The following is a 576716-nucleotide window of genomic DNA, read 5'->3' on the forward strand; positions in this document are numbered from 1 at the left end:
CTGTGGCAGTCTCAGGGCTGCAAGGCTTGCTGCTCCCAAAGAAAACTGGCAAGGAGGCTCTGGGAACTGTGGCAGAAGGGAATGGGTGGTGCGGGCAGAGGGGAGAAAGGAAAGTGCTGTCCCAACAGCCCTGCCAGGAAGGACAAGGGGTCAATGATCATGCTCACAGCTGACTGCTCAGCTCCAGATGCCTGGAAGCACAGCTTCACTAGCAACACTGTTGGCACTAAGGGCCATAGTCATAAAGGCATTGCATCAGTCCTCCTATGCCCCAACGGGCAACTGTCTGTGCCCTCCTGCAGCCCTGCTTCCAAGTCTCCTCCTCCAGGGAACTGCTGTGGCTTCCTGAAAAGTGACAACTACCAGTAGGAGCGCCCATCCTCCTCCTCCTGCATCAAACTTTCCCTGGTGCTCTTCAACTATGGGGAGCTCAGTGCTCCCATTAGGTTATTTAAAAGCTGCCCTTCTGCCGGGAATGGTGGGGCATGGTGGTGCCGGGCTTGGTGGTGCACCAGCAGAACCCCACCCCTTCCACAAAGTTGCTATAAGAAATAGCATTCGGGAAGCTGAGGCAGGAAATCAAAAGTTCACTTGAGGCCAACCTGGATACAAAGGGAGATCTTGTCTCAAAAACAAACAAAAAGTTGCCCTCCTTCACTAGTAATGAATCTTTCCAAAAGGGTACTAGAAAGAAATGGAAGACGTGCCCACAGAATAAAGCCATTTATTGCATTTGAATGATCCAATGTGGCCTACTGAAAATAAGTATTTTTTATTACAAAATATTCCATATAAAAATTCTAAGCTGCTTTCAAGCTCCCTTGGTTTTATACTTATTGCATTTATTCAAGTCCAATGCAGAGGTTCTGGGTTCAGGTGGGCTGGGGTGGTCCTTCAGGGTCTTCCTCCTCTGCCTGCAGCAGGTCCCATTCGGTGAGGAGCTCAGAGGACACCTCGGTGTAAAGATGGTCCCAGTCCCAGCCTACATCATCCTGCCAAGAGGAATATCTCTGGGTAAGATGAAGAAAAGCTTCCCCCTTGATTGCAGTCAACTTCCCACGCCATCTGGGCCCCAGGGAGGTGCAGACCAGCCTGGGGAGCCTGCTGGCTGTAGGAGTGATGAGGGTGAGTGGGGAGCTGCTATTTACCTCTCGCACTTCATGTTCTGGCGCAAGCACTTTAGTGAGGAGCTTCAGGTCAATCTCGCCATCCTGTGAATGCACAAAAAGTAAGCTGGGGCCCTCAAGGGCATCGGTAACTATCTCTCACAAAATAAGGGGAGGAGCTATGTGTGTTAGAACTCCCAACACTCAGATCCACAGGGATGTCTGACCAAAGAGTAAAACCATGAGTGGACCACGTGCCACTGAAAAAGGAGGGAAGGCTACAAGGTCCCTCATGCTGGGCACGCTTTGGGGGGAAAGGCAACACCAAATCCACAGGGTGGAAGGCAACAGAGTGGCCACTGGGTGTCAAGTTGCAGCCAGGGAGCAGGTGAGAGCCTGTTTCTGGGAATCCCTGGAATATGGTGGGTCCAGGGATGCTGTGTGATGCCCACGGATAATGCCTCCAGCAGAGATATGGTTGCCAGGCAGTCTCGGGGGCATAGACAAGGTATGCACAGCTTTGGAGGACTGAGAACTCTTTCCACAGAGGCTGCCTAGAGCTCACCGCTCTAAGCACAAGTCATTCTACTCACCAAGGTCTGAAAGGCAGAGTACTTCATGAGGTCATTGTCCAGGTCACGATAGGTCATCACCCGGTTTACCTGGATGCTGAAGGAAAAGACCATGTGAGAAGGAGACAGGCAGGACTGGTTTTGGCTGAGCTACTGGGCTACATCCCCAGAACCCTGAATACAGACAAAATGTCCTAACAGAGTGGGAATAGTACAATGGAGCCCATCACCAGAAAGATCTGGATCCACACTGCAGTCGGCAAGTTCTACCATAGAAGGTACGTAGAGTGTAGTAGTCATGTGTTCTCTGCTTCCTTGCCAATTTCACACTTAACTTAACCTACCTTGGAGGGGATGCCACCTGCAAAATAAAGTCTTCTTCCTGGACATCTTCCAGATCCGGAATGATGGGAATATCTGCAATGAGAGATGAGGCACATCTGTTCGCAGCACACTCAGGGACCCTGCCCGCTTTTCCACTTGTTATTCACCTTCAACACGCCAGCCATGGCTGGGGACTGTGTTTGAATTGACGCTCAGACCCACCTCTGGCCTCTAGGCGCACCGAACTAGGGGTGCACATTAGAATCAAAGGTGGAACTTCAGCAATTTCTGAACCCCAGAACCTACTGAAGGAGAACCTCCTGGTGGGGCTCAGGCACCTGTATCTTCCAGAAAGATTTCTCCAGTGGATTCTGAGGCATGCGCCTGGTTAGCCATGGAGTGGATCTCCACAAAGACATGTAAAGGATGAGAAGGAACTCCCAGCACTGGGAGGTGGGCTTATATTAGGGCAGAAGAAAGAGGGGGAGGAACTGATGAATGGGCCTGGCGTGGTGAGAGACAGAACTGAAGATGTAAAGTCATTAGAGTGCCACCTGCTCATGATCAAGACCTGCACACGGTTAGCCTTTGAAAGCAATTGTCCAGTCCTGGTCACGGTGTTTTACCTCTAGCTGAAGGACATTTTACACCGAATGATATAACTTAGCTCCTCAACATTACCTCACTTGCCGGGTCTGATAGAACACAGTGCTGATTCCAAGCACCACACTTCTCTCGCGGTCTCATGGAGGTTTTCCTTTTTTGAACTCTCCAGACATGATTCCAAACACGTGCAGAGACATAAGGCCATTTCTTCCATCAGTCTCATGTCAGGGAATAGGGAAACTGAGAGACAGCATGTCACTTCATTGTGGCTACTTAAGCAACTTGCCATCTTCTCATTGGGACAAACCAACACCCTAAAGAAACACTCCTCCAAATGAGTGTCCCTGCCTAGTTGAGGGGTTTTGTTTTAATCAATCAAAGAAAGAAAAATAAGAGGTGGGGTAGGAAAAAAGGCCACATGGGTGGGATTGAGTTGATTCGGGGTTTCCAAATAAACCACAAAAACAAAAGGTAGAAAAATCCCAGCGAGGAGACTGGACCCTTCGTTTCTGCTTCCATGGACTGAACTCAGTATTATTTCTAAATAAGGCACAAAAATCACTCCAAGAACAGCTGGGAAGGCTCTTGCCACTTATAGCCTATTCATTATTTAGACTTTCAGAGTGCTCTGGTCAAGCTAAGCCATAGTATATAAATGTCGGTCCAAGCCTGGTGTCTTTATTATTTGACTGCAGACTCACAGATGTGCCTGGAAAGACAGAGAGAGGGGGGAAGGGGCAGGAGGAGACACAGAAAATAAAATGTGAGAGAAAGACAGGCAGAGAAAGAAATAGTGAAAAGGGATAAAAATAAAGTGCTGATGGGGGAAATAAAGAAGTCACATACACCACCCCCAAAATAATGAGGCACACTGCAAGTCCTACATCTAGAAAGAAGCTGTTCAAAGCTTAAATTCGATCTTCCTGTCCTGCTAGAGAATTAGGGATGGAATTCACTGAGATTCCATTTCTTATGCTAATAGAAATTTAGCTTTCTTTTCTACTGTCCTTCTCAGTGATTAATACAGTCCATTGTATAGGCTGCTGACAATGCCGCTCACTCCCTAAGCCCAGGGCAAGTGTGGCTCCGACTGTGAGACAGGTACGGATCCTGCACAGGGACTGGGAGAAAGCTGGCTGTGCCACATGCTATCGGCAGTGTGACAGTTTTGGAGTGAGCCAGTTAGCTCACTGTTGGCTCTCCTTGGGGCATGGAGTCCAGCCTGAGATGAATATTCAGAAGTTGGTAAGAAAATACCCCATGCTGAGTTTGGGGCTCAGGAAGGGGTCTCCCCAAACTCCCCTTTCTCTCTACAACTTTAGCATTTGGGTCCTGTCAACTCTGCCCAGTGTCTTCAAGCTCAGAGGAATTGCACTTCTGCCCAATGTCCACTCTCACTTCCCATGGGTTTCCCTCTTGCTCCCTACCCCCTCCTCCAAATGTGCACAAAAGAGCGTGGGGCTGGCCCATCTGTGACAGATCAGAGGTCAGTGCAGGCCTTGGCAAGGGGGCTGCTCAGAGTGGCACTGGTGGGGCTGGCCACACAGTGGGATTTCTCTCTAATTGGAAGCCTGGTGGCCAGAAGAACCCAGTGAACCGCCTGAGTGGGACAGAGCCAGCGATGACAGCCAGGCCAAGGCAAGCTGGAACATTCCGGTGCAGTGACAGCTTGAGCCATCGCAGCAGAGGCAGGCCATCCAATTCCCAGCCCCCAGTGGAACAGGTGGCTGTGGAGCAGGTTTTGGGCAAACTTCAAAGAACTTCACAATTTTACAGTTTCTGATTTACAATCACAGTGCTTGCTTATGTGTACATAATATGTTTTGGAGAACTGTTTTTCTCTTTCTCTCCTTCCCTTCCCCCAACCTGTCCTGTCACATATACTATGAATAAACCTAGGAAAAAGAAAATGGACTTCAGAACCTGCTTCTGCACCTGCAGAGATGTACCCTGCACACACAGCCTGGTCACCCAGTCTCACTCAGGCTACCCTAGAGCAGAGTTCTAACACAGACAGAGAGGAAGAGAGGAGTTGGTTTGTTACTATTAAGAAGCTAAAACTATTTTTGTTTTTATTTATCTGCAGTGCTGGGAACCGAACCAAGGGCTTTGCATGTTAGGCAAGAGCTCAACCACTGCGCTACATTCCCAGTCCATCTACCACTATTTTAAGATCCAATCATGATGTCTATTTTGTCCTCCTTTTCTTCCCTGTAGCTATTACTTGAAGAACACTGGCAGCAGGAGTGAGGGATGCAGCATAGTGTGTAGAACTGCTGCTCAGTAGGCAAGAGCACAGGCCCAGCAAGCAGGTCCAAATGCTGGCTCGCTCCACCACGTCTTGTGTGGCTTCATCCCCTTTGTGCCTCAGTTTGTTCACCCCTAAAATGAACACCATTATTACCCCTGCTTTGTACTTTATCATTAAGTACAGACTGTAAAAACCTTCATAAAATACTAAGCACTGTGCTCACTACATAATACTCAGTAACAATTCTTATTCATTGAATAGATACTATAATATTGAGCATGCAGAAAACTATGTGGGCCTACCTTCATTTTCTCATTTAATTCTACCCAGTGATGATCATTTTTCAGAAGAGAACATGGAGGCAAAGCAAGATTAAGCAGCTTGAGCGAGGTGAAACCATTAATAATGGACACAGCCAGGCATCCCAGGCAGCTGTGGTGGCTCTCGCCCACCCCTTTCTTTTCAAATATAAAATGCTGTGAGGACATCTCCTCCAGTAGAGGGCTCAGACGCTGACTACAGTTGGACAGCATTCTTTTTTGCCTAAGACTGAATGTTCTGTTCCTGGTATTTCTCTACATAAGTAAGCTAAGTCCCTTTCTCCATCAAATGCCCTAACTTGCTACTGTCCTCAAGGCCACATGGAACAGAATGGTAAAAGTACACCCACACCAGAGAACCCAGAGACTCTACCCCATCACCAAGTCTCACTAAACTAGCTCCAAGGAGGATGAGGTGGCTGGGTAAACTCCAACAGCTCAGAGAAGGGGTAAGGGGAAGGACAGCTGTGGTGGCTGCAGTGCCCTCTCATCCCTCATCTTCTGTTCAGTGCTGTGGCACAGGCAGAGCCATTTCACACATGGCATCTGCTGTGTGGCCCCAGCTCAGACCAAAGGGTCCTTAAACTAAAGGGTCCTTCTGTGCTTTGGGTGTTCTCTCCCTGCCTGTTAGCCACCTCACAAGCTGTTCAAGATGCTCTTCTGCCTCACGTGGTGTCTAGCTAGCCACACTGTTGGAATCCCCATTTGTTCCTTCGTTTACTCACTCATTTATTCATTTGAGGAGTGCTGACTGAGCTCCCACCACATTTGCTTTGTGGTGCCTATAATAGCAGCAAATAAAGAGATTTGGTCCTGGGCTCCATGGAACACCAGTCACATGGAGGATAATAAACGAAAGTAAACGTCCTGCTTACAAATTCAAACATGAACTAGGAGAGAAACTAACTGGATTAAGTCTGTGACAGCTAAAACCAGGGAGACTTAATTGCTTTATTTTTCTAAAGTAAAAGCAGCTATAGGTATTACAAATTCAAACACTGCAGAAAAGTTTAACATGGAGATTTCCCTTCCTTCTATGAGTTCCAGTGATCTCCCTACAGGCAGTTAATTCCTTGTACATATTTACTTAGAAGAACTTATGTATATCTCTGCGCATCTGTCCTTTTAAAAATGTTTGCAAATAGGGCCATGTTATATGTGCTGTTCTGCAACTTCTGTCCTTACATCCACCCATATCTGTGACCACCTACTATTCTACTGCACGAATGCTCCATAATGCATTTAACCCAGTCCAGTGCAGATATAATTTAGAATCTGCAGCACGGGATGAGGAGTTAGGGAGCTCTCTCTGATTGAGGGACAGAGCAGCTGCAAACTGAAGGAGAAGCAGGACTAAGCCAGGCAGGAACAAGGTGCTCAGAGGTGAGAAGTAACTTGCAACCCTGGAGAATCTGAAGGTAGGCTGGGGCAGCTGGACTGTGGGGCCCAGGAGAGTGGCAGCAGAATAGAGAGCTTGGGGTGCTGGCAAGGAAGAACTTGCGTGGCTGGGGAACAGGTACAGCATGCCTCCAACACAAGATGCTTCCAAGGCACATTACAGGGAACTAAGATGGACCAAGAGTGGCAAAGCTGCAAAGGGAGGCTCCCTATATAAAAAATAATAAATCAAGAGAATAAGGAAAAGCCAGTCATGGTGGAATTGCAGTACTTGGGAGGTAGAGGTAGGAGGATGACAAGTTTGAGGCCAGCCAGGGCTAAGTAGTGAGATCCTGTCTCAAAAACACAAAACACAACAAAACAAAAACAAAACAAACATCACAATGAAACGCCTTCATAGAATTAATATATGCTAATAATAATATCAACAAAAGAGAATAGGGAAAATGCTTATCCCTTTGTTGGTGAATAATCTCTGAATACAATGGGCAGAATTAAGAGCTCCCTACTTTGTCCTTCCACCACCTTTCAGGAGGCAGAGACAGTGAAATTTGCCCCAAGTCTGCCCCCAGATGGTAAAGTAGCTGAGGGCAGAGACACATTTGTATTCCCAAGGACTGGCAGAAATGAATTAACATATGCCCTTCAAACCCAAAGTCGCAGCATGGAACAGCCACGTCAATTTCCTCTGCATTATTCCAGTTGTAGTGCAAGTGCTACTGAGTCCTGAGGCTGCCTCAGTAGGACTCACCCACAAGGTCAACCAAGAGTGATCCTTGGGTACCTCCTGGATTTTACATCATCATAGCAAAGCCTTCCCTGCTGGGAAAAGCCTATGCATATACAAGAAACAACGGATGAATGAGGACAAAGGGATAGAAAGAGTCATTCAGATTTGGCCCACTATGGACCACATGGCTCCATCCTAAGGCTGGGTCACACTTCTCTTCATCCATCTCAACATTCTGGAAGCACCCAATAAAGGCTCATTAATGGATAGCAACAGCCCTGAGACTTTGTTTCAGAAAGAAATTGCCAAATGGGAAACTCATTTTGATATTGGAATACTAGTCTGCTGCCACCTAACAGATCCACCCAACAAAACAACTATCAGATAAAACTACAGAAATAAGTAAGTATGGGTGGGGTGGGGAAATAGCTAAGTTGGTAGGTTCATTCTACCTACCTTGGGTTTGATGTCCAGAATGGCAAAAAAAAAAAAAGTGGTTCCTGAATAAACAATATAAATGTACAGAAACACCCAACAGATCAATTACAATTGGTTTCAAAGCTGGAAGAAGCGGATGGTTCTCATTCTCACTCTAAAGATGACTCACTTTCAGTGTACTGAAAGTATATTCCTTTGCTGTCACTTTCACTAAAAAAAAAAAAAAAAAAGCTGGGCACTGGTGGCTCATGCCTGTAATAATCCTGGCTACTCAGGAGGCAGAGATCAGGAGGATGGTGGTTTGAAGCCAGTCCACGCAATAGTTCACTAGACCCTATCTCTCAAAAAAAAAAAAACCTTCAAAAAAAGGGTGGAGTGGCTCAAGGTGTAGGCCCTGAGATACACTCATCATGGATAATATCACACACAGACTAAACTGGTAACTACCTAGCAAAGTCCCCAAGAAGTTCTGTTCCGCTCCTGTGGCCTGACAGTAAGAAGCCAAGCTGTCTCTTCTGGTAAGGCAGCCTCAAATGCCTGTGATGCATGGTTCACCAGCCTGCATTCCCACCCAGCTGTTTGCTTCCAGAAGAGAAAGTGATATCCTAGGTGGGCTCAGTCTGCCATAAATGCCTCCAACACTACGCGGGCTCCTCACCTGGAGCACACACTGCAAGAAGGAGTGAAAACAATAGCCAAGTTACGGAAACAGCCAAGATGCCCCACCACTGACGAATGGATTAAGAAAATGTGGTATCTATACACAGTGGAATTTTATGCAGCCATGAAGAAGAACGAAATGTTATCATTCGCTGGTAAATGGATGGAATTGGAGAACATCATTCTGAGTGAGGTTAGCCTGGCCCAAAAGACCAAAAATCGTATGTTCTCCCTCATATGTGGACATTAGATCAAGGGCAAACACAACAATGGGATAAGACTTTGAGCACATGAAAAAAGCGAGAGCACACAAGGGAGGGGTGAGGATAGGTAAGACACCTAAAAAATTAGCTAGCATTTGTTGCCCTTAACGCAGAGAAACTAAAGCAGATACCATAAAAGCAATTGAGGGCAATAGGAAAAGGGGACCAGGAACTAGAGAAAAGGTGAGATCAAAAGGAATTAACCTAGAAGGTAACACACACGCACAGGAAATTAATGTGAGTCAACTCCCTGTATAGCTATCTTTATCTCAACCAGCAAAAACCCTTGTTCCTTCCTATTATTGCTTATACTCTCTCTACAACAAAATTAGAAATAAGGGCAAAATAGTTTCTGCTGGGTATTGAGGGGGTGGGGAGGAGAGGAAGGGGGTGGAGTGGGTGGTAAGGGAGGGGGTGTGGGCAGGGGGGAGAAATGACCCAAGCCTTGTATGCACACATGAATAATAAAATTAAAAAAAAAAAAAAAGAAGGAGTGAAAAAAAGCAGGCTCCCCATCTGGCCTCTGGGTTTAACCCAGGCAAAGATATTTCAGGCAGGGAGCCCCTTTAGCTTATAATCTTTTTTTTCTTTTGTGGTGCTGGGAATCAAATCCAGGCCTTGTACATGTAGTTCTACCACTGAGCTGCATCCCCAGCCCTGTGCTGGTTTTCTTGGTCCGGGATTTCTACAGAGCTACATAAAGTCCCTTCTGCATCCCAGTACTTTCTCACCTTGACATCTAAAAGATACAAGTGGTTGGCTTACCTTTACCTTACCAGGCCCCTTGTGTTTACTTACAACATCTGCCCCTCTCACTTCATTTGCTAACTGAGCTCCAACCCCACACACCCTGCTTGGGGTCACATGATAAACTCCCAAGCTTCTTTCCTACTCTGCCCTGGCCACTGTGGGGCATTCATAGGCTGATATGGGCTCACACTCACCTTTCATAGCCAAGTTCAGAAACCAATCCACATGAAAGGAATCTGGACATGTTACTTCAGGATACCCCAATAAAGAATCATCTAGACAAATCCCTAATCCTGTACCCAAAGTCAATACACACTAGCAAAGCTTGCAAGCTAAAACAAAACAAAAACAACAACAACAAAAACCCAAGGTCCATATTTTCAGGAGATGGCAACTTTAAACCAGAGATCATTATGATTTTTCTCTGCAACTGCAAAACTTTGTTTTACTGAATGCTGTTACCTTCTGCATCACGTATGGGGAATTTTAAACAGGCAAATGGAAGAAGGTCTGATTGAAGATGAAGTTAAGTGAAAGAAATTGGTCTCATTTAGCACATGACAGGATTCATCTGTGTTCCCAAGTCCACTGAGGTGGCATCATGGGCGTTTCATATTCATGAGCTGCTGCGACACTATGTCCCCTCATTTACAAAGAGCCGTGTTCAGCAAATTCTGTCCCTGTGGACACCCCGTGCATTTCATGGTCTTGTCAGAGAGACATCAAACGCTCCAGTAACCAAATACCAGAAAATGGCTTTAATTAGTGGATCTCAATCGTATAAATAATTTTTTTCTAAGTGGAAAAATGGAGAATTTTTTAAAAGGGGAAAGCAGTAGGCAACAGGCTTCAAACACCCGAAGGAACAAGGGATAGAGGTCTCAGAGGAGCTCCCGAGTGGTCCCCTGCACTCCCTGAATCAGGGGACACAGCACATACACATCTCCAGGTCCCTGGCAGGCCTTTTTATGAAGATTTACACCTTGTGATTTTGACTGATTAGTGTGGGGTCTAGGCTGTTAGTGGCAGGTGAGGAGAAGAATGTGGAAACTGTGATGGTGGCCAGAAGGCCACACGGCAAAAGCACAGGGCAAAGACTGAGTGCAGGCCGGAAACAGTGGGGTGTATGTTTGGGAGCTGTGCAGAAGCAGATCCCTGCGGAAGCCTGTGAAGGAAGACAGAGCGAGTGCACTGTTCTGCAGTACCAAGTACCAGTTTGGGTTGGCTTTTCTCATCTGTGCCCCACATGTTGAAGTGCCTCATGCTCCTGCCAAACCGAATCCTTCCTAATGCTGCTGGGGACCCAGGCCAGACCTTGAGAGGAGGAAGGTGAAAAGAGTTCTTTCTCATGACCCCCAGCGCTGTGACAACTCTCTTGGCTGATCATGGGTGGAGAGAAAGGCTTGGACTGATTTTGGTTCCTGACATAGGCGGGACCTCTCCATGTCTGGGTTCTGGCTGAATCATCAGGGAAGGGGGTTTTCTCAGAGTGGTAACTTGGCTCCTGACATTCAGTGCTGCATGAATGCCTGACCTTGTTCTGTCACCCACAGAATGATGTTAACACACTTCTGAAGGAGCTGTGCAATACCCCAGATAGAAGTTTCCCCCATCAGTCACCCAAGCCATGATGGTGCTAAAGGAATCAGTATCAGCAAGGCAGATGGTCACCAACCAGGCTGAGCCTTGTGAACAATTCACAGGCAACGCTCATGAGAGACAAGCAAGGTGCAATGGGATTCTCCAGGGGGTAAGACCCCACTTGGCCCAGGAGCCTAAGTGACCCAATTCTGAGAAGATCGCAGTGTCACCTGTCAGGGTGGCCTTTAGGAAACACTGTCCCACTGGTGACTGGCATCTGAAGGAAAAGAAGAACAAGGTCTCCCCCAAGAGCTCTCTAACAGCTTCCTGGTAGTTCCTGGTAGTTTTCGCCAGCTTTTATCTGTAAAGCTGTATTAAGGACAACGAGCAGTAAAGAACTTTAAATGTGACAGAGGAATGAGTGGCTAGAAGGAACGGAGACTGAGGAAGTACCTGCTCTCTTCAATGAGGCCCAGATGAGTGAGACAGTATTAATGTGACAGAGACAGTGACTTTGCAGAGGCGCGGTCAAAGTGTGTTAGAAACCAGGCAAATCTGATTCTATTTCATCCTCTTCGTGTTATGCCGAAAAAAACAAGACAAACTACACTGCTTTTATTCTAAATCCTTAGGTTTTGTGTTTTTCCTTATATATATTTGTTAAAAAAATGCTCCTTTGATCGGTGCCACCCGTGACACTCCCACATACGGAATGCTTCTGAGCGGTTCCCTCTGAGTAAGGCCACTGCTGGTGACAGCCAGCTGGTTTTGATCACAGCCATTCCACATCGGATTTTCACAAGATAGATGAGGAGTCTCACTGCTGCTCTCTCTCTTATCAGATGAGAAATGGAGGGGGAGGGGGAGGGCGAGTCCTGAGGGAGCAGCGCAACAATCAAGGGCTGCGGAGTTCTTTCTCTGTCCCTCCACTGCTGCAATTTTCAAAAGAGTTTGCTTCGGGCACTTTTAAATGATGGTGTCTCAATTCTGTAATCATCTTTCAAGAGCTTTCTCTTAAATGGTCTTTTAGGTAAACCTAGTCCATCAACCACACTTATGGACCCAGGAATCACAGTCCTGATATGTGTCCTCCTGCACGTGTGTACACAGAATAGTCCACATGCACACGCACAGTGAACATCTGTCTGGGAAGTTCTAGAAAGCTTGTAGAACCTCATGCTAGGAAGAAAGATCCACATTTGGCCATCAAGTTTGCTTTTTCCAAGGCTAAGGGCAGATTCCTGCCATCCCTAGGTTTTCCTAGCTCAGGTCATTTAGAAACTCATCTCCATGTATGAGTGCCAGAAGGAAAAGGTTTCTCTAAGTGAGGGCTAGCTAATGTCCTATGTCCAAACTCAGACACATAGACATGTCTGTCCCTTCCCATCTGTCAGTCTTTGAACTGAGAAATGAACTACAAACTCGTGTTTAGGAGTGGATGAAGAGTTGCCATGTGCGTGAACACATCTTGCTATGTTTTTGGATAAGAAGACAAGTGCAAGTACGAGCAGCAACTCTGTAACCCCACTTGTCTTTTTACATTGCAGAGAGCACTGGGAATTTTTTTTTAATGCTGTCCTCATCATTTTAAAGAGATATCCTAGGACACTGAGCTTCTCTCTTCTCTGGTTCAAAAAGTGGAACTCTTAGGGGAGTCTAAAGGAAGGAGGAAAAGAAAAAAAGAATGATAGAGAGTGAATAATACTGAAATACATCACATCTGTGTAGGAACAAGACAGTGAAATGCACTGAAAATTGTTGAACAATACAATTCAACTCCTGTTGAAAAGGATAAGGAAGAGTAATAGAGGAGGGGGGGTTGACTGATTAAAGTACAATATATTTACAGGTAAAATACCAAGGCAAAACCCCACCGAACAATGAACAGACTAAAACAATGAAAGACAGGAATGTAAAGCAGGTCGCAGGTCGTGTTAAATGGAGCGTGGTAGCAGGAGGGGGAGGGTAAATGAGGAGGGTAAAAAAGGGTGGTTGAGGTATTTTCTATACATGTATGAATATAGAATACTGAAATCTGCTGAAGTCATTTCAAGAAGGGGAATGAGGGAAGAGGGAGAATAATTGAGGGGATGAACCAAATTAGTGTACAATGTGTGTACATATGGAAATTTTATGACACCCCCTGTATAACTATCATATACTAATAAAATGTTTAAAAAATAAAAAATCTACCAATAAAGTTGTACAACCTTATAATCAAATTATATTAAAAACAAAGGTAATAAATACTCAAAACTCACTAATTCCTACAGGTTACTACATTGTGCTTTATCTATGTCCTCGAAACAATTTACATCTAATATACCTACACAATGGAAACAGTGCTGCTATCCACGGTGTACTAAGTCTGTGGTCAAGGATGTCACACTGGCAGCTTGAAACCTGCCACAGTGGGAGAATTTGCACCACAGCAATTGGCGAACACTACCTATCATGACTGTTTTTCCCCTGGAGAGCTAGCTGCTAATTTACCTCATTGCTGCTTATTAGCCATGTGACCTCGGTGAGGTATTTAACTTCACAAAGCCCTAATTTCCTCCTCTGTAAAATGCTGATAATCACAGTGTCTCCTTAGAACTGCTGTGAGCATTAACTGAAGTACTGTAAGTAAAGCAGTTAGCATACTGCCTAGCTCACAGTAAACACTTATATACATTAATTATCAATACCATTTCCTATGAGAATGACTTCCTTTTCTAATTCCTTACCCAATATCCTATATATAGAACAAGATGCAGACAAAAGGAGGTACAGCTTGCTATTTAGACCAGTGGGTACCAATCTCCCTAACTCTCCTCCACAACTCTGAGCAATAGCCATGGAGTTGCTATGCACGTGTGTGTTAGGGTATAGACAAACTTCAGTGCCTAGATCCGACAACTTTGAATTTAGGCAAACAAACTGATTTTAAGGAGTCTTATTTAATAAAACACCAGTGGTGATTAATGGTTTAAGCAAAATTAGGGAGGCAAAGGAACTAGGTTTAGGAGCCATGCAGGAAGCCCCATCTGCTGCATGAGATCTGCTGGCGAATGGAGGTGAGAATGCAGGGTTCCATTTCATCTGGTCTTAAAGAATTCTTTCTACTTTTTCTTTCTCCTTATTAAAGCTGTTTGGTTCACAGTGACTCTTCTGTTTGCAGAAGGGATTGAAGATACATTGGAAGGGTTAAGCAAGGAATGAGAAAGAGCCCAAAACGGAGTAAGAAAGCTAAAAGACAGAGGTGTCCAGTGCAGCGGAAGAGACGGAGGGGTGACGGAGAGATAGTCCTCTAGAGATAGTGTATTTCTAATTCTACTGACAGCCCAGCATCTCACATCTCTTCCAGCCCCATTGCTGGGCTGTGTTCAGCCACTTTTACCTATTTTCCCTGTTGACATGGATAGAAAATTGAGCAATTACCCTTAAACTCAGAGCTCTCAGATCATCCAGATTGCTACACTTGCAGAATTAAGTCCCCGATCGCCTCTGGCTAGAAGTGGCTCCACTCAGCTTGTCCTTTAGGAATTAAGCACTTTTTGGTTGGCCAGAAGGATTTATTATTCCTAAGGTTGTGAGGTACTCAGGTCTGGACCTCAGGATGCAAAGGGACACAGCCCTATCCAGTTAGGCTGAGGCATACCCACGAGCTGTGAGCCAAAGGGGGAGCCACAATTCCACCAACAGCCCTGTTCTGTGCCAAAAGGCAATGGTTAAACATAAGAAAAAACAGCTAGTTCATTTTTTAAAGCTCCTGCTTCCAGAGACTTTTCACTTTTTTTTTTTGATGGTACTGGGGTTTGAACTTAGGGCTTTACACTTGTTAGACAGATGTTCTATCACTTGAGCCAGCCCAACTAGACTTTTCACTGCTTAAAGATATATTCTGGGGCTCACAAATTGTTTTTCTAACTTGTATTTAGCTCTAATATAAATGAACTGAAAGTTGAGTCCATGTATAAATATGTATTCAGAGATTATTTTAACCTGAATGTTCTCCATCTTTTTTAAGGGTAAAGAATTTCTTTTTCCCCAATCTGTCAGCTCTCAATGTTCATCTTTAGAGTTTTACATTCTATCCTGAGTTTGTCTTCCACCAGTTGGGTTTTAGAGCTAGAGAAGACCAAGCAGGCCTAAAAGAGGCTGGGGAGGTGACAGGCCCTTCCTGTCTTCCTCCACTACCCCTTGAATGCCACCTCTCCTTCCCAGACAATTTCTACTCTTCCTTCAAGTTGAAGTTTGAATGTCACTTCTTCAGACTGACCTCCCTCATCACACAATCCAAATCAGGTCTCCATGTTCTTTCCCATAGCACCCTGCCTCTTCCTTCAGGGGACTCAATCACAAATTGTCCCTATATATATATATTTTTTTGCAGTACTGGGATTTGAACTCAGGGCCCACACCTTGAGCCACTCCACCAGTCTTTTTTTGTGATGAGTTTTTTTTGAGCTAGGATCTTGAAAACTATTTGCCTGGGCTGGCTTTGAACCGCGATCCTCCTGATCTCTGCCTTCTGAGTAGCTAGGATTACAGGCATGAGCCACCGGTGCCCGGCAAATTGTCCCTATTTATTTAGTTGTGCACAATTTGCTTAATCCCTATTTCCCAGACCAAACTGTAAGTTGTATGAGGGTGGGGATAATGAATGTTTTATTCACTGTCAAATCACCAGTGTCCAGCATCACACATGGGAGTGTTCAACAAATGGTTGCTGGATAAATCAATGAATGACTTGCCCAAAGTCACTTGTAGAGACTGAGTTCAATCCTATTCCAGATGTGAGCTCCTTCTCTAACATCATGCAACCTTTCATGACAGAAGTCCAAAGGCCATAAGTCAAGCCAGAAACTTGATTCTAAGAGTGGATGACTATGACATGGAAGAATGTTCATCTAAATAGAGATTGGTTTTGCTATCCTACAATTTTGGAACCAAATGATCATCTGGGGTTTATCTGGCCAACCACCATTCTCCAGTTATTCTCCATATTCACAAATTCCAACTTCCCTGAAGCACAGTGCCAGTAATAGCTGGAAGTGGCCTACCTAGAATCAACAAGTTAGATGACTGGCATCTTGTAACTTCACTGAAGGCAGTTTATATGAGGAGGTTGAATATGCATAGATGAAAATGGAGGAGAATCAGGGCTTAGCTCTACAGAACCAACTTCTCTTCAGGTTATGGCTAATTCCTTACTCATTCTCCATGTGGAGTCTCTCCTTATGCTAGGCATCTTGTCTTGGAAAACTTTTCACTTTCTCCTCTAGCTAACTAAATCCTATTTATCCTTCAGGACCTAGTACAAGTTATTCCTTCTTCATGAAGTGCCCTTAACCCACAGGGATGTCTTTCTTTTCTGATCTCATGGGTATAATAACTTAACCCATGCCGGGTGCTGATGGCTCATACCTATAATCCTAGCTACTTGGGAGGTTGAGAAAGGGAGGAGCACAATTCAAGGCCAGCCCAGGCAAATAGTTCACGAGACCCCATCTCCAAAATAACCAGAGCAAAATGGACTGGAGGTATAGCTCAAGTGGTACAGCACTGCTTTGCAAACATGAAGCCCTGAGTTCAAACTCTAGTCCACCTCTCCCCACCCACCAAAAAGCATGACCCTAATAATGTCACTAACATGGCCATAGCCATGTGCTGCCTTTGCTATCCATTATCCTATTGTCTTAGCTACTAAGCTCATAGAACTTTTCATCTTCTATGTTTTGCTTCCCAGTAAACTTCTGTGTTCCTTTAGAGTAGGCCATGCAAGATCTGATAAAGGATTTGCAAATTGGTTCTCAAAAAAGGCTTAATCCAACTTCCAAATATGTTCTGCTTATAAAATGTTGTAAAAAAAATTCTTTCTTGGGGGCTGGAGGTATAGTTCAGTGGTAGAGTGCCTGTTTAGCACACACAAGGCCTTGTATCCCCCAAAACAAATTATTTCTGACATTTGAATTTATTTATTTATTTATGCTGGGGATCAAACCAGAGCCTTATGTATGCTAAACAGGCATTCTGCTACTGAGCTACACTTCTAGCCCCTCTGCATTTTTTAAAGTAAGAAAGAATTTTAAATAAAACTTTGAGACTGTGTCCTCTCCTATCTCTGTTTACCACAGATTCCATCATTCTTTACTGCCTCACAGTTTTGCTGTTTCACATGTTTATATCTGTCTGACCCCTACAACACCTGAGCTTGTAGACTGGTCAAGGTCTTGCAAATCGTCCCCATGCAGCACATTCCAGCTTACCAACAGACTCCAAAGCCACTTCTAATTGTCCCTCACTCTCTGTTTCTCATTCTGAAACAATACCTAATCATCAAAGTGCCTTTCTCCTTCTTCTTTTCTGTTCTTTTCCCTCAGAAGCAAGAGAAATGGTGGAGAGAGGAAGTGCTGCTCCTTCTCCCTAGGCATCAGGGGCCTGAAAGAGACCACAATCTCCCCTGGGAGAATGAGCAGCATGAAGCAAGCATGAAGCAAGGGAAGTTGAACGCTGAGAAGTGCGTCTACAGAGGCATAGCTCCTGAAAAACAGGGAGGGAAAGAAGCAAGGTGTCTTCTCTCTAGCTCAGAAGCTCCTAGAGGGCAGGGACTGCTTCATTCATTACTGTCTCTAGCATCTGGGGCAATACAGGCACTGTATGGGAACCTGCTGGCTTTCCTCAATAAAATCTCACCTCCAAGGCTGGTGGTAGAAGGAGATGATCTATAAGGAGGAGACCTGACCTTAGATCTTCACTTCTCCTTTGGGATTGATTGCTCACTAATCACATATCCCTACCAAATGAAGACGATGCTCAGCTTCTTCCCAGGTAATAAAGCTCCTTGCACTGACAATATCAGAGAACCTACATGTGACTCAGGGAAAAAGTAAGTTTCCTTACAGGTGTCCCAAGGGCTGTTTAATGTCACTGCTGAATGAGCATGCATGGGTGACTCAGGGGCTCATTCCTGGAGTTCCCCCCACTCACTGGACATTCTGAGTTCAAAGGAGCAGCCTTCACTAGCCAACCAAGTAATTCTCTGAGCAAAGATAATTCTAGGAACTAGTTATATGTAACATATGATTCTTTCTGCATAATGGATTCTAAACATTCACATACAGTGAAATGGACTAAGTTGAGTGTGAAGTGTGACATATGAACTGATTTTCCATTAAAGGACACAGCGTAACTGCATGGAAAACAGATTTATGTTAAGGAAGAGGCAGCCTTCCTAGAGGTAAGAGCAAGCACAGTGTCTGACAAGGAAGGGTTTCATGCTCCAAACCTCCAGGGCTAAAAAAACAAAGCCAAATCACAAGTCTCATGTTCCAATTTTATAAAGGGAGAAATACTAGAAGTATTCTCTGAAAATAGGCATCTTTCTTCTTTCCTTCCATAGTGAAGTTTCACTAGGCAACCCATCAATCACTCTAGGCACTCTATACTACAACTTCAGGAGCTGACATTCAGACAACCTGCCTGTGGAAGGAGACACTAGAATTTTGGAGGGTTCTATCACTCATTACAGAGGCTAAGACCAAGAGCTCTGGGTCAAGATCTGTCTCCAAATCCTGCTGCTGCCATTTACTAGCTGTGTGACCTTGGGCAAGGTCACCTTACTTTGCCTTAGTCTGCTCATCTTCAAAATGGGGATAATGGGGCTGGGAGTGTGGCTCATGTGGTAAGGCACCTGCCTAGCAAGTACAGGCCCTGAGTTCAAACCCTAGTACCACTAAAAAAATAAATAAATAAATAAATGCCAAAATGGGGATAATGAACAATTTAACTGTCTATCAACAGGTGAACACACTGTGATATGTCCCTACAATGGAATACTACTCAGCAACAAAAAATGAACAGGCAACAATCTGGATGAATCTGAAAATGATTACACTGAGGGAAAAAAGTCAGGCACAAATGCATACACACTTAGACTTCCATTTATATAAAATTCTAGAAATGAAACTATATAATGACAAAAAAACACAACAGTAGTTGTCTGAGGCTAGGGGCAGAGAAGGGATGGATTGTGGCATGAGGGAACTTTGGGGGTGATGAGGATATTCTGTAGATTAATTGTGGCAGTGGTTTCACAGGGTATATATATTAGTCAAACTCAAATTGTGTACTTTAAATGGTTAATGTTTATTGTACTTAAATAAGATCCCAGTAAAGTTGATTTTAACATCTTCCCTTCGCTGGGTACAGTGGTTCACACTTAGAATTACAGTTAATCAGGTGGAGATCAGGATGACAGAGGTTCAAGGCCAGCCCAGGCAAGAAGTTAGTGAGACCCCCATCTCCACCAAAAGGTGGGCATGGTGGTGTGCCTCTGATATCCCAGTGACACAGGATGGTCCAGACCAGCTATGGCATAAATGTGAGACCCTATCCTAAAAATAATTAAAGCAGAAAGGGCTGAGGAAGTGGCTCAAGTGGTACTGCTCAGCAAGAATGAGGCCCTGAGTTCAACCAAAACAGTGCCACCAAAATAAATAAATAAAATAAAAATCTTTTCCATAGGTTAATGTTTAGAATTAAATGACACAAAATGTAAAATATGAGCAAGGACTGATGGTGCATGCCTGTAATCCCAGAACTTGGTCTTCTGACAGAAGCAAAAGGATGGGGAGTTTGAGGCCAGCCAGGGCTACCAAGAGAGACCCTGTCTCAAAATAAAACAAACTTCTAATAACATGCATTTATAATGTATGAAAACTCTAGCACTCAGAAAGTTTTGCTGTATCAATTAATAGTTACTTCTTGAAGTGGAGCATTTTGCACAATGAAAAAAAGTGGTGAAAGTAGGATTTCAAAAGTTCTTTGAAGGGAGTTGGAAAGAGGTTCGAGATAGAGTGGGAGAAAGCCTGGAGAAAGATACAAGTGAGTAAACCTTCAGGGGATCATGAATTTTCTGTTACTTACAAAGCTGTTAAAAGAAGGCATTGGGATCCTAATTCTAGCTGCAAGGAGAGAGTAACTGGTACTAGAAGTGCCCTCCCACTATAAACAACGAGGTAAGTGGGAAAAATGTATAGCACTGTTCTCAGATATTAGTCAGTAGGCATTATAAGACCTTGATTCTTGACAGAAGGAAACCAATGAAGTAAGTAAGCCCTGTGGACCCACACAGCATGGAGGCCTAGCTGAGATGAGGACAGACAGACAAATTTCATTTAGGGGGCTGCAATTTGAGAAGCAAAGTCTGAAAGATTGGGGAGCTTTCTAGAGGAAAAGCTCTGAATTCAGACTGCGTAAATACTAAGTTGTGCTTCTGTAGGATGAATCTCCACAAGGCTGAGCAAAGAATTCGTACCAGAAAGGTGTGAGCTGAACAATCCCCAGAGTTTACACAGAACTGGAAGAGGCTGAGCTCCACCCAGCCAGGAAGGATGAACGACCAGACACACAGCAGAGACATCTTAGTGTCTTAGTGTTTAGGGCTAACTCTAGACCTGCCCTAATAAAGCTTAAAAAAGTTTTCAAAATGATCAAGTTGATCAACAAATACATTAACTGTCTATCAAAACAAATAGAAGAGTATTTAAAGGAAGACAAGATCCAGATACTCAAAATAGTAATATATAGTTGGATGTATATACTTGTAATTTGGAGTCCCAGAAGAAGTGGGAGGAGAGAAAAATACATTGAAAGAAATATTGCTAAAATTTTGAATTTTGAATGAAAACTATGAATCCACTGACTCCAGAAGTTCAAATAGAATAAATACAAAGAAACTATTTTAAGATATCAAATTGTTGAAAACTGACAAAGAAAAACAAAAGTTTAGAGCAGCTAAGGTGGAAAGATGCGTTACAGGTTTCCCAAGGAGGTTGTAGGAGCATGGAGAAAGAACGTCTGAGTCAGAGAGGAAGGAGGGTGGGAAGGGGAAATGTTCCAGAGGAGGTGATACTTCATGTTATGGTTTGGATATTAAGTGTCCCCCAAAAGGCTCAAGAGGTAAAGGTATGGTCTCCAAAGCAATGTTCAGAGAAGGGGCCTTCAGGAAGTGATTGATCAGAAGGGTGCCAGCCTAATCAATGGATTAATCCATTGACGGTTTGTAACTGAAGGGACCATTGAGAAGTGGTGGAAACTGTGGAAGGTGGAGACTGATCGGATTCTATCTTGTCCCCCAGCCCCATCCCTGGCTTCCTGGGATGTCATGAGGTAAGCAGCCTCATTCTACCACACGCTCCTGGCCATGATGTCTGTCTCACCACAGCCTAACTGCAATGGAGCCAGCCAACCAGGAACTGAAACCTCTTAAACTGTGGGCCAAAATAAATCTTTCCTCCCTGAAGTTGTTTAGCTCATGTCTTTTGTCACAGCAATATAAAACTGACTGATACTTCAGCTGAGTTCTTAAAGACAAGAAAGGCAAGTGGGTAAGAAGGGGTGAGGCACTCCAGGTAGAGACAAGAGCACTGATGAGACCAGTGCAAAAGTCTTCAGTCAGGCTGCAGCAAATGGTGCCACAGCTGCAGCCCAAGAAATCCTTGGGAGGCTCTGGGGCTTCTCTAGAAACACTTTTGATTTCCTCCAAGAGCATCTTACCTCCTCCATCATCTGATCCATACAGGCTCTGTTGTCTGAGGCGATGGCTGCCCCCAGAAAAAGAAGAAAAGGAGAGAAGAAAATGAGTTTCAAACGCAGAAAAGAACAACCGAAGTTTTTATTATATCCTTTCTTTTTCCTAGATAAAAAGGTCTCTGGACCTGCTTTCCCCATCATCTTGATCAAACCTAACTGGGCAAGTGCATCTGCCATGTATGATTGCATGACTGTAAATATACCATTCCAGAGGGTGGCATCACAGAGACTATGACATGAATGCTCCTCCTGCCCGTGGAGGTGTGAAATTGGGTGGCTCTGTCTTTACCACCATCTTTATTTAGAAACCTTTTCCTCCTGCTTTTATTTTTTTTGATGTAAGTCTTAGGAGAAGGAAAGGCTTATGAAGCTAAAATTGCTCTTACAGCAGAAGTCTGAGTCAGTACTCTGATAGATGGACACACAATTCTAAAATGGCATCAGTGCCAGAGTTCAGACCTTCACGTGAGGAAGCAGCATTTATATAAGCCCTTGATACGCTATGCATAGTTCCAACCCCAGGCCACAGCTTATTTCAACTGTCTAATTCTTTAATGCTGTGCTCAACATAGGTTGAAGAAATCTGACCACCAAGACTGCACAGCTGACAAAGGTCACCACAGGACACACACAACAGTAGAAACATACTCTTCTATCTCTTCAGAAGCCTTCCTTCCCAATCTGAAAAACAGAAAAGATGAGGTTTATATGAACCTGAGTCTTACATATTGGGTAGGGTCCTGGAGGAAAAGTTTCAAAAGTAGGGGCAAATTAGAACACCCAAGGGCTCTGATTGTCTGAATTCCTCTTTATAGACCAAGTTCCATAACTTGCATGAATGAGCTAAAGACACGGTGGGCCTTCTCAGAGCCTTATCTCAGTGTAACTCCAAATGAAATCACTGAGTTTAAGTGCAGGTTCAGCAAGAAGCTTAAAACTCAAATGAATACAGATGATACTGCATCCTCCCCTCTTTCAGCAATGAACTGACTGTTGTTGATAAGAGCATTTTCTCATGTCTGAGGCTCAGGGTCTTATTTGGTGCTGTGAGTTGTCACAGCTTGCCTGGAGCAAAGGGGTATGCACTGACCTCAGTTCAACCTGCAGGGCAGTTCAGGCAGGAGGCCTGGTAAGTGTTCTCCTGTCTCATCTGAATGAAAGGCCAGAGACCTCTTGACAGGTGTTGGGTAAGGAGTAAGCCTAAGACATTCCATGAGAACCAGGATGCCTGGGTGATACATCTTTACTTAAGGCAGCAGTTCTCACACATCAGTGGTGTAAAAACCATCTGAGAAGCCTGTTAGATATGCAGATTACTGGAATTAGCAGTAAGAGACTTTTGAATCAGCTGGGATGGGAGCCCAGGACTACCCATTATTATCATTGTTGTTGTTGTTGTTATTGTTTTGCAGTATTTGGGATCAAATTCCAGGTCTAACAGATACTAGCTGGGTGCTCTTTCACTGAGTCACACCCCCAGGGCAGGATGAAGCATTTTAGGCACATTTCCAGGTAATTCTACTCTATCTATGTCTGTTACTACTGACATTCCAAGAAATACTGATCAAAACTTTTCTGAGATTGACAATTGTTGTGTTTTGGGTACATGTTGATTACACTACTGTATGTCTGAAAAGTCCCACAGTAACAGAGGGGTTTTGTTGTTGCTGTTGTTGTTGTTGCTTTAAATACATTATTTTCAGCCAGAAATCTAGCACCATGATGAGCAGGTGTAAGAGATGGTGGCAATGTCATAAGGGCCCAGAGGCAGGATACATGAGAATGACCTTACAGTGCAGGTCTGCAAACCTTACCAGTAAGAGCTGCATTGGAGCCACCAATTCCTGTAAGATATAAGAAACCCCTCTCCTCAACAGTGTAATCATAAATTAATTTTTTGTCATATAAAATAATTCAAAAATTAAATTTAGACTATATCAACTGTACTTTTTTTTTTTAAAGCAGAAAGTGATGGCTGAAGTCAGGAGGGAGCAGAGAATGAGGAGATATTGGAAGAACAGGGGATCTATGTTATGGTTTAGATCTTAAATGTCCTCCAAAGCCCCATGTGTTAAAGGCGTGGTTACTAGACTGTGGTGCTGTTTGGAGGTGGTAGAACCTTAAGAAGGTAGGACCCTAGTGGAAAGAAATTAGGTCAAGGGGATATTGAGGGCTTGTCTCTTCTCTCATCTCTTCTCCCTCGCCCTCTCCTTCCTGGTCACCATGACATGAACAGTATCTCCTACCATGTGCCCCTGTCATAATACTACATTGTGCCACCATGGGCCCAAAGCAACAGGGCCAAGCGACCACGGACTAACTGAAACCTCTGAAACCACGAGCCAAAATAAACATTTCATCCTTTTAAGTTCGTTATCTGAAGTATTTTGTCCCAGCAAAGGAAAGCTGATGAGCACAATCTCCCAGACTCTGAAATGGCAAGCAAGGAGCCTGAGCAGTTAAAGGTAAGAGGGCGGTGGGAAGAAAGCAGCCAAGGGCAGCCAAGGTGAACTGCAGCTAGGTCCCCTGGGTGCCACCTCCATGGGGCTTCTCTGTGAGATTCCAATGTCTGAGCCACGTCAAAGGACTACAACTGAAGAACACCTGAGACCTGCCAAGGCCACCTTCTGAGTAGTAAGAAAAAAATGTGAGAAAGTCAAAGGAAGACTGAGTGGGAAGCTTGTTTTAGAACTGGTAGAGAGTGTATTTTTCTATAGAAATACAAACGTGCAAATAATCCATATATGTGTCTCAGCAATATAATCTGAAAAAAACCCTCACTTTGCAGATTTACTTTATCTGCCTGGTCCCCCAAAGGCATCTTAGGTAACACTCAGATATGGAGCTCAGAAGACACAAACATAGCCCAATGTTTTTTAAGCTATAGGTCATAACTATTACTGAGACATGAAATCAATTTAGCAGAATACCACCAGTGTCCCTTTCTTCCTCTTCTTTTTCATTTTCTTTTGCTTTTTTAATTCTTTTTTATAGCATAGAAAAGAAAGTGTATTGCAAAATTTTGCTTTCAATTTTATATGCATGTGTAACCTGTCATAATATAAGGTGTATTTTTAAATTATTGGTGTCAGGTTAAAAACAAACAGTCAAACAGAAACCTAAAACACAGTGGACTACCACAGCTCATCAGGCTGGCTAAGCAGAGGATTTGGGGCTGAGGTCCTCCCTCATGCAGACTGTGTAGAAGCAGAGGCTGAGGTAAGGAATTGTGGGTTCTCCACACAGACATGCCTCTTCCCCAAATTCTGAGGAGTCTGAGTCTGCTGCTGAGGCCGTGGCCAGGCAGTCTGTAGAGCTGTGGTCAGCACAACCTTGGGCTTCCCATCCATTACTTCCCAGGGGCCTCAAGGCTTATTCCCCAGAAGTGGCCAGTTAGAGGCTGGGAACCTGAAGATGGTCATAATCCTAGTAAGACCACCTCACACAGACAGCACTTTTCAACTGTCCGGAGACTTCCACATCTATCAGCACTATGTCAGTTGAGATCTGGAAAAGAGATGGTACATTACAGCAGTAGCATTTACACTGCCCAGTCACACTGCCCAGGAACACTGGGCACTGTGACTATAGCCATGGCCTCCCTCAAATCACAGAGTTAGTTAGCAATGAGGCAGAAACTAGACCCTGCTTCTCTCAATTTTCACCCTAGGTTCCAAACGTGTTGCCTCCAGTCTTGTCAAAAGAAGTCCCTGGAGCACCCAGGTATCTGTGTGCATTTCCTGTGCAGACAGTCCCTTCTTGACTCTCCCTACTTGTAGAAAGCAATAGATGGTATGGAGAACTGAAAGCTGGAAAGAATTCTTTAAACAGGTAATTCTTGACCAGTGGCATACAACAGAATCACACCTGTAAAGCTCTTTCAATGGACATGTGCTAGCCTCCCCACCTGTAGTAATTTCTAGAAATGGGCCCTAGTCACAGCTATGAGAATCACTGCCCTGACCTCACTCCAGACATGAGGCTGGACACTCCAGTTGCTAAGCAACAAAACTGAAACTTCCCTTCCCTCTCCTGAGTTGCCTACTTTCTTCCACCAGCAGCGTTAATGAATGTGGATTTGATCTAAAAGCTGGAGAGGAGGAAATGGCCAGGGGCCCAAATGGACCACAGAGTGAAGCCTCTGTGGCTGAGCTGAGTTCCTGAGACTCAGACACCAGAGTTCATTGTGTTCTTACAAACCAAGTAGGAACTTGACACCACAGCAGGCCAGAGCAGCTCAGACCCCATTAGATGAGCTCGTTCAATATGCAAAATGTAAAGCAGAGAGGCTGCTGAACCAGCACTTTGAAAAACTAATTAAATGCCAGGTTTCTCCTCCATCACTTGCTGATGGCTTTGGCCATTCTGCAGAATGCAGCTTTCTTTGCCTCTGGACATGAGAGTAAATATCTTCCCTGGCCTCCCACTTTGTGGACTCAGGTGACAGGAGTAAGGACACTCTTTCTTTTCCTGACCTGGTCAGTAGCCATCTCACTGTGACTCTTTGACAGTTGTCAAAAATGCTTAGTCATGAAGCTGCCAGACTCTTTAAACATCAGCTTCTGTGATGCAGCCCTCTCTCCCTTCCTGTAATGGGGATTAAACCCAGGGCTTCGTGCATGCTAGGCAAGCTCCACCACATGTGTCAGTCCTAGGCCTCTGGGTTTTTTGGGTTTTTTTTTTGTATTTTGTTTTTGAGACAAAGTCTCACTAACTTTGACAGGGGTTGGCCCCAAACTCAAGATCCTCCAAAGTACCTGGGATTAGAGGTGTGAGCCACCAGACCTGACTTCAGGAAGAGGTTTTTAAAATTGTTTTCCTATTGCCACCTTCACTTAAATCCCAGTTCCTCAGGCCAGCACTTAATCAGTCCCCTGCTGGTTTGCACCCAAGTTCTGTCTGACCCATTGGTTTCTCCCCTCGCTCCTCCTCAGCTTGAACACAGCCATTTATTTGTGGTTTTTCTGCCTTTCTGGAGTTGCACTCGGGTGCTCTACCACTCGAGCCACATCCCAGCGCTTCGGCTTTTAATTTGTTTTCCAGATGGTCTTGAGCTAACTTTACCCAGGCTGGCCTTTTGGACCACAGTCCTCTTATTTCTACCTCAGTAATAACTGGGATTACAGAGCACAATACCATGCCTGGCTTCTTGTTGAGATAGGGTCTTGCTAGCTTTGCCCAGGCTGGTCTGGAAATTTGATCCTTTTGTCTCTGCTTCCTCAGTAGCTGGGACAGGCATGTACCACTTCACTGCCTGGCCTTTGATGCACCCACTCTTGATCCTCAGGGGAAAGTCCGTTCCTGGCTCCAGCCAGCCCTTCCCAACAAACTGCCATAGAAAGGATGACAGCTGTTAGTGAGAGTGGTCAGCATTTTATTGGGCCTGTTGAGCACCAGGCACTAACACTGTATTATGTACATGTTACTATTATTATAATAAAACATATGTTACATTGTACCTGATGCTACTGAATGACCACAGTCTGTTATTTAATTTCTTCCATTCACGGGTGAGGAGACTGGTTCAGAGAAATACAGTAAGTTGCCTAAGGCCACTCAGCTGGAAAGCATTGGGGCTGGGACACAAGCCTCGTCTGTTTGACTCCAAAGCCCAATTTTGAACCCCTACCAACAGAGACATGTGGGCAGCCATAAGCGGACAGAAATGCTCCTTCCATGGACTCTGCTTTGAATCCAATTAATATTTCCATGATGGGGACATGCTTTTAACTTAACAGTAAGGCTACAGATTTACCTGACACTCTGGGGTAGTTAACACTTAACTGTTCTGTGTTTTATTTTGCATGTTTTATTTATAATACAACAGCTTGCATTATGGCAAAAAAAAAAGAGAGAGAGAGAGAGAGATCCTGTCTAGTTAAGTCACCTCCCCCTCCTCATTCCCTCCCTTTTGCATTTCTTACTTAAATGCAACCCCTTTCTTTGGCATTCAGAGACCACACTGACATTCATTTGGTCCACTGAGGACAAGCCTGATCCTGTGACTGCAGCCACATGGAGCCTGGCAGGCTCAATGGTAGAGATGCACTGTGAAATGGAAACCCTCCCTTTCTGCAGAGTCTGTCCTTGCTGTCCCCACTGCTGCCCTGGGGCCTGGTCTAACAATCATGATCAAGAGTCCACACAAAAAAGACCACATCTGTGGGACCAGTGAGTGGCTATCACCCCAGCTACAGGAAGCCTGCCAGCTTCTTGGGGAAGAAGTCCCAAAGCAACCAGACCCAGGACTCTAATGCTGCTTCCAGGTTACGTGAGTAGGCTGAAAGGCAGCCCTAACGCAGATATCACCCCAGCTGAAATGTCCCTCTCGTGCCTAATGGAACACTGCAGAGATCTAAATGGAGATAAAGTACCACAGCTCAGAAGAGAGTTGGGCTGCTATCTTTATGCAGCATGACAATGTTCAGTGGTTAATTAGACACTGTTAACCTATTTTAGCAGGGGACATAACTGGGATAAATGGGGGGAAGTGTCCTTGAAGCCACTTAATATCCATGGCACATGCTAGACCCTAGACTCACCTCCTGGATGCAAGACAGAATCAGCACACTGGCACCGGAGCTTGACAGTCCCTCAGATAGCCTGTCCCTCACAGGCCAGGAAAGAATGGGAAGGGTTTGGACAAACAGTGACGACTACAACTTGTTACAGGTGAGAGAAACCAATGCCACAGGAGGGCGCTCACCTGCTCTATAGTAAAACAACTAAATTCTGCATCCAAGGGCCAGATCATAAAGGGAAGTTGACAAGGGGCAGCAGAACCACAGTAACTACTAAACCAGCTCCAGAGCTACTTCACATTTTAAAACCATGCAACCCTCTGGAAGAAAGAGTTCAAGATGCTGTTTTCTTACAAAGTGTTCTCTCCCTATAATTAAAAACCTCCAGTAAAAATCTCACTACTGCCTCTGAACCTCACTGAGGAACCTTTGGCCTGGGCCTGAGAGAGAGAAGGAACTTTGCCCCAGATCATGTCCCTGGCACATCCAAATTCCCGACTCCACTTTATAAACTGTGGTCTGCCAAATGAGACCCCAGGAAAGGAGAGTCTGCCATTGTGATCATGGTCACTGTGTCCATTCAGTAGCAGGCAATAGCTGGACAGCACATCTATAATACCAGTGAAAAGCCAGATCTTACTCATGAGCCCATGTTCTCCTGAGCCAACACATTTCTTATTTAAATCTCTGCTGCAAGCCGAAGTACCCACTCTCTCTCTCCTTGACTCTTACTTCTTGCCATTCAAGTGGTGAGTGTTCACTATATATTAGTAACCATTATATTTTATTTTCTCTGTTTTAAAGACCAGCAAGAATCCCCAACATCCAAATTTTGGCACTCCTAGGTTCTCGGTCCACTAGATCATATTATCTTGTTCTGGCAGAATTAATAAGGTATCTGGTAGAAAGATGAAAACCCATGTGTGTGTCCCATCTGCAGACTTCCAGCCCTGTACTTTTCAAGGTGGTGAATTATATGGTGATTCCTGGGTGAAGTCTGCCCCCTGCTGGAAAGATTAAAAATAACATTTTTATTCTGAATGTAACTCCTAAAGTTCACCAGAGCTTTTGGTTCAACTATACAGAAACAGTTTTAGTAATTAACAACTACTATGAGGCCATATAAAATGTGTAATATGCCCAATATTAGGAAAAAGTAGCAGGAAGTTTATAGTTTGGAACTTAGATATCTCAAATGAACACTTTTATTCAGGAAACCTTTATTGGATTGCTAATTATCTACTAGGAATAAGGAGGTGTTGGAAATTAGAGATCTTTTGGTCAGTATTTTATAATCTGTGTAAGAAAAGAACATTATAGAAATAACACTAAAACCTCCATAGACTCATACTGCAGGGCCCAAAATACCCTACCACCATCCAAACAATGCAGCTGCTAGATACGGACTTGGGGACTATGGGGCTGGCCACAGAGATGGATGTAGAAGCCAAGGTCCCACACAATCCCTTGGTTTGTGCTGCTGGCTCAACTGTGCCCCAAACTTTTAGGACAAGTGAGATCAGTGTAAGCAAAATGTCACAGGAGCACCAAACAGCAAACTAGCCACTCTAGTTGGGGGAATCTGGGGAGGCTTCCTGGAAGACTTGCCAAGTGAGAGAGACAGAAAATCTACAGGGAGAAGGAAAGTGGCTGAATAAAGGTCAGAGGCATGAGGGAACCAGGTGGGGGCAGAAAATGGCAGGAGATGTGCTGTGGCTAACACGCAAGCAAGGTGGGCTGAAAATGAGAATGGTATCAGTGCAGGCTGGGTATTCAGGTAGACTTGCACAAGATGGTCTTGCTCACAGTATCAACTCTATAAATACACACCCTGGCACTGGTCAAGGGTCCAGAGGGACCTCCAGGGCTGCAAATCAATTTTCACTGGGTTTTTTCTCTTACTCTTCGAATCATTTAAGCCAGTATATAAAGAGAAATTTGTATGAATAATATGAAACTCCAGTCTGCAGTGTAAAGCAGCGCAGCAGAGCTAAGTGGAAGGAATTGTTATTCCTCCCACTGAAAAGACAGCAGGAAGGAAACGCAGCTAGCACTGCAGCAGAGTAGTACTTCCCTTATGTCTGCCATGTTCCAGTGCCACAGTCACGAATTCTGCTACCACTGTGTACTTTCTGCACCTACTCTATATTTTGTTTAAATAGATGACTTACTTTTGCTTTAAAACTTTTATTTAAAAGTTTGTGTATTGATGGAAAGCTAGCATCATCAGTCACAGGGAAGATAATGATAAAGATACAGTTTTCAAAATTCAAATTTCATTTTATCGTAGTTAAACAGATACTGGTGGCTGCCAAAGGTCTAAGCCCACAAGTTCTCTATGTGAAAAGGGAAGACGGCAGGGCTGGAGAAGCATTGAAGAAATACTTGCTGTGCACTGAGACTCTTCCATCTGAATGGTCAGAGGCTCTGAATGCTGATAGGAAAGAACACCAGTCTCAGTGGAAAACAGCTGCGAGGACGGAGAGTGCAATAAGACAGGATGTGGCAACTACAAGTCAGGGGAAAACTCAATGCTTCTTGAAACCCTGATTTCAATCCTTTCTAAATCACTGGATGGGATGTGTCTTTTACTTCTCCCAGAGAGAATTTTCAATGCTTGGTAACAGAGAAACCTATAAAGACTTCTTCCTAGTCACTAACCTATTTTCTCTGCTCCTCTTTTACATCCTGTGGTCCTCCACAAAGTGAATACACTGAGTCTTGCTAGAGGGATGAGGGGTGCAAAGAGACAGTCCTCGGCCCTTAGAGGAACACTCTTCCAGCTACCAATGGGAGGCCATGGGGTAACGTGGTGGCCTCCCGGCAGACTTAGGGCCCTCCCAGGTGAATCTCCAGTAAATACAAACCAAGGACACCCTGGCACTTCAAAACATAGCCTCTTGCATAATGACCACCAAGAAAACAGAAATACTGGCAAGGCCACCAGTAACCAACTCTGCTGGGGGTAGCATGGGTCAAGAAGTAAAATCACTGACAAACCCACCAGAGCAGAAGAAACTCAGGTGATGGGAGGGGACTCTATTTCCATATTTATGCCTACATATGCCCAACTTGCTGCTTATATTAAAACTGCTCTCAATTACTTCTCAGTAAAGGACTAAAAAGAAAAGGAAAGAGGAAGGTATGATGTTCACTGATACATTTTAGTTTTGAGAGCTCACGAATCCATCAAAGGGAGAACAAGGTGATCACTTCTGTCAGGAGAATTTTAACCAATAGCTGGCACCTCTCACCATTCCCTCCTGGCTCCCAGCTGTTCACACTGCAAGGCAGCCAGTCCCCCTTTAGCAGAGCCTGGCTGACTCAGGGGACGCAACTTTTTTCCTTAAAAGTTTTTTTAAGGAAAAAGTTCAATAAGATTGCTTCATATGATCAACACCTCATTTCTGTGAGGGTCCCAGAGGACAGCAATAAAGACGATTATTCTAACAGACGTGCCCCTGAACAAATAGTACAGTGCATGGCCTTTTCATGAACTTGAGATGAATGTGAGTAGCTCTCATGGTTTGAGAATGGGCATGGCTGTAGAATGCAAGGCACATTCCATTATACTAATTAGCTGCATGACCTTGGGCAGTAGGGCAAGGTGACATCTAAAGGCCGTTCTAACGCTAAGATTCTATAATTTGGAGCCACTTAACCTCCTAAGGCTCCATTTTCTCCCTTTCCAAACTGAGGGGCAGACACTGCTGCTCAGGTTTCTCCCTAGTTCTGTGAATGGTCACTAGTCCTGCCTCCCTGATCCTGACCCCTATCTCTATCTGCTCCCTTGTTACTACCCTCTATTCTAAAAACCCCCAAGCAGCCCCTTCTCCACAACTTGTCTATCTCCACTCTAAAATTTCAATAAAGACAGTATAATGTGCTTGTTTGAAGACCCCTAAGTCAATGTGGCAGGAGGGAAACAAACCAAAACACTGGGAGGGAAAGAGGGGAGGAAGGAAGTCAGTTGAGGCATACCCACTGAGCTCTGATCTTGGGCCCTGATTTAGACAGCTAGCTTAAAACTAGAGGTTCTAAGCATGGGCTCTAGAGCTCATTTGAATATAGAGTCCTCTCCAAAATTCACACTGAAACTTAACCACTGACATAACAGTTTTAAGAGGTGAGGCCTTCAGGAGGTGATTAGTGCCTTACAAAAGTACTAGAAGACACTCATTAGGCCCTTTTGCCCCTCTGCCTTCTACCATGTGAGGACACAGCAACAAGGCACCACCTTGGAAGCAGACAGCTGCTCTTACCAGACACGGAATCTACTGGTGTCCCATCTTGAATTCTCAGCCTGTAAAACTGTGAGAAATAAATTTCTATGATTTGTAAATTAATCAGCCAATTGTACTTTGGCATTTTGTTTGTTTGCTTCTTTGATTGGTTGGGTTTGAAGTCAGGGCCTCCCACTTGCTAGGCAGCTACTCTACCACTTGAGCCATGCTCTCAGCCCTTTTTTGCTTTTAGGTTATTTTTCAGTTAGGGTTTCACATTTTTGTCACAGCTGGCCTTGGACTGAGATCCTCCTACCTATGCCTCCTATGTAGTTGGGATGACAGGCATGCACCTGGCTCATCTCAAAACACACGGCTTATTTTGAGATGGGATCTTGCTAACTTTTTGCCCAGGCTGGCCTGAGCTACCATTCTCCCAATCTCTATCTCTTGACTAGCCCATTAGTGTACTTTGTTATAGCAGCAGAAGAAACTAAGACGGAGGCCTGAGTTCAAATCAGACTTTTATCATTCCCTAGCTGGGTGCTCTTCCAGGCCTTACTTTTGTTTTCCAAGTACAAAAAATGTAGAATGATGTGGAGGTAAAAGTGAAAGTCTCTTTATTAGCAAGAGTTTGCTTTGTGAAGCTGAGAGACAGGGATGTAGGAGTTGTTGTATCTTTTCCCATGGTCAGAAATGTGGCATGTCTACTCCCCAGCCTCCCAGCGAGAGAGGTTGGGGAATAGAATATTTTTTGGTTGGGCTCATTGTCACCACCCCCAACACCCCACCCCCAGCCCTAGACCTCTGAAGGAGGGGAGAAAGGCTTCAGGTGGAGTTGATCACCAGTGGCCAATGACTCAATCAGGCCTATGTAGTGAAGTCTCCTTCATAAACAATCAAAAGAACGAGGTTCTGAGAGCTTCCAGTTTAGTGAGCAAGAATGCATTGGTGTGATACAAGAGAAGTGCCTCAACAAAATGGGGACAGAAGTTCCTGAGCCCAGATTCCTTCCCACCCCTGCCCTGTGCATCTCTTCATCTAGCTGCTCACCCATATCCTTTAAAACTATGCTTTGTAAGAAGTCACAATAGGAAGTAAATCATTTCCCTGAGTTCTGTGAGCTGCTCTAGCAAATTAATTGGACCCAGAAAGTTAGATTGTGGGAACTCGTGATTTATAGCTTGTTGGTCAAGAAGCAACTCGTGGCTGGCAATTGGCTTCTGAAGAGGGGGCAGCCTTGTGGGACTGAGCCCTTACCCTGTGGGATCTGGCACCAACTCCAAGCAGATACTTCTGTACCTAAGCTAAGCTGTAGGAGCCCAGCTGGTGTCCTCTGAATTATCAGGCATGTGCAGAAAACCCCACGTACTTGGTGTCAGAAGTGAAGGACTGAGAGTGTTGAGAATACAGTAGGAGAAAGATTGGTTAGTTTTCACATCCTACAAAGAGGATTCTATCTTGGGAAAAAAGGATTTTTTTTCACATCTGCAAATAGCCTAATACTGTGCCATGTCAAAAAGCCACTCAAAGGTGGTATTGCGACGCATCCCTTGCACCATGCTCAAACACCTGTCAACACCTCAGTGGTTCCTACTCCTTGAAAAATGAAGAGTCACTTGCAACTCAAGCCCCGTTCTTGGACCCTTCCCCACCCTGTCCACCAGTCCTCTTCTACTCTTTGTGGCAAAGCTGGGCTGCAGTCACCATGGTGTGCTCATTCTGAATGCACTGTGGTACGTCTGGGCTTTCTCATACACAGCCCAAGCCTGGAGAGCCTATTTCCACCTCACTGTTAGTCAACCATTCCAGTGCAAAGCAGTGACTCATGGGCTAAAATGACCCATTCCTGGCAGCCATGAGGAAAGTGTGTCAGATGCTCACAGGTTTTCTGAGTTGGCATGGGCCTGTGAGACTGCTTAGTGGTTTTGTGTTCATTTGTTTTGCAGCACTGGGGATAAATACAGGGCTTCATGCATGCTCGGCATGCTCTACCTCCATGCACGCTCCCTCCAGACCAGACCACTTAGTTTAAAGAAAGCTGAAGAGACAGAGCTACCCTGTGCCTCTGTTCCTTGTATGCCCCACCCAGCGCTCTGCACTGTGTCTGCTGCCTTTCCTTACCCCCTTCCTTAAAATGTTCTCCTCTCCTGTAAAGAAGGCTCAAAGCCCAATCTTCTCAAACTTCCCAGCCCAACGCATGCATATTTGGGACTTATTTCCCAACATCAAAACATACTGCAGGTAAAAATTGAACCTGAGATCATCTAGTCTGAACCCCTCAGGAAAACTTGGGCCAAAGACCGCACCTGACATGACCAGTGCCAGGCAGAAGGGATGAAAACCCAGATGGATATCTAACCTCACTACAGGCCTGGCTAAGGGTGGCCCTAGCAAATGAGAGTGGATCAGTTATGAGCTCAGGAAATCACTTCAAAGGCAGATGCCTGGCCAAATTTAACACACACTTTGAGCAACTTACTCTGCACTAGTCTGTCCCTAGCTGAGCATCAGAGTCATGGTCTCTGAAGCAAGAGGTGGGGGCTGCTAGGGCACCAGGAACTAGTACTTGGCTCCTGAGCTGGCTGCCCGGGAATGGATCCAGTTCTTGGAGGGCACTGCAGGGTTGGAGGGGACAATTGCTTCCAATGCTTAATTGAACTTAATGACTATCCTAATTAAGCCTTTTCAAGGCAAGGCTCGTGTGGCCTTGGCTCGTGCCCTAAGAGTAGGATGCACCCTTTGCACTCACCTTCCTCTGAAGGTTGGCCAGCGCACAGCTCTGAGGACAGCTAGGCCAAGGGAGGTCAGAAAGAGTCAGGCCCCACACTGTCTCCCTGCTACTTTGCTCTCAGGGTACATATTTTGGAGCCATGTCAACACAGCCCCAGGGAATGTCTGCTGAGGCTCTACCATGGATAAGAACATGGTGCCATGTGCCTAAGGACAGAAGCCAGAAAGCAACAAAGCAGAGAAGATGGGTATGACTCCTACAATCAGACTTACCTGGGTTTAATTTCTGGTTGGCTACTGCCCAGCTGTGTTACCTTGGGCAAGTTAGTCAACCTTTTTTGAACATCAGCTTCTTCATTTGCAAGCAGGGAAAATAACAGTACCCAGCTCAAGAGGCAGTTCTGAGGATAAACTAAGGCGATTGTGTTTAGCACAGTGCCCAGAAAAAAAGTCACCATAAATGATGTGTGTCTGTACTTGTAACACTTGTGTGTGTGTGTGCACGTGTGTGTCCACATAGGCCTGGGGCAAGACATATGGGCTGTCCACAAACAGATCTTACAGTGTGGCCCCAGAGCCATAATCTACTTCTGAGGATGATGCTGCTAATTCCCGAAAGAATTGAGCTGAGTTTTTTGTTTTCCGTTTTTAAATCAGAGGGTTGTTAATGGGGGAATTAAAAAAAAGCAAGATCAGAAATAATGGTGCACACCTGTAATCCTTGCACTCAGGAAATAGAAGTGGTGGATCATGAGTTTCAAGCCAATCTGGACTACATATCACAACCCTGCCTCAAAAACAAAAACAAAAGCAATGGTGTTGAACACACCTAATATCATCCTACTTATGTAAAAAACAAAATGTATTTTTGGAAGATGCTCCTCAACTGACAATGAGGCTGGGTGTGGATAAACTAACTGTAAGCTATAAATGCATTTAATGCACCTAACCTACAAAACACCACAGCTGAGCAGCACAGCACACAGAAGAATATGACGGTTTCTCCTCAGGATCGCTATGGCTCACTGCTGCTGCCCAGCATCTCCAGAGACATTGAGTACCACATATCACTAGCCAGGGAAGAGATCCAAATTCAAAGTGTGGTTTCTATGAACTGCTTTCACACCATAGTAAAATCTAAAATTGTAAGTCAACCGACATAAGTCAGGGACCATCTGTACATCTGTTGAAGTATGTAAAAACACCAGCAAATGACTCTAGTAGTTGCTTCCAGAGAGGTGGCTGGGATGGGAGGAGATGATAGCTGCAGGTAAATTTAGTTTCTTCTTGTTTGGATTTTTTACATCAGGAAAGCGTTTTCAGTTTGCTTATACAACTAAAAATGACTTCATTTTAAAAACAGGTTGATTTCAGGAAGTTCCCCAGCAATGAAGGGTCATGCAGAACCAGCCAGCAACATTCCAGCAACATTAGAACTAGGCAGGAGATGGAAGGACACTGGCTCTACATTCTGGAGGATTTCTGCACTATGTGACAGTGCACAGAAACAAAGGAATATTCCATTAGAGGCTGTACTTTTTGCCAGTGGTTATTTCAGAGACACTGCTCCATAGCAGTTCCTTCCTTTCCTGCCTCACAGAGAACTTCCAGCTCTACTAGAGCCCTGGCTCCAAGAAATGTCCAGCTCTAATCACCAGAGAGTTTGTGCTTCTACAGAACTAGAGACAGGGGCTGGCGGAGTGGCTCAAGTGGAAGAGCACCTGGCTAGCAAGCATGAGGCCCTGAGTTCAAACCCCAATGCTGGAAAAAAAAAAGATCCAAATAACTAAAAAACCTAGAGACAGAAAAAGACAAAAAGTCAAAGCCTTCACAGGACATGCTAGGAACTATTCTAGAAGCACATCTAGTTCCAATAAAGATCAAGGATTTTAGTTCCAATAAAGGTCAAGGATAGCTTGGTTAAGAAAAGCTGAAGGGCAGAGACGAAGCTGGGAGCAGGCTCTGGGGAAGTGTGGGTGGGCAGTGTTTTGGCAGTGTCCCTGCAGGCCAGCACACAGGCACTGAATACAGTCCTGCAGCTTGAGGTCCCTGTGTAGCCCCAGCTTCCCTCTCTCTGGTACACATGTGCAGGCAACAAGTTCATCTTAGGAGCTCACTGTTCTCCTTTCTCTTCACCACCTCTCTGGGGCATCAGGTGCTCACCTCTGGTTCAGGCAAGATGTGATCAGGGCCACTTGGCAAGAAGACTGCTCTACTTTTCAGAGTGACAACTGAAACATCCACAATCTACTGCAAACTAGGAAATGCTCCACAGAAATGCAATTATTTCATGCTTAGTCATTTGCATAAGTAAACTGATTTTGTGACACTAGACAAGCCATCTTGGACCCTAAACTGCAAAGAACATTGGAGGAAGCTTTTTTCTCTCCCTCTTTTATTGGAGCAAGTTTTCTCTCACTCCTGGTTATTACTGAACCTAACTGGGCTTAAATGGAGATTCAGAAAAGACAGGATAGACAGACAGACAGAGTGGGGTCAGGTGTGTTGGGGACTCAGGTGGAGATGCACAACCCTCATTGCTTCTTTTCTCTATCTTTAGTCTTTATGGCCTTACTCCTTGCAGTTCTTTAAAACCCTGCTTCTAAAGTCTTCTTCACAACCTTGCTTAAAACCTCTTTCCTTGGACTTGCTCTGTCCCATGTTTTCTCTTAGCTGTTAATCTCTCTTAAAAACTTTTGCCCCCAGGCTTGCACTGTCCCTTTCTCTCCTTAGCTTTCTTAAAGCCTTGGTGCTCAGACTTGCAAACAACAGCCATGCCTAAAAACTGCATATGCATAACTCTTAAAGTCTTGGTTCTCTATCTTGCACTGTCCCATGTTCTCTTTGCCTTTTCTTTAGCTTAGCTTTTCTAAAGTCTATGTTAAAATTCTTCCTTTAGCTTTTCTAAGGCCTATGCTAAAGTTCTTTCTTTAGCTTTTCTAAGGCCTATGTTAAAGTTCTTTCTTTGGCTTAGCTTTTCTAAAGCCTATATTAAAGTTCTCGGTGCAGACTTTCTATCAACCCCTCTTTAGCAATTTTTTCCCTTCAGAAATCTTTTCCCTTCCAAAAGCTTCCCACACCAAAAAGCCCCAAAGCAAAAGGTAAAAGCCAAAGGCAAAAGCAAAAGCCCCCCTTCCATCTTCAGGGGGTCTTTTATACCCAGTAGTAAACAGCGTGGAGCAGCAGTTCACTGGGAGGGGCATGACGTTCTTTGAACGTAAACAATTTAGGAGACACAGCTGTTCTGCTTTTCCCTGTTTGTTGGCCGGAGCTGAACCTACCTTGGCCTACAGAAAAAAGCAAGTAAGCTGCATCTTGCCTTGCTTATGTCCAGTTCTCATAGGCTTTTCATAATCTGCTCTCCACAGAACATAACCTAGAACATGGCTGCTTACTCTGCACCAGACATCTGGGCACCCACTCAAGCAGGGGTGCATGAAAAGACCCTCCCCAAATTGCACTGAGAGAAATTGTAAGACACATTTCATACCTCTTCCCTAGCCTGCAAGATCCCTTTGTACTATACTTAGAGTCTTTATGAAACTTTCCAAGGGACCACTTTTGGTTATTCTGTGAGTAAACACTGGAAGACTTATTTCTTTGCCTAGAAAAAATATACCTACTGTCTGCTCATGATTATTTTCATGGAGGTAGGAAATTTTGGAGTATTTTACAGCCATTAAAATGAAGCAATTTGAGCCAAGAATGGTGGTTCATACCTATAATCCTAGCACTCAGAAGGCTGAGCTAGAAGGATTATGAGTTTGAGGACAGCCTGGATTACAAAGTGAGATCCTGTCTCAAAAACAAAACAACATGGCTAGGTGTTGTGGTACACACCTATAATCCCAGTATTTGGGAGGCCAAGGTAGAAGGATCATGGTTCAAGACCAGCCTGGGCAAAAGTACAAGACGCCATCTGAAAAGCAAACTAAAAGTAAAAGGACTAGGGCATGGCTCAAGTGGAAGGGTGCTTGCCTAGCAAGTACAAGGCCTTGGGTTCAATATCCAGTACCACCAAAAGGCAGTTCTACCCTGTTCTGAGATTCAGAAAGTTCAGCAAAACATGTTGTTGTGAGATAAAAGAAAAGCGAAAAATAGATTTGTTCCCTTTGTGTCATGGTGGGAGAGAAGAATCTATTAGCCTGAATTTTCTGTGAATGCAGAAATGCACCCAAAACTGGGTAATAGGGCTGCCTGCAGGAGGGGAAGCAGGGAAGAGAGACTTGTACTCCACACCCCACTCTTTTGTAGCTTTTGGATTCTAAAATATGTTTGCCTCTAACTTATCTAAAAATAAATACAATTAAAATCATCAAGAGCTCTAATATCTCAAAAGATGACATGAATTTATACATGACTAAAACGTAAGAATTCGCACTGTCTCCACACCCTACTCTTTTTAGACTCTCCTAGTTCTCTTGAAATGACAAACCCCTGTCACCCCTTGGTGACATTTCAGTTTTAAGGTCAAACAGGCTTTCCTCCACAAAAAGGCAGCCCTGGTGTCTGTGCTGGCCAAGACATGCATCCACAGGATGAACAAGTGCTTGCTGTTATGGATGCCTGTGACGGGGACTTTTGGTGAGTACCTCTCACAGCTCTACAGGCTTCAGGGGCTGAGTAGGATCAGACATAGCTACGTACTTCACCTATGTGCTATTCTGTCACTATTCCTCCATTGTCCTCAATCTTTCCCCACCAGCTACCAAAACAAATTAAATCTACCAAAGAATACAAGTGCTTGATGTAAGAACAGATGAGTCTGACTTACCCCTCTTCTCTCTACCTCAGAGAAGACACTTCTCACTAGTTAGATCAGCGTTCACGGTCTGGGTGCTATTTGTTTCCTCTTCAGATCCTACTGAATGTGTGGAATTTCCAGCAATAAACAGTGTAGTTCAATTTAAGATTTTAAAATTAACTGTGGCTCTTTTAAGTTCATTAGAAGTAAAAACTTATCTAACTCTCCTTCTACCATCTTTCTGTTCAGACTCTGAACATAAGTTGATAGCAAAGCAAAAATTACTATTTGAAGCACCTACATAGAACAGACAAATGCAAGGTGTAAACTAAAAAGATATGATGTTGTCTGGCTCTAAAACTACCTTTTCTGAGTTTAGAAAGTTCCGGAGCCACCGGAGGAAAAGCACACACAGGCCAAAGCACATGACTGTGTTGAGATAATGTCTAAGTGGAGAGTTTACATGAGCACCTCTCCAAAACCACAGAAACAGATACAGCTCCTGAGCCCCAGACACAGCTAATGGAAATGGGTGTGCAATTTAGTGAGCTGGGACCTCCCCTCTCAGCACCTCATGTGCAATTGTTCATGAGATCTCCTATCAATCTTGGACACTCATCTCTGATACATAACTAACCCTACTGAGAACCAATAACTGTTTACTTATGGTGCCTAAGACCCTTGGTCATGTCATACTAATTCTTTTTGGCTAAGACTAATATGTAGAAAATAAATTCTCATAATTTTGTTTTGTTTTCTTTGAAATAAATAAACAGACATTTATTGATAAAAAATCTGAAAGTCAAAGATTAAATTAATTTACTTTGCTGAGATTCAGAGATACATGATTCCTTCTTAATTATTGGCACTCTAAAAAAATGCCTGAAATTAATTTGCCAATCAAATACATACTTTGTATCTATATGCACCAAGCACTACAGACCCAGAAGCAAATGATATCAACAAAAATCTTTTGCATATTAACTATGTACTAGTTACTAGAGATGCAAAGAAAAGCAAAGGCAGCTATAGTTCCAAACAGCTCAGTAAAAAAACAAAACTAGAGAATGAGGAAAGAGCCTCAAGTAGGCAAACATTCATAACTGGTTGCTAATGTCAAGGGTAGGTATATGGGTGCTTGTACTATTCTTGCAACTTTTTTATAGGTTTAGAAATTTTTAAAATAAAAAGACTGGAGAAGGGGATGTAAGGAGATATAGAAGTATATCCCCCTCTGAAACAGTGATGAGAATTGCTTTTGGTGAGAAATATTTCCATTAATGACAAAAAATAGAAAATTACTATTTGACAACTTTTAATGAAATCAGTTTTCTAGGCAACTATCATCAATGGATGCTATGATCATCAGGACAGAGTTTGATGGGAACTGTAAATTGGAGGATCACACACCACTGACCACTGACCACAGACTCAGAGCAGAATAACTGCACACCTGGACCTTCCCACACCTGGGCCTTCAGATGTGAAGCAGCTGGATGCACCTGGCACCACCTACAAAGTTTCCTGCCCAACAATGACCCTAATTTGAATCAACTACCTAGATCTAACTGCTGGTTTAACATGGAACGTGGGGCTGGAGAAACAAGTTAAGCATCACAACTGAAAGAAATGGGCCAAGCCAGAATGTGGGAAACACTCTACAGGAAAAGTTTTTTACAACAAAGAAGAAGACAATGGCATGGGAGAAAAAAGGGAGCATTAGTCCTAGAGAATAAACGAGAGATTAAAAACATGTAACAACTAAATACAATGTGAGACCTTGATTTGTCCTTCTTATAATCCAATGCTACAAGGACATCTTTGCAACAATGGAGGTAACTGAATATGACCTGCATATCAGATGACATTAAGGAATTACTATTAATTCTGATAGGCATGATGGTTAATAAATAAAAACAGTCCTTATCAATTGGCAAAAGTTCTCTCTAGCAGGAAAAGAAGGAGGGAGGGAGTCAACAACATTCCTTATACATTGTCAAGCTCCTATACCTGTCATTGGTCTCACAGATGATAATGAATTTTTCATATCTACAGGTACATCCTCTTAAGGCTAAACAACTGTACCCCCTTGTCTATGTCTAACTTAGCAGTTTCCTGTCATTGGAGTCATGGAGCACTTTAAAATGACATCTGAATGGCAAACTGGGGTGGATGAATGAGACTCCTCATGGGCACAGATAACCAGCATATGAGTCCTGGCAGGTCTAGGCCTGACCCAGAAGGCCCAAGGGCAGACAGCACATGTTGGCACACCTGCACCAGCAGTTCAGCACACAGCAGATCAATTGGAAAGCTCCGTCTAAGCTACCTTCTGTCACACATTTCTAAGAAATAGGCTTTGGTGCAGATAGACAGCCTGTAACAGAGCTGGTCAAGAAGACAAAACATGTTTGCAGCTGTGCTTACAGATCAAGGCACCCACCAACCCTGTGAGTTTTTGCCTTTCACACTTTTGTAGCCTAATAAGAATTAACTATTCACTGCTAACAAAAAAGTAAAGAGACACTGATATGGCAATGACACAGGGGAAGAGGACAGAAGCCCTTTAGTATTCTTGGAACATCTATGCCATTAAAAGAGAGAGAGAGAGAGAGAGAGAGAGACAGAGAGAGAGCGCAAAGGAGGAGGGAAGGGGGGGTAACCTCGAGACCAGCACACAGCAGTTCTCCCGCCATCTTGATGTCCTTGACACGTGCAGATGGTGTGGAAGTGGCTGGCACCAGAACAGCCCGTGAGGAGGAATGAGCGGCCAATGGAGATTTATGTGAGGAGAGTGAGATGGACAAGGTAAAATTGTCAGGAGGAGTTGTTAGAAAGTAAAATATATTGTGACAATTCCACTCCTGCCGTTCATCAATAAACTGACAGATCATTTAGTGTCAATTAGGAGTGATAGATGGACAAGTCCCCATGATCCTGGGCCAAAATTAATGGCTGGGAGGGAGAGGGTGATTGAAAATGACGGCTGACATTGAGAGCAAAGTCCTGAAAGTCCCTGAGGGGCCATTACTTGCCTCATTCTCTTGCAGATCAATGCAGGGACAAACCCAAAAACAGACACTTTGAGACAAAACTTAATCAGACTACCTTTCCTTCCTCTCTTTACCAAGTCTGGTTCCCTCTTGCCCAGTTCCATTCCCCATGGCCAAATCAGTGGCCCATCAACTCCAAATATCCCAACTCAGGCAACTTCAGAGCCAGAGGCGGCTGGCTCCAAGATGGCATCTTTGGCACAGTTATTACTTTTGTGCCAGGAGAGACACAGGTAGTGATTCCAGGTCCCAAGCAACTCATGAACTCAGTCCTATCTTGTGCCTCAAGAAGTGAGCATGAGTTCTGGTACCCAGTGAGATGGCGGACAAATGCTCTGTACTCTGTTTTAGGCAGTATTACAAATATAGCAAAGCTATCCCAAGAACTCATATTTTTTGGCTATTCCCACAGGTGACAATACCTGTAGACCTCTTACATGTCACTATTATCCTACCTCCCTCATAAGAGACACCTACACCTCAATGAATAGATCCTACCTGATAGAGGAGGTATAACATACATAAGGTGTGGCTATGGACTATTTTTATTCCCCCCATCCTTACCACAGCTAAATTCTTATGTTGAAATCCTAATTCCCAATGTGTGATGTTTGGAGATGGGACATTGGATAGGTGATTAAATTTAGAGAAGGTTATGAGGGTAGAGCTCCCAGGACAGGGGAGAGGAAGACACACCTGATCTATCTGTGTGCAGAAACCAAAGATATAGCCATGTGAGGACACAGCCATGAAGAGGCCCTCACCAAGAATTCAGCCATGTTGCACCCTGATTGCAGACTTCTAGTCCCCAGGAATGTGAGACATAAATATTTGTTGTCTGAGCTCCTAGTATACAATAATTTGTTACCGAAGCCAAACTACAAGTGTCTAGAACAGTGCTATTATTATTCCCCAAAAAGAATGTGATTATACTATTTTCCAGTGTGAATTTGCACATATAACCAGACAGACAATAAGGTCACCAACCACTCAACACCAGATCTTTAACCAGAATGCTCTCATCATCCAACTTGAGCCCATCTCCTCTGCAAGGTGTTCCCTGACCTTAGTGATTACTCTCTCCTCTGATGTCACATGGCTAACATTACCCATTCCATTTTTCTCTCACTTACAATGTGCTCTCTCTTCTGTTCCTAATTTTTATGAATGGAAATGCCTGACATCTTCAATTAGAATCCAGCTTTCCCAGGACAGGAAGCATATCTTATTCTCAGGTACTCCCTAAAACACCCTGCAATAGTTGTTCACGTTTCCAACCTTAATGGGGGAGGTCCTCAATGTAGTTTAACAACTGCATCTCTAATCCCTTGTCAGGATGACTCCAGTATTAGTAATTAGGAACATGGAGTTGCCATTTACTCAGATTTGGGGGACTCTTAAGAGATAACAGTTAGAGAAGGGGTTTAAGGGATAGAAATTAAGAAGTTCCAATTTGGATGTGTTAGGTTTGTGTTGTGTATTCAAGTAGAAACACGAGGTAGACAATGAATGTTGAGGGGAAGTACTGGGCTTGAGATATAAATTTTACAGTCATCAGTATGTAGATGATACTTAAACCTGAGACTGGGCTAGGATCACTCAGAGTGAGTATAGACACAGCAGAGTTAAGTCTGTGTACCTGCCCTGTACACTGCAACATTAGAGAGGTCAGAACAAGCCACAGACCAAGCAAGGACCAACTAAAGTCTCATAACTTAGAGAAATGAGACTCCTATATAGATTCTCACTAGTATTCGAGACCTACATTTCAAAGTCACCTTATTTTTGTTTAACATTCAAAATTAGTGTTATGTTCAATTAACACTAATTTGCACATTAAAAGAACCAGTGACTTAATAGCATATGATTAGACAGAAAGACCACTAGAACAGAATAGCAAGCCCCAAAGCAGACTCAGTTACATAAAAGTATTTAGAATATGATAAAGGTGGCTTCATAAATCTCTAAGGAAAGATGGAGTTTTAAGTACATGGTGCTAGGACTCAGCCATTTAGGAAAAGATAAAATTGTGCTCATAAGCTCCACATGGATCAGACATCTAAATGGTGAAAATGAAAGCCTGTGACTGTGAAAAGGATTAGAGAGGCAGTTGTTGAACTACATTGAGAACCTCGTCCATTAAGGTTGGAAACATGAGCTCCTATTGCAGGTTTTTTAGGGAGAGCTGGAGTGTAAGATGTGCTTCCTGTCCTGTGAGAGCTGGATTCTAATTGAAGAGTAATTTCATTAATGAAAATAATCAGCTGGGCTGTGCACAATAGTTTGCTGACTCCTGTCATTTAGAAATAAAGATGGAGAAATTTGAAAATGTCATATACCTATCTAATGTTGACTTTTGCAAAAAGAAGTATAGAAAGGACAAACCAAAAATTAATAAAGAAATTAATTACCCATAGGGGATGGTTGGGAATGAGTTGGGGTAGGGGGTATAAGGATGGGAAGAAGACATGTCTGAGTATGTCTTTCTCTGCAATTTTAACTTTTGATCCATGTAAATATTTATATATTCAAAAGTAAATGAAAGAGGACAAAAAAACCCTCAAAATTGAACACAAACAAATAAATGAACCTAATTTTGTATTAAACTGATATCTTAACCCAAACTGAAAAGACTTCAAGTAACATCTGAAAACAGTAGTCGAAACCTTAGTGAGATATATTCTAAGGACAAGAACTGCAAAGAAACCTTGAGCTTTACTTCAGAGGTTTTGATTGGTAATTCATTAGTGTAGTAATTACAAAACTACTTCATGTGTGCTAAAGGATAGAGCATATTTAAAAATATGTTTCCCAGCCATGTTCACTGAAGGAGACTAGAAACAATGATATCCTAAGAACAATAAGCACGTATGCTCAGATCTTGAATTCTAAGATTGTTCTCCACCAAAAGAAGCCAGGGCTTCTTGGAGAAGTGGCTTACTGCAGGACTGGACACAAAGTGATTTGGATATATCTTGCTGTAGCAGAAAGCAAGCAAGTGCCCAAATGCTAATAGTGAAGATCAAAGGCCTAGGAAAGAGCCAACTTGAAGGAGTTCCTAGCCAAATATGGGACAATCTGACTATTAATTATTATTATGGAAAAAGCCAAAGATGATAACATATAAGTTATTATACAATGAATAACAATAAAGATCCATGAATTCATAATTAAAAAAAAAAGACCAGAGGGTAATAAAGAAAAGGGGGGAAACAGGAAAACTCTTTATAAAAGACTCCAGGTAATTGCTATAAAATAAATGATGGAATTATGAAACTGTCAGTGTGCAACCCTTAACATAATAATTGATTCAGGCAATGAACATTAATGGATGCTAAAAACACTGGGTGAAATGTTGAGAACAGAATTTAAGCAGCACCCCAAAATGATCACTTTATTTATAAAGGAAAAAAAGAAAGCTTCATGACAGACAGTTCTGGAGATCTTCACTTAAACCAAGTGGTCAAACTTGGTGACATCAAAAAGGGTTCAGTAGCAGGCCTGTGCTTCCTCATTTGGTAGAAGATGACACCCAGTATCACCTGTTCCTGCCCAAAACCTTCAACTTTAGTCTGATCATCAAGAATCAATTAGAGAAACCCAGAGTAAGACACTATAAGACAACTGGCCTGGATTCCTTAAAAAAGGTCAATGTCTTGGGGTGGGGGCAGGGGGCTCTTTTAGATTAAAAGAGACTAAAGAGACAGAACTGCCAAGTGCAATGTGTGGATCCTGATTGGGTCCTGGAGCTATATAAGACATTTTGGGGACTAATGGAGGAATTTAAATATAAAGTATATATTAAATGTTATTAAATCACTATGCAGTAGCCTAGATGTGCTCATGACACTATAATCTGATTGTCTGAAGAATGTCCTTAATCTTGCTAAGATATTTAGGGGTAAATGTCATGACATCTACAACTTGCATTTAAATGGTAGAGGTAGAGAGAGTAGAGCAAGTGAGGGTAGAAGAAGGGAGAAAGAAAAAGGAGGAAAGGGTAGACAGAATTGGAAAGAAAATTATTTTAACAGTGCTGTTTTGAAGGTAATAATTATTCAAGAAAATTCTAAACAAGAATGATATCTAGGGCTGAAAGTATGACTCAAATGGTAGAGCACCTGCTTAGTAAGCATGAAGCCCTGAGTTCAAACCCCAGTACTATAAAAAAGGCAAAGAAAAAAAGATATCTTTGAGAAAAAGACACTATCTTCCTATGTATATCTTAAATAAACTTTAGAGTTGGCTATCCCATTACTGTGATAAATCTAATTTTATCATTTACCTTTCATCTAAGACTCACTACAAAGGATTAAAGACCAACATAATTTGTAGTTTCGTCTGTCTTTAGAATTGGATTCTGAACTAAGAGACATTCAGCACTTGCCACCCTCAGCTTATAGGCATCCACTTATTTCACCTGTAAAATGGGACTAAAGGCAAAAACTACAAAAATGTCTAGAACCTTAGTACAGTATTCTTTGTGTCAGAATGCCCTAGATTAATGATTTCAGCAATGACTCAAACTTCAAGAATCCACAAAAACTAGCTGCAATCAAACCTGTGTAGTCTGGAAGTTGCCCACTCCAGATTGATGAAAGCCATAGACGCTAACAAAGGGGATGAAGACGGCAGCCAGCACTGTCATGTGCAACACTTCATGTTTTACAATCATGGAACTAAGACAGTCCTACATTATTAACTTATTTCTTATGCACCACTAAGTTGCTGGAGATTGAACCCAGGGCCTTGCACATGCCAGGCAAGTAATTGTTAATTTTTAACAAAAATAGCAGCAACTGGCTAGGTACTACCACTAAGCTAAGTGTTTTTCCTGTATTTTATGTTCAAGCTTCAAAACAACTCTTTGCAACATGTATTATTGCTCCATTATAGAATTAAGTAATGTCCCCAAGTTTACACTACCAGTTAAGTATTGAAACCATAATTCAAACCCGGGTGTGTCTGAATCAGTGCACATTGTTTTAAATTTATTGTGGTGTCGCTTCCTGTGGGCAAAACAAGAGATGAGTTGATTGACACCTGTCAATCAGTGTTTTTTTTTTTTTTTGAGACAGGGTCTCAGGTAAAGCCCAGGCTGGCCTTGAATTCCAAACCCGCCTGCTTCCACCACCCAGGTGCTGTGATTATAGGCAAATCTTGCCCTTTTGAGGGTGGCAGGAAAAAGTGTGAGGACTGCTTTCCTATTACTCAAGACAAAGTAATTGGGAAAGCATTCCAGGGATGTGGATGCTCATTTGGATGCCCAGAGTCCTGTCTCTGCTCTAGGCCAGGGCTATTCCCAGATGATAGCAGAGACAGAGATGTGACTCAACAGTCATATCCAATTCTTAACACCAGAAGGTTTCAAGCACCTCTGATAGTAAAGCCTCGGAAATCTGACATTCCTACACTTAGGGCCCCTAAAGTAATTCATGATTAAGGATGATTCCTGATATTCAAAACAACCCTTGCTTTTCTTGACCTCCCAAATAGACCCCTCCATGTAGAAGCATAAATATCCATCCTTCAACTCATGAACATCACCATCTGCCAGAATACCTGAGATAAGAATTTGGTCAAAAAATAGGAAAAGGGGACCAGGAACTAGAGAAAAGGTTAGATCAAAAAGAATTAACCTAGAAGGTAACACACACGCACAGGAAATTAATGTGAGTCAATGCCCTGTATAGCTATCCTTATCTCAACCAGCAAAAACCCTTGTTCCTTCCTATTATTGCTTATACTCTCTCTTCAACAAAATTAGAGATAAGGGCAAAATAGTTTCTGCTGGGTATTGAGGGGGTGGGGGGGAGAGGGAGGGGGCGGAGTGGGTGGTAAGGGAGGGGGTGGGGGCAGGGGGGAGAAATGACCCAAGCCTTGTATGCACATATGAATAATAAAACAATTAAAAAAAGTAAAAAAAAAAAATATGGTCAGGGCTGCACAATCACCATTATAATAACAATAGCCAACGTCTAGCATACTTCCTAAGTGCTTCTCTCTTCTGAGTATTTTTTACGCATCTGAATTAATAAACAGTCCTTTGGAGTTAGGGCTACCTTTAACCCTACTGTGTCAATGAGAAAGCTGAGGCCAGACAGGTTAAGACACTTAGTCACAGTCTCTGAGATAACAAGTAGCATAGTTAGGATTTAAAAGCAAGTCTGATTCCAGAACCTGCAGCTCTCCACCACCACTGTGCCATCTCTCAACATGGAACCACAAGGGACTGGCCTCTGGCATAAGCTGTGGAAAGGCCAGAAGGACTACAAACAACAGCCACATTTCTGTCGCTCCAATCCCTGCAGTACCTTGTGTGTCTGGGTGAAAGGCTTGGCCACATAAACACCTTCCCAATGTCACTCAGGTCAGTGAGAATGGAAGCTGACTCCACAGCCCCACATGGCTTAGGGAGAGCTTCATAACCACTGCGACATTAGCCTATTCCTCCCAGGAGCTCTGGTGAAGAGGACAGGATGATAATACTGAGTTACCAAGGTCCCAAGATTCCTGCCAGCTTTCAGTAAGCATGAGATGTCAATTAGGCAGGGTAATGGGACAGCTATCATGTTCTTCTTTATGGGTGAACATGCTACAGAGTCCATCCCCAGTTACTAACAGGCAAGTCCATCATGTTTACAAAATTACTTTAAGACTACAGAAAGTTACAATATGGGTAAACTTTGAGGAGATTATGCCAAAAGAGAGGCAAATCATAAAGGACCACATAACGTTTAACCCCATTTACATGAAATATCTAGAATAAGCAAATGACAGGGACAGAGTTGACTGTTGCCTAGGACTGGGGAGGTTAGAGAGATGTGGAAAATGATTGTTAACAGATACAATTTCTTTTATGGGCTTCTTTGATAGAAGGTGAAAAAAAATGTTCTCAGGGACTGGAGGTGTATGTAGCTCAAGTGGTAGAGCGGCTGCTTTGCAAGCACAAAGCCCTGAGTTTAAACACCAGTCCCACCAAAAAAACAAAAACAAAAACAAAGAAAGTGTTCTCAGATTGACTGTGGTGCTGGTTGCACAACTGTGTATCTATCCTAGGAATGATACATTGTACACTTTAAATGGTACTGAATTATATCTTAATGAAGCTGTTACAAAAAACAAAACAACATAGAGGCAATGTCCCTATCCCACTCTGCCCACCCCCACCTCATCTCTGTGAGCTGCTGGTACTCACTTTGACACCTTTACAGAAGCATCTGCCCAGCCTCCCTGCCTGCGAGGTGGTTTTGGAGGGGGAGCCTGCGATAAAAGAGAAACCAGAATGAGTTGCTCAGAGTGTGTATTCCTACACAATAGGTGGCTGAGTCAGGTCACCTAAACCAACAGTTAGCCTATCAAAGCACTTCCCCAGTAAAATATAAAAATTAAAAACATGAATAAAAATACAGTAGGCTTTCTAATTTACTATGAAAATCTGGGTGTTTTCATCCCTCCTAGCTAGTGTATGAATTAGCAGCATGTTTCTGAAGGACAATGTGGCTGATGTCTATTGAAAGATTTTAGAATGATCTTTTTTATTGCAGTGGCTGGGCATAGAACCCAGCCCCATGTATGTGCCAAGCACAAACTCTACCACTGAGCCACACCCCCAGCCTGCTCATGCTTCTTGAGCCAACAATTCTAATCCCAAGAATTTATCCTGAGGAAATAAATACAGAGGAACATAATGTTACTTCTGCATACTAAGTAGCTAAAAACAACCAAAATGGCCAGCAATAAGGAATTAATACACATGAAAATATTATGCTAATAATGCAAAACTATGTTACAAAAATACTTAACAATATAAGAAAGTTCAATGTATCAAAACAGTAGATAATACCTAGTGTTAACTGGTTTACATGACTTGGGGCTCCAATTACAGGCAATTTTAAATTCTCCTCCCTGTGCTATTATGTTTTTCTAACTTTTAATGAGTATAAACTTATATTACCTTTATAAAAATAAAAGTAATAAAAGATTCAAGAGTAAGGCTTGCTTAAAAGACAAAAAAAAAAATTGGTGGGTTAAAAATCTGCTCAAAATATTTTGGTAGGAATCATTCACCTGAAATGGACACATGCAGAAACCCAAGTGCACAAATGTCTTAACTAAAAATACCAAAGGAACAGCAACTAATTCACTGAATCATTTAAGTTAGATAAAACAGCATAGAACATTTCCTATTTTGAATTACCCAGCATTCTCTCAGGACTGTTTTTTTGTAATATCAATTTTCTTTTTCCAAGAACTTCCTGGAATTAGAATTGTTACTCTCAGTCTAAAGAGGTACTTTGATAAATGGACTGAAATGGGTTGGAAAACTTTTACTATAAAGGTGGCAAATATTTGTTTTGTGGGTCATAGTCTCAGATGGAACGACTCAACTTTAATACTGTAGACAAACAGACAAATGAGTATAGCTGAGTTTCAAAAAACAAAAATAGGCACCAGGCCAAATTTGGCAGGAAGGATATGGTTTGCTGACCCCTGGTCTAAAATGTGTCATTGTGACCTACTTTTTCTATGGCTTATTGCCTAACAGAAAACGTTTTAAGAAAACACCTCCTTCGATATGCTTGAATACCTCTGTACTTACGATATTTTCATTTCACACCATAATGCCTTTTCTTTCCTGCCTCTCTCATGGTGCCCAGCTTTCCCAGGATGTGCTCTATTTACCTATGGGGTCTTTCTGCAGCAACAGCCAGAGCCTACTGGAAGTGCCTGACAAGGATCCAAATCCTAGACCTGCATCCCATTTAGAGCTGGGAAATGTAGCAGTACTTTAGAAAAAACAAACTTAAGTTTCCTATGCCTGAGGGAGGCAACAGAACCAGGCTCTAAATATCTATCTCAATTAGAAGCATCCCAAATACAAAAGTAGAAAACTAGCTACTGTTTGTCTGTCTCTGCAGGGGGAAATCCAAAGATGAGAGACCACACACTGTATTCAGCCCACCCACACCCACATAGCTGGAAGGGGAAGCCTTGCATCCTGTGACCCCTCTTCCCTTAGACATTGAACTATGAGTATTCCAGACCTCATCAAAACCAACTGGATTCCCTGCCTCGGGAATCTGGACTTGAAGCACTGAGGCAGTTATTCAGGCAGCACTGAGTACTGGAATTATAAGAACCAGCTAGAATCAAAACAACACAAGATTCAAAAGCCAAAGTGGTGTAAGAGGCAGAATCTGAGGACCTAGTTGTTGGCTCTTACCATGCATGCATTAAAGCACTGTGCTGAGGAAACAAAATCAAAGTGAACTGAACCAGTGCGAGCCCCTTGAAGATGTTTTGGCCTACAGTTGCCTTTTCTGTGCATCTGTGAATAACACCTTATATTTCTTTACCCAAAGACAGGACTATTTTGTAATAATGTAATAAGGTCATAATCTGGTATGTTTTGTTTAGCAGCACAATCTCTTGTTTTTGTTTCAAATTTAAGCTATTATTTAAAAATGGGAAGATTTCCACACACACAAAAAGATATTTTCTAGCTTCTTTTGAAAAACCAGAAGTTCTAGTAATGCTGGGGCTGAGCAAGAGCTGTTCTGTCCACTATAGATGGGACATGTGCACTGCAGTTTGCCACAGTCCTAATGTCCTTTTCTGTCTCCTTACTGCTCAAGTGCCAGTTGCTCTCTAATATTACTGCCTTGTGCTGCTGTTTCTCCTCCAGTACAAAATTCTCTGTGGTTCTGTATCTACCTATTGTGGGAAAGTGAAGGCTGTCAAGTGTTTTTGAGAAAACAGGGAGAGAGCATACTTTGTGTGGCAAAAGGAACAGAGACTAAACTGGGAAAGGATTGTGAACGAGTAGGCAGTATGGAAGAGGAGCTTAGGTAACATAAACTTCTTTCAAAATCTGATCCTTTGAGTAATTCCTAAAACTTGGGAGGGATTAAATCAGCGACTCAATGGTAAGTCCTCAGAAAGTGCCAGCACTGTTGTCATCATGCCATCATTATTACTAATATCAACATGTATAATAAAATATATAGGCATTTGGGGAAAAAAGACTCCTCTCAGTCAGACCTGATCTTGTAAGTCACTCTGCCAATGGGCATTGTATGGTTAAGAATTCCTTAAAATTCTAAAAACCAAAATGATGTGCTTTATCTTTTTTAATCACAAACCACAGGAAGCCATGGCTATTGGAGGATGAGTGAAGATCCTTTCCACTTACAGGTAGCACAAAGCCACATTTTCTCTGCCATACAAAATAGTGACCACAGCTACAAAACAAAGCTCACCACATACGAGTCACTCCTCCAGTACCCAGTCCAGTGTAACAACCAGTTGTATGAGCAAAGGTTGTCTTCACTAATAATGGAAGCCTTCAAGATCTGACATGATATTCTAAAATGGTGTATGCTGCTTTTCATTTCCCCCAAACATTGGGAGAACCTGGAAGGGGAAGTGGTACAAAGAAATCCTCTGAGCAAATTAGGAAAGGAGCTAAGGAGTCCCCCTGCCTCCCACTGGGTTTCCACAAACCTTAGGAGAGGTGCATGGCAGTGGGAGGCAAGAATAGAACAGGAAGAACTTAGCTCACTGCAAAGTGGGGCTGGCATTGGGAGGAAGATGCCCGTCTCCTGATAGGGAATCTGATATTCTGAGTCCAAGAAATGGAAATGCTCTTGTGAACACACTCTACTGTGAGTCTCGTCCTGGCCACACACAAACATCCTGGCTGGATAAGACAGGCTTAATCAACCACTATTTCAAGTTATAAAGACTCTTTGATGAGTTCAATTTGTTCTCTGGTTAGGGAGCTGGACACTGTCCTAGATGCAATAAGAAGGAAAAAGACATCTTTCCTGTCCCCAAATGTTGCCCAAGCAATGATGTCAAAAAGAGGTAGAATTCGGGGTGCATCTGATGTGTATGAAGTCTATGTGACTGGACATTAGGTTTAATCTAAGCCCTGGAGTTGATAATGGAGATACAGGCAGGCATGAGGGACAGTGGCTCAGTATTCCAGGGAGACCCATCTAGGTTCCAGAGGTGACGCTGAGGAGGGCTCCTTCAGCTACTGGACAGGTCCAATTCTGCAGTTCTCTGGTGTTATGTAGGGCATCATGGAGACAGTGCTCTGACTAGCACACACGAAGATTTCAGTATGTGGCTGAAGGCTGAACAGAACTACACAGACCTGGACTTACTGAGGGGAAGGCAAGGTCAAGGAAGCATTATAGGAAAAATGGGGCTTGCCCTGCATTGGACATGTAAAAGAAGTGTATTTCAGAAGCAACCAGATGCAAAAGTACAGTAGTTCCAGAGAGAGTACCCACTACCCCTGGAGCAAATATTGTTACTCTATCTCAATGCGGTCAGGGTCTCTGGGAAAAACCCTTGGGGCTTGAGCCCCTCAACACATGTTAGTCTACATGTGGACCATAAATAGAATCTGGTGCACCCTGACCACAAAGCAGTGGTCTGTAATTAAGTACTAATTAAAGGTCTGCCAGAAATGGAAGCGGATGACTGTCTTTTGGCTAACATAATTTGAACGGTCCTTTACACAGACAGTCCAACCTCTGAGTACCTGACTGCTCTTTCTAGGAACTACAATGACACCTAGATACCTAGTCAACTCCATGCCCAAGACAGTCACACAATTCTCCCTCCCCTCTACCTCCCGGAGGGGTGGCAGTCTGAAACACAAGACACACACTCCTGAAACACAGGAGTACAAACCACAGCTGATGCTCCTTCTAGGCCCAGCTGCTAGCACTTCTGTGCTTTCCCTTCCCAGAGGTGACAGATCACAAGTTGGGGACCTGTAGGGGCCTGAATACCCTCACAACTGAACTGTCAGAGGTCCAGTCCCTGCCTGGATGGTGAAAAGCTGAAACCCTTTAGTCACAGATCTTTCCATTTGGGTCAGGGATTCTTCCCTTTCCTGCCCATAAGGTCTAGACAGGGCCAGGGGAGACAAAGATGTGATTTACTTTTTCTTCAACCTTTTATGTCTAAGTCCTCCATGTAATGACTCTCTCGTTTAAAGGAAAAAGAAGTTCATCTTGCCTTATCCTTAAAACTAGACACTTAATCTTTCAACAGGCTATAGCAGTTGAGGTGTTGTTTTCCTGGAGCCTACCAACTCCAGAACCTTCCTGACTGAGCACTTGGGAAGACACTGCCAATCTGTTTCAGTGCTTACTTTGGAAGAAATTGATTTGCTATTCCTGTGTTAGGGAGGAAGGGGCACAAAAACTGGGTGGGAGAGACAGATTAGAGCCTGCATGCCCTTATTTGCCAGAAGAGCAGGCCTGATCCTAGAATTCACAAGTTCTGGTCTATTCTTTAAATTACTCTGCTTTTGAAATCCAGAGGCTTGGCCCCAAGACATCAGCTAGAAAAATGATTTCTAATTTTGGCTGACTTACTGCCAGGTAACATTACCCAAACTTTAAGAAAGTGTCTTCAAATACACAATAGCAACAGGGACAGAAAAATAAGAACTGGTGATGGTGGCCCTCAGGCAATGCATCCCTTTATCCTCTCTTGAATGCAAGTTATATCTTAAGTGTGGGAAACGAATGCAGCCTGCTGGGGCTGCCGTTGACCAGCGGACGGGGCAGGACCCTGCATAGCTCCTAAAGAGAAGCAAAAATGTGCTCTTGCCAAAAATAAACAGGGGGCAGGAATGGCTGTGAATAAAGGGATGGGAGCACATGACTGGTGGCTGCAGTCCTGAAATACCAGCTTTCTACAAAAAGGAGCCTGAGAGGCAGAGCGCGGGAAATTCAGGAAACAGCCTCTTTATATGGTCTCATCCGAATGGGCCAGGATTCAACCAACTGGAATTACCATGTCAGAGGGAGCCTCTCAAGCCAGACTTATTTCTGATCTTTATATGGGTCCTCAGATTCTTAAGATGCCGACACAGAAAGATGCTGCAGTGCCAAAAAAGGAGCCTTTTGAGTTCAGAGACTTCTCACACACTCTCAGAAGTCCTGGAGGAACCCCACCCCACCCCCAAGAAATGAATCAGGCTGAGAGTTCTGAATCCAAACAGCAATCTGTTTCAAAGAGCACACACATAAATTCCCAGCAGAAAGACATTTAGTTAAGCAAGAGCCAGTGCAAACTTCACACCTACCTACCTTCTAGCTACTAGGGGCCATTCAACTCCCATGTCCAAACTCAGATCACTGACTAAAAGCAAACTTTTCTTCCTTTCTCCAGCAATCTGAAAGAAGATCCAAGGAAGCTATTCTTCATAGGCTTGACAAAAGGGAAGATGGACACTTAGGAATATGTGCACACCTAGGAGGGGCTAGCATCTATCCCTTCACTCTGTCTTCCACACACCATTCGATCTCAGTCAGTTTCTTCCTCCTGCCTAAACCCTGGATCTGACAACTAACTGATTATAAACCTGAGTTGTCCCATGGTAGATTTAAGATCAAGGAAGGTAATGGATCCCCTGAGCTTTTAACTGAACCTCTGTGCATAAAAACAGTTCTCTCTGTGAAAGAACAAGCTGAAGTGGACATATAGTTCAAATTCTATTTTAAATATAAGAGAGAAACCTGATCATCAATGGACACTAAAGCCATTAGGTCAAAGACTGATTAGAGGGGCAGGGCATTCTCACAGTTCTAAAGAACTGCCCCATATATTATGTACTAGTTGAAAAGAGAGAAGATTCCTTAACATTGGTGATAACTATCATCACCCTAGCTCAGTGATCACAACTTAGTAGCAGTGTCAATGGGATGGGATGTGCTGCCACTTGAATAACATAGCACTATCCAGGAATAATTCCTGCCAAAAATGTTCCGCCAGAATCTAATTCAGCTCTCCAATGTGATTTCCAGTTCTCTGGAAATCAGGTGAGAGAGTAGTAAGTTAAAATATCACTAGGAAGAAAAAAACCAGACAAATCTAAAATCTCTAAAAATTCAATGCTACTGGGGTGTGTGTGTGTGTGTGTGTGTGTGTGTGTGTGTGTGTGTGTGTGTAGATTATTCTAAATTAAAAGAAACTTCAGAGAGATAAATGTAATGGTTTGGTTCTTGCTTAGATACCGACCTGTAAACAACACCTTGTTATAAAAACCATTTGAGGGCTGGTGGAGTGGCTCAAGTGTTAAGAGTGCCTGCCTAACGAGTGTAAGGCCCTGAGTTCAAATCCTAGTACCACAAATAAATAAATAAATGCCATTTTGGAGACAAATAGGGAAAATGTGGACTGGGAATAGATAATGTAAAGGAATTACTAATACTGTCATGTGTGGCACTGTGGTTTTCTATGAAAATGTTAAACCTTTTGAGATATATGCATGTCTTTTAAGTAATTTTTATAGAAAATAATTCTAATTTTTATAGAAAAATTCAGCAAAAATTATACATAAAATATTAGAATATTTTTAAATAATTTGAGAAAATATGACAAAATGTTAGTAAATACTTGAATCTAGGTAATGGGTGTCTGCTGTTCATTGTACATTTTTTTCTACTTTTCTTGATGTTTCTAACTTGCATGAGGAGTTGAACTAAACAAGAAAGAAATTAGAGTATAAAGTTTAGGTTAACAAAAGAGAAAAAGAGCAGGGTTGGTGTGGAGGATGGTACCACTATGAGGTTACTTGTAGATTTATCTGCTGGATGAAGAACTATGTTGAAGAGAAATAAAGACATTTGACACCTAATAACCAAGAATTCCTAATGCTGTGAGGACCAAAAAATAACTCTACACTAAAAACATCAGATCTTAACATTTATTCCATGACTGGAAGTTATGGGGAAATGTGATTTATTTATTTTGCACTGTTGTGGATGGACCCTAGGCCCTCAAGCATACTAGGCAAGCTCTCTATGCTTGAGCTACTCACCCAGTTCTTGTGCTTTTAGATAAAAGTAACTCCCCCCACCTTTCTGGGGATGCTATTTTAACTATGTATACATACATATATGAAATTATGGTAAGGGGAAAAACATGGCAGAAAGGACATCAAGTAATCTGGCTTCTCATCCTGGCTCTACTACTAACCAGCATCATGATCCTGGATTTTTCTACATGGTAGAAGTGATTCCTCCCAGTTCTGCAATTCTGTGATTCTGTGGGCCTATGAATTGTAGTATTTTGAATTCCAGGAGAGGGTAGCTAGGCAAAAAAAAAAAAAAAGTGTATTGATGATGGCATGGGACATTCATGATCAACTTGAGTGGGTATGACGTAGATAGGAACAAAACCAGAGAGAAAACAAAGCTATGGAGAGAAACAAGAAAATATAAGCATAAAGATTTGATCAACGGTTTAGACACAGTAAAAGAATATATCAACTAAGTCACGGTTAATAATAACAGCAGCCAGCACCTACTGAGGGTTTACTATACACCAAAGCTTTAAGAGGATTGCTCTGCTGAATCTCATGACTCAATGAAGCAGGCTCCACTATATACCAAGCTTACAGATGAGGAAACTGAGGCTTAGAGGTTAACTCACCTAAAATTATATCATTTGTAAGTAGTGAAGTAAGGATTCAAACCCAGTCAGAGTGATGGAAGAGCTTTGCAATGAACCAGCTGATATGTGACTTCTCAGCTGCTAGATGCTTGCCAGCTAGGATGGACTTAGAAGGACAACAGTATCCACAGAAAAGGTTCAGTCTGGGCTGGAACCAAGTACCCAAGGACAAGAGACTAGATCCATGCCATCTAGTCTGATATTACAGAAAAGACCTGAGAAAACCAAACCAAAAGGACCATTGCTTCTTTATTTTGGGTACACAAAGTCAGATGTGCCTACTGATAATATAAATATGTTCAATAAGGTAAGAGGACCAGAAAGTACCTTGGGCTTATCGCCACCCCATTGGTGAGGCACACTGAAGTTTACACTGAAGGAAGGGTTAAGGGCAGAGGCAGGATTAGAAAGTGATGCCAAAAATAAACTTTGAACACTGTGCCAAACTGTGTCAGGCTGAATGCAATAGAAATCTTCACACTTGGAAAGTGGCTGGGTCTTTACTGCATACCACAAGATGGCCTTCTAATACCAAGTATAGTTTTGAAGAATGAGGGAACAAATGGAGAGGGAGAAGTGAGTTTACCAGAGGGAAGTAAGAGGAAGTGCTATAGTTTTGTTGTTGTTTGTTTTTTGGTGGTACTTGGGTTTGAACTCAGGGCCTCATGCTTGCTAGGCAGACACACTACCACTTGAGCCACTCTGCCAGCCCAAGAGCTATAGTTTTAAAAGATGCAAGAGAGGGGGAAGGAAGAATAGTTCTGGGTTCAAATTCTAGAACTGTCCTTTCTAGCTGTGTGGCCTTGGGCTAGTCACATCTTCGCTAAGCCTCCTTTCCCTTGTAAAAGGAGAATGATTGTGAACCGCTTTTAGGCCTACTGTAAGCCATGGTGACAATCCTTGGCACAGAGCAGGAACTTAATGGTACCGATATTAGATATTATTTTATTGGATACAATAACAGCAATAAAATGCAGACTTGGGAGGACAAATCCTTTGTGCCTGGGGTTGAGACAATGCGAAGGTTTTGGTCAAGCAATGAACAGCCTTTTATTTGGGGCTGCCTTGCATGTATTTCATTTCAGAGATCTAATTCTCATCTAGTCTATCTTCCCTATACAGAGAGAAATCCTTTAAAGTTGTGCAAATCAAGAGGAAGAAACCACAGCTCCACTGCTCACAGAGACATAAATGTGATGCTCAGGACAGCCAGTATCTGGCAAAATTCTCCAGATACTCATAAGTACTCTATAATATAAAAGACCCATACTCCTATCCCAACAGAATCATCATACTGTCTATGCTAAGTCCCTTTTTGGATGAGGTTGCCAGTACTTTCTGAGGAGGATGAACTAAAGAGAAGAGATTTCAGTCCTAAAAGTCATGCTTAAAATTCACCCTGGATTTTTCCCCCTCAGATGGCATCCTCTCAAGTTTAACTATATCCCTTGGGTCATCCTAAATCAGTTTTCCCGAATTCCTCTTCTTGGCTCTACATACCTTCCAGACACTTACAAAGATGTGTCCCATTCCCCCATACTTTTTGCCACTCAGCCAACATAAACATTCTTTTCAACTTTCATCATAAATCAAAACCTATACATTTCTTTCATTCTCTTCACTCTTTTCCATTTGTTAAAATTAATCCAGCATGTGTGTAGCCAAAAATGTGCATGATGCTGACGGTGTAAATTCCCCATACTCTAAGAAGCAACCCTCTGGGCACCTGTGACTTCATGGCTTTGTATAAGCACAGTCTAGACTTGCTACCTCAACCAAATCCAGAGTGGAATAACTTGGAGCAAGTTGAGAGCAGGAGAAGCAGGCTGCAACCTTGGTGCTTTAAGAAACCTGATCTCCTGCAAGACTCCTCAAGGGTGATGACTGAAAAGAAGTTGGGGGAGCTGGAAAAAGCTATTAATCCACAGGCAGGCAACTCTATCATGTGAGACCTAGAGAGGAAGCCCAGCTCTGTTCTCCAAGCTGTCTCACATTGTGGGGAGACCAGGGACCTCCCAGGTCCCACACTGCCATGCTTTATCTTGTCTTATCTTGCTTTAGTTGCGGGAGCCCAAGAAGAAAACACTGTGAGCTCAGAGAAAGGACATGACAGGCAAATTAGCACACAGCTTCCTATCCCCATTACACACTATTTCAAAAGTGGCCTTACTGACACTAGCAAAGACTTTTTATACTATTAGAACTGTTTCCCAAACTTCTGGTTTTCATGGATCATCAATATTTCAAAAAACAAAATTTTATTTGGAGGGTTGGGATGTGGTTAGCAGTACTGAGTTAAATAACTTAATTTGATTAAGAATCTTTTTTAAGGGGGGGAAGAGGATTGAAATACACTACATGTATATGCTCAAAGACAGCACAATGAAACCCACTCAACACTGAAAAAGGGAGAATGGGGGGGCAGGAATGGGAATATAATGGTGAGGGTGAACTTGTTCAAAGTATTGTGTATACACGTGTGGAATTAACAAAATAAAATCCCCTCAGATTATTAATGTGGACTACCAAAAGATAACAAAACTACTTTAAAAAAAAACTTTTTTAAAAACCATAACCCCCTCTCACCATCATTTCATTAAAGAACGGACCTGTTTAATCTCCCTAAATTATAAAGGACATAAACCAAGATAAGGAATGGTCCTTTAAATTGAAAAAGCTTAGTTTATGAAAAACTTACTACAATGGTCCTGGTTTTTGTCCTTTGGTAAAAATGTCCTCATACACCAATGTGAAAACATGCTACAGTCTCTTTTTCTGCTTATCAGTCCAAACCAAAGCTAATTTCTCAGGCTCTCTTCCCAGTCTTTCTCAAACAAGACAGGATAAAAGCCAGCTCCTCTATTACTCCCAGGTGACAATGGCCTGTCACAAATGGCATTGCCCAAATAGTCACTTAATCCATAAATTTTGCTCCTCAGCCTGAAGCTATACCCAAAGACCTCCTTCTCTTAATGAAGCACACTGCAGATCTCTCCGATCTGAGTCTGGAGGACTTTTTAAATTAACTTTTGAGCATGCTCAGCACTGCACATGCACAGATGGGCACTTTACATACTGTTGTCTTTTTCCTGCTCTCTAAGCCTCTTTCAGATCCCTGTTTCTGGTCATCACTGAACCTCTAATGTCAGAACACCTCCTGTCTCCACTGATTTACCTGAATGTCCTTGTTATTAATCCCAAGAGAACACTGACACAGTTTGTCTAGAACCACCATGTTCATTCTTTTCTCATCAGTAAAAGTGCTTGAAAAAAACAGTGTATTTTGAAACAATCCAAAAGCAATTGGTAGGTAGTGGACACAGATAATGATAAACTCCAGACAGATATATAAAATAACTATTTGAAGGCCCTGGAGGACAAACAAAGCAGGCAGACACTGGAGGGAACTCTTGAAAGAAAAGAACTACACAGGGTTAAAAACTCATGTTTAAGGGTACTGTTCCACTGTACTCTCCCATCTGGCATCAACTGGGCTGCTGGAATAAAGCAGAGGACTTCAGTTTTGCTAGCTCAACAACAAAAGGTAGGGATTGTCAGAGTAGCTAGAAACAGAGAGGCAGATATTTTGGGAAGAAAGAAGGTCCCAAACCTACATTAAAAAGTCCCCTAAAAACATTTACATTGCATATGCATGGAGGAAACCCAAGAAACCCAAAGAAAGGCAACTGGTATGTGGAGATGATACGTCAACTGATGCTCACTGCTGGGGAGACAGTTTGGAGTCTGAGTTCCACCAAGTTAGAGGTACATATGTTGGGTGGTCCACTAAAATACCAGAAGGACCACGCCTTACCAGAAAAGACCATGTCCCAGGAGATTTGCTCTAGTACTAAGAGCAAAACTAAAACAGACTTAAAGTCAAGACTGCGTGAGTTCAGGTGATTTGCAAATAATTTAATTACCTGCTAAACCGAAAGCCAACATTTTTCAGAGGAAGATAACATAATCCAGGTTTCCACAATGTATCAGCCAAAATCTCTTATATACAAATTAAAATTATTAGACATATGAAGCAAAGGAAAGTGTGACTCATAGCGAAAACAAAAGCAGACAATAAAAACTTCCAGATGACCCTAGCGTTGGAATTCACAGACAATGGCTTTAAGGAAGCTACTATAAATATGTTTAAAGACTTAAAGGAAAAAATATCACAATGAATGAACAAATGGGAACTCAAGGTGAAAAACAGAAGCTATATATTTAAAAAAAGGGAAAAATGGAAATTTAGAATTTAATCATATACTAACTGAAATGAAAATTTCAGTTAGTGGGCTTCATAGCAGCTTGAAGATAGAAGAAATAATCAGTGAACTTGAAAACAGATTAACAGCAAACATCCGATCTGAATCTAAAAAAAAAAAAAGATTTTAAAAAGAGGGATCAAAATTAATAATACTTCCAGAGAAAAGAAACAAAGGACAAGCTTATGAGACAATATCAAGAAGCCTAACATTCATGAAATTGGAATTCCAAGAACAAAGAGAGAATAAATGGGACAGAAAAGCTATTTGAAGAAACAATGGTTGAAATAATAGAGTTAACTGCACACCATTTATTGAAGCACTATTCACAGTAGCCAAGCTATGAAATCAGCCAAGGTGGCCATCAACCAATGAATGGATAAAGAAAACATCATATATATCATATATATGATATATATATATATATATACACATATCCCCAATGGAGTATTATTCAGCCATAAAGAAGAATGAAATTAGGTCTTTTGCAGGAAAATGAATCAAACTGGAGATCATCATGTGAGATGAAATGAGCCAGACTCAGATAGACAAATATCACATGCTTTCTCTCATATGCAGAATCTAGACCTTCAAAACAAAACCAAATGACATGACATGAATGTAAAAAGGTGCTGATTTTGAGGGAGGGGGATTCAGTGGGAGGTGGAAGGGCAAAAGGAGATGGTGATGGGGGGAATGAGTATGACTGAAGCACATTGTATGCATGTATGAAAAGAAAATAATGAATCCAATTAAAAATTGTAAAAAAAAAAAAAAAAAAGGCCAAACACTGTGGCTCACACCTGTAATCCCAGCTACTTCAGAAGACTGTGATTTGAGGCCAGCCCAGGCAAAAAGTTAGTGAAATCCCATCTCAACCAATAAGTCAGGCATGGTCACACATGCCTGTTATCCAAGCTACACAGTAGACATAGGTAAGAGAATCACAATCCAAGGCCCATCTGGGCAAAAACATGACACTCTATTCAAAAAATAACTAAAGCAAAAAGGGCTGGAGGGTGTGGCTCAAGCAACAGAGAACCTATCTAGCAAGTGCAAGGCTCTGAGTTCAAACCCCAGTACCAGCCCCCCCCAAAAAATTGCAAAAATAATAAAAAGATAAGAAAGTAATGGAGGAAGTAATTATGATCAAAATACATTATGTACATGATGTATGGTATCACAATAAAACCCCTTTATACAATTAATATTCACTGATAAAAATAAAAGAAATACAGTGGCTTAAAGCTTTCCAAATATGGTAAAAAAAAATATCAATCTACAGATCTAAGAACTTCAGCAGATAGCAAGAGAATAAATACAAAACAAGTCACTCTGAAGCATGTGGTATTGAGAGGCTGAAACCAAAGATGAAGAAGAAAGCCTTCAAGCAGCCAGGGGAACGAGGAAACGCTTCCATAAGGAGGATAATCTTCAGCTACAGTGAAGGCCAAAAGACAAAGGAATGGCAATCTTCAAGGTTCAGAAAGAAAAAATTCTCAGTTCAGAATTCTATGTCCAGAGAAAATAGCCTTGAAAAATGAGGGCAAAATTCAGACACTTTCAGATTAACCAAACAGACAAGCTGTTCTTGACAAAGCTGTACTATGAAATGCTAAGGGAAGTTCTTCATACTAAAGAGAAATGATACCTGATGAGACTTGGATCAGCAATGGAAACATTTCTCTATTTAAACTGAAACAACAGGAACCAACCATGTGGACAAATGAGAAAATACCTTTTGTCTCCAGAAAGCAGCAATCCTACATAAACATGGAGGTCTCTTTTTGACTTAGGATAGCTGCTAAGTCCATACACTTAAAAAATAAATAAATAAAATGAAACAACAAATTGTATTGTGGGGTTTATGATGTATATTGTTTTTAAATATGACAGCACAGAAGCTGGAAGGAACAAATGGATTCATAAAGCTGCATTTTACGTGAAGTGGTCCAATATCAACTCTAAAGGTAAGGTTCATACTCTAATCCCTAGAGCAAACGCTATAAAAATAATATAAAAAGTTATACCCAAAAAGCCACTGGAAGAATTAAAGTGAGGGATGAAGGCATCATGTAAATACAGTGACATAACTCTCTATTACATTGGGTAAAAGTGAATGACCAGAAATGCTCAGTCTATCACTGATGACATTCAACTCTAGTGAGTACCTTCTCCTATAAAGAATCATTACTAAAAGGATATCTACTATCATTCTGTTACTTCTCAGTAATTATTGACATGTGTATAAAGAGAAGCAATGTAGCCTAGCTGATGACTTCAATGAGGCTTTCTGTTCACAGTCTCATGGTTCTAAATCAGATAAGCTGTTCTCCATTCAGGGCAGTCTCTCTGTCTCCTTGCTTCTCCTCAATCCTGGCTTTCTCTCATGGACTTCATGTCTCCTGCAGCTCTTTCACATTCAACCTGATCATTCTTTAAAACCCCACAAGTCAGGGTCCCAAGAGAATGCTCCTGCCTCCATCCCTCCAGTTCCTCTAGACCATGATTCTTCCAAATTATCACAGAACATTTCTTTTGAAGCTCATACCATTCAGATACACCAGCAATCTTTTCTTCTTCATCCCTGTCACTAACAATTGGCTGATCAAAAATCTGGGCATTTGGTTCCCTCTCCATCACTAGTCTCATCACTCTAAGCAAAGTCAATGTTCAAATGAACAATTCATCTCGTGTTTAGCTTCATGGTTCCCTGACCCTTTAAAATGCCAATGACCTTGCTACCTTTACAAACCCCAATTATAACCTGGAACTGCTCCATCTCTGAAATACCTAACATCATAAGTTATAATATCATTGACAGTTTCTTTTTTTAAAAAAATGGATATATTTAAGCATAAAAGGTTTTTTCTTTTTCCCCCAGTGGTACTGGAGTTTGAACTCAGGGCCTCACACTTGCTAGGCAGGTGCTCTACCACTTGAGCCAGTCCTTTTTTGTGATGGGTATTTTTGAGATAGGGTCTCACAAATTATTTGCCCAGGCTGGCTTCAAATCTTAGCAATCCTCCTGATGATCTCTGCCTCCTGAGTAGCTACGATTACAGGCGTGAGCCACCACCCAGCTAAAAGAAGTGTTTTTAAAGTTAATAATAACGTGAGTGGTATGTGAATACCCCAAACTAAAAAACGGTCTGGGAATGCCTGAAGTTTGGGAACACTGCCTTGGCTCATGCCACTTCATCTCTTATGACTGCTCCAACCGCCTCCCACTGATCTCCCTGCCAACAAGCTCTCCCATTCTAGACTATTCTCCAGCATAGCTGACAGACTTATCTTCCTAGAAAACAAAGTCAATAATGTCATTCTCTGCTTTAAAATCTGTGGACTTCCTACAATACACAAAACAATCCCACATTTTTCGACCTAGAACACAAGGTCTATGTTCCAAATACACTAAGTTGTTCACTCTGCCTTCGGTTCTCATTAACAAATTCCTACTCATTCAGTTCCAGCCACCCCAAGAGTCACCTCTTTTCTGAAGCCTTCTCTAACTCCCAGGCAGGGTTGCTTCCTCCTCCATGTTCCCATTCTCTGATACAACTTCAGTATTCTAATCTTTTGCCTAAGTGTGTGGTTCTCTAACTAGAATATGAAGTTATCCATATACTGGAAAGTGTATATTAAATGTAGGATAACTAAGTGAATGCATAAAATTATACTTACAAATATGTTAATAAAATGTGAATGGATGGGCAAAAAGAAGTATGGGGCATTGAGTTCTCCATTATCATTGGTTGAGAGAAAAAACAGAAAGGCAGGAAAAAGAGAAATGGGAGGAAGATGGAAAGCAAAGGAAGGCTCAGTAAGAGAGGAAAACACAAGAGAGAGGGAGCTGGGAGGGAGACAGGAAGGCCTTTTACATTTGGTGGAGAGTGCACACATCATAACCTTTTTGCTAGATTCTTCCAATAGTACTCAGTATGTGGTTCTGAGCCAGGAACACATGGTGCCCACTCTGACTACTCCCTTAAAACTGCAAGGACCCCCATCGCTAAATCCAATCAACTGCATTCTGGACCCTAATGGAGGCATCTAATGCTGTCGACCCCTTCATCCTTCTTGGTACTCGTTTATCTTGGCTTCCACACACCACAGGTGTCTGGTTTTCTCCTCTCTGACTACTCCTCAGCTTCTTCTTAACTTCTCTTGGCTGTGTGCTCCTTCACGGTGGCTGTGTCTCAACCTCTGTTCCTCACCTTCTGTCAGAGGCCTCTTCTCTTCTTACTTTACAAACTCTCATAGAGAACTGAACTTTCATATACCACGTCAGTTTAATGACTTCCAGCCCAGAGCCCAGCACTCATGAGGTCCACACTTCAAGGCCTCTTTGACATCTGCTAATGATGGTCTCACAGGCACCTCAAACTGACATGTCCCTAAATTGAACACAAAACCCTCCTATGCAGTGCTGAGCACCTACTAAGGGCCAGGCTCTGGGGAAGCAGATCAAGCACCTCTGGCGCTTGTATTTAGTGAGGGAGACCAGCCTAAATAACTACACAAACATACGGTTTCACAGGGTGCTTGGTGGGGGGGGTTGGGATACAGAAAAAGTGGAAAAATACTTGAAGAGTATGATATGGGACGTACCTTACATGAGAGGGGAAGGTGGAGGTTTTTGAAGGGATTCAAGCTGAATCCAAAGATAAGTAGAAGTCAACCCAACAGAGAGTAGGGGTGTGTATTTTAGGGAAATATTCTATTCTTTCTATTCTGCTCTACTCTACTCTATGGAATTATGGTATTCTAAGGAACTAGAGCTAAGTACAGAACTCCATAAGCTTAGCTCAACTGTAAAAAGGTGACAGCTATGAAATGAGGCTAGAGATACAGGGAAAATCACACAGGATCAAGTTTAGGATTTGTGATCTTTTTTTATCCTAAGTACCATAGGATTTTTTTTTATCCTAAGTACAATAGGATTTTTTTGTGGGAGGGGGCAGGCTGGAAATGGAACTCAGGGCCTCGGATATGCTTGGCAAGTGCTCTAAGCTGCACCCCCAGTTCCATGAAAGAATTTCATGTAAAATGACTGATGCACACTTTTACAAGACTGCTATAGATGAACTGCAGGAGAGTAGGAACATAGGAGGAAAGACCAGTTATGAGGCAACTGCCAGAGTCAAGGTGAGATCACAGTGGCTCAGCCATTTCTCTAATTTCCTTTTTTCCCCTAATGAAATGCCATATATTCTGAGGTTTTTTCCTTTGGAATCCTTGCCTAAATAGAAGTCAATGCACATTACAACAAAAACATTACCATGAAAAACTTTACAAACTGAGAAAAAAAATTTCTTCCTCCAAACAGGAATTAAACCAAAATCTATTTTCACAACAGAATCCAAAATCCTTGTGCATACCTCAGAGCTTTTCTTGACAACAAACAAGAGAGAGAAGCTTAGTGGCAAAGGGGCCGTTTTCAAACATAAAGCCACTGAGGACCACCACTCCACCACCTGTGTGGTCAGCTGCTCCAGTAACAGATGCAATTTACCATGCTCTCTCCCTCCCCCAGAACCTGGCAATGCTCTTCTCTTTACATGCAATACCCTTCCTCTACTCTTAAGTCTCAGCTTAAATATAGTTTCTTCCTGGACAACCTTCCTGGATGCTCCTGAGAGTAAGAGGGGCTCACCATGAGTACTTCCATATCCTGTGTTTACCTCTACCTAGTACTTATTTCTCCACTGGACCCTAGATAAAAGTTCTAGAAGGCAGGGAATATATGTGGTTTCTCATTGAATTTCTACCTTTCCAAGCACAATTCCTGGTACAGAGAAGGTGCTCAATCAAGTTTCATAAGTGAATGAATGAATTTTATCTTTTAGCTAAGCTCACTGTGATTACCAAGGTCACTCCTATCTTCCTCATTTTCTATTCATATATCCCAGAACAACAAAAGGATGTGTGGTCAGCAGTTAAGGATTATTCTTTAGAAAGACTGCCAACCTTTAGAGAGAGGGTTGGGTTTTGAAGATGCAAGTGTATTGGTAAATAATTAGCTTATGGCACAAGCAGGCATGTCAGTAGAGGAATGAATAAAACAGGTCTTAAATGGTACAGAGCATTCTCACCAAGTTTCTTCATACAAGTGCTTCTGGTCCTAAGGGCCACTTTGTTCTATGAAATATGAATATCTCTGTATTTTAACAGAACAACAAACTTAGGATAAATTAATAACATGTTCTAATTCTTGTGTGACACAGGTGACAATGATAGCTAGCAGGTGTTGGGCCCCATCTTAAGAGCTTTACACATTTCCACGTTTAACCCTCCCAACAACCCTATGAGATGAATACTACTGTTATTTCCACTTTGAGTGCCGATGAGGAAACAGGCTTAGGGTGGTTAAGTATCTCACCAGGAGATACACCTAGAAATTGGCAGAGCTGGGATTAAAGGTGAAATGGTAATACTTTGTTCTTCTCAGATTACACACACAATGACAACAACAGCTGACATACTGGCACACTGGGCTATGCTCTTGACAGGTAATTCTCCTTTAAGCCCCCCACAGGTGAGAAAGGGAATCTTAAAGTGCTCTTGCAAGCACCAAACATTCATCCAGGGACTTGGGAGGAAGCCAGCGAGAAGGGCACTCAAAGAGCATGCGCCAAACTAGAGTCAGTGCTACAGAAGACTGTGGAACACTGACTAGAATTAGAAGCTCTACCCTGACACAATATGCCCTCCCACACAGTGGCAGATCCCAAGACAGGTAAGCAATGTTCATCTGCCCACCCCGAGGGACAGTTCAAAACCAAAGCACGCAAAGCACGACATAAATATGAAGTGTGGAAAACACATTCCTTATGAACAGCACCACAACAAATTCCCTGAATCCCTCTTCAGCAATGTTATCAGAAGCATCTTTCAATCTAGCCCATTGGAGAGGGGCTACGAAAAAGGCTGAAAAATGTGACCAATCAAGAGAGTTATTTTTGTGAGAAAGAAGAAAATGTCACCAAAAAGGGTCAGCAGATAACCCTATTGGGCTGAAAATAACTGCCTGGCTGGCAGACCAATGAGGGAATAGGCAGAGGGCGAAAGACGTAATGCAAAGCGCGCGGGAGCTCCGGCTCAGGGAAGCTGCTGGGGATGAGGAAACTGGCCTAATTTGGGAACATGAGTCCAGCAGCATTTCTCAGATTCCTGTGAAGGATTCTGGCTAACTTTCAATTCTGCGTCCTCGGAGGAACACCAAGGGCATGGGGGGAGAGAAGGAACAGCTGTGACTCAAACACTGCTCTCGACAACTGCATGAATAAGGGTGACCAAGTGAGAACTAACTCCCACTGCAGAAGATTCCAAGAGAATAATTTGAGTCATTCTGCTCTCTCTGAAAGCCTCTTCTCTGTGGGGATGTCTGGACACTCACCTGGCGCATGTAGGAGAGGTCAGATAGTGGGAAGCACCTAGTGAGAGCCAGAGTTTAGCTAAGTGACTCTAACCAAGTTACCTGGAGTCTCAAAGTCCCCATGGGTAAGTGAGATAATAGTTACCTATTTCAAGAGTTACCATGAGGCATAACTAGGATGCTACATGTAATTAGTACATAGGTAGTAACTGTTCCAGTGTAGGCTATTACACTATTATTACTGTTATTAACAAAAAGACACTCTACAAAATAAAAGCTAAGCCAAAAAGAGGTCTATAACCAAGTGAAAAATATTCATCCAAAAGATTGGTTGGCCCTGGATAGGTTTTACCAAAAATTACTTTTGCCCAAACTCAGTGTAAGGTAACTTTATGGTAGAAAGTGTTTGGATCTTTTCTTAAAGGAATTATGTAAGAGTCAAATCATTTGAATAAACAGAATCCCCTGCTCAGGCAGAGAAGCCCAGTGGCCCAGAGGTCATAGCACAGATGTGTAGATATGTTATAGCACTATCTTATAGGAAAATCCTTTACAACTTGAATTATTGACTACCTGAACTATGAACTTAACTATGCTTCTGCTGATTCAAGCAGGTGCCTCTCCCCACCTCACCCACACAAAAATCCTGGAGTCACATCCTTCTTAGTGGTTTCTTAGAGCATTTCTTAGGGGTTTTTGTGTGCTAGTATTCTGCTAAGTACTTTATATGCACCATCCAATTTGAACTTCATGACAGTCCTAAAGAATATGGTACAACTCTGAACCAGTAAAATGACACAAAGAGCTCATCTTCCTATAATTCAGTAAAAATTTGGTAGTCAGATTCTCTGAAATTTCAATAATGGCCAAGCAAATGAAGAGACCTTTCCTCTTCTAACTAGACAGAAGAGTTTAATTACTTATACTGAGCTACAGGTATCCTTTAGGCAGGGAGCCCTGAAAGCTTTACAGAAATAGCCCAAAGGAGGACAGGACCTAGGAAAGAGGTCACAGGGCAACTCACTCAGGTATCCTAGAACCCAAGATACAGTGTTTCCATAGATCTCCATACAACTTTAAATTTAAAAAACTGGACAGGTAGGCTGGGACATGGCTCATGTGATAGAACACCTACCCAGCAAGCATGAAGTGTTGAGTACAAATCTGGTAACACCCCCACACACACAAAAAAAGAAAAAAAGTAAAAGAAAAAAACTGGAGAGGAACGTGGGGTTTTTAACCACTAAAAATAATTTTTCCCTTTCTTACCCAAGTCTATGAAAAAAACCCTTTGTATAAATTCTCTTTAAAAAATATTGTCATGTCAATTTTTAACTGCTTAATCAAGTCATTCCTCCAGTGTTATGCTGTAGCAATGTACTAGATAAAAACTAAAAACTCCCCTGAAGCTTAAGAGTTGTGTTTCTAAGACCCAAGTCTGCAGTTAAAGGCTCGCTTGAAAGTTATGGTAGTTAGTCTGTAGCAATGTACTAGATAAAAACTAAAAACTCCCCTGAAGCTTAAGAGTTGTGTTTCTAAGACCCAAGTCTGCAGTTAAAGGCTCCCTTGAAAGTTATGGTAGTTAGTCAGACATGGTGGTACATATCTATAATTCCAGCAACTCAGGAGGTAAAAGTAGGAGGATCACAAGTTAAGGCCAGCCCAGTCAAAGTTCTTGAGACCTTACTTTCAAAAACAATATACAAAGTAAAAGGGTTGGGGACCTGGCTCAAGTGATAAGAGTACTTGCTTAGCAAGCATGAGGCCTTGGGTTCAAACCCCAGTAGTGCCAAAAAAACAAGGGTGGGTGGGGAGATAGTTGCAAAATCCAGTTTTAACCAATGAAATGTAACTAGCCATCTACTTAGGTCTTTGGCTACTGTTTTCACTAGGGTCACACTTAATTGGAACACACCTTTAACTGTTCAAATATTCCCTCTCTTTCTGCCTAAAATGCAGATCTGATGCCTAGACAATCACCAGCAATCCTACAACCATGAGAAAAAAAGTCACAAGCTCTAAATGACAGAGCAGGAAGCTAGAAGGGGCTAAGATGACACAGGACATCCTGCAGGGACTGACTCATTCTGCTCTGCCCTCCACTGAGCTCCTTACTATATGAGAAAAAAGTCACTCCCATTTCAGTCAAGTAGTGGACTTGAGTTTCTGTGGTATGAGCCAAATTCATCTCTAACAGATACAGAGAATCCATGAAAAGTCAATCCATCCTAAAAGAGTGGAAGTTTTAAACTTAAGTGGAAATGGGAGCTGGGCAGATCAAATTAATAAATCTGACCAGGTGCATTAAATAAGAAGTGGTGAACTGAGTGATAGACACCTATACTTCTAGTTACTTAGGAGGCTGAAGCAGGAGGATCACAAGTTTGAGGACAGCCTAGACAACTTAGTGAGATTCTATACCAAAAGAAAGTTAGGTTTGTGTTTCTTTCTTTCTTTTTTTTTTTGGTGGAACTGGAGTTTGAATTTAAGGCTTCACACTTGCAAAGCAGGCGTTCTACTGTTTGAGTCATACCTCCAGTCCATTTTGCTCTGGCTATTTTAGAGTTGAGGGTCTCACGAACTATTTGCCCAGTCTAGCCTAGAACCATCATTGCCTTGATCTCAGCTTCCTAAGTAGCTAGAATTACAGGTTGAGCTACCAGCTCCCAGCTTCAAAAGGAAGTTTTTAAAAAGGGCTGGTGGGTGTAGCTCAGTGATAGAGCACTTGCCTAGCACCTAAAAAAGCACCACCAGCAGCTCTGACCAACTGACACCATGTAGGAATTCCAGCCTGCCATACCACCTGGTCACAACTTCTGATTTTCAAGAGAAGCCACAAATTTGGATTTTTCTGTGAAGTTCTTCAATTTCTAAATGTTAACTAATTTTTTAAACTTTTAACTCTATCAAACATAATAAATTCATAATAATAAATTCAGCCTGAAGGCCACCAGCTCTCAACCTTAATAGAGAGGTTCAAAGAAGAATTAAAACAAAACACCCAACAACCCTCCCCACCCCCAGAAGTTCTAGAGAATAAAGATTAGCAACATACTGAGGACTCACACGTAACTATAAAGAGATTTACATGTGTCGTCTCATTCTTCTTGCTAGCCACCCTGTGAAATATGATACTATTATCCCTGTTGTACCAGTGAGGAAACAGGGGCTTGGAGAGTAACACGCTCAGAGTCAGGGCTAAAGGGTGGCACAACCAGGCCGTCAGCCCAGGCCTGCATGACCCAGAAACTCGTCTCATCCACTTGTCATAAGGATTGCCCAGCACAACTGTAAAGCATGGATCCGGATCACTGTTGGCTAACCTATGGGACAAGGGAGTAATAGCCCCCAGGAGACTTCCAAATCAGCACTTACAGAGATGGGGCTCATGTCCTCTTTCTTCCCTGCCCTTTCATAAAAACAGCAGAGCGCTGTCCAAAGATTCATTTACTGAATGAATGAATGTTTGTACAGTGCTTCTCAGTTTATGAAAGTGCTCTTAAATGCATCTCTCACTTAATCTCCACATCACCACTGTTACCACCATCTGACAGACAATGAAGTGGAGGATGAGGATTTGAGAGATTAGTGGACTTATGGTCCAGGCAATTAGAGCCCAGTCTCAAGTCCTAGTCTTCAGATGCCAAGCCCTGTGCTCTCTCTGCTTCCTTCACAACTCCCCATTCCCCATCTCACTTTCAAATAATGATTTGTTTGATCCTAATTCTGACTTCACTCTAAAGTAACTGCAGCCCAACTGACAGCTTCCAGGTACCACATTTATGTTTTCATGGATATCTTCACAGAGAATAAAGTCAGCAAGTGGACAAAAATAAATGTATCAAGTAATACACTCAGAATTGGAATGTAAATGGGCACACACACAAGTCTTGGGATCTAATTTTGGAAAGAAACAGCCAAAATGTCCAACTCAGCCCAGTGAGCATCTGGCCCCATGGGAGGCTGCTACACTACCTCAAACCTCAATTAACCCAGCAAGGGGAGGCAGGCACCCTGGAATTCTGACAGGCATTTTATTTCTAGGGGTACCAGTTAGATGAGGAACAGAATGACCTTGTATCATGTTCTCCCAGAGTTAAGAAAAGGTAAATGGAAAAACCCCAAAAAAGGTTCATTCCACTCTTTGACTACAAAGTTGTCAAAGTCCTCACAGCCCTGATTCCAGCACAGTGGAGACCAGGGAAAAAGATGGCAGGGGAACAGTGCCCACTGACCTTAGTCCTGGAGCTGCCTCAGAATGAGCACCACCTGGGGCTTCAAGGGCTGATCAAGTCACTGCTGGACATCCTGGCTTGTCCCAGGTTCACTCACCTAACCACTACAGGTACACATTATCTCCTTCATAATTAAGTGGAGCTTTAACTAGGTTTACCGGTTGCCAATGATCACAGGAATGTAAATTCCATCATGGCAAGGATCTTGTGTCTTTTGTTCATTGAACTACACCGACATCCTAAACTATGTCAACACCCTAAATCAATGTCTGGCACACAGCAAGCTTCAAAAACTATTTGTTGACTGAATGAATGATAGGATGAAGGGATGGATGTTAGAACAGACTCTCCTAGATACCTGTGGAATGGTGTAAAATGGCCAGAGACCAAGAGGAGGCTTCCAGCAATGCAGTCATTTGCTTTCTCGTTCAGTGTGTGTGCATGCATGCATGTGTGTATGTCTGTCTGTCTCTTTTTCTCTTTTGATTTTTGAGATACAGCCTCACTACATAGCCCAGGTTGGCCTCCAATTTATAATCCTCCTACCTCAGACTCCAGAATGCTGGGATTACAGGTGTGCCTTACCATACCTAGTTCTCTCATTTTCTCTTTAAAGTCATATACTATAGAGCTCAAGCTCCCCAAGATCCATGGTAGAATCTGGTGTAACTTCTTTTACCATCTTCCTACTTTATGCCACCATCCACCATAACCCTGTCTCCAAGGACTCAATGTCTGCCAACTCCCATCCTGTAATACTCTTGTGCAGCTCCTGAGCTGTGTAACACACTCACTAATACACTTCACCCATCTCACCCTCGGCAGTCACAAGTACACATCTGTTCTGCGCCAGGTGCTGTGATAGACAACTGGGCACAATGATAAAATACAACCTCTGTCTTCTAGAAGCTCACATCTTATAAGGGAAGCACAAATGTAAGCAATTAGAATACAATGTAATAAATATTATTACAAAGTCACAAACTGACCACACTCTGGCCCAATCTAGCCCATTTAGTGACTGAATTTTCATAATTAGTTGCTAACCTCTAAAAATTTGTTACTCTCAGTAACATGTTAGACTACCAGGGCTGGGGCAATAGCTCAGTGGCAGAGTGCTGGCCTACCATGTGCAAGAACTAGGGTTCGATTCCTAGTGCCCCCCAAAAAGCAGCAAACAACCAAAATTCCCTAAAGGAGCCAAGCTCCATGGTTTACATCAGTAATCTCAGCTACTCAGAAGGGAGAGATTGGGAGGATCACAGTTCAAGACCAGCCTGGGTAAAATATTAGTGAAACCTCCATCTCAACAAATAAGCTGGGCACAGTGGCACACACCTGTCGTCCCAGCTATGTGGAAGGCCAGCACAGGCAAAAAACGTGAGACCCTATCTGAAAAACAACTAAAGCAAAAAGGGCTAAGGGCATGACTCAAGTGGTAGAGGGCTTACGTAGCAAACTTGAAGACTTGAGTTCAAGTCTCAGTACTGCCAAAAAAACCTCCAAAAACCCACAGTCTAAAGGACTAGACTGCCAGCCTCTCTTGACAAATCAGAAGATCTGTCAATGCTGATCCTCCTGTATCCCCACAGCATCATCCAGCTTCACTAGGTAGTGGTCACTCCTTTAGAGGAGGCACGTGACCTGCAATTCCCAGTACCTACACCCCAGTACAGTCCCTATGTTCTTCCAGGCCATATGCAAGGGTCAGCTGCCAGTTTTTGTGTGCTGACATAGGTGTTATATTAATGATTCCTCATACACACACTTCTACAAGTGAAAAAATGGAAAAATGGCAGGGCCATATGAGGAGCTTAAGAAAATAGTGGACTTGTTTCCTACAGAAGTAAAGAATATTCTACATATTTGGCATGCAGGTTCACGGTGTGCCTGTGTTATGTGCCCAGCATTTTGTTCATGTACCTGCCTGGCTCATCAGGACTCTTGGTGTGGATCCTCTTGTCTGTTGTAAACCAGTGAGCTAGATAACCAAAAATCCAGGTTTCTGACTATCTGGGCAATGTCTAGTAGGGCAGACACATAAGAAGACAACAGTATACAATGTGACCTGTCCTATAGCAGGTACTGGAAGGAAGAAGCACTAAGTCAGGCTACAGAAGTGAAAGAGAGATAACAAGGGATGGTCCTCAGGCTGACCCTTGAAAGGCAAAGATTTTTCAAATAGCCTGAGGAAGGTAAAAGAGGGCTTTGAGAAAATTGCCAAAAATAGTGTCCTGCCATTAAAAAGTACTGCTCATCAGAATCACCCACCCTTGACAGAGAAGCTGGATCATTTCTCATAATTCTGGCTATGAGGACAAGTTTCCAGGAAAGTAAGGCCAGTAAAGGATTACCTTCCGGCCTGCAAACTACAGAAAGTGCAGGTCACTACTGAGAGCAAGTGTTCAGTTGTGTAATCCAACCTGATGTCACCAGCATGTCTCCCTGGCGTTTACTCGGTAGAAATAAAAGCCTGGATTTCTACTGCATTTTCAAATTTCTCAGGCCCTTGCTTCAGTTAATATGAAAATTTCTATATTAAGAATACGTGATAATGCACAGAAACCAGTCTGGCCTCTAAGAAAAGATGTTCTCCTTCATTTGCTGCTGATAGGACAAACGTCTAGGAAGGAAATTCCCAGATCAAGACAAGAAAAGGGCTGGCACTTGTTCTTAAAGAGGAGTTCTCAGAAAAACAAAAAAAGGAGGAGTTCTTTTTTTTGCTGCACCAGGGATTGAACTCAGGACCTCACACTTGTTAGGCAAATCCTCTGCTCTTCCACTTGAACCATGCCCCTAGCTCTTTCTTTATTTTGTTTTCTTTTTTGTTACTACTCACCTCTCCAGTCAGAGTCAATGAAGAATTCTTGCTACTGAAATGATTCTCAGCCTGAGCTGACTCCTGTTGAGCTCGGCGACCCATTTTGGCCCCCTGTAAAGAGAGATGGAGGGCAATGCTGACTGAATATCATTTGAATCACTGTGAGGATGATAATTTATTCTGGGAAGGTAAACACAGAATAGATTTGGGATGACATGGTAGAGAACATGATTTGAATAACTTAGAAACATTCATAGAAAATGCCTCAAACCTTAAAACAAAGCACCTGAGGTTAGTTCTATCTGACAGAATAGGAAATAAATGAGTCAACAGCCATGAAGTTAACTCATTTAAGAGCTATAGGGACTCCAAAAGCAAAATCACTCTTCTACCCAAAAAAAGCAGTTAAGATGCCTCCAGACTGGGCAGAGACCCCATGCCACAACTCAGAGAAGGGGTGGTGAAGCCCCCTATGTTCCTAAGCAGGATTTTAGAAAGGCCTAATTTCACAATTATAATAGTTATCAAACAGGCTTTTGGAAAATTCCTAAATTTCATATCAACGCCCCAGAGAAATACAGAAATACATTTGCTTTGATAGATACACTGACTGGATTTGCATTTACAGACATGAAACCTGTAACAAGTGTATTGAGACATCACCTCTGGAAATCAGGGCACTTCAAAACTCTGAGTCACCCTCCCCCACCACCATATGAACATTTATGAACGACTTCCTGGGGTGGATGCTCTGGGTCTCAAACACCAGCATATAAGCACAACTTTGAGGCACACCAGTAAGGTGCTGAAATATGTAGTTTTTGGTTGTTTACTTTAAAAAACACCAGCATTAGTGGAATCACTTTTAGATCCCACTTTAATGTGGCTTCGTTTGATTCTCACAATAACATGGAAAGGGACAGGGACTGAAGTCATTTTACAAATGAGGAAACTGAGGCCCAAGAAGGTGAGTAAGTGGCAGACATAAATCCAAGAGCAAAGTGTTCTTCTGACATCAAATCCCGGGTTCCTTCCACTAGGCCCTGCTTACATTTCACAGTTTTAAGATGTTCTAAAAATAAGGATAATGGGCATGGTGGTGCATGCCTGTAATCCCAGCACTCAGGAGGCTGAGGCAGGAGGATCATGAGTTCCAGGCCAGCTTTGTTATATTGAGACCCTGTCTCAAAAAAAAAGGGGGGGGGACAAAGAAAGGAGGTTCAGAGAAGCTGAAAACTCTGATGCAGGGTTAACCCTTCAAATTGTAATGCCAATTGTTCAGGTTTCAATCTTTCTAATAATAAACAGCTCATTTTCTTTTCAGAGCAGGCAATGCCATCCCTTCACCCAGGGCTGCCCTCTTCCATCTGTCATAGTGTCAGGTATCCGAATACCACATACTATATTTAGAGGTTGCATTAATACAAAAATTCAGTGATGTCTCTAAATGCTGCTTACAGAGGGAGGAGCTCTCTAGTAATTGTCAAGTGGTTTAAGGTTTTAAACTTTTTGAAGATCCAGTATAAACCCACAAGGTAGAAACCCACTTTGCAACCCTATTTTATGTATTTTAAAGGCAGTCTGTTTATTGCCCATCTTCCCTCACTAGGACATGAGCGGGAGATGTTTTGGTCACTGCTATCTAATCAGTACCTAGGTCAATGCCTGCTACACAGTAGTGCTCAGTAAACATTTTTGGAAAGAATGAATAACCACATTCACATCCCCAGGTACTAAAAAGATCGACGTATCAGAAAGGCCTGGTGACCTCATACTCTCCTTGGTCAAGCAACTTGCTTCATTTTAGACCAATTTGCTCCTGACCCTCACATCTCCCTCCCAGGGCTGTTCCTCCCTGGTCCCTTGGAGGACATCCAATGCATCAGGACACTTCAAAAACACTTGAGATTTCATAGCAGAAACTAAAGCCCTGCCCTATGAGCCAATCTTTTAGTGACTATGATCTTGACTAATTCTGAAGGTTATAAAGACCTGGGGAGCTGTGGTGGGTCTTGAATCAAGCTCTATTATATACTGGCCTTGGGTAAATCACAGCCTCAGAGGCAACAGCAGTCACCTCTTCTTAGCATCTGTCAGGCACCGTCAAGTGCTTTCCACACTTTTTCCCATTTTATTTTCACAGCAACAGCTTATTCCAGGCATAAGGAAACCAAGGCTAGGAGAAATTGCTTTATTTTTGTTTTCCCTATGACAGCTTTATGCTCCATCTGACCTCAGGGCCCGGGCACCCTATCTATCCCTTCGCTATGTTGTAAGTGATATATATCGTTCCACTTCAGAGTCGTGATTTCCAACGGTGAAAATGAGGCAACGCCCGCGGGGAGTGGGGGGGAGGATTAGAGGGAAGAGAAGACGTCCCTTTGTTTCCCCGTATCGCATGTAGTGGGGCAGCATTCACAAGAATTTCTGCAAGGAGAAGGCCCAAGGGAAAAGTCTAGGAACGACGGGAGCCAGTGCGACTCTAGCCGGCGACCCTCGCGTCGCCCTCAGATCCGTCCGTTATTGGGAGTTCGCACTTGGGGCTCCGAGAGTGCAGACGGGCTCAAAAATTTTCCATGGTCCCCAAAGCAGGCGGGGACAGGATCTGTTTTCTACTTTTGGAGGATTTTAAATAAAGCAAAGGGCGCGGACCGCGGCGGAGTCCCGGGCCTCGGGGGGCGGGGCGGAAGAGGCCGCCGCCCCCACGCCACCACCCGCCGCCCCCAGCCCGCGACACGCGGGCCCGAGGCGCCTCGGGACAGCCAGGCCAGCCCGGCCACTCCTTCCCACCCGCTGGAACCGGCCCGAACCCCCCGCATCCGTCCTCACGGAGAAGGCCGAGTTGCGGCGCCACTCCTCGTCCAGGTCCAGCAAGTCTTCCATCGCCACGGCCGCCTGACGTCACTTCCTGGAAACCCACCTTCCCAGCCGCGTCCCTGACAACGGTTCCACTACTGTGAACTAGTGGAATATTTAAAGGGTCCGCAGCACTATTCCTGGATTCTGTATGTCACCCTTCAGTTCTAAATCAAATCTTTCCTAAGTTTGCCTTGCTTGACTTCTCGAAAAAAAAATCTCTAGATATCAAAAACCACTAAGGATGCTCCTGTGAGACAGTGAAAAAATGTCTTAGGGACCGTCTGCAATTGTACCTGTGTACATTCGTAAGTGCAAAGCACTCAACTGATTCTTCCCATTTGCATAGCTCTTTGCAATGAACAGAGGGTGTTCGCATATATTAGCTCAAGTGAGGGGCATGACAACCTTTGTGGAAGCAAGATAAGTTGTATTGTTTCCATTTGACAGATGAGATCAGGTGTAGTAAGTGGTTACAGCATTACAGAAATCCAATATATTTAATTTCTGCCTTCAGAGGAAGTTTATTGAGAGGCTGACCCAAAATATCCAGTAACTGAGCAGTAAAATAGCTTTAAAAAATATGAAATGTAGCCAGGCACGGTGGTACAGGCCTATAGTATGAGGTACCTGAGATGCTGAGGCAGACAGATGGCTTGAGCCCAGGCATTCAAGGCCAGTCTGAGCAACACAATGAGACCCTAGCTACAAAAAAAAAAAGTATAAGTCATTGGTTTCTCATTTAATCTGAACAACCCCACAAAGTGAAGAGCAGCGATGTCTCTATTCAACAGCAGAGATCCCTGAGGTGCAGAGGTGGCTTGAGGAAAATAACCTAAGTGCTAAGTGGCAGAGCCAGGGACCCTTTTGACACCAGATATTACTGGAGTATTTTTCTCCAGTACATACTATTGGGTACCAGTCATTCTCCTAGGCTGGCAGAAGGAGGTGTATCACAAATTCCCAACCTAATGGGGGAGTCGAGTGGAGTCTTCATTGACTCATATGCCACTTAAGATTCTAAGTCAGTCACTTGCTAGGTCCCTGACTCTGACTGCTGTGGCCTACAGAAGATGGGCTCATAATCCTGGAAGTGAACATACCATGCTGGGTTAAGACCTAGATTTGTCACAGGTTAAAAGGAAGCACTTTGAAATAGGAGTGGTGCCCTTAAAACTGGGTTATAAGCATTTTTTAGGTACTGAGTAAGTTAATCATTTCAATCATTGATTCCATGTTTGTGGCTAGCCAAGTGACAGCAAAAACCCTGACTGAACATCAAAAGAGTTGAATTCTCAGCCCAGCTCTGTATAGTTAAGGCAGAGCCTTCTCTGGGCCTCAGTTTCCTCCTTTGTAATTACCCTTAGAAATTGCCTCTAAGGGAGGGGGTGGGGGAAAAGGAAGGGGCAGAGGGAAGGGGGGAGAAATGACCCAAACATTGTATGCACATAAGAATAAAAAGAAATAAAAAAATTTAAAAATCAAAAGACATTTCAAAACCAAAAAAAAGAACTTGCCTCTAAGATTCTTTACTAGCTTAGCTTCTCAGTGAGAATATTCTGCTAGATTTTAATCTGAAGAAACATTCATTGCCAAAGAATCCTTCGAGAAGGCCTCTTTTTCCATTGCTTGTAAGCTCACAGCTGTACCGCCACTACCTTATAGTCAGAACTTCACTTCCATGTCTTTCCCAACTCCCTGAAAACAAAGAGTAAATAGCACACACACTGAGCAGAGAGAAGTCCTACAGCAGGGGCCGAGCATCTGAATCATGAGAGGTTGTATAAAAACACAGGTGCCAGAGCTCCATATATACTGATTTGGTACAGGTGGAGTTTCTAGACTCCAGAAAGGTATAACTTCAATCATTTACACTCCCATTTTGTAAATGTTAGTACGAAGGTTTTTCCTGATGGTCTTATTTCAAATCGCAACATCCCCCAACTGGGCACTCCTTATCCTTCTCCCTGCTTTATTTTTGCTGTAGCACTTATCTTTTATTGCGCTACATAATTTACATTATTTAGTTTCTTGACTCTCCCACTGCCCTAACCCTGAGAATAAAATGTAAGCTCCATGAGAGCAAGGGTTTTGTTGTGTTCACTGACATATCCACAGGGCCTAGAACAGTCCCTACCACATAGCAAGCACCAAAAGCATTTCTCAAATTCCAAAGGCACTATAGCATAGTGGTTAAATTTATAAACTCTGCAATTGGACTTCCAGGATCCAAATCCCAGTGTTGACACCTAATTAGCTATGTGACCTTAGGCAAATCACTTTGGAAGCAAGCCTACACCTAGGATTTCTCATAGGCTATGCCTAAACTAGACAGCTTGTGTTAAAATATCACCTCCACCACTCATAAGCCGTGTGGCCTCAGTTTACTCAATCGGAAGATGAGGATACAGTAACAGCCCTTCCTTTAGTGGCCTATGAGCCAGGCCTTCCTGGAAGGGTCCAGGAAGGTTGGAGTGAGGCACGGAAGGGGGGTGGGAACCAGTACTAATTCCCAGGAAAGTGATCAAGTCAGACACAAGTCCCGCGTGGGGGACTTGTGTATCTTGGCTGTATCTTGCTCTCCCTCGGTTGCTGGTGGGAAAAGACCTAGAAACTCAAGCTGAGAAGGGCAAGGAAAGCAGAGCGCAAGCTTCCCCTCACCCCATCTGGGCAATGGGCTCGGGCCAATTGCTGACTTTGCGCTCGTTGGCGGGGTTGGAGGCCGCGAACATCTGGAGGCCATTGCCACGCGCAGCGGCTGGGGGCCGCGGCTCGGGCCGGGAGAGGGGTGCGCTGGACGCACGTGGGCCCGAGGAAGGCGAACTCCCCAGGACGCGGGGGCTGTTTTTTCTCGCAGCCCCTCTCCCGCCCTCGCCTCCCTTGCTCCGGGCCACCGAGCCTCCTTCACTGGCGGCCCGGCCTCGCCAGAGGGCACCCTTGGTCTTCCGGAAAGCACCTCCATTTTTCCATGTCCCTGGAGCGGCTCCCAACTTCAGCTAAGCCACCCGACTCCAGGCTTGTCAATGAGAAATCGCGGCCAGGATCGCCGCGGAGCCCAGTCCCACCCTTTGTCCCCGCTCGCCGGCGGGCATCACCCGAGTGAGGGTGACAGGCTGCCCTGTCCCGCACCCCCCTGCGAGTGTCCAGCCTGTCCCGGGGCGACCGGGGACGCGGGCGAGGAGACAGCGCGCGAGGCCGTAGAGAGCACGGACTGACAGCTGGCCAGAGCGCGGAGGGGCTGGGGGAGCAGGAGGGAGGGGGCTCGGCGGAGTAACTTTCCAGAAAAACAGCCAACGTGTAGCAGGAGTGACTCCAAGAGGAGGAAAAAAAAAAAAAAAGTTCAGTTACCACGTCGAACGAGAGGACTCGCAAAGTATTTTTCAAACGGGCTCGGCTTTTCCTGTGCCTGTTTAAAACATTAAAAATCGTGCAGCAAAAGAGGCTGCGTGTGCTGGCCCCTCCCTCCCTCCCCCCACCCCAGGCGCGAGACGTCATGGGAGGGAGGTATAAAATTTCAGCAGAGAGAAATAGAGAAAGCAGTGTGTGTGCATGTGTGTGCGAGAGAGAGGGAGAGGAGCGAGAGGGAGAGAGAGAGGGAGAGGACAGGGAGAGGGAGAAAGGGAGGGAAGCAGAGTCAAGTCCAAGGGAATGAGCGAGAGAGGCGAGATACAGGGGAAGAAGATGCGGACGAAGGAATAACGCTTTCCGGAGACTGCTGCAGTGTACTGGCTCCTATTTTCTTTTCCTTTTGATTTTTTTTTTTTTTAAAGAAGCAGGGGACAGAAGCCATGGCCGAGGCAGAAGACAAGCTGAGATGCTGGTGACCGTGGCGTTCAAGTGGATTATTGGGGCTCTTCTCCAGAGGCCTGTCCTCCCTGCCTTCCAGTTGTACATAACCCCACATCCCAGCCAATGAAGACGAGAGGCAGCGTGAACAAAGTCATTTAGAACCCCCCACAGGAAGTGTAAACAAAAGGGAAAGCATGAATGGACTGCCAGAGGGACAAGTGTGTCCTGCACTGCCCACACCTTTAGCTGGGCCAGCAGCTGCCCGGCCCTGCCTCTCCCCACCTACGACTCACTGGTGATCTGACTTTTTTTAAAAAAAAAAATTTTTTTTTTCCTTTTCCATTCTCTTTGCTTATATTCTCCTTCAGGACAAGGCAAAGATTTTGATTTTGGACCTAGCCATGGTCCTTCTGTGCCTTCTTTAAAATACCCACTTTCTCCCCAACGCCAAGTGGCCTTTGGCAATATCAGATATCCGCTCTATTTATTTTTACCTAAGGAAAAACTCCAGCTCCCTTCCCACTCCCAGCTGCCTTGCCACCCCTCCCAGCCCTCTGCTTGCCCTCCACCTGGCCTGCTGGGAATCAGAGCCCAGCAAAACCTGTTTAGACACATGGACAAGAACCCCAGCACTGTACAGCACACAGTCGGCTTCTTCGTCCTCAGGGTTGCCAGCGCTTCCTGGAAGTCCTGAAGCTCTCGAAGTGCAGTGAGTTCATGCACCCTCTTGCCAAGCCTCAGTCTTTGGGATCTGGGGAGGCCGCCTGGTTTTCCTCCCTCTTTCTGCACGTCTTCTGGGGTCTCCTCCTCACCAGGCCTCAGCACCCCCCTGGCCTCTCTCCCAGGCTCGCACATGAAGATGCACTTGCAAAGGACTCTGGTGGTCCTGGCCCTGCTGAACTTTGCCACGGTGAGCCTCTCTCTGTCCACTTGCACCACCTTGGACTTCGGCCACATTAAGAAGAAGAGGGTGGAAGCCATTAGGGGACAGATCTTGAGCAAGCTGAGGCTTACCAGCCCCCCTGAACCATCGGTGATGACCCACGTCCCCTATCAGGTCCTGGCGCTCTACAATAGCACCCGGGAGTTGCTGGAGGAGATGCACGGGGAGAGGGAGGAAGGCTGCGCTCAGGAAAACACTGAGTCGGAGTACTATGCTAAAGAAATCCATAAATTCGACATGATCCAAGGGCTGGCAGAGCACAGTAAGTCCAAACACTCACTGGGTGTCTGCTGGAGGGGACGAACTGGAGGAGGGAGTCCCACGGAGGGAGCCACACAACAGGGTGCCCCGGGGTTCACCAGCACGGAGGCTCAGGAGGTGAGATGCACAGTTGGGGCTGGGAGAGGTTCTGATAAGAGCCGGGCACTTCTGGGAGGCCAGCAGTCTTGGAGCCAAATAAGTGTGCTAAACTCGTTCACATCCTTGACCGATTTTAATCTGAAACTGCATTGTGCTGCCCAGGGAAATGTATGTGTTCCTGCACATGTGACCATATGGGCAACTATAAGAATGTGGGTGCCAACAAGGAGCAGCAGGCCAGCTCTGTTGAGAGCCCTTACAGTTCTAGACGTCTGAACACCTCAGGCTTCCCCTTGCTTTTCACTGTTCCTCCTGACTGTCTCCTGTTCAGTTTTTCCAGCTCTCAGGAAGCAGCAGCTACCTGCCTCAAATTAATGTCTGTCAGGCTTTTGGAAACCCAGGCAAGAGACAGCTTCTTGCTGCCTCGGCCCTTCCGTCTACCCCACACACGTGAGCTTGGTGGGGGGGGTATGCACATATGTTCACATGTATACAAACTTCGGGATGATGTGGACTCTTGTGTTGTACAGTAGGCAGAGTCAAGTGTGCAAAATTCGGCCTCCCAGGCCGGCAGGCATGGGAGAGCAGGGTCATGGCTTTGGGTGTGTAGAAGAGGGCTGGCAGCCCTTTGCGTCTGCGTGTCATGGGGGGGGGGGAGTGGGTAGGCGGGGTGGCCAAGGGGGTGATGGGTTGTGTGTCTGTGAGTGTGTCTTCCCAGGAGGCTTCGTCTGCGGAGGAGTTGGGAAGCTTCTGGGTGAGACGCCTGTGTGTGTTTGTACACGTGTGGAAGTCATGTGTGTTTACTGAACGGGGATTTAAAAAACCTCAATACAAGAGAGAGAAATCTGGCAGATGTTGAGAAACTGACAGCCCAGGAAAGAGGAATGTGAGCACTCATGGCCAGACTCTGGGAGCTGCTCTGTTTGCTTTTCCTACCAGCAGGTGTCCTCGATGCGTGGGTTACCTCAGCCCAGGCCCACCTGGGAGGTGGGCAGTGCCTGGGGAGGGTGAGATGGAGGGTGGTCATGGGGCGAACAGCAGGGGGCGAAAGGAACCCAGCTAGAGAGAAGAAACAGGACTGCGTGCTCGATGAGTGGACCAGGTCTGGATGAAGGTGCAGAACGCCCCATGAGAGCTGGCCCATGCCAGGCGGAGGAGCCTGCGGTTTCTGGCAAGGGGCTCTCACTGCAGCTTCCTGTGGCTGCCTGGAGTGCCCTGCCTTAGGATGTGGCTACTGCAGGGGGTTAGTGCTGGAGGCAAGGCAGAGCTAGAGCTCCCTGCCCAGGGTGCTCTGAGTGGTGCTGGTTCAGGGTCTGCCAGGTACTGCAGCTCCCAGAGGCACCTAGCAGCTGGAGGCCTAAACCCTGGACTCCATCAAGGTAGGTCATAGGGACCACAACGTCAGTGGAGAGTGACAATCTGAGGCCAACAGAAGTCTGAGGTGAGGCCACGGAAAAAGGGTAGGCAGGATTCAGACCTTCATGGCCTGGATCAGGAGGGATGCAAAGAAGGAGGGATTTCTGAGTCATGAGGGCTGAGCCAGCCTGGGTCCCGAGTTGAGAATGAATGAGCCAGATGGACACACTGATTGTGTGCAGAGACTCAGGACCCAAAGGGAGACAGCTTTGGGTGAAGCCGGGACCAGGCCCCACAGTTGCCGGACAGCTTCTAGACTACAGCACCAACACCTTATAACTGAGACAGATGGGGTGGCTGTGGGGCTGTGGAGGAGTTGTCTGGCCTGGGCCAATTCTGCACAGTGAGCAGGATGCTGCTCTGGATGCCAAAGAGGCACCAGGGTCTTGGGGGACACAGGCCATGCCACAGAGGCTGGCAGGTGCAAACAGAAAGTAGGCCCAGACCCTCTACAGCTGTTGGAGGTGACATGGAGGTTGAGCAGCCGCAGACCTGGACCCACCCATCAGCTGGCTAGGTGCTGAGCTTGTTCTGGATGCACAAGGCACACTAAGTATAAAGAAGGCAGCCAGCAGATGCAAATGCCCACCAGTGCTGAGTGGGAGAGAGAGAGAGAGAGAGCGAGAGAGCGCGCGCGCCATTCGCAGCGTCGTGGGGGGAGGGGAAGCCTGTGCTTAACTCCTGAAGGCAGACAGGGTGGGGGGAGGAGTGGGGTACTGGGTAGCACCAGCAGGCTCTCCATGCCACCCATTCCAGAGTTTCTGCTGGGAGCAGAGTCATGACATGACATTCTCTTCCACATTTTGTTACTCCTATCTACTCTCCTGATCCCACGGCTGGGCAAGTAACAGCAGGAGTTGGAGGGAGGGGATGGGGTCCCTGGGGAGGAGTCAAAGAAGGGGGAAAGGGTACCAAAGTGAGAGTGGAGAGAGGAGGGTGTCCAGTGGCTCTGCCCTGTCATGGGTCCCCTTACCACCCTACTTTATAGATAAGGAGACTGAGTAATTTGTCCAAACAAGAATAGGTGCTCTAACCAAGGTAGGATGTGTGCCAAATGCGCTCTGTTAAGCATCAGTGTACGTGTAAGATGCACGTCTTAAAGTCTACCTTGAACGTTTAGGCTCTAGTAGACACAGTTGAATCCCATGTGGGTACAAGTTGAATCCAAGCTGAAGGGGACAGGAACTGTTGCCTTGGTAACTCAGATGGCAAATTGCATAGGGATAACTGGGCTTGTTCTCTCTCTCTCTCTCTCTCTCTCTCTCCCTCTCTGCCTCTCTCTCTCTCTCTTTCTCATCCAAGAGATTGATAATGCCATAAATGTTATCCCAAATTCAGTAAAGGGGTCTTCTTTACTCCACGAAGCTTTGCAAATCAGAGCCATGTGAAAGTCATATTTCTTAATCTATAAGGTCAGAGGTGACCTCTAAACTCCCTTTCACCTGAAAGAATTTTATCATTCCATCTGGAGGGTTTGCTGAGTCTATGCTGGGGAAAATGGGCAAGACTCTATAATCTTTTTATACTTCTCCAGGATTTTGCCATGGAAGTGGTGGGGAAGGATACAGTTTTCTCAGTTCCTTTGTCATCCAAAGATATCGTCAGCATAGGTGTCATTTTATCTTCTGGCTTAAAATTATCTTGTCTGGTGGGAGACTTGTTTTTAGCCAAGGGCAGCCCAGAATTCCTGAACAAAAAGAAAACTTGGTGTTTTAGCTTTTCTTTTCTGGCTGCTAACTATAGATTTTGTTCATTCTGGAAATTAAAAGGCATGTCATGTTGAAAGAACTCCTGGGCCCTACATGTCAAGCCATGCACAGAGTAGGGCAGCGGTTCTTGGAGGGTGGCCCAGAGGCTCCACCTCTCTCTTACAGATTTGGGCGGGGCGGGGGGGGGTGGTCCTGGGGACCTTGTGTTTTCAACAAGCTTAAGTGAACCAGGGCTAAGCCTTCCCTTCACAGACTTGCAAATACAAGTGTCTACAGAGACCAGGCAGGGGATACAAACACTCCAGAAGAAAAGCCATGGTCCAGGTGCCGCGATAAAGCACACAGGACTCCTGTACACTTGGGGTTCTGGAGAAAGTAGGTGTGTGGCAGGGGGAAGGAGGAGACCTGGCGCCCCGTGATCTGTGGAAAGAGGAAGTCGCTGCCCAGCTCCTGCTGATTTTTGCCTTCAGGAATGTGGGGCCAGCTTGACTGCATCTTACAATTTCCCAGAAGAGCAGAAAATCTGACTCTTTCTGTGAAATCTCCCAACTTTTAACATGGGCTTAAAAAGTTTATGGGCTTCTAATTCAAAAGTTTTAAACATGATACATTGGCTGTACAACATAACTAATTCATCTCAAAGGTTAATCCGCATAAAGTTTAAAACCACTAAGGCAGTGGTTTCTGAAACTTCCAGAACAGCTGAAGCCATGGTACCCTTAGCAGAAAACTATAAACTGTGGTTCTCAACCGTGGCTGTGTATGAGAGTCATATGCAGAGGAGAGAGAGAGGTGTGTGGGGGGAGAGATGTGGGGGGTAGAGAGAAAGAACAGGAAGAAGAAGAAGAAGAAAAGACAGAGAAAGAAAGAAAAGAAAACCAGTGCTGTGGACCCACCCAGTCACTCAGTGTAGTCACAGTCTCTGGGAAGTGGGGCCAGACTTCACCTGTTTTAAAACTCTCCAAGTGGTTCTGCTGTGGAGCCAGGCTATGCTTCCTTCACTGGAAGCAGCAGAAATAATGTCTATTAGCAGCCTGGGTGTCTAAAAACATTTTACAAGGCAGTTACTACTAAACATGCTATTTCCTGGTTTTTTATATGAATATGGTACATGCATATTTTTTGTTTGCTTACTTCCTAAAGCAAAATAGAAAATGGGATCCATTGAGATGTATTTTTTCTGTGCATTGGAAAAAGTTGATCATAATCCACTTCGTAAAGGCAAACACCCTAGTCCAGCTCTCAGTAGTGCTCGCTCATACTCTGCAGAGGCATGGATTAAGAATCCCAAAACAGACTAGCCATTGGCTCTTGTCTAAGGCACAGGTTGAGATGCTAGGCCTGTTTCGAGGAATCCTGCCATATCTTGTTGATGAAACCATCTCTCCACCGGATGATCTTTCAAGTCAATGCTGACTTCCAAGGTCCTTGCTTCAGTAAATGGGGTGTGGTCAAAAGACCTTGTTCAAATCCTACCTCTGTCACCTACTAGCTGAGTCACCTTGGGAAAGTCATTTCTCTTTTCTTATTTTCAGTTTTCCCATTTGAGAATGATCAATTTGATATATTCTCTTGTTTTTTAAGGGTTGCTAGAGGGGCAGATGAGTTACTAAAAGCTCTGTAAAATGTAAGGTTGTGCTATTACATTCTGCTCATTTATTTGCCCTCTGATTCATTCCTCACATTATTTGAAATGTCATTATTATTTGATCAGGGATATTAGTTTTACATTTTTTCTCTCCCAGGCAATTCCTTCTTTATTGGCAATGATTGTGTCTGAGCTTTGCCTGCTAGGGCCCATTTGCTGTGTCACTTAACTAATATGTAACCCTGGCCAAGACCCTTCTGGACATTGGTATCTTCATCTGAAGAGGTTGGCATACAGGACGACTCCTGTTGTCCTTTCTAACTCTGTTGGAATCTATAGGTCCCAGTGATAGAAAGTGACTCTTCTTACCTCCTTCTTGAGACTTCCTTAAATTTTTCATTAAGAAGAGTCCATCTTGAGGCAAAGATGTATGAGTGATGGACTGGAAGAAACCAAGGAGGGATGGTCACTAGGGCATCCCAAGAACTCCTTCAGTACATGGCTTTCCCCATCTGCTGGCTTCCTACTGCCTCAACCCCACTCTGACTCTACTGGATGGCAGGTGTCATTTCTCACTCCCCTTCTCCTTTTTACAGTGAGGCGCATGTCATCCTGACCTACCCTTTATTCTCTCTTGCAGACTATTACTGGAGCCGCAGTTAGAATTGCAGCTTGACTGATGACAGCTTCAAGACCCACCAGTCCAAGTAGCTTATCCATGCCCAGAGTTACACACTTGTAGACTTACATTGCTATCCCTGGGACTGGAGGTATAGCTCAGGGGTAAAGGGTATGTTTAGCATACTCAAGACCCTGGCTTTGATCCCCAGCATCTTGCTCCAAAATTTCTGTCAGTGATTTCTCTCTGCTTCTACCTGAAATGCTTTAGGGAAGCATTTCATGGTTGGCAGTATTTGTTCTTTCAAGGCCAATTATTAATCAGGGCTTCATTAGCTGGCATTCACACATTTGTTTTCCTAACATCTGTTCCATTAATTTTCTAAGAACCAGGGTTAGGCCCACCAGATGGCAGTTTTCAGAAACACACACTCATCCTTTCCTAAAGATCAGTAGCACATTTGCTTGTTTCCAGCCTCTGATCCATCCCTCCTTGTCCATGACTTCCTAAACCACCCCTCGGGGTGATTATGAGCTCATTGCAGCCATGTCCATTATGTGTGGAATCTGGGTCCATGAGCTTGAATTTCAAATTCTGGCTGTTGCTACCATTTTCGTAGGAAGTTTTTCTCTGGGTGTTAATACTGCTCAGACCTTGAGGTTGTAAAGCACACAGGAGCAGAGGGGAGAGAGGGGCTTTCTCTGTCTTTTATCTGGCTCTGAGGGTGGAAAGAGCATCTGCTGCCTTCTGTCTGGTGGGCAGGGGTGGAGAAGCTGGTGGGGTCACATAGGCTGGTATAACATGTGCTGTGAAGGATACAGACTCTTAAAAGAGAAAGGAGCCAATGGTGACCAACTCACTTGATTGGAAGAAACATCTGTGTTTCTGCCAGGCTCAAAGATGTAAATCCTTGACCATATGAACCTTGTTCCTTTAGGTCCAAACCACAGCGTTGATTCAGTCACTGTGCTGCTCAAACACTTTCTGTGGCTCTCTACTGTTAACGAGATAAAATCCAGCCTCTGCATCAGACAGCCTCTCAGTCTGACATGTGGGTTTCTCTGCAGGTGGCTCCCAGTCTATTACCTCAACCTTCTCTCACCTGGCTAGAGTTTCACAGCCTTGAGTCTTTCTTCCTGCTTTGTGTTTCCTCCTCTCCCTGCCTTTGCCTAGAATGCTTCTTTCCTCTCTATTCTCCACCCCTCCTCCTGCAGGGCCCAGTCCATGAAGGAAAAAGGGACCCATGGTCATTTCTTCCATGAAGTACCCCTGCTCTTTCCCACCTCTGGTTTCCTGCAGCCATGCTCTGCATTTCCAAAGGCTTTGTCTCTGGTCCTGTAATTCAGGTCCATGTATTAATGGCCACCCTTGAATATCTGTCCCCCGGAAGGCATAGGTTATATTTGTTCACTTTTTGCTTAGTACTAGAGGCTATTAGCTTTACGGATGTTTAATAAATGAATGAGTTTAGCTATAAAACAGCCAAACTTCTAGCGGGAATTGCTGCTGCACCTTAAGAATCTGTATTTTGTAGAAGTGTAGGAAAACCAGGCTGGAGAGCTCAGCAGATTTGGGACATCAATGCGGTGGGGGGAGGGGCAATTAGGACTGACTGAACAGCCTTAGTGCCATGTTCTGTGGCTCTGAGGTCGCCCTGCTCCTTGCTCAGGACAGTGTGACTTTAGTGTCACTAAGAATCTTGTACCTCCACCTCAGGTCTGAGGCCTCACTCAAAGGTCACAGGCAGGACCATGGTTATTCAGCACGTCTATTGGCAGCTCACTATTCCCGTGAGTCTCACCTTGTGCCCACTGCCTTGTCTTCTAGATGAGTTGGCTGTCTGCCCCAAAGGAATTACCTCCAAGGTTTTCCGCTTCAACGTGTCCTCAGTGGAGAAAAATGGAACCAACCTGTTCCGGGCAGAGTTCCGGGTCTTGCGGGTGCCCAATCCCAGCTCCAAGCGCACCGAGCAAAGGATTGAGCTCTTCCAGGTACTCCTCCCAGGCTGGAAACCACGGACCTGAAGCCAGTTCCTCCACCATGTCTGGCCTTTACTGGGCATAGGCCTCAGCAGACCTGGGTTTGAATCTTGGCTCCTTTGAACCTCAGTTTAGTATCTGTCATTAAGAGGAGTGAGTTACCTGAGGTGTGCAAAAGACATGGTATTGGTTTCCATTGCTCTGCTCACCTGTCCTCCTGCCTTGTGATCTACCTTTGGCACCATGCCCTGGCCTCAGGTACTTACTCCTTTCTCTGCTCTGTAGATACTTCGACCAGATGAGCACATTGCCAAACAGCGCTACATTGGTGGCAAGAATCTGCCCACGAGGGGCACTGCTGAGTGGCTGTCTTTTGACGTCACTGACACTGTGCGTGAATGGCTGTTACGAAGAGGTAGGTAAACCCAGGATGAGCATTTCAGAAGGAACCTCAGGGCCTTTCACCCTTGATGAGAGGGAAGAGGGCAGATTAGGGTAGTCTCGATTCTGGGTTCAAAGCCTGCCTTTGCCACAGAATCTGTTTATCCTTCATTCACTCAGCTAGCATTTAGTAAATGCTTACCTAAGTCAGGCACTGGAGTTTTAGCAGCCTGCAAGATGGGTGAGGTCCCAGATCTCATGGGGTCCCTTAAGGTCAGACTGAAGGTAGGGTAAAGGACGCCATGAGCAAAGGAAACAGTGAGACCCAGGCTCTCAGCTGGAAACTAGCTTGATTTTCTAGCAGCAGCAAACAGGCCAGTGTCCTGGAGTATAGTAAGCTGGGGCCATAGTATCATAGCCCCTGCCAGGCAATGGTAGGCTCCGAGTGTCACAAGAAGCTGTTAGAGTGTTATATGCAAGCCGGGGATGGGGGTGAGATGATTTGGCTTACACCTTTAAAAGACCCCTGTAGTTGCCATGAGGTCAAGGGAAGAGGCAGGAAAACCGGTTGGGCACTGTTGCAGCAGCAGGGATGAGGGGAAGAGGGACCTAGTCCGGGAGACATCAGAGTGGCTATGGAGAGGACATGAATTTGTCTTGTATGGGGCAGGCTAGTTAGGTGTGGGGTGTGAGAACACAAGAGCAGTCTTGATTGACTTCTAAATTTTTTGGAGTATCCAAGTGGTAGCAGGGAAGGTTTTGGGGCAGGGTCTGTTTGGGCCAATTAAGTTTGGAAGGCCTGGTGGTCATCCAGGTATAGCTATCTGATAGGTTTATCACACTTCATGTATCTTGAATATCTTACCCACTCACTGTGTCTCCTCACCTAGAAAATCAGGTAATGGTTCCCTCTCCTCTTCCCCCACCCCACATGCCTCACGGGGCGGTTTTAAAGAGCACATGTATATATAAGAGAACTTTGCCACTCTTAGTGTGTTTCATAAGAATAAGCTTTCATTATGTCAGATAAGGATGCTGAGGCAAAGAGGAGTTAAGTGACTGGACCAAGTCATTCAGCCTGGCGCGTCTTATGCCACCATGCTTTGCTGTTTCTGTTCTTTACTTGGCTGGTACTGCCTGGTCTGATTGCTTGGTGGCGATAGAGGTTACATTCGGCAGTCCTGTCTGTCTGTTCTCCCCCAACAAGAGTTTTCCACTACCATTCAAGTGGTAAGAGTGCTTGCCTAGCAAGTGCAAGGCCTTGTGTTTGATTCCCAGTGCCACCAAAAGCAGAACAAAACCAAACCAAAACCCAGATTTAGATTACACACCTGTAATCCCAGCTACTTGGGAGATGGAAATAGGAAGATCAAGGTTCAAGGCCAGCCTAGGGGAAAAAAAAGTTAGTGAGACTGTCTTAGAATGTAATCTGAGCATGGTGGGTGGTACACACCTATAATCCAAACTACTCAAAGGCAGAGGTAGGAGGACAGAAGCTGGCCTTTTTTTTTTTCTTTTATTTATTTATTTATTTTTTATTCATATGTGCATACAATGTTTGGGTCATTTCTCTCCCCTCTCCCCACCCCCTTCCTTACCCCTCCACCCCCTCCCTCTGCCCCCCACCCCCTTGATACCTGGCAGAAACTATTTTGCCCTTATCTCTAATTTTGTTGTAGAGAGAGTATAAGCAATAATAGGAGGGACCAAGGGTTTTTGGGAAGCTGGTCTTGAAAGTAAAAACCTATAAAAGCAAAAAGGACTGGGGGTGTGGCTCAAGTGGTAGAGTGCCAGTCTAGCAAGTGCAAGGCCCTGAGTTAAAACCCCAATACTACAAAATTTAAAAAGGAAGGGGGCAGGGGGCTCCACTGTCATCAGCTGCTATAAAGCCGTAGTCCATGCACACATTGATAGTCAGAGTCCCTGAGGCAGAGGTCCTTCCACGTTCTTGGTGTTTCAGGAAACTCTAATGCAGAGATCACAAACTTTAAATTTAACCAGTGAACAACAGTTATTTATTTTTTTTTAAGTGAGGGGATTTCACATAAAGCATAGACTTCCAGCTTTATTTTTGACAAATCGGAAGACTTGCTCCTGACAACCCTGCAGAGATGAGCCACGGCCACTACTTGAGATGGGGTGTGCATTTTTCAGTCCGCACAGTCCTCCACCATCTTCTTGGTGTTCCCCTAGGCTGAGGCTAGCAGATTCCTGTTCCTAGTAGTCTGCTGGTGTGATTTGCTCACTCACATGACCTGCCCAGGCCCTGCCGACATCCAAGTTTGCAAGCCCCATCTCAGGGGCCTCATTGGTGGCCGAGTTGGCAGATGGTGGGCTGGAGATCCTGCCCTGTCCCTCCTATTGAGCCGAAGCAAAGTTGGGAGAACCCACGTGACTCTGCCAACAGCAGCACTGTGGGGAATTGTGACTCAGACGGCTCTCTGCTGGGCCACAGAAAGGAGGAGCTGGGGAAATTAATCTCTTAGCTCCCCTGTCTGATTTGATCAGCTCTACCTGGGTTCTCCTTGAAGCCCTGGGCACTTGGAGTTCTTATTTTCACAGCTGCAGAACTCAATGAGAAGTTTGCACAGAGAATGGTTTCCATCCTCCTTGAGACATCAGGAAAGATAATTTCATAATAAAACCTGTGGGTTCCCCCTGCCGCCCCGACCTACACCACTGTTGCCAATTCCAAGACTAGTTCTTTATTGGAACCTTCAGTTCCCACTTAGGAAAATTGTGCTTACCTCTTCCCTCCCACAGGGGGATCGTAGCACAGGCCTTTGCTTATAAGGAGCTCATGAGTCTTGTCAGAGTTTATGGTCCCAAACCAGGACTTCAAATTGGAGCAGTTGGTGGTATGGACTGATGAGGACCTGCATCACATGTGTGATCTTGGATTCATTCAGCAAGCATCTAGAGGTGCACAGGCTGCGTTCTGGGTCCTGATTGAAGCCCTATCTGGGATCGAGGACTCGGCCTCACACCTTTGTGCTGTTACTCATACAATCTGCAGCTTCTTGGCATACAGGGTCAGGCTGGGTAGGGAGCAGCCCCAGCATCATGGCTCAAGACAGGCAGCACACTAAAGAAGCAGAGCCCTTTTGGATCTCTGCAAATGTTTTATGTTTTGTTTTGTTTTATGGAAGCTGGAGTTTGAACTTAGGCCCTTGTGCTTGCTAGGCAGGTACTGTCTGTTGCTTCCTCCTCGTCTCTAACAACTAAAAATGTGGGGTCTGAGCATTCCTGTAATCCCAGCACTTGGGAGGCAGAGGCAGGAGGTTTGATAGTTCAAGGCTAGCCTGAGCAACAGATTGAGACTCTGTCTCAAAAAATGAAAAAAATAACAGCAGCAGCAACAATGTGTGGGATCTGGCCTCAGAGAACCCACAGGCTGTCTGTGTTTGAATCCTGGAACTGCCGACTAGTGGTTGGCTACTTTGGGCAAGCCATTTAATTTACCTAAGCCTCAGTGTCCTCATCTGTACAATGGGGGAAATGGTTTTAATGCTGTGGGATTGTTACAGAGAATGAATGAGTTAGTGCCTATAAAGTCATAGAGAAGTATTTGATATGCAGTAATGGTCAACAAATGTTGGTGGTCATTTCCATAATATCTGAGCATGTACCTACACAGAGTCATTGGCCAAGCTAGGCCACCAGCTTACGCTGACCACCTGTACCCCAACCCTTACTCTCCCCAACACATCTGAATGTACCTTGACTTTCTAACTCACAGAATCACAGAACTTGCTCACTGCAGATCTCTCCCAGTCTAGCTCGGTCCATTCTGAGCAGGAAGTGCACTTTATTGCTAGGTAGCTCATTTCAGCTACCCCAGCTCCTTCTTGTGGTTGCCTTCCACCAGGAAGAGGATGCTCCTGGTGTGTCCACATCTGTTCCCTTCTTCTCTAGTCGGGGCTCAGCTGCCTTGTGTATGGACTTGCTTCTGCCCACTGACCTAATCTTCTGGAACAGAGGGCAGATGATCGCCCACAATTAGGGTGACCGTGGCGGGGCAGGACCAATCCTACACCTGGCCCACAACTAGCTGTCACCTCAGGCTCAGCAGAGCTCCTCTAATTGAGTTTTACCTACCAGGATTGGCAGATCCCATCTAGTTTCTCTGCTCAAAACTTTTTATTTATTTAGTCAAATTTTTCATTTACTTTTTATCTTTCCTTTTTTTTCTTTCTCTTCCCCCAACACCATTTACCAATTTCTCTGGTTACTTGATTTTGGTTGCCCAAACATGTGCTCTTACAACTAATAGGAGAAAGGGCTAGAATTGGCCTTCTCACACCAGAACGTCAGTCAACAAACCTGGCACCTCTGTACTTCCTCTTATCTTCTCTGAAATCTGCCACTTTGTCTATATCCATAGTCATAGCTCTGGTTGAAATGTTGGTGGCCTTACCTCTAATGTTGGTTGCTGACTTTTAATCTTATTGCTTAGTGTTCCGGTGGCCTTTTGAGCTTGTGACCTTCAGATCACTGTCTCTCTGCTCTGAAGTTCTTCGGTTACTCCAGTTTCCTAGTCGTCCGTCCTATCCCTTGCCTCTTCCCTCTGTCCTTCTTTAGCAGGCTGCTTCAAATATCTCCTTTCCCAGCAGACACTTAGGTATATCTTTGTCCTTTTGCCCGGAGTAGGTAGGTAACAACTTTCTTCTCTTCATACTGCCCTGTGGAAATTAGGCCATTCCCATTTTCCTTCCTGGTGCCCACTAGTCGCATCCCCTGTGGTTGTTCCTAATGTAACAGACATACGCAGAATGTGGCAACATGTGCATGAAGGTCCGCCTGGAGCTCTGGAAATCTTCTGTCTCCTGTGACCCTCAACAGACCTTAGCTCCTGTGAAGGCCTAGGAATGCAGAGACCCTGGCCTACCTTTGCCACCTGGCGGGTACCCTTCACGATCATACAAAGTGCTTTTCTCACTGACTCTGCGTTTTATGTTGCAGAGTCCAACTTAGGTCTGGAAATCAGCATTCACTGTCCATGTCACACCTTTCAGCCCAACGGGGACATCCTGGAAAATGTTCACGAGGTGATGGAAATCAAATTCAAAGGTAACAAAATGGATGTGTGTGGTAGGATGATGGGGTGGTTAAGGGGACAATGCAGGACAGGGGACGCCTACCAGACCCCAAGAAAAGGAACCAATCTTCTTCATAGAAAAGATGGCCAACTACTTTGTACTTAGAGTAATTTTGTTTTGTCCCAAAAGCAACGAGCATGACTTTCAGCTTATAAAGAATATATTAGTATCTGGAAGATGATGCTATGCTGGTAAGAGTAGTGACATCATGGAGACCAGCTGTTCAGAGTCCAGGAAATGAGCACACAGGTACCTCTTTCACAGGGTTGTTACAGAATTAAATGGGATAACAAATGTAAAACAGAGTGCCAGGAATGCTCAACAAATAACAAATGTTACACAGTACCCTGACTACTGAGCTTTCCTGATGTCACCAGGCTCACCTGACCCTTGCCCAGGAGTCTTCTGGGTTTTGATGATGGCTGTGGGGCTCACACACTTGACCACAATATAGGGATAGTGAAGTAGACGAGAGTAATTTCTGGATTTCCAGTGTGTCCAAGGAACTCAGCCTAGACTGTCTCTGGAGTTCAGGGAAGATATCTTTCCCTTTCCTGTTTCCATTTTGAGCAACAGAGGGGCCAGAGGCTCATCTCAGAAAAGGTGCAGGGCCACTCTTGGTTCTCAGCAGTTCCCTGACCTGCATGGGCTTGATTTCAGAAGCTGTTTTTTTTTTCAAAGGATTGATGTCTTACAGAATTCAGACCTTCACAGTCCTTACCCACAGCAACCTAGGGTGAAACCTTCCCATGTGAATAAGTCCCTGTAGGTAAAGACTTCTGGAAAAGGGAATCTGGGATCCAGTTCTCTTATTTTTCTCACACACCAAGTGTCCCTTTCTGAGATCCAGATTCCTCATGTTAATATGTAAATCAGGCACCTCATGTCCTGTCCAGGTGAAGATGCTCAACAGCTGGTCACTATACAAACTAGATCGCCAGTTAGTTGGTACTCATGCGAAGTCAGTCTTTGTCTTTTCCTTTTCAATTCAAATAGGTTCAGATGAATTTGGGCTTTCTTTCCAGAGCTTTTTGCTAAGCCATTGTTTCTTACTGCATCTGAATTTTATAGTGAAACACTTCTGAGACTATAACACAATGTGAATGTTAGTCATCATTCCAAGTCTTGTTTGTGGTCCCCATTCAGGCTATCTTAAATTGGGACACCTTTAATTATCAGTAGGATATCTTGGCCAATTCAGATTGGAAATTCACACCCCAAGATTCTAGGTCTTAGAATCTAAATTGATGAGCTAAAGGTGTGTGTCAGGGGCCCACCTGGTGATAGGGCTGCTTCATGGCTCTGTGGAGCCTCCCAGGGGAAAAAATCTCAGGAAAGGTGTTCTGCCCTCTGGAACATTCTGTGCAGGAGACATGCAGGGCTCTGAATGTGTCTTAAGTGGCATCCTTATGGTGATCATTGAGTTATTTTCATACTGTTTGCTCTGCCTAGTCTTCCATGTCCTGCAGGTGGCATTAGGGTGAAACTCACTCATACCTATGCCCTCCTCCCAGAATGCATTGCCCCTCTGCATGGGCAGTGATGGACTGGGATGAGGAAGCAGCCTCCAAGAGCTCTGCTTTTCTTAGACAGGTGATTGTCATCTTCCCTCCCTTCTACAGGGGTAGAAAATGAGGATGACCATGGCCGTGGAGACCTGGGGCGCCTCAAGAAGCAGAAGGATCACCACAACCCTCACCTGATCCTCATGATGATTCCACCGCACCGGCTTGACAACCCAGGCCAGGGGGGGCAGAGGAAGAAGCGGGCCCTGGACACCAACTACTGCTTCCGGTGAGCCTGGGCCCCGTGGAGATCAAGATCCACCATGGGCCTTAAGGGTCCTTGATGTTGCACACACATGTGTTCAGAGAAGAAAATTGGAAATCTCTTCCAAACCTCTTCTTGTTTTTCTGGAAGCCCACTGGTTTTCTGCAGCTGAACTCCACAAGGGCCTGGATGAAGTAAATGAAGAAAACCATGAAAAAGAGGGTGTTTGAGAAGAGTTTTAACTGGGGATGTTTGGCTGAAGCCTCCATGTGGTTTTCGTGTTTCAGTTCTTGCAGGGTGTGTTTGTGTGGGGAAGAAAGCAATGAAGAAGTTTCCATTGAAGAAGTGCTCAGTTCCTTGTGAAGGGTCCAAGAATGCAACTGGATTGGGGGAAATAGGGCAGCTTCCTTTTGCAGGGAAAATCTGACCTACAGAAATTAACAAATGCATGCAGAAATGATTAAGTAGCCCCTGTACAGAGGTGGAGAAGACACAGCTTCTTCCTTTTTATAGGCGTAGTTGAACTTCTCACATAGGTGGGAGGGATGATAAAGCCTTCCTTCCAAGAGCTAAGGGTAGAAAACAATCCCATCCTGGAGACGGTGAGAAGGATCAAGGGCTTTATGCACTGGAATTAGGGGTTCATCCACTGATACAAGAAAAGCTTCTGAGGAGGGTAGAATTTGAGCAAGGCCTTTGAGGATGGGTGAGGTTTGGATATGTATGGATCTGGGGGCAGGAAGCACATGGGGTGAAGGAGGGAGCAGGAGAGGGTCTGGCTGGAGAATATATCTGAATGGAGCAAGGAGAGTGACTTGGGAAATCTTTAGATCTGGAAACCATATCTGTAAGGAACAACTGAATAAACTTGGGAACAGAAGGGGTGAGAGGCTACGTGGTTGTTGCCGACTGTCTGCAGGTTGGCATGTGGATCCGTTTTCTGTGTGTCTCTTTAGCAGTGAGAAATGAACTGCAAGCAACAATGGCTTCAGCCATAGGGATTTCTTGCTCACACAGGCCTGTGGCAGCAGATTCAGGGTTGGTCTGGCTGCTTCATTATGCCATTGACAACACAGGCTTTCCCATTTTCTAGTCTGGCATGCTTGATATGTTGGCTCTTCATCCTCTTGTGTATGGTCCCAAGTGATTGCTAGAACTTTAGTATCTTGTCCATGTTTAAGTCAAGAAGGGTGGAAAGGCTGGCAGTCTTCCTCTTCCATCTGTTACTTTTATAAATAATTATTCTTTTTTTGTTTTGTGGTGCTGGGATTGAAACCCAGGGTCTTTTGCATGCTAGGTTAATGCTCTACCACTGAGCTATATCCCCATCCTGGCTTTGGGAAATAATCAGATATCTTTGGCAGAAAGATATTTTCCCTATCTACTTCCCTATGTCTGATTGATCATTATTAGGCCAAGTGACCATCCCTGCTTGCAAGTGTAGCCAGGAAAATGAATATCTGGTGTTCCAGACTCTGTAATGGGAGAGGACAAGGGAGAAGGGGGTTAGGAATGTTTTTTTTTGTTTTTTTGCTTGTTTGTTGTTTTGTTTTTTGTAGTACCAGGGCTTGAACTCAGGGACTTCACCTTGAGTCATTCCAACAGCCCTTTTTGGTGATGGGTATTTTTGAGATAGGGTCTCGGGAACTATTTGTCCAGGCTGGCTTCAAACCGTGAATCTTCCTGATCTCTGCCTCTTAAGTAGCTAAGATTACCGGCATGAGCCACTGGCGCCTGGCAGGAATGGTTATTTTAAGATAATCAATATAGTCTGCCATGGTTTAGCCACAGAACCCACATGAAGCCAGATTTTGGCCAATAGCCTTTGGAAGTAGCAAGTTCCAGGTCTCAGCTGAGACCTATTGAAACAGTGGCTAGATGCCCACTTGGCAAGGGGGATTGCCAAATGGATCAATGCAAGCAACAGGATTGAGGCCTGACATTCACACTTGGGTGACCTGGGAGTCATGGTTCTAATAGAAGGGTAGACTTCATTTTGGCTAAGTAGCATTTAGATGTGGTCTATGCATCATATACAGTAGTGTACAAGCCACATAAACTTAGAGTTTATTTCTAGATTAGTACACATTAGTAAGGTATCAATAAGCCAATCTCAACAAAGCAGATATGGCCAATAATGCTTTAAAACATACATAACATGATGCAGCATGTTATGTATGTTTTGAGTTGTGATGTAAAAGGAGACAAGGCTAACTTTACCTCTCTACTGTCCCTTATCTCTGATAACATCCTTGGGATCCTGGTCTTTGACTCAAGAAAACACCTTCTGGTCTCTAGCCCCATGCACTTGAACTTGGGATTCTGTTGGTTAAAGTCACCTCTATGATGGCAGGGATGGACTCCAGGGGGGAAATAAGAGGGTATTTGTGAAGTTTCTTTTATTGGTAGTTTCCTTTCAGGTTGATATCCTATAAATGTTTTTTGTTGTAGCAACTTGGAGGAGAACTGCTGTGTGCGTCCCCTCTACATTGACTTCCGACAGGATCTGGGCTGGAAATGGGTCCACGAACCTAAGGGTTACTATGCGAACTTCTGCTCTGGCCCTTGCCCATACCTCCGCAGCGCAGACACAACCCACAGTACGGTATGGATCAGGGTGTGCCATCTGGGCACTGGGGCTCAGCAGACCAGGCCACTTATCCAAAAGAATAGGCAGAGTGGCTCAAGTTTCAGTTCAACCCCTCAGCACTGCCAAAACACAAACACAAAACAAAGAATAAATGAAAGGCTGAATGTTGAGTGAGTGAATGAGAATTTGGGGTGAGTAAAATTCCTCTAATAAAGGTTCTTATCTTGGTATCCTGCCCTTTAAAAATCCTACTGGAGGGACTGGGAGATGTAACTCAGTACTAGAGGCTGTGCTTAGCATGTCTGAGGCCCTGGGTTTAATCCCCAGCACCTTCCAGAATAGTTTTTACCATAGTTTCAATCAGATTTTTAAAATTTGCTTTGAATAAAGCTTTTGTACCATGAAAGTTAATTAACTGTCACATGCCACCCTGTATGTCAGAGATGTGTGCACCTGGTTGGCAAGGAATGTGAAGGCAGAAAAGTTTCCATCGCTAAAGAGCCCTGATAATTGCTTCATCTTGTGTGTACAAAGTTATTCTGAGAGATAGTGCAAAGCATGCAGAAGTCAACATAAAAGACTGGGAAAAGAGAGTGAGGGGGAGCTTGCAACTTCTGAAGCATGCCTTTCCTCAAGGGGAATGGAAAATAGGACAGGAATTCAGGCAGCATGCTTCCTTACAGTTCCTCATCACTGCATCCTGTCTGGGGCTCTACACTCTGACACTAACTGGCCCAAGGCAATGGTTAGTGAGACCATTTTTTACTCATGTGATCAGTTACAGCAAGGATGAACAAAAACAGGAGTGCTTCCTTTCCACCGAAGAGTTTTCTTGTCAATTGAAAGTTCCCTAATAATGGTTTTATGCTTGAACTGGTAACTGCAGTGCAGTACACACTGCCAAAGTGGACGAACACAAGTAGTATCTTCTCCAAACTGTATTTCCACAGTTCCTCTTAAATTAGCATTGATTTGTCTCAGAGTAGCTCCCAGAGTAGAGTTCCTGGGCTGTGGGCCTGTGACTTGGCTCTCCCACTTGTAACTTCTTTGCCTCCCATACCCAGGTGCTGGGACTGTACAACACCCTGAACCCAGAAGCGTCTGCCTCACCTTGCTGTGTGCCCCAGGACTTGGAGCCTCTGACCATTCTGTACTATGTTGGGAGGACCCCCAAAGTGGAACAGCTCTCCAACATGGTGGTGAAGTCTTGTAAGTGCAGCTGAAGCCTTGTCTGCAGCAGAGGAGGGAGAACTGCCACTGCCGACTGCCCGTTTCTCGGGAAACCAAAGCGACAGACCTCACCTAGAAGCCTGGAGCCTACAACCTCAGCTCCCGGCAAACGGCTGAGATGGAGGCTTCCTTCTGGAACATTTCTTTCTTGCTGGCTCTGAGAATCACTGTGGTAAAGAAAGTGTGGGTTGGTGAGGGGAAGGTGAACTCTTGAGGATACAGAATTTCTGTGGCACTGACAGGAGATGGGGTAGAGGAAGAGGGATAACAGATGGACATATTGTGTGACAATGGGACTTGGGCTACCCTAGGGAAGAGGAAGGACAGAGAATGGCTGGGTTGGGGAGAGACTGGAAGACATTTTGGATCTGAGGTCAGCTTTGCTCATTGAAGTGCCACAACATGCTCTAGGGAATCGGGGTGACGTTATAGGAGGCAAACCTTTTTCTTTAGACAGGTTCCCAAGACCAAGTCCCAGAACTGTATCTTGCATTACCTGGGATTAAGGAACAAATCTGTTATTTTTGTAAACTGTCCTCTCTACATCAGTCAGCATCACGGCTCATTATAGGTAGTGCAATGAGTTCCCAGTCCAGAAACTATATTGAGCCCATGAAGATGCTCAACTCAAGAAGCAAAGAGTGGGCATTAGCTCTCTCCTGTCTGCTCTCTGGGCCCCTCCTCTTGCGTTCTTCCTTGGTCTCACTTTCCCTTGGACATTGGCTAGGCACCTTCCAGGTCAGGGTGTACATATCTGGATTCTGAGTCCATGCAGCCTGGAACGTCAGGGGTTTCTCCCCTCCAGCCCCCTAAGACCCTGGGTTCTTTTGGTATTCCTGGAAGCTGGTGCTACAATCTGTCAGGCATTGGGGAGGCTGCAGGTGTACCACACAGTGACTTGCCCCCAGACACACAGACTGAGGTATAGACAAATACAAATATTACTCTCAAAATCTTTGTATAAATAAATACTTTTGGGGAATCATGGATTATTTCATCTTCTGGAAGATTGTTTCTAGAACAGTAAAAGCCTTATCCTAAGGTCTATGTCTGACTTCATAAAGAGTCTTATTACCCTCTTCTTATTTCCACATCAGCATCGACCAATCAGAGTAACTGGAATCCGGGCAGGGACTCACTCAAGCATCATTGTTCAGCATTGGGCAGTGGGCATCTGGTGCTGCATCTGCCATCTGAGAGTACTGCACTGTTGTCTGTGCACCTTCTTTCTTGCAGAGTATATTATTCTCAGACACATAGGCAGCAGCTCAGATTTGAAGGAAGCACACAAATTTGACCTCCAGGTAACTGGGAGGTGTGAACTCTTGTGTATTTCGGAAATGTGATTTGTACATTCAACCTAAATGATCCACATTTTTGGAAATCTCACCTCAGTCCCCAAATCACCTGAGAACTAGAGAAGCTGTCTAAGGCAAATGGCCTAAGAGGCAAATTCTATTATTGGTTTAAGTCTAAAAGAGCCAACCAGCGCCCCCATTTCAGACTATGGGCTTCATTAGGGGTCTGGGAATGGGAGAGGGCAAGAAAAACACAATCCCAACGTGCTTTTGAGGTCACAGACTCCAGGGCAACACAGGGAATCTAGGAATACACTGTCCACCTGCTATGGTTTCTAGCAGGGAACCCTCCTGCAGCTCCTGAAAGCCACCTGCCCCTAGCAAGCTTATGTCAGCAATGGTATGGAACCCTGTCTATAGCTGAGGTTTGCAGGTTAGAGGATGTGTATATGCTCATGCCTGTGTGTGTGCCTTGTTCCTTGTGGAGTTCAGCAAGACTGAGCTCCTGTGCTTGGTCACCAAGCCTTTTTTTCCTTCTTTGTCTATGCCTAGCCAGTTCTAAGGCTGCTCTCATCCCATAGGCATCCATTTTCTTCCACTGTCCTTCAGCGGCCTATATCCCTGCTTAAAAATCCTGGCTGTGGGCGTGCATTCTGTCTTCCTCCAGGAGCCAGTGGTAGAGGGGTGGGTACAAACAGCATGCTAGCATGCAGATATGGCTGTTGCTATCCCAGATGTCAAAATCATTCTCAAATTTCAGTGGACATGAGAATCACCTTTGTTTAGTAAAAATGTACAATCCAGGTTCTAGAAGTGTCTTTGTGACCGGGGCAAGGTCCAGGTTGGCTAAAAAAGACACCTTCAGAGAAGCAGTACATTAGTCCTTTCTTGGGGTATCAATAAAGAAATGGGAAGTAATCTTTTGGGATCTAGACTGAATCTCCCTTTTTTATCCACTCATAGGACATTACTAGAAGGTTGGTCTGTGGTTCATCCTAATGAACCAAGGCAACTAGATGTGCTTCCTGAAGTATTCCAAAGAAAACAGAACATGCTGAGATTCCAGATGTTCTTTTTGGTGCTAGAGCACTACTCTGACGTGAAGCAGAAGATACATATATGGGAGGAGTTGAAGCCCAGCCTCCCCTTTCTTCATACCACTTACAGGCACTACAGATGCTTGATCATTGTCTGTCTTCAAAAATATACACTTGTTTTGGGGGAGGGTAATGATACTGGAAATGACACCTCTGTTGCAAGAGGCTCAATTGATCCATCTTTTTTTTTTTTTTTTAAACCAAGACAAATCCAGTACCAATAAGAGTGACTTGAAAACACTTTGGTAGGGAAAGATTTGGGTTGTGGTCTTAGCACCTGGCCAGCATACAGTGAATGCAGCTTGAGGATTTAATTCTGATTGGATACCTAGGGCAATTCCAAGCACTGTAGTTGTTCTTATAGTTCTTGCACTAGGCTCATATTGACTGTCTTATCCCTTTTTCACAAGATTCATTTGATGAAATCCCCAACCCCTTATTTCTCAAATCTATACATCAGCAGCAGATTATAGAGGAATCTGAATTTGTCTCCTAGCCAACTCAAGCCAAGTGAGTTAAGATGGTTCTCAAACTACTACCCAGTAGATCCAGGCAACATGGGATACATTATTCTCTCCTGTAGCCAGGCCCTCATCCTTCACAAACAAACTTTGTTTTCATTCACTGAGAAGGTGGTAACACCCTTTTTCTGTCTTTTCTGGTGTCATTTTCCTGTTCTGGAGGCCTGACTATGGATTCTCCCCCAGAAATTCCCCAGGGAAGCTAAGTGAACACTTCAGTGGGTTTGCAGCCCTGCTTTCAGCCTTTTCTCCAGTAGAAGCCAGAGTGAGGACCTGGGAAAAGTGAGGAAGCAGGAGAGCAGGCCAGGTAGAGCGGAGCTAGGGCTATGCCACACTGTCCAGATTCATTTGCCAGGCAGGACTGTGGCGCACCTGCTGGGGCTGGTCATGGAGAAATCTGCCCGCACCAGCTCCCCCAATGTGGGAGTCACCCTTGGGAACCGGCCTGGACCTGCCATCTGCTGAAACAATTTCTTGATGTTCATATTTCTAAAATGAAGTTTAAAAATTGTCCAGCCATGAAATAAAATGAAAAGATTCCATTTCAGTCTTGTTTGTGGATATTGATTTTGGGAAATTAGTAAATGGAAAAAAGAAAATAAAAATAGAATTACTTTATTAAATCTTAGAAATCAGTAATTCCAAAGGGTGTCTGTACCCTGGCTCACGTCAGCAGCAGACCAACTTGTCTCCACTCTCTGGGAAACTTGTGATGTGTACTGCTCCTTCCCCCAGACCCTCTGAAAAGGGAGAACAGCTTTGGTAGACAATGATGCTGGGATTTTAAGCTTGTACAAAGAAAATACAGCTTAATAGTGCAATCTGGAAAAGAAGAGGAAGCAAAATGCAAATAGCCAAAGAGCCTCTTTTATATCATCTCTGCGGCAGCAGGAAAGGGACAGAGAAGACCTAAGCAGGTTGGGGACTGGGCGGGGGGAAGGTTGGGGGTGGGCGGGCAAAGGAAAGGTAAAATACACGTGCGAGCTGACAGGGTAGAGAATGCATCAGTCGAGTGTCCCCACTGTCAAGTTCCATCCAAACCCTCAGGATCTGATTTCCTGTTGTCCCAGAGTAAGTCTGGCTTGGCTGATGGCAACCATCTACTGCCACTTCTGCTTGAAGGCCTTGGGGACTTTGAGGCAGCAAAAAAATACTGTGGACCACTTGCAGTACTGCTGGATGCTTCGCCCGCAGTCATGCACCCAGGAGCAGCAAACAGGTTCTTCCTCTGTGTGTGTGTGGGTTCATCTGTTAGTGTGAGTGGGATCTGAAAAAAAGAACATCAACCACTAAGTGCCTGAGAGTGTAGGGTTTTACTTCTTTACTGCAATGTGGGGTTTCTTTATCACCATTGAAGGATGAAGTGGTGGCCCCAATAAATGGAGTTACCCTGAAACACATGACTGAATTTTAACCACTTTTGCTGGAAACCTTCCTAAAGTATTTATGTTCTGCTGCTGCTGCTTTTTGGGTAGTTCTGTTTTTTGGATAAAACATTTATTTTAGTTTATTTATTTATTTAGTGGTACTGGGGTTTGAACTCAGGACCTACACCTTGAGTCACTTCATCAGTCCTTTTTTGTGAGGAGTTTTTTCAAGACAGGGTCTTGCAAAACTATTTGCCCAGGCTGGCTTTGAACGGAGATCCTCCTGATCTCTGCCTCCTGAGTAGCTAGGATTACAGGCGTGAACCACCAGCACTGGGCTAGTTTATTTAATTTTTAAGACAGGTCTCATCCTGTTGCCCGAGCTGGTTTTGAACTCCTGGGCTCGATTCTTCTGCGTCAGCCTCTCAAGTAGTTGGAGCCACAGGTATGTGCACCATGCCCAGCAGGATAAAAACATTTTATCCCTCTTCACTGGGCCCAGCTTCTCAAGTAGCTGAGGCAGAAGGATGCTTTGAATCTAGGAATTCAAGGCCAGCCCATACAACATGGTGAGTCCCCATATCAACAAAACAAAAAAGATCCCTTGTTTCTGAAATAGAAGATGTTAAATGTATCTATCTTTTCTAGAAACTCAGGGTCAGCATTAGCATTTTTGAACTGCATGGAAAGGTTTCATGGATCCTTTTGAGATTTTCTAACTCTTCCCTTGGTGTTGGGTTATCAGAAAATACTTTGCCCTCCACACTCTACTCCCCATCGTCCCAAATACACCTATGGACCCCATTACTCAGTTTGAGGGAAGGGCCTTACTCCCAAATCCCTGGTAAGACTCTCCCTGTTCTTCCCCATTCCCGCCTCCGAATTTTGTGTTTATCCTTATTTGCTTTTTTAAAAACAGGCTTATTTACTACATACACTTCTGTCCTAAATGTATGTGGCTTTGGATTTACTGTGCTCTCATGACAATTCTTTATGTGTGGCTGGATACATGCCGGAAGCATTTCTTTGGGAACACTCAGGAGGGGAGCTGCTGGGTGAGGAGGTGCCCACACCCCTGGGCACTGATGAGCTTCCCTCCCTTCTCCACATCCTCTTCAGGTGTCGTGGTATAGCTGGAGTTGAAACTTTTTGTGACTCAAGTGAGTACATGACAATGTTCCACAGTAGCTTTAATGAGCATTTATCTCCTAGGGATGACACCGAGTATCTTTCCAAACATCTATTGTGTGTATGTTTCTTCTGTGAAATGCCCTGATGTGTTTTTCCTACTGAGTTGTTATTGATTAAAAAAAAAAAACAGCTTTATTATAATAGAATTCACATAGACAATGCACTCATTTATTGTATATAATTCAGAATTGTGTATTTATCACCACAATCAATTTAAGAACATTTTAATTATCCCTCAACAAAACCCTGTACCTCTTCGTCATCACCCCCTACACCTCTCATACCCTGCCCTGGGAAACTACAAATCTATTTTCTGTCTACATAGGAATTTACCTATCCTGGACATTACATATAACGGAATCATACAATGTGTGGTCCTGTGTGAATACATCCTTCACTCAGCACCATGTTTTTAAGGGCCAGCTGTACTGTAGCATACATTAGTACTCTATTACTTTTCATGGCTGAATAACAGTCTACTGGGCCTATACCACATTCTGTTTATCCATTTATCGGCTGCTGGGCACTGGAGCTGGTTCCACCTCTTGGCTGTTATTAATAATGCTGCTGTAGACACCCATGTACAAGTTCTTGTTGGAGCAGTTTTCATTCCCTTCTGTGTAGATCTAGGAATGAGAAAATTGTTGGGTCATTTGGCAACTCTGTTACTTCCTGAGAAACTGCCAAACTTTTCAGAAGCAATTGCACCATTTTACACCCTCAGCAGCAGGTGTGATGGCTCCAATTTCTCCATTTTTTTGCCACTTGTTGCTGTCACTTTGACTGCAGCCCTTCTGCTCTGTTGGGTGTGAGGTAGTACTCTGCAGGTTTTGGTTTGCATCTCTCCCGTGTATATGCTGTTGAAGATGTTTTTGTATGCTCATTGGCATTACAGATCTTCTTTGGCTAAATGTCTGCTCAGATTCTTTGCCCATTTTAAAGACTGAGTTGTTTTTGTTTTATTGAATTGTATGAGTTCTTTGTATATTCCAGATACGAGTCCCTTGCCACATATATGATTTGTGATATTTTTTCCCATTCTGTGGGCTGTTGTTTCACTTCCTTGATAAAGTACTTTGAAGCACAGACTTCTTGATGACGTCTAGTCTATTTTTTTCTATTGTTGCTTATGCTATATAGCCCAGGCTGGCCTCATACTCATGACCCTCCTGCCTCAGCCTATCTCGTGCTGTGATTACAATGTACATCCCCAGGACTGGCATTTATGATATTTTTAAAAAGATACTGGTTTATATGATTTATTATTTTATATGGAAATTCATACTCAGATCACATTTAAATATGTACTTAACAAGTAGCTTTTTCAGAAAATAATTTTTTTTAGATTGGTACTAGAGTTTGAACTCAGGACCTCACATTTGCTAGGCAGGCTTCTATCACTTGAGCCACTCTACCAGCTCCATCAGAAAATAATTTTTAAAAAAATGTTAAGTCTTTCAGAAATCCAGAACATTATAATAAATATGGATGCTTTCTTTAAAAACTATTTGTTTATTCCATTTTTATTAGGATATATTTGTTGTTCAGGAGGATTCATTGTGACAATTCCGAACAGCCTTACATTGTGCATTGGTTACATTTGTCCCTTCATCTTAAAAATTCAAAGAAAATACAAAGTACAATACACTTCTATGTTCATTCACATCATCTAGCTTTGATAATCATCAGTATTCAACCCCCCCTTTTTTTTGTAAGGTGGAGTTTTGCTAAGTCGCCCAGGCTGGCCTCAAACTTGCAATCCCTCTGCCTCAGCCTCCTGAGTAGTTAGGACAAGAGTAGGCCACTTCACCTAGCTAACTTTCTGCCATTTTTTGTCTCATCTCTGTCTTCACCTTTTTTTTTTTTCCTGGAAAACTTTCAAAGCAGACCCCAAATAATATATTGTTTTATCCATAAATATTTCAGAATGTATCTTTGGTGGAAGGACATAAGGGGAAGATTTACAATACTGTTCTTATATCTTAGAACTTCTTGATTTTAACAAAGTCAAATTTATCAGTTTTTACCTTTGTACCTTGCATTTTTTGGGTCTGATTTTAAGAACTCCTTTCCTTATATTGTGGAATAATGATTTTTTTAAAAAAACATTCACACTTTTGCCTTCTTATATTTAAGTCTTTAATCCAACCTAACATTATATACAGTGTAAGGCACAGATCTAATTTCATTTTTCCCATACAGTAACTCACTGTCCTAACATCACTCATTGAAAAAATGACTTTTACTGCAATTTAGCCTCTCCATCATAAGTTGTTTCCATCTGAAGACCAGTTTTAGGTTTCTCTGTCTTGTGCCAACACTACACTCTCAAGTACCTTAGCTTGATAATAACTCTTGCTATTTTGTTAAGATAAGTTGCACACAGCCTAATTCCACACCCATTCTTTAGGGGGTACAAAGGTGATTCTTTTTTCTTCCATATAAATCTTAGAAACATCTTGTCATATTTAAAAAAAAAAAAAACAACCAGCACCCTCCTTCAAATTTACAGACCAATTTTGGGGAGAGTTGTTATCTTCACCAACTTTTAATCCATGAACACATAGCTCTTCGTTTACTTCACTCTGTGTGTGCGCGTGTATGTGCACGTGCAGTGCTGGGAATTGAGCCCAGGACTTCTTTATGCTAGGCAAATGCCCTACTACGAGTTATGGTCTCAGCCTTCCATTAACTTTTTAAAGTGACCTCAATCAGGTCACTGTATATATATATATATACATATATGTATAAAATATTATATATATTATATAAACATAATGGATCTTGTTAGATTTGTTCCTAGGTATGTTATGTATTTTAATTCAGAAAAGCATTAATATCATATAATTGTCCATGTATGGCAACATTCTTTGGTCACAATTCCTCCTGCATCTTGGTATCACCTTCCTCAGTCTCAAATACATTCTTTAGACTTTCTTTTGGTGAAGATTGATTAATGACAAGCTCCTTTGAATTTTATGTGTTGGAAAAAGTATTTCATCCTCACTCTTGAAGGACATTTTTGCTTTAAATACATTTCTGTTTTGGTAATTATTTTCTTTTGTCAATGGCAACATTGCACCATATTTTGGCTTCCATCATGCTGTTGAGAATTTAGCTGTCAATCAATTGTCACTCCTATTTCTAGCTGCTTTGATTTTTTGTCTTCAGTATTCTTAAGTTTCAGGATGATGTGTACAACAAATGTGGATTTCTTGTTACTCAGTGAAATACATGTATCTTTTACTAGTTCTGAAAAGTTTCTAAGCTATTATCTTTCCAAATATTATCCCTTGTCTATTTTTTAATTTCTAGCACTCTAATTAGATATTAGGCTTTCTCAATGGTTTTCCACCTTTTTTTTTTCTGTGCTATATTCAAGACAATTTCTTTAAATACATCTTTGAGTTCATTAAATCTCTCAGCTGGGCCTAATCTACAGTTAGGCCAATGTACTGATTTTTTTTCCCCCAGTTTCTTTCTTTCTTTGTATTTTTTTATTTTTGTTGTGCTGGGGGTACACTGTGGCATTTACAAGAGCTCTTATAATATATCATAGTTGAATTCACCCCTCCATCATTCTCTTTTATCCCTCTACTCCCCCATCCCTGGAATTTTAGGTCTCATTTTTCCATTTACATACAAGTGCACACAGTAATTTGTACCATATTTACCCTCCTACACCCTCTACTCACATCCTCCCCACTCCTGCTGGTACCAAACCCCCAGACAGGACCTGTTTTGCTCTCCTTTTCTCTGCTTTTGTAAAAAAAAAAAAAAAAAAAAAAAAAACAAAAACCAAAAAACCCAAAATGACATTTTTGTTTGTTTAAGACAGCTATGCAGGGAGTTTCCTTGTGACATTTCCATGTATACATGTATTACATCCTGAATTGGTTCATCCCCTCCATTTTTCTCCTTTCTACCTTAGTCCCCTTCTTATGGTGATTTCAACAGGTTTAAAAATTCTATATTCATTCTTGTACAGAAGTACACCAACAATATTCACCTTCTTAACTTTGTTCTTTTACCATCCCTCTCTCATTAGTGACTTCCCCTTAGCATTTTTCATTTCATTTCATTTATTTTTTCATATTAATTGTATTTGTATTAGGCCTATATTCCACATATGAGAGAAAGCATGTGGCCTTTGGTTTTCTGAACCTGGCTAACTTCACTTAAGATGATGTTCTTCAGTTCCTACCTGAAAACAACAAAATTTCATTCTTCTTTAGGGCTGAACAAAATTCCATTGTATATAAATACCACATTTTCTTAATCCATTCGTCGGTAGTGGGGGCATCTCAGATGTTTCAATAACTTGGCTATTGTGAATAATGCTGCAATAAACTTGGGTGTCCAGGTGCCTTTATTGTAACCTGACTTCAACGTACTGATTTTTAAACTTCAATTATTATCATATTCTCAAAGTGCTATTAGTTCTTTATAAAAATATACTTGGTCATAATCTATTGGTTTCCTTCATATTTTTATTTCCTCTGATTTCTCTAGACATATGCAAAAATTCATTTTGCATCATTTGGTAATTTCTGTGTTTAGTCTTTGCAAGTCTAATATCTGTTGTTTTTGCTGGCTCTTGCTTGTGGTGTTTTGTAATTTTAAACTGTGATCCCACATTTCTAGAATTTTACCTTGTGAATTACTTGAGATTTGGCTGAAGAATTCCTCCAGATACAATATGCATTTGACTTTGTGAAGTTCTAGGGTCACTGTCCCCTTGCAGCTTGGGACCACTGTAAAGTGAGTTCTTAGTTTCAAGTCTTGCAGGCCACCTAGGGATGTGAATTCATGCCCAAGCTTATGTAAGGGTCAGCTTGTAGTGATAAATTATCAGGGGAGACTTCCCTAATCCACTTTATTGGGCACCAAGGTTTAAGAGCCTGAGGGGGTGAAACAGTTCAAGAGGGAGGGCTTATTTGTGCTTGATTTTCTATGGAGATGGAATCTCACCCTTTGCGGTCCCATCTTTATGTGACGAGTCTCTTGTTTGACTCTGCATGTTGGCCTTGCTTACTGTCCCTTACACCCTGCTGTAATTCCAATCCAGAGCCACTTCAATCTCCACTCCTGACTAGAGATCAAGTGATCTGATAATAACAACAGGAAAGGTGTACAGAACAACGATGTTACAGCCTTGTTCTTATTGCCTCTGTAGCCATGAATGCAGGTGGGCTCCTTTTCTCCTAGGTCACTGAAATTGCAGCCATTGAAGGTACCCATCCTTTTCATTTGGCTTCTTAGTCCTGGCATGGAAATTAATTGTTTTATTTCTATTCTTCTCTGTCTCAGTCTCTCTCTCTCTCACTCTCTCTCTCTCTCTCTCTCTGCTCAGAGCACCCAGCCTTTTGCCATGTAAATGTTTACAAGTGTGCTACTGACAAATGTGGGAATGATCAATGGCAGTGTTACCCTATGGGCAGCAAAGTCCCCCAACTAACAACAGAAACTATACTTGTGCAAACAGCAAAAGGCTGCTGTGGTAGGCAACCCACATTTCCAGGCCAGGGCTCCACTGTCCATCAGCTGTCTGAATGGATAAGATGCAAATTTTCAATGAGCTCATCTACCTCAGTTTTTCCTGTTCAGAAAAGAGAGAATCCATCATGATTTCTGTGTCAGTGAAGACCCAAACCTCAAACATTGTGAACACAGAACTGGATCATTAAGAGAAATAAAATTAAAACCTTAATTTTTTTTCAGATTACCTAAATGTAAATAATTTTAGCTGTTTCAACTGATCAGGCTGGCCCTGATCATCTCTTCTGGCAACATTCTTGTTTGATGGGAAAGGAATCAATCTATTTATATCCTAAGTGACATTAGTAGAAGGGGACAGCTGGAGGGTGAGGGCCAACCTGCTGCCCCCTCACCTTCCTGGGCACCGCTCCAGCACATAGGAATGAACAATACAGGCACTGGGGCATCTGCTCCATTTCATGAAACCCTGCCTGGGTGATACAGAGGAACTGGGCACAGCTGCGAGGGGTTTGTTAAGAGCAAAGACAGCCCCTGGGGAACTGAAATGCAGCCACGGGGCATGGGGCTGATGACCATCGCAGACAAGTTCCAGGGCACAGGTCTTCTCAGAAACTCTTGCAATTGCTAATCAACAAGGAACTTGGCTAAGTCACAGATGTCAAAGCTGGCATCAGCTCAAGTGTGTGTGGGTGTGATTTACTTTCTATTTGCAAAAGACTACTGGATAATTTTAATAAAAAACTATTTTAAGGGTTCCTGTTTTTATACAACAACCTAATTCTTTTTTTTTTTTTCCATTTTTTTGAGACAGGGTCTCATTATGTAGCCCAGGCTGGCCTCAAACATGAAATCCTCCTGCTTCTGTCTCCTGAGTGCTAAGATTACAGGAGTGGGCAAGCATGCCCAGCTAAGCCTAATTCTTTTTCTAAGACAATTGCATATGATTTGTTTTTCAGAAACAAGAGTTATTTAACTGTTACAAACCTGAAAAAATTATGTTCCCCTTATTGTGGCTAATTTCTATTACAACAAACATTTTCTTATTACAATGAGCAATGCATATGATAAAATTACATCATGGAACAGAGATAAATTGTTGAATGAGTAACTTTTTGTTACTCATTTAGATAGTGAAAACCCTAAGGGAAGACCATTTCACAGACTTGACAGCTTTTTTTTTTGCATGAAAATGCTTAATAACTACTCTTTTATGAAAACTTAAAAATTGAGAGGTTGATCTACATCAAAGTTCTTGGGATCTCATTCTGTGATCTAAGTACCTTGTTAGTTTTGAAGCACACTTCACTTAAGTATATCTGACATGTTTCTGTCTACATATAAAACCTAGATTTAACTATTCTAGTAACATTTACTATCCCGTCATATGCTATACTTCTTACTACTCTGCTCCAAGGCTTGCCTGGAACTCTCTCAATGAGTGACAGAGTCAAGATCACCATGCTGACCTTCTGGTAACAATTATAAGGAAAATGACTCATTTTATGAAAAGTTTCTTTACTTTCTTAAAAAAATTAATTTCTTCATAGAGTGCTCTGGTAATGGAGAATGGCTGAGCAGAACTATGGGCATTAATATGATTTTTGCTGCTTTTGGGTTTTAGTAATACTAATGGTTACTGTTTTCTGCTCTGTGTAGAAAATCTTTCGTGGAGTTTATGAATGGGTTTTCACATATAGCTCTGTGTTCAAAAGAACAGACTGGCATGGCAGGGATGCCCGGCATAGTGAAAATTCATCTCGTCCTCCTGTAGTGGAGCCACACTGAGGAGGTGGGTAGGTGAGGCACTTGCTCTGTGCCTGAAGCTCAGAAGACCAGTGACTTTTAAACTTTTGAGGGGCTGCAATATAGCATAAAAACTGCATCTTATGTGGTCACTGAACACACACATAAACATCTTTATGACTTAAATAGATTCTTACAAACTTAATTTATTAAACATGGACCCTGGTATGATTCTTTCTACTCCATTCTGTCCCACTGCGGTAGGGAGAGACCATTGATGGTTGTGTCCTGATGTGTTCTAGTAAATGTTTAATAGGCTCTCCAGTAAAACAAACAAAAGCTACAACTTCATCCTGGCTGATGTCCACCACAAAGGAGTTCAAATAACCTACATGAAGCTACTGAAGACACAGCTGGAAAAGGACAAGTCCCACTGGCTCTTGGGAGCCTGAATGTGACCCACCATGAGGTCATGACATAGGTAAAAACCCACTGCTGTAGCATATAGAGCATCAAGCTCCTTACTAGCTCAGGGCAAGCGGAGACGGCAGTATATTCTGTCTCTAGAAGCTGAAGAATGAGGTTGCCCGAGCTAAGAGTGACTACCTGCGCACCAGGGGGAGGATGAACTCATGCTGTGGGCATTTCTGAACTACTTGGCCTTCAGCCTCCTGAGAGACTGAACTGTGCCAGCAGTGACCTCAGGAAGACTGTGATCTCTGTGCTTCAGCTTTTCTCTCTGTGATATGGGAGAAAACCTCTGCACCACACTGGATTGGTCTAAGGGCCAAATGACATCATCCATCCAAAGGCACTGTGACAGTACAGAGGGCCATGTAGAGCCTTATTCACATGAAAATAACAACAGCATCAAAGTCATTCCTGCCCTGTGTGACTCAGGGGTCTCCCCGGGCCGCTCCCGAGCTCCCCCAGGCCTCCTTCTCAGTCCTCTGGAGCTATGCTGCACCTCATGCTCCTTCCCAGGGAGGATTTAGCCACTCACAGAGTTAACAGGTATCTATAAGGATGAATCTCTGTCTGATGGCATCATCTACAAGGCTAATTCTGTCAGTGGCACTAGTAGTATTTCAGTTTAATCTAAAAGCACTTAAAACCATCTCACCCTTATGAGGACAGCCACTATCAAAAACCTAGAAAGTAGCAAGTGTTGGGGAGGATCTGGAGACATAGGACCCTTGCACACTGTGGGTGGGAATGTCAAATAGTGTAGCTACTACAGAAAGCAGGATGACAGATCCTCAGCAAATTAAAAATAGAATTACTGTATGACCCAGCAGTTCTACTTCTGTGTATATATTCAAAAGAAATGAAAGCAGGGACTTGAACAAAGTTGTACAACATGTCTGTAGCAGCATTATTCACAAGAGTGAAAAGGTGGAAGCCACCCAAGTATCCATCAACAGATGAATGGAAAAACAAAATATGGTATATACATACAGTGGAATATTATTCAACCTTAAAAAGGAAGGGAATTCTGGCACATGCTATAACACAGACGAACTCTGAGAACATTAGACTAAGTGAAATAAGCTAGTCACAAAACAACAAATATGTATGATTCCACTTACTTGTGGTTACCTAGAATAGTCAAATTCATAGAGGCAGAGAGCAGAATGGTGGCTTCCAGAGGTTGGGGGCACAGGGGAGTGGGAGCTATTATTGAATGGGTACGGGGTTAGTTTTCTAAGATGGAAAAAGTCTGGAGATGGATGGTGGTGATGGTAATGGTGGTGATGGTAATGTTGATGTGCTTAATGCCACTGAACTATGTACTTAAAACTGGTTAAAATGGCATTTTGTACTATACATACTTCCTCACAATTAAAAAAATATGTACTCACTAACTGCAGTATCAACTTATCACTTATCCTGCTCTAGGCAGCTTCTGAAGGGCTTTCTGCATGTATTGTCTAATTTAACCTCGTATTTGTACAGACATTAAAAGCAAAGGGTGGAAAGTAGGGGAATGTACTGGTTTTTGTCTGCCTAATGACCTTACCTGCTGGTTTTAGCCCTTTCACTTCTGTGCTGGTTAACCAACTTGATTGGATTGAAAGATGCCAAGAGGATTAGTAAAGCACAATTGTAAAGTCCAATTGTTTAAGGAATCAATTAGATCATTTATGAATGGATTAATCCCTTGATGGATTCATAGTATGATGGCATTATTGGGAGCTGGCAAAAGCTAGTTGGAGGAAGTAAAGTCACTGGGGCTGTCTTTGGGGGACATATATTGCCCTGGCTTCTTCCTGTATTTCCCCCTTCTCTCCTTCCTAGGTGCATGATATGAATTGCTCGCCCCCTGCCATGATGGAGAGATACTTCTGAAACTGAGCCAAAATAAATACTTCTTCCCTTTAGTTGTTTATGTCAGATATTTGGTCACAGTGATGAAAGCTAACTAATACAGCTTCTTTTGGGAAATTGCTCCCTCTCCTTCCTGGATTCCAAATAGGTTATTATGTCCAGACTGCAAATATTAGCCATACCTCGAACACAGAAGTTGGCAAGCAATCTAGACCTGGCCAAAGTCTGAGTCCTCTTGACCACAGCAATGGTTTAAGAGGTGGCCTTATCAATCAAGCTGGGCCAATCACAGCACTTCTTTGGGAAACTTTTCCTACTGACATAGAAAGAGACAGGTTCTCTACTTTTTGGTCACTAAAGTGGGAAGAATAATTCTGGATCTGCTCAAACCACACAGCTCCGTCTGAGCTTCTAGATGGAAGAAATCATGTAAAGCAAGAAATCGGGGTCAATGAAGCTGTGCTGAGAAATGAAAAGGGATGAAGAAAAGATGGGGAGAGAGCATGAGACAGAGAGGAATGGAGAAGAGGAAAGATCTGACCACACTTAGTTCTCAGATCCTGAGAACTCTCTCTCCTCTCCAATAATGTAAGTCAAACCGTTTCCTAGATGTTTGAGTTGGGGCTCAATTACTTTGTATTCCGGATACCATCAATGAAGACTCAGATGTCAGGATCATTACAATGAAGGTAAAAGCTGAAGTTCTGAAAATGCATAAAATGATAAAATAAGCACAGAGAAAGAAAACACAAAGAGAGGAGAAAAACCCAAAGCTAGAACTGACCCAAAATGCCTCTCAGGAAAAGAGCCATTCTAATCTTTGCTGAAGCAAAGTGTTCATTGGCATTTGGTAGAAAATTAATTTTGGAACACTCTATTTTTAAAACAGAACTAAAGGAAGGGATATATGTTCTGACTAAAAAAAACAAGGCAGTAAGAAATATTCCTCATATGACTGCTATAATGTATAAGTGAAAATTATGTAAAATTACAGCACCTGGGATATAACAGGTGTTCAATAAATAGCTATTACTATCATGATAGTTTAATTTTTTTTCAAAGTACAGTGATAAAAAGCAGAGAGAACTGGAAAACTCAGATTACTGGGGAGATAATAGAGCCTGAATTTAAAGGCTACACAGAGTAACTTCAATTTTATTCCTTCCAGGGCTTTTTCTTTTAAAAACTCTTTCTGTTTGTGTTGTTTAAAAGTAATCCATGCATGGACTTAAAAAAAAAAATCAAACAATACTAAAGACTTTGGGGTCTCTATCTCACGGGTAGGCAGCTCCCTGCTATTGATTTGTGTATGTACATGTGTATCTTTTTCACAACAGTCTATGAACATACAAACATACATTCCTCCTCCCCTTTTTACAATAGTAGGAGCATATTTTATACTGGGTTTTGTTTTGGCATCTTTTACTTAACAACATAACTGGATAATTATTTCTTATCCAGAGAAACATCTACTCCAAGAGAACTCTTTAGGTAATCATTATAAACATGCAAATCCTGACACCTTTTTAGTGTGGGTCCAGTGAGGTCCCAGCCTTCTCTCACTCTCTGCATATTTACGTTTTGTAAGGAAAACTGAAATGGACCCTAAGAATCAGTCTGTCATCTTGTTATAGTGCAACCAGGAGATAACAGGAAACAGCTTCTTCCTCTCTTATAACAAAGGCCCACCCAGACAAGAGTTCTGATAAAGCAGGAGCTAAATTATTGTAGCTAAATACTGGGAGATGTTGTTTGTCAGAAAGCTCTGGAAGGAAAAGGGAGAATTTCCCTTATAGTAGTAGCATCACTTAAGAAACCCAAAAGAAGGCTGTTGATGAAAAGAAGTCTGACCTTAGTTGGGACAATGCAGCTCTGCCACATGGACTCGGATGGTTAGACAAACATGAGGCCTCAAGTTGACAACACTACTAATTTTAGAGGCTACAGCTATAGGGAACCCAGTGTCCTTACTGGGGAATCAGATGTCAGCTCACTATCACCACAAAGCAGATGTCCTCCGGATCCTTTGAACTAAAGCTTGGGTTCAACAATCACCAACCCTTCTCTTGGAAAGTTCTTCATATAAGTTCATGGAAGTCTCTTGAATATGTAGACTATTTTATATTTATCATCCAAACTAATCCATCCAGCCCCTTAATCATTTTTATTGCTCTTCACTGGGTTTTCTAAACAGTTTCATCTTTCTGGGGATTACAGTACAAAGCACGCCCATCTCTACACCACTCCAATTTATCCTCCCTTCAGTCCATGAAAGAGAAAGGGTACAGCAGTTTCTCAACTTTCTCCACCCTGTGCTCCATCAGCTGAGATCTGTGCAGCTTTACTGTCTGTTTTATGAAAGTTGTACATTTCTTTTCACTTCCCATACATAGCATTGTATTTGATTTGACTATGCTTTTTTAGCCTGTGACACTGCCCCTCATGTTCTCATGGTAGGCACCCTAGGCTGAGAATCACTGTATGACACTTAGAATTAGCATTTACTATATCATTTCTCCTCAGTCTAATCCATAAAAGGCTCTTCTTCACCCCCAGAAAGTCTTGCCCTAAAGGTCAAATTTTTCTCTTTCAGATCCTAACAATCTTATTTTTACAGAATGGTTCTATGGCCTACAGAGTAAGTCAGCCAAGATGTCAGCGTATTTAGTGAGGCTGATCTACTTTATCATGCAAAAATGTCCAGATTGTCCATCTCAATGCTTTAAAAATCCTAGTGTGGGAGGCCACCTTTAAGATGGCTCCTGGTGATCCCTGACTCCTGGAATCCATGTCCTTATGTCCTATCTCCTCCCCTTGAGTATGCACTTGACTTGATGACTCACTTCCAAGAATGAGAATACATAAAAAAAAAATGACAGGATATTGCTTCTAAGATTAAGTTATAAAAAGACAGTGGCTTCTGCGTTGGGTGCTTTCTCATTGTTTCAGATTGCTTATCCAGACAAAGCCAGCTACCATGTCACGAGGCAGCAGTGTTAAGTTTGCTAGGGCTGCCGTAATAAAATACCACATCCTGAATGGCCTAAATAACATCAATTTACTCTCTCACAGTTCTGGAAGCCAGAGAACAAGATGAAGGTGTTGGCAGGTCTGGCCACTCTCTTTGGCTTCTGGACAGGCACCTCCTCACTGTGTCCTCACATGGTCTTTTCTTTGGGTGCACACATCCCTGGTGTTTCTTGCATGTCCAAAGTTCCTCTACTTCAAAGAGGTGGACTGGATTAGGGCTAAGCTCAACAGTCTCATTTTAACTTAATCACCTCTTTAAAGATATGTCTCCAAATATAGTCACATTCTGAGGTACTGGGGTTTAGACTTTAATGTATGAATTTCAGGAGGACACAGTTCAGTCTACAAAAGCAGCCTTTAGGTTTAAACCCCAGCACAGGGGTCAAGGAAGGAAAGCCTTGGGAGAGGACTAAGTAGAAAACAAGGTTGCCAACAAACATGCAAGTGAGCTTGGAAGCAGATCCCCAGTTCAGCCTTCAGATGAGATCACAACTTCCAGCTTGACCGAGGCCTTGTGAGATACCTGAGCTAGGAAGCCTGATCCTCAGACACTTGTGAGATAATAAGTGTAGTAAAGCCATAAGTTTTGGCATAAAAAAAATGCTATGCAGCAATAGATAAGTAATACAACCAATAACCTTACCTATCAACAAAGAAAATCCTGTATTATCTGAAATGCAAAGAGTAGTGTGGCTACTTGAAATTTTCCGTTGATTGGGGTTAAAGCCAATTTTTTTTGTTTGTTTGTTTCTAACTTGCTACAAATGAATCAGTATACTTTTCTGTCAGGAGCAACTGAGTATTTAATGACTGAAAATTGAGACTGTTCTGGGGTGTCACTTGATAGTTTAAAAAAAAAAAGGCAACCACTATATTTTCACATGCAGAATGTCATCTGGCTTTCCCAGTAATCCCTTGAAGAAGACATAGCCATTATTTTAATTTGGGTGACACAGAGCAAGCATGAAAATATTTCTAAATGGAAAGTATTTCCATTGTACAATGACAACGCTGAGTTCAGAGAGGTTTCCTAACTTGCATAGGATTGCAGGGCTAGTGAGGGGCAGGTGCAGGAATAGAACTCAAGTCTGGGATTTTTTTCTACTGTATATCTCACTTTAGTTATTACTGTTTGCATCTTTCTTCCTTGACATTATAAGTAAAAACATTTAAAAAATAATCAGTGTTCTGCTAATTGACCTTTTATTTTACTTTTTTCCCCCAGTGGGGGCTGTACTAGGACAAATGGGAAGTGGAAACAAATAACTGCATTCTGAAAATAGTCAATCCACACAGAGACCAGTGAAACAGGACAGAAGACCCAGATAGGAATCCACACAGCTAGACCCACCTGATTTCTGACAAAGGTGCCTAAAACATATGATGGAGAAAAAACAGCCTCTTCAACAAACATTGCTGAGAAAACTGGATATCTGCATGCAGAAAACTGAAACTAGATCCATGTCTTTCACCCTGTAAAAGTATCAACTCAAAGTGGATTAAGGACCTTAATGTAAGACCTGAATCTTTGACACTAGAGTAGGAAAGAGCAGGGGATACAATGGAATTAATAGGCATAGGCAAGGACTTCCTAAATAGAACTCAAATGGCTCAGCAACTAAGAGAAAGGATTGACAAATGGGACTACATGAAATTAAAGAGCTTCTGCACAACAAAAGAAATGGTCACCAGATTGAAGAGGCTGCCCACAGAATGGGAGAAAAATCTTTGCCAGCTATCCTTTGGACAAGGGATTTATAACCAGAATATACAGGAAGCTCAAAAAACTAAACTCCCAAAAAATCAATGACCTAATGAAGAAATGGGCAAATGAACTGAACAGAGCTTTTTCAAAGGAAGAGGTCCAAATGGCCAAAAAAAACTAAAACAAAACAAAACAAAACAAGCCACATGAAGAAATGCTCAACATCCCTGGCCATAAAAGGAAAAGCAAATCAAAACCAAGTTAAGATTCCACCTCGCTCCTGTTAGAATGACTATTTATCAAGAGCATAAACAACAATAAATGTTAGCGAGGAATTAGAGAAAAAGGAACCCTCATACACTGTTGGTAGGAATGAAAATTAGTACAACCACCATGGAAAACAGTATGGAGGCTCCTCAAAAAACCAAACATAGAACTGCCATATGATCCAGCAATGCCATGCCTAGGGATATACTGGAAGGAATGTAAGTCAGGTTATAATAAAGGTACCTGAACACCCATGTTTATTGCAGTGCTATTCACAATAGCTAAGCTATGGAAACCGCCAAGATGCCTCACTACCAACGAATGGATTAAGAAAAATGTGGTATTTATATACAATGGAATTTTATTCAGCCCTAAAGAAGAATGAAATTTTGTCATTTGCAGGTAAACGGATGGAAATGAAGAACATCATCTTAAGTGAAGTTAGCCAGGTTCAGAAAGCCAAAGGCCACATGTTTTCTCTCATATGTGGAATATACAGACCTAATTCAAAAATAAGCAGTATTATGAAAAACAGGTCACACTTAGGGGAGGTCATATATGAGAAAGAAGTAAAAGAAGGAAGCTAAAAAGGTGAATATGGTTGATGCACTTCTTATACAAGAATGAATACAGAATTTCTAAACCTGTTGAAATCACAGGACTAAGGTAGAAAGGGGTTAAATAGAGAAAATGAATCAATATGGATTATAATATATATATATATATATATATATATATATATATACACACACACACACATACACACACATATATGGAAATGTTACAAGGGAACTCCCTGTATAGCTATCTTAAACAAAAATGTCTTTTTTTTCTTTTACAAAATCGGAGAACAGGTCTTGTCTGGGGAGGCTGGGAGGTTGGTACCTGTGGGAGAGGGGAGGATATGGGAAAAGGGTGTAGGAGGGTGACTTACAGTACAAATACTGTGTATATATGTATGTAAGTGCAAAAATGAGAACTACTTCAGGATTGGGGGAGGGAGGATAAAGGAGAATGATGGATGGGGTGAATTCAACTGTGATATACTTTATATATTGTTAAGAACTTTTGTAAATGCCACAATGTACCCTCAGCACAAACATAAAAAAAAGAAAATGGTCAATCCATAAATATGGGCATATATACCTAGCATGTGACTGAGTCAATTCTAGATTTGTACCTAAATCTAGCTCTCTCTCTGTCTCTCTCTGAATTTGAGATCCTCCTGCTTCAGCCTCCCAGAACTGGGATTATAAGCATGTACCCACCCCTGGCTCCGTACTTGTTTAAGTCAATGAGTAGTGGATTTAATACCTTTAGCATTTTTAAAGATAGGTACTCCACTATATACCTAGTATTTTTTCCCAGAAGGCAGAAGGTTCTGGGTGAGCCAGGTGTGGTAGGTGATGTCTATAATCCCAGCATTTGGGAGGCTGAGGCAAGAGGATTGCTAGGAATTCAGGGTTAGCTTGGCTTATAGAGTGAGTTCCAGGCCAGCCTGGACTACACAGCAAAAACAAAAAACAAAACAAAACAAAGCAAAAGCAAAAAATAAAGTTCTGGGCAAATGAACTAGGATAGCCTCTGAATATCAGGAAAAATGATTGCAAAAATGGAATGTCTCTGTTTTCTGTTAGAAAGAAGTATAGACACAGTTATTAAAATGCCCATCATTTACAGTGTATGGACACTGCACAGATGCTCTTCACACTGTACAGAGACTTATTTGGTAAATGTTAAAGCTTATAGTAGCATTAGAAATTTATCTTCAATCCTGCATTCACTTACAGAACAGCTACTGTATGCTCAGGACTGTGAAAAAAAAAAAGGATGACTGAGGTGAGCAACATTGATTGCTAGTACCTTTGGAAATTTATAATCTAGTAGTAGAGGTCAATAAGTAAAATAACGTAAGATCAAATACTTTAGCAAATTCTATGCTAGAGGAAGGTCAAGGCTGCTCTAGGAACCGATAGGAAGTGAGGATTTGCAGGAAGAGGAAATATCTTGTGCAGTGGTGTGGATGTTTGAGATAGCATAGCAAGTAATCTAGAACCACTGAGATTTAAGCCCATGTATTGGGGGACTGGTGGACAACGGGCAGGGAAGAAAGCAGACCTTGAAAACCTTTGGTAGCTCAGTGTAGGAATTTGTACTTTATTATGTTTTGTGGTGCTGGGAATCAAACCCAGGGCCATGCACATGCTAGGTAAGCACTCTACCACTGAGCTATATCCCCAGCCCTTGGCTTTTTGAGACAGGGTCTTACTATGTAGCCCAGGCTGGCCTGGAACTCTTGGTTCTCCTGCCCTCACTTCTTGAATGCTAGGATTACAGGTGTACACCACCATGCCCCGTGTCAGGAGTTAGTACTTTGAAGGTAGCTTTTGAAGGCTGTTAAGTAAGGAAGTATCATAGTCACTTTTTTTGGAGGTACTGGGGTCTGAACTCAGGACATCCTACTTGCTAGGCAAGCTCTTTATCACATAAGCCACACCCCAGTCCTTCATTAGTTTTAAAAGATTACTTTAAGAGCACTGAGGAGGAGAATGACAGCATAAGATTGAGGGTGATGTGATCAATATGGAAAACTAGTAATTTGAACAAAAGGTGTTATATGTCTTAATGAAGGCACTGGGTACAAGTGAGATGGATTTAACACCAGAGAGGTATTTAAAGGGTAAAGTAAATTAACTGATACCCAATTAGATATGTAGGTGAGGGAAAGAGCTAGAAAGACTCAGCTTTTTGCACCCCCCCCCCCCCCCCCCGTGAAGGTGACTGGGAGGGCTCCTAGGAAGAGTGTGTTGGCATGTGTTATGCTTCAGGCCCATGTGACTGGCTAGCAGGAGGTGGCTGGGACCCACGGATCCAGACACAAGAGTGGGCTGAGAAGGGATGCTGTGTGCATGCTTTATGAGTGTGGGCCCCTGTATATGTATATATATATATATATACACACACACACACACACACACACACACACTCTGAATTATAGGCTAGGAACCTTGTGATTTATTCATTTTGTTATTCCTTACATGTACCCAATTCTGGGTTGAGCATAATTAATTCAGAGACTAACTTTTAGAAGCATACACCCAAAGGCCGCAGGAGAAAGAAAACTCCTGAAAGGTGGGGCGGGGGCGGGGAACAGAAGTTCCAGAATGCTTTTCCCAATTCTAGTTCTAACTGTGGGCTGGTCTAATAACTGCTTTGGTGCTTAAGTTCAGCTTCTAGAACTGGAGGTCACCTTGCCATGTGTGAAATTATTTTTCTTATTTCCCAAGAAGGAGGTACGAAAGGGGAAAGTCAGTGTAAAGCAAGCATGGCAATCACGGTACGTGGCAGATTATGGACATGCAGCAGTTTGAAGTTGAACCTCATTTCGCAAAATTGTCAAGATGGTCAGCATTGTAGGAGAGATGGCTCTGGGTCAGATATATTTAAAAAACTCTGGGTTAAAATCAATTTCTTTGTTGAAAGCCCCTGTGTAGTCTTTTAATGTGGGAGCATATTACGACTCTTTTAGAACTGGTGTGAGGTAGACAGCAACCTTGAACTGGTTTGATGTGAAGGCTTATGTAACAAGTACACTCTGGAAAACACCACCCCGATTTTCTAGCCAAGGACCCTGAGCTCAAAGAGGTTTGATGACTTGGCCAAGATCACACAAATAGCAGCAAAGTTGAGATGAAGTCTTCATTACACCACAGTGCTGGTATGCTACTCACTTTTTGTTCTCAACCCTTCATGGAGAGCAGAGCCCAACAATGATCCCTGTGACCCATAGAAATTCTGACTTCAAGACTTAAGAGTCCCTTCTTCAGTAGCAATGACAAGATGATCTCTCTGCGAGTCTGTCAGCTGCTCTGTGGCCAGGAAATAAACTGGGAGGGCGAGAGGCAGGGCAGGAGGAGGAGCTCCTGGATGCTTTAGGATGCCTTAAAAGAAAGATGGATTTATGCCGAGGATAATTCCTGGAACAGATGTGAAACCAAATACTTCCTATCCCAACCCTGCCCTCAGTCTTTCTGAAAGGGAAATGAAATAGCAGGATTAACCTGCTCTTCATCAGATCATGCTTTCTTTCTTCCTAGCCTCATGGCGAGGGCAGATTCTATTTCCTGCTCCCCTTCCTACAGTAACTAAGAAGACAGTCCGGGATGAGCTCTGCCCTTCTCTTCCCTCCCGCTCCACAACTACCAGGCCTAGGACAGTCCTGGCAGGCGGATGTTTAAGGCTTCTCTCATCCCAGGACACAGCTGGGTTCCCTGCTCACATGCCACAAGGAAGCAGTCACCTGTAAGTGTAATTTAGAAAACTAATAACAGTTCATCAGTCTGGGGAGAGGGAGACATTAGAGCTGGTTGAATTCTAGTGCTCTCTGAAAAAAAAAAAATTCACACAGATTGAAAAGTGACTCAAAGTGGTTTGGGTTTTTTTGTTTTTGCTTTCATAAAACTCACTGTTTGAGAAAGAGAAAGACAATTTTTAATGTAAAACTGTAACTTCTTGATAAGGAATTGCCAGAGTAAGGCAGAAACACAGACATATTCCCATTTATCAAAGCTAGGTGTGCCATTTTTTTTTTATGGTGGTACTGGGGTTTGAACTCAGGGCCTCACGATTGCTAGGCAGGTGCCCGACTTGAGCCACTCTGTCAGCCCAAGTTGTGGCCTGTTTTAATAACTCGTGTCAGACAGACATAAACTCTTCTTGTAAGAGCCTAAAGGACTGGAAGTCTCTCACTGCCTTTGCTTAGCAGTGAAATGCTGTGCTCCTGAATGCAGCAGGGCCAGTGGCTCAGAGCAAGTTGGTAGCAGCCACTTCCTTTTTCAGACCAGGCATGGTTGGAGAGGTCAGCCCAGAGATAGGCTCCGGTGCTCCATGGAAGCAAACACCAAGGGCATCCCAGCCAGTCAGGGTTGGGTCACTTAAGGTCTCTCTGAGAGTCACCTTTCAAAGTCCAAACCACTTGTTCAATCATATCACAACTGGCAACAGGACGGTGTCAGGGGAGGGTGCCCAGGAGCAGCAGAATTAAAGGGATTAACAGCGGGAAGAAGCAATTGGCGGCACAGCCAGCCCCATTCTCAGCTGCTCTTTCGTGGATTTGGAGCACGAGGTGAAGCTTAAGGCCCTGAAACTATAATCAAGGTCCTCCTTGCCTTGTGCTGACTAAAGCAACAGAAATACCCTGGAGCCTGACACCTTCCAAATGGGACAAAGCAAGTGAGGCCAGGCCCAGGGACAGCTGCCAGCCCCCAAGCACACCAGCTGACTAGGAGCATAAAACACAAAGGGTCACGTCCCCTAGGTTTTTCTGCCCAACACCTTGCGGTACACCTACAGCAGAGGAGTAGTCAAATGCCGGCTGAAACAAGACACACAGAATTCCTACTTATTAGTTTGCTGATTTAAGAAGTAAAAACAAGCTGACTGTTTACACTGAAGGCTTTTTATTTTGTGTTTGACTTTTTCAGTAGATTGAGATGCATTTCAAGTGTTAATAAAACTCACTGGTTGAAAATGTATAGTTCACAAAGTTGTGCCGTCACTGCCACAATCTAATTGTAGAACATTTTATTGCTCTAGGAGAAAACCCCGTCCCCATTAGTAGTCACTCCCTAGGACTGCCTGGGAAATCACTAATCTACTTTCTGGCTTTGCCCATCCTGGACATTTGACAAGAATGGAATTGCACAGTACGTGGACTCTGGTATGGGCTTTAGTCACGTAGCATAATGTTTTCATGCATCACTACGTCATTGTTTTTGTTAGGGAAGGATTGAAATATGGTTTGCATATAGCCCAGGCTGGCCTCAAACTCACAATCCTCCTTCCTCAGCCTCCCAAGAGCTGCGATTACAGGCATGCTCCACCAAACCTGGATCACTTCATTCTTTTTTATGACTGCAAACCCTTTCACTGTATAAATGGAGTACATTTTATTTATCTGTTCACTATCTGGTAGACATTAGGCTGTTTCCACATTTTGGCTATTATGAGTAATGCTGCTATGCACATCCATACACAAACATTTATGTGGACATGTGTTTTCATTTCTTTTCAACATACACTTAGATGTGAATTGCTTATGTTTAATTATTTGAGGAACTGCCTAACTTCCAAAGCAGTCACACGGTATCACATCCCCACCTACTTCCCTGCATCCCTAAAGCTTGATGGTAGCCATTCTAGAGGGTGTAAAGTAGCATCTCATTTTGGTTTTGGTTTATAGTTCCCAAATGACTCATCTTTTCAGTGTATCTATTGGCCATTTCTATATCTTCTTAGGAGAAGAAGAACTTCTTTGGTCATTTAAAAAATTGGGTTGTCTTTTACTGTTGAGTTGTAGGATTTTGAATACATTCTGGATACAAATCTCTTGCCATATTTGGTTGGCAATATTTCTCCCCATCCTGTGGGCTGTCTTTCACCTTTCTTGCTGGTGTCTTTTACAACACCCCTCCCCCCACCACAAATCTTGTCAATGTCCAATCTAATTGTGTAGCTGCACGTGCTTTTTGGCATCATATATAAGAGATTGCTTCTTAGTCCAAAGACATAAACATTTATTACTATGTATTTTTCCATTTTTCTAGGAATTTTATAGCTTTAACCCTTCTACTTAGGGTTTTTATTAATTTTGGGTTAATTTTTGTGCATGTCAACAGCCACCTGTCCTAGTACCATTTGTTGAAGAGACCATTCTGTCTCCACTGCAGACTTGGTACCCTTGTTGAAAATCAATGGCTACAGACAAATGGATTTCTTTGTGGACACTTAATTCTATTCTACTGATCTATCCCATGGTACGCTTATCTTTATTTTGGTAGTGTTTGGCCAGGCATAGTGATTCATGCTTGCAATCCCAGCTGCTTAGGAGCTGGAGTTGGGAGGATTGCAGTTTGAGGCCAGCCCAGGCAAGAAGTTGAGATCCCATCTCAACAAACAAGATGGGTGTGGTAGGTGATACCTGTAATTCCAACTATTTGGGAGACATAGGTAGGAGGAATGTGGTCCAAGGCCTGCCCTAGGCAAAAACATGAGACACTATCTGAAAAATAATCAAAGCAAAAAGGAGCAGGGGCGTGGCTCAAGTGGTAGAGTGTTTAAGGCCCCAGGTACAAACCCCAGTACCAAAAGAAAGAAAGAAAGATTACTATTGCTTTTGTACTCACTACTAGTTTCTGAAACTTCTAGGCAACAGGGACCCCAACCTTGTGTGTGAGGGGTCAGGGCTGTGGCAAACCAGAATTAAGAAATGTGTCTTTGCAGCAGTCACTATGCTGAGGTAGAGGTCTGCAGAGAGGCAATGACCCCTGTCCATAGGGGAGGAGACTGGAAAGAAACAGGTCATGACAGAAACTGGCAGGTGTCTACCGACACCCATATCTCCTCTCTTCCTCAAGAAGCGGGCTGGGTTTGCCTGGACAGGCAGCGTGCCCAGCGGAAAGCTCAGCTTCCAGCCTCTGTTGCTAGGGAGCTGGGAAGGGTGCCAGTGCTGGCCATGGAGCTCACTGTTAGTTACAACTGCTGGGTTGTAACTAATATCTAAAGGAGGAATCATCTAAAGGAGGGCAGATTGATCTGGCATCTGTCTTTTCCCTCCCCTCTTCTCTGGAACATGACACAATGCCAGTAAATATAGGACAAGTGAAGCAGAAGGAGGGGCCACCTGCTTCAGGGTCTCTGAAGAGTTGCACAGTGAATGCTCTTCTAAGTAGCCCAGCGGTGATCCTCATACCCTCCTGCTTTTCCCTTCCTCCTTCTCCCCGTCTGCTGCAAAGGTGCCAGGCTCCTTGCTTCTACTGCATCCAGTGTCCCTCTGCCCCTCGGCAGGCAGTTTGGGTGTGGAAGAGATCACCAACCCTATCCAGGTTGCATGGAGGCAGAAGGCTCACCCTTGCTCCTTATCCTCCCTTTCCAGGTCTGTCTCTTTCCAAATGAGGGAAAGTTAAATGGCCAGATTACAAGAAAGCCAGCCTAAACCACAGGCGCCCGCACTGCCAGGAATCCCCGTTGAGCTGAGTGATTTGAGATAACAGCCAGACGCTGCAGGCAGGCTAAGGCTGCAGTGTCTAAGCAGCAGCTCTTAGCTGCATGAGGGAAGGAAGCTGATAAAACTAAATCACCTGAGGGGCCCGGGCGTTCTGACAAGAGGCTGGTCAGCAGGATCTGGACACGAGCTGCCTGTGTTTGAATCTCAGTGGCATTGCTGACTGTGTGGCTTGGACATGATATTCAGCTTCTCTGCCTTAGTTTCCTCAGATGAAAAATGCACATCAGAAAAACACCTACTTCTGTAGGGTTGTGAGCACTGCCTACACAATCTCTATCATCTCAGCAATTGTGATAAAACACACACAAATCTTACAGCTTGACAACTTAAGTGTACAGTTTAGCAGTATCAAGCACATCCGCACTGTTGTGCAGCCATCCCACCACCCACTCTCAGAACTCTCCATCTTGCAGAACTACAATTCTTTCCCTTTAAACCCCATCTCTCAATTTTCTCTCCTGCTAGCATCTGGTAAGCGCTGTTCTACTTTCCAGCTCTATGGTTTTGACTATTCGGGGCACAATCACATTAGTGGAATCACATAGGATTTGTCTTTTGGTGACTGGCTTATTTCACTTAGCATAAAGTCCTCAAGGTTCATTTGTGTTGTAGTATGTGTTAGAGTTGCCTTCCTTTTTCAGCTTGGGTAATATTCCACTGTATGGATATGCCACATTTTGTTCACATCTTCATGTGCTGAGGGACATTTCAGAGGCTTCTGACTTGGCTATTGTGAATAATGCCGCCATAGGTATATAATATCTGTTTGTGTCCCCACTTTCAGTTCTTTTGGGCATATACCCAGAAGGAGAATTGTTGGTTCCTATGAAAATTCTGTTCCTAATTTTTTGAGGAGCCACCGTACTGTTTTCTGTAACAATTGCACCATTTTACATTCATACCAGCAGCATAAAGGGTTCGAATTTCTCTACATCCCCTTCAATACTTGTTATTTTGTTTTATTTAGTAGTAATCATCCTACTAGGTGTCATTGTGGGGTTTGATTTGCATTTTCCTTATTAGTAAAGCATCTTTTCCTGGAAAATTCAGAAGAATAAAAAAGGATAGTCCAATGTTCAAAAGCAAATTCTGTTTGTGTGATAAGTGTTAATGGGGCTCCAACTGGTTGGCGTAGAGAAGAGAAAAGGATAATGTTTTTCGAATAAACTGAACCTCATTTTAACTGATGGAAGGTCTTCCTGCTGAAATCTGCTTTGCAACAAATAAGTTTATGGTGAGGTTGTAAATGCTGATTAGAGGTCATTAGTTAAAGAGTAGTGGCCATTTGATATTTTATAGGAAGCAGTTTTATAATACTACAAGAAACAGGACAAAACATTAGGTAATTTATAAAGAAGGTTATTTGATTTTAAACATTTTAATATTTTGTTACATTTTATAATATTATTTATGAATTTTTCACTAAATTTTATCTTGAGATTAAGCATTTTACTTGAAGCCAAAAAAATAGAAAATAGATTTTTCCAGAAAAAACTTATTTATCAATGTGCTCTTTTCTTTTGGATCCACATTACAAGGTGATAAAGCATTTTGATGTTGCTAGAGATTCAGGAAACATACAAAATGTGATTCTGTCCTCAATTTATGGTCTTACTGAAAAGACAATTCACCCAGGAAGTAGTGACAAAAAATACATGCAAGGTCAAACTGTGATATAAATTATAAATCTCTAGGGATTAAAAAATGGCAAGATAAATACAATAATACATGTAAGGATTACTGGAGGAAATATGATTTAATTGAACCCCCAGAGGACAAGAAGGATTTTTAGGTATTCCAAACATTAGCAAAGTAAACCAAGGAAGAAGTATGAAAATTCACTCATTCATCTGTTTGGCTGAATTTCTTAAGCTCCTACTAAGGGCTGGACCCTCTACCAGGCTCTCAGAATCAAACTGAACCAATCCTGCCTTCCAGGGACTTAGAGCCTAGTGGAAGGAACAGTCAAATAACTCACAAAGATCCCAGAGTGTCAGAAATGCCATCATAGAGGTAATCAGAGCAAAGTCAATAAGCTAAATCAGATGAGGGGGTGGGAACAGGATAGGGCTGGATGGGAGAAAAGTTGCTGAGGATGAATAGGAATTAGCCATGTTGCAGTGAGAGAGGAGAAAGGTGGGGAGATGGCACCCAACCAGGGGACACCTTACATATAAATAAAGGGCCAGAGAACAGACAGGATGATAGGGTGAGAATACTGCTTAGGTTCCAGTTTTTGGTAGATATTACCCCTGCCACCTGCTTCCCAAAGCATATAGATGCATCTTAACACAGCAAGATAAAAGACCAGGTACCAGGACACTTGCCTAAGAGCATAACTAGTCCTGATCAAGCAACCCCTTGAGAGAAGTTATATTTAGGATGGTCTAAGACACATGCAATTCATCTACTCTTCTAAGTAATCATTATCTTACCCTGGGATTGTGTGGACTGCACAGACTTACACTATATTAGTTGTGTCCCCTAACAGAGCTATCATTACTGGCATGCACCAGGATATTTTGTCTTCATGTGGGTCATGGCAAGTAGCTGCTGTATGAAACACACTGCTGCATTAGCTTGCTGGGGGCATTATCACTTCAGTTGGCACACTCTAAATAAAGTATATAAAAAATTCCTTTAGAATAAGAACTAGAAACAGCTTGATTTTGCCCTCTTTTTTTGATAATGGGACTATATATTCCAACTTATTATGTTTCCTCCTTTGCCCTGGCCATCAGGAAACTCAGAGCCAACCTATACCTCAATTATAAAAAACTTATTTGGCCTTATTTTTTTTAAAATTCATTATCTTGTTTTTTGATACTGATATTATCTTATATTTTATTATTTAATTTTACTGTATGTCTTTTATGTTTTAAGACATTATGCTAGAGATGAAAAGTCCATGTTGTACTTGCCTACTTATAATCTCATCTGAAGGAAATGGCCAGAAATGCATAAACTGGCAGCTTTGACTAACACACTCAGGTTACACTAGAGCCTACTTTGCAGGCTGGCATCTGTCTCCAAAGCAGCTGCTGCCCACCGTTCAGGAGAGAGAGCTCTGCCCACCAGTGGGCATCTGCTGGATGGATGAATGGAAGTATCCTGATTGTGTCTTCTGAAGACAGAACGCAAAAATAAGACACTGTCACAGAGGGGTGTGGCCATGAGTTTAGCAGTGTTGTTAACCTGGACAAGAACAGGAGCCGTCTGCTGAGGAGACAGCAGATGACCTGGTCAGAGGGACGGGCGGCCAAGAGAGCAGCAATTATCCCAAGTAAGGTAGCCTGTTTCCATGATGTCTGGCTCCGGAGGCCGTTTCTTCCCTGTGTTTACATACAACAACCTTCCTTAACAGAGGTAATTGAGAGTGTCTCTCTCCTTGATGATCAAAAGGCTATTGTGGTCAACTCGATCCCTCTGTATAAAGAAAAGGATGAGTATGTGCACACACAGCAGTGATTTGCTCTGGAAAAGAGTAAGAATGGTGAATAAATATAAAACAAAGGGCCTGAAAGGAGTCATATTTCTAAGAAAGAATTGCAGTTCTGAAAAGTTCACATTCTAATACCTAATTAAAAACTGAACAATTCATTATCCAAAAAAATTTGCAGCTCAGCCATAATGTCAAAAAATTCTTGTCAAATTCCAAAATATCTTTATTTGGGTTGTCATAGATTTCATGGGAATCAAATTAGAAGTGAATGGAAGAGAGGAAAACAAACCCCAAACTTTTCAGTATAATAGAAACGAAAAGATCAATTCTTCTACCCAATAACAAGAAACAAATAAATAATGATATTATAGCAACTTACAACCATCTGAGTTTTTAAGATTTACTTCACCACCCTAAAGCCAGATAGGTTTCCAACTTACATCCCCATTTTATACTGGGGACGCAGGCTATGCTTTATTGATGTGGTTAAAGGAATACTTCACACATTTGCACTGCTCCTCTGTTGCATGAGATGGCTGGATTATCTGGGGTTGGGTTTCAAGAGCAGAGAGCCCCCTTGATGCCTGTGGTGCTAATTGGAAATACCTGCACTCTTGCAAGATGAGAACACAGAATTATAAGAGACTATTGTTCTAGTTTCACTAGTGATGCTCTTCACCATGAAGACTGAAGGAGATAGTTTTAAATAATGTAATTTGAAGGAATAAAGGATAAACATCAATGCCAGTCATGTCAACAAGGCAATATACCTCATTATTCTCCAAACTCTGCAGTTAAACACCTACACGTCTTGGAGCCCAGTTCAAACTAAAGATCAAGTAAGCAGAGCTGCAAATATTTCCATGTGTGAAGGTTGCTTTTTCCAAAGACAGGCATGGCTCAGCATGCCATTTTCTTTCTTTAGAACTTTCAGGAACAATTATGTCCTGAGGGTACATGGATGTTAAAGCAAAAGTATGTGGCTATAACAAGCATCCCATTGAAACTAGCAACAAGGTGTGTGGGTTCACAGGATGCTTACCCACAGAGGATGAATTGTATATGTATATACAATGTATAAAGGTTTACCAAGTAAGGCTATGTTATATTGGTAACTTGCCCAGTTCAGGGCTACAAGAATGGACTGGATCTTCTTCCACTCAAAGTGAATGGATCATATACAGGACCACACAACTTTGTAAAAGATGCAATGGTAGGTACAAGTCTAACCATCCAGGGTGCCAGGCTTGTTTTCCAGGAGGAGTGTGTGCTTCTGTAATATAAGCGTAATTTGAGACACGGGCCACTGTACTTTGCTTGTCTCTTTATAACAAAGTAGTAATTGTTAACAATTGAAGAATCATCACTCTTCTCTTGGAATTTTGCCAGCTTAGCATGAGACAATATCAATTTTCAGATGTTATCTTTCTCAGTAGCCTATTTCTTAATCCATTTCAGAAATAAAGTTCCTTGGTTTTCTTTAAGGCAAATGAATCCTCCTTTGGGTGGGTTCTTACAAGTATCCTCCCAACTCCTCCTAAACGACAGATAGCCAGGTTGTCTTCTCCTGGACTTCGAGCCAGGTTGTTCAGCTACACTTGAGTTTTGTTTCTGAATGTAGAAACAGTTACTGAATGAAATGAAAGAGGCCTCAGGACAGGAAAGCATGAAATTTCTCTGGCTGACAGCCAGGCGATTTTGCTATGTAGAGGAATCTATATCCTTGTGTGGCTGCAGACAGATTGAGGCTAGCAAAACACACTGTTAACACATCACTTGTATAATAAAGACTATAACAAAGTGCTGTGACACAGACCTAAGTCATAGTTCTTGCTGTCTTTGATGCTGCAGTTTAAAGGTATTCTTTCTATTGTATTTGTTCTAAGAATGTACCCATTAGATATGCTATTATGAAGTCAGTGTGGCCACAGGAGGAAAAAAGAAAAAGGCTTGGAAGGAAGAAGATGATTAACTCACAGGTTCTAGAAAGAAGGTCATGGTCTCTGGCCACAGGGAAATCAGCAGTGTTGGTCGTGAGGCAGAAGATGGGAGTTAGGGGAAAGTGTAGGCCAGAGCCTTCACTGGAGTTCCCTGGGTAAAGGTGAGAGATGGCAAATAAGACAGATGAGGACTGGCTAGTCTGAATAATTCCAGTGGACTTTGGAACTCGAGGTACTCTCTAGTTGCCTGGCATCTGGCTGTGGGATGATCAGGACAGGGGAGACTTTGACTTGATGTGGGAGAGTTAGATAAAGAGGGAGTCTTGAGTATAAACTTGTCATTATCTTCAGGAGTGAACTAACCCCCAAGTGGGGCAGTCTCCCTCTGGTCCATAAGGACCCCAAATACTGGAGCATCAAGAATACAGAAAATAAGAAAATACAGTTAATATGATGTGTGTACATATATATATATATATATACACATATACATATATATGCATATATATATGTATATGTATAGTCTATGTAATTACATTATATAATGAAATTAACTATTAACAGAAGCCAAACACAGAAATACAGAATCTAAGCAAGCAATGTCTGTATTTGAATATAACACTTGCCTGTGGTAGCATATAAGGGCTTCAGGCAGGCTTTAGTTCCTAATATCCTTTATTACAGTCCCCTGTGTTCTCGGATAAGGACCATTTATGTGTTCTTAGTATTATGTAATGTATTATGAAAACACACTGCAAATCCTCTCAGTGAGCCTAATTGCCTCACTTAACCCATATATGAATAGGTTCTAGGACTGACATAGCTGGTGATGATGCTCATTTGGGATTATGATTTAAGGGATGTCTGTTGTCTACAGTGCATTTACAACAAAAAGAAAAAAATGCATCTGGTGATAGCTATGCCTCCTCACTTTGTAAACTACCTAAGCCCCCTGGTGCCAGGCAGGGGGGCTGACTCTGCACCTTCCCAGTAGTCACAGTGTGCCCTGGGAGGCTGACTTCTGAGACACACACACTTGGCAATTCTCACTGCCATGGCCATCCCTACCATATGGACAGCTTAGGCTCAGTGGAGCTTGTTTGCAACAGCTTTATAAGTTGAGGGACAGGCTCTTTCCCAAGGCTTCTTTGCTGGTGTTCCTATACTGCCATGTAATGTTAGGGTGGACTGTAAGGGATACTAATGAGAGAGAAAATATCAAGAAAAGCGCTATTACAACTATGGCAGGTCCAAGTCTCATAGTTCTGGAAATGGATGGACATAAGTATTTCTTGGCAGGCCATGAGTTTGGTTTGGAGCTTGATGTCACATTCATTCTTTTAGCTGCCAGTCTCCTGAAGGAAATACTGACCTTCTCACTTTAGTATTTTATATTTTATGAGTTGTTCATCACTGGACAGGCTGCTTAGTATCAGCATTAAAGGACCATTGGCTAAGTATCACATAGAACTCTGGTTGTTTTCAGTTCTTCTGGTACATTTTGGTAGATGACCGAGCCCTGGATTTGGTGTTCCTGTCCCTCTTCTCATTCCTCTTGGGAAGAGTTTAGATGGGCTGGGGAATGCTATATGAAGCTTTCTGATCTAATGTAAATGAACCATGTGGTGGGTAAATAATTTTCCTTTCTCCTTTGCTCTTTTGAGGTATTTTAATGAATAATGTTTTCCCAAGAGGTAAGAAGAATATTAAGTTCACAGCAGATATGCTTTGTGTGTAGAGCAGAGTAAAGAGGAAAGGAATCATTACAGTCTTGAAGTTCCACAGAATTTTCTGGAAAGTTTTGAAGGTGACAGCTGGGAACATAATACTGAGGACAGCATTACTGAAGTATAGAAGCAGCTTCACGTGATCAAGTATGATAATTCCTTCAATGTCTGAACTTTTTTCCCAATGGGTATAGGATGGGGTTTATAGCTTGTTTTGTGGCCAGTTATAACAAAAGTTTATTTTAAATAACTCAGAAAAAAGCAGAAGTAATTATCACCAAATTAAAAAAATACTGTTCTTTTCTATCTCCCAAGTCCAGTTTACAAACTACCTAACTCTAGTCTACAAGCCTTCTCTAATAATAAATACCCATTCTCTTTTGATATTTCTACAACTTGATCTTCAAAATATAACACATTCCCATATATTCTGTTACACTCTACCTGTGACAACTGAATTATGGCTTTAGTTTCTTTCTTTAACTTGTCTCAAAGACCCTATATTTTTAAACAAAAGCCTTTAATAATAGCAGAGAAATTTCTTACTGCCACAGTGCCACCTACTGGTAGGCAGCTATAGGAACAAGCTATTTGTAGCTCAACTTTGACCCAAGTTCCTTTTGAGCTTTGGTTTATAAAGACCCAATGTATGTGTGTGTGTGGGGGGGGGGGGGGGTGTCTGTGTGTGTGTGTGTGTGTGTGTGTGTGTGGTGGTGGGGGGGTGTCTGTGTGTGTGTGTGTGTGTGTGTGTGGTGTCTGTGTGTGTGTGTGTGGTGCCTGTGTGTGTGTGTGTGGTGCCTGTGTGTGTGTGTGTGTCTGTGTGTGTGTGTGGGGGGGCGTGTGTGTGTCTGTGTGTCTGTGTGTGTGTGTGTGTCTGTGTGTGTGTGTGGGTGTCTGTGTGTGTGTGTCTGTGTGTGTGTGTGTGTGTGTAATCTAACCCAGGACCTCATGCATGCTAAGCAAGCAGATACCACTGAGCTACATCTCCATCCCCTTCACCGTCACTTTGAGAAGCTATCACTTCTCCTGACAGTTACTGTCCCTTGCTGAGGCATACAGTCAGAACGTGGTAATGACATAAGAAAAAAAAATATATATGCTCTTATTCTTACTATTACCTTAAATTGGCCCTGCCTTCACCGACTTTGATTTTCTCTGTCCTATAACTGTAGCAAGGGCTCCAGATTGTGTGGGTAAGGGTTTGGATCTGGCGAAAATAACTTGGGGAGCTTCCAAAGATCCTGAAAAAATGGAAAAAAAAATCCCTACTTAACACTATATTTGATCTTGGCCCAATGGACAAGAATTAAAGTCCAAAACTAGGTTAAGGAGATCATCATTCTTCCAGATGCTGCCACCCCACTTCCTACCAAACACCAAGTCCATGGTCTCTTTTCTGCTTTCTAAAAGCATAAGAGTGGGTCATCTTACCCCTTGGCCCTGGGGAGAAAAAAATACTTTGGGAACAATAAAAAGCATAGAAATTGGATCCCCAACATGGAATTAAAAAAAAAAAAAAAAGGGAAAGAAAAAAGGGCATAGGATGCTAGGGCAATCATCTTGAGAGCTTCACTTACTTTTATTTTTAACCACTTATATTCAGATCCAGGAGCCCCATTAACTATAAAATCTGATAATGAAAACAGGTCATTCCACTGACAGCTGCCAGGGAAACAAATTCACTTGAAAGTTAAAGTGATCTTTAGGTCCTGAGGTTAAGTTTAAGCGCCACTGGATTTACTTTACATTAAAGTAGGCGCCTTTCTCTGTCTTCGTGACACACTGAAGTCGGCAGGCCTAGTCACATAGAGGTGCTGCCATACTACCCCTGTGCAAAGAGCACAAAGCTGTATAGCACATTGTACCAGGGCCTGACAAGATAAACATTAAACAGGGCACTCTTTCTTACTTCCTGAAAGTGAAACCCATCATTGATTTTCAAGATGTGGCAAGATCCTTTCCTAAACTTCAGGCCAATAAGACCTTAAAAATAAGGGAATGGGGCACAGGACAAGGACACATAGCATTTCCCGGGGAGCTAAGGGGCAGGCAGGACTAAAGGCAGCTGATGTAGCTTCAGATCCCTACAATAATGGTAGCTGACATGATCAAATGAGCATGAGAGAAATGTCAGTTATCTAATCTGCTGTTCTCGGCTATTTTAGTTCACCATTACCACACTGGAACTCAAGAAGTACACCATGGTTATAAAGAAGGAAAGCCAATGACTGGCTTTGGGCCAATGGTGCTCACTCCAGCCTCCTTCTCAAATTTACCCCTTTCCTTTCATAGAAAACTTAAGAGTATATATCCTCAGGTACAGAAGGAAAGCAAAGTAACATTCGCGGAACATTCCAGGCACTCTGCTAGGAGTATGCACATTCACTATCTCATTTAATGCTCATAATAAAAAGAACGTACTTAGCCCACCATCAGTGGGAAAGCACTCTGAGTTGTATTTTAACAGAGCATAGGAACGAACCATTGCTTTATTTACACTGCATGTGGAACAAAGTCACACATCTTAAAGCCTGATTTGCCAGATGCAGAATGGTTAAGGGGCCAGCAAACATACACATGCTATATTTATTGACTCATTAATACCACGTTTAACCAACTGAGTTTCCTGGAGAGAGGGGCTAAGTATCTTTCAAAGACAGTTTAAGGATTTCTGTATAAGTACAAACCTCCCAAGTCAGGGAGAAGTGTAAATTTCTACACTTAGTATGGGTACTATTTTCCCTTCCTCTGGGTTTGAAGAAAAGTTTTGCTACTGTTCACCTAACCTTCTCCTTTTTACAGGATAGCCTTCTGAACCTCTGAATAAAGCAAATCTGATCAGACTACAGAAATCTCAGGATATGTAGTTGAAACTGAAGTGCTAGACAATTACTTACTAGCTGCATAAATACCTGTAACAGAGTCAGCTACTAATGCTGTGAAGACGAAATGTTTATTGGGAAGTACAGGAAATGCATGACCCTCACTATATCATGCTTGTCAGTGTTTCTTTAACAAGGAGTCAGGAACACAAGAAAAGTCACAGAACAGAACAAATTCAAGGGAGTTTAGAGGCCCAGAGTCATTATGTGACAAAAGTAGTAATAGGCTACCTGAACAAGGTAAGAATAATCTACCTGTTACCTTAAGGTGGAAGTAGGGGGAAAGATCAGTACAAGAAGCCAGGGAAAGTATTACTTCTCTTTGTGGTATGGTTTCATGCGGATGCCAAATTTAGTATGACTATGACAAAATCTTCTAAATAACATCACCAACGGTAAGTGAACATTAACTGACGGTCAAGATGCCACACATAACCCAGCTGACCCTTCATATTTCCGGCTTCTTCTGCCAGAGTGCACGCAGAGTTCAATTCAGTACTGACCAGTGAGACATGGAATTGAGACATGGAATTGAAGTAGTCGTGGTTTCCTGAAGCTTCTAGGCTTTGTGAACTTCTCCAGCTTAAGCAACCTGGAGAGCTAAAGAGGCTCTAAAATGCTATTTTTCATGGAACTCCTTCAAACTCACCCATTATTCTCACAGTCAACATTTCTCTTCCAGGGGGAGAGTTTTACTTCCTTAAAAGTAACTGAATGTTCTAAGAGCTGGGGATGTTGCTCAGGAATACAGCACTTGCCTAGTATGTGTGAGGGTCTGGGTTTAATCCCCAGCACCATCCCAATAGCAGCAGCAGCAGCAACAAAACACTACCATACTCTAGTAATTCTTTTTTTGGATGGGAAGGGCACAAGTACATAAACATCAAACATTTCTTGAATTCAGGTTCTAAAATTGTAAAGGAGAACAAATCTTTACACCCTTAGGAGAATGATATCATGACTTGACTTGTATGTAGATGTTACTTCATTTAATCCTCACAATAAGCCTATGAGATACATGTAATTATCCTTATGATACAGCTGAGCTTCTCAGAGATCTTGTAATCATTTTAACGTGTGTTATGTTAGCTCCTCACCACACTCCACACACCCCTGCCTGAACTCCTTAATGGCTTATTACTGCTGTCAGGACAATGACCATGTTCCCTACATGGCCCAGAAACTGATCCTGGTACTTCACAGCCTTCCTCTTCACTCCTGCTCATGCCCTAGTCCCCAGCCATTCTGGTGGGTGGGGCTCACAGAACACAGCACATTTGAATGGCCCTGGGTCTTTGCTCATGTTGTGCCCTCTTCCTGGAACTCCTTCCACCCTGTGCTTTCCTGCTCCAGACTTGTCCACATTCAGATCTTGGTTTAGAGGGCTTTCTCTAGGAAGCCCTCTCTAATCCTGAAAGACCTGGGCTATATGTCTTGGGTCTAAATACTGCCCAAACATTCACTAGCCATGAGTAATGTGTCTTTTTCTCTTCACCCATCAAATAGGGAACAATGTTCCTATGTTATATGCCTGTGCAATGAACAATGATTGTTACCTGTAAAGCATTCAGCACTGAGCCAGAAAAATGGCACATGCCCAGTCAATGTTGTCTGTTGTCATTTCATGCGTTCCTAGTACCCGAATGCCCCTCAGTGTTATCTGGAGCACACTCCCCAATGCCCTGTCCATCAACTTGGGTCTATAAGCTCCTGAGCTGAGACCATCTTGTTCACCCTGTGCATAACTCAGGGTCCAACAAGTTACATTCTTCACGTGGATGCTCAATAACCAATATCTGTTAACTTGAAAGTGACCTTTTCTATTTACTGATTAGTATATTTTTTCTGAATTATTGTACATAGAAAACCATTCCTGGACTCCTGTTGCTTCATGTGTCAGTATGCACCTATAGTGAGAGGCTTTTGGCCAGTCAACAGACCATGGTATTAGCATGATAAGACTTAGATGAAGACTAGACCTCCAGCCCTGTTTCCACATGTAACCTCCCAGAAGTCTCGCAATTTTCTGAGCCTCAGTTTCCTCATGTGAGGGGGACAAGGAGATCCACCTTATGAAGCTTAATCCTTGTGAGGATTAAGCAAGAGGTATGACATGTGGAAATTCTGCATTAACAGTGGAATACCAGCCAAATACAAGAGAGTAGTACTAAATATTGCACTCTGACAGCACTCCACCAGACAGGGAAGCTTCATTTATCCCAAACTAGTTCTAGAAAATGCCTACCTCAGGCTGTCATATTATTTTAAAAGATGGATCTAACAGAAATGGCCATCCGAGTCTGGACACTTGTTCTTGGAACTGGAACTCCTGCCCCATGTCACCCTCCCTGCTGACCCACTAACCTGCGGAGCTGGTGATGGGCATAAAGGCTGCAGGGTTAAGGCTGCTCTGGAGTCCGTTCAGCTGCCCTTCTGTGGAGGTCCCTCTGAAACATAAGAAGCCTGGTCAGTTCTACAAACTGAAAGATGATGAGATGAAAGGTGAGGTCAAGGATGGAGCCTTCAATGGCTTTGCCTCTTGCTCTTGGTACCTCCACTCATGTAGTCCATTCCCTTGTTCCTTTCAAGATTTTTCTCAAATGTCATCTTATCAGAGATGACTTCTCTGACCAACTTATACACTTCTCCTGAAATACGACATATTTCAAACTTCACACTCCACCTCTCCTCAGTGGAATGTGCTTCAAGAAAGCACATACTTTGGTCACTGTTGTGGCCCTAGTGCCCAGCACATAACGGACACTCAGTACATTCCCTTCCAGGTACTGACTTGGGTAAATCACAAGAAGGCACATTTTAAAGCCAAGTTTTATGTAGAGCAGTGGTTCCCAATCAGGGAAGAGGGGCAGATTTTGCCACTTCCACCCTCCCACCTAGGAACATTTGGCAATGTCAAGACATTGTGGTCATTGCAATAGTGGGTGGCAGCAAGTAAGTAGAGGCCAGGAATGCTAAGATCCCACAGCACACAGCACAGTGCCCCAAACAAAGCATGACCTAATACAGAATGTTACTTATGCTATGGCTGAGACACTGCTAGTACAGCACCTGCCCTCAGGCCAACATTAACAGGAGGCAAGACAGAGTATGACTGGTCCTTTGGACGGTGGTTTCCAAGCCACAGCTCTCATAAATTCTATGACTGGTGTGATGCCTACAGACCATGTCACATCTCCCTGTTAGCAGTTCTTACAGCTTGCTGCAATTCTTTCATTGCACTTTTCAAAATCATAATTTCATAATTTCAAAAGTATAAATATGAAATTTTATGATTGCTTCATATTATCCTTGCTAGAATGTATGCTTCACAAAGAGATTGTATTAGCCTAATTCATCTGACGTACACATTTTGCATAAATCAGATAGACAATGAATATTTTTAAAGGGATCTGACCCACTATACCCTAAATACACTTATTGCTGGGTCCATCCATCTTGATGTAGTTGGTGTGTTCAAGTTTTACCTGGGAGAGTAAGACACAAATGTGTGAAAAATGCTAAGAAGAAAAGGCAAAGGGGTTAGGAGAGAACTGACCAAGGAGGCTGATTTCAATGGTGAGGAGAGGATGGTGAGGTCATGGATGGCTTTTCTGAGGAAATCATACTGCAGTCCAGTTATGGCATTATGAGAAGTAGGTGCTAGTCCAAAGTAGGGAGAAGAGCATTTTCATGAAGAAAGGGCATATTGAATGATTCTGAGCCAGAAAGAGGCTTAGAATGCCCTGGAACCTTTGAAAAGTAGCAGAATGGAGAGGGGATGGCAATATCCAGGCAGTGTTTGCCAAACTTCCTCGACAGGAATCATCTGGGGTCACTTGTCAGTCATACAGATTTCCGGGCCCTTTCTTGGGAGATACTGATTCAGTGGGACTGGGATAAAGCCTAAGAACTGGGGCTTTTTATGACACTCTAGGGTATTCCATAACCAGTGACAAAGGGGAAGCATTGGCTACTAGGCAGAGAGAAAGTTGGTAAGAGGTGCATACTTGGAGGTGCAGGTACTTTTAGGTGCCTAGTGGTCCCTACACCCAGGAGAGACATGCCCTTGAGATCCCTTACTGATACTTTCCTACCAGCAAACTTCCATTTGGGGCCTTTCTTCCCACCCATTCCACTCTCATTTTGAGGACAGGGAAACTGTAGAGGCAAAAAGAGAGAAAGGAGCAGGGGGCTTTTCCCCTGCCCCACAAGCCTTGCCTTGCCTTGGATAGCTACATCTAAAATGCTTGTGTATTTCATTTTAGCCACTTATAGGCCCACAAACCCTCCCAATGCACCTGTTGGCTGATATTTGCTCTTCCATGTCCAAGTGAAAAAGGAAAAGTCCTAGAGGGCCTAGGATGGGCTCTTTTCTTTGTAGAAAGAGGGCCACTGTGCTGGCTTTAGGAAGGCTGAGTGACACCCCTGTTAGAATAGCCATCATCAGCAACACCACCAACAACAGGTGTTGGCAAGGATGCGGGGAAAAAGGAACCCTCTTACACTGTTGGTGGGAATGTAGACTAGTACAACCACTCTGGAAAAAAATTTGGAGGCTACTTAAAAAGATGGACATCGATCTACCATTTGATCCAGCAATACCACTCTTGGGGATATACCCAAAAGACTGTTACTCCAGAGGCACCTGCACATCCATGTTTATTGTGGCACTATTCACAATAGCCAAGTTATGGAAACAGCCAAGATGCCCCAGCACTGATGAATGGATTAAGAAAATGTGGTATCTATACACAATGGAATTTTATGCAGCCATGAAGAAGAACGAAATGTTATCATTCGCTGGTAAATGGATGGAATTGGAGAACATCATTCTGAGTGAGGTTAGCCTGGCTCAAAAGACCAAAAATCGTATGTTCTCCCTCATATGTGGACATTAGATCAAGGGCAAACACAACAAGTGGATTGGACTATGAGCACATGATAAAAGCGAGAGCACACAAGGGAGGGGTGAGGATAGGTAAGACACCTAAAAAACTAGCTAGCATTTGTTGCCCTTAATGCAGAGAAACTAAAGCAGATACCTTAAAGCAACTGAGGCCAATAGGAAAAGGGGACCAGGAACTAGAGAAAAGGTTAGATCAAAAAGAATTAACCTAGAAGGTAACACCCACGCACAGGAAATCAATGTGAGTCAATGCCCTGTATAGCTATCCTTATCTCAACCAGCAAAACCCCTTGTTCCTTCCTATTATTGCTTATACTCTCTCTACAACAAAATTAGAGATAAGGGCAAAATAGTTTCTGCTGGGTATTGAGGGGTGGGAGCGGGAGGGGGTGGAGTGGGTGGTAAGGGAGGGGGTGGGGGCAGGGGGGAGAAATGAACCAAGCCTTGTATGCACATATGAATAATAAAAGAAAAATGAAAAAAAAAAAAAAGGAAGGCTGAGTGAGGAACAGCCATGAGGCGCAGCTCAGTTTCACAGAGGAAGCCTACATATGATGGTTAAAAATGGGAAGCAGGCAGACTAATTCTTTGGGTCAGTAGAAGAAACAAAGGTAGAGGGTAGGGAGCTGCCCAGTGGGGGTGGTGTAGAAACCCTGGCAGCTTGGATCCAATGAGTCAGGGGTTCTCAAACTCTCTAACCTCCTTCTCCCTGTCCTCTCTGGAGCTCCAACCTACCCATCAGTTTCATGGGCTTTGTTTTGTTCCTCATCCGAGATCTGCTGGCCCTATGGCCCCTGTGCCCAGTTCCACTCATTCTGCCTCCTCCTTCCTTCCATCAACAACCACCACAGGCCTTGGGAGCCAGCACAGAGTCAGAATTTGAATCTAATGATACTTCTGTTTCTTGCAGAGTGTTCTCACTCCTCTTTTGATGAAGAAATGTGTCCACAGCAATCCAAGAGGAAATTCTTGAGTGAATTTTTCCATTGAAACACTGGTGTACAAATAGTTCAGGTTTGTTATAACTGCTTTTGGCATATTATAGGTAAACATGCTTTTGTTGTGAGAGTTCATTTCTTTGGGAAAATGTATCACGATTTCTGGATAACCCACTCTTTTTTTGTTGTTGTTGTTTTGTTTTGGATCAAAGATCTTTTTTGGATAACCCACGCTTAATTGAGAACCTTTGAAACACAGGTTGTCAGGAGTAAGTATGCTAATTTGCACTTGGCCCTGCAATGGCTCTTTGCTGCTTTTCTGGGGATACCTGTTTCTCAGGACATATTTACATAGGAAGGTATTGGTACTTCCTTGGTTGTCTTTAAGGTCGTCACTGTGCTTTCACATAGGGTAACAGGATCTGTCTCATAGGGTTGTTGAGAACTAGATAAGGTGGTGAAGTAAAAGCACAGCCTAGCACAGTAACAAGTGCCATACTAAGGTCTAAACAAATGTTGACTACTATTACTATTGTCATTTTTATTTATGAACATTGATTGCATTCTTTGCATTCACTATAAACTTATCTATATACAGAAATATCAAACTGAATAATATTAGTATAGAATATTAATACTAAACTGGAGAGGAATGACCACATTCTGCCAGGCATGGTGATGTACTCTTGCAATCCCAGCAAATGGATGATAAAGCAGGAGAATCGCAAGTTCAAAGCCAACCTGTGTTAAATAGTGAGACACTGTCTCAAAAAGCCAAAAAGCAAACCAAGCCAAAACAACCCCAAAGAATGACTACATTCAGAACTTGGAAGTTGATAGCAATTTGCTATTAAAATAAAAAAGTAATTAGCTAGCAACCTACAAGGCAGAAAGTTCATCATCAAAGCTACTCTTAAGATCCCTTAGGATCTAATAATATAGATCTCTTAATCTAATATATACATATTTTTTTTCTGTTGGCATCAGAATGAATCTCTGTTCAACTGACACCACATGAAGGTGTCTTGTCTCCAGGGCCCATGTTGTATCAAATATGTATCTTTGAGCATGAGAACAGAAGTGCAAAGGGATGCTCTTCCTGTAAGAAAGGCTCTTGGGAACTAGGATTGACTGGAGGACCAGTGCATCTCCTGCCTTAACCTGAGTAGAAAATGAAACAAAATCACCCACGTTATTGAAATTATAACTGTCCTCCTCCTTGAGTAGGTGAGTATGCCAAGTTAAAATGAGTGTTTGGTACGGCTCTACTACTTGATGTTTTCTTATCATAGAACACATGACATAGGAAGAAAGGGTTAAAAATGAATTAGAAAAGTTGGAGTTATAAAAGTATCAAGAGTTTTATGGGGAGAAGTACTGCAAAGATGAGATAAGAAAGGTGCCATTATCTTTATTATTATATTGTTACAGACATATAAAAGTTAAGAGTTCCACCCAAGGAGAGTGGTAGATGTAAGAATAGTCCTTTGCTCTTCTGGGAAATAGTTCAGGGGTCCTGGGGATGGAAAAGTGTTCGCTATAGTCAAAGGTTGAATGTTACATGCTTACTACAAACCTTAACTGTGGTTTAACCTTTGCTCAAGATTTTTAAAAAACTATGGTCAGACTGCCTATTAACTTAACCATTTAAAAACTGTAATAAGAAATGTGGCCATGTGTCATAGCAACAAAGAATTAAAATTCATTTAATAGCAACATGCTCCTTTCCACTAAGGCAATACTTTCCTAAATACCTAGTTTCCTTAAATATGAAATGCGCACTTCCTAGCCCAGAATTCAATTCACTTGTTGCATGCCTGTCTAATTCCTCTTGCCTTTTCCATTTTTCTGAAGTCTAAGAAAGAGCCAGACACAGGTATTATTCTTGCTCTTTAGAGACAGCTCTTCTGGGTCTTCAAAATTGTTCAATGATGCATTACAAATAATACTCTTTTTACTGCCTGTGCCCATCACTTTGAAAGGTTTCTTCTAGTGAAGCCTCTACTTGGGGAGAAAATAAACCAATCAAACAGCTGCTTAGGACTTACATGGCATCATGGCCACACCATGCAGCCAGCCTACAGAACATGTCAGCCAGGTACAGGAGGGTACGATAAACAACAGCCCTTTTATGTCTTGCCAATGAGGTTCTGATGTGCTTTTCTGGTGGCTCCTTCTCTCCTCTATTTGTTGTTTCCTCTGTTCTTTCTTCTCACTATTATTTGAATCCATGGGAACTATCCTGAAGTGACAGGCTTTCCTTCAAGGTCTGTCTTGTTCACCAAATTGACTGTGGTTTGGTGCTATATTCTTTGGGTTCTTTTCAAGGCTCTCCACATCTCTAATCCAGGAGTACTAGTTTTCTAATTCAATGCTTTGGCAAAAGTTTACTTGGATTCATATAAGCACATCAGAGATGACTGTTCTGTGGAAGGATCCATGAAAGGAAAATGATCAAGATTTTACAGCAAGACAGAGTTGCAAATACTGACTTTGCCAGGGCTGTGACAAAATAGAAATGGTTGCATTTGTGAAGGCCCTGAAAACATGACCCCACACTTGGTCACTTTCACAAAATGCTGGTGATAACCAACTTCTTTCAAATCCCAAGGGAGAGAAAAAATTCCCAAAGTGCAAGGTAGATTAAAGAAATGAATCCCAGCCAGGCATGGTGGTGTATACCTGTAGTCCCAGCTAGGAGGGAGGCAGAGGCAGAAGGATTAAGGATTGAGGTCAGCCCCAGGCAAAATACCATGATAGTCTATCTGAAAAATAACCTAAACCAAAAGGGGTTGGGGTCTTGGCTCAAGTAGAGCACTTGTGGTGATGCCCTGAGTTGAAACCCCAGCAACACACACATACACATATGAGAGAGAGAGAGAGAGAGAGAGACAGACAGACAGAGACAGAGACAAAGGAAATGTGCTCTGATGTTTCTTAGAACATATTTACTCCTAGATTAAACATCTTCCAACTTTCCTTTCTTAGAACATATTTACTCCTACATTAAACATCTTCCAACTTTCCTCCAACTTTCCTACATGCACATAGTTGTAAGTGTGCCTCTTCCTTTTCTCCATCAGTCCAGGGGTTATATATATATTTAAAGATCAGAAGCTAACATGCTCATCCTAAGAAAATAGCAATTAGATCATCATTAGTATTAAGTAGGGTCTGATTCTAAAACCAATTCCAGAAACATTTACTGAAGTTGACTTCTGTGCAGGAGTGGTGGACAGGACTTCATTTTATAGTGTATTGCATATCACCCATTACATTGTCTTTGTCCTTTTTGTCCTGATGATATTGGCCTTTCTCTCTTTTTATTAATTATCATTCCAGAGATGATGGTCTCTATGCTTGTTGTCAATTTCATTCATCCCTTCAATAGGTATTTAATGTGCCAGACATGGTTTGAGGTATGGTTTTCTCAAGTGCCAAAAGTTGTGCAGGTGATTTCTAGTTTTTTTTTTTCTCTTCATTTTCATTAGCTTCCTTTAATTAGCTGTCTTTTGATAGCTTTTAAAATTAAGTAGTTAACTTATTTTCAATTCTTGCCTTTTTACTAAATATATTTATGATTAAAAGTTTACTTTTCAAGGTGTGCCTCAAGTGGAGAGATGTTCTGAGTTCAAACCCCAGTATTGGGAAAAAAAAAGCTTTATTTTTGTATGTAGTTTTGGCCAGTCCACAAATTTGATGTGTAGTACTTTTATAGTCCTTCAGTTCTAAGTATTTTATAGTTTTGACTATGATTACCTCTAAATCATGAGTGATAAGTATTCTATTTTAAAAAATTTCCCAACACATGGACTTCAAAATCAAAAGCTATCTTTAAAATATTTTTAATTGAAGTGCATGATGGGTTAGAGTGTGAGCTGTTTGATACTGGTATTTTGAAATCTATGGAGACTTTGCCTGTTATACAGTATGTGCTGAACAAATGTTTCATGTTTACATGGAAAGAAAGTATATTCTCCCCTGTTCGAGGCAGGAGTTCATGCACAACTATTAGTGCTTTTCAGATTTTAAGTTGTGACTCATATGTGGGTTGTAAAATCAATTTAGGGGCATTAAAAAGAAGAACAGAAAATGGTATTTGGGTCTTGAAGTTTTATTTCCCATATATATATACATACAGATATTTTTATTGGCTTCCATATTAAATGTATTTTTATTATGCACGATGGCCAATAAAGATTCAAAGCTACTTATTAGAGGAAACTGCTAATTCTGCATTTCAAACAGTATTTTCTGTGTGAGTTACCTATCAGTGACTGATAGACGTATATTGAAATAAATTGCTCACTATGATTGATATGGCAATTTCTCCTGATTTTGCCAGCTTTCGACTTATAGTGCTCCTTGCCCAATTTTATCTTACATGATATTAATATTGCTATGCTTATTTTCCATTTTTGGTGGTGGAGCTGGGGTTTGAACCTGTGCTTGTGAGGCAGGTCTCTGCCACTTGAGCCACGCCCCAGGCCTTCTGCTTTACTTTTTTTTTTTTTTTTTGAATAGGGTCTAGTGTTTATGCCTGGGCTGGCCTTGGAATGTGATCTTCCTATTATGCCTCCTGCACAGCTGGGATGACAAGCTCATGACACCATGCTCAGTTTTATTTGTTGAGATGGGGGGTGGGTCACACTAACTTTTTGCCCTGGCTGGCCTTGAACCATAATCCTCCTGAGTAGCTGGGATTACAGGTGTGAGCCACTCACACCTGTCTCCCAAGTTTTCCTTCTGATTAGTATTTCATGGTTCATGTTTTTCTAATTCTTTGTTTTCTACTTTTTTTGTGAGACTTGACTTTATCTCTTTTAAGCAGCCTATAACTGAACTTTAAAAAAATATACTATCTGGTAATTTCTCTTAAAAGACCATAATCTGTTAACATTTATTGTGATTATTCACACATTTGAACTATTTCTGTTGACTTAATTATTGTTTTCTATTTATCATGCTTTCCTTTTGCTCTTTTCTTTTTCTGCCTTCCACTGGACTCACACAGTTTCTGCATTTCCCTTTTCCCCTATGTTGGTTTGAAAGTGAAAGACTGTGTATCAATTATGTAGCATCTTGTTTCTTTTGTCTTAAGCATGTTATAGATCTATTTAAAGATCAATAATTATTTTCATAGTCATTGCCATTTACGGCACTTTCTTAATCTGTCCCACTCTGTTGTTTTTATTATCCAACACTTCTGAGTTCACTTTTCTCCCAATATCCACTAGCTGTTTTAGTAAAGATTCATGCATGGTGTACTTGTAGACTCTGAACATCTCAGATTATTTTTATTTTGCCCTCACTCTTGAATGACAATTTAGCTACATATAAAACTCCAGACTGAAAATCACCTTACTTCAACACTTCGAAGCTGTTAGCTATTGTCTTCTGGTACCTATTATTGCTGAAAAGAAGAATGTTGGTACTTTGTTTCTTTGTACTTAAAGGCAATTTTCTCTTAGGCAGGCTTTAAGACTTCTCTTTATGCTTAATCTTCTGCAGTTTCACTACAATACGTCTGGAGGCACATTTATTTTAGTATATGGAATGAATTTTTTTAGCTAAAGCGCATGCCTCCTTTAATTCTGGAAAATTCTTATTATTGTTTTTTGAAGTATGCTTATGCATATGTTTCTTAGGTCTCTCTTTCGACACTCCTATCAGAGCCACATGTCATGTTCCACAAGATACTCCTATGAGACAAATGATATATATGACTATTCAAAAAGAGTAATTTATCTATAAAGAATGTTCCAGCTATTGATTTTGTCGGAATCTTCTTTAGTATGACATTTATTCATGTGTTTTGGAATTGTGGGTTGCAGGCTTACTTTGAATCAGAATCATTGGCCCTTGTTTCTCTATTTGCTTCCTCTTCCCTGTCTAAGGTTTTACAGTAGCCTGTAACTGTCCCCTTGGCCTTGGTTCAGAGCCAGGCTTTGTAGTGGCATTTTGGGGCCCTGACTTCAGTGATGTTTAGAAATCCAAGCTGGTTCTGAGACATGAACAGTTGTCTTCATGACCCTGTGAGTCCATGGTCTCAAATAAAGGTGAGTCTCAGGCAGTGGCTCCATGCGAGCGTTATCAGGCTCCCATTAGGAGAGATGCTATTATTTTTATTTTAGGGTTTTCAACCTTGGGATGACTGACAGTTGGGGCTGGGTAATTCTTTGTGGTGAAGGAGTTTGTGGTATCCTGGGCTTTGCAGCATGTTCACAAGCATTCTTAGATTGGCATCCCCTAGAAGCCAATCATACCCCTTCCCTGGTTATAACAACCAAAAATGTCTCCAGATATTGTCAAATGTTCCCTGTAGGACAAACTATCCTCACATGAAAATCAGTTTTATGTTCAAGAAATGAACCTGGACTTAGCTTCTCCTTCTGGTGGGGCCCTTTTAGGCCCCAAATGCCACAGGAGTGACCCCTCCTGCCACTGCCTGCTTCTAGAGCAGAGTTCACATTTGGAGCCAAAGGGGTATTTCTCTTGTTTTAAAGTCCAGCTATGCCCTGTTGACTTTTTTCTTTAAAATTGCTATGTATCATTGCTGTGTGTCTGAAGCAGAGAGGGACATGAAAGTATGAACTTAGGGCGCCAACCTGACTGGAAGTCACTAGGTCCAAATCTAATGTTCTCTTTTGCTTGAAACTAAGCCTTCACCTCCCAAAGTCTTTACAGGAAATCAGGATGTGTTTAACTTTGTTGCTAGCTAGAACCAAATCACACTCATGAATACGAACTTACAAACAACAAAAATGTGCTTCCTTTTGCTTAACAGGGAACAACAGCACCAGCAGAAATTAAAACTCCAGCAACTAGCCTATATGGGACACAATATATATCAGGGAAACTTACTGCCTCATTTAATCCTAAGAATAACCCAAGATGCAGGCAATATTTTACATGCAATGAAACAGAAACTTAGAGGTATCTCTAGATAACAGTCAATTAAGTAAAAGTGCCAGGATTCAAATCTAATTTCAAATCCTTGGCTATCAACAATTGTGCTCTGCTGCCTCCCATATGCTACTCTACAGATCATGAATAATGATGAGATAGTTATTATTCAGTGATTCTTGATGCAAAATACCATCACCAGCACCACCCCCACATTCCCCATCAAGTACTCCTCTATCATTCTCTTCCCTACCACTACCACTGCTATGTCCTGAGAACTTACTATAAGCTGCATCAGCGGCTGGGGCTGGGGACTGAACTTATCCTTTTCCTCAGAAATGAATTTCATGAACCAAGGCATTTTATCTGTCTTGCATAGTGTTAGGGCCCCAGCACTGACCTACACAACCAGCACAACTTTTTCTTGGGAGTAGTTGCTAGTACCTATCTCTCTGATTTCACTGTCCATGTCAAACCAAATCCCAAGACCTCCTAATGCCACTACTAAAATCCAAACAATGAGGGTAGTAAAGGAAAGGAACAGAATCTAAGTGGCAGACCTCTTGACTGCTCACCTCTTCCCATATCCAAGCCCTCCCCATAGTTTCTCAGACTGTACTCTGACAGGAAGCCATTATATAAAAAAACTCTTCGATGTTGTTCTTCAAACCAGCCCGTCCTGTGCAGCATCAAACAGGAATCCCCCAATACTTCCAGCATGAGAGTGGCACTAATTCTCTTTTTGAATACTTCTTCGGTCACTTAAGTGGTAAAACTGGTGTGGAAAGGAAGGGAAGTAAATTCCTAAGTGCTTACTGCACTTTTTCCAAAAGCAGTATTTTAGGATGATTAATCTGCATTTGCTGTACAGATGCATTTGAATGGATTGGTAGGGACTTTCAAAATCAGTGTGGTCTGATGGGAAGAGTCTGTGGTTAGCACAGTAAGTGGTATGAGTGCCAGTTTTGGCTCAGCCACTAACTACCTGTGATCTTGCTATACTCCTAGCCTCAAACTATGCCTCTATTCCTTTACCTTCTTGCATGAAAACTTATTTATATTTTAGAAATGCACAATTTCTAGAGAGTCCTATATTTAAGGATGGATATGCTACAGACTCAATCATGTTTCTTCAAACTACACATAATAAGAGACTAAAAGATTAACAGATAATGGTTAATCTATAATATGACAACTTCTATGCTCATACCAAGACTCTTGGACCATTATAACCCCTGACTACTTCTTAGAATTTTCCTACTTTTTTAAAAAAGAATTTTCTCAAGTGTTATAATATGTGAATGTGTATTTTTTAACCTGATGTTTATTTTTAGATTCTTCTGGCATTAATTTTTGAGCAACCTTCATCATATTGCTGAACTCACCAAACGTTTGGGTCATATTCTTGGTGTTTGGTGTTATTGGGCTGCTTAGCTCTTGATGCTTTTCTCCCTCCTAATCCCTAGCAGCCCTTAACAAACACCACTGTCCTGGGTGCTGACACAGAACAGTAGTTACCTTCAATTTCTACTGAGGTCACCCTGATACAGAAGACCAGGGTAAGAAAAGGCAATCCCAGAAAAGCACTGTAGTTCAGTTTCTCCTCTCCTCTCCTCTCTTCTCCTTTCCGTGGTGTTGGTGATCAAACTCAGGACCTCACACATGTCTGTTTTCTTTCTTCAAAGAGAAGTCTCCCAAGTTATAACAGAACTTGCCCAGCAAACTTCAATCTCTTCATGTTTGTTTTTCCGTATTTCCTGCAGAGTATGATTCCAGCTCTGAGAATAAAGGTCACTTACAAGGACGAGACAATTTGGATGCATGTAGTTGTTCACAGGCTGTCATCTCAATGTAACTGACTGCTTGGAAGAGATAGCACAAATAGTTTTGAAAGGAGGATCTGAGGTAGATACTAAACTATGAAGTGTTGCAAATCTTGGAGAGGAAAACCAAGAAAGGCTATTGCACTATGGAAATAATTAAAAGAAAGCGAGCAAGAAAGAAAAGGAGAAAAGAAAAAATTCTAAATCATTCTCTTCACAGAACTTACAAAAGAAGATATATAGAAGAACTATGAGTATTTGAGTTTCAAAACTACAACAAGAACTGCTGGGCCAAGAGGGGATCAGGAAAATGGCTGCAAAGCATCAGGATTAAAAAACAAATGTGCTCATAAAAAGCTTTCAACGGAATTCACAGAAACTAAGCTATTTTGGCTAATTATGCAGCAGGGACAGTGGTTTCTGTTTTATAGATGGAAAAAGGAAACTTTTAGAGGAAAAGTGACTTGAAAATTATCATGAAGAAACAGGACCCCACTGTTCTGATTCTCAACTCCCTTTGCACCAAAATCCACACAACATTCCATCTTTTATATTCTATTGTTCTCCAAACTCTAGGATGTGGAAACTTTGAGGCTCTTGGTAATTGCTTCTCTATCTGTCCAATGCCAACTTCTGTGCTAGAAGAAGTTTGACGTTCAACCCGAAAATACAGGGCTTGGCGTGGTCAAATGCTCATTACAACTTCTCATTAGCTGTGTCTCTTGGGGCAACTATGGCATTCCTGAGTGTGACTCAGTACCGCCAGCTGTAACTGAAGGTTCCTGATTAATTTGAGAACTAAGCCAGAATAAGGCCACCACAGGACCCAAGCAATATAGCAATACATCTCAAAGGAACAAAAAAAAAAGCGAAAATTTCTTGAAATGTTATCTTTGTATTGACCGAATCACATCCAATACTTTAATGCTCTACTTGGACATGATATTTGTTAATTCATTTATTTCTCTTAATGACCCTATTATTATTCCTATTTTAAAATAAACTGAATCGTAGAGATGTTAAGTAAGTTGTTCTCTTGGCTAGGAACAACAACCTCTCTAGAAGAGTGAGAACATATCAACTGATACTCAAGATCTAAATTTCAGGAATTATGAAAAATGTCTCTGAATTAAAAATCACTTCATTGATCCAAATAAAGTATGTGGTTCAGTTCATAGTAACATACCAATGACAGTTTCCCATGGCAATGTAAGGTATTAACGGTGAGAAAACCTGGGTGAGGGGGTATCTGGAAATTCTCTGTACCATCCTTACAACTTGCCTGTGAAGATCTAAAATTAATATAAAATAAAGTTTACTTAAACTATACCTGGATATTTCAGAGGGAGCTTTTCACTGAGTCAGTTCAGATGGAAAACTATTCTATTCCATTTCCTGAAGGTCCGAAGAATATTTGAAAACATCTGTGGGGCCTTCACAACCCCGGATATTTTACGTGTATGTGAGAGAATGCTAAGGTCTCCATTAGGGCTAACTTAGCTTCACACACTTGTGCTAAATTTTAAAGGCAAATTGGAAACTATTTCCTGGAACAATGCCTCACAGAATGCCTTTTGATACTTGGATTATATTTCTTAAAGTCTGAAGAAATCTTTGCCTTTTCTCCCCTTCTGTGCATTTTTGATGCTGAGCTGTTTCCGGTTTTCCCACACTCCTGCCTGTCACAGAGAAGAAACCACAAAAATGCAGCCAAGCAAAGTTTGTCCAAAGAGCTACAATTCGACCTCAGTAGGCTGCCACATTTTCTGCCAGCAGGGAGTTCAGGGCGGCAAGCAATATCTTCAAACAAATGTTCATCCCTGCTGCCCAAGCCCACCTTCTCACCAGCCCACCAGCTGGGTCCCCACCAAGGGTCATCTCAGGGAACTGGCAATGATTGGAGAGCACAAGCAAAGAGCACACTGGCAGATTCAACATTCACTGCCGATTCTCTAATTCTTTGGCTAGCTGTGGGCTTTTCAAGTCTGCAGAGGACAGTGTGGTTTTGCATGCATCTGAGGGTGACTAAGGTGCATCAAGTTCTTGTGTGTGCCAAGCCTTGTTCCATATGCTTTATATATATTAGTTCTGTTCATATTTATCCTCCGACCTAGGAAGTAGGTATTTATTGACCAATTTTTATAAAGCAGAAAACAGAGGCCAAGAGATTACGTCATTTGCCAAGGTGTCAAATGAGCAAACTGTGGAGTCACTGAGGACGTGAGTCCAGGCAGTCTGGCTTTAGGGACGGTCTCTGGGTAGGGATTTGACCCTATTCTTCCAGGGGTGGGAAAACTTACAATTTCCTTGCTACTGGGAGTCAACCGCAAACTGCAGCTTCCTCATGCCCTCTGCTACTGCTCCAGTGAGCTCTGCAGCCACCACAATGCCAACCACTCCTATAACAGTGCTTGGTACTTAGCAGACGCTGAATAAACCTTTGTTGGATAAATGAATGATGGCAGCAATAGGATTAAAACAGCCACAAGGGATTGTTTTCAATTCAAATCCACAATTTGATTAACCCTCCAAGGGGGAAAAAAACAGTAATTTTTCTATGCCCCAGCACTCTTTCTTACAACTAAAACTGAACTCGTGAAGGACAAATGAATGAGAAACCCTAATGAGAGCAAGAGAAATACACAAATCTTTAGGTGTCTGCACAGCAGGAAATGCCTGCCTCCTCTAGACATCTCTGAAAGGTTCTTGGTTTTAAACTGGAAAAAGGCTGCTAGAAGAAACACCCTTTACCAATCTAGCTAAAACAAGCAAGGAAATATCGTTTTTGGTATAAAGTAGGTGGGCCACAAAAGGCACTAGAAATATTGTTTCTACAGTTTGTTGAATAATGTCAATGAAGCTAATTGCCCAAATGAAATCTATGTCTTCCCCATTCAAATGCTTAAAGTTGAACAAATGAATAAGGGACAGAGAGGGTGTTGGATTTTATATGAAATTGAAATGGTCTGATTCTGTACAGTGACCAAGAAAAGATAAATATAGGAAGACTTTTTCATTTCCTTTCTCCAAGTCCACAGTTCAGGACTGTTACTTGGTACACTGTCTGACTATAGCTCCTGCCAGAGCACAGGAGAGCTAGGTAGCAATGACCTTGGACTCTATAGGCAGCTCTCATGACAATCACCTGCAGAACCTAAAAGAGCAATGGCTGCCCTACCCACAGGGTAAAGCCCAGATAGCACAGTTTCATTGCTCTCCAGGTGATTCCAGTTTGTGGCCAGGGCTAAGTCCAAAGTTAGCCTTTGTTCTCCATCAGGTATTCTGGTTTTCAATACAAATGGTCTTGAAGGCTTCATAAAGCCCACTGTTAGTTTAGAATTAATACAACTTTGAGGAAACTGAACAGACAATTAAGAGAAAACTTACTTGGAAGCCCTCTGGGATGTTGCCTTTCTGAGCACTTGTTTGTGATTGGACGGGGGTTTGGGGACCAGGGAGGAGGAAGAACTGGGAGGAGGCACCACTTTTTGTGGCAGAGTGGATGGCTTCTGGCCACCACCGGTGGCACTTGAAATTCTGCAGCCTGCACCATTATTCATTGTCCACAAATTGGAGTTAGGTAATGTCTGGCTGCCAAAGATTGCCTACAAGAAAAAGACAAAAAAATGACTGATGGAGATCACTTTACAATCCATTTGCTGTATGTAACTGTTTGTAATCCTAGAGATAGGCAAAGAGAAAAGAGAAACTATTTAATGTTGTCAGTGCAGGTCTAGATTCACAGAAGAGGAGTCTCTTGAGGCAGAATTGCGATGGTCTTATTAAAAGTACATCAGCCTAGGAGTCAGGGCACCTATATACTATGTGTTGGTCCATATGCATGAGTTAGAAAAGCATTTGCTCTCTCAGTCATAGTTTCCTTCATCATTAAACTCAACAAATGAGTAATGAACATCTCCTTCTTGATGTCAAGTACTAGAAATAGAACCAAACTGACAGGATACTAACCCACTCCAGCACTCTGAATGCTGGAGAAAAGGGAAGCCAGAGTGGCCATGGCACAATGAACAAACAGACTGGAGAGATGAGGGTGAATAGAAACCAGGGGCTAGAAAATGCATGGCCTTGAGGGATATTTTTTAGAATTCTAGCATTAGTAACACTTTGTTGGCCTCAAGATTAATATAAAATTTTATATTTCACAACACTTCAAAGTAAAATTACTACATAGATACAAGTCAGTATATGAATACAAGATCAATAAAAGGGTAATTTTACAGAAGGTAGGTCTATGAATAAACAAAGACCTAAAAACACCACCTAAACATCACAAGTGTCACAGATATCTGCAGGATATGGAAATATACTTCTTTCAAGTAGATGCTTAAAAAATTATTCCAACTTACCTCATCGGAAATAGTTTTTTTTAGTATATGGCACAAACTTTGTTACTAGTTCTTCAATACTAACACTTCTTTCAATATGTGCGCATTATAAAACTTCAACAATGAAGTCATATTAAGATAAAAATAATGTAATTGACAAAATACATATCACTTTTTATTAAAAGCTTATCCTAAAATTGGCTTCTGTATATAAGAAAGACAAAGAGAAATGGGAGGAATGTCATTTCCACATGGCTTACTTGATGGAATGAGATGAGATGCTCTTAGGAAACATTAACCTTTCAGACAGACTTCACCAATATTATTTTGTCCTTTATGAATTTTCTTTTTTTCAGATTTAAAAGATGAATTAGGTAGCTTCAGAAAAATGTCTACCAACCCTTCTCTATTCATGCCTTGGGCTGTCCCATGTCTAGGAAATGAGTCCAAAGATCTGGTGAGGCAGATGTGAGGGGGTGGTGGGGTCTTGTGTGGGGTAAATGTGTATGGTTGACTGAAATGCTCAACAAAGAGCAAAGAGATTTCAGAGGCAGAGGATCTGAGCATTTTCTTTCTTTTCTTTTTTCTTCTTCTTTTTGGCAGTACTACGGTTTGAACTTAGGTCTCACACTTGCTAGGCAGGTGCTCTACCACTTTAGCCATCCCTAGCTGCTTCTGGGCTTTATTTTTCAAGTAGAGTCTCACGTTTTTGCTTGGAGCTGAATTTGGATTCCAATCCTCTTATCTATGCTTCTCATATAGCTGGGATTACAGGCATGTACCACCTGGCTTTTTTGTCAAGGTGGGGTATTTCTAACTTTTTTTTTTTTGCCTTAGCTGGCTTCAAACCACAACCCTCCAATCTCCACTTCTGCTGTAGATGGGATTACATGTGTATCCCATCAAGCCAGGCCTAAGGATCTAAGCATTTTCAAAATGTCCAACCCAACTGAGATGTTCCTCACCTCAGCAAACCTCCTGAGTGAGAAAATGAAGAACTATTAATCCTTCTCCATGTCTGACCCAAGCAAAGGCACAACAAAAACAAAAAGACCCAAGGCCCTGGGGAAAGACAGGTGAGCAGTACTGCCGTGTGTGTACACATGAGAATCCTTTTCGATGGTCAGAGGTCCATGGAGCCCTGCCTGCTCCAGCAAGCCTTCTGAGGAGGTCAATGAAACTCTCAGCAAGACGCCAGGCTTCTGGGATGAGCTTGAAAATGAACCTTCTTTTCAACTGGTGTTTCCCTATCTCAGAGCCTCAAAATCTGTGGGGCAGATTCCACTGGAAGGAAGGAGGGAGGCAGGAGTGGGTACCCCAGGCTGCTGTTTTCACCGCTACATGCTAGTAAGTGAACTGAGCTATGTTTGGGAGATGCCTCATGTAAAATGGGGAGAAGACCAGAAGTCAGAACGTGGTCTGAAGACATCAGAATGAGGACTATACTGAGCCATTCATAAACAACTTCACTGGGTAAGTAGTAGAGGAAGAAAATCATTATTAGTAAAGAGCTCCTGGAAATAACATCTACTGAGTAAATGGCACCATGATGGCAACTTAATCATAACCCTATTTCCAAATGCATCAACTTTCTCTTTTTTTCCAAAATCTTTCTGGTACATATAAAAGTAAAGAAAATAATTAATGAGAAGAGCAAATTCAGAGAATAGTGACTATACTAAGCCCCTATTCATATAAAAAAAGAAAAGAAAAAATGTAATATGTAAACACCAACCTTCACATATTAGTACTTGCACAGAACATTTCTAGTATGATATACAAAAACGTGTAATTTCCATAGAGAAGAAATGTTTAGTTAGGCTCAAGATAAGAGGAAGCCTAACTTTTTACTACACGCCATTTGTATCTTTTGAATTTTGTACTTTGTTAATTATTTATTATAAAAATAAATTATTTGAAAGATAAAGGAAGCAGAGTTGTAATAACATTAAGCAGGTAACAATCTGGCTTTGAGTACAAGTCAAATTATTCACAGGAAGCCCAACTTTCAGCCAGCTGGGTGTTGGACTCCCTATTCGCTCAGGTTGAAAAAAGAACGGACTACTCGGCACTGGCTGGGGAACCGGAGTAGGTCACAAATGAAAGGAGAAGAGACCCAGGGTAAGTGGAAGAGAACATGGCTCTTCTGTCAAATGTCCCCGGCTCAAATGCAGGTCTGGCACTCACAACCTGGGTGATCTATTCAAGTTACTTGGCCTCTCTGAGCGTCAGCTTTCTCATAAGCAGATACAACTGCTTTGCTGGATTGTGGGAGGCGCACACTCTAGTATATAGAGCATACTCTAGTATATAGTCCAGGTATTCAACAAGGTTTCTTGAAATAAATCAAAGCACCAGGCACATAACAGACATTCAACAATTGCTCCAGTCCTTTCCAAACCTCTCCCTCAGCCTATCCAGTAACCAAAGGCTGGAATGGCATTCGAGCCTACCTATCAGTAATCCTGGGTGAACAGTAGTTGGTTATGCATTTTTTTCATCATATTTTTCTAGTCTTACAAGGATGCTCACTAGCTGTGAAAGCAAACTCTTAAAATGAAAGCATATGTTTAGGTTTCCAGATCATATTTACTCAATTCTCTCTGGCAAAAATAATCTTTTCCTCTTCTAAATGCTTACAAAAATTTGTAAGTCTCTCATCACAGGACATTCTACCTTGTATTATAGCCACTTATGAATGTACTTCTCCTCTCTTCTGGACAACACATACTGGAAATGACTGGATTTATATATGACTAATTTTTCTTTCACTTACAGTGCCTTGTAGAATGCTCAATTGCTTAACGTTTATACCATGAATAAAAAAACTCACAATATACCAACTATTCATCTCTCTTGCTCTCACGCTCTCTCTTTTTTTTTTTTTTTTGTGGTACTGGGGATCGAACTCAGGGCCTTGTGCATACTAGGCGAACACTTAATCACTGAGCTACATCCCTAGGCCATCTCTCTCTCTTTTTGAAAAGCAACAACTATATTCTTATACAAGAAAATAGGCAAATGAGTGTTTCTATAAAGATGTTAATTTTTAGGTAGGACCATTCTCTGGACTTGAATAGTACTTAGTGTCCTACTCATACTCAGTCAAAATATAAGTAAGTCCTCTGTAGGTCAAAAAACAAAGTAAGTTCCCCTTCCTAGATGCAAATTTTTTGGTAAGACCTTAGATATTGCTGTTCTAAGTAAGATTAGTCCTTATATAACAAAATGAAGTTAGGAGAACTGAATGCTTAGCAGACTCCCACTTGTGTGTGGACACTATCACCTTTCCTTTTCTTGCTAAATGCTGACTTTGTTTTGATATTAGTATGTGCTTAACTTTAAAAAAGTACATATTCTACTCTCTTTTGTCCTAGGGATAACAATGTGACAAGTTCTGGCCAGTGAGACTGAAACAGAAGTTCCTGGGTGTGGATTTTAGGAAAGTTCTTTAAGGGAGCAAACTCAGTTAGTTCATACCTTTTGCCCTTACTGTTCTTTCCACTAAAACATGACTAGCTAGTTAGCGGCAGACAGGTAAAAGATGAAAGGTATTCACTAAGGATTGCAAAGGATAGAGACAGAAGGGAACATGGGTTTCTGATGGCACCATGACGTCTGGGAGAATCTAATGCTAAATTTCTAATCATATGGGGTGGGGGGAAAAACTCTCTAACTTATTTAACCCATTGATTAGGAGAAGGGTCATATTATATGCAACCAAATGGAAGCCTGATGTGAGAACTAGTTCTCAGTCTATTACAGATTCAAGCTTACATAAGCTTCAGTACACTGGACATGCAGTGTGTCTCAGGAAGCCCATCCTCTTTTCAAGTACAGTTAAAAGCTTCTCATTATGACTGTGGTTTGGTGACTTTAACACAACAAATAAACAATGATGTGATTACAGATGTACACCATCTGAAATTCTAAAGAGTCAGTGATGGAGATAAGTCCCCAGGTGTCTCACCAAAGCTAAGGTTAAGTGGGATGAGATTAATACAATCAAACCTATCCAAAGCTGTCCAAGACAACACTAGGGCTATGTTAAAAGACATGTAAATAAATGGATGTGTTTAGACCAGTGGCAGAAACCAGCCTCCCTGTGCTACCCACACTCTCTATTAGCCTTTATCCTGCAACTCCCTCAACTATAGAATATGTAAACTTTTTTGTCCTGATAAGTCATTCCAAAAAGGACAGAAGAATTATATGACCTTCTCTCTACCTAATTTCTATGTGAGGTGTAGATGTATAATGTTAGCAACACAGGGATGATGGTTGTTCTGCCATCAGTCAAGTGAGCTGGGTAACACCAACTCTACTGACTTGGCCAACACATACACAACTTTTGCTGCTCTACTGGGTGTGGGAAACAGTCACAGTACAGTAAGGAGACTCAAATCACAGTCTGAGGGTTGGCATGGCCCCAGGCAAAAGACTGGAAAGGCCCTCCTTCTCCCACAACAGAGGGTGCTCATGGGTGGGAAGAAGGAATTTCTGATAGACAGAACACAGACTGCAACTTGGAAGGTCACAAGGAAGCAAGATCTGGGCTCTCTTACTAGAAAGATAATACTGTTCAAAGATTAAATTCTGGGATTAAAAAAAGTTCCTACCAGAAAAACACTTCTTTTAGCCTTCACTTAGGCTTACTGGTGATGGAGCAGAGCTGGATGGCTCTTTGTAATAAAATAACTCTATAAATCCTTTTCTTGAGAACTAAGGGATAGAAAGCAACAGATCTCCATTTGAGTAGGTCAATGTCTTTTTGTGTTCCTTTTACTCTGACTGTAAAGGAGCAAACATTTCTAGGCATCATTCTCCCCACAATCGATTTTGATCTAACTTGGATAAAGTTCTACCACACAGACTACAAAGCCACTTCTAGTATGTTTCTCTCTGGCAGCTAAAGTACAAAGGTAGTCTGTTTTCTTGAGTATGTGACTCACTAATCACTCAACTGACTACAACCAGGCTGAGAGCTGTTCAGTGTAGAGAACATGTTCTGACTTTTGTGCAGCCTATGATGCTGTAAAACCCTAGAAACCAAGGTGAGGGTGAGGGTAGCTGTTTATATTTTTGGCAAAAGCAAGCTTCCAAAAGGCCTTTTCTCACACTGTATAGAATTCTTGGCTGTTTTCCATTCACAATGTTTGTCAGGAGGGACAAGATTAGAGGATGAGGAAAAGGAAAAAAAAAATAAAAAGAAAAAAGAAAAATACAAAGTGCAACTTTGGTAATGCTACAAAGCACGGGGCAGTGCTATGAATGGGACAGGCATGGAGCAGAAATCCAGAAACTGCTATTCTTCTTAGACAGAAAGAGACCAACCACACAAATGCCTGAGATGGACACCGAGCTGCCAAAGGATGCTGGTGTACCCTTCCATTTCTAAAACCAATTAAGAAGCTCCTCTTGCTGGTGGAGTGGCTCAAGTGATAGACTGCCTGCTTAGCAAGCATGAAACCCTGAGTTCAAACCCCAGTACCACCAAGAAACAAAAACAAAAACAACAAAACAGCTTTAAGAAGCTCCTCTCCTTTCCCTGAGTAGGAAAGTAGGCCTTCCAACTTCTAATGACTACTCTAAAGGATGAAAATATAAGTGCCTATCTAATGACCTACTCTAAAGGATGAAAATATAAGTGCCTATCTAATGACCTACTCTAAAGGATGAAAATATAAGTGCCTATCTAGACAGAACAATTTTGAAACTATTACTCACCAACCACCTAAAACCCATATGCTCCAAACAGTCCCTAAATTACTACATTTGAGGAGCAATGAGAGTAATTAAAGCCAGATATTTAAATATATTCATAAGCCCAAATTCTTCATCTAACCATCAGTAGTCTTAGAACTGAGATACTTGAACTGATCTTAGGCTGGGAAGGGACAGGACCAAAGAAACCCAACTCCAAGGCTACTGGTTCAGGCCATAAACTCAGGAAGCTAACTCACCGTAAGAATCATCACACGGGTGTTCTTTCCTCACTAACAGCCCTGCTCTCCACCTACCAACAGAACCAGTCAGTCACAGCTGGGTAAAAGCTGATATTGGTGACCAGTGCAGGGCTCCTATGGCTGTAGCTTTGCTTTCCGTTTCTTTTTTCTTCCCTCTCCTCTCCTCCCCTTCCTTCTTTCCATTTCTTTCCCGTCTCCCTCAATGCCCAGCACCATGTGAGCACTGATCATGTGCACAGAAAAATCTTGGCAGCCTGAGAACTTTTCATTTTTGAAACGCTTAAATTTCTTTTAGAGAAAGACAAATCAGAGCTACATGCCTATAATCCCAGTACTAGAGAGGCAAGAGGACTAAAAGTTCAAGGCCAATCGGACCTCATTTCTACCTCTGTTCTCAGAGCTAACCTGTTAACATTTAGACATTTGTTTAAATAGAGACATTTTCTACATGTACATATGAATTTGTGTGCTTACAAAGAAAGATAGGATCACATGACATCTGATATTTTGAGCCTGTTTTATCATTCAAATATCAGTCTTGAATATTTTTTCGTGTCTATGCAGGTAGATCTAAATCACTGTTTTTAAGGGCTATACTTTTTCTATCATGGTCTAATAAAATTTACTTGGCCAAACACCAGTAGGAGGATGTTATAAATTGTTACAATGAGGTGGATTTATATTTGTTAGTTATATAAATATGCTAATAGATTTTTGAATGGAACAAAAAAAAGACCCCAAAATCTTAAAAAGAAAAAAAAACAAGAAGTCTTCTTATTCTTATGTTTTAAAACTTTTCTATATATATTTTCCCAAATTGCCCTCAAAATTTTTACCAGTTTACATGTCCATCAGTATGTTTGAAAAGATTAATTTCCTTTGATTATTATGAGGAAACAGCTTGTGTCCCATGAAAAGGTGGATCATAGTTTGATGCTAATGCTGCTTCTTTCTTTTTTTGTCCTTTTCTTTTTGCAGTACTGGAGTTTGAACTCAGAGCTTTGCATTTGCTAGGCAAGCATTCTACTGCTTGAGCCATGCCCCAGTCCCGTATTTTGTTTTTGAGGTAGGGTCTCATTAACTGGACTCCAACTTGAGATCCTCATGCCTTTACTTCCCAAGCAGCTGGGGTTATAGTCATACACCACCACCACCATTTTCATAGGACATTTCTGTCTTTGGATAAACGTGAGCAATCTACAGCTACTATTCTAGAGAATAATCACTTTATCCAGTTGTTACTCATAATTTTTACTCTTCTCATACCTCTTTTTCTAGCAATTGTGACAAATTAATTTGCATACCATTTAAAAAATGTCCAAATAAGTAGCTAATTGATACTTTATGAGCCTGGACCTTCTCCTAAGATACTCTGGAGTTAGTAGTTATAGGCAAGAACTTTCTCAACGAAACCCCAGCAGCACAGCAACTAAGATATAGCACAGATAAATGGGACCTCATAAAACTAAAAAGCTTCTGTTCATCAAAAGAAGTGGTCTCTAAACTGAAAAGAACACCCACAGAGTGGGAGAAAATATTTGCCAGCTACACATCAGACAAAGGACTGATAACCAGAATATACAGGGAACTTAAAAAACTAAATTCTCCCAAAACTAGTGAACCAGTAAAGAAATGGGCAAGTGAACTAAACAGAACTTTCTCAAAAGAAGAAATTCAGATGGCCGAAAAACACATGAAAAAATGCTCACCATCTCTAGCAATAAAGGAAAATGCAAATTAAAACCACACTAAGATTCCACCTCACCCCTGTTAGAATAGCCATCATTGCCCCACCACTGACGAATGGATTAAGAAAATGTGGTATCTATACACAATGGAATTTTATGCAGCCATGAAGAAGAATGAAATGTTATCATTTGCTGGTAAATGGATGGAATTGGAGAACATCATTCTGAATGAGGTTAGCCTGGCCCAAGAGACCAAAAATCGTATGTTCTCCCTCATATGTGGACATTAGATCAAGTGCAAACACAACAAGGAGATTGGACTTTGAGCACATGATAAAAGCGAGAGCACACAAGGGAGGGGTAAGGATAGGTAAGACACCTAAAAAATTAGCTAGCATTTGTTGCCCTTAACGCAGAGAAACTAAAGCAGATACCTTAAAAGCAACTGAGGCCAATAGGAAAAGGGGACCAGGAACTAGAGAAAAGGTGAGATCAAAAAGAATTAACCTAGAAGGCAACACACACGTACAGGAAATTAATGTGAATCAACTCCCTGTATAGCTATCCTTATCTCAACCAGGAACACTTGTTCCTTCCTATTATTGCCTATACTCTCTCTTCAACAAAATTAGAGATAAGGGCAAAATAGTTTATGCTGGGTATTGAGGGGGTAGGGGGAGAGGGAGGGGGTGTAGTGGGTGGTAAGGGAGGGGGTGGGGGCAGGGGGGAGAAATGACCCAAGCCTTGTATGCACATATGAATAATAAAACAATAAAAAGTTTTAGACTATTGAGCATTCTGGATTTTCAGATTAGTGATGTCTATCCTGTAAGAGGATAATTTTAAAATATCAGCAATGACTCCAGATTGAGAGCTCACCTGGTTACCAAAGAGAATTCATAGTCTTGTTTTCAATTATCTATCACTTATTTATTTATGTATGCATGTATTTATTTATTTGGTGGTACTAGAGATTGAACTCAGAGCCTCATGAATGCTAGGCAAGTGCTCTACCACTTAAGCCACACCCCCAGCTCTGTTATTTGGTAGGTGTTGTAGGAAATTATTTATATATCAGGTTCCTTGATCTAATAATATGTCTGCATTTTATTTAATATGCTCCTGATTAGTGAAATTAAATAGTAAAAGGCACTCTTTAAGTTCTCATACGACTTTAAATTCTGAGTTGACTGATACCTAAACTGTCTCTGTCCTCAAATGGAGAATTTGTTTTATTTGGTCCAGAATCATACCCAGTTGGCCTACTGTGCATATCTTCAACAGACCTTGCTGCCATATATTCATTAAGCAATTTTCTTGTGGCTGTATCCACCCCAGATATTTAAAGTCTTTCATCATTTTACACAAAGCTACTGCTTCTATGTATACAATGAGGAACAAACCACAGGTCACAAAGTGAGGGAAGGGAATGAAGCCGGGTCCTGTGGCAAATCACATTTTAACAGTATCCGCCAAACAAGCCTGCTCCCAAGTGATTGGTATGTGAACCACTGCCTCTTAGCATCCAGAAGCAAACTGAAGTCTAGATTTTAATTGATGACACTAACCCTGTCTTTCACACTGTGTATGAAAGTGTGCAGCAACAATAAAACTGGAATTCTTACCCGATGGATGATAAGTATGTAAAACAAGGAGAAAATGAAGCCTCTTCTGTTAGAGGGAAAAGAGCTTTGGAAGCCCTCTAACCTGTTCTGAATATTATCCCTGCAATCAGGCAGTTGTGTGACTTTAGGGGAAGTACCAAGACTCTTTGAGCCTGTTCCTTATCAGTGGACACAGGAAGCAGTCCCTCTATGCCCATTTCTGTCTAAGATTACAGAGGGACATTATCCCAGCAACAGCTTACAAAACAACCTAATACTCAGGGGACTTCTTTTACTATTAGCAATGACTTAACATGACAAACTAATGTCTATGTTGTAATAATACAGTAAGATTAGATTTATATGGCACTGAAAAAATAAGCCTAATATGAATTACGCAAAGGTGCCATCTGTGATGTTCACATTTGTAGACACCTACTGGGTTTCCAGATAGTTTTCTCATCAATGCCTAACATAGAAAAAAATTAAAATAGTGTCATCATTATCAATAACAGGGTTGAGCAACCAAAGCCCTAACTGGAGAAATAACATACAATGCTCCCCATCTCCAAACCTCTAGATCGTATCTTATAGACTCCTGAATTACTTTACAAGGGAAGGTGAAATGTAGGCATTTCTAACATTTTAAAGCCAAAGAACCCATTATTAAGACATTTCTTTAAGTATTTGAATAACTGAGATAACGTGTAAGCCTTTATATGTTTACTAAACCTTCTGTTTTGAGACAGTATGTGTGAGTAGCAGGAGATTGGATAAGACACCTAAAAGTAACGTTTCATAATGTAGCTTCATATGTGTCAGTAAGTATTGTTGAATGTGGGAATTGCAACCACAAATTATATAAGTATTCAACAGCTGCTATTTATTCCCTTGCTACCAGGGAGGCAGAATACAGTGATAACCTAGAACTTAGGCCAGAGGTTGAGAGCCCTAGGTTCAAATCCCAGTTCTTCCATTTATTACTTATGTGACCCAGAGAAAATTACATAACTGATACTCTGCTTTATTTTTTTGTCTGGAAAAGGGAGTTAATAAGAGGGCAATCATAAAGATTCTGTGCAATAATACGAATAAAATGCTTGGTTTGGTGACACCTGGTAATATAACATCTAATATGGCATTACCATATTAGAGAGAAGAAAAATGTGGTTCAAAGAAGTTCAAATAAGCTGTCCCAGGTCATGGCTAGACAGGGCCAAGATTTAAACCAAGGATTATCTGACTCTGACACCTGTCCAAAGTGCCTATTTCCAAAACAACTGGTGGTAGTTTTAATGTATCATGCTTATATTTTCAATGTATTCTTACTAGGTAAGAAGAAAATAGTTTAGTCTGGCAAAAGGAAACTAGGAAAATCAATAATAAGGAAGAGCTAGAAACTGATGTATTGGTGCCTGATAAAAGTCAGGAGAAAAAAGTGAAACAGAAAAGAATCAACCAAACAAATAAAAACAAAGAAGCAATAGCCTATGCTCTGGGCTTCAGCACTTAAACACAAATTCCTCCCCTCACATGCCCCCAGTCCAGCCTTTCTCTCTAACACACCCTTATAAGGTGTATAGGAGGTGTACAGGGCACCTCCTGCAAGGCTATACTGCTTGGCTGCTCTAGGCTCTTTGAGCTATGTGGAACAGCTCTCCTGTTATTGCTGGCTGCTTGGAAAAAGCTGGTGCCTGCTCAATTTCCCTCTCTCCCCTCCCCCCAACCCAAACACACAGGAGCTGAAGGTTTGGAGAAACAGTATTCCTTTTTGCAGGGGGGCAGTTTTTCCAACTTTTAGAGCAAAATAACAAGACTTGGTGGGGCTGCATAGATACACATACCAACAGCAAAAGCTGCCTCCCCAGGGCCCTTAAGATGACCCTTGCTTAGGGAAAGATCCATTGCAGTGAACACTGAGCTGACACTGGCCATGCTGGTAATAGGAACTTCATACTCAGACATGGCAAGAAGGGGAAAATAAAGAGCAGATGGGTGGAAGGATGGGAGGAATTCAGGGTGCAGTTTTCTCCTACCTTGAGTTAACTTACTCATGTTGCAAACTAAGTCTACTGAAAATTGAAGGATTTTGGAAAGAAAACAGAACCAGTGAAGAATTAGTGTTTAAAATCTCTCTTCTGCCCCCCTGTTGTAAAAAGAAACTTCAGCAATTCTGTCTTTGCCATCAGAATGTCCTTAATTTTTCTGCCTTTGGGCTCTTTTTTGTTCTGGATGAGGCAGAGAAGAGGAGGGAGGAAGGAAAGGCAGGGGGGAGTGGGTAGGGAGCAGAAGTTTAACAAAGGATCACTTTAACAGAAACTACTGAGTAATCGCTCTGTCTTATGCCAAGAATAACATCAGCTCAATGTCGGCAATCACAATCAGGTCAGTGGGGCCTCACAGACGGTACAGCCCTCCTCACGGACCCCAGCATGCACAGCTACTCACGCTGATGTCACCAGTAGTCACGGTGGCTCAGGCAAGTCCCCCCACGCAGTAGAAAAGAAAGTGTTTTTGACTTCTCCAGGAGTAGGAAGCCAGTATGAGAGGGAAGTGGAGAGTGTGGGGATGCTGGAGAGGAGACACAGCAGGCTATCTCAGTCTGTAACAAATGCACTCTGCCTGCTACCTCTAATGATCAGGACTTTGGTGTTGCCCCCAAGCATCCAGAAACTTATTTGACATGAGTTAATGTCCACAAGAGCATCTGGAATAGTGCTTGAACACATAAGAGCTTATGTAGCGGCTGCTATTACTAATAAAACAGAAAGGGAGGAATCTGTGCCGGTCCTTATCTCTTGCTCATTCTGAGACTTGAATCCTGGAGCTGTGATTGCTGAGCAGAATGTACCCTGGTAAGAAGAATGAGCAAGGAGGCATTTTGATAACTTATTTATGAGGACACTGTGGGACATGGGGTGAAAAACATGGCAACAAAGTTCCTATAAAAAATTATTGCCTGGAATTTTATAAGGGTGATACTAACTTTTAACATATCCTGATCCCTTTCCAAAAGATAGAAAACTAATAACCAAGAGGAGAAAACTTTAATCTCCTTCACTCTGGATGGATGGTTCTCAAAGTATGGACCATACTAGAAGAGTGGCATTAGCATTGCCTAGGAATTTGTGAAAGATGGCAATGAGCCCAAACCTGCTGAATTAGAAATGGTGGAGAACAGGGCAACTGATATTTTTTATTGGCTCTTCAAGTGGATTTGTTGCTCTAGACTAGGAGATCTGGAAACTAAGGCCTGCAGGCCAAATCCTGCCACCTGTTTTTATAAATAAAGTTTTATTGGAAGACAGCCACACTCTTTCGTTTACATATTTGTGTATGGCTTTTCTTACTCTACCATGGCAATCAAGTACCTGCAACAGAGACCTATGGACTGCAAAGGCGAAATTATTTACCGTCTGGTTATTTATAGAAAAAGTCTGCCAATCTGTGCTTTGACTTAAAATGATATTTTAAAATATCCATTAGATTGAAACCCACTGGGGTATAGAAGCTTACAGTTTCAGTTTTTGGTTTTTTTTTTAAATCATACTGTCTAACAAAAAGACTGGATCACATCATTTTCTTGGATCTTTGTCCCTGGAAACATCTGCCAACAGCTCTCACTCTTATGTCACAGTTTTTCTCAGGATGGATTCAATGCATGACAATTCTAGACTTATGAATGCAATGCTAGATGGAGATCAAAGCTCACTTGCAGAAATGGTTAGAGATGCTACTTCCAAACACATCCTCAGTCAGAACTTGCCTTATTAATAATGAAAGACAGGACTGTAAAATAGGTACAGTGTGGGGGGATACTAAAGGGAGGATGAATGAAGGAGATTAAGGGTGAGGGTATATGGTGGATGGAGTTCATATACTTATATGAAACAGAACAAAGAAAGCTCTTGTAATTGCTTTAAGTGAGGCAGTGAAAGAAGGGTGTGGGGGGAAGACAGTGGGGGTGATCTAACCAATGTACAATATAAGCCTATTTGCAGTTGTCACAGTGAATCCCCCCGTACAATGACTATAACCTAATAATAAAAACTAAAAAAAAAAAAAAAAAAAAAAAAAAGAATTTACTTTATTGAAACCAATACCTTTAATACTTCTAAGTGCTTTGACTGGAGGCAAAGAAAGGAATGGAGAACTTCCTTTGTATGCTAATGAGAGAAAGGCTGTATGATTCCTCCCCCCAACATTTATTAGAAGATCACTACCTGGAGGCACTACCTGGAGGCACTGTTTAAGACAGTAATTACTATACTATACCATAATATAATATAGATATAAAGGCTTGTTAACATCCTATACCCCAAAACAGATATCGCTTATGGATGAATACTATGTAAATCCAATTTTAGGTCTACCTACTAGTTTCAAACAGGCAGTGAACCAAATTTTTAGTTACCTATAATTAGAATAATGAATCTAAAGCACAAGGAGTTCATTAGAGAAGTACCCATCTCTACCCAAAGGATTAACCCCAGGACAGAAATCAGTACACGTGTGAATACAAACCATGGTTAAGTCAGTAACTTGGTAGTAAAGATAATGCTCAGGTCTAGTAGAGCTAAGCTAGAACCAAAGGCTTAGAATCTACTAGGGCTTCATTCTGCTCTGGAGCGGTGCTTCACACCCTCTGGAATAAAGTACTCTCAGTTACCAAATATTCTTGATGTTAGAATATTTACTATCTTATTTTCTATTTTGTTAGTGATAAACTCTTTAAGCCATTTGGAGCTCCCCACAGTCCTAGGAATTCATCCTTCACTAACTTTCGCCTAAATCAGTTGTGGTTTAGGAGAACAGAGAGAAGAAATAAAATGATGCTATATACATATATAAAATCATGATGAATGACTTTCTGTTCCCTCCTTAGGAGACACAAGATAACTCCCTTCTTGGGAGTTCTGCCTCCTCCCTAAGACAGATACTCTGACAAGTCTAAAAAACATACTTTCCATATACTTCATAATTCAGTGCAACTAAACCAGTATAATCCTCTGCAAAAAAAAAAAAAATCCATAAGAACAGCAGTACTCTGAATTTTCAAAGGAATGTGAGTTGCTGGAAGCTAATCAAAAGCACCAGAAGGACTTAAAAATGAAACTACTTCTAAAAGTGAAAATCAGCACAACTGTCTCCCCTTCCTCAAAAATTCAGTGCCCTGTAAACATCTTTTATATTTTAAAAAATTGTCCACCCTTTCAAGGTACTGAGATGTGATCCAACAGGGATCAACAGCCTAGAATCACTAGAGTCACTGCTTATACTCGCACAAGGGAAATGAAGCTCTGTAGTGCTGCCTCCACTACCTAACATCTGATTAAACTGCTGCTGTCAAGTACTCAGATTGACAGGAAGTTTATAATCTTAAATAGATTTGAGAAATTTACATAAATTAAAACAAGTAAAGATATGCATTTGTATCTGCAATTGTGAAAATACAAACTGGCTTACATGCTTCTACTGCTCCAAAGATTTGCTAAATGAAGAAATTTCTACATGATAGAGAACAATGTGGTGATCAAAACTAGTTGTCATGTTCTAGCTTTCCCAACTAAAAAGTTGAATATTTTTCTCCAGCAAAAATGGTATAAAGAACTACTCACAACTGCCTGCATTTATAATTTCTCAGTTATGAGCCATTTATCTACTGAGTACATTATTGTAGATAAATATAATCAAGTGATGAACCATGTTACAAAAATAAAATGGTCATGTTTTATTCTGGATAGTGGTTTTGATGGTTAATCTTGATTGTCAACTTGATTGGATCTAGAGATCCATACTTCTAGGTGTGCCTGTGGGGACAATTAGATCATGAAGACTATGACCTAATGAATGGTTTAATCTATTGATGGATTCAAAATCTATTTTGATTATACACTATTGAAAAATGGTGGAACTGCAGAATGTGGGGCTTAATCAGAGGAAGCAAGTTGCTGGAGTGTGCCTCTGAAGGGTGTATCTGGCCCTGACCCTTTCCTCACTCCTCTTTGCTTCCCTGGCCGCCATAAGGCAAAAAATTTTCCTCCATAATGCTTTTCCTTCATGATGTTTTTTTCTTTCCATGGTCCTAAAAGCAATGGAGCCAGCTGACCACAGACTGAAATCTCTAAAATCATGAACCAAAACAAATCTTTAAGTTGATTTTCTCATATATTTGTCACAGTGATGGAATGAATTAATTCAGTAGTTAAAAAAATAAAGATCAGGGAGTAATGACAATTGTTTTACTTAGAGAATTAAAAAATTTTTGAAATTTTGCCTTCATCTTTGAATAAATATAATTCTGCAAAAACTGATGCACAATATGTACTACATTTTTTATTTAAAAAAGAAGCAAATGACAAGAGATTGAACTGATAAAAGGTATTTCTTCTATAAGCAAATATAAGCAAAGCTCATAGAATCAGTATTGACTCAGCCCAATAACCATACTGCAGAACAGGGTAGTTGATTCTAACAATAATCCTGACTCATAATGAAAAATTTAACTCTTTATGGCCTGGCTTTTTTGAGGCCACCCTTTTTCTGTAATTGGGCCCATACTGATACTAACATAGGTCCTCATGCATATACTCAAGAGTTACTGTGATATCATAGACAGTGAGTAAGGAATCAACATTTCCCTATGTGTAAGTTCCACAACAGCAAAGATGTTTGTATGGAGGCTCACTGTTTCAGCCCTACTGTTTAAAACAGTGCTTAGCATATGAAAGACACTGGATAAACCTTCATTGAATGAATAGTTGTTCTTTACAAAAGACTAGCAACCTAACTTGGGACTGTTTCCGATGGGAAAAACTTTCAAGTTATTTATGCCTTGAAAATCCTGATAGATCATTAAGGATTAATATGTACTCATGTATGCAAAAGTCTATGAAGGCAGAGAAGTACTACATGTAAAAATAAAGATGTTTAAAATGCTCTGTTTAGATATCTGGGAAGTATAAACATAAAGATAACAATGGAGATTTTTGTATATTCAAATAAAAAACCCATGTCAAATACTGGTTCAGCATCCTCTTCCAGCAAAGTCAATGTTCTGGGATGAGATGCTTGACAGCTCTGGGATGAGACGCCCATGAACCATCCAAGCCAGCCAGGCTGGTGCTGGGAAACTAACCTTTCATTGTCCATTCATTCACCTTAACTTTTTTTTCAGTAGCAGAAGGAGGATATTAACAAATGGAAACACTTTGCTTGAATTACCTGGTGCCGGGCTCGACTCTGGTCCAGAAGCTGCCGGGACTGAAGTTTTTGTTGTTCAAGTTGCTGGAGGGCGAAATGGAGTTGGTAACTGCCTGCTGTGGGATGATACTTGTGCTGGGGAACCACCCCTGTAGCCTTGCTATATGCGTTGTTCTCTACTTCAACCTCCCAAGCAAAGCCACCTGTTTGGAGGCTCCTGAAGAGAAAAGAAAGATTTCTTAGAGTGGTAACATGAACAATCCAAAAGAAGGAAGGGAAATTTCTCAGACATTTTCCCATTATAGTACCAGATGCAAGTTGGAATTACAAATCTACTTATGAGATAAATTATCTGACTTCTCTGCTAAATCATGGTTTGGTAAACTTCAGGTCTCTCCTTTAGTTTCCCAACTTTTCTCAGATAAAGAGATTTACAAATACCTAGTTAAGGATACATCTATGAAAGGTATTCTGAAGTCCATGGATGAAAGGTTTTTTATTCCTATCATCTCACCTCTGCTATGTCATATTCCTTGCTCAGGGATGGGGTGCTTTGACCCCATAGTTAAGTTGCTCAATTACATGCTACCAGCTAACCTTCTTGGAGAACAGTGCCCAAAAGCTCAGAGCTTATTTATTAATTGTTTTGATAATAATGAATGACACCCAATCTTCAGTGATCCCTCTGGAAATGCCTCAATGTATATATGTGTGTGTCTGTGCATGTGTGTGTATATGTATATATATAAATGCCTAAATATATTAATGAAATGTTAACATTGTTTACAAAGTGGAATGCTGAGTGTGAGTAAGACAGATTACATGGTTAGGAAAGGAAGAGCCAGAAGAAACTACTATCTCTTTTCTCATTAGTGAGGAAAGAGAAGTTGACTGAAGATAACAAGAAACAGACTGAATAGTTAAAGGCACCGAGTGAGCTGTAAGTGGAATGAGAGGCAATGGAGAAAGGTATTCAGGTTTAAACGAAGAGGAAGTCCAAGGCAGGAGTGGATCCCCAATGAACAAATGGAGGGGACAGGTGAAAAAGCAGGAACTTCTCTAGCTGAATAATCTTGAGACTTCCATGCTAATTAGGTCTTGCTGGAATCTAGAATGAAACTATTATTTATGATCACTGAACTAAAGGTCAGAAAAATCATCCATAGTGATTATGCTTCCATTCCTGCCTTGCTGGTTATAGAAGTTTCTAGCCACAGGGAGCAATCTAGACACAGTAATTAGATCTCAAAGGAGTGATGCAATATGTAACATATCAGAATTCATCTCACTGGGTAGCTGGATTGGTTTTTTTGTTTGTTTGTTTTTTGGTGGAACTGAGGTTTGAATTCAGGACTTTGCACTTGAAAAGTAGTGCTCTACACCTCCAATCTACTTTGTTCTGGTTATTTCTCACATGGGTCTTGAGAACTGTTTGCCTGGACTGGCCCCAAACCATGATTATCTCAACCTAAGACTCTCAAGTTGCTAACTAGGATTATAGGCATCAGTCACCAGTGCGTGGCTACTAGATTGGTTTCATTTACTAAAACCTGTTTTAATAACAAACATTCCCAGGAGGCATTCATTTTAATGCGTGGAGTCTGAAACTCAGTCCCCTTATTTGGGAAGCTCATGCACAGGTTCTCAGGTATGTAAGCTGAGGGAGGGTAGAACAGTGGGCAAGAGAAAATCACATAAGAGACTTTGGATAAAAACAAGTGTTCTTCCAACTGCACACATACTGAACAGACTGGTACATCATATACTTTTATAATGAAATCTGTCTTTAATCTCATCAGTAACATAAGCTCAGTGTGCAAATCACAAAAGGAAGTTTCTCAAGTAAGCAGAATTTTTTAGTAAAGAGGTGGGAATTTTTATAGTGCAACACTGGCCAGGGGTGGAGGTGCCCAGCTGTGTAATGTAATAAATGCCACAAGAAACTTGCTTGCTTTGAATAACAGTGGGGTGACTCAGACCACAGTATCTCACAAAGGCACAAGCCTACAGTCTGCAAGTGTGACAGTGAACAACACAGATAAGGTCAGGTACACAGAACCTATGTACAATAAACTCATGTCTGAGTTTATAAATCTAAATAGTCCTTTGTACAACACCTTTCATTTCCACCCCAAAATTCCAACTCATTTTCTTGATCTTGAATTCATTCTATTTCAGTAGTATTACATTTTCTACCCCACAAAAATTTTTGAGAATCAATCATTCTCTCTAAAATTTCATCAGATTCATTACCCAAATAGTTGAGACCAGAAGAGTTTTGGCTTTTGGCCTATATTTTTTTTTTTAAGTACTTGCCTATACTTAATAAGATATCTTGGAGAAGGTACTCAAGTTTAAACAGGAAATTTACATGTTTCATATATACGTTATACTCAAAAATGAGGCTCAAGCCTAAGAGTTCGAGGTCAGCCTGGGCAACATACCAAAACACCATGTCAAAAATAAAACAAACAAACAAAGAAAAACCACAAATGTAACTAATAGGAAGCAGTATGGCTTTTTTTTTTTTTAAATACTGCATTCTCTTATCAGCCCATCCATTAAGAATTTCCATCACGAACTTTGCCTGACTTTCTACATCACAATGCAGTATGGCAGGATAAAATGTTTCTCTCTAACTGCCCTTCCTGCTGCGTATCTCCCAACCTCCAGCCAACACAAGGAAGGGCCATTCTTCTCCCTCTGGCTTATTATCTGTTCCATCAAATGGATATGGGTTTTAGGAAACTTGGAAGAAATCTGCAAAACCTTGGCATGCAGTTGCATCTTCCAAAAATACATGCTTTCAGCATCAAGATTTTCTGAGAGTGTTGGGATGCCACCAGAGTGGTGGATGGGGTGAGGCAGAGAACTGTGACAGTTGTACATGGGGTGTGAGTCCACTGCCCATTTCCCCAGCCCACGCTCCCAATCCCCACCAAATAGGGATGCCCTTGCTCCTCCTGAGGGAGTTGGGAACTCTGTGGGTGTGCTTTCTCCATTGTCACAATGATGGGGGAAGGGGTGTTACTGACATTTAGTAAGTGGAGGTCAATCTGCCTAGCAAGCATTAGAACCCGAGTTCAAACCCTAGTAGCACAAAAAACCAAAACAACAACAACAAAAAACCCAAAATAAGTGGTGGTCAAGAGTACTAAATAACCAGAAATGCAAGGAACAGTTCTGTACTCAAAAAATGTGTGCTGCTCAAAATTTAGACACTGCTTCTGATGACATGACAAACACAGAGACACTTTCAGGAATGCATGGATGTCTGAGGACAGCAGAGGCTACTATTTTCTACTGTAAGTTCTATAAATTCTCAGTCACAAGCAAAGTAGTCCAGGCACACAGTAAGCACACCAAATCCTTAGATGACAGAAAGACTCTCAGGAGTAATACAAAGCACTGCTGGCCAGGAAAGACGCTATAGGATCAGAGAGGCACTGTGAATATGGCAGGGATCTCCCTTGGATTTGGGTGTATTTCCTGTTAGAAGTAAAGCCAGTGGTGGTCCGTTTTCAAGGATGTTGTGGAGGCAGGCCAACTGATAAGGGAACTTAAACTGAGAGAGATAAACCATGATAAAATGAGGAGATGGGTAAAAACCATGCACATGCCAGAAAGCACACATCACAGAGAGACCTTCCCATCACAAGGATAAAAATTTGACCAATCCCAAAAGAGGAATATCTTAAAATAACCCAACAGGAAATTTGACAACATACAGGAAGAATGTACACTCCACAGTACTCAGCCAATGAGGAGCCAGGGTAGGAACTTGCACACTAGGGATAAAATATCCATTCTAATTGCTCTGGGCATGCCTGCTTATCAGACACCCGATCTCACAAGACCATCATTAAAGTGTTGCTTTTGCTGTACTCAATGTGTCTGTGAGTCCATTCTTTGAGTTTGGACAGGTGAGTGTATTTCTCACATTTCCAAGGACACAATTAGTATGGTTCTGCATGGAATGAAAACTGTGTCCCCCATTAGGAATGCCTCTTAGGGCAGGTGGGCTCTGGTTATATTCACAGAGACCAAGTGGATGAGGAGTGTATAAGCAGGGCCTTTAGTTCACGTACCTTTATTATCCTTACATTTTCCTCATTGGCAAAATGCAAATTTAACAGTAGCTATCTCATAGGACTGTTACAGGAATTAATGAGTTTACACAAGTGGAAGTACTGACAAAAATGTATTTCTACAAATAGTATTATTGCTATTATTCCTTTCCCAGCCCAACAATTTCATTTTTAATGCTGTCAGAGTCTTACAGTTCTATGAGGTAGGATACAGAAAACATAAACTTAGCCTATTTACTACACACACAGTTGGATCACTAGCCCTTAAACCTAAAACCTAACTATCATAAAGTCTCTAGAAGAAGACACACCAGAATGTCTTTGTAACCTGTGGTAGGCAAACATTTCTTAGGCAGGACAAAAAAGCTCTGATCATAAAAGAAAAAAAATGAGAAACTGAACTGAAAATGAAATGTTGCCATTTATAAATCCGTGGCCATTTTATCCTCAGACCTCACTTGAGAAACTTCCAAGGACAGCCCTGCCCTTAACAGAAATTCCCACGCTCTAAGGCAGCCCCACCCCTACCAGAGACTACTGCACATGCGCTAACTTCCTTATCTTCCCCCTTCTATAAAAGCCACGCCTGGCCCAGAATCACTGCTGCACCATCTTTTCCCTGGCCAGCCTGGCAGTTTGGGCCTGCCATTAAACTTTGCTCTATGGACGTGAGTCTTTTCTCATGAGCTTTCTTGGTGAGTGGCGTTTTTTCCTAACATTTGGTGCCGTGACTCGGATCAGGGTGCACTGACCTTGCTCTCCTGGTCTCCCCCACCCCATCCCGCTCTCTCTCTTTCTCTCTCTACTCCCATTCCCTTCCTCCAGGATCAGAGCTGCTTTGCTGGAACCCCCAATCCTAGAAAGTGCTGCTCCCTCACTAGCTCACAGGGAAATTCCTCCACCCCAGCACGCCTCCAATTGCCATCCACAACCAGTCAATCTTCCCTCAAGTTCCTCTCTCTCTCTCTCTCTCTCTCTCTCTGACTATTTCTCGCACACAGAGCCATGATCTCTCTCTCATTTCCTTGAAATCCTAGCACTAGCTCTCAGCTCGCTCCCGTCCCTGGGAACCGGGTTCCCCAATAGGGACTGTGGACCCCCCGTGGTGAAGACATCCTCTGGGTTCTCTCTCTCTCTCTCTCTCTCTCTCTCTCTCTCTCTCTCTCTCTCTCCTGAGGACCTGATATTTTAGGGATGCCCACCATATCTCTCCTCAGGTCAGGCCTCACCATGAGAGTTGGACCATTCAAAATTCCTTCAGACTCCCCAATGGGATGTCTTCTGGCCAATCTTGGGCCCCTACACCTCACGCCTGATCTTAAGCCCCGAAAGCTCATTTTTCTCTGTAATCAGGCATAGCCCCAATACCCATTAGACAATGTCTCCAAATGGCCACTAAATGGCACTTTTGATCCCAATATTTTAAAGGATTTATACAATTTCTGTGAGCACGCTCGTAAATGGAAGGAAATACCCTACGCCCAGTCCTTTTCCTGTCTTCACACCAAACCATCCCTCTGTACTTCCTGTTCCCCTGCACAGGTTCTATTAGCCTCTAAACCAGCTTCTAAACGAACCAAATCCTCTCCCGAACCTCCTCCTTCCCCATGTAAGCAGACTTCTTGCGCTGCTCAGGCTGCTTGTCTCTTCCTATCTTCCTGGGGGACTTTCCCATCATGGTGTCAAGCCAGCCACTCCTTGCCAACTCTGGCCTCAAGGCGATTCCAGCTCTGGGAGAGCTCATGCTCCCTCCCTGTGGGCTGAGACCAAGCCGAGGGTTTATTTAGTTACGCCTCATGCTACGTTGTGGAAGTCCTGTTTGATTATGGCATCTGATGACTGCTTCTCTTTCCCCCACTCCTGTCTAATGCCCCTTTTTCCTGAGACAGCAACCAGAGAGTGGAGCTGAAAGTGTTCCAGTACCAGTCAATGGGAGAGACCTAGAAACACGGGTGATGGCTAATCCCTCAGGCATGTGTCATACCTCCAGTCTCTGTCTTCCCCTCCCTTACTTAAGATGTCAGGACACCTTTTCTGCTTCCTCCATGGTCTCACCGCATGTCCTCTGTCTCTGTCTGCCTTCCCCTCCCTGGGCTTACTGGGATCCTGCATCCCATGAAAAACTTGTAGCATGATACCTTATGACTTAAGTTATTCCAACTAGTTTGCCAGGCATCTCAGTCTAAAGTAACTTTAAATCAGCTGCTTTACAGAAAGCACTTATAAAAAAACTATAGCTGCCACGTTAACACCCTAACTCCACCCTCACAAGGGGAGGAGGGAAAACAAATAAGCATACTTGTACACAGTAGGAACGCCTGCCATAGCTAAGAGAATCCACAGGCCAACCCAACACACATAGTAGGCTGCCAGCCACATATGGTGGTAGCTGCGGCCCACCACCACTTCCCCTAGAATAAACACTCCCAGAGTACACAGGAAGCGGGGAGGGGTGACAGGCTCACTTGTCCCAGGTGTGTGTGGAGGGGGTCGGTGCCTTGCACAAGCCCTGCTCCTAGCCCCACCTCACACCTCGGGGCACCAGACCCAGCCCTTGTAAGCCAATTGTTAGCTTAAGGTTGTAGTCCCAAAAATAACAAAATGGACATTACTGTAATAAACTTCTCATTTAAAATTTTCTATACTTTCGGCCTCAACAAAAATTTTTCCCTCCAAATATTAACACTACTTGTCCCATATGGTACTGTTATTGGCCGGGGATGCCCTCTGAATGTCCTTCTCTAACTTTACAGACAATTTATTCCTTTGTTAAAAAGGTAGCTTTTATTAAAGAGGCTGCCTGCTGTTAGCTAAAAGACAGGATCCTAACGTTTTGTTCTTTCTAGATGGGACCTGCATCTTCCAGTCATCTGGCTGGTAGATGTTGGAAGCTTTGTACTGAGGCCTGGCCTCAATATGCCTTGGGTGACCAAGAGAAGTGGCCTTCACAGGGTTCCTTAAATTACAATACCATACTCCAGTTAGACCTTTTCTATAAAAGGGAAAAAGTGAACTGAGGTCCCCTATACAAATTTTCTTTCATCTCAGATTGGCTCCACAATTGCTATTTAGATACTCAAATGCTGGCCATTCTTTGTAAGCCACAGGCTAAACATGGAAAGGAGGACCAGAAAAGCCCCTTATCAATGACAAGGCCCACCCCTACTGCTCCACCCTCTGCCCTACCTTCTAAGCCACCCCAATATTCAGAACCTCCTAATGGGTGCTTCCCCCTTCAACAGGCAATGGTAGGAAGAGGGCAAATCTATGTCCCCTTCCAGCTATCAGATCTAAGGGAAATTTAAAAACATCTGGACAGCTATACTGATGCCCAGACAAATACATTCAAGCCTTTATCTCTGTAATCCAAACCTTTCAACTGACATGAAAGGATATTATGCTTCTACTAGACCAGACTCTTTTCTCATTAGAAAAGCAATGGGTTCTGGCCCAGGCCACTCAGGATGGAAATGATTACCATTTACAATAAGCCTCAATATTAATGGCACCTGGAAATGAGGGAATAAATGTGCATACCTACAAGGGCACAGGCAGTCCCCTTAACAGATCCACACCAAAAGGGGCTGGTGATATGGCTCAAGCAGTAGAGTGCCACTTTGTAGGCATAAAGCCCTGAATTCAAATCCAGTACAGCCAAAGACAAAAAAGATATCTGAGGCTGAGGAAGTAGCTCAGTGGGAGAATGCCCAGCATGTGCAAAGCCGTGGGTTCAATTCCCCAACATTGCTAAATTTTTTTTAAAAAGTGGTAAGAAAGATAAGTGGCATTAATGTCACTTCAGCTATCTCATAGTGGAAGAAAGTAGCTTAACCTAGACCAGATCCCTCATTCTTCAAGTGAGGAAACTGAGGCCCAGAACAGTTCAGAGACCTGCTCTCCAGAGTATCAGGTGTCAATGTAAAATAACTTTGCTTTATAGCAACGCTCTAAAGAAAATCCCCTTACCTTTCTACAGCATCTTAAGGACGCTATCAGAAAGCATACCACAATGGACCCAGAGTCACAGGTGAGAGAGGCTCTCCTCAAAGATAAATTTCTAACACTCAGCCCCAGATATTCGTAAAAAACTCAAAGTCTGTGGCTGAAGGAGAAAAGTCATTAAACCAAGTAATACAGCTAGCCATGTCTGTATTTATAGCTATGTCTGTATGTCCAGGACCTTACTAACAAGAGAGAAAAAGATAACAGACACCATGGCTTCACTGCTGCTCTCAGAGGTGGCCCCACCTGACTGGGGCCTGCATCCTGAACTTGTTACCATGGTGGACAGGAGGGGTACTTTGAGAGGATGTTCAAAAGGGGGAACGGCATGGGAGACAGCCCTGCCCCCAACCGGGACCCTGCCCTCTCTGCAAAGGTAACCACTGGAGATCTAAGTGCCCCCGCCTCCAGATGGAAGGTGAGGTGCCGCCTCCTATGGATTGATGGGTCCCACCCCCCTGTCCACTCTCCACTTCTTGGCATCGATGTTGAGGAGCCTCGGAATAGCCATGATGGCAGAAAAACAAAAGATCATTTTCCTGCTAGACAGTGGAGCTCATTTCTCTGTCTTACCTTTCTCTCCCAGTCCCCGGTCCAATGACAAGGTTATCATTCGGGGCATATCTGGCAAGCCCCTAGAGCGCTATTTTACCCGGACTCTGGCCTGCTCTTGGGGAGACCTTCTCTTCTGTCACTCTTTCCTCATAGTACCTAAAACTCCAATGTCCCTGCAGGGACAGGATTTACTATCTCAACTAAAAACTCAAATTCTCCTCCCCCCAGGCAGCTATTTCTGCTGCCCCCTCCTTCAGGAACAAATAGATTCCACAATGTGGACTGATGAGATGAGTGTAGGGTGAGCCTGGATGGCCCTCCCTATTCAAATAAAACTCAAAAAATCCCTCACAGTTTCCACACCCAAAACAATATCCTCTCAAGCCTGAGGAATGATGAGGCCATATACCTATCATAAATTCCTTAAAAAAACCAAAAAAGCAAAAAAACCAAGGGCTACTAATTAGTTGCTCCAGCCCATGTAATAAATTTAAAATTCTATAAAAGTTAATTTTAAAATACAAGGTTACAAAGTAAACAGCTAGAAAGGATATAGATAGGTAGTGAATGTATTTTTTGAGAAGTTAAAGGAAAAATGAATGTTTGTTGGATGAGAAAGGATTTTGTCAAGAAGGGTTTATCCTAAAGATTGTTCCAAATAGGATAGATAAGGACAAGCCATCAAAAGGTTTAGTATGTTATATTAAGGTCTGAGTAAATTTTAAAAGTGTATAATAAAAAGCTTTGGTATGTGATAAAGTTAAAGTTGACTATTAAGAGTTACCTAAAAGATTTTTAGGGTCATGTCAAACTAAAATCAAATTCTCTATGTCTATAAAATAACAAGGTTATCTTAATATTGTTCTGCTCTGAGTAACTTCTACAAAAAACCATTACAGAAAAAGATTTTATCAAAAAATTATTTGTGTTTTCTGCTGATCTTGTCAAGCTTTAAATACTACTAAATCAGAGTTCATTTACATATTTGCTTATGTGTCTTAAATGACCACCTTGTAACAGTGTAGTGTCTATACTTTATCTAAATATGGTACAAACATTTACAAAGTTACATAAAAATGAGCTAGAGCTCTCTTTTATCCAAGAGTGTTACACTTAACCTAAATCCTGACAGCCCCTGCCTCCCACAGATCACATACCTAGGTGTGGCCTTAAAGGGACAGACTCACTCCCTGAGTCATGAGTAAATCAACCCAATCTTCTGTTTCCCTCTCCCCCATACCATAAAGCAGCTTAGAGCTTTCTTGGGAGTTACAGGATTTTACAGAATTTAGATCCCTAGGTATGTAGTCCCTGAACAGACACCTTTTTATGCTCCTCCTAATATTTCTATTTGGGTCTGAAATAATGTATGGCCACCCATTTCTCTTAGAAAACTTGCCTCCAACAGACTGTTCCTCTGGCTGACTACTACCTTATCTTAACCTTCTCAAGGAACTTCTCAGAGAGCATGCAGACCAGATCCAGCTCCACCCTATAACAATTTCTGTTAAACCAGGGGATCTTGTTCTCATAAAGGATCTTCTATCCTCTCCATTGGGACTTTGGTGGACCAGCCCTCACCTGGTCATTCTCACGACACCCACTGCTGTCAAGCTCAATGGGATCCCCCAGTGGCAGCACCTCTCAAGGAACAGTTAAAAAAATGGAGAAAGGAATTGGAGAACCCTTCAAATTGTCTAGGGAACAACATTTCACAGTGGTTCTCCTGGCCAATGCCCATCCTAGTGCCTATGTTTCTTGCTCTCCTATTCTTAAGCTTCCTCCCTTGTATCATACTGCATGTCTGTTATTGATAATCAACAGTTCAACCAGGTGTACCTCCAGGGATACCAACCCACCAGGACGCCACAGGAGTCTGAGGATCGTGCCCCATACAGTGCCCCCTGTCAGCAGGAAGCAGCTAAGAGGCTGACGCTTCGCCCCAATTCCTGATCCCCAGCCCCTACCCTCATCATTATTAAAGAAAAATGGTGGAATGAAAGAACAATAATGTCACCATTTATAAATTGGTGGTCATTTTATCCTCAGACCTCACTTGAAAGACTTCCAAGGACAGCTCCACCCTTAACAGAAATTCCCATGCTCTAAGGCAGCCCCACCCCTACCAGAGACTACCGCACATGCCCTAACTTCCTTAACCTCCCCCTTCTATAAAAGCCACGCCTGGCCCAGAATCGCTGCTGCGCCATCTTTTCCCCCCGGCCAGCCTGGCAGTTTGGGCCTGCCATTAAACTTTGCTCTATGGACATGAGACTTTTCTCGTGAGCTTTCTTTGTGAGTGGCATCTTTACCTAACATGAATTTTATTTAAAAAATTATGCTTATCAAAAGACATCACTAAGAAAATAAACAAGTAAGCCCTGCCCTGGGGAAAATATTTGCAATATATATACGTGACAAAGGATTCCTACTGATAATATATAAAGAAGTACTTAGTGTTAATTACTGATTTCAACAACAGACTATCCAATTAAAAAAATGTGTAAAAGATTTGACTCCTTACAAAAGAAATATATTATATATAAATGCCCAATAAGCACATAAAAAGTTTTTAACATCAGCAGTCATCAAGGAATGAAAATAACATTTTATATCTATTAAAATGACTAAAACCAAACAATTTGTTGGTGATCATGTGGAACAACTAGAACCCCCACACATTGCTGACAAGAGGTATAAAAGAATACAATAGTCTCAGAAAAATACAGGTCAGTTTGTAAAGTTAAATATATATTTACATGAACCTACAATTCTACTCTGAGATACTTACCCGAAATAAATGAAAAGGCTTGCCGAGTGGCTCAAGTGGTAGTCCTTGCCTACCAAGCATGAGACCCTGAGTTCAAACCTCAGTGCAGCCAAAAAAAAAAAAAAGTTGTAAAAGATTTTTCATTGAATTTGTGTTCATAACTGTCAAAATACCCACCATTATAAAAATGGATAAATTGTGATATATTCATATGATGTATTATTATTCATTAAAAAGGATTGGACTACTAATATGAGCAACAAAATAGAGGAATGTAAAAAAATCACTGTGTTGAATGAAGGCAGACACAAAAGAGGACACATGGTATGCTCCATTTAAATAAAAAGTGCAAGAAATAGGCAAAACTAACAGGGTGAGAAAGGTCTGAAAAGGATTATCATGGGAAGGGATAATCCCATTGGCTGGATAAAGACATGAGAGAATTTTGAAATGTGACGGAAATATTCTATATGTTGTGTTAAGTGGTGGTTACACAGATATATAAATTATTGAAGTTCACCAAATTGTACATACAAATGTATGCATTTTGGTTCATGTAGATTATACTTCAACATGTAAACAAAAATTATAGCATTTTCATTAAAAAAATTAGTTACTATTTCCTGTTGTGTGTGTGTTGTATCATTTTCCTGATTTTAGTTAAAAATTACTTTTTATCTTCATATACTTTCCAATTCTGGGATCATATGGTAAGGTATGCCTAAGGAGTTGTTTCATTTCAGTGCAGTTCAACCCATATTTACTGAATACTGCTTGTAGGTGCTTAGAGAATACCAAGAAGAAAAATATATAGTTCTTCATGTGGATGAGAAAAGTCAGGAATGGCAGGATTTTGGAATATGTGGTATTTACACAGTGGTTTAAAGCCTAGGAGGTACAGTATTATCAGGAGAGAGTCCAGAGGAGCTAATCTACCTGATAGTAATGTGATGAAAATCCTATTAGTTTAAAGGATGAAATAATCTGGCATGAAGATCTGAAGAAGTGAGAGGAATACAAGCAGAGTGACAATGATATAACTGAACACTGTGGGTGAAAGGTAGAAAGAAAGCTTGGTTCTGAAAAACTGAGTGTGCAGATATATTATGCCATGAAAGGTCACGTGCAGTTAAGAGTCCAAGGGTCAGGATAGTTAAGTTTTAGCATTAAAATTGCACACTGGAGACTCTGTGAAGAAAAAACAAATATACTTACAAAATGTATTCAATGACTGAGAACTATTTTCACTAGTGAAAAAATAAAAGTCAAGTTGCATTTAGACACAAATTCAAATCTAGTAACACTGAAACCATCTACTAGCAAATCTTAATCTGCAAGTTAAATTATACATTAGCTATAACTGCTGGTAACTGTGGACTGGGAACATTGACAGCTAGCCAAGTGAAATTCATGCCTAACATTATTTAAGTGAGTTAGATGGATCTGTCAAGAGAGTTCAAGCTCTTCTTGACAGGTGCTTTGATTCTTAGAGAATTTATATACTGGAATCTCATTTTAAAACAATCTCTAAAAATGTTACAGGTATACTAAAGAAATGGATTTTTAAAAAAATCTTTGAGTTTGCTCCTTCACATAGGACTATATTTTATCTTTTTTGTTTTGAATCTCTGGAGTCATGCTGAGATGGTTCTTCTGCAGGAAGAGTTAAAGGATAACAAAAAGAGTACTGGAAATACTGAAAAGCCCAGAAATAATCTGGGAAAAAAAATCACGTATTTGATGACTTATATGCTAAGTTGAAAGCACACATCTATATGAAATTCTAACTGCAAGCTGGGCTTCATACTTGAGAACAGGGTGAAAGGGCTTAAAAAATATTTTGTGTATATGATATGACGAAAGGCTCTTGGGAAAGGACTAAAGGAATAATGCAAAAAAGGAGGCAAAAAGAAGTAACAAGTTTTGAGTGCTGGAAACAAATCAAAATCAAAGGAAGAGCTGGTTAGTGAGAGAATTCTGGACTAGTAGAGGCCTTGTATACCTGGATGCACATCACAGTCTCTGAACTGGACCACCCTAGAAAGGAAGGAAGTAGCTTAGGGACCTAGAGTTGGGACTGAGAACAAGACTGCTAAGTTCAAACCCTGCCTCTACTACTAGAAGCAACATGTTTATTGTCTCTGCACCTTGGTTTTCTCAGCCATAAGATGGGAATAATGATCAATTCCACTTCAGATAGGGCTGATCCAAGAATTAAATATGGTAATTCACATAAAGCAATTAGCATTATGTCTGGCATATATAATAAATGCTCAATAAATGTTAATTACAATTATTAACATTCTTTCCAAGGAAAGTGAACCTAAGCTTTTGGATGGGGTGAGGGGATACAATAGAGGCACTAAGGAACAGGTGTGAGCAATTCTATTACTTCTGAGAAAGAAGACAGATGAAGCTGCATGTACAATCCTCTTACCAAACACCATAGTCATGTGGGATAACTTGGGAATAAGGGAGGGGAGAGAAACCAGTGGATACAGAAAAGGTCTCGAGAGTCACTCGGCATGTATGCAAAGGAGGACTTTACCCCTCAGGGACAGCTGTGGCATGGCAGCCCCTGCTAGTGAGGACTTCCTCTGATAGAAGTCTGCTGCTCCTGGCCAAACCAGTTGGACAATGTGCCAACCATAGGCAGGGGGTTGGCTCCCACAGGGTGAGGGATGAATGAGGGAGATTACCAACACCTCCCTGCTTCTCCCCTCCTCCAAGCCTATATTACCATCAGTGGCTACACTCCCTTTCACTTTTGCAAAATGAAGGAATAGCAGTTTCTTTTTTTAAAGAACAAAAGCAATACATTTTTAATCCTTAAAACCTGAAAAATACAAAAAGATATAAAACAAGTCATATATGACCCAACAACCAAAAATGCCTACTGTAAACATTTTGTTAACTTTTTTTTTTTTTCCTTGAGACAGGGTCTTGCTTATGTAGCCAAGGCTGGACTGGAACTTGCAATCTTCTTGCCTGCCTTAGCCTTCCCAGTGCTGGGATTATAGGAGTACCCTACCACATCCAGATTGTTAACGTGTTATTTCTCCTCCACAGACAGTGATTCTGTACAATCTGCGTTACAGTCTGCTTTAGTCATCTAGTAATAAATTGTGAGCATTTCCCACATAATGGTTTGGGACAATTCTTATTCTGTTACACTTACAGTGAAGCTAAACTCTTAAGTTTTTTCATTCATATTTGAATTTTTAAGCCCAGAGAAGGACTATATGTTTTCTCCTACTAAAAATAGAGGTAGATTCATTATTCTGGTCTTCAAATTATTGTTGTCATTTTGGTGTCATCCAAGGTATAGCACTATTTCATGTCATGTGAAAATAGGATTTATGTGTTTTCTAAACAGATAAGTGCCTAGTGGAGTAGCCCCTTAAGTAAATATGAATGGATAAATGAATTTATTGATAAAAATAGTTACAATGACAGAGTCCCACGGTCTTAATTCCCAAACCCATACTGATTCATTGTTTGGTACAGTTATAAGCTTAGTTACCAAATATCCTTAATGATAATATTATCTCATTCACATTTCTCTTTTGTGTCCACAAGGTTTCACTGTTCCTTGCTGAAACCCAGCTACAGTCATTCTTTGTTAGAACCCTTTTCTTCTCTTACTAAAGTAATTCTGCCTTGAAGGAAAATGAAGTTAGTCTAGCATGACTTATTTTTTTTTCATGAATCAATGCCAGGCTTAAGCGATTCCCTTTTTGTTCTCTAAGGGCTGTCAAATCATTGGCTTGCTAATCTGTTAGATTTTGGCCTGAAACTGACATCTCAATTACTGGTTTATATATGCAGCATCTAATATATCTCTGTCTCTCCCCTTCCTTTCCCAGAGTATGAGCTCCTTCTTTGCACATTAATCATACACTGAATTACTATCACAAGCAGTAGAGACATAAATCAGGAATTAGTAATCACAAGAACTGTTCTTCTTTGGACATAGTAATTCAATAGAGAAAAATAAGATTAATTCAATAGCTTGACTCTTGGTGAGTTCCATTTCCCTTGATGAAATGAGGGTTCAGATAGGACAAAGATGTGCCCTGAAAACTAAAAACCTAACTAAGGAGAAGACTATATCAATTAGCACTTGAAAAATAAATCTGTCCCTCCCCTATTGTTTACTACACATAGAAAGCCTGAAAGCAAGACTGGACAACAGATTAAAATAAAGTGCCTCAAAATCAATGAAGACAAAAAATCAAGAGATTAAGACCATGAGCAAGGTCCAAATAAGATATTAAATTTGAAACAAGCAATTGAGAGGAGCGGCTTCTGATTATTCACTCAATACAGAGAGATATGGCGAAGGAAAAAAGAAGCAGTAGTGATGACAGGAAGATGTCTGGGGAGATATTTTGGTTAACTCTACTTTGATTTTTATTAAATAACTGTGTGACAATGACATAAATTTGAGAAGAACACCCTGAATTATCGTGTCAAAAATCGAGGAGCTGATATACCTGTCCTTTTAAAGTACAGTGAGATCACAGCTAGCTGGACCTCACAATGGATACAGAATATGTACCAGAACTTTGCTGTTTCTACACCTCTACCACTCCATGATGGATGGAATGGTCCCGAGGAGGAGGAAATAAGGACAAAGTTGGATTTCTTAGTACATCTGGCAGAGACTCTGGGAGCAGGCTTTACAGAACACAAAGCTGAATATAAAAACCAACCTTTTAAAAGGTTAAGTTCACAGCCCTGATCTAGAAGGCAATGTAGGATTCTGGGAGTCAACCAGTTATGTAGGCACAGACTCCTGAGTCCTTTATCTATTAGCTTTCTGGATCTGAAAAGACAGATGGATCCTTAGCCTTAGGAACAAGACATGTCTTTGATCCAGCTCTTTATTTTGGCATAGCCAGCATACCACATGAAGTCTGAAAAATGTAGCTGTGAACTAAAAAAGAAGTGAGCAAAGAGTGACCTTTAAGAGAGCCAAAGGAGAACTCCCTGACACCACTTTGTTCAACAATGAAGACAGAGTCTGGCTCAGCAGTATTTCTATAAAATAAAGGGGAAAGGTTGTGCCTTGCAACAATAATGGAGGCATACAGCACAGCTGGCCGTGGAAAAGCTGGACCTCCATCACCTGGCTTTCACACCCTGAAAAGACAAGCCAGCAAAGGCTTTTAGAGTGAATATTAACAGGCAGGTTGTCGAGGGCAGCTGACATGCCGGTTTCCAAGAACTTCCACACTGACTTGCAGCTGGGTTCAAATCTAGTGCATTCAAACAGCTTGCAAAGTGTCACCAATGTAAAATTCCTGCCCCATCACATCATTTCAGCTTCCTTCACTTCTTCTCATTTCCCCAGGAAGCAAAACAGCAGGCAACTTGGCACAGTCAAGTCCACAGCTTTTCTGGCTCCAATAACCTACCTCTGCCCCATCCTTCAATTAGCCAAAGGAAATAAGAAACAACTCCAAAAACTCCACCCTTCTTTTTTTAACCTTCTCCACCTGTCCTTTTTCTTTATAACTAAAGATCTTTTAAAACTGAAATAGGGAAATCATGAAAAGGAATTTTATCAAAAAGTAGTAAGGACAAAGGGGGGATTAAAATATATACTTTTGGCCAAGTATTTTTCCTACTGAAGCACAGATATGAGCTGCTTCTGGGAGCCCATTCCCAAGCTACCTTCAACATATAATCTATGGAAAAAAATCCATCATCATGGGCAGTGGCCTCTTATTGAAGTTCGTGGCACAGCTACAACAGCACGTTTCAGTTATACCAAGACAAATCTACTGAAATTTGCTTAAGATTAACTATAGGGGCTAGTCCCAGAGTCACAGGTGGAAAGGTGGGCACCTGTCTGACAGAATCAGACCATCGAAACAACTACTCCTCAGTTGTTTGCACTGAAAACCACTTCATTACCAGCCCTAGTGAAGGCAGCAGAGGAGAGCACTGTGGTTCTTGAAGCCTGGAAGCCTGGATCAGTAGCATCAGCATCACCTTGGAACTTACTAACAATGACAGCAATTGAGCTTCGTCTCAGGGCTATCCTGTGATTGAGACCCAGCAGAAGGTATGTTAACAAGTCCATTTGGTGATTCTGATACACAAGGAGAATCACCAGCAGAGTGTTAAGGCCATGGATTCTGGATAACTAGGTTTGCCACCCACAGACTATGTCATCTTGGGCAAATCATTTCCTCTCCTCTGAGCTTAGTTCCCCATCTGTAAAATAGGGATGATAATATTTACCTCATAGGGCTATGAGCCCTGAATCAAACTAACACATGTAAAGCTTTTAAAACAGTTGCTGGTACAAAGTAAAAGGTAAGCTATTAAATGAGCTAAGACACATAAAACATTTAGTTATTATTAGCTACAATTATTTATCTGTGATTTTACTTTTGAGGTACAATGGTACATAGCAAAAATTTCTCACAAACCAAAAGGAAGTTTCACATTCCTACAAACTAAAAGCTCCCTTGGTATAAAGAATTAAATCAGCTTTGGTATGAATGTGATAAAAACAGGCAAATACAATTTGTATTTTAGGGATTGAATTCAACATAATCCTTTACCTCTAAAGTTCCAAATTCAGACATTACACTTGGTGAGAAGAAATGCATGATTCATCTATGTCTGTCTTATAGCTTCATTCCCCACTGAGTCCAAAAATGATATAGAAGCTAACAGGGACATCTTTCATTACCTCTTCTTCTTTTTTATATGCTTTTCCTCACATTTAGTTTCCATCTAAAAAAACTATAGTTGTTAAACTATATACTTGTTAACCCATAGCTGGAAATACAGATGAGAGACTTGGTAACCAACACCCGTGTTATCAGGCTCTTGTGAGAAATGAAGAGGACCAACCCCCTAAAAAATTTCCATCCTCTAGATTCATGTTTCCTTACATAATTCCTCCTCATCAAAAATAGACATCCTAATTTGTCTGACCTGATGGTTCAAATCCATGAAGGTGACTTATATCCAGGAAAGTGAGTATACAAAGCAAGTAGAAATTTAATCCACGTTATAAATACAGGTCATACATTTACTGTTAGGTTCTTCAGGCTACTGATGTTTTCTGCCCACATTCAAAGCTTCTAAGTGACATTGGTATTAGTCAAAAGTAAAAAACTGTACAAATCTATAGACTATGATGAAGGTATTTATGTTTGTTCTACTAAATTTTCTCTTTTCACAGAGAGACTGTTTCTCATATGCCACCAGTGACAATTGATTTTCAGAATATTTCTATCTTTCCTTTGCACATTACCATCAATAAACAGGTCTAACTGGTCTGGAACATCATTGTGAAAAGACTAGCATTAATTTTCCTCCACTAAAAGTAGGGAAGTTAAGTTGCCATAGTGAAAAGCATGTGAGCTTTCACATGACAAAGAGCTGGACTCTTGTGCCATCAGTTACTTGACATGCATCCATGCACAAATAATAACATCTTTAATCACTCACACACAAGGATAACAGGCCCATGTCACAGCCATGTTTCAGGAATAAACAGGATAAATCACACAATGCACAGGATCTAACATAAACTGAGCACTCAAGAAATGTTAGTTTCCTTTTTCTTTTCTTTCTTTTGTTCCTCTTTTTAACAAATAACAGAATAGACTCTTATTTTAAAATTAGGAAGAAATACTTTTGAATTAATACTAAGTTGTAGGGCATTTTAAACAACATAAAATTAATTTTTAAATTTTAAAACATTATGACGATAAAAATGTATGAATACTAAAAAGCGTAAAGAAGGAAGAAATTGTTACCCATAATACCATGCACAACCAAGGTAAGCACTTCAACCTATTTCATTCCAGTCCTATTCCAGTATATCATGATTATATTATTCTGCTCTTATCATTTAACACCAATGCCAACATAAAATGAACACATTTCATTTATTTATTTGAATGTGTGCATATTTTTTAAATTGAGAAAAAACTCCTGCTACTCCTTAAACTCTGTATGCTGCTGTTCTGGAACAAGACACCAGCATTAGCTTTAGAGAGGAAAAGTAAGGGAACAACTTCTTATGAAGGAAAATCAAGAAAGGTTTCAAAGTAGAAGTGACATTTTACCTGGGTCTCAAAAGATGACCAGCAGCTTGTTCACTGGAAAAAAAATTCCAGGAGAAGGAGCAGTATATAAAAGAGCAGGGAACAATGGGCAGGTCAATGTGGTCAAACAGAGGGAGTTCTAGAGGGTGGACAGATGTTGTAATTAAAGTTGGTAAGACTGCCTCTCATATATTCAGAAATAGAGTTGAATCAAAACCTTTCACATTCAGTAATAGAAATGGGTCAAAACTGTCATTTAAGCAGGGCATGGTGGCTCATGTCTATAATCCTAGCTATTTAGGATTTCAGCAGGATTCAGCCTGGACAAAAAGTTAGCTACACCCCATCTCAACAAACAAACAAAGCATGCATGTCTATAATCCCAGCTAAATTGGAGGCATAGGTAGGAAGATCATAGTTCAAGGCTAGCTCTGGGCAAAAGCAAGACCCTATCTGAAAAATAAACTAAATAATAAACTAATAACTAATAAAGCAAAAAAGGGAGGTTGTGACTCAAGTGGTAGTACACTTGCCTAGCAAAGTGCAAGACCCTGATCTCAAATTTCAGAGCCACCGAAAGAAAAAATAAACAAAAAAATCCAAAACAACTGCTATTTAGGCAAAGCACAGCACAGCAACTTTAAATAGAATATTCATGTGCTTGTGGTGGAGCACCAATGAAAAAGATTAATAAGAATTAAGGTTTGGAGAATGCAAAGGGGACAAGTGTGTGTGTTTGCCTAAGGGTGATTAAGCATGGAGACAGCCAAGCCTCCCCACCACCACTGCAGGGTCAGGTCCTTCTACATGTCCCACTCCAAGCTGAGCTCTTTACATGCCTCATTGTCCTCTGCCTTCATAGCAACCTGCTGCAATAGGTATTTCTTCCTTTTCCCACATTAGAAAACTGAGGCTTAGGTTAAATAATTTCTGCAAGTTCATATGCAGAGCAAGTAAAAGAGCTGCTTTTGAACCTAAGTCTGTATATAATTTCAAAATTATAATGAGGTATAGAAAGTCAGAACTTAGAATAGCCCCTGCCAAAGAGTTCATAACAAACTACTATTGCCATAGGCCTTTGTTTTAGGAATACTATAACACCATCCAAAAATCCACATAAATATACTCAACTGATTTTTGACAAAGGTCCAAAATCAGTATGAATAATCTTTTAAGCCATTTGTTTGTTAACAAATGGTGTTGGAGTAATTGTACATCCATAGGCAAAAATGAATCTCAACCTAAGTCTCACACTTCATACAAAAATTAACTCAGAATGGATCACAGACTTAAATGTCAAACACAGAATCATAAATTCATCTCAAGGATGACTTTTAAAAACATTTCAGCTGGGCATGGTTTGCATGCTAGTAATTCCAGCATTCAGGAGGCTGGGGAAGGAAGATCCAGAGTTTGAGGCCAGACTGGACTGTACAGAGAGACTATCTCAAAAAAAAAAATTCAAACAGGAGCTGTTCCAGTTTTGGCTGTATGCAATATGAGGATAGTGATGAACCTAAACAGAAGATGACAGCCATGGTGCTAACTGCTTTTTTTGCCTTATCTCACCTAAATCCTTCACCCTTCTAAGTGGTAAAGGCCAATGAGACAACTGAGGCACAGACTGCTGAGGCAGCTTGCCCACCAAACTGAAGAGTCTGAGCACTGGCACCTCTGCAGTGATGCCCTATGCTTGGTGGTCATGCCTCTGAAGTGGGAAACATTTGACAAAAAGGCGAAAATAAGATTTCTTTTCTTTCTTGTGCAAGACAAACTTTTAATGGGGTGTGTGGACTCAGTTCGAATCTAGATGGGAGTAAAAAGTCAGCGGAAGCAGGAGTTTTACTTATTAACCTTTCCTTCTTCCTCCTTGGATGAATAGCAAGGCCATGAGGCAGATGCCTGTCCTTGACCTGAGCAGGGCAAGCCCTTCAGCTCTGCACAGTCTTTACATCTTGGTACGAGTGGACATCCAAATAAGTGCACCACTCCCCACTGGCACCTAACAGCACTTCAACATGGAGGGTGTTCAAGTAATGGGATTATTACTACCCGTGCTGTGGGGCTCTCCTCTTCATTAAGTTCCCCTCAAGACAGCAAGGTGAGGGCTACCATCACATGGACCAGGTAGGCTACTGATCAAGCAGGCTGTTCATTGTCCACTGGAGAGAGTGTAGGCAGACTATGAGGGGTTTTAGCAAACAGGGGTTTTACTCAACAATACTTGCTTCTGTCAGCCTTCTGTTTGTCCTAGTGACAAGAGGGGTACAGAAACTGTCCACATGCCAGGCCTCCTTCAAGGTGGACCCTGCTCTACAGCACCCTTAAAGAAGCTGTCCAGGTACGGAAGGGTTAAGGTAGCTCTCTGTTATTATCACTTTGAAAAGCTGTGTTCCTTGCCAACATTTGGTTCCCATTACTGTGAATAATCTCCTTCCTCCCTTCTTTCCCCAGCCCCTCACCCTTCTTCTTCTTTTTTCCACATTTTATACTAAAAGTACATCAAATAGTTTTCTTCTTTTTAAATATTTTCCTTAAGCTTCTTTTACTCAGTTTTCTAGGTTCTATGACTTTTCTGGTTATTCATTATTGAGGGAGGGGGAGGATCAGGTTCCTTGCATGAAATCAGTCAAAAACAGAACAGGAGAGAAAATCAACTAAGCTGTGTGGGGAAAGCTTTCTGGTCTTAATGACATCAAGAAACAAAGAGTCTGTAAGAGCCCTTTACCCTCATGGGGTTCTTGGCCCCTTTTGGTTGTCTCCTGATCCAAACAAAGCACCCCTAAAGCAATCTATCTAAAGACATCAGCAAAACTGGGAGGAAACTTGTATGGAAGGGATAACCCTAGTGATGCAGAATAGCTAGAAAAACAAAGGTAGGCAACATAGGCAAGGGTGCAGGGAAAGGGTGGCTTCTGGACTCCAGATTGGAGGTACACTGGAGCCTCTTTGGAGGCCAATTGACAGTATCCATAAAAATTCAAAGTGATGTATCACTTCATCCAACAATTCTCACTTCCAAGAATTTCTCCTATAGAAACACTTGCACAGGTGCACAAAGATACAAGTTCAAGTGGCTTACTGCCAATGCCTTAATTGGACACAAATTAGCACTTCTCAGTAGGGGAATGGCAAAATGAATTATGGTGCATTCATACTCTGGGAAACTACACAGCAGTTAAAAATTTAGTTTATATAAGCAGACAAAAAATTTGGATACCTCTTAAGATGGAAAAACATTACAAGAAAAGATATTTAAAAATACACAAGTCAACCTTTAATTCTAGCTACCTCTGAGGAAATGATACCTCTTGCATTTAAGGTATGTTTATTATACTACATATGATGTGGCTACATATGTGTGTTACTTGTGTAACTAATTTTTTAAAGGTATGGATGTAAATATTTCAGTCTATAGAAAATAAGAAAAAATAAACATATATATCTTCCCTAGTCCCTGGTTTGCAGTCTTGTGCAAACTGCCCAACTGGACAAATCATAACATGTACCATGTTCCCTAAGTCAGACTTAGGGAAGTAGATAATATAGAAAATGATTAGTTGGATCTGTAGAACGTCCGACAGAATAACAACAACAACAAAAAAATGGGTAACAGGATAGAAGAAGCAATGACTTAAGAGGTCCCAAAGTTTCCAAGGACACAACCATGATAATGACAATGGTAAACATTCTGCTCTAAGTCTACAGCAAGGAAGAGAAATGTGTGTTTGAGGGAGGAAGCAGGTAGCACAAGAGCACTAAATCTGGACTGGGGGAGTGGTTCAAGTGGTAGAGCACCTGCCTAGCAAGTGCGAGGTCCTGAGTTCAAACCCCAGTGCAACCACAAAAAAAGAGCACTAATCTGATAAAAAGTTAGTAAACAATGTCTAAAAATAAATTTTTTTAAATGGCAGAATAAATACATGACTTAGAAATATGAAGCTAAGTAACAGAAGAAATGATTTTTAAAAAGTTGAAAGCAGCTATCTCTGGGGCATGAGAATTAAAGTGGGGTAGCACAGAATGAGGAAGGGATCCAGATTTTCATTATAAACCTTATAGAATTACTTAACTTTAAAAACTATGCACCTGCATTAATTACTAAAGGAGCCAGCCTTCAAGGCGGCCTTGAAGATCCGTTCCTGGCATTTATATCCTTGTGTGGTCCCCTCCTTCACACCCAATAGGGCTGGTCTGGGCAAACAATAAGATGTTGCAGCAATGCAATGTCAGACAGACCCAAACATAAGACCTAAAACTATTATAAGACACAAGGGAAGAGCTTCATGACTTTGGAGCTGGCAATAATTTCCTTGGATAAGACACCAAGTCACAGGTAACAACAACAACAAAAAAATAGACAAATTGTACTTCATCAAATTAAATTTTTTTGTGTATCAAGGATTATACTGCTGACAGAGCAAAAAGGAGAAAATACCTGCAAATTATGTATCTGATAAGGGATTAATATACAAAACATAAAGAGAACTCCTAACACTCAAGATAACAACAAAAAAACAAACTGATTGAAGAACAGGCAAAGGACTTGAATAGCTATTTCTCCCAAGACAATATACAAATGACCAACAAATACATAAAAAGATGCTCAACATTACTAATTATCAGGGAAATGTAAATCAAAACTATTAGGAGATACCAACTCATCCCCATTAAGATGGTTACAATAAAAAAGACAGAAAACCACAAGGATATGGTGAAAGAGGAACTCTGTGCACTTTTGGTGGGAACGTAAACTGGTCCAGCAGCTATGGAAAATAATACAGTGGTTTCTTAAAATTGTTTAGATGGAATCACCCTGCTTAGAGAAAACAGCTAATGGCAGATGATGCCAGGGCTCTGGGAGAGCCCGGTGGTTCAGGAAGAGGCAAAAGCTGCATTTAGAGAGGTTTGGCACTGGCACTGGGGGACAGAGATGCAGGTGCTTGTGTCCAGGGCACATAGAAAGCAGAGGCAAGGCTGAGGACAGGGAGTGGCTCCCTGTCTCCTAGTGGGGCTACCTGGTCAAGGACATAAAAACATAGTGAATTAATTAGATCTGAGGGAAAAATCAGAATTATCACATGACCCAGCAATTGCATGTCTGGGTACACACCCAAAATTATTGAAAGCATGGACACAAACAGGTATTTACATGCTTATGTTTATACATACCTATTCAAAATAACCCAAAGGCAGAAACATCCCAAATGCCCATCAATGTATGAATAAGTAAACAAAATGTGGTATATACATACATCAGTCTTAAAAGGAAGGAAATTCTGACATGTTATCATAAGGATGGGCCTTGAGGACATGATGCTGAGTGAAGTCAGTCACAGAAAGACACACTGTGCAATTCCACTGGTATGAGGTGCCTAGTGTAGTTATCAAGATAGAGAGTAGAATGGTAGTGCCAGTGGTCTGAGGGGAAGGAAGAATGGAATGGGAAGTTACTGTTTAATGATTTTCAGTTTGACAAAAATGAAAGGAATTATGGAGATAATTGGTGGTAATTGTTGCCATGTGAATGTACTTACTACCATTGAGCTGTAAACTTAAAAATGGCTAAGATAGTAAATTTTACATTGTATTTTACCACAATTAAAATTTTTTAAGTAGTTAAAATAAATCTGAAAAGGATCAGAAACTTAGTTAGTGGCCTGCTATCCCAAAGGAGCACAATTTAGGGTACCTCATCCTGAGGGTCTGCTGCTGGATTGTAACACGGCTCTTCACTAAGGCCTTAGGAAAGAGGCATTTTAGTGGCTCTCAACTGAGAGAATTTCACATGTGTGTAATGTTTGATCAGCATTTTAAATATATTTCACTACTTTCTTTTGGTGCTGGGGATAGAACCCAGGGCCTCACACATGCTCAGCACATGCTCCACCACTAAGCCACACCCCACTCCCAACTATGTGTTCAATACAGCGTGGCAGTTGGGTCTGCCACACGAAATCCCTAGCTGGTTGGCTCTGTGGCACGGAGTAGAGTTGGGTATATACGCAATATTAAGGAACTGTGACAGCACGCTGGTGGTAAATGCAGAACTTTGTCTCATGATACAGTAGAGTCTAGTCAGAGCAGCAAACAAATAGCACTGTTTGTATAGCCACCTGGTCCTGAAGGATGAGCCAGTGAGCAGCGCCACTAGAGCTTTTATGGGTTTTGAGAGGCACTGCTCTGCTTTAACACTGATTCCACTCCTGGAATTCAATGGGTTGAATATTGAATATTGTTTTGAATCTTCAAGTCCCTTCAATCGTGTTGATCAAAGTTCACGTATGTGAAAGTGTGCTGCAAGCACAAAAAGGATGACAACTGCTGCCACAGCCAAGTTTGGCCAGCTGAGCATTAGATACCTTACCAGAGGAAGCCAAAGCTCAGATTCAGGAAGGTGAGCAGGCTAAGTTGTGTTCTGGTTAAAGGAGAAAGTCCTTTTTAAAAAAAGCAGCGGTGGGCTGGGGATGTAGCTCAGTGGTACAGCACCTGCCTAGCATGCGCAAGACCTTGGGTTTGATCCCAAGCAGTGGAAGAAAAAGATGATGGTGTGTGAAGCTTGGTGTGCTGGTGCATGCATGTAATCCCAGTGCTCAAGAGCTGAGGTGGAAGGATCTCAAGTTCAAGGCTAGTCTGGGATACAAAAAAAAAAAGCAAATGGTGTGTGACTGTGGTATTAAAGATAGGCATTAGCTAGACAGCTATCCAGGTAGAAGTCTGGTCTGTGATTATGGAGCTAAGTGTCTGAACATATTCAGTGTACATTTAATTAGTGGATACTGTGTGCAGTCATTGCATTCAGGGACAGGGGTACAAACATGTAGATAGGTCATGACCCCAGAAGAAGTAGCAGAGGAAAGCATGAATATCTAATTACAACACAGTGTAAATGCTAGAGCTACAGGTAAATAAGCCACCTCTGCTTGGAATGGTAGTAGAAGGTACACAGAGTGAGGATAAGCATTGGCATGGATCCAGAATGATAGTTTGCCAGCTATGAATGGCAAAAGAGAAAAATAGTAAAAACATGAATATGAATATGAATATGGGGCTGGAGGAGTGGCTCAAGTGGTAGAGTGCCTGTAGCAAGCGTGAAGCCCTGAGTTCAAACCCCAGTGCTGCAAGAAAAAAAAAAAGGATATGTTAAACAAACAAACAAACAAACACACCTCCTAATGTCTTCATTCAATTCTAGTTAAAGAGGAAATTAATGGGATAACCCCCCTGCCCTTAGCATGACCTACCCAGGCACTTTAAAACTTCCTCTCCTCATGCTCACCCACTCCCTGCCTTGCACATGAATTTCTCACAACGCCACACTTCAGGTATGCTCTCCCAGCCCTCTATTCAATTTTCTGTCACTTTCACTTGGGAAAAAATAATTCATCCTGCATGTGATCTGTCCTGAGCTTCCTCTGATATAGCTTGTTCTCCTAAGCCTTTTTACTGGCATGTGTTTTGTACTGCAGCTATTCCTTACAGTGGCTATTTCTTGCTCAATGGATAAACCACTCATTAAGGTAGAGTTCCTCATACTGATCTTTGCATACCTAGAGCCTGATCATGCAATGTTTGCAGAAGGCACAAATGGATGAATAAATAGCCCTATACCTGGAATTGACTATGCTCCGCCTGAAGAAAGGAGGCTAGAACAAATATCCCTTTGAGTGGTTAGAGGGATGCAATGAAAAAGTCATCAGACAGAGAAGTGAAAGTCCTGGGTTCCAGTCCTTACTTTACTACTAGGCATGTGTGAGACTTTGCACATTCTACTTAACTTTCTGTGTCTCAATTTTGTAACATCTGTAAAACAGGGTATAGACAGCTGACATGGAAATGTTAATAACAATCTCCATTTACTGAGCACTTATACTTTAGTAGGGACTATATAAAAGTGCCTTTTCTAGGTCATGTAATTTCCATTTGCTCTTTAGAACATCTGTAGGATGTAGGTGTTTTATTCTCAAAGAACTTGCCCTTGGTGAAACAGCTAGTATGTGGCTAAAAAAGGGAGGATTCTAAATTAGTCTGCCTCTAAAACACATATTCTCAAGCATGAGAAATGTAAGATCTGAGGTATTTCAAAAGAAAAGAACTTGGGGCTTCTGAAACCATATGATAGTACAGAAAATGGCAGTGCTTATCTTTTCTCTAAGAAGGAGTTGCTTTAGGTGGTGGGAGACTGGGTGACAGAAATGTTAAGATGCCCTGAACAGGGATGGGGATGTGGCTCAATTGGTAGAGCATCTGCCTAGCAAGCACAAGGATCTAAGTTCAAACTCCAGTACTGGAAAAAAAAAAAAAAGATGCACTGAACATCAGATTCTTGAAATGAGACCCAGCCTTTCTGGATGAAAGGTCAGAACACAGAGAAAGGAAGAAAATGCAAGTTGAGATGACACAGAAGTGAGTCATGATAGAGGACCAGCCTGGCAGAACAGCAATGACAGGGAGAAGAAAGCAGGAAGGGAAGCTGAGATATACTGATGAACATGTGGGGGTCAGCTGTGAAGAATGATGAGGGACCCAGCACCCAGATGGGCAGAGCTGTGGGAGGCAGGTAGCTATGCTAAGGAGAGATGGTCCACCAGGAAGGTAATTTCCAGCTGAAACTGGGAAGTAGGACAGATGGCTTGCTACTCTAAGAATTCAGGAGGTTAAAAGAGGTACTTCTGCCTGGGCCTGATGAGAGGAGGCTCTAGAAAACAATGTCTCTACAGGTCTGAAAGCAGGAGCTTGCTGACTGAAGAGCAATGCCAGGGTGTACCTGGATTGGACCACTGAACACTTTAGTTGTGTGCCAAATTACCTGAGCAATGTAAGACTCAACAGATGACTCAGCTCCAGGGAGATCAGTCTGTGTACATCGGCACATAGACAAACACGGCTATTTTACTACGGTGAGATTAATTCTCAAAACACCGAACTGTGTGAGGTTTCTAGCTAATAAAGCACGTTCACGAACATGATCTCATCAACCCCCCGTGACATCCAGGCATCACTGCTTTCCTGTGGCAAAATCAGGCTTAAGTTTATCAATGATTTGTTCCAAGTCAGGAAGTTCCAAATGGATCTGAGACTGGCCACCTAGGCCTTCCCATTCTTACTTAAGTTTCTCTGTGTAGAAATAAAATAGTCTTTGCCTTTAATAGACTTATATTTCAGAAGTGAAAAAACAAAGGCACACAAAAAAGATAGCTAACTTCACAAGGGAATACACACAAAACTGAAAAAGTGGGATACAGTGGGAGAAGCCAATTCGAGGGCAACTTGAAAGGACTGGAGGTGACTGTAGCCTGGACAGGGGAAGGAGATTTTTAAGTAGGAAAGCAGGGAGGGAAGAGGGTAGACTTTATACTGGTTCTCCACCTCCCAGTCCCTCCCTCCCACACAGTGGCTCCAAGTGCAATCGTTGAACAAATATTTATTGTTGGCATTGTGCTAAATGCCGAGAAGCCACAGCGAACAAGAAATTTACTCCAAGACCAGCAGGATCAGGGTTACTTGCTGGGGGGGGGGTGTTATCAGAGAGTTATCTGAGCTTCTGGGGAGAGGGTGTTCTAATCTCAAGAGTAATATCCATCTATCAGAGAAATGCAGGACCTCTGGTTTTCCAAAGCTTACTACATTCCCAAAATAGAAGAGGAAGGAATCTGGACAGAGCTAAAAGGGAAAAGGGGGCATTGAAGGGGCTATTTCCCAGCAAAGGCATAGTAAAAAGAAACAGCTCCTTACTCCATAATTTCATATTTATCTTGCCAAGATCCAAGCTCCATTGTGTATACTATGCACATATCACAGAGAAAAAAATGTGATATGGGAACAGGGAAAGAGTCTGCAAAGTGCTGAAACAGCATACCTGGCAGCTGCTAAAACAAAACTTCAAAGATTTGGCTCCTTTGAAAAGCCATCAGGCAGGACCCCACCCACTCCCCCTGCTAGCCACAGCTTCCCTGGGAGCCAGTACACGTAACCACTTCCGCATGTTTGGCTCTGTTCCCCAGGGTTGGAGCAGTTTTAGAAGCCATGTCAGGACTGCCTGCCAGGCAGGTGGGGGTAGGAATGGGGAAGCAAGACCTCCCCCAACATCTAGCCATGGATCTTTCAGAAAATAATTTCTAATGCTGGGATCAGCTTTAAACCCCTTCCTCTCAGGCGGCCCAGCTCTGATTTGCCAGGCACTAGTTATACAGAAGCTCTGGTCTTTTGAGATTTCTAAGATATTAGAATATGTCACTCCCAGTACCACAAATCAGTTCAAGACCAGCATCTGTGGTAAATCTTTAGCTCTAAACAAAAGAAGCTCAAGGTCTACCAAAGATTCTAAGAGGATTAATCGAGAAATGCTGTTCTTAGAAACTCATTTCTTTTTATTTTTAATCACTGATTAGGTTCGGTTCTTTATCATATCTTCTGGGTCAGCCATCTAGACCTATGCTACCCAATGTGGTTGCTACAAGCCACTTGTGGCTTTTAAGCATTTAGCCTGTAGCTAATATGACTGAGAAACTGAATTTTTCATTTAAATTTAAATATCCATATGTAGCTTGTAGCTGCCACATTGGACAATACTGGTCTACTCAGGCATTCACTGAACTTTCACTGAGCACTTTGTGTGAGGCATTGTTAAGGATACAAAGATAAAGAAGACTTGGTCTCTGCCCTCCAAAAGCTTGCAATCTAATATGAGCAGTAAGACGAGTATCTAAACAACCATAACATAAGGGGTGGTGAGTGTCATAGCAGAGATAAATAAAGGATATTAGAATCTGGAGTAGGGAGATGGTGGGCTGACATCATATATCGCCTCCACAGTAACCACGCAAGAAGGGAATCCCAGGAAGTCTATCCAATGAAGGACAATGAGGAGAGAGAAACTACTAAAACGAATACCAAAAAAATTGAACATCAAAGGAACATGTTCAGCAAATGCTACAACTTCCTGGTCAATGAACATAAAAAGGCTGGTGTAAAGAGACAGCTATCCTACACTGGGCTCTCAGAGATAACACATGCCTGTCCATTCTCCAGTATCTTATATAAGTGTTTTTTAAGACTCTGTAGGAGGGACAGAGTGGGGAGAATGGGAAAAGAAAGGATCCAGTTTTTCTTTCTTCTTCCACACCCTGCTTCTGCCCCTCCAGGTGGAACCTCTTGCCTATAGGGCACTTTTGATTTTGGATAATTAGAAAGAACTCTGTAACAACCAAAGGAGAAGTAACAGGACCCAGTGACATGGGAAGTCACACAGGCACACATGCTGGGGGTGAGGGGGTTTGAGGGTTCAAAGCTGATGAACAGGCTGTTTTCTCTAGTGTTACGTTCACTGTGATAGAAAGGGCTACAAGGCCCATTCTCCAGGAATTAGAATTGTGCACCTGGCCAGAGCTTGCTTTGAATTACATCTCTTAGAGGCATGAATTCAGTGGATGAGGAGTAGGAAGATGATATTTTCTTGGGATGTCTCTCCTTGGGAAGGCTGAGTTGAGTTAAGCCCTGTAGAATAGGGCTTATCCATCCATCCATTCACTTAATGTGTTCCTTACTGTTAAGTGTGTAGTGTTTACCAAGGCCCTAGGATACAGCAGTGAATAACTTACACTGTAGTGAAAGAGGCACAGAAAGCACAGTGTAAGAACTACAGAATGGTATATGGGAGGATGTGGTAAGGGGAAAATACTCTACATTTATTCATTTTTTGTTTTACAAAAACAAAAATAAAAAATGTTTTTTGTATTACACAATTCTTTTATTTTTAATTGACAAATAAAAGTTGTGCATATTTATGGTGTACAACATCATATTCTAGAACAAGTATATAATCAATGTAGAATGGCTACACTGAACTAATTGTTAACATTTCCTTTCCTTGCAATTTTCAAGTATATAATACATTGTTAGTAACTATTAAGCCACCAGTTGCACAACAACACTAGGCTTATTTTTGATCCACTGAGGTGGGTGGAACTGAACTGTGAAAAGGAATGAAACTGGAAAGGTAGACTTGGGGCCACAGGACTGTGTTCATCTTGGAAATTCAGTCAAAAGTTTTTGTTTTGTTTTTTCAGACTGGTGGGTTAGAAGGCCTTTTTTTCTACCTGAAATTTTTTTATTTTTTATTAATTTGTATCCAAATTAATACAATATAAATACAGAAAATATAAAACAAATTACAAACACAAAGACTTGAGAGGCAGAAACATAATTATTTCCAAGTTATGTTCTCCAATTTAACCTTATCACTAGAAAAGTCAATATTTTGCTCTTATTTTTTCTACTAATCTCTCATTTACTTGGGAATTTAGGGAGAAAGCAGAATTTATGATCAGTAATACTTTCTAAACTTCCAACTCTTACAGGTAGAGCCAGTTTGATTTTTAGTTTCTATCACCTCAGTCTCAAAGTATATAGTTTTTTGATTAACATATTATTTCCAGAAACACTGTGTATTAGCCAGACTGGTTCCTATTTACTGTCTCTTGAAATACCTAAAACATCTCGTATGCCATCTTTCTTTACCTCCTCTTCGATCTGTAGTCTGTATAGCCTGAACACTTTCTAGAATTGAATGTAAACTCTGCCCTGATCCCTTCCTCTGCAGAGCCTTCTCTTTCCACCCAGATCCAGTGCCTGTTCTGCACTGTGAACTGCTCTAAGCCCCAGTGCCCCTTTTTAATCATTTGTTTTTCATTTTACATGCAAAACAAACAAAACAACAATTTACAAGTAAATGACAGAGAAGCATTCTCTAGACTCCCCTGTGGGAGGGTGAATCAAATCTTGATTTTCCACAGATCCTGCAGTGTCAGGCACCAAGTAAATGTGCATTTACCTCTTAATTGAGGAATATTCCTTATGGGCTCTTAAGCCCAATCTACCTTCCAAATTCAGCTCACATTATATCAGACACTTAGACTATTTTCGCTAAAAAGCACTGATTCCTTACTTAGGTACATGAGTTACTAAAAACAGGAGAAAAGTCTGGCACCTCTGTCTCCATTTTGTATCTGTCTTTGCTCTGAGCCATATATTTGCAATCACTTTGGAACCCAGGAAGGACAGAACTGATAGACATCATCTTTACAAGAGCTAAAACTACCTATCCCCCAGGAAAAGAGCAGCACCTCCTCAGGACAGACCGCCTGCCAGACAACAATGAATGAACGACTTGCTTACAGTGACCGCTTGCTCCCCTCAGATGATGGCCACTATGACAAGTTCTCCAGAACCCTGTAATAATGATCACTGAGGCCACTCTTTGCTTGGGACTGTTTAGTAATAATGCACACCTTTGCCCCCTGCCCAAACCTTTTCCAATTTAAACCTAAAGCTCCTGTTTGCACCCCAAAGATGAGCTGACGGGCTTATTTTTCCTACCCCTGTGATGCGCCTGTGTTGTGTAATAAGCCTCCTTACTCTGCCTTCACCACTGCTACTCTTTATTTAGTGTACTGGGGGGAGGCCTGACATGTGGAATCCCTGGAGTTGGGACTAGAAACCTAAAATTCCAATTTCAACATCTTTTCCAGCTTCTCCAACCAGAGTGATCAGTTTCTCCTCTTAACTCTCCTCATTTGAGTGCAATCTTCCTAGTTAACAATAGCACTTGCATTAGTGATGAATGATTACTGGTTTTCCTTCTTTAGAATAGGAACCCTGTCTAATACCTCCTTTAAAGCACAGTCTGGCACCTGGCAGTTAGAAGATACTTGGTAATTACATATTAACTTTGGGGGGTGAGGATAATATTATTTTAACAACTATCAATGAAACCATTTACCAGCCAGAACATTACTTCTTACCAGTTTCATCTTCTCTGTTTTTCAGATATTTCAATCTACTAAATATTGGTGAAGAAATATTCACCAAAGATTCACCAAATATTCACGAGTAAGAAAACTCTTTTGGAGCTTACATTTCAAATGTCAGAGTTGGGCTGAAGCGGTTACAAGATATGGAGAGCATTGAATATACAGCAAGGGCTTTCATCTGTTCGACTTTCTCCGGTGCAGCCCAGTTGCAGAAGAGCACTGCATGATTTCCTCTAGACTTTAAATATATCTCATTTGCTAGTCTCCTGTACAGTTTCCAAACCTGCTGTGCCAGAAAGACTGTTTTCTCACCTAAATTCTAAATTATTAGTCACATCATTAAGAAGTACCCATATTTCACTCTCATCACAGGAAGATAGTAAAACTTACTTTTAAGATCCAGGCCAAGTGTGTGTGGTATTGATTACTGTTTTTGAAGCCAAATTAATAAAGCCTTAGCCTGAAAATTCATGAAAACCATGAACTGTCCATCCCTTTACCGCCCCTGAAGCCCAATTAGGACAACAGTTCTATTGTTACTTATCGTGAACATCTGAGCCTGCCAGATGCTGTGACATTTTGAATCCCAAGCTCTCCCATACTGCCTCTCTTCCACCAGGAGCCTTGCTCACATTTCTCAAAGAACATTGACTCCATATTTAAATAATCTTTTAAGTTTAGCTTTCTTTGGCTATCTGTTTTTAGGGGCACTTTAGTCAAAATTTTAATATATAGATACTTACTTCACAATAAATATGAATAATGTAACCTTACTATTGTGATTAGGTATTACTGCTTTCCCTGTTATAATATTGCATGATACGGTGTGTGAATGCTGGCCTGCTGATTCTACAGTAGGTGTAGCAAATGTCAAATTCCAAACAAGTCCAATTTTGTATTTCTCTCTTTTAAGGAAGAGAACTAAGAGTGAACAAGAACCCTAAACCAAGGGCTGGAGGCATGTCTCAAGTAGTACAGCACTTGCCTAGAAAGTGTGAAGTCCTGAGTTCAAACCCCAGTACTGCCAAAAAAAAAAAAAAATCAAACAAACAAACAAATAAAACCAACCAAAACCTACACCAAAACTACTCCTCAAAGTGGCTGCAGGAGAGGGAAGACCTTTTCTCCTTTTTTATTCCTTTTCAGGTGCTATATAGTATTATTGTTTCCTTTTTTAAAAACATGGACATAAGTTATTTTCCTTTTATCCTCTTAAACTCAAAGACTTTGTTTTTTGTTTTATTTTAAAAGTAACAATGTTTTAGCTACATTTGGTCAGTAATATGCTGACCATCATTTAGCAGAAAGAAGGGTAGGAGAGTAAGATGAGCACCTTGGTTAAAGGTTCAGGATAGCTGCCTGACCTTCCTTCCAAATGAGTTGTTAGTACTGTGTGAGCATCCAAAAATGGTTCATTAGTGTCTCTCAACAGAAGTGAGAGAAAAACAGAGTGTTTCCTTACCACTGTAATTCTTCCTGAGCTCTTTCAAGACTGGTAAAAGTTAATCCCAAGGGAGAGACACTAATAATGAAAAATAAAATTAAGAGAGAATTAAACTGAATTATAAGTGAAACAACTCTAATATACTGTTCTGACCTTTGTACCTGCAGTATTCAGTGAACTTTGGATCAAAAATATTCTTTAAAATGTGTCTACTCAACATGCACAGGTGTTTTTCCTTGTCATTCTTAAACACTTCAGTACAACACCTATTTATGTAGCACTACATCATGTTAGGTAATCTAAATAATCATGTCAGATACTATAATCTCTACTACAGAAGTTTTTGTGTGTAGATTCTATGCAAATACTACATCATTTTACATGAGGGACTTGAACATATGAAATTTTGGTATTTGTCCAAAAGATCTAGAAAAGGAGTCTAGAAAAGTAATCTCATTCAGCTTTGTACATTTATCATCTATTTCAGGTAGATAATAAAATTATAAAATGAAGAGTTAAGTAAGATAGAATCTCATCCCTTAATGAGTGTGTGTGTGGTGGGGGGAGGGTTGTGTACCCACATGTACATCCTGAGGAAATGTAATAAAAGGAGGACCCACTTAGGGGTGTGGTGTGGTGAAGGAAGCAAACTAAACTGGAAAAACTGGCAATGGCAATACAAAGTTTGTGAATAAGAAAGATACGCTTTTTTTCACTTCTAATACCAGGCCCTAAATTCACAAACATCGTTAGTCTAGACCCTGGGATGCTGTCCAACCAGCTGTTGGGACACATTTCCTGAGTTTGCTGACATCCCCCTTGACCTTGGTCTGGGGACAAACAGTGTTGGCACTCAGCTCTTTTAGTAACTGAGGAGCTGTAGACTCTTCAACACAGCCTGAATGCCACGGGGTATAACCCTTGAGAGGTTATATGACTGACTGCATGAAAAAGTAGAGAGGAATCTCAAATAGACATGCAGGCCTTTTCCACTCCTGTGCTGGGGGAAAATGTTTTACTCTGGGAAAGGAAGAGTGAGAGTTAAGAATCAAGGGGATGAATGTCAGGTAAATTTTCTTTTATGGGAAAGAAAGAGGGTGAATAAGGAGTGAAATATCACTTCTAAAGAACACAGAACATGAAAGAGTTGGGGATTTTTAGCAACCCCCCTCCCAAGTGGTTTCTTTTTGTGATTGTGCTCTTTGGCTAAAGAGTGTTGTTTATATAACAGGATAAAGTACAAAATTATAAGCTCCAAACTCCTCCAGAGAAAAACTCTCCCAAAGCTCGACCCCCAGGATGGATGGAAAATATGAGTGTTTACTGGCTGGAACATCTAGCTGCAATGGAAATTTCAACATTCAGAAGATAGCGGAGAGAAAGGGCCTGCTGTGTAGAAAGAAGTCATCCTTTAACAAAGGGGTCAGAAAGAAAGGAAGAGCCTCTTGTTGGCTCCACTCTGATGCCTTCCCATCCTCAGCTGGAGAGGCAGCTCTGCAGTCTAGCTCCATCACCACACTGTAGAGAAGCGATGGCTGGTTGTATCTCAACTAGGCACTAAACTGAGTGATGTAGCAACACCTAACCCAGGCAAGTTCAATTGTAAGTTTGTTTCTTTCGTCTTTTTTTTTTTTTTTCTGCTAAGGGAACTTAACAATTATTAGAATCTACACCCATATCAGGCACTATGTTGGCTGCTTTCACATATACAACTCAATTTTATCTTTAACAACTTAGTGAAGCAGGTATTATTATGTGCATTAAAAAAAAAGATGGGGGGAAATTATGGTTTGGAGAAATTAAGTAATTTACTCAAGGTCATATATTTTATAGGGCAAATCCAGGTCTGTCTAACCCTTAAGTCCTTTCCAATATACCATGCCTTCTTCCTCCCAGGGATCCCTAGTTCCATTTTCTATAACGTTGACATAATTTTAAAGAGAATTTAAAGGACCAAGTTTAGAACAATTCCCTTACATGGAGACAGAGAATGTACGCAAAAATCTTTCCATTTTGTCACAGAGCAATTTTTGTGAACTTAAATCCTTACATAGTCTACGTTTTTGTTGTAGTAAGAAAAGCACATAATTTTCTATTTACCATCTTAACCATTCAGGAGTGTTAAGTACAATGTTCTACAGTAGATCTCTAGAACATTTTCATCTTGCAAACCTGAAACCCTATACCTATTAAACACTAAGTTCCCTTTCCCCTTCCCTCGGCCCTTGCCAGCTACCTTTCTACTATCTGTTTCTATGATCTTGGCTACTTTAGATATTTCCTATGAGTAGACTTATATATTATTTATCCTTTTGTAACTGGCTCATTTCATTAGTGTACTATCCTCAAAGATCACCCATGTTGCAACACAGCATTCGAGAGGACTGACATCATATGTATTCTTCTTGATATTCCTTCTAAGTGCCTGTGTCCTAAAATCTAGACCTTTGTTAGATGCTGTGTGCATATGCCTCCTTCTCCATCACAGATGGAGTGATCAAACACCATGTCTTAAATTTCTCTTGGCCCCCACCTAGCACAAAACCCTCTGCGGAGAACATGAAAGATGCAGCCTCCATTCAGGCCTACTCTGTGCTAGTGATGGCTCCTCCTGCATCTGCCACAATGCCTATCATCAAGAAAATGCATACTGCAGATTTCTAAAAGAAATTAGCAACGAGGACTGACTGCAAATGAAAAGATGAGAAGTCAGAGACCCGAATCTCCAGCTGAAACTAGAATTGGAATCTGAAAAATAAATTCTTAACCATTATGTACAGCAGAATACCAGACTCTTTATGATCTATTACTAAAGAGTAAGAGTACAGAGGGATAAGGTGACAACAAAAATGTCCCAAATTTCCAAGATTTCCCATTTCTTGGTAGAATTCAGTATGTTCACTTGAGAGAAGGAGCTGGTCAGGCTGAGCGGCCCAGGCCCACAATGCCTGTCCTGTCACAAAAGGTAGTAGGAATGAATTCTGGCTGTGCTATTTTGTCAACTCACCCTACCTTCAATATCAAGGAACAGACAAATCACCAGGATGCATGTGTGAAAATGCCAGAAATGGATAAAAATAATTCAATGACAATTCTGGAAAAACATGCAAAGGGGAGAAAGCCAGACATTCGTGGGATTCCCTGACAGCTCGATCCACAAGGAAGGGCTGGAGTGGAAAAAAACAAGGGCCTTAGGTTCCTGCCAAGCTGTCTGAGGCCCTGTTCTTCCCAAATCATTCCAAGTAGCAGCCAAGACTTTACAGTAACCCTTCCAGGTCTCACAAAGAAAAATGCACTCTGCACACCCACTAAGTGCTCCTCACCTAGAAGGTCTCCTTCCTGATGTGCGTGGTCCAGTTCTACAGAAGGCTGGCAGTAATGAAGGGATGCCTTTGCACATCAACTCTTAAGTTACTAATGATTGCCCACATGCCCAGAAAATGGATAATTAAAAGGCAGCTTGAAAAAAGCCAACCTTTCTCATTGGCTAAAGAAAAGCTGAAATAGCCAGGTACCAGCATCTAGAGACCGGAAACATGGCTTGAGAAAAAAAAAAAAAAAAAAAAGAGGTCATAAACACGTGGTACCTACATCCTGGAATCCCTGCTGTGTAATTCTAAGCCAGTCTTGCCTGGGGGCACACCTCAGGCTTCTACCCATGTGACTGCATTTGGCCCTAACTACTCTCTTTTCTGGAGAATGGCCTGCAATTAATCTCACTTATTACCTCTGAAAAGTAACAACAGAGGAATGGCTGGCCAAGTCCAACTCCAGAGTGTCTAGGGAACTGCAAGCTGCAGGGCCAGGCCTCAGACTGTCTGGGCAAGTTGTGGGCTCTTTGCCTTCCTCTCCCACAACAAAGCCTGAGCAGGGACTCCAGACAGACCAAAGGAACCAGGGGATTTGAGGAGTTGGTCTGAGCTCACACTGACCCAATGGGAGACGACAGCCCTGAGGCTACATTTGGAATGGTTTCCAATAGCGGGGGAAGAACAAGGTTGTCTGGTGAAAACTTGAGTGATCCATAAAATTGAGAACAATAGCAACGCCATGGGGAAATGAAAAATAACACTATTTGCAGAGTTCTTGTGAGTCACCAGTTTTCATTCCTGTGGCTACCAAGTCACTGAATTCTCCAACACGCAGAGATGAAAAGTACAGCCAGCAATGGGAATCTCTTTATATCTTATGATAGTTTCCAGGGCAGCTTCTGGTTTAGTGAATTAGCAGAGTTTATCAGCACTGGAATCCATTGCTGCTATTATAGAAAAACTAGTAAGAGTACCTTTTATTTACTCAGCCCCCACTTTCAGGGAGATCAAAGTGCTTCAAAGGCAATGCAAAAGCTCTCAAAACAGGCCAGTTTATATGGAAGTATGCTAACCAATAAAAAGATTAAATGAATAAGCTTAAGGTCACTTGGTCTCAAAACCAATAATAAAACTCACATCTCTAAGTTATGAATCCCATATTCATTGAACTTAGTCACTCTTACTACAAAGGAGGAACAACAAGAAACTAAATAAATATTCACCAAACAGTGATTTAGCAGGTAGAAGTGAAAATCAGGACTCAGGACTGTGCAGAAGACTTCTGGCTGGGGCCACAACATAGCCAGGTCTAGAAGAACCTGAGAACTGCTCCAGGGTGGATACCACTGGGAATTCTACTTGGAAGTGGAATTCTTAAGCTTCCAGCTGTCCTGGCAAACAGAGGTTACCCAGGGGCCACTGGAGATTTCCCAGGGCTCCCCTGAACTAAAATGGAACCTGAGAACTGGACCTTAAAAAGGAGGAAAAGTAGAGGGCTTAGCACAACTAAGTCAAAAGAAAAAGACCAGAGGACTTCATGGGGGTTAGGTTTTGGCTACACTGGCTCTGGAGGGAGCTGTATAATATGCTATGCTAAGGCAGCCTGACTGGAGGTCACTCTCAATGCTGAACTCTAGGTCCAGGTTCTAACCTTGACAGACCTCAGTCATCTTTTATCTCAGCACTAACAGGTGCTACCAATAGAAAGCTCTATCTTCAGCCATAATTTTTACTAAAGGTTTTTCCCCTTCCTTCCATCTATAAGTATAAAAAGTGCTAAAACTCTACCTCTCCAAAATGTGTACTTTGGACATTTTGTTTACAGAATGGAAAATGCCTGGAGCCTTGTCAAACAGATAGAACATCCACGATGGTAGTGAGAATGTTCTTAGGAAAAAGGCTGATTTTAATATGAAAATGGAATATTTGGAAACATTTTATGTGGAAAATAAAGCTCTATGGTATAAACAGAATTTCCTTTTTACGACTTATGTTTCAGGAATGTGGCTAACTCTGTAGATTGTAAATCACCAAACAACAGATTTTTCCTGTGAGGAGAACTGTGTGGAGGATGTCCTGTCTCAAAAACCCCTGCCTCTTGGTCTCCAACTCTTCACAATTCTCAAATAAGAAGATTGTTTTAACCCCAACTACAATGATCACTGGTATGAAAGACACTGTACCAGAGCATGATGTAATGTGCTTATGTTTATGTTGCTTCCTGGGCAGTTTCTGGTTCCCAAATTAGCTCCTTAAGTAATAATTCTGCCAACAGATATTTCAACAACAATTAGGTATTTCTTCCATGCCTGGGTCTTGGGTCTTCCCTTCCAAGCCTAGAGCAAGGCAGCACAGAAAAGGCAGAGGCCAGAAGTACCTACAGGGTGGGGGACATCTGTGGCCCAGCTTCTTTATTTGGAGGAAACAGACTCTCAGTGATCAGAGTCTTCACTGTAATAGTCACATTTCTCAAAAGCTCACCTGACTCAGAGACAATACAATTTAGTTCATACTCAACAGCCACCAAAGTGAAGTATGTTAGGAACCCCTTCCCTTCTTAAATTAAATTCATTAAATGTAATACATTGTGTATCTGACACAATAGTTCAGATACAATACCTTAAACAATCTATAATCTATATTCCAACTTGTCAACTGTCCCAATATTGTTCTTTCTAGCACTTCTCCCCTCCAGATCGGGGATCAAGCAAAGATGACATTTTGCATTTAGGTATGTTGTCTCTTTAATTTTTACCTGGAAGAACTCTACACCTTTCTTTGTCTCTTATGCCACTGAAATATTTGAAGAATGTGAACCAGTTATTTTATATTTGGGAACCTCTGTCTTACATTTTTTTATATAGGGGTACTTAAAACTGGAGTGAAACCCAAATTCAACACAGCAGTTTCCTTTAGAGTTCAGAACCTGCTTACTACTTGGGCGGAGTCAATTTGGATTTTTTCCCCCATCACTTCTCTTAACTACATAAAGGCAACTTCCTTCTCCCCAAAAGAACATTATACCAGAAGGCTGTCTGAATTTAATTATATAACCCAGTGTGTGGAAACATAAAAACAAACATGTGCTTCAAAAGAAAGTTACCGAGGCACAAGGTAGTTCAGGTGCAGTGCAAGGTACAAAAAAGAACTAGGAGGCTAGAGTGAGAGTCAAAGCTCAGTGCACCAAAATGCTGCCTAGAGGCAAGGACTGAATATAGTATCAGTTTTTGCTCTTTCACCCAGATGTGATTTTCTTAACTACCTCAGAAATTTGCTTTTCATTTGGTTTTCCTGAACACCACCTTACAAATAAAGTAAGCCACTTTACTCAGGTGCCAGAGGATGTGAGCAGGTGAGGAAAGGGCAGCTTCCTTGCTAGTACCTTCGTGTGGAATGCAATGTGGGATGGCTTTCCTGGGACCCAGGCCAGCCCTGTGCAACCCAAGTGATGGAGCGAGGGCCCTTCACATACCTGCCTCCAGGGGGTGTTGAGGGGTTCTCAGGAGCGTGGGGGTCTGACTGTATCGACCATGTTGGACCACTAGGACTGATGACTGGTCGGAGGGTGGGGGGAGTTGAAGTACTGCTTCTGTTTATGATGCCACCTGCCAAATTCAAGTTTGTTACCTACAAATGAAATGAAGGAAATAACCTGATTTACAGAGTTTTAGAAAAGTGTCATGAACAGCATATGAGAACAATTGAATAAAGCCCAAGAGATGCTGACTCATCTAAGCTGAAGTAGTGGCTTCAACAAAGACATGCAGGAAAGGCTGACCTCACACAGAGCAGAGGTGAGAGCAGGTAGCATCAATAAAAGTTCATGTAAAGTACTGTTCTGCTCCTACTATGTGCAAGACCATGGGCTATGTTAGGTGCTGGGGAAAGTGAAGATGAATAACAAAAACAATAAGGATTTACTGAGGGTTACTCTGTGCCAGGCAACGTTTGAACAACTGAAGCCAATCTGATTGCCGTTCTGGCCCTTATTTCCTACTATGAAAATTATAAGTGCTCAGTAAACCTTAGTTGTAAATAATAATTATACAAAGAACTCAGAAAGAAAAAAGATGGCCAGTCAAGAAAAATGGGCATGACTTCACAAATAATTTACACAGAAGGAAATATGATTAAGCCAAGTAAGCATTTTAAACTAGTTATTCCCATTGGTAAATGTAAATTATAAGAAATAAATGCAAGTTACAAAGAATACAAGTTATAGGACAGAATTTTTGTGTGCCACATTGCAATACAATAATACAAGAGATAGCATCCAATAATGGCAAAGGGATGAGATTAGATAGGTACTTGTAGTACCACTTGTGTGACTATAAATTGATAAAGCCTTTCTAGAAACCAATTTGGTAGTATGTCATTAAAATATAATATTCACATGGTTTGGTGCTGTGATCTGGCTTCAAGGAACTATGTGAAAAAAATTGCAGATGATTAATGACAGTGACAATTATAATAGCGTTAATATGCATTAGAATTCTGTGCCAAGTTCTGTGTAAACAAGTGCATTACATACATCTCATGTAAATTAACACAGGTCTGATAATAAGCAAAATTATAACTTTCATTTTATGAAGAAGGAAACTGAGGTTCGGGACTACACAGAAGAATTGGCAGAACTAAGATTTGAGTCACTGTATCTGGAGTTCCAAAGTCCATATTCTTACCACAGTTCACTGTGAACAGATACCAAAAAGTAAGCATTATTTTTAATGTTGAAAAAGAAGGTCTAAATGGCTAGCAATGGTTTAAAATTTTGCTCTATCCAGGTAAGAGAATATTATTTACATATTAGTATTTTTTGAGAAAGAATGACATACGAACATATTGATAGCTCAAGAAAAAAAATCATGATAGTAAAAATCACTATGAAGGTAATAGAGTAGATCCAAATTTTCTTTAAAATAAACATATATACAGACACACACTCCTAAGTGACTGAAAGTAAAAATCCAGAAGAATACATAGCACCTATTTCTGAGTGGTGACTTGTTTTCCTTCTCATACTTAGTCTACATTCTCCATGTTTTCTCTATTGGGCATGTATTATTTTAATAATCCCAAACGTTTTTAAAAAGTTGTTATGACAAATGCAGCTGTGAGGTGATAAGCATAAAACCTGGGCCCTGGTACTGGATCAAAGAAGAAAGAATAGCTGGGAGAAGCATTTCAAAATAAGATGCAGAGAGACATTGAAAAGAGGAAGACACAAAGCTGAGTGCAAAGCTTAGAGCTCAAGCTGCCAGAGAAAAGCGATTTAAATAACCAAGCAGACGTAAATTGCAAGGAAAATGCTCTTGACATTTACAAGTGAAAGACTTTAATTTCAATCTGAAAATTCTGAAAAAGCCATTTTTACCAACAGTATACTGTTTCCTTCCTAGTTATAGAAGTCTGTAAGGTCTGTTTTCTAAAGGACTCAAAAGTACTTCTCTGGTACAGAGGGCTGTTTTCCAGAGGCTCAGGAGCAGTCTGTGGTGGCTGTTGAGGCTGGGGTGTGGGATACCCTCTACCCTGCCCTGCTCGATGGACTTAAACACTAGGCCTTTTAAATCAGACATGATCTTGCAGCTGTAAGATAGGTCTTTACCAAAAACTTAATAAAGGGGGCTCAATAATGATTTGTAGCGGAAAAACAACAAATAAAATGTGCGTGTTTTACCATGCTTAGAACAAAGGGTGTGGTTTGCACGGAAAATAGAGGAGAGAGCATACTGGGTAATCTTCTGTCTTTGGCAGGGCTGCCCCGAATCTAACATCAGCATTTATATCTTAACAGTTAACACTTACTGAACAAGTTTTAGATGTCCTTGATGTGCACTTTCTCACTTAACCCTGAATGATGCCTGTGAAATAAGTTCTATTGCTACCCATTTTACCAAAGAGGAAACTAAAGTCTAGAGAAACTAAATGACTAGATAAGGCACACACTTAGGAAATGGCAAGGCCAAGATCAAAATAGTGTTTGACATACTGGTAATACTGGAACTACTCTAAGGGACTTTTTTTTAATGGGAGAGAAGGGAAAGGAAAAGAGAATGATAGAGTCAACAATATCAAAATACTTAACATCTGTGCAGATAGAGGACAAAACAATATGTACTGAAAGCTGTTGAATAATGGTGAGTAGGAGTCGAAGGGGTAAGGAAGAGTAATGGAAGGCATGGAACTGACCAAAGTAAAGTATACTCACAGTGCAGATACTTTAAGAAACCCCTTTGAACACTGACTTTGGAATTAATAATGAAAGACAGGACTGTAAAATAGGTACAGTGTGTGGGGGTGCTTGTGGGAGGAGAGAGGGTGAATGGAGAAGATGAAGGTGAGGGAATAAGGTTGATGGGCTTCATACACATATACAAAATTGAACAATGAAACTTCTTGCAATTGCTTTAAGTGAGGTGGGGATGATCTAACCAATGTACAATGTAAGGCTATTCAGAATTGTCACAATGAATCCCCCTGTACAATAAATATATCCTAATTGAAAAAGAAAAGAAAGGAAAACCTAACAGTGTTTGGTTCCAAGTGCATGTGGTATACTTCTTTCAAATAATGTGGTTTAAACATCTGAGTCCTTACAGTAGTGGTGTCAGGCACTCTAGGTTCTATATCTCACTTACTCTTTACCCATTACTCATGGAGGTAGACATTTAACACCCCACTTAACAGATGAGGTTATTACTCAAAACCAAATAACAGTTGCAGACCTTGTACTCTTGTTTTAAAATCCATTTTCTAGTTAGGATGTAGGAGCAATCCTAGCTACCCTTGACTGTTAGAGATTTCTGAAAATGTCATCAGATACAGAGCTCAAATTCTGAAAATAGTGATTATACAAAAACTGATAAAACAATACCAGCTTTTCCATCCTTCCATTAAATTTTATTTTTCACTCTTTAACCCCTCATCAGAGGACATTAAAGTAAAACAGGGATTGGGGATTTAGTTCAGTGGCAGAGTGTTTGCCCCAATCAGTATTGTCCCATTGCAGGTAGAGTAAAACATGGGATGGACATGTAACTAATTTTGGGCTGTTGGTAGATTTTGTTTATTCACATAACATTCATTCCTTATTTTGTGAATAAACCAAGAATTGGCAGCCATTGTGAGTTTTTTCTACACAAAAGCAAAGAATCATTGATAATTTGCTCTGACTACTACTTAAATAAGAGGCTATATAAGGAATGAGAAAATTTTATAGGCTTCTTATCTTTCTCTCCAAAAGTTTTCCTGATAAAAACAAAACAAAAGCAAACAAAAACTCTTGTCTCTACCAAATGATAAAAACCTGCCCCTCTATTTTAAATATTCTACTCAATGGCAAGCCATTGACTAGAAACAGCCCTGTGGTTTTGTCTAGAAGACACTCAGCACATACACCACAACTACTGCTCCCATCCCTTATCCCAGCTGTCTTTGTAGAACATAAAATGCTAATCAAACCATCTGAGGCTAGCTTGAACATGATCTCAGGGTCTTCTTCATATAGTTTTCCAAGCAACTATCACCAATCAATCAGAGTGGCAAGGAAAATGAAATGATTTTCTATCTTTGCTCTAGAAGAGCATTATCTAATACAATGGTTTCTAATGGTGAAAATGTTCTATATTCTGTACTGTCCAATACAGCAGCTACTAGCCATGTGTGACTATTAAATACTTGAAATGTGGCTGATGTGGCTAAGTAATTGGATTTTAAAAACTTAAACTTGAACTTAGAAGTGTAAGATGTAGCTAGTGGCTAGTGGACAGCACAATCTCTAAAGCCTTAACCAGATCAGGCTAAGTCTGTGGGTACAGATATTCCTATGTGGCTAACATCTGCTCCACATAAGTTACCTCTAGATTAACTAAAAACCTTCTGGTCCTTCTTTTCAGCTTCCCAGTATTTTTCAGAATGGGCGGAAGAAAACACTGAATTATTATGGATCCAAGCATCAATTTTGGCCCTAGTACTGCCTGTTTTGCCCAGGCAAGGCCTAAGAGCAAGGCAAATTTCCTAATATTGGGTCAGATCTTAATAAACTATATAAGCCAATTAAGGCCATACCTATAGGTTCCTCTTAACCAGAGAGAACAGTGACAAATACAGTATCACTATGCTGCATCTGCTTCTTCGTCCATCTACATTTCTCCAGGTAATATAACAAAATAAGATTTGATCAGATGGAAAGAAACGGCCCTTATGCATACTAGACATGCAATATAATAAACACTGCTAAAATTTTTTTAAAGGACAGCCTTACAGTACATAAAAAGATAGCATTCATAAAAATCATCATCATCATCATCATTTTTATTACAGTTAAAGTCATAGCCATTGGGCCAAGCTGGTGTCCCTGGGCTAATAAGTAGAATATATGCTACTAAACTGTAGCCTGGACAACTCACTAATTCATGGCATTTGTCATAAAGGGGTTGAGGGGACAAAAAGAGGATAGTTTAAAACCCATTTCATTATGGGAACTATGACTCAAAGAACATGCTCAAGTGACAATGAATATCAACATTCTTATGTGCAAAAGGCTCCATAAACATATAAGAACATTATAAGTCTGTGTTTGGACCCTTAAGATGTTGTACCATAATCAATTTGAGGCAAATATGATATTTTTCAGATTCCACTAAATAGCTGTAATAACAAAATCATATTAACATTAACAATGGCTAAATTTAATAAACAGTTTGTCTCAGGCATACTCCTAGCACGTTATAGATGTATTAACTTGTTTAATCTTAAAGACAGATAGGGAAACTGAGATTGGGAGGTAAAATAACTTGCTTAAGAACAAATGTCACGTGTTAGTCTCTGGATTTAATTCCTGGTCTTCTGAAGGCAAGCACACTCAACCTTATAGCTTCACCACTGTATTACTCTCACTGCCTTGTACCATTGAGACTTCTACATATAGCTCAAGTCTGTGAACCAACAGCATCTGCACTCCTGAGAACTTGTTCAAAATGCAGACTCTCAACCCAACCCAGCCCAAGTGAACCAAAATCTGCATTTAACAACTCCATAGTCAACTCACTTGCCTTGTAAAGTTTGAGAAACACTTGTTTTATAGGAGACAGTAGAAAATGACAGCAGAAAACAGCAAAGAAAAACCTTCACTGCTTCCTTTCCTTCCCATAAAGCTTAGGGGATCTTGCAACAAACAGCAGAAATGCCTTTGATGGGGTGTGGTGCAATATATAAAAACAATAAAGAAAACCAAGAAGAGAAAATAATTCCATCAGGAAGTTTAAGGTTTTACTGTTTCTCAGTGTTGTTGCTCAAACTTTAAAATAAGTAATCATTAAATATGCCTAGAATGCAAAACTGGGTAAAACAATTTAGAACAAACTTCCCAGAAAATTCTAAGAGTACTTGTTATGCTGCCATGAGAAATGGTGGTTATTTAAAACAAAAAAAATAAGACACTTAAGTCTAAAAGTAATCAGCTTGTTACATATGCCTCCACCCCTGCCTTTCTTTCTTGGCTGGTTAGCTAAGTGAATGATTGCCTATGGGAAATCTGGTTACTGGATCCCACCTCCCCCTAAGCCTTGGGGCCTGCTTGGCAGATGTTTCACCCCTTGCTCTTCTCTTCCACCTCCTCCTCCACCACCTCTTTCTCTGCTCCCACTCTCCTGGAGCAGCTTATCCAGATGTTCCACTCCCATTCCCTGCCTCATGTCCACTGCCATGGTGATCTCAGTACATTTTTTCTTTTAGTACCAAAACAATATTTATTTTAGAGGAAGTCTTCTGAATAAGGCAGGTGAGCAAATATCTGAATGTGTGGGGTAGGGATACATTGCATGCATTCCATCTAGACAGGTGTTTAAATTACAGCAGGAATAAATACAGGTGATGGATTGAAAAGAGGGAAGGAGAAACAGAGGAGGAGGCCAATTTCCGGTGCCTGGCCTGCCCAAGCATTAATGCTTGTTATTGCTGTTGACTAAAAGTAGTACTGCTGCCAGTATTATAATTAAAATATCATAGAATTGCCCTGATGGATTTCCAGAATATATCCCCATTCACCCACATGAATGGGGATAACTTTCGGTATTCAGAGGGTCTAGGGACAGGTCTAACTAGATCACCCTTGCTGTGGTTGCATGCTCTAGAATTGCTTGCAGTCCTGAATGCTCAAAAGAAGTTCAAACTTCAAAGATAATTCAACAAAGAATCACTGTGCCCAATATCGGCACACCCTTCAGTAAAGTATGAAGGTACATACAGAGAAAAATGTGGCCTTTGCCCTCAAGCCCTATAAGAATTTATAATCTAGTAGAGGAGAAAAGACCCCTAGACAAAAAGCAGTATATAAGACCTTCACAGAGTGTGGTAGTCATAAGAAGGCATTTGAGTTGGATCCAAAAGGAAAGAAAAACTGCAGAGTAGACAGATAAGCAGGAATAATGTCTGAGAAATGTAAGGCTTAATTTGGTGAAACATAGGGTGATAGAAGATAGGAACAGACAGAAAAATAGCTTGGGAAGGGCCTCGAATGCCAGACTATATTCTGCCCTTGCTCTGGTACACAGGAGTAAGCTTATCAAGGATTCCGACAGAACAAAGTGGTGCTATATAAGAATAGTGGTTAAGGCAGGTAAAGCTGGTGCTATTTTCTGGCATGAGTTGAAAGGGGCAACAGTCAGTCAAGAGTCAGGACAGGTGAGAGGGAATAAGGCTGGGATGCAGGACAGTTCTTGTAAAGGAGGAGAGCTGGGCCTTAGAATTGGAGAATAGGGTTTGTTACCTAACTATAAAAGCTCTTGAGTTCATGTGTTCATTGCTTATGATCTCTTTTGGGATATGTCCTCTTTTGGATATCTTCCCACGAAGTTGGTAAAGCAAGATGGAGCTACCTGCCATTTTAAAAATGGAAGGTCAAAAAGTGGACATCTGAAGCCAGTTTTGTTCTAAGGACCTATGGGGAAATGTGTCTTTCCTTATATTTATTTTTCTATGTCTCTCTTTAACAGTAAACTGATTTAAGAAATCAAGATGTGAGGGTGAGTCTGGGGGCTAGCTATGCAGGACAGATGCCTAAATTCAGGCTTTAGGGCAAAGAAGACAACGGATCACACACTGTCTAGCCCAATTCACCAAAACTAGATTTAGGCTTGGGAGTTTAGAGGCAAAATATTACATAATTAAGAGAAGGATTTTCCTGTAAGATCCTCTCTGGGCATCTTCTCCTGAACCTTGAGGTGGTGAATTCTGGATTCTAGCCGCAGCTCTCTCTGGTTGGTGTTTAGGAACATGTGTACAGGAACCTGCAGCTTCACCACAGAAAAATGAGTTCAAACAAACTGACGGTGAGGTTTTAGAGACGGTGAGGTTTTCAGTAGATATTTGAAAAGGCTACACAGGTTAATGAAAATGTGTGTCCCAATGTGAGCCCTCAAGTTTTTCACCAGACCTGTCGTTAAGCAGCATCTGCCTCTGTGCATGCATGCTCTGTGTGGTGTGCTATGACAATCGCTTAAGCTTAAGACACTCTCCAGTACAGAAGACAGCAGCATTCCGCACTTTATCATGCATGGTCTGTCTACAGGTAGTGGCAAAACTCTCCTCTGACAAGAGCATGGAGGTTTGTATATAACTTTGATCTTTTTTAACATAGTTCCAAGGTTTATCATTGCTGCTGAGAAAAATATGACCAGCAAATACACAAAGCTGTGCTAGGAGAGGTAGGGATTAGCCCTGCCATAGAAACAGAAAAATCAGAAGCCTCTTGCATGTGCTATCACTACCATATTGTGCTTTAATTCTAAAGTCAAATTTATTTCTCATAAAGAATCTCTTTCAGCTATAAAAGGTCCATTCGATTGCTTCAAGATCAAAGTGGTATGGTTGTAGAAGCTTCATTCCATGTTTATATTATAAATGCAGATTTATTTTCCTATTTCACCTACTAAATTACAAACTGCTTTAGGTCTGGATCTGTATCCCACTCACTGCTCCATCACGGTTCCATCGTTAAGAGCTTGGCCTGGTAAGCACAAATGCTCCTCACATTCCCTTGGTATCCATAGAAGACTGGTTCCACAACCTTAAGATACAAACCTTCAGAGCATCCAAGGATGCTCAAGTCCTTTTATAAAACGGGGTAAGGGCATGTAGCTCAGTGGCAGAGTGCTCTCCTAGTATGCACGAGGCCTAGGTTCAATCCCCAACACCATACACACACACACACACACACACACACACACACACTCTCTCTCTAGTTATCAGTTAATTTTACCAGTAAATAGAAAAGTGGTTAATGTCACTGGAAGGCTATGCAAAAGGTGGTTCCAAAAGGAGGTAATTTGGAACCACCTTTTGCATAGACCACAAGAGTGAGATTGCACTAGAATTAAAGAAAATAAAATAACCAGCGAGTAGAGTGAGAGATAAGTGTTGCTCTTGCTGGTACCTTCATAATTTTAGAGACAAATTCTGCCTGGTCTTGAAGCCATGGGCAATGTTCTTAAAAGAATGAAATAATAGCTTTGGCATACAGATTTTGTTCCCTGTCAGCAACAATAAATACATTATATTATTTCTTCATTGCACTGAAACTAAAAAAGGCCTAGCAAACCATTTGTGATTCACTCAAACTAAACTCAGGTTCATAGGCTGTTTGCAATTTCATGAACCCTATTTATCAAAATAGAAATGGAAATTCAATATCGAACATTTAGTTAATAATAGCTTAACATGCACTAAGTCATGGCATAGCACTCCTAGGGTGGCTTTTCTTACATAGCTCAATTTCCTCCTCATAGCATGGTTCATAAAAATCTTGCATTTCTTATTTAAGGAGGTCTAGAGATGGTGTTTCACAAGATTATTTCAAGATTAATTCAAACTAATACTTATCAGGCACCTACTTTGTTTGGACTTGGCATTCTTTTGAGCAGTGAGGAAGAACAATGAAAACCAAATTCTTGCCTTTATAGAGATGACAGTCTAATGTCAAATATCACTGAAATACACAAAAAATGTGTGAAGCAAAGATGATCACAGATCTGAACTTGAAACAAGGTATTGATATTAATGGCTATATATACCCTTAAGGTTTTCAGGGGTTCTAAACCTGGAGATCAAGTGTCCATAGGGCATTAAGAGAGACACGTGGGGGCCAGCTGCTAGTGGCTCACACCTGTAATTCTAGCTACTTGGGAGGCTAAGATTGGGAAGATTGAGGTTTGAGGTCAGCTTGGGCAAATAGTTCATGAGACCCCCATCTCCAAAATAACCAGAGTAAAAGGGACCAGAGGTGTGGCTCAAGTGGTAGAGTGCCTGCTTTGTAAGAGTGAAGCCCCGAATTCAAACCCCAGTCTTACTGAGAGAGAGAGAAACCAAGACCTAGGGGATGTGTATGAACCCTTTGGAACAGAATGCAAATTTCTAAATTTGCACATTTTTTTCAGAAGGAAGAATATAGTTTTCATTACCGTTTCAAAGGGATCACTTGGATTGATATGCAGACAGATAAGTTTTTTCTGTCTGCATTCACATTGACCTCAGAACTACCTTGATATTATTTGAGAGTAACATTCTCTGTGGTATGGGTACACAAAAGCTCATCAGAGTATGACTGGGTCAATTGAACATGCCATGGTAGCTTTCATTCCCCCCAGCCATGGGGCTCTGAGTGATCCAGAATAGGGAAATGTGGTGGCTACTTCCTCTTGCTTGTTTCAGTATATGTCCCTAAAGCAAAAGTAATCCTTGAATAGGAAATACCAGCATTGGTTCCACTAAAGATCAAGGACAACAAAAAGCTAAAGTGCCAGTTATGCACTTATTACAAGATATTCACAACTGGAGAAATATTAGAGAACCTATTTAGTTAAGGACATGAAAAGAATCATCCTTAAACATTGTTCTCTCAATACTTTCAATGGTGCCCCATGAGTATCTATTAAATCATTAGCTACAGCCAATAAACACACCTTTCTCAATTTCTGGATGCTGATAAAAATGAACCTCAAATTTATACTCCAATCACCAGGAGGGGAGGGTTACCATATTAATCATATTTTGAAAGGAGTTAGGAAAAGCAGAGAAGCTCTACAGCACCAATACCTCAGTACTATATTCTCTTGGCACAGCCTCCCTCTCTGTTGAACTTCATCATTTACACAAAGTATACATATATATATATACAAAATATACATATATATGTATATACATATACACACATATATTTAGTATTTCAAAATCCAGTAAGAGTTCCAGATCAATATTTGCCAAAGACATTCCTGGGAAACTAAACCTGACAAGATGGCCAAATCTCTTTGCAGTGTTTGCAGTTTATGGATTCGATTTTTGTGAGCTGATGGGAGCTGCTGCCACCATGGTTAGTAGACTCATCACCAATTGCATCTCGATAATTAGCCAGGCTGAATTTTGCCTGCTCAAAAGAGTCAGATGACTGTACCATGGAATAATACGATGAAGAGTTCACTCAGTAAGTAACTGGTCATCAGGTCATCTAGACAGAGCCACATGTTTCTCAACCTGCTTCAGGAAGGGCAGAGGCATTTCAAATCATGAAAATAGAGAGGAAGTTCAATTTTCAATCTCTGTGCAGGCTCCAGCACAGGATTGGCTATAATTCTGCAGCAGTGTCACATGAAAAACCAAGAATAGTGTTATGCTCATTTTAGTCTGATGAGAGACCTGAGTCCCAACTCAAAGAAAAAGAGGCAGAAAACACCAAGGTAAAGAACATGAAGTCAGAAAGACCTGGTTTGAGTCCTGCCTGGTACAGTCACTTGCCATTTGTGTAACTTTAGCAGAATCATTTATCCTACCAGCTTCTATTTCTTCATCTCCATGGGGGGAAGAGAAAACGTACATAAGTTCTTAGCATAGTGTCTCGGATAAAGTAGGCATCTTACTAATATCAGCTGCTGTGCTTCAGTGTGAATGGCAGGTGTGGTATTATCAATGAAAACGCAGGAAGTGCATTACTCTTTAAAGAGAATATAAAAACATACCAAATACACAAGAGAAACTCTTTCATGTACCAAGCATAAGGTTCTGTGCTGAGTGGTGGTCTAGAAAGAACTGCCATCATGTGGTTTATAGTCACACAAGCAAGAAGAAATGCAAAATTACTATAATAGATGTGTTTAGAGGATAACTAATGAAGGGCTGAAGGAGCACACAAACAGAAAGAAGACTTCTGGTTGGGGAAGCAGGGAGTTCAATTTATCTATTAAAAGTATGTATTGAATTCATTCCATATACCACAGTGGAAAAAATGGTGAAAAAATGGGCATTGTTCTTTTCTCAATTAAGTACCTTCTGGCCCAGTAGAATGAGCATGTTTACTAAGTGTAGTCACCCTGTGGCATCCACAGAGGACTGAGCCCCTTACAGAGAGCAAAATCTGCAGATGATCAACTCTTTTATTAAACATGTCATAATATTTGCAGATAACCTATGTATTCTTTTCTTCCTTCCTTTTTTTTTTTTTTTTTTGTGGTTCTAGGATTTTATACCTTGAGCCACTCCATCAGCCCTTTTTCATGATGGTGTTTTTTTTTTTTTCAAGATAGGGTCTTGCAAACTATTTGCATGGGCTAGTTTTGAACTGTGTTCTTCCTGATCTCTGCCTCCTAAGTAGCTAGGATTACAGGCGTGAGCCACCAGCACCTGGTTCCTCCTGTATCCCTTAAGTCATCTTGAGATTACTTACAATGTAAATGCTGTGTAAATAGTTGCTACACTTCATGGTTGAGGGAATAGTGATTTTTTATAAGACTGTTCATGTTCAGTACAGATGGAGTTCTTTTTTTTTTTTCCTTTTTCTTTTATTATGCATATGTGCATACAAGGCTTGGTTCATTTCTCCCCCCTGCCCCCACCCCCTCCCTTACCACCCACTCCGCCCCCTCCCTCTCCCCCCCAAAACCCAGCAGAAACTATTTTGCCCTTATTTCTAATTTTGTTGTAGAGAGTGTATAAGCAATAATAGGAAGGAACAAGGGTTTTTGCTGGTTGAGATAAGGATAGCTATACAGGGCACTGACTCACATTAATTTCCTGTGCGTGTGTGTTACCTTCTAGGTTAAGTCTTTTTGATCTAACCTTTTCTCTAGTTCCTGTTCCCCTTTTCCTATTGGCCTCAGTTGCTTTTAAGGTATCTGCTTTAGTTTCTCTGCGTTAAGGGCAAGAAATGCTAGCTAGTTTTTTAGGTGTCTTACCTATCCTCACCCCTTCCTTGTGTGCTCTCGCTTTTATCATGTGATCAAAGTCCAATCCCCTTGTTGTGTTTGCCCTTGAACAGATGGAGTTCTTAAAAAAGTATTTTCATTATTAACCCGACAGAACCCAAGGATATAGAGGGCCAACTGTACTGTCCATGAGTCAGGTCTGAGTCAGCAAAAGACAATGCCCCCAAAGAGCTCACTGTCTCTTAAAAAAGGAGATAGCTGTGTTAACATACATGGTGCAAAGAGTGAGATGACACATCTCACATGATGCACGTGAGTGAAGTGGTACTTATGCTGAGCCTGGACAGATGCAGACAGTAGACATGGTGACTAGAGAACGTCTCTCCTGAGAAGATGGCATAAACTAAAGCATGAAGACTAACAGAAACTCTAGCTGAGCTGCACAAAAACCTGTGTGCAGGATGAAGACAAGCAGAAGTAGCCTGGAGCCAGATTCTAAATAAAGTCTTTGAATAACATCTAATAGCTTGAGCTTCATATCATACACAGCATGAAGTCCCCTCAAGATACCTGAACAGAGGATTATCAGGATCAGTACTTTGGTTCAGAGACAGTCCTTTAGAGCAAACACAGGGTGAGCAGGAGGAGGCTAGCTGGGACACCATTTAAGAGGTAATTGCAGCTGTCCATTTGAGAGATAATGAAGGCCTTCAGCAGGACAGTTGATATGTAAGTGAAATAGAGAAGACATATAGCAGAGACACTGTAATTAGAATGAATAAGACTTGGCAACTCCCTGGATGCAAAGAGAATGAGGAAACAGAGACATGGATAAATCACAACTCCACACCAAAATCCCCAGAATTGCCAAGTCAGAGAAGAAAGGAAGGAGGACAAACAGGTTTTAGATATGTTCAATTTTTTTGAGTATTTCTGAAATATGCTCAAAATACATCCAATAGTTTGGACACTGAGCAATACAGTTAGATGGAAATGTCTAGTAGGCAGTTTGGGGGAAATCTGAACCCAGCACTCAACAAAGAGGTTCAAACCAAAGATAAGTATTTGGGAAAAATCCACAAAGTGGTACCAGATAGAGCTATAGGAAAAGAAAATTCACCCCAGGAAAAACTACACACAGAGAAAAAGGTTCTGAGGATTGCAGCTTAGAACTCAGAGGTCTATTGGGGGATACCCATGAAGAGTGAAGGCACACAGAGCCCAGTGGTCACCTCACTTTCTTCAACCAGAGCCACTCTGCTATTTTATATACTTGAGGTCATATGCCAATGGCTTTTTAAACCATGTTGAAAAGGAATCTAGTTTTCAGAAGAGGAAGAAGAAGGAAGGAATTCTTACAGGAATTATGAAAGGGTCAGAGAAGCTAAGAAATTTTCTGGTAGGAGGTGTCAATAATAGAGCCACATGGTGAAGGAGGATGAGGATTAAAAACAGGTGACCAAAGCTAGCAATTCCAAGGTCATCAGTGACCTTGAGAGAAAGCTGGACAAATGTTAATAGATGAAGTCAGACTACAAATAAGTGTGGGGGAGGGACATTGTAGAACTGGGGACAGCAAGGGCATGTTACTTTGTGAGAAGTTTGGCAGGACAGGGAAGGCAAGGGGTGGAAGAGTATTTTAAGAGGCCAGGAAACTCAGGACAATGGGAGAATAAAGCCTGAGAGACACAGAAGAGCTAGGGAACCCCACAGGACCCACTGGAGCTAGGTCCCAGAGCAGACAGGCAAAGGATCCAGGAGGCAGAATTAGTCTTAATGCTAAAATTACCCTGTTTTACAATTGAGGAAATCAAGGCCCACGGCAGGTAACTAACTTGTCCAAGGTCTCATTGACCTAAGGGCTTATACTTATTTCTATTTACCCCTTTCTCTTTCAAGAAATAGGGACATTAGTGCATATGGTACAAAAGAGTGCAACTCTTTCTACCAAGAAAGAAGGCAGAGTCAAAGGAAGCAGAGTTAGTAAATGATCACAAAATCAAAGAGCACAAATGTACAGTAATTCACACGTGTCCAGATAAGCTAGGAGGCAGGAAGAAAGTTTCCAGAGTCAAATGCTGATGCCTGTGATAAACTGGGTGTCCTCTGCCTCAATCCTAGAGAACATTTGTAACCATCTCAAAGATTTTGCTCTGTCTCTCCCAGTTTCACCTTCAAATCAGAACTTCTGAAACTGGGATTCACTCGAGGTCTACCATGGATCTTTATGACGGTAGCTACTGAAACAGAAGGGGTGATAGCACAATTCCTTTGTGTAAAGATGAGGAGTGAACAACTAACTGCGGTGAACCAAAGTTCAGTACCCCAGATAGATCCTTCTGGTAGATTAAGCAGTAAATTATCAGAGTAAGGAGCAAAGAAATGAAAGAAATGAATGGTGCTCTGTCCCACTCTCCATCTAAATGAAAAATGTAAAGAGCACAGAGTGTCTCCTCCCTCCCTCATCCGTCTGTTAGCACATTTGCAGGAGGCCTGGCCCAGTTCTTGCTGCATGGCTGGCGAGGGAGCCAACTGAAAGCACACAGTTCAGTTCGTGGTGGGGCCCCTGCCTGGGTGGTCTGCTGGTATCCCTTTGATTAAACTCCCAGGCTGGGAGAACTGGAGCTGCTCCTAATGATAGCTGGGTCCTGAAATCTCACACTTGCCGGCCCAGAGAGGGCAGCGCTCCTCTGCTGCCCTGCCTCCCACTCCTCACCACAGGCTGGGCTCCTTCACCACATTCTTTTGTGCACTAACAGCAATAACCACAAAGGGCCACATCTATTTGGAGCTCCACTCCCTCCCAGCACTGAGTGAGGCAGAGATAGTAAGAGCTCACACCCACACCAAACCTCTACTCCATCCCAGGGTCCCCTCCCCCCACAGGTGCAGATGCCTCTAGAAAATGCTGCTTTCAGGAATGCACACGTCAACTGCCAAAAGAGTCCACCCAAAATGATAACCTGCCTCTCACATGCCGGGGGAAAAGGCTAAATTTGATCTGCTCTCTGTTCAGATTCTCAGGTAATGTTGAATAATCATACATTGGGAACTTATACCTCCTTCAGATTTCAGATGTACATGTGCTGCACTAACATTTTTAAGTGACCATAGCTTCTATGGCAAGGAAAGTTTCATATTATGTGTTCTAGGTTTCAATTGAAGCCACAGAAGTGGTAAAAGAAATTTCAAGGTAAATGAGGTTCTGTTTTTAGCTATATAAATTCCTAAAGGATCCAGCCTTACAATTCAGTTAAAGTATCTCTTCCAAGAAAGTTGCTTTGGCCTTCTTCCCACTCCTACCCCAAGCTGGGTTAGGAATCCCTTTGGGTGGATTTTTATTTCCTAGGAATCTCTCTGTCATGCATGTTCCAGGGTATCATCTGTTTACGTGGCTGTTACCTTTATAAGATTGTGAGTAATTTCATGCTTGGCACTGTCTTATATCATTCCCAAAGTCTAGCATGCACTTTACAGTTCAGTTAAAAAAATTTTTTTAGGGCTGGAGGAGTGGCTCAAGTGGTAGAGTACCTGCCTAGCAAGCATGAGGCTCTGAGTTCAAACTCCAGTACCACCAAAATAAATAAATAAACACAATGCAATAAAAAGTTTTCCAACAATTGCCACGAAAGCTTTTTAATAGGCTAAGTAGTTGAAATTATAGACAAAATAAAATGGGCTTTCAGAAATATCCAACAATTTCAATTTTCTACAGTAATATTCTGAAATAGTAGAAATAATTTAAAATTAGCTTTCCTTATGTAGTAGGAGGTGTCTTAACTCCTTGCCCAGAAAAACAATAAATATCAGAGTTTATGGGATAGAACTAAAGCAGTGCTCAGAGAAAAATTCATAGCTTTTAATACAGTAAAAAATCAGAATGATTGCAAATAAATTTAAAACCCAAGTCAAGAAAAAGGTGAGAAATAATAAAGCTAAGGAAAGCAGAAAGAAGGAACACACACAGGAAAGTGAATTAGAAAACAATAAACCAACAGAATGAATAGATATATCCGTAATTAATCTGATGAAAAGAAAAGGAGTGGGGATGTGTTATTAGCCTATCCAAAGAATAGAAAAAGAAAACGCAGACACAAAACAGTAATTGAAGTAAGGAAAGTAAGAGGTGAAAGGAAACCAAAAGGGCTGGGGATGTAGCACGGTGACAGAGTACTTGCCTAGCATATACAAGGCCCTGAGTTTGAACACTATGCTACAAAATAAGAAAACCAAAAGCTTTTAAAGTGATTAGTGTTTTTTGGATACAAAGTGTTTTCTAATGACAGCTAAACTTAAGCTCTCAGGCAGACAGTCCAACACTTTGGATGCCCACCTTTTTCTAAGAAGCCACAGACACTGCCTCAGTGAGTAAGAAACTAAAGCAATTTCTAAGGAAAAAGAAACAGCAAGTGAACAAATGTCCCAGAGCCTATATCAGGTATTATTATTTACCAGAAAAAGACAGCCAGAATTTTCTACATTTCAAATTAAAGAACTGCTTTCTCTAAAGGGAAGGGTTGAATAGAATACAATTAAGCTTTATGAAGTATATTTATCCAGCAACTTAACTTTTATCAAATCAGAAACTATATATTCCTGCAAGTTTTTATGGCTGAAATATTTTCCAAGTATATGGCATTTAGACTTACGAAGAGGCTTTACATACTTCCCTTAAGATCCTGTTGCATTTTCACCATAACAAATGAAGATGTTGAAACTGAAAGAATGAATTGTCCGAAATCACACAGCTAGTCAGTGGCAAGAAAACACAAGTCTTTGGATGGCTACTCCACCCTGCTTATTACATACCACAGCCACTCTTTCAGTAATGTACTAAGCACAAAGCACCTTATTACCAAGACTCCAAAAGTTAAGACTGACATCTAATGGCAGGTTCAGATTCTTCCAAATAGGAACCTGGTGGACTTTCAATGCACTGGCACTGAGGTTCGTTACAGATGAGAAAGATAGACTGAAGGGGGAATAACTTCTCAATAAGGATGCATAAACCTTGAACTCCTACAGGATCTTATAATTTTGCAGGCTCTGCAGTGCAATAAATAATTGGAATTTAAAATATGTGAGCACTAATATTGGCTATGTTTTTTTATTATAATCACAAGGAAAATCACTTAATGTCTTGTTGCTTCCAGCTGTTCATTTATAAATTGGAAACATATATTCTAGTAAGGGACCTAATGATAAAAGTGCAGCAGACCATTGGCCTTTATCTTTTCTCATAGACATATCAAAATTCCTTTCCCAAAAGACCTACCAAGGGGTCATGACATTCTACTCCCTCTTCCTATTATTCCATCACTAAAATCTTAACTATCTCATTCCCTTCAAGTCTTAGCACTGCCTTTGTAGGTTTCTTTGATTTCTACTTCACATTAGGCCTCTTCATCTACTCCCTTCAAACTAGCAGGGATTTGAAAAAGAAAATCATTACCACCTCACACACCAGGATGAGGCTGAAGTATAAAGCTAAGTCCACATGAGGCTTACCTTTAGTTCTGCCTCTGAATTTTTTTTTTTAAACAGAGAAAAAGGGTACCACCAGGGAGCAGTGTGTTGCCTGCTTTTAGCATGAACTTGAAGTAATTTTCACCTTCACTTTTTTCTAGACCTGGTTATCGTTGCAGAGTTATGACACAATACAGATATAGCAAAATATAACTGTGGAGTTAAAGTCATCTGGAGGACTTTGATGCCATTTAGCATTAAGGAAGAGGAACTACAGCTTCTATTTCTAATTAAACACTATGCAGAATATCAGAAAGAGGAACAAGGAGAACCCAAAGGACTTAAAAACATCACCTAACTTCATCATGTCATATCTTTTTTTTATATAAATATTATATATATCCTGGTATCAATTTCTATCCATCCAGCTTTTCAGCTTCAGTTTCCCCCATCTGTAAAATGGAAAGAATGATATGTCTTGGCTAAGGGTATAATTCTTCATTAATCAGTACCCATAAAACATTCTGGGGTCATGAAATAAAGGGCAGTATGGCAGGAAAAAAAAAAAGTAAAGGTGATGCTATAATGTTCTGGCAAAAAGATTTATAAAAGTAGGACTTACTGGAAAATTTTACCAAAGGAAGAAATTTATTTTAAATCTCTTTTAAAATTTTATTTTCAGCTGAACATCCAAGTCTGTTTATCCATGAAACAGGTAGGTACATGACAGCCAGGAGCAGACTTAAACTTTGCAAGTAAGACCTGCAACAACTGAGGAAGGCCTTACCATTAAGGAAGAACACTTTGGTTCCTTAGATCATTACCAACCAACACTCATTTGAAAATCATCAGCATATGATAAACAGTAAACTCAGGGAAGGACAGATACCCTGACAACCCTGCTCTCAGGTACAAAATGCCCTTTGGTGGCCAGTCTGCCCATACCTGTTGGGTAAGGAGATTGATGTGGCTGGCTGGAGAATACTGCCTTGCTGCCTGTTTCTCAGCAAGTCGCTGGAGTTCAGCAGTAACCAGACTTTGGTTGTACCGTTTGTTGTATGAAGAACCATCTTCTCCCTCTTTTTGTGTTTTGGCTACTCCTGAATGATGCCTGTGCGAATGGTATGAACCTGCTAAAAAAGAGAAAAGTTCTCACCCACTTAGGAAGAAACCCTGAAAAAAAAATGAGTGATGACAAATTAACAGGGTAACGGACACTTTACTGAGTGCTAGGGATCTTTAACAACACAAGGAGCAATAAACTATCCTCAAATGGTCACAAAAATAAAAATAAATCTTTATAATACCTTAACAAAGTCTTCCTGTAGCCAAATTGTTACATGCATTTATTAATGTGTTTTTGCTTACTATGAAAGCTTCACAAAGAATTTTCATCACAGGTAGTGGGAATGGCCAATACTAGAATTTAATAATCTTACATTAAAAATATGTTGAGCTGGGAATACAACTCAGCAGCACAACACTGCCTAGCATGCAGGAGGCCCTAGATTCAATTCTCAGCACTGGTTTTTTTTGGTTTTATTTATGTAACTATACTTCTCAGTAGCCTGTAGCATCTATGGTCACATCACCCACAATACTTCTTATAAATCTCCAGAGGGAAATAGGAGTAAAAGAAAACCTGAATGGGCTTAGGAAAACAGCAATGATCTTGCATTCTCAATGACTGTCCTTTTAGATTCACATTTTCTTCTTTCAGGTATTTTATCAGAGTTCTACTTTTATGAACCTTTAAAGTCTGTGGAAAATTATTTAACCTTAAATCAAGGTTCATATTTTTTTCTGATTCTAAAAGTCACATATCTCACTGAAAAAAAAATTTTTAAACCCAGAAAAGTAGAAACGCCATAATGCATTTCCCTCTGTTCTTTTATTTATTTTTGTGGTGCTAGGAATTGAACCCAGGGCCTCATGTGCTACCACCGAGCTATACCTTCAGGCCTCTTCTGTCCTTGTATAAATGCTAACTGTGATTACTCTGTACACACAATTTTGTGACACGCCTTTAAAAAATCTTTTTCATGTTTGCTCTTTTATTTGGTGCATACAAAATATTTACAATGAATGTGTAAGTTATAAGCGTATCATAACGAGCACCTGTGAACTTTCTACCACATCCAGGAGCTGCACTGCTAATGTGCCTAACCCACACTCTTATCCTTTATCTTTACTCCCTACCTTTTAGGAAGTATAACTTTATCATATACGTTTATATATGTTTGCATATGCATAAACAAAATACTAGATAATTTGCTTATTTCTGAGCTCTATAAAAATGGTATCCCACTATAACAGCTTCCTGGCATTTACTTTTGTTATTCAACACTATACTGCCAAGGTTTATCCTTGCTAAGTATGGCTGAAATTCATGCATTTTATTTGCTGTCTGGTGTTCCATTTTGCAAATCCACCACAATGTATTTTTCTATTCCTCATCAACGGATATACTGGTTATTTTGAGTTTTAATGCTATTATAAATAGTGCAGCCATAGACCTTCTTGCACACATCTGTTGGTTCACATGTAGAAGAGCTTCTTTTGTGTCTATGCTTAGGTGAGGGACTGCTGGGTCAAAGAGTAAATGAATTTTTAAGCTTAGGAGATAATACCAGAACAGTATTATCTTACACTCCCATAAACAAAACAAAAGTGTTCCTGCTGATTCATGTACTTTTTTAAAAATGGTACTGGGAATTGAACTCAGGATCTTATGGTTATTAGACAAGTGATCTACCACTTGAGCAACATCCCCAGTCCTGATTCTTTTTTCCAAATACTCTTTAACACTTAATATTGTCAAACACACTAATTCTTCCATTTTTGTTTTTTTTGGCAGTAACTGGGGTTTGAATTCAGGGTCTCATGCTTGCTAGGCAGGCACTCTATCACTTGAGCCACTCCACCAGCCTAATCCTTCCTTTTTAAACAAGAGACTACAAAATATCACTGTGGTCTTCACTTACATTCACCTGATTAATAATGATGTTTGAGTATATCCTGTTCTGATATCCTTTATCATTTTTCTATGGGTTTTTTCCATCCTGACTTAACTGGAGTTGTGTTTCTGTTTTTACTTTACTCCATACCATAAGATCTTAAAGATGGTCTCCTACATCTTATTCTAGAAGTTTTCAGGTTTGCAACAGAAATTTATTTTTATACATGGTATGGGGCAGGGATCTAATTTCACTTTACTCCAACATCATTTATTGAGAAATACCTATTTTTACACTCCTCTGCAAGGTCATCTCTTTCCTTATATCAAAGGCTCCATCTATGTGTGTGATTTTTTTTCTACCTTTCTATTCTGTTCCATTAGTCGACCTATTTGTGCTTTTGCCAATGCCATGCTGCCTTAATTATCATACCTTTATATTAAGTTTTAATAAGGTACTCCTCTACCTTATTTTCATCCCCATTTGGACCTTATTTTTCATCCCCCCCTTTCAGAATAGGGTCTCCTTCTTTTCTCAGTATGCTGAGAGTTATCATGAATAAGTGTAAAATATTATCAATTTTTTTTTGCATCCACAATGACAATATGAACATGTCAAACCCCTACTATATTCCTTGAATAAACTTGCTTATGGTACATTATTTCTTTCAGATGCTGCTAGATTTGGCTTTTATTTTGATTAGAAATTTTGTATTGGTTTCATAAATAAAGCTTGTCTACTATTTTCCTTTCTAGAATTGTCCTTAACTGATTTGGTAAACAAGATGAAATTAGTCACACAGAAAGAGTTGAGAATTATTATCTGTTTTAGCATTTTCTAGAAGTTTTTTTCAATATAGAAATTATCCACCATTTGGAAAAGCATTAGAACTAACCTATCAAACTATTTGGGTATTATGTTTTCTTTCAGAGAAGAATTTTAAGTACTGCATCAGTTATTTTATTACTTACAGGACTACTCAGGCTTTCTTCATCTTTTTGAGTAATTTTACACATTATACTTTTGTTGGAGTTTGTCCTTCTCAATTTTTTTTTTTTTTTTTTGGGCAGTACCCAGGAGTTGAACTCAGGGCCTCATGCTTGCTAGACAGGTGCTCTACTACTTGAGCTACTCTGCCAGTCTTTCCCCTCCCCCCACTTTTAAATGCCAAGATAAGAAATAATTTATTATAGAGAGAAGAAGAGAAGAAAGATTTCTCATCCAAACATAGAAATCTGTACAACTTTGCCACAATCAATATACATGGACTGTATAAATTTATACCAGCTTATAATTTACCAAATAAAAGGAGACTAACAAAATTCACAAAATAGATGGTGATTTGTGGAAAAGACTTTTACCCAATTAAGTATAGGAAAGTTACAAACCACACCTCCACTTTCTAAAAGTAAGTCTACTCAGTCTTAGAAAACTGAAGTTAGCAAATAAACAGAAGGCCTGCCAGTCCTTTTTGCATTGGTTATTATTATTATTATTTTGGTTGGACTGGGGTTTGAACTCAGGGCTTCATGCTTACAAAGCAGGCACTCTACCATTTGAGCCACACCTGCAGCCCATTTTTGCACTGGTTATTTTAGAGATGGAGTCTTGAGAATTATTTGCCTGGGCTGGCATTGAAAAGTGATCCTCCCCATATCAGTCTCTCAAGTAGATAGGATTACAAGCATAAGCCACTGGTGCCTTGCTGTACATTGGTTATTTTTGACAGAGGGTCTTGTATTGTCCCCAGGCTAGCCTGCTATCCTCCTATTTGTACTTCCCCATGTAGCTGGGATGACCAGGTGTGCGGGACTGCACCCAGTCATTGGTTAAGATGGGGTCCCACAAATATTTTGCCCAGGCTGGTCTCCAGCTGCAATCCTCCTGATCTCAACCTCCCAAGAAGCTAGTATTACGGGCTTGAGCCACCACGCCTGTCTTATTCATTTAAATTTTATTGGAATAATGTAAAAAGTCCTCTAGCATTTTTCTCTTTTATATTGTTTATAGTTTATGCCTGCTTTTCCATTCCTTTTATGATTTATCCATGTCTTCTTTCTCTTCTTGATCAGTCTCACAGAGGCTTGCCCACTTTTATTAATTTCTCCACTCTGGCTTTGGTATCTTCTACTTTATTTTTGAATTCTGAAAGTTTCACTCCTATCTTTATTATGTCTTTCTCTTTTACTTAGATTTATGTAGTGCTGTTTTTATATGGTTAAAGTCAGAGACTTAACACATTAATTTTTACCTTTATTCTTTTCAAATGTATAAATTTCTCTCCAAATATTGCTTTCCATTGTTCTTCACATTTTGGACTTGTAGCCCTTCATTATCATTCAGTTCTAATACATTTTATTTTCATTATGATTTCTTCTTTCACTCAATTTTGAAATACATGAGGACTTGTTATGTATCTCTTTATTGTTGACTTTCAACTCAATTGCAGCATGGACAAAGAGTGAAGTAAAACCAAGTCTTTGAATTTTTGTGTGTGTGTGTGTGTGTGTGGTACTGGGGATTGAACTCAGGGCCTCACGCATGCAAGGAGAACACTGAACCACTGAGCTATATCTCCAGCCATGAAATTTGCTGTCTTGTTTTGTGAGGTAGGCTACCAAACACATATGCTGTGTACCTAAGAAGGTGTTTTCTCTACTTTTGGGTTAGATAGTCCTATGTATGATCACACACAAATTTATTACATTGTTCATAATGTCTTATCATATTTCTTTAAAAAAAAAAAAAAGGCAGGGGTTTACTATGTAGTCGAGGCTGGCCTCTAACTCACGATCCTCCTGCCTCAACCTCCTGAGTGCTGGGATGACAGACAGGTGTATGTCACTATGCCCAGACAGTTCAAATCCTCTTTAATATTTCTATTTTTAAAAATCTGTTTACTGATGGATGTGATGGTATGTGCATGTGATTCCAGCACTCTGGAGACTGAGGCAGGAAGACCACAAGTTTAGGCTAACCTGGGCCACACAGCGAAACCGTGTCTTAAAATTTTATTTTATTAATAATTAATAGACTACAGGCAACTCTCCAAGATTTGTAGATTCTTCATGTAGTTATATTAGGTTTTGTGTCACTCGGTGATTATTCTTTATTCAAAATTCTTGGGGCCAGAAGTGTTTTGGATTTGGGACACTTTCAGATTATGAAATAGTTGCATATATAGTCACGTACCTCATCATGAAGTTCTGATCACCAATGGACTGCATACATGATTGTGGTCCCCTAAGATTATAGTAGAATTGGGACACTCCTATCTCTTAGTGACGCTGTAGCCATTAATAGCACAACCCATTACTCACATGTTTGTGCTGGTGTTGGTGTAAATAAACCCACTGCACTGCCAGTTGCATAAAATAATGCACATGAAATTACATGCAACACTTAATACCTGATAATAAATGACTATTACTGGCTTATGTATTTACTATAGTTTACTTTTATCGTTATTTTAAGAGTATACTACTTCTACATATAAAAAATGTTCAATGTAAAACAATATGCATGTTACACTGGTAACAGCCTCATATATCCCATGTTTACCATGTCTCCTACTGCATTAAGAGGCCATGTAGACTGGCTGGCCTATACATCTAGTTTTGTGTGAGCACATACTATGGTTTTCCAACAATGATAAAACCGCCTAACAATGCATTTCTCAAAATATTTTCCCATGATTAAGTGATACATGACTGTATATAATGAGATATCTTAGGAGTTGAAACCCAAGCCTAAACGTGATATTCAGTTGTTTCATATATACCTAACACATATTAAAGCTTGATTACATATATAAAGCTTGATTTTTATACATTTATTTTTTAATATATCTACATTTGACTGCGACCCATTATGTAAGATCAGATATGGAGTTGTTCACTTGTAGTATCAAGTCAGTAGACAAAAAGTTTCAGATTTTGGAGCATTTCAGATTTTGGATTTTCAGATTAGGGATGTTCAACTAGTACATACTTTGAGATTATTTTATTAAATGCACACACTCTTAGAACTGTTTTATCTTTCTGCTGAACTGAAGCTTTTGGCATTATGTAGTTATTCTTTGTCTGTGGGAAAGTTTTCTATCTTAAAGTTGACTTTAGCATGTGTTAATGTGGCCACCTTTCTATTTGCTGGCATTTATTTTCTTTATCCTTATACTTTTATCCACTTTGTATCCTTATCCTTAGGAGTATCTCTAATAAATAGTATGTAGTTTTATTTTTTAAAACTTCATACTGTCAGTCTTCTAACAAGCTAAATTTCACCCATTTATGTTTATTTGATTCTTGATATACTTGCACTCAGCTTGCTATGTCTTAAATTTCTTACTATTGTACACTTTTATGCTTGTGGGTGGTTTTTTTCCCTCATTTTCTATTTCCCCATAGGTTTAGAATTTACAGTTGTCCTTCTAGTGGTGACCACTGAATTTCAATACTGTATACTTAACTTTTAAAACTCCACTGTTAAGTAATATCTTAATCCCACTACAAAACTATTCAATCATCACAGAAATATGTAACTTCAATCATTTACAGGCTATTATTGTCTACTACAAACTTTTGCTATGTATTATTGTCTATTACTCTTTAACCCGTTCAGAATATGTTTTCTGACCCCACTGGAAATACGCTGAAAGCCAGTTACAAAAAGCAAAGAATCTCAACTACCTGAAAATTAAGCAATATCCATGGGTCAAAGGAGAAATTCCAAAAGACAGGAAATAATTGTGAACTGACTATCTTCTTCTATTCCCTATCCCTTTTTGAAAGGATGAAAAAAGAAGGGTTTAAAAGCTTGCATAACACAGGGTATTAGAGATACTGGTCTTTCAGAATTTGTCACGGGGGAAAGAAAAAATTCAAATCAGAGTATTACTGGTTATTATTATTATTGATTTTAGGAAATATAAGCACAAGAACAAGGATCACCTAGACACAAGCATACATTCATATTTATGACTTATTAAAGTGGACCACTTAATATCTCTAATTTAAGCTACATTTACAATACCCATTTCACTTGAAATCAGGTATTGATTAACAATATAGATTAGCTATTTACAAAACATAGTTTAGCTGTAACTCACCTTACTACATTTATTACTAACATGTTCAAAAAACTTGATCAATGTTGAGATAATCCTCAAATTGATGTAAAGATTCAATGTAACCCCTTATCAAAGTCCCATCTGCCTTTTTTTGTTTTGGTAGAAACTGACAAGCTGATCCTATAATTCTTAAAGAAATGCACAAAATCCAGAACAGTCTAAACAATCCTGACAGGAAGAATGAAGTTGGAAGAATCATCCTGGATGATTTCAAAACTTACTGTAATGCTACAGTAAGATAATGTGGTACTGGCCTAAGGACAGGCAGAAAATCAACGAGAATAAAATTGAGATTCCAGTAATAAACCTTTACATTTATAATTAATTTAGTTTTAACAAGAGTGACAAGACAATCCAAAGGGGAAACAACATTCTTTTCAGCAAATGGTGCTGGAACAAATGAAAATCCACATGTGAAAGAATGAAGTTGAACCCCTACATCATATCATATATAAAAATTAACTGAAAATGGATAAAAGATCTAAGAGTAAGAGCCTATCATATAAAACTTTTATAAAAAACATACACAGAAATCTTTATGAGTTGGGTTAGACAACAGAAGCACAAGTGACAAAAGAAAAAAACAGATAAATTGAACATCAAAACTTCTGTGCTTCAAGAAAGTATAAAGACAACCAGTGGACTGGGAGAAAGTATTTCTAAGTCAATTATCTGACAAAGGACTTATATACAAAATATATAAAGAACACAACAATAATTTAAAACATGGGCTAAGAATTTGAACAGACAGAAAAAGAAACACAAATAGCCAAAAACCATGTGAAAAGATGTTCAACATCCTTACCCATTAGGGAAATATCACATATCACAGACAAACCGGCACACACATACACACCTGTAGGGTAGGTGCAATTAAAAAAAAAAAAAAAGAAAAACATTGAATATTAACAAGCATATGGAGAAGTTGGAATCCTCACAAACTGCTGGTGGTAAGTAGTATAGTCATTTTGGAAAACAGTTTGTTATTTCCCCAAAAAAGGAACCATAAAGTTATCATGTGAGCCAGCAATGCCACTCTAGCTATATACCTAAGAAAATAAAAACAAACATAACTTGTACATGACTATTTATAGCAGCACTGCTCATAACGGTCAAAAAATGGAAACAATTCAAATGTCCATCAACCAATGCACAGATAAACAAAATTCAATATATCCATATAATAGAATATTACTCAGATATAAAAAGGAATGAAGTGTAATACATGCTACAACATATATGCAATGAAAACATTATTCCAAGTAAAAGAAGTCAGTCACAAAGACCATCTATTTTATGATTCCACTTATATGAAACATCCAGAATAGACAAATATATAGAAATAGAAAGCAGATCAGTGGTTGCCAGGAGCTGGTAGGAAGAGGAAATAGGGACTGCTGATAGGCATGGAGTTTCTTTGAGGGATGCTGAAATGTTCTAAAATTAGATAAAGGTGTTGGTTTGCACAACTCTGAATTGCATACTTGAAAAGGGCAAATTTTATGAATATAGGTTGTATCTCAATAAAGGTGTTATTAAAAAATAAGGATGCTGGGGCTATAGCTCAGTGTAGAACACTTGCCTAGCATGTGTGACATCTAGGGTTTGATGTCCACTAAATAAAAAAAGAAGGGGAAAATGACTGATAATATGGATCTACTTCATTCAAAATTAAATACCCTATTTTAAGAATTCTTTGATTATTTATTCAGGTCATTCTTGACATTAAATACAAAAATATACTTATTTTTCTGCTGTTAGGAATAAGGAATACATATGGCATATTCATAGTTATAAATTATCTCAGATGGGAAAGCTCTTGACTAGACTGTAGGCATCTAGTGAATAGATGACTTATCTTATTATTTCTTTTTCAGAAGTACCTAAAAGAAGTCCTGCTTCATTTTGTATCAGTGAATGAAATTTAATGGACAAAATGCAAGATCTCAGATGGGAAAGCTCTTGACTAGACTGTAGGCATCTAGTGAATAGATGACTTATCTTATTATTTCTTTTTCTGCAGTACCTAAAAGAAGTCCTGCTTCATTTTGTATCAGTGAATGAAATTTAATGGACAAAATGCAAGATCCTTCTTTAGTCACAGCAGAACAATGCAGTGTGTGTCAAAACAAAAGGCAAAGGGAAGAGAGGGCATTCTCTGGTCATTTGGCTGGGGGAGAATTGGCTTTGCAGACTGCCTTTCATTTTCCCACTCACCTGCCTTTGCTGAAGAGGGACGAGACAGTTTCTGGCTATAGATGTGTGCAGCACTTTGGAAAGAGGAAAAGGGGCCAATGGTGTAATTGCCTGATCGACAGCGTGGTAGACCAGCGGGGTTTGGTACGCTCTGTGTCCCAGGATGTATGGAGGGAGAAGCACAGTCAGGGACTGGGTTCAGTAAAATTGTTGGCTGGTGAGGCATGCTGGGGATAGCTGGAGTAATTTGAGATAAAGAGGAATGATGGCCAGACCCTGGTGAGAGGGCAGAAGTTGTAATAATAGATGATAAATGGGTGTTGGGAATTTTCTGCAGAAGAGTAGCAGCAGGACCAGAGAAAGAAGTAGAGGAACAAGTGGTATAGACTAATTTAGCCTCTTTTTCTGCTGAAGTGGTAAATCCTATTAAAACAAAAAAACAAAAAAAAAAAAACACAGATCATTTTAGGAAAAATGGACATATAATCTCTATAAAACATAAACATTTTAGAACATCAAAATAATGTTAGCGTGAAACAGAAATCACGAAAAATACAGATTTTAATGAGTTCTCATCATGATTTTATAAATTTTGCCTACAAGACTCCACAATCAGAGCAGCATGTTTTACAAATGTTGGGCAGCAGGACAAAATTTCTGCAAGCAGCAGCTAATTCCTCTGCCTCTTCTTGCCACACTTCTAGGAAAAAAGAAAGTGCTCAGAATTTCTAAAGAAAATGGAAAAATTCTTTGGGAGGAAAATAGGCTATCAATAGTTACAAGGAAAATCTAAGGGTAAAGGAAGAGCAAAGAAAGGAATTTCTTTGGGTAATGTTCCAGGCTTCAAAAATATTTAGTATCTGATGACTATTTTTTTTTCTCATAGAGATTTATGAGACAGCAGAAAAACTACACAGGTTTGAAACACTCACGAGATAATTTATCAGCATGAATTTCTGTTGCCTGTTGCTGTTTTGGCTGCTTTATTTTCACTTCTTGCATCGTCTCAGGGTGATCTGAAATAAGAAATACTGAACTTAGGCTCTCTTACTAAGCACAATGATAACATAATTTGGTTTACAAAACTGTAACACAAGTAGCAATCAGTGCTGGGAAACACTGCACATCTCACCATACTTTTCCAAGGATGCAAGGATGGCCATACCCATAACCCTGTTGAATGAGCAACCTAATAGAGGATTCCCAGCTATTCCTGACCCCAGCCCCATCTAACTGAACCAGGGAATAATTTTTAAACCCAGGGCTGCCATCCATGGGTTGCCAACAAGATAGGACATGCCTGAAAAAGAAAAGAAGCAAGGGCAGTCAGATGTTTCTCCCAGGAATTCAGATTGGGGGATAAAAGAGATTAAGTTGGCTGGTGGTACCCATTAGAGCCAAAAAGGCATAACGTGTATGTAACAGGGCAGCTACCATGAGACAGAAAGAGCAGCCCCACTATTAGTTGGTACAATACCTGGATACTTCAATGGCTCTGTATCTTAAAGTATGTATCTCAGTTTTATTTGAGATAGGTCAATCAGTATATTCAAAAACAAAATCACTCTAATAAGTTTCCAATGTAATAAATTAGTTTTCCTCTACTACAGAATATTGAAACAGAACAGCCAAAACTATTCAGATGTTTAGGGAAATACTACAAAATCCTTGTCAAAGGCAAGGCTCCTACAAAAGCTTACAGATCATCTTTCAGAATGAAAGGATAAGGACATACAAATTCTATCCTCTCCATCACCACCAGCAATAGTAATGCTATTATCCCAATTGTTCACATTTGAAATGAGTCCAAATACTTCACTATCAAATGCTGTTTCCTTAATTGAGACCTTTATACTGCCCCTCTAGGCTTCCTTAATAATTATAGCTAAGAATAGATCTTCTTATATGGAAGTACTCATTAAAAAGCAAACCCTAAAATTTCAAATGACTCATCTATATAAATAGGTGCTGCAAGTACACATTGTTGGGGCTTCTGCAATAACCCTTGACAGAGAGAGAAGTTATTGTGTAATGCCATGGACCCTACACCTCCCCAGGTGAGCACACTTTTCTCTACTCTGGCTTCACTCTAAGACTTCCTAAACCTCCCTTCCATAACACCTGCTACAGGATCCTTTCAGAACTTCCATAAACCTTCTTTTTGGATTCACTCACCTAACTCCATTTACCAGACAATAAACTTTATGAAGTCAGGGACCATGATAGTCCTGGTCATTGTGCCTAACTGCTTGGTCATTGTGCCAAAATGCCTAACACATAATAGGTGCTCAGTAAAAACCTGTAGAAGGAATAAATGAACAGATGAATGTGAAATACAAAAAGCTCCAAGAAGAGGGCTAGGTTCAGAAGGACTACTTGTAATACAACGACTCAATGAGACAGTAAGTGAAATAGGCTTCTATGAATTAGCCTATGAACCCAATCTGTTTGTGAAACACTGGGGGGTGACTAACTCAGTGGTGGAGAGCTTGCCTAGTATGCGTAAGGCCTAGTGTTCACCCCTACTACTGTAAAACAAAAAACCTAAACAAACAAAAACACCAAACAACAACAACACAACACACAAAAACAGGCAAAAAGCAAAAACTTAAAACTAAAAACAACATTGTTTCTTTGGGAAAATTCATTCCATATTTTAAATGATCAATTCTCTTGGATGTTTCTATACTAGATTATAATAGCCCTCCATTTTTAATTTATTAATTAAAACACTGGCTAAATTACTGTGCTGAATATCTACGCTTATGCCTCCACCTAGGTTTGACTGATTGATTTAGGACGTACTGGGGTTTGAACTTGGGGCTTTGTGCTTGCTAGGCTGCCATGTGACTGTTCAAGTCACACTCTCAGCTTTTTTGCTTTGGTTATTTCTCAGATAGGGGACTGCATTTTTGTCCAGGGCTGGCCCTCCCAGTAATCCACCTACCTTGGCCTCCCGAGTTGCTGAGATCACAGACATGGACCACCATGCCTGGCTTATTTGTTGAGATGGGGGTCTCACCAATTTGTTGCCAGGGCTGGCCTTGAACCACAACCCTCCCAATCGCTGCCTCTGGAATAGCTGGGATTATAGGCGTGAGCCATCACACCTGGCCTCCACTTAGGTTTTAAATCCAGCTTACATTTTAAAGCACAGGGCTTTGTTTGTTTATAACAGATTGTCATTCCTTTTTTTTTTTTTTTAATCACAATGACACAAGCTAGATAATCTGGTCCACATTCAATTCCAAAATCTCCAATCATGGAGTTTCCCAGCAGGGGTAACATTCTAAGTTATCACAACGCCTGAGGTAAACCAATGGCATTTGGGGTTTGCAACCAAGCATATCAGACATTTTAAACAACAGCCCCATGGAACAAAGAATTCTACCCAAATGCCCATGGTGTTCAGGGGTCTGACTGAAGAAGAGTGAGGGCAAAAGAGCAGAGATTATGAGAACAAACTCAAGTCAGGAAGTCTAGGGATCAAGTCCCGTCCTTGAACAAGTTACTTGGTTCTCTGAGCTCATTTTCTCATCTGCAAAGAAGTTGTGAAAGACTGCCTACTCCACATGGTTGTTAGAAGTAAAAATAAGATCATGTCCAACAGACAGTAAGATAAGTGTCCACTAAACATTAGCTATTCACTAGTACTCACTAAACAGCTTTTCCTGAAAAGCTCTCTCTTGTTAATTGTCATGGGGGAAAAACAAAAGCCAACCAGACCATGGCCTTCTTCTGCTTTTAGGACACAAAGTACTGCCCCCGGCCCCCCATTTCCCAGTCCTGGTGCCATGCTGCAAACATGAACCACTTTCAGAGACAATTACTGCTCAGCCAACATGTTATTCTTGACTGTTCTCTGCACTTCTGTTTTTTACTAGGTCTTTTTTTTTGTGGGGGAGGGGGATCGAGCCCAAGGCACCATTCCTATTTCTCATTGATAACTGGCGTACTTACCACCTTTTGCCCCACTATCAGAATAACTATTGCTGTTCTTAGAATTTTTAGAGTGCGTTCCCAGGAAGACACTTGCAGACTTGTTTTTTTGGGTATAAAAAGTTAACACCTCCTCCAGTTCAGCCTCACTGAAATGAAGAGACAAAGTATGGTCAGCATGGAAAGTTGTTCTGGAAAATCTTTCCAGCAGATTTTATTATGGAGACAGAGGAAATGGGAGAAGAGAAAAATGAAAAGTACAAGATGAAAATTTGTCATTAACAGATAGTTAAAAGTGAAATATGGAGGAAAACAATCTAAAAGATATACTGCCTAATATGGCAGGCACCGGTTAATATGGAACTATTTAAATTAATTACAATTATATAAAATTACAGATTCTTTTCCTGAGTTGACACATTTCAAGCACTCAGAAGTCACTCACAGTTCTACCAAGCAGTTGTGCTCTAGGTCAGGAGTCTAAACCACAAACTGTGGGCCAAACCTGACCAGCGACCTGTTTCTGCATGACCCTCACTTACGCATTTATACATATACATACTGCATACGTACATATATACATATGTGTGTATGTGTGTAAAAAGACCATATGTAGCCCACACACTCTAAAATGTTTATTATCTGGCCCTTTACAGTGTGTAATTCTAGGTAATTAAAGTATCTTAAAGAAGTCGCATGTCATTTTAATAGGCTATGGCAGAAATAAGTTGAACCAGTAGTGTGACTGCACAAGAATTAAAAAAATTTTTCCTGAATCATCACCATAAAACCCACAGTTTCCAAAGTAACTACATACCACATGATAAGAAGCTCAAGTAATTACCAAAGATTAAAGCTGAGTTTGTTAACAGACAGCTGCCTCTCCCTGGCAGTGGGTTTTAGGTGGTCCTTCTCAGAATATAGGTATAGAACAGCTTGTATTTTGACCAGCGATTAACATTGGATTCACAATCAGTAGTAAGTATGATTCAATATATTCTATATATCTCAGGCATTATATCTAAACCTATATTGTATATATGATTCAACTTTAGTATCCAATTAGGTCTGTTTGGAAAATACACATCACTTTTTAAAAGTCTGGGTTTTTTTTTCTTTTTTTATATTTTAGGGATTTTTGAAGATCCCAAGGAAGAAACAGCAATCAATCTTTTGGCTTTAAAAGTAAAGCTAGCTGGGCTAGCTGTGGCTCGTGGCTATGATCCTAGCTACTCCAGAGGCTGAGATCAGCAGAACTGAGGTTCAAGGCCAGCCTAGGCAAATAGTTCATAAGACCCATCTCCAAAATAACCAGAGCAAAGTGGACTGGAGGAGTGGCTCAAATGGCAGAGTGTCTGCTTTGCAAGTGTGAAAGCCCTGAGTTCAAACCCCAGTACCATTAAAAAAAAAAAAAAAAAAGTAAAGCTATTTTCTGGATATCAACTAGCTTTTTTTCTGTTTCTGTTTTTATATTGTTGATATGAGAAAGCGTTGCTTGCTTTAATTCTATACCAGCTTTATTAATCATATTATTCAAGTCCTGAGAATGTCAACAAAACAGCATTATATAATTATGGAACTCCTAAAAAATGATGAATTTGTTTCCTGTGTGTTTTAAGCACGATACTGAGGTTATAGTGAGGTCTGAATAAGGTGTTAGCCAGTGATCATACTATGTTATTGACTGATCAAACCTCTACCTACCTGACCTTCACAAATAATGGAGTCAATTTCCTACTTTCTCCCCATTATGACTTTGATGATTGAAAGCTAATTAATGGGGTTTACAGCAGCTTTATTCCTTATTTTATTTTAGTGGTTCTGCCAACATTTCTAATCAGAAAGAGGTCCTCCAGTATGAGTTTTTAAAAATTTAAAATTAAGTGTCTTTGTTACCTCTTTCTTTGGAAATAAAATATCAATTGACAAAATGATTTGGCTAACTCATATAAAGACAGAGTTGAATACTGAGATTTTCAATTCCTCAAGGTTAACTTTAAACATGAAGGACTTGTTCTATTTTATATAAATTAGGCGTAACCCTGACAGTGTTGAGAAACTGCCAATTCCTCAACCCACTCAATGTAGGCAAAATTTGGTCATCTCCACAGCATCAGTAGGTCAAGGATAAATTCAGACCCAGTAAACACTAGAAGCCTCTCACTTCAAATTTCCAACAGGCTCTTAGTATTTGAGTGTTGGGTACTTTGAAAACTGTCTAGAACTACAGCCCAGACACCCAGCAGCAGTGTTTTGATAACTGAAGCCATGACAACATCAACAAAACTGGCTGAGATATGAAAAGGTCCAGCCTGTGAAACTCTCCCTCCTTCTGAGAGTGATTTCATTCACATCCGTGTGTCAGGAGCAAGGGAATGTTGGATACTCAATAGTAGTGTGGAAGACAGAATAAGACAGTTTTTATTAATCAAGAATGTCCTCTACCTTGCTTGTCTGATGAACTCCTGAAAGCTTTCTGAATTCACCCCATCTTCCTCTTCTTCTTCAAGCTTCTTCTTTGATTTCTTTTCAGCCATTTGTTCTGTTTCCTATTCAGTACCCAACCCCACAGAAAAATATCAAGATAAAAATGACTCCTAATAAACACACACTTCATCATGTTTTCATTACCCTTGGGTTAACTGGTCCTTACAGTGAAGACATTTAATTCTTTCATGGACTTTTACTTTTGCCACCTGTAAATTTGGTGTATGACTTTTGGTCATTATTTTGTGAAATGTTTTGAAATTCCCAAGTAATAGTTGCAGAAAAAAATGTAAAGTTTTATCATGTTTTTACTTTTTACTTTCATAGCCCATTGAGAAGAAAGTCTTTTATAGTAGCTTAGAACATCTGTGATCACACTTTAACAGTATTGTGGAACAACAGAGCCTTAGTAATTTTGTTGCAATTAGTAGAGAGCAGATAGGTTTTAGAAGATTCGCTTCTACTAGCTTCCAAATTGAATGAATTCTGATGTGAGACATAACAGAAGTCTCAACATACGTAGAAAAAATTGTGAATATAGGTTTGGTGTGTTGAAATTCTACTAACCATTCCATGCAACTTTGAAAAAGCCATTTAAATATCTAAGTCTTAGCTTTTCCCTTTGCAACGTGACCATAATACCTCTCCAAAATAGTATTTTTAATGCATTCTGACACGGTTGGATATATAAAAAATTCTTATTGAATAGTTTATTTCCTGGGCTTTATTATAAAATGGCATCCCTGTATAAAACATTTCAGAGATCTCTAGGAAAAAAAGACGAATATGTCATCATGTTAAATTCACAGCTCAAGTTTGCTCCCAAATAGCCAACTCACCATGGTCTACAGGTATAACAACAACAATACAGGTGCACATACAACATTCAAGACAGGTGTAATACAGCTAAGAAGAAATATTCCTTTGATAAGTGTTAACTACAGTCACTGGCCCTCTCATAAGTAATTAGTACCTTTTCAGTCTAGCCAGGTTAAAAGAGTAGGGTCTCAGTCTCTCCAATAGCAACACACAGGGGATGGTGCTGCCAGAGAACAGAAACTGGACAGAGTGGTCTAGCTTGTTTCTGGCAGTGTGTAGCAACCCAATGCACGAGACTACCAGATAAATGATTTACCTTGTTGTACACAACGATAAAGTCACCTAGTTGGTGGGCAAGGATTCTTCTGCGTTCTAGAAGTGCCAATCGTCGACTGGGTAGTACCATCCTCAGTGAATGCTGCAGGTTACTTGATGCTCTCTTAAGGAAACGAACCACCAGCTCCTATAAGTTAAAGAACCGCAGAGTAAAAAAGCAGAGATTGTGCTAAACATCAAAAGATAAGCTATGGTGGTACTGGACAACAGAGATGTGAGAAGAGATATGGGATTACACATTTTGACAAGTAAGACCCAGAGCAAACATGTCAGGAATAAGAAGGGATACAGAAAAAGAAAACAAAGAGTCTTCTTCTCTTTTCTCAATAAATTGGCAATTAGAAATCAAAATCAAACATGTCTGTGAATAACTATTTAATAAGAGAATAGCTATAAAAGTTCCATAATCCATGTATAAGTAGTAATATTATAATTCAAAGAGCAAGTATCACTTCTAATAAGGTGATCAAATAGAATTATTTAGGGAAGGTAGCACTGAAAGACAGGTAGTGGAAACTAAAACCACGGGAACAGATTAGATCATCAAAAGTGAGAAAATAGAAAAATAATAGAAAACTGGGTGTGGTGGTTCACTTCTGTAATTATAGCACTTAGGAGGCTGAGGTAGAAGGATCATGAGTTCAAGGCCGCTCTGGGATACAAAGAGAGACCCTGTTTCAAAACATTTTCTTTAAAAAAAAAAAGGCATGGAAACAAATCCAGGAGAAAACAATGCCATGGAATCCAAGGGAGAAAAGGGTTTAATGTCAAAGGATTCCAAGAGACTGGAGCTACAAAGTTTCACAACCAAGACAAGACCCTGCATCTGGCCCTGGTGGGATAACTTCAAGAGGACACTGATTAAAGACAGTAGAAGGAAGACATGACAAAACGCACATAGAATGAAGAATAAAGGTCAATAGTAGAAACTAAAGAAAGGACTGCTATGGTAGCTTGAAAGACGATAGCTTTTTTCCTTCACCAAGGATGAGGGATCTTTTAGAGATAGGAGCTGGCAAAGGAGGGCACAGTGGAAAGTCATTAAGGGTAAGAAAGATACATTTCACTTAAGATGGAGGCAGGGGCTGAAGCTGTGGCTGATGTTGCAGAGCACTTGCCTACCAGGTGTGAAGCCCTGAATTCAATAAAAGATATGGAGGCGGAGGATTATGAAATCTGAGCAGATACCAGTCAGATTATTCATAACATCACAAATGCTTCATGGAGATTTTGTAGGGTCAAGAGCCTTAAGGAGACTGTTGCCACACACAAAAAATAAAATTGCTTTCAAATGTTGGATCTGGGGATCTTCTGTTTATGTGCCTCTTGTGAGTTAGGAGATAATCTCTAGCCCTCCCCAGACCAGAGAGGGCAGCTCTACACCTACCTTCCTCATGGCAAGGGTACTACAGTGGTCAGGATTTTCTCTCTAGATATATTTCAAGAAGGGCTTCACAAAACTGGCATCACATTTTGCAGTGATGATCCTACATATTCTTGTAGAAAGCCATAGAAATTATGTGAATTTGAAGCCAGTATTTGCAGTGGTTATTCTCTTTTTAAGCTATTTTTTTTTCCTTCTTGAATTTGATTTTGGCTCATTGTCCTTTAGTTCCAATTTTCTCCAGCATAAAGGGAACGGCCTCATAACCAGAGGGTTGGATTTCATAGTTCTCTGTTGTCTTTACTATAGGGTGGTTGAAACTGCTATATTAAAACATTATTTTTTCATAGTGTAGCAGACAAACTGACTCTCAAAAAGGCAGTCTCAATTTTCCACTTGGAAAGAGCAGAGCTAACATTTTCCACTGGTGGTTGGAGGGTTATTCACAACACACAGGATTTATCTCTGGGTTGTATTGGTTACTTTAAATTTGTAAGTTTTTTTTTTTTTTTTTGGCAATAAGCAACATGTTTTTACAATAAGCCTTCCATAAAGAATTGGTTTTTTGCATGTGAAGGACTAAAAATTAGAGTAGGGTCACCTACTAGGATAAAGGTTGCAGTTACCTCTGACCTTACCAGAGAGCTTGAAGCTCCCTGTCACTGTGATCTTAAAGAGAAAAGTCATCCTAGAATATTAAATCTCTGACATGTTCAAATGGCTGACATACAATAAAAGTTATCATACAAGATTGATTCCAGTAATCTAAGAATTTTATAAAGTTACAACTAGTAAGGAAAAAATTATCAATTGGAGGATGGTACATTCTGAAAGGGCATGATAAGGTGCTGACTTTCAAAGAGCTAAGGTGACCCCACAGGACAGAAAATAAACCCCTTCTGACTCATGGAAACAATGGAAGGGCAATGATGTTCAGCCATAACATCTGAGTGCAAGTTCCAGTTTTGTACATTCAAGCTGTGAAACAAAAAGCCTAGCTTCTCAGTCTTTGTTTCCTCATCTATAAAGTGAGGATGGCAATGCTCCCTTCAAAGAGTTCATAGAATGTGAGGCTACCTGAGAAAGGGCTGAAATTGTTCTTCTTATCAAGGGTCTTTTGCACTTGATTGGTTGGCTTAACAACCAATGAACATTCAATTTCCACTTCAGAATGGAATAAACTGATGTCCTCACTACACAGCATAATGAACATGGCTCCAGATCAAAGATCTGTTTCACATTACGTTAAAGTAAGAGAAATCTAGAAACTTCGCTAGGCAATAATTTCCTCACCAGGAAATATATTGCTATTCAATAGAAAAAAGACAGGGCGGGAAGAAGGAGGGAGGGAAAGAAAAAGGGCAAGTCAAAGGTTCCAACAAGCAGAGCCTCACCATCTGTTCATCCTCTTTGGCAGCCCAACTGGCACTGAGTGTCTGACCTCCACTGTCTCTCGTCAGGCGAACTTGCACATGCTGGAGATAGGCAGAGAATGCTAGTCGGGCCTGCACTTTGCTACAGAAATCCAAAACAACAAACCATTATGACACAGAATGGCAAACCTATCAAACGCTGCCTGCCTCTCTAGAGGTGGCATTCTTCTATTGAGGATCCTTCTATTAGAATAGCTAAGAAATATGAAGCCCATCATATAGTCTTAAACTCTTCTAAACAATATACAAGCTTTAAAACTATTTTTTCTCATTAAAAGAAACAGAGACGGAGAATCCCATTTATTTTCTCACTATCAGCACAGGAGAAAAATCAAGAATACAAAATCAGGTTTCCAGCTTATCATGTTATCTTTCTGAGCTTTTTAATAACCTTCTTAGGAGAAGGGACAGAAGTGCTGAATTTTCACAAGAATCTTTTAGTCACGATGGAAGAGCGTTTTGCATTGGAGGCCTTAAGGTCATACTTATTGATGGTATGGAAGTATGGGTTTTACTATGGCAACTAATATTCCTAGTATATAAAAGCCTACAAAGCAGAACAGATAAATCCTACAAAGGAACTTTTGAGACCAAATTTTAAGGTCATGTGTTTCTCAACTATAAGACGGGGGTGGCTAGAGCCCAGAACAAATGAGTAGGTCCAACAGAGTTTGGTGTAAATGAACCAATGGGCTGGGATGAACCCAAATGGTCAGTGGGAAAAAGAAATCTTTAAATATGGTGAAAAGAGATATCACTGAAGAATCCATCTTTTTTCTGCCTAGTGATATAGGCTGCAGACAAGGAAAGCTCATCAAGCTACAGTCTGAAAGACAGAGGTACCAGAGACACACTGACGACTTTCACTTCAGCTGCTAATTGTGGCAGATCTGTTTTCTTTCAGGCAAGATTTTAGTTACTTCAGCTGATCGGCCTTCTGACACTGTAGCCAAAATTACATCAGCAAAGATTAGGGCCCAACACAAACTTTGTTTATAATCCTCACACATGCAATCACTGAACACTTTCTACTCATGTTCCCCAAGGTTAGCATGAAGGATTTGTCCCAAGCAAATTGGAAATCCTCATTGGGTCCAGAACTATATTCTATGTGTGTGTTGGAGTACTGGCGGGCAAGGGAGTCAGGCTGAGAATCCATTTGCACTTCAGTGTGTCACACTTAAGAGCTATAGAACATGAACTAAGGCTAGGTAAGGGTAGATCTTTGTTACTAACAAGGAGAGCTTATGGGAGTGCAATATGAATTTGAAACAATAAATTTATATTTCCAAATGTTCTCAGCAAAGACAATTATATTCTTGTTTACAAAGAGTATGTATATTAATGTCCCCTCAACAATGGTTCCATTAGCTTTATCTCCATAACAAATTATTTTCAAGTCAAAATAAATTTAAAAGATCCTCCACTTTGACCAATTCATGTGCAATATATTGAGCATGAAATAGGATGTTTTAGAAACTTCCAAATGTAGCAGAATATCCAACTGCATTGATTGGGCCCTCTAAAACATGAAGGTCTTTTGGGTGAGGGAATTACTGCTTATAAAGTGAGATTTTAATCATGTAGTTTTGTTGCAAATCAAATGAAAAAGTACTGAGTTTCTCATTTCTATATGGCTTACTAAAGGGATTCTAAGATGTTAATTCTGAGACTGTCTTAAAAGTATTGATAGCTACTCATTTGACACTCCCCTCCCTCAGTTGAAAGAACAACTCACACCAAGGCAACTTATTTTAAAAACAAAAGGTTGTATAGACTTTCACCATAGAAAGTGTACAATAAGGAGGCTGTGCCTACAATGTCCAACTGTAGTCTTGGTCCTTTCCCAGACCCCTAGGAACCACTGACATGCTCAACAGGACAATGAGCAGCCTCGGGGAAGACAATTTGAAACCCACTGATGAACACCAGCACACTGCAATTTTAACAGTTTACTCCCTGAAAGTGAGATTCCCTAAGACTGATGACAAACCACTTCTTTCTATAACAGCTAAGGAGAAAATTATTGCTGGAAAGGAATTCAGAATATAGTCCAGTGGTTTTCAAATGTTCTTATTTTCAATTCAATGAAACTTTTTTCCTCCAGGAAGTAATCTGAAAATCCCTTGTTTAACTCCACGCCTTGGCTTGACAGAAAAGGAAACTGAGGTCTAGAAAGGTTTTTTTTTTTTTTTTTACTTGCAGGACCATGTGTGGTAGTGCCTGTAATCCCAGCTAATCAGGAGGCAGAGATAGGAAGATCACAGTTTGAGGCTAGCTCTGGCAAAAATTAGCAAGACTATCTCAAAAACAAGCTGGGTGTGGTGGTGCACACCTGTAATCCCAGCTATCTGTGAGGCAGAGGTAGAAGGATCATGGTCTAAGGTCACCCTATCTGAAAAACAAACTAAAAAGCAAGAGGCCTGGGGCATAGCTCAGGTGGAAGACAGCTTGCTTAGCCCCTGAATTCAATCCTCAGTACCATCAAAAAAACAACAACAAAAAAAACAACTTTGGCTTGTCTATGCTCACCAGTTGGACTAAAAGGACCATAGCCCAGGTATGTTGACTTCAGTTCATAGGACCTGGACTCACTAATGGATGTCTTCACTCTCCATAACACTATCCCAAACCTGATCTCCAATACTGCAATCACTCCATACTATAGTGTCTGGGCCCTCAGTTTAGGATCTGGCTTCTAATTCAGAAAATAAAGTTCATTGTACACAAATATCTAAACTTCCTTGCTCTTCAACTTCTCCCAACTGCACTCATCTCATCTCTTTCTAACTTACAGGAAGAGATATTCCTCCATTGGCATCTTTCCATCTCCCTTTAGGACCTTTCTCTGCCAATATATCCATTTCTGCACCTCTAATTCTTTGGCCATCAAATCCTTTCCTGTGGTCTATTAAATAAGTTACAGAATCCCTATCTTTTAAAAAGAAAATCACTTTGTCTTGACTGGTTCTCTCCTTGATGTATTCCCACCTTCTTTTGATTGCCCAATTCTTTGGAAAAGTTATTTCACACATGCTTTCCTATTTCCTCAGCTTACAATTGCCCTCCACTGCTCAACTGGTGCTAGGTCACAAATCTAGGAGTCTCTTTTTACTTCTTACCTGAACATGTCTTAGGCATTTCATAGACTTGAAACTCTCATCTTGTACCTATTACCATATTGCCTGTATCTCTAACTACTATGTCTAGGTCTTTTTTTTTTAACTGACTTACCCATTAAATAGTGGAGTGGTATTTCCCAGAACTCCATTCTTTTCCTTTTCTTCTCATCTACACTTCCTGAGTTAAATAGAACTGGCAATCTCAACCACTCTGAAGGCTTTAACTATCAAAGGTATAATACTATTCAACCGTGACCTATGAAGCTGTATTTTCTTTGGTCACTCAGAGTGAAGCCCATTATTTTCTATCATGAAATAATTCCTATGTTCTTTATATTGACTAATGGTGTCATCAAGTTGCCAAACATGGACTACTCAGCCTCTGTCAATTTTATCTTGCAAATTTCATTCCATCTTGTTCTCTCCATTTCTATAACCAGTGCTCTGATCAGTGCCTTCATCTTCCTGGCTTTAGACATTTCTAACTGTTTCTAACTTACTGCTTTCTCTTTAGTTTCTTCTCTCATCGACCACAATCCCATAATGCAACCAATACTTACTTTCTAAAGCAAGATCTGATTCTATCACACATCTGCTTAAAAATTATTCAGAAAATAAAGCCCATGTCCCTTTTAAAGCTGTTCACAATCTAACAGCAACCATTTTTTTTGAGTCTCATTTGTTACTACACTCTTCTATTCAATCTACTACTCTTGTCTGTATTTGGCAAACACACCAAACTCATTCCAATTTCAGGGCCTTTGTATTTTCAGTTCCACTTGGAGGAGTCTGCCCCCTAATATTCAGGGGACTGTCTCTCAATCATTCAGAACTTACCTCAAAGGTACCTTCGTATCTGACTGCCACAGAGTAAGTAACCCTTGGCCCCATTACACATGAGCATTACAACACTTGATTTTCTTCAAAGCATTTCTCATTACCTGAAATGACTTTATCTCCTTTTTTCCTGTCAGTCTTTACCACCAGAATGTGACCTCCACAAGCCTGTCTTGGTCCCCACAGTAATACTATATGGCTTAACACAATTTTTGGCAAAGAGCAGGTGCTCATTAATCATTAAGTATTTGTTGATGGACTGAATGAAGAACTATATTATGACATCTCTGTGCCTTTGTTTCCACTACCTACTTAGCACTCCCACACTCACCTATTACTTCCCAACTCTCCTGAAACCCTACTCATTAGTCAAGGCCTAGATTCAAGCATTGCCTCTCCATGATGTCTTTTTAGCCCTCTAAAGGCAGATCACTCATTCCTTTTCCTGTGTCCTAAGAACACTTTGTTCTTATGGGGTCAGAGCTCCAGTTCTTTAAGGGTTTCCCATATTCAGCCATGAACTGATGAGCTCCTTGTCTCAGTCACTTTGTGCTCTAAAATGATGAACACTAATGTCCCCAACATTTGTTGAGAAAATGAGACCCAAGTTTGTACTGTAGCTCTTCAGTGGACAAGTTACTGAACTTCTGTAAGCTTCAGTTTCCTTAATAATAGCAATGTCTAATCATAGTCACTAGTTCATAGGACTTCTTCTAATGTTAAATGAAAGGTATCTATAAAATCATGAAAAGAGTAGCTGGTACACAGTACAAGAGAGCTAGTATCACCTTTACTGTTATAATTCTGAAAGATACTTACCTTAGATTTCCATTATCTTGCAGAATCTGCATCAGGTTAAATTTAGGCTCTGGCTCCTGAGTCTCAGTTTTACAGCATTGTTCACCTTTATTATTCCATTCAGGAACTTTCATAGAATTTTCTTTGGGTGAATTTTCTGCCATAACAGTCAATGAGGATGTATGTTTGGCTTGATTTTCTCCAAAAGACCCTGCAGACTCCTCTTGGGAAGCTTCCTGTTCTTCATCTTCATTGTCCAATGCAACCTCTTCCTCTTCTTCACTCTCTGTCTCAGTTTTAACATTCATTTCAGCTGGTTGGGAAATCACTAAATGCGAAGAATCACTAATGTTGCTGAAAAAAGGATTGAATTTTCCTCTCTCCCAATACCTTCCTTTTATCTTTTTAGTAAAAACCCATTTCTAAGTCACCACAAACAAGACACAAAATTAATAGCACTTGCCACATTTTAATCTTATGTCTTCTAAAAAACCTTTCAGTGATCTTAATTTGACTGGTATTTCACATCATACCCAATGGCCCTCCCACAACTTAAGGCAACCCACCCAGCCCCACCCCACCCCCAAATACCCTTGACTGAGTACTATCTATTATACTGTTTTAGAGGAGGATTTTAGAAAAGCACCCTTCATGGAGGTACAAATTGTAGGGGAATATCTTTCTACCTTAAGTTTACTCATTGTCTTTCTCCTCCGTCATGTAAGTTCTGTGAGAACCATAGCTTTTTTTTTATTCACCAATGAAACCTCAGTAACTAACATGCTGCCTGACACAGTGTTCTACAAAAGAGGGAAACAGGGAAAAAAGAAAATCAATCTACCAGTCAGTTAAAAATAGACCTCGGCATGGGAGAATCCAGGAGAAGAAATTTCTCTTTGACTAAAATATTTACATCATTCAACAATTTCAAAGGATGAACTGCATTCACCTAGTCATCAAAACCCCAATAGTACTGCTCACAATGTTATTAAACTCGGGCTAATATTATTTCTAAAGTATCAGGTATTTGTATAAGGATAGAATAAGTGCAAGAGCCAAAATGTAAGCTCTTCAGATATACTTCGAAACAAATATCATGAAATGGAAGGTTTAAAAACTTATAATCTTGAAATCAAGTTTCAGAGAAAAAAACAACTACATAAAAAAGTATGTATTCCTGACTTGATAAGTCAGGAAAGTTCTGACTTATTAAGTACTGAGTAAAACACTGATTAACTTGGTCTGGCAGGACCTACATTATGCACTTTGGTGAAAGCTACAGGTACCTGGGTATTTTGGCCTCATTGCCCTCAATTTGCCACTCCGTCGTCTACGTTTTCGCACCTCCAGAGATAGGAGTTTCCTCTCATAAAGAGCAGCATGCAGCTTGGCCTTAGAATTCATGCTCTCTACCTTCAGTTCTGGTGCTCCATCAGTGCTCATTCTAGGGGAAAAACAAAATGGCAGCTACAGCCTTTAGAAAGTCTTCTTCTTTATTCTAATGCTAAGCTTGACAGAATCTTTAAGGATGACAAATGGGGCATGGTAACTCTAGTGAACCCTAAAAGGGTTGACAGATAAACGGGAATAATAGAATTTACATTAAAACCTGACTAATGCCCTCTCTGAATTTGTTAAATGTTCTAAAGACAATATTCAAGTATCTTTAAGCATTCACTAACATTGCCTATTACTTTATTGCAAGGATTGTAAAGTGCCATCCAATACCTTACACCTTAAGAACAAATGGGAGATATCAGGGATTTTTTTGCGAGGGTGGGAAGAGAGCAGTACTAGGATTGAACTCAGGGTCTAGTGCTCTACCATTTGAAACATGCCTCCAGATTTTTGGTTTGTTTGTTTTTAGTTTTTATTATTATTATATTTTGGTGGTACTAGAGTTTGAATTCAGATACTTATGGTTGCTATGCAAGTCAACTGGGAGAAATGAGTAACATTTCAGTTGTTAAGTGGTGGTAAAGGTATTTGTTTTATTGCTATTTTTAAGCTTTCTTTTATCACTCTTATGAAACACACATCAGAAAACATATCAAGAGTGCATTTTATGGTAAGTCAGTTTACACCAAAACTGAATGTGGTAATTGTATTTACAGAGTTTTCAGCAAAATGTATGCATTATTGTCCACTGAAATACAGTGCACATACTTTTCAGGTATATAAGAAAGTGGAAAATAAAAGCTCTTTGCTACTCAGCAAGAAGAAAGAAGTTTAAAAAAATTAAATGGAAATCAGAAATTTAGGGATTTGAGAAAAGAACTTCTTAGTATTTATTTTATTGTTACTAATTATAATTTTCTCAGAATTATATAAATATCCTTTTGAATATATATAATATTTAAGAAATACAGATTTGGCAGCGATGGAGATGAGAGGGAACAGCTGATGACATGTGAATACAGTAACTAGCACCCAGCTGACAGACACAAGGGAAGTGTCTCAGTGAAAAGCTAGTAAGAGTAAAGAGTTAGAGTCAGAGGTGCAGACAAAGGAAGGCAGCAGATAAGAGAACAAACCAAACTCAATAAGGCCCTAAATGAGAAGTGGGATAGGGAAAGCGGGGACTGGTAGCACCTGTATTGGGTTCGAGAAAGGCAAATCACAAATTAGGGAAGTGAGAGATATTAGGCCCAGCCTATACGAGAACTGGGGTAAGTACAGGGCAGACAGAGATAACCAGGTCACAAAAGAGAGGGCTCTGGGTCATTGGGTCAGAAAAGAAGGATCTTATCAGTGTCTGAAAGCATGCAGTTAACTCTGCATATTCAAACCTCAAGCTCCAACAGGCAGAGGAACTCTCTCTAGAACTTTCTAGAACTCCAAACTTATTACCTATGAAGTCAAGGACTCATCCTAGCTCCTCTGGTAGTTTCAGTCTCTTAGTATGACAGAAAGGCTGTATCTTTTAGTTTGTTTAGGACTTTCTGATAAGGATTTGTGGTTGGGTGGAATGGTCAGAACAGGAAGAGAGAGCTATTTAACCAGTTGGATTTGGAGTTCTGTATGCAGACCCAAGAGCAGGGAAGGTCTTCACCTTGGAAGCAGAAATGGGAAGAAAACTAATCTTTTTTTTTTTTAAAGAGGGGTTTCACTATGATATACAGGCTGGCTTCAAATTCCTAGGCATAAGAGATCATCATACCTTTGTCTCCCCAGTAGTGGTGACTATAGGTATACACTACTACCAGGTCTGGTTACAAAACTTTAAAAACTGTTCAAACCTTTTATCATAGTCCTATAAGACTGAAACACACACACACATGCACTCACACACAACCTCTACAAATAGTCATTTGACCAATTAAGTAACAAAGAAAATAAAACAAATCTGATTTAAAAAATCATTCAAACCATTTATTTGGCTACTTGATCAAATCTGAAAATTGTGTAGACAAACATGAGCATAAGAAAACGTAACACTTCTATACTACATACTCCTAGACATTCCTCTTTCTAAAGACCTGTCTTTTAAAAACCTACCATGATTTGTGATTGCTTAATGTTTTAGATCATCTTAATTGAATGGGTGGAAGTTAATTTGACAGCCCCATAAATTAAAGTCCAGTTTATGCTCATGGAACCAATATCTGCTAGTAAACAAGAGTATTTGCGGTTACAGTGCCAAGAACGTGATACTTCAGGGGGAAGAAAAGAGATTTCTTTCAAGATAATGATCAATTAAAAACTTAATAAAAAGATTCTAAAGCCAAGAAGCCTGAAAGCTCAGGGTTACAGAGAAACTGCTAAGAATTTCTATCTACATATTTGTAAATGACAAGTATGAGCTAAGGGAACCTGTGAGACAGACATGCCCTAACTAGTTCAAGGGACAGAGGTCCTGGAATGCTTGGGAAGTAGGTATCTGAGAGTTCCCTGAGGTTAAGAACTGTACTTTTCTTGTTGATCACTGTATCTGCGGTGGCTATGAGAAGGCATCACAGATCTCACAAGTCATAAATTTTGGCTAATTAGAAACCAAGTTTAAAGAAAAGAAGAGAAACAGTCAAACAAAAGCAAATTGGATGAAGAGAAATAAACAAAGAAACAAAACAGTAGGTTCTCTGTTCACTCAAGGAAGTAAAAGGAGACAGACCAAACAGACCAACAGATGCACAAATCACAGCATAGAAATTTAAATAAGATAAATAAAGGCAATGTCTCACCTCCAAACTCCCACTACAACTCAACATCTGAATCCAAGATAATGAACTGGCCAAACTGTCAGAGAGAGAATTCAGAAGTCTATGGTTAAAAATGATAAGAGACCTTAAAGAGGACTCAAACAGATAAATGAAATTAAGAAATCAATCCAATACCTAAACAAGAAAGTAAGCAACATGGAAGAGAAATTCAACAAAGAAATGGAAATTATGGAAAATAACTAGAGGAAATGTTAGACATGAAAACCTCAATAAATCAAATACAAACCTTGGTGGACAGTATTACCAGAAGACAAGATCAAGAAAGAATATCAGAGATGGACGTCAAGACTGAGGAGTTACTGCACATAAAAATCACAAAGAAAAAAAATTAATACACATGAATACAACATGTAAGAACTCTGGGACCAATCAAAAGACCAAACCTAAGAGATCACAGGGTGGAAGAAGGAGCTAAAATACAAACTGAAGGCACAGGAAACTAATTTAACAAAATCATAGCAGAAAATTTCCCAAATCTATGTAATGATATAGACACCCATGTACAGGAGGCATTTGCATTTCAAACTCCAAATAGACATGAACAGTAAACAATAACACCACAACACATCATAATTAAAATGCCAAAACTAGAGAACAAAGGATAATGAAAGGTTCAAGAGAAAAATGCCAATTTACAGACAAAGGTAAACACGTAACAATCACCTTAGACCTTTCTGCACAAAGCCTAAAACCCAAAAACCATGGAGCAATACAAATCAAGCTCTGAGAGAGAATAACTGCCAACCAAGAAAACTTTATCCAGCAAAGCTGTCCTTCAACCTCGAAGGAGAAATAAAGACTTTCCAAGACAAAGACAGACTAAAGCAGGTCATGACCACCAGGCCTGCATTACAAAGGATACTTGAAGGAATAATTCAGATGGCAGAGAATGAAAAACAGTCACAAATACAAGAATAAAACTCAAAAGGGGAAGTGATGAACTCATGAGAGGTACGAAAGTAGTAAATATGATCAATCAGTAAACCAACAAAACCTGAGGTTTAACAAAACCAAAAGTAAAGAACAATCAACAGGAGACTCAATTTAGAAAAAACAAAAAGCAATAGAATAAATATTGGCTAATTAATAATTCAATTCAATTTTCTATAAATAAGTTGTAATGCCTTTTAGCTGTATCTACTTCGTTTTTTTCCTTGTATTTTATTATGAAAATATTTAAACAGAAAAGTTTAACGAATTCCACAGTGAACATCCAAGTATCTACCCACTACATAGTTTTTATAATGAACACTTCACATATTTATTTCATCACATATATATGCTACATACATTCCTCTATTTATCTATTACCCATTCAATTTTTAAGGCATTTCCATGTTGCAAACAAATACCACTGCACTTTGCTCCTAAACACTTACACATACATATTGTATATACATATGCATACATACATATTTAGAATTCAATAGTTGTATTAAAGGATTTTTTTAGTAAACCGAAACTTACATATAGTGAAATAATCAAATGCCAACTATATAGCCCAAACTCTAACAGTACTATCATTCCAGAAAGTTCCCACACTGCTTCCCAGCCAACCCCTGCCTAACACCTGAAAGGCAATCACTATTCTGAATTTTTTACCATGTTAATTTTGCCTGCTTTTAAACTTCACCCAAATGGAACAGACACCACAAACTCTTTTGTGCAAGGCTTCTTCCATTCAGCATTTTCCTGAGATTCATCCACATTGTGTGCATCTGTACTTTTTTTTTATTGGTGAGTAGTAGGCCATTGTGTGAATAATTCATAGCTTATTGACTCGCTGGTTGTAGGACACATAGATTGTTTCCTGATTTGAAATATTATGGATAAAAGTATCGTGACATATTTTGTGATTTTTGAGTAAAGATCTCACAGTGGAATGTGCTAGGTTTTCTAACTGATAGCCTTTTTGTTTAAAGTGCTTATACCATTTTATTCAACTAATGACAGTTTATCAGAATTCAGTTGGTTCTACATCCTCATCAACACATGGTGTGGTCAGTCTAATTTTAGCCACTCTGCTACATGTTTAGTAGTATATCATGGCTTTAACTGGCAATTTTCTGATAACTGTTCTAAGAGTTTTTTGTGAGCATGTTTACTATCCATACGTCTTCCTTTTTGAAGTATCTGTTTTAGTATTTTATCCATTTGTAACTAGATTGTTTTTATTATTGAGTTGTAGAGCTCTTTATATTTTTTCTTAACAGTACCTTATAGTAAAGTTTTTAATCTTGAGAACATTAACTAATTTTTCCTTATTTATTTTTCTGTATCATGTCTAAATACTTTTCCAATACAAAGACAAAAATATTCTATAGTTTTAAAAAGTTTCATAGTAATAACCTTTATGTTTATCATCTCCAATTTCTGTGGGGGAAGGGGTGGAGGTTCATTTTTTAAAACATGATCTTCAATTATAAGCACTTTTGTTAAGTGTCACAATGTACCCAAGTAAAACAATAATATGCTAATAACAACAAAATAAAACGTGATCTTTAGGCTGGAGGTGTGGCTCAAGTGCTAGAGCACCTGCCTGACAAGTACAAGGTTCTAAATTCAAATTCCAGTACCACTACCAAAAAAAATTATATGTCATTTCCAATTATTGCAGCTCCATTTGTTAAAAAAGAGTGTCCTTTCCCCATTGGATTATTTTGAACCTTTTGTGGAAAATAAAATAACCATATAAATGTGAATTTATTTCTGGACTCTTTATTCTGCTCTATTGATCAGTTTGCCACCATTTTAACTACTGTAGCATTCTAGTATCTAAATCAGACACTCTAAGTCTTCCTCAAGATTACTTTGGATTTTCTAGGTCCTTTGTACTGCCACATAAATTTTAAAGTTGGTTAGTTTTTATAAAAATAATTTACTAGAATAATGACTAAAATTACACTTTAGACTCATTTGAGGGGAATAGATATTTTAACAACATTAAGTCCATCAATCCATGGGCATGACATATCTCTATTTATTTAGGAACTCCTTAGTCTCTTTCAATTATATTTAATAGCATTTAGTGTAAAAGTGTTGAATATGTTTTTATTAGGTGTATTTCTGAGTACTGTATACTTTCAAATGCTGTTATAAATGAAATTTCAAGTTTCATTTTGTAATTATTCCATGCCAGCATATTAAAACACAAGATGTGAGTGCACGGATCTTATGTCCCACAATCTGGCCACATGCGCTTATGTGTTCTTGCAGTTATTTTGTAGATACCTTAGAATTCTCTATTAACCTGACATGTTATCCAAGAATAAAGACGTTTGGCTTTTTCCTTTCTAATCTGAATGTCTTTTATTCCCTGACCCACTTGCTTTACTATACTGCCTAGGAACTCTAATACAATGTGAATAAAAGTTGTGAGAGCGAATACCTTGCCTTACTACCAATCACAGGATAAAAGCCTTGAGTATTTTACTAGGCATGATGTAAGTGATAAGAGTTTTCATATAAGGTCTTTATCAGACGAAGCTCCTTTCTATTTCTAATTTGCTAACGGTTTTCCTCATAAAAATACGTTTCTAATTTTGTCAGATGCGATTTTGGGGGATGGGGAGAAGTTTCTAATGAAATCATTTTTTTTTCTTCTTTTATGGTGAATTATATTGACTATTTTCCAAGTGTTGTTTAAACCAGGGCTGGAGATGTGGCTTAATAGTAGAGTGTTTGCCTAGCATGTACAGGGCACTGGGTTCAAAAAGAAAAAGTCAAACCAACCTTGTGCTACTGGGGAAAATCCCAGTCATATGTAGTACTCTTTTTACATGCTGGTGGATTAATTAATATACTTTTTTTTTTCCTTTGGAAATGGGGTCTCATGTTCCTTGGGTTGATCTTAATCTTTTGGGATCAAGTGATGCTCCTGCCTCAGCCACATGAGTACCTGGGACTACGTGTGCTTCATGCACCCAGCTAGATTTACTAACATTCTTCTAACAAATTCTCTGTCTGCTCTCATGAAGGATATTAGCTTGGAACTTTCTTCTTCTTTTTATTGTCTTTGACATGTTTGGTACCATGCTCTGGCTGATACCATAAAAGAATTGGGAAGTACTCCTGTACTTTTGAAGGAGTTTGTGTAAGACTGGTGTTATTATGCCTCATAGTGACAGAGTACACCAATGAAACCAATGAGCTTAGAGTTTGCTTTGTAGGAAGGATTTTGATTACAAATTCAACTTTCTGAATAGATATAGTATTCTTCAAAATTTTTATTTCCAGCTTTTGTCAGTTTTCTTAGGAGAAAACTAAGAAAAGGTTTAATCATTTCATCTAAGTTGTCAGAATAATAAAGTTGTTAATATTCCCTGCCTTAATATCCATTGTAAGTCTGTAGGATCTACAGTAATATGCTATTTTCTAACTGATATTGGTACTTAAAGAGCTCCTTCTCTTTTTTTTCTAGATCACTTTATCTAAGGGTTTATCAATTCTGATAGCTTAGCAATGAATAAATCTGGGACTTTGTTAATTTTACTGCTTATTTTTTATTTATCTGGTTTGTACCTTTTATCATCTCCTCTCTTCTACTTATTTTAGGTTACTATGCTTTGCTTTTGTTTTTGTAGTTTCTTAAAGCCATAAATTTCCCTCAAAGCAAAGCACTACTTTAACTATACCACACTTTTTTTTGGTGGTTCTGGGGTTTGAACTCAGGGTCTTGTGTTTGCTAGGCAGGTGCTTTACCACTTGAGCCACACCTCCAGCCCATCAATACATTTTGATGTTATGTAATTTTTATTATCATTGAATTCAAAATATTTTCTAATTTCCCTGTGATTTCCTACTTGAACCATGGACTTAGAAATGTGTTATCTCAACCCAAATATTTAGGATTTTCTACTGTTATTGATATCCAAAACTGTTATTGATATCCAATTCCATTACGGTCAAAGAATACTCTGTATCATTTCAATCTTTTTAAATATAAAGACTTATTTCATGCTCTGGCATATGGCATCATATGCCAGCTTTCATTTGCTTACTTCTCTGGGTACAGTGGTACATGCCTGTCATCCCAGCTACTAGGGAAGCACAAACAGGAGGATGAATATCTGGACTGGCCTGTGCATAAAGTGACACCCTTTCTCAAAAATAACTAAACAAAATAGGGATTGGTAGAGTGGCTCCTGTGGTAGAGCTCCTGTCTAGCAAGCATGAGGCCCTGAGTTCAATTCCTCAGTACTGCCAAAAAATAATAAGAAGAATTAAAAATTTAAAAATGAATATATTGATCTTTAAAAATGTTCTTTTTAAGATTTTTTCCTTTATTTCTTCAACTTCTAAATTAATAATGTATGCCCTAGGAAACACAATCCTTTACTAAAAATCAGAGAAAACTCTCAAATTAAATGAGAATTTCATTTGAAAACAAGCTACAAACTTGATTTCAGTTTTTCATTAATTAAAAGGCAATCACAATACTTTCCTTCTTTAAAGAAAACTTAGGTTTATTCTTCAAAAGGCTTAGATAAGAGACCAAGTTTATCTTAGTTAACTCTTAAATGTAAAACAAAAAGTTAGACAGAGAAGTTTTCTCTCTTTTTTTGTTTTTGATTTTGTGGTATTGAGGTTGGAACTCAGGATTTTGCACTTGCGAGGCAGGTGCTCTACCACTTGAGCCATGTCCCCAACCTGGTTTTTAAAGAGGTACAGCACAAAGGGATGTATGTAATATCTCAAATTCTCTGTAACCTAGAGATGTGTTCAGGTTGAAGTTTTTGTGGTAGCTGCAATATGCACTTAGGCAAAGTCACCTCAGCCTTTCCTCTAAGATCTTTCTCTTCTCTACCTAATCAAAAAGCCACAGGCATCTTGCACATTTTCAGTTCAGTGGCTAACTGGAAGCAGGTTTGGTCAGTTCCCTAAAGAAGAAGGCTGTTTGCCTTATTCTGTCAAGGCCAAAACACAAACTCTTATTTGACTCTATCATATTAAATAGTCTGAAATTTCATTAATACACTGGTCTCTCTTACACAGCCAAATAAGAATATTATTAACAGCTGAAATGAAATAAAGTAATCTCTAATAAAGTAAATCTCACATTTAGTTTGTAAAAGGTAGTCACAGAATACTTTTTCAATAGAAAACATTTTTATGTTACTGTTCGTGCTGACTGATAATGGTAATATAAAGTATTGTGCTTAGTCTGTGCTCAGTCATAGAATATGCACATGGAAAAAATTTCTCAACCTTTAAAAACTAGTTACCGTGTTCTTCCGGTCAATAAGCTTCTTCTTGGATTTCCCCTACAAGAATAGAAAGGAAATCAGGGTTAGAGATCACTTGTTCAGCTATTCACTCTAGAGATCAGACTCCAGAGTGTACTCCTGAAATCTTCATATAGAGATGCAGCATGAAATTAAGCCAGAGAGGGCATCTTTGGGGAAAAGCAGATCAGTTGAGAGCATTCTCAGAGAAGAATACTGTAAGCGGAGCAAGGTTCAACAAAAAAACAAAGGGAAAGACAAAGGAATTCTCGAGGAAAATGGTAATGATGACTTGCGTGTCTTGATCTACCTATGAAGAAGCCACGTTATTCCTCACAACGATCATGTGAGAAAGCTGCTAGGAGCCCCAGTTATATAAAGGAGAAAGATAAGACGCTTTTGCATCCTGCCTATGGTCACAGCTTAAAGCGTTTACATTTGACCCCAGCGCTTAGGTCTGACTTCCAAAGCACTTTCTACTCTCAGTGAACTATTTTAGGACAGGAAATCAAGCTTGATTCTTAAGGGGTTCCAAAAGGCTGTTCATCAGAAATAGACTTTCCACAGTCAAAAGAAAAAAATCTCTGAAAACAAGAGAGATGGGCTCCATTGTCTCTAAACTAGGTTGGGCTCTAACCACAGCACCTGAGAGGCTTTTTTTTTTTTTTTTTTAAAACAAATTCTTTCCCCATTCAATTTTCATTCACTTAACACTTTTGGATGGGGGTGCTCTCCAGTTTTACTTGTACTCATTTGTGAATATATATATTTAGTTCAGCACAATTTTATTGCCTTTGTACATTCATGTATCTACCACACAGACAAGATGCACTTGTCTTCATACATCATAAGTGTTCCTTGTGTTGACCTTTAGTAACCAAACACACCTTTCTACCTAACCTCCATCTCATTAATCTGCCATTCTAAAATTTTGTCATTTAAAAAATGTCATATAAATGGAATCATACACCAGGTACCTTTCTGGTATTTTTTTTAAGAGGCAAACACAAGTGTAAATTATATTTATAGGAAATCAAGTAAAAAGGATAAGTCTTCCCACGATGTTTTGTTCTGATTTTCTCACATTATCATCAGAAAGCTCAGGATAATTTTAATTTTTCACCCCAATAATGGTTGTCTCCAGTAATCTGCAATCACAGCTTCACATTATGATTATCTGGGCAGCTTTCAGTAAGTATCACTACTTCCCTCTTGGGGTAAGGCCAGGGCATAAGTGTGATTTATAAGATCCTGCTGAGTTACTAATCTGCAGCCAGGGTCAAAACTACCACCATACAGTAGGGCACTGTACAATCAATATACTATTTGTCAGGGCAAGATTAGTAGGCAGGGGAGAAGCCAGGAGAGGAGGGAAGGTGGACAGAATTAATATAAAAGAAACAGGTAGAGAATTAGTTTGAAAGTGGTTCTGACAACACCACAATTGGATTTGCAACACATCAATTCTGAGTGGAGAGATTTACTGGAAGAAGTCAGGAGCTGAAACAACAAAATTTCAATTTTTCATTTCCTCTTCATTTTTATTTTTTATTTCAGATATAGTCCCACTATGTAGCTCAAGCTGGCCTTGAATTCTGAATCCTCCTGCCTCAGCCTCCCCAATGCTGGAATCACAGTTGTATGGCACCATACCCAGCCACACAAATTATTATATCTTAAGTATTTTGTTATGCTACTCCTACAGGAATGCTTCCTAATTTTGGCTAGTATGGTGGTCCACAGCTTGCCTGCTACACCCTCCATCCCCCACTCAGGAAACCAAAGTATGGAAAGATACAGCCTCAAGCATGGAGTCCATGTCAATTTAGAAATAGTCACACGCAACCAGTGAGGACACCCATGCAAACATGTATTTTAAGAAAGCAGTCCATAGCGGGGAGAGGGTGGGAAAGGGGGCAGGGGGGAGAAATGACCCAAACAATATACGCACATGTGAATAAATGAATAATAATAATAAAAAAAGAATGCAGTCCATTACTTCTAAATAGGACTGGACAATTGAAGATCACCATTATTTGCAGAAAAAAATAGAAAGAACAAGATGAACAAACAGAGCTAATCAAGAGAAATTATACAATGTAAAAAGCTGAAAGGAACTTTAAACAAACTAAGACAAAGAGATTTAGAAAGACATATCCATAAAATATGAAAAACCAATCAAAAAGCAAAAACATTCTTAGATATTTAAATCCAGATATTTAAATACCTTAAATTCTTAGATATTTAAGAAAATTGAATAACCCTCTCCTGTGATGGTAATGAATAAAAAATAGACAAAGCTGAAGACTGGTTTAGAGTTTGAGAAGACAAAGTTTAAGAAATCTCCAAGGATGTAAACTGAGACAAGACAGCAAGAAAAAAATACAGAAATATGGAGGCCATAGCCAAAATACCTAACAAAAGTTTCACAGAGAGGAGGGAGAGAAGGGGAATATTTTCCAGAGTCGAAAAAATGAAATCTGTAGACTGACTTACTCACTTCAAAACCAAAATATTGAAAGATGGCAAGGCATCTTGGTAAAGCACCTGAACTCCACAGATAAAGAAACCTGTTAAAAGTTTTCAGCATGGGGGAAAAAAACCAAACATTCTGGTTTATACATAAAGATACATGATTCCACGTCTCCAAGTAAATCTACAAGTAAATCCTAGAAGTCAATGAAAATGAAAACACAACCTACCGGAACCTATGGGACACAGCTAAGGCAGTCTTGAGAGGAAAGTTTATAGCCATGAGTGCATATATTAAAAAGATTGAAAGATCCCAAATCAATGAGCTAATGATACATCTCAAACTCCTAGAAAAACAAGAACAAGCAAATCCCAAAACAAATAGAAGGAGAGAAATAATAAAAATAAGAGCTGAAATCAACGAAATAGAAACCAAAAAAACCATACAAAGAATTAATGAAACAAAAAGTTGGTTCTTTGAAAAAATAAACAAGATCGATAGACCCCTGGCAAACCTGACTAAAATGAGGAGAGAAAAAACCCAAATTAGTAGAATCAGGAATGCAAAAGGGGAGATAACAACAAACACCATGGAAGTCCAGGAAATCATCAGAGACTACTTTGAGAACCTATATTCAAATAAATTTGAAAATCTAAAAGAAATGGACAGATTTCTAGATACATATGATCATCCAAAACTGAACCAAGAGGAAATTAATCACCTGAATAGACCTATAACACAAAATGAAATTGAAGCAGCAATCAAGAGTCTCCCCAAAAAGAAAAGTCCAGGACCTGATGGATTCTCTGCTGAATTCTATCAGACCTTTAAAGAAGAACTGATACCAACCCTCCTTAAACTGTTCCATGAAATAGAAAGGGAAGGAAAACTGCCAAACACATTTTATGAAGCCAGTATTACACTTATCCCAAAACCAGGCAAAGACACCTCCAAAAAGGAGAACTATAGGCCAATCTCCTTAATGAACATTGATGCAAAAATCCTCAACAAAATAATGGCAAATCGAATTCAGCAACACATCAAAAAGATTATTCACCACGACCAAGTAGGCTTCATCCCAGGGATGCAGGGGTGGTTCAACATACGAAAATCAATAAACGTAATAAACCACATTAACAGAAGCAAAGACAAAAACCACTTGATCATCTCAATAGATGCAGAAAAAGCCTTTGATAAGATCCAACATCATTTCATGATAAAAGCTCTAAGAAAACTAGGAATAGAAGGAAAGTTCCTCAACATTATAAAAGCTATATATGACAAACCTACAGCCAGCATTATACTTAACGGAGAAAAATTAAAACCGTTCCCTCTAAAATCAGGAACCAGACAAGGATGCCCACTATCTCCACTCCTATTCAACATAGTACTGGAATTCCTAGCCAGAGCAATTAGGCAAGAAGAAGGAATAAAAGGAATACAAATAGGTAAAGAAACTGTCAAAATATCCCTATTTGCAGACGACATGATCCTATACCTTAAAGACCCAAAAAACTCTACTCAGAAGCTTCTAGACATCATCAATAGCTATAGCAAAGTAGCAGGATATAAAATCAACATAGAAAAATCATTAGCATTTCTATACACTAACAATGAGCAAACGGAAAAAGAATGTATGAAAACAATTCCATTTACAATAGCCTCAAAAAAAATCAAATACCTAGGTGTGAACCTAACAAAAGATGTGAAAGACCTCTACAAGGAAAACTATACACTTCTGAAGAAAGAGATTGAGGAAGACTATAGAAAGTGGAGAGATCTCCCATGCTCATGGATTGGTAGAATCAACATAGTAAAAATGTCGATACTCCCAAAAGTAATCTACATGTTTAATGCAATTCCCATCAAAATTCCAATGACATTCATTAAAGAGATTGAAAAATCTACTGTGAAATTTATATGGAAACACAAGAGGCCACGAATAGCCAAGGCAATACTCAGTCAAAAGAACAATGCAGGAGGTATCACAATACCTGACTTCAAACTATATTACAAAGCAATAACAATAAAAACAGCATGGTACTGGCACAAAAACAGACATGAAGACCAGTGGAACAGAATAGAGGATCCAGATATGAAGCCACACAACTATGAGCAACTTATCTTTGACAAAGGAGCTAAAAATATACGATGGAGAAATAGCAGCCTCTTCAACAAAAACTGCTGGGAAAACTGGCTAGCAGTCTGCAAAAAACTGAAACTAGATCCATGTATAACACCCTATACCAAGATTAACTCAAAATGGATCAAGGATCTTAATATCAGACCCCAAACTCTTAAGTTGATACAAGAAAGAGTAGGAAATACTCTGGAGTTAGTAGGTATAGGTAAGAACTTTCTCAATGAAACCCCAGCAGCACAGCAACTAAGAGATAGCATAGATAAATGGGACCTCATAAAACTAAAAAGCTTCTGTTCATCAAAAGAAATGGTCTCTAAACTGAAGAGAACACCCACAGAGTGGGAGAAAATATTTGCCAATTATACATCAGACAAAGGACTGATAACCAGAATATACAGGGAACTCAAAAAACTAAATTCTCCCAAAACTAATGAACCAATAAAGAAATGGGCATGTGAACTAAACAGAACTTTCTCAAAAGAAGAAATTCAAATGGCCAGAAAACACATGAAAAAATGCTCACCATCTCTAGCAATAAAGGAAATGCAAATTAAAACGACACTAAGATTCCACCTCACCCCTGTTAGAATAGCCATCATCAGCAACACCACCAACAACAGGTGTTGGCGAGGATGCGTGGAAAAAGGAACCCTTTTACACTGTTGGTGGGAATGTAGACAGTACAACCACTCTGGAAAAAAATTTGGAGGCTACTTAAAAAGATGGACATCGATCTACCATTTGATCCAGCAATACCACTCTTGGGGATATACCCAAAAGACTGTTACTCCAGAGGCACCTGCACATCCATGTTTATTGCGGCACTATTCACAATAGCCAAGTTATGGAAACAGCCAAGATGTCCCAGCACTGACGAATGGATTAAGAAAATGTGGTATCTATACACAATGGAATTTTATGCAGCCATGAAGAAGAACGAAATGTTATCATTTGCTGGTAAATGGATGGAATTGGAGAACATCATTCTGAGTGAGGTTAGCCTGGCTCAAAAGACCAAAAATCGTATGTTCTCCCTCATATGTGGACATTAGATCAAGGGCAAACACAACAAGGGGATTGGACTATGAGCACATGATAAAAGCGAGAGCACACAAGGGAGGGGTGAGGATAGGTAAGACACCTAAAAAACTAGCTAGCATTTGTTGCCCTTAATGCAGAGAAACTAAAGCAGATACCTTAAAGCAACTGAGGCCAATAGGAAAAGGGGACCAGGAACTAGAGAAAAGGTTAGATCAAAAAGAATTAACCTAGAAGGTAACACCCACGCACAGGAAATCAATGTGAGTCAATGCCCTGTATAGCTATCCTTATCTCAACCAGCAAAACCCCTTGTTCCTTCCTATTATTGCTTATACTCTCTCTACAACAAAATTAGAGATAAGGGCAAAATAGTTTCTGCTGGGTATTGAGGGGGGGAGCGGGAGGGGGTGGAGTGGGTGGTAAGGGAGGGGGTGGGGGCAGGGGGGAGAAATGAACCAAGCCTTGTATGCACATATGAATAATAAAAGAAAAATGAAAAAAAAAAATAAAAAAATAATAAATAAATAAATAAATAAATATCTCTTTCACCAAAAGCTACACATGTGATCACTCAATGGTTTTTACCACAGATATAGAGGGAAAGTATAAATCACCTAACTTGTCTGTAATACATCACAAAGCTGGAAGAAATGGCTGACATCTGGGTATCTATCTGAAGAATCCTTCAAAAAGAAAGCATATCCTCAAAATATTATAAACCTCTCTAAATAACTAGGGTGCCTTATTTTGGCACTTACTGAACTGTTCTTCAATAAAGTTACATCTTGGAGGCTACAGAATTATGTGGGACTAAGCAGCCCCTGATGGCTATGCTACTCAAATTCCAGGGTCTGTTTTCCATCATTTACCAGTTTCCCCTTGTACCAAGATGAGATTATCAGTTATAAGATTTGTATGCAAGTCTTAGTGTGTTTATTTTGTTAATTACCTCCCCTCCACTTTTTCTGATCTGATAATTCTACTCTCTTTTAGTCTAGAAAAACAGATAACCATGTCTGCTAAAATTGTGTCTAAGATAAAAGGGTCATGTAAGAATATTCTTGGAAGAAAGATAAAATTTAGGAATCTGTTAAGACTGCACAAATATCTTTATGGTTTAATTTTTGGATTTTAAAAATGTTACAAAGTATAAGGAGTTGTCAATGAATTCTGGAAAGTAAAATATTATATTGTGTTTGTTGAAAGGTCCTTTACATCACAGACTTTTCATTAAGATGTTTATAAAGCTTCTTTCCTTCTTTTACATATACTTTCTCCTAATCTAGCAAATCCTCACCTGTCCTGGAAGAGCCGTGTTGCCAGCATATAGTTCATGGAGGTCTTGTGCTCAAGGTAGGACCTGAAGGACAAAGAAAGAAACCAGCTATTTCTTAACCTTAGCTCAAGAGAAAAATGCAGAAGTAAAACCACAAACCAAGCACAGAAGTAACAGGTTACTTGTATATTGTTTCTAAATAAATACACTATGTATAAAAGGCAACTGGCAGGCAGCAGCTCAAAATAAAATTATAAAATGGTAGAATAGCAGCAAGTAGAATATGATGAGAAAAATAAAGAAAAAGAGAACTTAATTTAGAGAAGAAAAAGAAAAAAAGGCAGTATTTCTTGGATCAATAGAAGGTGAAATACAAAATTCAGAAAATAAAACTAAAAGATAAAAAGAAACCACCAAAGAAATTACATATACAGAAGAAGTCAAATGACCCTGGGCATGGGAGATTCATAAAGGGAGAAAAATGAGGTAGAAGTCTGAATTATGTCATTCCCCAACTTGAGAACTTTCATTTGACTCCCTAATGTTTACTGCTATACCATTAGTGGGCACATATCCCAAAGAATGTAAGTCTACATACAATAGAAATCCTTGTACACCCATGTTTATAGCAGCACTATTCACAATAGCAAAACTATGGTATCAGCATACATATCCATAAACTGATGAACAGATAAAGAAAACGTGATACACGCACAGATACATACACACACACACAAAGGAATATTAGTCAACCATAAAAAGAATGTCATTTGAGGAAAATGGATAGAACTGGAAGTCATCATGTTAAGTGAAATAAACCAGACTGAGAAAGACAAATACCTATGTTCTTATGCATATGTAGAATTTTATCCTTAAAAAAAAATAAGAAAGACATGAATATAAAACGGGGGAGGGGAGAGAACGATTGTCTGGGAGTGGGTGCCAGCAGGAGAATGGAGAGGTTGAAGGAGAGGTGAGTAACATCAAAGTACTTCACGTGCATGTATGAAAATAGGATAAAGAAACATGTTAAAAATTGTTTTCAAAATAGGGGGTAGGAAGAGGAGAAAGAGTAACAGATCAAGGTATAGTGTATGCATGTAAGGAAATAGCACAATGAAACCCCTTTGTACAATTACTATACACTAATTTAAAAAAGAGAAAGTATTCCTAAATAACCCTTGGGCCTAAAAGCAAATGAACAGGGAAATTAAAAAGTATGTTAAATAGAGTCAAAACAAACAAGAAATGCACAACAATCAACACATGGAATATCACAAAAGAGGAACTGAGTAAGAAATTTATACACTAGACACTCAGTTCAAAACATGCTATGTAGATTTGGTATAAAAGCTAAAATTATGAATTCCAGAAGAAAGCATAAAAGTCTCTGCAAAGTTGAGGATGGTAAAGATTTCTTAGAAAGGAAAAATGAAATGTCAAAACTTTAACAAAAGCCATTCATAAAAATGAAAAAGCTAGACACACACACAAGAACAGACTTATATCAAAATTATCAGGCTCGGCACAGTGGCACACACACAACTATAATCCCAGCGACTCAGGAGGCAGAGATCAGGAAGACTGCAAACCAAGGCCAGCCTGGGCAAAAAAATTAGCAAGACCCATTTTAAGCAAAACAACACAATAGTGTGTTGTCATCCCAGTTGCACAGCACCAGCCTACAAAGCACAAGGCCCTGAGTTCACACCCCAGTACTGTGCCACACACAAAAAAAGTATTCAAAGTCTTTTATAACACAATAATAAAAAGATAAAATTCCAACAGCATATGAATAGATGTTGAATATCATTATTGCTCAAAGAAAACCATTACAACCACTGAGATACTCTGACTGCCTAAAGTTTAAAAAGTCTGGCAAGCTGAGCACAGGTGGCTCACACCTATAATCTTAACTAATTGGGAGGCTGAGATCAGGAGGACTGTGGTTTGATGTCAGCATGGCCTACAAAATAACTAGAGTAAAATGAACCAGAGGTGTGGCTGTGTAACAGTAGAGCATCTGCTGTGTGAACACAAAACCCTGGTTTCAAATCCCAGTCCCACCAAAAATAAAGTAAAACGTCTAGCAACACTAAGTGTCATAAAGGATGAGGACAAACTAGAGCTTTACTGCATCACTGATAAAAACATAAAATGATACTACCACTTATCACATGACCCATCTATTCTACTCCTAGATATTTAGCCAGGAAAAAGGAAATTATAAGTGCACACAGGGAATTGTCCATGAATATTCATAGCAGATTTCTTCATAATAGCTGAACACTGGATATAATCCAAATGGTCCCAACAAGTGAATGGACAAACAGTGCTATATTCATACAATAAACAGTACATAGGGAAGGGTTAAGAGAGAGTAAAAGAAGGGTGAATTTGATCAAAGTACCTTAAATGAGTATATGTAGATACCAGAATGACATAATTCCCATGTATAGTTAATTTATACCAATAAAAAATAGTACACAGTAATAAGGAGTGAATTATTATTTCATGTAACAACACAAATAAATCTCAAAAACATATGCCAAACATAGAAAAGCATCATACATGACACCATTTATATAAAACTCTAGAAAAACTAGAGTGACAGAAAGCATCTCAGCTGATATCCAAGGCCTGGGGTCATGAGTGGAGTAGACAATAGAGTCACAAATGGACCTCTATAGGTGATGGAAATATTCTATATGTTGATTGTAATTGGGGAATAGTTAAAATGGTGCTTTATATTTGAAAAAAACACAAAATTATACTTAAAATACATACATTTTATCACATATAAATAGATCTCAGAGATAACTAAAAATAAACAATGTATTGTCTAGGCACACACATTGATGAAAAAATACTTTTTCAAATCAATGTAATGATAAACACAAAATTTAGGAAAATGTCTCTGAATTGAGGGATGGTTAGGACAGAGGCAGGAGATTTTTTAAAAAAAATATACAGGTGGATCAAATTACTGCTGATGGCCTAGCTCTTGAGTGGGCAATATGCATCTTATTTTAAATAAATAAGAAAGGCACCAAATGGGGAGCAATGATGATAGTATGTCACTTAATCTAATCCTATAGACCTGAGGTACAGTTAAAAAAATTAAAAAGGTAGTCACCTCACCCATATATTTCCCATGTCTCAGATGTAGGAAATATTCTAATAAATCCACCTCTCCGATCATTCTCTTCCTTTACCCTCCGTAAAACTTTGATCTAGATAGAGGACAGAAAATAAAATGAGTGGCTATTTTGAAAACTGAAATCCATATGGCTATAGGAAGAGGGAATAGAGGTATGACCCAAGAACATGCCAAAAGCATGTAGGGAAGAATTAATTCCATATAAGATGTTTTCTAAGAAGACATTTCTCCCATCTCCAGTGTCTTCCTCCTCAGTGTAAGTTTACATGAACACCATCAATCACTCAATAATTCTCTCTGAACCCTGGGTGAACCCTCAGAGACCTAAAATGGAACTCTCCTTACCTCTTCCATTGACAGACCAAGCACAGAACCACCTAACTTTCCCGGCACCTTCTCCCGGGCTGAGCCTACAAGGTTTTTCATTTCTGCATCACTGGCAGAGAGTGGACGGGAACGCTAAGGAGAAGAAAACAAAAACAAATTAAAAAAAAAAGTTTTCATTGTCTTTCCTCACTTCTCTCAGTTCAAGTCCCTCAAATCTTTCCTAACATTTATAAGCTCAAATCTATAGTCCAATTTCTAGAATTAATCTCTTAACTTAAAACCCAGGGAAACAGGTAAGTGCTAGTAAACTCAAAGTCAAGAAGAGAAAACAGAACAGTAGAAAAACACTATTGATAAGAGAGAAATAAGCAGGAAAAAAGAAAGATGTCCATGTGTTTTTCTAAGCTAGTACATACTCTTAGTCTCCAGTACTTCAAGGATAGGGAAAAAATATCTGAAAACAGCTTCATAGAAAAGTAAATGTGTATTTATTCCAGTAGGTAATCATATTCTTTTCAGCACAGGGGAAGGAGAGCTTGAGAATGAGAAATGAAACATAAAACCAAGGATCATGAGAAAAAGCCACAGATGAAAGGCTGGGCTGTTTTAGAACTTGAGGGAGAAATACTGAGATGAGAATCATCAGTGACTCAGAAGAGACCTGATGAAACACTGTGGGTGCTGGGCATCAACAGACCTGCAATAGGGCTGACTGCCCTGGGTACTCCAGGGAGGCAGCCACAGGACCATGGTCGTCATGGTTTCCAAAAGAAGATCCCGGCCTCTTCAGCTTCTGAATGATAATCAGGAAGTTCTTCTAAGTACAAAAGCTTTAAGTGACTTTGCTGTTATACCAGCAGAGAAACAGGAAGGTAATAAAGGAAGTCAGAAGGTAGGAAGCATGCTAATGCAATTGTTATTGAAACAGATGAAATAACTGACAAAATAAGATAAATAAATCTCTACCAAGGAGATAAGATGAGAAATAATTGGAAAACTACAGATGCAAATTATCTTTCTAGATTCCTGGAAGAAACTTCAACCAGAGAGCAGCAGTCCCATGGTCAGCAGCTATTACTGTCTTTATGTCTAGACTATCTATGGATGTTTATGTCTCTCCAAAATTCATATGCTGAAGCCATGTCCTTCGATGTGGCGGCGTGAGGACAAGGGGCCACTGGGGGGTAATTAGAGTTAGATGAGGTCATGAGGGAGGAACCTTGTTCTAATGGAATTAGTGTCAGAAAGCTTGCTTTTTGAAAGTAAAAAATAAATACAAATAAATCTTAAGAAAGAGACCATGTGAGCATACAATGAGATAGCAGCCACCTACAAGTCAAGATAAGGCTTCAGAATTAAATCTACCTGCTCACACGTTGATCTTGGACGTCCCAGCCTCCAGAACTGTGAGAAATAAATTTCTGTTGTTTAAGTCACCTAGTCTATGCTATATTGTTATGATGGTTGAAACAGATTAATTCACCCATGTACACAAAAAAACATGAATTTTTTTTTTAACCTTTGGACACAAGAAACACCAATTACACAATAATCTTCAAAGTTAGCATGGTTACAAAAACCAGATTTTCCATGATGAGAAAAACCAGAAAATCAACAGATACAAGCAACATGTGAAAGCAGGGGCTTCTGTTTAGCTTTTACTATGGTATCTTCAACATCTACAGCAGCACTGGCTTGTAGTGAATCCATAAATATTTATTAAATAAATAGAGGAATGAATGTATTGACATATGGATCAATCATGTTTAGAATTAAATTTGCAGGATTTCAGGAAATATTTTACTTCCCTTCAATCTCTGAGAATATGTTAAATAGCATGTGTTAGAATAAAAGGGTAATGTTCCTTCCTTTTATTGCTATACTCTCTCTTCAACAAAATTAGAGATAAGGGCAGAATAGTTTCTGCCGGGTAGCAAGGGGGTGGGGGGAGAGGGAGTGGGTGGTAAGGGAGGGGGTGGGGGGAGGGGGAAGAAATGACCCAAGCATTGTATGCACATATGAATAAGAAAAAAAAAAGAATAAAAGGGTAAAAATTAAAAAGTTTGAAGATTTAGAAAGGAAATCAATATAACATAAGTATTTTTCATGTGATACTTATTTAGTGTGTAATTTGGAAAACCAAATTATTAAATGGATGGCATGAGAACTTTCCTTGTGATTACACATTATGTGTTATTTGGTCATTACCTAGTTCACACGTGACAGCATGGCTGTGATCATAAAGCACACAAAGCCACTGTCAGTGTACCCTCCAAAGTCAAGTAGCCTTTTCACCTGAGGCTAGTTAAGGGTACTTTGAAGTCATCTCAAATTATACCATGAGACACGAAGAAGTAAGCATTCATTTGTGAATGACAGAATAAAGATTTTTAAACATTTTCTTAAAAAGAATGCTATTTAAAATTGTTGATGAACTAAAAAAAGTGTGTTCAAAGGTTAATGAGAATATTTTAAGAAACAGTTATTACCTCCTAGAATAGTTTTGAGGAATGCATGGTTGTATTTATAAGAACACAGGTAAAGTCACTATTGAATGACATCTTGTGAGCATTTCCAAGATGGTTTTTAAAAATGATTTTTAATATCACTGGCTTCTAACAGATGAGACAATGATACTGTGACCTTTCTTTATAAAACTTATTTAATGTCATTCCTATACACAATGAATTAGCACCACAAACTCTTAAACTTCTTTGCCAATCACTTTCAAAGAGTTGCCTCCATGCTCATGTTTTCATTCACAACCATCCCTTTGTTAACTCGTAGCCCACAATTCTAGCTCTAGCTACTGTGTGCATAGATATGGATTTGGGGTAAGGAATGACATGTAGGAATTCAGGCCTGTGCTTGTGGCTGGGGTATTTGGGAGGGTTGAGAAAGAAAGGGATATGAATAATAGACAAAGGTGAAAAAACAGGCAGAGGAGAGAAGAACAAGAAATGCTTTTCATGCCAAAGAGATGTATTTGGAGGCTAAAAGCAAAGTAAAGGAAGAAAAGGAATCAGACTGATTTGAAAGGCCATCAGGCATACCAAAAAACAAGGGCAAAAAAGTTCATTCTGTGGTTTTTACTTTGGGCACATCAGCTACATTTTCTGGGTACTAGGTATAATGAATCGCATATTCCAATGTGTTGACTGACTGAAGTAAGAACATAAGGCTCCTCTAAACTTAGAGAACCATTGCCTCTGGCTAAATGACACGTAATTTAAGCTATCAGATGCCCAGATAAATTTTAAACTGCCCAATTACAGTCTAGGTAAGAACTCTGCCTTGCAACAGGCATCAAAGATGTTAAATTATTGTAAGTACAACTTACGATTCAGAAATCTACCCAGAGAACAAATGTTTATGTATCTAACCATTATTACTAAGGAAGAACTGACTGAGAATGTGAAATTATCAAGACAAGGGATCATGCGTCCTATTCAAACTAGTAAGAAACAGATGTTGATTCAGAAAAATTATTCTTAGCCTAAAGAAAGTGGGTGAGTACTAACAAAGAGAATAACTTGACAAAATGTAGAATATGAACAAAGTTGAGCTATCCTAAAAGATATCTTAACTGAGGAGCAGAAAATAAAATCTGTTTTACAGAGAACAAATATAAAGAACAATAATATTCAATTCAGCTGTACCACCTGGTAAGTCTAACTTGAATCCCCCCCTAGTAAAATAATGTAAGAAATATTAAAAAGAAAAAAATCCTGAAACATTTAGAGCTTAATGGATTCATGAAGAACAGAAATATAAATGCTGCTTTATTTATTTTAAAACATAACTTAAAAATTTGCCTTTTCTATAAAATAACCAAAAAATTAAAAAATGGGACTACAACAGATATATTTAATATCTTTGGATTTTAGAGAAGCATTTCAGAAAATTTTATAAAGTATTTATTCTCAATTGTATTTCCAGTCAGGAGTTGATACTATGATATAATGAATCTAATATTTTTACAAAACTTAAAACAATTAAAAACATAACTGGAAAATAAAATAAATGGCAATGAGTCAAGGTAAGAGGCAATTTCCAGAATGAGTAATAGTTGCATATTATTTAAATCTTCCTTAATGTCTCAAAAAAGAAATAAAACAGCATTTGTGGATGACAGCAAATGTGAAAAACATGACTATGGGTTGACAAATATCAAAATAACACCAGATAGTGACACTGTAAAAAAGGAAAAATCAAAATAGGACCCCAAAGTGTAAAGTAGACTAAATCTTCTGAATGTAGACTATACGTGCTGCACTATGCCAAATATTGTGTATATGTTTGTCCTTTGTCACTACAACCCTGAGTAGGTACACATTCTCCCCATCTGGCAGATGCAGGATCTGAGTCTTAGAGAGATAAGTAACCTGCTGGAGGTCTATCAGTAAGATATTGGCAGAGGTCAAATTTGAATCCAGGTCCACATGATTTCGAAAGTCCATGTTCTTTCCGTAATACCATGCAGTACAATTTCTGGTGGGTAGAAAATCTGAGCCACAGACATTCAAGGGAAGAGAAAAGTAGACAGAGATAATGGATTCAAAAGAAAAAAGCAGACAAGGAGTAAAGTAGTAAGAGGCTTCATAACCTGACGACAACAGAAAAAGAGTATTTGACATAGTCTAAATGATCAGAGCAGAAATGTCTTTTTACGATTTTTTCTTTTCTTTGTTTTTCTTATGTAGTTCTGATGAAACTGCTATGGAGTTGAATGCTTCATTAACAGAAAGACAAGTGAGAAAGCAGACCACTGCAAAGAACAACAGTAAAGTCAAAGAACTTAACATGTATAAAACTGGCTGAATAAAGCCATGAAGGCTTTGTATCATGTAAGCAAGTGTTCAAATACATTAGAGAGAGGCTTCCTTCTCCAACAAGGGGACTGCAACCTATAGCACTGCAGCTAGATATAATGGAATTATGATAAATAAAGGAAATTAAGATTAGAATTACATGTCAAGGACACTTTGACATCAGGCTCAAAGGGCTATACAATAGTATTTTTAATATTCTCCTTAAATATATTAATTCAAGGGATATTTAGAACATAAGCTCTTTAAAGTCAACAGCCTTGTTTGCTTTTTTGTTTCTTTGCCATGGCTAGCAGCCAGCACATTTAGGTACTTACTAAATATAAAATGCTACATAAGCCAGGCTCCAGTGGCTCATACCTATAATCCTAGCTACTTGGGAAGGAGGTTGAAATTGGGAGGATCGAGATTCAAGGGTAGACCATCAAATAGTCTGTGAGATCCTATCTCCAAAGCAATCAGAGTAAAATGGACTGGAGGTGTGGCTCAAGCAGTGGAGCATCTGCTTTGCAAGCACAAAGCTCTGAGTTGAAACCCCAGTTCCACCAAAAAAAAAAATATATATATACATATATATATGTATATTCTTTGTATATATATATGTATATATGAAAGTTCTGAATTCTACCATCACAACACCGAAACACATATTACATAACCTCACGAACCAGTTACCAAATACAAGAAAGCATCTATAAGTATTTTTTCCACCATATAAATCACTTTATTAGAAACAGTAGTTAAGAAAGTTACAATTAAAGCCTCCAAACTTACCAGAAACTGCATTGAAAAGTAAAAATGCCAAAATAAATATACTAGAGCTTTTCGCTAAAAAGAAAAGCTAATAGTTGCAGTGACACACTGAAATATAAAGAGCATCTACAAAGTAGCAGGAAGAATACCTCCACTTCTAGCCTACTATAGCAAAAAAAAAAAAAAAAAAGAAAAAAAAACATGAAAGATCTGTATAGACGAAAGTGACAGTGACAGTTAACCTCAAATACTGCCTACAAGAAAAGTGAGAGAATAAATGTTGGTCACACCAAGAGAAATGTATGTGTCCTTATTTTAAAGAAAGCATCAGAAAAACTAATTATGGCAGGTTTCTAAAATTCAACTGGAAATCACTACATATACGAAGTGTTATGAAATTCAAATATAGCCCAACACCTGATGTGAAAATGTTTTTAATATTAAGATGCTGGCAATAGTATGTTTCATGAGATGTTCAGTCAAAGCAAAATTCATTTGTGAACTGTAATATTTCCATTCTGGAAGATAATGGAATGGTCAAAGTACCAGATAAGCCTCCAAGCCCTGTTCTTCATATAAATTCAGCTGCCTCCACCACAGCATGATCACTATTAGGAAAGAGGACTCAGAAGTTCTGCATCCTCTACTCTCATATTCTATATCCAAAAAGACTTGTGTGTATTTATTTTATTTTGTGTTACTGATCTGTGCAAAAAGAAGGTACATGAAATATGTACCACGAAAGGCTAAAGCTAAAAGGCTTTCCATTTGGGAGGCGGGAATAAAATTTCAATGAAGTCTCCAAATGATCCAGAACTTACCTGATTGGTGTTTGATGACTGAAACTGTGCAGATACTGGACGCTATAAAAGACAGAAAAATGGAATAAAGCCTTATCTTCTCCTAACATGCTTACATTTTCTACCTCTCACATCTATGACATAGAAAGGAAAAAGTAATCTCCAAGCACAGACCAAATGCAAGAGCCCTATATTTTGTGGTTGGAATGTTAGAGCATTTATTTTTCATACTGCTTTCTCCTACACTGTTTGTATTCCAGCTTCAACTTCTCACCACTGAGGGCACACTCCAACTACAAGTACTGTAGATCCTGATGTTAACTAGCCCACCTGACAAACTGTTACACACAGTACACATAGCTAATCTACAGGGCCCTTCTATAAGATTCCCATAGGATGCTTATGGATGACATCATGCCATTACATACCAGTTAGCAAAACAAACACTGAATAGATTCTCTACAATTTGCAAAGAATTGCCAATAAAAGCTGACAGGCAAGCTAAGAAAAGGGATCCATTCATCCAAGCTTGGTATAGAGCTACCCCTAGAAGAAAAACTTGGCAGAAATCATGTTAACAACTGCACAGAAACATTCACGGTACTTAGTGTATAATTCTGCAGCTCTTGCCACAGACACTGCAGGAAACAATTTGCAAAGGAATGCAATTGCCTGAATTAAGTTTTCCTAGTACACCTAGGTTAATTCTCTACATTTTCATATTAAAAATTTAAAAAAACCCTTTGATCTGTGATGATTTACTGACCAAGTAAAACTCTGATGTCTGGTTTTATTTGTCATCCAAGATAATACCTCTTATAATGCAGTACATCCTGTTCCACATCACAATACTCCTCAGGGAATCATTCCAGAACAGGGGGTCACAGATGGGCAGCCTATGTACTGAATCCAACTAAAAGACATACCATGTTGGGCCTGAAAAGCTTGTTTTTCCTTTTTAATGAACTAGGTACCAGTATTTGTGATATTTCTGATTTATCTTGACAACAGAAAGATCTCAGCACCCTTTGTCCACACACATAGCAATGACCAGCTAGAGCCTGCATTCTCCAGTTAACCTGTCCTGTCACATTGGTTGAGTCAGATTTCTCCCTATTTTCCTCATTTACAATACCTACCTGCAGGCTTGATAGGCATCTAAGCTTGAAAACCCTGTTCTAATGAAAAATTAGCTAAATAATGAGCTAAATACATGAGCTTGGCAAACAGAAATAACACTACTCTAAATGACAGCAACAGCCAAAAAGAGAAGGAGAAAAAAGTATGGGGAAAAAAGGAGGGAAAATAGAAGACTGAAGTGGAAGGGGAAAGGGAAGACTGAAGTAGGGATGGGAGAGGGATCAAAAGAAAAAGACAACAGGGCGGGAGAAGGAAGAAGTTATTTCTGCCTTCAAAGACCTTACAGTATAGTGGAAGAGTATTGGACAATTTAAAAACACAAATCAATACAAAGCTGCAATGCAAAACTGCAGTGCAGAGTAAGTAATGTTGAAATGGAAGTAAATGCCATTAAAGAGTGGGATGGATTTAGTAAGAAAAGATTTTTTTAATCAAAACAGATGGGCAGAGAGCAGGAAGGTGAATCTCTTAAATAAGAAGAAGTATTAAAGGCATGGAAACTGCAGTGTTGAAACAGGCAGAAACATATGAGACGACAGAATTGGTGGACAGAGCATTAACTGAGTTAATGAGAATGAAAATGCAGAGTACACAAAGACCACAGCAATGCTTGACCAAATGATGTTTCTGAGACCCACAAATTTCTTCAGGTACTTATTTCATTTAGCCACAATCCCTATTTCATGAGGTTCTTTTTCAGCAAGGTTCTTTTGAAGAGAATTGCAATAGAGAAGATGCTTTTTCAACAGAACATCTTGACAAAACCAGTATGAGGGTTAAGAATGAAGTAATGACTAAGAATTAGTAGGCTTCCTCTCTGTGCTTTGTTTATGATCATGTCGCTCTAAGGGGGGAGAGGAGAGAATGATGATTTTTTAAAAAGACAGAAAGGAAAGAAGGTAGTGAAAAAAAAGGAGCCCAAAGAAAAGACAAAACAAAAGCAGGGAGTAAGTTTGTTGGAAAGCACTGGAAGCACAGCTATTAGCCACAGCTGAATATAACTACATTCTGTCTAGACTGATCCCCAAATCTTCCTGCTCTGAGTGACCTCCTATCGATGTTTCAGTTCCCTCATTTATATCAGCTGCCACTTCCCAGTAAGCCTCCTCTCAGTTCCTACTGCTGAATTTGCTTACCTGAGGTTTCTGGAAAGGATTTCGCCTGGAAGGCTCAAAGGTGGGATAAATTGGCCGGGTTGATGCCCGCTGGGCAGGATCTTGGCACACAAATCCTGAACAGGGAATGGGCAACATTAAAACCTACCATTTTCTAAGAAATGAGCAGGGATAGCTGCACCTGTAGATGTACAAACTCAGTTTCACAGTCATAAATATTAGAGAGCAATTCTTAGGAGGATTGTCCTGGATGGGTAGCTGAAATGTGATTATGACTGGGAAAGTGATGGAGATTTTTAATGAATCCCAAATTAATGTGCAAATCACCACTTAAAAACACATAGTTGTTAAAAAAAGAAAGTTATTTTGAAGTGGTTTTCTGGATGATGATTAGAAGAAAATGTTGTTGACAGGACTGTAAAATAGGTCCTGAGTGGGGTGGGTACTTATGGGAGGGGGGAGGATAAATGGAGGGGCTGAAGAAGGGTGAGTATGGTCAATGTGCTTTGCATACATACCTGAAAGAGAACAACAAAAGCTTTCACAATTGCTCTAGGTGTGGGGTGGGGGTGTGAGGGGACCAGATGGTGTGGTGGGAACCCAACAATATACAATGCAAGCATTGTACAACTAATGTATAATAAAAATGTTTGGGGGGAAAAATAATATCGTTTTTATGGAGGGAATCCAAAAGCAAGTGAGTGGTCTTGCCTCGTTAGATGATCTACTTTTGGAATTGCTAAAGGTGGTCTACCGGCAACTTCCAAAGTGGGCTTTGTAGATCATTTATGGCTTAAGGAATTGGGCTTCAGCTAATTTTATTTCCTTCCTAAAAAGAAGCACATTCCAATCCAAGAAGACTAGAGTAGCTAAGTTTTATAGCATTTGCTGGTACATCAAGTACTAGTTCATGTCAAATACATTTTATTATGTCTTTTTTAGGGAATAAAAACCCAATAAATCCAAATCATGCCCACCTGACTGCCCGTCTCCATTTCAAAGTTTTGGCTTATCTACTTAAAATGGGATTTCTTCCTTTGGCCACTCTGGCTATAACTACTATAGAAGGGATCTTGTTGAGACCAGTAGAGACCATCTAGGAGAAAGACAGCCTTTGTAACAAGGCTTCCTCAGTAGGTTTCACTTTCTTCACTTGGAAAAAAATATACTCTCTGTAGATCTTAGCTTAATTCTCTGCCTCAGCTCATAATTCCCATGATCCAGGTCTCAGCCTTAGTTGTGGTTCAGCCTCAGGACAGGATGGAGCCAGGGGGAGTAGAAACATATAAACACTTTGCTGAAAATATGATTTTTTAGTACAAAACATTCGGCATGGCTTACGAACTGCCAGTTGGCAACACCTATGGAGCCTGGCAAAATGGATGCTCTGGTTAATTTTTATGTGCGTCCAGTTCAGAAAATGCTACTACTCACCTACAACAGTGAACATATCTGAAATCATACTGGCTTTAATCTTTAGGTCCAGAGGAGCATCACTAATAGAACAGAAAAAGAAAAGAGCAATTGATAATTAGATGGTTAACAAAATAATTGTCTCCTAATGGGCCCCAATCTTGCAGAGTTTCCAAATGTCATTGTCAAGCAATACATAAAGCACATCAAATCCACAGAAAAAGAAAACAAAGTCTGAACAAAAATACTAGAAATAAAAGGCCAGTGTAAGGCAGATCCAGCACCAATACACTGATTCCCTGACACGTAATCTTTTTATTCCAGAAGTCCTTATGCGACTCAAATTTTGTGTAAGTTAAGATATTGCTTTGTTACCATGTGAATTTTAGAGGTTGAGACCTTCAGTATGCTGTTTAATGAGGGTACCTCTAATTCAAATTATATTTTACTGCTGTAATAGTTGAAACACAATCACAGGCAAACAAAACAAGAGACCTTGACCACCTTTGTACTGATAAAGTTTTCATCTTCTGTTATAAATCGATCTTCTTTGGCTTGCTGCCTTGTAAACAGGGCAGGGAGATACCAGCATCTCACCATATGATGCATCAGGAACCCACACAGAGACAGAAATGACAAGCGATAGCAGGAGGCTTCCCTGTGGCACTGACTGCAATGCTGGCTTTGGTGTGGTGGTGTTTCTCCATAAGCCAGACTACTCTGGCTGTTGGACCCAATGCCTCACTCTGGAGATCTCTAACACTGTCTCATGTACTTTACTGGGCAATGTGCAAAAGGCTGACTTGACAGAAGTGTAGCATCTGGAATATCTAGCTGTACACCTTAGTATTGAGGTTAAGTCAAACTCCCACTCCACAAAGTAGTCAATCTGTCTTTATTGGATTACTTGGCAATTTGTGACTCTGTCTCATCCTTACAAACTCTGCAGCTGGGTGGTCTCTGACATAAATCTCTAGGGTTTTCTGTTTAGAGAAGTGTATAGCTAATAGAAATTCTGGCTATAGCTGCAGATGTAAGCAGAATCATCTCTTGTGTTGAAAAATATGTTTCTTTCCTTCTTCTAAACAACAGATTAGTTTTAAAAAATCTCTTAAAGACTGTTGAAAGTTTTTAGACTTACTCTTGGTGGAATTCCAGGACATGGAACAGGGCAAAAGGACTGTACTTACACTGCCCTAGGACCAGCTTTATACTTTCACAATATATGTGGACTTGATCTGCAAAACACCTTTGGTAATAAAAAGAACATAATACCTTACATATCTCTTTAACCTTACCAGAATACCTACAAAATCAAAAAAGGGAGGGCCTAGCAAGCACAAGGCCCTGAGTTCAATTCCAGTAGCAACCTCCACCCCAAACAAAGCAACCAAACAAAAAAAACTACAAAAATGAATGCAAGGAGCTGGATGCCGTAGCTCACACCTGTAATCCCAGCTATTCTGGAGGAGGCAATCAGAAGGATCTCAGTTTGAGACCAGCATAGGCAAAAAGTAAGCAAGACCTCATCTCAACAAAAAAGCTGAACATGGTGGCACACTCCTTCATCCCAGCTACATGAAAGGTATAAATAGGAGGATTTTAGTCCAGGATGGTCTGAGAAAAAGAAAAAAAACCTAAAAAATAACTCAAATAACTAACTGGAAACATGACCCAAGTGGTAGAGCACCTGACTGGCAAACACAAGGTCCTGAGTTCAAACCCCAGTACTGAGGGGAAAAAAGACTGCAAGAATCATCTCTTAGAAGCCCAATGAACAGGAAACATACGTTATGCATTGCAAATTGGTCAGCAAGACAGGGATTCCAGGTTGCCATATGTGCTCTGACAATATACCATAAACCACCTAAATTAAAAAATTTAAGTCATCTTTATCTAATAACTAGGGAAAAAGTTTTCTACTGCCAAGAAGAATGACATACCTCCCCTTGTGAAAACAAACAAACAACAACAACAAAAACATGTTTTAGTGCTACTTAAAGGTATGCCCTTTTCTTGTCAATGGAACTAACTTACCAGGCCAAAGAAGGAGAGAGATTCACTTCCAACAACCATGGCTTCAGAGTAGAATCTATGAGCACGTCAAAGCCATAAAGTTCTAGAAATACAACACAATAATCAAGATCATTTTCCATGTTATGACTATGCAAAATTCTCAAAGACTCAATCCAATCAGCTCCCATCATAAGTCTAGAAGCTCACTGAGTATAAGGAGTAAGGAGACGTAGAAGCAGCAAATCTTTCAAGTTCAAAAGATGTTATCAAGTTCTAAGGATAATTTTAAAAACTATAGCTGAATGGTGGTACATGCCTGAAATCCTAGCAACCTGAGAAGTGGAGATCAGAAGGATCACAGTTGAAGGCCAGCCCAGGCAAAAACTTAGCATGACCCATATCAACAAAAAGGCACACATGGTAGCACATGACTGTGATCCCAGCTATGTGGGAGGCATAGGTAGAAGGGCTGTGATTGCCACTGGCCCTGGGTAAAAATGAGACCCTATCCAAAACAACTAAAAGCAAAACGGATCAGGGCATGGCTCAGGTAGTAGAGCACCTACTTGCCTAGCAAGCACAAGGCCCTGAGTTCAAATCCCATAGCAACCCCCCCCAAAAAAAACCCCCAAACAAACAAAACACCACAATATTAATAAAATTCCACTGCTTTTGTCATTCACTCTGGTGATGTTCCTGAGTTCTATATAGAAAGTGAGCTGACTTGAGAAGAGTACACAACTGTGCAGTGCTTATGGGTAAAAAAAAAGTTGAGACGAAATGAAGCAAGCACATCTAATATCAATGCTGCTTGGGCTTGCTCAGAACCACCTCCCTGCCACACTCTGAAAACAGAAAAATCTACAGAAGGCATCCCTCTAGGAACTTTCCATCACATTTTGTTAACCATAAGATCTTGCTTTTGCAACCCAGGTCAGAAGACATATAAATGTAAAATATATTTATTAGTTCTCCTCTTCCTTCAGTTTCAATTTCCCTTTGAAAACAGAACATAAAACACGAGTCCTTTACACATAAAGTCAGCAGAAAAGAGAGGAAGCCAGTGGTAGCAGAGCAGGACTGTGACAAGCCCTCTTGTACCACTAGTATTATTTAAGAAAGTAGGGAGTCAAAGATCAAAGTTCCATGGCTTCTGGGTTCTTCACGGACTCTTCCTCTACCTCCCCAAGTACAGCAAGAAGAAAAGCAAGACCCATGAGTGGTCTTCTCCTAGAATGCCTGGTTTTACTTAACAAATTCAGGGATGAGAGGTTAACTCTGGAGCCCTTCAAATTATTACTAGCAACATCCTCTAGACAGAAATCACAGTGGTGCACAGGCCTTGGTATACAAATACCAGATAAAGTAGACTTACAGAAGTCCCAGTCACTCCCAAACATCCCACCCTGTGTCACTTAAACAAATTGCTTATACCGTCTCTCTAAGAAAAAAGATAGCTGTGTGATCAGACCTAACATCTATACAACACAAACAGGATTTTTCAGATATTCATTCTGAAACAAATTTCCTTGTTTCAAGAAGGATTTTTTTCATTTCTTTTTTTTTTTTTTTTTTGTGGTACTGGAATTTGAACTCAGGGGCTCACGCTTGCTAGGCAGGTGCTCTAACCTTAAGCCACATCTCAAATCCAATTTTTTTCATTTCTCAATCCTCTCAAAAATCAGTCAAATATAGACTTCTAAAAAGATGCCCCTTAAGACTCTATTTAACACAGGAAGTATAAAGTTACATGAAGCAGTACTAAGAACCCTCTAAGGGGAATCTAGAGAGCTAGATGGTTGTCAGCATGACTCTACTCTGTGGGACTCGGGGAAGTCCCTTCTTTGAGATTTCATTAGCATCCTTTGGTTCCCCTTACCCTCTCTGTTAATCATGCTTGTCAATATCTGAATGTTCCTTAAACCAGTAACTTACTTGTATTGTATAAGTCAAGTAAACATTATATATATATATATATTTTTTTTTTTTTTTTTTTTTGACACAGGTGCTGGCTATGTAGCCCAGACTGTCCTAGAACTCACAATCCTTCTGGTTCTGCCTCCCAAGTGCTGAGATTACTGGCACATGCCACCACAGCCAACCAGATTATCATATTCTAAGGGAAAAAGTATTGCCTTCCATAGTAATTATATAATTTAATTTGCAAAACTAATATAAACTATATGAGAGTTTGAAATGGCATTCACCTTCATGTAGCTATATAAAATTTACATATTATCTATATTTTAAAATATAAAGAAAAGGAAGTTCCTTCAATTATATTTTTTTGGTAACAAAATTATGGACAGTACAACATTCTGAACATCTTACCTAATCTTCAGTAATGTCACAGAGTATTTCCCCTTTAACCTTTTCCCTTTTAAGAAAAATTATTTACCATATAGCTGTAAGTTAGGCATTTAAAAGGAAACACCTGTCCCGGATAGAAACACATACCTGTTGGGCTCCATGCAGGAGCGGGGAGGGAGGGAAAGGAGGAGAAGACAGTGGGGGTGAAAGGGGAGGAGAAGGAGTTGTTCATGTTTTAAAGCTAAAGCAATTATTTCATAAAGTCATAATATTAATAATAGTACAAAGAACAGGGTGAAAACAATGATTGGTACAGATATTGATCAGGTATGTAAAATCAGCCACAAATGAAGACCAATTTAAATCATAGTAACAATCAATGAGACCCACCATCTATCTAAACACCTCACATTAAGCAACCACATTTACTTATAACCATTTCCCCAAATCCAAGGCAAATTCCAAGAATCTCAGCTGACAGGATGAGAACCAATATTCTGGGGAAGAGAATAAAAAGTCCTAAAGAGACTAAGGAAACCCCTTCAAGATGCCAAATTAATTTCTACACCAGTGAATAAAATGTGTTAGTGCTAAACAGTAACTATGCAGAAATGTGCCAAACTTAAAAAAAAAAATCAATCCTCAAATCTAAGTACATCTGTAGCAGGCTTGAACCTACAATCACTTAAGAGTGAAGGAAGAAATGCATGCTATGTGATAGCATCATAACATAGTGTGAAGTCCAGCTCACCTTAAGGCTGAACTTTTGGGTGGCAGGTGAGGTGAAAAGATAGCTTGTGTATCAGACCAAGCTCTTGAAATAATCAACTCAGCTCAAGATACTAATATGAGTCCTTGGCAGGCCACTACAGTCCTTGTAATCAACCTGTTAATGTGTGATAGGGCTTTTTTGTGGACATTAAAGAGGCTGTATTGAGAATACTAAGCTTCCTCACCTTTTCATCTTGTGTTTTAGCAGCAGTGTCTAGAATTTCACACATTTAGTATCCAAAATGAGGTTTACTATTATTCCTGCCATTAATAGGTAGTGGCAAACCAGCACCTCTGCTCCTCTGTGTTGTCTTCATCAGGACAGGAAAGCAAGTATTCTTCTCTGAGGATTGCTGTTACTACTTTATTAAACAGCATTTCCCCAGATCAATTTCCCTTGGTAAAAAATACCTTTTTGAGTGCCTACCCAAACCAAAGCACCTTGAAAATTAAGACTAGTCAGTGGATAGAACCTACTTCACTCTGCCTCCTTCTTTGCATTCACGCTCTTACCTCCTTATTTAATACAGCTCTTGAAACAGCAATCTACATTTAGAGGTCTGATTTTTCTTAATGCCTATTCACTATCCAAAAAAAAATTTGCTTCTTCTTCTTCTCTCTAATAATAGGCTGTTCTCAACATGATCATGAAAGACAGTCTTACTGTTGTGCCCAAGCATCTGACACTGTGGACTTTGCCCCCTACCTAGAACTTTCTTTTCTTCTCCCTTGGCTACCAGAACACTACTGTCTTCTGATTCTCCTCTTTCCTCCTTCCATTCCTTCTCTTCTGGCATCCTCAGGTCTCTTTCCTTCTCAAGTCTACTTCTCTTGGTGGGTGATCTTATGTGTTAACATGGCTGCAATTACTATGACAACATTCAAATCTCGTATCTTTAGTCATGTCTCCTGGACATCAAACCTATAATTTCAACTGCATTCTAGACATCTTCACTAGAGTATCACACAGGAACTTAATACTCAGCAAAACAGCAACTTGATATCTTTCCTCAAAACATTTGACTTCCTGTGATTTTTCACCTTTGGAAAATGTCAGCCCCTTCTACCAGGCTTACAGCTACAAATACTCTCTTCACCACCTCCCCCAACTCCAACACATCACCAGATCTCTATTTCTTTTCTTTTTTTTTTTATTCATACGTGCATACAGGCTTGGGTCATTTCTCCCCGCTGCCCCCACTTCCTCCATTACCACCCACTCTGCCCCCTCCCTCTCCCCCCGACCCCATCAATACCCAGCAGAAACTATTTTGCCCTTATCTCTAATTTTGTTGTAGAGAGAGTATAAGCAATAATAGGAAGGAACAAGGGGTTTTGCTGGTTGAGATAAGGATAGCTATACAGTGAGTAGACTCTCATTGATTTCCTGTGCATGTGTGTGGAAAATATGGAAAGAGTAGTCAGTGTAAATAAGCTGTTTTTCTTAGGTTTAGGAATCTTTGTATGATATTCACAGCTTTTCCACAAATTCTCATGTAGGTAAGGTAAATTATCATGCGTGTGTGTTACCTTCTAGGTTAATTATTTTTGATCTAACCTTTTCTCTAGTTCCTGGTCCCCTTTTCCTATTGGCCTCAGTTGCTTTAAGGTATCTGCTTTAGTTTCTCTGTGTTAAGGGCAACAAATGCTAACTAATTTTTCAGGTGTCTTACCTATCCTCACTCCTCCTTTGTGTGCTCTCGCTTTTATCATGTGCTCAAAGTCCAATCCCCTTGTTGTGTTTGCCCTTGATCTAATGTCCACATATGAGGGAGAACATACGATTTTTGGTCTTTTGGGCCAGGCTAACCTCACTCAGAGTGATGTTCTCCAATTCCATCCATTTACCAGCGAATGATAACATTTCGTTCTTCTTCATGGCTGCATAAAATTCCATTGTGTATAGATACCACATTTTCTTAATCCATTCGTCAGTGGTGTGGCATCTTAGCTGTTTCCATAACTTGGCTATTGTGAATAGTGCCGCAATAAACATGGGTGTGCAGGTGCCTCTGGAGTAACCTGTGTCACAGTCTTTTGGGTATATCCCCAAGAGTGGTATTGCTGGATCAAATGGTAGATCAATATTTAGCTTTTTAAGTAGCCTCCAAATTTTTGTCCAGAGTGGTTGTACTAGTCTACATTCCCACCAACAGTGTAAGAGGGTTCCTTTTTCCCCGCATCCTGGCCAACACCTGTTGTTGGTGGTGTTGCTGATGATGGCTATTCTAACAGGGGTGAGGTGGAATCTTAGTGTGGTTTTAATTTGCATTTCCTTTATTGCTAGAGATGGTGAGCATTTTTTCATGTGTTTTCTGGCCATTTGAATTTCTTCTTTTGAGAAAATTCTGTTTAGTTCACATGCCCATTTCTTTATTGGTTCATTAGTTTTGGGAGAATTTAGTTTTTTAAGTTCCCTATATATTCTGGTTATCAGTCCTTTGTCTGATGTGTAGCTGGCAAATATTTTCTCCCACTCTGTGGGTGTTCTCTTCAGTTTAGAGACCATTTCTTTTGATGAACAGAAGCTTTTTAGTTTTATGAGGTCCCATTTATCTATGCTATCTCTTAGTTGCTGTGCTGCTGGGGTTTCGTTGACAAAGTTCTTACCTATACCTACTAACTCCAGAGTATTTCCTACTCTTTCTTGTATCAACTTTAGAGTTTGGGGTCTGATATTAAGATCCTTGATCCATTTTGAGTTAATCTTGGTATAGGGTGATATACATGGATCTAATTTCAGTTTTTTGCAGACTGCTAACCAGTTTTCCCAGCAGTTTTTGTTGAAGAGGCTGCTATTTCTCCATCATATATTTTTAGCTCCTTTGTCAAAGACAAGTTGGTAATAGTTGTTTCACTTCATATCTGGGTCCTCTATTCTGTTCCACTGGTCTTCATGTCTGTTTTTGTGCCAGTACCATGCTGTTTTTATTGTTATTGCTTTGTAATATAGTTTGAACTCAGGTATCTTGATACCTCCAGCATTGTTCTTTTGACTGAGTATTGCCTTGGCTATTTGTGGCCTCTTGTGTTTCCATATAAATTTCACAGATTTTTCAATCTCTTTGATGAATGTCATTGGAATTTTGATGGGAATTGCATTAAACATGTAGATTACTTTGGGGAGTATCGACATTTTTACTATGTTGATTCTACCAATCCATGAGCATGGGAGATCTCTCCACTTTCTATAGTCTTCCTCAATCTCTTTCTTCAGAAGTGTATAGTTTTCCTTGTAGAGGTCATTCACATCTTTTGTTAGGGTTACACCTAGGCATTTGATTTTTTTTGAGGCTATTGTAAATGGAATTTTTTCATACATTCTTTTTCCGTTTGCTCATTGTTAGTGTATAGAAATGTTAATGATTTTTCTATGTTGATTTTATATCCTGCTACCTTGCTATAGCTATTGATGATGTCTAGAAGCTTCTGAGTAGAGATTTTTGGGCCTTTAAGGTATAAGATCATGTTGTCTGCAAACAGGGATATTCTGACAGTTTCTTTACCTATTTGTATTCCTTTTATTCCTTCTTCTTGACTAATTGCTCTGGCTAGGAATTCTAAATACTATGTTGAAGAAGAATGGAGATAGTGGGCATCCTTGTCTGGTTCCTGATTTTAGAGGGAATGGTTTCAGTTTTTCTCCGTTAAGTATAATGCTGGCTGTAGGTTTGTCATATATAGCTTTAATACTGTTGAGGTACTTTCCTTCTATTCCCAGTTTTCTTAGAGCTTTTATCATGAAATGGTGTTGGATCTTATCAAAAGCTTTTTCTGCATCTATTGAGATGATCAAGTGGTTTTTGTCTTTGCTTCTGTTAATGTGGTTTATTACATTTATTGATTTTCGTATGTTGAACCACCCCTGCATCCCTGGGATGAAGCCTACTTGGTCGTGGTGAATAATCTTTTTGATGTGTTGCTGAATTCGGTTTGCCATTATTTTGTTGAGGATTTCTGCGTCAATGTTCATTAAGGAGATTGGTCTATAGTTCTCCTTTTTGGAGGTGTCTTTGCCTGGTTTTGGGATAAGTGTAATACCGGCTTCATAAAATGTATTTGGCAGTTTTCCTTCCCTTTCTATTTCGTGGAACAGTTTAAGGAGGGTTGGTATCAGTTCTTCTTTAAAGGTCTGATAGAATTCAGCAGAGAATCCATCAGGTCCTGGACTTTTCTTTTTGGGGAGACTCTTGATTGCTGCTTCAATTTCATTTTGTGTTATAGATTTATTCAGGTGATTAATTTCCTCTTGGTTCAGTTTTGGATGATCATATGTATCTAGAAATCTGTCCATTTCTTTTAGATTTTCAAATCTATTTGAATATAGGTTCTCGAAGTAGTCTCTGATGATTTCCTGGACTTCCATGTGTTTGTTGTTATCTCCCCTTTTGCATTCCTGATTCTACTAATTTGGGTTTTTTCTCTCCTCATTTTAGTCAGGTTTCCTAGAGTCTATCAATCTTGTTTATTTTTTCAAAGAACCAACTTTTTGTTTCATTAATTCTTTGTATGGTTTTTTTGGTTTCTATTTTGTTGATTTCAGCTCTTAGTTTTATTATTTCTCTCCTTCTATTTGTTTTGGGATTTGCTTGTTCTTGTTTTTCTAGGAGTTTGAGATGTAGCATTAGGTCATTGATTTGGGATCTTTTTAATATATGCACTCATGTCTATAAAAATTCCTCTCAGGACTGCCTTAGCTGTGTCCCATAGGTTCCGGTAGGTTGTGTTTTCATTTTCATTGACTTCCAGGAACTTTTTAATTTCCTCTTTTATTTCATCAATGATCCATTCTTCATTAAGTAATGAGTTATTTAGTTTCCAGCTGTTTGCATGTTTTTTGTCTTTACTTTTGTTGTTGAGTTCTACTTTTACTGCATTGTGATCAGATAGTATGCACGGTATAATTTCTATTTTCTTATATTTGCTGAGACTTGCTTTGTGCCCTAGGATATGATGTATCTTGGAGAAGGTTTCATGGGCTGCTGAGAAGAATGTATATTGTGTAGAAGTTGGATGAAATGTTCTGTAGACATCAACTAGGTCCATTTGATCTATTGTATATTTTAGATCTTGGATTTCTTTATTGACTTTTTGCTTGGATGACCTATCTATTGATGATAATGGGGTGTTAAAGTCTCCTACAACCACTGTGTTGGCGTTAATATATGCTTTTAGGTCTTTCAGGGTATTTTTGATGAAACTGGATGCGTTGACATTGGGTGCATACAGGTTAATGATTATTATTTCCTTTTGGTCTATTTCCCCTTTTATTAGTATGGAATGTCCTTCTTTATCTCGTTTGATTAATGTAGGTTTGAAGTCTACTTTGTCAGAGATAAGTATTGCTACTCCTGCCTGTTTTCGGGGGCCATTGGCTTGGTAAATCTTCTTCTAGACTTTCATCCTAAGCCTATGCTTATTTCTGTCAGTGAGATGGGTCTCATGTAAGCAACAAATTGTTGGATCTTCCCTTTTAATCCATTTCGTCAAGTGGTGCCTTTTGATGGGTGAATTAAGTCCGTTAACATTAAGTGTTAGTACTGATAGGTATGTGGTGATTCCTGCCATTTAGTTGTCTTAGTTGTTTGAAGGTTTGATTGTGTGTACCTAAGCTGAGGTTACTCTCTACTGTTGCTTTTTCTTTTCCTGTGGTTTGGTGCTGCCTGTCTTTTCATGGTTAAGTTGGGTTTCACTTTCTGTGTGCAGAATCCCTTGAAGAATCTTTTGTAGTGGTGGCTTTGTGGTCACATATTGTTTTAGTTTCTGCTTATCATGGAAGACTTTTATTGCTCCATCTATTTTGAATGATAGTTTTGCAGGGTAGAGTATCCTGGGGTTGAAGTTATTTTCATTCAGTGTCCAGAAGATCTCACCCCACGTTCTTCTTGCTTTTAATGTTTCTGTTGAGAAATCTGCTGTGATTTTGATGGGTTTACCTTTGTATGTTACTTGTTTTTTCTCTCTTACAGCCTTCAATATTCTTTCCCTAGTTTCTGAACTTGTTGTTTTAATGATGATATGTTGTGGGGTAGTTCTATTTTGATCTGGTCTGTTTGGTGTCCTGGAGGCCTCTTTCATCTGTATGGGAATATCTTTCTCTAGATTTGGGAAATTTTCTGTTATTATTTTGTTGAATATATTATGCATTCCCTTCGCTTGCACCTCTTCTCCTTCTTCGATGCCCATGATTCTCAAGTTTGGTCTTTTGATGGAGTCGGTGAGTTCTTGCATTTTCTTTTCACAGGTCTTGAGTTGTTTAATTAATAGTTATTCGGTTTTCCCTTTACTTACCATTTCATCTTCAAGTTCTGAGATTCTGTCTTCTGTTTGTTCTATTCTGCTGGATTGGCCTTCTGTTTTGTTTTGCAGTTCTGTTTCGTTCTTTTTTCTGAGGTTTTCCATATCCTGGCTGGTTTCCTCTTTAATGTTGTCCTGGCTGGTTTCCTCTTTAATGTTGTCCTGAGTTCATTTATCTGTTTATTCATCGTGTTCTCTGTTTCACTTTGGTGTTTATACAGTGCTTCTATGGTTTCCTTTATTTCTTCTTTTGCTTTTTCAAATTCTCTATTTTTGTTGTCTTGGAACTTCTTGAGTGTCTCCTGTACATTTTGGTTGACCCTATCCAGTATTATCTCTATAAAATTCTCATTGAGTACCTGTAGTATGTATGTCTTCTTTTAAATTATTCTTGTGGGTTTCATTGGGTCCTTTGGCATAGTTTATCTTCATTTTGTTGGAGTTTATCTTCATTTGCTGGATCTGAGTATCCGTTTTCTTCATTCCCCTCTGGTTCCTGTATTAATTTTTTGCTGTAGGGAAACTGGTTTCCCTGTTTTTCCTGTCTTCCCGTCATTGTCTTTGGTGTTGTTACTGTCCCTGTACTGTGTGCAATTAAGTATTTTCTAGCTTGTAATAATAACAATGGTGATATTTAGAATGGAAGGGTGAGCGGAGATGGAAAGCAAGAAGTTAAAGAAAAGGGAAAAACAAATAAACAGACAAGAAGGAGAAAACAGAACAAGGAATCAGACAAGAAAGTTTCAAAGGTATAAACAGGGAGCGTTAGTGTACTAATCGACAGTAAGCTTGTCCGCGTCTTCCCAAACCGTCTGGGCACGGGCGACTGGCGGCGGACTGACGGCCTGGGGGCCCTCCTTGTTTATGTGTTTAACGTGAAGTGGAGATTCTCTGCGCCGGCTGGAGGTGTGGAGGGGTCAAAGTTTTGCCTCTTCTCGGTGATTATGCCTGCAAAGTGTGTCTCCAGCGTCTCTCCAAGATTTCACTATAAGAGGCTCGCTTTCTGCTTCCTCCCTCTAGCCGCCATCTTGGAATCCTGATCCCAGATCTCTATTTCTCTTTCTTTTTTTCCACCTGATCTTCTCTACTCCCTTTTGAGGTATAATATAAATACGATGAAATGGATGGCTCCTAAGTCTTTGTAGTTGGATACCTCCATGTAACCCACATTCCTATCAGTTCACACAGAACATTTCTATCACCCCAGGAAGATCCCTCATGCCTATTCCTAGCACATATCTTGCCCCACCCTCAACCCTGCCAACCATAATTCTTACTTCTTCTAGCATTGATTCACTTTGCCTGTTCTGGAATTTCACAAAAATGGAATCATATAGTATATACATTTTTGAGTGGATTCTTTCACTTAGCATGTTTTTGAGGTTCACCTATTCATTTTTTTAAGACAGGTTTATTGAGGTATAATTTACATACAATAAAATTCATCCCTTCAACGTGAACAATTTGATGAGTTTTGACAAATACACAGTTGTTTAAACATCACCTCAATCAAGACATAGAAAAATGTGTCATGAGCATGCCCTCATGTCCCTCTGCAGTCAATCCCCACCTCCCTGCCCCCTAGCAAACAAACATCTAATTTTTCCTGACTTTTGTCTTTTCCAGAAAGTCAAAAACATGGAAACAATAGTATGTAGCCTTTTGGGACTGGCTTCATTCACTGGGCACTGTGGTTTTGAGACTTATGTTGTCACATGTATCAAAAGTGTGATGCATTTTCTTTTATTCCTGATTAGCATTCCACAATATGGACATACCACAATTTTTCCATCTAACAGTTGGTGGATATTGTTTCCAATTTTTGGCCATTATGAATAAAGCTATTACAAACATTTGCAGATGCAGTGTGAATATATGCTTTCATTTCTTCTGAGTAAATACCTACATATGGGAATAACTGGTCACATGGTAAGTGTGCACATCACCGCATACTTCTTATCTCCTAAGTCATTTCCCTAGCACTAGTCTCTCCCCACTGTGGTCTATTCTCCAAGGTTATCAGAAGTTCCTTTCTAAAAAAGCACATCTAATAGCCACAAAAAGACAGGCTACGAACTGGTGCAACAATAGACACTAAAGTCAGGTTGGTTCCTGGATGGTTTTAATTGGCCATTGCTAATAATATTATACAATATTCCCTTTGTCATCTCTAGCTTTGGGTCAAATTATGATAAAATTAAAGAGAAAAAAATAATCCTATTGCTCTTCCATTCAAAAACCTCCAATGGTTTTGTGTTGTCTGAAGAATGAATTTGAACTTTTTGGTCTTTATAATCTGGCCTGATTCCACCTACATAATAACCTTATGTCCTATACCCCCATTCCATGCCTGCAACATCTAGTCACACTTCTTACCATTTAAAAAATGCTGCCTCCTGCCATGATACTGTATTTTGCATGTCATGTTTCCTCTGTTAGAATGGCTTCCCTGGCTCCTCTAGGCAGAGTTTGTAACTCCTGTGTATTCCAAAAGCATTATAGTCACTCTACTGCTTGCACTGTCATTCATCATTTCATGTCTGCTCCTTCCCAGCCCTTGAAGGCAAGGGCCACTATCTCATTTATCATTATATACCAAGTAACCTACTCCATAACTGACAGATTTAAGAAATGTATTAAGAAACACAGAAGAAAAATAAAACATGTGAGTGAAAAACTATGCAATTCTGGAGAGAAGCAAAACAATTTTCAGCTATTCTTAACAGCCCTGACCCATATGACTTGAAATATTCATAATAAAGCCACCAATAAAAGAAAATATGAGAAATTCTTATTAAGAATTTTATATATTAAAGATATATTAAGAAGCCAGGTGTGGTGGCACAGGCTTATAATCCCAGCACTCAAGAGGCTGAGACAGAAGAGAATTGCCAGTTCAAGAATAGCCTGCCCAATACTCAGCAAAAAGAGCAATGCTGGAGGTATCACGATACATGACTTCAAACTATATTACAAAGCCATAGCAACAAAAATAGCATGGCACTGGCACAAAAACAGACATGAAGACCAGTGGAACAGAATAGAGGACCCAGATATGAAGCCACACAACTATAACCAACTCATCTTTGACAAAGGAGCTAAAAATATACGATGGAGAAAAGACAGCCTCTTCAATAAATGTTGCTGGGAAAAGTAGTTATCTGCCTGCAAAAAACTGAAACTAGATCCATGTTTATCACCCTGTACTAGTATCAACTCAAAATGGATCAAGGACCTTAATACCAGGCCCGAAACTCTGAAGTTCGTACAGGAAAGAGCAAGGAATACTCTGGAAGCAATAGGTATAAGCAAGGACTTCCTCAATAGAACCCCAGCAGCTCAGCAACTAAGAGAAAGGATGGACAAATGGGACTACATAAAATTAAAAAGCTTCTGCACAACAAAAGAAATGGTCTCTAAACCAAAGAGACTACCCACAGGGTGGGAGAAAACACTTGCCAGCTACACATCAGACAAAGGACTGATAACCAGAATATACAGGGAGCTCAAAAAACTAAACTCTCCTAAAATCAATCAACATTCAATAAAGAAATGGGCACCTGAACTAAACAGAACTTTTTCAAAAGAAGAAATTCAAATGGCCAAAACACACATGAAAAAATGCTCACCATCTCTTGCCAAAAAGGAAACCAAAATCAAAATCACACTAAGATTCCACCTTACCCCGTCAGAAGAGCTATCATCAAAAACACCACCAACAACAGGTGTTGGCGAGGATGTGGGGAAAAAGGAACCCTCATACACTGCTGGTGGGAATGCAAGCTAGTGCAACCACTCTGGAAAACAATGTGGAGGCTTCTTAAAAAACTAAACATAGATCTGCTGTATGATCCAGCAATCCCACTCCTAGGGATATACCCAAAGGAATGCAATTCAGGTTACTCCAGAGGCACCTGCACACCCATGTTTATTGTGGCACTATTCACAATAGCCACGTTATGGAAACAACCAAGCTGTCCCACTACAGATGAATGGATTAAGAAAATGTGGTATCTATACACAATGGAATTTTATTCAGCCATGAAGAAGAATGAAATCTTATCATTCGCAACTAAATGGATGGAACTGGAGAACATCATCCTGAGCGAGGTTAGCCAGGCTCAGAAGACCAAAAATCATATGTTCTCCCTCCTATGCAGACTTTAGATCAAGGGCAAAGGCAGTAATGTTGTTGGACTTGGGTCACATGCTAAGGGGAGAGCACATATGGGAGGAATGGGGATAGGTAGGAAACCCAAAACTTGAAAGTGTTTGATGCCCCTCTTCAGAGGAGCTAATACAGTAACCTTAAAGCGACAGAGGTCAACACAGGAAGGTGACCAGGAAGTAGAGAGGAGGTCAGGTACAGATGAATCAATTTGGGCTGTAATACACTTGTTCATGGAAGCAATGCTAGGATCTCTCTGTATGGTTATCCTTATTTCAACTAGCAAAAATGTTTTCTCTTTCTTATTATTGCTTTATGTCTCCTCTTCAACAAAATTGGAGAAAAGGGCAAAACAGGTTCTGCCTGGAAGTGAGGGGGACTGGGGAGAGAGAGAGGGGGTGGAGGGCAGGGGGGAGAAATGACCCAAACAATGTATGCACATATGAATATATGAATAAAGAAAAAAAAAGACTAGTCTGCCTGGGCTACCTACATAGCAATACCCTGTCTCAAAAAAAAAAAATTATTTTTATATAAAGGGGCAAACCGATTTAAAAAAAATGGTTAGGAAGGAAGAGAAAAAAGAAAGATTTGATAGAGAGAGTAGTCCATCCAAGGCCTTAGAGATTATTAAACATGCCACACCACTATTTTGGAAACAATGTACTAACCCTGCCCTTCCAATAAAAGTCCCAGCTGAAGTTACAGTCCCCAAGGCAATGGAAAGTGCTGACATTAGCCAGCACTGTCACTGAAAGAGAAATTCTTTTCACCTTGGCTTTGGAGTTGAGTTTAAAAGCTAAGAGAGCAGTCTTTATAATGGGGTCCAGAAAGAGAATTTTGGAAAAAAGCAGACCAAGATCCCACAGGAAAATGAACTAAATAAAAGAAAAGGCCTGGAGCCAGTTTGTTAACAAGTCCCATAAATCAGTACGATATCTGGCTACCAGATATAAAGATAAATTTGAAAGGAGTATCTAGGACTAGGTACTGTTAACTAGAGTAGAAAGAGTGCCCTTTTTCAGGCGTGATCTGCTAGAAAGGATGATATCATTTTTCCCGGGATCTGGTTACAGGAGAGCAGAGGAGAATACAGGATATGAAGCATGCCAAAAGCAGCAGACTCATCAGAACTTGTCTTTATGTGGGTGGAGAAAGAGCCAGAAAGACCTGGCTCCCAAACCTGGCTTTGCCATTTATTACCCACATGACCTAGGACAACTTACTTAACCTTTCTGAATCTTTTTTTTGTCCATAAAGCAAGTGTTTTATGGTATATGGTTGGTAATAAATACCAACAACACTGTTAGTATTAAAGGAAATAACCAATGTTTACTTGAAAAACAGTACATTCTTCTCTTGTAAGTCCATACAGCAAACTTCCCTTCCCATCTAAACAGGAGCAAAGGATAAAACAGAAAAGGAGATTATCTCAAAAAGTGAACAATGATTTCCATTCTTTTTTGATAGTCCAGTAGTTTATGTTACTGGAGAATACATGATGCCCATTTCTTTTTCCATTCTTTTGGCAATCATTTATGGATACCCTCTTTTTAAGAACATCAGCTTACCCTATGAATTGATAAAGAGCAAAAGTTCTAGGCCAAGAAATATTTCATTCAATGAAGAGAGGTATACTGGGCATAGATGGTCACGTAACTGGTCTCTGATCAAAACAAAACTATGCTGATCAGTTCATAAATGGCCCCACAGCTGGTCCACAGGATAGACTAGAGACGACCAGGGTTCACAGGCCATCACTTCAGCTATTCTCACATACAAAGATAAACCCAGCAGCAGCAGCAACATCTTCAAGGGACAGCTAACATTCTGTTGTTTTGGGCTGCTTTTCTTTAACTGGTCAAAAAAGCTGTTCTCACAGTCACTAATCTCACAGTGCCAATTTCAGCAATTTAAAGAGTTGCTATTGAAGCGTATTATTTCACATTGTACCACATTTTCACAATCTTGGAAGGCAGTAAAAATTAGATTGTTGAAACTCTGTTTTATTGGGGGAGGCATCAAAAGTTGTGTAATTGAAGTCCTATGATCAAGATGATGGGACTGCCAAGACTCATCTTCTGAATCCCCAGTTCTCCAGGCTGAGTCTCTTTCACTCAAGTTCTTCCACTCACTAGCTACAGAACCTAAAACAAGGGTTAATTTCTCAAGGTCTCCATTTTTATATCTAGACTAATTATTTTCTAAGATTCATTCAGATGTATGAAACTATGAAACAGCATTAAATGGCTAAGTTTCAGACAGCCAGTGAAGGTCTCTAAGTCTAAATATAACAATAATAATACATATAGGCATTTGTATATACCATCTCATGTAAAATTGGGTTTGGGAGGAACAAACTGCTGATGACACTACACGGTTGCAAGGATAATCTATGTGTTGCACTCAGGAAGTGGGAAAAAGCTAAATGTATCAAATAAGTGGGAATACTGAAGGTACCCGGAAATAGATTTGGAACACCACAGGTGGTAGGGAGGAAAAGAAGGCACAGGATGGAAACACTCAGGTAGATTGGTGCCCCTGGCAGCAATCCTGTAAGACTGAAGGTCAGCAACAATAACTAAAAGAATATAGGGAACCCCATCTCTGGATTCTTTGCTTCCACTAAAAGAAGCAATGTTCCATTTATACCAAAATCGTCTGGGAAACTCTCAATTCCTGTTTCTTCTAACTAACACACACTCTCTCTCTCTCTCTCTCTCTCTCTCTCTCTCTCTCTCTCTGTCTCTCTCTCTCTCATGCTTACTTCTTGCAACTTAAAACCCCATGGGAGACAAAAGTCAGAGGGAGGCAAAGAAACTCACCCAAATACACACATGTATGCAAAATCATATCTCATGCAGACAGGATCCTACCACTGACAGGAAGTGGAATTAGAACCACAAAAGCCAAGAAGACAGTCAACAACTTAAAAAACTCCAGATGCACTTAGTTTCTTAGTTTACTGACACTGAACACAAGTAGGGAAGGGGAAGGAGACATGCTGAGGAAGTGGACTTGGGGATATTTCGCTGAGTCAGAGAAAGTCACTATACTTCTTTCACATGGGAAAGTTCTGTTGAAGGCTTGGATGTAGCTCAGTGTTACAGCACCTGCCTACTGTTGCAAGGCCCTGGGTTCCACCCCCAGCACACACAAAAAAAAGGTCTGTTGCCACCAAATTCAATAAATTTCTGTTTCCAAAAGACAACGGGGGTAATAAAACAAAATACAAAAGGAAACATTCAGAAAAGCTTTCATGATTAACTACACAGAATAAAGATTTTTACAGCACTGGCCTAGCAAGCTTGAGGCCCTGAGTCCTCAGTTCCATCAAAAGAAAAAAATTAGAACAAAAATTTTTATATTAAGGGCTATGAGAAATTTAGTCACTTGTCAGAGAGCAAGTAGATGTAGAAAGGAAACAAAACATTTCTGAATATCCTCTGGAAACAAAAAATGCTGGTCTGCACTGGAAGGCAAAACTAATAAAGACACTGCTCCTGTCCTCAGGGTGCTTTTAGTCCACCAAGAGAAGAAGACACATAAATGGATGCCAGATGACACTTGGGTACCATTGCAGAGTTATGAATAAAGTCTGGGGCTAGAGGGTGGGAGAATTTAACCTTGACTCCAAGAGTTAGGAAAAAGGTCACCAAAGAAATTATAGTTGGTTTTACCTTGAAAGAGGTGAGTGATCTATTATTAGGTAAAGTGACATGAGAAAGGTAGTGCAGACACCATATGAATACAGTAGGTGGAAAAGCAAAGGGTTAGAGAAAGTCCTCGGAGGTCCAAGGACATAGTGAAAGGTCTGGCTTACAGAACTACGATGAGATGGGGGCTAAGCATGGTGGCTCACATCCATAAGAATTAGTGAGGATGGAGGTTCAAAGTCAACCCAGGCAAAAAAAAAAAAAAAAGCTGATGTGGTAGCACATACCTGTGGCTCCATCTTTGTGGGAGGCCATAGGTACGTACTGCAGTCCAGGCTGGCCTGGACAAAAACCTAAGACCCTGTCTGAAAAATAACCTAAAGTAAAAAGGACTGGAGACCTGGCTCAAGTGGTAAAGTGCTTGCCCTGAATTCAAAGCCCAGTATCATATATATGTATGTACTATATAATGTATGTATGTACATATAAGCCATCAAGCACGCATAGAACAAAACAGGACACTGTGTTGAGAAACAAGGCTTCAGAGGAGGCAGAGTAGAGTCTTAGGAAAGAAATAAGAGACTGCAAGGTAGACAGGAGGATTTTTTGGCTAGATAGGAGAACTTAGACACTGTTTGAGGCACAAAAATATGGTATGTGCAGAGATCTAGCATGGAACATGCTGTATTATAAGGTATAAGAAGGAAAATGGAATTCTCGAAAAGGCAGCAAGGGTCATATTGTAGAGGACCTGAAGGTCATATCAAGTTTCTATTACATATATTATTTAAGCCTGGGGAACCATTGAAGGATCTTGGATGACATGAACATCTAGATACGCATTTAAAAAGTATTACAATCTCATCCTTCCTCGTGCAGTCTTAGGTACTGATTTATCTACATCTTCTATTTAGAGTCTCAACAGTTCCCTTACTTTAGTACCTCTCAAGTACAGACCATTATAATCCATTAAAGAGATAAAGAATTATAATAACTATAAAAATAATAAAAAATAATTTTTATTGAGAACAGCTTAAGAGCCAGACATTGTGCTATGTACTTTGCATGCATCATCTCATTTCATCATCATGGCACTCTTAGTAGGTACATGCCATCATTGCTGCCACTTTCTAGTGGAGAAAACAGGATTTCAGTAACTTGCAGAAAATCACCAAATTAGTAAAGGGGCAAATGGGTGTCAAATTATGGCTGTAAGATTCTAAAGCCCAAAGTCTTTACCTTCCTGCTGTGCTGGCTCTAAGCAAGCCATGCCTCTTATATCCTTACTACTTGTGTTACTCCATACCAAGCTTTAATCATCCTCCCATCAATGAACTTAGTGTGTTTTATTAACAAGGCCTAACACCTGCTGTAAGCCCATGTGACCTTACAGACATTCATACTGGAAATTACTAACAAGTTCCTACCCACATAGAAAGCAAATGCACTGGCACCCTCAGGGCCTTAGTCACAGCTACTGGGTCAGTAGGTAATAGGTTTCCTGATCCAATAGTTGTGAACAGTTTATTACTCCTTCTCTGTGCAATCAGAAGTTTGGGGTGAAACAGAAGGGGAGGAAAGGAGAAAAAAGAAGAAAGAAAGAACGAAAAGGTGGAGCAGAAGGAGAAGGACGGGGGAGGAACCCACTAGAAAGAAGACTAAAACAAAAAAGGAGGAATCATCGGAAAATGGGAGAAAGTGCATACTGGTACCAGCCAGAGCTTCTTGGATCAGTTCCCAGTTTAGAACTCTTTGCCAAAGAGCTCTGGAATATATTCATTAGAGCTGGATTCCTGTACAGTCCATTGCAGACTTTTTCTACATACACTTTGACAGAGAGACCCACACTTCAGTTCCAATCCTACTTCCCACCCAGAAAACTAGTTAGTCCTAGGGGGACTTCTCACTAAGCTCACCACTCTTCTCTTAGTAGGATATACATAGTCTATGTGAGCTTAGAAAGAAAATCATGATACACCTGTCATTCCTGTAGCATCAAACACCACTCTACTCCAGAATCCCATCTCTACTTCCCAAGACCCTCTTCATAAAACATGTTAGGTTTCTTGCCACTCCTTACCAAAACAACTGCTGCGATGAGGAACAAAGGTTTTACAGGCTGTAGCGATAGCTAGTTCAGCAGATATTATAGTCTTAATGATCAGGTCTTCCACATGGGCCATTAGTGCTGGAAAAAAAAAATGAAGAAGAAAAACTAAAATGAATGCATTAGTGGGAATAGATTCCAGGTCACAATGTAATTATAAAAACATATGTGCTCATTCCCTGGGCACGTGAACTAAACAGAACTTTCTCAAAAGAAGAAATTCAAATGGCCAGAAAACACATGAAAAAATGCTCACCATCTCTAGCAATAAAGGAAATGCAAATTAAAACCACGCTAAGATTCCACCTCACCCCTGTTAGAACAGCCATCATCAGCAACACCACCAACAACAGGTGTTGGCGAGGATGCGGGGAAAAAGGAACCCTCTTACACTGTTGGTGGGAATGTAGACTAGTACAACCACTCTGGAAAAAAATTTGGAGGCTACTTAAAAAGATGGACATCGATCTACCATTTGATCCAGCAATACCACTCTTGGGGAAATACCCAAAAGACTGTGACACAGGTTACTCCAGAGGCACCTGCACACCCATGTTTATTGCGGCACTATTCACAATAGCCAAGTTATGGAAACAGCCAAGATGCCCCACCACTGACGAATGGATTAAGAAAATGTGGTATCTATACACAATGGAATTTTATGCAGCCATGAAGAAGAACGAAATGTTATCATTCGCTGGTAAATGGATGGAATTGGAGAACATCATTCTGAGTGAGGTTAGCCTGGCCCAAAAGACCAAAAATCGTATGTTCTCCCTCATATGTGGACATTAGATCAAGGGCAAACACAAGGGGATTGGACTATGAGCACATGATAAAAGCGAGAGCACACAAGGGAGGGGTGAGGATAGGTAAGACACCTAAAAAACTAGCTAGCATTTGTTGCCCTCAATGCAGAGAAACTAAAGCAGATACCTTAAAGCAACTGAGGCCAATAGGAAAAGGGGAACAGGTACTAGAGAAAAGGTTAGATCAAGAATAATTAACCTAGAAGGTAACACCCACGCACAGGAAATCAATGTGAGTCAATGCCCTGTATAGCTATCCTTATCTCAACCAGCAAAAATCCTTGTTCCTTCCTATTATTGCTTATACTCTCTCTACAACAAAATTAGAGATAAGGACAAAATAGTTTCTGCTGGGTATTGAGGGGGGGAGCGGGAGGGGGCGGAGTGGGTGGTAAGGGAGGGGGTGGGGGCAGGGGGGAGAAATGAACCAAGCCTTGTATGCACATATGAATAATAAAAGAAAAATGAAAAAAAAAAAAAAACACAACATATGTGCTCATTCCAAAAGCCTTTATCTGAGAGTCCTACCAATGGGTGCTATGGGGCAGACACGTTCATGAGGAGGTTGGCATAGTCTCGAATGTAGGTGACTGGGGATACACACAGGTGGCCTCCTATGACAAAAGGGCAGACAGAATGGAGGACCCGCTCTTCCTTGCTCTCTTCTATCACCCTTTGCCTGTGGACTCAGTCTCTTTTGCATACCACTTCCCATTCCACTCAAGGTTCAGCAACAGTGCCCATTTTGACTCCATGTCCTGTCCATTCTCCAACTCAGCAATGGTAATAAGAGATCAACTTCAAGAATTTGAATTCAGGGCCAATATAGAGATAAGCAATTTTATTATATAAAAAACTGACAGTATTTTAGCTAGCAGTTCAACATTCAAGGAGGATAAATTCGGGGCTGGAGGCATGGCTCAAATGGTAGAGTGCCTGCCTCACAAAAATAAAGCCCTGAGTTCAAACCCCAATACCACCAAAAAAAAAAAAAAAAAAAGGAAAGAAAGGATACATTTGCTAAGGAATAAAGCAAAAAAGGGTAGTTTTTCCAAACTACATATAAGAAAAGGGATTTGGGAAGTTGTGAAAAGCCTGTTCTCCATCTTATAAACTGCAGGAAAAACTAACACCAAGAATAATCACTTCATTGTGCCCCTCAGCAATATTATCAGTAAAAAGAATGACTCCTGGCTAGAGTTGTTAAAAAAAAAAAAAAGGGAGAGAGAAATCAAGAAGGAAAAAGGCCTGGTACTCACCAGTTGTATCTTTGCCTTCTTGTTTCAGGTACCTAAGCATAGCACTCATGCTCCATTTGTTTCCATAATCCTCCACTTCTGGATCATCACAACTAAAATGAATTGAAGACAGTTACACAGCCCACTAGGCCTAAATATAGAAACAAGATTCTTTGTAAATAGCCTTCTTTAAGCTGATTTCCACCCACTCACTTTTTCTTGGTCCTTTTTAATCATGCATCCCTTTGTACCAATTTCTTAAATGGGAATTAAAATGCATATAGTTTGCCTTATTGAAGAAGGTAGAGAAAAAGGCTAATTCTTCTTAATCAAACAATTATGCATCACAAAAGAGTGGAAGAAACATGTGAAAGAATATAAACCAATTTAGAGTAGTTAAAATAAATTAATAACAATGGAGATAACACGCCTAGTCTATGAGGTGAGTATAATGAGTTCATAGAACAACCTTGGATGACAATTCCAATGGAGAATGGAGTTGGGTAGTGAGCCTTGTAATGAGCTAACCGCACACAGACTTGCTTTGACACGGAAAGCAAGCTTCATTCTCTGCGATGATAGAGATTTTCCACATCCTCTGAGGCGTCACTGAGGGAGAACACGCTACAGTGTCGGTAACAGCACTAAGCATCTCACTGTTACAGCCCAATGGCAAATGGGTTAGACTCCCAGGGATGCTGGACTCCTGCAATCTGGCACTTGCGGTTAGGCACTGCCTCTTAGTCCCTACCACTATCCCACCCTCTCCACCAACTGCACACCTGCTCATCTTCCAAGGAGAAGGATATGACAACTCTAACCAATTCAAACACTGGTCACAGGATGCTCAGTGAAACCAGTATCATATCAGCAACTATCCCATCTTTTCCAGAGTCCTTTCTTTCATTCCGTTCTTTTGAACTGCTAGGAACCTACTTTTAGTCTGAGTAGAAAGTGACTGGGTTTCTTTTCTATTTTTCCACTTTTTGAAAAAAATATCAGAATGAGAGAAAACAAAGCAAAAAAGAATATTTCCACAGAGTTGCGTTGATATTTTCTTCCACTAGGTTCTTTTCTGAGATGCCTCATTGTTTTCCTCAATTTTCTTTAACTTCTTCCTAACTTCCCCCCAATCATACAAGTACTTGTTATAGAAAAAATTTAGACAATACATAAAAGCACACAGAAGAAATTCCAAATCCCCTACCCACAATCCCACTCCTATAGGTAAGTATAGTTAACATTTCAGTAAACATTCTTTTGTCTTTTTCTCCCCTTTAGCAAAAGCAAACGGTTTTAGCGACCTGATATATTCAAGCAAGAAACTCAGTTGCGTGTACCGTCTAATAATGTATTTTTCTATCTAACGGCATATGGTAAAGAGCATTCTTATCTCTGACCCTATGCGCACATCCTTCATTTCTAAGGGTTAAGTTCCTAGAAATGGAGCTTCTGGGTCAAAGGGTACATTATTTTTAAAGTTTCTGATAGGCTTTCCAAGTGCTGAATTGACCTCACGTTTAGGGCTGTAAAAAGCTCCACAGGCCTATTAAATTCCCACCCCTAAGTCAAATAAGGGAAGACAAAATGGTGAAGGCATATTCTGATAAAAGGTGACCCTGTAACTGGGTAAGCAATGGAGAAGCAATAGCAGATATGCTTCAAAACTGTTACCTGAGACCCCACTCCAGAGGAACTAATACAGAAACCTTAAAGCAACAGAGGTCAACATGAGAAGGGGGTCAGGAACCAGTGTAAAGATCAGTTAGAGATGAATCAACTTGGGTTGTAACACAGTTGTATATGAAAGCAATGCTAGCTATCCTTAACTCAACTAGCAAAAACGCTTTGTCTTCCTTATTATGCTTATGTCTTCTCATCAACAAAATTAGAGATAAGGGCAGAACAGGTTCTGCCTGGAAGCAAGGGGGGGAGAAATGACTCAAACAATGTATGCACATGTGAATAAATGAATAAAAAATAAGTAAATAAATAAACTGTTACCTGACTCTGACAACTTTCCATAAGGGGTCAATGGGCAGAAACCTTATGTCATATTCCAGTGCCCCATGTTAAGTTTCCATCTCTCCAACACCTACATGTGAATGTAACTTCCAGCTCAGACCCAGCCAGTACCTCACATAGTCTCCACTCTTCTTATTCACGCTGTAGTTTGTCAGGTGCATGAACTGGTTCCGAATATTCTTTGCACCTTGGTCATATCGCACAGTTGCAAACCTGATAGGAAGGATAGAGGTTAAATGGCAGAACAGAGATTCAAGGAAACACAGGCTCAGAGTGAGGATCAGTGAGATGACAAAATAAAAGAAGACGACACTATTATCTAACAAATATTGAATGCCTAAGTACCAGCTCCCATGCTAGTGTTTTATATATAATACCGCATATGAATTCAATCCTTAAAGTACTCTAAAGTAGGTCATATATTTAATTTTTCAAACAGATATGAAAACTAAATATGATTAACTTGTCAAAGATCACATGAACTCTAAAACCCATGGTCTTAACCACTATGAGATACTGCTTCTCTTATACAGGACCTTATATCAACAGGAAGGATAAAAATTGAAAATACAGTTATGTACAATTTGGGAAATTGTGTTTAAGATGCCATGGGATGACGGCACACTAGCTGGTGAAGAAACAGAATCTACAAAGTGACTGCCACTATAACATTCCATGGATAAAAATTAAGAAAAAAGGTCAGCATACTAATGCATACTTGAAATTCACATCCATAGAAAGAACTGATCTATAATATTCACTTAAAAAGAATAATGATGGCAGTATGAACAAACACAAAGCAGAACAGCATAAACAAATATGGGCATAGTGCTACAGACTAACTTCTGGATTTGGAATGAGAGCAAAAGACAAAGGGATTAAACATGGAGCCCACTGAAAACAGGGCAGCAACTTGATATCCTGGATTAATGTCAAAAGAAAAACAAAGCATAAAATGTATATGCTTCTGAAGGAAATCAGCAGCAAAAGAGAAAACCTTCCAGTGATGCCCAATATCAACAAGAGGCCACTCAAGGCAAATGATTATGGTAAATATCAACCTCTGTTTACATACTGCTATAACCACATCACCCTTCCCTAAACTGGTTTTCCCAAGAGGCATAGCCAAGTGTGTGAAAAAAACCTGGAAGGCCACAAGTTTATTTTCACATGATTTACAAATTATTTGCATATGCTTACCCAGACTATGCAGTCAACATGAATTTTTACCACATTAAAGGTCAGCATTGAAATTTTTTCCTCTTCTCTATTTCTTCTCACCCACCCACTATCTCTGCTCCCTAATTCCCTGTAACAGAAATATACAAGAGCCAAAGAAAGAAAAGTGAAAAAAAAAAAAAAACTAAAGAAACTAAAATAAACAAACATAAGGTCAGGAAAAAGGATGTAGACAGTGGACAAAGAGAAAATTCTGACCACACATGCAAGGTTGAAGGACAAGAGTTGACAAGAGGTTTGTCTATGCTTAAGAAGGACCTCAGATTTTCTAGAAACTTTCTGGAGTTATCACTTGGCTTTGCCTTTTCATTCCAATCTTCTTCCTATGAAGATTCTTCAAGCAGGTAGAAGACAGTCACTCTCTGAATTTTTATGAAATGCAAATGGGGCCCACACTGGCCCCCAGAGACTACCTGCCTCAACCAGACATTACCTCACAGTGACATACCTCCTGCCACCCTCTTCCTTCAAAGAATAATGAGCTTGATGGTTAGCAGTCTGCAAAAAACTGAAACTAGATCCATGTATATCACCCTATACCAAGATTAACTCAAAATGGATCAAGGATCTTAATATCAGACCCCAAACTCTAAAGTTGATACAGGAAAGAGTAGGAACTACTCTGGAGTTAGTAGGTATAGGTAAGAACTTTGTCAACGAAACCCCAGCAGCACAGCAACTAAGAGATAGCATAGATAAATGGGACCTCATAAAACTAAAAAGCTTCTGTTCATCAAAAGAAATGGTCTCTAAACTGAAGAGAACACCCACAGAGTGGGAGAAAATATTTGCCAGCTACACATCAGACAAAGGACTGATAACCAGAATATATAGGGAACTTAAAAAACTAAATTCTCCCAAAACTAATGAACCAATAAAGAAATGGGCAAGTGAACTAAACAGAACTTTCTCAAAAGAAGAAATTCAAATGGCCAGAAAACACATGAAAAAATGCTCACCATCTCTAGCAATAAAGGAAATGCAAATTAAAACCACACTAAGATTCCACCTCACCCCTGTTAGAATAGCCATCATCAGCAACACCACCAACAACAGGTGTTGGCCAGGATGCGGGGAAAAAGGAACCCTCTTACACTGTTGGTGGGAATGTAGACTAGTACAACCACTCTGGAAAAAAATTTGGAGGCTACTTAAAAAGCTAAATATTGATCTACCATATGACCCAGCAATACCACTCTTGGGGATATACCCAAAAGACTGTGACACAGGTTACTCCAGAGGCACCTGCACACCCATGTTTATTGCGGCACTATTCACAATAGCCAAGTTATGGAAACAGCCAAGATGCCCCACCACTGACGAATGGATTAAGAAAATGTGGTATCTATACACAATGGAATTTTATGCAGCCATGAAGAAGAACGAAATGTTATCATTCGCTGGTAAATGGATGGAATTGGAGAACATCATTCTGAGTGAGGTTAGCCTGGCCCAAAAGACCAAAAATCATATGTTCTCCCTCATATATGGACATTAGATCAAGGGCAAGCACAACAAGGGGATTGGACTTTGAGCACATGATAAAAGCGAGAGCACACAAGGGAGGGGTGAGGATAGGTAAGACACCTAAAAAATTAGCTAGCATTTGTTGCCCTTAACGCAGAGAAACTAAAGCAGATACCTTATAAGCAACTGAGGCCAATAGGAGAAGGGGACCAGGAACTAGAGAAAAGGTTAGATCAAAAAGAATTAACCTAGAAGGTAACACCCACGCACAGGAAATCAATGTGAGTCAATGCCCTGTATAGCTATCCTTATCTCAACCAGCAAAAACCCCTTGTTCCTTCCTATTATTGCTTATACTCTCTCTACAACAAAATTAGAAATAAGGGCAAAATAGTTTCTGCTGGGTATTGGGGGGGAGAGGGAGGGGGCGGAGTGGGTGGTAAGGGAGGGGGTGGGGGCAGGGGGGAGAAATGACCCAAGCCTTGTATGCACATATGAATAATAAATAATAATAATAATAATAATGAGTTTGAGAGAGGGGGAATTGTGCTTCAGGGAAAGAGGTTTCTCATCTCAGCTGATTATGAGAACCTGGTCTAACTTGGTCAACAGGAAAAGTCCAGCAAAAGCCTTGATGAACTAGACCTGGTATCTGATATATTTGTCACTTCTATACACTTTTTTTTTTCAAGAGGGCTATATCTCTACAAAATCACTTTTCTTCTTTTCTTCACCTTCCTGTCACTGGAGCATTTTATTCTGAAGCCCAGGATCACAAAGCAAGATTTCTAATGTCACAGAGTACGCTTCTACTGAGCATGAGAAGCCATAAGAAAAATTAGAGGAACTGGGGGGAAGCTTAATCTTAATGGAAAAGTTCCCCTGAAGGGCAAAATCACTGTACTATGTGCCCTACTTAGCCCAGTGAATAATGCAGAAGTCTATAAAGTGATGAGCTCACGACCCTCACTTTCCTCCTGATCCAGTTAGAGCTTCAGCTCTCATCAAAGTGCATATTAAGCAGGCCATATTCATCTCTGATCACCATTTTCTTTTTATTGTCTAGACCTGAGATCATGCTATTCTCAGATATGGTTTACTGGTTAAGCTCTGATTATCTAATTAACCTACAAAGGTTTGGAGGGTTTGAGGTGTTTGTGTTTTTCCTTTAACTTGAATTTTGATCAACATTCCTCTTGTAGCCCAGTGCCAGCCAAGTAGCAGCCCAAGCCCAGGAGGAAAATGGCAGGTGTGCTGACAAGGCAGCCAGAAGCAGTACAGAAGGTTATCTAAGCAGAGGGATGGCCCCTGGGGGTCTAAATCCACACTAAGAGACCATATGAATGGGGTGGTGGCTCAGTAAGGCCAGGAGATTAGCTACATACAAGGGAATTGAGTAAATAAATAAATATGTTGAAGATAATAGGATACAGATTTCTCACTGTTGGAGCAGAGAGATAAAAATATGGAAAAGAAAGCTAGAATGCACCCTGTCATTTTGAACTAGAATTGGAAGTACTAATATAAACTCTGGTGTTTCAATGCAGAGATACAGAAATAAATACAGATGTAAATATGTTTATGTACATATATAAATATATATGTTTCCTAGGTCTGTCCATTACAAAACCCCAGAACAATGAGTGTACCTAGCATCCAGATCTTGATTTCTAAATGCTGTTCCCCATGACAAAGTAACCAGTGCTCCTTGGAAATATGATTGATTCCAGGGCTAGCTCAGAGAAAGAACTAGATGAGCCTGAAACATTTTGTGCTCAAAGAATGACACAAAAGCCAGCTAAAGGGGCCTCCATTGGCCAAATCTGGGACAAATGGGACCGCAAAACAAATCATGATGGTAAAGAAACCATTAAATAAAATAGGAATCCTTGATTCTGCATTGGTATAAACAAGTGAATAAGTAAATGGAAGGAGGAAAAAACTTTTCTTTGAAGTAAAATGTCAAATAATAAAAGTAAAAGGAATGATGGAATTAGAAAGTCATCATTTGGCCATAATTACTGTAATAATTCATTCAGGCAAGAAACATCAATAAATATTAAAATTACTGGGGTGAAAATGAGATAAAGAATGAGATTTTGCATGGTTTCAAACTATCAAAAGGGAAAGACAAGGTAGCCTTACAATGGAGGAATCTGGTAGACATCACTTTGATCAAGTGGTCAAACCCCAGTAACTATGCCATCAGATAGAACACAGTGAAAAGGAATGTCATTACTTCTGTGGCATTCTGGCCCAAAATGAGTAACACAGATTTAATCATGAGAAAATATAGACAAACCCAAATTGAGGGACAATCTGCAAAATGACTAGCCTGTAATCTTCAAAAATGCTGAGGTTGTGAAGTCACAGAAAGACTGAGGAACTGCTCCAGACTAAAGGAGTCAAGAGACTTAACAGTTAAACATAACATGCCATCCTTGATTGGGCCTTTTTGTTATAAAGAACAGAAGGACAACTAGCAGAGAGCTTGAATGAGCTCTCTGGACAAAGGGTAAAAGGTAGTTCTTTACACTATTCTTCCAGCTTTTCCACAAGTTCAAAATGTCCTCAAAATTAAAAGTCTAAAAAAATGGTCTCATGACAAAAAAAAAAAAAAAACAGATCTTCAGCCTCTCCTAAAATACCAGAAAATGTGGCAATTCCAACATCAGTGACTTGATGGCTACTGCATAGCAAATACCTTTAGGTGGGGCAGGTGCTCTCCCACTCTCGTCTCTACCTACCCAACTTCCTTCAGGGAAGGTACTTGTGAGTAGGTTTGTAACTCTTAAATTAGACCTTCACATATTTCATCCTATCATATTTCATCCTATTTAGGTCTGAAAGCTTTAACACATTTTTTTATTAGCAACAACCTAAAAGAGATAACTTTACTAGGTATCCCGGGATCAAGTTTGCAAATACATCCTGACACAGGCTGAAATTTACATGATGAATTGAGTCTTGAACCTCCCTCTTAATGAGATCAAGATTTAGAGGGCTGGGGGTATAGCTCAAGAGGTAGAACACCTGCATAGCAAGCACAAAGCCCTGAGTACAAACGTCCCCCACTAAAAAAAATTTAAGAAAAGCACTCACAACAGAATTTCACAGTCTTCACCTTTAAATAAGGATTACCTTCTTGGAAAAATCGAATCCCTGAGTACTACTTCGCAGCCTACTGATGAATATATAACTATATGCCCATTTTTTTGACCACTCTGAAAACAAATAACGGATTTCCTTTCTTTCTCTTTCTTTCTTTTATGCATGCATGCGTGCTGCACTGGGGACTCAATCCAGATCCTCACACAAGCTAGACAAGCATTCTACCTCTAAGCCACACTCTCAGTCCTTCCAACCAATTTTTAAATCAAAAGCTACACTTTTTTTTTTTGCTTTATGTTTCTCACTTACAACCAAGACAATAGTAATAATGTGTCTGAAATTCAAATGCGTATGAAGAAAGGATTTCAATGTCAGGCATTCTATGACTTACAATTGGACTTAGGATTTTTCCACTCTCAATGGTCCAAAAGTGATGTGCAAACAGGAGAAACCATACTTAAATTTTTGATCTTTTCTTGGGTTACAATATGTGCTATGATACTCTCTGATTATGTTGGACAGCACAGGAAGTTGTAATTCCCAGTCACCCACAGGATCTAAGGTGTGGCTCTATCAGTAGAGCCACAAAATCCTGCCTAACAAGTACAAAACCCTGAGTTCAAACTCCAGTACCAAAAGAATGTTTCATGAAACACCTTCATTTAAGGGCTGGCGGAGTAACTCAAGTGGTAGAGTGTCTGCCTAGCAAGCGTGGGACTCTGACTTCGAATCCCAGTACCACCAAAAAAGAAAAGATAGCAACTACAGATACTTGATTGTAAAGTAAACCATGTTAATAAGCCAGGGTGCCTGGCAGGTTAGGAATGCTGAATGCATTTTCAGCTATGATTGTTTCAATTTACGATGGGTTTGTTGGGATCTAACGCCACCTTAGTCAAGAAATATCTCAAGTAGGCACTCATAAATGTTAACAGAAAATGTTACTTGTTTCAACATCTTTACCAAAACAGAACTCAAATGGAGATACAAGCATGGAATTAGTGGGACCTTGTAAACTCTCTTCCCCTACTGAAAAGCTATTTTGTTCTTCTAAGAATCTGACACCATGTAATCTTATGGTCAAAGACACAGAAAGTCTAGATGTAGAACAGGTAAACATTCTCTTTGGTGGTTATATTTTCGATATTTGGTAAAAATGTACAAAAATAAAACAAAAAAAAGAGGAAGCCAGCCTGAGGAGACCCTAGCTGTGGCAAGGGTGAGTTATCATGCAACAGGTGCAGCCATCCTGAGCCAGAGAGGCCTGGGTGATGAAGAGATTGCACCTCAGGCAGACTTGCCTGGAGCCACTGGGTTTCATCCTAGCCTGACCCAGAAAAATCTTATGGAAGAGAACAAGAGGCCCGCAAGCTCTCTGATGTGCTGTCAACCAGCTGCAGCAGGGAGGCTGCCAAGTGCTGTGGTGACTAGGCAGCGCCCTGCAGAGTCGTCTGGGAGGGGATTACCAGCCTGATCCTCCTCTTCAGAGCCAGAAATGACTCAAACTTCACAAACAGCAAGGGCCTGCCAGGGAGAGTGACAATGAGCACTGGAAAGGGCTTCTCCCCCTTGCTGGTGTCTCTTCCCCCCACTTGCTGCTGTGGCAGATTCTGGACAGTGTGCAGCCTGTGAGGTAATCTGAATTCCTTGGCAACCAGCAAGTACCTGAATTCTTTCAAAACCACAGGAATCCAGCAGAGAAAAGGTAAATATCCCTGTGGAGCCAGTGTTAATTAGCAAGAAAGGCTACTGAAGAAGGAACTGGGGGTAGGGAGGAAGGACAGGCATTACAAATGCTTTGGGGTATTTTCTGAATTTCCATTGAAAAGTATGACTGAGTGGCCTTCTCAGGGCTGTCTAGTCCTACTTGCATGGCATATATACAATGCTCATCTTTCCCTGGTGGGCACTTTCATGTCCCCCAAGGTGCTGGTGCTACCTGACATATGGTTTTCAAAACAATTGTGTTTTAACTTTTTGTTTTTCTTGTTTCAGTGAAAATTTGGCTCTCAAAAAGAGCTTTGTCAAATCTTTTAAACACTGTATTGGATCCACCTAAAGTTGTACAATCCAGGACAAAGTTTTTTTGGCTTCTACTTCTGACAAAAAAAGAATCTGCACCATTTTGGTGAGAACAGCACCCTCTCTGGAAACTGAATGTCCACTGCTGGTGCAAAAATTAAAATGTGCTCAGAAAAATCAAAAGCAGGGTCAACCCTCAGGGCACTATTACCAGGTCCACAAGACACTGAACCTAAATACCAGAGAGGCAATTTCACTTAAATACTTCTCCAATATTTTATCCACATGTAAGAAAACAGGGGCTGGGCATGGTGGATCACATCTATAATCCCAGATAGGAGGATTACTGTCCAACAGCAGCCTGGGCCAAAAGCTCACATCTTACCTGAAAAATAACCTAAAATAATAAGGGTTGGAGTTGTGGCTCACGTGGTAGAGTGCTTGCTAGGCCAAGAGCAAAGCCCTGAGTTCAAACCCCTGCACCTTTCTGCCTCCTGCCAAAAATAAGGGAGGTGGGGAGAGGTCTCCTACTTCCTGTGTGAATAAAACAACAAGGACGACTAAGACCATTAATCTATAAAGAAAATAGGATCTTCTTCTTTAGTGAGTTTTCAAAAGAAGAGTCCACATAAAACAATCTATTTTATAAAACTGCTTTGCAAAATGACCTTTCTGCTACCTAGCATTAATTTGAGGCCTCTAACAGAAATGATACAGTGGAAGAGCCTTCCTTCCTAAAGAAGGAAACTAATTATTTTTGCCTCTAGTTCTGTCTCTCTAGGAAAGATTATGGTTTCCCATGTTGAGCCTCAAAATCAAATAACCTAGTGATCTCATCCCAAACTCATCATCTTCAGTTATGTCTAAAACACACGTGACTCAGATTACTAGAAGCTGCAGATCTAGAGGAGCTATAGACTATTGTCAAATGTACTGACACGGTTGAGCACATTCTGAGGAATGAAAAGAAGCAGGTGAGTGCCAAGGTACACAGTGAATAAAGACACAGGAACTTAGGCACGTTGAGGTTACTGCACAGAACAATGGACCTTGCAGGCCTGTGGCAAACAGCTCATCATACTGCCATGTACCAACCTTTGATAAAGCTTTAATATTCACCTGTACTTTCACGTCAACCTAACCAAAGCCCTGAAAATTCATGTTGTCTTTTGGTTCAATGTGGTCTGAATATTTAAAAAGCTGCTTTCCTAATTCTGAAGAAAAACATAAAAGCTTCCACTAATTACACACACACACACACAGAGTTCCCGCTTGAAACAAGAGTTACTCAAGTTCAGTAAGTTCTGACGTCTAACACATGAGCAGCCAAACGTTCGCATATCTGTAATAAAACTATAAAACAAAAAGTTTAGTACTGCTCTCATTTTGTGCTCTGAACTATAAAGGTCTTAAAACTGCCAAATTTTGCCCACAGGGAGGGCTACTAATATTGTGGGTGAACTATCTTTGCAGTATTATGCAAAACATACTAGTATGATATCCTTGACAAAGAACGAGCACAAATAACTTTGTCATATTTTCTCTATTCTAGAAGTCCAATTTATAGAAGGACATAATCAGCTCCCAAGCAAGAGTGAGGATGAATGGGGAAAGGAGAATAGAAAGGCTCAGGATATGAAAGAAAGTCACAAATTATAAAACCGCAGTCCTCAGCACCTTACATCCCTGAGCAGAACTTAGGAGTATATTTCCCCTTCTTTCTGTTCTGGACAATACGGTAACTAGGCTTTTATACCTTGTCAATCTGTACTTTGAAGTAGGAGAGCACATGTATCCACAAATATTATAGAAAACTTCTTTCCTGTGAATATCTGATTAGAGCTAATAGTCAGTTCATGCTGGGATGCCTGGTCTGGAAATGTTTTAGTTTTCCCCTTTCTCAATTTTCTAGGGACAAGATGCCAGAACTATGGAGTTTGGGTAGCCTCTGGTATTCCTAGGGCTTGAACTCATAAATCTTAGTTAAAAAAAAATGACAAGGCTTAGAAATGCTGTCATTGCCACCTAGAGGAGAAAGAAAGACATAGTTCAACCAGCTACAAGCTTCAGTTCTAGTCATAAGACACACTGACAGAAATTAGGTATATGTTGTAATTCAAAAAACAAAAAAACCCCTCAAACATAATAGAGTCCAAAAACGTGTCAAAGCCCCTATACATAAACAGGGACTGCTAATTTTCTGGGAGGGCAGAGACTATTTTCTTCATCATCTACATATAAATAGGTAGCCTTCTTTCACCCATGGTATTCTCCAGTTTCAAAGTGCATTTTTCAAAATACAGAAACATGCAGAGACCATGTTTTTTAGCATATCATGACTTCTCACAGATGCAAACCACCTCATCAACTGCTATGCTTTATCACATCAAGACCATGACATATAAGAACTTCAGAGCAAAGTAGTAGAAAAACAAAATAATAGTTATTATTATTATTATTATCATTTGTGGGGGAAGAGGACACAACAGAACAAAGATATGACATTTTAAACAACTTAAAGTTTAGTGAAAGAACTATCACCTATAAAACTCTATGCACATAGGAAACAAAACTCCAACTTATAAAGTGAACTTATGGAAGTCACAATACCTTAAAACCTACAAACTACCTCAAGAAAGAGAATAGTGTATACAGGAGCATTGCAAAGCACATGGCTCACACATGAAGGAGAAGCAGCTGATAGGGTATTAACTAACTATGACAGAGAATGACAGTTCAGTCAATGAGTTCTAATCCCCACTCCACTACCACCCAGCCAGGTGAAGTCAGAAAAATCACTTGAAGCCTCATTCCTCTGTTTTGTACTACAAAAATACACCATTTATAAGGCTGCTGTGAGGATTAAAATAAATGCCTGGTAAATGACAGGTAAATAAATGTTGAATTTTATTTTTCTTTCTAATCTACTCTGATGAACAATGGCAAATTATCTTAATACCCTAAGATTTCTGTAACAACTGTCACTGTATGAAAATACCCCGTGACAAAGATCTCTGCTGGGCAAGTGTGTACCTATACATTGTGGACCTTCAGGTGAGACTGCAGAGTACCTAAAGACTGTTTTCTGTCATGTGAAGCCCACCTGGGTGCCCTCTTATTTTCCTGAATCGAAAAAAAGCAGAAAGAAACAGCCTCATTTTAGAAATCTCTTTAATAGATCCACTCTAATATGCCCACCCAACCCTCCGCCCCAAAACAAAGTCTCTTACCTAGCCAGTCCTTCCTCATAGAGATAGATGACAAGAGGATCATAGGAAGTCACGAGCACATAGAGGCGCACATCAAACTTGAAATCTGGAAAAAAGTTTGGAATTACAGGAAAAGCTAAGTTCATTTGTTTTTTGTCAGAGAATGAACAGGACAATATAACCAAGAACTTTGAAAGAATGAACACTCCTCTACATATGAAGTACACACTACCCCACATCTCTGCTATATTATTGTGGTATATATGTATGTAGCACATTACCATATAATGCATAATTACTGTATGTATACTGTACAACAGCTTCCATATATGATATGTATACATATGTATATGTATATGTATATATATATATGTGTGTGTATATGTGTGTGTATATATATATGTGTGTGTGTGTGTATGTATATATATATTGATTGGTGCATAGCCTATAAAGCACTTTCTCTTATATTATCTCATTCATCATCAAAATAATCCCTAGTGGTAGTTAAGGAACTGGCCTCATCTCTGGAGCCACAGTACCTAGAATTTCGTACCAGTTTTAAAAAGACTTACAGAGAAGACTACAAAAAGATTAAAAATTTTAGCAAGATCTAGCCCAATCTGGTCAAGAGGTGAAATCATAACTCACCATCTATGAGCAGGGGGTTGTTAATGTAACGGGAGACCAGGATGTTCTCTTCCAGGGAAATCTGGTTTGGCTATTGAGTAAACAGAAAGAATGAAAAGGGAAAAATGCAAAGAATTCTAGTTTATAATAAGGAAGCAAAAATTCTTAACCTTTTAAGAAATAATGTGGAAAACTAAAACTCCAGGAGAAGTTTTCCTCTAAGGTCCCCGTAATATTCAATTGACTAGATAACATACCACTTCTAAAAACACTGTGAGTATTAAATTACAATGGGGGTAATAAATTTACATAGACCCTCTCACATAATAAATAAATACAGCCTAAGTAAACAGTTTTAAAGATTTATATATATATATGATTTATGTATGACATTAAATAGTTTACTTGCCAAAAAAAATAAGAGCTACTAAAAAAAATAAAAAACGCTTCTTTAAAAGTACAAAGACCAATGGGAGTTTAAAAACATTACTGCTATTCTTAAAGGAAGGCTGTCATTAAGTTGTTTAGAGAACTTCCAGATTTAAGTGGATTCTAGCATTTCCTCTGTGTATCTGATTGACTCACTTAAGTGCACTTGATAAGCAACTGTCCCAAAATACTGAAATAGATCTTTTAAAGATTTCTTCAATGAAAAAAAAAAAGAAGTTCGTTTATACAATAAATTGTGAGTACAACTGGACACTGCATAATGCAGTGGACTGCAGGGAAGAAAACAGACACAATCTCTGCCCTCGTACAGCTTAAGGTTTAGCCATTCCAATCCACAATGAGTTTAGTATTAAGTAGAGAGACAGCAACAAATATAAAGAAAACAAAGCAGCAATCCCACAAATACAAAATGTCTGGTAGCAAAGTGGGCCAGTCAGGAGGAACCACTTTAGGCATGGCCTGAAGGGGAGGTGCAGAAGTGAGTGCTGAAAGATACCAGACATGTAGCAGGGAGGAAAGGAGACCATCGTGGGAAGACAGCATGCACAGAGTCCAGCAGAAAGGTGGGTAGGCAGATTTATAGGCCTGAAGCTAAAAGACTGACTTGGAAAATAATGAAAGGGACAGTTCATTACAGGAAGGAGGGACCCCACTGGCAAAGAAATTTGAATGCTTGGCAAGGGGAGTTTAAAGTTAACATAGAGGGAAATAGGAAGTTACTGTGGATTCTAGATTAAGGAAATAGTACGATTAAAACTTCTGGGGCCAGTGTGGCTCAAGTGGTATAGTACCTGCCTACCAAGCACAAGGCCCTGACCCCAGCACCACAAAAAAAAAAAAAAAAAACCCTGAAACAAAACAATTCCACGTGTGACTAGATTAAGACAGCGAGACCAGCTGCAAATCAATCCATATAGGGCAAAGGAATCCAAAAAAGGAGATGGCAGTAGTAATAATTATGATAACAGCTATGGCAGCAGCTCAGTAGTAAATGTACTGAGTATTTACTATGTGCCAAGAGCTGTTCTAAGTATGTCACAAGTATTATCTCATTTAATCTTCACCCAATCCTACAAGGCAAGTAGATTACCATCCACGTTTTACAGAGGAAAGAGTCAGAGGTTAGGTAACTGTTCAAAATCCAGGCAGTCTGTCTCAAAGACTTTACTTTTAAGCACTATACATTGTTCTCCCCAATATTCTGATCCAAAATAATTGTCTCCTTAATTCAAAATGCTTTTGTTACAAACAACAAAGCATTTCATACTGAATTTTTTCAATTTTTCATAAAATAATGTTATAACCCATAACATTATTCATGACAACCACGATCAAGTCTGGAGTTAGGATAATGAGATTCCACCCATTTCCCACTGTTACTATCTCAAAGTCAGACTGCAGCTTTTACCACAAATCTCTGTATCATATGAACATGATGACATCAGTACTGATTCACCCCTAATGGACTCAACCACCCATGCCATTTCCTTATGCCTTTACATTTCTCCATCAGTTTCTCACAAGTACTATCTCCATTTTGAGTAAGTTAGTGAGTAAGAAAGCAGTAAAGCTGTAGGCTGTGCTCCAAACCTGAAATTAATCAATCACAGCCATCTTCCAACTGAGGAACCCCTACCGGCTATAGCTGATACATGACTACCCACTGTCCTCTGCTCCAGAGAGTACACTGGTGGTGATCTCCATCCCATGACACAACTAATGCATGTACCCATTTCCTCTCTTCCCTTTTTCATCACACATTTTTATCCACTGAATTATGCATAACATAAACACTGTGTATTACTTAGGTAATTTTAATACTTGTTCTATTCTCTTTACCTCTCATTTCTATCTGCATTAGGAATTAAATTGTAAGCTCACAGAATAAAAGCAGTTAGGTATGGTTTCTTTGCTTAGTGTTGTACAAATGAAAGCTTTTTGATACCCTCAAGCCTATTTCCTTTTCATCAATCCCTGATTAACTCATTTAAAAATTTTCTATTTCAAAATGAAAACTTCCTTTCAAGGCAGACTAACAGCAGGAACCTGAATTTTTGTGAAAGTTAGAAACATACCCATTTTCCTAACTACTGGATCTTAGTATTAAAGCTTATGGTATCTTTAAGTTACTGCAAAGTAGAAGAGTGTAGTGGTTAAGAGTGTATACTCTGGAATCGACTAGACTTGAGTTATAACCTTGACTCTACCATTTAAAAAATAAATAATAACTATATAAAGATTAAGTGAGATTATAATTAAAAGGCACAGTGTTAGGAACATGTTAAATGCTCAAGGAATAACAATTATTGTTACTACTATTACTACTACTACGGGAAACTCAATAGCATATATGTGGTTCTAATTACTAAATTCTACAGCTCAACAACATTCATCATTACTGTCACATGACATTCTACTCAGAGCACTGCACTGAATTATAATAAAATATGTAAGAATTAAGAGAATGCAGAAGAACTAGGAGAATTTCGCAAAAGGAATAAAGGAGTGATAGCACATAGAACACAGCCAGCACTTCCTAAATATTTGTTGAATGATAAGAGGAGAGAATATAAGATTAAAAAACATTTAAGCAAACAGAAACAAGAGTACAAAATCCTATTCACAAGTATAGGAGTGAGCAGAGTGACACTCTCCTGATACCTCACAATCTCAAGGAGAATATTAATACTACATTTACCATGAATAATGCGAGAGACAGACTCCTGAATTGACTTCCATAATCAAATCTACACCTTAATCCGAAAATATTGTGTCTTTCACAGTTAGTTTGAATACACTAAATTGGGGAAGGAGCTAAAGCAAACAGCTTTGTTCCTTTATGCTGAATTTGTAGAGTTAAAGAGCACATCACTAAAAGGCCATGTCAGCCTACCATCCAAGATACTCCCATCAACAGGAGTTCACACTGCTCTCTACAGTTACTATATAAAAGCACTGCTTTTTCTACTCTTTATCCTGTTCTCCTTATGGCAAAAGTTGCTAGTTGTGGATATTTTCCAACAGGTTATGACTACTACAGGGAAGTTTTTACTAAAAGGCTTTCTCCTGCCAGTGGGAAGACAGGGAAAGTTGTTGTCATTGGACTCTCACACCTAACTCCACCCCCTGCCACAGTCCCTCATCCAGTCACATGAGTTCTGCACACAGATCCTTGCCTGAGCACTCCATTCCTTCCCCTCAAATCCAAAAGGAAAGCAGGCAGCAACCTTGGAAAGAGTTACTTCATTTAGTTGGCTAATAGGTCACATATTCCATGGAAAAGGATCCAGGTATGGAAAAGAGGGAATGGTTAGGCCTTCTGCATTAAGAAGGGAGAGGAGTACTAATGACAACTTTTGTATGGCTGGATGAAAAGTGATAAAATTCCAGTTTGGGGGTGAAACTGGAGTATGTTCCCATTAGGTCTACATGCTGCCAGCACCCCTCATGCCTGCTGGCATCTTCCCAGGCTTCTGTCTGGCACCTCCACTAAATACCTAAAAGAATCAGATTCATTCCAAAGCTTCACCAAGGGGGAGGGGAAAGGCAAAAGGTCCTGCCAAGTACTTTGATCTATGCAGGGGGTCTCAATAGATTCAGCCCAGTGAGAGGTGGGAGGGAGAAAGAGACTCTTACCCAGCCTGCCAAATGTGCATTCCCTAAAGACATGTCATTCCCCTTATGAACCCCAACATCAGAGAAGAGTTAGGGCACTGGGTTTCCTGCCCCACCGAGGAAAGCTAGTCTTCTATTCTTTATAAGGTTAGCTTTAAAAGAATAAATCATGAGGGCAAAAGAGAATTCCAAAAGAAAAAAGTCCCATATGAGCCAGGAATACATCCTTTTCTTTTTGACTCCTGTCTAAGAAAATAAAAAGCAAACTTGTACCATATTTGACTTTCCCTAGCAATTCTATTTGGCAGCTAAAACCCAAACCCAAACAAGCACCATCCATGAGATTCAAACAACACTGAGCTCCTGGCAGAGAGCTGAAGGAAAGGCTGTTTGAAGGAGCCTTTACACCAAGGTCAGATAGACAAGAAGAGAAAGCCAATGCATATGACCAGGTTTTATGTCACATGAGACCCAGCCCAGGTAACAGGCCTTGGAGCTGGGGCCTGGTTCTACAGTAGCTGCTCTATCAGAACCAGAGCCTCTATTTATCCAGGCATGACAGGCCTGGTCATCATTGTTTACTGTACAGTTTTAGGCCCAAGCTGAATTTGAGGATTTTCCAAAATAAAAGACCCCTCAGAAAGTTCATTTCTACACACACAAGAAACAGTTCGATGTGAAAAGGTAACTGGGGAATTTAAGGTGGAGTACTGGCCATACACACAAAATATCTACCCCTATCTTCCCTTTCTTTCCAGAGTTCCACTGGAAGGACAGAAAGGATATTTTCAAAAGAATGAAGTAACAAGACCAGAAAAAAACAAAAGGAGCCAGAACAGACCAAAAGTTAAGGAAATCCTGAAAGACAGAAATAAATGGGATAAGGCTGAAAAAACAGCAAAGGAAGCCCTCATCCAAAATATGTGTGTGGGGGGGGGACTGGGGGGTTCCCATGAAGGCCCCTGAAAAGGTCGAAGCTGGCAATCAGTAAGTATGAGGAGTAGGGTGGGCCAAAGAACATGAACTGGATTATTAGTTCGCAAGCAGCATGGGAACAGGAGGGCAGTGGACTTCTCTAGCACCCCAATCCACAGCTTGTGCCCTTGAGACCAAACCCAGAATGGATTGGGCAGGACCTCATGTGTGGGTGAGAGATCACATGGAGGACAGAAATGGAGGGCACTCTATCCCCAACTCTTCAAGAGGGAACACACCATAATCTCCCCAGGAGTCACAATGAGGCCCACCTTACCTTGGCAAGATGGAAGGGGCATACTTTTCACCCACACCTCAACCCCATCCACCTTAGTGAAGCCTGACAGTCAGCATGCTTTTCCCTTACACAAAATGCCTCTCATCCAGGGAGAGTTGTCAGGGAAAGAGTCCTACACGGGGAAACCCAGGCCAGCTGCTAAATTCAGTCCAGTCTCTTACTCATAAACATGGCCCAACACCTAAGGATTATCAAAATTGAGGGAATCCAATAGCAGGAAGAAAGATAGTCCCAAGAAAGTTCAAGAACAGAAGAGTACTTTAAAGATATTTCAGTTGGTATCCTCAGAAAGACAAGCAGGAAAACTATATTCAGTAAGCAGTAAGAATAGAAATAAGAAAGATCAGAAAAATAAGAGTTTCTGAAAGCTAAAGTATGACAGCCAATTTAAAAATCCAGTGGATGAATGAATAACAAAATGAATAGAGCTAAAACTGGTGATCCAGAAGACTAAGATGGAGAAAAGTAAAGAATTAAAAATGAGAAAAAGTTAACACAAAGAAGAGACCCAGAATGTCTTGAAAAGGGGTTCCAAAAGACAATAAGAGGATAATTTTCCCAAAAAACTAAAGGAAACATACGAGTTTTCAAATGGCATAGGCCTGTCAAAATGTCCAGGAGAAACGAATGAAAAAAAAAAAAGACTGGACTAAAATACTAGCTAAATTTCAGAATACCAATGTTGTATAGTCTGTTTCTTTTGAGCTTAAACTTTTTTACTCAGCTTATAAAGGAGGATAACTGAGTCACAGTTATTAAAGAAAACTGTAAATGTCAGAACCCTTTAAAATATCAAAACTAAACAAACTTAGGATGGAATGTGGAAGAGCAGGTAGTAGTAATGTGACTATAATAAGTGCCAAACTGGAAATTACCAAGTATGACATAAAATTGAGAAAACAAGAAACATAAATCACCTATGTCAACTAACTACTGTAGAAAAATCTACAGATTGAGACTGAAGTTGGGATTTTATTTTATTTACTCTGTATATGTATCAAATTCTAAAACAATATTTAATGAGAATTTTGCAAAGAACGAAGACAATGGTGGCTTCTGAGGAAGAACAGGAGGAAGAGGGAGAGAGGGGAGAGAAAGAAGAGGCGGAGGGAGGGGAGGAGGAAGAGCAGGAAGAAATGAAGAGGAAAGGGAAAGGAGCAGCAACAGCAGGAACAAGGTTGCCATACTAAACTAAAATGAATCTGCGTGATAGCAGAAAGCAGGAACTTACAGTCCAGCTCAACTAAAGCTATATGCTACCAATTAATGCTTGTGCTGAGGAGCTAACGTGACAAAATGCTGAGAGCAGAAAAGGTAACACTTTTCTGCTAACACAAAAGGCTGTCTTTCCCCAAATCTGATCAAGTGACTTTCTGCTATGCATGGGAGGAGGTTCCTACCAATAAGGTAAATGATAAACAGTGTACTGCCATCCTCCACTCACTTCAGAAGCTGATTTCAGAAGAGAATCCTGTTTTTTAGTGAAAAGGTCCCACATGAGTGTCAGCTCTGCCATCTTGTGCATACTTACATTGTTGATCAGGTAGACGCCCCGCCCCCTAGAAGAGGCCACTGGTTTTACTATCCAAGGTCCCCGGTCCTTTGAATATGAATCTGCTCAAAATATTGGATAATAAAAAGGGGAGAGAGAAACAAAAAGAAAGAAAGAACCATGAATTTATTATCTTAAATTTCAATAATGGTTATTTACTTGGGTACTCAGAGAGCCTTCAAAATATCTAGCAAAGGATAGTATCTAAAATTACTTTTTTGAACTAGCCTTGAGAAGGAAAAAGGGGGAGAACTGGAGGAGGAAGAAGAGAATAGCAAAATTACATAATTATTTCTTCTACTATTTCCTCTTTTCCTGAAATGAGGATGAATATAAAATAAGGCAAAATCTAGATGTTGGTCAATTATTGTCACAAACAACCTTCATGACTCTTTGAAATTCTAACCTCTGTTAACTAAAGAACCTTCAGCCAACAGTGACAGTGAGTGTCAAAACCTAAATCATCTAATACAGTTACTTTCCTTAAATAATTTCTCAGTTTATAAGGAAACAATCACCTTGAATCAAGCATAGTGTGAGGGGCAAGGAAGCACAATAATACACAAGAAGAAGGAGTCTTTTGCTTCTGTTCCTGCCCCATGTTTAGCTTTGTATTTTAAATACCTTTGGGTCACGAGAAGAAAAAGCAGAAAACTGTTACTAGGACTTCCAGAGGCTGGCATGTGGACTGGGGAGAGCAGATGGCTCTGTCTTCCCTTAGGGAATGTTAGGGGAAGGGGCTAAAATGGCAGCACTGCCTAGAAACACAGGGCTCTGAGTTCAAACCCAGTCCCACCAAAATAAGATAAAATAAAAGTCAGTTCAAAATCATTTTAGGCTCTGTGGGCCTAAATCCAATTATTCAACTCTGCAACTACAGTTTGAAAATAGATAGCATGTGGCTGTGTTCACATAAAACCTTATTTATGAGCACTGAATTTCACACAATTTCCACATGCCATGAAATTTTATTCTTCTTTTGACTTTTTGCAACCATTTAAAAATGTGAAAATCATCCTTAGCTCATGGAATATCCAAAAAAGGCACAGGACTGATTTCGACTCAAAGGTTGTAGTTTGCAGACACCTCATCTATACAGAATATTAAACATAAAATGAGGACATTATTAACTGATACAGAATAATCTTGTACACATACTGTTAAGTGAAAAAAAAGGAAAGCACAAGGCAGTGAGCATTGCAGGCTCCTCTCTGTTCAAATACACACTAAAGTACTTGATAGTAAATGTCAAGAATGTTCTAGAAGAATAGGCAAAAAATTAGTAACACTGATTAGCTCTGGGAGAATTTGGTGACTAAAGAACAGGAAACTTTTCATTGGTTACTGTTTTCTATATTACCCTTCAAAAATGTAATTTATATCACTTTTAAGTATTGCTATAGAAGACAGGTTTATAGTTACATATGACAATAATTAAATCTCCACCAAGTTAGTGTATTTTTTTCATTTTGTAATTTTTCCAGTATTTCTGAGAAGACAATAGGTTGACTAAGCACAACAAAAGCTATTAATATTAAAACAACAGTTAGCAGAGTGGCTCAAGTGGTAGAAGCACCTGTCTAGCAAGTGTGAGGCCAAGTTCAAACTCCAGTACTGCCACAAAAAAAAAAAAAAAAAAATTAAAAATGTTCTAAGGTCCAAAGTATCTAATCTGTGTAAGTTTGCTAGGTGTAGGACAAACAGTAGTGGAAAAGGCAGTCTTTACCCTTATAAAGACTAGACTAGCAGAAAAGATAGACATTAAACAAGTAATCAGAGTCACTGAGAATTATGAAATGTCAGGTGCTATAAAAGTGTCTTAGAAATGAGCAAGGCTGTCTAGAGACAGAACCCTCCACATCACAACCAGATAGATGTAGAAACCTCTCATTTTCAGGAAAGGGAAAGTCTAGCTACAGCAATTTTTGCCACCTAACATGTTTGGTTAATCTGCTTGGTGAGCTAGTCTTATGAAGTTAATGCTTCTTCTGGTGCTTCCCTATGTCTTGTTCTCTAAGTTCTCAATATCAAGGACTGGTCTTTTATTCTAGGCCTTTTAGTTTAATTTGTGATATTTCAGAACAAGCAGCAATTTCTTTCATAAGTAAAAAATGAAAAAATGTGAGCAGGAAGTAAGAAAAATCAGAGGTAGAAGCGAGACAGAGGTTTATATTGTAGACAAGTTCTGTCACTCTTTCTAGAAAATCCTAGTTCCCACAGCAGCAGATTTCTTCTGGTGGAAAAAGCACTCAACCAAGAATAGAAAGAGCTGAGTTCTAATTCCAGCCTTTCAAGTATATGACTCCATAGGCAATTTGCTTAAATTACCTAGTCTTGTCTTTAAAATGAGGGCTTTTGGCTAGGTGTGGGAATACACATCTATAATCGCAACACTGGGACGCTGAGGCAGAAGAATACCAAGTTCCAGACCAGCTTGGGCTACATAGTGAGACCCTGTCTATAAATTAGTTAATTAATTAATTAATTAAAATAAATGAGGGATTTGTATGATTTGCTAAGATCTCTTATTATGAGTCTAGAAAACTTAAGTACCAAAAATTTACCGATTGCTTTGAAATCCAGGTATTTGCTATGAACTGGATGATATCACAATTTTGTTCTTATCTTAGAATCATTTCAGCCTCTCTTATCACTAGGGATGCCACTAAACACAATTCCAGGGAAAGCTATGCTTTTCTACACTGCTGCCACCACATCTTCTTTGTTGCTTCCTTCTTCCCAAGTAAAAGCTGTCCACATGGGGGAAGTGAGTAGAGTTGGCAACAGATACTTAGTTTCTTCAGGATCAGAGATCTTCAATTCTACTAAACACTGTAACTGGCGACAGGGCACCAGGAGCCTAGCAAGGACTGTGCCATGTATTTCACCTCTACACTCTTCTTTCAGGGAACTGTTCGGGAGAGTAGCCAGACTTTTGCATCTCTGGACATAGTGGTTGGTCTCAGGGCTAGATCTCTCCAAGAAGGAATTTAAGAATTTCTCTTACTAAGACAAAAAGCTTAAGTTCTCATGACCTTGGCTGGTATCCCTAATACCTATGACAACCCTCTGTCAGTCCTCCTCAGTTCTCTTTCAAAGACCTCTTCAGACCCTTTCAGATATGCAAATCTACCTGTATGCCTTGGCACAAGACTATATAGCCCTCCTCACCAAGCAGGCTAGGAATTTGTAACATAAACCTACTTACTTTCCTCTCCTAAAATCTTTTGTGAGCCAGCACTTAGCCTTCTTCCTTCCTTCCTTCTAGGGAAGACATACTCACCTCTTGTTTTAAAGCTCATTCTTCTAGTTGAGACCCATCTTTTCCTTGTTCCTCTTCCATCTCAATCTCCTTCTTGGTTCTCAGTGGGGCTGCTTATCTTTTCTTTATCCCTTCCATCTATAACTTCCAGAATCTATATCTCTGTCCAAACTCAAAGCCACTTTTACAACAGCCTGAAAAACATCACTACTTGCTTGTGCTCAAATCTGTACCACATGCAAATTTAACACTACTCTTCCCCTGTACTAGCTCCTCCTTCATGTTCTTGGTTTGCTGCCTGATGGTATGCATTGGTACCCAGCTACTAGGGAGGCTAAGGCAGAAGGATTACTTGAGCCCAGGAGTTTGAGGCCAAGGCTGGGCAATACAGTAAGACCTCATCTCAAAAAAGTAAAAAAAAAAAAATTAAAGACAATGATCTCCCTAGCTTTTCAGACTTAAACTTTTAACTCCTCCAAGTAGTTAATAAATAATAAATAGTTAATAAATCTTAGCTAGTTCTATTCACTCTAGCCACTCACTTGTGCCCATTCCTGCTGCATAGTTCGGTCCATCAGCACTTCTTATGCACATGACTGCAAGAATTTTCAAAGTAACCACCATTTTTCTTCTCTCTGCTTCTTCCAATTCATTTTACACAGTTAGTTTTCTAAAGGCCAGTGTGTTTCTGTCCCTTTCCGCCTCAAAAATCTCAGGCTAGCAGAGTGGCTCAAGTAGTAGAGTGCCTGCCTAGCAACTGCCAGATACCGAGTTCAGTCAACCCACTGTGTTAGGAGAAAAAAAAATCTTGTTTTGCACACTCAAGTAAACACTGCAAGGTGAAGAACACAAGAGACATGAAGAAAATGAAATTTCCTACTTGTACATGATAGATGGACACCAAAAGTAAAGAGGGGAACTTAAAACAGACTTTCAAGAAAAGAAATGTCTCTCTGAAAGAGATACAGGAACAGGTGCTAAGCCTCTAATGTGGAAGCTCAGCAACACAATTAATCCAATGATGTTGGATTTTTCTCAAAAAGACTTAAGTTCAATGTAGTAGAGACCACAGACCCTGGGCAAGAGCCACAGAAGGACTGGCATCCTGGCAAGACAAAACCGAGAAGATTCCTCTTTACTTATATGTTTTTTTGTTTGTTTGTTTTGTTTTGGTGGTACTTGGGTTTAAACTCAGAGCTCTGCACTTGCTAGGCAGACGCTCTATCACTTGAGCCATGCCCTTAGTCCAAGATTAATTTTTACTATCCTCTTCCACAAGCAACATAAGTCCCTGCTGTTGTCTTTGAGTGGGGACTTACCTACCAATACAGCAGGTGTCTGTATTTGCCAGGCCTAAATGTGGTAGCACTGGATGATGGCTATAACGCTTTATGTTCTACTGACTTTTTCAACTACTTTTTGTTGAAAAGTAGAACTTATAAGAGTTTGTGTATCAGGCAATTCTATTGAAAGTCAGGTCAGACTTCAGCTGATGGAGGAATTCTAGCCCTATCCAATCATCAGAATGACTGACTACAGTGGAATAAGAAATATAGGGGATCTGGTAAGTTCAACTTTGATTCCTTAAGACCTTGAGAATTATTCTGGACTTTAGTTTCTCTGTAGTGATTCAACAACAGGAGGGGTTCATACCTGACATACTTGTATGTTGCTGACATTTGGGCTGAAGCAGTTTTGTGCTGTCATGTTAGTTTATTACATATTTAACTACTTCTATTATATAATGTTAAATATTTATCAAGCACCTATCAGGCACCATTCCAAGTGCTTTCCACTTAATATATTTCAGCATTCTGACAACACTGCAAAGGCTGTGCTAAGGCACAGAGAGGTCTTAGTAACTTAGTGGACTGGGAAATGGTCACTGCAAACATGCTTCCCAGGGGCTTTAGCAATAAAGTATGGTGGTAGAGAGCACAGTGTCTGAAGCCACACTGCCAATATGAATCCCACCTGTACATGTGCAAGCTGCAGAATTTAGGGGAAGTTTCTTAACCAATCTGTACAAGAGCCTTATCTATAAAACTCCCTCAGAGTAGAGGTTCCACTTAAAAGACTACCTAATAGAAAGTGTTCATTAATTTTCAGTTATTATTACAGTTAATATTGAGACGCTCACACTTTCCCTGCATGAGAACCTCTTCTTGCACCAAGCCTACCGAGTCAGGTTCTGTCCCTAAAAGGAATGCCTGAAATAGCCCGGCTCCTCAACTTGGGCCTGGTTTAAGTTTATGATGAGGCAAAAAGAAAGAAGCCCATCTTAGACCTGGATCCAAGCAACACATTCATTTGTTACTTTACCAGCAATATAGCTAACATTTAATCCCTATTTGGCTCCCATGGGTATTTTCTTATTATTCTGAACTTAAAGGAGAGAGGGTGAGATTAACTGACCTCCAAACCCTAACATCAAAAGATATAAGATGTTTGTCCCTCAAAAAGCGTAAGTTACACAAGTCCAGAAATCAAGGCAGCAAGAATATGTCTTAAAGGAAAGGGGAAATGGACACCAAAAGAAACACATATAGTTCATATGCACAAGTACAAGGTGTCCTTACATAGGCCCTTAACTCTCCTCCATGAGGAGAAAATGAAACAAAAATACACAAGAGCTTCAGCCCCTGGCTTGGAGGAGGACACTAGCTCCTTAGGCCCAATAGTGATGGTTCTTCATGAAGTTGGAAATCTGAGGCCAGGCCTCAAATGGAAATGGCATCACCATGTTGGACGGCTGGATGGGCCAAGTGTCCTTAAAGGTCCTGCCGAGACAAGGCCCAGAACCTACCCCTGCCCAAGCTGAATGACCCTGCAGCTCCTCTATATGGGTTTCCTGGGCTACTGCTCAGGCCTGGTGTATATCACATTCAGGCAGAGGACAGACATGGTAGCTGGTTTGCATTGCCAGCTTCTATATATTACTTTTTTGTTGTTGGATACAATCTTTTAAAACATCATGACATGTTTAGGTATATAAAAACACATCTGGAAGATTTTCATGAAAAAGGTAAGAAAACTTATGGTGAAATTCTTGAAAAATTCTACCCAGTGCATTGAAATCTTCAAAACACTTGCTTCTATTTCATTGAAACCTGTCATTTCTGAATTTTATGGAACATGTTAATATGGATGTGTCAATACCTATAACTAAAATAATTATCATAAGTACTCTTAAAAAAAAAGAAAACAAAAATACACAAGACAGGACACACCTGGATGTCCTCAATATGTCCTTACATAAATTATCACTGTCATCTTACCAAGAATAGGGGTCAGTATCAGAATAAAAATAGTTTAAACACATATCTGCAACTATTTTACTAGACCACGATTTTTCAAGGATTTGAAACGCCCCAATTGGTTGATAATGTGAGGCAGCTTCTGCCCCACGTTCAGGTGTTGGGGGCTGGGTTATTCTCATTCAAGCACTTACTACAGAATTCCGCGTACTCAGCTGGCAGGAGGAAGGTCTGAGGAAGGATGTGAAAAGCCTTGAATCCATGCGTGTGCTGCATTCGAATGATGTTTTTATATAGTCGGTCCTTCCGAGTTAGTTCATAAGACCTAAAAAACAAAAAAGTATTTCCATTTCAGTAAGTTACGACTCAGAAGTTTTCCTGTATTATCATACTGTAAAGAATTCATAGTTCACAATTCTGGAGCAGGTACTGAAGATATTAGTACATCCCAAATTTATCACTGTTGCCCTCAAAAGATCATTAATCATTTTCATCAAATGGACACTTTTGGTCAGACTGGATTCATTAAGATACAGCATACGTACAGTAAAATTTCCCCTTTTGAATGTATAATGCTGAGTTTGGACAAGCATATACAATTAGGTAATAATTGCCACAATCAAGATATAAAACAGTTCTAGCTTCCTGAAGTTGCCTCAAGTGCCTTTTCAATCACCACCAGAACTTAGGCAAACATTCATCTGTTTTCTGTTCTTTCCCAGAACGTCAAATAAATGGAGCCATGTGGCATGTCTACTTTTAAGACCACCTTCTTTCATGGAGCATGATGCACTTGAGAGTTTTCCTTGATGCTACATGTAGCAGTATTTTGTTCTTTTTCTTGCCCAGTAATAACCCATAATGTGGATAAACCAGAGTTCATCTATTCACCAGCTGAAAGACATGTGGGTAGTCTCCAGTTTGGGGAGATTATGAATAAAGTAGCTCTAAGCAAGCATTTGCATATAGGTTTCTTTATGAACACTGAGTTTGTAGAAGTTTTTATGTGAAAATGTTCATTTTTTCTATTAGTGGGCCTGCTAGGTTGTTTAGTAAGTTGTATTAGTTATCTATTGCTGCATAATAAACAACCCCAAAATATAGCAGCTTAAAATAATAACAAGCATTTCTGATCTCACAGTTTCTGTGGGTCAGGAAAATGGGAAGGCAAAGCTGGGGAGTTCTGTCTCAGGGCCTCTCAAGAGGTTACAGACAAGATGTTGGCTTGTACTATAGTCACCAGAATGACTGGGAATGGAGAACCCACTTCACAGATGGCTCACTGGTATGAGGTTCCCTGTTGGCAAGAGCCCTCGGTTCCTTCCCATGAGAACCCTCACATAACGCTGAATGCATTCAGGACATGACAAATGCCTTCTCCCAGATCCAGTGATTTGGGAGAGAGGGCGAGAAAGATGCTTTCAAGTTTGCTATGACCTAGTCTCAGAAGTGACACACCGCCGCTTCTGCCACATTCCATTTGTTAGAGGCAAGTCACTAAGTCCACTTGACACTCAAGAACAGGAAAATTTAGCTCAACTTTTTGAAGGCAGTGTCAAAGAATTTATGGACACATTTTACAATCACCATGTAAGTATATGCTTAACTTTATAAGAAACTGCCAAATGGTTATTCTGAGAATAACTGGAAAAACAGTTCAGTTTCTCCTACCACATTCTGAGACACAGAGGAAATACCAAAGTGTTTTTCCAATTCTCTACTCTCAGCTCAACACGATCACTCAACACTTTTGACACCATCTGGGAAGGGGCTTCTCCCCCCACCCCAGCAAGCAATCCCTCAGCAGGCACCAGTGGGGTGTCTAATTCAATTCTGACACTGTCTACCTAGAGATGGCATTAGATCCCACAGGTTGAAGTCTCAGTCCCACAGACTGTCCCCTACTTCTGATGGTAGTTGCTTCTGACTGACCAGCTACCAACATGATTCCTAAGACCCTCCCCTTGGGTTCAATTAATTTGCTAGTGTTGAGTCATAGAACTCAGTAAAACATATTTATTAGTTCATTATAAAGAACATTACAAAGCATAAGATGAAGTGATGCATAGGGTGAGGGATCCCACCCTCCAGGAACCTCCAAGTGTGCAGCTATCCAGAAACTCTCCAAATCTACTGCCTTGGGGTTGTAATGGAAGCTTCATTTGGTAGGCATGATTGATTAAATCTTGGGTCACCAGTGAAGAAATAAACCTGCAGTCCCTTTCCCCTTCCTTGAGATGGAGGGACAGGCTGGAACTCCCAGCCCTCTCATCATGCCTAAGTCTGATCAGCCCCCAGCTGAAGCTACCTAGGGGCTGCCAGTCACCAGTCCCTTCCTTAGCATACAAAAACACTCTTAACACTTTGGAGATTCCAAGATTTTAGTTGTACATCAAGAAACAGGAACTTAAATATATATTTTTATTATTAAGTTTTGAGAATTCAAATTCTGGATTCTGGAATACTCTGGATTCAAATTCTTTATCAGATATATGTTTTGCAAACATTCTCTCTAGTATATGACTTGAGTTTCTTAACACTGTCTTTGAAATAAGACATTTTTAATTTTCATAAAGTCTAGCTTATCTTTGTTCTTTTATGAAGTGTGCTTTTATTATTGTATCTAAGAAATCTTTGCCTATCCCAAGATCATAGACTTTCTCTCTATAAGTTTTACTTTATAGTTTATGTTTTACACTGAGATCTATGATCTTTATTCCCAATGGGTTTTTATGATTGGTAAGTATTAAATCTATTCTAAAACCAATTTCAATTACAAATAAACAAAAAGATTATGTTTCAAGTTTGACTTTGATAAATATAGTCAAATTCATAGGTTGTAAACCTCAAATATATACAATTAATTCTAACTTCATAAAGCTTTGCCAACAGAGTCTGTACCTATTCATCACTACAAATCATATGCAATATTTGAGGAATGTTAAATGTTTTAATAGAGAATCATGAGGTGAGAGGATCTTGAGATCCAGGCCAGCCTTGATTATATAGTGAAACCCTATCTCAAGGAATCTTCACCAATAAAAGAAATGCAGAGGGAAAGAGAATATGAGTCACAATTTTCTAATAGTACTCCAAAAAAAAAATCTGGACATACCAGATAATGAAAATACACCAGTGTACCAACTAACAATTTCTGAAACCAAAGCATTCTGGAAGTTCTTATGCCATGGGTATCTATAAATGTAACCTTCTGAATAGTCTGACAAAAAAATTCTGGTTTAATTCCAAATGAAGATACAGACTGACTGAGAAAATTCAGATAGTAAAATAGTACAATTTCTGATTATGTTTCAGGAATTTGTTTTTAGGAATAAAAGTTTAGTGTATTTGAAAAACAAAAAAAAAAAGGACTGTTCAGGGAAATGAAACATGTGGTTACCTAATCCATATTTATAGACCTAATGGCACAGCAATAATTGCCCCACTTCTCATATAACCATGTGAAACTCATATCATTGCTACTAGCACCAAGGGTCTAATACATCCTTCCTGCACAGGGGCTGAGACAGACCTGAATTTTAGATTACAATGATCTTATTGCAGTAAGCTCCCAAGTTAAGAACCCCAATGAGCACTTAACTACAGCATGGAGAAAGAGATACGTAAGCAGTAAAATGACAAAGAAAAGAATTGACCTTCTTCTTAAAAATCAGGTATTAATTATGACCTACGATGGGGGGGGGGGACATTCTTGTGCGCTCCAGAAAGGTACTTCAGTTGGCCTCAACTGGACTTGTAAGTCTACGATTTGTTCCACTACTTAAAAACCACCTAAGAATCTTCGTCATAACCATTAAAAACTCACTCCATTTGATAACTTAAAATTTTTCATTATGATACCTAGTCAGAGATATCACAAACATTTCATACCACTGTCCTCTTCAGAAATCTAGAACAGAAAATAAAAAATATTCACATCCTTAGCTATAAAGAAAATGCAAACCAAAACGACACTGAAATTCTATCTCACTCCAGTTAGAGTGACAACCATCAGGAAAACAAACATCAAATGCTGGTGAGAATGGGACGGGGAAGAGAAACCCTCATATGCTGTTGGTGGGAACGTAACCTAGTGCAACCAGTATGGAAATCAGTGTGGAGGTTCCTCAAAAAACTCAAAATAGACCTATCTTATGACCCTACTATACCACTCTTAGGCAAATATCCAAAGGAGTGTAAATCAACATATAAAGCCAGGTACCAGTGATCCACGCCTGTAATCCTAGCTGCTTGGGAGGCTGAAAAAGGGAGGATTAAGGTTTGAGGCCAGCCCAGGCAAATAGTTCATGAGAACCCCCCCATCTCCAACAAATAGTTCGTGAGACCCCCCCATCTCCAAAATAACCGCAGCAAATTGACTGGAGGTGTGGCTTAAGTGGCAGAACAACTGCTTTGCAAGTCTGAAGCCCAGCGTTTAAAACATGGTCCCACTGTTAAAAAAAAAAAAAAAAAAAAAAAAAGAGGGAGAGAGAGACACCTGCATACCCATGTTTATAGCTGCTCTGTTCATAATAGCCAAGCTGTGGAATCAGGCTAGGTGACCAACAATTGATGAATAAAGAAAATGTGATATATATATATGTACACACACACACACACACACACACACACACACACATTCCATGGAATATTATTCAGCCATAAAGAATAATGAAATGTCATTTGAAGGAAAAAGGAAAGAACTGGAGCCCATCATGTTTAGGGAGATAAGCCAAGCTCAAAAACCCAATATCATGTTTTTGCTTCTATGTGAAATTTAGACCTAAAGTGACGATGATAATAATGAGACTTGAGTGTCAAAAGGGAACTGTCTGGGGAAGATCACTGGGGAAGGGCGGGGCGGGGTGGGGGGAAGGGGAGGATAGGGTGTTGGGGAGTGAAGAGGATTGAAGAACATTATGTATACACATACAAAGACGGGATAATGAAACCCACCAAACACTGTTTGGAAAAGTGGGGTAGGAGGGAGGGGGTTAGGGGAATATAAAAGAGGAGATAAAGTTGTTCAAAGTACCAGCATGCATCTATGGAATTATCATAAGAAGCCCTGTACTATTAACATATGCTAATAAAATATTCTTAAAAAGAAATCTAAAGCAGGAGCACTCAAATTTCAGTCACCTAGAATGCTTCTTAAGAATGTACACTCCAAGCTAAGTATGGTGGTGTACACCTGTAATCCCAGGACTTGGGAGGCTGAGGCAGGATTGTGAGTTCAAGGTCAGCCTGGACTACATGGTGAGTCTCTCTCAAAGTACTTACAAATAAAACCATGCACCTTGGAACCACCTTTCAAAATTTTGAAATGAAGTCTAGAGTTCATCACCCAGCTGATTCCAATATAGATGGTCCAGAACCCACACTACCCTACTAGTTTGATTTACAACAGAACTTTGCAAACTTCCCTGAAATAAAGCACCTATATAGCTTCTACCTGTGTATTTACCTAGAAGAATAAGTACCCAGAAGGTGCTTCTTCAGTCTATATCTTACCTGGAGACAGTGAATTCCATGAATCTGCAATGGGATCTGAGAATGTAGACTTTTAAATCACTGCAGGTAATCCTTATTGCTAGTGAATTAGAAACACTGAGCAACGGGGGAAGAAAAAAGAACTTATTCACCTTTAGATTTCCAGTATTAGTGGTCTTCAAAGTTTTTCACTTGGTACGTCTTACATGAATTTTGGGAAAGTTTATCCTCTTGCAGAAAATAGATAGCAGAAAGCCTCATAAAGTCTGAATAACATTTGTAGTTCAGTCAATAATATTATGCCCGTGTTAATTTCTTAGTTTGGTAATTATTACTACCATTTTGCCAGAAATTAGCATTAGGATAACTAGAAAAAGGAAACAACTGGAATTCTTTGTATTATTTTATTTTGTAAAAAGTTATATTAAGAGTGAGTTCATCCTAGAAGGTAACACCCATGCACAGGAAATCAATGTGAGTCAATGCCCTGTATAGCTATCCTTATCTCAACCAGCAAAAACCCTTGTTCCTTCCTATTATTGCTTATACTCTCTCTACAACAAAATTAGAGATAAGGGCAAAATAGTTTCTGCCGGGTAGAGAGGGGGTGGGGGGAAGAGGGAGGGGGCGGAGTGGGTGGTAAGGGAGGGGGTGGGGGCAGGGGGGAGCAATGACCCAAGCCTTGTATGCACATATGAATAATAAAACAATTAAAAAAAGAGTGAGTTCATAAAGCTATTGGAAATATCAAAGTGTGAATTTTGATTGACATAGGAAGACTAGAGCAGAGGAAGCCACATAGTATACTGCAATTAGAAAATGAACTACAAATGTTCTCAAACTTACAAGTGCAATGTATTCAAAGAGTGATCAAGGAAAATACAAACTGGATTTATTATCAGTACGTGGTGGATCCCAACTGAGATGAACTTCCTAAATACCTCCAGGAATACTTCAAAAACTGCTAAAATAAATAATACAATCCTAACAGGAGTTAGGAACGCAGACTCTAGTGTGGGCCACTTGAAAAACTTTAAATACCTTCCTAAAATATATGCACCTGATGTACTTCAAGTACCCAGTCACATGTGCAGAAAACCAAGTCTACATTTCCCAGACACCAAGGAAGGAACTAAAGTTTAAATTTTTTTCTGTCAATGAAATTCAGACATAAAATAAAACTGGGACTTGCTATGAAGACTCAAAACACACAACTACCTAAGAGTATGAAGAAATCATCTGAAAAGAGATACAGCACAGGCCAGTCATTATACACACTGACTGGGTACACAGCAGAACTAGAAAACCAAGAAATAGCCTCATCTCATGAAAATGAGGAGAAAAGCACAGATAGTAACAGAAAATGAAACAGGTAAGCAGGAGTGAGTGAGTAACTGGGGTATAAGCCCTGGAAATAAAATAACATGTAAGCACTGACCAAATAAGATGTTTTGCATTGGCTTTGCATGTCTCCCTTAGCTAGACAAGACCAGCCTCTCTCTTGTACATTAGGTCACGGGTCTCTCCACTGAGGAATGCAGATAGAGTAAGGCAGGGTTCCAGCACCAATTTTATTTCCTATTTTCTTTTTCACAGATGTACAATTAAGAAACCTTGTTTACATACATAATAGCTAACACATAGCATGTTTACTGTGGCAGGCACTGCTGCAGGCACTGTGCAATTTGATATATTACACCCTTACAACAGCCCTATAAACTATGTGCCTACTATTAGCACCCAATTTTCACTGAAGAAACTGATGCCCAGAAAAGTCACTTGACCTAGGTCACTCAGCAGAGCTGGGATCTGCACCCAGATGGTTGGCTACGGAGCCTATGCTTCTCGATATGAGGCAATACTTCCTCTCTAGGCTGCCATTAATGAATGCAACTGCAAAGAATTTCGCCCTCAATTCTTTGAGCTTCTTCCTAATTATATGTCAAAAATCGTAAAATGATTTGTCATTAAAAATTATATAGCTGGGCATGATGGCTTGCTTCTTTTAGCCCAGCTACTTGGGAGGCAGAGATAAGGGGGTCACAGTTCAAGGCCAGCCTGGAGAAAGAAAAAAAAAAAAAGATAGTGAGACCCTATCTCAAAGAAAAAGCCAGGCATGGTAGTGCAAGCATGGGATAGGAGGATGGCTGTCTGAGGCCGGCCTGAGCAAAAACCGAGAACCCCATATCTGAAAAATAAATAAAGCAAAAAGTGCTGGAAGCATATCTCAAGTAGCAGAGTAACTGCCTAGCAAGCATGAAGTCCCAAGTTCAATCCCTAGTATTGCCAAAAATAAGTTTAATCATCAGTTGAAAACTAGGTTAGGTTATATCATCTTTCCATTCTGTTAAAAGCAAAAATAAAAAAAAAGACCACCATCATGAAAGAAGAAAGAAGAATTTGTTATGCTATTGCTAAAATTAGACACTTTTTTTTTTTTTTGTATCTTTGGAACCCTGGCAACATTCATGCCCAAGGACAATGCATCGTATTAAGATAGTAGGAGGGCCAGTCTTCATAAAGATGAAAACAGTAACTGTGAGAGGGAAGGTAAGAAAGGAGAACCCATTCACATGAGGTGCTGTAAATAAACCCCATTTTAGAAAGGAGAACCTGTAAAACCACTCATCTCTCCACAGCCCTTTATAAGTGTCCCTACATGCCAGGGATATGAACATCCCAGTCTGATTTGCAGACTGCTACTCTGGTCCAAATTTCTTCTTCTCCCGCCACCCACAACATCATCAATTATCTCTGCTGACTACACATTCCGATGTTAGCTGACTTTCAATGAAGCAAAGAGCATTACCTGGGAAAGTGATTAACCTTTTGTGCTTCAGAGAGGGTGCGAAGTAAGAAAGGCTTCAGGTGGGATCCTGTCCACATGAGGTTATAGTCAGTGCTGCTTGGGTGAACCTGAGGGCAGACAGAGACAAAGAAGGCAAAAAGTCCATCAGAAACAGCCCTTCTCCAGGAAGAGCAATGGCAAACAAAGTCATAGTGAAGTAGCACAACACATGAGATAACCAGATTTAAAGAATGGGAGAGGAGGGAAAATCCCACAGGCAAAACATAAAATAAGTTAACCCTTCTATAGAAGTAGATGATGTCTCTTAATTCTCTTGAATATCAAAATAACAGATCAGGATACAAACCCAAAACTGCTTTCTTAGACCTTCCTTCTGTCTTTGTAGTCTCAGTATAAAGTACTGATCAGAACTAAAACCTCAGCTTACCCAACATGGATTTCATTCATTCATTTGTTAGAATTTACTTGTCCTCATTCAACAATTATGTATACTGCACCTACAGCATGACCAGGGAAAGTGCTGAAGATTTAAAAAAAAAAAAAAAAAAGCAACAAGATAGGACACAAACAAGTATTGGAATATCCCCAAAATATCTCCTATAGATCCCAACTGAGTGTGAGGAGTTAGCAACCAGACTCTTACCAATCTCTAGTAGAGGTCGGTTCAGCAGTTTTGCCTATCATTTTTGGTAACAACATACCTTACTCCTTGATTTTAAAGGACCTGCCAATCACTTACCCACCTTCTCCTACAAGGAATAGATCTGTGACCCAAGTGAGTCCAATTATTTTATCTCCAGAGAAAGGCACAAGGACAATGAGTCCAGTAATTTCCATGCCAGTGCCTTGAGGAGATGTTCCCAAAGATTCCTGACCCCAGGTCCCCAAGGTGGGCCTGGCCTTTCTGCTTCCAAAGACCTAACTTCTCAGCTTTTTGCTAAACGTCCCTTTTGCACACCTTTCCTATTAATCCCTTTTGGTTTAAGTTATAGAGTCTGTTTCTGTTGCTTGCAGTCAAAGAACCTCAAGGAGGCATCAGATAATTCCTTATGGGCAACTCTGCCTCTAGCCCAAGCTTAAGAACATAGCAAGAAAACAAAAATACTGTGAAAATGCTTTCCATGTACTATAAGCAAGGAGAAACGATAAAGTTACTAAGAAATTCAACTTCTGTGCTGTCATGAAGCATGGGCCCCTGTTCTTTCTAGAGCTAGCTCTGTTAACTGATAAAGTCTGTAAGGTGGCTAGAATTTTCAGCTTTTTAGCAGATCAAGTGAGATAATAAAAATGAGCTTACTTCATGAAATCCATGGGCTGTCAGAATGCTGCGTACCAGACGACTATCAGTTCGCACAATTTTATAAGACAAATGGTAACGTTCTAAAGAAAAACACAGAATCAAGTTGAGTAACCTGAATGCTAACTGTACAAAAAATTAAATGTTGGTTGGCTTATAGTCAATAACATTATACTGCTATCCTTCAAACCACTATAAGTAAGTTGAGGATTATTTGGGACCAAGGGTTCTTTTTTTTTTTTTTTAATTATTCATATGTGCATACAAGGCTTGGGTCATTTCTCCCCCCTGCCCCTACCCCCTCCCTTACCACCCACTCTGTCCCCTCCCTCTCCCCCCGACCCCCTCAATACTCAGCAGAAACTATTTTGCCCTTATTTCTAATTTTGTTGTAGAGAGAGTATAAGCAATAATAGGAAGGAACAAGGGTTTTTGCTGGTTGAGATAAGGATAGCTATACAAGGAGTTGACTCACATTAATTTCCTGTGCGTGTGTGTTACCTTCTAGGTTAATTCTTTTTGATCTAACCTTTTCTCTAGTTCCTGGTCCCCTTTTCCTATTGGCCTCAGTTGCTTTTAAGGTATCTGCTTTAGTTTCTCTGCATTAAGGGCAACAAATGCTAGCTAATTTTTTAGGTGTCTTACCTATCCTCACCCCTCCCTTGTGTGCTCTCGCTTTTATCATGAGCTCAAAGTCCAATCCCATTGTTGTGTTTGCCCTTGATCTAATGTCCACATATGAGGGAGAACATATGATTTCTGGGATCAAGGGTTCTTAACTTGAGATTCTCTGGGGTTCACTCAGCATGGATAGGGGAAAAACGCCAACTTTGTTTTTACTAAATTTAGTTGATATTTAATAAGCCTTCACCAATTAATGTGGGCAACAAAGCAGGGAGTATTAGCAATATAGTGACCCTGCCACCAAGAGATATCAGATATGCTGGCATCACTTAACAATTGTTACTGTCATCTCAAAATAGCACTCTTCTCACAGTATCTATAAAATTATGCTAGTTAGCAACCATTCCACTAGACTGTTACTCAATGTACTGATAAAAAAGCACATATATCATAAATCTATTTGTTTAATATTTAATTCCTATGTTTCAATTAATTTCCTTCATAATCATTTACATTTTTTCCCACTTAGAAACATTATCCTGGGAAGAGGACTTAGGCTTCTCCAGACTACCAAGAGGGTCTACTGTCCCCAAAAGAACCCTCTAAGAACCCTCTGTCTCATAATGCTGATTACCAGCATATCTTAGGCCATAGGTTAGAAATAGGCGGCCCAAGGTCCAAATCCAGCCTGCAGACATGGTTTGTTCATGCCTCATGGTGCTGTAAAAATAAAATGGAATTCATTGCTTATTTTTTGAAATTGGAAGAACTTACAGAAAGATCGAGCTTTCTAGGCTTGTCTTGAAAAACATGGCAATCTTGGGTTCTCTTCTACCCAATGGTAAGAGCCAATCTGAGACCCACAACTAAACCTGTCAGGACAGCCCTAACTATCTAGTTCAGCATGTCACTTGGCCTGCTGCCCTTATACACATTTCCTTCCTGGCCCTGGGGTCCTGTGCTTGTGACCCCTGCCTGAGAGGAGAGTCTGTAATCATGTGAAATGTTGATACATCCCCAAAGACTAACATTTACCCTAGCCTATTAAATCTCTTCATATGCACAACTATAAACTGAGAAGGTTTGTTAAGAATTCTATAGGACAATTTTTTAAAGAACTACATAGTAAACAATTTCCAAGTGAGTAAAGACACTTGTGGACCCACACTAGAACAATATTCAGCCTGTATTATCAAAGATGATCGTTTTTTCTTATGAATTCATGTGAAAAGATTCATAAATCCCTACACCCTACCCAGCCTTAGCAGGAACCCCATGTAAAGCACAAACAGAGAAACTAGCATGAATAAGCCAGATGCTCCACACTTCTTGTGGAAAGCTTTGAAAGCCCAGTTATAGACTTTTCCCAATGATTCGTCACTATTAGGTTGTCTCTGCAAAGTCGTTACAAGAAAAACCGTGCAGATTCCTGTGTGTTTACTTCAAGGCAGAACAGAATGTAAGAGCAGTATAGGGCACTGCTTTGGAAAATGTGTTATGACTCTAAGTTGGGGAGGGAAAGCACAAGATAGGCCTGGAACATCTTGCTATGCCAAAACAGAGGGAAATGTTCAAAAGCTAACTGGAAACACGCCACAAAGAGCTTGAAGGGGCTCCTAGTGGCCAAATTTGAGGCAATTTGAACATAGTAATGACAAATTATAAAGCAATTACAAAAGAATCCATGAATCCATGCTGATAAGAAAGTAAGAAGGTATATTGCTTTTCTTTTGCTACTATAATAAGTTATCATACTTGGCAGTTTAAAAAGAAATTTACAGTCTTACAGTTCTGGAAGTCAGAAGTCTAACACAGTGTAGCACCAGGCTAAGATTAAGGTACTGACAGGGCTGTGCTCCCTTCAGCAGCCTCTGTGTGGAATTTGGTCCCTCCTTTTTCCAGCTTCTAGTGATCACCCTCATTCCAGTTTATGGCTTATGGTTCCCTTCCTCTATCTTCAAAGGCAATAATGGCAAGTGTAGTCTTTCTCGCATTGCATCACCCTGGCCTCTTCTACCTGTTCTTCCATTTTAAAGAGCCTTTTTGATTACAGCATCTTGGACATACCTGGATAACCTCCCGACTTTAAGGTCAATTCATTAGCTACTTTAATTACCCTTTGCCATGTAAGGTAACACATTCACAGATCCCAGAGATTAGGACATGGACACACTGGGGGTGGAGGGCTACCATGGCCTACCTTCTGGTTCCCAAAGATTCATACCATTCTCACATGTAAAATATGTACAACCCATTCAACATCCCCATCCACTCAACCCAAAGTCTAAACTCTCATCTAAATTTATCAGCTACAAATTCCCAAATCTCATTATCTAAAGTAAGTACAGCAGGGTGGAGAAATGTATGCACATGTGAATAAATGAATAAAAAAAATTTAAAAAAAAATTAAAATTAAAAACAAAGTAAGTACAGGTAAAACTCTGGATATGAGTCAGCCTGGAGTAAAACTGCTCTCAATCTGTGGACCTGAAAAATACAAGTAAGTTATTTCCTTCCAAAATACTATGTACAGCACATCAACTACAGACATCCTGGTTCAAAATGGGAGAAAATTCAAGGGAAAAAAAAGGAGTCACAGGTCTCTACAATTTCAAAACTTAGGACAACTCCAATAGGTTTCAAGGCCTTAGAATAATGCTCTATGATCCACAGATCTGTCCTCTGGGCTTCAGACTCAGCCTTGAAATCATCCTTTTAAAAAATGTTAGCACATTTTTGCAGTAGAGTAGCTTTATCATCATGTTTCTTGCCTGCAGAACTTGGCAGTCCAGCAGGCTTCACGCGTTTCATCCTTGGGCTGACCCTTTCAGTCCAATCTGGCACGGTATTTGCTGCTATAACAGTCTAAAGAAACTTGTGGTCCCTTGTACATAGATTTACTCCATTACACAGCAGAATCCCTTCAACTCCCAGCACTGCAAAAAGACAAGAGAGACCTCCACAGAACTTTCCTAGATAATTTGATTTCTAAGCTCTCCATCACTGACTTGTGGCCTCCTCCTCCACCCTCCACCCAGCAATGGCAGGCTTAGTTCTTTTCATATCATATCACTCTGACTCGTCCTCTTCCTCCCTCTCCTGCTTAAATGGACTTTTCTGGGAATTGGAAGGTGGACATCTTTGGGGAATTATCATCTGCTCCTGTTGCAGAAAATTTAGTGAAGAAATGTAGGAGAGAGGGAAATGGCAAATCACCACTTTGCAAAAAACCATTAAATGATTCAGACAAGAATCAATGGACACCAACAGGTGAGAGAGTACTGGTGAACAGGATACTCACACAACTCAAAATATCACTTTAAGGAATGCCTATAACAAAGGTGAAATGTACCTTTCCAAAGAAGTAATCTGATGAACACTATCTCAACCAAATGATCAAACTTTCCATCACAAGTAATGCAAAAGCATGACATCATGTGCTTCCAAGTGATACACTAAAAGGGACACAGTTTCACTAAGTGATTCGCCTGAGTATTTTTAAAAATCTGAATCTAAATATGTGAAAACAGACAAGGATAACAATCAAATTTAAGAACATCTGTAAAAAAAACAACTCATCTGGAATCCTTAAAAGATTAATGTCACGAAACAAAAAGTATGGGAAATAACTGTAGATTAAGGTAGACTAAAGAAATATGACAATTAAATTCAATCATTGATCAAATCCTGGATAGAAAAACAAAACAAAACCGCTTAAAAGGATAACACTGGAGCGCTGTGCACGGACTGGGGAACTGGAGAACAGCACTTCCCGACAGCTTACTGTGGTTCTACAGAAGATGCCCTTGTTCTCAGGAGACGCGTGCTGATTAACATATTAGGGCAAGGAGTATTTGAGCTAATTCTCAAATGGTTCGGAGAGACAAAGAGAAGCTAATATCGCAAAATGTTCATAACTGAAGAACCTAGGCAGAGAGTATACATGTGTTCAATGTAATGCTCTTCCAATTTATCTGAAAAGGAGAAAAAAAAAAAAAAAGCCAAAGCATCATCAATTATGCAGTTCCTATGGAGGCAAGGACTGCCCTTGAACCTGTGCATGTCCCCAGCACTTGCCTCTTGGTGCCAGGCCACAGACAGGTGATTAGCAAGATATGTGGGAAAACAGAAGCTGGTTACTTAAGGACTGGGAGAAAAGGGGGACTAGTAAGAGAAAGAGTATGTCTCTACAGCCAAACTGCCATTATTCAAACACTGGTTAGACCACTTCCTGCCTATAATCTTTTCCTTCCTTCCTTCCTCCCTCCCTTCCTCTCTTCCTTCCTTCCTTTCTTTCTCCCTTCCTCCCTCCCTCCCTTCCTTCCTTTCTCCCTTCCTCCCTCCCTCCTTCCTTTCTTCCCTTCTTTCCTTCCTGTCTTTCTTTTTTTGAGGGGACTGGGGACTGAACTCAGGGCCTCGCACAAGTACTATACCAGCTAAACCTTATCCCAGACCCTTTGCTTTTAGTTTGTTTTTCAGATAGTCTCATACTTTTGCCCAGGCCAGCCTCAGACTGTGATATTCCTACCCTTGCCTTGCCTTCCAAATATCTGGGATTACAGTTGTGAACTACCAGCTCAGCCTGTAGTCTTCAACAGATTATTAAATTTCCCAAGCCTCAATTTTCTTCCCTCTAAAATGGGGTTGATAATACCATATAGAATAGTTTAAACACTAAATTAGTCAATACATGCAAAGCTTTAGAATAACTGTCATTACACAGTAAAAATTGTTTTTATACAGTAAAAGTAAATATATAATAGCTATTAATGTTTGATATCATACATAGTAAATTATATATTTTATATAGCAAATGGAAAAATTTAAATGCCATTAACATTCTTTCTTTCTCCTGAACTGGACATGGTAACATACCCCTGTAATTCCATCACTTGGGAGGCTGAGGCAAAGAGGATTGTAAATTTGAGGCCAGCCTGGGCTTCACAGCAAACTGCAGGCCAACCTGGGCTATACAGCAAGACCCTGTCTCAAAACAAAAAGAAAAAGAAAATAAATAGATGATCCTCTCCCTTCCTAAAAGGAAAAAACAGACAAGACACTGTATAATAAAGGGATTATTTAAAAAAAAAAAAAAAAAAAAAAACCTCTTATTCCTCCTAATAATACAGAAGATAGAGTCTCCACTGTCCTAGTGGCAGACCTGATTTTTTCACATTATGTAAGTAATGACCAATGACTAGACCCCCTAACTGTAACCCAACTCAGATTCACTGACCATGTTCCAAAAGAAGAGTGCAAGAAGGAAGGGTGGAATGACAGAATGATATAAAGCAACCATCACTGCTGGGAGTTTCTAACTCACATTCACATTCTGTGTACAACAGCCCTATATGTCCAATAAGGCTGTTTAATAACTTATCTTGGACCAGAGGTTATAAATTGGTGACTAAAAGACCAGACCCAGCCTGCAGACATGGTCTATCATTTGTAATGTTTTTAAATAAAACTGAATTAGTAATTAGCTCTGAAAATTGGAAGAATTCATATAAAAATCCAGATTTCTAAGCTTCTCTTGAAAAATCTAGCAATCATAGTTTTATGTGTCAACTTAACTGGGGCAGAGGGCCCCAACATATGGTTAAGCTTTATTTCTAGGTGTACCTCTCCAGAAGAGATTAACATTTGAATTTGTGGGTTCAGTATAAAACTGATTAAACTCCCCATATGGGGCAGGTGAGCATTATTCATTCCATTAAGGGCTTGATGAAGAGTGTCTATTTCTAGTCCACCTGTCTGCTTTTCTCTCCTTTCTTCTCTCCCTCTCTCTCTCTCTTCTCTCTCTCGCCCTACCTCCCTCACTCTCATTCTCCCTCTCCCTTCCTATCTATCTATCTATCTATCTATCTATCTATCTATCTATCTATCTATCTATCTATCTATCTATTGGTTCTATCTCTGGAGAACCATGACAAATACACTTGAGCTTGAATTGTAATTGCAAACTGAAGCTACCCAACTACCCAAGAAAGAACCACTTCACCCCACATTTTCTTTCATATAAAAGCAAGAAGAGGAAAGGCATAGTCCTCCTTGACTACTAGCTAACTGCCAAATATCCTATCTGAGTCTCTGAATAAGTACCACATCAATTCCTCTTCTCCAACCACTCAATGCACCCCAGGAGGCAACCTGAAGTGCTAGGACCCATGGTAAGTTCCAGGATTGACCACAGCAGAGCAAATGAAAACAAAAAATCCATAATCCATCTGTCAGCACAGAGGTACTAGAGTACTCACAGAGGTAGGTCCATATGGGGTTTAGATTGAAACAGCAGAAGAAACCACAGTAAAGATAAAACTGATACACATGACTTTTGGAATATGCAAATAACACCTGCAAAGGCTAAAGTGCAGGTGTGCCCTAAGATCAGAAAACTGGGCTACCTGTCACTAGCCACATGTGACTAAGGAGCACTTGAAAAGTAACTAGTGTGACAGAAGACTGGAGATTTATTTATTATTATTTTACTTTACATAATTAAATTTATATTTAAAAAGAGATACTTGACTAAGTTATTAGAAAATAAGGGGTGGAGGTATAGCTTAATGGTACAGCACATAGTTAGTGTGCAAAAGACCCTGCATTCAATCCTCAGCACCAAAAAAGAAAACATCTTTGAGAGCTGGGGGAGTGACTCAAGAGCTACAGTGCTTGCCTGGCATGTCTGAGGCCCTGAATTCAATTCCCAGTACCACAAAGAGCGGGGCGGGGGGAGAGGGGAGAAAGAAAGACAGATACCATCTTTGAAACAACTAGACAATATGAATTTACTTTTTAACTATAGTGTTTATGAAATTGAAACACAGACCAAATATTTCCAATGAAAACAGCCTGGCATAGTGGCTTATGCCTGTAATCCTAGCTACTTAGGTGGCTGAAATCAAGAGGATCTCAGGTTGAGTCCAGCCCGGGCAAATAGATCAAGAAGGGAAACCTGGGTATGGTGGCACATGCCTGCCATCCCAGCTAAAATGGGAAATGTAAAATAGGAAGATCACAGTCCAGGCTAGCCTGGGCAAAAAGTGAGACCCTTTCACCAAAATAGAGTAAAAAAGGTTGGAGACATGGTTCAAGCAGTAGAGCACTTGCCTAGCAAGCACAAAGTACTAAATTCAAACCCCAGTACCACCAAAAAAAGAAAGAAAATTTCACACTGAATTGAGATACAGTCTAAGAGTAAAATACCTACTAGATATAAAATATCTTACTGATGATTTTTTATACTAAGTAAATGTGCAAGTGGTAGTATTTTGGATTTATTGGGTTAAATAAAATATATTAGTAAAATTCTATTCACATTTCAAATTTAAAATTACATTTATAGCTTTTATATTTCTATAGCTAGTCTATAAAAACATAAACTTATTAAATAGACACATTCAGAGCCAAATCATTAAAAGATGCTTCACTCTGAAAACTGAGGGTATCTGTTACCTCTAAAACACAATCCCATTTACATATTTGAAGTATATATAATTTGGGAAAAAAACAAGACTGTATTGAAGAAAAATCCATATTCCTAGAGTATCTCATAAATAAAGCATCAGAAAGTATAAGTGAATTCAAGAAATATTTAATAGATAACTGGAAAAAAGAAAGTTGGCATCTAACCCAATAAGAACATAAAGTAACTAATGCCCCAGATAACTTCTCAAGGGGATTTAAACACAGGCTTATGATCTGAGCAGATCTATGTCACTTGTCGGCTATTTAAGAAAGCCAAATCCAAAAAGAAAATGTTATGCATGCTTAACAACACAGAAAACTGAAGTAGCCACTAGCAAAAGTCTTCAAACTGTTTGTTCTTTTCATAAAGGAAGGTGAAGAAAATTATTAAAGCTTAATGAATTGAGAAAGAAAAAATTTTAAATAGAATTTGAGAAAAGTTTAGTGACTTTCTCTTTAACCATAGGAATATGTAAAGAAAAGACAAGTTCTAGAAAATGGTAATTGCTTCAACAGTGGAATGATGATATTGGTGGATTTTATTTTCCAATAAATGGTAGGTATTCTAAAAAAAGAAGTGTCTACTTGTTGCCATACAGCACATACATTGTTTTACATGAGAAGCAGTCCAAAATAAGAACGTTTTGTTGGGATTATTTACTTCTGTTTTTACCCAGCTTTGACATTTTGGCTCATATCATATTTAGATGGAGTTTCTCAGCAAAGAATCTTCAGTTATTAGGCTTCCAAGAACAGGAATAAACCATGTCCCTTTAAGTGGTAACCTAGCAACTTGCTGAGGGGATTAGAACACAAGGACCCATGGGGAGGGAGAAGCATTCAAATCCCTAAAGAAGGTTCACAGTTCCCTGAACTCTTAGCTTATTATGGAGTGATGACAGATCTTAAAGTCATTTAAAAGTAGAGCAGATTCTATTTAGCACACAGTAAGCAGCACAAGTTTTGAGTGCCTACTATGTGCCAGACATTAAAAAATCTCATTCAGTCCTCAAGATACCTGCCAGATATCCCATTTAACTGAATTACTATTTGAGAGAATTAAAATGACTTGTCCAAGACTCATAAATGCTAAAGCTAAGATTTGAACCAATGACCCCTAGCCTAAGTATGGACTCTTTCTACCATACCACATAACAGTCTGATCCACATCATTAAAACCTTGACAGTAGCTACAGTCTAATCTAGAACTCAGCACTGCTCAGCAATTTGCAAATTTGATGTAATCCATATCACTATCCCAGCAGCCATTTTGTAGAGACAGAAAAGCTGATTCTAAAATTCATGTGGAACTGCAAGAAACTCTCAACAACCAAAATGACCTTGAAAAAGAATAATGTTCAATGATTTACTTTTCCCTATTTTGAAACTTAACACAAAGGCATAGTAATCAAAATGGTATGATACTGGCACAAAGATAAATGTACAGATCAATGGCATATTAAGAGTCCAGAAATAAATCCACAGCTCTGTAGTCAACTGATTTTCTACACTAGTGCCAAGACCATTCAAAGGGAACTGCTACTGGGACAACTGTATGTCCACAGGAAAAGGAATGCTGATCTTTACCTAACACTATACAAAAAAATTAACTCAAAACAGATCAAAGACAAGTACTTAACCCCAAATATAAGACCTTAAGTTATAAAACTCTAAGAAAAATATATAGCGATCATGACCTTGAATTAGGCAATGGCTTCTCAGAGCATGAGCAACAGAAGAAAAAATAGATAAATCAGATGTCTTTAAAATTAAAAACTTTTGCTCAAGAAGCACACAAAAATAATCCACATAATAGGGAAAAATCTGGAAATCCTACATATATATATAAAACAAAGACCTAATATCCACAATGTACAAAGAACTCTTACAACTCAACCACAAAAAAGACAACTCAATTTTAAAATTGGACAAAGGCCTCGAATAGACATTTCTCAAAATAAGATCTGTAAACAGCCAATAAGCACATGAAAACATGTTAATGTTGTTAGTGAACAAGGAAATGTAAATCACAGCTACGGTGAGCCATCACTTCACACCCATTAGGTGACTGCTCTATAAAACAAAAAAATAACACGTTATGTGAGGATGCAGAAGAATTTGAATGAATGCACATCGTTAGAATGCGTAGAAACGTAAAATGGTATTACTGCTGTGGAAGACAGTTTGACAGTGTCTTAACAAGAATCACCTAACAATTCCATTCCTAGGTAATGCCTAAAAGAATTAAAAACAGGTGTTCAAACAAACACTTGTCCACATATATTCTCAGCAGCACTATTCACAACAGCCAGAGGTAGTTACATCAAAAATGTCTATCAACTGATGAATGGATACACAAAATGTGGTACATCCATTCAATGAAATATTATCCAACCATAAAAAGAAATGAGGGACTGATACATGCTTCAACATGGATGGGTCATGAAAATATGCTAAGTGGAAGAAGCCAGACACAAAAGGCCACAAGTTGTATGATCCCATTTATATGAAATAAACAGACTAGGCAAATCCATAGACAACAGATTAATAGTTGCTATGGTCTGGTCCATGGGGAAAGAGCAAATGACTACTTAATGGGTACTGGCTTTACTTTGGGGATGATGGAAATGCCCTAAAAATGGCCGTGTAATCATCCTGTGAGTGTATTACATGCCAATGAACTGTTCACTCCAAAAGGGTTAAGACAGGAGGTGGGGGTATGGCTCAGGTAGTAGAGAGCTTGCCTAGCACGCTCAATGCCTTGGGTTCATTTTCCCAGTACCGCGCTCCTCAATCTCAAAAAAAAAAAAAAAAAAAATTTAAGAATTTAGCCAGGCATCATGTTGCATAACTACAATCCCAGTTACTCAGAAGGCAGAGGTGGGTGGATGGAAAGTGTTAGGCCAGTTCCAGCCAAGGTAGTGAGAGCCTGTCTGAAGAGCAAAATAAAAACAAAAGGGCTAGGGTTTTAGCTCAAGTAGTGCTTGCCTTGTAAGCACAAGGCCCTGGGTTCAATCCCTGGTACCTCAAAAAAAAAAGTTAAGTCTTATTAAAATAATTCACTACAATCTAAACACACACACACACACACACACACACACGTGCACATAATTCTAAAAATTCAGAGGAAAAACATATGCAGGTAATAATTTTAGAAATTATAATTGTTCAAGGAATATAACTTACTAGATTTTTCTAATGGCCAGAGTCTTTTCCCTATCTATGTGTCACAGTAATTGTTTCCAAGGCTGCCAGCTCTGCCCTCTGTGGAAAAGGTAATACCTACCTCCAATTCCTCGAATATTGTTGTCCTTTGTCAGAATAGCCTCAGCATGAAATACCAAAACTGGAATTCTCCTGCAGCCTCCAGTCCACATGATACAGGGATGATCCCTACAACCGTAACAGAAGGCTTCATTCATTTATAGCTCAAACTCTGAATTAGCTGCTAAAACAGATTATTATGGTTTATAGCTTAGCAACTTTCTTCTTCCATCTGGAATAAGAACCCCAAATATCAGGCGGGAAATCATTCATCTCCCATTCTTAGCTATGTATTTAAGATTAATTCCATCTCTGCTACAGGGATGGGCCTTGATTCCATCATTCAATCATAGTGATTGGTTCAGGGATGAACACATGAGCCAATGAGAGCCTGTGAGAACAACTATGGATGATAGCCTCTCTTTCTCTGGATGATATAGGACGAGAATGAGAAGTCTGGAACTGCAACAGACATTTTGTGACATTAAGGGAAGAGCCTAGAGCTGTTAGTAAAGGAAGAAGTCAGTGGGAACCTGACTGAAAGAAGTAGAAAAATGAAGTCTTAGATAATAAAGTCAGAATTGTGGAGTCAAGCCTTGCCCAAATATGATTTACCAAGTTCCATTCTTATTTAGAACAATGTGTTATGCTTTAATCCTTTGCACATATTAATAGTACTTATTGATATAGTCTCAATAATGTATATACCCCTCTTATGTCCTATAGTCCCTTTTCAAGTCAATTTGATGGCCCATCCTAAGATTTTAAGCTAGGAACTCTAAATTAAAATAAGTATCTCAATTCAAATTACACATTTTAAAGAAAACCTACGGTCAATGGGACAATATGTATTTTCCTACAGTACAAAATCATAGAAAGGGACTTCTGGCTTTATTCTTTTTTCCCTATCCTCAGGAAAGCTCAATTTAATCAATTTTAGATCTGGGCAGTTAGGAAAATCTTCAGCTTTCTTAGAGCAAGAGGGTAGAAAGAAAAGAAAATTAAATTAGCTGAGTACCTACTAAGTGCCAAAAAAGGAAACAAAGAACTTTCACATTGTTGCACTTAATTCTCTTGCCCACACTATGAACAGAAACAAGTGTCTGAGAGGTCCAGTTACTTGCCCAAGGTCATACAGCTTGCTAAGTAAGTACACAGGCATTTGAGCCCAGTGTGTGTGTGTTCTTCCTACCCTTTGCCAAATAATCACACTTTGGTGAAGTTCTATACATTGAACACCCTGAACTCAGCATTTTGGGAATTTAAATTCCTCTCCTCTGAAAACTTATTATGACCAAACCCATTCACTAAAGCCATACCACAAATCTCAGAGCCAAGACATACTTTCCCAATCTAAGCTAAAAGATCCTTACTTTGTCAGTTTACCAATCTTAGAAGCTGGGCAGCCTCTGAATTTGTATTGAGCTGCCAACAGCTTCTCAGTGATGAAAGCAAACACTGTACCTAGTTAATTTCCTGTTTCCTAGAAATAAAATGTGGATGATTATTCCTGTGCCTGGACTTGGGTGATAGCACCTACTTGTGAGAAATGGTGTTCATGAGTACATTTTTTTAGCCTGAAATATTTTTTGTGGTTTGCTTGCTTTTTAATCTTAAACACCTGTGAAATGTGAGCATGGGAGCAGAGGATTCCCATGATCTCATCCAACTACAATTTTTCTGTTGATGGACAGAGTAAAAATTAGGCAGCCTACACTACAAAGCCTTGATTAGAAACTCTGGAAACTATCCAAAGTTCCTTGTCAATCTAACACTAGCTACAAAGTGGCACCACTGTGCCTTACATTTACAAACAATGGACTGCTGCTACAGTTAAAAATGCCTGATTAGAGTCAGGAACACAATAAACAGATACACAGCTGGAAAGAGCCAAGGCCCAAACTATACTTGCTGTGGAAGCCAAGTCCCTGACAAAGAAATTTTTTTCACTTACAACCCATGGAAAGATAAAAAAGTAGATCAATTGTTAATTCAGTAAGGTTAACTAAAAAACACTTCACACAGATGCTAAATTGTCTTTAAAAATATGTTCCCACCAGGTGGTGCTAAAGGGAAAGAAAATGCAAAAATGATTAGGAAACTGAAAATTGGGACTTAAAATTTTCACTCACATCAGAAACTGTCATAGATTGCCAAAAATCCACTTGTTTAGGCATGACAGAACAAAGGACTTGAGTGACTAGACTAATTACTGGAGTGGACCAGTAATTTCTTGAAAACTTAAGAACATTTTGGGTTTTCAGAAGCAATTTTATAAGGAATATATACTACTCACTCCTGGGAGCCAGCCTACATAAGTCAAAGATGGAGACAGAAAATAGCTTTCTGTTTCTGTGCCTTCTTCATGCCCCTGTCCCTATCAGATGCCTCTACACTTCTCCCCGTCTGTTTAAGGCCACCCTCTGCGGCCCACCTCAAGTCTCAGCACCTCCCTGGAGCTTCCCCAGCAACTCTAGCCCAGGCCAGTGCTGTCCTTCCCTGAACTCCTGTAGCACTCACTGTGTAACTGTTTGCTGGTGGTCTTTTAAATTGATATAAAACTACCTTTTATGGTAGAAATTAAGGTTACTATTTTTTCAGTGACTACAGAAACCTCCTATCAAGTTCTTATAAGAAAATTTCCACATCTATGTATAAATTCGAATTAGGGATTACCAAGCAAAATACGGAACACTTTCTTTACATCTACTACCTGAAATAGTGCTATGCAAAACAAGGGCTGCTTGGACAACTTCTAACCCTAAAATCCAGGATCACAAGGCATTAATACTTTAGAAAAGCTTAGAGATCTGAGCAGATCTAACAGATGTCCACGAATCTACATCTTTGGATCAAATCAACATCTTGAGATGATGGAAGGCTTTCTAACTTCCAGAACATTTAAAATGTAAGCCTACTGCTCCAGATGTGAAAAAAAAAAATTGATTTAAGCTTCCTAGTGTATAAAACAAGTGTCTGATTGACAAGGCATAAACTGACAGAAGAGGATTAACAGTTAAAAATCAACAGGAAGAGTTGAAAGAAAACAGAGCAAAAAAGTCCATAAATTTAGATAGGGGGGCACCTACATTTTCACTAAATTCTACATTTTCACTAAATTCTACTAGAAACTTAGCTTTTCTCAATTATGAGCACAAACAACAAACCACAACAATGTTAGCATTATTTCTGCCCAACCTCTAAGTTCACTAACAAGAAATAATAATGAAATAAAAGAACAATGCTGAAAAATTGAAAGAGAAGTAAAAAAATTTGTAAATAGGCAAAAGACAGCACATTAGAAGCAAAATGGCACAAGAAGGCCAAGTAACCAGAGGGAATTATCCACTTAATTATCCTGAATGAGAATGACCCAAATATAATGTCAAATCATTATTTTTTTATGATCTAACAATCATGACAAGCCTTTCCTGAAAGCTTTGTAAATGTGCCAATAATTTTTTTGAAATAATACTAAGTAATTTAATCTGCCACTTCTATTAAAAGTCTATTATAAATTCAATATTAAAACCAGTAAGAATTATACCTTACATTTGTATGATACTTTATACTTTACTAAGTAATTTCACACATATTATTCTATTTGACCCTAACCACACCCCTACAAAATAGCCTGGGAGATACTATCCCTGTTTTTCAAGTTATACAGCACACATATCCGAAAAGACTCAAAGAGTATCTAAAAAAAAAAAAGTATCTTGACTTAAAGCCAGATTCTCTCTATTAATATTAATAATATTAAATGAGGCAAAAGAGAAAAGCTCATTAAAATCCAGGAAAATTAAATCTGAATCTTGAGCCATTGTTCTCGGTAAAGGTCCCTGAGGAAATTTCTTGAAATTTGTAAGGCTGTTTCATAAACTGATAAATATTTCATAAATATGATATATTGTAAGGACTTTTGTAAATGTCACAATGTAACCCCAATACAACAATAAAAGGCAACAAAATAATAATAAAATAGCATCTTCAGAAAATAAAATATAACAGTTTAATCCCAGATGAGTTGAGATGTGGCTGAGATAAAGCCCTTACCGTCTTCTACAGTAGCTCTACTTATCACCATCATTCATTTTTACTATGAGGATCCAGCAACCAAGAAACTAGACTCTTAACCTAAAAGAACTCAGGAAAGCCACTGAGCTTCTGTGAACACAGCACAACTTGTAGAACTCTAATATCTTGCCCAGAGTTGCTATGGTAAGTTACACGACCTCTTTATATTAACCACCATCCTATCACTGTAAAGGCTTTTGAGAAAACTATCATAACATAACCAATGTCAGAGTTGGAAGATCTACTTTTCTTTAATATCTAAAATTTTCAAAATCTCCTATATTGAAAGCTATGACCAAAAGTTCACCTAAGCTACTATCTGCACTTTACAACATCTGGAGCTGATATTCACTCAGCTATCTCATTTCTGATAGCTGGTGGGAACTGAATGGTAAGATCTTGAGTAACACCAGAATCAGAAAATACCAAAGGAAGGATTGTGGATAATAAAAGAGTATAATGAGGCTGGTGGAGTGGCTCAAGTGGTAGAATGCCTGCCTTGCAAGCATGCAGCCCTGAGTTCAAGCCCCAGTACCAAAAAAAAGAATCTACTTTCCACCCTCAGAACACAGGGACAAACGCAGGCTTGCAATTACTTACTCTTGGCTCACCACCTCCTCATCCTCTGAGGATGATGCTGTTTCCTCCAGGTCCCGGGCCATCACAACTGGCATTTCCTTCAGGGTTTGTCATGCAGTCAGCAGACGGGGGCCTCAGAGACCTTTCCTTGCAGATTCGCTGGATCCGACAATTTGGGTGGCACAGATTCCTGCAAGAAAGTCAAGTGATATGAAACACAATACAGTTGTCTGTTTCTTAATTTTGCTATGATTGTCTAAATAATGAAAATGAACAGATTCCTAAACAATGCTCAACCTCCAGAAGCATACCTTCCATCACAGTGCCTCACATATACCACAAAAATCAAGATTTTTTTCAAACATATTGTCTGTGTTGCATGTATCTGAAGAGCTGTTTGATTTTCTCATTTGTCTATATATACAAGTCTAACATGCATTAAAAGGACAGACTCATTTCACTTCTATGGCAATATTTGGTCAGTGGTCAATTCCCTAGAACATACTCCTTGCTACACAAATATGAACTGAATTAAAATTCCAGATTCAAGCAAGACTCTTTTATTTAGACAGTATCCCAAGCACACACATGATAGCACACAAGATGCTATCATGTGTCTTTTAAAGCCAATTCCACTGAACTAAAAGATTAATGAATATATTCTTCCTAATCAAGGGTCATATAGCTAGCAGAGAAAAAAAATCAATGCCCTTATACTCTTAATTATTTTCCCTTACTAAATATCACAAACTTTGATCTGAACCTCAAAGGCATTAAAATTAGTAAATTTTAACGGTGCATATGTAACTCCAAATATTTTCCATGGGGGAAAAAAAATACAAGTCTGTGGTTTTACGATAGGGAACAGAAAGTACATATAAAGAAAATGAAAATGTTTAAATGACCATAATCCCATTACTCGCAGATAACTACTATATGACAATTACATGCATCCATATATACGATAAGACTGTAAGTCAAACACTGACTCCAATAAACATACCTACAGACCTTCAGGGAAAGGTGGGCAATATCTAACAACCTTAGTGATTCTCTTTGGGGAACTCCCAAAGGGATTTCTCGATTTTCCCCAAACTGTTGGGAAGTCTTTTAAATTAAAACACTGCCTCCGAGCAGGAAAAGATTGCCAACCCTTCCTAGGCTCCCTGAAGAGCGAGGAGGGGACCCTCGCCTAAGGGAGTCCTTGCCCTAGAGGGATCTGCCCCAGCCCCATCCCCGGCTCACCCCAAATCCCAAGCAGGTCGGCAGGTGTTCCCAGCGGGAAGGACACGTGCACTCCGCCGCAGCAATTCAGCCTGGCGCGCCCGGAAACCAACAGCTGCTCCCGGGCTCTGAGAGGGAAGTGCAGCGGCCGACGCCCGCCCAGCCCTGCCAGCACACCTCCCTCGGGTAGCAGAGCGCGCCGGCGCAGGCGTTTACCTGTATCATCTTCCCATGGCTCGGGGCGGGCAGGCGGGGACCGCGCTCTGCGCCTACCACCCTCCTCCTTCCGCAGCTGGGCTCACTGCCGCCGCCGAAGGCTGCTTCCCCCCGTTACTACAACAACCAACAAGCAACCGCCCGCTCGGAGCCACTGCGCAGGCGCCCGCCACAGGCGCTGACAACGCTCGGCTGCCGTCGCGGACAGATGTCGTCACTACGGCGCAACGCGGGAGCAGAGCCCACCCCTCAGTAGAAGGGAGTCTTGGCTTCTTTTTTCGGCTCTTTTTTATATTCTCCGCCCCTAAAGGACTGACTCCAAACACACAATCAGCCACGCTCAACAAGAGGGTGTACTGCGTAAGTGGCGCAGCGGGGTTTTGGGGGGAGAGGATTAAAGTGCGGCCACCGCTGATTGGCAGCAAAGGAGTTCACTCCCAATCTCCAGCTCGAGCTAAGTTGGCTCAGCCAATCAGAGCGAGGACTGACTGGAGCAACCCAATCCGAGGGCCAGGTTGAGGGCGGGGGGGCGGAGACAAATGGCTCAGGTGGACTCCTGGCTGAAGCGGTGCGGAGGGAGTTGGTTTGCTGCTGCTGTTGCATTGCTGAGGGTTGGCTGTCCAGGTAAGAGAATTTGGAGGACTAGGACGTACGTGTCCTCGTGGCATCTGATTGAGGGGATCTGGAGAGTTTGGGAAAATGGGAGGTTGCCTAGTAAGCCACCTTTTGGGGCAAAGAGACGATGACAAAAGGAAGGTAGAGAGTGCTTGATAAGTTGAGGAGAACGAAGGAACGCATAAATGGACGAGCAGTCTCGGTGAGCCTAGGACTGTGCAAGGAAAGGAGTCTTAACTTTTTCTTATGTAATTCCTCTAACCCTTGAGGGTAGCTATTTCTATGCCCATTTTGCAGACGAGAAAACCAAGGCTGCAAAGTATAAATGAGTTGTCCAGGCCCACATAGGTAGGGCCAGGATAGGAATCCCTCTTTCCTGGCTCTTAGGTTTTAACACCGCATCTGTGCTAGGCTGGGCCAGGCAGAATTTGGGAACAGATGTTATAAACTCTAGGAAGCCCGATATCTTTATGGAAATGGGGTTGAGAAATTGGCAGAACAGTTCAGAAATGCTCAGGCTGTCTTCATCAGCTATCTTCTGGAATTTCTAAGACCTGTGAAATAGAAGACATAAGTTCTGCTGAAGGGGGGTAGGGTGGATGGCAAACAGCTTTTCTAAATCTGGACGCAGACCTAATTGTTCTAGTAAGAGGGGATAAGAAAATAAAAGAGAGGTGGTTCTTGGCCCAGGTTGGAAGTGCCTGTGAAGTCCAGTAGACCCCTACTCTATCTAGACTTGGACAGAGTCCACCCTTGTGATTCATGTTTCACTAAGGGGCTCATCAGTTCACCTTCCTCCTCTGGAATTCTTTTTTTGGTTGGGTTTTGGTGCTTCACTCTGTCTTAGTCCACATTAATTTCTATCTCAGCTGGGTAGCATAGGATCTTTCTGAAATCAAAGTGACAAAGGAAGGCTGTTAGTTTATTGCCACATCAGGCCCAAGAAGTTAACCTGACAACAGATAAAACCATGGGCCAAATCATGATGATAGAAGCTGGCCAATCTCTTATTAGGTTCTGTATCTATATGGGATCAAACTGATGGACATCACTACTCAGCAAAGGTTGATCTAAACAAAAAGTATATAGCCTAACTATTTTCTATATCACCTGACAACAAAAAGTGGGTATGTTATGCATGTCTTCCTCAAAAATGGAAAGTTCATCAAGATATTATCAAAGTGGTAGTATTACAACAGAGACTAATAGATCATGGTTCATATCTTAATTCTGCGGTGTATCAGCTCTGTGACCTCAAGCAAATCACTTAGCCTCCCTGTTCTAACCATCATCTATAAAATGGAAACACTAACAGCACCTGCCTAGCTTATTGTAGGTATTAACTGAGATAATGTTTGTAGCTTATCAGACTGCATGATATACACGCCCAATAACTGATAGGTATTGCAGTTTTTCTTGCAAATCAACACCAAGTTTGCTGTTTCTTTCTCAATTTAATTTTCTTACTAGTCCTAAAGTGATAACTGTTTCTTTATCAATATTATTTTCTTACATCTCATTTGTTTTTAACTTTTTAATCTAGTTTATGAAGCATGCATATCTGAGAACCAGAGTAGAAAAAAACCTAAGGATATAAATGGTGCCTGCCCTCCATAGTTTCCCCACAAATATATGAGTCATCCACAGACTTGAAGGATCTTTCCTCAATATCCAGGCAGGTATTTGTGAGTAGATTTTTAATCACCTTTAAGTCATTTGCATTACAAAGGAAGAAATGACATAAATAAGATACAGGAATACTGATTGCAGCCAAGAGAGAGAAGTTCTGATTTAGGCTATTACTGGACTTTGGAGAAATTGCTGCGTTCTGTGCCACTTACTGCAAGGTACACTGTTCATTCACCACTATTAGTGTGATAAGTATTGAGAGCAGTTCCCATCAGCCTTACACAGAAATCCATTTTCTTACTGTACAGTGCTGTTTGTACATCCCATTTTTTTCTGTTTCCCTCATCTCCATTTTTTCCTGCCAGATATTCCACCCACTGTATTATGTAGCCTTTGTCATGTTGGATAAAGGTCAGTATACTTTGGTTAAGGGTAAATATTCATAAGCAGCATGCTAATCCTGTGAAGTAAGAACTATGTGCTAAGAAAACCAAGAGTAGATGAACCTGAAAGACTTGGAGAGAAATTTATGTTGTGATTAGCCAAATAAACTTAGGCTAGCCCTTGTGACTGGGACACAGGTAAAGCACAGAGGTAAGAGAACATGAGGTTGAAGTAGACTGACCCTCATCCTGTCTTCTGCCTTTGTTTCCAAGACAAAAGGTCCTCTCAGATTTGGGGAGAGTCATGAGCCGTTTCCTGAATGTGTTACGAAGCTGGTTGTTTATCGTGGCCATCATAGCCGTGGGGAACACAGTCCAGAGCTTCCGAGACCACACCTTTCTATATGAAAAGCTGTACACTGGCAAGCCAAACCTCGGTAAGAAATCAAAGAACCAGCTAGGCGTGGTGGCTTATGCCTGTAATTTTAGCACTCAGAAGATTGAGGCAGGAGGATCTCGAGTTCAAGGCCAGTGGAGGCTACATAGCAAAACCCTGTTTCCAAAAAGAAAAGAAAAGAAATCAAAAAACTGCATTCTGTATAGGAGTTGCCTAGTTTTGGTTCCTAAGCAAGGTTGTACATCAGAACAACCCAGGAAACCTAAAAACAAAGCACAGGCACCCATTTCCCTCTCCAAATCTAATTGAACCCTGCAGGGGCCCAGTTTCTAAAACCTCCAGGTGATTCTGATAATGTCTAGCCTAATCTCTGGCAGCCACAGGAGTAATGGACTTTGTGGAAAGCACTGGACATTTTTTCCCAAGCTCCTCTGGATTCCTTTTCATTCATGTTACACTGACCTGGACAATTTGTGTGTCCAGAAAGGCTTATAGGACAAATGAGAAATAGTTACTTGGTGACTCTGGGATGCCCCACTAGAATGCCATAAAGAAGCTTTCATAGCATTTTAGAGCCCTCTTCTGAAATCAGGTCATGGCACACATGGTTTATATTCTGTATTGTAGGTGGACAGTTACTAAATCTAAGGTATTTCCAAACAGGATATAGTCTCTGAGTGGAGACCCCCAGACTCCTCCAAGTTGGTCTCCCGCAGTGAAACTTGAAGGCTCATGGTGGCCTCTCCTAACTCCCCTTGCCTCCCCATGCCTCTGCTGAGAGCATTTGTCCTCTGAAGCTTGCACTCATCACATTGAGGTGGGGTGCTTTGACAACAGGTGACAGTTCTGTGTTACATTTATAGCTAACCCAGATTCAGGTTCTGACCTAGCTCATTTTTCTGCAGCATATGGGTATAAAGTGAAATTAAGTAGGCTAAGGCTTATTTTCAACAAAGTTCAATATAATGGAGTAAAAACACCAGGAAAAGTGAGCAGGAAATTTTTTTTTTAACCCTCAAATGCACCTTCAGATGGTCATGGCACCCTGTGTAGATAGATGCATACGATGAATATCTTACAAACTAGAGAAGTGACCTCTGTCTTTTCATCAGAAAAGCTAACAAGTTCATTTTTAAAGAATGTAGCCCTCTAGGTCTAATGCTGGCTATTTAGTTGGAATATAGAATTTTTTTTCCCACTGCCTTCTAAAGGTCTGCAGTATTGTGAATTTGGTTAGTGGTGTTGGGTTTTTCAAAGGCTAGAAAATCATTAAAGCCCAATTATTAACAGGCCTTTTTTGTTTGTTTTATTATTCATATGTACATACAAGGCTTGGGTCATTTCTCCCCCCTGCCCCCACCCCCTCCCTTACCACCCACTCTGTCCCCTCCCTCTCCCACCACCCCCTCAATACCCAGCAGAAACTATTTTGCCCTTATCTCTAATTTTGTTGTAGAGAGAGTATAAGCAATAATAGGAAGGAACAAGGGTTTTTGCTGGTTGAGATAAGGATAGCTATAGAGGGAGTTGACTCACATTAATTTCCTGTGCGTGTGTTACCTTCTAGGTTAATTCTTCTTGAACTAACCTTTTCTCTAGTTCCTGGTCCCCTTTTCTTATTGGCCTCAGTTGCTTTTAAGGTATCTGCTTTAGTTTCTCTGCATTAAGGGCAACAAATGCTACCTAATTTTTTAGGTGTCTTACCTATCCTCACCCCTCCCTTGTGTGCTCTCGCTTTTATCATGTGCTCAAAGTCCAATCCCCTTGTTGTATTTGCCCTTGATCTAATGTCCACATATGAGGGAGAACATAACGATTTTTTGGTCTTTTGGGCCAGGCTAACCTCACTCAGAATGATGTTCTCCAATTCCATCCATTTACCAGCGAATGATAACATTTCATTCTTCTTCATGGCTGCATAAAATTCCATTGTGTATAGATACCACATTTTCTTAATCCATTCGTCGGTGGTGGGGCATCTTGGCTGTTTCCATAACTTGGCTATTGTGAATAGTGCCGCAATAAACATGGGTGTGCAGGTGCCTCTGGAGTAACCTGTGTCACAGTCTTTTGGGTATATCCCCAAGAGTGGTATTGCTGGATCAAATGGTAGATCAATATTTAGCTTTTTAAGAAGCCTCCAAATTTTTGTCCAGAGTGGTTGTACTAGTTTACATTCCCACCAACAGTGTAAGTAAGAGGGTTCCTTTTTCCCCCGCATCCTCGCCAACACCTGTTGTTGATGGTGTTGCTAATGATGCTATTCTAACAGGGGTGAGGTGGAATCTTAGTGTGGTTTTAATTTGCATTTTCCTTTATTGCTAGAGATGGTGAGCATTTTTTCATGTGTTTTTTTTTTTTGGCCATTTGAATTTCTTCTTTTGAGAAAGTTCTGTTTAGTTCACTTGCCCATTTCTTTATTCGTTCATTAGTTTTGGGAGAATTTAGTTTTTTAAGTTCCCTATATATTCTGGTTATCAGTCCTTTGTCTGATGTGTAGCTGGCAAATATTTTCTCCCACTCTGTGGGTGTTCTCTTCAGTTTAGAGACCATTTCTTTTGATGAACAGAAGCTTTTTAGTTTTATGAGGTCCCATTTATCTATGCTATCTCTTAGTTGCTGTGCTGCTGGGGTTTCGTTGACAAAGTTCTTACCTATACCTACTAACTCCAGAGTAGTTCCTCCTCTTTCTTGTATCAGCTTTAGAGTTTGTGGTCTGATATTAAGATCCTTGATCCATTTTGAGTTAATATTGGTATAGGGTAATATACATGGATCTAATTTCAGTTTTTTGCAGACTGCTAACCAGTTTTCCCAGCAGTTTTTGTTGAAGAGGCTGCTATTTCTCCATCATATATTTTTAGCTCCTTTGTCAAAGACAAGTTGGTTATAGTTGTGTGGCTTCATATCTGGGTCCTCTATTCTGTTCCACTGGTCTTCATCACTATACCACTATACCTAAAATTAATAGCCTTAGGAGTCATTATCCTAGGATTCACTATCGCAATAGAACTAAACAACATAACCTACAACCTAAAACTAAACCTAAACTCCAGCACCAAATCATTTTCTACAATAGGATTTTTCCCAACCATTGTACACTGCACTTCACCCAAAAATACACTAGCACTCAGTCAAAAAGCAGCATCAACCCTCCTAGACATAATCTGAATAGAAAAAAACACGCCCAAATTGATAGCTAACATGCAGATTAAAGCCTCTATCACTGTATCCAACCAAAAAGGAATAATCAAGCTATACTTCCTATCCTTCCTACTATCAATAGCCTTAGCACTAACAATTATCATCTAACGACCACGAGTAATCTCAAGAACAATAAAAATGCTTACAAACAAAGACCAACCAGCCAACACCATTAATCAACTTCCATAACTATAAATAGCCGCAACACCTATAACATCTTTATTGACATACTCAACCCCTTCACCATTTATAACCCATTTATTGGGTTATAAATAACCCAATCACTTGTATTATAAACACCCCCTAATACATCCACCTCATCATTCTTCACCAATAAGACCAAAAAAATCAACTCAATAAATAAACCAAACACCAAAGCACCTCAAATAACAACATTAGAACTCCACGTCTCAGGATAATCTTATAAATAACCCAATCACTTGTATTATAAACACCCCCTAATACATCCACCTCATCATTCTTCACCAATAAGACCAAAAAAATCAACTCAATAAATAAACCAAACACCAAAGCACCTCAAATAACAACATTAGAACTCCACGTCTCAGGATAATCTTCAATAGCCATCGCCGTAGTATAACCAAACACCACTATCATCCCACCTAAATAAACCAAAACACCATCAACCCCAAAAAAGAACCACCAAAACTTAAAATTAACCCATAACCAACCCCACCACTAACAACCAACCCAAAACCACCATAAATAGGAGAAGGCTTAGAAGAAAACCCCACAAAGCCCAACGTAAACATAACACTCAACAAATACATAGAATAAGTCATAATTTCCACATGGACTTAAACCAAGAGTAATGACATGAAAAATCATTGTTGTAATTCAACTACAGAAACTCTTAATGACAAACATCCGAAAAACACACCCATTAATAAAAATTATTAACCACTCATTCATTGACCTTCCAACTGTTTTTGTGCCAGTACCATGCTGTTTTTATCGTTATTGCTTTGTAATATAGTTTGAAGTCAGGTATCGTGATACCTCCAGCATTGTTCTTTTGACTGAGTATTGCCTTGGCTATTCGTGGCCTCTTGTGTTTCCATATGAATTTCACAGTAGATTTTTCAATCTCTTTAAGGAATGTCATTGGAATTTTGATGGGAATTGCATTAAACACATAGATTACTTTTGGGAGTATAGACATTTTTACTATGTTGATTCTACCAATCCATGAGCATGGGAGATCTCTTAATAGGCCTTTCAATTGTCAGTCTTATACCTTAAAATTTTTCTTTTTTTTTCAGTGCTGAGGATCGAATCCAGGGCCTTGTGCATGCTAAGCAAGCACTCAGCCACTGAGCTATATCCCTGGCTTCCTTGAAACTTCTCTTGCTCCTTGAAAGAGACAAGGAAAGGAAGTAACTGTTTTGGCATTTCTAAGCCACTGGAAGCCTTAGAGCAATGGCTATACATTTAAATCATCCAAGCAGGATGATTTCTAGAAAATACTCATGTCAGGGCACACCTCCAAAGAAGATGATGTAATTGGTCTGGTGCCCAGACCTTGGTAATTTTATAAAACTTCCTTAGTTGATACTAATAAGCTCCCAGTGGCTGGGCATGGTGGTATGTGTCTATCATCCCAGCTACACAGGAAAAAACAAATAGAAGTGTCATGGTTCAGATCAGCCCCAGGCATAAAGCGAGACCCTGTTTCAAAAATAACCAGCACTGGCAGTATGGCTCAAGTGGTAGAGCTACACTCAAGTGATAACAAGGTTGAGATCCAGAGTTCAAACCATGCTACCATCAGAGAAAAGAAAAAAAAAGAGAGGATATGAGCAGTTCTCGTTCTGGAAATCCTCTAGTCCTCAGGTGCAACACCAGAGCCAGCACCAGAGCTTCTACTCTGTCCAGGCACAGGGAGGGTAGGCTCAACCACCTGTGAATCACCAGTGAGATAGAAAGCATTTCAAAATAACCCAGTCCTCCCCTTCTCAATACTCTTGCTTTTTTCACTACAGTGAATGGCCTCCAAGCCCGAACCTTTGGGATCTGGACACTGCTCTCATCAGTGATTCGCTGCCTTTGTGCCATTGACATCCACAACAAGACGTATGTAAGGGAAGGAAGACCTTTAGCAGCCTTTTGTTGGAAATCAGGTGCTAGGCACACCCATTGCCCTGCTTTTGGGACCTGTTACTCATGTTACTACATAGGCCTAGAATGTGGATAAGAAAAGGCCAATAGGATCAATTCCTTCCAGTCATAAACAAATAATAGGCCTAACAGGTCTTTAGAATTTGAGAATTCCTTGGAACTGACATACCAAACTGGCAGTGTCATTATCCAGTGGTCTGCATCGCACCCTTCTACTTCTTCACTAAAAGTTTTCCTTTCTTGCGGTATGCTCACATGCTCTTTTTTAGCTTCGGGTTTGTTTTGTTTTGTGGTGCTGGGTGTCGAATTCAGGGCCTTGCGCATGGCTGGCAAATGCTCTCCCAGTGTAGAGTAGCCACCCACACATGCTTTTCTTACATTACTCCTTAGAAAGCAAGAATGAACCAGCACCAGTGGCTCACCCCTGTAATCCTAGCTACTCAGAAGGCAAAGATCTGGAGGAACATGGTTCGAAGCTAGCCCCAGGCAAATAGTTCTCAAGACCTTATCTCAAAAAAAAAAAAAAAACATTACATAAAAGGGGCTGGTGGAGTGGCTCAAGGTGTAGGCTCTGAGTCCAGTACCACGAAAAACAAAAACAAAAGGCAGGAATAAACAGAAATCTCCACGCATGAAAAAAAGAGGACCCCACAAGTGAGCTGATGTGAACTCTTGAAGTAGATGAGGGATGAGAGAATGTGTGTGCTGCCTCTCTGTGGGTACTGACAAGATAATGTAATACCTAGCTCTGACCATTAGAGGGGGCCTGAGTTCGTTCCCCAGCAATAATACTCTAGGTGGAAACAGACTGCTCAGTTCACTGGGTGAAGCTGGCAAAAGGCCAAAAAGTATTTCACACTGAAATATTTTTATTTTGTCCAAATGCTCGGTTACTGGGGGAAAGAGGAGGCAATAATAGTTTGGAGATAATAATAGTTTGGCAATAATAGCCAAGAGAGCTTTTAGCTACCTTACCTTAAGTCTACAGCTCTGGCAGGTAGCGATTTTCATTCCTGACCCTGTAGCTCTAACTGTGAGAGACCCAGTTAATTTAAACTGAGGAAGATGACTCAAGAGGGACTTGAAGCAAAACCATTGGCTGTTTGATCTCTGAAACTTTAACTTGAAACTGTGGTGTACTTATCCTAGTTTGACACATATTTTTGAAGCAGCATAATTTAGTGGAAACAGCCTGGGACCAAGAATACCTTTCTGTTGTTTCTATTTCTTGGTAACTAGCTTTATAGCAACAAGTTCATCATTTACTTTCTCTGCACCTTGGTCTCTTCATCTATAAAATAGTAATAAATAACTGTTCTACCTCTCAGGAAGACTGAGAGGGAGGGAGAATTGAATGGGCATTTTAAAGACCTTTACCATGATGAAGAATTGCTGATAGGTATAAAGGATGTATCTTCCGTTCATTGTGCTTTTGGAATGAACAAAGACAATCATACTTATCCTTACCTCTGTTACCCATTCACTTTCCCCTTTTCCAACACAGGACAGCTGCAAATGCTGACTTGCTGTTTCCAGTCCTTTCAAAACTAGGACTTTGATCCCTGCACTTCTGACATGTACCCTGATCTTATTCCCTCCCTAACCAGAAATTCAAAATCAATACACACATATACGTGTTCACTAAAGGTACAGCCACATGCATCAGAATGATAAAAACCAAATTTAAGATACTAGTTATTTCTGGGGAGGAGAAAGAGTGTGCAGGAGCAGGGTAGGATAAGAGTACCACAGATGCTTTACCTATAATCTAGAATTTTATTTCTTTGTACTATTTTATCTCTTAGGAAAAAAGTACCCAGCTGGGAATGTAGTTCAGTGGTAGAACCTTGCCTAGCATGCATGAGGCCCTGGGTTTGATCCCCAGCACTGCAGAGGAAAAAAAAAAAAAATCTGAAACGAAAATGTCCAAATGTCAAAAAGAAAAGATGAAGGTGATGACGAAAGCTGAAGGACTTACAGTTCCTGATTTCAATACTTACAATAAAGCTATCATAATCAAAATGATGTGGTACTGACATAAAGATGAATATGTATACCAATGGAATATAATAGTCCAAAAATTTTTTTTAATGTCCAAATGTTAAGATTTGAGAGCTAGGTGTTCTTGCATTGAGGTTCATTATAGTATTCTATACATAATTTTTTTATGTTTGAAGTATTTCCTAATTTTTAAAAATTTCATAGTTTAAAAAGATATGAACAATCCAAGTTGTCAGTCAGCCAGTAGCCCATCTAGCCCATCTCTTCACCTCACAGTCAAAGCTGAGGAACGAGTTCTTGTCCCATTAGTTATCACCGTGTCCTCCATCTGACTACTTTTCTAGGCTAAAACACAAATAACCAGCCTGTACCAGAAGAGTGTTTGAAAACCTCAGAGATGTCTTGTTCTTGGTTCCCACACAGGACATTCGATGGCTTCTATCATATTAACACTGGCCGGTTCATGGCCAGACACTTGCCAGTTAGGCTTAAAATACAGAGTCTGCCAGTTTGGGCACATAGAGGTTTATTGGTCCAAAATTGTAGGCACTGCCTAGGATTGTCATAATCTAGACTTTGTTTCACTGTGGCTGAATTCCCCACCTTACTACAACTTGGAGGCCTACTCTGGCTGCTTGAATCAGTCTCTCAGATTAGCCTCTAAAACCTTTAGTAGCCAGGTACGGTGCCTCATGCCCATAATCCCAGCTACTCTGGAAGCTACTTGGGAGGTGGATTGAGGTTCAAGGTCAGTCTAGGCAAAAAGTTAGCAAGACCCCATCTCAACCAACAAGCCAGGATTGGTGAGACATGCCTCTCATCCTAGCTACACAGGAAGGATAAATAGGAGGATGGTCTAGGCCAGCCTGGGCTTAAACATGTGACCCTATCTCAAAAATAACTAAAGCAAAAAGGACTGGGAGTGTGGCTCAAGTGGTAGAGCACCTGCCTAGCAAACATGAGGCCCTGAGTTCAAACCCCAGCACCACCAAAAAATAAATTAAAACCTTTAGTTTTGCTCTAGTAGAGAAGAAATTAGTGCTTAAATATCCTGGTATTTCTGAGGAACAGGCTCCTTTCTCTTATGCCAAAGTCGGGTCATTTATGTGTATCACGTCAACTGATACTTCTGCTATTTGGCACCAAATGAGCAATAAATTTAGTTTCCATTTCTATCTGCTCCCTGTAGGCTCTATCACATCACGCTCTGGACCTTCCTTCTCGCTCTGGGGCACTTCCTCTCTGAGTTGTTTGTATTCGGAACTGCAGCTCCCACGATTGGCGTCCTGGCACCCCTGATAGTGGCAAGTAAGCACCTGACTCCCCTAGTCCTCTGCAGCATCTGTCCCAGCAAGAGGGCCAGTGCAGAGCATAGATGTGTGGGACTTCAAAGAAGGGGGCTGTGTTTATGTCCACACTGATCTTTTCTCTGTATTTAAGGTTTCTCAATCCTGGTTATGCTAGTCGGGCTCCAGTACCTAGAAGCAGAACCAGTATCCAGACAGAAGAAGAGGAATTGAGGCCCACGTTACCACGTCCAAGACTTAATCTTCCACCTTTGCTGTCCCTTATCCACCCTGCCCTTTAGTTTCTTCTTTTTGGCTCCACTCTCAGCCCCTTTATCTACTTTTAGCTTTTTAAGTGTTTTTTTTTTCTTTTTAAGATATAATGTGCATACATAAAAGTATGTAACACATATGTACAATTTAAAAAATAACTTTAAAGTGCATACTCTGTAACACCATCAAACACCTCATAAGCCAGCACCTCAGAAGTCTGTGGTCCTTCTCTACCCACAGCACCCTTGGGGCTCCCTTTTCCAGGCTTTTTTTTCTTTCTTTCTTTCTTTCTTTCCATTACTTGATTTGACTTGTGTGGTGGGAACATGGAACTGTGAAACTCAAAGCAGCTGCCCACCCAGAGCAGCTGTGACCAAGGGCTGTTTCAAGAGGTTGTCCACACACATTGGACTCCTCTGCTGCTGGACCCAAGACTCTAAGCCATCCAAGGGACAGGCAGTTCTTCCAAGAAAAGCCCTTTCTGTGTGCAGGACCTATAGGTAGATGAGGGTTGGAAGAGTCTGGGCTGTTTTTAGACCTTCTTGTCAGCTGTATTTGTGAAACAAATTTTGTAATAAACCGAAAAACCCTCTTCTCTGATCAATCCTTGTACTTTGGCTTCCTCTAAGACAAGAGTCCCCCCCACCCCCGCCACACACACCCAGAACACCAAGACAGGAGCATCACAGCTTTCTGCCTGATCAAATCTGCCTGAAGTGTGTAGGACAGCTCACAACCCTGGTAAGCCTGACTTCCTTCAGTTCTCTCTTGTCATTTGCTCACTTCTTGTGTTCTTGAAGTCAAATCTTCCTTTTCCCCCATCTTCAAGATTCTAGGTTCACCACTCAACGGTCAAGACCCTTTCTTGTTCTCTTCCTAAAGAAACAGATTCTCGAGAATACAGAAACAAAGTATAATTTAGCATAGAAAAAAGAGTGATGACTGTGAAAAGGAGCCACTTAGACCCCAAGGATAATGTACCCAGGTAGACAGTTGCTCTCTGAACACTGCCTGGGGGGGGACCTCCACTGGCTGGGCCTTCCACAGAGTGTACATTCGAAAGGCCACTCATTATTTCAAAAAATATTTACCCGGTACCTCTCTCCATGCCAGACAGTTGGAACAGAGAAATGAACAACATAGGCTATGCCCCTGCCCCCATGATCCTGTGTTGTAGTCAGGGTATCAATATCCAAAAACCAGCCCATGGAGGAAGAACTACAGACAGAGAGAGGAGTTCTACAGGAAACAAGTGTTCTAATCAAGAAAGGGTGGGGGAACACTGAAGCATGATTTAAGATAGATGATCAGAAAGGTCTCACTGAGGTAGGGCATTTCAGCTGAGGCTCCCAGTTCCCAGGAGTCAGATGTCTTTTGATGTGAAGCAGGCATTTAGGGCAGAGGGAACAACAACTGGAAGGTAGGCATAGCCTTGTTCCAGGAGTAAGATCAGTGTAACTACAGTATGGGTAAGAGTTAGGTGGTAAAAGGTAGAACAGGAGAAAGGGGGCAGGGCTTCCGAAGGGTATGAAATATGTTTAATGTTTATACTTCAGTACACTAGGAAGACTACATTAGCTCTATAGGTAAAAAGAACAAAATCTACCATAAGCAAGTTTAAACAGTAAAGATAACATGGCTGACATAACAAAAAAGTTAGAAGGAATATAGTCTATAATGGTTTGATTGGGATTCCACCTCCATTTTTCTGTGATTCTTTTAGCTTTGCCCTGCTATGTTGACTTCTTCCTCAGGCTAGCTTCCTGTATAGTGCCAAAAGGGGGTGCAGCAACTCCAGGCTTCGTGTCCTACCACACTACATCTCAAAACCTAGCTTTTGCCGGGCGCGGTGGCGCGCGCCTGTAGTCCTAGCTACTCGGGAGGCTGAGGCAGGAGGATCGCTTGAGTCCAGGAGTTCTGGGCTGCAGTGCGCTATGCCGATCGGGTGTCCGCACTAAGTTTGGCATCAATATGGTGACCTCCCGGGAGCGGGGGACCACCAGGTTGCCTAAGGAGGGGTGAACCGGCCCAGGTCGGAAACGGAGCAGGTCAAAACTCCCGTGCTGATCAAAACCTAGCTTTTTCTTACCCATTAACTGTCATAAGGAGGCAGTAAGAAAAGCAACAATCCTACAGAGTTAACACTTGCATTTAGATCCATCTGGAAAGGTGTGGATGAAAGTGCAAAATGATGTGGGTCCTCTAAGCATGTATCATAAAAATGTGATTGCATATGCAATTCAGATTGCATGCAAAACCCAGAAGGATCTGAAGAGATAATGCAGGTGGAGAATTCAGGAGCACTATGAGTATCAGATTTCGTAACAGCCCGGGATCAGTCCCTTCCTTGGTGATTTAATAGAATCATCATGTCTGTGATCCCAGCTACTCAGAAGGTAGAGCTCAGGAGAATCATGCCTCAAGGCTAGCTCTTGGCCCCCAAAAGAAAACGAAGTTAGCAAGACCCCCATCTCAATAAGCTGAGCATATGATCCCAGCTCTGAGGGAGGCAGAGATAGGAGGATTGTGGTCCAAAGTCAGTCCTGGGCAAAAATGCAAGCCCCTACCTGAATGAAAAAAAAAGGCTGGAGGTATGGCTCCAACATGCACAAAGCCCTGAGTTCAAACCTTAGTACCTGCAATAAATAAATAAGTGATATCATAATATCCCTCTCCAGCCAAGAATTGCTAATGATTATTGTGCTAGGAAGCCATAGGCACAGTGCACCTCCTGAGGGAAGAAACATGCAGAAAACTGACAGCAATATCCCACATAATAGATGTTAGGTGAACACAGTTGGGGAGGAAGGAGTGGCAGGAAGGAGCATAGTTCAAAGAAAATTGGTAAGATAGGACTGCAGGTACTGGGACTGAGCTGTGAACTTCCTGACTAGAGCAAGTGGTGTTGGGCTGGGGTGACTGTAGAACAAACATTTCAGCTGCCATTTGAGGAAGAGCCAAAGACAACAGTGGGCCATCTCATCAGGGTCACTTCCCAGCGTGTACACAATAAGGAGAGAGGTCAGGGTCACAGGTTTGACCACTGAGTTGTAGGCAGGCAGGAACCTTAGAGTCTCATCTTTAAAAAAACCCCCAGGATGGTAGCACCCATGACAACATAGGACTTAGATGTTCCTCTGGGGGCCACAGTCATTGCCTCACTAGCCTTGACCCATCCTTCCAGTCTTCCTTATACACCAGACAATCTCAGAAATATGTGATAACTTCATGGGGGCAATCGAAAGCCTCCTCTTCCCCACCAATGAGCAGACGGACCACTCTGGGAATCTTTATTGCCTTAAACATCTGATATTACAAATAAAAAATAGGAATTATATTTTTAAAATAAAGCAGTGGATTCAGTAAACATGTTAATACATTTTGAGCAGTTGAAGAATAAACACCTTTCTCCTTTCAAAGAGTAAAGCACATCTCCCATCCATCCCTGACCCTCCCTCCACCAGAAGTGTGAATTTGGTTATTACATACAGTACAATGCATTCCGCCCATCCATGTTCAGATCTGTAAACACAAACACACACATGGCTCTCTCCAGGGGCAGCAGTCCAGGCATCTCAGCACTGTAGCCAGGCTCTGATATGCTAAGAACAGGGCAGGGCTAAAGTCAGACTGCACAGTGGTCGTTATCACAGCTGCTCAACACACCAGAGAAATTACCAAGATTTCTCTTATTTTCAGGTGACACTCCCAAAACCCATGAGTAGAGTCAGATGGCAGACTAGGCAGGAAAGGAGGTCAGCTGTAACTGGTTTAAAGGGAATCCCTTCAAATGGAGAATATCTTATGAAGATTATTTCTAGCAAGAGGTGGGGGAGTGGTGGGGTGCAAATACTGTCCTCACCGGAGGTGGGATATGTTTAATTCAAAGCAGACTCAATGCCCATTTCAAGAGGCGCCTTCCCTTCTACCCACTTTCTCTCATCTCAGAAGCAGCCTTGGTTTTGTCAGAGTGGAATGAGCAAGATTTGTTTTCAGTAAAGGCTAGAGACCTTTACTGGCTTTAATGGCTTGCTGCCATTGCTCCCTTGGGATAAAACAAGCCCTTAGGCTGATGGCTGGGTTTCCCAATGCAGCATTCAGATGAAGGCAGACTCAGTGACCTAAGACACATCAAAGTTTTTTATGAAAACACCTTCCCATTCCAGTTCAAGCTACCAGAGTTCCCAAATACGAACTCTACAAATTCAAGATGGTAGCCCTGAGCACTGTGGCACCTAGGTAGTACTCCACAATCAGTTTCTCCTTTGTTGACACAATAAATTTTTGTTGAGTTTATTGATGTTTGGTCTGATCAGTGCTTAGGAAAGAGGGTCTGGAGATATCCCAACATTAGACCAGGGAAACTCAGGCCAACAGTCCCAATGGAGTTGCCCTAGTGAGGCTGTTCTGATGGAAGGTATTCCCATAGTGCTGCAATCTGATGACATCAGACAGGGCAGCTTGCCCCTTCTTAGTAAGAATTGAGTTTCATAGGAGGGCCTTAAGACACTAGAAAAAAGTTAATATCCTGAATAAGCTTTCTTGTGATAATTTTGCAAGCATACTCCATGACAGAGGAAGTGAATGAGAGAAGGCAAGGGACTGAGCTAGGATGGACTCTGATACCCTCTACCAATCTCTCCCAACACCAGTGCCCATGACCTAAATAGGGAGAAGCGTTTAGGAATCCAATCTGCATTTGGTGGAAGGTGTGATTTTCCCCAACTAAATATTCAAGCTCTTAAGTGGGTTCCGGGAGGCATGGGCACTGCCATGCAAGCCACAAATACTGTAGCTGGTTCCCTCCAAAAGCTGCTCCAGCAAAGACTTTTGTTCTGGCAGTGAGCTGCGCTGAACATGGAGGTGGGGTGTTCGTATTCCTTGAGTGGCTGCCACCCTCTCAGAGATGAGCCTCTGACATAATGGTGGGTGCCTTGCTGATGTTGCTCTCCTCTTCCTCCTGGACTTTCTACAAAGAAAAGCAAGCAGACAGCTCTATATGTCAAAGGCACAGGACTCCATCATGGCTGGAGCAGCTGCCTGTCTGTGACTTTAATCAGTAGGTGCACAAGGGCCAGAGGCTACTCAGTATCCCCAAGAGAACCCAAAGGGAACAAGGTAAGAAGCAACTGGCCCCTGCCTTAAGCATGTTCCCCAAACACCCCCCAGCACCACCCAAAGGGAAAAAGGAAGCTCCCTGTGATCCCAGGCCCACCACAGACCATCCCACTCTGAGGGGACTGTCCTAGACTCACAGGTTTGAAACAAGCAAAACCCACCTCCCCTCCCCATCCTGACACTAAAAACTCACTGTCACACCATCAACTAGTTGTCCAAGGTGCCACATCTCCAGCTCCCTCAGAATTTCCAATTTTCCTGCCCCCATTCAGAGGCAGTCCCCAGGATGATGGAACAGATTCCACAAAGAACTTTTACAAGGCACCATGTAAAACTCAACTACTGCATTTATACTCTATGCATGGGGAAAGAGACTGCAAGGCAGTTTAACTTTGGCTTTCTCAGGGAGATATGACACAAGATTCATTTATAGGAAGAGTCTGGGCCACACTTGTTAAGTAGATTTGGAATTAAATATGGCTTGGAAATTCTCCTTTAGGGTCCCTGGTACCTACTGCCAACTCAGGCATTCAGATACTGTTTTAGAAAGTGCTTTGCCTGAGCCAGGCATGGTGGTACACACCTGTAATCCCAGTATTTGGGAGGCTGAGGCAAGAGGTGCATGAGTTTGAGGCCAGCCTGGTATACACTGCAAGATCCCATCTTTATTTAAAAAAAAAAAAAAAAAAAGCTTTTGCCTGTTGTTGCAAATGGTCTTCTAACTAGCAAGAGGGCCTTGGGCATGGGCACACCATAACCACCACCACTCAAGGCCTGCCAGAGGCCAGTGCCAGCCGGACAAATGGAGCCTCATAGCTAGTCCATGGCAAGAGCAACAGCTGTAGGGATGCAACCTGCCTGTTCCCAATCCTGATAACCTTTCGATACCAGATCAACCTCAGGTGGCAAGGAGCCTTTATTCAGACAACTAACGGCCTCTTTGGTCAGTGGCTCTCCTCTCTCTGACGCATGTAGCATGCACAAATGCACACATGCCTGCCTCCTCCAAAGCCATCACTTTGAAATCACCATCAGAAACAGACTGTTAGAGACTGAAGCACCATTGCTGTCTATGTGCTGGAAATAAAATGGAAATCCAAACCAAGATTTTCATAGTCAAGGTCAGTTGTTACTCCTGTCCCAGAAGTCCTGTCTCTTTTTACCTAAACAGCATATCTCCCTGATGTAGAGAAAGAATATATCTGCTGCTTTTTTGCCTGACTCTGGCGAATGTGGGTCTCTGAGTTATACCGACCAGCATGGGCTGTATGAAGACCAGGCTCCAGGGGAGGGGATGCTCTGTGATGGCCATGGCTTCCTTACTGGTGTCAGCCTAGCATGACCATGACTTCCCCTTAATACCAAGTTGTCACAGGTGCCAGCAAGGTGCAGAAATGTATAGCAAATTATCCAGGGACACAAGACAGCTAAACACCTCACCAGAACTCAAGGCTTGTATTCCTATTCAGTGCTATTTCCAATACTCCATACTCCAGGTGACTGAGCCAACAATTACAACCCTGAATGACACAAACCCGGACTATGCCACACAAGGATCTAGCTGTAAGAATAATGAAACATTAGAACAACCACAATGGTAAGCAGGATGGAATATGTATACATTTAAACTTGATGTTGTGTGCCAAGTTTGTCAAGTATCTTAAGCAAACCAAGTAGAAAATGAGGCACACACAATCTGTTAAGCATATAGGTGACATCACTGAAAAAAACTAAAATGCTACTATGATAGCTCTGGGAGGTGGGATGATAGTGACTTCTATTTTCTTGTTTGCCAATATCTGCCAATGAAAACAAAATTACAAAGTAAATACAACAAAATCTTCTGTCACCTGACACAATGTCCACATTCCAAATTGAAAACTTGTCACCAAAAACCTATCCTGTTTTATTACACATACCCTTTCCTAAGATTATTATATATTTATCGGCCAAGTATCCCAAATAATATCTCCTTACAGCACATGTGAACACCCTGTCCATAGTGGCTCTTAATCCCCAAGCAGGCCTAGAAAGCTTCATTCCTGCTTTAAGGCCTCCCCTGTCTCCCGGTGAGTTTCCTGCTCTACGATCTTCGCTGCTGTCTACCAGGTCTAGAACATGGTACACAAGGCAGATAGTAAAGAACTAAAGATTCTCATCCATCTGCCAACATGTATCTCTAAATGCTAAAAGCATCTCTTTCTTGCAGAAAACTGTTTTTGCCTTAGAAACTGGCCAAGACCTTCAAAATGACAAATGCTTAGTGTTGGCATTCCTCTACATTGCTGAATATACACTGGTAGAACAGTTAGGAACACATATAAAATCTTGAGCTGGCAGAATAGCACTAGTGGTAGAGTACCACCAAAAAATAACTCTCAAAAATATGCACGACCACTGATGCATTTCTCTAGACATGTCTCTACATTTAAGATTCTACTTCCAACATATTAGTCACAATATTGTTTATAACAACAATTCAAAAGCAGATTGTGACAACAGTGACATGCTCAGGGGACCACAGCAGCGAAGTCAGGAGGAAGGTAGAAAGTGGGAGAAGATCCCAGGAAAAAAGGGAGAAAAGCAACACCTAAGCACTCATTAGGGAACGCTTTGGATGCACGTTTAGAGGTGAGATGCTCTCACTGCCATCCACAACCAGTTCTCTGGAAACTCCCCTTGCCCTACCTATGTTACCACATCCTCATCACAAACTCATAGAAACCCATATCTCCCTCCCACATCTTGTTCCCACCATGCCCCTGCATACTCACAGTCTCAGGAGTTTCTTTGTTTGCCTTCTGCCTCCGGAGATCTGCCCTAATAAAAGCTGAGGTTGAAAAGGAAGAGTGACAAAGACAGAGTTATCAGGCAGATCCAAGAGAGGGAATTCTCATTTCCCTAAGAGTCCCAGGTACCCCAGACCTACTTCGATATTCAAGAGAGTTGACATCAGCACCCAACCTGATAGATCCCAGGGATCACTGCTGTCCCTGAGAGGCAGAAACAAATAATGACACTGGCCTATACTTAAGGGTCACTTAAATTTCCTAGGCCCTTTACACACATTGTTCTAACCATCACCAGCAATCCTAATTTTACAAATTAAGAAACTGAGGCCCCCAGAGGTTGGTCCACTTCCTCAAGGTCAACAGCCACAGAAGTCAGTGTCAATCTGGGATTCAAACATGGGTCTTTTGTCTCCAAGGTCCATGTTCATCCTACCAAAATGTGTCACTACCTCCCAAACAGATTCCTAAAAGCTTTCTCATCTGTCCCCCTCTGTGTGTACTCCCCCTCTGCATGATGAGTCAAGAGACTGGGGTCCCAAATTTCCAAAAGCTGTGCCCATGGGCAGTCTGGGCCTCATCTGCCCCTCAGGTGTAAGGGCTCACCAGTAAGGGCTGCTCCAAGGGTGAGGAACACACAGAGGAAGATGTTCCCAGGCAAGGTTCCATAGTTGTCGATAATCTGGCCCTGGGAAATGGTGAAGATGATCCCAAATACCTAGAAAAGCATAAAGAAGATTGGAAACAATGGCCCAGTCCACCAACCCATGGAGACAGAACAAGCTGCCATATTGCAGCGCCAACCCAGCCAAGCAGGGAGCAAAGAGGAAACAGAGGTCTACCTGTGCAGACACGTTGAGAAGACCAGATGACACGCCCTCGGATTCTGGGTATGTGAGCTCTGCAGCAAACTCAAACCCCAGAGGCAAATAGCCAGTCATGAAAAAGCTGAAGTTCAGATTAAAAAAAAAAAAAAAGGCATCAGAGAGTGTCCAGAACAAGGATGGGAACTCACCTCCTCTCTTAGACTCCCTCTCCTGTGTTTCTCTTCCTACCAACATGTGTCAGGTCCTTGAACAATCTGGCCATCTCCTAAATGGCCATACCAAGGGAAGGGACATCCTATATACCAGTAGGCCTTATGCTCAATAAGCCTCTAGGGTCCCTCATGCTTCTCTTTCCAGCCATCAATAACAGGGTCGGCATTCATAGAAGGGGCAAGGATGCCTGGGTTTCACCTTCAGCCAAGAGATTCTGTGTCCTGGGTGGACAGACCCTGTGTTGAAAGTGAGAAGTCCCTGGATATTAGATAGCAGCTCCATGACTCTCTGGCACCTGGAAGGAGGAACTCAGAGTCCTCCTTATGTCCCTCCAGAGAGTAGCCCACTAACAAGCACTGAGTTCCAGAGGTGTTTCTCGTGCACTCACGAGAAACCTGCAGGCACAGTCACACTGCCCAAAGGAAAATTACAGCGAGGTGGAGCTGAGCCAAGGCCACTGTGAAAGGAGCACTGTTTTATGCATTTTTCAACAAATTCCAATTCTAATTCCTTATAACTGCACCCCTTTCTTATTGTTTTCATGTCCATGATTGATCTTGACCCTTCCATCAACTCTGTAAGATAGGCCACACTTACTTCCACTTACAGATGAGGAAACTGAAGCTCAGAGAAGTTAAGTGGTATCCCTGTGACCTATCAGCAGTGGCAACAGAACTGACACCTAGGCCTAAAACTTCTGAATCCAAGCCCTGGGTACTTTGTGACCCCACTGCTGTCCCAGGCAAGGCGAAGAGATGTTGAACACTTCCCAGTATCCCAGAGGTCTTGAAGGGTTCCTGCTTCACTCCATCCCCAAAGGCCAGGCCAGGCTGCCTGACATGCTACAAGTATTGCCAAGACCCCAGGGCACCCTTTCTACATCTTCTGAGGTGAGATGACAGCAAAAGGGAACTGTGTGGCATCATGGAATACGGGCAGCTCTAGGAGCCTCAAATGGTGTTTTCCAATTAACCAGGTCAGAGATGGAACTCACCCCATTACACCAGCAGTGACAAACACAATCCACAGGTGTCCCAGGTTCAAGGTGAACGTGTATATCACCATGCCTACCAAGGTCATGATATAAACAACCAGGGTTGTTTCCCTACAAGTAGACACAAAGAAGTTGAGTCATATTTCTGACTTCAGTAGGATAACATTGATTTACTCATTCTACAAGTATCTATTGTGTACCTGCTGTATGTCAAGCTCTCTGCTGTGGGCTGGGACATCTGGGGTTTTTTTTTCTTTTTTTGGTGGGACTAGACTTTGAACTCAGAGCTTTGTGCTTGCAAATCAGTCACTCTACCATCTGAGCCACACCTCCAGTCCATTTTTTTTCTGGTTATTTTTGACATGGGGTCTTGTGAACTATTTGCCCAGGCTGGCCTCCAACCATGATCCTCATAATCTCAGCCTCCCATGTAGCTAGGATTACAGGTATGAGCCACTGGCACTTATTGGGGGACATCTGCTTTTATAGAACTGTCTGTCCATGAAAGTGATGAACACTGAACCAATAATTATTTATTTAAACCTTTATTATTATTGTTATTATTATGGCAATACTAGGAATTATACTCAGGGCTTCATTCTAGGTGAATACTCCACTACTTAAGTCATGTCCCCAATCCATTTGCTTGGGTTATTTTTTTTTTTTTCAGATAGAGTCTTTTGCCTGGGTGGCCTTGGACCATGATCCTCCTATCTCCACCTCCCAAGTAACTGGTATTACAGGCATGTATCACCATGCCTATCTTGTTTGTTAGATAAGGTCTTGCTAACTTTTTGCCTGGGCTGACCTCAAACTACAGTCTTCCTATCTCTGCCTACCAAGTATCTAAGATTATAGGTGTACACCACCATACCTGGCCAGTAACAAATAATTATGAATTACATCATGATCAGTGTTACAAAGCATAAAACTAAGAAAATATGAAAACTTCCCACTGAAGGCATGCTCTCTTCCCACAGCACCTTCTCTACAAGCTCCCCCTTGATCTGTCATGTCCTATCCACACCTTCCCCACCAAAAAAAAAGAAAAAAAAAAAGGGAGAAAAAAAGCCAGTGATGCTCAAGACTATCCTAAAAGCCATCTGATTCTGCTTACTAGCTTTTCCCAGAGACCCCATGGCAACCCTGGGTGGTGATGTGACTCTTTGATACCCTGTCATCATTAAGGTCTTCCTGTTGCCCTTTGCATGGCCCAGCACAGCTTTTCCTGCTGAATCTGAACTACTCTGCTCCAGGCAGTGGAACTAAGACAGAACATTCTCTAGCCACGAACTCAGTGATTGACTCCAAAGCCAAGGTGAGACTCTTGCTTCCTTGCCCTTTTTTGGTCCTCAAGAAGTAACATTGGCAAACCTTGGATTTTGTGTCCAGCTCACCCTGCTGTGCCTCTTCACAGACCTCTCTCTCCACCAGTGGGCACACTATGGTATGTCAGACTAATAACTACATTTATTGGTTATCAAATTCTGCTGGACACTTACATGCATTTATGGTTTCAACTCAACCACTCCAAAATTCTGCAAGAAATGATATGACTATCCCTAATTTCACCAAGGAGGAAACTAAGGTCAGTTATTTGTACAAAGTCACTGGCTGAGTAAAAGGAGAGCTGAGATTTGAACCCAGAGCTGGGTTTAAAGCCCCACTGCTTTCTCTTGCAACTGTGCAGCTGCATTTTTAGAAGAGGTCAAGGCCTCCAAAAGATGCCACTCCCACTGGTGCTGGGGCACCTCTGCAGCCTTCTGCTTCTCTCCCTCTCTTCCCACCACCCCACAAGAAGCAACTTCACAGACCTGAGTCTCTCTAACTATAAAGTCACCCTCTCTGTGCCCCTCCGCACACTTCTCTCCACGTCCCCCTCCCAGGACTCTGATGTGGCCCTGATGCCAGGTTTATTGGTTGAGATGGAGTCTTATTAACTTTTTACTCACCAGATACTGAACTTTGTGATGTTTGTTTAACCATGGCTTCATCTTAAGTCACTGACCAGTTTAGAAAAACTATTCTAGTCCCAGCCTGAGATAAATGGACCTCACCACCCAATTTCCAGCCTCCAAACTGAAATGGACAAATCTTAGAGCCTTGGGAAGAGAAGGGAACTGGCTGACCTCTGGATTTGGACAGCAAGTGACACTAACTGGGAATGGATAGGTTCTGCAGAGAGCTCTGGAAGTGCCCTCCTCAAGCCTTTCATTCTATTTTCTAATTCATTCCACAGTCCACTGGCTGCCCACATCCCAGCCCAGCTGACATTCCAACCCCTCCCTTCTCCTGCTGCAGGGCAAGCCTGGAAGAAGGGACACTGCTGTCCACTGGTCTGGGAGTGGCCAGGGCTCACTGTTCTTGCATCTGGTCGAAACAAGCAACTAACAGATGGCAGAGACAAGACGGCAGCCGAACTCCACCAACAGTAATTAAGCCGCGCCAGGCGGCTCATCTGAGTAAGCCAGGCAGCCTCATCCCTAGGAATGGCCTCAGCTGGCCTTTGACTAGGGCAGCCAGAGTGAGACCTGGTCTGACCAGAGCCTCATAGAAGCGGGTTTGTGTGGCAGAAACAGGTCTGCTACTGTCTGTCGCCTCCAGACACTGGGAACTTTGAAGGCCTTCACAAAGCAGTCCAAATGCTGCCTGCCCCATTCAAGACAATCCTGGCAGCTGCCCCACCAACCAGTGTTAATAGGATACCCAGTGCATAGGAACCACTGGGAAGGCACAAGAAGAAAGGAAGGATGGGGCTGGGGACAGTATAGCTCAGTGGTTGAGAACTTGCCCAGCACGCACAAGGCCTGGGTTTCAGCCCTAGCACCACTGAAGGACTATCTGTCTGTGCTCTAGCTATCTGTCTGTTGTCCAGCTATCTGTTCTACAGCTATCTGCTGTTCTTGGAGTTTCTCCAAAGCTAGCTACTGAACTGAGGCATCCAGCTTGCTGTTCACAAATGCATATTCTTCTACTGAATTGGTATCTGCAGGGTGGGGTCAGGACTCTGTATTTGTATTAGCCTGGCATACACTAAAACTTTTTTTGTGTGTGGTACTAAGGCTTGAACTCAGGGCCTTCACCTCGAGCCACTCTACCAGCCCTATTTTTGTGAAGGGGTCTTGTAAATCATTTGCCGTGCTGGCTTTGAACTGTGATCCTCCTGACCTCTGCCTCCTGAGTAGCTAGGATTACAGGAGTAAGCCACCAGCGCCCAGCTTCAGTTATTTTTCAGATAAGTTTTCACACTTTCTCCCAGCCATCCTCAAACTATGATCCTCTTACCTACACGTCCCAAGAGCTGAGGTTATAGGCATGAACCACCATGCTGGTTAAGATGGAGTCTCACTAACTTTTTGCCCATGCTGGCCTCAAATGGTGATCCTCTTAATCTCTGCCTCCTGAATAGAACTTTTAAAGACAATTCTGGGCTCTTAGAAATGCTCTGGGCATTCAGTTCCAAAGCATATCACAATATTTATCAACAAAGTGTAACAACTGCTATATAATACACACTGCAAACTGGAATAAGCACAGGGTACTGTGGTTAGCCCCACCCATGAGGAGCCATAGAACAGGGCAGGGAAATCACCTCATTGCCACCCTGGGATTTCCACAAACTTGCCAGCTACTGAGATTTGCTTAGTTCATTTGACATCTCCCTCATCTGCCTGTCTGTAGGCTAGTTGGTGAAGAAGGATGGGAAAGAGGACTGTGCCAGCCTTCGTGTCCATTAGCTATAATCTTCCTAAGATCCCCACAGAGTAGGCACAGTGTCCCTCTCTTTGTCAATGAGGAGAGTGAGGCACCTGCTCAACCGCTCAGCCTTCCAGCTGCTACACCCACAGCTTTGAGCCATGTTGCTGACGAGGGCATCATTTCAAAAGTGCATCCTAGTTCTCGGTTCAAGAGGAAGAGTCACTTACTTGTAGGTTTTGGACTTATCCAGCCAGATGCCTGAAAGCATAGCCCCAAGCATTCCTGCAATGACGATGGTCAGACCGATTCTTCCAGCGTTCACTTCTTCCCCCTAGGGAAACCCCAAAAACCACCCCATGGTGATCCATGACAGCCAATATTTATAAATTATCAGGATAAGAAGGCCTGTAAGAAGATGGCCTGGGAGAAAATCCTAGAACAGCAGCTCTTCCCAACAATATAACTAACCAATATAATTACCTTCTGAATAACATAACTAACTGGCTGTGTGATCATGATCCTGGATGCTGGGATGACATGAGGAGCCAAATTCTGTCCTCAGAACCACTTTCAGGCAAAAAAAAATTTTAATTAATCCCTAAAGCAACTTTTCTATGTTAGTTTTTTTTTTTTTTCATTTTCACAGAGGGGAAATGAATTGGAATACAAATATTTCATCCTTAGACATTTTTAGCTATCAGTACAAAAGGGAATGGAAAGAGAATAACTATATATTTTGAGCAGTTACTATGTGACAGGCACCATGCCTGAAAGTTTATGTAATTATTTCATTTAATCCTCATAAGTTCCCCACTATAAGGTTAGGAACCAGTTTGTCCCCACTTTATAATGACAAAACTAAGGCACAGTGACACTAGCCTGCTGGCCCAAAGTCACAAAGCATATATTAAGTACAGAATTAAGATGTGAACTCAGACCTATTAAACTCTAAAACTGGAATACTTAGCCTTAATGGCCTTCCACCTCTGCAAGTGTGAGAATCTAGGCCTTGCAAAAGAGGGTTGGAATTGGGTGTTCCTGACCTCAAGACACTTCATGTCACTTTCCCAACATCTAGCTTCCCTGCTCTGGGAACATTTTTAAAAAAATGCTTTCAGTTGAACAACTAAGAGTTCAAAATTAAACCTTGCCCATATAATAAACATGTTATGAAAACATAACACATACAAGAGATGTTATTCTTCTCTAATCCTAAAAATAATTTTACAAGAAGTAATCATGCTTCTTTTGCAGAAAAGAGAGCTCAGAGATGCTTCCTAGCTTGTCAGTCATGCAATCTCAGTTTAGTACCAACAACACTGGGTTGGAGACCCAGGGCCCTCTCCTTCTAGATCCCACAAGCACACCACCATACCGGGCTATCTAGCAGTAGAGACACCTAAGATGAGCTGCTGCCCAGCCTCTGCAGAGACAGACTTAGAAATCCTACTAACTCCAGCTTGCTCAGGGAATTCCCTTACCGGGAAGTGCGAGATCACCATGCGATTCAGCAGAGTGGACAAGGCATAAAAGGCACCGGCATTCAGACCTGAAGGAGGGAAGGAGAAACACAGCATTAGGGTCAGCCTCCTGGGGCCACTGCTAACTCCGTTCCCCTCCAGTAGGTAGGAGGTTACACATCCCATCCTCACTGCCACTCTCAGTGGTGTCCTCACAGAAGAAAAATTCAGGGAGATCTGAGCCTACTCTGCAGTTTTACTCAAAGAAATATGTCAAAACAACCAAAAGTAACCATTGTAACCTTTTCTTAGCCACACACCATTGTCCTTCAATCCCTTGAACCTGACCTAGAAACACAGGCTCTGTACAGCATTACTCCTGGGACAGGAACTTAAGTCTGGACAGAACTTAAGTTCTGACCAGACCTGTGGGCTTAGTAGGACCAATGGTCACCTTCCACTTCCTCCCAAAGACCCTTTCCCCTCTCTACACCACTCCAGACCTTGAACTCGACCTATTCCCTCTGCAAGTTCTTTCTTTCCTCTTTCTCTACTCATTCTCCAATTTCTTCTCTTATTCAATGTTCCACAAGATCTATGTGAAACTAAAAGACACCTAAAGAGCATTTAGTTGGTGCCCTACTTCATCAATTCATTCAACAAATAAAAGCATCACCTAGAATATGCTGTAAGAACTTGTATCCTTAGAGAACAAGGTCGTTTGTTCAAAGCCACACAGTGAGTTGGTAGCTACAGTAAGGCTAGAACTGACCAAAGGAGAAAGGACCTCCTGGCAATCTTTGGGTGATGATGGCAGAAGCAGGACATATTTATGTACTAGACACTGTTCTAAGCATCTTTCAATCTTTATAACTACGCTTGAAGGCAGGTAAAATAGCATGGCCATTCTGTAGATGTCAAAAATGCATACAGAGTTCAAAAACAAACCCAGTCATGTTATAATGCCCACCAGGCGTGTTTTTAAGGTTCACAGGACATCATGGGCACACTTGGCATTCAATTCAGACAGAAAAGCATGACAGGACACATAGCTTGTAGGCAGGGCAGCCTCAGGAGTTCTTCTTCAGTGGACCCAGTCCACAGAGCCCCAAGCCATAGAGGAATCAAGAAGCTACTCTCTTTGGCTCCCAAGTTTTTGGTTAAGGTGCAAGGAAAAGTGAGTATGGCAACCCCCCTTGTTTAATGACTCCAGGAGCTACTATTGCTTGTAATAGCCCCATGGTGGGCAGGCTGGTGAAAAGAGTCACTGCACTCAGGAAAACACAAAGAATGGCCTCCAACAAGATATGACTAGCTCACCCTGTCCATTTTTATCACAAGAGGTCATTTTATCACAAGCAATGTTGCCTAAATGTTGGAATATGCCCTATATGAGGTTCCCAGGGAAACAAGATACAAAGTTAAGTGAAGGTCAAATTCACATGCAAAACAGATAAGAATTTGCTTCCCCACTCCCATAAACTCATAGTCATTAAGCAGTGGCACTAGTAACACCCAGCCCTGAGGCTCCAGAGTCCTTGGACTTAATCATTCTGCTTTACATCCTCAACAAAAAGTTTTCCCAGCCAGGCTGATTTCTTCCCACCCATTCTCTCCCAGCAGGTCATCCGTGGACACAAGGCTGGGCTCAATGCGAACGCCTGACCAGCATAGGAACACAGTGGGACAATAAACCCAGACACCCCAGCTGCCTGGCTAGTGGCTATCACACAAGTTCTATTACATGAAACTGGAAGACATTCTAAAGAGCATTTAGTTGGTGTTCTACTCCAAGGCTCTTAGCAAGCATAACCAACTGACCTTCATACCACACACCCAGCCACTTAGAATTCCATTCCCAAGTGAAGACACTCCTGAAAAACAGGGTTGGGCTGGAATGCAGGAGAAAGAAGGGAGCAAACAGCCTCCTGCCCTTTCTTGCCCTTCTATCTCTTCCCTTGCCTCCTGGCCTGGCCTGACCCTGCTAGGGATGTTCTAGGTAAGGCTTGGCCTCAGATAGAACACCTGCAATGAACAAGCAGGATAGACTCCGCAGGAGTTGGAGGGACATTATCCAGGAAGATTGGTGCAAAAATCACAGCAGCACTTTCAAGACCCTGACAAAGACCAAGAGAACAGAGTTCTGAGCACATTAAGTATACTACGAAAGCTGAGCTGTGTGGCTGAGGCTCAACAGTTTAGTGAAATCGTTTCCGAAGTGTGGTCTAGGGTCTACCAGCAGCATTTGGGGGCCTGATAGATACACACATGGCCAACCCCACCCCAGTCCTACTGCAGGAGAAACTCTGCCAGAACCTGTGATCTGAGTGTGAGCAAACCCTCCAGGTGACACCAACAATGCTCAAGTGGGAAGTGCTGCTTCCATTGGCCAGTGTGGTTCAGCAGTAGCCATTCTGCACTCCCATCCAGGCAGAAGACTGAATGGAGATGGGGATGCACTCTGGAAGGTTAGCTTATGCATGCTTTCAGTCACACTTACATATGAATCAACCTTTGTTCTAGATGCTCCTCCCCATGTTTTCAAAGGATGCCAGGCAAACAGCACAAGTCCACTCCACTGCCCAGACCAACAGGATAAACACCCCACATGCAAGAACAATAACAGCAGAGATGGAAGGTGTGCTCAGCCCCAAGAGTGCACAACTTTTCCAGCAACACAGCCTGACATTCAGGTCTGACTGTCCCGTGGCAAGGTGAGCCTGCCAGTCAGTGCAGAGACAGTGAGATCTCCTGAGGGGCCTGGCCACTCCCACTGCCAGTTACCAAAAGAGCCCGATGCCAAGAAGCTGGCAGAAATGACTGTCATTGCCCTGAGGCTTGTTCCTCCATCAAGCCCAGTGTTATCCAAACTATTCAGAGACCACTGACATGAGAATTCTTTAAAGTTCAAAAATGCAGATTTTTGGTCCCACTCTAGGTCTACTGAATCAGAATCTCCTCTAGAATGGGGTTCAGGAATCTGTATTTTAACAACAACAACAACAAAAAAAAACAAAACAAAACCTCAAGGCATTTCTTTAAATTCCTGGAATTTGGGAATAAGTGGCTTTGTGGAGACAGACCAGGCTCCCAGGTGGTAGGGTTCACATGGAGGTCACTGGGAGGGGAAGGGGCTTCAAGACCATGAGACTAACCCATCACAAAGCTACTTGGAAGTTCTCAACTCTGCAACAAGTGAAAATTACCTGGAATATTTATAAAAAGCAGGCCTTGTGTATGATTTTTTAGGATTGTCCAAATCCCTATCCCTAATCCTGTATAAATGAGAAAATGTGGTTATTTAGGTGTTCCCCAGCCAAGAAGTTATGAGATCTGACTCTATGAACCAGCCAAGTGGGTCAGCACTTGTGTGAGTCTATGGATTGGGATTCAGCCATCCAGAATGGCTTTACAAAACTGAACATTTGGGCTGGAGGCATGGCTCAAGTGCTAGAGCACCTGCCCAGCAAGTGTGAGGCCCTGAGTTCAAGACCCCATACCACAAAAAGAAAAGAAAAACACTAAAGGGCTACATTTAAGGCAACGAGAAAGATGAAAATAAAGATAAAGATGACAGGTCCAGTGACAAGCTATGTGGAGCTCGGCTCGGCTCAGGTCCTTTTAGTAAATCTACCATTACCACTCCCCTATATATCCCCTCTGAGCAGCAATCTGATCTGCCCAAGCTTCAGAGTTAGAGATCTTCATTGAAGACAAGGCCAAAAGGACCATGTTTACATGGTCTTTCCATGGATTCTCTAGTGACCAAAAGAATCCAGAACCACTTTTTACATTAGCAAGCACTTTCAGGGAAGAAAAGGTTTTGATGCAAAGGTTTTCTCTACTGCAGGCCACCACAGTTGCTTCAAATTGCTCAATAGAATATAATGAAGTGTGGTTGAGTAATAAAAAAACAACCCCTCCAAAAAAGGGAGTTCACTGCTGGGGGTGCAACTTCTATTTAATATAGACATCAACACCACCTCTAGGCAAAGCGTGTATCTAGTACCTTCTACTTGAGAGTACTAGTAGGAACTGCTCTTATCTCCAATGTACCTTCCTAGTGCTTAAAGCTTTAGGTGCACAGATAACAGAGGCAAGCCTGTAGATAAGTAAATCAGTCATAATTCTGGTGGCCTTTATTTCTATGAGGAGCCAGGAAAATGTGTTATTTTCTTCCTCTTTATTGTACCACAACCATGTTCCCTTTACCTGCTTGGATTCATGGCAGATAGATGTCTTCCCTTCCAGATAATCTCAGTAAAAACGCTAAAGATTTATCTTTTGCAGCAAATAAAAATAAAAATAAGCAGTCCCCCGCCCACACTTTCTGGATTTGAATTTCCAGAAGGAAATTTATGCACATACTCAATCAAGAACCCAGGGGAGTCTGTCCTCAGAGAAGTTTTTTTTTGTATTAGTCAGCTTCATGTATTAGTCAGCTTCATGCCCTGTGACAAAATACTGAGATAATCAACTTTTAAGGAGGAAAGATTTATTTTGGCTCATGGTTTCAGAGGTCTCTGTCCATGGCCCATTGTTTTGGGACCTGTGGTGAGGCAGCATATCATGGTAAGAGTATATGGTGGATTTGCAAAGCTGCTCACCTCATGTCAGTCAGGAAGCAAAGAAAGACAGGAGGGGGCCAGGCTCCAAGGGCATGCCCCCAGTGACCTAACTCAGGCTCTACCTACCAAGCCTTTAACATATGGATCTTTGGGGGAAATTCAGGATTTAAGCTATAGCTGATGGAGTGGCTCCAGTGGTATGGTGCCTGCCTAGACAAGCTCTGTGAGGCCAGGTTCAAACCCCACCACCACACACACACACACAAATCCAAACTACAGCACTTGGGAAACATTAATCCCATATATATATCTGGGTGCTTGTTATTCTGCGATTTCAATTTGTCCTTCATTAGCTAGTAGGAAAAAATTTGTTTTAAAGGGCTAGCTTGACCCCAGCAAAGCTTCAAGGAATCTCTAGAAGGACTTAAAATCTATTCTTAAGTCAGGATCTTAGATGGAACATAAAGGTTCCACCCTAGGCCTATGTAGGTAGAACAATGATAAAGCATTTGACAGCCCCAAGGGAAAGAGAACCTCAGGAGAGGCTCCCAAGATCAGAGCCTGACACTGGAAGATGAAGAAGAAGAACAGCTGGAAAAGGCAGGGGATAACATGGAGAAGTATTTCCTTTGAGGACATTCTCTAGAAGAGGAGCCTTTGAATATTGTGATAGCAAGATTCAGAGGCGCAAAGAGGAGGGAGCCAAAGAAAATGCTTTTTTTCACCCCACTGCACTCCTGACACACATCACAGCCCTACCTTGTTCCTAAATGCTGGTAGACTTGTTCCGTTCCTGGTTCCAGCCCTGAGTCTGCCTGCATTGCCAAACTAGGAGGCAGAAAGGTACTATATGAGCAGGTAGCAGCTTCTTATCACTGTGATGTTACAGCACCACCTAGCATCTGAATCTCTTCTAAATTGCCTTGCTAGATTTAGAGAAAATAAAAACTGAAAATAAACAGCATACCTAGTCAAATTAAATTCAAATAAATGGATAGGGTTTTATAGTATAAATATGCCCCCAATATTGCATAAGACACATTTCTACTAGAATGTATTTGTTATTTATCTAAAATTCAGTTTCTCTTTCTTAAGACGGTCTAACTATGTAGCCCAGGCTGACCTTGAACTTAGATCCTCCTGCCTCAGCCTCTCCAGTGCTAGGAATGCAGCTGTGTATACCACGCCCAGCTTGAAATTCAAATTTAACTGGATGGGTTTAATTTTATCTCTCAACTATCTCTCTCTCTAAAGTTGTGGCCGAAAATGCAGGAAAAAGCCCACCTCCTGAACTCTGGGTTTCCTCCAAAGCCTTTGATTGCTGTCATTGCCCCTACAGTGACTCAGCAGCTTAGAGAACCACTTGGAAAGCCACTGCCAATGCAAATACTGAACAGCAGCTGCAAGGGAGTCACTCTCCTCTTGGTGAAATCTAGCTCAGACCAAAGAAGGAATGTTCATGGATGCAATAGCTTTATTCAGAGTATTGCAATGGGAAGAAATGTTAATGCTGTTTTCTGGTGAGGACAGGGAGTATAAGAGTGATGAAGGATAGGTATGGAATGGGTGAAGGTGGCACAAATCAGCAATCGACAGAGCTGACACCAAAACTCAGACCTACCCTTCCTCATGAGTCAATTCTGAATTCTTCAGTGGAGCATTCAAGGCTCTTACCCAGGACACGTCAACCCATGTCCAGCACGTGTGCTCATGAAATGCTATTGTCTGCTTGATTCCTAGTTACATGCTTTGAAGTGCATATAATTCTGAGCAAAATGAAAACACCATATGTACATTGTACAAAGGGTGAAGCATTTTTCTCTTCAAAGGCAACCCAAAACTGCAGGGGGCGTTACTTGCCCCACAAAGACCAATGTGTTGAAGGCTTAGTCACCAATCTGTGGGGCTATTTTGAAGTAGTGGAACTTTTAGGAGGTAGAGCCTAATGAGAGGACGTTAGGTCACTGGGGGGGGTGTGCCCTTGCAGGGAGTATGAGACCCCAGCTCCTTCCATACTTCTCTTTTTTTTTTTTTCCATACTTCTCTTTCTCTCTCTCTCTCTCTCAGTACTAGGGATCACATGTTAAGTAAGCACTCTACACTCCCAGCTTTCCTACCTTTACATTGATTCTTTCAGGTATTTTGTCACTGCAATGGAAAGCTAACTAACATGTGGGGGGCGTTGTGATAGACTTGGGGTAATTGGGAGGGATTTCAAAGCAACTAGTTGAACTTAAAGAGGGCTTTTTGTTGGTTTTGATTGTTTTAATTTGGAGAAAGGCAGAGGAAGAAGAAAGCAAATATTCTCAGTTGGATTACATGCCAAGTACCACCTTTATATAACCTATAAAATTTGGACACACTAATACCCCAGTATCCCCAAATCCCAAAGATGTATGGTTAGTCCTGCTTCCAAGGCCCTAGAACTCCAGACCCTCTCCTTACAGGTAATCAGCCTTCAAGTCCAGAGGACTGAATTCAAGGAAGGACATACTTCCCTAGAGAGACCAAAAGGAAAACTCAGGCAAGTGGGGTTTAGGAAAGAGCCCTGGCTCTGTTTCCAAGAGGTAAAATGGGGCAATGGAAACTGGGCTTTGCATCATCAGAGAAGTCTAAACCTAAGCTCCATTGCTCATGGCTATCCCATCCCAGGCAAATCGCCCAGCCTCAGTTTTCTTATGCACAAAATGGAATAAAATAACCTGTGTCATGAGTTTGTTTTGAAAATCAAATGAAATAATCCAGGTAAAGCAATTAACATGATGCCTGACAGACAATAATGACTTAATAAAAAATATTTTCAAATCTGTGATTAAGCCTAAGAATCATTTTCTTTTTTGGCACAAAGCTCTATCACCTGGTCCAATTATCTAACATAAAACAAGGCTTGTGGTTCTTTGACTATGACAAAATATGTACACATACCCAAATTAGTTTAACTTGTTCTCACTGGGATAACCCTACGCTTTCAATATAGATGTAAATAAGTTCTCTTTGTACAACAGAGTCAAATTCCTCCAGAGGCTCAGAGTGAAATGTTTTTCTAGTTAAGGGCTACGTCAGTGGAGATGACACCTTTCACCCTTTCTCTCCTCCCCTTCTTGGACTCTCTTTTTGCACATGCTGGTATGTTTGCTGGTGTCTCATGGGTCTCAAAGGCTCATTTTTTATTCTTTTTTCTTTCTGTTCCTAGACTGGATAATCTCATTTGATTTATCTTCAAGTTTGCTGATTCTTTCTTCTGCCAGTTCAAATCTGCTGCTGAGCCCTCTAGTGACTTTTTCATTTCAGTTATTGTGCTTTTCAACTCCAGAATTTCTGTTTGATTCATTTTTTTATCTGTCTCTTCACTAACATTCTCTTAGCTGGTGAGACATAATTCTCATACTTTCATTTAATTTTTTTGGCAGTACTGGTTTTTGAACTCAGGGCCTTACACTTGCTAGGCAGGTGCTCTACCACTTGAGCCATTCTGCCAGCCAAGACATGGTTTTCTTTAGTTCTTTAACATACAATAATTGATTTATAATATTTGTCTATTCTGTCCAATGCCTAGACTTCCTTAGGGACAGTTTCTATTAGCTGCTTCTTCCCCTTGTGTTTATTGATCGTATTTTCCTGTTTCTTTGCAAAGTTCATATTTTTTATTGAAAACTAGACATTTAAAGTAATATATATTACAGATGAGAAGAACCTAGCTTTGGTGTATGCCTAAAATATTTAGGAGTGCTTTTCTCCTAGGATTACGGCATTCCTTTTCTAGTACCTCAGCAGATAAGCACTTTGAGATAAAGGGCACTGAGAAACCTAAAGTGAACCCCACAGCACAGTTCTTGAAAGAAATATATAGGTGATTATAGAATAGCCTATAAGAAGGCAGGCTTTGCTGGGCACCAGTGGCTAAAACCCATAATACTAGTTACTTGGGAGGCTGAGATCAGGAGGATTGCAGTTCAAAGCCAGCCCAGAGGAGAAAGTTCTTGAGACCCGCCCCCAATCTCAATCAATAAACTGGGCACAGTGGTGTGAGCCTGTCATCCCAAGCTAAGTAGGAAGCTGAGATTGGAACGACGGAGGTTCCAGGCCAACCCAGGGGGGAAAAAACTTTGAGAGACACCATCTCAATGGAAAACAAAGCTGGGCATGGTGACACCTGTCATTCCAGCTATGGTAGAACTATAAAATAGGAAGATCCCTGTCCAGGCCATTCTGAGCAAAAAGAGAGATCTTATCTCCAATATAACCAGAACCAAAAGGGCTCAGGGCATGGCTCAAGCAGTAGAGTGTGTCTAGCAAGCACAAAGCCCTGAATTTAAGTCCCAGTACCACTAAAAATAAGGCTTTGGACCAGACATGGTGATCACTTAAGCCCAAAGTTTGAGACCAACCAGGTAAAACCTTTAAAACACTGGCCTATGAGTCTATAGAAAAACCAAATGGAGTTCACTAAAAACAAGCCTCATCAAACCAAATCTCATGGCTTTGTTTCACAGGTAACTGAGCAAGTGTCACACTGTTGACTCTCAATGTTAACTTTAACCAGTGGATTCCAATGGTCTAACGTAGGCTGGACAGAGCAGTACGCTTGGGTAGATCTGTAACTTCTTAAACTAAGAATATCAGTTAACAGACTAGAGTTTGTCTAAAAACAGACATTCTTTAATGGAATGCCATGCCATGGGTCTTGTCCTTGCCATTCTCTGATTCAGCAGCCTTAAAGTTTAAAAAAGAGATACAGAAAATACCATGCCAGCAGGCAAGCCAGCACGCCGAATTTGTCTTCCCAAAGGCCAAGCAAGCGACGTGAAAAAGAGATGCTGCATTGCATTCAGGCAAAGGAGAAGGAAGGGGCGAAGGGGGAGGGGAAGGGAGAGGGGGAGTGGGATGAGGAGGAGAAAAAATGTTACAAGATGAGAGAGGATTGGCTAAGGAGTGGTTTGAGGCAAGACCCATGTACACAATCACTCATTCATCACTCATTCATTCATTCATCACTACTGGACTCCACTCCAGGCTGGCCACTGCACAGGAATGATAAAAATGAAATATTTGCCCATTCACAGAATACAGACTAGAGGATGATAGGCCTAGAAATGGCTTTTTAAAAAATGGTAAGTATTAAGTCATAGCATGTTAAGAGAGGAAAGGTTACTTACTATGCTTTACAGAGGTGAAACTGAGATGAGACTTAGAGGACCAACAGACCTGTGTCACATAACCTGACATGGGAAGGAATGATCTTCTAGGATGGACTTTACAGCACATGCAAAGGCCCTCAGACATCACCGGTTCCTCTGGTCAACATAAACAACTTCACATGCACATTGGGATTTGGGGACAGTAAGTTGAGTTAGGCCTCTCATCTCCTGTTTGCAGCTCAAGGGACTCCTTGGCACCTCCACACCTTACCATAGGTGATGACAAGTAGCACAAAGTTGAGGTTTTTGAAGAGCCGGACGATGGAACTTAAGTATGAGGCATCAGGGGACGACAAGGCATAGCTCAGGGACTGGGCCCTGCTGGGGGCGTGTTTAGGCTTCTCCTTGAATACTGAAAGGAAAGAAACAGATATGACTGAAAATTCCTGGGGTCCCAGCAGAGCCAGCTCCATCATCTGGGAAGGAGCTTGAGCCTGTCAAAGGAAATAGTAATTTTCCAGCAAAACATTGATACCCTCCTCTCCTAAAGCTGTTCCTCATCCTCTGAGGCTTAGCACATGGTCCTTTGATTCCTTTTTTTGTTTTGTTTGTCTGTTCTTTGAGACAGGGTCACTGTTGTAGCCTAGGCTGGCCTGGAACTCACAATCTTTGATTAGTTTTTGTTAATGGCCTCTGGAAAGTTCAAATCACCGGGCCTCTGATAAAGTATTCAAAGATCCAGGCGTCCCATAATAGCCAGCAAAAAACATAGCACAGATCATGGAGAAAACACATAGCAACATCTGCAAAGTGAAAGCTGAAATCTTGGCATTCATAAACCCAGTGAATGGCTTGGCTCCAGAGCTCCTCCTGAGGGGAATGGGACTGTGTTGCCTGTGCTTGGCAAAGAGCCTGGCATAGAGCAGCCAAAAACTATTCCCTGAAAAAGCGAAAAGGATCTTCTTCTAGAGGAAAAATCTAGAGTCCATTCCTAGCTTCACCAACTCTGAATCAGATATCATGAAGGAGACAAGAAGATGAACACATGTTCCTCCAGGAGCTGACACTCCAATATGAAGGGCTGGAGAGGGACGTGGGGACACGACTGTTCATATTCAAGTGTTAATACAACTGGTACGATCACTTTGACTGCACTGAGTCCATTCAGCTTTCTAGGGGCAGGTCAATTTAACCAGCTATTTGGTTAAATTGGTCCCTCGGTGTGTCCTCCCCCACAAGGCATGAGAACTCCCCTGGCCAGCCAGCAGACTGTCTCCTGCTAGAGGAAGCTGTGGAAGTGAGGTTTACTCTCTTGGAAGATCAAAGGGACCTCCCACCTAGAAAACATTCCAGCCCTAACTTCAGAGCTCTGCTTCCTCCTTCTCCACAAATAGTCCTGGATAGCCTCCCCCCACTGGAATCCCTCATCCATTGTTTTGCCTGTTTGCCTCCCCTTCCACCAGGAAGAAAGCAAGGCAAGAAGATGCCTGCATCAGCAGGTGTTGTTTCAAGGATTTGTCAACCACAAACCAGGACTCAGATAAGATTTTTCCATTCTTCACTCATTTAGCTACTATCTGTGCTTGGTAACAAAATGCCCAAACATAGAATTGTCTTCCCCTTCAGGTTTTCAAATTGCAAAGAAGCAGGCTCTCATCTGCTACAAACACAAGAACGTGGAGATATCAGAATTAAAACTCCCAGTGTAGAGGACAGAGGTCTCTGGCTACATCATCTCACTCTTCCCTGTTCATCCACAGCATGCCTGCTCTCACCTTCCCAGGAGCTCCAAGGCCTCTGTCTAAGCCTTTCTGTTATCTTTGCAAAGCCATCAGGCAGCCCTTCCTCATCCTGGATCCAGGGGATAGGACACAGGGACAACAGTGGAATGAGGTACATAGTTATAGAGTTGTCTGACTAGGAGATGAGACAGCAGGCAAGAATGAAACCTTTAATATGTGATGTGAGATGGAATAAAACCGATTAACCTTTAGACAGGTGACTAAGTGAAAATAAAAACCTCTACTTTGCTCTTTGTGAATTTATCACAGTCCACAGAACATCACCTAGAAGAAACTGAAGACAGAAAAGTCTTTGTTTGATTTTGAGACAGGATCTCACTATGTAGTTCAGGCTGGTCTTAGACTCATGATCCTCCTACCTCAGCTGGGACTATAGGGATGAGCCACCATGCTTGGACACAAGACATAAAATTCTATTAATCACATACCTCAATGATTTTATATATATGCAAATATAAAATGTTAGTGTCAGTTATTTGAGGTTGGTGGTTGGATTAACTTGTAAGGAAAAATTAATGGTCCTTCCTTTCTTTATATTTTTTTGTATTTTTCTAGATTTTTCTCTAATGAGTATATATTACTCATAATTAAAATAAACTGTTTTAAAGAAATGTGGTCCCAAGCTTTCTCAGGTTAATCTCTGACACTTTTATTATTTGTGGATCAATTCCTGTTCACCTCTTAGAAATTTAGAATACAGAGTTAGACAAGCTTTGATTGAATCCAAGTTCTACCACTTACTAGCTATGTAATCTTGACTGATTTAACTTAATTCAAGTCTCGTTTTCCTGTTTGTTAACAGAACTGATAATGGTACCGCACTTATGGGGTTGTTGAAGCCTAGCTGAGATCACTTGCAGGATTGTTGAGTGCCTATGACACTGGGCGTTCTCACTGGGGTATCATCAAGGGGTCCCACAATCTATCTAATCTTCTGGTGAAGTAGGATTGGAGAAGTGCTAAATTACAATTAAACCTTTACTGAGTTGCTAATGAAATGCACAGGACCAGCTGGCACTGTATCACAGGGCTGCTCAGGCTAAAGTATTTGAAGATGATAAGAACCTTGACCTCCAGTGTCTTTTAATGCCCATGGTATTTTAGGGCCATGTTCACAAGAATGCCACCAAACCCAGTAGAACCTTCCTGCCCCAGTCCCATCAGTCTTCTAATGACCTTACCGATGACAACAAGGATGAAAAGGAGAGTGGCGACACCTCCTATTATGTAGAACATGATGCTGATGTGGTAAGCAAGCTTCTCCTGGTCTTTGATGTTGGGTACCAAAACAGGAGGGACCAAGAACCCAATCGCAATTCCAAGCTATAGAAGACAAACATGATCAATCAGTTACCAATGGCCAAGAGGTGACAACACAAATTCAAGAGACTCCTAACAAGCAACATGATTTCCAACTTCCAGTCCATCCTAAGACCAAATAGGCATTATTTTCCTTACTTCAAGGCACAAGAGAAATCTCTCTTTTGGTTGACTGCATGGCTCATACAAACTTCTGACCCCCGCTATCAATAACTATGAAAAAAATTAGAGGTGGGGTCTCATTGCAGACTGGCTCTTCTATAGTGAAAACTAATGAGAGAGAGTAAACTAATGCTGATTTTTTTTCTTGTGCTATTGAATTCAGTTTCACTGAATCTGTTAACCTGGAGCTGAGAGACTACCCTACAACCACAAGAACTTGCATTCAGTAAGAGTCGGGAGTCTAAAGTTGTCACGACATTTACAAACATGAAAGCATCAGTTCATTGTGTGAATAACTTAGCAATTTCCAAAGCATCTGTAGTATGAAGTCACATGCAACTACAGAATGGCTACACACATACACCCCAACAAATTAAAGCACCTCATATCAGAATGGGAGTCCAAACTCCAGTGACCTGGCAGATAACGTGAACTGGGTGTGTCCAAAGTGTCAGAATGCTTTGATTCAGCAGTGACTGGCTAGGTGACAACTATCAGAAGTCCTTCTGCCATCTGTAATACCAGAGCAGAAACTGGAAAGCGGATTGGGAGCTCAGGCAACCGCCAGACTCCACGCTGCAGAGCGATGAGTCAGTCCTGGGTCTGTCGTGTTGGGATCTGCAGGTGGAGATGCAGTCTGCTTGCACTCCTCACCGTCTCACTGTCCATCCGCTGCCAGCCTACTTACCACTTTGATGCGTGCTCCTACCTGCCAGATACTGCCACTCAGATAGTCACCAGTGGTTCCTAGCTCTGTGATATTCACACTCAGCATCAATAGGCTGAGTGTAGGGCTTCCTATGAAGTATCTGTTCACTAAATCAACCAAGCACATCTGTAAACTACCTAGTATGTGAAAAGTGCTCTGCTAGACTTTCTGGAGGTATGAAGATATGTAGGGCTTGGTTCCTGCTCTCAAGAAGCTTTAGAATGGGGAAAAACTACAAAAGGTAACATAAATGGTCCTATTTGTGGAGTGAAATGATAGCATGTTAGAGTTCCAAAGTTATTTTGTAATCCTCTACTACAACCCAATTCTTAGAGGACCAACAGAGGCTGCGTGAGGTTTAGGAACCTGCCCATGGTCACCCAGCATTCTACCAGAGCAAAGGTGAGATCACAGATCTCGCCTCTCAGGCCAGTGCCTCCTGCCCTTGCCTGACATTGAGCCATTGAGAAAGGGCCAGGTGAGCAGGCTTCCTGGCCCCAGTGCTCTACCTGCCCATCAATCTCATGGCCTTGTCAGCTGTGTTAGGTTTCTGAATGTTCACCTCCAAGATTTTGACTGGGGTGAAGACAAGCTGTAGACAGAGGGGAAAAGACAACTTCTTCATAGTTTCCCAGCCACTCCAGGTCTTACCTGGCCTAAAAGCTTTGGAGTTGGAGATCTGGACGTTAAATAGAATTCTGGAGAGAAGAGAAGCCACCAACATCATCCAAGGCTTTGTGACTCTTTGGACTCTTCATTTCCAAAAGGAAGATTAAAAACCCTGAGACCTTGTTACAGAATAGCCTAATCCCCAGGAATCTTTATCCTGCCATGCCTGGCCTCTTAACTCTAAGCCTGGGAGAGTGCTGCTCCACCTGGTATAGATGGCGATAACAGGCTTACCCATTAGGGTGCAGGCTCTTTCTATATGGTATTCCCATTGGTAAGAGGATAAATCATGCTTGGATGAGAGAGGATGGCATGCTGTTTCATGAGCATCTGAGGCACTGATATCTAAGGTAGTTTATCGTGTATTTTTATGAAAAAAAGTGGGGGGGGGGGAGGCAAGAAAAGCTGATGTTCAGCACCCTGCTTGTGATCACACCATAGATGCTGGAGGAGCTGTGATCTTAAACCGCTCTGGCTGACCGGAGAACCCGACTCACCACGCTGACCCCATGAAAGGCTGGTGTGATGCTAGTCAGCACAGGAGCCTGCACAGTCAGCCATTCCGGCTCTGTCACACAGTTGATAGGATACCTCAGGAGCAAAACCCAGAGAGCTGGGACCCGAGGTCATGCAGAACGAATTCAAACAGAAGGGAGGATGCTGGACCTGGAGTTGGTACTGGACCTTCCCTGAACTCACAGAAAAACCAAAGACCCAGATGGGGAATGTAAGGGATTGAATTACCACTGACCACAGGATGGAGTTGACTTACAGCCCTGTCCTTGAACTAGTTTTATCATTCTCAACAAAATTCAGTCATAGGTAAAACGCAAAATTCACAGTCAGGCTAGGTCAGTCTTAGTTCTTCAGGAACTTACTTTTTAAAAATTGTTTTTAGTGGGCTGGGGGATCTTGGTGACAGAGTGCTTTTCTAGCATATATGAAGCCTTGGGTTCAATCCCCAGTACTGCAAAGAAAAAAATGGAGCTGGGCTCTCTATTTTTATACATCCTATAGATGTGTTTCCCTTGCCTGTTGACAAAGGTCACTTATCCTCATGTCATCCTGCAAGTGGAGGGTAATCCTGAATACCTGTATGTCCATATGCAGGAGATTCTTATCACTCACCGAGTCTGGAAAACACTGGCCTCAGGAAAAGTATGAATTTTTCCCATTTTTCCAGATGCTGAAATAGAGGTGCAGATTAGGTCTTTTTATGACCAATCTGGGACTTGCGCAAGACCACACAGCTAGAGGTAGCAGAAATGGAGTTTCAACACGGAGCAATTCCAAATCCAGAACTAGTTAATTTCACACCAAAAGAACATGTTTAACAAGAAAATGTGATGAAAGAAGGGCTGGAGAGGAAGCCTCAGATACTCAACTTTCATTTTCTGTTTCCTTTCATCCTTTCTGCCAACGCAATGTCAGTAGTCTTGAGTATTCCAGGGCAAAAGTCACATTGAAAAATGTGTTTGTGAAGCCTGAGAGCTCTGGGAAGAAGTCATACTAGATGACCTATCATTGTCTTTCTGGCAGAGCAAGAATAAAATCAGGAAGCCATCAGGCTGCACCTGCACACTTAACTCACTGTACACTACAACACATGCCATATTCCCTCTGTGATCCACAGATCAGTGTCCCCATCCCCATCCACCATCAAAAAAGCCCTGAGTGAGTCACAGTTCAATCAGAACCCTGGCACAATGCTTTCCTCCCAAATCCTGGCTGCTCGTGGGGGTCATAATATGTTCGAATCATCAAGGGAGGTCCCCAGGGTTTACTCAAAAGGCTGGGAGTTCTGTGTCAACATAGTGGTGAGGGTTTCAATCCAAATAGAACAGGAAAAGAACTACTGGTCCCCATCTGAGTACTTTGTTGGGGTTCCAGACATCCCATCCTCCTGACCCAAGCCAGTGGGAAGGTGGCTCCTACTCTCCTTTTTGGGAGACAACTACCCTCAACAAATGGTTCTCACCTACCCAACCTCACTCCTTTTCAGGCCATCTGTCTCCCAGGCATCCTGGGCTATTAAATAAGCACACCCTCAGCCCCTGGCCTGGGTCCCAGTTGGCCCATTCCTTTCCTCTAGATGCAGTCCCCAGACTGGGTTGAAGATGCTCCTTTGGTTTTAGGGGATCCCAGGAGCTAGTCTGTTGCTGAGTCAAAAGTGTCCCTTACAGGATCAGGTTTTCCTGCAGCAGAGCCCTTTGACTTAAAGGCTACCATCAGAGCTGGTCTCACTATAATCAATTCTGGAGCTTGCGTTGCCCTTCTAGGAGCTCACATATGCTATGTATTTTTCAATTAAATCCTCCCCTTTCTACCCTGTGGAGACATGATTGCACCAGTACAGTGGTTGGCCATGCTCTGGGGTGAAAGACTGAGTTTAAATACAAGTTCTCTCAGTTACTCAATGTCTGATCTTGACAAGTGAATTCACCCCTCTGTGCTTGTTTCCTATCCCCAAATAAAGATGATCTCCAACTCATCAGGTTGGAGATCTGGGGCTGTGTGCCACAGCAGTGGCCACAGACAGGAAAGGCTGCTGGGACACGCACACACACACACACACACACACACACACTCTCTCTCTCTCTCTCTCTCTCTCTCTCTCTCTCTCTCTCTCTCTCGGTTTAATTACAGCTGTCCTACCAACCATCCAACCCTGCTTCACTATCTCCTCTCCAGTTCTTTCTGCACGTGCTCTTTCTCACTCCCTCACTTATGCTGGACTCTTGTCTTCTCACGTCCACTGTGTCCTAAAGCCTCCTGAGCCCTCCTTCAGTCAGTACCCTTTGCATCTGTCCCTCCCTTTCAGCCTCCCTGCTGACTCCCAGGAAACTGCAATCTCTCCTGCCAATGTTTGCATTTCTCAATACTTGCTGAGCACCTGTCCCTGCTCAAACACTTTTGAGGAGCTGGCCTCTCAAAAGAAGGAAGAAATTCAACCACCTCAACCTGCTGATCTGGCTTCCTTCATCACTTTCAACTTACCTTTCCACTCCCATCTCCTCCCAAGCCCTGGAGAGCCCATGTTTTCCACCCACATTAGATGAACCATCCTTAGTCTATAGCTTTGTCCAAATGTCTCCCTTTTGCTCTTTCAGGACTCATCTCTATGGAAGTTTCTTTACAACCCTCCCCTTGCTTCCCTCAGTCAGGAAAGAAGCAAGGATCTCCTTGCTCTAGCCTTCTCTACGCCTTTGGTTTCTAGCCATCTTCCTGATGCTTACTAGCCTAATGCCTGGTAAACAGGCAGGTGCTTGCTCAATAGATGGGTGCAGTTAATGGCAGGTAAGGAGAACATCACTTCCACTGCAGATTTGTAAAAAGATGAAAGGTAAGGTTCTCAGAGAGTTTGCTATTTTAAAAAAGCACAATTAGGGTCTTTTTAAATCAAAGCCTCATAAAAGATAAAAAGAGGTTCAATCTAGACTCCCACATATTGGATTGTGGAAAACCTGTTGACCCATATGAGCAGTGTGGCACGTTGAACTCAGAGCCTCACACTTATTACACAGGCACTCTGCTACCTGAGTCACTCTATCAGCCCTTTTTGTTTTGGCTATGTTTGAGAAAGGGTCTCTCTTTATGCCCAGACCAGCCCTCTATCTGTGCTTCCTGCATACCTAGAGGTGATAGGCACATGCCACTGTGCTCAACCGTTGGAGGAGATGGGGGTCTTGAGAACTTTTTGCCTAGGCTAGCCTCAAGCCATAATCCTCTACCTCCCAAGTAGCTAGGATTACAGGTTTGGGCCACCACGCCCAGCTCCTATGAGAAATCTTAAGGCACACTGTGTGATTCACTCACCTCAGGATGTTCTCCATGGTGAGATGACTGAATTGTGTGCATTTATGTATCTCTGTGCACACTAGTGATGGACTTTTGATCTGAAGATGAAACTGAAGTTAAGCTCACAGAGAGAACAGCTGAGTGAAACTTGAGCTGCATAGGTAAGTGTAATAAAATGTTCTACATAAAGGTCCATCTGAGCATATACAGGATACATGGGCTTTGAAATGTGCTAAAACATAGTGCCTAATTTCCATCCCCTACAGAAACTTGCCACATACTTCTGGAGCTGAGGCTTAGTACTGACGTCTCGGACATGGAGAGAGTGACCACCATAACACTCCATCTCCCAGGACCAAGTCCACAGGGGGAATTATGCAGAGGTGACTTCCACCCTCCTCACCTGTCCCCACACACTAGTGTGTGTGTGTTGAAACACCACAAAGAGCACTATTTAGGCAAGAACGCACACTCTAATACCTAATTCTGGAACTATAAATACCTCACTCTATCCATTTGGCTCCTGGCACTTCAATGCTTACACCTGCTAGTGAACAACTGATCTGGGAAAATGAAGCACAAACAGCAGGGGCTCCAGGGGCCCCAATACAAAGGACCAGGTTAGAGTGAAAGCACTCCACAAGGTAGGCTACCCTTGGACTTACAGAAGAGGCTTAGCAGGGGTTCATTCTTTGGACTGAGTCTATGGATGCTCCTAAAAGAAGCAAGGAAAGACTGAGGTGGCTACTGGGGCGCCAACCCACTGAAGAACTGAGGGCATGGGGCTTGAGCTTAATCATGAGAATGAGCTCTCAGGCACCCAGGAACACCAGGTTGGCTTCAAGACACCTGCCATGGTAAGCAGCGATATGCATGCAAAGCCCATTCATATGACTGTAGTTTTGAAATCCCCAGATTCAAGTCCTTGGCTTCTTTTGAAAAGGCTGATTTGGGATTAAGGAAATGGCAGGCCTCAGAAACAAAAATGATCCCATTGATTTGAGAGAACTGCTCGTGAAAGGGGTTTATAGATTTAAAGACTAAGTTTAGGTCTCTAAGAATTTAGGAAGCAAGGTCAAAGCTGATCAATTCTGCACTTCCTTAGAGCTCCCTTCCAGTTACAAAGTTGTGATGCTGCTGCTGGCTTATACTGCCTTACCACTCTTGGGTTTTCTCAATCCTGGAGGAGAGAGGAGGAGAGAGACTATGGAAATACAAGAAAAGGCAGCTCCCAAAATTAGGATAGCCTACAGTTATTTATTGCTAGGGAAGATAACAACTGTAAGAAGATCGGATACATGTGCTCACCATGTGACAGGCACTGACCTAATCCCTATTTTAAAGTTGAGGAACCTGGTATTTAAATAGCTTACCCAAGAACCTAATGATAGCCAGGCATCGGTAGCTCATGCCTGTAATCCTAGCTACTCAGGGGGCAGAGATCAGGAGGATTGAGGTTTAAAGCCATCCCAGGCAAATAGTTCCTTCCATGAGACCCTATCTCAAAAATACCCAACACAAAACAGGGCTGGTGGGGTGGCTCAAGTGGTAAGAGCACTTGCCTAGCAAGTGTAAGGGCCTGAGCTCAAATCCCAGTACCACCAAAGAGAGAGAGAGAGAGAAAGAACCTAACAATAATTGATGAGGGTAGACTTTAGTTTAGGTCGACTGTATTCTTACCCATTACACTAGATACTCTGCTCTTCATTATTGAAACTAGAAAGGAAGAAACTAATATGTACTGAGTACCTACTATGTGGAAAACAGTGTACTAAAAGATTTTTCACATGGAATTTCAGAACTTCATAACCTTACCCCATAACCACCCCCTGAAGTCAGCAACATCATCTCTGGATTTTTACAGATGAGAAAACATCTATGATTTTACCTAAAGTCACCTAGCTTCCAATGGCTGAACTGAGATTCAACTCCAAAGCCCTGGATGGACACGTTGAATGCCAGAGAAGAGTGATGCTCTCCAAAGCCTGACATTGCTTCAAGCTGATAAGCTCAGGTCTGTAGTTCATGTGTCCTCCTAATTCTAGCCAGTGGAGGAAGCAATAGTGAGGTGACTCCAACTACAGTCTGGTTTGTTACACACAGTTATACCCTCAGGGATGCTTGTTCTTGTGGAATTCTCAGTTTGGGTTATTTCTTTTCGTGTATGACATTAACTCTCCCACTAGACTGTTAGTATGTTGGGGACAGGAGCATTGACTGTCATTTACTTGTGTGACTTCTCCTCACACTATGTCTGGCACAATGCCAAGAACAGAGATGGTGCTCAGGAAATATTTTCCAAAAAACAAAACGATTCCTAGAACTGTACAGCTCAAATCTAACTCAGTCTCCTTTACAACAAAGTTGGGCAGGCTAGCAGTTTGCTGCTGGTGGCATAACTCAATAGTGGAGTGCCTGTCTTACAAGAGTAAAGCCCAAAGTTTGAACCCCAGTATAGTCAAAATAGTAATAATAATAAATAAAAATTTGATAAAGAATTTATCACCAAAAGAAAGCAGATGAGAAGTGGAATGATATAAGAAGAACTCACATTTGGGGAGCCCCAAGATTAGACATGGAGGTCATTGAAATGTGGGTTAATCAAGTTTTCACTCTTAAACCTGTGCACAGTATGAACACCTTTTGCATACTAAGCACTCTAGTGAAAAGTAAGAGAGGAGACAACAGTTGTGAGACAAGGAGCTCATTCTCACCAAGCTTACATCTGTCTCAAATACCTTGATCTTGACCTACAGCCTTGGTGCTGGAATTCCTCCTCATCTTTGGGGGGGTGGAAGGTAGCTGAAGAGCAGAGATACCCTAGGCTGTAAACAGAGAAGATGCTAAGTTTAGGGAAAGGGTCTGAGTTCTACAGGGAAACTTTTTCTGATTAAAAAAAAAGTGATGCTGACAAAAGGCTTCATTTTATTTACTTTAGTTTTTTTATGTCTATTTTTGATCACCCCTAACTCTGGAACCTCCTGGTACATAATTGCTCAAGGGTTAGGTGTGTGTTCCCCTTGAAATCATTCTCGTGGTGAACTCTGCAAAGGGTCAGTCTATGTCTCCAAGTGAAGTCTTCTCTGTCCCCCCTTTCCATAAAAGTACCAGTCACTGTTGGCTTCAACACCCAAAGGTCCCTTGGGCTGACCACATTGACAGCCAATGGCCACAGCTCACTATGACTCAACTAGGAAAAAGGAAAACTGAGTAGATATTTTTGAACTCAGTCAGCCAGGTTTGTAGCATGCAAACTACACTCCCTGCTTTTCATATTTGAAGTAAACAATGTGCAAAGCTCCATTCAAATGCCTTGGCATTTCCCACCAACTCTTTCCCAATTGCTAGCACTCAACAGCCAATGGACAGACCCGTTGGTCCTGAGTGTTTGCCCTGTCAACTTTACCACTTCATGCCCTTTGACAGATAAAACAGCTCAAAGGAGAACTGTCTTCTCCATCTGCAACACAATATACTCTCAGTTCTAAAAGTGGTGTTTATACAACAGTCAATATTGCTAATCCTCCCAAGCTTCCTAAGTCTAGATGGATTTCCTTGGTGACAGTCCTCTAATTCTGTGGTGAACTTCAGACCTGTTGCTTCATAGACAGCCATGAACATGACCCAGTTCCTCTTACTCCAGTGTACACCTCCAAAAATAGATAGGGTGGGCCCTGGGTAGCTTTTTTTCTAAGAAGCCAACTTCATAAATTAATTAATCCTGCTTCATGACTCCAGAGAGAAAGGTGGAAATAAAAAGAAACCTTAAATCTTTTTTTTTTTTTTTTTTTTTTGGCAGTACTGGGGCTTAAACTCAGGGCCTTCACCTTGAGCCATACCATCAGCCCTTTTCGTGAAGGGTTTTTTTCGAGATAGGGTCTCACGAACTATTTGCCTGGGCTGGCTTCAAACTGCAATCCTCCTGATCTCTGCCTCCTGAGTAGCTAGGATTACAGGCATGAGACACTAGCTTAGATCTTGATGCAACCTAAACCTTACACAAAGAAAACTATTAGCCACTCATATCTAATCCCACCCCAAGAGAGCAGCACCATCAGATCTGGCCTTGTTATTTAAAGAGTTCCAGGGACCTCTTTACCACTATCACTTGAGTGCCTGGTTTACAATCTAATCTCTCTTCCTTTAAATGTAACTCTTTAAGAGCAGGGAGCTTCTCTTTCCCATTCATGGTTGCATTTCCGATATTTAGATGGCTTGCCTTGCAGGAGATCCTTGGGATTTGTTCAATAAATATAATAAAAGCTACAGGGCATTGTCTCAAAAAAACATTTGATAGTCTTTCAATTGTGTGCTGCCTGCTGTGAATTGGGGAGACACAGGGATGAAATCCTGGGCAAACAAGATTGATTCGAGGAGAAAACAGAGCAGAGACAAAGACTGGCTGGCCAAGGGCCTGTGTGGTTTACTCACAAAGAAGAGGGCACCCAAAGACAGATCATGAAATTTTGTGGGATATATAAGAATGCAGGGCCAACACATGTAGGGCAGATAATGGAGATGGGAAGGAACTCTGGAGGGAGAGACTCACCAAGGAGAAAGTGCAGCATCTTCATAAGCATTGTCCAAGCCCCGTCAATACGATTAGTTAACCTCTGATCCCTGCCACTTGCTAACTGTGAAGGGCTGGAAGAAAACTTGGTAGGACCAGAACCATGCTCAGCCCTTAGGAGAAACTTCTTCCACCCAGGCCCCATCACCTGAGGGTGAGGACTACATCAGTTCTGTGCTATGCCCCCACCGCCACTTTCCTGAACAGGAAAGAGGAGCCATGTTAGCCACACACAGACATAGAGGCTGTATTTTGCCATCCCTTGGCAAAAAGTCCTCTGCAGCCACCTGTGATCTTCTTGGAATGAGAAGAAACCAGAGGCTCCACAAGACTCCTGGAGCTACAGAGTGGCTCAGCTCAAAAGGTTTAAGCACTGCCTTCTGTCTTTACTGTTGAGAGGGATGCTGGGAACCCAGAAGCTCCCAGAGAGGAAGGCTCCTTCAACAAAATAACCAAAGCTCACTCAGAACAGCAAGATGTCCGTAAATGGAGGTGTAGCCCCCAGTCACAAAACAGAGACCTGTCAAATGGCACGTCTATAGTCTTTTTTTTAAGTGCAAGCTAAAAGTTAACACCTGCACAGTATTTCACCATTTTCAAGGCACCTGCACATCCTGCATATTATCTGGACCTCAAACAACCCAGTGAAATCAACAGCAGGAGGCCCAGTGTACAGATAGGGAGCAGAGTCCTTTCTGGGAGGGCTGCGTTTCCATTCATGACTGACTTTAAGCAACTTGCTGAAGTCACAAAGGGAATCAGGGTCAAGGTCAGCATCAAGACTTCTGATGTTCTGTTCCCAGCCTTGATCACTTCCCAGGAAATCTTGCTGAACTTTAACAAGGAAGAAGCAACAGATTGCAGAAAGGCATGGCCTTAGCCTCCTTATGATCCAGTGTCTGATGAGATAATTTGCAACTGAGGAACTTGTTGCTGTGAGATCTGTCTGCAGAATGTCTGGGTTGTCACACAAAGATGACATATTTACTGTGCACTTCTTTATTAAAGTTATTTCTGGACAGTGAGTCAGAGGGCAACCCAGAGAAGAGAGGATAGAAGAGAGATGTCCTCAGTCTTCTAGCCACTGATCCAGGTCCTGAAAACACAATGTCCTCCCCCCACAAGCCTTGAGGGAAACAAACATTGGCAAGGATGGTCTTCCTTACTCCACAGAAAAAGCAAGGGGTTGTGATGAGGCTTGTCTCCAGGCCACACAGCAGGCCTGAAGCTGAGGATGCCTAACACAGAAGGGGCAGTTACACACAAGACACTGGAGGCCTGTGAGGGGCCAGAGCACAGAAAGTAGCTCCAGAGAACCAGGGAGCCCTGAGTCTTCCCAGTACCCCCACTCCAGCTCAGCTAGCCCAAAGAGGGTGAGACTTGACCACTTGCTGCTTTTCCCAGAAGCTACTTCAAACACTCCAGAAATTGAGGAAGTGGTGGAGGAGATTTTTTCAGGGGAGATCAGCCACACACAAAAGGTGAGGAAGATTAGTCAGAGGGCTGGATCAAGCTACATTCTCCCCCCCACTCATTAGCCCCCATCCTCTTGAGGCTATGGCTGATCTGTTATTAAATAATTATCACAGGAAATGCTCTTCAATTTTCTTTCCACAATGAGGAGATACAGCCTCTGATGGTGAAATCCCAGACACTGGTGGTGAGAGAGTGCACCTGAGTAGCAGAATTGCAGCCACTCCTCTTCAGATCCAAGGTCCTTAGTCCCTCTTGCCAGCCAGGCAAGGCCTCTTCAGGCCTGTGTCCCAGGACTCCAGCTGCTGATGGGGATGAGCTCTATCTAGAAGTGTGGGATGCTGTCTCTTACCTACCTCACCTGAAGAGAATATGGACTGTTGGACCTGCTCAAGTTCCCAGGGAGGAAGATCTGTCCACAGGAATTCCAGAGAGGGTAATGTAGATGCCCTATACAAAGAGAACAGCTGGAAGCTAGGGTACCAGAACAGGAGTAAGGGCCAGAGGGGGATGACTGATGTGGGTTCAGGCCACGTTAATGGAGGGCAGATTTGGTTCCAGGAGTTTGCACATAGACATCGCCTCACTTAACCTTGATGGCAACCTCATGAGGCTGGCATTCCTGTTCCAGAAAACAAAGCAGATGTCCAAAGAAAACAGCTGTCCTACTGGAAGTGCCAAACATGGCTGTCCACAGAACTGGGTCCAGCTTCCCTGTCCTCCACACAGATCTCAAACTATGAGCATCAAAATCCTTGGAGGAGAATCAAAAACACAGATTCCTGGGTCCTACTCCAGAGAGGCTAATTCCTTGGGTCTGCTCCCATACTTAAGAATCTGTGTATCTTTGAGACAGGGTCTTGCTATTTAGCCCTGACTGTGGAGAGTGGAGTATGAGAAGCCTATGAGAACTTGACACAAACACAGCTATGTCAAATAATCTGCAAGGCTGAGTTTGGCATGGCCCCAGCTGTAGAAGTGGGCAAGGGCAAAATGCAGCACAGCTGCTTTTCCTAAGATGTTTATGTTCAGAGAATAGTGATCACAGGTTTCTCTTGTTACAATGCAATGCCCCCCTCCAGCCCCCCAACTGCCCTGCAATGAACTGTTGCTCCACCTCCTTGTTTTCGACTATATACAAACGACTCGCTGAAGCAGGACGTTGGTTGATTGGCTGCTTGCGAGGGTTGGCTGTTTGGGAGTTGGTTGGCTGCTTGAGAGGTTGGTTGCCATGATGACACTGCTGGCTGCTACAGCTGATGCTGCTGGCGGCGGCTGTTGTGTGTCTGTGAGTCTAAGGACCGAGACTTTAAAGAATAGAAAAGAAGAAAGGCTTTAAAGAATAGAACAGAAGTAAGATTTTAAAGAATAGAGAAAAGAAGCAAAGTAAAAGAAGAGAAGAGAAGTAAAAAAGAAGTAACAAGGCTGTTGTGTGTCTCCAGCCGGGTGCCCAGCACACCTGATCCCAATTTTGTGCGTGTTTGTCTCCTGTCTTTTGTCCTTTCTGCATCTCCAGTTGCCCCAAGTTAGGTCAGTAGGCAGGAGCTCTCGAAGCTCGCAAGACCTGACTGGCCTTCAACTCACTATCCTCCTGCCTCAGCCTCATGGGGGCTGGGATTGCAGGTATGTACCACAAGGAAGGGCCTGGAATTTGCATTTTAATGAATACTCCAGGATGTTTGATTCTGAGAAGTTCACGAACCACACTTTGGAGACAATTGATCTCACGGCCCCAAAGACTGACATCAAGAAACAATTCTTAGCTCTGCTGGCCTCCCCAGGTATCTCAGGCAGGGAAGATGAGAGAGAGGTATGTGTTTCTGTCCAGGAACTCAGGAGAAACTGTTCCATGAGTGTGCTCAAATGGCTCCACAAATATGTCCAGCACCAAACAGGGATGCCCAGGACAAAGGTCTGGGGAGGTCTGGATTGCTCAAGGGGCCGCCACTACCCTAAACAAACAGCCCAGGGGAATGGGACTGTTTAACATGGATGACTCCCTACTTGTTCCAGAGAAGACACAAATAGCTCCGTACAGAGGGAGGCTGGCTGCCTCTAGAGCCACAAAGCAAACCTAACCATGTCAACCCAATCATTTTCAACAGAAATTGAGAATTTCCAGGGGAGATGAGAAAGGAAAAAAAGTGAAAAAGTAGCCCCTCTGCTTGGGAGCCTGCAGGACTGTCCAACCCAAAGCCAGCTCTTGGAACCAAAAGGGGCTTGTGTTCATCTGCTCACTACAGGAGGAATCAGGTGGAAGCCAAGGCAAACAGGCCCACCATGAGGCTCCCACACTACGTCTAATACCCAGAAGTCAATACAGAAGTGAAATCTGGCCCTACCTCCCACCGCCCTCTGCAAACAGATAGCACTCTCCTACTCTGGCCAGGTGACAGCTTGAGCTGTGTGGGGTAAGAGACTGAGCTCAGAAGCCTGCAGGGTGCCTTCCACCACTCAGTGACTTCCCAAAGAAACAGGACTTCAGTTCTGCAAGATTAAGGAAAGGAAGATGCTCTGTTGAATTGGAATTGTATGGGGTAGAATAAAGAGGAAACACCACCTTTCACCTTCACCAGTGGTTCTCCAACCTTTATCCTGCAAGCCATGCAAGGCCGACTGATGTTGGCGGTTGCCGGGAGTTGAAGTTAGGGAAGGACATCCTGTTAACAGCATTGCTGGAAAAAGATCCAAGAATTGTGCCTTGGAAAGCAGCTGTACACACCTGATAAGCCTGGGTGCCCCCTTCCTTCAGCACAGTCTTGGGTTTGTGAGACTGCAGTCTGCTGTGCAGGCATGGGGCTAGCCCAGTATCTGTGTCATCCCAGAGACCCCAAAGTCTCACCACAAACAGCTCTCATTACCACACTAGGAAAATGATACCAACTCCAGCACCTGCTCTGCTCTTTATTTGAGTAGCTCTCAAGAGAGCCAAATCCCCATCAGGATACTGTTGGGAACTTTCTGAAAAGGCCCGTCCTTCCTCTGCATTCAACTTCTGGTCACTTTGTTCATTAAAAATCAACTCAACCTCTAGCTACTCAGGGAAACTGTCTTGTTTGCCCCACCCCCAACCTCTCAGCACCATGCTGGGCTAGGGACAATGCTTTCCCATTCTGTCATCTCTTAATTCCTGTGTACATGTGACCTTAAGCCTCCCTTGGAGAGGCTTAAATGTTGACCTCTCCTAGATCAGGAGCCCCCAGATGACAGAGTCAATGACCATTATTCACAACTCAGAACATATTTCTTCCTTTATCTCCTTATCTGATACACTCTGCTAAATGCCTTTTATATATCCTCCCTTTTAACCCTCTCCTGCACCTTTTTCAGTAACCATACTATCTCTACTTCACAAAAGAAGACAAGAGTAATGACAGTTATGGGTCTGGTTGCTGTATACCAGCAGAGCTAAAGATTGTGTTCTATGCAATGCACCGGTAAGAACGTCCTAGCTTCTCCCAGTGAAAGAATAAGATTTTGAGTCACATGGGGAAGACAATCCAGGCGTGATCATTCTTCCCTCTCATGAGCTGAAGTCTCGGTTAACTGGTTGCCTTGATTTCTTTGAGGAAGTGAAAACCTGTTGATTCACGTATCTGAATTCGAGCACCTGTTATGCTCAAAGCCTAGCAGCCTTTGGTGAGTTTCTCAGTGCTAAGAGGAGCTGGAGAAGGGGAAGAGCACAGGAGACAGAACAGACCACCAAAAGCCAGCAGTACTCAGGCCGGGGAATTTGTGTGTCACATAAAAATGATGTGGGTGGTGAGGGAGGTGAGTAGGTCCCGGTTGGAAGAGGGTGTGTGTAGAGCTATTTTCCTTTTTTTTTTTTTTATCTTTTTTGGTGGTGGTAGTTAAATATACACAGTGTAAAATTTTAATATTTGGGGCTGTGGGTGTGGCTCAGTGATAGAGTAATTATCCAGCATGTATGAGGCCCTGGGTTTGATTCCTAGCACCAAGAAACAAATGTAATATTTTAACTATTTTTAAGTGTACAGTTATGTAGTGCTAAATACCATTAACATTATCATGTAACCATTGCTTCCATCCAACTCCAGAACTACTTCTGTCTCAAACTGAAACTCTGTACCCATTAAACAATACTTCCCATTCCCCCCCTCCCAGGGCCTTGGTAACCATCAGTCTACTTTCCAGGCTATGGATCTGACTACCAAATGTACCTGCAATATAATAAAAAATATTGTTTGGTTTTTATCCCTGTCCTGGAATTTCCTGAATGACAGTAAGGACTTTGCTCTTTTTAAAGAACACTCTTCCTAGAGACCTGAGTTTATGCTAATAAGTGACAGGTTAAGGTCCCTAGACAACCTCAGGATGGGGGCCTGAACCTTTACTAAAGACATTAGGAAGTGGGAACGTTCAGCCCCACCCCACCCTACTCTAGGGAGAGAAGGGAGGGGTGCTGGAAATTGAGCTGAGTAAAAACTCTAGAATTTTGAATTTCAGAAAGCTCCAAGGTTGGGGAACACATGGAAGGACTGCAAGGGTGGCATGCCAGGTGTAGAAGCTCCACACCTACCTTCTTCCCATACCCTGTCCCCATGTACCAATTTCATTTGGCTCTTCCCAAGTGTGTCTTTTACGATAAACTGGTAAATGTAAATCAAGTATTCTCCTGAATTCTGTGAGTTTATGTAGGGAACTAAACCTTGGGGGCCCTCGATTTATAGCTGGTTGGTCAGAAGTATGAGTATCCCCCGCTTTGAGGTAGGAGCGGTGCTGTGAGACTGAACCCTTGTCTTGTGGAATCTACCAACTCCAGGCAGGCAATGTTAGAACTGAATTGAATTGTAGCTGTAAATTTCTAGCTTTATTTGCTTTTATCACCAATTTTAGAGATCCCCCCCCAAAAAAAAAGTAGGTTAGCAATATACTCCTATTAACTTTGCTATAGACAACACCTCTGATACATGGGTCGTGATGGTAACGGTTACCTAAGTTGTTTTTCAGGAAGTTGGGGATAGCTCAGGCCAGTTGAAACCATTGTGTAGAGCCTGCACAGGTGAACAAGGGTGACATTTTAATACCAGAGAGCCAAACCTCCATCCTCAAAGCACAGTAACATAGCCATTTTCTGAACATATGTCCTATGAGGAGTTGTGACGTTTGACTATACATGCATAGGTTACTGGTCACTTCACTATCTCTTTCCACACATCTCAGACCTCCTTCTTCCTTATTTTATTGATTCCCCTAAGCCCCACCCAAGGGCAGGTGGATTTGAGACTCATGGTTCCTGCCTCTCATGTTTGGCCACCTTATCAACCAACTCTTCCTCTTTCTCAGATTCTGTGGGGCGGCCTTTTCACTCCATTGATAGTGTCCTCCAATGCACAAAAGTTTTCAATTTTGATGTCCAATTCCATCTACTTTTTTCTTTTGATACCTGCTTTTGGTGTCATAGCCAAGACATCACTGCCAAACTAAATGTCTTAGTTTTTCCCCTATGTTTCCTTCTAAGCATTTTTATGGTTTTAGCTTTTCTGTTTGCCTTTATTCAGTTTAAATTAATTTTTGTATACAGCATAAGTGTCTAATTTTATGCTTTCACATGGTGATATCCAGTTTTCCAAGCATCATGTGTTGAAGATTGTCTTCTCCAAAGAAAGGTCTTGACATCATTGCCAAAAATCACTTTCAAGTGTCTGCTTTCAAGTACAATCAAACCCCAGTTCCACCAAAAAAAAAAATCACTTGATCATATACATGAGGGTTTATTTCTGATTTCTCTTCTCTATCCCATTGTTTTTTATGTCTGCCTTTATGTCAGCACCTCACTGCCTTTGTAGAAAGGTTTGAAATCAGGGGGACCTCCAACCTTGTTATCCTTTTTTCAAGATTATTTCAGCTATTCACAGTCCTTTGAGCTTCCATATAAATTTTAGGATGGATATTTTTTTAATTTCTGCAGAAAAGGGTATTAGGATTTGACAGAGATTCCCTGACTCTGTAGGTCACTCTGGGTAGGACCAGCATCTTAACGTTATTTAGTTTTCCAGTGGAGGACACAGAATGTCTTTCCATTCACATGTGTTTTCTTAGATTTCTTCCAACAACATTTTATAGTTTTCAGCAAAGTTCTTCCCTCCCTTGTTTTATTCCTAAGTATTTTTGACACTATTGTAAATGGAATTGCTTCCTTAATTTCCTTGTTGGACTGTGCATTGTAGTGCATAAAATGCTATTGTGTTTAAATAGGTTACAGTGCTGCAAATTCATTCTTTCTGCTGTGTTTAGTTTGCAAAAGAGAACTGGAGACTGGGAGGCGCAGCATGGGGGAAGGAGTGAGGCAAGGGGTTTTAGGAAAAAAACATCCACTTTTCCTATCATTTTGAATGTGGCTTTTTCTTGGTTGGGTGTTCTTGGTTGCTGTAGATCTCTGCTGATTTCCAGAGGTCCTACAAGGAAGTTATTTTAGCCAGTTCCTAGTTGTTCATTTAATGTCTTCATGGGGAAGCAAATGCCTTAGGCTTCCTAGTCTACCATCTTGCTGACGTCACTCTCCAGTGCCTGAGTCTTATTCCTTAAACAATACCTCTTCAAGGAGATGGTTATGGAGCCAGACTGGTCAGAGCAAAGACAAGGCTGGGAGGTGACAAGAGTCAGGCTGGATAGGATGGGGAGGGAGCAAGGATCTTGGAATCCTAAGCTGAAGATTTGGACTCCATGAATTAACTGACACTGTAGCAATGCCCACCAAGGCATCAAAGACAAGGCAGAGGCCAGGCAAGCCAACCTGGGCCTCCTCCAGTGTAGTGGAGAATGTCACAGAACCAAAGGGTAAGGAAAATCTGCAATGGTTTCACTTCACATCTCATCAGGGCTTGTCACCTAAATCTGGAGGGCGAGTGACCTAAGCTCTCCCTGCTTTCACCTGCACACTAGACACAACATACAGCAAACACCTAATAAGTCAGCCCTGACAAGAACATGACTCCAAACTGGAGAGTCACTTCTGTGCATACCGATCCTCTGTCCTGGTGACTTCAGACAAAAGTGCCTGACCCCTAGCCTCAACTGGGAACAGTTGAAATTACTTGAGCCTGGGCACCTTGCCCTAGAGAGTTGGACAAGGAAGCCCATGCCAGGCCCAGGCATCTGTCTTTCCACCCAGCCTTGTGGGTGAGACAAATATCAGCCTTATTGGCAAAGCACTGGACCAGTTTCCTGCCACAGTTGCTGACCTCTGGGTTTGCTGCCACCTGCTCACACTTTTGGGGAGAGCTTCCTAGGGCAGGAAACAGCAAAAGTGGACTTCAGTGCCATGTTGCTCTCCCCCAAAGTCTCAAACTGGCTAGTTTATCTGACTCACAGTTTCAAAACATAGACTGTAATTTTAAAACAAAGCAAAACACAAAAATACAAGTTTTGCATTAATTACCAGTATTTAAGAAACCAATTTCACAAGTCTTATCACAGAAGGACAAGTATCATGTGATTCCACTTACACGAGGTATTTACAAAAGACAAATTTATAGAGGAGAAAGGAGAATAGAGGTTCCCAGGGCTGGAGGGACGAGTAGTTGCTTAATGGTATTTCTCTTAGGACTGATGAAAACATTCTAGATGTAGAGAGTAATGACAGCTATACAACAGTGTGAGTGGATTTAATGTCATTGAATGGCCAAAGTCACAAATATTATGTTATATATATTTCAACATGATTAAAAGGGAGTGGCTCAAATGATAAAGTGCCTGCCTAGCAAGCATGATGTCCTGAATTCAAACCTCAGTACTACCAAAAAAAATACAAAAATAGATCCCATACAAAAATCCAGGTTGTGGTTTCTCTTTAAAGACAAAAAGAAACCAAGTTCTAACAACACTGGATCATGCTTCGTGTAACAACAATTGACAGGAGTTAGTGCTATTGTCTTTGGAGGGACATGTGCCCTTACACCCACGGGGACCACACAATGTCATCTTTAGTAGGCCCACCTCACTCACTTATATGACCTGGCTGGCACCATGTGCATTTGAAAGGGTGGTCCTGGACCCTCTCCACTTCCTTTCAGTTATTACCAGCCTTGTTTTGCACTCCCAGCCCTACCTTGTCCAATCTTCCAGTGCATTATGGGAGGCCAAAAAGAGTCAAGTGCACAAGCATTTGTGTGGCATTCCACTGACAATCAGTGAACGTGAACAAAGGACTTTGCCTTCACCTCCCAAAATTTCACGACACCAGGAGATCCAAGAGTAAATGTGGACTTTACATACCCAAGTGACCACAATTTTGGAGCAAGAGTAGGCTGACCACAGCCTTCTGACTCTGGCTCCTAAATCAACCTCAGAATCTCTCAGCTTCTCTGGGTGACACCACACGATCAGCCAGTCCAGCGAGCACAGCCTCATCAAGACCGGAGCTGCCTTCTGGCAGCTCATCTCGCTCATCTGCTGGATCTATTTCCACTGCTGAATTGCCATCACTGTTCCAGACCGCCACGTCTACCTAGTTAAGGAGCAAGGCCCAGTCACAGCTTACCCAGAAAGGCGTGGCGGTCTACGAGCTTCCAAGGACTTAGTAACACAAAAAATGTAGAGTTGGGCATGTAGCTCAGTGGTAGAGTGCTCGCCTAGCATGCAAGGCACCTTGGGGTGGCATTTTTGTTTTTGTTTTTTTATTTTGAGATAGTGTCTCACCACATAGCCCAGACTAGTCTCGAACTCTTGATCCTTCTGCCTCAGTTTCCCAAATGCTAGGATTATAGATATGTGCCACCACACCCAGCTGAGGCCTTGGGTTTGATGCCTACCTCCACAAGAAAAAAAAAAAAAGGATGTAAACTAGCACACTATTTATTTTATTATATTGATAACAAGTTGAAATAATATCTTGGATATATTGGATTAAATAAGATACATTATTAAAACTAATTTCCTTTGTTCTTTTTGCTTTTTGCATTTGCATTATTAATGTAGCTACTAGAAAATTAGTTACATGTGTGGCTTGCATGTGTGGTTAGTATTATATTTCTGTTGGCCAGTGCTATTTAAGACAGCTAACTGTGGCTTCTACAGGACTGGATCTATAAGGTCATTATATTTTCTTTCCCTCTAAAAGCAAGCTGACTCTCTCCTTCTCTATTTCTGGGTGGCACTGTGCTGGGCAGTTCCAAAAGGTTCTTGGGGAAGTCCCTCCCATCTGGACTGAAGCTGACCTTGAAGATCTTAGTCTTAAATCTATCTCTTTCTGGGCCACCAAGCTCTCAGACTCTAACACAAGGCTTCCTTCTAAGCCTCCTGCAATAACAGTGTGTTCATGTCACTCAAAACCCACACAGATGGCTTTCCTTTGAAACAATGCTACAAGTGTTACTTAAAAAAAGAATGCCAGGCTGTTCCTACCTGGGAGCAAGTGGTCAGAGCTTACCAAGAAAAGGGGAGAGCCTCATTGCAGTCTTGAGGCTTCAAGGTTGTCCCCCACGCTCCCCCAGTGAATGTGGACCCCCTGAGCCTCAGCCCGGCTTTCCTGACTAGGCAGAGCTACCATGGTAAGTTAAAAGAGGCAGAATTCGCCCTGTAGACAGACAAGGGCTAAGCCCGCAGACTCTGAAGAAAGCTGCTGGGCACTTTGTTATTAGGAAGAACTCTCAAGACACAAGAGGTAAAAATTAGAACCTCAGAATCCCACTTTTTGTGTGTGTGGTGCTGGAGATTGAACTCAGGGCCTAGTGTACATGCCAAACAAGCGCCCTTCTACTGAGCTACACACCAACTCTCACTATTGTTTTTCTTTTAAAAATGTATATTGTTTATCCACTTGAAGCTAGATATTGGCTTACTGACATGGGCTTTTGGAGCTGGGTTCAAATCTTTTACCACTCCGTAGTTTCAGGACCCTGGATAAGGGCGTTTCGTTTATAGGGGTCTTAGTTGCCTCATCTGTAACAATGGGGACAATTCCTAGGTCACAGAGTTGTTGGAGGGATTAAGTTAAATAATAGATGAATATGTGCTTAATAAATATTAGATGCTTTCCCCTTTCTTCATCCTTTCCTGTAGCAATCAGGCAGAGAAAATATCAAAAGCCTCAAGGAGAACTGAAAGTAAGTCTATACTTTTGTCTTCTTGTTTTAATCAGAATCTTGGTGTCTGGTACAATTTAAAAATCTGATAGGTGAACTCTGTGAAGGCAGAGACTATCTTTACACCCTAGCCCAGTGTCTGAAATGCTTATTGAATGAATGAAAGCAAGCACTGGTGTATGCTGAAATATAAAGAATCCTTAGAAGAGAGAGGTCAGAATTACCACAATGGGAAAGAAATGTGAAAGTTGTCAGAATCAAAATGAAGTCACTTGAGTCAACCCTAACAACAAAAGGTAAACAAATCAAGGAGGTCGTAAAGGAAGAGTTTTCATGCCTGATAGAAACTATCACAAAAGACTGCCAGAGGCCACCACTTTTATTTCATGTTTACTTACTTTTTTTTTTTTTTTTGTGGTGCCAGTGATTGAACCCAGAGCCTGTGCATGCTAGGCAAGCACTGTACCACTGAGCTACACTCCCCAGCCTTACACTGCAACCTTATACAAAAACTTCAGCAAAAACACCTGCCCAGCAGCTATCTGTTCAACCTCAACCCACACTTGTTATTGTTGGCTATTGATCACTGTGGCCAAGTGATCAATCAAAATATCTGATGAATACTGATTGTTTCAAAATATCTGATGAATACTCCTCACTCGTGTCTTTGAAGAGCTACAGATTACTGTGGCATGCTATTTCCATGTAATGTTCTGCTATTTACTAATCACTATCAGTACTCTTCAGAGTATGTCTCTGATTGTTGTACCCTTTCCCCACCCCCATGGTTCTAGGATTTGAACTCAGGGCCTTGCATCTGCTAGGTAGAGACGGTACTCTTAGAGCCACACCTCCAGTCTTTTTTAGTTTTGGTTGAGACAGGAACAGGAGTTATGACGATCTGCTCGGGCAAGGTCAAAGTTAAGTTTGCAGGCCATGAAGAATTATCATGAGGAATGAAATCTGAAGTCTGTTTAGACAGCTCTGTAGAGTCTTTTTTCTAAGCTGCAAAGCTCCAGATGCTCTGTTAATATTTCTCCCCCATTCAGCCATGCTTTACCCAGAAAAAGGTCAAAACACAGAAAAACAAACACACTCATCTCTCTGTGAGGAAGTCTGAACAATTCAGTTCATGTTGAGCTTAGCACAGAGGATTAAACCTAAGACATAAAACCAAACAGATGTCTCCATAATGCAAATATACCTGGGAGAGGGGTTATAAGTGTAAAATCCTTATCATTTCCTCTCCGTGTTTGCAGAGTGGGTAGAGTGGGAAGTGACTAATTGTTCCTATTAAATGTTAAAGACCTATCTAGAATTAAGCTCCTTCATTAGTGTGTGACAAGGGAGTGGAAACTTGTTGCTTTGGGCTTTATGGTTAACAAAAAAAGTATTAGGATCCACCATTTCCACGGAGCCAGGCAAACTGGGAGGTCTCCTTCCAGGTTGCAATCCTGTGCTTCCCAAACAGCAGGTCTGGGATTATGTGAGGCTGTATGACTCCTGCTCTGCTGCTACCTAACCACCTAACCATGGGTGGGGGGGGGGAGGTTGGAAGCTCCACCCTCACCCCCCAGCATTAGCGTCTAAAAAAGGAGAAACCCAATAGTGCAACTCACCTGGGGGAGGTACAATAATTACATTAAAATCCACAACCACGTCACCTTAGAGGGGAGGGGATCAATAAATGTCATTCTCAATACCTAATTGTCGGAAACAAAATATCCACCTACTTTCTCCTCCAGCCCTTAAATCAATTCAATTTTCGAAAAATCCAAACTTCTAAGTGAAAACCATGTAAGGGATTTTTTGTTGCTTTTTATGTGCTAAAGTTGGTCTCTCTGTTTTGCTTTCATTGATTGCTTATTCTATTATCAAGTGCAGAACCCATGGGTAGGGGGAACTTGAACTCAAGTTACCTTCATGGTGGTGAAGATGAACATAACAGAAATTTGCTTTTAGAGAAGTTTTGGCAAGTTTCTTTCCCAAATGAAAAATTTGTAAATGAAAGGTTGTATTTTCTAAATGAAACTTATGAACAGGTAAGAGAAAACAGGCTATGGGAATGAAGAACTGCTGGTAACTTACCAAACATAAAACCAGGATGTACAAGCTTGGAAAGAAAAAAAAATGAAAGAGGCCATGTCTTATGAGCTTGGGAAGAAAAAAAATGAAAGAGGCCATGTCTTGCTAAAGAAAGACCCTATAAGTATTTGCTCTTTTAATATTTGGAGAGAGCAAATTCATAAGAAGGCCAGGTTTCTGGAAAGAATTTGGGATTCTCTTTTCCAAAAGAAGAAAGAAGAAAGGATTAAGATATGAACTATTTATGCTAGAAGCCTTCTTGGAAATTCAGAGTGACACTTCTACTCCATCCCTCTGGATTTGTCACAAAGCTCTGTGCCAGTGTCCTGGCTTCAGTTGTGTAAAGGAAGGTTAGAACAGTGCCAAGCACACCAGACCTGGCCCTGCAATTCTACTCATGCAGCCCAGGGGATGTAGCACTCTAGGAAAGTTGTTTGGTCCAGCTAAAAACACCTGCCAAGTTCTGATGACACCAGAACAGTCTAATGCCCAGGGCTGCAGCCAAAAAAAAGAGCAGCATTCCTGAAGTCACAGGTGGAGATTGGTGGACTGACACAGGTTCAGGAGTGACACCACTCAAATAGGACCCTGTTCTAGAAGCATGCTTTGTGCTGGGGGAGGAGACACTGTAGATGAAAGAAAAGGCCACCTGCTTTTCATCCCGACTGGTTTTGCAATGTCACTGACAGTCACAATCACCCAACCACACTGTCACACCCAACCACAAAGCCACCCAGAGTCATAAAGGCTGTTGGTCAGAAAATTACAGCCTCCCACACGGTGGGGTACAGTTAGTATAATCTAATACACTCAGTCTCACCATGATAAGATGCACTCTGCTTTGAACATCCATTCACAAACTCCTCTACTCACCTGATTGCCAAAGACAGCCACCGAACAGGCTGTGGAAACCTCATCAGCGCCGAACCAGACTGAAGCGATGCGAGAGGGCATTCCCAGGATGAAGACCTGGGCCACGGAGCAAATGACCTGGCCCACCACGGTGACTGGGAAAAGATGGGGCTGCAGACTACCCAACTTCACCCAGGCCCCTAGGCAGTTGAGAGCCGAGCCGGTGAGGGCAATGGTGCGCAGACCGAATTTCTCCAACAGCCAGGCCACAGGCAGGAGCAGAGGGATGTAAGTGAGCATGTAGCACATGGACAGCCAGTCGATGGCAAAGGTGCTGACCCCGTAGAAGTTCATGAAGATGTTATTGATGGAGCCGTACTGGATCCACTGAAAGGCATTACACATGGAGTAGCAGCTGAACACCAGGACCACCAGCCAACGGCGCCTGCTCACCTTGATCACGCCGAGGTCCTCGGGGCCCGAGCTACTCGGGTGGGTCAAACCACTGGGTTGGGCCGAACTGCTGGGGTGGGCGGAGGTGCTGGGCTGAATGGAGACGTTGGGGTGGACAGAGACGCTGGGGTGGACAGAGACGCTTGGATGGACGGAGACGCTGGGGGCAGCGGAGAAGGAGGGGTCCTTTTGGAGTGCGGACTCCTGCGCAGGGTTGTCATCGCGCTCCACCGGGTTAGGATCTTCATTCACCATAACCACAGCCTCCCCTGTTGCTCTGGACACGTGCCGACTCCTGCAGTCTGAAGGGGCAGTGGCCTTTTGGCTGGTCCCCTACGGCTGATGGAACACTTTCCAAGAGTGCAACCCTGTCCCAGAAGGAATAGAGTTCTGCAGCTGCGTAAAAGCAGCGAATGGGTTTTCCTGCGCTCACTCCCAAACTCTTCTCACTTTTCCTTAGAACTCTCGATCCCTGCCCGCGACAGTCGTTGTCCCCTAGCCGGCCGCAGACACCTCAGCCCGCTTTTGGCTGTTTCTGCCTTTCCCCCAAAGGCGTTTTCCGTCCTGGAAAAAAGTTCCTTCTCCTTGCCCAGCCACTCTGCCGGCTGTTCGCTCCCGGGCAGGCTCGGGGCCTCGCCCCCTTGGGCGCACGTGACCGCCCCGCCCCCCGGCCTGCCCGGCTTCCCCCACCCCCCGACTCCCTCCCACCCCGTCTCTCCCGCCTTCTAGACCCGGCCCTTGGGGCAGAGCAGTTGTTTCGCCACAGTTTGTGGGGTGCATTCCTCACACGGCCCGGGTGCCATGGAAACCGTCCGGTTGGCCTCACAGCTCCTGTACTGCCCCTGAAATTCATCCCCCATCACCTAAATCCATGACCCCGCTAGAAGACCCCTTGCGCTCTTCAGGGAAAACAGTCTTCCTCCGTGCGGATCCGAGTGTCCTGCGCGCGTGCAATGAGCTCGGTGTCCCCAAAGTGCTCTGTGGAATCCAACACGGATTCCCGACTTTCTTCCCCTTGGCTGGGCTCCCGGGCCCTCGCCGAGCTTTCAGCCTAAGAGATTTGTCGACTTTTCCGTCCTGTTGGCGCTTCTGGGCTAAAGGAGGATGCGTGAAACTCGTTCTCCGGCTCCTTTCCCTGCGCACGTGGTCTTATCTTGGAGCACTCGTTTGAACTAAAGTAGGGCTATCATTTCCTGACGGGTCCCTGCGGCCTCCGACGTGAGGACCCGAGGGTGGGGTGTAGGAGACTTCTGTGAAGCTGTCACGGCCGGATGGTGAAATTGCCTTGCACTGCTTTGGCTCTGGGGGCGTGGTCTTGGAAGGGGTCCTAGCACCCACATAGTCCTAGGCTGCCACCTGCCGGTGCCAGTCCATTCCAGGGGAAAAACCCTTAACTCTTCGCAGCCAGAAGGCTAGGCCTGTAGGGCAGCAGTAGTGATAAAGAGCCCAAATGCTCCCCTGGTTCAAAATCCGGCTTAGAGAGGCCTAGGTGTGTAGATCAAAGTCTCCACTTCTTCTCCTATAAAATGGGGGTGGTGAAATACTAGTGCCTATCTCCCAGCGTTGCTTGAAGCTTGAATTAACTAATATAGGAAAGCGACCAGAAACTCCCAGGCTGATAGAAAACATTCCATGAATGTCAGCGATCCTACTGCAACAAATGCGCACTGTTTAGATCTCATTTAACACATGAATTCCATGAATCACATGAATTCCTTGATGTAGTCACTATTGCTTGCCTTTTTTTTTTTATGGTTCTAGAGTTTGAACATGCTAAGCACATGCTCCACGACTGAGCTAAGTCCCCAGCCCTCTGCCTCATTTTACAGAAAAGACAAATTAGGTTCTTAGAAGCAGGGTACTTTCTTAAGCTGGCCTGAAGAGCCATAAGTCTCAGTGACTCGAGTGCAGGCTGTGGGCAGCACAGAATTCTGGGCAAGCTGTTTGATCTCTCTATGTCTATCACATGAGCATTAAAACATCTCTGACTCAGAGGGCTGCTGAGTTAAGAAAATGGGCATAAATTGTTTTTGAGAATAATAGTGTTGATGTCCTGGCAGCCACTGTAGGAGTGCTGACTCCAGGCTGAGTCCCACCAGACAGTGGACAGTTCTCAGATACTAGGTAGATATTACATAGAGATATTCCGTGTTCATCCCTAGAACACACACTTGCAGCTTGCTACGTGTTATGTCTACTTATGTGCTCTATCTACAGGTATCTATAGGTCCACCTTGAAGGAAATTGAGACGTACATTTTAGGGATTTCTGTCTGGAAAGGAGCTCTGGTTCTTCCTTCTATCCCAACTAACCCCAGGGAACATGGGCATTGAGCAGAAGTATTCTGCAGGATGGTAGCAAAGTCTGCCCCCTGGTGGCTAACAGAGATCCTGGCCGTAAGAGCAGGACTTGAAGTCAAAGTGTTAAACCTTCTTCTTAGCCTCCTACCAGTTAAACAGGCGCACATGTGGGAGACATGGAGCTTATTGAGTGCAGGGGGAAACTAAATTTCCAGTAAAACGAACCAGGCTGAACCTCTGGATCATTCCAGTATGCTCATCCATATTCTGTTTGTCTTGTCTCCCATGCTTCCCACGGATTTCTAGCTCTCCAAGGACTTGTGTATATCTATAACCCTAGAGCGTTTAGTGTAATAAACTATATTGCCTTTGTCCTCAATGCTTGTCTGTAGACTCCAACTGAATTATGCATCATCATGGAATTTCAGAAAACTGAAGACAAAGAGGAGATCTTATAGAACAGAGAAACAAAAAACTGGTTGCATAGAAAGTTTTCAAAAAGAAGAAAAAATCAAAATGTCATCACAGTTACCAAGCCTAGAAACTGGAAGTCAGCAGAACAATGCCTTCAGAGGGAAAAGTATTTCCTGCCTTATCCTCCATCTCAGGAGGAGCACATCTAAAGGATGTGCTTCACAAAAGCAAGGGAGAAAACCTAGAAAGAGTAAATGTAAGATCAAGGGAACAGGGACTCCAACACAAGAGCAGGCCATGGGAAGCACCAAGCTAAACAAAAGTCCCAGGTAGTCTGTGGGCAATGTGCCAGGGCAGGAAGCAGCCTGCTCAAGTTAAAGCTAGTCAGACGACCTCAGGAAGGATTTACTCAAGATGGCACTGATGGAATTATGTTTGAAAATCTTAAGAGGAATTTTACCCAAGTGGGGAAGAATGAAGGGTGAACTAGTGACTATAACCAAATAAAGGGGGCAAGACTAATACTAACTCTGGTACTCTGTAGGGGAAAGGGGAAACTGATGGCATACCATAAGTGACCGAGCTGTGCGTGGTACGGACACAAGCGTAATAATGTGACGCTCAAAGTTCACATTGTAGAACTCTGATTTTGGTTGGTACAACTTCCTTTATCGGAAGAAAGGGTAATAGGAAGTGATCATGTATGTGTGGTAGGGATGAAGCTGTCATATGGGAAAAGCTATGGTCCGTAAATACCCAACATGGAAAAAATCAGAAAGTATCAGTATATTCATGTTATTTAGAGCTTGGAGATAAATGCCAAAAGCGTTGTCTGAGGGAATCAGGAGATCGGGAAAGGGGAATAGGCAATATTTTTCATAAATGACTACTTGATTTATTAAGCTATATAGTTACTTTCATTTTTTAAAATAGAGAAACTTCCAAAGTTTTAAAGTTGAATCAAATTTACTGGAGATTGAGCTACTTCACCAAGGCCCATGTATGGAGGTATGGTCAACTCCTTCCTGGTTTGGTGCTAAGATGGACATCCACGACTCCATGTCACCTCAGTGATCAGAGGCCCTGTTATCCGTCCCCCACTCTTGTATGACCTTCTTTTTACTTCCACTCTCTTTCATGCCTGTAGATTCTGTAGGGTCATTTCCCTTCCACTTACAACTCCCATATCTAAAGAGCTACCCTGAGCCCTACCTCTGCTCACTTGCAATGCCCACCCCCCCCCCCGCCCACCCCATGCCACCTCCTTGGTTCACACTCTCATGGCTTCTCACCTTGGTCCTGCCACTGCCTTCTCGTTTTTACTCCTTCCAGTTCATCCGCAGGCCACTTCGCAGGCTTTTCCAGGTCTTTTGGCTTCGAACCCTGCAATGGCTGCCTCCTGCTCTCAGAAGATTCATGCTCCTCAGCTTAGCACACAAGGCCTTCGTGACTTCACTCTGGCCACATCTCCTACCACTGCTCACTCCCTCCTTTTGCTCCAGACAGGTGGAACCACCTGCAGTTCCCCACCAGCACTATGAACCCATCATGCATTGCATGTGCTATGCTTCCAAGGCAGGGCAATGCTGCCTCCTCCAGGAAGCCTTCCCCCATGCCCTAAGTGTGAGTCAGAGGCTTTTCCCCCACTCCACACATCCATCTTTGCTGTAGCTCCTATCACACTCTATCACAAATGTTTATTGACATCTTCAAGTCATCCACTTCCTGTGAGTCCCTCGAGCTTATGAATCATGATCTATTCATAAAAAAAAAAAAAAAAGATCTATTCATATTCAAACCCATCCTTTGCTCCAGGCCTGGTCCGCAGAAGGGATAGGAAGGACAGATTGAATTGACTTCTTGATGCATTTGCTAAAGAGCCCCACCTCCAGATGGCCTCAAAGACATGGAACATGGCCAGTTATTTGTGATGTTCCTGCCTGCTTTCTTCCTTCTTTTGGCCTTCCTTTTTCTCTATGGTGCCTCCCATAGTGCTTGGGCACAGGAAGGCCGCAGGGTGGGACATTTGGGAGGGTTTTCCTGGGCTGAGTAGGATTCTGGAATCCTTCCCTGCTAGGATCCTCTCAGCTCAGAGATTCTCCAAGTCTATCCTTGGTAGATGTGCCCAGGGCCTGCTTTCCTCAGAAGAGGGTTCATGAACACATCAGGTTATGTCCTGGCTGTATGCATGGTTTGGAATAGATTTTTCAGCTCCCTGGAAAGACATGAGCATATCTGAAAGGCCTCGAGTGGTGTTGGTCCTTCTCCAAAGAAAAGGCCCATATGCCCGAGTCCCATGTTATATCTTCAGATATATTTACTTGAGTGTGTTCGTGGGTGCCCACTTATTCTTCATACCTTTAATGTACTGTTAACACTCTTTAATAATTAGAAAACAAAAACGTTGTTCCTCACCATAGATACGAGAAAGGCCTAACAAAAACACATGAGTCAAAGAGGAAGGAGATATTAAAATGGTGTTTTTGCATAATCTATAGAAAGCCCAGAGGTGTGAGACCCTCTTTGCATAATGGAATAGAGGAACTGTGTGCAGCTAGATTTGTTGATTGGCAGGGCAACAGTCAGAGGCACACAGCTGACAAAGCAAAGGCGTGCTGACTATGCAGGGGGCAGGGCTCTGTGATTGCTGGAGCCATGTGCTGGGTGGAGGGGAGTATGAGGCTCTCGCCATCACAAAGTGGTGGTGAGATGGATATGTGAGCAAATCATCATGGGGTGGCACAGTGAATGCCACAGCAGAGGTCTGCTCTGACTCATGGATTGACAAAGCGAGGACTCAAAGGGGCTTCCCAGAGAGAGGCTTGAGCAGGGTCTTGAGGGATAGGTAAGACTGAGCCGGGTTGATAGTGAGCAAACAGTGTCCCTTCCTGCCCTCAGGGAGCAGGTGGGAGGACAAATGTCAGTCAAGCACTCCCACGTACACATAAGTAAAGCTGTGGCATGTGCTTTGAAGTTTATTCATAAGAATTTGTAGAGAGGAACAGCTGTGCTAGATCTTAAGCCAGATCTTCAAAAAGAGTGGGAGCTACCTTGCAAAAGAGGGAAAGGGGCATTGCAGGCAGAGGGAACAGGATGTGCCAAGGCCCCAAGCCAGGAGGGAGCAGGGTCCTTTTAAGAAGCTGAATGTGGGCCTGTGTGGCTGGAGCAGGGTGAAGGTGAGAAGTGAAGAGCGGGGAGGGAGCAGAATCATCCAGGTCTTATTAAGACCTTAATAAAATCTTTATTCTAAGAGCAAAGGGGAGCCACTGAGAGGCTATGAGCAGATGAGGGACACTGTCAGATTTGTCACTTGGAGAGATTGCGCTGCTTGTTTTGCAGAGAATCCAGTTGTGGTGGGAACAGAGACCTCTTAGGAGGTCGTTGTGGTCACCCAGGTGAGAGTGGAATTTGTGAACTGAACAAGGAGAGTGGCGAAAATGGAGAGGAGTGGGCAGGTGATAGATGGCTGGGGCTGGACCTGGAATGAGGGGAATGTTGGGGGAGACTAGAGTCAGGAGAAGGCCCTCCCTGGGTTTCTGATGGGACCTGCTGGGCAGAGGGAGCAGCGGCTGGAGGGCGACTAGCAACTTTGACCTTAAATCTTACAGAGGTTCCTCTTTCTTCTTCTTCCTTTACTCCACTCATGCCCTACTGCTGCCTCTGCCACTGCCTGATGGAGGCCAGAGAACCTGCTTTAAATTCAGTACCCAAATTTTATGGAAAGCAAAAGTCCTGCTTTCCTCCTCTCTTCTTTCCTGGCTTGGCGGCATGCCTCCGGGCTGCAAGGCAGGACACTTGGTTCTGCTGGAGTGAGGAGGGCGGGTAAGCACTGAGATTCATGGAGCTCTCTCCCAGCCCTCTCGGTGCTTAGCAGCTTCACCTGGCTTCATAGGGACCACCCTAGTCACAAGTTGCTTTCACAACTCTCTCTAACACAGTTGTTCTGTCTGATATTCCCTGACTTATTTTCCATTCCTTCGAATGCTTCTCAGTCCCCTGGTGCTCTCAGGAACTCTCTCATCTGCCCAACAGGAGAGCATGTGTCTGGCTTTGTGACCCCCAAAGTCCCAGACTGACACTCTTTGCTTCATAGTAGGGGTTCGGACACAGAGGTAGGTGAGATGATTTCCGGTGGCATGCTGCCCAGCTGAGACCAACACACTCACTGTCCTTTCCCAGGAGGGCAGGCTGCCCTGTCTGGGGGAGGGGAGGCTCTCTCCTGTGGGCCTTCCTCAGCATCCCAGTCTCCATCTCAGCTTCCTCGTCTACACATCCCCAGCCTCGTCCCCTCATGCTAGTTCAGGTCTGTAATGTCCCCAGAGCACATGTGGGAAAGCTGTTCTTCAGCTTGGCACTGTTGGGAGGTGGTGGAACCTTTAAGAGGTGGGGCCTAGTGTGCCATCTTCTGGTGTCTGGGGGTGTATGTGCCCTTGAAATGGGTAGTCGGGATCCCAGGCCCTTCCCCCTCTTCCTCTTTCCTCCTCTCTTTCCCTCTTTCCTTCTTTCCTTCCTTTCTTCCTTCCTTCCTTCCTTTTTTGTACCAGAGATTGAACCCAGGGCCTTTGCACATGCTAGACAAGTGCTCTTCCACCATGCTACACGCCCACCTACTCTCCTCATTTCCCCACCATGAAATAAACAGCTTTTACTCCGCCAGGCACGGCTTGCCATGATGGACTGTGGTGCCACAGGTACAAAAACAACGGAGCCAACTGCCCATGAACTCTACCTCCAAAACTGTGAACCAAAGTAAACCTTTCCTCGTTATAAGTTATTTGTTATAGTAAAGGAAAACTGACCGGTGCATCTTGAATCTCCAGGGCCCTCTCCTGACCCATGACTCTCAACTCCTCAGCAACCTTCCCCGAACTACACCTGGCTTTTATTTCCAGCTGCGCCTTTTCAAGTCTCCCCTTCCCTGGTGTCCACTGCCACTTGCCCCATAGGCTCTGTCTCTATGTCTGAGGACATAGCATTCTGTCCTCAGGACAACTCACCTCACGTGACTCCCACAGGCACGGACAGCACCTCACAATCGGCCCCCTCACCTCACTGTCCCTCATAGCGTCTCCCCAGACCCACTGTCCTTCACGGGCCGTGGCCTCACATCCTCTGCCTTCTTCTGTCTGCTCAGCCTTTTGGGATATGAACTCCATACCTATACAGGCATCCCCCTGCCTGCTCTGCCCCTCCCGGCCTCTGCTGTCAGCCTCTGCACACAGTCCTTCCTCTGGGACTGGGGTTGCTCTCCTTGTCACCCTCTTCCTTGGCTCTTCCTTCCCTACTTGCTTCCTTGTAAAATACATGTGTTCAAGAGTTAGGAGGGATGGAGGGAGGGCAGCCAACAGACGAGGAGTACAGCTGGAGAGGGGGAGTAACTTCGAATGTTCCTACCATAGGAGGGTCACTGGTTAATAAGTACTAGTTAAAGGTTTCAAAGTAGCTAATAGGATTTTGAACGTTCCTAACATGAAGATATGCTAACTACCCGAGGTGACAGAAATGTCTTATCTGATCCCTACGCCCTGTACACTATGTTGAAATGCACCCCATAAATATGTATGTTTACTGTGCATCAATTCAATTTTTTTAACTTAAAAAGTGAGTTGATTTAAAGATTTTAATAGCGTTACAGTTGGCACAGGGACACAGCACAACTTGGGGTGTGGTTCGCAGGTGGTGGCTGAGTTAGAGGAATGGATATAAGCTCGGAAAATAGCTAATGGATTCTCACGGTGACAATGTCACGCCACATTTCATCTCTTGGTGTGGCCCAGCTCTGCCAGTGAATCAGGTAACCACAGTGTGAGACACAGCCTGTTTCTGTCTCCCCACCATATTGGTGGCATATATCCGGGACTCAGTTTCCCCTGTGTGCCTGGACCCAAGTACCATTTAAGGAACTTGTCTCCCTCTGTGTCCCGTTGCAAGTTGAACCCCCCACATCATCTCCGCACCATCCCAAACCTGCTCCTGGTCAATGGACTGGGCAGGCTTGGGGTCACAGGAAGAATCTGTGGGGTCCCGATGTTGCTAGAGTTAGAGGCGTGGGGCACAGGTAGGGATGGGGGCTGTTGACACCCATTCACTCATTTATTCACTCAGCAAGCATCATTGAGTCCTGACTCTGCTCCAGCACTGATCCAAGGCCAGGACACACAATGGAGAACATGCTGACAAGGTCCTCAAAGTCTTGAAGCTTATAACCCCATGGGGAAGGTGTGTGTGTAAACACGAGCACAGTGTGGGGAGTCCTGGCTGAGGACAGGACATTAGTGCAGCTGTGAGAAAACAAGCCACATGAATATCTGGACCAAGAGGGTCCTAAGCCCAGGGAACCTCACGTACAAAGGCCCTGGGCCTGGAGCAGACTTGGTGTGGGAGGCTTGTGTGGAGAGGTCAGCAGGCTAGGGTGACTCATTTAGGGGCTAATGGGCTCTGGTGATGACTTGGGCTTCAAGCAGAGGAGTGGATTCACAATGGGACAGGCTCCCTCTGGCTGCCGGGTGGGTGTGGACGGGGGAGCAGTGGGGGAAAGCTTTCCCGGAGAAGCTGAGTTGAGGCGTGGGGTGCTGACTTGTAGCCTGGTTGGGTCAGTACGGAAAGTGCACTGCACAGCTGCCTTGGGAGCTGGTAAGGCTAGGAAGAGGGGGACCATCTCCCTAGCTACAGGGGCCAGTGTGGCTTCTTAGCCCTGGAGAGGGGTCTCTGCTCGCATAGGCACAGCTGGGCTGGTTGCTCTCTCCATCCTCAACTGCCTCACCCCACTCATCCCTCAGCACTCTTCAAACCCCACAGATTCTGAAAGCCCCTCCTCCCCTCCCCATGGGCCACCCTCCTTTTCCTCCAGGATACCCTCCCCCTTCCACCCTCTTCCCCTCCCCCAAGGCCACCCTCCTCTCCCCCACCAGACCACCCTCTTCCCCCTCAGACCCTCAGGTCCCTCATGGCATTTATCACCGTCATTGCTTAATTAGGACAATCCCTTGTTTGCTGCTTGTTTCCCCCATAGACTAGGCTCCAGCAGGGCCTGGATGGCTCTGCTGTACTTGTCCCGCTTCCTTAGCCTCCAGCAGTGTCTGACACAAGTGGGTCCTCGGTGCATTTTTGTTGAATCAATGAATCCTCCAGGGACTGGAAAACACCACAGTACCAGAGAGGCACCCAGCCAGTCCAGTGGATTCTTTTTTTCTCTCTTTGTCAGTTCTAGGGTTTGAACTTAGGGCCTCCTGCTTGCTGGGCAGACACTCTACACTTGTGCCAGTCCCCACACCCATTCCTTTTTGCTTAAGTTATTTTTCAGGTAGAGTCCACCGTTTATACCCAGGCTGGCGTGGACTACAATCCTCCTGTTTATGCTTTCCACATGCCTGGCGTGACAGGCATGCTCCACCGGGCCTATTATTGGTTGAGATGAGCTGTTTGCCTAAGCTGGGCCCAAACTGAGATCTTTACCTCCCAAGGAGCTGGGATTACAGGTGTAAGTCATCATGCCCGGCTTAGGAGATGATTCTTAAAGATACCGGTAGGAATGGGCCTTGTGTTCACTTAGATACCAAGGCACTCACATGCACCAGTGTGGAAAGCATAGGACTCTGTTCTGGACTTAAAAACATACATTCAGATGTTCCCCGCAGGTGTGCATACTCACACACACATCACACACACACACACACACACACACACACACACACACACACACACACAGCAGCCCCTCCCAAAACTGAGCACAGGGGGATCTTGGAAACATTAAATTCTACCTCAGGACACCTATTCAAGTTGGAGCAAGAACAGGGATGAATATTTTGATCACCATGACTTGTTCTTGAGGCAGACAGCTCAATTGACTAAGCCTCCATTGAAACCAAGACCAATCTCGACAGTAATCACTACACGTTCAGTTTGGTTTGTGACTCACCCTCCCATGACCCTTTCTCTCTCTTACCGTTAGCTGCTAGCTTGTGCTGTGTCTGTGTGTGTGTGTGTGTGTGTGTGTGGTAGTGGGGATTGAACCTGGGGCCTTGTGCATGCTTGGCTAGTGTTCTACCACTTGAGCCATGCCCCCGGCCCCACTCTCTAGCTTTCTCATTCCTTCTCTCCTCCTGTGAATTAAAAAAAGACCTTTTGAGAAGGAGCAAGTGAAAATTCTATCTACAGTGTAAATGGCTGATAGGACAGTGCTACTCTTATTTTACTACACTCAGAGGGCATTTGACCTGGCTACTTTAGCACTAGAACTTTTTGTCAAAGGAATGTTTAATATATTAGTTAAAAATCTATTAAGCTTGAAATTGGAAGAGTTATTATCAAGTAATATATGTCACATAAATCTTCGTCCTGTTCCTGACTTTACTGCATAGTTCATCCCTGCTCCTTCTTGCTCACCACTGATGACACATTGGGTCAGACTGACAAATCAAGATGGCCCCTGAGTTAAAGATTCTGCTTCTTGTCATGTGGGCTTCCTCCCAGCAAGAGCAAGAGCCTCGGCTCACTCAGTCATGACAACAGAAGAGCCTCTGCTCTCTTCCAATCTCCTTCCTACACTGCGTGCCCCAGACCATGCTTTTTACCACCAGCTGTGTTCCTGAGTCTTGGGGACCACTGTGTTGACTGATAAAAGGCTTTTACCTAGGGGTCTATGAAGGGTTTGGAGATTCTATGAACCCCTGAAATCATATTACCCAAATTTGATGAGGACACATGTATTTTTAAAGGAAAAGGGGGAGGTTCATAGTTTTCATCATGCTAACAAAGCAGTCTGATGACCCCCACCTGGTTAATGGCTGGGCATGGTAGCACCTGCCTGTGATCCCAGCCACGGGATGAGGATGGGTAGGTAGGAGGATCACAGGTCTCTGGCCAGCCCTGGGCAAAAATACAAGACCCTACTTGAAAAATTACTAAAGCTAAAAGGGGCTGGGGATGTGGCTCAAGTGATAGAGCCCCTGCCTAGCAAGTACTATGCCCTGAGTTCAAATCCCAGTACTGCCAAAAAAGAAAAAGAAAAAAGAAACCCCTCATTTAAATAGACAATCTACATATTTCATGTAAAAAAAAAAAATCTACCTTGGGGCATGTCACCAGATATCTCCCCTCACTATATTCTCAGTGTTTATTTTGTCACCTCAGGCAACCACTTTATGTAGTAAATCTAAAGTGGATTTCCTGACACAAATTTTACACTTTGCAGGCGACCGTAGAAGACCAAATGAGAAATTATCAGGTTGGTTTTGGGCAGAGTGGGGCACTCGTTTGTTAAGATGGTCCTGCCTTCTAGGAGGGGACTCTCTGTTCTGCCTTCATTTGCAAGAGATGCCAAGAACGGGATCTAAAAGGGAAATTTAGCCTCTGGCTTCCATGTTTCAGGTGACTTGAGTTTGGGAGAAGAGAGAAGACCCAGAAGGAGCTGTGGAAAGGGCAGGAAGTGGGAAGTGCTTCTGCTTATCTGCCCATCTATCATGTCCGCATTTCAGTTGAGATTGAAATCACTCGGTAGCCACACGTTTCAGATTGAGGTGCCTTCTCGCTGCCTTAAAGGTCAAAAAAGTGGAGCTGCTGACACAGGCCCTTCTCCACTTGTGATGACTCTTGAGTCATCACATCTGGGTGACTAGGCTGACAAAAACAGGTCTCAGTAGGGGCAGCCAGTGGTGGGGATGTGTGTGGGGGAGCAAGGCATCAGGACAGCAGGGGGAGCATCACTGTCGTGGAGTTGAGGATCAGGGTTCCAGCCCCTAGTCTGTGAACGTGGACAAGCCCCTGCAATCTCTTTGGCTTTGGATGAAATTAAATGTGGCTCCTAACAGAGCACCAGGGAGCTAATTAGTGCTTGAAGAATGGAGCCAAGCAGGACCTGTACTCAAGGCAGAGGTCTCGCCCTGAAAGGGATGTGATCCACCTTGATCTCTACAGTGACTGTCTTCAGAGGTGGTGCACAGAGACCAGGCTGGTCCCCAAATCCCCTGAGCTTTGCCTCCCTGGTCATTCATTCACACATTTCTTTGGAGATACGACCTTGGATCCCCTAGAAGGACGACAAAAGAGGTGCCAGTTTACAGCTAGAGGTCAAAGCTCTGTACCTAAACTTCAGTCAGAACAATAGGGTTGGCTGCCTGACGGAGAACTTCCATCGTCCTGCTCTTTCAAGCTGGGAAGCTGGGATGCAGCTGGGATGGAAGATTGGTCTCCACAGTTCTCTATCGTGTCACTAGGGGGCAGCACTAATCCATGGCTGTGGTCCCCATGGCTGTGGTCCCCAGGGCTGTGGTCCCCAGGGCTGTAGCTGTAATCCTGGGATTCAGGGAATTCTCCTGTGTCCTCAATCTTGGTATATGGTTTGGTACATACCTTTGGAGGCAGAAAATGTAGGTCTGAGTCTAACGTTCGCACTTAGCTTTACGACCTTGGGCAAGCCACTTAACCCCTTTTGAATCTGTTTATCAGTAAAATGGAGATAACAATAGTGCTCAAAACAATAATGAAGAGAATGAAGAAACTGATCAATGGCAGTCACTAGCATCCCACCGCAGCAAAGTCTTCTTCCTCCTCCATACCTCACCATTATTTTTCACCCTTTTTTCTTTCAAGGGCACCTCCAGTTCCTATTTCAAATGGCTTGTGGGAGTGAGAAGGCAGGGGACTGTCCATAGTGAGATTTTTTTCTAGAACAGATCCAACTTTCCCCCTTCTTCTCCTCCCATCCCTTCTTTTCCTCTTCATTTTCTTTCTTCTTCCTGGGGGTTTTTATTTACAAATAGACGTGAGTCACCTGCTTTGTGCAAAGCCCCTAGCTAGGCAGGAGTAGTCAGGGAAGGAAGCAAAAGGAGAGAAAAGCAGAATTGCAAAGGCACACTGGAGAGGGCCCTCCTTCCAAGGTGCTCACAGTCCCCCAGTGCTAAGATGATATCTAGGCCATGTCCACACAGTGCAGCTGACCTGGTTACTGGGCATTAAAATATTTCCATTCTGACTAGTTAACAGCTCTTGTCCTAGTGCCCCACTATGAGCAATGCAGAGGGAAACCTGACCCTGCTCTAGTCCATTCTGATTGTCGAGTACCTGGCCTGAATTTTCAGTATTGTCCAAGTCAATGGGCTGGTGCATTTGCCAACTTTGGGTCACTATAACAAAATACCTGAGATAGGCTAATTACAACATAAAGAGGTTTATTTAGATCATAGTTTTAGAGGCTCAAGTTCAAAGGAGTGAACAGTCATATTTTAAGCACAGGAAGCTGAGACATAGGAAAGAGACAACAGGGGGTCCACAATCCCCTTAGAGGGCACACCCCCAGTGACCTAAGCACCTACCACTAGGCCCCACCTCCTAAAGTTTCCACCACATCCTGGTAATGCCACCCTGGAAACCAAGCCTTCAATCACAAACCTTTGGGGGACACCCAAACCAATGTCCAAACCATCGCCCTGAGCCCCATGCAGGACACACTGTCAGGATGGAGGCTCAGCTGTAACTCCCAGTGGTGGCTTTCAAATCAGAGCCTGGGGTTCCTGCCAGAGGCAGCAATGGGTTGTGTCCAGGCCAGCTGCTCCAAAGGCTGGGGCAGGTCTGGCTGAAGGCCCAGCTTCTGTAGACACAGGCTTCCTGTCCCAGAACCCTCTCAGAGAGCCCCTGAGAGTTTGAATCTGATGACCCACCTTCTCCCTCCTCCCTGGGAAACCCAAGTGTGATTCACCACTTTTTGGTTTCATGACAGAAGCTGACTCTGGCTGACTTAAGCAGGAAATGCATACGTTGGAAGGATAGTGTGTGGCTCATAGAATACAACAGAAGGCTGGAGAACAAGGCTCAGAGTAAGGCAGGAACCAGGACATCTCTCCACATTGGAATTCTCTGGTGACGGCTTCACAGTTGGAGGGCAGGGGCTCCAACCATCTTTGAGGTCTTTTCCTTGAAGAGTCAAATTCCCAGGGGAGAGTCTGATTGGCCGAGCCTGGGTCACATGGTTGCACTTTGGCCAGATAAGTGAAGACCCTTTAACTGATAGCTCCACATCTGGGAAAGAAGCGATTCTTGAAAAGGAAATTAACATGCTTTACCAGAAGGAGGAATGAATTCTGGATGGCAAAAATAGTCACTCTAATACTTGCATCCCAATTCTGGGTCACAGTTCAGAGACACTCTGTCTTCTGTCCCCTGGTGTTAGATCCAGACAGGACTAGATCCCTATCCTAGTATTGCTGTAACCTCCCCCAGGGGCCAGCAGTCAGCCCTGCTTCCTCAAGATGTGAGGCTTTTTAGGCCTTGCTACGCACCCCCACCACCAGGGATAAACAATAGGAGACAAACTCCTGAGGAAGCCACAAGTAACTTTGGTCACAGGCAAGATGTTCAACCTGAAGTAGACAAGCTTTGCAAAATAAACATGAATGAAGGAATTCTTCATATTTATTATTCTTTAAATAATTTATTAAACCTACAAATAGATATTAAGTGCCTGCTCTGGTGGACGTTAGATAACAGTAAACAAGACAGACCATCTCACTGTTGTCAGAGGGTAGTGAGTGGCCTATCCAGACAGCCATTTGGATAGCTGTCACCTCTGGGTGGTTTTGCCCATGATGAGGCAAAACCTTGTCTTTCTCCTCATCTCTGATGGTCTTCAGAGAAGCCAACATGGCTGTCATTACATTTGCTTTATTGTGGAGACTACTCAGAATTGTGTCCTCCTCTTCCTCCCTGGTTCAGATGATTGGTTTGTGGGTGCTGTTTGTGTGTTTGTGAGAGGTGAGGAGTGGACAACCAGTGAGACAGACACACCAACTTCTATTGTATGTTATCATGGAGGCAGGGCTCCAAGGCATAGAATGCAGGCTGAGGAAAGTAGACCAAGGTGCACCTACTCTTACCCAGCCCTGCTCACGACTCTAGCTTGCTTTTACTTTGATCCTGGTCCTTTCCTGTGTCTGACAGGTGACATCTAGGCACAACACCAAAAGCTAGACAACAGTGTGACTCAGGAGAGACACAGATCACCATCCCAACCTCCTCCAACTCCACCTGGGGCTCCTCTCCTCCGTCTCTACCACCTCCATGGGAAATAGGCTTTTCCTTTAATTCCTGCTCTTACAAGATCTGATTAATGCTTACTGTCCATATGTTGGTCAAATGTTTATTTTTTTTAAATTCTATTCCATTGTCAGGGCAAGAATTATCTTGGATTTTATACTCTTAGAGGGTTAGCACTGTGCTCCATTCATCAATCTATCCATTGATCAATCAACGTATTGATCCATCCATCCACCCATCCATCCACCATCCATCCATCCATCCATCCATCCATCCATCCACCCATCAATCCATCCATCCATCCATCCATCCATCCACTCACCCTTCTGGTCAATAAATATTTATTTGCTCCCACTGTGTGGCAGACTTTATGCTGCTGTGCAGGAGACTGAGAATACAAAGATGAACAAAATAGATACAAACTCTTGTGGAATTTATGGTTCGGCAACAGAGGCAAATGTTAACTGAAAAGCCACGCAGATAAGTGTGAAATTCCAGTCCATGTCTGTCTGTGAAGGGACGGTGTACTTTGCTATGAAACCACAAGACTGTGGGTTTCTGGAAATTAGGCAAAACTTCCCTAAGCTGATATTTGGAGGGAAGGTAGGCGTTAACAAAAAGGAAGGGGAGTCAAGGTAAGGAGTATTTCATTGAAGAATCAGCAGCAGGAGCCAGGCTCTGGGGAGGGAGGGAGCTAGAGAATTAGGGGAAGTGACAGAGCAAGTGCAGAGGAAAACAGAGGTGAGAGGTGAGCTGGGGTGCGGGGAGGGAGAGGGTCAGAGGCTGCAAAGTCTCCAGAGTCCTACCAAGGTCTTCATCTTGATAATGACCTTAAGCAACTCTTAAACCCCAGTCACACCTCACGGATTCATGGATTCACGGATGTTCTGTGAATAGTGCTGACTTCACTTAGACAAGATGCGTGGATGGAGGTGAGGCTGGGTGGGTGTGACCTGGTGCTGATCTGATTCTCAACCTAATGTCACTGCTCCAGTGGGACAAATAGAAAGGGCTGATCTCTAGGCAGTGTGACTATGTCTGTGGCTGCAAGTTGCAGGGTTGTTTGGAAAGTTCAGGATCACTATCCACAAATGTACAGATGGAGAAATGAGATCTGGTGACCAGAGAAAACAAAAAAGTGAAGTTTCATGAATGTTTTCAGGCTTCTAAACTTCAGTATTTATCCTTTCCATTTGTCAGTTTATGAATTTAAATGTATGTATTGTGACATTGTAAAAAAGTATAACTGATCTTTGTTCAGACCAACTCTTAGGAGAGCATCGAGATTTTATTCATCTCTTTCTTGTACTTCTTCTTTTTTTCTTTTTTTAATGTACACTAAAAAGCAATAAGGAAGCCAGGCATGGTGGTGCATGCCTGTAATCTCATGTTCAGAGGCTGAGGTAAGAGGATTATTAGTTCGAGGTCAGCCTGGACTATACATGAGACCCCTCTCAAGACAAAAACAAAACAACAAAAACTCCAACAGTGTAGAAAATAAGTAACAAATACACAGTGTACATTAACAAGAACATTTAGGTATTTCCTGAACTACTATAGTTTTTAGCATATCTTTCTTGAAATCAATGCACTTTTTTATGAAACTGAATTTATTTGTAGAGGAGTATGCATTTCATGATAATAAATTGAAAACCGTTGCACTTACTGAAATGAATATGTACCAACTAAAGTAAAATCAATTTTATCCGCATATCACCTAAGCTCCTGCTATAGTCCAGTTGGGTTTTGAAAAATGGCTAGCTATGGGCCCAGCTCTCGGGAAGCTGCAGAGCTGCTCCAGGGGTCTCAGCCTCTGCACTACCCACACCAGAGGCTGAAAGCTTCTTAGTTGTGCAGAGCTGCCCTGTGCCTTGTAGACTGTTCAGCCGCATCCACAGCCTCTGCCCACTGGATGCCAGGAGCAGCTGTCCCAAGCTGCGACAACTGAAAATGTCTCCTGGCACTGACAGTTATCTCATGAGGGGGACTTGGCCTGGTTAAGAACCTCCAAGCTAGGGGACATGGTTTTAGTTCTTCCTTTGGTTGTTTGCCTCTTTGGTACCTAGGTTAAGCTGCACTTAATAGAAAACCCAACTCACCACGGGGTAACCCAATGAACTCTTTCCACTTTCACTTAAATGAAGTCCGGAGGCAGGCTGGCTCATCTTGTATCCTTGCCACATTTCTGCAGTATTAGCAGGTTTGCTCATGGCCCCAGTGCTGTTGCCCCACCTCCAACATCACATCAATCTTTCAGGGAGAAAGAAGAAGAAAGGCACGCAATGATTGAGATAGCCTCCCCTTTTAAAGAGCTTTCCTGTCAGCCCTACCTAAAAGTTTTTGCTAAAATTTCATTAGAACTGTGTCACATGGCCATCCCTAGCTACAAGGCAGCCTGGAAGATGTGTTTGTCTTATCACAGACATCACCATCAAAATGAGGGTTCTGTAATAGGGAAAAAGGAAAGGATGGCTTGGAGGGCAATGATCAGCCTCAGTCACCCCTCTGAACCTTGGTTGCTAGGTACAATGGCAAGTTCAGCAGTCTCTCTACAGAAATTTTGAGAGGAAGACAGACAGACCTGAGCAGCAGGGGCGTTATCTGTCCACATTTTCCTATTAAATTCTATGAGAGATTCCTTATCTCTGCCTACCAGTGGATTGTTCAAACCACCAAGTTTTTATTTTATCTTTCTGGAAGAGGATTGACCCAAATCGCATATATTGAGTGCTTAAAAACAAGATTTTAGGAGGGTTATGTCTCTGTTCCCTTCCTACCCTGACTTCACTCTGCTGTTGAGCACCCTAGCTGGTCATCTCATGGCAGGAGCCCCGGTCAACATCTCCTCCATACACTTGCTGCAAACCCTAAGACGCCACCATTTTAGGAATCATTCCTTTGGAAGCATTACAACCCCTTAGTGCCTCTTACAGGGCCAGTCCTCTCTGACAGAGATAAGAGCATGAGATCCTATCTCCCATTATGGGTGGATGGTCTCAGAAGCCCCTGGCCAAGAAGACCTTGCATCTGGGAACAAAGCTTGGGCAGAGACACAGATCACAAAGCAGTAGTAGAGTTTTATTAAAAGGAAAAGGAAAGGTATAGGCACCACAAAAGAAAGAGTGGTGGCTCTGGCCAGATGGCACAGAAGCCCCAATCTTTGTTCAAAGGGCAATTTATAGGTTGTAAGGGCAAACACTGGGGAAAAAATCTGGGCGGTCTTTGCAAGGGGGACTAGCGTGATTGACAGGTTTGACTGACAAGGTCTTGTTATGCAACCTGGGGCATTCTGCACACATCCCAGGTGATTAATTGTATGTGTGAAGTGGGACAATAGTCACAGGTCTTAAGTAGAGGGCTTTACCTGAGAGGTCAGATTGAGGACAGATTCCTTTTTCTGGGCATAAGCCATTTTCTGGTCTGACGAGGCCGAGAAACTCCTGTCTTTTTAGGAATTTACTGCAATCTTGACCACAAAATGACCATTAGAGGGGATGTCCGAGGATGGCACTGGGCAGGGACAAGGAGTTGAGCAAGGAGGTCACTTTTGTTGAGGAGGGGCGAGTCCATGGCAGCTTTTTCCCTGTTACTACCTTGAGGTAGGTCTTAGTTCCCAGCCCCTTTTCTCTCCTTGGAATTCCTGAGCAGCTTTGTGGCACTGACACCAGTGGGGGGAGGGGGAGGAGGGAATAGGGCAGAGGAGTGGAGATAACCTGTCTGTCCCTCAAAAAAGTGGGGCACCCAGCTGCCTTTCACCACAAAGCCACAGCCACAACTGCGACATGGGGCTGGAGGTATTAATAAACACTGCTGGTAAGTTTGGGTCCAGCAGACCTTCGTGTGACCTTTGAGTTCACATTGTGTCCCTTTCTCTACCCACCCACACTTCTCAACCTGAGCCCAGAAAATCTGGCTTTCTCGTAATTTGCTTTGCCACTCGCTCCGGGAATAACACTGTTAGTAAGAGACAAACAGGTCCAACAGGCGGGGAAGCAAAGATTCCCAGGTCCCAGCAGCCCTAGGTCAAGGTGACAGACAACAACGTTATTTCGTGCCCATTTCTTGCTACACGGGGCCTTCCTGGAGCCTGGGATTTTCCCAGAGACAGTTTTGACCTACATCAGAATGACAAGATGGCAGACCTTGGCAGTACCACCCCCAGACTCATACTCTGGACTGCCCACAGTTTAGGGAGTGGCCCAAGTCTTCCTCTTGCTACACTCCTTCCCATGGGGAAAGGGGTCTTTGGGAGAAGGAGATACACCTACCCAGAGACCCATGCTCCATGTACCCAGGACACCAGGACCCTCAGAGTGAACAGCTCTGAGCTGGCTTCCAGGAGTTGCAGCTCTTCCCCAAGTACTTCCTCCAAAGGAAGCCAAGGAATGGCTGCCTGTGGGGCTGGCATATGGACAAAATCTGATCTTGCAGTCTGGTGTGTCCACTGACACAAACTTGAGGTCACTGTGAGACAGCAAGGGCCAGAAAGAAAGCAGCAGGCGGGCTGTAGCCTGAAGGCTGCTTTTCCCTTGCTGCCTGGTGCTAATATAAAATTTGAAGGGTCAAGGAAGTCTACATTGAAAGCTGGCATTTCAGGTTGGGATGACATTATCTTTGCCAAGGAAGAAGAAGAGAATGTATCTTTCTTTTTATTTTTAACCAGTTTGGAACCTTGGTCTATAATGTTTAAATATTTAGATGTATGGCATGTGGTTTCTGTCTCTGTTCTTGCCCCTGGCTCCACAAATGTTAAGAGCAGACCTGACCCACCAATATAGTTTGTAGGTCTGCAGAGTATTTTTAAAAGTTGGGAGATTTGGGGTCTGGGGATGTGGCCCAGAGGTGGAGTACTTGCCTGGCAGTACCCAGGAGATCCTGGATTCAGTTGCAGCACTGGAAAAATTATTTAGGAGATTTCATGTGGGGATTCTGATTTTAGCTTTTCTTGCAAAATTGGGAGATATGGAACCACTTCATCTGAATTTCAACAGGGCCCCATGGGATGGAACCGATGGCAAGCTTTGCACTCATTCCTCAGTTTACCACACTCTCCACCATTCCCAAATGTCTTACATCAAGTGAGTTCCATGCATTTGCAATGCCTGTTTGGGCCTAGAAGCATGTAAGTGTGGGTCAGCCTGTCCAGCAGCCTGGGGGAGTTATTCCTGTCATGGGTAGGAAGCTGAGCTGATGAGACATCCAAGGTCAAATCTCTGGAAGTTCACTCTGTTTATGGGTGTCTCTCAGATTTCACAGCATGGAGATGAAGTCAGCACTGGCTCTACACCAGCCTCAGCCCACAGCTCCCTCTACCAGACTGCTCAGAAAGGAGAAGTGGAACTGCCCAGGCTCATTAGAAAGTGGAGAATGAAAGGGGAAGAGACGTTCTTGCCGAGAGGTGGGAACGGCGCACGTGAGCTCTGCATTTCTGGCCCGAGTATCATTCAGAAGATGCCGGGCACAGGTCATGTGTCTTCCGTGGGGATTTCTGGGGGAAAATCACAGTGCTACAGCAAGGGTGGGGAGAAAACTCCCTGACTGGAAGGAAACCTGCCCATGAAAGGCCAGGCCCTGGCAGGGTGAGCTGCAAGGAAAGCTGGACCCAACCTTCTACATGTTAAGATTGTGAATGAGAAGGCTGGGTGTAGCTCAGTGGCAGAGCCCTTGTCGACCATGCACAAGGCCCTGGGTCTAAGCCCCAGCACCACAAACACACACAAAAAACTGTGAAAGAAAAATGAATTATATTCCATGCATGCAACATCTGGAGTAACTGGCTCCTTTGTGGCAAACAGTCAGACAGAGCCAGGTTCCGGTGGCTCACACCTGTAATTCCAGCTACTCAGAAGGAAGAGATGAGGAGGATAGTGATTTGAAGCCAGCCCGGGCAAATAGTTTGAGAGATCCTATCTGGAAAAAACCTATGACAAAAAAAGGGCTGGTGGAGTGGCTCAAGGTAAAGGCCTTGAGTTCAAATCCCAGTATTGGAAAAAGAAAAAAAAAAAAAAAGAGCCAAACAGGGCAAAACAGGTCCTACAGGGAACTGATGCAAGATCCTCTTCACCACACACAGAGCCTCTGTGTTAGAAGAGTCCAACTCGCCATTTTGTGAGCGACCAAAGGTTAGAAGTAGAAGAGGAAAGCACGAGCTCAGGGAAGGTGTTCTGGGCTGTTTCCTCAGGTGGTAGAACACTGGGCTCAGCCCAACTCCCAAGCCCTAGGCAGGCACAAACAATAGCTTCGCTAGTGGGAGCCCCAGTGCTGCCGTTTCCAGAGGTCATCAGGGTGAGCTCCTCCCAGAGACTGGCCACAGGGAAGCCAGGTGCCCAAATGCAGGAGACAGATTTTCTAGGCCTCTATGGAGTTTAGTATCACAATAACCCAACACAGGCATCATCCTAGAGGGTAGGAGATATGAACGAGAGAGGTCAGAGTGGAAACCTGGCCTTGAACTAGCCAGGGCTGCTGACCAATAGGTCAGGAGGTACCAACATAGAGAAATGGCCAGCTCCTCCTTCCCCACCATCCCAGCATGGACGCCACCAGGGAAGCAGACTGAGGTGCTAACTGAAGAGGCTGACTCAGAAGCCTGGCACCATGATCCCTGCTGTTTGGTCCCCAGGTGGCTCAGCAGACACCAGATATGTGGGCAGGGGTCACTGCCGCTCTGGGGAGGGGCTCAGTTGGTCTTGGGCAGTGCTATGGGGAAGGCTGTCACATGCTAGCCAACAGATACTCTGCCTGGGGAACCTCTGAAAAGCAGGTGGATATCAGAGCAGGGAGTGGAAGTCAACCCTGAGTTACCTGAGCTCAGATGGCAGCCTGTGGAGGCTCGAGAAGCCAGGCAAATTACATGCTCTCTAAGGGAGATGGAGTCTTTGGAAGGGCACAGACCCACTGGCAGGGGAGTCCCTGCCACCCTGAAGGTGAGGCTCTTTGTGTCAATCAAATCCCTGGTACAGGACCTGCCTCATGGTGTCCTGGGGGCTGGGCTACATGGACAGAGCTGGGTAGTTAGTTGCGTGAGTGAATTGACAGGATCCATCTGACTTCTGGGTCTCCAGGTGACATCTTTCACTGAACCGTCTCCTTAACTCCAGAATGACCCTCTCATGATCTAGAAAGCACCTGCCAATGAGGGATAGAAGTGGGAGGTCATGGTGAGAGGATGTAGGAGGAAAATCAAGATACCTGGGGGAGTGTTGAAGATGCTTTGAAAAAAGGCCAGTTTGCAATGGCAGAATGGCTCAAGTGGTTGAGCACCTGCCTAGCAAGTGTGAGGCCCTGAGTGCAAACCCCAGTACAGCCAAAAAAAAAGCCCAACTTCTAACTTCCCAGGTAGATGAACCAACCATGGCAAAAGAGACGTGCATTCTCAGAGCTGGGGGGAGGGGTGGGCGGTACTTGAGGTCAAGGACAAAAGGAAGCTCCTAACCCCACAGAAAGTAGAGTTTCCAGAAGTTAGAGTGAAAGGAAGAAATTCTTTGCCAGTCTGGTTTCTTTTGAAACATTTATTTAGAAAACTAGGACTTTTCTGCCCTCCTCCCTCTGTGCCAAGGGACTTGGCCATTGCACTTGGTGGTTGCAAGTCTGGATTGGGCCTCCCTCCACCACATGGGGGCCAGCGCTCACGGGCTGGCTCTGCACAGCTGGGAGGTCCCGCGCCTCTCTGGCCGCTACAGTCCCTGAATTTAATCCTTGTCCAGGCCTCGGCCGCTGGGTCTCCAGATGGAGAGAGGACTCTGGGAACGAGGGCCACATGGCCACAGTCTGTGCTCTTCCTGAGCCCTGGTGGCAGGGCTCTGCTCGCCTTTGTCCTAAAACTCAGGGCTGGAAACGTGGGGAGCTGACGTGCGGCTGGTGGAAGGCGTGGGCGCTGTACACCACCTCGGGGGGCGAGGGGGTGCTGCTGGCCAGGACGGAGCACAGGGGCTCATGGCTGCTCAGCACTGACGTGAAGTACTTCATCTCCTCCGTGAGCTGCTTGATCTCCTTGCGAAGAGCTGCGTTCTGTTTCTCCAGGTCCTCACTCTCCTGTGAAGGGGACATCAGCATTAGTGACCCATGTCAGGGAAGGCAGGGGGGTGGGGCAGGGCGGGACGCAGGCCAGGTTAGATTCCACTAGCACAGTCATGGAGAAGGACCATCAGAGAATTTTTGTGCATGTATGTGTGTATGGGTGTGACCCTATCAGTATACATGTGTGTGTATATGTCAAACCATATGAAACTACTGACAGCTGTCTGTTTCAACCTATAAAAAGAGCAATTTCATGGAGTTCTTAGTCCATTTTCTATTGCTACAATGAAATCCCCGAGGTGGGTCATTTATAGAGAACAGAGGTTTATTTTGCTCACTGCTCTGGAGGGTGAAAGGTACGGTATCAACATCTGGTTGGCTGGAGCCACACAGATGTTCCATGCACAGTGGAAAAGTGGGAGGGTAACCGGGCGAGTGCAGAAGAGAGGTGTGTATGGAAGGGAGTGGGAAGGTGCTTGCCTGTACAGTAACTCGCTCTCATGATAACCAGTCCCTCCAGAGTAAGAAAGGCATTCATCCCCCTTAAGGATCTAATCACCTCTTGAAGCCTACCCCTCAGCCCCCAATGAGTGTGCTCTTTTGCATGCAGTGTGCACATGTACGCGAGTGTCTGTGGCTGAGAATGACAGGCGTATGCCGAGGGAAACTGGCTAGCAGGCCCGATCCTGAGGATGGAAAGCAGGTTGTGAGAGCATCTTATGCCAAGTTCGGTTCTTTCCATTCAACTCCATGTGTTCTCCTCAAGGTTATGGTCCTAGAGCTCGCAATCACTACAAATAGAGCCATGGGTAATTGTCTGCTTCAGATTGTGGGACACTCAGGGTCTTCATAGATATCAAAGGGGAAAAGATGGCCACAGCTCTCTCCATTCCCTTCTGCACACCCACGGGTGAGTTTCACAGCACGGAACCCCCAGTCCTCAAGGGATGTGTTCCGAGACTTTCCAAAACCCTGGATCGAAACCAATATATTCTATTTTTCTTCTTACACATATATACTCCAAACAAAGTTTAACTTATAAATTAGGCACAGAGAAGACTAACAATAAGTAATAATAAAATAGAACGGTTCTAACTATACACTGTAATAGAGGTTATTTAAAATTTACAAATGGTTCATTTCTGGAACTTTCCACTTAATATTTTCAGACCACAGTTGCCTGTGATACTAAAACCACGGAAAGTAAAACCTTGCCCATGGCGGGGAATCCTGTACTCTCAGTGAGTCTGAAGCCCGTGTAGAAACACAGAGCCTTTTGTCCAGGAAACCCTGTCCCCTGCTGCACCGGGGAACCGGCAGATACATGCTAACAGGAGAACTCAGGGGAAGGAGAGCCGACCACATCACTCATTCCCCAGAAACCCACTCTGGAAATTAGCAGTTACTGAGAAACAACCCCCCTTCAGAAAGCCCGGAGGGACTGCACTTCCGATGTGGTTTGCATTCCCAACTCAATCAAACAGACCTACTCTGCTAAGCAATGGTGCCCACTGGGGGAGTGGTGATGGCATTGGATGAAATAAATTACATTTCAGTTCAAAACCAAACCGATATTCACAGAACAGGTCTCACTTTTCTAGTTTTACTTGGTTTATGCTAGCACTTGCCACATCATCCTTATTGAAAAAAAAAAATCAGTTTTTAACCCTTCCAAAAGTCTAGAGATTGGAACTTAGTGAGTTTGGGATTTGGGGGTGAGGGAAGTCTAGGGATCTAAGTTTTTAACTGCAAATGACTAGGCAAGTTTAAAAATCCTAGTGAAATATGATGTTAAATTTTTAAAAATTATTCAAGCACTTATTAAGTGCCTATTTAAGTGCCTGGCCCATCAGATGAACTCAAACATTTGTGGGCTGGCTGACTGATAGTATCAACTGTTGCCATAAAGTTGGCTCAAAAATATTGTGGGTGGTTAGCCGAGGGAAGATAACTTGATGTTTAAAATTTGCCCTAAGTAATCCATCAGGAGCATGAGCTGCAGCTAGATGGATTTGTCAGGTAGACTGGGAATCATCTGAACCCCTCCATACCCTAAGGGTTTCTTTTCTAAGTGATGGAGGAGCAGGTGCCCATTGAGCCAGCCTCCATCTGTCCTGAAGGACAGATGTGAAACGCTCAGCCTCAGCCTGATATTTCCTGGGTCCGTGCAAAGGAAACCCCATTTCTAGCACGGGGTTGGGAGAGACTCAAAGCCACCATGGTGGAGTCACAGCCGGTGGCCAGCTAGTGCATCTTACCATTTAGTTTTTCCTGGCACATCCCAGAGAGAGGGCATGCCCCCTTTACCGAAAAGTAAGATAAAACAGCGAGGTGAGGCTGGGGGGTGTTGGTAAGACGGGAACTGGGGGCTGGGAGTCCTGGCCCCTTCCTCCCATCCTTCTCCTCGCCCCCTCTGAGAGTTTCCACTGGTGACACCATTTACTGTAAGTTCCGTGCTCTGAAGAGCTGGGGCAAACCCCGAGGCAGCAGGGAGGGGCCAGGAGGGCGGCTCTGACCTTCTCCCCGCCTAGAGGCAGGCCTAGCTTTTGGGAAGTGACAGCAGGGCCTCCCTCCCCAGCAGCCTCTGCTGCCGCTCCAGCTCTGTCCTCTGTCCACCTCCTTGGCCTTGTTGTCCCAGAGCCTTACATGGCATGCACACCACTGTCTGCTGCTTCTACCCAGCACACAGCCAGACTGCTTCCTGCCAGGGCCCCCAGAAGCCCGCCTGCCAGCCCCGGGGCCTTGCAGCCAGCCTGCAGCTCACCAGAGCAAGGTTTTGACTTCCCTTGCAGGAGGAAGTGGCCAATCTGGGCCTCATCCCACTGCGTCCTGCTTGGTGTGGCTGTCAGACCCACCTTGGGGCAGCCATGCCCCAGAGAGTGCTCACACAGCTAAAGTGACAACTGGCAAAGTTGGCCATAGGAGCGAGCAGGTGCATATCCAGAGGGACAAAGCACATCCCCTCTTCCTGATGTGGGCTGAGGACCCAGAACTCGGTGCAGGCACAGAGTCTGCTTCTGGGCAACCTAATGCCTACTTTTTTTGCAGTGCTGGGGATGGAAGCCAACGCCTTGTGCAGGCTCGGCAAACACTCTTCCACTAGGCTGCATCCAGCCCTTGGTTTTTTGCTGGCTAGTTGGTTGGTTGGTTGGTTGGCCTTTTGGTGTTTTGAAACAGGGTCTAACCATGTAGCCCAGATTGGTCTGGAACTGGCCTGGAACTCGTGATCCTCCTGCCTCCAACTCAAGAGTGCTGAGATTACAGGCACGACCCACATGCTCAGCCTTCATTTCTACTTTTTAGAACTTATTTAGGTTCAGCAGGCTTCTCACAATAACAATGACAGAAACTTCTGCTGTCATTATCCCACTCTACAGATAAAGTCAACTGAGCCCTCGGACAAACCTACACCACATACGCCCCAAAATGAGCACAGGTTGGTGGCAGCAGCTGCTAGAAGAAAGTGATACTGGTCACACACACACACATATTCCTCCCTGCTGGCCAAAGACACTTGTTTTTTCAGAAGTTCAGAAAGCTTGAGAGATGGATCCAAGACCTACAGCCAAAAAGGGGCAGAGCAGGGCTGGGCTTGGGGTCTGTACTGCTTCTGCCTCACCTGACAGATTTCTCTGATGTGAGTGGACAAGGTATCCAGAGAGCACTAAGGAGTGCTCAGCACCCTGTGGCCTCCCAAGAGAAAGCTGGTGTTAACTGTGCTTATCCTTAACACAGCACACACAAGAACCTTAGCTGCCCCACCCCTCCAGTCACCCTGACTCTGAGCTCTGGACTCCCTGCCTGGCAGATCTTCCTGCACTGCAGAGCCTGGTCCTGATCACACATGGGTGGGCTTCATCAGTGCTCACTGAGGATGGGAACCCTTGATCCTGGTCCTGGCTGGGTGACTGACTCTCCATGACTGGTAACTGGCTTTCCCTATTGAGCCTCAGCTGTCTGATTTAAACAGGACGACTAGAGCAGAACAATGATCCTCGTACAAGGCCTGTGACTTATGAGGGCTGGGTGAGCCTGACATGAGGCTGTTAGTGGCTCCTGGAGGTTCTAAGAGATCTCCAGTTTCCCTTTAACTCTCAAATAGTTCAGAACCAGGTGGACTAAAGCCTCTGGTTCCCCTCCCCCCACAGAGGTGTGTATGAGAAAGATTAGCAGAAGCCAATTTTTTCAAAAAAATAGCTTAAGGCTGGGGATGGGGGGGGTGGGTGGAGAATGGAAGGATGGAGGTTCTAGGTCAGCCCAGGGAAAAAGTTAGTGAGACCCCCATCTCTACAAACAAAGCAGCCATGGGGATACATGGCTATAATCACAACTATGAATGCTACATAGCTATGAAAGCTATATAGGGAGGAGGAAGCTAGCCCCCAAGAAAAAATTTGAGACCCTAACCAAAAAAGAAAAAAAAGAGCGGGGGTATGGCTTGAGTGGTAGAGAAACTGCCAAGCAGTCGGGAGGCCCTGAGTTCTAACACTAGTACCACCAAAAAAGTAAAAAGACAAAGAATAGTTTAGCCTGTCTTAATAGTAATGAACATTTACAGAATTCTACCATGTGCCAGTCACTCTAATTATTTTATGGCCATAACCATGTTTAATTTTTGCAAGGCTTTGTGTAGTAGAATTAACATCATCCCTCTTTTACAGATGGGAAATCCTGACGTACAGAAGGGTTGAGTACCTTGTTCAAGGTTGCCCAGCTTGAAAGCCACAGCACCAGTACTTGAATTGAGGCAGTCTGGCTTCAGCTCTGTGTCCTCCTCCTCCTTGCCTTTGAAGTCAGTTTAAACCTGATGAAATTTGATAATTATCTCCTGCCTGAGCCCCAGCTTTCCAGTTTCACCTTCCCTCTTTCCCCACCTCATGCAAATTTAAATGCTACTGTTTACAATTCACCCTCACCTGTGGGGTCACCTGACTCCACTTCTACTCCAACCACAAGCAGTTTGGGGGTGGCTAAGGAAGAGGCCTCCTGGGGGCCTGGGAACATTCTGGGAAATCCCCTATTGGAGGGGCTGAAGAGGGGGTCACTCAAAGAGCTCTTGCAGGATGGGGAATCCCCCAGGCAGTTCCCTCACCCCCAGCAGCCCAGTTGGGAGGAAGGCTAAGGACAGGCTGGCATTTCCTAGCTGGGCTCTGGGCCAAGGCTTAGCAGGAACTCTCCCTGCATTCTGAGCAGGACTCTGTCCTCTGTCCTCCCCTCTCTTGGCCTTCACGCCTTGACCTTCCCCTTGTATTTGCTAATCACAATTTCCAGAGGGATGAAAATAGTCCCTGTGTGTTTCCTCAAGGGAATGTGCAGTCATTTATGTGACCTTTCAGTTGGCGCCCACATGTAGGTGAGTGAGTGAGTGGTGTTCCAGGTTTATCCCTCACACTCAGCCATATGTTTAGTCTCCATTGGGTGCCACCTGCCACTAGACATCAAATGAGCTGGAGGGTGGAGGCCACCATTCCTGCAGTGAAAAGCAGGTTGCGGTGGGATGAGCCTCACGCCTGCCTCTCACCCCGGGGAGAGAAGAGAAATGGCCACACATGGCTGAGTCTGGAGAAATCTTCACTCTCAGGCCTGTCTGAAGCTCTAGGGCTGTAAGTGTCTTTGTCATCATCAGATCTTAGCCATTACCCATGCCCTCCAGGGTCTGTCTAGAGTCACAGGGTTCTTTGACTTGGACTATGATTCATTAACCACAAATGTGAAAAATGTCAGCTCACTCCCAACCATTCCAGACTCCACCTCCCTTGCCTTCCTCTAGAGAGACTGGGCAAAGAAAGCACACAATACCCAGCCTCCTTTGCAGTCAGGGGTGACCATGTGATAGAATTCTGACCAACATGATGCAAGCAGAAAGGTGTGGGGAGGCAAAGCTTCTCTTTCCACTGAAAAGGTGAAGCCCAATGGCAAGGATGAAGGCCATCCTCCCTCAGCTCAGGTCACTGCCCAGTTGCTACCTATTTGGTCATGTTTCAGCCTTGAAGATGAAAGCCAGGTTCCGGAATGGTAGCACGGGCAGAAAGAATCTGTGTTTCCTGGCACTGGCCCAGTCTCTCTTGTACCGTAAGAAAAATAAACTGTGACTTGCCGTTGCCCCCTCTCAATGGCATGTCTAATACTGGTGGTGAATGGCTCAGGTTAGGGAGGCTCCGCTAGCAAACCCAGTCTTGGAAAGCAGACAATAAGAACATAACTGATAATCGCCCCGAAAGCACAGGCTGAAGCATTTGTCTTGTTCTAAGCCATCAGGCCACTGAGTATCTGAGTGTAGACCTGCATATTGTCCAAACTCTCTCACATGTCCTACTGCACGCGCCTGCAGGTTTCCACCCCGGCTGCACACTGCAGTCACCTGGAGAGCTTTCAGCAGTCTTCACTCCCTGACTTCACCCCCCACACACCAGGGGTTCCGATTTAAGTGTTCTGGGTTGGGTCAGAGGATCAGGATTTTAAAAGTACTTCCCAGGCTAGTCTAAAGTTCGGCCAAGTAGAGAATCATGTTCAAACCGATCCCTCTTGAAAATAATGTAATTATGTAAGTATATAATGCTTACTTTTATTAAATTTGTTTCATATATTTTATATTTTTAGTTTTGCTAAATATATTTATTTTAGAATAGATAGCATGAAATATAAATAAGAACTGGAAGAAAATTTCTAAGTTAGTTTTCACTGGGTGTGGTGACATACACCTGTAATCTCTGCACTTGGGAGGCAGAAGCAGGAGGCCAGCCTAGGCTACATAGGAAGACCCTGTCTCAAAAAAAATTTTATTTTCCTAAAAGAAAATGCCCATTTGGGCACTTAACTATTATATTCCGATTATATTTGGTGAAAACAATTTCTGGTAGCCAAGCACAGTTCATTCTTATGATGGAAAAGCAAGAAGTAAGCAATCCTCATTAATTAAAGTTTTATTAAATTAGTTCCCCTTTGAATAGTTGAGCTCCATAAGAGCAGGAAATACTATTGTCATCATGCTTTTGTCCTCAGTGACAAAGACAGTGCTTGGCATATAAGAAGTGTTCAATGAAACCATATTTTTTCATGGCCAACATGAATCCTGTAATAATGTACCCAAATCTGACAAGTGCCTATGAAGAAGGATCTATTAAGTGGACTTCTTGATGCTTAACTCAACACCCAAGCACTTTCATAGTTTCTACTTTGTTTGTAGAAATGAGTGTGAAGTTGATTTTTTTTTTAAGGCCCAGCCATGGAGTTGGACTAGCCGAATTGACAGAATTTTCAGAACTCTGCATGTAATTTCCTTACCTTGAACTTGACCTTCCCCATCCAGACCAAATGAAAGAGACTTGAGCAGTCATGACAAAAAGCCAGATCAGTGAAAGACTTGGTGTTCTTAACATTTTCATAAACAACCAGAAAGAAGGGCACGTGTGTTCATGTACGAGAACACACCATTCATTTATAGGAAAAGTCTGGCTCTGCATTGAACAGCAAGCAATTCTGAGGCACATCTCCTCTGCCTTAAATCCTTACTCCCACCTTTCCACCTGGTGTAGAAGAGAAAATACAATATTGCTGCAATCTGACACTTGCTCTCTCATTAAACTCAACAGTCAAGTGAGGTGTAGTGCTTCTTATTTTGTGATCAGGATTGAGGTGAAGAGAACCCCCCAACCTGGATTAACATTCGTTTCGTAGGCCCCAGCACCCCCACTCCAGTTCCTGCTTCCTGTAGCACAAATGCTTTACTGGTGTAGACATCTCCCTCCGTCACTGTCTGCAGCCCACCAGGTATATAGTGAGGCTTCACAGAGGCGTGACCTCTCAGCTCTGCCGACAGCACCTTTGCCCAAGGTCTTCCCAACTTCCTCTTTGATTCACGCTTGGTCTCCAACATCAGAGCCTCAGGAAGGCCTTCTCTATTTATAGTCCCATCCCCATCCCTTGGTCACTTTTGACATTGCCCTATGTCATGTTCTTTCACGTTCAGTGACTAGCATGTTTGCGTTTTTGTCCATTTTCTACATTTCCAGCTGAGTTTAAGGGCCCTGAGATGAGGGACTCAGCCTGTCCTGTCACTGCTATTCTCAGTGCCTGGACCAGCTTGTTGAGGGGAGAATAAGTCATCGCTGCTGACGTAAGCTCCAGGGGTAGGAATACAGCTCTGCTGTCATAATGGTCAGCAGCTCCCCAGGCTCTCAATGGGCAGTGAATGAGGACCCAGTTTCATGGTGGGTCCTCGGTTGCTGGAAATTGCCTTTTGACCCTGGGAACTTTGGCCTTGTGCTTGGGTCTGAACGTCAACATTTCTCTTGAGTTTTGACAAGAGATCCAAGTTACCTTCTTTGTTTCCCAAAATCTAGGGTGACTAGATGTTTCCCAGGAGGGTTTCAGTTCACACCTGTTATCCTGCTGGAATATATGTGAGTGTCCTCTTGCCCTCTCAAAAGTGTTTCCATTTGGAGGATTAATTAAAGGTCTCCTACCAAAACCCAACCCTCAAATTCTAGCTTAATGACACCCTCTCTGTCCTCTTCCTTAATTTCCTCCCGAGGACCCTCAGTGTCTATTTGGCCATTTTCTTCCTTTGTAATAAAAAATAAAAACACACAGTATAACCACATTGAAGAAATTTTTTAAATTAAAAATGCCCATGATCCTAGTGTCCTTAATATATCTCTTTTCATTTGTACCCACTGCCATGTGTTTCCTTTTAAACAAATATGCATATTTACTTTTTTATAAAATCTCAGCCACAGTACATATACAACTTGTTTTACAGCTACACCGTCACTCTAAGTTTTGTTTTTAATGACTACTTCATCACATTGATGATCCACAACTGACTTAAAATAATCTTCTAAAGTTGGACACTTTGGATGTTATCAGAATGTCACTATAATAAATAATGAGCACCTTGATGTGTGCAATTTTGTCTTTGTTCAATTGTTTCTGAGGATAAATTCTTGGGAGAGAGAATACCAGGTCAAAGCGTCCAACCAGTCTTCTAGTCTGTGGTAAGCATTGCTGTGAAAGGATTGTGTAAGATGGACAGTGTCCTCAGTAGTGAATGCATCTATCCATTTTACTACAACTTGTGCAATTTTACTACTACAGTGTCTAAAACAAACCATACCTGGCATAGAGGAGCATTTAAGTGTTATAATTTTAAAGTAATTTAATTTTGTCCACTACTTTTATAAAGGTGTCTCCATTTCACTAATGTTGGAAGTTATCAATTACAACTTTCAATGGGTCGTTCTCAAACAACCAGGAGTGATTTTTCCCTCCAGGGGACATTTGGTAAGCTCTGGAAATATTTGTGGTTGTCATAACTGGGGGAGGGGGTGATACTGATATCTATTGAGTAGCTTTTACATTTTACAGTACACAGGACAACCACACATACACAGCAAAGAATTATCGGACTCAAAATATCAATAGCACAGAGGTTGAGAAACCCTGCCTGAGAGTGTATCGTTTTCATCATCAGAATAGAAAATTAGGTTATTTTCATTTTGGTAGGAAAAATGTTAGGTAAGCTATCTGTTCAGAGTCTCTGCCCACTTATTGATTAGCCTTATTGATTAGTCTTGATTTAAAAATAAAAAGAGAGATGTTCTTTCATTTATTTAATTTAATGCAAATATTTTCCCCCAAATGTCATTGTCCTTTTAATTTTGAGTGGCTACTTTAAAAACATCTTTTAAATAAAGACACATTTAACTTCAGCCTCTATCCACTTTGAACTCTTTTTGGTCTCTTGCTCTTTGTGTGTATTCAGGAGCTGATGAGAGGCTAGTTGCCCAAGTGCCTAATCAGTGGCCTACATCTTGGCTTACCCTTTGGACAGCAAAGCTCTGTTCAGCAATACAACAAAAAGCAAAAGCTTTGGAGGGGAGGCAAGACATTCAGGTTCTTGGGTGTCCCAAGAAAGACATCAGTTTCCTCACCGGTAACGTGACAGGTTGGCTTAGAAGATCTATGAGTTTTCTTTTAATTCTGTGACTCTATAAACAAGATAGTATTGTCATTATTATTCCCTCCACAAGCCACCATGAGGACCTCTACTGATATCCCTCAATCTGAAGGGACCTTAGTCCTGTGGACCCAACCCTTCCCAGTAGGAAGCAGTGACCACACTGAGTCCTGCAGAGGGGCAGCCTGGGCTCTCTTGGAAAGACCCTCCCATATTTCTCAAGAGGAAGAAGTCTAGGTGCTGCTGAGGACAGCTTCCTGTAGACATTTGCTGAATGGGCAGTTGTCAGCCTGTGACCTGGGCACCATGATTCTATTTAGACAGGCATTTTTAAAGTTTTGAGACTAGTCCTTTGAAGTATGCCTTCCAAACTTAACACACCGACCCACCACCAGTGGGATAAGCAGTTGGGGCAATGAATTGCCTTGACATGTATTTCCTTCTTAAAAAAAAAAAAGTCAGTTTTTTGGATCATTTTAGATTATTTCAGATTTTTAAATAGCATGAGTTAATCATAATAAAACATGCAGAGAAGTCCTGTGAGTAAGGGAAACTACCCAAACTCATCCACTTAGAAACAATTACGTTAGCATTTTGAACAATATCCTTCTGGGCATTTCTTTATACTTGCAACCCTTCCCCAAACCCACAGAGTTTACGTGAACAGGATTATAGCACATACTCTTTGTAATTTGCTTTTTTTCACTCAGTGCTATCTCACTGACATCTTTCTAAGTAGATGAATACATATAGATCTACAAGTCAGAAAATTCTACTGCGCAAATACACCCCAGTATGCTTAATCCCCTGTTGTCAGCCACCTGCCCTGTTTTATAGCATCGATGAAGTGCACACTGATGGGTGGAGCATCCTTACACATCACCCTTGCTTCAGTCTCCTGCAAGTGGCCTTACTGTCTCGTAGGCTGTTCTCATGGAAGATGTTAATATTTATTGCTACATGGTCTTCTCAAAAAATGGTTTCAATTGATATAGAGATGTCTTTTTGTTCTTGACCAGGCCTGATAATGGGTCGGGAACAGTATGAATTGTGGGAGACCTTGCTTAAACAACAGAAAAATAAATTCAAGAAGAGATCAAAGGAGACACAGCTAAGAGAAGACGAACATATCTTTATGTAAGTTTAGAGAAAGAAGCAGTGCAGTTTAGTGGCTAAGAAGATGTGTTCTGAAGTTCTAAGCTGTGTAACCTTGGAAAAATTTCTTAACCTTATGCAAAGAATTTTTGTGCAGATGAAGTGAGAAACTGATGGTAGATTACTTAACACACAGTGCCCGATACACAGTCCTGTCCAATTGCTATTTTTAAAAGAAATTCATGGCAATAGAGGCTGAGAAGCATCTCTTTTCCATAGATGCTTCACTGATTTTCCATTGAACTTTTTAAAGGTGGAACTAGCCAGAACATACCTGGACTTCTCTATGCCAATAAGTGTTAAGGCATGATCTCCCACAGAGAGAAAAGGAATTCCAGGAATAGGGGACCATCAGCAGCTTTCTCTCCCAGGCCTTCCCAGAAGGCCAAGAACAAGAGTCACATTTTATTATGGTCTATGAGGTTAACATCTTCACTGAGTTTCTCTCAATCTCTCTCTCTCTCTCTCTCTCTCTCTCTCTCTCTCTCTCTCTGGTGGTACTGGGGTTTGAACTCAGGGCCTCAATTTGCTAGGCAGGTGCTCTACCACTTGAGCTAGGGTTTTGCAAACTAAATAGCCTGGTCTGGCCTAGAACTGTGATCCTCCAAATCTCTACCTCATGAGTAGCTAGAATTATAGGCAGGAGCCACCAAATCCCAGCAGCTCAGAGTTTCTTAATGCATCATTTATACTCATGATTTTTCTGTTATATACTCTGGAACTTACAAGCCTCTCTTTTTCTTAAACTAGTGTGAGCTTCCTTCAGGAGCCAGCTCCATGCAAGCTCACATCCTCATTTAAAGGAGCACTGGCTCTTCAGCATCCATACCTCGCTGTGGTACTCTGTCAAACTTGCTTCCAGTTCTGACACTCAAGTCAGATCTGGCTTGCCAGCAGCACAACTCTAAGCTCACATTGCTGCCTGTACCCCAGCTCTACTACTTTTTAGCCTTTTCACGACCATTACTTCTTAACTGATCTCAATCCTGTTTTTTGAGCATTGACTCAAAAATCCTCCATGCTGAAAGGCACCAGCATCAACAATCAACCAGGATGGCTGCACAAAGGAAATGGGTTTGCCATCCTTCAGGGGCTCATCTAACTCATCTTAGGATCACTCAAATCCCAATGGACAGTTCGCTGTCTCCAAGGACTGAGATAGAAATGCAAATTCTCTCCCTCCTGTCTTAGATCTTCAGTACTACTTTTCAAAATAAATATTAAGTTTTTTGGTAATCTATTCAGAAATTTTTGTTTGTACACTTACACATACATGTATACATTTCCTTATTAAAAGCACAAATTGGAGCACTGCATACTATGTTTATCCTTATAGAAACTTGATCATCTTAAGATGAACACATTCAGAGGTAACTTATTATTTGAACAGTGTTGTAGTGTTCCACTGATAGGCAAACTATAACTTAGGTAGTCACTCACTTACTGATGGATATTTAGCTTGCTACAAAAAACAGTAAAATAGTGAGGTCTTTAGATGTACAGATGTGTATATCTGCATGTATACTTATGGATGGATTCCTACTCGCTAATTGCTGAGACACAGGTATGTGCCCTTATAATTTGGATGGGCCTGGTGAAATTGCCCTCTACTGGGGTTGGATGAACTATATACTCTTCCTGGTAGGGTGTTGTGACACCTGCTTCTTAACTGCCTTGACAACATCATATATCAGAAGCATTTTTAATCTTTGCTGATCTAGTGGAGAAATCTCACTTTTGCTTTAATTGGCATTTTCCTAAGTGAGGTCTAACATGTTTTTACGTATTTATTTGCCATTTATTTCTCTCTTTCTGTAAGTGCCTATTCAGAATCATTGCTCATTTTTCTTTTGGGTTATTAATCATTCTTGTATTCATAAAAGATTTCATGTGTTAAGAAAACGTACCTTTCTTGGTCAAAAGCGTTACAGATATTTTTCCCCAGTTTGTCATTTACCTCTGAGTTGGCATACAGTATTTTGAGCTATATAGAATTTTTCACTTTTTATGTATGTAATGTACATCAATTTTTCCTTTATGGTTTTAAGATTTTGCATGTTATTTGAAAAAGAGTTCATCTTACCAAGACAAATTTTTAATGCTCCTTTTTTCAAATTTCTTTAGTTTGTTTTTCTTTTCTTTCTTTCTTTTTTTTTTAATATTTAACCTGTCCTGTATGTTGTATATGGAATGAAGGACCCAGGTTTTCCTTTTTCCCTCCTAGTGACTAGCCAGTTGTCCCAATTCTATTTATTGAATAATTCAGCTTTCTCATTGCTTTGAAGTGGCATCTGGTTGTTTTGGATTTGTACTTGTGTCTCAGGATTGTCCTGTGTAGCTCCCAGTTATGAAAAGAAATCACTTTCTGTATAGTAGTCAATTCTGAGGATGTTCTAACATGGTTGTCACAAGAGGCTCCCTCCCTATGCTGCCATCTTAAAAGCAATCAGTGTACAGAGGCTCGGTGTAAGCCATCAACAGGACAAATATCCCAAATGCTAAAGAGTAGGCATCCCAAACTCTCACTGCAGAAATGAGATCATTGTTCAGGAATGTTAGGATAGATAATAGTAATGACATCAATTGAAAACAAGAAGACATTGTCACCCCAGCACACACAAAGCTAGACTCCTAAAATGAACCCTAAAACAGTCCTTATTTGATTCTGTACCCTCAGTGGCTCCCAAATCCTGGTCTGTAAAGACTTCTGGATAGGTCCTATACCTATGCCTAATAGCCAGAGGAAGGTTCCAGAATCTCAGCACTTGAAGCAAGCATGCAAAGGAGTCAAAGGTAAACCCATCCTCAAAAACGAAGGCACTAGTGGTAAACCAGAAGGGTTTCTACCTGAATCCCAAATATAATTAAGAGGATAATTATATTTAAGAAGAAGGGTGACTATCAATGAAGAGGAAAGGAAAGTTCAAATCACAGCCAAAGCCTCTGTTTGATGGTGGCAATTTACACATTGATGCCAAAAGCTTTCATCTGACACCAAAAAACACAACAGTCCACATGCTCACTGTGTAGACTATGACCTGCTCACTAGGCAAAAAGCAAAGACGAATGCTGCAGTGCTCAAAAGAAAAGTGGGAAAGGAATTTGTGTCCAGATGTGGGGAAAACGGGAATATTCTAGAGACCGAAGATATGTTAGTTACATGTCTGGGGGCTTCAAGGAACCTCCAAACTCCAGAGATTACCCAAATGTAGTCGCAACCAATATAATCAGGCTAAACTTTTTGGTTCTGACTCTTGTCTTTCAGAGAGAGACAACTGAGTCAGAGATGAAAACCTCACTGCAGCAAAGAGGCAGATATGTCAGTCACTGACCGGTCCCCAAGGGGTTGGACAAAGACCAGTGGGTTGAATTTATAGGGCAACAGTAGGCACCTCAAGATAGGGAGGCTCCTCTGTTTCTTCATTAGGAAGGAGGGAGTGCTCCATCACTAAAAGTGACCAGGCAGGACTGGTGGAGTGGCTCAAGTGGTAGAGCACCTCCCTAGCAAGTGTGAGGCCCTGAGTTCAAAACCCAGGACCACAAAAATAAATAAATAAAAACATAGGGCTGGGATGTAGCTCAGTGGTACAGCACTTGCCTAGCATCTGCAAGGCCCTGGGTTCGATCCCAGCACCAAAAAAGAAAAGACCAAAAAAAAAAAAGTAACCAGGTATTCACTGGGGACCCTTTGCCAGGAATTCTGCAGAGGATTCTCAGGAATCAACAGTATGTCTGTGGTTCACATCCATGATCCTAACTATGTGAGAGGCTGAGATTAGGAGGATCGTGGTTCAGCCCAGACAAATAGTTCACAAGACCACCACATCTTCAAAATAACCAGAGCACAATGGATTGGAGGTGTGGCTCAAGCAGTGCACCTGTTTTGCAAGCATGAAGCCCTGAGTTCAAATTCCAGTCCTACCAAAAAAAGTGTATCTGAACTTTCTAGCCTTAAGAAATTTCTCTGCCCCTAGATTCTGTAAAAAAAAAAAAAAAAAAGGTGTTCAATCTCAGTTGTGATTATTTTTCTTGCTTTGTACCTTAAAAACTATCATTATAACTCCTTTGCACTTGAATTTTTTGAGTATTGTATAGGCACTGTGTTCAGCTTTTAACTGCATCATCTCTACGAAGAAGTTCTTATCATTTCTCATCCTATGGAAAAGGAGCTGAAGTCTAAGGAAGACATAGAATCTCTGGGCTCAGTCACACAGACAGCAAATGGCAGAGCTGGGATTCGAGCCCTGTCCTTCTGGAGGCAGAGCTACTGAGCTCAACTTACTTTTCACCTCTTCTTGTAATATAACAAACTTATGAAGCTTGTAGCAGTTTGCTTGTTGAGGACATTGTCTACTTGTACAAAAGAAAAGAGGATTTCATTCTTTAAGTTTGTATTTGTTTGCTTATTTGTTCTAAAGAATATTAAGTAAGAATCAGACTCAGAAAGAGAAAATGAGCTTGAAATGGTGTCGTGAGACCCTCAGCCAGAAAGAAATCACAGGAGAGAACATGTGAACAGAGGAGCGACAACCTAACCTTTAGACTGTTGGTCACAGCAGGTATGGGCTCACTGTTCATTAATTCCTTTTTTAAATTTAACACGTTTGTGAACTGAAAACTATGCGCGAGTGCAATGAAAGATATGCCAAGGGTAATTCAAATAAAGTGCAGGATCTTTCAGAGAGGTTGGTGCTCCCCGTTCTCACTTTTCTTTCCTTTTTTTTGAGGTACCAGGGTTTGAAGTCAGGGCCTCACTCTTGCTAGGCAGGTGCTCTATCACTTGAACCCCTCTGCCAACCCCCTAGTTTTCTTACCAAGCTAAAAGAAGCATGTTTTTCTTTTTCTTCTAAAACTACAGCTTACTGATTCTTGGGAAGGTTAAAACAACAGTGCTGTCTGTCTAATTGCCATGCTAATAATCCATATAAATACAAGCTTATTTGGTTTTGGTGCCAACTGCATGTTTTATCATTGAAAGAAATTTCTAGACTACATAGAGGTACAGGAATTTTTCAGAAGGAAGGACCAGAGTTGCTAGAGGAAAGGGTGAGAGGATGGAAGAGGAAGAAGTAGTGAAATAAGGCTGGTTGAACAAGAACCAAGGGAAAGGGCAGAGTGAAGAGAGGTAAGAAGGGAGCCAAGGAGCACTGCTTTATAAAGTGCACAGCCAGGACTGACTCAGAGACACTGACCAGGGCCTTGGACCTCCAGCAGAGCTGCAGTTCAGCCCCACCCAAGGCCCCAGGGCTGCTTAAGTCAAGTGTCAGGCCTTTTCTAGAGAAGTTTGGGGCTAGTGGCTACTCAACCCATCCCAGACAAGTGCACCTGAAATCACATCTTTCACAGACCCCTTACAATATCATTAACAACAGAAATTTCAAAATAGAACTCATGCTCAGGGAAAAGGAGTAAGGTGCAGCATCTTATTGGTCTCCTTGTCCCAAAACACAGGGACATTTGGATGGCTCCCCAGCTGCACTCTAGAGATGAGAGCACATGTGGTCTTGGCACCTCAGGATACCGGGCTCCCCAAAGCACTTGCCATCTTCTAAATTCCTCCCAAACTCAGTCCTGCCTTCTGCTCACAATGGCTCATGAAGGATGACACTCTCTCTGGCTGCACCTCTCTGCGCAGGTGGTTCCACCCAGCCTCGAGGATTCCACTACCCATCTACCCCTTGGGCCCTACCGGGATAGAAAGGCTCATTTCTCTGTCACCCTCCTGGGCTGTTCTCTGCTGCAGAACTATCCCAATACATGTATCAGAGCCTTCCCTCCCCACCTCCCCCTATAATGCTCATCCACAAACAGTCCCCGCATATAGGTCCCCAAGTAGGCAGAATCAAGGCTGTAGTCCAAGGATCCAGGAGTGGAGGGCACAAAGCCCAAGAGGATGAAGAAAGGTCTGAGCACTCACCAAGTGCAGGGTGTCAGCCTTCTGTGTTTGCCTTTGTCGGCTCTTCTGGGCAGCAATGCGATTTTTCTCTCTTCTCTGAACTTTTCTCACATCATCAGATGAGTCCTGGGAAGCAGAGATGATGAGAATTAAGTGAGTCTGCCTGCACCTCTCCTCTGAGTTAAAACTGGCTCTTGTGGCATCCATCCATCCATCCATCCATCTACTCACCTTTCCATGTCTTTGTCTTTTCATGCACTTATTCCTCCCCCTACTTACCAAAAGCCTGTGGCCAAAGGAGTGTTCTACCCCAAAACCTGCTCTACATCCTCAGGACTCTCTATTCCTTTTTTGGCTAAAAGCTTCAGGAAGAAGGCAACAGACCCTGAGGCCCCAACAGGCAATAAGGCGTGTTTTATCACCTCTCCTCTCTTCAGGTCTGCGCCACCCTCACCCTCTCAGCTTTGGGTGTAGAACCTTCTTGCTGTTTTTTTCAAAACTTTTTTGAGCACCTACTAAACACTAACTTCTGTTCAAGTTCTCTCAGAGATGCTCTTGTTTAATTTCCCAATTCTGTGAAGTGGTATCATGCTTTCCATTTTATACAGGAAGAAACTGAGGCTCTCAGAGCTGGCCCATGAACTCACAGTAGGCCTGAGTGTGGCATCTTCTGGTGCTGAATCTGGAAGTCTTATCAAGACCCCCTCACCAGCAGCAAACTTGCTGTTTTGTACCCCCATGCGGTCTTCTGCTGCATCCTCAGGTAGAGGGCCCCATCCTAGATCTGTCTTTTCTTTTCCTGTATTTCCATGGTCAGCCCCAACCTTAGCTTCCTTCTCTTCCCTGTGGCCCTGAGCACAAATGAGATACCAAGAAGAACACCATTAATTCAGATGGAGACCACCCACTTTGGTGGGTCCTGTGAGAATAAGGAGACCTCGGAACATTCTCTAATGACACTCCAGAGAAAGGCATGTCCTTGATTGGCTGGCGAGGTTAGCGCCAGCTGGGCCCCAATGCTGCAGCTTAGTGAAGGTGCCTGAAAGAAACTCTTCTACAGCTCTGCCCTGTTGCCTCACACATCCCACAGACTAGAGGGGCGCAGATATCTGGGCAAGACTGGGCACCCTGGCTCCAATCCTTTCAGGTCATTGCAGTAGGGCATTGGGTTAGATAGGAAGCAAGTGCTCTTCCTCTAAGGGCACAAAGAGCCAGGTTACTGTGGAAGCCGTGAGTAATTTCCTTCCTAAGAAGAGTAAGGCACAGACTTCCAGGCAGTATGAGCCACTCTGATATCATCTTGACCAGATCGTTTGCCCTCTAGAGGCCTCCTTGGGGACTTCTTCCCTCCTGCTGGTCTGTTATGTGCTTATATAGATGCTGTATCAGATGTTCATATACTTTTATTTTGACTTTAGCATTTTACAGTCCCCCAAGTATGTGTGCTAAAGAAATAATGCAGTTTTTAAACCACAGGGGTAGAGATTTTAATCCATGGGTATATGTTCAGTGAAAAGGAAAGCTTCCTTCCTTTATTTATTTATTTACTTATTATTTAGAAGACCTTCCTTTAGCAAAAGATATCAAGAATGTGGTAAAGAGAGAGCCCCAGAAGCTAGCTAGGAGATGATAAGGTACCCCATATTCTGGCAACCCTCAAGCTGAGAGCTTTTGACTTTAAGTTAGTCTAGAATCTAAGGCTCCCTGAGTCCCTAACTCTATCTTCTGGTTCCCCAGAGCTGAGGTGAGCAATCGGAGATTGTCTCCAGGGACCAGAGTGACCTCCTCCTTTATCTCCTTCATCCTTCTGGAAGCCACAGGGAAAGGGGTGCTGCTGTGGCTCCAGCATCCCTCTCTCCCCGCTGGCTGTGCCAGGGACAGAGGCAGCATCTCGGCTCATAGATCCTCCCCTTCCAGCTAGCTTGCTTTTCTTTTCCTTTCTTTTCTTTGTCCTTCCCTTCCCTTCCCTTGCCCTTGCCCTCTTCTGTCTTGCCCTGTCAGCCCTTCCTGGAAAACTGCCTATCTAGGACTTAGGTCGTGCATGCCAGCACCTACTGCAGCCTTTCTCCGCCTAGGAGAACACTAGAGCCCTTCCTCTGAGGTCCTTGGTTTGCATCCTCCTCTGTGCTTCCTAGAAAGCTCTGTGGTTGGGACTCCAGTGAGGCAGGGGCGAGCGGCACCGCTGGGAAATGGAGGAAAGGGGGCTTTGGCAGAGTGGGTGGCAGGAGGAGACCGTCCGCGACTTGCACAGCTGAACTGCTGAAGTGCCCTGTCTCAAGTCTAACAGAGCACTCACGCCACAAGCCACTTCCTCCCTCCAAAGCTCCCTGGGCAGGACAAGGTAGCCTGTCTCCCTCCTGCCCCCCAGGAGAATCTGAAGGTAGGACAGAGGGAAAGGGACTCTACCTGCTTGCCAGGGGGAGGAGAGCGGCTGAAGCTGGAGTCACTGCTGTCCGAGCTGTGAGGCATGGCTGCGCTCTTCCGGCTTGTCCCACTCGGCCCCAGAAGCCTCTGAGCAATCTTGGCACCAGCTGGCCTCCCCTCCTGACTGCTCTGGGGCTTCCAGCCCTCCACCCTCCACAGGTGCCTTCCTTGCCCACCCTGCAGCCACCTCTGACCCCTGCGTCCTCCTCGCTCTGGGGTGCAGAGGGACTGCTCCCCAAAGGGACATCTCGCTCACTTTGGGGCTTGCGCGCGCTCTCTTGTGGTTTCTGGTAATTCATGCTGGAAGTCACATGGGCGGAAACTTCAGCAAGTTAGAAGGTAGTTTGAGAGAAAAATAGATATCTGGGAAAAGGTTGCAGAATTATGTGAAAGAAAAAAAAAAAATACACAAAACCCCAGATACCTTCCGGCAGTTTGAAAGGCAGAGCAGCTCTCTTCAATTGATGAAGATAAAAGAGAAAAACAGGCAGGCAGGGAAAAACCCTAACCAGAATTAGCAAGTCGGTCTTCTGTCAACATGGCAGAGAGGGGAGGACAACCGGGAAAGAGTTTCCATGGTCACATAACTTGATTTTTTAAACCAAAAATAAAACAATGAGTTGGGGGTGCAGATCAGTGGTAGAGCACTTGCCTACCATGCACAAGGCCCTGAGTTCGATGTTCAGCTCACACACACACACACACACACAAAAGAAAACTTCTAGGAGCATGCCTGTAATCCTAGGACTCAGGAGGTGAAAGTGGGAGAATTGCAAATCGGAGGTCAGCCTGGGCTATACAGTGAGAACTTGGCTCAAAGGAAAAAAAAAAAAAGGAACAAAGCTGGGATTTCTTTCTGGTTTTCAACTAAAAGTGAGTGCCTGTTCTGTTTTGAGTCAGGCTTTCCTCACTCTGTTACAATCCAACCAGCTCTGAGATAGTCTGAGGTCAAAATGGCCCAAGGTTACTGTCCTTTCTGGACTGTTAAATACAGGAGCTGGGTACATCTGAAAGCCATGGGGAAGTGCTAGAATTGATGCTTGAGTTTATTCACTGCCTGTGCCTCTTGGCCTGGAGTTCACACTCTCCCTAGAGGAGGGAAGATCCTTTAGGAGTTCAAGCTTGGCCCTGAATCCTCATGAGTCAAATTTGCTAGGTCAGAATCGGGCAGGAAGAAGGAGTCAGAAATAGTGACAGAAGCTCTGGATTTGGACTCTGACCAACTATGATCTGAATTTTGGCCCTGCCACTTAGTATTGTCTCTGACCTCGTGCAATCCGCTGGAGCTCTGTGACCCTTGCTATCTTCATCTGTAAATGGAAAATGATAAAATCTGCCCTACCAACCTCTCAGGACTGTGGCAAGGAACTAATGCCAACATAGATTACTGTGTCCCTAACACAGAGTAAAGCATGCTATGGAGATGGCTGTGACTTATGATGTTTCTAGCCTTGTTAAGTTGGCAGTTTTCAGTGAGTAACCTAATTCTCACCTGGGCATTTTGGCATTTTGGCTTTGGGCTAGGGGTGTAACTCAAGTGGTAGAGCAAGTACACAAGGTCCTGAGTTCAAATCCTACACCTGCTAAATCCCTTAGCTGAAATGTTTACATAGTTTCTGGTGATATTCTTTCATTAATTTATGTCTCTAAAAGTGTCATGGATGTGACACCTCATAAAAGAGAGCTTTGAACTATAGATAAATTGTAAAGAAAATTGCACTTTACATAATTAAAATATTTGTGCTCAATTGCTTAAAAAAGTACAATAAAAGGGTCTTGCCTTATTCCCAGTATGGCTCAAAACCAAAGGCTTGCCTTTCTTAGTCTTATAATTGACATAAAGCATTTTGTTATCCACTAATTGAATTTCTGCCTTAAGACAATTTAGGGCTGGTGGCATGGCTCAAGTGATAAGAGTGCCGTGGCAAATTGATCAAAACAAAATTCATTCTGTCCTGGAATTTTAATTTTAGTTGAGGAGGCCAGCAGCAAACAAAGAGGATGGTAGTATACAAAATACTGAAGGTGACAAGTACTATGAATAAAAACAAAGCAAGGCAGGGAGTTACGGAATGCCAGGGGCGGGTGGTGCTGTTTCTAGAAGCCTTGGTGAATGGGTTTCAGAGGCCTGAAGGAGGGAGGTGGTGAATGGTGAGGGTGTCTAAGGGAGGAACATTCCAGGCAAGGACATCAATAAGGATGTAAGTTGAATGTATATGTGTACCTCTAAGGAACAGCCAGGAAGCCAGTGTTGCTGGGTCAGAGAGGCAGTGAGAGTGATAGGATAGGGTCAGCCATGTAAGGGGTGACCAAGGTCATAGAGGGTCTTTGAGGCCACTAAAAAGATTTTAGCTTTTATGCTAAAAAAGATGAGAAACCAATGAAGGATCCACTATCCCATCTTCATTCTTATTCTCAGCTATTATGCGTTTTCTTTGTAGAACTGATCACAATTTGTAATTACTTTACTAGTGACTTTTTCTCTGAATTAGATGTGTTATCTGTTAGCTTCTGCTGCCTAACAAACCAAGAAAAATCCTGATGACTTAAAACATACAGGTTTTAGATCCTGAGTCTATAGGTCATGCAGAAGTTTCTGGAAGGTTGGGCAGGCAGACCTCAGCTGGATTCCTCAGATAGCTGCTATGCTGGCTGATGACTGCCTGGTCTAAAGGGCTTTTCCTGGGATGAGTTCCCTCCAGTAGTCTGTTATCCCCCTCAGTCTTGCCTGGGTTTGTTTACATGACAAGTGCAGGGTTCTAGGACTAAGAGCAGAATGAAGCCTCCTGAGGCCCAAGCTCAGAAGTGGCACTACGTTCTATCTGCATTGTTCTCTTGGTCAAAGAGAAGGCCAACTTGGACTCAGTGGGTTGAGAAGGAGACGCTACCTCTTGTTGGGAGAAACTGAAAGAATGGTGGCCATGTCTGCCGCCCCCCACAGGTGGGCAACATTGGCATTTTGGAGCACAGGGGTGCCTTGTTATCTACCTCAGATTTTCATGGATCTCTCTGTTACTGTGGGAAGAAAAGTGGAAGTGGGAGATCAGTTAGGACCCAATATGGGATTACTGTGATAACTAAGCAAAAAATGCTGGCAGAATCCACAGAAATGGAGATTAAAGTGGTGAGAAGCGACTATGTACACACCAAAGGTTGGGTCTCTCTTGCTGTCAGTCATATGGTCAGTGCCTAGCTGGTGCCCAGTAAAGAAAGAGCTGCCAAGGGAATGTGTGTCTGAATGAATTCCCACCCACTGTGCTCATGATTTATGGCACTCAGGATATGTGGAGGTTCTTTTCAAGTCTTCTCTCAACCTAAGTATATTGAGAGCTCTTTATGAACACTAAGGATCATAATTGTATTTTATTCACTTTTAATTTATATATCTTTATCATCTACTATGTAGCAGAAACCATACATGTGACTAAGACAGAGACCCTGCCTTCCTCAAAAGAAAGGAAAATAGTCAAATAACCAAACAGGTTACTCTTCAGAGTCACAATGGCAGATGAGCTTCTGAGCTCTGGCCACGCCATCATTCGAAGTTAATCTTGTTGAATGAATGGTTGCTTGATCCTGTGGTGCTCAATCAAGATGCTGGCTAAATACTCAACAAAGACTAAAAAGGAGGAAAGGCAAAAACGATTCCTTACACAGAAAGGTGGGTCTCAGTCAGGAGTACTAGTGACAAATTATTTCTAAATATTTAAGATTAGAAAGTAATAAGTACTGTATTTCCACCATTAAGCTTAAGAAATAAATTATGGTCCTATTCCGTCCCTTCCCCAAGTAACTCATTATCCAGAATGTGGTCTTTATCTTTCTTATGCATTTTTCCACATTTGAACCCCATATGCATAGAACCCCAAGAATAACAATAGGGCCTCTTGTTAATGTCAGAGCCTGTCTGGACTGAGATCCCATAGTTGGGATGACAGGAATGTGTGACAATGCCCAGCTTTTTATTGGTTGAGATGGGATCGTGCTAAATTTTTTGCCTATGCTGGCCTCTAACCATGATCCTCCTGATCTCCACCTCCAGAGTAGCTAGGATTATAGACATGAGTCACTGCATCTGGCTCACGATTTTATTTGGTTTCCAACACACTGTCTGAATAGTACTAGCAAAGGTGGATACAGGCATCCCATGGAGATTATGGTGGCGATGTCCAGGCAAGTGCCAGTGTCAGCCCAGCGAACAGCAGCCTGGAGCCTGAGGATAATGCTAAGGTCCACTGCTGGCAGCACGAGGCTCTTATGCAGTCCTGGTGCAAATTAGAAAACAGTGCCAATCTAGGTGGGCAATTTTCTGCCAGTGTGCCAGCATGGTAAACCCCCACTCGACTGTCAGGTGGGAACCCTCGAACAGTGAACAACTGCACAACTATACCAGCATCCCTGCTATGTATTACATACCAGGAATAGAAGGGGAATTGACTCATTGCAGAAGTTGCAGAAGGTAAGTACTATTTTACAGATGTGCAATACCGAGGCACAAGGCGCTTAAGTAACTTTCTCAAGGTCCATTCTGCTACAGAGTGGTTGGAGCTAGGACACAAACCCAGGTAACTTAGCTCCAGAGTCTATGTTCCTAAGTATTGTGCTCTACTACCTTTTGTTTTGATCTTCCCAGGAAATCTACAGAATAGGTACTATAATTAGATTCTCCAATTGGTAGAAGAGACAAGTGAGGCACAGAGAGTGTGATAATTTGTCCAAGATCACACAGCTGTTTGTGGCAGAGCCGGGACTTGTACTGTAACAGTCTGACATACTCGAGGAGTGCTCAACAGCCGAGATGGAACCATGCTCTGTGTTATTAGAACACACCCAAACCCGCTGCATCTCCAGATCTCCTGCCATTAGATTGTTTTATTAGACCGGGAGCTCTTGTAACTGCAGTGATGTAATAAGTTGTGTGGAGTTTTGGTATAGTTAAGCTTGATTCAAGCTTTATGAAGGTAAAAAAAGTTTAAAAGACCTCTCCAATTTGAACCAGTGAAGGGCAGGGGAGTGGCATATGGATTTAAATGCCTGAGTTGTCCCAAGTTTTTAAAAGAAGTAAAGTTGGTTAGTTTGAGAGAAAAGATCTCCTCACAGTTATAGCACTTCCAGAATGTGTCAGAGCCTCTGCATTTGTCATCCATTACACCAGGACAAATGACCCTACAACTCCGTACCTTTAAATCCAAACTCCTGTCATCTCACACAGAAATCTAGAATAACTTGGCTGGGTGGCTCTGACTCAGAGTTGGTCATGAGGGTGTAGTGAAGCTGCTGGCTGAGCTGTCATCATCCCAAGACTCCACTGGACTGGAAGATCCACTTCCAAGATGGCGCACAAGCATGCTGCTAGAAAGAGGCTTCAGTCCCTGGGCTGCCTGAATGTCCCCATGACATGGCAGCTGGCTTCCCCCAGTGTGAAGAGTATTGTGGTGGGGGTGGGGGAGAGGAGAGAGAGGAAAAGACAGAGAGTGAGAGAGAGAAAGAGAGAGATCACTTTGTATGTCCCTGTCCCCCATCCTTTCCTCTTGTTCTGTTTATTATAGGCCAGGCACCAGGTCCAGCCCACACTTGAGGAGAGGCCAAGGAGGTGCCACTTCTTGAAGGGTGGAATATTAACCATCTCTGAAAACCACTTCCAAGGGGACATTTAGCTGAGGTAAACAGTCTGATATGAGATCAAGAGGGAGTCAGGAGGTGGCACTCTGGTCCTAGCTTTGCCCCCAGCCTACTTTATGGCCTCTGTTTCTTCAGGTGTAAATTTGGTGAGAGGTAATGGTGGCATTTCCTATGGTGGAGAGCAACAGTCTCTGTAGTCAGTGAGTCTAGAGGCTCAGATCTCTACTTCCTACAGGACAAGTTATTTAACCTCTGTGTGCCTCAGTTTCCACAAAACTGAAGACTATACTGCCAACCTCAGAAGACTTATAAGAGTGAAATGAGCTAACATTTGTAAAGTTGTCTAGAACAGTGTCTGGTCCATGGAAAAAACAATATCAGCCATAAACTATGGCTGAATTAAACAAGAAATACCATGACAAGCAGAGAGCCCCGGCCAGGGCAGCTGCTCTCAAGAAAGTGTGAAATCATTTACCGTTCCTGGCCCTGGATTTCTTAAGGTAATCAGAAATAAAATTGAAGAGTGACAAATCTCCTAAATTCATATAATTCAGCTCTCCTCTCTTTTGCTGCTTCCTGTGTCAGGACAAATTAGACTTCAGTCCAGGGAATCAGTGCATTTCTAGGACTTGAGATCTAACTGGTTGATGTCTTACAAGAATAGGAATGCTTGGCCAAATCATTACGGAAACAAGTTGAGAACAGAGGAACCGAGCAGAGAAGAAACCACCGAGAGTCTGTGGTGTGCCCCGGGCAGGCTGACTGCAGAAAGGTATTTCTACTTCTTGAGAATCATTTCAGCTGTCCTGCTTCCACCCCTGCAAGATGATGAAAAATCTCTCCCAAGGTCAGAAAGACGGAAGGAACTACTGGTTTGGGATGGAGTTGGTGGATCCATGGCAGCCCATTTGCCAGGTGAGAGATCCTCCAGAACATTTATCCATCAAGGGGCAGTTTGAGACCTCGGGTGCAAGTTTAGCTTCTCAGTCAGGAGGAACAGATACCACCTGCCTCTCCTTCATCTCTCTTGATTCTGTGTCTTCTTCCTGAGGACCCACATGGTCAGCTCTCTGAGCCTCATTGGCACCCACAGACTTCAACTACCTAAGGTTAAACAGCACCAAATCTGCCCCATCAGCTCATCTACTCTCACCATCTGCTTAGATCTTTTTGAGTTGCTTGCCAAGTTCACTGCAGCAAAACATGTCAATCAGCCGGGCACCAGTGTCTCACGCCTGTAATCCTAGCTACTCAGGAGGCAGAGATGAGGAGGAGTACGGCTCAAAGCCAGCCCAGGCAAATAGTTCATGAGCCTCTATCTCGAAAAAAATCCAACACAAAACAGGGCTGGTGAAGTGGTTCAAGTGTTAGAGTATCTGCCTAGCACGCATGAGGCCCTGAGTTCAAACCCCAGTACTGCCAAAAAAACAAACCCACAAAATATGCCTAGCGAGAGCCCAGGGAGAGGCAGGGACCAAGCTCCAGGAGCCACTGGCTGCCTGTCTTGACCTTGTTGAGGGAGTTTCACTTGCTAGGGGAACTGGCCTCCCATTCCCTAGCAGCCCTTTCTCTAGTTACTAAAGATGAAACCCAGGGAGAAGAAAGAAGGGCTCCCGAGAACGTATGCAAATGTCCCCATGCTCTCAAGGGGCCCCACCCTGGCACTTTTCTTCCCCATCTGCTACCACCCATCCCTGCGCCAGGCTGGAATTACCAGGTTACCCCCTGCCCTGTGAAAGTCACTCACTGATTCCCGACATTCAGCACACATTTTTCTGAGTACCCCCCTTTTGAGGGCTAATTGGGAACTGTGCCACCTTTGAAGTCCTAAAGTTGGCTGTTACTATTTAGTTATTTGAACTGCAATAATAAAAATCCCCTAGCTGCTTTAATTGGGTTTCTCTCTCTCTCTTTTTTTTTTGGTGGAAAGAGCTCATTATGGTATATCTTCACTGCTTAAGATGGCTAGAGGGGATTTTTTGCAAAGTTTCCCAAACAAGGAGAGAAAACATTTACCTGAGGGCAGAGTTCTTCAGTGAAGGGGTCAGAGGGGAGTGGCCAGGTGATGACAAGAAAAGCCCCCTGCAGAGTGGCCTGTAGTCCACCGTCTCTGGTGTTCAGCTGAGACAAGGTCTTAAAGGAAGTTCTGGGGTTGTGACTCCCCCTTCATGAGACCAGCCTCAGAGGCTAAAAACACAGGTTCTTTTGCCGTTTTTTGTTTTTGTTTTTTTTTTTAAATTGTACTGTTGAGCTCAGGACCTTGCACTGGTTAGTCAGGCACTCTACCACTTAACCTACAGCCCCAGCCCAAGAGCAGGGTTTCTTGACGTTTTGGCTGCATAAGTCTTCGTTGTGGAGCTGTCCTGTGCGTAGCAGGGTGTTAGCAGCATCTCTGATCTCTACCTACTTAAGCAAGTAGAACCCCCAAGTGTGAAACTCAAATATGTTTCTGGACATTGCCAAACATCCCATGGGGAGGGGTGAGAAGCACTGGATTCAAAGGCATGCATCTCAAGGAACCTGTTACCTTGGCCAGTCTTGTCCCCCTGGCTTCCTCATGACCACCTCCCATGAAGCTCAGGAAATTTCTGGACAGATATGCTTGCTCTGGGCAATTTCTGCATCCCCACAGTTTAACCCACTTCATTCAACCTATGGGAACGGCCATGCCGATGCAGAGCCCTGGTGTATCCAGAGTGGACATCAGAGTTGCTTCTGGAAGGTTCTCCCTTTTCCTCCCATTCTGTACCTTTCAGACAGGAGGTCAGGATGAGAGACGGGCCACTCCACTTTTTAGTTTCCCACCAAATTAAAAAAATCAAGACATATCAAAGTGAAGCAACTAAAAATGGTATGTTTTAAAAGCTATTTGCTGTGCTAGAAGCAGGTAATGGAGGGATCTCCTGATGGTTTTGTTTTTTGTTTTTTGTTTTTTTTGCAATACTGGGTCTTGAACTCAGGGTCTATATCTTGAGCCACTCCACCAGCCCTTTTTGTGCTAGGTTTTTTTGAGATAGGATCTCATGAACTATTTGCCCAGACTGGTTTCAAACTTTGATCCTCCTGATCTCTGCCTCCTGAGTAGCTAGGATTACAGGCGTGAGCCACTGATGCCCAGCTCTCCCAATTATTAATATTCATGGCTGTCTGTGAATTCCCTCTCTTCTTGGGCCTGGCTGAGTATCTCTGGCTGATCTCCCTGGAGGGAGGAAGGGCTCATTGAGGGTTTGAGTGACTTCTTAACATCCCTCCCTCACCCAACCCTGAGAGAACGTGGAGAAGACTTAGTCCAGGAAGAAAGTGGGAACAGGGAAGCAGCCTCTGAGCTTTGGGTTTGAATATAGAATTTAAAATTCTGGCTCTGTCACTTAGTAACCAAGTGACATTGAGCAGTCACTTAAAACTCTGCCTCAGTTTCCTCATCTGTGTAACAGGAGTGATGGTGCCACACCGTAGAACATTTAAACTGCTGAGCTAATGCCTGGCAGCATGTAGTGCCAATAGTCACTACTGCTGTGATATTTCATGCAGCCTAATAAAGCTGGATCTATCCCAATAAAATGTCTTATCTTGTCATGTAGCGACTTTCTAAAAACCATCTTCACACAAGTCCCCCCAAAGTCATCACTCCCCTCGATAGCTACTCTAGCCTCTCTCTCCCCTCCAAGAGCTCTGTGTCCTGCAGCTGGACACCTGCAGCACGGATAGTGTCCCTTACCTCTCCTACTCTGCCTCTGCATCCTCTCCTGGCTCCACAGGGATACATGCCTCCCCCAAGGGCAATTTTTTTTTTTTGGTAGGGCTGGAGTTTGAACTCAGGACTGCCACTTCAGCCATACCTCCAGTACATTTCTCTCTGGTTATTTTGGAGATGAGGTCTTGTGAACTATTTGCCCAGGCTGGCCTAGAACCACGATCCTCCCAGTCTCAGCCTCCCAAGTAGCTAGGATGACAGATGTGAGCCACAGTGTCCTGCCAATTCCTTATCTAGTTACATGTGGTTGGGTTGTCACTTTGTTTCTAGATTTTGACTCTGGTAGTTAAAGCGACTATGAATACTCATGTCAGGCCCTAAGGAGGACATAGGCTTTCATTTCTCTTGGGTGAATACTTAGAAGGGAATACTTGCTGTACTCATTTGTTAGTTCCGGTTGCTTTTGTGTAGATTCTTTCACATGTGAATAAAGGCAGTTCATTTTTCCTTTCCAACCTATTTCTAACCACTATACGATCACGGCGAGCTACCGGGGACCTACCAACCTATTTCTTTAAAAAAAAACCAAAACTGCATTTGCCTGTTTGTATAGTTCCATGTTGAATAAAGGTAGTAAAGATAGATATCTTTGCCTTTCTCCTGCTCCTAAGAGATAAACATACAGCCTTTTATTATGGTGAAATGTAAGCTATAGGGGATTTTTTGAGTTTTTTATTTTTTGTAGATATCCTTTAATCAAATTAAGGAAATTTCCTTTCATTTCTACTTTGTTGAGAGCCCTCATCTGGAATGTGTGTTACAGGACTGAAGGTGTGACTCAAGTGGTAGAGTTCCTGCTTTGCAAGCCTGGAGCCCTGAGTTCAAACCCCAGTCCCACTAAAAGAAAAGAAAAGAAAAAAAAAGAAGTACACAAACTTCATTTCTTGAAATATGTGTTACATTTTCTCACTTGTCGAGATGACAAATGGCTTTTCTGAATTTGTTGATTTAATTTTATGGTTTTTCTCCTTTATTTCATTATCATGATAAATTATAATCACTGATTTTTATATGTTAAGCAAACCTTGTATTCTTGAGATGTGTTTTACTTGCTCATACTTTTTAATGTTTTTAAAATTGAAATATAATTCACAAATTGAATTTTACACTTTTAAAGTTCACAGTTCAGTAGTTATTTTGTATATTTACAAAGCTGCACACCCATCATCACTGTCTAATTTCAGATTTTGTTGCTTTTCTTTTTCTGTGGTGCTGGGAACCTACCTCGGAGCCTCATGCATGCTAGACATGCACCATGGTATTTTATCACCTCTGAAAGAAACTCTGTTCCTGTTAGCAGTCACTTCCCAGTCCCCACCCCCACATCCTCACATTCACTAATACACTTTCTATCTTTATGGGTTTGCTTATTTTGGACATCCATATAAATGAAATTATATAACATATGGCCTTATAAGACTGGTCCCTTTTACCTTATATAATTTTTTTTTTTCAGACAGGCTCTTGCTATTTAGCCCAGGCTGGCTTCAAACTCACAATCTTCCTACCTTCTCCTCCCAATGCAAAGATAACAAATGTGTCCCACCACGCCTGGCTAGCACAACATTTTCAAAGCTCATCCATGTTGCAGTAGATTCCAGTTCTTTCTATGGCCCAATAATACTCATTGAGTAAATATAATACACATTGTCCACTCACCAGTTGATTGACATTTGGTTTGTTCTCACATTTTGTTTCGTATAAATAATGCTGGAACAAACATTTGTGTACAAGTTTTGGTATGAACATGTTTTCAATTCTTTGTGGGTTATACATAGTAATGAGAAGGCTGTGTGCACAAAGTCACTCTATGTTTAACTTTTGAGAAACTGCCTGTTTTCTAGCGCACCTGTCTCATTTTACATTCATGGCAGGAGGGTTCCAGTTTCTCCAAATTCTCACCAATACTTGTTACTTGTCTTTTTTGTTCTAATTGTCTGATAACTGTGAATGGCGTTCTTTGTGGTTTTTACTTGCCCAATGATTTGATGAATGATGTTTAACATCATATTACAAGTCTATTGTCTATTATATATCTTTTTAGAGAAATGTCTACTCGAATCCTTTGTCCAACTAAAAATGAACTTTTAAAATATTGTCAAGTTGTGAGAGTTCTTGCTATACCCTAGATACTAGACCTTCATTAGCTATATGATTTGCAAATATTTTCTGTGGTTTTCTTTCACTTTCTTGATTAGTATAGACATTTTTATTTCAGTGAAATCCAAGTTATCGACTTTTATTCTTTTTTGGTGTAATATCTAAGAAACCATTGTCTTACTCAAGGCCATAAAGTTTAGTATCTATGGTTTTTTCTAACTTTTATAGCTTCAGGTCTTACGGTTAAGTCTTTGATATATTTTGAGTTATTTTTTATATGGTGTGAGGTAGGGTTCAATTTCATTCTTTTGCATGAGGATAACTGGTTGTCCCAGCACCATTTGTTGAAAAGACAATTCTTTTCCCATTAGTGGTCTTCACACACCTTGTAAAAAACCAATTGACCATAACCTGAGAGTTTATTTCTGGACTCTAAAACCTCAACACTGACTTACCAGCTCCACACTGTCATGAAGGAAGTTTTGAAACTAAGAAGTGTGACTGGCTGAAATACTCTGGTTTTATTCATTTTCAGACTGTTCAGGCTACTCTGAACTCTTGCATTACCATATGAATTATAAGATCAGCCTGCAAACCTCTTCAGGAAAAAGGCGGCTGGAAAATACCACAGTCTGTAAATCAACTCAAGAAGCACCATCCTCTTAATAATTTTAGTCTTCCAATCCATGAACATGGGATGTCTTCCTATTTCTTTGGTTCATTTACATTTTCTTTTGATGATTCTTTATAATTGTTGGTGTTTCCAGTTTGCACTTTTTAAAGTTAAAGCTATCCTTAGAATTTTATTGGCTATAAATTCTTTTTTATTGCAAATAGAATTATTTTCTCAATTTCATTACTGGCTTGTTCATTGTCAGAAGTCAGCAATGCAGTGGAATTTCATAGATTGATCTTAAATCCTGTAGCCTCGCTGAACTAGTCTGTTAGCTCTAATAGAAACATTGAACCCAAGAATACATAAAAACCTATTTTTTTGGAGAAGTAAGAGGTTTATTAGGCTGCTGTCGAGTGGAGCAGTAGACAGCTAAGCAGCAAGAAAATGCTGTGGCTGTGCCAATCTGAGTGGGGATAGGTTTTAGAGTTACTTGGGATTGATTCTTTCTCATGGGCTTTGTTGATTTGGTGTTTCTTTCTCAGAACATGGTTTTCATCTGACTAGACATTTCACACATGTAGGAACATTTCCCCTTTTCTTTCCTCATCCCATCATTTCCAGCACTCAGCCTTTGTTTCCTCATCCTGGCAGGGTACTGATATTTTTTCCCACCATGCCTCTGGAAGGGGGCTTTGCTCCACATTTCCCCTTGCCAGAACAGCAAAACCAATCCTGGTCTAAGTAGGGTGGAGTTCTCATCTTCTGTCTGCTATGACCTGGGTAGAGTCATAGAGATGTTCTTTCCTATTTATTATTTATTTATTTGTTGTTCTAACAGATGGGATTGCAGGGCAGCCATGGCAGGCTGAGATGAGTAATGGAATAAAACTGCACAGAAGCCTTGTCCACAGGACTGCAGGGCACCAGACTACTAGATGGTATTTACTGGAACCTGCACTGTAACACCATCTCTCCTGGGGACAAGAAGAAACAAACTTACTGAGAATATTAATGATGCAAGGTCCAGTAAGGAGGAGGAATGATAGGGAAACTAAAGGTCTCAACAAGGCAACTAAAAGATCTAGGAAAGCCAGACCAGGTGTTCTCCCATGAAAGCCATTCTGGAGTGGATCATTCTCTACGTTGAGAGGCCTGGTGGGTTAACTTATGAATGTTAGTTTGAACTTTCCCTGATTTATTAACCCAAAGGTACCAGTTTTTTCCCCAAACACAGCTAGGGTTTCCCCTTGGGTGGCAGTGAATATATCAAAGCCCTACTGTTCTATAGGACCACAGCTGCCCCAGTTAATTTGCCCCTATAAATACATAAGGGCTTGGGCTCCAATGTCTAGACTGTCGGCTACCTGTAGTGACAGGTTTTTACAGATCAGGAAGGAAGAACTAATTCTGCCCACTCCTGTTCCTATGTCTGATGTAATTCTGAGGTCTATTAGCAGAGGGATGAGTTAGCTAGCCCTCTTGTCCTCTTGCTTCTGAGGGTTGTGAATGGCCATACATACGGGAAGGGCATCTGGGTTTTCTTGGAGCTATGGAAATACAGAGAGATAGAAAGTCTAGGGTACAAGCTCCTTTCCAGCTAGAAGGCAGGCAGGCATGGGCTTCAATGCCAGGTAACCATGCTATGAACCATTTCTTCACAGCATCTTGGCTTCAGTTACTTTTGGAAGGTCTTGCTGTAGCGACTCCATTTAGAATCTGATAATTTCCCAGATCTCTGAGCAGTTTTTTCAAGCTGTTTGTCTCTAAACAGTCCCCTCCCCAACACTGGAAAAATCTTCTGACTAACTCCCCTGGGGTTTTTCATGGTCCCTCACTGCTGGGATGAACTTTGTCCTGGTAGGTCTTCCCTCATTGCCAGAATGAGATGTCTCAGTTGGTGTGATCTGATTCCACATTGGAGGGGAAGTGACAGGTGAGATCCTTTCTGGTGAAATTTAAACAACAAAGAAGTTTAGAAGAAGTGACTCTGAGACTGGGCTGACCTGGAGACCATTAAGTTTAATTCTGTCTGTTTTATTGGTGAGGTCCCAGTATCTCCTAAGTGTTCAAGTTGCCATTGTAGGATGTCAACAGAAAACAGTCACATAAAAATTTATCTATCTATTTATTTAGAAGCAGGTGTGTGGCTTCCTTGGTGTGGTCTATGTAATGCATGTGGTTTTCACTATTGTGAAATGCCTTTCTTTGCCATAATAGCAATATTTGCCTATTTTGTTTGATATTAGTATACTACTCTTGCTTTCTTTAGGCTACCATTTGCATCATAAACTGCCTTTCCATTCAACCTACTTTTTATGCCTTTGAATCTAAAGTGCACTTCTTATAGATGGTGTGTGCTTGAGTCATTTTTAAAAATCCATTCTTCCAATCTCTGCTTTTTGTTATTTATTTATTTATATTTTGAGACAGGCTCTCACTATGTAGCCCAGGTTGGTCTAGAACTCTCTGTGTAGCCCAAGCTGGCCTCAAACTTGAGATCCTCCTGCTTCCCCCTCTGGAGTGTTGGGATTACAGGCATGTACCACCATATCTGACCAATCTCTGCTTTTTTGATTGAACTGTTTATTCAGTTTGATTTCATGTAACTAAGGTAATATGGTAAGATTTATAGTTGCTATTTTGCTACTTGTTTTCTATGTGTCTTATGTCTTTTTTGTGCTATTCCTCCATTACTACATGCTTTTCTGTTAAATAGGTATTTAACATTGTATTGAGGTACTATCAATTCTTTTACCATGTTTTGTGTTTTGTTTAGGTTTTTTGTTTGTTTGTTTTGTTGGTTGGTGTTTTGAGATAGGGTCTCACTATGTAGCCCAGGCTTGCCTCAAACTTGTGATCCTTCTTCCTCAGCCTTGAATGCTGGAATTACAGGTGTGTGCCACCATGCCCTATTTGTTTTGCCATATTTTTTGCACCATTTTCTTACTGGTTGACCTGAGGATTATAATTAGCATATTAACAACCTAGTTCAAATTAATATGAACTTTCTGAAGCTTGCCTTAGTTTTAATAATATATAAAACATTGCTCCTAAATAACCATTTCCTTCCCATATTTTGTGCTAAATATTGTCTTTAAATTACTACTTTATACATTATATGCCCACTAACATAGGCTTATAGTTATTCTTTATGTAGTTATCTTTTAAACCAGATAGGAGAGAAAAATGTTATAAACATTTATATGTAATATATAATTTGTACTTATCTACGAGTATATATAAGCTTACACTTATATATATAAACATATACAAAAACTGAAATTTATGCTGTCTTTTATATTTATTCATGTAGTTACTGGTGCTTCTTATTTCTTCTTATAGATTCAAGTTACTGTCTACCTCCCAAGTAGCTGTGATTACAAGTGTACACCACCACACCTGGCTCTCCTTTATTTTTTAATAGTTTTATTGAGCTATAATCCACATACCATATAATTCACCATTTAAACAATGCAATACATTGCATTGAGTATATTCACAGAGTTGTGCATCCATCACCACAATCAATTCATTTTAGAACGTTTTTATTACACCAACAAGAAGCCCTCCACCCCTTAGCCAGCACCCTCCCCCAGATTTCCCATTTACGGAGCTGCTCACCCCCTAGGCAACCACTACTCTACTTTCTGCCTGTGAAGATCCATCTGTTTATTGATTTGATTGATTTTTTTAATGAACCAACTTTTGATTTCATTGATTTTCTCTGCTCTGTGGGTTCTCTCTGTCTTTGTCTGTTCTGTGCAGTTGTCCTTTATTCCTTCTGGGGAAGGTTGATATTTCAGTAACTGAATATATCATATTTCTTTTTGTTGTTGTTGCCATACTGGGGCTTGAACTCAAGGCTTACACCTTGAGCCACTCCACCAGCCCTTTTTTATGATGGGTATTTTCAAGACAGGGTCTCTTGAAATATTTGCCTGGGCTGGCTTCAAACCATGATCCTCCTGATCTCTGCCTCCTGAGTAGCTAGGATTATAGGTGTGAGCCACTGGCATTGGCTCCATATTTCTTGTTGTTGTTGTTTATTTGTGCTGTTTTTGAGGGACAAGCCTTTTTTTTTTTTTTGGTGGTGCTAGGATTTGAACTCGGCCTTATGCTTGCTAGCCAGGCAAGCAGGCACTCTACCACTTGAGCTATGCCCCCAGCCTCCATATTTCTTTATGCATTAAATTGTTGGTGGGATTCTGGAGTGTCAGACACATCTTCAATGATATGTGCCTTGCCTTTTAATACTACCTTTACTTATCTTCACACTTGGAAAACTATATTACACCCAGTGACTACAGACTTTTTGCTTTCAGCATACTCAGCAGCTTCATTTTTTTTGTCTTAGTCCCTTTAAGATGAATATATGTATTTCTTATAATTAATGTTAGCACTTTCACTTTTCTACTTTTTATTTTTTAAAGGGAAAAGGCCACATGCAACAAAATATTAAATAATTGCACAAAAAGGCTGCCATCCAAAGAGGCAAGCCTGTTGAAACTGAGCTTTTGGCTGGCTGAGAAACCCAGCAAATATCCCACACCTCTCCAATCCCCGCTGAAAGTACGGCAAAGAAATGCGGTAAGGAACTGACTCAGAGCAAACCCGATAATGCAAGGAAGGGATGTCAGCACACTAGAGAGCTGATGTATTTCTAGAAAACTGAAAAAATGTGTCTTAGCTGCTGAGCAAAAATTCAATTTAACACATCAAAGGAGATTGACTACTGAGAGAGCGAGGCAGTAGCACGATGGAGGACTACACAGTCATTAAAAATGACGTAGCAAAGCAATGATTAAAAATGTAATGATGCGCCATGATGCTCACACATTAAATTAATATCGCAAACTAATTAGATAATATGTTAATATTATACACTAAAATATTATAGAATATGTAAATGTGCTAAATTAAAAAGCAGATTAAAAAACAACATATTCCTCATACTCATATTTTCCTTAAGGAAATACATTTGGTATTTGACTGAGAGACTATACACCAAGATGGTAACAATGACACAAGCAGTATACAAGTTTTTTCTACTCACTGGGCTTTAAATGTGTTCCCCAGAATTCACATGGGAAACTTAGTTTCTAGTGTGACAGTGTTGGGAGTTGGCACCTCATGGGAGGTGTGTAGCCCTGTCCTCATGACTAGGGCAGTGCCGTTATTAAAAGGGCTCATGGAAGTAAGTTTGCTCTCTTGCCCTCTTGCCTTTGTCCTCCCCCAGGTGAGGACACAGCAGGAAGGTCCCTGCCAGATGCTGGTGACTTGATCTGGGATTTCTTAGCCTCCAGAACTGTCAGAAATAAATTTCTAACCGTTTTTAAGTGACCAAGTTTCAAGTGTTCTATAAACAGTAGCATAAAATGGACTGAAACCCGTATGAACAATAATGATGATAACAGCAAAGACTTTAAATTATTACATACTCACAAAAGACTAGAATGTTCGAGCATCTCCATGCATGTCTAAGACTGTGGCTTTTGGGCTCACGGCAGTAGTATGGATGGATTGATGGTCTACAGAGCTCATTGAAACTACGAGATTAGCCACTCTTCACGCTCAGACTCACACAACCTCTGTTAAGCTTCCCAATTCATGTCACAAGAAAGGCTGTCATCAACCTAGATCCTTGGCAAGTAGAATGTGATTAGCCTCACTGAGGGCCACTTGGGAATGGAGGGATTATTTTTCCCTGTAAGCCATTTTTTTTTTTCTTGGCAGCACTGGGGTTTGAACTAGGACCTCAAGCATGCTAGACAGGCATTCTACCACCTGAGCCACTCCTCCAGCTCTGATTTTGCACTGGGTCTTTTGAGATAGGGTCTTGTGAACTATTTGCCTGGCTGGCTTCAAACCATGATCTTCCTGATCTCTGCCTCCTGAGAAGCTAGGATTACAGGTGTGAGCCACTGGCACCCAGCTAGAATGCACAAAGTTCTTTGAGCTGAACATTTTTTTAAAATATAGAAGAATGTACATAAATAAAAAGTCTCTCGTGAGTACATTTGTAAACAGAATTTGATGGCATTGATCTTGCTGTGTAACTTATTTGAGGACACTTTGTTTGTATTACTACCCTGGAAGTAGACAGGATAGAGTATATAACAGCCCGTCTGTGCTCTGTCTTCTGCAAGATAAATCTGAGAAGACAGAGTATTACTTCTCTCTTGTTCTACCAGCTGATGCAGCTTCCTTAAGTTAATGTAGACACATGGCAGGACTAGAGGGTTAGGGCTGAGAAAACAGATGCAGCAGTGAGCGTTCCAATTCTGTTATCATGTAAAATTATACCTAGAGTCATCTGTCATCTCTCATCCAACATGGGCCAAGCTATGTGCTTGACATGGAAATCCCATTCAAATGGTATGGAGGAGCAAAGCCACATCACTGCTTAGTAATGAGAGGCAGGATCTGAGCAGGCCAAGAGGCAGTCAGAAGTTTCTGGATAACAGAGAATGGGGAAAGGGAAACCATGGTAGAAAGAGCCTAGCTAGAAGTAAGCATGTTCAGTGTCCAGAGTCAGAGTAGGAAATGGGGCAGAAACAAAAGGATCACCCAACACATAGGCCACAAGACACATGTGGAGGGTAAGCCCTTGGGATCTGGCTAGTCTGAATTACGGTGTGTTATGTATGTAAAATGCAAAATATACATCTGCTTTTGAAGACTTAGTAATAAAAACTATAAAATATCACATAATAATTTTGTTGAAGGGAAAATATTTTGTGTATATTAAATATTAAAATTAACTTCATCTTTTTTTGCTTTTTAAATGAGCCTAGTAGAAAATTTCAGATTTTATATATATGGTTTACATTGTATTTCTATTAGATGATGCTGGTCTATAGGAGCGAGCTCCCCCACCATCCACCTCCAGCACAGCACTGGGGTTTACCCTTTCCACAAAACTAGAAAATTCAGGTTGAAAACATTTGACCATTTTTCTGGGAATGACTACAGTTCCTATTATGCATGTTAGGGTGTGTGCGTGTGTGTGTGTGTGTGTGTGTGTGTGTGTGTGTGTGTGTGTGAGACCTTGCTTGTACTCTACCCCTGTACTGAAAAGTGAAGCCTGACATATGTACAGAACTTACATCTTAAGGCCAGTCACCGGCGACTCAAGCCTATAATCCCAGCTATTCAGGAAGAAGAGATCAGGAGGATGGTAGTTCCAAGCCAGTCCCAGCAAATAGTTCTGGGAGACCCTATCTCAAGAAAACCCTTCACAAAAAAAGGGCTGGTGGAGTGGCTCAAGATGTAGGCCCTGAGTTCAAGCCCCAACACCACAAAAAAAAAAAAAAAAAGAAAGAAATCTCTTAAGAAAACATCTATACCTTCAAAACCCGTGACAACTCTCTGTATTCATCAACTTAATCCTTTTTTCCTAAACATGATTGGACAACCAAAGGTCATCAGAGGGCTATGGAGTGGTTCAGCAGTAGAGCACCTGCTTAGCAAGCTTGAGGTCCTAAGTTCAAACCCCATTGCTGCCAAAAGAAAAAAAAAAAAAAGGTTATCAGCTATATGATCTGACTGCACAAAAGAAAGGAGAAGTACAAACATATAGACCACTGACTCCAAAAGAAATAGAGCTGACTGATTTTTCAGTTACTCTTCTGGAAATATTTGAGATGATAGAGCATCCTTAAAATAAAAACAGACTAAAATTAGAGAAGAGTTCCTGGAAATTAAGATATTTCTGTTGAAATAAAAAATAATTTGGAAGAGTTGGAAGAAAATGTGAAAGGGTTCACCTGGAAGGTCAAACATTTGATAAATAAGCATTCCAGAAAGAAAAACAAAAGTCAAACAAAAAAATAGTAAGGAGTATATGATAAAATAGCCAAAAAAGAAGTTCCCCCAAATTGAAAAAAGACATACTTTAATATTGAAAGTGCAAAGGGCACTGTACCTAGAGGCATCTTTGTGAAATTTTGGAAGACCAAGGATAAGGGAACCTATTGTTCAGAGAGAAACAATAGGTAGCTCCATGTTGGCACACTTTTCATTATCAACGTTGGATGGCAGAATACAATGCAATAAGGCCTCCAAAATTCTGAGAAAGCATGATTTTGAAGATAGAATTCTATATAGCCAAAACATCAGAAGTGTGAGAGTAAAATGAAGACATTTTTAAGTTGTACAAGTGTTCAGAAAATCAGCATGTGACATTCCCTTTTTCACAAAGTTACTATAGAATATATACACACTGGCAAAATGAAAATAAAACCCAAGAGTGGCATGGGATCCAAGAAAGACTGAATCTAACCAAAAATACAAAGAGAAGCAGCCTCAAGACTACTGTTGGGCAATTTGAGTGAGAGAGAGACAGAGAGACAGAGAGACAAAGAGACAGAGAAAGAGAGAGACAGAGAGACAGAGAGAGAAAGAGAGAGATGTTCTTTGCAATATGTAAGACATTAAACCCAAAGCAATTGGCAAACTTTGATTTTGGATTGCAGAAGGTTATAAAGTGCGTGTTGTGGATAATTAAAGATATTTGGTACATGGATAGTATATTATATAATATTGCTAATTTATGGATAAACTTATGGTAATGGCATTGTGTTTATGTCCTTGTATTTTGTTTGTTTGTTTTCTCCAAGGGCTGGGATTACAGGTGTTCTCAGTTTTTAAAAACAGTGTTGGACTAAATCATGGAAGACTAAATTAAGTACTAAGAGGGAATGTCACAATTATAACCCCATCAATAAGAAAGTAATGGTAGAATCAAATGTGGGTGGGCTGGGAGTGTGGCTCAGGTGGTAGAGCACCTGTCTCGAATCAAGTATGGCATACTGGCACTTACGGTGGTGTCACCTCAGTTACTAATTTTCTTATTCTCTTTTCTTGTCTTTATGTTTGAATTATTTCCATAGTAAAAAATAAATAAATAATTCGTTGAACTGACCATATCCAGAAGTAGAAATAACAGATATGGGGAAATTGTATATCCCAAGCTCCCCAGAAAACAGACACTATGAGTTTATTAATGTCTTAGAATCACCACCTGTGAGGACTGAAGGAGGCAGGACCAGACCTTGCACGAGCGAGTGGCCATGCTGAGCACTGTAACCTACAATCCATGTTGACCAGTCACAGTGTGGACCACAGTCTGGCAAGTGTGTGCTCTTGGGCCAAGTAGCTCCTCTGTTCAGCCAAGAGCAATTCCTAGAGAGGAACTCAGCTGAGGCCGGCCAGCTGCTGCACTCCCACAAGTGGGGAGGGAGGGTCTTGGGTCCGAAGGGGATATGGACAGCCATCAAGATCCACAACAATGCAGAAGGATGTTTAACTGTGTGTTTTCCTCAACTTACATTGTGTGAGCAAGACATCTACAAAAGGTTACAGACCATGAAATGGAGATTTAAGTATATCATTTAAAGTTACAAACATTCTAATAGACTAAAAATATAAATAAAAATTGGGAAGGGGAAAATGATGTAACATATAATTGAGTTAAATTCCTCAATATCCAAAGTAGGGCAGTCTTTTTAAAAATGTTTCAAGTAGATAAATTGAGAAAGAGAAGTATAAATATATTTTAGAATTCTTGATATAGCCATGAGGAAAAAAACCCCAAATATTATGAAAAACACTTATCTCTAGTAAGTGGGTCTAGGGACAAACCTGGAAATGGGGAAAACTATTACTTTCTCTTTCTTTTTTTTTTTTTAATTTTTTTTTTACCTTGGATTACTGTATGAACCTTTGTTTTTGGTGGGACTAGAATTTAAACTCAGGGTTTTGGATTGAGCCACTTCTCCAATCCATTTTGCTCTGGTTATTTTGGAGATAGGGTTAGGGTTTCATGAACAGTTTGCCAGGGCTGACCTCAAAACACAATCCTCCGGGTTTCAGCCTCCCAAGTAGCTAGGATTACAGACATAAGTCACCAGCGCTCGGCAGGTATGAACCATTTTTGTAGTAGTTAAGAATGATAGCAACAACTTAGGAACCATAGGTAAAAAGTTTCCCCTTTATCCCCTTCTTATTAATCATTTTATTTATTTATTTATTTACCCTACAGTTTTGAGTGAACACCACAGGCTACCCTTTGTGAGCCTTGTTTTGGTTTGGTCCTGGCTTGGTTAGCAGAACCTCAAAGACAGGGAGAGAGGAACTGAGTCTTCCCAGCCTCCAGCAGTGGGAAACTGGGAGTCAGACCTCATGACTGTCTCAGCTCTATGCTGACTGTGGGACTCTGCTGCGAGCCTCTCCAAAGCTCAAAGAATAACAAAGGTAGCACACACGGGCTCAAGGGGAGAGAGAAATGAGATGTTGACATGGCCATAAATGTCAGCTGTGTTGGTGTCCAGTGTTGCTGTTTAGTTCTCACAGCTGGTCCAGGATGCCTCTGACACCACCTTCAGGCCTTATGAGGTATTTCTTCCCTGAGGAGCTCTGCTCCATGTCCAAGATAGGTCTCAGAGCTCTGATGGCCAGAGACAAAGAAAACAGCATCTGGACACTACTCTCTCACTACCTCAATAACACTGAGAGCCAAAGCCCAGCTAGTTCCCCTGCCATGGCCAGAGAGCCCTCAACCCCTGTGGTCAGCATGTTACCTTAGCCATCTGCTGGCCTGGAAGTCCTGGTCCCAGACAAAACCTGACCATTTCCAGTTGTGTTCAGTGTCCAGGAAAGGTGCCCAGACAGAAAGTTTACCCAAAGTGTTGGCAGGAAAACAGCAGCCTAGGTGAGTGTGCACTTTCTTTCTGTTGACAGTCTTCTGTTGACAGACTCTATGGTCCACGTTCCAGTTAACCAAAAAAAAAAAAAAGCACTGTTATGGTGGTACACACATCCAGAAATTCAGACTGGAAGTGACTTGGTACAGAGGCTTCTGGAAGACTAGGCTAAGGTGACACAGCCTGGGCCTGCTACTGAGGTTTCTCAGTCTGAATCACCAAGCTCAGAGGCAGCCAGCGGTGGCTGTGACAAGCCACAGTCACACATCTGGCTGACTCTTAGAAGGGGAATGGCACCCAAACTCTCCAGGGGCTCCTAATCTCATCTGTACAGCAATTCTGTGCAGAGAGGAGAATGTTCTAGAACTTCTATGTATGCTTATTTTTATCCAAAAGCAGATAAGAAGAAAGTTAAGCTATGGTCATATTTAAGATACTAATACAAGAGCAAATGTCTATTTTGTAAATAAGTATATATACTGTTTCGTAAACAATCATACATATACTTTGTAAATATACAAAGATTTTTGCACGCTTCAGAAAATTCCATAATAAAAGAGGAGTGGAGATTACAGCTCCCCAGGACAAAGCTTCTCCCCTGACACGTCGCACATCTCCCTGACGTGGTCATTTTTCTTTCTTAAGAGTTTTCTAACCTGAAGCTGGAGACTTCCTACTTCGGTCACTTGTCTTTGGTAGCCACCATTCTGTTTCTTAACTCTTCTTTTTTTATTTTGACGTTTAAAATTTTTATTTTCATACTCTTGTTGTATTGGAGGCACAATGTGACATTTACAAAAGTGCTTACAATATAGCTTAATTAAATTCATCCCCTTCATCATTCTGCTTTACCTCTCCCCCCTTAGAATAGTTTCAACAGTGATCATTTTTGCATTTTCGTTCTTTTTTTTTTTTTCTTAGTGGTACTGGGGTTTGAACTCAGAGCCTCACACTTGCTAGGCAGGTGCTCTACAACTTGAGCCACTCCACCAGCCCTGTTTTGCATTGGGTATTTTCGAGATAGGGTCTCACAAATTATTTGCCTAGGCTGGCTTTGAACCATAATCCTCCTGATTTCTGCCTCCTGAATAGGTAGGATTATGGGCGTGAGCCACCGGCGCCCATTCACCCTTGACACCTCCACTCAGTTGCCATCTCCACTAGGAAGTATTCTGTGACGCCCCAGACTGGATGTTCTTGGGGGACCGTCTCTGCCCCTGTGTGCCTTCATCATAGTGTTCACATCTCATTCTGTGAAATTCTATCCACACATCACCTTGCTCCTGAACCATGAGCAGTGCTGTCTTTCTCGTCTCTTCTCTGCCTAGCACAATGCTTGTGGCTAAAATGAGCACTGGGGTTTCCTCTGTCTCATCACTGTGCCATGAGACTGATGGCTAAAACTTTTTACAAAAAAGAATTTATAGAGCTGAAGGTGTGACTCAAGCAGTAGAGTGCCTGCTTTGCAAGCACGAAGCCCTGAGTTCAAACCCCAGTCCCACCAAAAAAAAAAAAAAGAATTTTTATCTCCTCCAGAGTCCCATTCCTTCTGACCTGCAGGCCCAGGGTCACCCTTCAAGACAGAGAAGGAAGTTCCTTCCTCTACAGCAAGATGCCCCCTTCCGCACTGTGGTTCCTCCAGCACGAAATATAACCAAGGACTTCCCCTGGTGGCCTCTATCAGAGGCCAGGCTGAGCAAGCTCCTTCTGCAGAAACTCGATAACATCAAAACAGCAAGGGTTCCAGGCAGCAGACCATTCTTCTCGTGTGACTGGAGGGCTGGCGGTCCCCCTTTCTCTACAAGCGTGTCTTCTTCCTATCTGAGAAGATGGACCTGAGCTAATACTATCAGAGATGCTTGAGGAGCACCTCATAGTCAAAATTCCAGCTTGGGAGAGAAATCCAGTGGGTCCAATTTGAGCCAGGGGTTCATCTCTGGACCACTTAGTCACTCAGGGGCTAGTCTTACAAATAGTTGTCACAGCCCATTCCTATGCAGGGTCTGGAGAGCTCTCAGGGACGGAGCGATTGTGCTAAGCACACACTCATAGACATGTCATCTGTAGGAAGTAAAGAAAGAAGAAAAGAAAAAGAAGCCGAGTTGCTATTCAGTGCCACGGGCTTTAACAAGTGCCTTCAAAACAAGAAGTGGCTCCCTGGAGAGGATATGGAGGAGTGGGTCTCACCAGCTCCTGAAGGTCCCTTTGTGCCAACCCCACTCTCAGAACTCTAAAATGGGACAGAACGTGAAAAAGCCACATGTTTACTTTCAAGGAGTTAACAGCTGGGAAAATCATGGAGCATAAACTGGTATTAGAGCACCTGGAGTCTCCTCTGAGTCCACCACTCTCCAAGTATCCCTCAAAGTCTTCTGTCCCACCTAACTTTGGTGTAGAGAGGAATGAAGCACAGTGTGGTAGAGAGAACCAAAATCCGAGAATTGTTGCCAGGGACCTGGTCCTGACCTGCTGCTTGAGGATGAGATCTCAACTATAGGACGAGGATGTTTGGCCAACTCTGGAGAAGCCTTCACAGATCCTTCAAACTTCAAGAGTCTATAGAAAATTTTATCTCCAACTACTTGGGACTTCTTTAGAGTAGAAAGTCCACGCAATGTGATTCATTTTAAGATTGTTTTTATCAAGTATTGGTTCAGGATGAAAAATGCAAAATGGCAGATTGATTAGGAGACTGGGCACTGAGCATATGACTTGTCCATGCTCTACAGTATGTTCTCATTGGTGGGATGATCTAGAATGGATTATCCTGCTGCTTCTGGTGGCATACGGGCTTTACAAAAGCAGAGGACCTTCCACCTACAAGATTTTGCACACCTGGAAGCTCTAGATGGTTCTAGCTACATCTAGTATGATCTTGAACTGGTTTCATGAAACAAAGTTCTACAACTCTGGAAAGTTTAAGCCTGTGGCTTCTGTTACCGGTACCAAGATGATTGCTAAACTTGGAATTATAATATTAACTAAATTTCATCAGTGATAGCTCATGACCTTTCAGGTTGCTGCGGGATCTGGAAATGCATGGATAGAAAGGTGCTGAAGTCCTAAGTATTTTCAAATATCTTTATACTTTATAAAAGATGATGGGCAGGAAGACGAGGTAGAGGAGGTGAAGAAGGGGAAAGGATGAGGAGAAGAGGTATTGAAAAACAATGAAATGGAACTAAAATTGGACACAGAAAATAATAGTAATAAAAATTATTCAACTCCAAGGCCTGGGCAGTGACTAACCCAGTACAGCTCTAACCTTGCGCAGTCAGATCTTTGTACACTGATGATGTCGCTACTTTCTATACCTGTAGATAAAATCTCAAGGTGTCAAATGTCAAATGTCAGCAGTTGGAGGGGACTTGAAACTCTTCAGAGGAACTGTGTGAAAAGAAATCCCTTTGCACCGAGATTTGAACTGTCTCTTACATCCATCTGTACACAGCCCTCATTTGAAATTGTGTTAAATAAAATCAAGAGAGTTTTACAACAACCCCCATCTTAGTTCATTTTCTGTTGCTATAACAGAATACCCAAGACATTTATAGAGGAAAGAAGTTTGTTTAGTTCGTATTCTGGAGGCTAGAAGTCCAAGATCAGCCTGGAGCTGTTTGGAGGATTACATGAGTGTGTGCCTTGGGTACACTTGATGAGTGGCAGCCCTGTCATTACTAATAGGATGGTAGGCAAGTCCTGTGAACCTGTGTGTACCCTAAGGGCAGGACCATGGCATTGGTCATGGCTGGCCTTCACAGCAATGAGTGCACAGTGCTGAGTGCACAGTGCCTCTTCATTGAAGAGGCCTGGACCAAACTGCCCTCTGACAGAGCCTTGACAAGTCTTGGGACAAATGTCCAGTGACCCCACCAATTTCCCCCCACAGCCAAGAATAACTTGACTCCCTAACTGGTCATTTTTGCAGCTTTCATTCACTGACCAGAGAACTGAGGCTCGCCAAAGTCACATCTTGAACCAGAAAATGCTCCTGGCCTCTGTGCTCCAAGCCAGCCACTCAGCTGGGCAGAGATGCACCATTAATAAACTCTCAACACCACAGCGCCATAGGGAGAAGGCCTGGCACTTTCGTTTCCCTGGGCCCAGTCTAAAGGACACTTCTCCCAAAACACACAGTGAGTGGGCAACCGAGCTGAGCTTCCCAGATACCCTCTGGTGGCTGTTCGCACAGCACCACAGGAATGGTGGTAGAATCTCTCCATCTTTGGAAAAAGGTGTCATCAGCGTGACCTGCTACCATCAATTCAGGACAGAAAAGACCTTGGCTGTAATGAGACTGCCACACTCCACCTCCATTCCCCAGAAAAATCCTCTAGGGTAAAAATGAACACGCGAACAGAGACTAGGTCTCGGTTGTGGACGACTGGGACACATATGCCCTTGCTGATCTGAATCTTTAAAGGATGAACATAGAAGCTATTTCACTGTGACCAGACTGCTTTTAGTTCCATTGTTCCTTACCATAGTAGCACATACATATTTATATAGGCAAATATATATTTATTTAAAGAGTTGAAACATTCTAATGGTACAAAATTTGTCACGAAAACCAGAGAGAGGCTTCCGAAAATAATAACGTCAGCTACCACCTATTGAGAACCTACTACATGCAGGACCCAGGCCAAACACTTCACAGTTATAGTCGCTCATGAAGCTCACAGCACCCTGTCGGGTGGGTGTTATGAGGATCTCATTTCACAGATGAAGAAATTAAAACACGCCCAACCTTATACCATGTCAAGAAAGAAAGACAGTGTTAACGCCATGGTTCTAGAACACCATGGTTCAACTCTGAAGACTGGGATGGAGGAACCCAGGGGAAGACGAAAATAGTTGATCTGGTGGAGTGACAAGAGGCCTGGGGAATCTTTCTCCCCTTGGTAAATATTGGTGGTGTCTAAATATTTCCGGGGTGGTGGAGGCACAAAATATTACAGGGCAGAGTTGACTTCCAGCAGGCTTTGCGGCTGGGAGACAAAATGGGAAACTTGAGGCGGTGGGGGGGAGGGGGCCATGGACTTGTCAGCCTGGTGACAAATGTGTACCCTTCCCCCTCCCAGCCCACCTCCCAGCCCTTTCTCAGTACCTTTGCCAATTGCTAAGTGTGTGGAGGGAGAGTTTGGGGGAAACCCCTTCTCCACCTCAGACTGCCTTTGGTTCTTTTTAAAAACTCACTGCAAATTTTGCTCCTTTTGAACCTGGAGTGCTTGTTTTCTTCTTCTCCTCTGTTTTATGAATCAGCACAGACTTGACCTGGTGGGCCAGAGAAGCTTCTGGAATACAGATCTCACTGGGGTCTGGTGCTCCTCCTAGACCTTCAGACTTCTCCTGCTCCCTTAGATTCTTTCCACGTTAGGTGACACAGGCCTGGGTTTACTTTAGCCCAGGCCCAAACCAGCCTGCCCTCCCTGCCTCCAGCATCTTGGGCCTAGAGATGAGATGCCCAGTTCCCGACCCAAAGGTCACCTGGAAGGTCCCCATAACCTACATGTTGTCAAAGAGGGAGAGGTCAGCGGGACCTCTGTCAAACTCAGCATCCCCAGGTCATCATGACACATGTCCTGGCCTGTTCTCCACAAAGAGCCCCAAGCCAAAGGACCTTGGCTCTCCCCATCCTCTCTCAGGCTCAGAGTCCCTTTCCAAGCTGGCAACAAGAGCAATGGCTTGATACACTGGCCCTCGCTGAAGTGCCCCAATGTGACCTGTTGCCCGTCTAGGATGTCTTGTGGAATTGGACTCATATCTACCCAGGGTACCTGAGTTTGACAATCCCATGTCATAGATGAGACAACAGAGGCTCAGAATCATGAAGTGCTTGCCAAGCTCAGTAGTCAGGTGATGCCAGGCTGGGACTGCTGCCCCATCACCTCCCAGGGCCATCCCCTTGTCTTGCTGCATTGAGTTTCTTAGATGCGGGCAGTTACAGTGTGTGAGGATGATCACTTCTCTACCACCTTCATCTCTGTGGAAGGAATGGGAGCAACTGGATGAGGTTGAGGGGTTGGGTCTGAGAGGTGCTGGGGAAACGCCCCCATTGCAGTCTGCTTCCCAATCCCAGTCTCAGCTAGAGGCCAAGACTTGTGGATACGAGGGACAGTGGGAGCTGGAGCGGGAAGGAGTTCAGAGATGGTTTTTAAAATACTAAAAATTGTCCCCAGTAAAGACTTGGGAGAAAGGAGGAAAATAAACCCTTCTTATTTTGTTATCCTCAGAGCCCACCGCCTTTCAGCAATTTAATGTATCTTGATTTTATTCAAACTTCTTTCTCTTACTATGTCCCCTTTGTATCACTAAAAGGATATTGGGAAATGAACAATGCATATACCACAAACAAACAAATACAATTTATCATTTTATCATTGTATGACTCATCTAAGTTCAAAGCCAGGCGTGGTTGGGGACATGCTCAGTAACAGGCTGAAGGGGGATTCGACTGTGTGGGGTCCTCCTTGCGGGCCAGGTGCAGAGGCACAGGCAACCTGTGACCACATTCAGGGTCTCAGTTCCACTCTTAAAGAGCAGAAGCCCTGACTTCAACCTCAGAGGACTTTCCAGCCCTGTTCCCAGACACACCGTCCTGATTCTGAAACTCACTGCTGGTGGGGAGGAGGAGCCCAAGGGACCCCTCCAACCACTTCCTCTGCCCCCCAGCCTCTTGCCCTCCATACCATCCATCTAACAATTACGGAGTCCCTGCCCAAGCCAGGCTCTGTGGAAGAGCTGGGAATTCAGCAGCGATCCCCTGCTCCTTCCCTGGAGGCCACCGTGCAATGGGGGAATGGATGAGTGGACATAATAATCCCACAAAAGCAAGGACAGGAGAGGAGTCTGAACTAGACCTAGGACTCAGATGTTTTCTTCCCAGAAGGATCAAAATATAAACCAAGACATCAAGACTGTAGGACTCAGGAGCCAGCTGTAGCAGAGACTGGCTCCCAAGTCAGGAAGCAAATGCCTCCTGCACACAGCACAAGGCAGCGTTTCCCAGCCTCCCTTGCAGTGAGGCAACTGTGCAACGAGCTTGGAGTTAGAGGATTGTGGATGGTTGAGAAGCCTCACTGCTAGGCCTGGCCCATGGTCTTGGCTCACTCACCAACCACATGCAGGGGACTCCCCAGCCCTAGAGGAAAGCAGACCAGGGGTGGGAGGGGCCCGGATCCCCGAATCTCCACATGGAAGACCCCCCCACCGATGAGAGTGCCCACGAGTCACCGTGTATGGAATTCAAGCTCTTCTGTGTCAAGCCGTGGAGACTTGGGGTTTATCTGTTACAGCAACTGGCATTGCCTAATTATAACCAAGTAGAGTGGGGAGCAAACTATCCCAGAAAAAAATAGTAATGTTAGTGAAAACCAACCTAACTTTAGGGAGCATCAGTCAACAAAATGGGTGGGAATGACTAGATTTTCCAAATCAACCCTGGTTCCATATTTCCTAGCTGTATGATCCTAGTTCCTCATTTGTAAAATGAAGATAAGAATACACTTCGCGAAGGGTTGCAGCAAGCATTAAACAAATGGTACCTTGATGGTTCCTAATATATAAAATGCTTTCATCAAATAATAAATTTCTCACTCCTAACTATATTTCTTCTTCCCCTTCTCCTTCTTCTTGTTTTTTGAGATGGTCTTGCTATATAGCCCAAGCTGTCCTAAAACTCACAATCCTCCTGCCTCAGCCTCCCAAACGCTGGGATTACAGGTGTACACCACCACACCTGGCAATATGCATTCTTAGAAGGACATTAAACTAATAACATGCTTTGGCATGTGTATCAGTAACAATAAGAATAAACATTTATCAAGAACTAATTATGTTCCCGACACTGTTTAATCATTCACATGTATAATTAATTCCACTGTGGTAGCCCTCTGAATTAGGTAATATCCCCTCCCCCAATTTAACAGATGAGGAAACTGAGGCACATGCCAAAGATAGAAGAGCTCCAGCCTAAATCCAGGCAGGCAGGGTTACAACTTTCACTTTGCAAAAGAAAAACCAGAGAGGTATAGCAATTTGCTTGAAGCCACACAGTGTCACAGTGCCTGAGAGCAAGGACCTCCCTAGCACCAGCCATTGCTTTTGTAATTCTGTGGTTGTCCAGAGCAACCAGCACCTCTAACTCCGTGAAAAACACCATCCTTTGCATTTTGGCAGTTGTGCTGGTGGCTTTGGCAGTAATGACATTGAACAAAACCAAATTTTGCTCCTCAAACAGTGGTGAGAAAGCACCCCCAAGCCATTTCAGTAATACAATGGGAGCCCTTTGGACTGGGAAACCAGGTCTAGGAACCTGGATTGTTTACAAGAATGACATTTCCACAGGCGCTTTAAAGGGGCTCCCACAGGAGCATCTGCACTTTCTAACTAAGTGCTGTCATCCACAAGAAAACAGAACAGAACAAAAACAGTCCTAAGAAATGTGGGGTCTCAACTCACTCGTGCAAAGAAGGAAGTGTGGCTCATCAGTCTGGGCAGTGGGAGGCCCCCCTTCACCTGGTGCACACTGGGTCTTATTTCAGACAGACCCTAAGGTAGAAAGAAAACCACCCAAGAGTTTATTTAGGATATTGGACCTGCTGAGACTTCCCAAATAAGCACTAGAGGGCAGCAAAGACATTGGTCAGACAAGGCAGAGAGCTCTTGGGGCTCTTGCCAGCATCACCTTCAAAGGCTGGGCGGTGGACAGGAAAAGCAAGAAGGGCCAACTCTGCCACTCAAGGGCATCATCCAGGACTCAAGGTGTGGTTCAAGGGTTGGGGTCCTGCTTTGTAAGTGCAAAGCCCTGAGCTCAAACCCCAGTCCTACCCAAAAAAAAAGGTTTATACGGGCATCCTATAGCCATGGGATCCCAGCCACTTAAAGAACGAACTCTCATTTTATTCCTTGGGTCATGGAACTAACGCAAGGCAATTGTAGAAAATTTGATAAGTACAAAATTAAGTGATTCAAATCATCATAATGTAAAGAGAGAGCAACTGTTAGCTGATACTTTCCTGAATATCCTCTGGACAAATGTAGAATTAGATGTGCTTTTAGCTAAAGACACACATACATGTTGTTTCATCAAACTGACATCAGTTACTGTACACAAATTGATATAAACAAAAATATGTGTATATTGCATACAATATCCATGCTGCATATATGTTAAAAATATATATGTATATATGTGTGTGTGTATATATATATTTTATTTATTTATTTATTTATTTATTTATTTATTTATTTATTTATCTATTTTGCCCCAGTGTCTCATTTGCTCTCCTTGGGCCCTGGAGGGTGGACTCCACTGTAGAGGCTGGCACAGGGCACAGTGAGGGCAGTATTCTTTAGGGCTGTCAGTCACCCTGTGGGTTCTCTTCTGGTCCAGGTCTCAGCTTCCTGAAGTCTTGTGGGAGGGGAATTGTGGAGTTCTCTCTACTCCACTCTACACTCAAAAATACTCCACTGTGTGAACAGGTGCTCAGAGTTCGTTGCACATCATCAAAATGAGTCACGCTGAAGGTGTGAATGAGTGGCAAGGTTTAAGGAGTCATCACTTCCTGGCTCCTGGTGTGTACATCATCCCTCCACCCCAGACAGGGGCACCCCTAATGGTGGCATTCGGGCAGGACTCAGAGGCTTTTTCTTTCCAGACTGTTTGTTTGTCTTCAGTGGTGGCCACCCATTCCTGGAAAAAAGCTTGACCCCCAACTCTGCCCACTGCCTTGCTCATTGCTATATGAGCTTCAAAAGCCTAAAAAAAAAAAAAACCCACTGAGAGTGCAGCGGTGCCTGAATTGAGTCTGAAATGAGACCCAGTGTGCACCAGGTGAAGGGGGGCCTCCCACCACCCAGGCTAGTCACACTTCCTTCTTCGCATGAGTAGCTGAGACCCCATGCCACCCCAGTGGAATCCTTTGTGCTTTGGAGAGGGATGACTCTGGCTCTGAACCTCTGGTCTATCGCATCCTAGTTTTTGGTTCACGGGCAAGTCACATGACCTGGGTGTAAGTGGGGCCAAGGTAAAGACTAGCATTCAGAAGAAAGTGCTAGCTGTGCAGTGAGGCTGGACCTGGATGAGAGGAGCCAGAGCAACAGGGGGTCTTCGAGGATGGCCCATCAGGGAAGGCCACCAGAAGCTACCATAGCCTTGAGATCTACTATTCACTACTTCACCAATCACACAGGGTTAGATCAACACAGTGCATTTAAGGAAGTGCATGCCGCTGGTATCATTCTCTTCTGCTGAGTGGCCGTCATTGAGCCATAGGCAACCTGGCATGCTCCTCAGTCCCGCTCTCCTTCCTGCCACACCTGTGAGATAAATCCAGGGCGACATTCCCACCTGCTTGCATGGGTCAAGGTCATATTCACAGCTCAGATGACATTTCTAACCTTGATCCTTGCCTTGAGGCCCTGAGTTCAAACCCAGTACCAGTACCACTGTAACAAACAAACAAACAAACAAACAAAATCCTCAATCCTAGCCAAGTTGAAGTGAGTGGGGTACAGAGGAGGGAGACAAGACAGAAGAAAGTTGGGGACCTCTGGGTACCGAGCAGAGGGATGATGTTCAGAGGCAAAGTCACCCCCAGAAGGAGGGCACCAGGTACTCAACTGCCCTATTAGAACTGTTCATTGAGTTGGGGCCCCTTGCTCACGCCTCCACTGTAGTCATTACTTCATCCTGCTCCCATGCTACAGTGGCAAGGCCTGCAAGAGGGCAGGTAGAACCCAGGCCTGCTCACATGGGCCTCAGTCTGAGTCCTCCCCCAACCCCAACAGGTTTGGCACTGTGAGCATGCCATGTAAACTCTCTGGGACTCAGTGTCCTTGCCTGTCAAATGAAAATAAAATACTGTTTACTAGTTCCTAGGTTACTGAGAGAATTAAATGAGCTACACAAGCACTCAATACATCTAAACTAGACTCGTTGTAGCTCAAATTAACTGTTTTGCATTCATGTCTCTCCCACTGGACTGAAAGCTCCTTGGAAGGCCATAATAGCATCATGGTATTATCTTTCTGTCACCAGCAGTGTGACAGATCCAGCAGGCCCAGTGCTTGGGCACATGATACAGAAGCCCATGCAAATGTCTTCTTTCTTTCCTTCTTTCCTTCCTTTCTTCCTTCCTTCCTTCCTTCCTTCCTTTCTTCTTTCCTTCCTTCCTTCCTTCCTCTCTCCCTCCCTCCCTCCCTTCCTTTGACAAGGTCTTCATAGGTAGCAGGCTGGCTTCAAACTCTCAGTCCTCCTGCCCTACCTCCTGTGTGCTAGAACTACAGGCACCTGCTTCCATTCCTGGCTGTGTTTTTTTAAAAAACCAGAATGAAAAAATGAATACAAACTGGCCTGCTAATATTTATCTTTATAGCATTGAAGGCATAAAAACATTGATCTGTTTTTAATGGAGGAAGGAGCCCACTAGTGCAAAGTGCCTAAGGTTTAAGGAGGCACCATCAGGCGGAACCCCAACTCCATCTGCGAGCCAAGAGTGCAACCTGGAGGAAGGTACTGAATTGTCCTGTGCTCCAGTTTCTTCACCTGAAGAAAGGGACATCCAATGTATCCTCCCTCCAAGTCTCTGGTCCTCCCCTCCTTGTACGGCTCATTACATCTGTAATTATGTATTCAGCGTCTGTCCCTTTTCCCCTACGCTCCGAGCTCCCTGAGGGCAGAGACCTGACTTTGATGCCACATGTCACATTTTCAGTCCTCTCACTCTGTGCCATGCATGGTGCTAAATGCCACAAATGGAGGACATCAGTTACGGGGGCGGTGGAGGGTGTGGTTAGCCCCATTTTACGGTGAAGAAACTAGAGCTAAGTGGTCAAGTGACTTTAGTGGCAGGAGGGAGAGTCAGTTTCAGAATTCTGGAACCTGTACTCTCAACCACAGCCTCTAGTGTGACACTCAGTTCAGAGTTGACAGACAAGGGAGAAAGACACAGGAGGGAGGCACAGCCCGAAGATGTTACCTACCTCTGATGCACTTCTGACAAACGGAAATGAAGATTTGTTCTTAGGTAGGTGGCCGTGAAATTGAGAGGCAGCTGTTCCTGAGGAAGAAGTCCTCCTAGTAGATACATGTTTTCCATTCTAGAAGGGGAAAAAGTTCAGGTAGTGAGACTGATCTAGCCCCTCAGGGAGTCTCCCTGCAGCAGGTCACCCTGGGAAGCCAGTCAGCCCAGCTCTCTCTCCCTGGGGCAGGGGAGCCAGCAAGCTCGAAGGGGCTCCCCAAAACAAGGGGTGGCAGCCTCACCCCAAACAGACCATGTGCTTCTCAACGGCTGCCCTCCTGCTCAATTTGTATCATTCTCACTTGTACAGAGAACTTGGCCTTTTGTTTTTCCATTTGAACTTTATTTTTATAAGAATGATCTTTTCTGGCTACAAAATAACACGCACATTGTTATCTTAGAAAAGCTGGAAAAAGCAAATAAGCATGCATACAAAATGAACAAGTGATCGTCATCCATAATCTCACCACACAGGAATAACCTTGTTTAATATTTAGGTATATTTATTTCCAAACTTTTTCATTGCATATGAATACATATTTTCTCCCTGAAACCTTGAGATAATAGATAATACAGTCTTCATAAACAATTAAGGAGAACTGAGGCTTTTTCTTCCCTTTGGTGGTTATACTAGTGTTTGAACTTGGGGCTTCGCGCTTGCTAGGCAGAAACTCTGCCACATGAGCCATGACCCTGGCACTTTTGCTTTAGTTTTTTTTTTTCAGATCGAGTCTCTGCTTTTGCCCAGGGCTGGCCTCTGACCATGTTCCTCCTACCTCTGCCTCCCAAGTAACTGGGACCACAGGTGTGCAGAGACCACAGACAGAGAAGCTTCAAGAAACACCATCAATAAAATAATTAGAATTCATTTTATTAATATTAAAATATGCACAATAAAATGTAAACTTCACTTCAGCATGCCTTACTTCCTTCTAGGTATCCCAGACTACTGTAGTGTACACAAAATGGATAGCAAGTAGTCAAAAATGAGAACTTTGGGTCCAGGACCGTGGCTCAAGTGCTAGAGTGCTTGCCTTGCATCCGATAGGCCTTGGGTTCAATCGCCAGTACCACAAAGGTGAGAACTTTGGTTCTTACCATGTCTCAGGGGTCGATGGACTTAACCATTGTCTCTGTCAAGTGAGAGAGGAGCTCAGAAGTTCCATGTGTAGCAGACACTAGTCAACTGCTCGCCTAATCCATTTCCGTCTCCCTGGGCACAGCTAGGCTACATCTCTCTCTCTGTAGGGGGTTTGAACTCAGAGCTTCATGCTTGCAAAGCAGGTGATCTACCACTTGAGACACACCTCAATTCCATTATTTTGCTCTGGTTATTTTGGAGAAGAGATCTTGCTAACTATTTGCCCAGGCTGGCCTTGAACTTCGATATTCCAGCTCACAGCCTCCCCAGTAGCTAGGATTACAGGCGTGAAGCACCAGCACCCAACTCTTACCTTCTCTTGCAGTTAGGTGTGACCATGTGGTTGGGCTCTGGCCAATGAAATACAAGTGGAAATGTGTATTAGTCCTCATTGCTGTGTAACAAAATATCCCCAAACTTAACATTTTAAAACAAGAAACATGTATATCTCTCAGAGTGTTGAGAGCCAGGTGGCTTACATGGATGGCTCTGACTCAGGGTCTCTCCTGAAGTCCGTGGTTGAGCTCTTGGCCAGATCTGTTGTCTCTGAGGCTGGAGGGTCTTCATTCAAAATGACCAGCATCACTGTTGGCAGGGGGCCTCAGCTCTTCCCCACATGGGCTCTCTGTAGGACTGCTTGCGACACGGCTTCCTCTGAAGCTGGTGATCTGAGGGAGAGAGGCACAGCACCTAAGATGGGGGCTGCATCTTTGAAACAGGATCTTGAACATGGCAAGCCATCACTTCTGCTGAATTGTATTTGCTAGAAGAGAGCCTCCAGGTCCAGCCCATACTCAAGGGGAAGAGAATTAAGCTCGGACTACTTCTTGAAGGAAGGAATATCAACACATTTGCAGGTATATTTAAAAATCACCACAATGAGCTCTGTGCCACATTTAAACTTGGCCATATGAACTCGAATGCAACCCTCTCATTTGAGGGCTGGATGATAGAGAAACAAAGGCGTAGGTGTCTTTAAAATGTTCACTGTGGCCAATTTGTAACTGTAGTGGGGGAGGGAGAATAACCTAATTGCCCATTGTGAGTTCATTTTATGTGCCAGCCTGACTCTAGACCACGGACGCCCACATTAAACATATTTCTGGGTTTGTCCGTGAGAGTATTTCCATTAGCATTTTTGTTCTGGTCTGTCCTTTCACGATTTATTTATAACACATATTCCACATTCATGATTCTCTCCAGTCCGAAGCGCTTTTTGAGACAGACTGCCAGTCTTGATGCTTTCAGCCTTGGTCAATCAGAGAACGGAGTCACCTGACTTTACCTGACTTGGGAATGGTCCTGCAGGTGGCATGGGGCCACTAAGCCTGCTCGTGACCTTGTCAATCTTGGCCACATTTACCTGGGTGGCCACATGTGCTTGGCACCGATGATGTGGTTACTAGTGGAATACAGGTCCGCGGGTGCACTGGCGTCGCTCTCTATGCCGAGGCTGCACCTGCGCCACCGCAAACATAAGCAGAGCAAGCAGAGCTGGCATTTGAATTAGTGGACTCAGGAAGGATGGTTATTCATCCCAGTGGGGGGTGGTTGGGCATCACGCAACCCATGGAGGGCCAGACAACAATAAGTGGGGGAGGGGAGGTTCATCCCTTTTTCTCTACCTCAGGGTTGTGCTGAGACATCTCATCTCCTATTCTGTTGAACTGGGCTTCACTCTGTTTGTTCTCAGGCTTTTGAACTTTGGCTATGTACAGCACCAGCTTTCCTGGGTCTCCAGATTTCAGGTGGCAGATAGTGACACTTCTCAGCCTCTGTAATTGTGTGACCAATTCCTTACAATCTCTCACCGTCTATCTGTCTATCTATTTATCTATCTAGCATCTGTCTATCTATCCACTGTAATGTTTTGGATATGACATGTCCCCTCAAAAGGCTCATGTGTTGAAGGCTTGGTGGACCTAATCATTGAGAGATGATTGGATCATGAGGGCTCTGACCTAATCTGTGAATTAATACACTGATGGATTTGTAATTTGATAGCATTATTGAGAGGTGATGGAAACTGTCAGAAGTAGGGCCGAGTTGGAAGAAGTAGGTCACTGGGAGCATGACTTTGGAGGATGTATCTTTTCCTTGCCTCTTCCTCTCAATCTCTCTTTCTTGTTTCCTGGCCACCATGAGGTAAGCAGCCTCCTCTGCCATGTGCTCCCTGGACCAGGATATTCTCCCTCAACTGAGACCCACGGTAATAGAGCAAGCTGACCGTGGACCAGTGCTTCTGAAACTGTGAGCCAAAACAAACTTTTCCTCTTTGAATTGTTTCTCTCACAGATTTGTTCACAGCAATGAAAAGTCTAATTCTCTCTAATATACATGCATGTGTGTGTGTGCATATGTATGCACATGTATATACACATGGAGGCGTATATGTGCATACCTTCGCTGTCTGTGCAAACTGTGAAAAATAATTTTTATTTTTTATTATTTTTATTTTTATTTTGTTGGAAAAGTGAATTTATTTATAGTTTTGGCCAAAACTGGGAATACAGAAATTCTCCATCTGTCTCTGTCTTGCCCAAACCAGTGTTAGAACTTATGGGAAAGGTGAAGCAGAAACCAGGAAAATGCAGATGGGATGGTCTTTCTTCAGGACTCAGGGTCGCTGCGGGGGCCATCCTTACTCCCAGCATGAAATTTCCTGGAAGAAGCCTAATCCTAGGGCCCTCATTGCAGTGCCACGTCTAAATCTGTTTCTTATTCTCTTCATTCTCCCAAATTTGGAATGTGGCCCTCCCATGTATCTCGTTGAGAAATAATTTTTAAATAAATCATTCAGTTGGTGGGATTTTGTTATAGCAGCACAAATGGACGAAGACATAAACTGGTACCAGGGAAATCGCAAATTGTTATGACAAATACCTAAAAATGTAGACGTGGCTTTGGAATGGAATAACAGGTAGAGGCTGGAACAGTTTGGTATGAACAGAGCCTTGAGGGTGATTCTAGTGAGGTCCCAGAAGAGAAGGGGAACTACAGAGGAAGCCTTACTCTTAGGGACTATCTAAGTGGCTAAGGTCAGAATGCTGGTAGAAATGTAGACAGTAAATCCATTCTGATGAGGTCTTAGATGGAAATGAGAAATGTCTCTTTGGAGAGAAAACCATCCTGGTTATAAAGCGGCAAAGAATTTGGCTGAATGCTGTCTGTGCCCTACTGCTTTGTGGAGAACAGAATTTAAGAGTGTTGAACTAGGACATTTAGTGGGAGAAATAGCTAAGCAAAGTGTCAGGGTGTTGCATGGCTTTTCTTAACTGCTTACATATGCAAAAAGAGAGGAAAAATTTTAAGACAGAATTTATGATCAAAATGGAAGCAGAGCCGGGCGCCAGTGGCTCATGCCTGTAATCCTAGCTACTCGTGTGGCAGATATCAGGATAATCATGGTTCAAAACCAGTCCTGGGGCAAATAGTTCTTGAGCCCCTATCTCGAAAATACCCATCACACTTGCCTTGCAAGTGTGAGACCCTGAGTTCAAACCCCAGTACCAAAATAAAATGGAAGCAGAACTTAAAGATTTGGAAAACCCTCAGCCCAGTCAGGTGAAGAATGAAAAAGCATGTTTAGGAGAGAAAACCAAGGATTTGACAAAGCAATCCTTTGGTGTATTAGTGTGGATAGAAGGAAGCCAAAGGCATGTGGGATATTTTTGAGGCTCCCATACTTTATGTCCAGAGCATCAGGGCATTGAGGGCAGAATGGTTTCAAGGGAGGGGCCCATGCCCCCCCAAGTTGGGGCTCACTGTCCAGGGTCACTTCAAGTCTCCGATGCCCACATTCTGGCACAGCATAACTTGCCAGCCCCCTGTAGTTCACTGGAGGGCAGGGGTGGCTCAGGCCACTGTTCAGAAAGCACAAGTAGTGCTCCTTGGTGGTGTTCACATGTTGCTAACCACAGAGTTCACATGGCTATTTCTCCACAAATGACATAGTTTTGCTCTTCTTTATGGCTGAATAAAACCCCATTGTGTATATGTACCACATTTTCTTCACCAAATGGTTGGGTCTTGTTTTTTAACCTAGTTTCCTATTCTATGTCTTTTGATTAGGGGATTGAGGCCACTGACATTCAGTGTTAATATTGAGAGGTGTGTGATGTTTCCAGTCATTTTTATTCCCTTGTTGTTTACTTTTTACCTATTCCTTATTTACTGGTGTGCTTGGTCAAAAGTGTTTATTCTTTTTTGCATCTTCCTGTCTCACTCTAGTTTCTTCTTCTGTGTGTAAGAGCCCTTTAAGTATTTTCTGCTGTGCTGGTTTGATAGTTGTGAATTCCTTTGGTTTTGCTTATTGTGGATGGTTTTCATTTCTCCTTCAATTAGGAAAAATAGTTTTGTTGGATAGAGCAGTCTAGGTTGACAGTTGTTTTCTTTCAAAGCCTGAAATATGTCTTTCCATGACCTTCTTGCATTTAGAATTTGTCTGCTGTTATTCTAATGGGTTTGCCTTTATATGTGACTTGTGTTTTCTCTTTTGTAGCTTTCAGAATTCTTTCTTTGTTCTGAGCGCTGAGTGTTTTGATTATGATTTGTCTGGGGGTATTTCTTTTTTGGTCCTGACAGTTTGGTGTTCTATAAGCTTCCTGTACCTAGATGACCCTCTCTTTCTCAAGGCTGGGGAATTTTTCAGCTATTATTTTTTTGAATAAATTATCTATGCCTTTATATCTCTTCTCCTTCTTCTATACCCATGATTCATAGGTTTGGTATTTTCATGGTGTCCCAAATGTCTGGCATGCTCCATTTATATTTTCTTAGCATTTTTTCATGATCTTTTACTGTTTGATTTAATTCCTCTACTTTGTCTTCTGTTTCTGATATTCTATTTCCAACTTGCTCCACTCTGTTTACCAGGCTTTTGATTGAGATTTTTATTTGGGGTATTGAGCTGCTCATTTCAGATTGATTATTTTTCAGGGTTTCCATATCTTTATTGATTTCCTCTTTCATATCCTGCATGGTGTTCTTAATTTCTTTTTTTTTTTTAGCATTTAATATCTTTTTTTTTTTTTTCATTTTTCTTTTATTATTCATATGTGCATACAAGGCTTGGTTCATTTCTCCCCCCTGCCCCCACCCCCTCCCTTACCACCCACTCCGCCCCCTCCCTCTCCCCCCGCCTCAATACCCAGCAGAAACTATTTTGCCCTTATTTCTAATTTTGTTGTAGAGAGAGTATAAGCAATAATAGGAAGGAACAAGGGTTTTTGCTGGTTGAGATAAGGATAGCTATACAGGGCATTGACTCACATTGATTTCCTGTGCATGGGTGTTACCTTCTAGGTTAATTCTTTTTGATCTAACCTTTTCTCTAGTACCTGTTCCCCTTTTCCTAATGGCCTCAGTTGCTTTAAGGTATCTGCTTTAGTTTCTTTGCTTTGAGGGCAACAAATGCTATCTAGTTTTTTAAGTGTCTTACCTATCTTCATACTTCCTTGTGTGCTCTTGCTTTATCATGTGATCCAGGTCCAATCCCTTTGTTGTTTTTGCCCTTGATCTAATGTCCGCATATGAGGGAGAAGATACAATTTTTGGTCTTTTGGGCCAGGCTAACCTCACTCAGAATGATGTTCTCCAATTCCATCCATTTACCAGCAAATGATAACATTTTGTTCTTCTTCATGGCTGCATATCTTAATTTCATTTATCTGTTTGTTTATATTCTCTTTAAACTCATTTAGTTGTTTATTCACATCCTCTTTGAGATCAGACACCAGCTTGTGTGTGTCTTCTTTGAGTTTGTTAATCATTCTTACTACTATTTTTTGGAATTCAATGTTTGATATTTCCTCCTCTTTGCTGTTATTTAGATCCTTAGTGGCTTGGAGTTGACTTTTGAGGGGGAGCTGTTGCCTTGCTGCTTCATATTTCTGGATTGAGACTTACATATCTGGAGTTGTTTTGGTTCAGGGTTCCAGTCCCTGTGCCCCCATGATTGGGGTTTTATGAAGGATTGAGCAAGACTGGACAGTATTGAGCTCTGGTGTGTTTTCTTGTCTCTAAATGGTGGAGTAGAGGCTCAATAGTATTCCATTCTGTTTCTTATTCTGCTATAAAAGAGATGCAAATCTAACCTGCACTAAGATTTCATCTTACCCCTGTTAGAATGGGCATAGTCGAGGACAATAACAACAACAAATGCTGGCGAAGATGGGGCAAAACAGGAACCCTTATACACTGTTGGTGGGAATGCAAATTAGTACAGCCACTATGGAAAGCAATATAGAGATTCCTCAAAAAGCTAAAGATAGAACTGCCATATGATCCAGTGATACCGCTCCTGGACATCTATCCAAAGGAATGTAAGTCAGGATACAGGAGAGACACCTGTACACTGATGTTCATCACAGCACTATTCACAATAGCCAAGCTTTAGAAACAACCCAGATGCCCTACAACTGATCAACGGATCAAGAAAATGTGGTATATATACACAATGGAGTTTTATGCAGCCATAAGGAATAATGACATGTGGTTTGAAGGTAAATGGATGCAATTGGAGGACATCATGTGAAGTAAAGGAAGCCAGGCTCAGAAAGACAAAGGCCACAAGTTTTCTCTCATATGTGATGTGGTGATTAAGGTGAGGGAAAATGGATGATTGACTTCATATAACAATGAAATTTCTTACAATTGCTTTAAGTGGGGCTGAAAGGGGGAGACACAATGAGGGTGATCTAACCAATGTACAATATAAGCTTATTTGGAATTGTCACAATGAATCCCCCCTGTATAATGAATATATCCTAATAAAAAAATTTTAGCCAGACACCAGTGGCTCATGCCTGTAATCTTGGCTACTCAGGAGGCAGAGATCAGGAGGATTGAGGTTTGAAGCCAGCCTGGGTAAATAGTTCCATAAGACCCTATCTTGAAAAAACACTTCACAAAAAAGGGCCGGTGATGTGGCTCAAGGTATAGGCCTTGAGTTCAAGCCCCAATACTGCAAAAAAATTTTCCAATACTGAGGTTTGAACTCAGGGCCTACACTTTGAGCTTAGTTGTCCCTAAGCTAGGGGTGAATAACCTACACACATCTGCAATTGAAAAGAAGGCCCAAAGAAGAGAGAAATGTTCAATCTGAAATACAATATTAAGTCATATTTTCTAAGAGTCCCAAACTTTCCCTAATTCTAGCCTGCCTCAGATCCACACCATCCCCCTTTTGTAATTCCCCTCCCTAACTTTTTATAAACTCTGTTACACCCACATGTCCTGCCATGGATTCTTCCACATGGGACACAAAGAACTTGGAAATCTTCTGATCTCAGACTACATCATTGCTGTTAACAGCTCAAGTGGATGCTAGGCAAGCAAGGCCGAGTTCAATCCCTAGTACCACAAAAAAGATAGGGGGAGTAGGCTGGGAATGTATCTCAGTGGTAGATGTTAGACTGAAAGAGGCACAGAAAAGATAGGAGGGAGACTTCTCAAACATCGGCACAGGATTTATTTGGGAAGAAACCCTGCAGAGGAGGTCCCAAGTAAGAGAGCTGGAGCCCACCTCTGCTTATAGACTGGGGATACATATAGGAGGTTGGTGGAGAGGTCCCAGGAAGGTCACTAAGCAGGAAAATCCTTAATGGCCCTCTGACCCTCCTGAGATAATGGCTTAAGAGCAAGCCACTCTTCTAGTCCAGGTGGGGAGTTTCTAGTAAATAGCTAAAGGTGGATGTTTATTTTTCTTTAGGGCTGGGTGGAGAGTTTCCAGTAAGCCACCTTCAAAGGGTGGCTTACTTCAAAGATGTCCAGTTCTAACATAGCTGCCCTGTTGTTCATTCTAACAGTACAGTACTTGGCTTAACATGTGCAAGGCCCTGGTTTCAATCCCCAATTCTGCAAAAATAAATACATAAGTAAATAATAGATTAGCGCTTACTCAACAGTTGTACAGTTCTATGATTTTGACAAATGCATAATGCCATGTACCTCCTGCTCCAGTGCCATTACCACCCTAATAATCTCCTGTACTTCAATTCTTCACTTCTCTGCCCCTTCCACTGTCACCAGACCCATGTCTTGACTGCTCACTGCTCAGAGCCAATACCCTAGAGACAAGATTTGGTGGGAAGGAAGTTATTTTTATTTAAGAGCTAGATTTGATAAGATGGAGGGGACACTCATCTTCAAAGATCCATCCTGGGGAACATGAAATCATTTTATAGAGAAGGAAAGGAGTGGACTGAGACAACAGCCAAGAAACCTATGTGCTGTGTGGGGTCTTACTCATCCAGTGCAAATATCTCCCCACCCCCCTCTGCTGGAAATTGCAATTGATCTCAACCTCTTAGAGCTAGTTCCTTGGGGTTTTGTTTGTTTGTTTATTTTGGTGTTTTGAGACAGGGTCTCACTATGTAGCTCATTATATAGCCTGGGCTGGTCTTGAACTTATGACCTTCCTGTTCACCTTCTAAGAAAAATGATCTTTTGTATCAAAGTATTTGTTACCCTCTTAGATTACTTAAAAATTCGTCAGGTCACCATCTTAGGTGACTTGCATGTTTAAAGGGTCCTTGCTTCTTCTGGATTCCTGTAGGACTCCATAGCCGGCCAACTGCATGCCCTAACCCACCCCCCAAGCCTTTTAGCCAATCGAGGGAGAGTGTGAACCTTTGACCTAGACAAATCCCAGGTGAGGGGCAGGTACGACTGCGTCAGGTATATAAGGAGGAGCCACTGTCAGCCATCTTGTGCTTGCATGTTTGCTTAGCAGGAGTGAGTGCATACTTGCACCCTCTTGATCAAGAGAAATTGCCTGGTCAAGATTTTCTGTCTCTTGTGTGTCTGTTTTTGGCGCGGGAGGGTTATCAATTCCACCAACCTCCCAAATGCTTGCTAGAATTACAGGCATGGGACACCACACCCAGCAGCACCTATAGTTCTTTCGACAGACATATTGCTTTTCTGCAAATTAAACCTTGGAGCTTTGTGTCAGTTGTTACAAAGAACTAAAGAATAAAGAGGGTGTTACATATTATCATATTATACGTATGTTATACGAAGGTCACCAGATGTTCTGGGTTCTGTAAATCTAAAGAAAAATTGTTTATCAGTTAACATCTTAATCATTTAGGTGTGGTGGGGGGAGAGAGAGGAGGTAGGGGGGCGGGGGGGGGGGGAGAGATGGCCCAAACTATGTATGTGCATATGAATAAACAATAAAAAAATCATATAGGTGTGGCTTGTTTTTAGAATTTACAATTCTGGGCAAAAGGGAGGGGCTGTAACCTTGCAAAGGTCACAGGGAGAGGAAACCACCTCCCAAAGGACAATTCATAAGGAGCAGCCACACTACTTCCCGGCAGCCAGTAATATTTTTGCTCTCTCTATACTTTTGCCTTTTCCACAAGGTCCTCTTACGTCATGTGCCTTGTCTGTACTGGCATCTTTCACTTAGCAATATGCACCTAAATTTCCTCCATGTCTGTTCATGGATTAATAGTTCTTTTCTTTCTCTCTGTGTTTCTTTCTTATCTTTCTGTCTCTTCTCTCTTTCTCTATCTCTGTTTCTCTCTCTCTCTGTCCCCACCCCTTCTGGTTCTGGGGTTTTTAATTCAGAGCCTCTCACATCTAGGTAAACGACACCCCTGGCCTCTTACTTCTTCATATTGCTAAATAATCTATTGTATGAATGCACAGTGTACCTGTTTGTTGATCCATTCACCTACTGAAGATCATCTTGGTTTCTTCCCATTTGGGGCAGTTAGGAACAGAACTGCCTACTAGGAACTTCTGTGTGCTCGTAAGTTTCCAACACATTTGTGTAAATGTTAAGGAATTCAATTACTTGATTGTATGGTCAGCGTGTTACCAGTGGGTGGGTGGTCTCTGATCAGAAGAGTCCCAAATTCTTTATGTCCCAAGCAGAAGTATCCAGGCAGGACACATGGGTGTAGTATGGAAGATAATGGTATTCACTAAAGGTTAGAGAAGAAGGTTATGAAGGCCATAGTGGGGTCAGCTGGAAGCGAGAGAGTGTCTTTCTCTTTTCCAGGTGCTTTTAAAACTCTTGGTAAACTATGGAAAGGGATGAACCTGGTGATTCCCAACCATCAATAACTGAAGAATGGGGAGGGGCTTGGGTGGTCCCTGGGCCAGGTGGGGGTGGTTTGAGTTGTCCCCAGCCAGGGTGTGAATAACGCGCACACACACGTTTGCAATCGAAAAGAAGGCTCAGAGAAAGACTAGAATGTTCAACCTGAAATACATTAAGTCACATATGTGCTAAGGGTCTTGACCGTTCCCTAAGCATAGCCTGCCTCACTCGTATACATTTCCTAGTGAGGAGGAATTGGCTGCAAAGTGAAATCCACACCTATGTGTTATACTTGCCAGCAGTTTTCATATTTATGTAAGTAATTTAGTAAATCCCATTAATTGTTTATTGTCAGTCTAAGATGAAAGCAAACCCCTTTTCCATAACTCCTAATTTCCGGCCTGTGGGAGGAAGAGGAACATAGACTCCAATGGGCCAGTGTGGGTTGTCGATCATTTGGTGGTGAGTTCACTCAGGAACAGAGTCAGCTGCTGTGGCTGCCTACCCCTCTACAAGCCTGGTGCCAGACCCCAAAATCCCTTCCCTAAGAAGCTGAAGGTCCCCTTGTGCTTATTTCATAGGACCCAGGAGTGGTGACCTTGGACTCCCCTCCTTCAATTCCCCTCCCTTTCTAACCAGAAAGGGATGTCTCTGGAGCCCAGGCTGGAGGCTGCTTTAGAAATGCAAAGGTTTCTTTCCCTTCGTTGCCTGAAGGGAATGCATTTGAGGGAAGTCTTTGCTGTTTTCCCCAGTGCCTTCAAAGAGGCAGAGCTTTTTAGAGGTATTTTTCAGAATGAAGTGGAGGGAGTTCAGACTCCAGTCCTGAGGAGCTTTCTTCTCAGGCATCATTATGGAAATCTGGCTATAGCAGGGTGGACTGAGTCCTTATTTCCCACTTGGGTAATAATGCCACAATATGGAGGACTGAAGAACTAGGGCCTGGGGACCTTGAGACCGCCCAGGAGGCCTGCGGCTGCTTTGCATGGGCTTTTCTTAGGGTTGAGTGACTTACATGGGCACCAATGAGAAAAGCCTTCTAAGACTAAGGCTCCCACCACAGATGTATGCCCCAAGTGACCACGGGGAGAGGACTGATCTGGCCAAGAGATTCTTTATTTATTGCCGGGTGGGAGAGGGAAAGAGGAGAGAGAGAGAGAGAGAGAGAGACTCGGCATGATCTGATTGGTTAGAATCTTATAGTTCATGCTGATTGGAGGTTGGGGCAGAAGGAGGATTCAAGCTAGACTTGAGGCAGGACCGTGACCCTGGGAAACAGAAGCTTAAGGGTGCAGTAAGAACCGAAACCTACTGGCACCATTATTACCAACAACAGGGACAGCCTCTGGTCACCTAAAGGAAGCAAGAATGGGATGGCTGACAAGAATGGTTCATGTTACTGCTGGGCTAACTATGCAAGGAAGGGACCAGGGCTGCTGTAAAAACATCAAAATGTTGACATGAAAGCTATCCTTGGGGGAAGCAAAATTAGAAGAGGGTCCCCAAACCACAGTCTATACCCGGTTTTGTGGGCTTAAGGGTCGTCTGACCCCAGCAGAAGTCTCCGCAGCCCAATCCTTACCATGTGGACCTGTCTCTTCCCCAAGAGACTGAAGGCAGAGATTTTGTCAGGGCCATGTTTGTGTCTAGCTTGGGAAGAGCTTATGTTAGTAGTTTAAAAAGAAAAGAAAACAAAACCAAAACATTGTGACAAATGCCCAAGAGAAAAAATTGAAAAGGAGAAAAGATTTATTTTGGCTCACAGTTTCAATCAATGGTCAGCGGATTTTACTGTTTCGGGGCCAGAGTGAGGCAGAACATCATGGTGGCCAGGAAGCAGAAGAGCGACAGGAAGAAGCCAGAGACAAGGTAGAACACACCCGCAATGACCTCCTTTTCCAACCAGGCCTCACCCTATCATTCCTACCACCTCCCAAGAATGACATCATTTTATGAATCCATCAAGGGATTAACCCATTAATGAAGTCAGAGCCCTCCTGATCCAGTCACTTGCCAAAAGCCCCCCTTCTGAACACTGCCACATCAAGAACCAAGCCTTCAACACGTGAGCCTTGTGAAGTCTCTCCATTTTCAAACCATAATGGAGCTCAACAAATGGGGAGGACGTTAGTGGAACTGAATCCAGGGGTGCCAACTGTGTGATATTGGACAAGTCTCAGTTGCCTCATCAATAAAATGGGACTTAAAGCTATTCTACCCACCTCACAAGAGCCCCACAGATGCTAGGTGTGTGCTCTACCACTGAGTTACCCCCCCAGCCCTTACCATTTCTTTTTACAGCCTTTATAATCATCATCTACCCTTGAACTCCGAAAACAATGCCTCAGGGTGTTAAAATTAAAGTTTGACAGAGACACTGAAGCACACTACTGTGAAAGGACAGAGCACCATGTGCGGAATGTACAAATTTTAAAGAAACAGTTCCAAGACTGAACCGTTATGCTAAACTGAAAGAGGCGTGGAATAGATAGGCAGGGGACAGCTCAAATGCCAGCCCGGGGCTCATTCAGGAAGAAGCCTTGTGGAAGGGAGTATCCAGCCAAAGGCAGAACCCCACTGCCACTTAGACTTGGAGTAGACATAGAGGGGGTCTGGAGGGAAGTTTTGCTGGGCTGAAAAATTTTTCCACAGTTAATGATTGCCAGGGAAAGCTAGAGGAGATAAATGATAATTAGGTAGATAGATCACTCAGTTCCGGCCCCCCAATAAGATGACAGCTCTGGACCCCTGGCGAGGTACGAGTTTAAAATATCCTTGAGGCTAAGTGTGGTCTTTCCAGTAGATGATAGGATGTTGCCAGTAAGCTGTTCACAAGGGTGGGGGATCCAATCCCAGCATGGCTTCCCTTTTGTTCACCCTAACATTCTGCCTTTTGAGATACATAGATATATCAAGGTGCTGATATTCCTCTATTTACATCCTGCTGAATGCGGGTGTCAAGGTCTCTTAAGGAGAGAGGGTATTGGCAGGGTCTTTTTGCTTTAGGTGACTGTTGTGGGCCGGTTGGAGGAACAGAACTGAGTTGATCTGCTTATAAGTAGTGTCCTGGATGAAAGCCTGGAATCTTTGGGAAACAAAGAAAAGGTTTGAAAAAGACAAGGTCACAATAAGGAAAAAGATAACAGGTCCCAGCAGAGGGAGTACCCATGGCATCCACTTACCCCAGGAAGACCACTGTCCCCAGCTGTCCATTGTTTGTTGCTGGAGTTGGCAGCATGTTTTCAAAGTCTCTTAATGACATCACAAATGATCCCAGACTGGCTGGCATAAAAAAAAAAAACATTCTTTGATAGGGTTTTGAGTGGCAACCTGTGTAAAGGAATATAGGCTTTGGGCGATAAAGCAGGACATGCAGTTAAATACACATGGGTCAATGGGAAATTGGTATGAGAAGGAAAACCAAGGGATCTTGGCTGTACATTCAAAGGCTATAGGCTTGAGTAGACAAAAGAACTGGGGGCAGGGGACAAAGGTGTGTATAGTTAAGTAGTCCCGGCCACAGGTGTGGGTTGGCTGGTTATTATCTCAGTTCTTGTTTTGGGAGAGGTTCCAGAGTTGTTATTAGGAGGGTGCTCCATTCTGAGGAGAGCCTGTTGTTGAGGGTAGTTTTAGTCCTGTGTCAGTCAGTATCAATCATTTCTGTCCTTCCTTAATTCCAAGGTGGTTGTAAGATGACTGCAGAGAAAACGGCTCTGAGCAAAGACAGATACAAAAGGGAGAGATGCAGCTTTTTCCTGCATTTAGTTATTTTGTGGGCCCAAATAAGGAGTCAGTGCTTTTTAGCAAAAGCAGTTTAAGTACCTCTTATAATTTTTTATGTTTGAACATTTTTAATCTTGAGGGGATTAGGGTTTTTTGACCAGTGATAAATTAGTACAAGAGAAGGGGACAGATGGCTAAGTCAAAAATTCTTGTTATTTAAGTCTAAGAATAGAAAGACATTTGTAAAGCAGAGTACAGAGTAGGTAAAAGTCAGAAGACTGCCAGTTAAATAGAATACGTAGGGGAAAATAACTCCATGAGCATAGACTACTAAAAAGATACATTTGGAGCCAACAAAAATAGTCATTTATCTTTACTTACGTGGAAGCCTTGGCCAAAAATATGAGCTTGCCTTCTGTCAGAGGCACCTGCAAGGGCTTGGGTGTCCAGCAGCCCTGTGGAAAATTACTTCTTTATAACCTCTAGGCTTTAGTGCCTTTTTTGTAGTAACTTTTATGAAGTGATTCCATCTGGATTGTGACAGTTTCCCTTCTTTTCTCCAAATTGTTTGTCTCTAAACAGTCTTCTCTGAATATTTTGCCAATTAACCATTCTGGTTAATGAAAGTCTCTCGTCTCCAGGAATAGCTTTTCCTGGCTGCTATGATTAGATCTGGTGTTGGAGGGGAAGCATCAGGCAGGTCAGGTGGGAGTCAGTGCCAATTAATGCCTGTGTAGCCAAATTATAAGCAAGAAAAGAGTTTAGAAGTGGGCTTACCTGGCATACAGTTTTAGTTCTATCTGAACAATAGACGATATCCTGACATCTTAAAAAATGCTGCAGAATGTCAACAGCCAACAGTTAAAAGTTTTACAAGGAGAATACAAAAAGCCAACAAAAGAAATATCTAACTCAACTGAAAAATAAGTACTTGTTAGAGTCATTTTGGGGGGTTTGGTTGCAAGTGCTCTAGAGAAGGACCCAGAGTGTGAATGATAAGACCTCAAATAGCAGTTTAACAATTGTCAAAACATTTAATTATTTCCAATGCAGACAGCATTTTAGGAAAATAATTATGACTGACAGCATTATTTCAATAACACTAAGTGCTCCTTGTTACAATTAGGAACACATGGACACAAGACTGCAAAATCTAGCATCGCTAAAATTTTAATTTGGACAACATCTATACGGTAAATGTTTCTTCCTTAGAGGACTTACATGTTTGGGGAGTATATATACACTACAAAGGAGCTGGCAACAATTAGCATCACAGTTACACAGATGTCAGATATACATGTTAGTTTAGCTTTTGCCCTTGGAATACAATTTAGATTTTTTTGGTTTGGTAATGTAATAGGTAATAGCACTGATAAAAGTCAAAATTTTTAGAACTCTGACAAGTTAGGGGGCAGTACCTGTGATCCCAAATAGTCTTCTTTCCTAATGCACCAGTACATTTCATATTTATAGTAACATTCATTTGGCTAGGACAAATATAGGCCAGGTTTTAAAAAGCAGGATTGCCCAAATGGCAGGGTTTTTCAGCAGAACTGCCAAAAGCTTCATTAACCATTTTATATGTCAAAGGTTTAGATGTAATGCTTTTGGATAAAAGAAAGGTTTAGCTTATCATTTTACGTATATTAAACTGATACTTTTAACTCTGCAAATGTTTGTATAATGTTTAGATAAAGTCTAGACACACAGCTTGACATACTTTTAGTCACAAATCTATAGTGCACTGTGTTAGAATTACTAAAAGGAATAGTTCATCACACAATTATAAGGTTGTCATTTAAGAAAGCTTTACATAAGCAAATATTTAAATGAACTCTGATTTAAAGTTTAGTTTCCTAAGTATTCAAAAGTTTGATAATATCAACAGAAAATACAAGCAACTGTTTTGATAAAATCTTTCCTTAAGACAGTTTCTTACAGATGCTACTCAGAGCAGAACAATGTTAATATGATCTTGTCATTTTATGGACATAGAGAATCAGATCCTAGTTTAACATGACCCTAGAAAATCTTTCAGGAAACTCTTAGATTACAGTCAACTTCATTACAAACCTAAGCACTTATAAGCTCCATCTATTGTATCATATGACCTTCTGAACCTGCCTAGTGGTTTGTTTTTATCCCTCTTTTCCACTTTTGGAACAGTCCTTTAGCTAGACAAACCTTTCTTTACAAAATTATTTCTCATCAACTTTTTTCCCATCCCAATACCTTTCTATATCTCACTTGTTGACTTTTTTCTTTGTAACTTATATTTTAATAAGAATTTTAAATTTAAATAAAATTGCTTTTCCAGTAAAATAAAATACTCTACTAGTCTTATATTTTACTATACATACCCAGGAAGAAAGGCAATCTTAAACTGTTTCTTTACACAACAGCAATTTACAAGAGCACATTTGTTAATAGATTCAACTATAAAAGAGAGTTGAATGCAAATTACATCTATGACAAAATGAAACAGATTAAGGTTACTATGCATGAAATAATTCCTGTATTTTAGTTAGATCTGATTGACATAAAACCTTGAAAAACTGTTTTTTTTAAAAAGTAGCAGCAAAAGAAGTGGGGGAAAGAAGGAAACAAGCCTTTCAATTCTTTACGTTTACTCTATAATAAGAGTAAATGCAAATTTATTTGGCATGCAAAATTTAGTCAAATGGCCATAAGTACATTGGTCAGTTATTTTTTTAAATTTTCAGGAGCAGATTGAGATGTGCCCCATTCTCTTCTTTTAGGACTCATTTTGGGATGCTTGGTAGCAAAAGCAAGAGTCAATGCTAGAAAAGTGATTTGAGTCAGTTTCAGTCTCTAATAAAACTGTTGCCATAGTTATCACATTTTTGTCTCTAATACATTAATTGTACAATAGACATACACAAATTCACACTATGACCACAAAACAGTTACATTAATTCCAAGAGTACGCTTAGATATTGAAGACTTTAGATTTGCTTCTAGAGGGTGTTTTAAAAACTAATTTCTAAATAGTTTACCTTGGGCTACAGTAACTTTGCTATTAGTCAAAGCTTTAAAGTAAATTTAGGGAGCCTAGTCTTGGGTGTGGGGTTGGCAGCCCATATCCTCCTCCAGACAAAGGATACTGGATGCACAAGTCTACCCTCTTATTTTATACTAAAAATTTGTCTTGGAAATCAGAATTTGTATGTCAGGCCAGGAAAGTGGCAGACTGGTGAGGTAAAAAGGATGACATCTCCATTGAAACTGGTGATATCTGGCTATCTTAGTAAGCATGGTAAAAGTAGAATGAATTAGCCCCTCAAGACTTAATTTTAGGTAAGGGGACTTTCATAATCAAAAAATCCAAATGCTTTATTGAATCCATGGCAGAACTCAAGAAGGCTGTCCTTTTGCCTTTTAGCTACTGTTATAATCTGGAAAGCTGAAATTTCAATTTTAAATACATGGGGCATTTATAAGAAAGAAAGAAAAGCTTAGACAGAGCATTGAAATTTCCTCTTTTGTCCCTCCAGCCTGTGTGCACATGAGGCTGAGGGTATGAGGTCCATCACCCCAGCCACACGGTCCCTCGGCCAGGAGAGTGGATGGGCCAGCCCAGGGTCACTGCCTGCAGTAAGCTGGATGTGACATGATCCGTTTCCTCTCTTGACATGTCTCTAATGGGAAAATGGCCTACCTCAAAGGTAAGATGTAATGGGGAAAACCATTCATCGAATATTTAGGCAGATTTAGACGCTTAGCATTAGGTGGAAAAGATTTAGGAGCTCGGGACAGAAAAGCAGCTCCAATCCTCAGCCACATGTCTTTTGGATTTTTAATTGATTTTATGTTTTTAGTCCTAGAACCGTGTGAGGCACTCAGGACGCAGAGAAAACTGACAGTGCAACTTGAGCAGGACTTTTCTTTCCCTTTCTCTTTGTTTATTTTCGTCTCTGTTGTCCTCACTCGGATGGCCAGTCCTGGGGAGGAGAGAGGAACTGGTTATGGAGCAGGAGGGGTGAGCGTGACCTCCATTGTGGCTGAGACAGATTCAGAGAGAAGAGTTTCATACCTTGTGAGATGAGGGAAGAGGATAGGATGACAGAGAGCTCAAAGTCAGAAGAGGAGGAGGGTTTTTTTAAGGGAAGACAGAGAAATCTGAGGGAAATTTTCCTTTAGGAGGAAAATATGATAAAGCAAACAAGACTGAGAGAGACAGAGCCTAGAGCAGACATAAACAAAGGCCTAGATATACGGGGACCTTGGACCATGTCCCTCCCATCGCATTGGAGGAAGTTTTTGAGATCATGCTGAATTTGGAAATTGAAAGTGCCCTGTTTGGACCAATGGTTGTTGGGGCCAGGCCGTGTTACAGTACATGATTTCTGTGCGACCCAGGGTCTGAAGGTTTTGGAGGAGACATCCCAGCAGACTGTCCCTTGGGAGTCTGGATGATTTCTGGCCCGTTTTTTATGGAAAAGATAGTGAGTAATCCCCACAGTGGTCAGACGGCAGGAACATCTCCACTACCAACTGATAGTCTATGATAAGAGTGCACCTAAATCTTTCTAAGTGTCCTTAGAAACTATCAGGTAAGTCCACCCATTGGTGGACAAAGGGAATTTTCACCCAGTCCAAACTTCACCATGGTCCGCAGTAGGATAGGCAGTGAGAGAGAAACCCTGGAGGAGGGGGAACTCGCTAAAATCTGAAGGCCATGATGGATGGAAGTCCGGCAATGGGAAAATGGTTCCTGGAGGGGAGGTATTAAAGAAAGGAAAGGAAGAAAATGGTGGGAGAAATCAAGCAGTGAAAGGGGGAGAGGCAGCAAGGGATGGGGGTGCATGGCTCTAGCTCTACTCCGGGTCTGGGAGTGAGCACGGAAAGAGCCACCACTCACCCCTTGCTTTCCAGGTTGCAAGAGCAGAGAGCTGAGAGCCAAGCCTACACACCTGTCCCAGTTTTGGCACTGTCTGTTAGACTGAAAGAGATGTAGAATAGATAGATGGGAGACGGCTCAAATGCCAGCACGGGCTTTATTCAGGAAGCAGCTCTGCAGAGGGGAGTATGCAGCCAATGCCAGGACTCCATGCTGCTTACGGACTTGGTGTAGATATAAGGGAGGGGTCGAAGGGGAAGTTTTGCTGGGAGGGAAGCTAGAAGAGTTAAGTGGTTAAATAGGTTAAATAGGTTGCTCAGCTCTGGAATCCCTGGTGAGATGACAACTCCAGACCCCCCCCCATTAAAGACAGAATCTATTTCAAACATGGGCTATGAGGCCATTCCTACACCTCACCGTGGTTCCCCCTCCTGCTCTATCCCTGGGAGGGTCAGAAACTGGACAGCAAGCTTGGAGTGCAGGAAAGGAGGAAGAGGAGAGGACAGAATTGTGGAATTCTTTGGTCTCCTGTGATATTAGGGAGCCCTGGTTCTGTGACAGCTTCTCCTTGTCCACCCTGGCTGCAGAGGTGGCCAGTGCAGAGCCTCTCCAAGGTGCTGGCGCTTCTCCCCCACTCATGTAAGGAATCCTCCCCAGACCTTCCCACCCCTTCCCTAACTTTCCAACAAGCCATTCCAGCATTTGCTGAGCTGTAAGCTTTCAGGAGCAATTGTGGCAGTCTATTAAGACACATTCCAGGTGTCAACACCATGATGTTGAACCCTGAATCACAGGTGAGTGCTCAGACATTATTGAACGTCCCCTTTCTACACAATAACCCAATACCTCCATGGTTCTAAAGGCTCCCCTATGCTCTTGCTTGTCCAAAGCACAACTTAACGGAGCAGTGGAGTTGCAGTTCACACAGGAGGTGAAAAGGAAATCTAGAGTCTGAACTAACCTTGAACATGCCTTAGTTGTCTATTGAGTGGAGCTTAGGGACCACAAGCCACTGAACTAGAGCAGATCCTCATTCGAAAGGTGCCCTCCCCCCAGGGCGTCCTCCCAGGGACAGGGGCCAGCTAAACCTACCCATTCTGAATGGTTTCGATATCCCTCTAGGCATACAACTAAATTTGAATAAGTTAAGAGAGACTATGCTGAACCCCTTGTAATTTCATATTGGTTTTTATTTTCTGAGCTTTCTAAGGAAAGAATGGAAAAAGCAAAACCTGCTGTGTTCGTTGTGGCTGGAAACACACCAAATGTATAGAGAAGGGAGAAGAACAGAACCCATGCCTGTGTGCACATCACCTAGCTCCGACAAATTCCAGTGTTATTTTACATGGGGTGATGATTTTTTTAAACTAAAGTTTACACATACAGTTGAAACCCTGTGTCCTACTTATCTTTGTGGCTGCCATCCCAGAGGCACTCCCTACCACTGGTTTTGATATTTATAGCATTTCTGTGCATGCTTTTGTCCCTCAGTTACTCAGATCCGTGCTACACTTGGACAATGAAGTACCGATTTTCATGCTTTAAAAACTTGATATAAGTGATATCCTTCTGCAATTTATTCCCCTGTATGCCAACTGTTATTTTCTGAGTTTTATCCACATTGATGCTTGTAGCCAGGGTTCATTCTTCTAACTGCTAAATAATATTCTATTGTAGGAAAACACATTTTTTTTTCTCCATTCTTAGGAGCATAGTCACCGAGGTTGTTTCCAGTTTTTCTTTAACACAAGTAAAGCATCAAGGATCATTCTTGTGCGTTTATTTGTGTCCCTATGCTAGAATTCCTCCCAAGTACATTCTTCACAGGGAAATGGCTAATGCGTTTAGCTTTATGTTATTGGTTATGGACAAATTGCTCTGCAAAGTATTCACAATTTCCCCCGGCAGTGGATGCAAGTTTCCTTCAGTCAGCATCCTTTCTGCCCATCTGATGGTTAGGGAGTCTTGTCCTCCTCAGGCCATGTTTGCACACGTCGACTCCACTGACTCTCACAGGAACCCTGGGCAGAGATGGCACAGGTTTTACATAACATGACCACCTGGCAAGAACACCCTGGGACCCAGGGAGGGGATGATGAGCCCAACACAGCTGGCTGTGGCCAATCAAGAGCCAAAGGAACCCAGGAGTCTTGGGTCACAGGCATTCATTACATCATGGAGACTAGACATGTGGTCAGAATACAAACTCTGCAGTCTATCTTTTGAGAATAAAGGATATTAAAATAATTTGTACTATGTGGTAAATATCAAACACTCACAGTAATAGAAGGAAGACTTTGATTAATAATGTTCCCAGAACTTTGTAGATAAGAAAAGTGAGGCTTGTGGTGGGCAGATGACGGGATCTTGAGTCCCTTTGCTTTTAAAGGATGTCTTCTGCCCACGTGCAGACGGGTGTCTGAGTTAGGGATTCTGGGTGAGTACTGAATACTGGTGTCTGTGCCATCTCTCCTGGTTCCCCTGGCAACTGAGATCACACAACACATTCAGAGCATTTCCTTTCCTGGTCCTAATTGCCATACACCCGCATGAGACTGCAGTAACATCCTGGCTCTGTCACCTAACAGGTTTGTGACCTTGGGCAACTAAGGTCTGTGTCCTTGTTTTCTCCTCTGCAACATGGGGTGGCAGCACCGACTTCCCAGCAAGGTCGTGTGAGCCAGCTAAAGTAACACATGCACTGTGGCAGGCCCACAGGAAGCACTTCGGCACTGGCTCTTTTGATGAAGACGGTGACCATGAGTGACTTCTGGCTAACCCCAGGAGGGGTGGTAGTCCTGGAGAGGAGGAAGACACCTTGGGCAGACAGAGCCCAGGTCACTGATTTCAGGACACAGCCCATCTGCCCAGCCTAAGAAGGACTCTATTCTAGAGAGGTTGGCTGGTGACCAGAGAAGCAGGGCAGGAGACCAGGGCAGTTTGTGGTCCCGCAGGGGCATCCACAAAGCTACCTGAATGGCCCCTGGAAGTTCTCGACTTCATTTTCCTCTTGCAGAACAACGCCAAAGGGTTAGATCCGAGGGTTACTGCAGTTGCCACAACCGACAGTGGGGTGACCAGGTCGTGTCCAAGGTGGGGCTCAGAGCAGGTCATGCCTAATATATTGGGTGGAGAGAACCTGAGATGAGGCAGTAAGGGACCAACCGTGTCTTAATGACATAGTTTCCATTTCTGTCTGTCCCAGAAGGCCTTGTCCAAACTTCGGGAAGCAACCCAAGGTCACTGGTGCTCCTGACACACAGGATGGTCAAGTAGTTCTATAGTCCCAGTGAGGGAGACCAAAGGCGTATTTAGAAGCTAGGAGCGTTGGACTCTGTTCTCAGCTCTCTCTTTTAAGGTGGGTGAATTTTAACCTTTGTAAGCACCAAAGTACCAGGAAGCTACTATCACCTACCCCACCCACCTCACAAAGCATAATAGCAAATGAGATGACAAGCACAGCAAAGCCTGTGAGCTGTCAAGTGCCAAGCAAACGCCAGTTGCTGTGTGAATGCCACTGTGCTATTCCTGCTCTGTGGGGAAGGTACTCAGCTGTGAGGTGAAGGTAGGTGTCTCTCTAGGTCAGGCACACATTTGCTGGTAGAGCTGGTTTTCTCCATGATCATGGACCAGCCTGGAACTCTATCCTAGACTCCCAGAGAGTAAATCTGTAACCATGGCCTCCACATTTCCTGTTCTGATCAGGCAAGCTATTCACCCACAGGGACAATCACTCTTAAGGAGTGACGAGAGGAGAGCCATGGGTCTCTAGAAGCAGAGTTCAAAAACCAGCTCTGTCCCTTGCTATTGGGGTAACCGTGGATAAGTTACCTGCCCTTTCTGAGCTTCAGCTACACTATTTGCAAAAGGAGAGGAATAATGCCTATTGTGTGCTGTTGTGAGAAGGAAATCAGATATGCTTGTCACACAATGAATCAAACCCAATCAACAGATGGTGACTTCAAGTTTAATTTCCTTGGGTTTCTAATTCCTTATCCATGAACTGGGGACAATTGCCATTCCCTGGTCAGGTGTTGTGCAGATGAAATGAGACAGCATGTGAAGCAAGCACAAGATAAACCGGTTACTGTAGGCTCCACAGGGACAAGACCTAGGTTTTTTTCATTCCCCCAAAAATGTTCAGTGCCTTACACACTCGTGGGAAGCACTCAGCAAACATTTATGGGGAGAATTAAGTTAGTATTCCCAGAAAGGTACTTTCGCATCTCCTGAGCCTCAGCTTCCTCATGTATTAAATGGGCACATTCACACCTACCTGTGAGCACAGCTACAGAAGTAAGTGTGTAGGGCACATGCGCCAACACTCCCCGCCACCCCCCAACCCCCTTCCAGGCAGATACCACAGGAGGCAGCTGCATAAGTAAGAGCAAAGTTTACTGAGCGGTACAGGACTGAGTACTAGGAAGGGTTTACAAGGATGGAACTGCACCCCACCTGCCCGGCCACCGACACCCGGAGACTACAGTACTTAAGAGTTACACACAACAGCCATAACTGGTGGGCATCTGTCCGTAACAAACAAACCATAGCATATTTGTACTGTATCACATCGAGTGATTATAGAAATCCATATATATATCGCTTGTATAAAATCTTTTTTTTTTGTAAAAAATATTAAAAAAAAAAAAAAAGAAAGTATAAAAAACATGTGCAGTTGCAGCCCTGCCAGGACAGCCAGTCTGTAAACATTCGGTGAGTATGTGCTTTGGAAGGGCGCCCGCGCCTCAGTGCCCACAGCGACCCTGCAGGGCCACAAGGGTGGCCTGGCTGCCGCCTCCTAGCCCGGCAGCAGGGCCCCCGTGTGCCCCTCTCCAGCCTCCCGGCAGACTCAGGCCAGGAGGACTGCAGTTCACGCTGAGTTCCATCCTCAGCTTCATTTTGGTTGCAATTCATGGCTTTTCCTGGCTGCTCGGTGGTCCCTCAGGTGGGTATCTTGGCAGAGGGGCCAGAGATGTGCCCGAGGCTACCTGGCTGGGCATCTCTCTGGCACAGGTGTCCCATCCTGCCTCCTTCCAGCTGGACCCTAGGCAGGACAGCCCTGCCACTCACGGGTCAACTTTGGTCTCAGCACTTGTTCCCACTGGGTGTCTTCAGGCCGCTCTTCTCCTCGTGTGGCCGATCTGAGTTTCACAAGAAAGCCTGCCTGGTGCTGGCTGGCTGAGCCTCATCGCATAGTTTCTGATGTGCTGAGGAAGGGCCTCCAGGACCCCTCCTCCTCCCTCTTTGCCTCTCCTCCTTCTTCCCTCCTCCTCCGCATCCTCCTCCTGGCCCGCAGTCACTTCTTGTCCAGCTGCTCCAGCAGTGGGTTGCCTTCGGACTCGGGCGTCCTGACGCTGTCGGTCCGCACGATGCAGGTGGGGCGGTGGCGGTTGAGCATGAGGATGAGCTGCTGCCGCTCCTGCTTCAGCTCCTCGATCTGGGTCTTCAGCTCAGCGTTCATGAGCTCCAGCCGCTCTGACTCCTGGGCACAAACAGAGACAGCAGTCAGTTTTCATGGCATAGAGGACCCTGGGAGATGCCCCTACAGGAGACAGTGCAGGCGCAGGGCACCCCAGCTGGCACCTGTGTTGCCTGCATCATTTTCTATTTGCCAGATTCCCACTAGAGGTCAAGCCTCTAAGTTAAGTGTCCATCACACTGTGACAATGGCCTCTATCACGGTGGGATGAATCCAGGTGACATTCTGGGGCCAGCTCGGCTCAGGTACCACCTCTCTCCCCTCCCTCCATCCACTTCAGCTTCAGTGGCCTCCTTGCTGTTTCTCAAATATGTTCAATACTATCTTTATACAAGAAACGAAAGACTTGGGGCATGGCTCAAATGTAAGATTGCTTGCCTAGCATGCAAAGGACCCTGGTTCAATGCCCAGTACTGCCAAAAGAAAGGAAAGTAAAAGAAAACAAACAAAAGGTTTGCAAAGAATGGAAACCAAATAGGTTTAGAACCCCCTGGGGGTCCATGAAGGGGGCCAGAGGTGGCCCAGAGATGACAGTACAATGGTAAGTGCTTTGATGCATGACAAATACATGGTGGTTATTACAGGATTGATGAGCCCAGTGTGGGCCTGTCTTTCCTCCTAAAACTTGTGTTTCCTGGTTACTCGTCTAGAATTACCTAAACAGACATGTCCGAATCCCCTGTCATCTAGAAGGTTTAGCTGGGCAATCCACAGTCATGCTGCTGGATCCAAAATAAGTTCCAAATAGAACTCCAAATAGAGTTCCAAGGCTCTTCCACCTTGGCTGGAGAAGCCCAGGGAAAGGAAAGAAGGCTGATGACTAGGTGGGGTGTGGGGTTACGTGTTCATATGGGGACAGGTGACATGCAAGTCAGGTCAAGGCCTAGGTAAAAGAGTAAAACAGAAGAGCACCTGAATGTTTTTTTCCTGGGCTTCTGTCAACAGTTTATGACAGAAAGTTGTCTTCAGTTCGCAGCTTTAGGCCAGTGGCTCTTCACTGGGAGTGATTTGGCTTTCCTGTCTGGAGAGGTTTTGGGATGTGGCAGCTGGGGTGGGCAGGACTGGCACGTGGTGGGTGGTGTCCAGGTGCTGAATGCATGGGCAGCTCCTGGCAAGAACTACTGGGACCAAGATGCCCACAGTGCAGAGATGGAGAACCCGTAGCAGTCACAAAGCTAGGCGTGGTTGCAACAGCAAGTGTGACAGGCTCCTCCGCTCAGCCGAGCAACCTCCCTCAGGGTCTCCAGAGCCCTCAGTGCTCCCCTCCGCCAGAACTGCTGTCTTCCTCACACAACCAGTCACAGCTGTCCCTGTGCTCATCTCTGAGGTGGCAGCAGGAGCTCCGGGGAGCTCCGAACCGTGGAAAAGGCGTCATGAGCAGACATCCATAGTGAACAGCTCCAAAGGAAAACAGTGCTCATGGGGACATATTAAAACCCACCTCTGGTGGATTTTAGTGTGACAGGCTGAGATGTGACTGGAATGCTGGCCTGGTCCATGGTTCTCGGAATTCTAAGAGAAATCCATCTTAGAAAGCCAGGAGAGGGCTGGCAGAGTGGCTCAAGTGGTAGAGCACCTGCCTAGCAAACACACACATGTGACCTCACAGTCTATAGCAGTTTGGTGCAGAGTTTGGTGACCTGATCAGTGGATCTGACTAGCTAGTGACCCTCTAACCCCAGTCCTGCCAGGCCAAGGTGTTAGGTCCATCTTCAAATTGTCCTACATCTTTGCCTCTAGAAGTCCCGGGCTATCCACCTCAGTGAATGTTTGCTGGGGACTCTGTGTACAATGAATGCTCGGGGAATTCAAAGGCCCTGAGCCTTCAGCACCATCCTTGTGGAGCTTCTGTTCAGCAAAGGGAGACATCCATACAGTGACCTCCTCACTGTGTGCTTATGTCGGGAGTGGGGGACCTCAGCCACCCAGGATTTAGGAGCCCTTCAGAGAGCTAGCAAGCGGGTCTGATCTTGGGGTTCACAGAGGTGACTCTGGCTGATAGAGAAGGGAAGGGAGGGAACTTCCTGTAAAGAGCCCTGACTGAACAAGGACACAGACATGGAAAGCCTAGATGTGTGAGGAAGATAAAATTGCTCCACTGTGACCACAGCTCACTCAGGACACAGGAGGTTGTGAATTGGGGACTGTAGGTTTAGAGACAGACAGAGGCAGAGTCCAGAGCAAGTATCCCGCCTTCTCTGGGCCTCAGTTATCTTGTCTATAAAAAGGCAAAGATCATGGGGATTAAATTAGCTCACATGGGAAAAGCACTGTGTAAACCAAAGAGTTATAGAGGTGTTAGGGTTTTTTACTTTAACTGATGAGCAGGAGAATAGTAGGAAGAAAAAGGACATTTCAAAGAAAATTTGGTAGGTTTTGATGACCGCCAGAATGAATCCTGGACACCTGGCTGTCACATGTTCTCAGAGTTCCTGGTTGATGCGACACATTTATGGCGCAACTATAAATGTTTTTTGATCCACGATTGTAGTTTTATTCATTTAAAATTTATTTTAATTAATTTTGTTTTTTTTGAGATAGGGTCTGTCTGTGTATCCCAGGTTGGCCTCTAACTTGAAATCCTCCTGCCTCAGCCTCCCGGGTGCTGGGATTGCAGCACTATCAAGCCCAGATGGTTTGTGGTTTTATAACAGCAATTGCCTGATTTGTTTTTCTAATGAACGAAGGAGGAACAGAGTTGGGACCTTCCACATATTAATTATGAAATAAAATTATTCTGTCTGCATTTTTTGTTTATTGTTTTTACTTCTGGCAGACATTTATTGCTCTAGAAAAATTGAAAACACTTGTTTTAAAATAGAATTAAAATTAAAATTCTGTTTCCTACACTGTGATCAGTAAAATCAGTAGAAAAAATACAAGGTAAGGAGCCGGGTGTCTTGGCTTTTCAGCTCAACTACATGACCTTGGCTAAATTACTTCCTTTCTCAGGGGCTCAGTTTCTCTAAGAAAATATGATCGGCTCAGAAGACTTTAAGCACAAAGATTCTCTGGTTTTATCTTTTAAAAAGAGGAAAAAATTACCCTGATGCACATAAAATAGTTCCATAAACTTTTTCTGAGTTGGGAAGCAGCCTGGTGTGACCTTGCAAATCCTAGAGACATGTCTGGATTAAAATCCTGCCCCTCCTACTTGCTAGTTCTGCTACTGAGAACAAGTTTTCTGGTTTCTCTGAGTCAGGGCCACCTGACTGTGTGCTGGTAGCGGAGGAAGCCCTGAGTTCTCAGTCCACTAACTCAGCCACTGTGTGGCCTTGGCAAGACTTTAATCTCTCAGATCTCGTCAGTGGATTGGGGCTCCTTGAGGAGACAGAGGCTACGAAAAGCTCAGAGCACTATGGGAACATGAGGTGGTTTTACTGCTGCCAAGGCCAGAGAAACTGTGTTAGGCACACAATGTGACAGGGCACAGTGTGACAGCAGAGAGGAACCTCAGGCTCCTGACTACAGACAGGAGGTGATGAGTTAACCACAGGGCTGGGGGTGGAGGTGGTAGACACAACCCAAAGGTCCCACCCAGGGTTTAGGCCTTGGCTCGTCTCAGCAGGTAATAGGTGACTCTGAAGAGGCAGTAAGAATCTCCCAGGATGGTCCTGGGTCCCAGGGGGCAGGAGGTTTTCAAAAACAGATTATGGACTAGCGGTATGGCTCAAGTGGTAGAATGCCTGCTTTGCAAGTACAAATGAAGCCCTGAGTTCAAACTCCAGTCCCATCCTAAATAAATAAATAAATAAAAATCAGATCTCAGAGTGCCCCAGTCTACAGTCACTATCAGCACAGTGATGAGTGGCTTTCAGGGCCAGAGACAGGAGGGGAGTGGGGGAGGCAGGGGACCAGGCTGGGGCCCAGACAGCACTACCCAAGTCTCCCTCCCAGCACCTGAGTCCACACACTTCTCTTCACCTTTGCAGCTACATCTTCTCTCCCTGGGACAACACAGTCCTGCCTCATCTGCCCCAGTCCATGGCCTATGGGCAGCCAGGGGGTTCCTCTAAGGCCCTGCCTCTCTCCATCATCATGTAAGTCATCGTGTCAATGACTTCACTTGTGATAGTGAAGGAAGATGCCTGTAATAACTAGGCCAGGACCACAGGCATAAACTGGAACTGGTCCAGGCAGGCCTGCATATAAGATCATCCCACAAATAAGGGTCTGGGCCTCCATCCTCCCACTCAGTAGCCTAACCTCCAGTCACACAGACATTCTTTTCAATGTCTTGAACACATCCTTGAACAACACCTCTGTCTGTGTGTGCTAATCCAGCAACCTTCTGCATCCCACGTCCTTCATCTTATTACCTCCTGCTCCTCTTTCCTCTCACAACTGAAATAGCCTTTCCTCAGCCCAGACTAGGCCAAGGGCCCCTGCATGGGTACCCATAGTGCACTGGGCTCCCCTAACATAACGTCCGCACATGTTATTCTTCCTCATTTGCCGTCTGCCATCCCACTGAAGACAGGACCTGCCTGTCCACGGTGCAGTGGGCCCTCAATCATCACTGATTAGGTGGAAAGACGGATCAGTCAATGGATGAATGAAGCCCTGCCCCTCCACTCCCTAGCAGTGATCACACTGGTTGGGCAAGTAACTTGGCCTCTCTGAGCTGCAGGTCAGTGTCTAACATGGGAGTAACTAGTATCTATCTCACTGGAATGTTAAAATGACTAAATGAGACACATGAAATACCTGGCATACAGTAGGTGTGATAAATGCTGTTCATTTGGCACTGACGATCTACACGTTATTGGTTGCTGTGGGTTTGGGCACATCTTCCCTGTCACCTGGCTGACAAGGGATCCTTCAGGAAGCTTCTCAAGGCAAGTTTCTCTATGCCTGGCTGTGCCTCCCAGCTCTGACCATGGCAGGTACTTGGTGCTGGAGATAAGATATGTAGCACTCCACCACCTTATAGGTCTTAGAAACTGCTTGAAGACTTTCAGCCCAGTGTTGTATACCATCTACTCCAAGGGGCACCCAGCTCACTTCTGCTAATAACCACCACTCTGTTGCTCTAGGTGCTCACAGCCTGGAAACTCATGGCCTCATGCTGTCCACACCTGTGACCTCGGAATAGCTCTCCATTTGTAGCAAGCACAAGAAGAGACCTGCAGATCTCTAGTGTCAGAGAACAGAACACCACAGCCAATCCAGCCTTGTCTCCCCATCTTCTTTAGGGGGATCATGTCTGCTCTGGCCTGTGTGCCCCTCAGTTTGTCTAGCACAGCACTGGACATTTAGTATACTTGTTGAATCAATGAATGAAGAAAAGAACTAAGGAACCAACCAAGGAATGAAGGCGTGAGGACCAGAATAGCAGTGTTAAGAACAAAGGCTTAGAGGTTCGTCTCAGGCTTGGGTCTTAGTCCTGCCACTTTATGGCTCAGAGACCTGGCAAGTCACTTAACCTTGGATGCCTCACCTTCAGAAAGAGAATACTGAAGTTCCTTAGTAGTTACTGTGGCAGTAAAATGAGACCAAACACATATGACACTGAGCAAATGGTAGACACTATTGTCAGTTACCGTGTACTCCTACATCAGCACCTGCCCTCTACACTATTGGCATATATCATTCCTATTATTGGCTCGTAACTAACTGATGATTGGGGATGAGGGACTGGCAACTACTGGCCTGGACTCATCGGCTTTCTGGTCATGCTCCTTCACTGCCATCTACTATTTTTGAGATGCAGGGGAGGTCTAAGAGATAGGACACAGGGAGAGAAAGAACAAACACCCTCCTTAAATGAAAGGGCAGGGAAGAGAGCCAGGTATGGTGGTACATGCCTATAAGCCCAACTCTTGGGAGGCTGAAGAAGACAGATTGCAAGTTCGAGGCCAGCCTGAGCTATAAAGTAAGATCCTGTCTCAAATGAAAAAAAAAAAAAAAAAAAAAGAAGAAGAGTGAGCAGGTAGTGGGGAAAGGGACAGTCACCATCTGCATGAAGAGCTGACCTCTGGTCCCTGGAGGCAGAAGCAAAGAGTTTGGGGTGTGGGGGGGTTAGCTCCAGTGGGATGGAGGTGCCAGACAGGTAGGATGTAGTGCTGGATGAGCCACCTGCAGCTCAAGGAGGGAGCTTTTCTCTGTGCAAAAGTAACTGCCCAGGTGCTCTGTCCACTGCCCACGTGTGATGTTACCACCTGCTGTTATTAGCACTCACCCATGATAACTCTGGCAGCCATAAGGGACCCAAAAGGGTAGTGCCAATCCTGGGCTATGGTCAGACTAAGTTCAGTGGCTCCTCCTACCTTCTCTGGGCTTCCAGGGGGCCTGTGTGGGCTTTAGCTGGTCCAGGCTGTTGGGATTAGGGAGTTTGGGGCTCAGGGAGGGGAATCAGATAGGCGGCCAGGGAGGGCAGCAGGCTGAGACCACATGGGCATGATTCCATAGCATCTGATGATGTCCCTGAGTTCGGAGAGCTCCAGTCCCTGCAAAGGACAGGCAGGCCTCCCCGCCTGCTCTGGCCACCTTGCTCACCCGCTGCAGAAACTCTGTACGCTCCTTCTTCTTGTTCCGGCATCGGGCGGCTGCGACCTTGTTCTTCTCACGGCGCCTTTTCCTTCGCTCCTCTTCCTCGTCTAGCTGTGAGGAGGGCACAGAGCCACCGATTAGACACTGAGGCCAGCTCAGAGCACAGCTTCCCCACTGCCATACGGACAGATGGGGGGCAGGGTGAGGGGCGGCTCCCCCCTCCTTACCCACATCTCAGCGGGCTGAGTGAGTACTCAAAGGCAGTCAAGTCATTGTCTTGAGATGGAAATGTCACGTAGCCAGCCAGCGCCAGGATCCTCAGAACAGGTGAGCATCCTGGGAAGCAGCAAGTGTCCCTGAAGGGCAGGGCTACCCGGTTCTGCTAGAGTTCAGGGGCCAGGAGGCTGGCACTCACAGGAGGTAGGCAGCACCAACAAGCTGGCAGAGCAACCTGTCCTGCCCAGCCCAAGCCCTCTGGATACAATTTTCTGGGCCAGTGGTTTTCAGGCACTTCCTTTAAAAATGCCTCGGGGAGGACATAGGTTCCCCAAACCATCCCCACCCAGTTGCCTCCTGGACTACCTTCATCCCCTTCTAAAATCCTCTGTTGGGATTTTAAACCCTCACGGTCCCTTCACACTGATATGCCTCCCCCTCTGTCCTTCCAAACTTTGCATCTACTGCCTTGCCTTTGCCACTCTCCCCCAGGACACTCAGCTGTGGGAAAGCTGAGGGGTTTCAGGGTACAATCCTGAGTCTCCAGGTTCACTTCTCCCCCAGGGCATGTTAGGAGCTCACAAGGCATGATGCAAGGCCCATGGAAGAGGGAAACAGAAACTCATTGCCTGCCAACCCTGCCCTTGAATCCAAGTGGCAGCTGTTAGCATCCCACTAGTGATGAGAGCAAGAGCTGCTTTTGTTGCCTACTTTGCTAAATGCTTTCAACATACATCATTCTATCCTCACAATCAGTACTAGGAGGAAGTGCTGTTACTGACCTATTTTATAGATGGTGAGACTGAGGCTCAACAGTTCTCTTTGTCCAAGGTTATTCAACAAGGAAATGGCAGAGGAGCCAGCATTTAACCTCAGATTTCCCCAGCTTCAACCTTCCTGCTCTTGACTATTGGCTCACACCTCCCAGTCCATCAAGAGCACTTTGGCACTTTGGCGGGTTGCCTCTTGCTGTCCATTACCTACTAGGAAAATCTGGAGGCCTCACAGAGCCAGTTAGGCTAGGGACAGCACCGAGTCAGAGGCCACTAAAGAAGCTGTTGCACTGCCCTGGGTAAAACAACCCCCTACTTCTCAGCGGGCCAGGAGTGGGAGGTCACTCTGCAGCCCAAAGCCTGCAGCCAGGTCTCAGCCCAAAGGGCTGTGAGCCAGGAAAGTAAGCCGCCTCTCTCCATGCATTCCCAGCATGCACTAGGAGCTCCAGCAGAGGGCCTGGCCCCAGATCAGCACCTCGGTCAAAGGCACAGGCCCTTCTTGGCCACCTCTTCCCTCCTCCCTGACCCTCGCTTGCCCTAGGAGAGGTGCCTCATCAACGCCACCGCACCCAACACCTCCCAGCCCCATGGCCTCCTTTGAAACTGAACCAGAAGTGACAGCTCCTCTGGCTGACCTGCATCAGGGAATGTAGAAACCTGGCCGAAACTGATTCCGCCCAACCTCAGCCTCACCCTCAGCAGGCCGAGGTAACTGTGACAACAGGGAGAGGGAAGGAACCGGAGGAAGTGGCTAGCAGTGCAATCACCCCTCGGCCAAGAGGGTTTGCCCACAAACTGCCAAGGTGATGTGTGCAGCTGGGCCTGCCAGGCTGACAGGACCTGGAGTCTGCCCCTGAGCAGCCCCAGAAGACAAAACCTCCATCCCCAAGACCTGGTCCCATCTCCACCCCTGCACAGGGTCTAAATCCAGAGTCCAGAGCAACAGATGCAAAAAGGCCATGCCCTAGACGAAAGCTCTACAGATGACCTGGGTCATCTTGACACCCAGATGGGTAGGACTGCTCCAGCTGCCCTCTGTCACCATGTCAATTCCCTCCTCCTGTCACCCTCTACCCCGCCCATCTCATCCTTCTCCACGCCAGCCAGGTCCTCCCAGCCTGGACTGAGATGACCTTCCATTCCCCCTTAGTACACTCTACTCATCCTTCAAGAGGAAATATCACCTCCTCCAGGAAGGCCTCTTTGACTCCCCAGGTAGAATCAGCTGCTTTTGCTGTGCTCCTACAACACTGCAGGAGTACTGCATCCCACCACCATCACATCAGTTTATGTGGCCCTGTCACCTTGCCGGTGCAGGGGACAGATCCCAAGCATGCATGAGGGCAGAGCTTAACAAACGTTACTCAGATGAATGTACAGAAAGACGTGTAGGCTTGGATTCTTTAACTATAAATCCCACTTGCATCTGCATGACCTTTTCCCCAGCGCTCCTAGGAACTTTTTCTGCCAGAGATGTCCTCCTCTCTGTCTTAGAGACGGGGTCCTGTCTCCCACAGGAGCACAGTCTTAGAGACACAGGCCCCTGATGGCTGTGGCAAGTGTGCATGAATCCCAAGCATTCCCAGAAGGAACCCAGGGTGTATGCTCAAGCCTGAAGTCCCCAGGTCCACAGCTGCCCACCTTCCATACCTGTCCCCAGGCTGTTCCCCACAACCATGCCCTGCCTTGGTTGGCATCTCTCAATAAGGCGAGACATGGTCCCAAAGCCCACTTGCCACAACAACTTCCCCAATTAAAACAGGGCTGCTCTGCCGCTGCTTCAGAGCTGCCCAGAGCAGACGTAGAAAACAGCTGACAAGGCCCTTCCAGAAATGGGGCAGGGGGTCGCAGGCCCTCAGTCCTCTCCATCCCCCACAGCCACTCCATTCCTCTCACCTGTGCCTGAACTATCTGTGTCCCCAATTGGGATCAGTTGGGGACCCTCCTGCCCTCCTCCAGCCTCTTACGGAGTTCCCAGGGTGAAGGCTGTGCCTCCCCCTCCCTGATGCTTCCTGAGTTTTCTAAAGCATTCGTTGGCCGGGGTGGGAGAGAGACCGCGTGTTTCCACCACACACGGCTAGGCTCAGACATCTGACACCGGAACCCAAATGGGAGATGACCATGTGCCTTACAGACACAGCTGGGGGATCCAGGATGTTTGAGGAGGTGGCGGCCTGCCACTCAAGACGTTTAAAGAACCTTGACGAGGGGGCTGGGGCAGGGAAGCCTGTCTCTCGAATTCCGGCTCTGTTTTCCCCAAATTCCCAGGAGAGCCCAAGGGCAAAGTGGTCTGTGATACAGGCAGTGAGGGGCTCCTGCACCACACTTCGAATTGGACCCAGCCCCAGCCCCTGATCACAGCTGAATGGACAGGGTAGGAAAGTGACCTGAGCGGGGCTATTCCCCCTCCTGGAATTTGAAGTTGGACTTCAGGAAGTCAGAGTGCAAGGGATGCTGGGTAATGAAGTCCACTGTGACAGGCTACCTAGAGCACATGGCAGGGTAAGATAGGTATGGTTCTGATGGACAAATGAAAATATCCTGTTCACAACTCTATTGATGTAACCCACAGCCAGGGCAGGCAGGCAGGAGACAATGAGCGTCAACCCCACACCAAGCTCCTACCAAACACTTGCCAGCTCAGGCACCTCACAGTGTGGTCTGTGGATAGCTGACAGCATCTTAGCCCTGCGGTAGCTCCAGGAACACTTGTTAGAAATGCAGATATGAAAGTTACCCCAGACCTGCCAAGTTGGAATCACCTGCAATCTGATTCCCAGGTGACCTGCGTGCACATGGAAGTTTCTTCAAGAGGCTGTTAAGCTGCTGGCCTTTCTCTCAGCAAACGCATTCCTCCCCAAGATGTCCTCATTCCGTAAACACCACTACCACCACCTGCTTGGTTATTCACCAAAAACAAACCTGGGAGACACCTGGGAAACCCTCACACAGTGCATTTAGCAGTTGAGGTTTCACCTGCAGAATACATCTTCTTTTCTTGTCGGGGAGTGGGTAGGAGAGTTTGAACTCAGGGCTTCGCACTTGCTAGGCAGGTGCTCTACTATTTGAACCATGTCCCCAGCCCTTTTTCTCTTAGCTTATTTTTCAGATAGGGTCTTGCTTTTTGTGAGAGTTCACCTGGGACCACGATATTCATGCCCACAGCCACCCTCATAGCTGGGACCACAGGCTCATGTTACCATTCCTGGCTTATTGAGATGGGGTCTCACTAACTTTTTGCCCAGTCGGCCTAGGGCTGTGATCCTTCCAATCTCTACGTCTAGGGTACCTGGGATTACAGGTATGAACCAGCCTGTAAAATACATCTCTGAGCCATCAACCCACTTCAACCCTGCTGCTTCCAGCTTGGTCCCTAGATGACTATAATGATGCCTAAAAACTCTCCTTAGTAAAAATGCAAGTCAGCTGCTCTGCTTAAAACCCTCCTCCAACAGTCCTACCTGCCTCGTCAATCATAAGGCCCTTCTGCTCTTCACTGCCACTTGTCAGTCTCCCCTTGAGAAGGTGAGTTCATCTCTTTATAGTTCATTATTTTCATGAATATCTTTCTATCTCCACTGCTACCACCCAGCCACCCCAGCTAAGTGTGGCACAGAATGGGCCTTCACTGGGGACTTATTAGTTAAATGAAGAAAATTTGCTTCTCCCTCTCAGTAAACAATCTAGCACAGTTCTGTTATCATCCATACTTTAACAGATAAGAAAATTACAGCTATCAAGGAAGCTGTGATGGTCAATGATGGCGTAGGATTCAAACCCAGGTCCTTTGATCTCAGGGCTGAAGCACTCCCGCTCTCCAAAAGGCAGGTTGTCTGTGTATACCCCACATATGTAACATGGCCCCCAAACCTTTTCAGCAAAATTCTCATGATGGAAACATATATGAACAGCAGAAACTTCCAACTCCAAGACAATGGTCATTTTGGTATTTTCCTATTTGAGTCTTTTTAAATGAAAAAACAAGGTAATTACCCAGTCAACATGCTATGTAACATTCAAGCACATGGCTAAAAGAGGGGTCCTCATGGCACCTCTCTCTCTTAGTCTTCTTTCTCAGCTCCCGTTTGTAGGCCACACAACTTTGCCACAGTGGCAACAGGAGCCCACATGTGACTTTGAATTCTGACATTCACAAGCATTTTCAAAATTCTGTCTTGGGAGACCCACCAAGAGAGGGAATGAGAAAGAGAAATGATACATTCAACCCAGGGCTCTGGAATGACAGAAACTCACATGGACAAAACACAAGGGAAAAAGCACCACCAGAGCAGGCAGCAAGGCAAGAGAGGGAAAGCCCAGCTAACTACAGTAGCGGAAGCTGAAGGGCTTCATCACACACTGCCATAGCCACAGGCAGAGGACCAGGCTTGTCTGACACTCAGGCATCGAGGTTGACAGCATGGGCTTTGGGGTCTTCAAGGACTGAGTTCCTCTTAAAACTCTGCTAGAAGCTGGCTGTGTGCTCCTGGGCAAGTCCCTTGGTTTCGCTCAGCCTCCATTCCTTACTGTATAAAGAAGGTATGGAGCCCAGCCCAGGCCTGGAGCACAGGAAGGTTCTACTAGTGCCTTCCCAGGTGCAGCAGCGAGGCAGCTATGACTCTAGGCAGCACACTCAGCCTCCCTCTTTGGCAGAACGTGGCATAGAAAGGAGACCAGAGATAGGGAGGGGTAGGGTGGGACAGCCCTACAGACTCTAAATCTAGTCCTGGGCCTAAAGCCACCAGCCAGACCCACAAAAGCCCTCTAACCCCCACATTTCAACACCACGGACCCATAAGCACCCTGGGAAGTAAACACCCAAATGCCAAACATACCAGACATTCCCCCACATAAACAGGCTGCAAGGAGCCAGGGGCTGCAGTCCCTTCTCCCCGCCCCCACCATCAACAAAGTAGGGCAGTCGAGGGGTGAGACCTCCACCAGACCAGGCCAATGGGCTGGGCCTATAGCCTCCTCTGCCCTCAGCAGGGAGGAATGAGGAAACCCCAGGGGCCCTGGCCTCCCTGACCTCTGCAGCCTGCAAGGACCAGGCCCTCCCCACTAGAATGCCCCCGTGGGACCCTGTTGGTGGAGAAGGGCTGCCCTTGCTCCCCCTATCTTCCCTCACCAGGCCTTCTGACTCAAACAGCCACGGTCTGGCGGTGATCAGTGAGCAGGCCTTTACAAGCAAATTTGAGACACACGGTTAGTTTAAGGCTGGGACTGCAAACTTGTCATCTCCAGAAGCCAAGCAAGTAACTAACCATTAGTGGAGGAGGAGGGCTGAATAGGGCTGTGGCCAGCCTCCTAAGGGAGGGGACACCCCAAGTACCCCACAGCTGTTCAGGTACAGTGTTACTGAATCTTCCAAGCACTCAAGACTAGCCAAAAATATGATTTTTTAAAAGTAAAATCTCCCAATTTTTCATGCAGCTAAATTAATTTCATTTTGAAAGGAACCCTGCATGAGCCAAGCAAAACACATCTGTGGGCTGCACTGGCCTATGGGCTGCTAACTTACGATCTCCAGCACACACTGGACACCAGAAGGTGTCTGTCATCAAAAGCCCGAGGCCTTGGTCATCATGATGTCCTACTCTGAGACCATGGGCAGTCAGCTCATCTCTCTGGACCTTTGTCTCATATTTAATCACCCGAACAGCTCCCACTTCTCACTGGCTTTCAAACACTTCTGCAAAGTGGGGCAGAGAACCAAGGCTTGGAAAAGTGAAGGTCACCCTGAGGCACCATGCAGAGAAAAGACAGACTCCACTCCAGGATGTCAAGCTACCTTCCACATGGCTGGCAGGACTCAAATCTTCCCAAAGCCCTTCAGGCTCTGACTCACCTGGATTTTCATTCATAACCTTCAAGGGTGGTGTGGGCCTGATGACGTGTGTGTGTGAGTGTGTGTGTGTGTGTGTGTGTGTGTGTGTGTGTGTGTGTGTGTATGGGGGGGCACTATGGGAAGGACCTTCCCCTGTCCCCTTTTAAGAAATTTTAGAATTGGACACTTGGAAATCACCTAGGCCCATCCCTAGATTTCACAGATGAGGAAACTGAGACTGAGGCTCACACTTGAAGGCAGGGAGCAGGTGCTTGGGGCCAAGTTCAAAGGACATCGCTCAGCCCAACCTCCTGGGCCTCCTGACTATGCTGACTGCATCATTCCTGGTCTAGAATTCTCTCTGGCCTGAGTCCACAACATTGCGCTTGTCTGTACCCACTCCTTGCCTGGGAGCCTCTTGCCAGGCCCTCACTCCATAGATACAACCTCTGCATCACCATGGCATCTCCGGTGGTTTCACTACCACCTGTACATGAATGCCAGACCAGACTTCCAACTGCAAGTTCAGTGTCAATGTCTCTCAGACCCAAAGCCCTTATCTTGCACCGGTTCCTTCCTCTCTATTCTCTACTGGACTGGCATCAGCACCAACCCATTCCCTGGAGCTAGAAACTCAGATATCGCTCCTCACCTGTCCTCATTATCTCCAACTGTGAACATACAGACCATCCAACTCCATATGCTAAATTGTCCTCACATTTGCTCCCTAGGAGACTACTGATCCCGCAGGACCATCCTCCAGTCCAGCTGCTGTAGGAATCTTTCTAAAATGTAACTATGACCAGTTACTGGTCTTCAGTGGCAGGTCCTTACCCTCAGGATAAAGCCCTAGTTCCTAACTAAGTCACAGAATCCCTGTGACCTGGCCCCACCTGCCATCCATAACAACCCCATGCTCTATGCCTCTGAAACACCGAGCTTCTGTCTGCCTCCCACTTTCCTGTGCTGCATGCTTTGCCCCATTATCCCCTTGAGACATGTTTCTCACGCCTCCTGTACTCAGCTGGAGCACCACCTCCCCCAGGAAGTCCTGATCTCATGTCTCCAGGCTGAGGACTCCCTGTGCTCTGAGCTTATCCTCCTACTGCGCTGTATTCTATCCTCCGTTTCTGTCTCCTCCAAGAAACTGAGAGTTGTATGAAGACAAAGCCTGTGTCCTGCTGACTTTTTGTGCACCCCATACCTTGCAGAGTTTATAGCTCTAAGTGTTTGCTACCAGGAGGGATGGAGGCCTGATCTACAGAGCTGGTGACCTGGACAGGACTTCAGGATTCTAACTCCCAACCCAATGCTCTTGCCATTTCACTCCGGCTGCTCCCCAGTGCCACAATATAGCCAAACACATTCATCTGTGAACAAACTCACACCAGAGCCAGGCTCACTCAAAGGGACTCACTGACCACCAGGTGAAGACGGAGCAAGACAAGCCCAAGTGATTCACTCAGCTCTCCAGGTTCGGTGCAGGAGATAAGGACACCCAGCGCTCTCAGCAACTGCAGGAAATGGTAGGGAGGAGCAGGGCTGCATGCTAAGCTCTGTCCTAAGGTTCCAGAAGATCCTCCACCCAGAAATCCTATATCCCCACGGCATCATCCGGAAAGCAGTCTGGTTCAGAGGAGGGGGAGTTTGCCCAGGTTACCAGGCAGGTCCAGTGGCAAAACCAGTCAGAATGCTACTGCTTTCTTGGAAGAAGCAGGGGACACCTTCTTTATGATCTGAAAGCCTGACAACCTGGGCTGTCTGTTACATCAGAGCCCACAGATGGATCTACCCAAACTGACTTCTTTGTCTCCCTGTGTCTCAGCAAGATGAAGCATTTCTCTGACCTTGGCCCTCCCAAGCCCCCCTTGACTACAGGAAAAACCTTTTTCTGGGCTCTCTCAAGAACCTATCAAACAATAGGCTGCCAGGCATGAAGCTGGTTTATAAGCTCAGAATAGGGCAGGGCCAGTCTCTCAATAAGCGGTAGAGAACAGCATTTCCAATGTTAAGAAAAGACAGCATTGTGTTGGGAACAAAGCCTCAAAAAGCCAGCTGGACAGGGTGACACCCATTGCCCACAGTCCTGCTAGGGAAAGAGCAAACACTGTTGCTAAAAAAGTGAGAAAGAGTCCAGGAGACTTGGCACAGGAAGACATCCTAACACTGGAGAGAAAGAGATGATTGCTGGGAACCCCTCTTGCTGGAGAAGAGCGATTTGACAATGAGGACTTTTGTTGAAATGGGTCTATTTCAGGTTCGTTTCATATTTATGGTCTAGTGGGGTCTGCTTTCCCACTAGGTAATTAATCTATTTTCTTGCCCAATTGACAATTGCTTCAAAAGATGGGAAAAGGAGAGAGAAATAGTGGTCCCCCCAAGACTCTACCACTCTCAAGGGGAGGAAGCAGAATAAATCTGATAGAGCAAAACCCATTTTCTTCTCAAAAAGTTAATAATGCAGTTTAAAATGATTCTTTAATGCTTGGATTAAGCTGGTCAAAAAAAAAAAGAGAAAGAGAGCGCCAAGCCCCTGCAAAATGACAATCTACAATTGAAGGAAAATGCAGTTGTCACATGGAATATTTATGAGGAGGGCTTTCTGAAAGCCCGAGTTGGCCAAAGTAGAAGACCGTTACAGTGCCATCCCATTAAAGCCTTTGGAAGCAATTTGCCTTTTATCGTGAAGGTGAAAAACAAGGTCCTTGGCTTAATTATTCTCCGCCGAGGCACTTCCGGTTTCATTTGTATGCAGGAGTCGCAGCTAAAACACAGATTTCAGCCAATTTCTTTCAGATTACCCAGCAGAATGGTGACCTGTACATCTAGGGTGCTGAACACTACCTAATAAAAATCCCACCTATGTGACAGGGCCAGGGATTCCCTGGTTGGAGGACAAAAGGCTGGATGGTGGTGGTAGGGGGGGTGTTACCATGAGGAATGTATGCAAAGATGTGGATGCAATGAAAGTTCAGGAAGAGTCTGTCCACACCAGGCAGATGAGCTGGAGTGGAGAGCTCGCCCTGGCCAGGGGTTAGAGCAACTTCTCAGTTCTTGGAACAGCAATAGCAAACAGCAAATTCAGGCTCTTTTGGCATCAGAACAGCTTATCTGATTCTCCCTTCTAAAATAAGGGAGCCAGCTATTGACAGGACTGTCAGTTTAATTAATTGGGGAAATTCCCTGAGGGTGTAGACTTTGGCAAGTGCCACACAAAGACCTCAAGACATGGAAATAACTGGTTTGGAACTGCTGACTCAGAGAGCAGCCCCTGCCTTGCACACTCATGAACACCCAGTGGCAGGCAGATCCATCAGGAAGCTGGAGAGAAGTTTGGAGAAAAGTGTGGTTTTAGATCCTGGGAGCCATTTTCAAATAGGATCCTTGCCAGTCAGAGCTGGAAGGCATGATCAGATCACCCAAACACCAACACCAGAAAGCATCCAGATTTCCTGGAAGGCTATAGACCACAGGTTTTTGGGTCTCACCTTCTAGAGAGTTCACTTCAAGAGGTTTAGGTCAAAAACAAGATCGCTTTTTTTTTGCAGAACTGAAGTTTGAACTCAGGGCCTTGCTCTTGCCAGGCAAGTGCTCTAGCACTTAAGCCAAGCCCCAGTCCCTTTTTAGTTATTTTTTTAGATAGGGTTTCACGTTTTTTGTCCAGGCTGGCCTTGGACAAGATCCTTCCAATCTCCACCTCTTGAGTAGCTGGGATTACAAATGCATACCACCACACACGGCTCTAAGATGTGTTTTACTGATGCAAAACTTTGAGCTCACAGGTTGTAGGTTGTTGATAGCCTGAGCATCCAATTTATTCCTGTTTTTTGTTTTCCCTGGACAGGCAAATCAGCAGTTAGTTACAAATAGTAGGTAGATAGGTGGATGGATGGATGGATGGATGGATAGATAGATAGACAGCAGACAGATAGATAATGCTTCATCAGTTGCCTTGTACTCTCAGGATGCTTATCAGTTAAAGGAATAGGAAGGGTTTTGTTCTGAAGTCTGTACAAAATAGATCAACCTGGTACCAGATGTCACTTTGGCAGCACTCCCCAAGGTATTAGATTTGATAACTAATACATATGAGCATGTGTGTGGATCTTGCTTTCTTTTAAATAGAATAAAGTTATTCTTTAAAAGCGGGGCTGAACCTCAATTTCCTAACAACCAATGGTACAAATAACAGCGACCTCACAAGGTGGTTGGAGCAAAGCAGCATGCAAACCACCAGGGTAGCCATCTGTCCTGAGCACAGGGGCCCTTGTTCCTCAAAGACCTAGATAGGTTTCTACTGCATCAGGGTAGCAACCAATAGATACAGGTTAGAACCACCTGCCAAGCCCCACCCACACCAGTTGAATCAGAACTGGGGATTCTACTGAGTTAGGAATTGCTGTTTAGACCTTATTTCCTCTGGAGTTCTGTACAAGATCCTGCCAGAGTCCTCTCTGCTTCTGAGGGCTACTAGCAATAAAAAAGGACAGATTTGGAAGAAATGAACCAGCTCCTGGCTCCTTCACTGATGTTGGCCTAGAGGGGGATTTAATAGACAGAGCTACTAATTATCCCTTTTAGTCCTCCCCAGACCCCAGTAAGGCAGTTACTATTTTTTCTCATTTTTAATTATTTTATTGAGATAAAATGTACACATAGAATTCACCCACTAAACCATATAGTTCAGCAGCTTCTAGTACATTCAACTGTTAGCATAACCAATTTTAGAACATTTGATCTCCTCCCAAAAAGACCTCACAACCCTGAGGTCACTCCCCATTCCTCCTGTCAACCTAGGCAACCAGGGGCTCAGTGTCCTATTTCTTACATCTATGGGTTTGCCTCCTCTGGATATTTCATACATGTGGAATCATGCAATACGTGGTCCTTTGTGACTGGATCTTTTTCCTCAGGATACTGTCTTCAAGATTCACCGTGTAACATGTGTCAGTACTTTATTCCTTCTTATGGCCATTATTCCATTCTATGACTGCCTCTCATTTTATTTGTCCATTCCTCAACTGATAGGCATTTGAGTTGTTTCCCTTTTGGGGCTATCATGAATAATGCTGCTATGAACATTCATGTACGAATTTTTGTGTGGACATGTTTTCCTTTTAATTGGGTATACATACAAGTGGAATTGCTGGACTTATGGCAACTGTTTCAGCCTTTTAGGAACAGCCAGACTATTTTCCCAGGAGTCTGCACCATCCACACTCCCACTAGTAGTTCATGATTACTTCTCTACCTCCTCACCAGTTTATTATCTTTTTGTCACAGTCATCCTAGCATGTGTGAAGTGGTATCTCGTTGTAGTTTTGATTTGCATTTCCTTGATAGTGAGCATTTTTTTCATGTACTTATTAGCCATTTATACATTTTTGGAAGAAATGTACACTGAGACCCTTTGCCCATTTTTAACTGAGTTATTTGTCTTTTTAATATTCAGTTGTAAATTCTTTAAACATACGAGACACAAGTCCCTTATCAGATCTATGATTTGCAAAATTTTCTCTCATTCTGTGGATTGTCTTGTCTTTTTATACTTTTCCTTTAAAGCCCAAAAGTTTTTAATTTTGATGATGTCTAATTTTTTTTCTATTTTTGAATTTTCTTGCTAGTGGTTTTGGTGTCATATCTAAGAAACAAATGCCTACGCCCAGGTCATAAATATTTGTGTTTTCTTCTAGGGATTCAAAATTTTTTCTTGTTTTTATTGAAGCATAAAATGAACCAATGTTGGTAAGTGAAACATCAAACCCCAATCATCAGGCCAGTCAGAGAAAAGTTTCAGGATATTCAGTGCCCAGGAAGCTTACTTCTTATTCACCAAAACCTACACTCAGGCAATCTCATCCCTGGTCTACTGCTCAAGCATTTCCCCAGATCTTCATCTAAGATGGCACCAATTACAGCAGTGTGCTTTTCAGCATCGTGGACTTTTTACTCCATCTCTCACTTTGATAGGAGAGGCCCACTTCTACAGTAGCCAGGATACACATGGGGGTTCTATTTTATGGACCCCTTGACCACTTCCAATGTGTTCGTGGATTACTTGAGAGCTGGTCATCAAGTGTAACATAGTTTGGCTTTCATTATTATCTCACACTTGAGCACCAACTATCCAACTTCCTTCTTTATTTCTGACCAGGGCAATTTTTCCATAAAGCTAAAACTCCTCCAGATGCTCATTTATACATGACCTGGTTTTTTAATTTCTTTCCCATTTCTGCATGGGAGAATACTGCAGCTCAGATGTCTAGTGACCTCACCAGAGTCAAACTGCTTTCCTGCATTGTTTCCAAGGAACCAAGGGTCTTTACTGGAGTTGGGTGGAGGGAAGGCAGGCAAGGGCTATGGAGGCAAACAGGGAGGAGCTATCATCCAGGGTGTGCTCATGAACTGGACTTATAAACAGGACCCTGAAGCCACAAAGCAGAGCACAGCAAGTGCAGAATGTGCACACCCTTGTATAGTGGCTGAACCCAGAGGAGGCCCATGACCCCACTCCTAGCACCTACAGAGCCTATGTGAATCTGTCTATATATCCTTCTAAGTCTTTGTGCACCTTCCAACCTCAGGTCAAGTTGCTTTGTGCCTTTTGGGCACAGCAGAAGGGAGGGAGAATTCAATGGCTCCACATTGTTCAGCCAGGTGAGCCTCATCTGGGAGAAGACTCAGTTTCTCAACTTGGAATCCATGTTGTCAATGGATCTGGGGACACCAAAGGAAGATGACCAGCATTGACCTAAGAGGCCACTTCACAGGGCTGCTAAAAACTGATAGTTGATGGGAATCTGGCAATGACCATAACACCACAGGAAACAAAATAAGGGGTCATACAAGGCAGCTGAGGGGAAAACAGGGCTGAAAACACTTCCCACTCCCAGTGTGTGAAGATAACAAAACTCAGGCAGCTTCTAAACCACATGAACAACCAGAAACAGGGAGGTCTGCTGCTTCCCTGAATCCTGGGTCACAGGCCAAACACATCCAAAGGCCTTGCTGTCAGAATAGGAGACTCACTACAGCTGCACTCAGTTCCCAGGAAAGGTCATTCACAGGCATGCTTCTCTGTTGTCAAGGTCATCTTTGTGCACAGTGTTTGCCTTAACCTTCAGAATGAAACTTTTACGAGTCTTAGTTTCCTCATTCTACAGATAAGGACACTGATGCTCAGCAATGGCTGACTTGTTCAAGGTCACACGAGGAACCAGTGTCAGAGCCAAATTTTAAACCTAGAAGCTTAAACTCAAGTTCAGAGCTCTTTTCTGGCCCCAGAAGCAACCCCCCTGGGAAGCAAGGATGGTGCCCTGCCCCTACAATACCTGGGAACCTTCAGACACTCAGGCTGCCCCAGCATTTCCAAGGGTAAGGGACCCTCTAGGAGATGAAAACCCAAGGAACAAGTGTTTTAATCAACTTTTAAAAACTAATTTGCATAATCGACATATTTGAAAAGTGAATTACAGTAGATCCTAGGTATCCATGAGTTTATGGTTCCAAGGAAACCGCTGTGGAGAAAAAAAAAGCTATAAATGCCCAGGATGCAGGGAGTACTGCAGGTGCTTGATTCATTTTTCCTATAACACTGTCTAACGCCCGCTAAAGACATGCCTTTCAACACACCTAAACTGACAGTCTTACTCACATTAAACACATTCATTTGTACACTTTTACCTGGTTTTGGGGGCACCATTTGCTTTCTGGTGGGCAGATTTTCACAAAATTAAGGGCAGGGAAACACTCAGCAGACCACACAAGGACTTAAACACTGCAGGACTGACTGACAGCTTCTCTGCATCAGCTGAGCTGCATGATGCAAGCAGGTGAATTTTAAGATTTTTGTTTTTGAAATTTTTTTTTTTTTTTGGTGGTACCTGGGCTTAAACTCAGGGCTCCATGCTTGCTAGGCAGGTGTTCTACCACTTGAGCCACTCAGCCAACTCTTTTTTGTACTGAGTATTTTCAAGATAGGGTCTTACAAACTGTTTGCCCAGACTGCTCCTCCTGATCTCTGCCTCCTGAGTAGCTAGGATTACAGGCATGTGCCACTGGCACTCAACTCTTTTGAATTTTTAATTTATTTTTTGACTGCCCTTGGTAAAACCACGTGTGATAAGTCCATGAATAAGGCAGCTTACTGCGCAATCCTGTCTTACTTCCGCATCTCTTATGAAGTGCCAGGCATCATCTCAATATTGTAGCAATTCTAAGAGGTAGGTGCCACTCTTACCCTATCTTAAGATGGACTCTAAGAAGAAGCCATAGGACTTCCTGAATGTTTCAAAAGTGTTTGAGTTTCCCGAAGAACATATAGATCCATCCATGTCTACCACTATCTCTCCAAGGAACCCTGTGCTAGCAAGGTGTGACCAAATCTTTAATTTTAAACAGAACCCTTATGAACACTCAGGGTATGGTATGAACTAAGATCACTCCCACAGGGGCCTGTGTCACTCACCATCACTCATTCTCCCTCAAATTTAATTGTTTAGAGACAACAACAAAAAGCCAACCTCTTTTAAAATTGTGCTAACAAAGTGACACAGAGCCAAAGTGGAAATTTCAAAGATGAGTTGGGAGATTCTGTCCCAGGAAAGGACAAACTGGATCTTTTTGCCAACCAAGTATGGGACAAAGAGAAAAAAAAGGAAAAAAAAAAAAAAAAAAAAAAGCACGTGAGCCAGAGGGAGGAAGGCCAATACTATTCCAAAGAGCCACAAATTAAAAACAACTGTGCAAGGCTCGCTAAAACTATCAGTGAGCTGCCTTTACATTTCAAGTCTCTAACAACACAAGGAAGCTTAGCCAATGTTTACCTGGCACATCGCTGGTTTGGGGCAACTTTGAAAGCTCAGGCTAAAACAGGAATGAACGTCTTGGTCCCTTTTATAAATGCATTGTGGGAGCCCCCCGTGGCTGGGAGTGAACCACCTTCCAAGGCTACCGGGGTCTACAGATTCCAATTCTGTCATCCAAGGGCAAAAATCCTCAGTGTTCCAAAGGACCCAGGAGAAGTTGGGAAGTCAGTCACCACTGTGATGTCCACCAGCAGTAAGTCTCCTCTCATGCTCAGAGAGTCATGAGAACATAGATCCAGTCACCAGGCCAAGACTGTGCAGGAAACTGTGCCAATCTGGAAAGGACAGTCCCAGCTACATGTATATACACTGATTCTTCAAGGTGAAACTTCAGAGTGCTACCTGACAAGGGTCAGAAGACCCTGAGCAGAGGTATAAAGAGCATAGAGGTATAAAGAGCATAGAGTCATGCTCCCAAAAGTAGGTGAACAGTCTCTGCACCTGCTCAGTAAAATGAAGATTCTCTAAAGTCTACCCTCTGAGAATCTCTCTCCAATGGCCTGCAGTAAGCTCTGGATATCTATTTTTAAGAAATTTCCCAAGCTGTTTGATGATCAGCCTATTTTGGGAATGGATCTCTCTCTCTCTCTCCCTCTCCTGAAATTATTTAAATTCAGAAGCAAAAAAACTATGGAGCAAGAACAAAGTAAGAACTGGGAGATATAGCAATTGAGGAAGTGTCAAGTTGACACAGTTAATAATGTCCAGACCAACAAGCAAACATACAATTCATGTCAGGAACTGAACACAGTCTGGTAGACGTAAAATGAAATGCAAGATGTAGTCCCTGCCTTTGGGTCCTAAACCTGGAACACAAACTCAAAAGCAGACTGATTACACAGACAGTGTGAAGTGGACCAGGCACAAAGGCAACAAGGGAACAGGGGGAGTGCAGTGAAGTGGAGATGGTGTGGTGACACAGAGAGCGCCTAGGCTCTCCTCAGCCCAGCCCCTCATTGCATAGACGGTTGCAGGCAAGAGTGGCCAGATATTCCAGTTTTTAAAAAGAAGCCAGAAAATCCACACTTCCTGGCTTTTAAATGTAGCAACTCATTCAATTAATAGAGAGGAAGGTGGTGCAGGCCTGTAACTAATCCCAGCTCTAGGGAGACTGAGACAGGAGGATCTCCAGTTCAAGACCAGCCTAGGCTACATAGCAAGACCTTGTCAAGAGAGAGAGAGAAAGAGAGAGGAAGCGGAAGGGAGGAAAGTCGGTTGTTTGAACACTGAGGACAAACAAGATTCATTCCTGTTCAGGCTGATGACTGGTCCTAGAATGACAGTTTACAGCCTCTTTCCTGAAAGGTCATCCAGACCAGCCTCTTTGAATTCTTTTTTTTTTTTTTTTTTTTAAATACTTTATTCTCTTCACTAATTGTGATAATACTTGCTCAGTTTACCATCAGTCTTTTTACTTTTTTCTTCTCTTTTGCAGCACTGGGGTTTGAACTCAGGGCCTCACATTTGCTAGGCAGGCACTCTACCACTTGAGCCACTCCACCTCCTTTGAACTTTCAAGCCTCCTCCAGAGTACTGCAGAGTGACCCAGAAGGCAGAGATCCTGTCCACTAGAGCAAGTGACAGGATCACTAGTCCACTAGAGCAAGTGCCTGGTGTGTGTGTGGCCATGTGTGCAAAGGTGGGGTTTAGCCCCTCTCCTCCCAACTGAAAATACATTCCAGGCCCCAGCAGGGTGTGGCCACAGTGGCCCACTGCAGATGACCTGGGCACAGCTGAGACCTCCAAGCTAGTAGGAACTGGATGCCTGAAGAGTCTTGCTGAAAAGGGCAGGAGGACAAAAAATAAGGGAAGGAAAGGCCTGGAAAAAGCTAGAGAGTATCACTGACTTGAAAAGGAATACTGTAAAGGAAGAAAGAAGAGGGAGGCCAGAAACAACAGCTCTAAAAGACCTATAACTCAGGACAGAGGTCCCCAAGTCCCTGGCCAACCATCAGAATGAGCATCGTGCCACTGTCCATTCTGTTGGGCTGCTTAAGTTTTCTTCATAGGACTGAGCACAACCTGACCTCTCATATTGCACATTAACTTGTTCTTTTTTGGCTGTTCTCATGAAGATAGGTTGCTCCGAGAGAGAGGACTTTGTCTACTTTGTTTGTGCTTGGCACATGGACTTCAGGCAAGTAGTTGACACCAAATCAGTTTACAGTATCAACCAGATACTAGTGGCAATGTCAACACAAAGTACTTTATAATTCACAAACCAGTTGCTTAACTCAGTTCCTCTCATTGTCTTTTACCTAACTGCTTTGTGTGTTTGGATGTGGCCCAGGAGACCACTGGACTCTGTGAGACAGTCAGCCCAAGAGTGAGCTGACAGGGCTTGGCTCACACTTTCTCGAGGCTGGGAGATGACAAGGCTACAGTACTTCAGGGCTCAGTGCTCATCGGGCCATGTCATTGAAATGACCAAGTGTTCTGGGACAGGTTCACCTGGCCTCCCTGCCTGATGCAGCTCTGGTTAGAAGTCTGTGAGGAACATGGGAACATGGGAAGCAGCACTGTCTAATCGTCAAACTTTGACTCTAAAGTCAGACTGCCTGGTTGATTTCCCAGCAGGTGACCCTGGACCTCTCTTGGCCTCATGGACCTCATCTGTAACGTGGCTGTAATAATATCCGTAAGGATTTCATAGGGTTCTTCTGCAGGATGAAGAAGGTACTTCACAGGGTACCTAGTACTGAGCCTTGGGCTAAGCTCAGGTCAAGGGATAGATGGCCGTTCAGACAGCATCCAGGTCCCAGATGTCACTGCCCAGAGACCCTGAATCACTCCACCTCTTTCCAACACCTCAAAAACATTCCTCTTCTATAACATGAGATAACCGGTCACCAGGACAGAGTAAGGAGTAGATGGCATCAAGGCCGTGAAGCACTCAGCACAGAGCCTGTTATGTACTGGAAGCTTAATCCATGTGAGCTGGTACCTTATTATTATTCAAGAAACTTTCACTAGCCTAAAATGCCAGTACGGAAATCCACCAAAGGCAGTTTGCCATATGCAAATAGGTCTGCAGAACCCAGCTTCGTCAGCTGCAAGTTTCTCTCCCCACCTGCTTTGGGTTTTAGATGTTCTAAGAATCAGTTTGCCCTGCCCTCAGCTGTGACTTAGGGAGCATTTGGAGGTCAGTCCTCAGGGCAGGGCTGGCCTTCCCTTGCGACACACACGATCTCGATGTTCCATCTGCCTCTTCGCCCCCACAATGCTGCAGTCTGACAGCAAGCAAGTGAAAGGACATGCAAATAGGCCCTAAAAACAGCTCATTTTTTTCACAGCCTGGATGGTAGGTTTGTGGGTGCCTGTGAGGACAGAGCGTCACTATCAGGTACAGGGCATATGCCACCAGTTTGGGGGTGGCTGTGAAATGTAAAAATACTCAACCCAAATAAAGGACTTTTCCAAAAAAAAGTTCCTCCAGTGCCTTTTTTGGGGTGAGAGGTGGAAACTCAAGTCTGTGTGCAAATCACAGCTAAGCCACCCCTGCCCAAAGGCACCTGGCTTCATCAACCTGCTTATGGCCTCAGAGCCCAATGACACCACACAGAAGCGCTCAATGGCAATTACACTGTGAAACGACACAGAAACAGATGCTTAGGAAGTGACTAGCAGAGGGCCAAAAGGCAAAGGGTGCTCTATAAGGAGAATGGAACACTACACAAAGCAGGACGTGTCCTGCACAGTGTCAGCAGTGTCCACTGACCACGTCAGTTCAGAAGAATACAACCACAGTCAACTCTCATCTCATAATCAACACTCTTCAGTAGGTACCTATGATGTCCCTAATCCAGGACTATAGGAGGGACCAGGCAGTGAAGGTAAATGAAGGCAGCTGGAGTGACAAAAGCAAGACCAGCACCATAAGCAGGACCAATATAATAGGGAAGTGTAGGGGCCTGGGGCAAACTAGGAAGGAAAAACTGAGGTGGCTGTTTCTACTCCATGTAGCTCTTGCCATGCCTGACCAGGGCAGTGCATGACTGGATCTTCCCATTTTTTAACTGAAATTCTTAAGTGAAATGTTGGTTCAAATTGCTTTTAAAACACTGGACAGGCCAAACCAAACACATCCGAGAGCCAGAGCCAGCTTGTAAATAGCCAGTTTGCCACCTATGGCCAAGCCCCCAGAGCCGTGCTTGGCAGTTTTGGTGTTATTCATGGGGAGGAAAGGGAGGTGAGCCGAAGCTGCAGAGTACAAGCAACCCCTCCCCAGACAATTTTCTCCATTTGGGATCCCCTCAACATCCAGCCTTCCGGCTCCATCATCATGGAGCCTCATCTTTGCCTGTGAACATTCCCTCCAGGCAGAGTCCAGAGCACCTGATGCTTGCTCAGCCCCTCCTCTACCTCCCACCATTGGCTCCTTCCAGGTGGGGTCAACCCTGTCAGGCCTCTGAAGAAATGGCCCTGCGGGAGCCCATGCTTGGGCAGGCTTCTGGACAAATCGCTAGGCCTGAGTAAGTAGCTGGGGGCATGCACTGCACTGATACTCAGCCATGCTGGGGACTTCTGCTTCTCACCAGTCCCCAGGGAAATGTAAGGCTCCTGAGAGCAGCAGGTACAAGGGACCTGAGGAAGGGGTACTCTAGGTGTGGGCCCTCAGTAAACCCCATCTCAGGAAGACAATGCTGGGGATGCCCAGCTCTGGCAGCTGCTTGGGGAGGTAGACCACACCATGCTTCTTCCAAGTTCCCTCCTTCAGTGCCAGGCTGGGGCCAAAAGACAGAGGCAATGATGTGACTAATGATAATAACTTTTGATGGTGACTCTCTATTGCCATCCCCTTCTTCACTATTCAAAACATAGGCACATTTCCATTATCTCTGCTGATCCTCCCAACACCCCGAGAGACCTCCAAGATACTAATTCGTCGCCATTATTACCACTCTTCCTTGGCCCCTGGAGGAAGCACAGACAGGGGCCCTCCATGAATTCCCGGGGGAGTTTGTTAAAATGCATGTTCTGACTCAGCAGGTCTGGGTGAGGGCTGAGATTCCCCATCTGTGCTGCTGGTCCTCAGACCACGCTTTGTAAGCAAGGCCAAAACTGTAAGGTATGTTTTTAGGGACAGGCTAGGGACTTGAAACCAGATGTCCTACCCTTGGTTGTGCCTGGGGTAACAGGCTTGCTCACCTCACTTTTCACGGGTTGAGGCCTCTTGCCCAGTTTCACCTCCAGGAAATGCAAGGGTGCAATCATGGCCCCAATGTTGCGGATGTCAGCGTATTTCAGCTCCTGCGCAGTCAAAGCTGAGCTGGGGAGTCCTGTGAGGGGGCCAAGCCCTGGCAGAGAGCCCGCAGTCACAGAAGGGTCTGGGATCTGCCCAGGCATCATAGCAGGAGGAGTGACAGGCCAGCCTGGAGTGGGTGGGAGAAAGCAGAACAGGAGGTCAGCACGAGGCCAAGAGGCTCCGTGAGGAGCCAAAGCCCCACACCTCACCAGGACCTGTCCCTTCTCAATGTTCCCCTAATCCTCTTCCTTTTCAGATACTCTTCTGAAAGTCCTTCCTGTTAGAGAAGCTCAATCAGTGAATTCACCCTAAGGTCATCCATCCCTGGCACTGCCAGAACTGTTTGCTGCTTTTTTGGTGGTGCTAGAGATCAAACCCAGGGCCTTCCACATGCTAGGCAAACACTCTATAACGCTGAGCTACATCCGTGGCCCACCCTTTTTAAAAAGGTAATGCTTAACCCAATCACTGGCAGCATTGGCTCTGTGCCAGGCTCCATGGTACTCCTTCCATCTTCCCCCATTAGACTGGGCCAGAGCTCCTTGCACCCAGGGAAAAGGCAAGGCTTAGAAAGATAACTGGCTCAAGGATGCACACAGTTTATAACTGGTAGAGCCAAATTTACATAGCAACAAACACCCCTGAAGAGACTGAATATAATGGCAGAATCTCAGGCACCTTCGAACCTGTTTAAGAGGGAGCTATTTTTGGTCTGGCATGGTGCCTCCTCTCAGATCACACATCCTATTCTGCATATTTGTTAAGATGCACTAAGTACAAGATGAAGCACACCTAAGTTAGAGGTGAGAGTGTGTGTGTATGTGTGTGTGTGAGAGTATGTGACTGTGTGTGAGACAGTGTGATTGTGTGTGTGACTCTGTGTGTGTGCGTGCGTGCGTGTGTGTGTGTGTGTGTGTGATGTCCATGAGGAAGAGACAGGGGGCAAAGGAGATGGAATTCATTAGCATGTGCTTTCCCAGTGGAGCCCAGTTCCAGAAAATTCTCCAAGGTCTCTTCATTCTCAGAGAAAATGCTCTGTTGGACCCAAAAGGTTTATAAGGGAAGATAAATGCAGGCATGAGAGGATGTAAATGAGGTGGGTCAACACCAAGGGAATTCTTATCTTTTTCCTTCCCTTTTCTAGGGGAAGCTCATGGGTAAGAATGGTCATTTCAAGGCACAGATAGCAGGGAAGAAAGTTTCTCTATCTGTAAAGTAATGCACATGTAGTTCCTCAAAGTGTTCCTACTCATCCATCCATCCACCTACTGCCCCATCCATTCATCTACCCACCCACCCACTTATCCATCCATCCATTCATCCATCTATCCAACCCACCCAACCATCCACCCACTCATCCACTATCCATCCATCCATCCAGATTGTTGACCAGCTACTATGAGTCAGCAGGTGCTGGGGATGTGGCGGTCAGAGATGGACAGTTTTGAGGCAGCCTTGTAAGGAGCATTCTGGTACAAAACTGTTCATGCATTCCAGTCCTGTAAAGAAAATCAGTTCTTTCTTCTCTTCCCACCTGTCTATACAGGCCATAAAAGCAAAACCTCCAAAGTCTCAGAAATCCCCAAGGGAAATCTTTGGCTGATCCTTCCATCTTCACCTGTCACTTTTCATGGAAAAGGATATATTTAGCAGGAAGGGGAGATGTGATGTTCACTGGGCCATGCTTCTCTGCAGAGTTCATGTACTCATATGACCATGTGGTTTAGTGCTGTGTCCTCATACGGAAATGGTCCTGGAGGCTGACCCACAACCACCTGCCCTCATTCAACTTCTCAGATCTAGAATTCAAGAAAAGGACCTAACCAGGGAGTCTATTTTGACACCACAGCAAGCCACATTCTCCATTTCACTTTCAAGGATGAAATCTGGTTCCCTATCCAAGTCCTGTGTCTATTTCTTAATAGGTTTTACACTCTAGGACGGGAAAGCACATGAGTGGTTTGCACCCTCAAAGCTCAAAGACGTCCACTGGGTGCCACTTTGTTTAAAGAAAGGTGCATTTAGATGGTGAACCTGCTAGTTCTTTCTTAGCACTCACAAGGCTTCTGTCTATTGAGCTACCTGCACAGTTCTCTGCCTTGTACCCATGCTGGCATTTGGTACCCCAGGCTCTTTCATCTGAACTCCACCTATTCTACCTCCCATACCTGGTCCCTTCAGCCCCTCCTCCCACCTCCTCCTTAGCACCCAGTGTCCCCTGGGCCACTTCAGAAAGGGACCTGAGACTCATTTACATTGAGTGATAGTCTCAGAACTGAGGGAGGCCCTGTGCTCATCTAAACCACATCCTGGTTTTGCACATGAGGAAACTCAAGTTCGGGTAGGTTAAATGACTTACCCAAGGTCACACACCTAGACAGGGACAGAATTAAGAACAGACTCTTGGTCTCTGGATTTTAGAACTCTGCCTTTTTTTTTTTTATTTCCCCTCCTAGGGTGCAAGAGGTGTTGATGACTTCAGCAGAAGTACCTTCCAGTGATAGACTCACACATGAACCAACAGGATCACCCTCTCGCAGAAGATGCCACTCTACCTCTCACAGGGATCCAGCTTTAGGAAGCTCCCTGAATAACCCAATGGCACCTTGAGGGGAGGCCCAGACACAAACAGCCCTGAGATCCTGCACACGTGGGTATCACTGCACCGGGACCTTAACTCCAAGGTGGCATCCAGGGTCAGTGAGAGAGTAGGTCCTACAAATGCAGAGGCGGTTGCAGCTGTTGCCCTAGGAGACCACTGCATCATCCTACACAAGCTGGCTGTCTCCCTGGCCTCTAGGGAGAACAGGAAAGAGGCTGGTGCCAGGCGCTACTCCTATGTGGCAAGGCTGTGCCTGAGTCCAACCATGCCACCACCTGGCAAGTGAGGAGTTACTTCAGGAGGCAGGCAGCAGTGATGGCTGGTTGAGATGGCATAATATGGACAGACTTGTTGAAGAAATGATAAATTCATGGCAGAGTACAATTCAGTGAGTGAGGTGAGGATCTGTTTCTGGAAGCTTAGAGGCTCATAAATAGGCCATAATTTCACCTCCCGTTTATTCATTCCCACAGTAGACCCCAAGAGAAACACCCAAGAGGCTTCTGAATGTTTCCCTGTCTAAGCCATCCCCGGGAGATGGAAGCCAGACCTGCTCTGTTCCGGGAACCATAGGCTCTGTTTGCAGCTTCTGTTTATTTTCATACAGTTGGTATAAATGAGACACTAACAAGTGCTCCCAAAATATAATGAATTTTCTGCTACTGGAGAAACCCCCCTCCCTCCAGGGATAGCCACTGCCTGGGAATAGTGGTCCCATAAATTCTTGCCATTCCTGCTCCCTGTGAACCCACCCCAAGGACAAGCCTCACCCAGAGGACCAGGCTTTCCTTTGTAGAAGCAAAACCCCCTTCTTTCCTCCCCCTGAGAGGGAGTCCCTAACTGCTCAGATACAAACCACAAAGTCCTTAACACATGCCATTCCTAAGAGACAGCCACAGCACGGACATTCACCAGTGAGAAATCATCCCAGCTGTCTATGGGAGAGGGGACAAGGGGGGTGGGGCAGAGTAGTAGCCTTTCTGATTGAGCCTCCTTAACTACAGAGCTGGCTGGCCACCTAAGGCTGAAAGACAATTTTGATGACTTAAAAAGAAATGAAAGAACTTGATGTGATTTCAGGATATATAAAAGAGAAGGGGTAGCAATAAACCAATAACAGCCAGGGGGAACTTACCCACTTCACAGAAGACACAGGAAAGATGACAAGAGATGAAATCATCCCAAGACTGGATGTTTCCATACGGAAATAATTTAGTGGGAAAAGAAGAACTAATTATACACTCAGTACTTTAGAAGAGCATAGGGATTTTTTCCCCTTCAAGGCCAGAAGGTCTGAAAGACAGATACCCTCTATGTCCCTACGAATAACTGGTATACATAAATATAGAGCAAACTCTCAAGAGTGGCAAAACACCAAAATTGGGAAATGAGGCTTGTACCTCAAAATAAAAGCCTAAAATCTGAAATGACTGGCAACTTGAGACACTGACCAGGAATCAGTTGGAAAATAGCCAATGAAGAAGAGCTAGGGAATGCACACTCCAAGCTGAGCAGAGACAAGCCAGGCATGAATAAGAGAGAGGGCTCAGGTCACAGTGGACTCTGAGCTGTTGCTGAGCCCAAGATTATGGGTGACTTGATGCAGCTCCCTGAAAACCAGCTTGAAGTAAACAGGGGCCAGAAGCATCCAAGGGAAAGAACTTGAGAAAATGATCTGCTACTTGACTCTCTCTACTCTGACTTCCTCAAAGACTTGTACAGACACAAGTGGGCATGGCATTGTACATGCAAAAGAAAAGGCCACAGTGCATTTCCAGTCCAAAAATATCTCCTGGAAGATATGCATATGGAGTTATTTCAACTAAAAGAATAGAAGGCACAGGTAACTTATTCAGCTTTTTCTCTATTTTCTTGTTTACTGTATGTAAAGCTAAAAAACATCTTAAATCTTTTTTTTTTTTTTTTGCAGTACTGGGGTTTGAACTCAGTGCCTTGCACTTGCTAGGCAGGCACTCTACCATTTGTGCTCTTTTCATTTTGGTTATTTTTGAGATAGGGTCTAGCTTTATGCCCTAGCTGCTCTGGACCACCATCCTCCTATTTGTGCTTCCCTGAGTAGCTGGGATAACAGGTGCATGCCACTACAGCTGTCCATTGGTAGAGATAGGAGTCTTACTAACTTTTAATCTGGGCAGACCTCAAACCACGATCCTCCTGATCTCTACCTCGCAAGTAGCTAGGATTACAGGCATGGGCCATCATGGTGGTCCCCTTAAGCCTTTTTTTTTTTTTTTTAAATGAGAGTGTCTATAAACAACAGTTTTTGCTTTGGTGGGTGACACTTGTAAAAGACTTCCAGCATCTTCATCTGGAATAGTAAAGATAAGTCTTTGTCTTAAAATGTGAAAAGAAACTAAGGACCTGGATCATGGACTTCCTGTCCATGGACATGGAGGTTCAGGGGAGGCAATGAAACCCCCGGGTCCTCTCTAAGAAGGTCAGCTCTGCTCCAGGCAAGCACTGGCCCAGGCTGGCATCAGGGATGGTAGGCATGTAGGTGCAGATGGCCTCAGGCTCAAGGCTTGGTCCCAAGAGAAAGCGGAGGCAATGAGGACAGGTCACAGAGTGAACAAGTTTACAGGGACAAGGCCCAGGAACAAGAGTGGGCTTGGAAGTCAAGAACAGGGAACGGGAGTTGGCAACAGAAATCAGCAAGAGGGGAAGAGGTGGGGGGCCTTGGAAGTTGGATCCTGGAAGATTCTCAGGAAGGAAGAGGATGTAGATGGCAGAAGTTCATGGTAGGGGGATGGGGACCAGAAAGGTGGGCTAGTGACCACAGAACACAGGAACAGCCATGGTGGATCTCAGAGAATTCAACACTAAGCCTCTTCTTGGAACTAAGGAGTCACATTCCTCCCTCCTGGAATCTGAATGATGCAGGTCAACCAGCCTCCAAAACACAGGGAGATCCAGAAGACGAGGAGCAGGAGGATAGAGAAAGCTCCCGGATAAGAATGAGGACAAGCAGCAAAAGACCCTCCTTGGGGTCTGTCTTGAGCTCTGCAGGCAGATGAGCAGGGGAAGTTTTAGAGCCAGATGATCTGAATGTGAACCCTCACTCTGCCCCTTACTAACTGCATGACCCTAGGCAAGTTCCCTAACCTCTCTGTGTCTCGCTTTTCCTCAACTATAAAGTAGTAATAATGTTATTGGCCCTGCAAGGCTGCCGAAAGGATTAAATTAGTTAATAATTGGAAAGCACCTGGAACAGCGCCTGCACTTGTCTGAGTGGGAGTCAGTGGTACACAAGGCCTTCCTTCCTACAGGGGCATAAGTGCTACATGACCCTTCAAGGTCCCTCCTGGACTGTTCCCTTCTAACAATAGTCTCCCCTGCCTACAGTCATGAAGAAGATTCTCCCCAAAGGATTCCCTGCTCTTCACTTTCTAGCTTGGAAACCCCAAGAAGGCAGAGCCATCTTGCATGCAAGCAGTTAACTGTAGAATAGAAACAAGCGGTGCCTATCATGGCTGGGTTTAGAGTTGTTGAAATAAAACCTGGCACCTGCACTCTTCCTCAGTTTCTCCTAAGGTTTCCTGTACCCTGCAGACCAGAACACAAGGGCACAGATCACTGGTCATGCAGTACCACCAGAAGCAGAGGGCCAGCCTCTTCTGCAACCCTCAGAGCAGAAAAATGCTTCCTATAAGGCCCTGCAGATGAGCACAGCTTTGTCTTCTGCCTAACATAAGTGCTCAATAAATGAAATAAAGTCATGTCTGCCAAGAACTACACCCATGGACACAGAAGAAGTTAGGAAGGTGATGCCACTGCACAAGCTTTCTCTCCTCTCCTCCTGCCTCACCTCCACTCTGCTCCTAGATGGCAGGGGTTATATGCACAATACAGGACACAGACCCACAACCCACACGCCGTGTGATGACTGCATTGGTCCTTTTAAAAATGCCACTGGCCAGCTACAGCCTTGGAAACGGATTGCTCTGCAACCGAATCCCATGGGTCACAGCAAGAAAAGAGACTTAACAAAATCCAAAACGGTGGGCTCTGCCCAGGCCTCCCACAGCCAGCAGTAAGTGTAAAGAAACAGACTGGAAATTCCAAGCCTGGGTCACTAAGGCATTTGTCTCTGCTGAGTTTTGAGAGGCCAAGCCACACACACACACACACACACACACACACACACACACACACACACACACACGCACACAGAGCTTGGCAGCCCCTGAGTTCCAGAGCTGGTAACACAAGCCACGGAACTGACTGCCAAGACAAGCAACAGAATGAGCCAGGCCCAGTTTCATTGGCCACCATACGCTGCATATGGCCCGGGACGCAGCCAAAACAGTGTTCTCACCCTCCTCAAAGGCATAGGAGACCCTCTGTTTTCAAACACACCTCCACAGAGCCTTAATTAAAGGAAAATGGAAAAATAATGTGCCCGCTGCTCTGTCCCTGCCTATGGAGGTATTTGCACACACACCCATGCACACTCGCTCTATTTTTCTCTTCCTCCCATTTCAGTTTCAAACATAATTCATTCTCCTGGAAAAAAAAAAAAAAGCATTCTGCATCCTGCAGCAGAAAAGAATGTAGTTTGCCCTCAGCCCTGGCTGGTGGCTCAAGAGCTGGGGCTGAATGAACACAGAGCAGGCCAACTGAGAGTCTGTGTTGGCCCCTTGCTTTCCAGAGTGGAGCTTGAAACAGGATTGAAGGGCAAAGGGAAGGAGAATAACAAAGCTCCAGAGCCTGAACCTACAGAGGACCCTGCAGATTGGCAAAGGTGCCCACACATCTGCATACAGGTGGGGGAGCCAGCGACAGATCCAGGGACACTGGAGGGGAGGTCCCTGGTAGATGCAAAAACTGGCAGTGGATGAGTGGGGAGACTCTTATTCAAACCTTTCCTAGGGGCCAGTGTCACCACTATGGACACATCTTGGAGGTCACAACAACCAACCTAAACAAAACCAGAGGCCTCCATACTCAGGTCTTCCTGCAGCCCTTCAAATCACCCAGCACCCAGCCCTCCAGGAAGATTCTGGGCTGCCTGCTCCTCTGAACCACAGCCAAGGTGGAGGGGAACACAAGAGTCTTTGACAAATCCATCCTCCTGCTGCAAGCAAAGCAAATCCTCCAGCACCCAGAGGCATGAGAATAGATCTTGCCTCTCTTCCCTGGACCTCAGGTTCGGTAAACGCAGAGCTGTGCTCACACCTGATACCTGCTTAAACTCTCCCCTAGAAACCTGCAAGCAAAGATAAGCCTTCCCTGCAAGCTGCAGCTAGATTTGCTGAAAGACAGTAAGACCAAAGGGAGGCAGTTTTTAAACCCCCGGGGGAAGGGAGGGTGGGGGAAGGGAGAAGAACACAGTTCTTAGCAGGCCTTAAAGGACCAGCAGGTACTAAAATATGGTTCAGACTTTCAGTTTCTCATGCTCCTCAAACTAAAGCCCTGGGGAGAGTCAAACAAGATTTAATCCGGGGTATAGGAACGCACGCATTGCAAGCTCTTCTGAGACATAGACCTGAGCATCTGCGGAGCACAAGGTTCAGGCCGCAGACGCCAAGCCCTGGGTGCCACTGGGGAGGGTGCACCCTGGGCAAGGGTCAGGCAATCCTGCAACTGGAGCTTACTCCTTGGACCAGCCTCTCCTTCTGTGTCCCCAGGCCCAGGCAGCCCTGCAAAACAGTCCAGGCCTCCAGGCCTTTCCAGCTCCTCTAGGGACCCAGGCAAAACCTGGCTGCGACCCCAAAGTCCAGGGGTCCAGAGGAAAAGCCTAGCTAGCCACTTTGGAGGGGTAGGGCAGAAAAGCCTTCCAAACTGGGCGGGTTACCTAGAGAAGCCAGCTTACCTCCTTATGTAACCTGGCATGGGAGGCTGGGGAGCCCGAAGGGGACCCAGACCACCCCCAAAGCCCCCTTCTAACCCCGAACACCGGAGCAGCAGCGCTGAGGGAAGCCCTCTTCACTGGATGGAAACCCTGAGCCTTTCTCAGTGCGCTCCTCTGGGTCCTTGGGGAGCCAAGCTTCCTCCCTGTCTGAGGCGCGACCTGCCAGCAGGTCTCTGTCATCCCCCCGCAGCCCCCCGCATCTCCCCGGCCTCCACCCCTAGCCTCCCGGACAGTTTTCTCCCCACTCACCCCGCCTGCCCCGCCGCTCGTGGAGAGCACCTCCCTGCAGACGGACGGGGGAGGAGAGCGCGGGAGGGCGGAGGACGCGGACGGAGCCTCCCGTCCCGAGCCGGGAACCCGCGGGAAGCCACCGGCTGCAGCGGCCCCGCGGGAAGCTCCGGTCCCGGGGCTGCGGGAGCCTCCGGGCCAGGCGCGTGCCCGCGCAGGGAGGGTGGCCGTCCCAGGTGCCCGCGCCCGCGCGCCCTGCCCCGCCCCGCCCCGCCCGGCGCCCCGGCGCGCCCGCGCACCCACCGTGCAGAAGCCGCGGGCGGAGGCGGCGCCCCCGGGGCCGGGGCCCGGCTGCAGGCGCCGTGCCCACTCCGTGCCGCTGCCGCCCGGCCGCGGAGCTCCACCCGGTGCCCAGGCCCGTCCCGGCCCGGGAGCCGCCGCGGCGCCAGCCCCGCCGCCGCTGCAGCGTCCGCCGCCGCCAGCGCCCCCCGTCGCGGCCGCCGAGCGTCCCTCCCGCAGGCTGTGGCGGGCGGCGGGACGGGTTGCATCAGCCCCGGCTATATAGCGGCCCCTGGGCGGCGGGGAGGGGTCGGGAATGCGGAACCGGCGGAGCTGCCAGCTCCAGACGTCAGAGGGGGACGGAGAGGAAGGGAAGGAGGGGACACGGGAGGAGGGGGTGTGGATCCGGCGCTTCACACCCACTGACCTTCACCTCCCCCGCCGCCTCCGGCGCCCTCCTCACGCGGCGGCTCGCGCTCCTCTGCCCGCAGGAGCGGCCGGGGCCCCGGCACGCCGGCCCCTTCTCCATCGCGGCTCCCGGCGCTCCCACCCCGCGGCTCCGGAGCGCGAGAGAAAGCAGGACGCGGCGAGCGCTTATGTAAGAGCATCCCCCGCGTTCGGCCGCCCCGCTGCCACCCCGAGACAGAGGCGCAGCCCCCGAGGCAGCGATGTGAGTGCAGCGGTGGGACCCGTCAAGAGGCCCTTCTGGCTCAGCCCGTCTTGCTCAGTCCTTGGAGCTCTTTTTCAAACCCAGGGACAGAGAGAAAGAGTGGCTTTCAGCACAGTGGCATCCTCGGACACTTGGGGACTGAGCCGTGAGGAGGTGATCTCCAAAGACTGCTTTGTATTTCCCGTGGAGGAGCGTGGGCAGAAGATTAAGGCATTTGGGGGCTCTACCCCTACCCACCGACTACCAAAGGCGCCCTTAAGTCTGAGGACCGGTGCTGCACAGCCTGTCTTCCTCAGGAGCTATTTCTCTGGCTGGCCCAGTTTGACCCTGGGCTTTTGGCCCTAAGCTAGTAGGCCTCTCCCTTCCACTGACAGATGGAGGGGTGAGCCGATCAGCTCTCCACAGACCTCCAATGGCCGTGTTCCCCAGTAAGACTTGCATAGCCAGCTCCACTCCCACCTCCCAGCGGCAAAGAGAGGTGGATGGTAAAGGAGACCGGAGAGGAAATGTGACATCCATGTGCCCTCCAATCTGCAAAGGCCAAAACACAGAGCCCTCAAGCAGAAAGTGGCACCTGAGACCTGGCACCGTTGCTGGCATCTCCTGCTTCCAGACCCCTGAGTGACTGGTCAGCCCCCTGCCTTTGCCTAAGCCTGATAGGGGTAGTAATGCTTATATTCAGTGACCTTCAGCCTCCTTTTCAGAGTGATGGCAGATCATTACCCACAGAAGAAAGGAAGTGAAAGAAAAAGTTCATGCCTTCTTGGAGTGCAAATGCTCAGAGTGAAAGAAACATAACTGGAAGACAGGCATGTCTCCCCATGTGTGAATGGAGACTTCATTCTGTCAGTTTACCTGGGGCACTTCAATCTTTGTGGATAAGAGAACTGATCTTATGGGAAGACAGACCAAGTTCCAATGACCTGGCCTGTCCATTGTCACGGTCACCATCAGCAACCTCCTTTACAACATTGACATACGAAAGAAGAAAAGAAGGCCCTAAAAAGAACATGCATTGAAAACTGAGCAGTAATTTGATAGTCTTGTGGATGAACACAAGTCTCGACCCCAGAAAAGTCAACAGCATCCTTACTACAGCACAAAGATCAAAGCTGGGTACTATGAAAACTGCCTTACGATGTTTCTCCCACAGATGGAGGGGCTGGACATTTATATGGAAGAAAACTTTGAACAACCAGCAGCAAGGTTACTTTATGTGTCTTCTGGTGGGACTTGGAAAAAAATGAAACTGGTCT

At 42.3% G+C, this 576716-nt stretch overlaps 7 protein-coding genes, 1 non-coding gene and 1 pseudogene across 34 annotated transcripts; 4 read left to right on the forward strand and 5 right to left on the reverse strand.

The window, feature by feature from the left end:
* Positions 1–708: 708 nt before the first annotated feature.
* Ift43 (intraflagellar transport 43) lies at positions 709–79950 on the reverse strand. The gene is made up of 9 exons (XM_020163304.2): positions 79869–79950; positions 77058–77150; positions 50053–50117; positions 22229–22261; positions 21545–21591; positions 2023–2095; positions 1700–1775; positions 1149–1211; positions 709–992 (listed from the first exon to the last, which is right to left on the reverse strand). Exons 1-9 carry the CDS (start codon positions 79920–79922, stop codon positions 873–875), a joined length of 624 nt encoding a protein of 207 aa, XP_020018893.2. The 5' UTR covers positions 79923–79950; the 3' UTR covers positions 709–872.
* LOC141421813 (small Cajal body-specific RNA 3) lies at positions 64299–64433 on the forward strand. Its single transcript, XR_012446503.1, has one exon.
* A 3485-nt stretch (positions 79951–83435) lies between the features above and the next one.
* Positions 83436–104415, forward strand: Tgfb3 (transforming growth factor beta 3). 2 transcript variants are annotated; one of them, XM_020163314.2, is made up of 7 exons: positions 83436–84889; positions 92147–92310; positions 92584–92713; positions 97642–97749; positions 99401–99572; positions 102000–102153; positions 103203–104415. In XM_020163314.2, exons 1-7 carry the CDS (start codon positions 84538–84540, stop codon positions 103359–103361), a joined length of 1239 nt encoding a protein of 412 aa, XP_020018903.1. In that variant the 5' UTR covers positions 83436–84537; the 3' UTR covers positions 103362–104415. The 2 variants fall into 2 exon arrangements, with proteins under 2 accessions (XP_020018903.1, XP_073923611.1); XM_074067510.1 differs by lacking the exon at positions 83436–84889 and adding an exon at positions 86015–86366.
* Positions 104416–105919: 1504 nt separating this feature from the next.
* Ttll5 (tubulin tyrosine ligase like 5) lies at positions 105920–370635 on the reverse strand. 20 transcript variants are annotated; one of them, XM_074067491.1, is made up of 36 exons: positions 370447–370635; positions 369028–369196; positions 364373–364479; positions 352996–353078; positions 351699–351805; positions 343591–343721; positions 336857–336939; positions 330009–330078; positions 329382–329466; positions 318424–318525; positions 316309–316400; positions 314214–314321; positions 294953–295034; positions 292937–292998; positions 291524–291618; positions 289269–289310; positions 283563–283658; positions 282884–282997; positions 282520–282611; positions 279400–279462; positions 272446–272484; positions 263288–263445; positions 262023–262329; positions 257206–257326; positions 254408–254554; positions 253231–253334; positions 250807–250934; positions 247779–247862; positions 246868–247269; positions 237511–237695; positions 218382–218536; positions 176872–177067; positions 159431–159648; positions 143835–143917; positions 139707–139829; positions 105920–107551 (listed from the first exon to the last, which is right to left on the reverse strand). In XM_074067491.1, exons 2-35 carry the CDS (start codon positions 369099–369101, stop codon positions 139708–139710), a joined length of 4137 nt encoding a protein of 1378 aa, XP_073923592.1. In that variant the 5' UTR covers positions 369102–369196; positions 370447–370635; the 3' UTR covers positions 105920–107551; position 139707. The 20 variants fall into 20 exon arrangements, 19 of the variants coding, with proteins under 19 accessions (XP_073923592.1, XP_073923590.1, XP_073923591.1 ...); XM_074067489.1 differs by having other exon boundaries at positions 237511–237698; XM_074067490.1 differs by lacking the exon at positions 370447–370635 and adding an exon at positions 370252–370420 and having other exon boundaries at positions 237511–237698.
* On the forward strand, positions 342881–343214 carry LOC109686143 (NADH dehydrogenase [ubiquinone] 1 subunit C2 pseudogene; annotated as a pseudogene).
* A 28-nt stretch (positions 370636–370663) lies between the features above and the next one.
* On the forward strand, positions 370664–382977 carry Erg28 (ergosterol biosynthesis 28 homolog). Of its 5 annotated transcripts, none has more exons than XM_074067511.1 (6): positions 370850–371070; positions 372605–372740; positions 373347–373510; positions 378678–378768; positions 382004–382122; positions 382255–382977. In XM_074067511.1, the coding sequence occupies exons 3-6, from the start codon at positions 373378–373380 to the stop codon at positions 382332–382334; spliced, it is 423 nt and encodes a 140-aa protein (XP_073923612.1). In that variant the 5' UTR covers positions 370850–371070; positions 372605–372740; positions 373347–373377; the 3' UTR covers positions 382335–382977. The 5 variants fall into 5 exon arrangements, with proteins under 5 accessions (XP_020018898.1, XP_073923614.1, XP_073923612.1 ...); XM_074067512.1 differs by having other exon boundaries at positions 372605–372736; XM_020163309.2 differs by lacking the exons at positions 370850–371070; positions 372605–372740 and adding an exon at positions 370664–370806.
* A 1537-nt stretch (positions 382978–384514) lies between these two features.
* Flvcr2 (FLVCR choline and putative heme transporter 2) lies at positions 384515–435798 on the reverse strand. Of its 3 annotated transcripts, XR_012446086.1 has the most exons (11): positions 434687–435798; positions 410163–410304; positions 407451–407591; positions 397495–397562; positions 396241–396344; positions 392315–392425; positions 391123–391228; positions 390887–390998; positions 390421–390484; positions 390266–390321; positions 387277–387342 (listed from the first exon to the last, which is right to left on the reverse strand). XR_012446086.1 is itself a non-coding variant. In XM_020163307.2 (10 exons), the coding sequence occupies exons 1-10, from the start codon at positions 435371–435373 to the stop codon at positions 387274–387276; spliced, it is 1596 nt and encodes a 531-aa protein (XP_020018896.1). In that variant the 5' UTR covers positions 435374–435798; the 3' UTR covers positions 384515–387273. The 3 variants fall into 3 exon arrangements, 2 of the variants coding, with proteins under 2 accessions (XP_020018896.1, XP_073923610.1); XM_020163307.2 differs by lacking the exon at positions 390421–390484 and having other exon boundaries at positions 384515–387342; XM_074067509.1 differs by lacking the exons at positions 387277–387342; positions 390421–390484 and adding an exon at positions 388125–389290.
* A 22559-nt stretch (positions 435799–458357) lies between these two features.
* On the reverse strand, positions 458358–478594 carry Batf (basic leucine zipper ATF-like transcription factor). The gene is made up of 3 exons (XM_020163305.2): positions 478296–478594; positions 475911–476015; positions 458358–458895 (listed from the first exon to the last, which is right to left on the reverse strand). Exons 1-3 carry the CDS (start codon positions 478356–478358, stop codon positions 458686–458688), a joined length of 378 nt encoding a protein of 125 aa, XP_020018894.1. The 5' UTR covers positions 478359–478594; the 3' UTR covers positions 458358–458685.
* Positions 478595–537288: 58694 nt separating this feature from the next.
* Positions 537289–575364, reverse strand: Jdp2 (Jun dimerization protein 2). Its single transcript, XM_074067514.1, has 4 exons — positions 575218–575364; positions 565713–565936; positions 544888–544992; positions 537289–538392 (listed from the first exon to the last, which is right to left on the reverse strand). Exons 2-4 carry the CDS (start codon positions 565911–565913, stop codon positions 538207–538209), a joined length of 492 nt encoding a protein of 163 aa, XP_073923615.1. The 5' UTR covers positions 565914–565936; positions 575218–575364; the 3' UTR covers positions 537289–538206.
* Positions 575365–576716: the final 1352 nt, after the last annotated feature.

This window comes from Castor canadensis, chromosome 3, assembly GCF_047511655.1.
Source record: "Castor canadensis chromosome 3, mCasCan1.hap1v2, whole genome shotgun sequence".
Lineage (NCBI taxonomy): Eukaryota > Metazoa > Chordata > Mammalia > Rodentia > Castoridae > Castor > Castor canadensis.

Coding starts and splice junctions, on each gene's coding strand:
- Ift43 (XM_020163304.2), bottom strand. CDS start 79,922: ATGGAAGACTTGCTGGACCTGGACGAGGAGTGGCGCCGCAACTCGGCC. Junction 77,151..79,868: donor GCCGCAACTCGGCCTTCTCC/GTGAGGACGGAT, acceptor CTCTCTTTACAG/GGGGCCAAAATGGGTCGCCG. Junction 21,592..22,228: donor GCTTCTGAAGAGATAGAAGA/GTATGTTTCTAC, acceptor TTCTGGGGGCAG/CCATCGCCTCAGACAACAGA.
- Tgfb3 (XM_020163314.2), top strand. CDS start 84,538: ATGAAGATGCACTTGCAAAGGACTCTGGTGGTCCTGGCCCTGCTGAAC. Junction 92,311..92,583: donor AAAGGATTGAGCTCTTCCAG/GTACTCCTCCCA, acceptor TCTGCTCTGTAG/ATACTTCGACCAGATGAGCA. Junction 99,573..101,999: donor GACACCAACTACTGCTTCCG/GTGAGCCTGGGC, acceptor TTTTTGTTGTAG/CAACTTGGAGGAGAACTGCT.
- Ttll5 (XM_074067489.1), bottom strand. CDS start 369,101: ATGCCAGTTGTGATGGCCCGGGACCTGGAGGAAACAGCATCATCCTCA. Junction 257,327..262,022: donor CAAGATAATGGAAATCTAAG/GTAAGTATCTTT, acceptor GGATTTCTGTAG/CAAAGTGCAGGCCCGACTAG. Junction 254,555..257,205: donor CCAAAGAGGATGAACAGATG/GTGAGGCTCTGC, acceptor TTTAACTTATAG/GAGCTGGTGGTTCGTTTCCT.
- Erg28 (XM_020163309.2), top strand. CDS start 373,378: ATGAGCCGTTTCCTGAATGTGTTACGAAGCTGGTTGTTTATCGTGGCC. Junction 373,511..378,677: donor CACTGGCAAGCCAAACCTCG/GTAAGAAATCAA, acceptor TTTTCACTACAG/TGAATGGCCTCCAAGCCCGA. Junction 378,769..382,003: donor ATTGACATCCACAACAAGAC/GTATGTAAGGGA, acceptor TGCTCCCTGTAG/GCTCTATCACATCACGCTCT.
- Flvcr2 (XM_020163307.2), bottom strand. CDS start 435,373: ATGGTGAATGAAGATCCTAACCCGGTGGAGCGCGATGACAACCCTGCG. Junction 407,592..410,162: donor TTTCATCCTTGTTGTCATCG/GTAAGGTCATTA, acceptor CTTTCCTTTCAG/TATTCAAGGAGAAGCCTAAA. Junction 387,343..390,265: donor ACAAAGAAACTCCTGAGACT/GTGAGTATGCAG, acceptor TTTTCTTTGTAG/AAAGTCCAGGAGGAAGAGGA.
- Batf (XM_020163305.2), bottom strand. CDS start 478,358: ATGCCTCACAGCTCGGACAGCAGTGACTCCAGCTTCAGCCGCTCTCCT. Junction 476,016..478,295: donor CTCCTCCCCCTGGCAAGCAG/GTAGAGTCCCTT, acceptor TCTGCTTCCCAG/GACTCATCTGATGATGTGAG. Junction 458,896..475,910: donor AGGCTGACACCCTGCACTTG/GTGAGTGCTCAG, acceptor TCCCCTTCACAG/GAGAGTGAGGACCTGGAGAA.
- Jdp2 (XM_074067514.1), bottom strand. CDS start 565,913: ATGATGCCTGGGCAGATCCCAGACCCTTCTGTGACTGCGGGCTCTCTG. Junction 544,993..565,712: donor CTCAACCCGTGAAAAGTGAG/GTGAGCAAGCCT, acceptor CCCTCCTCACAG/CTAGACGAGGAAGAGGAGCG. Junction 538,393..544,887: donor GTACAGAGTTTCTGCAGCGG/GTGAGCAAGGTG, acceptor GTTTGTGCCCAG/GAGTCAGAGCGGCTGGAGCT.